Genomic DNA, 576,716 nt, shown 5'->3' on the forward strand with positions numbered 1-576,716 from the left:
TTTCAGAATTGGTTGTGGATCAGGTCCTTACAGGGAGGTCAGAACAAGCACAGCATGGTATCAGTATGTGAGCAGCAAATATTATTGCAAGCATCCACTTAAAAGCAATCCCGAATGCGCAACTTTTACGGAGTTTTCCAGGTATTGAATTAGTAAGTGGGTGAAGACAAGTCTCGCGTTGCTGTCAAAGACTTATTAACTGCTAACCTCTCATCCTAGAAACGTAACTGAGCCTTTCAAACTCTGATTAAACACATATACACTGGATGGCTACCAAATAACATCTCAAAACATGTTAAGAATGATTACAATACGCTAGAATATTTCAAACACTGGAACGACAGTCACCTTAATCACTCCCTAGAACTTCTCTGCAAATTAAGACAGCTAAAGCTTTACGGTTTACTTTTTCCTTTGCAGCTAAGTTTTGGGTTTTGAAACAAGTTGGAAAAGTAGATTTAAAAGAAAAGCTCCTGTTTATCTCTAGGCTGGAAACTTGAGCAAGAACCCCACCTGATACACCAGACAAAATGGGTCACCAACTCAATAAGCTAAGATGTCAGTAAGCTCAGAACTAGGGCTCTTGGAAAAGTAACTTGAAAAGAGAGTTATTATCAAAATAGAATATTTGTAAAGTATATGGAATATTTATCTAGAAATGGAGCCTCTACTTCTGCCAAAATGACAGGCATTTCCTTCATACCTGGATATTCCTAAAACAATTCCAGATCAAACATGGATCAGAACTGGCAGCTCATAACAGGCAATGAGTAAGAAATTTTGTTTAAAAGCTTTGTGATTAACACATGAATCGTGCTGGAAAGGACATCTCCAAAAGCCACCACAAAACCTCACAGGTAGTAAGGTATGGCAGACAGATCTAGAAAGCTGTCCAGAGTCCCAGGAGCACAACTACCCATTTTTCATTTTTATGTTTTCCTCTTCCATCCTCATCAGTTCAGAACCTGCAATTTCTAGAACTAGGAAAGTCCCATTGGTCTGTGTAGGCCAGAAAGGAAAGTTAGGTGCTCCAGAGCATAAATTGACTGCAAATATTTCTAGTCAAGCTTAAAGTAGTCGTGCGTAAACAGCATTCTAGCACAAAGCTGCTGAAACATCCTCAAGTCACAACAGCCTCGGCATGTGGTTAGCCTGCCAGCTACAACACAAATCTTTTACCTTTCTCAAGTCAGGGTATCACCTGCAGTTCACTGGGACACAAATATGAGGTCACTCTGTGAAACCAATACACAAGGAGACAAACACATCCACCACTATCTCAAGGTTGAGCAGATCCTCAGGAATCTGCAAAGCTCAAAGCCTCTCCGTGCCCCACTGTGGGGAATGGGAAGCTCCTCTTTGCTCCTGAAATGGTCAAGAAACACTCAAGGTTCTGGTTGGTGGATTCCACTCCGGCTGTAAAAATACACAGATCTCCCCAGTACCGAAAAGGACCAGCTATTCTATACCAGCATCACGAATCCACAGCACTTCAGCAGGAATGCAAAGAGCAAAAGATGAAACCGGACTGTCAGGGAGGGGACTGCGAGGGGAGGGAGTTTACTGCAGTCAGGGGTTAGTCAGAATACCCAGGCAAAGCCGCGCTCTTACTAAGGGAGCCAAGCAATCTTTAATGACCAGGAAAAACTCACTGCTTCGGATTTAATGACTCATGGAGCAGTGCAGCACCTCCTACCAACGTGCTATGGCATTCATACCCAGAAGGAAGTGTGTCAGCTACTGAGTCATGCAGCTCCAAAGGACCGGCTGTCGCCAATCTAAATACAAACCGTGCCCAGCCCTGTTCAGTCCTGACATTACCGTAGCCCAAGGTTAAGCTCATCTCCCAGGAGCTTACTAAAATAAAAACCTTTCTGGTTATAAACAAAACACGATTTCTAAACCCAGCTACTGGGACCATACTTGAGAGCCCAGCGATTCCCCTGCACGCACGTTTAGCTTTCTAACATCAAAGCACCTGCAACACAACCTGCCGATGGGAGCGGAAGCAAAAGTGGCCACTCAGGAGCCAACCTTAATATAGGAGTGAGATTTGTGTTTTTACGCTACTGACCTACATTTGCAAATCCCTGGAGGTAATTTTGTCCAGCCTATAAAAAGGAAGAGCTATAAAGCCAGCTATATTAAGTTGTTATGCAATAGAAAGCACAGCTGCAGCGAACAAAAACAGCCTACGACAAGAAGAGCAAACAAAAGCCATGAAGTTCCACATAAGAAAATCTAATACGTTTCAGCTAACAAAAGAAGAGACTTTCAATTAACTTGTTCTCATTGAGTGCAGAGATAATTAAATTACAGAAACAACATAAGAGTAATCAGTTTAGAAGAACCCACATTCAGAGACAAAGGATTTCTCAAGATCCGTTTATTTAAAGAAAGCAGCTCCATTTAAACTGCTTTCACTCTTCCTTTGTTAAATGCATTTGTGCGCTTCTTTTAGAGGAAAAGAGATCCTAACTCCAACTCAGTTTAATCAACTCCTTGAAAGACTACCACAAATTCTGACCCAATTCTTCAGATATTTTGTATTTTTAAGATTATTTCTTTCTTCTATTCATGCAATTACTCAGGAATCTCATCTTTCATTTCATCAAAGTTTATCTCCCTTCCTTTCAGCTGAACAGGAAAGACTGACATGACTTGCATGCATCACAAGGGCTTAAAATGACAAGTGAAATGATGAAACTGGGCAGAGCTAATTTGATAAATTCAAAATATTGGGGTGGGATTTAAGTTGAGAAGATGCAGCTCACAACTTGAGACCTTCGAGGCTTGATAATGGTGGCTTCCTTAATTGCTTAAAAATGGACTATGTTTGTTAGGATGAGCGTATCTGTATCAAATCACTGCTTGAACTGCAGTATTCTTTAGCCAAAACAACAGCCCACCTTCCCAGTGCCAGCCAAAGTCACTCATGGTTTGATCCATGAAGGTCCAGCAAAGAGTTCACACCAGGCCAAAGCACAGAGGAACACCTTTAACAGGACCAACCACGTCCTTAAGTCAAGTATCTTTGAAGTGCTTTGCAGAACTGATCCAAAATACATGGGGAAAAGGGCTCATGTTAAGAGGAACTCAGGCTAGAAAAAGAGAACCCACTGGCGGTGTGCTCCTTGAGGTTTACCCAAACACGTTACAGGTGCTCAGAGCAGAGCTCCTCCAAAAGCAGCCACAACACCCCTGCCCACTTGAGATACGATGTGCCAGGAAGAGACATTTTCCATCCGAAGCAAATTGGCTGGAATAGCATCTGCAAGCTTGTAATACGCCAAATAGAGATCAGTACACTAGCCAACTCCTTTTCCCCTTAACAAATTCCACACCAAAGCATGAATGACATAGACCCGACACCACCACATCCTCTGGTTCTCCTGCCATCTGTACAGTGCAGCTGCGCTGGTTCTAATCCCAGCTACCCTCACCGCAGAGTCTTCTCCCAGCAATTCAAGGGCTCTCACAGGGATACGCTTTGTATAAGCAGCAAGTCGTACGCTTTGGCTTAAGAGGTGCTTCTTAAATAGATAATGCTCCAGACGTACTTTATAGTCAGGTGGGTTAAAATTACATATTTATATACACATAAAATTAGAACTAGAGTAGAAGCTGCATGGCTTCCGCTATGTGTTTTTCTTTAAAAAAAAAAATAAAAGACAACATAGATATATAAAAATATTATCATAACTTTTTTTTTAATTAAGTAACATTTGAATGGAATATCTTTTCTCTAAAATATCATCTTTATACTTAAAAAAAGCCAGATACAAGTGGCTCACACTATTTCACGAACATTGAATTGCCAGTGTTTGTTAAATGCCAAATGCAATGCCAAGCACACTTACGGCAGTAACCTTCGGTGCTTGCTGGCCTCAAAGCAACAGTAACCTAGAAAGAAATATAAATTGCCCTCCTTGATGCAGGGACAGAAATACCATCATGGATCTCCCTTCTACCATAAGGCAAGGGCAAGCAGGAAACCCAGACAGGAAGAGCAAGCTTTCCACAGTCCTCCATAGGAAGCGTGTTCTGCCCTAAGAATTAATCACACAGACGTGTACGTGAGGTGGCTTTACGCCATGCGTATCCTGTACACCCCCAGCATCAGGTGGCGTGGCAGATGCTGTCAGCAGCCAACATAACTGAGAAGGCCATCAGATGTCACCTTCCTATGCTCCAGTTCCGTTCAGTTACACCCACGTTGCGATGGCCCCCGTTAATAAGGCTGCAGTGTCATCTACTGGTCACAGCCCAGTGAGGCAAGCAGTATTTCTGTCAGCTTCAGAAGTTTCTCACGTGACAGAAGAACTTTTTCAGGCCTCTTGCACAATTTTCTCCACTGCTACTCCTTATTGTTGCTGTTAAGTTGCTTTGGAGATGTTACAACGGCTACTGCAGCTGCCTGTCATCCATGAAGAGATAAGTGAAAACCTCAGGATATGGATGTACCACCCCAGCCAACCCACAGTTAGTCTGTATCACCAGTAGCACAACAAAAGCCAGTGCCTGGATTAGCTGGGCTTCTGAGCAGGCCAATTATTTCCAGAGACTGAGCTGGGATATTCGGACCTCCCTTGGTATTTCTGTTTACCACATGGTGCAATATTTATACTTCTTCAGGTACTCAGAAGGATCTGCACAGGTGAGAGACAGGATGTGATTCAGCTACAGGTAAAGAGGAAAAAAGCTGAACTCAGGCTGGCATGAACGATTAAACGAGACGTGTGTCAGTGCAAGAGAGTAGTTTGCCATAACGGAGTTTCTCTTTTATCAGTGCTCAGCTTTAACTGCAAAGCAAAACTAAATGAGAAGGTCGAAGAATGCACTTAAACACTGTAGCATAGCTCTTCATTTGTGAAAACGCAACTATCCAACACTCACTGGATCTTCCCAAGAAATCAGAGGTTTCTTCCGTCACAGGGAAGAAAATAATAAGTGGTCCAACCCCAAGTGCAAGCACAGGCAAGAAGCCCAACCTTGGGTCAGAGCCAGAAAACAAAAAGACATGGAAGTAACTCCGCTATTACAGAAAACTGCTGGTTTAGACATTTTCAAAGAGGACACCTTTTTAAAGGAATCATTAAAGCAGTACTTCAAGGCTTGAAAACTGTCAGTTTCTAAGGAGCCGTGTCCTGATGGGATTTTTTTTTTCTTAAATAAGCAATATAATATTTGCTATTCAGTTTGGAACACTCTCAAGTTGTCTTCACTGTTCTCAAAGTCTAGCCTTGTTGTCAGAGGCAAAGCTCTGAGAAACATGAATTAACATGAGGGTTAACAAGAAAATAGTAAGAGTTAGTAATCCAGCCAGAGACTGGGGAAGAAAAAACCTACATAAAACCACCACATATAAATCTGCAGCATAATTTTTCAGAGGGTTAACTATGCTACAGGTTTCACTGCTCAGTCACAAACCTTATGGGGAACTCCAAGCCCTGCTCCGCCCTTTGGAAAATGTTGACACAGATTTAGGTGCCGGAATAGAGAGACAAGTGTCTTATTTAATGCTTCTATTTTTAAAAGGCTGTGTTCTGCATTAAAAAAAGAAGAGAGTTGCTTGTTTGAATGGGAGAACCACATTTAGCAACACAGCATTCGCATTGCTTTAATCAGAAGTTATTCATTCAGGAGAGTTGCATAACCTACTTTTGCAGAAGCAACATTTACAAAAAGTCTGCTAATGCGTTACTTCATAGACAGATGCAGCCTTCTATTCCACATCAAGACCAGGATCTCTTCACTCGAGATCTTCTAACGTAGGCCCATGAACCTAATCCTGCCAACAGAGCACAGTTATGCGGCCCCATCAGAGGCAGAGTTATTTTAACTCTGCTCTCCCTAGGGCTGTGACCTGCCCATTTCTTGACCTTTGGAAGCAGCTCACAGGGCAGGAGCTCCTTGGAAGCCAATGCAGATCCCACCACCACCACAAGTCCTCGGAGAGTCCCAAGGCTGTATGCCCAGACCTGCCGAGGCAGCAGCACTTGGCTCCTACCAGCCTGATCAGGCTCTGCAAGACCTCCCAAACTGGAGTGAGGGAACACCTGTAGGACTCTGCCTTTACCACCTGTGGCTCAGAAACACCCGATTTATGGCTGAACCACTTTGCAACCTCCAGTCATTCCTCTTTGTGCAAATGGAATAAGGACACTTTTAACCTGAGAGGTTCCCCTATTGCAGCTCCAGTCTCCTTGAGGCAAACGACTGTCTCTAGTCAATCCACACAGACATAGAACACCGTTTCATTTACATCTTGTAAGTATAGCTGTAATGTAATACTTAGAGCATCTAAAAATGATGAAGAATGACTTAGAGTAGTATTAATATCAACAACTTCAAACTGAAAAGGTCAAACAAAGGTGAGTCTATTTATCTTTAAAGCTTCCATCCAAATAGCCCCAATCCAGCTTCAGATAATATCTCAGAACGTCACTCCAACTGAGAAATAGTATCCTAAGGAAAACAGTTATCATAACAGCATGTAATCAAACAATTATTTTTAACCCAGTCTTTCACATTCCAATTTTGGAAGGAATATTATCAAATCCTATGTTTGCCTTTGGAACTTTTTCTTCACCTGTTCCTACAGCTAAGACATTCCCATCAGACATGACCCAGTAGCTTAACAACAGACACAGTCCAGCACACCACAGGACAACACTGTCTAGTTTCGCTCACCCTGAGCTCTCAGAGTAATTTTTTAAACACAAAGGAACACTATTACCAAGATTTACAGGACAGAACGCAGAGGTTCAGTTATTTGCTTGGCAAGCAACAGATTCCAGATCAGCACATGTAAGCCAAACCCACATACAGCTCTGTAGGATGCAGCCACTTTTTATTGCTGATAATTCATCCTATTACTGAAAGGCTGTTACAAACAAAAGACATTCAAGTATTAATTTTATGTACAATGTGCATGTCCTTCCAGCTAAAGCTCCAGACTTGACATCAGAATTTTAGCCTTAGTTCCATCCTTGGAAAGGCATGCAACTTTGCACGGACCAGTAGGCACTTTAGTCCTCAATTTTCCTACTTGCAGGATGAGAACTGATACTTCTTTTCTCACATCTGCAACAAAGCTGTGGTGAACACATGAAAATTTGACTTGGGATCTACAGGAAACACAACACAAGTGCAGACTAAATCCACTGGTCAGCATTTTATATAATGCTATATTGTAGCCTGTAGCTTTTATGTACACAGTCAGGCATAATAACTTTTACCTCATACCTTTTACAACTCCACAGCAGGTGTTCAGACTAAGAGTGGAGAAGGAAAAGGTATTTCTTTTAATTATCCACACAGATATGTATTTAAGGGCAGAATTTTCAAAACCGGCCATCATTCCCTTGGTACCACCTCCTTATAGCCCTGACTTGACAGGCGCACAGAAAAGATAACACCAAGAATTCCTTGAAGTCTTACGCTACCTAGTACATTTGACAACCAAGACACTAATTAAAAAAAAAATAATAATAAAATAAAATAAAAAGTTTTTTAAAAGGTTGAAAGACAGTCCAAATCACCATATTTTGCTCTGTGTTGCAATCACTGGACTGAAGGAACCTAAAAGGCTGAGTGGTAGGATGAGTTCATACTCTGTCATAAAAAAAGCAGCTCTGCTTGCAGCCAAAGCTTTGCAGAGCTTCATTGCTTCAGCTGAAAGCAGTGTGACAGACTCTGAGTCACTACATCAGCTGTCTGGGGAAAATACGCATTGTTATGGTCCATTTCAGGCACTACTGCCCTTGGTCTGTTCTGGGCAACAAGACCCCTCCCACTCACTCCTCTCTGTTCCTCATATCAAAGGGGTTTCTGATAAGACTGTTAAATGACTCAGACTTTGCACTAGACATGTCAGCGTTTCATCACTAGTTGCTTTTCAAGCATGAGACTGTCAGAGACAGAGGAACGACTTTCAAAATCCTTCAGAAGCACCTGCGCCCTGAGAACAGACACACTCTTTGCAAGCCTGACTCATTCTGGATCACTGCTGTCTGCTCTGCACCGAGGGAAACCCGGTCACATCAACCTCAGGGGCCAGCTCAGATCTGCAGTAGAAGCCTGAAATCTCCTGAACCAAAAGAAAGACAAGGGGATTTATTTATTTTTATGTAGGATAACAAAAGTCATCTGCCTGCCTAGCGTGTCTCAAAGGCAGATTTCTGAAGTCACATTACCAAATAACACGAATTCTCAAGGAGAAGAGAGGGCACCACTTTTACATGTCTGCTTTTTGGTTTTGATGCCATTACATGAAGTACAGGTCACGACCAGCACGGGTCACCGAGACACGACACTGATATTCACTTCTCGTGAATAGTTACTTGGAAAAACTGAAGCGAGGAAGCATCTAAAGAGAGTTGGGGGAAAACACAGCACTTGCAACAAGTTGATACTGTCCCCCACCCACCTGCGGTTCTGTTCTGGATCCGCTTTTGACACAGCCTGATAGACCTCAAGTGGGAAAGCCTGCTTATGGACATGGAGGAAGCATTACATCTACTACATAGAGGATGCGAGGAGAATGGAAGTCAGGCAGGTTGGACAGGAATGGGAATTTGGAGAACGGATGCAGCCATGAATTGAAGTGACCCCAACAGTACTTGAGGTTTAATACTGAATATATCTTTCTCCCATAGTTCAGGAAAGAGCATAGTTAATACATTACATGCCTGCTTGGTGGTAATTTAAACCAGTGGCCTAAAAAAATGTACAGAGGAACTATAAAAAGTGTACTGGAAGAAGAAATACATCTTCTACAAAAATTGGAATATTTATTATTCTTTGTCACGTTACATTCCCATGCTGTCAAAATACACGTTTGTCTCTTAATAGACTCTTAACTGCAGGCATTTAGTAGACCCTTCAGGAAAAAAAGAATCGAATTCTAATCGCACGGAGCCTCAGCTGACTAATTCCAAGCAGGAAGCCATGTGTTACCCACATCCAGTAAGCCTCATCTTGACTAGAAGAGGGTTTTTAGCATATAAACTGATTACAAAGGTGCAAATGGAGGTTTCCTGTCCTTTTCCTTGGGAACTCTGGCAAAGAAAAGTTGTTACTCAATTACATTTTTCCCCACTTACCATCTCAAAGGATGAGAGAATGACAGGCCTCCAAGTCAGATTTCCTCAACCTCCTGCGAGACGGCTGAAGATGAGCATGCTGCCTCCAAAACACACTTTTCACTTCACAGCTCTTCAGAAGTAAACAATCACTGCCTTTAATGCTCTGGGTATGGTTCAACGCTGACTGAAAATCCACCCATTTCCCAACATCTACACTTTGTAATAGTTCAAGCTAGATTCAAAGAGAACTTACCCGAACTTCTTGGTCTTCTGGCTTTTTTCCAGTTCTTTTCTTCCTCATCCAGCTCCTCCAGTGTACAGCGAGTACATTTCCCTCTCAAAGGGATCTGGCAGATGGGTAACAGAGAGTTTTCTCCAGCAATCCCAAAGCAGCTCAGAAGGAACATGCACCTGCCAGCACAGCAGAACAAGGCTGACATCAAACTCTACAGTCTCTTCCCTCAAGTTAGTCATTCACAGGCAACTAGGAGAGGAAAAAAAAATAATAAATAAAAATATATAGTGCTTGCACTTAGAAGAGGTCAAGACTCAGACCAACCTGGAAATGAAAGTCAATATTAATACTTCTGGCCTGTTAGCTACCTTTGCTTATTTCTGTTATCTCCTGAGCATCTTTTTTCTTTTGCCCATTTTAATCAAGGGCCTGCAGCTTTGCTTTATTTGCTTGAACAACACAACATAAGGATTTGTTTCTGAGCTGAGCAGCAGCAGACTTAGCTGTTTTCAAGCTTCCCTAGACCTCTGCATCATATCTCTGCTTAGGCTGAATGGAACACTACAAAAAGCTTCTTGGTTTTATGTTCTAGCCGTGTACGTAAGGCAAAACAAACTCACGTAGCCAGGAAGAACACACACCAAAATATTCTGGACCAAAAACAACCTTTTAAGCCTTTCTCATTGGTTTTTCCAACAATTTAAAGTAAGTCAGACCTCAATTTTGTATTACCCCAGAGCCTTTTGCATGAAAAGCTATTTGTACATCTACATGCATACCTGTATTAAATAATAATAAAGAAAAAAAAATAGGTAGCTTACCAGACTGCTCCATGAAGATCCAAAAGCCATTGACTTAAGGAATTGCCAACAAACAGCAAACACAGAGCTGCTCCATACAGAAAGATGAACCAGGACTGAAAGGTCACCCCTCCACTGTTCCCACCAACAAGAGCACCCACAACATCATTCAGGCAAAGACTGGAGACCTAGCCTGAGCTTAACTAGAGCACCTGGAATTGGTCCCAGGTGAGGCTGCTTGGGGGAATTAAAAGCCTATCCGTGCCCTCAGGTGACTGAGAGCTCTGAAAGGTACGAGCTCTCAAGTTCCTGCCTCAAAGGATGCTCACATAACCTTGGTGCATGGACAGACAGTCTGAAGAGATGAGTGTGGCCAGAGCAGCTTGGTGACTGAGTCTAAAGTAGCAGTAAGGAGAGCAAATATCCTGTGATTTTATCTGTGATTCAGCAACTTCACATCTCCTCTGTTCTAATGCAAGTAACTTTGTTGCTCATGGAGTGTCAGAGATGCATCCTTTCTAGCTCTACAGCCTCCGGAGGCTTTTTCCGAGATATAAGTTTAATCTGAAATAACTTTTTTTTCCTTTATTTTCTCTATTTCTCTTTCCTGTTGTTGTTGTTTGTTTGTTTGTTTTTTTCCCACTATGTTTTACCTAGTCACTATACCACCAAGCAAGTCAAAAGTTTGAGGCAAGAAAGGCTTTTTGTGGGAATCCGCCTCTTGGAGAAGCACTTCCCCAGTTCCAGTCAATGCAACTCAGTTTTACTCCGTGCATTGTAACACACTCTGACATCACAAATACACCTTTCTATTCTTTGGCATCGCACCCTCAGAACTAACCTCATTTTTCTCCCACTAGTCTCAAATCTCTCAACAATTGCAGCCTAAAAGCAATGCTGGAAATAGAGGTGGTGGATGCTCCATCGCTGGAAACATTCAAGGTCAGGTTGGACGGGGCTCTGAGCAACCTGATCTGGTTGGAGATGTCCCTGCTCCTTGCAGGGGGGTTGGACTGGGTGGCCTTCAATGGTCCCTTCCCACCCAAACCATTCTATGATCCTAACCCCTTGCACACCCGCTGTGGCTCGATGGCCTCAGAGTTACGGTGTTGTGGTTAAACATAAATGAGGTGGAGTTGCCCAACAAGCCCTCCTTGGTACAGCATGCTCCAGTGAGCGTTTCGCCGTTTCTTGCACCATTTTCACACCCAACGCCAGACAGGAAGGCTTTCAGCCATGGTCACTACAGAGTGGCTTATCTCTACCCGGCTACATTTTCAAACACTAATAGGTCTTAAAGCAGACTCCTAGATGTTTCAAGCTTACCTGAAGGTAAATATTTAACTTTTACATCGTATTTCTGGTAGCTTCGCAGCCGCGGGCGGAGCGCCCTCCCTTCCCCGGGGAAGGGCCGCCTACCCGGGGGTGCGGGCGGTGGGGCCGGGCAGGCCGCGCTCCTCCCCTCCGCTCCTCTCCCCGTCCCTCAGAGCCCCAGGTGGAGGCGAAGGCAGCGGCAGCCGGTCGGGGAAGGGGAGGCGCGGGACGGCGCTGCCATCTGAGCCCGCAAGTGAGTGAGCGAGGGGAAGGGGAGGGAAGGGCCGGGGCCTTTGGCCTCCGGCGGGGCGGGAGCCTCTGTTCCCCCGGCCTGGCCCATCCACACCCGGGACCCAGCCGGTGCGGGGACCGGCGGAGGGGCCGGGGGCGGAATGCGGGGCAACCATTCCGTATGTATGAATATTATTATTTTCCAGCGTTCGCGGTCGCTGGGGTTTGAGCCGATCCCGGCGCCCCGCTGGGAGCCTCCTCAAACGCTTCCTCAAAGGCGCCCCGGCCCGGGGAGCTGGGCAGCAGGGAGCACGGACGGCAGCCGGGTTTGCCCCCTGGCCTCCCAGCCCGGTCACCGTCTGAAAGGTGGCAGGGCTGGCTTAGAAATAGTCAGGGAACGGCATCCTTTGGGTTTTTTTCCCCCCGTTTACCTTAAAGTGGATCTTTTCCTGCTCCGGCACGACTAACGTCCTCCTCTGTTTCCACACAGAGTCTGAAGTGCGGGGCTGTAAGGGCTAAAACGTGCGGAGAGCTCGATCTGCAGAGTAATTCCTGTTTGGTTTTGTTTTGTTTTTTTTTTATATGGCAGCGTGAGTTCTGTAGAAACACTGACTAGAGTCAGCAGTAGCCCGAGGACACGTTCCTGGCCTTTTTCATCTCCCTGTGCCAGGCCGTGTTGCTGCAACCCACCTGGAGCCCAGGAATTGGGGCGCGTTCCCGGAGCAGATCCAGTCTTGACCTGAAGGTTTAAAAACATGGAGGGTGCACAGCCTGCCCTAGCAGTTTGGGTTGATTTGGGTTTTAATGCACAACAGTTAGTTGCCCTCGTTGCTTCGTTTGCTTCTTTCGAGACCAGGCTTTGTGCTGCGTACTCCGATAGATTTAGTCGTGTTTGTGTTTTCTTATCACCAAACTAAAACCTCCCGGTTTGAAGAGGATGTGGGGAAGAGAGCAGCTTTAGGGAATGATGGAGTGCCAGGATTTAGGTGCACTGAGGCCATGGTTTTCCAAGCCAGCGTGAATGAAAGAGTTTCACCCACCCCTTGGGCTGCTCATTTTCACCCATGTCAGCACAAGCATTTGTATGCAGAATTAGATGGGGAAGCTAAACCAGATTTTAAAAGGAAAAAAAAAAAAAAATCCAGATCAGCTCCCAAATATTTTTGCTGGCGCAAGAGGGCAAATGAGACTGCTTTTCTGTAACAATCCTGGCTTATAGTGGACTGAAGTGTAGGCAAAAGTATAGTTCCTCTGCCAGACTTCATACCCGTGCTCCTGAAATGAAATCATGTAGTTCTCCCGCTTAGGCCAGCTGTAGATTTATTTATTTTTAAAGCTGTTATTGATTGATTGTTATTGATTCTTAGGAGCCTTTTGACTTTTCCAAAGTCAGAATTTTTGTTTTGGTGTGAATACAGTGCAACGATAGCTGTTCTCTACACCTTGTGCTGCAAGCCTGATCTGCCTGGGAGACCACCTCAGGAGCTGTCTCTTGGACACTGTGCCTTCAGGAGAGGCACAGCCCTTCCCCTCCGCCGGGGACCCCCTGGTATAAGGATACCTAAGTAGTCCATCCATGTGGCACAAATTCAAAACCCCAGCTCTATCCCAGAGGCAGGAGAGCCAGAGTGTTTTCCATTGTCCAACACAATGTCTTTATTTACCAAGGCAAACCAAACAAACTTCTTGGGTACGTATCAGCCTTTGTTGGTTCAGTAACTGTTTGGTGAAAAGGTGCAGGCTGGCACATCCAAGAACCTAATTAACAATAGCATTTGCTCCTCCGTCCAAATTAGCCTCTTGAAGTCATATGATTATGAAGTTGCAGTTTGCTGAGTTAAGGCTGTCTATAAGTCATCACGATTTCAGAAGTTCAGGGCAGACTCCCAGCAGTGTTCTAGAGAAACTCCTTGGTAAGGCGATTTTCCCCTAAAAGGGTAGTTTTGAGCTGGAGAGATTATTTTGTTTATATTGTGATTCTTTTTTTTTGGGGGGGTGTCAATCTAATCTTTAACAGATACGCTTTCATTGCCTTTAATTTTGGAATCACTTTTCCTTATTCATAGTATTTGTCATTACCGCCACATTTCTCTTACCCCTTTGATATCCAGTTTTATCTCAGTAGGGTTGACACCAGGCGTGGCCTAGGCCCCGAGGAGTTCAAGGAACCAAGTCTACAACATCAGTATTCTGAGAACGGATTTTAAAAGAGCTTCACCAAAACAGTTAGACGGCTTTATGTTGTACTCTGTAATACAAATACTGCGTGATACATATTTTAACAAAATACCAGAAGTCTTCCTGTTGAAATTCTTAAACCATAAGACGTTAAGTAACGTGAATAACGTCTGAAAGTGTGGGGAAGGTTAAGCTGTAAAAGGCTGGCTGTTAAGTGCAAGTGCCTCCTTGCACCTCTGGAAAGAAACCTCAGAATGAACATTGAACTGGGCTCTGCTCTGGAGCAGTATCTTCCAGCACTAAAAACCTCTTCTTACCTAATGGGTAACATAAAGCTTCATTGTTATAAATTGGGTAGATAGGTGAACTTAAATTTTCACCCTATTTCCAGGCATGCTATATTTAATCTTTAGCTTAACTTTACATTAGTGTCACCTAAGCTAGTCAGATCTGGTCCTGCAGTCGGTCCTAGAAAAGGTCATTCCTTCTCCCACACCTCACCTTGGTATAGTTCCTCACCTGTGACAACTGTCCTTGATTTTTCTGGGTCTGACCTAAGTTTTAGCCTAAAGGTTTTTAATTACTAAATACTTCTTTTTAAAAAGATCTACGGAAGTCTTTTAACGTTGTTACATGCCCTCTATCCTTTTTCATAAACAACTCCATGTTATTTTTTATGTCAGAAGCAGTTTGTGTATGGCACCTTTGACAGAGTCTCTGTTTGTGACTTGGCTTCTCAGGAAAGTCTGCGCTAAACTGGTGTCATCTGCTTTACTGCCTAAGCTTCAACTGCAAAGCCTTGTTTCTTAGGGTTCGGTTTAACAAGACACTGAGTGCTAATCTGGTATCTTCTCTCACTGTTTAAATGTCCCAAATCCTTCCTGCAGCTTGAGTCACCTTATACGTACAAGCTCTTTCTGCAGTAACTAGCAGAACTCTACTGATGATAACCGATGCTTCAGCTTTGAGCATCTTCTCTGGTTTGGCTTGGCATGATTACTGTTTACCTGTCCTGGCAGGAGCCTGGTGGGATCGCAGAAAATTCACCCTGCCGAGACAGGACACATGCCTGCATCTCTGTGCAAGCAGGGAAATCAGCAGAAACTGCAGTTACGTGCCTGGATATCACTGGCAGAGAGCCATAAAAGTTATTTGTCTCCCCTTGCATCTACCCAAATAGGTAAAACTACTTTGGTCCCATGGGACCAAGCTGGCAGAACCGCAAGTGTAAACTTTAATTTGCAGTGAAAATTACAGCTGTAAGCGTGTAAGTCGACAAAAATCCTTTGTTCGCTGGACAGATTGCCAAAACAGATCCCACCCTCAACTGCAGGCTTTATGGTGTCCAGAGCAGCAGATTAGCAGTGTATGGGGGGGGAACCCGGGTAAAACTGGGCTGTCTCTACCCAGCTGGAGACACTTGAGTTGGGGGGAGGGAGGTGGAGATGAGAATAAAACAAAAAAATCCCACATGCCTATCTTGCAAGAGTAATCACAAGAACAGAGTCTAGTTCAGAGGTAACAAAGTATTTGAAGTTCCAGCCAAGGCCACTGCGAAGTCTTGGCAGCATGGAGGTATTTTGACACTGTGGAGAGATGCATTTGTTTCAGAGAGTGGAGGAAAAATGCCCTTTCTGCTTGTTTGTTTTGCTTTTGCAGAGCTTACATAGACCTTTCCAAAATGATTTCCTCAAGTGAATATGGGTCTCACTCCTGGGAGCTCTTGGTGACAGTTGATCATCAGCATGAAGAGGTACAAAAGGAATTTTTACTACGGGTCACAGGGGACCTTCATATTGGAGGAGTGATGCTGAAATTAGTGGAACAAATCAGTGAGTAAAGACCTGTTTAATTTACACAGTGTTGTTAAAGTAATACATGCAGCTTTTCCTCTACAAATAAAAGAGGTTCCCGTGCGTTTTGAAATGGCACTGCCTCATGTAGGTTTCTTTAATTCGAAGCCACCAAATGGAGCTGCCTCCCAAAGCAATCATCTGCACTTGGAGACAAGATAGTACAGTATTTGATTATTGTATCAATGCCACAGGGTTTCGTACGCAACTCATTCTTCAAGTATTGTTCTTTTTCCTGGAATTCTGAAATCTAGAAGTCTTCGGTCACCAACTTCACACAGAAAGGAACTTTTCTGCTAGATTAGACTCGCCAAGTGGGAACACCGTGAGCTTTGCATTTCTATGCTCTGCTCTAGAAATACAAGATTTGTGGCAACAAAAAAAAAAAAGTCAAAAAAACCTCAGAACTTTGGTCTTTTAACGTAGCTTGACTTCAGACAAACAAGAAGAGAAGAACTGAACTATAACAAAACCCTTCAGCAAAATAGTGTCAAGAAATTTAAAATCAACAACTTAATTTCAGAATTCTTACTGCCAAATGAGGGATTTTGTTTTCAGACATGGGTTTGAAGGAAACAAAGATCTTTTTTCCAGCATTGAAGCAGGTAGCGTATCTGTGATACATTTCTGCCAACTTCTGTGCGTACTTAGACACACAGTTCAGCCAGCAAACCAATGGCAGCTGGAGTTCTCGTTGGGTCAGAAGCCTAATCTTTCACAGTATTTTTATAACTAGTACTCAACTAGTGCAAAAAGCTTTCTATATTAAATAATATTTAAAGCGAATCTGTAACTAAGTTATTTGTGTCAGCAGCTCTCTTGAGACACAATTTTTCACCAAGAAACTCGAAAATAGGAGCGGGCTCTACTGTGCTATAGACGCGCTGAGGAATAGCCTCTGCCTGGCGGAGCTGATGACAAGGAACGAGAAATGAGGCAGAAGACTGAAACAACTTGACCAAGATCACACAGAAACTCTACCTGCTGTCACCGGCACCTGGGAATCCATATAATCTTGGAATTCCCCGTGGAACTGGGGAATGACTTGTGCCCAGTGACTGCCACAAGTATTCAGCAGAGGGGGTCTAGGTCTCAGGAACTGTAGTTGCTGCTTTAATGTAAATAAATTATCCTGTTTGCAGAGCATTGATTCCAAGCCAAGGGATTTTTTCATATTTACTCCATAGTTTATTAATAACCATTTTGTATTTTCCTAGAAATACCACAAGATTGGTCAGACTATGCTCTTTGGTGGGAGCAAAAAAAATGTTGGCTTCTGAAAACCCACTGGACACTTGATAAATGCGGGGTGCAGGCAGATGCTAAGCTGTTCTTTACTACTCAGCACAAAATGCTGCGGCTTCGCTTGCCAAACATGAAGACTGTGAGACTGAAAGTCAGCTTCTCTTCTATGGTATTCAAAGCTGTCAGTGACATCTGCAAAATTCTCAGTAAGTAAAGCTAACTCCCCTCTGGCAACTAAGTTGGAGCATTTTATCAGGTGACTTTGTTTTGATGTGAAGCTCTTACTCATAAAACTGCTTAACTCAAGGAGAGATTTTATTGAGTTGACCTAAGATCAAAAGACAGATTTTGGGGGGGGGTGGGGGTTTAGTATCCAGTGCATGTGAATGGTTCTCAGTCTTTGTGATTCCTGAGGCAAACGGTGTCAGAAATGTGTCCCATGAGTTGCAGGAGCACTGGATAGTCAAAGTCCTGTTGCTGGTTTTGTAGGGATTGTCGACCTCCTTGAGCAGGACTCAGTCCTGCTTATTCTATGCCACTGATTGATAGCTTGAGCTTATCAGTCTCCTGCAGCAGCTTTCACCAGAGGCAATTTTACTGGTGCAAACTAATTTATCACCTACTTTCACTAGCATTAATGATATTCAACTTGGCCTGTTGGTTATATGTATTCACTTCAAAAAGAGCATGTTTTAAATGTTCAAAACTTTTCTATGCCCAAACGTCTTCAGGTCAGGGCGTACCCAACTACCCCACGCAAGCCCGTGAGTTGCAGCACTGAATCGCCACGTCCCTACTCTTTCTGATAATAGAGCACCTCCAAGTAGAGGTGAGATTTTGGAGTATGCCAGACCTGTGTGCCTGTGATCAACAGGAATAAGTCAAGTCTTCAGAATCCCTTAGTTTTAGGGTAAACTGGGGATTAAAATCCTCATTTTAATTTAGCTCTTCAAAGCTTAGCCCATTAACACATTCATCTTCAGAAGGAGTTTACCACTTCATATTGACTACAGTGCAGCTTTCAATTTCATCTTCTAGCAGTGGATTGGGAAAGGTATAGTATGTCTTTATCACACTTAACAGCTCTGATAAAATGATGCCATAATTGTTCAACTGACATCTGGCCAAATTAAATATTTCTACCCACGTTTTTCTTCCAGCTTGAGTCAGTACAGGAGCCCTGTAACTTTTCTCATGAGTGAATATTAAAAATGTCTTTGCTTACCCCAGGATAAAAATGTTTTTCAGAAACAGAGTGTGAGGTTTGCAACTGACAATACCTGTGTGAATCAGTAGTCTATTAGGGAATGGTGTACAGCCAAGACAGAATCTTGTATGTAAAATTTAAAATTCTTAAGTGAATAATAGAAGGTACAAACTTCAAATACAGTGTTTCCATTTCTGTTCTGGCTCATTCGTAAGTCAGACATTTCATTGAGGTTATTATGCTCAAAGGTGACGGCAGAGCCATTAGAGAGGAAAAGTTTTTCCCTAATGTTCTAAAACACAGTTATGCTTGCTGCAAAAACAGGCTTAAATCATTTCAAAACTCACTCTCACAGCCCAAAGTCTTTGGCCTTGTTATTGAATGACTGGATTTTCCACAGCTACTGCTTTCAACCCGCTAAAAATAAAATTCAGATTGCAACATGGAGCTTCCCCAAATGCTATTACCAACCATGGACTTTTTTTGGATGTAAGCTGCTAAGTTTCAAATGTTTCATCTCGCTTCACTTCCCAAATTGCCATTGTAGATATCAGACGGTCAGAAGAACTCTCTTTATTGAAGCAATCAGAAGATGTACTCAAAAAGAAAAAGAAAAAAGACAAGAACAGCAAAGAACCGCTTACAGAAGATATTATAAACCTGTGCAACTCTCCAGTGACTTCTGGATTATCAGGTAATGAAAATATGATTTTATTCTTCTGATTGGAAGTGAAAAAGAGGAAGAAATCCTTGGCTATGCAGCTAAAACCGGAGAGACCAGTTTAATGTAGGATGGTGGTCAGAAAGACACAGTTGGCCTGAAATTAGTGGCTTGAAGAAGTTAGTGAGATCTCTGGTATATCAACGCTTTTCTGTTGTTTTTTAAATGTTTTCCTTTCCGTTGATATGAGAAAGGGTATACTAGAAAACAGGTGATCAGCTGTGGCCCGGCACACAGGATGTGCTGCTCCTCTTTGAAAATGTGTGACCGCTCATAAAATATTCAACATTTTTGGCAACCTGCAAGAAGGAGAAATAAGGGCTTGAAAATATCCTATCTGCAACACGACTGAGATATTTCACAGAACAAGGAAGAGCACTTCTGTCCGTCAGGCCACTTCAGTTGAAAGGACAAGGCTTGCTGTAGGAGAGTGTCTTGAAAGAAACCTATCCCCTGCAGAGACAGGAGAGTATCTTGAAAGAAAAGGGTTAGTCTTCTGCGGTGGAAAGTGGTAGACTACCGAAGCTGGAAGACAGTTTTCCCTGGACTAATACATTACTCTTCACTTGCAGGAAGTCCAGGTTTATATAGTAAAACCATGACACCCATTTATGATCCCGTCAATGGGACACTGGCTTCTTCTACGATTACTTGGTTCAGCGACAGTCCCTTGACTGAGCAGAACTGCAGCATCCTCGCCTTCAGTCATCCCAACTGCTCTCCAGAAACACTAGCAGAGATGTACCAGCCTCGGACTTTAGCTGACAAAGCCAAACTCAATGCAGGGTAAGATGGCGCTGTTTGAGATCTTTGTTAGCTGGCTTTACAAGGGTAGCATTAATCCAGGTTTTTAAGAGTAAAGCGGAATTTGAAAACAAAACCCTGCTATTAGGCTATATTGATACATAAAAACATGCTTTGATCTAGGTTTTGTTTCAGAAATATTTGCTCTTTTTGATCTTTTTTTTTCCTTATTCGACATTCTTGGTTAGACAATTTTGTTTAAAGTGATGAATGATGCCATCGTGCAGGTGTTGGACTAAATGCCATTGTTAGATGAAGACAAATCCAGTGAAGAAAGCACTGCGGGCACAGGTCAAGGCCAGTTTGGATAGCGAACTCTAAAGGATTTAAATGGACAGTGAGAATACACATGTGGATCAATTCAGGAAAGCTCCTGAATTGCGGTGCGAGTGTTTGAGATGATGGTCTCTCTACAATTAAAATACAGATTGTCATTTTTAGATCTGTGGGGCATTTAACAGTGACTTTGATATTTTCATTGGATTTCACTAGAGAACAGGAGCAGCTAGAATTCTAAAACAGCAAATCCTGAAATGAAAAGCAGGATTTCTGAATAGACACCTACACTTTTGTCCTGGGTTAAATGAATCTCCTGTTTCTGGAGATGAAGAAGAAAGAATCTTATTGGCACAGGTCACCCCATAACTAGTTACTGCTCAGTTTCTGGCCTCTACTCCTGATGTTTTCAACAGTGCTGGAGGAAAAAAAATAGGAAGATTGGAGGTATCATGTTTGTACAATCAAAGTTAGAAATCCCTATGAATGTTCCACCTTCTCCCGTTATGTGAATTTTCCCCAGATTGCAGGAATTAGAGCTGTTTGGTCCCACTTTTGTTTCACAATTACATTGGAGCTTTGCAGGTGTGATAGTTTTTCCTTTACAGATGAATCTGTGGGTTGTTTTCTTCCGCAGCTGGCTAGATTCATCTCGATCACTTATGGAACAAGGCATTCTGGAGGACGATCAACTTCTTTTACGCTTTAAATATTACACTTTCTTTGATCTGAATCCAAAAGTAAGAGCTTTGTTTTTATTGCTATTCATTGTTTGCATGCTTTCATGTCAAGGAGCTATAGCACAAGGATACTGACTTTTAGCTAGGATTTGTTACAGGCCCTTCAGAGATCAGATTCTACTTCTACCCCTCAGCTAAGGCTGCACTTTTCCCCTCTGGACACTGAATCACCGTTCCTCACCTGAAATAAGATCTTAAGTATAAAGATGAGATCTGAAGAGCACCAGAAACACTACCCAGATTTCCAGAGGGGCTGGTTTGCTTTCTGCCTCTCTCTTAACAAGAAAAATTAAGGGGAAAACTAAACCAACAGAATCCTAAATGACCTAAAGGTATAAGCCCTATTTTTGAAAATGGACTTAAAAATGACATTTATGTTCTACTGCCCTTAGAAGCACTCAGGCACTTAAATCAAATTTGTTTAATGTAACTGGGTGATTAAGTACCTTTGGAAGGTTCAGTAAAGCATTTAAGTCCCATTTGAAAACAAGACTGAGTCTTAAAAAATCACTTAAATGTTTTTCTCAAGTTGCCTCTTGTTTGCTTTTATTTCCACTAAAAGTCAGTCACAGTGTTTGTGTTAAGCCAGGGTTTTTAAGGCTTGGGTGATACATTTAGTGAAAGGAAAGCACAATCTTTGACCAGTGTAAATCCACAAGAGTTCAAGTGTGAATTTTAGAGGATTTGGCCTTCACAGTGTTACTTTCTGTACATTCTGTAAAACACTTTCGTTTCAGGCACCTCAGATAAACAGAAGGGCACTTTTTAGTTCGGGTAGCATGTTTGTGGGTGAAATGCCATCCCCACTAAAATTCAAGTATGTGTCTCGACTCCAGCAGCCCAAACATTTCCCTTCTTTGCCTCAGCCAGCCGTGGAGCCATAGAATGAAATAACCCTGAACAGCTTCAGGCAACTTAGTATCTCACCACTGCTGGGAGAGGTCACACTCCAAGGTTTACCCTCCCATCACCTACCTTTCACCAGCTCTGGGGCTTGAATATTTCTGTGAGTCACTTCAGCTTATTACCCAAGTAGATAATAAGAAACAATCACTATCCAAAAAATGGAGAGCGAGTTAAAGCAGCTTGCAGCAGGATCTGACAAATGTCAAGCTGGTGCAAAGACAGAGCCAGAACCGAAAGAGCCAAGAGCAGAAGAGGGGAAGTGAGGAATAAGGGTTTTTGTCTTTTGGCAGTGGCAAGCAGTTGAATGTCACATTCATATCAGCTGTATCACGTTATTTTCACTCTCATAGTGTGGTTTCATATTTCCGTTAAGCCCGTCCGAGGTCTACTGCCACAAAAGGGGATGTCTTAATCTCCCCTTCTGCCTCAGCCAAGGACTCCAGATTAATTTTCTGTTGGATCAGCAAGCCACTGTGACCCTACACACAGTCACACGAGCTAGTACAAGAGAAGGGAAAATACAGCAGGGCAGAGGTGGGGGAGGAAGGAAACAACCTTTATGGCTTCAGTCCGATGTTAGATGAGCTGCGGCTGATCGTGAGTTTGTATCTTGGTGGTCATTCATGACTAATGTTGTTCTGTTTTTGCTGCAGTATGACGCAGTGCGAATAAACCAAATATATGAACAAGCCCGCTGGGCCATTCTGTTAGAAGAAATTGACTGCACTGAGGAAGAAATGCTGATCTTCGCCGCCCTACAGGCACGTACTTGATCCAAGCTGCAAAACCTGTTTCCTCAAGAGGCGAGCGCAAGCTAGGACAAGACTAGAATAGAGCTCAGGCTGATAGCTCTGCTTGAATTGGGGGTCTGCTGTTTGAGTGAGAAACAACAAGCAGCATCCATCAATTAAACCAACTAAATTCAGTAGCAGCACACCATTATTCAAACTGACACATACAATTATGGAACTATTTACTAATATTATCTAAAGCAAACTGTACCCAGGATGTAACTTTAATACCAACCTGTTCTGAATGGGATTACTTTGACATGTTGCTTCCCATACCAGCTACCACCCTTTCATGTATTCTTCCTGAGAATTTCTCTAAGACATAAATGCATACGTTCACAGCAGACTGAAAAAAGTGCAATGTGAAGGTAGGGATGCTATGGAGTATTTAAACATTCAAAGTGACCTAGCGTGGCTTAATCCCTGACCGTAGGTAATAAGGCACAAACATTTATTAATAATAAATCTCTTCCTCGTAAATGTAAACGGAGCTGTCAAAAAATTCACAGCCTGCCGCTGCGGAACACCACAGAGCCTTGCTGCCAAGTTTCCACCTGGTGTGGATGGTACTTGCAGCTGACAGTGCTTGGGGTGCAAATGTTAGCACTGAGGCAGCCTCACAGAACAGTGGCGACTATACAGCGAAGGAATAGAAACACTGGCAATTAAAACAGGAAATTGTTATCACTGCAGATCGTACCGGACATACCTGTTTGCTTGTAAAAAACCCCATGGTTCAGCGCTGATGAACTTTGCACAGTTATCCAAGACCCAGAAGACCCTGTTTTCATATGCTGTGATTGTGTGTTGCTAATTGATATACTGACAATTTGATATTTGATGTTTTATTTTAGTATCACGTAAGCAAGTTGTCATTATCTTCAGAGGCTCAAGATTTCACCTCTGAATCAGAAGTAGATGAAGTAGAAGCTGCACTTTCTAATCTGGAAGTGACACTGGAAGGTGGAAACACAAGTAACATTTTGGTACGTCCTTTCGGATCCCAGAACTGCTTTCACTGGGTCAAGTGCATTGACTCTGATGAGCCTGCCTGGTTCCTGATTTTCTTAACAGAGGCAACAGACGATTACAAAGTGCACTGTACTAAAATTATTCCTAATTATTCCTGATAGGAGGACATCACAGACATCCCGAAACTTGCTGATAATCTCAGGCTAGTTAGGTGAGTTATTAAAACTAATAATAAAACCTAAAACCCAAAAAGCTTAACCGTACAAGAGATCTCTTGAGTTTTTCATTCTAATCTAACAGTAGATCGTAAGGTTTTAAATCAACAAATACACCAGATAGGTCTAAATAGCCTCATATCATCCTCTTCAAATCTTTCTCTTACTGCTTCTGAGCAAGATTCTCAGCAAATCTTTCTAGCTCTTGGGCTGCTGGGGTCGCTAGACTTATGCTTGTATAAAGGCTCTTTGTATTTCCTAGTGCTCATCGATCATCATCTCTAAACCAGAGAGTCTACAATTTTGTTTTCAATCACATTTTTACTGGGTTTTGCCAATGAAAAGCTAGAAAAAATCTTTCAGCTCTCCCTCAGAACTTATGAAAGGAAGCCTGGGGATTTGTTTATTTTTTTAAACAAAAGAAACAAACAAATTATCCCTTTCTAACCAAACACGGAGGCTGTTTTTCTTCTAATATCAAAACGAGTTTCAAGTTGGAGTAGCAGTATGGTAAACCGGATCAGTAATACCTCACCTAAATAAGTAAACTGAGGAAAGTACAATTCTGTGATCCCACCGTAGTATCTTGATTTATGGGTTATTTAAATGACCGCGGTGACCTCGAGTCCGTAATGCCTTTTAGCACAAAACAGTCTTTGTGTTTTAGAAAGATAAAGATTTCTGTTGCACTGATATTTATCATTCATTCTTTTGCCAAATCATATTTCTTGTCAGCAAACTGAAAATTGCACTTGAAACTGTTAACTGTTCTTAACTCTTAGGAATTGTTAATTATTAATTCCCAATTAAGAAATTTTATTTGACATTCCAATTACAAAGGTGGCTTAGGATGAAAGAGAATTTAAGCCTGTTAAGCTGTGTCAGTTACTCACCTCTAACAATGGTCTGTTTATCTTTCCCCAGCAGTAGGGCAGTTTGCTATTAAAAGCGTTTAGCGGTTCTTTTTCATCAGGCCTAATTTCCTATATACGTGATAAATTGCTTACTAAACCTAAGACATTGTAGAAACCAAGTAAGGTGTACGTTTCTTTAAAGGAACAGCATCTTGTTACTGTAATTAATTGCTTAATTGTAAATGCAAAGCTCTGCATGTCGTACTGCTGGGTGGATTCATACAGCGAGCTGTTATTCACATTTATTCACAGTATGCACCACATGAGCACACTAGTAAATACTGCTTTCAAGGGGGTGACAATGTTGAGGAAAATTACAATATTTTTTTCAAAAATAATAACAGAAAGCTTTCAAAAAAAGTTTTCAGCGACTTTTTTTTTACAGAAAAATTATTTTGTTAGTCTAAAAAAATTATAGTCCCTTATTTTTGAAGAATGTCACTGCATTGAAAAACGAGAAGACAAAATATTTGGCAGTTTTGAAAATCCATTTTTTTAATTTAAACATTAAAATTACCATTTTCTAGAAAGGATTCTAAATTAAGATTCTAAACTAAAACCTTTGTAGGTAGTTGTGAAGTATTTCCATACTGAAATAGTACTAATTCCTCTGGTTTTCTCTCCTGAAATATATTGAACTTGGGGTTTTATTCCACACAGCACGCCCCCCACATCCCATGGCTTTGTTAGTTTATTCTTAGCAGAAATAAGATTTTTAGCTCTTGCTGAAGAGACGTAGAGCAGTCACAGTGATTATATTTGACCATTAGTATCTATCAGTTAATTCTCAATTCCAAAGTAGGTATTTTAAATTTTACTCTACAAAAGGAATCAGTTTGCATTAGCAAAGTATTGAAATTAAGTAAAATAATTAAAAGTAGGAGTATATCCATCTATACACATATTCCAGTTCATGAGGAGCTGGAATAACACTGCCATACTGGAAGAAGATTGTTTAAATTATTACCTTTTCTTGGAGTGAACTTAGTGAAGGAATAGAATTTTTGTTGAAGTAACTAGCAGGTTACTTCAGCGTTGTTGAGTTCATGTAAAAGCCAGAATGAGTCTTTGTTGGAAGGGAATGGCTTTGATTAGGAATGGAAAATGTAAGAAAAAACACATAAGAGTGGAAAGAAAAAAAAAAACGAGACATCACAGATGGGATTCATCTAGTATAAGCAATTTGAGATCCACAGTAATATTTGTGAGTGACTTAGCAATTTGTGCATTTTAATATAAACAAATGTGATTTCTTCCTTTTTTTTAGGCCCAGGAAGCTGTCACTCAAAGCTATCAAGCCATATTGGTTTGTCTTTAAAGACACTTCAGTATCTTATTTTAAAAACAAGGAATCCGCACAGGGAGAACCTATTGAGAAACTAAACCTAAAAGGTAGGAATTTTCATTTCTTTCCTTTTTCTATCGCATTTGTGAAGTGAATAAATCAAGGAATCTCTGCACGACTCAGGAAGGCCCAGTAGCATTCAGTCTTGGAACTTTTTCAGTTCCTGACACTCCTAAGCAGGCAGACCGCATCTGCAGAAGAGGCCTAAGCAAAAAGGATTCAATAGCTCAGCACAAACCAAGATTATCTGGAGCTGACTTCTAAAATGCCACGTACTGCTGAGTTCACTTAAAGATGAGTCAGATAGAGAATGCGACACTTTCATTTCCAAATATTTTTACTCTGTGTTAAATGGTAGTACTCACCTCTGTCCTTGGCAAATGTGCGCTGGTGGTAGAGGATTATGGATGATGTAGTGGAGAAGAATGCCATAGGTTGCACCTATGTACTGCTGTGCAGGGACAAGGCCTTCTCTGGACCATGTGGGCATGAGGATTGCCATAGCTACAACCAGCTTTAGGTATTTCTGGAGGAGAAACCCCAGGTGTACACACGGCAAACACCAGCACTATATATGTAGCCTCCATCTGCTCCTGCAGGGACATCATTTGTTCAGCGTCAGGGAACCAGTGATGCCCAGGATTGACCCCTGCGAACAAAGGGCTCTGCATACCAATCTGCAGATCCTCAGCAGGTCATATAAACGCATGGTAAAACCAGCCGGGGTGGCTGGAACCTCACGAAGTGGCCCACAGCCTTGGTGTCCCCTGACGCAAAGGGGAACTGTAGGCATCCTCGACTCCAGCTGAACCCAGAAGGCCTGTAATAGCAACTTCAACGTGAAATACTCTCCAGAGTTCTCCAGGATCCCTAAACTGGCCAGTCCCGTTGAAGATGTCACCTACATCCCAAGTTGCATCTGAAAATACAGTCCAGGCTTTCAAGACAATTAGGCTAAAATTTCCAAAAGTGTCCCTCTCATCAGCTCCTTTCTTTTTTAAGTGTGCATTTCTTAAGATCAGGCTGAGGTTTGGAGAGCACTTGCATCTTTTTTCTTCCACGCTGACTAACATGATGTAGTAATTAAACTCCTTTCTTTCTGATTCTTTGTGATCTAGGATGTGAAGTTGTGCCAGATGTAAATGTTGCAGCAAAGAAGTTTGGAATCAAGTTACTAATTCCCGTTGCTGATGGCATGAATGAAGTATATTTAAGATGCGAAGATGTGAGTAATAAGACAAGGGAAAGTTTGTATTCCAGATTTATTGGTAGATTGTCTAGAAAACCTATTGTCCTAGGATTTGTATAGAAAAATAAGGATGCTGCAGAGAGTTTATTATCTACATGTTTAGTAAATTTGAGAATGATGTGGTGATCTCACAAATATTTCATGATTGAGGGGACAAAAGGACAGTAATTCTATGTTTATCATCAGTTTCCAAGTAAAGCTGCTGGAAAGAAAACAGCAACATCCTATCAAAAAAGTAAAAAGAAATTAAAATATTTTGCTCCAGTGTTTTCAGAGGACTGGGGCGGGGGTATCTTCTTTTTTCTTAGAACTCTCCCCGTTCAGACAAGGGTAGTGTGAAAAGGATCTTATATTTTTTCCATTTCAGTTTATTTCATTTGTATAGAAATGTATTGCTCCTAATTGCGTAAAAATGTTCAGTGGGCGGAAAATAGTCATGCAATAAGATTTCCAAGAGAATCTATTCCAAAGTACTGAATTTCTTTGACAATTTAAAACCTAACTATTCTGCAAAGGCAGTCCTGTGGGTGAACTAGCCCAATCAGGGAAGAAAACCGGTGCTATGGTAACTATACATCCACACAAATTAAGCAGAGTAACTCCAGAGGGCCTTATCACGCAATGAAAGATGTGCAGTAACCATCTTCATAAATGATTTGTTCCAAAAATATCAAACAGTTGTCTTTCCGGCAGGAGAATCAATACGCTCGGTGGATGGCTGCTTGTGTTTTAGCCTCAAAAGGCAAAACAATGGCCGACAGCTCTTATCATCCTGAGGTCCACAAGATCCTTTCATTTCTAAAGATGAAGAACTGGACCATGTCTCCCCAGGCTGTCTCTGATACAGAAAGCATAGATATGAAACCAGAATGCTTCGTCTCACTACGTTATACCAAAAAATACAAGTCCAAGCAGGTATCCTGAGCATGGCTTGATGGTTGGGGATGGGTGGTTCTAATGATTTCTTGGGGTGAGGCTGAATCAAAGCAGCATTTGGAAACCATACAGTAGATTCATCTTGCAACGCTCATTTGTCCCTTTGATATTTAGCAAGAGGCCTTGTGTTTAAAATGAACATACAGACGGGTCTCTCGGCACTTCTTCCAAGTATTCCTCCTAGGTCCACACCACCTTCTGAGTCACTCTTCATGTTCTCCTCCTGATAACACTGTTCCTGAAAGTCTCTTCAGAGTAAGAAAGGAAGGTTTTTAAGGACAGGAAGTTACTGTCTGCATCTTAAATAACAGCGTCTTCCTGCCCTCTTGGCCTGGGTGCCTCTCCAGAGCAGTTTGTTGGAGCTAGGCTCAGCGCCGCACAAACCCAGACACTCAGATCTTCCTGCACCGGTTCTGCCCTTGTAGCTCAGGACCTGTCCCCAAGTGCTCTCCGCAGTACATCTGCACACACGGTGACCGCTAAGTGTCTGAACACGGTGTGAGAGCTAATGATGTTTGATGTTAGTGAAAGGAGGGGTATTTTTGTTCTCCAGTCAACTGAAATCTTTCTCTCTTCCTGTGTTTCCCAGTTGGCTGCTCGGATTCTGGAAGCCCACCAAAACGTATCCCATATGAGCCTAGTGGAGGCCAAGCTGCGTTTTATTCAAGCATGGCAGTCCCTCCCTGAGTTTGGCTTATCCTACTACATTGTAAGGTAATCACGCTGCTACTGCGATGTCAAGCTGCCATAACACGTTCGTACTCAGTGATTTTCAAGAAGTTCTTTGACTCCTTGTTCTGGAAACACTCTATTTTTTCCCTTCACAGACCTCTTTTAGTTCTAGTGTCTTCCATAGTGCTTTTTTTTCTTTAGCAGTAGCGCTCAGTAGCTCCATTCCTGGAGTGAGACTCCGTTATGTCTGCCTTCATAGACTTGTGGGGTTTTGCCTGAAGTAACACATCACGAGGATTAAACCCTTATTGACATAAACTCACTACAATGTAAAAAAAATGCATGTCTCGTTGATGTTCTCAGGTTTGCAATATATTTGTTGGCTCCAACTCTCGCTCATTGGAATATGATAAAATGCCAATTTCTTTGACATTTCATTAAGAAAACCACAAGTGATCCCTTTTTCGGGTGAATCTGGAAGAGCAGTCAGCACAAGAAAGGTCCTGTTGTGTTCACAGCAGTTTCCCTGGACACTTACCTTAAATGTGGCAGGGTTCTGACCTGCAGTCTTTTCTCAGCAAACCACCAAAAAAAAAGAAAAGTACTGACACAACCATACGTGCGGGCACCTTCCTTAATCTGTGCTTAACACCTCTTCCAGGGCTACTCAGGAATCATCTGCAGTATAAATTCAACCAGCTGGGAACCATTCTCTGGCACAGAGGCCAGCTGGCATAGAACAGCCCAGGTCTGTACTGTTAAACTTTCTGACTTCCCAAAAAGCCAGTAGCCTCATGTGAACTACCAGATCACGTTGGTCCCTGGATGTTCCAGCTCCTGAGCTGTACCTGGGAGTCATTTGAGAGAGCGCTGCCAGAATTCTGCCTGGGACTGTTGTAGCAATTGAACAGAACACGAGTTCAGTGCCTGGGAATGTTCCCTGTCGCTATTTAATTTACTAACATAGATGTGGATGTTTTGCCCCATCTGTCAGTGCTAATTCTGTTAAAAAAAAAAAAAAACAAAACAAACAAACCCAACAGCTAAACTGCATTTAGTAGCATGAGCAAAACACCTTGTGGGGAATTTCTACAAACTGATGGGCAGGATCTCGGTGGGGGACAGTAAGTAAGGCACAAATTGTGGTCCAGGTCACGTTCTTTCCCTAAGAGCCAGCTTCACCTAAGGAGAAAAAGTTGAGAAACAGGCTCAAAAATATTAAAAATACTAACAGTAGACAGGTGAGATTTCTTCCAGCTTTCAGCAGGAAGGTGGAGGAAGGTAATTTCTCTACCAGAGTAACCTTTTCCTAGCTATTCCTATTATATGCTTACATAATTTAGGTGAATATAACTAGAAGAACATATTTCAACATCAGTGAAATGAAGTAAGGAAAATAATTGTTGGCACTTTGCCAGTAAAAGTATAGTAAAATTCGTGTATTTTGGCAAAACAGTATTTTTTAGCAGAAAACAATGAATTGGAAAGATTTCAGCTAGATCTACCTGCCTGATTATTTTTCATCTTGTACCGTGGTTCACCAGCCTACATTTTTGCTTTATAACAAATACTGTTCTGGAGAAGGGTCCAAGCTCTCCTGAATCCCAGGCTGTTGTGACTTTTCCCACATTTTTGCACTTCCAGAGAATGGCAGGTGAAATGTTTCCCTAGACAGAAATCGCTGCAAACCAGAGATTCTCAAAGGCTTTGTCGTGTTTTGTTTTTTTTCAGGTTTAAAGGAAGCAAAAAGGATGATGTGCTTGGGGTGTCCTATAACAGGCTGATACGAATAGACATAGCCACAGGGGATCCTATCACAACATGGAGGTTCTCCAACATGAAGCAGTGGAATGTGAACTGGGAAATACGCCAGGTAAAACTGAAACAGCTCTCGGCGTTCAGTCCTTGCATTTCAGACGCTGGAGGATGCTTTCAGAAAATCTTTGTAAACCTCAGAGTGAAAAGATTTTGAATGTGTTGTGACATGTTATTAAATCATCTGTCTAAATTTTTTCTTAATGGAGTCTGTAGTGAAAATTCAGAAACTAAAATATCTCTGGTTTCAAAGGTTCCTGCCAAGCTTATTCGTTATAAGTTGCCCCTGATTTTAATGGAGTTAAATACAGAAACTGAAAGGTACATTCCAGCCCACGTGACTGCTCTGTCACAGTAAAAATCTCATTTTATCTCTCTGTATAATCTACCTGATGCATCATCCTCTAAATTGTGGTGATTCAGTCTCTAGTATGGACTGAGGATACAGGAACCCAGTTTGTCTTTCAGATCCCAAACTGGGATTGCAAGGGCACCGTGCGCATTCCTCTGTGTCAATATGTGGTCCTGAGAAAGAAGCTCTGTTGTCATTTCTACCAGGGTGCTCCAGACCCTGCTGAAGGCTGCTGGAGAGTTTGGGTTTGAAAGCTTGAAGGCAGCTCTGTAAGTTGTAGATTTCTGCAGTACTCCCTTGTGCCAGAGCCTGTAATGCTGGGTAAAGCTTTAAACCCCTCGCAAAACAGGCAGAATCCACAGTTAGCAACTAACCTCAGTTTGCTGGATTTTAGAACTGACAGGAGCTGGAAATCAAAACGTGGCCCCCAAAAGCTGATTTAAGGTCAGCACATAACAGACAATACTAAACATTTTTGGTTAAGTGTACGAAGAGTCGGGAGTACCATTCCTGCTCTTCTCAGTGCTCACTTAATACGGCATTAGAAAAAAATCTCATTAAAAACAGTTTTGTTGCCTGTCTGAAGCAACAAGATTTTGACCACAAGAGGGCCCTGCCATAGCAGAAAATTAAGAAACAAGCAGGAAAACACTCTCGACATCCAGCAGACACCGAAAACACAGTTAGCAGAGGCAGGTACTGTTTTATCACAGGATTTGTGATCCAGCTGTGCTCTCACACTTGTTCTTTATTCCCAGGTGCAGCTTATGTCTCTCCTTGATTTTGCCGTATGTATTTTCTTTAGGTTGCAATCGAGTTTGACCAGAATGTATCTATCGCCTTCACGTGTCTGAGCGCAGACTGCAAAATCATCCATGAGTACATTGGGGGCTACATCTTCTTGTCAACGCGCTCCAAAGACCAGAATGAAACACTGGACGAAGATCTGTTCCATAAATTAACCGGAGGTCAGGAATGAGTTGAAGTAAAATCTTCCCTCTGCCTGCTTCTCCTCACAGCTAAGAAGACCAGAGATGAAGCAAAAATCTCTCTGATTGTTAATTGCTGGCTAATAAATATATCGTACATGTCAATCCATCCTGTAATGTGACAGGACTATTTACAGGTTTTGTTAAATACCGAAGCCAAGGTCACTGGATGCAGTACAGCAACTCCATCATCAATACTAGGAAAATGAAATCGTCTTTGTTTTCCTTTTGTACAGCTAGAAGTTTTTAAATAAACAGTGTCTAGCCACTGGGCTTTTTTTAATCTAGTATTTTTAATTGCAACAATCTGTTTAAGCATCCTGAACAACTCTCCTGAGGGTAGTGTACGGCAAATTTTCTTCTCTGTCACAGCCAAGCAGCTCCCACTGTTGAAGTGGCCATTGTTAAAAAGGCCATCATGTAACAGAACTAAAGCTGAATAAATACATATTTTACAGCTGCATTACTTGCCTAACACCTGCACTGGGAACAGAAAACATTCCATCACTGTTCCAAAGTCTTGCAAACTGAGCTATCACAACCTGAGTAGCGATGACACAATTGTTCAAAAATGCAGCACCCATGTCTACCTTCATCCACTTAAGGAGTTCCCCTAAGCCAGAGGAGCTACCAGACACCTAAAACAAAGCATTAATCTTGCTAAAACTGGCTTCCAAACGTTGATCTTTTGAGGAACTTTGTTAATTTCCAGGTTGAAGAAAATGCTTTAGGTGCTACTTAAAATAATCTGCTTGTTAAAAAGGCCTCTGTGTGTAGGCCTTTCTGTTTTCTGTCCCTGTTCCTCTGTTTCACTGTGACATCTAGCTCTAAACTCGTTCATAAGTTAAGGACCTGACACGCCTGTAGAAATGATCTTGCTCATGTACGTAATGTAGAATATAAGGAGATTACTCGGTGATAATTCCTAATTGTCACGGGTACTGGATAGCCCTGGTTTTTCTGTCATGTCCTCTGCTTTTCTCCTGTGCCTGTCAGTGGAATCATTCCCAGTTTCTGCCAGGCTAAACGAACCATAGCTTTACATTTTGCAAAAGAAAGAGCTGATACAACCTCTGTACTTCCAAGTCCTCAGCGCTTTTTAAACAAAGGGTGAGGAACCATCCAGTTTTCCTTCAGTAAAGGACTTACCCAGTTCTCACTTGCCACAGGACAATTATTTTCCTCAGTATGAGAACCACCTAAAATGGATAGTCCAAGTCCAAACACTGGCAATATTTAAAATTGGCCCAAGGGTGCCGTGGGAGAGCTGAATGCGCATCTTGGTGCCAGCACTTGTTCCACAGCCAGCCTTCTTCCAGACTCGGCCTCCACTCGGCTTTGCAGTCAGGATCGCGACCGTGCCTGCGGCAGAGCCCCTCATTTGGCAATAACAGACTCCCGTAAATTGTTCATCGGGTAGCACAGCCCTGTGCATGCCACTCTCGGAGCAGAGCTTCTCACACGACAGGGAAGCCCTGTAGTTGCCACCTGTTCTCATCTGGACACATGAATGCAGAGATACAGGAACTCTGAATACAGTTCTCACCAGCAGAGCGTGCGGCACATTTTGCTGCTAAGCGAACACATCCACTTGCAGTCCAAGCTGTCTGGGCTGGGATTTGAGAGAAACTATCCAATATTTCTGTTTTCTTTCCTGCCCCTCGCTCCATGTGTCACTCCCTTTCCAGTAAAGACTTCCTCCTGCTCTGCAAGGAGGAGCTCTTCCAGCTCATCCCGGCTGGCTGCAAGCCCCACCCTTTATCATTTTAGCTTTAAGGGAATGATCCCTTGCTGCTGTCCTGTCTCAGAGTTTCTTTAGATCATCATCTTTCTCCTTGCTCCACTCACCTTGCGAAGCTTTTCCATGACAGGTAAGGAACACTTAGGAAAGCAATCTGGTTTTATCCAGCTTTTTTCACTGCTGCATGTGACTGTAGCTGTCCTTCCTACAAGCAGCACCTGGAGAGGTGGGAGCACAAAAGCACGACCCAGAGCACTCCCGCATCTCCGTAATTCCAGGCTGGATACGGCCGACAGCTCCTGAGCCTGCTCTGCCTGGCACCTGCAGCAGCCCAGCTCTGGACCAGCTGCAGCATCGAGTCATCAAGAGTCATCTCTCATCCCGTCCCACTCACCAAGCCGGTCCCAGCCAGACTCAGACATTCCCCTTAATGCGCCGGAGGTACCACACCCTCCCTTACTCATTAATAACCTGATTAGACTGGCTTTCGCTTGCTCGTACCACCTGATTTCTACGTAGGGTTAAAGACCGTAGGCTCAGTGGTCTGCAGTATCCAAGTTATTAATTGCAGGGTGCCAGATGTGTGAGAGATGTTTTACAAAGAGTGAAAGCAGGATAAGGGCGTCTGCCCTGAAATTTCGCAATGCAGAGACAAGATCCTGGACAGGAATGTTGTTTGGATGAAAACAAAAACCTTTAGGAAACCAATACCTGGGCTCAGCTGCACCCCTACTCTGTACATCGTGCTTAATTAAACCAAAGCCAGGTCAGGGTAAAACACTACCCATGTCAGACAGCTGCTATCTGTTCTTACTCACAGCAAATTCCATAGGGGATTTCACCGCCGCTTCCAGCATGCATTACTGCAGCGGACAACACGCACACCTCATAGGTTTTTTTTTTTCTGAAACCTTAGGCTAAATAATCCTGTTCTCGCACTCTCTCCCTGTTCTCTGTAGGAAAATGTCTTGCTTGTGCTTGCTCGGTGGACTGACCTGCAACATACTTCTTCTGTTGGCTTTAAAAGCCATTCTCCAGATTTTTTCAGGATATCTTCATTCTTAACCATCACTTGGGCCACGGCCAGCGAGAAACATTCATCTCTTAAACTTTACAGCCTGGTACCATCCTCGCCTTCTCCTGCTTTCCCGGTAAGTCTGCTTATCTTGGTGTCACTAAGGAATGCAGGGTTCATCCCTAGGATTCCTGCAGGCAGAGGGGTTTTGTGCAGCACTGAATCAGCCCCGGGAAGGGGGCGTCTGGTTCAGCTGTTTGTGCATCATCCATATGAAAAGGCTGACAAAAATGCCTGCCTTTACTAAACATTCCCACAGGTTGCCACTGAAACTCTTAGAAAAGTAGAAAAAAAAAAAAAAGAATAACCTGAAGAAACACAGCGACGTAAGAATGGGCGAAAGTGACTCACAAAGGGGAAATCTTTGCTTGCTGCTACCAGCTGATTTCAAAGAAAGCGGTGAGACAGGGCTGCTGCCTGCCCTGGGAAACCCTCACCAAAACCTGGGCAGCTGTTTAAGACACAGTACCACAGCAGTGATATTCCAGATGATCAGAGTCTGCAGCTAGGCAAAGAGCTGGGAAAATACACCACCTGCCGCAAAAAACGGGCATCCACAAAGCGGAGACAAAGGTGGAACAAAAAAAAAAATAACAAAACCTTGTTTTCCAAGGGTGCTGTGCTCCTTGCAGGTTCTCTGTATCGCTCAGAAATGAAGTGCCTCTGGGAAAAGAGCACACCTCCCTTCCACCTTCACCGAAACGGGCGGCCCGCTTGCTAACTAACGGTTGGGATGCTTTCGCAGTCTTCCAAGGCTGCTTGTCCTGGCCTCCGAAATAAAGTCAGTAAGGTTGAATACATTAAAAGTCAGGCAGCATTTGGCTCTCCAGGTCTCATGGAGTAGTTTTTTTAAGAGATTAAAAACAATGCAATAACTAATGAAAGCTTATTGTCTGTAAATACTGAGCTAATGGCAGCAAACACTTAATAGGCCAAGGCAAAGCAAGGCCACCTCCTTGCTCCCTGGCTTCTCTCAGAGAGGAGCTTTGCAGGGTCTGCAAAGCCGAAGGGAAGGCAGCCTTTCCACCACCAAATTCTTCAGATGTTTTTAACCTGCTCCAATTTGCCCTTTGAACCTAACAGAGCGCAGATCTCTGAAGGTACCCGTCGGCGCGCACGTGCCTGGCCTCCACGCTGCTGCCCTAAGCGCAGGCCTGCAAGCTCCTCTACCAGGGTTAATCTGCGGGATTAGCCCCTCATTTTTGAAACTATCTGCCTTGCCTCAGAGCCATTCCACACGGGAACAATACGTACATCTCGTCCAGCCTCCAAGGGAACCGCAACGGCTCCAGAGAGTCCTACTAAAAGACGGTATCTTGTTCTGTGGATGTTCTGGTGTTTTTCAAGGCTCTCTCCCCACGCAGATAATGAATGACACGGTCAACAGATAAGGTCTGCGTACATGCAAACTCAAGGTTTTGGGGGAAAGCAAGACCTTTATGTGCACTTTAGCACCAAAGCAGACAGGTCTGCGTTGCCTTCATGTCACGGATCTGTTTTGTTGTCCTGACAAATGAAAAGCACTGACTGCTGTTCTCCCTGGAAATTTTAATCATTAATTGTCTTATAGTAGCAACTGAATTGCTTTTACTTTGGAACAATCTCTATTAATTCATCCCCTTCCAGTTCCTGGCTTTATTCTCAGCCTAATTATTACTTGAATTGTGGGAAGGCTGAGAAACCCTGCTCAGGGCAGGTCCCTTGGTGGGAGATGTTTTACATTGTCAGTCTTACTTATTCAGTAAAGGATGAGAGAAGGAGCCGAATGGGAACTCTCCCAAGCCACGCGGTACGGCAGATGCAGAACAGAGAACACAACCCACGCACGGCGGGACCAGGAGAGGCCTGCCAAATCTGTCACGCGCGGTGGGAGATGCCGCAGGACCTCTCCATCGGCCGAGAGAATTCCTCTCTGCAGGAGCGGCAGCTGAGAGCTTCGTTTTTGACATTTACCAAGGGCCTCTTGAGAAAAGTCATTTGTCCTGCGTGAACATTTCCAGCACTTACTCCCAAGTGCAAGAGTCTTAGGGAGAAATAAAAACACTTGAAGCCTTTTATTGGCACCTAGACAGCGACCAAAGCCCATGTCAGCAGACAAAGCCTTAGCTTTACATCACCATGACCTGTTAGCAAATAAATGCAGCAATTCCTCTCCCTTCCCCCCTGCCAGTGGGAGACGTGAGAGCTGGAACTACAGACACTGATCTTTTCCCTTTACCCCCCTCTGCTTAGACAAAGCCAGATGGAGCAGCCCTCCCTGGGCGTTGGGAAATAAGAGCCCTCCCACCCACCTCCTGCTAGGGCCAAGGGAGCGGGGAAAGCTGCCCGGAGCCACCCCCTCTCCAGGCAGGGGAAAAGCTGGATGCGGGGGAGCAAGCCTGGAACAAACCTCGCCTGCGCTTGTGGGCAGAGCCGCGAGCAGGGAAAGCTGGGAACAGACATTTCACGCTCTCGGCTGAGTCACCCGAGTGTATAAAATCAAGGCCGGGCAATCGGAGTCACGCAGAGCAGAGGCACGAGGCATCAGGACTTTGGGACAGGTACGTGCAAGCGGATGCGGTTTAGAGCCTAGGACTAAGATGAAATCTAAGATCAGGATCCAGCAGTTCAATTTCTCCCATCCTCTCTCCCCGCCATGTGCTGGGAATCCAGCAGCTCTGGTGACCAGGAAGCCCTGAGGCTGCTCAGCTCTTGCCAGATTCCAGATGACAAAAAAAGGACACAGGCAACCAAATTACACTATTTTGCTGGTCCCTACTTAAAACCAGGGATGGCAGCAACAGATGACGGTCTGGGCAAGACCTGGCACCATTCAGGGAAGAGCAAGCAGCAGGTCTGGAATAAGTCTGAGCTGTTTCACACTACACAGGGCTTCAGTCACCCCCCTACACCGTAATATATTTTTGGATGAGGAATGATTATTATGATACCCAAAAGACAGCGCAGTAAGAAAAGCACTAGTTTGGGGGTGTGGTTAATTCCCTCCTCTGATACAGATTACCTGCGCAGCTGCGGACAAGTCATTTAGGACTTTTTTATTTCTTTGTTTTTTCTTTTTTTTTTTTTTTTTCAATTACAAAGACAGAGCTGGGGTGGGACGAGGAAGGAGCACAGAGGGAAGTGTAACACTGAACAACATGCTGCTTGATTCCCAGGCCTTTGAGGCCCCGATCCAGGAGCATACTCTTAGTTTCTGACCACTTTCACTGAAATGTGGCTCAGGAGCTGCATTTTCAGCACATCCTTTCCCCAGGAGCTGGAGTGTGTAGGAAGTCCGCAGCACTCACCTGCAGCAGTGCCCCATCCCTGCCCCCCTGGCTCCGGGGCACTGCCAGCAAGTCAGGAGGGCGAATCTCAAAGTGCAGCTCTCCCGCAGCTTGTCCAGTACGGTACCAACTGGTATTTTTATACTGGAGTAGCACTGGCACTCCCTCGTACCCCTGGACTGCACAGAGGCAGCCGAGCAGGGGGGACCAGGGAGCCCACACGCTGCCGCCGTGCTGGGTGCCAGGCTGGTACCGAAGGTGCTGGCGTGGAAACCAGGCACGTGATACAACTACATTGCTTTCTGCACAGAAAACTGTAGATACACTTCAACTGAGATTACATGAGACTTCTGTCCCCAAGGATTTATGTTTACTTAGGCTTAGTTACAAAAGAGACATTAATTATAATTTCCGCTGTCTGGGTCCAATAGGAAAGGCCTAAAAATGTTTCATTTTTAAATAGCTTGTAGCTCCCTGGAGAGATTTTAATTTAGCTCCTAATGCTGATGTTTTCTTTTCCCCTCCTTGAAGCAAAAACCAAACAGATCTTGCAAGTTAATTGCAAGCGACATAGGAGAAGGATGTTTTCACACTTGGTCATCCTCTCTTTGCTGGTGGGGAACACAGCATCAGGCCCAGTGAGCAGAGCCGAGCCTGCAGCGTCCCGGGACGTCACCACCTTTTTCCAGCTGGCTCCGGAAGACTCTTGGGAGAACGTTAATCTCACCAGCATGTCCTGCGAGGATCGGAAGAACAGAACCTGGATCACCCTACAGCTGACCAGCAGCAGCCTGACAGCTTTCCCCGTCTGCCTTCCGGAGGCCCTGCAGACCTTGGATCTCAGCAACAACCTCTTAGAAGAGGTGAACAGCACGGAGTTAGCAAACCTCCCGCAGCTCCGCGTCCTCTCGCTGAGGCAGAACCATCTCCAGGCAGTTAGATGGGGATCTGAAGCCCTCAGCAGTCTCCTCTCCCTAGACTTAAGCTTTAATAAGTTGTCATCCGTGCCATCATGCCACAGCTCTTCCCTGCCTAACTTGAGGTGGTTGTCCCTGGCTGGAAATCCACTGATTGAAATCCAGCCGCTGGCTTTTTCCTGTTACCCTCAGCTACAGTTCCTGAACCTCTCTGCAACGCTGCTTGGGCAGGATGACAGCAGAGGAATTAGAGAGTCTGCTTTTGCCATCAGCACATCTCCCAGCGAGGCCGCGAACAGGCCTGGAAACACCATCAACGTGCTTGATCTGAGCGGGACTTTTCTTGAGAAAAGTAAGTTTCTGGATCTCCCAACTGTAAACACAGGGCTTGGTCAGGCCGGGGAGAGCAGAGCGCTTGCTGGAATGATAGCTCCCATCCTGGCCAAGCCCAGGGTGGAGGGGGAACACCCCACGGTGAAAGCTGCAAACAGCTGGTCCAAGCGTGCGAGGCTCTCCAGCTGGTCACGGAACTGCCGGGGACAAAGTCTCACGCAGCCCGGCCTCCCAAAAGCAGGGCATGGACCAGACACCACCAAACAGAACTATTTGTCCCAGCGTAGTCACCCATCTCCAACCTGATTCCACTGTTGGCTACTGACAGTCATCCCGCTGTCAGCCCTGGGTTTAGCTTTGGGATACACAGGAGGAAATTAATTTCTCGTTCCAGACAGGCTGCTGAAATCTTTCTTTGTCTATCCCCACAGTTGCACTCTGCTTTATACCGCTGTATTGAAGTAGCACAGAGAAAGGCTTTTTGTGTCAACCACAACCAGCCAAATACTTCCGCGCAGTGAGGCAATCCCTGCCCCGAGCAATTTACAGCATGGTTTTGGTTTTTTTTTTTTTCTTTCGCCTGCCTCCCCTGCCAGCCTCAGTTTATAATTGAGGTGCTGAGGCAGAGAGATGGCAGATGCCTTGTCCAGCTGCTTTCAGCCTGGGGCACAGCCAGGACCCGCTCCCCTTTCCCTTGCATGCCAGAGGGTCTCAGCCACGGCAGAACCCTCCGTGGCCCATCTATAAGGCCACTTTATGTGTTCTCCTGCCTCATTTCATACCAGTTCTATTAAGGTAAAATGATTCTCATCTCCCAAGGGTTCTATGAGATTTGTGGGTTGTTTGTTCTTACTGACACAAGAACCACAGCACAGTTGCAGAGATCCCCCTGGAACAGTATCCTCTTTGCATGAGCACCCAACAGTGGCACTTCTCATGGAAAGGGTGGAAGAAAGAGGCAGCACAGAGCGATTTTTCCCATGTTTATGGACCCTGTTTACAGTAACCAGCAGCTTAGGCACTCCCCAAGCTAGAGGTTTCACCTCAGCTCACATTTAACAGCAAATTTTCCCCGTGAATTTCCCTAATCTCTCTTGGGGTTGTGAGTTACACAATTTAGTCATGGGTTGGAAAGGCACTTCTGTATAAGACCTACTCTTTCAGTTTCATGTCTCAGCTGTTTTTCCTGTGCTAGGAGAAATAAGATATTTGCCTTTCTCACACCATTCAGGACTTTGAAAACTTCTCTAATCTCCCCCCACCATCACTCCTCTGAGCAGAGAAATCTTTGTTCATTTCATTTCAATAGGAAAGCTGTTCCATACCTCTGATCAGCTTTACTGCCCTTCTATCTTCCTTTCTTTTCCTCTGTCCTATGACAGCATGACCTGCAGGTAATATTACAAAAACGTGATTGCATGGGTGTTTATACACCGGTGTATTGATTTTTGTTCTATTCTTTTCCCAACGAGAATAGCTGCAGAAGACCATAGAGATATACGATATCTTTTTGAATTCAAAACTCTTTTTTAGGCAGAAATCCACAAGAATGCAACAGGTATAAATGTTTTTTTTTTTTTCTGCTGCAGTTCAACCAGAGTGGACCAGAGACTTGCCGAACCTCAGATCGCTTCACCTGACAAAGATGCCGCGATTAAGAAGCCTCGATACCAACTTCCTCAAGTCCACGCCTGATCTCCGAGAGCTGAACTGTCAAGACTCCCGCTCACTGGGTTTGGTGAGGACAGAGATGTTTGACAGTGCTCCTCATCTGAGGCACCTCTCCTTTGAGAAGTGAGTTCTTTTCTTTTATGTTCTTCCACACGTCATGTTGCCTTTACCTCACAGCACCATGGTACCTGATACAGCAGGAGAGCCGATACCAGTTTCCTAAAATCTGCACCTTGGAAGCAGTCAAAAATCCTGTCTCTGCCACTTTCAGTGTGACAGATTAATTGTTAAGCGTTAGTAAAAGCAATGTTTTGTCCTTATTCTAGAGGTAACACATCAGTGTGACTTACTTGGTGTGTTACGCATCTGTTGAAATATTAAGGGAAACAAAAGTCTGAAGGTGATTTATCAAAATAGAGGTACTAAACTGCACACGGAAAATCAGCATAAAGAAAAAGGTTTGGAGAATGCCTTAAAAGATTTCTATAATATAGGCCCAGATTGTAAGCATATCAGAAAACAAATACTAAAGCACTGGCTGTGCTCTAGGAACCAGTCTCGGGAAAATAAACAGATTTAAGCAAAAAAAAAAAAAACCAAACAAACAACCCAATGGATTCCATCCCCCACTAGATTGCCACACTGAATTTACACAGCACTTTACAATACCTGCAGGAACACCAGTTCAAAGAGCTGAAAATCATGACCCAAACTTAAAAACAAAGGAGCAGCAGTTAAAGCCGTAGACAAAAGAGAGCATCTTCTGAGCACTCAGACTGCAGGGAGGTCACATTGTCCCACTCTTCCTGCAGCTAGGACAGCTTAACAGCAAAGGCAAGCAAGGCCTTCCTGTATTAGTCATTTGGCTTTAGTAGGTGATAATCTGTGTTACCAAAGAGACAATTAACATGAAGAGGATCATTGGCATAGAGAAAGCTAAGCCATTGCAAACAGACTGAGAAAGAAGCTAGAGAAATTGTATAGTATGCAAAAAAAGTGTAGCTGAATGCACGATGGCAGACAGGAGATCATCTTTCACAGAAGACCCTTGCCTAATGCTAGGTCTTTTCCCTTCCAGCTGCCATCTCTAAAGGTCTTATCCCCTTACGATGCTTTTGTTGTGCTTTAACACACACCAGTTACGCTGTGCAAACTAGATAGACAGGCAGGTATCAGCCTGGACTTTGAAGTGCAGGATGATGGTGGTGATAACTGGCTGCTTCCGAGGGATCTGGGAACGTTGCTTTGTGTCTTACACACACGCTGGGATACTAAGCACGCTCCAGCCCTTGGAAGGTAGCTCAGCGCTTGCTAATTATTGTATTTGTCATCTTGCAGCTGTAACCTGAGTTCCTTTAATCCTTGGAACATCAATTCATCGGATAGCATAGTCATCAACTTGTACGGAAATCCTCTGTTATGCGACTGCCAGCTCTCCTGGCTCTTCTCCACGCCTGAGAAAGTTGTGCTGCAAAAGTGAGTTCAAGGCGATAAAGTAAGGCTTTTCAGACACAACTGAAATGTCTGAGTTATTTGGGGGCCAAACATTCACTGTCAGCTAAGTTATTCAAATTCCTTGTGTGCTCTTGCCTTCCACAAGGGGTAGAAATGCAAAATGAAGTCCCCTTCAGGGACAAAGCATGGCTGAATTATACTTGGACGTGGAACAAATGCGATGGGCACATGCAGAACAGCATAAAGTGTTATTAGCTGTGGATTCTACTTTTAATTCAGAATAGCTTGGTTTCTGTTTCGGTTCATATTTCTCTATTTAGCTGGAGATAAAAAAGGAGCTGGCTCGGTGGCCTTTGATGGGCCACCACTGGGAGCAGGAACTGGAAGACTTTGCAAGATATTTAGCAAATTGTTTCCTCTTTGCCCTTGCATTCCCAAGCACGAGCAGTCAGCAAAACCCCTTGCAAATAGCCCCGTTTGTCACCTATTGTTTCCGTGCTCTCCTACAGATTTACGGACTCATTACAATAAGCTCTAGCTAAAAGAAGTAATTTGCATATGTATGACTTCTCTTCTTTTTGAAAGGCCACCAAGTAGATTTGTCATCTGTAGTGGAGGGAGCAGGGAAGTAGATTGTTAAAATTAGATTGTTTCTCATCAGGATGGGCTTAGCAGTTGCATTCTTTACAAAAACATGCAATGTCTGAGTAAAGAAAGAACTCGGCTTAGTCATTTAGAAGCACATCCCGTGTTAGCACAGCTCCAGCTGCCTAAACCAGCTGGCTTAAGGATCTTGCGGACCCTGTTACATGTCTCTGCGTGAATTCCTCTCCTAGTGTGACATTAAAGTCTGAACCTTTACAAGTTGCCTTGAACCCCGACGCTCATGCTAAGGTTCGCAGTCCTTGTACCAAAGGATGCTTCTCAGGCAAAAGATTCCTGCACCTTACAAAACCAAAAAAGCCAGCTAGCTAAATACCCAGTGCTGTATAAAGCCATCTGCCAAGCACAAGACTATCTTTAAGATAAGCTAGCTTTGATTTAGGTTTCATGTCTTCTTGAATACAAAGACTGCTTTGGGACAGCAGGTGGCCAGTTGCAATCCAAGCAGCCTTACGGGAGCCTGCAGTATTCTTTTGGATCTTGTCTATTCTAACTTGTCCCTTCTGCAGGGCTTGGGAGACTTTTTGCAACACATCCCAAGAAGACTGGGACAGACCTTCAACATCTTTTTCACTGCCAGAGCTCTACGATAAATGCCAGTCCGAGAGAAACGTCACACTGCCCGATTCAAGCACACCCTCTCCCGAAGACGATGCCTTCAGCCTTACCAGTTATGATGCCACTACTGTAGGAACAGCAACAGACTCTTCTCCGCTAACCACAGTCACTTATACCAGCTCGCTAATTCAGAGGAATGTAACGAGCACAACGGCAGACAACTCAACTGAACCGATGCTCGCAAAGGCCAACAGTTCCTCCCACGAGGAGGAGGCAGTTTCCGAATCCATGAGCCATCCTCCTTCCTTCGTGTCTGTAACCACCTCTGAGGGTTTTCTCGGAGAGCTCTACAGTCACTCCTTGGACTACGGCTCCACGAGTCAAACTGAAACAGATCAGCTAAAGAGAGAGCTCAGAACGATTGGTGCGACGTTTTCCCAGGAAAGCCCGTTCAACCAGCCCACCACTGATTATTCTACTAGAGCAACAGGAAACCCCGATGTCACCAACCATTATATCCACTCCTTTGCCACTCACGCTGGGGAAGCTACACCACAAACGAGCCTACTGCAGCTGAACCACACAAGGACGAATGCTCAGTCAGTGCCTGCGTCCACCAGATCACTGATACACTATGTAGATGACTACGATTACAATGAGCAGTCGACGGAACCCCCAGTGCAAGTGGCGTACACCTCCTGTGACTACCACCCTTGCAGGCACCTTCAGAAGCCGTGCAGTGAACTTCAGAGCGCATCCCAATGTTTATGTCCCGGCATGTCGACGGAAGATGAGGTTCCAGATCCACCGAGGCTCAGAGAGGTGTCTGAAGTTACAGACAGGTCTGCACAGATACGCTGGTGCGCCCCAAATTCAGTTGTTCGCACCTATGAGCTGATGGTTCATGTCCAAGGCAACGAGGACAGACAGTTGGTCCTGGACAATATTTACTCCACAGCAAGGCAGTACACTCTGTATAATCTATCACCGTACACCACTTACCACATTTGTGTCACTGCTTTGAACAAAGCAGGGTCAAGCCAGACAGCAAATCAGGGAATTTCAGGTAATTCATGCACCAGATTTAAAACAAAACCCAGCTACAAGTCTGTCTTTGCCGCTCTGGCTGCAGCAAGTGGACTCTTCCTCATTTCCACAATTATTTTGTCTGTATGTCTGTGTAAGGCATGTAAAAAGCCTCAGAGTGAGCAGTATGGTACACACTTAGTCTCTTATAAGAACCCAGCGTTTGATTATCCATTAAAACTACAAACCACTAATTAGCCCTAGGTGATTGTTCTACACATTCAAAACTCACTGTCTCTATCACCTTGGAATGTTTTCCTGAGACCCTCAAAATGTCCTTCAGCAAAACTATGAAGCATCAGACTTCATAGCTCTCATGTTTCTAAGGGAGAGATAAACACCCAAAAAAAAAAAAAGGAGCAAAAAATAATAGCGAAGGTAACCAAACAGAAAAAAAAAAGCCTTTGGACTTTTGTTCACGTGCTAAGCAGCAGCAAACCAGGACGCTAATTGTGAAACAACTTGAAAAGTTGTTTTTATAATCGCCTACAAATATACTGGCGTGTATTTCACACAGTGAGAAGCTGCCTGCCTCCCGTCTCTCATGGATACAGTCCCCTGAGAGCCATGATCCAACATGCACCTAGCTAAGCAAGATAGGCACTGCTTTTATTCACGTAAGTGAAGTTGGGCTTTCAGTTTCTTCTAATGTATATATAAAGGTAATATTAAAAAAAAAAAAAAAAAGAGTATTACTGGAAGGAGTGAGAGAAAGGTCTCCTGGGGCTCAGTGGCGAGGTGCTGTGCAAAGATAACTCCATTAAATAACTCCGGCAACTGCAACTGCTCAGCCCAACTTCAGAAAAAGAAACGCGAAGATGAATTGTAAAAAAAAAGGGAGAGAAGACACTGCAGGATCCTTAGGGCAGGGATAATTGTTTTGTTCTGATTTCCTGTGATGTTTTCCACAATGGACTGCTACCACAATACCAATTTACAGGCAGTGAGGAGTTTGCAATAACCACAGAAGAGAGGGAACACATTGGCATTTGGGTCAGAACTGATTTTAAGCGGAGACGATTGCTCAGTCCCATCTACAGATTTAGCAGGCTGCTGATTTACCTCGCGCAGAGGCAAAGAGCCAAGCAATGAAACAATTTCATGCGTATGTTGCTGAGACTTGAAAAACTGAAATCCCGTCCGCTAGCAGCAGACAGTCACACAGACATTTTTCAAATGCACTTTGGGGTGCTAATTTCCGCTATAAAATAATAACAGATGCTGAGAATCCCAGTTCCTCGGCAGCTTTGAACTTGCCATTAAAATTCAAAGAGATGTTTTTGTAAGAGGAGGGGTTTGTCCCAAATCCTTCCTATTTGGAGACCCATAGTTTATGTTCCCGTAGCTGCGTGTTTCTGCTGTTTCTGCTGCTGTACACTGCTGTATAGATACAAGATGTAAAATCCCCCCGGATCTTAGAGAATGGACGATGCTGTATAGTGTGAAAGAGTCTCTGTTCTGTCTATTTTTTTAATGCTTCCAGTATTGATGGAAATAAAAGTTACAGAGTTGAATTCTGGTCCTTTGTTAAAGACCTAGATCTTTGTGTTGCCTTTACCATCTACAACCATCTACATCACCTATCGCTTTGAAAATCTCTTATTTTCACGACCTGGTTGTTCAGAACTTTCTTAGTTTATCATATTTATTTCCAGTCTGTTTTTTCCTGCAGTTTCTGGAAGGTCTAGTGAACAGGCACAGATGATACTTTACATTCATTTGGAGTGAGCAGGAACCTTCAGTGTTTCACTCATTCCAAACTGGGGCAGGGATCATACGCTCCCCTTGTGTTTGTAGAATATAACTCTAAGAGACCTTAACTGGGGTCTTTGGTCTTCCACCAGAAACAAAGGGGAACAAAAGAAGAGATTTGTGAATAGCAATTTCTATAGTCTTAAAAATTAGCTCTAGAGGAGGAGAACAGAATAATTGCAACTGAAAATATTGTTCCAGCTTAACTACGAGTTAGTCCAAAGCAACAGGACACCATTTAAAATGAGATTTTTGAGAAGATACATCTAATGACCCTTTACAACATTGCAACTCATCATTGCTGCAGATGTTTCTCACGACTGATTTCTCCACCCAGTTCTCACCTCAGCCTTTCCTGACTTTTCACAGGCCTTCTTCACTCCCTTTAGGCCAAGGCAACATGTCAGAGCCTCCCATTCTTTAAAGGTGCCCTTCCTGGGAGCCAGACAAATACGTAAGTCCCAATCCCATGTCCCCCACTTGCTCCAACGTAAAATAACCTTCAACAGCCCAGTTTCATCGGGGCTGACGAACCATTCGGAAGGACAGAGCCCCCAGCCAGGGGCAGTGCCTCTCTTGCCTGATCATGCTCTACCGTTTCACAAGTGGGATGTAAGATATTTAGCAGGAGGATTCCAAACACAGGATTTTTGTTTATCAACACCCATGGTAAGTATCAGTGCTTTGGAAGCAGAAGTTATTTTTTTTTTGTTTTCGCCCGCTACCACTTTATAGTTTCACCAAAGTTTATTTTAGTAATGACCAACTCTACTCTCTACTTTGTTGAATTTTTTTTCCCTCTATTTGAATCAGTGCTGCTCTTACTTTTTTTTTTTTCCTGTTATTTGTGCTAAGCTACAACCACTCTTCCTTGGATATATTATATACATACAATCTGAAATAATTTTCAAGTTAAGAAAGCTAATGGCTTTATTCTGCCATACTTCAAAAATTCCAGCTTGGATAAAAAAAGTCCCCCCCCGTGTTCCCACCCAGAACTTGTGTGTCTCTTAAACAGCTGCTGCAGCCCAAGAACAGGTAAAATGGCAATTATTCAAAAGCGCAACTTTAATTTGAGTAAATCACAATATTTTCAAAGCATTAAAATACCAAACTTTTATTTGCAAGCACTATCTATTGCTAGTTCTTCAAACCAAGGTATACTTTCAGAAAAACTGAATCACCACATTATCCATTCCAGACTTTTTACTGTAGCAGCACTTACCAATTTCAAAAGCAAACTCTAAAAAGCAAGCAGTATTTTAATCAACATGGGAAAGCTATCTTGAACTCCGTTTTCTGGCTTCTACATAATCCCTGTATAACTGCAGGAAAAAAATTAACATCATTCCCACTCCCCAGCCTCAAAACACAGAGCTTTCCTTCTTGTAAACACAACTAATAACCAGTTTGGACATTTCCTGTATTTTCATTACTGTGGATCAACACAAGCAGCAGAGCCAGCTCTCACAGTCCTGCTCAGGACTGGGGCAGCGAGGAGAGCAACCGGGGAGCTAAACAGAAACTTTCCGGCCCACGACTAAAGCCATGTTAGAAAGTTGCCTAGCTCTACTCCACCCAATTGTTCCTCCCCCTCTTCCTGTTTGTCCCCAACAGCAAATCCTTTTTGCAGCTCCAACTCCAAAGACACAAGCCTTTGGCAGCATGACTGGGATAGCCACACATATCTGAAACAATTTTAAAAGCTAAAAAAATATAACTAGTCATCCACTTACTGTTTCACCGTTCAACTCGCCCTGTTTCTCTGTGAGAGGAAGATCACTCGGGAGAAGCGCAGAGACCATTTAAATATGGTTTTTGAAGAGCTTGTGTAATTTTTTTTCTGGCTTTTCTTGTTATCTGCATTCCTAAGAACCTTCTCCATTCATTTTTCACTGTTTTTCTTCTTTCTACAGGACCAACTTCAGGCAAAAGAAGTTCAAAACAGCCAACGGTGTATGTGGGTGCATCCCCTGGGCGTCATGGCAGATGTGCGTGCTGCTCCATCTTTAACTCAGCATTTGAAAATCAGTCACTGAGCCTCATCAAGTCTCCCAGAAAGCAGAAACACTCTGGGAAAGTGGTCTCCATACAGAAAAAAAAAAAAATCAGCTCTCTGTAAGGGCCAGAACCCATGCTGGCAAAGGCCTTGCTGGCTGCGAGGGAATAGAGAGCGACCACCTTGTCTTCGGTGCTCTTCGGTGCAACAAACGCCATTTAGAGCAGCAGTCACCAACAGCCCCGTCCTGGGTGGCGGAAGCAGGTGGGTGGGGAAGCCCAGAGCAGTAGGACGAGGGGCTTCATCCTGATCCTCCTCGGTGCCAGAAGGGAGCCTGCTTTTAGGAGTTGTCCCTGGCCAGAGGCGCAAGAGGCGTTTAACGGGCCTGCTGGGAGACAACGCAGCCCAAGGCAGGGAGCTCACATCATACCCCTGGCTTTATCAGCCTTTCTGTGGAAGGATGAGAAAAATCAACCCCCCATACTCATTCGGCATGCGCTGCACTGGCACAGACACACTCCTCCGCAGCGGTCTTCAGAAAAACGCATCCATGTGGTGTTAGAAATGAGGATGCCTCTGAGGGTTCAGGATCTTGCTTGTCAAGAAGCATCAGATTTGCACTTTACCTGTGAAATACAGAGATATTTATCACAACTGGGAACATGTTTCGTGTTTGCGGAAACAGACATTCATAAAATAACGTGTTTAAACTCCTGGTGCTTTTTCTTTTTATCAGCTGTCCAAAGTATGCACCGTTTGTTCTAAAGCAGGGCAATATATTACAACAGCAACTCCAGCCTCTTTAAAAAGTCATCAAGCAGGACAACAAATAACTATTCTTTTGAAATACTCTCAGGAAACAATCCCTTACAGCAAGGCCGGTGTTCTGCTGTCATCTAGAGGGAGAGGGTGGAATCATCTCCCCAGGTACCAACCCACGTGGAAATACTCAATTGTTTCACCAAAGAACTTCAGCCTGCACCCTGCAGATCATGCTCGCTAATTTACACCACTGCACAATTAACATTTGAAGGGAAAGTAAGCAGAAGTGCTAACAATTAACAGTAGCCACAACCCCAGTCCCACAGACTCAGCAGCTTATCTCCCCCTTTCTCTACTGCTTTTTGTAGCCGCCTGACCAGGAGGGCCTCTGCCAACTTGACACTGGGAAGGAAAAAAATGTAAATGAAACTCTCAATTTCTTAAGAGCAAGGAGGGGATTACTCTCAGAGAAAAGAAAAACTGGTGTACCAGTCTACAACTGCGATAGGATTTTTTACATATTGAAGATTTTGGAAACCGAGATCAGATCACATTCATTACACTTACAGAAAAAAAAAAAAAAGGCAAGAATTGGTTGGTTTTTTGATTCAGCTCAGATAAAGAACAGTAACAGTTAAGTGTGTTTACTTCTTATCTTGGGTTTCATTTTGCATATAATAATACTGTGGAATATTACAATCATTATATGCTGCCAAGAAAGCATGAAATAAAAAAGCATGTAATAAATAATCTCCATTTTCACTGCTGGAGTTGATCAAGCTATAACTTCAAGCTGACATTTCTCATGCCACAACACATGTTTAAGAGTGTTTTGAGTGTTTAAGAGTTTTTCGCTTTGACAATGTAGCTACCTTTAAAGTACATTCTTCAAAATAAAGCTCTGAATCCACAGGAATCCCTTACAGCAAGTTCTTCACAGGATTAGCAACGTTACACTAGTGTCTTAGCAGAATAAAATCACTATAAATAAAGTATTTTTCTCCTCTTCTAAACCATAGTACAGCATTGTATTTTGTGCTGGGAAGGCATGAGTGTCGCATTTATTAAATGTTTAGAAGCTACTTGCTCTTATCAGAGCATGATTAAGTAATGGCACTTAATAACTTAGCTAAGGCCATTAGGTGGAAATGATGTCACCCTCTCTTTGGCAATCATTCGTCATGCTGTCATCACCGCTGCCTCTCGAGGCTACTCGGCAAGTTCTCTCCAGGAAAAAAAGAAAAAAAAGACCCTTCATGAGACCAATGTTCATAGCCAGCCTGACACAGGTGCAGGAAGCAGTAAAGATACACATCCCAGGAATTTTTTTCCTCATAAAAAGGCCAGAGATGCAAATATTCCCCGAAGCCCCATTTTGTCCTAATCCCATGATGTCCACCGACAGTTTTTATGCTGCAAAGGTTGTTCCTATTGCAGTAGGACTAGCAAGCTCCACTCGATATCAGGACTGCATTTGACGAGATGCTGCACAAACAGCTACCAGAAAAGTTTATCCTCTAACTGCACCAGACCAGAAATAGTTGGGGAAGAAAAATCGAGGGTGACGCGATCCGCCCAGAAGCACGAGCACCTTGTACAACGGTGACTATCAAAACAATTTCATGTTGGTAGCGGTTCACGGCCTCTGCCTGAGTACCAGAAAAGTTTGAAAGCCACAGAAAGTTTGTGCCACCGACGGACATCCCGGAAGCACTGAGCTCTGTCCTCAGTGTGCCCTTAACTAAAAATCTCTCTTCTCTGTGCAGCTGCCTGTTTACACAAAGCCAGAGAACGCAGAGTTTCTACCACATTCAGTCAAAGTCGGCTATAGGTCCAAGTCCTACTTGAAGGTCAGAGTACTAAGCACACAAATCTCATTTTTTTTTTCAAGAAACTAAGCTAAAAAGAAAATATTATGACCCCAGGACTATGCGTGGGGGTGTTTTCTGTATGATTTGTTATCGTTTCACTGCTCCTTCGAAATGCTGGAAAAGGTCAGAACAGGCAGAAATTATGATAAGAAAAACAATATAATGTGCAGGCAACTCTGAGTCTAAACTCAGCTCTAAAACAAGTGTGGAAACCTTCTGTGAGTGATGGCTCTAAACATGACCTAGCAACAAATTTGGTCCTTCAGGTCTGCTGCCTGAAACCCTAGCCTTCACCCTAACGTGAAGCCGAACTTCAGCAGCAAGCCTGACTGATGTGACACCGTCTCAGATAACTCTCCCCCAAGCAACACCAAATTATGAATACCTGAGAAACGTCTCTGCACAACCCTCTGCCTGGATCGGTGTTAACAAGCAACACACAGGTCAACAGGGCATTGCAGGAGGCAGCCTAACCATAAGGCTGCCCCTAAAGACATACGAGTGAAAAGAAAAAAAATAATCTCTATTTCACATGGAATTAAGTAAAAAAAAAAAAGAGTAGTAGCCAAAGCCCTAAACAAAACTCCACAGCTCAATAGCCCTATATGTCTGCTCTTCTAAATTACAGATAAGAGACATGAAAAAAAAAGTAATAAAACACAATGCGTGCTCCGGGTCCGTTGTCAGCCAGTGACACCTTCAAACCTGCAATGACCGAAGATCAAACCGAACCTTAGCCGAAGAGTTTCTACTGAACACAGAACGAGGCAGATGAAGGCAACAGTGGATGACAACAACCTTTAAATTAGCCAGACAACTCCTTTTACATCCAGTGCAAACCCGATTGCACAAACTAACGCTTACAAAACTCTTAACCCTAACTCTGCCCTGAAGCTCAGCTCTAGAGAAGCAACTCTGCCAGGCCAAAATTATTAGTAAGAAGGTAGCCGCTAGCCACAGCGGCCTTAAACTTAGCTCAGCAGCTTGTTACGTAGCAAGTAAAAATCCAGGCTCTCCACTCACTCTATCTGTATTTTCCTGCCAGAAAACGAGGTCTTTTGTGCCACTTTATGGCGTAAGCGAACGCAAAGCCTAGTTCAGCACCAGAGAAGCAACATCTGCCACTGCCCAAATTTATGCAATACCCTTAAAGGTAGCTGTGCCACTCACTGTATATACATCCAGGAGAAACCAAGAAGCTCCTGTGACACAACAGACCCTAAAGGTTTACACTTAAAACAGGTTTCTTCTCTGCCTGTTGCAAATGGAACACAAAAAGGCAAAGATCATTCACTTCTCTCTGCACATGGTCTCTGACAGACAAACAAATCATCTATGTTTCAATGATGCACAAATCTAACAAAAAAATTTCACAAGCAACTGTGAAAAACGGTTGAGGGATGATGAAATCATGTGACTACAGAGTCTTTGCCTATTTTTTTTTTTTTCTGACAACAGAACTGTCCAAATGCTTCATCTTCCTATATCACCACACAAAGCGGTGCCCTCACCGTGAGGACAGGTTTCACACTCAATGAGCTCTCGATAGAAGATGGAAACAGAAAACAAGCTCAAGAGCTCACATCCTTTGCCCGTTTCTTATAATATAGTGTCTTACATCAGCAGCACCTCACTAGCACAGTGACACGTTTCTTGCTGTATAACTGTCTCTATGTGGGAGCACTTCAATGGCACCCTGATTTTTCACATCCAGTCAGAAAGGGATAGGCCATAAAAACTATGTGGTTTAGATATTACTTGGACATTCTTCACTCAGTCAGAGCTCTTTTGAGCTGCTGTGGCTTATTTTGAACACAGTACAAAATTAATTCACTTTGTGGATTCAAGTCTGTGCTTTGCATCTAAACCATATTACGTTTGTATTCTGTTCAAAGCAAAGAAAGTAATCTAAATAGCTATTTAGAAATCCCCAAAAAGACAAGTGTACAGAGGCTTTTATATCAATACAGTAATTGAGGCAAAATCAACCTAACAAGTCTAAGCTATTTTTCAACTCTAGTGTTATTTTTATTGATAATAAAGCCTACCTTTTAAAAATGATGATACAAGCTGAAATAGAGTCCCTTCAGCATACAGGAAGACCAGGGTGTTACACAAAAATATACATTGTTTCTGTCCTTTTACTGTAATTCAAATCTGTCTTACTTCGCTTGCTGTAAAGCTTCTGCTTAAAACCCCTTTTTGGCAACAGGTTCTGCAAAACATTTAAAAAAAAAAAAAACAAACCAGGTGCTCAAAACCTACTTAAAACAGCTGCAACAGCAGAGCAGGTTATGGTCTTAGCAGGGGAAAAGCTGCGAGACGCCAGGGCAAATAAAGGCAAAAGACTGGGCCCTGGGTGAGACCAGAAAGGGCAGTGAGTTACAGCTGTACTCACATCCACTGCTGGTGCTTTATAGAACGGTTTGGGTTGGAAGGCACCGTAATGATCATCTGGTTCCAACCCCCCTGCAAGAAGCAGGGACACCTTCACCAGACCAGGTCACTCAGACCCCATCCAGCCTGGCCTGGAACACTTCCAGGGACGGGGCACCCACAGCTCCTCCGGGCAACCTGTGCCGGCGCCTCGCCACCCTCACAGTGAAAAATTTCTTCCATATGTCTGATATAAACCTGCCCTCTTTCAGTTAACGCCGTTATGTGGCACTGAGCTTAGCGGCTGTGCAACAGCCGCCTGTGAGAGCTCACGTCTCTAAGGCGGCCGAGTTCCACAGAGGCCGTGCAGCTGCAGGTCTGACCGACTCACTGATTTTTTGCGCTCGTAGTGAGAGGGAAGCGATCCCCCCCCCCCAAGAAACTCTTTCCCCAAAGAGCCCCCTGGGCCCCCCCTCACCGGCCACCGGGCCCCCCCGTGCCCCCACCCCTCTTCCCGCCATCAGCCTCCCCGCCCCGCTGGGCGGGAAACCTCCCCGAGGCCCCCGCGCCGCTCGCTCCGGACGCCCCCGCGGGTGCCATTAGCTGTCCGCGCCGTTCGCCTGCCAGCGGGGCGATTCTCTTCTCGGTTATCAGGGCGCAGGCGCGCAGTAGGCAGCTCTCGCTGTGCGTTGCGTGACGTCACGCGCGGCGGCCGGGCGGAAGGACCCCGGAGCGGAGCGGTGGTGGTGGCGGCGGTGCCTTCTGGAAGGTTCCCGGCGGGGGAGGCCGCGATCGCGGGGTTCATCCGTGTCCATCGGCGGCGGCTCGGCCATGCCGGAGAACACAGGGGCCAAAGCCCACGGCGGGGCGGGCAACCGGGCCAAGGGTACCTACCAGGACCGGGATAAGCCCTCCCAGATCCGCTTCAGCAACATCTCCGCCGGCAAAGGTGGGGGATGAGGGGAGGCGGGGGGGGGGGCGGCAGCGCTCCGCACCCGCTTTGTGCTGAGGGGAGGCGGCCACCGGCCTCCCCCCGCCGCGGGCGGCCCGGGGCCGGGCCCACGGAGGCCCTGAGGGAGCAGCGCCGCTTCTTGCCCCGAGCCAGCCGGTGGAAGGCGGGGGGGGGGGGCGGGAGGGTTGTCACACCCTCCCCTTTGTAAGGGAAACCTGGGGATTTGAAGGTTTAAATCCCGTTAAATAGTCTTTTTTTTTTTTTTTTTTTTTTTAATGGTAGGGAAGTCCCAGAGATGGGGTCAGGGCGCGTGGGGAGATGCAATATTTGGGGTTTGACACAAGCCTTGGTCGGATTATTTGGCATCATATAATCCTTCCACGTTATTATTCAGTTTTAAAATGGCGGTAATCAAGTGACTGGATGTTAATTGCTTAACAAAAGAGCTGTGGAAATCAGTCCTGATACTGCCGTGTTTTATATCCTTCTACTATTCAGGATGATTTAATGCTGGCAAAACAGCTGGGAACTGCTTCATGCAGGGAGATGCTTTATTTTCAGAAGAAATATCTAGAATGATGAAGTGAGTGCTTGTAGCTCTTTTGATCAACTTGCAAACATTTTGTTTGTTTGTTTGTTTGTTTTCTTGCTAGCTGTTGCCGATGCCATTAGAACAAGCCTTGGACCAAAGGGGATGGATAAAATGGTAAACCTTATATTTAGATTTTCAAAACACTAGGCTTACTGGAGATACTGTAAAATTAACATGTTTTATATAGGATTGTAGAGTCATAGAACAGTTTGGGTTGGAAGGGACCTTAGAGATCGTCAGGTTCGAAACCCCTACTCCTGGCAGGGACACCTCCCACCAGACCAGGTCACTCAAAGCCCCGTCCAACCGAGCCTGGAACGCTTCCAGGGATGGGGCATCCCCAGCTTCTCTGGGCAACCTGTGCCAGTGCCTCGCCACCCTCACAGTGAAGAATTTCTTCCTTATATCTAATCTAAACCTGCCCTCTTGCAGTTTAAAGGCATTACCCTTTGTCCTGTTACTACGTGCCATCTTTTGCCTTGAAATTCTTTTCCAAGATTCATTTATTTAAGGGAAAGTGTGAACTACATGCACATCTGTCCTGGTTTGAGAAATAACATCAGGAAAAATATTTTACATTGAGTATCAAAACTGATCAGAACTGTGTTCTCCTTTTCTTCTCAGATCCAGGATGCTAAAGGAGATGTGACAATCACTAACGACGGTGCTACTATTTTGAAACAAATGCAGGTTCTGCACCCTGCAGCCAAAATGGTAAGTGGTTTTTTTCCATTACTTGGACAGTTGTTGTGTTAGAACTTATTTTCTGGGACAAAATAACGCAGTAATGTTCTGTGTGGATTTAGGGAGTGTTACCCGCTAGTGATAGAGCAAGACATTTTGCGCAGCATGCTCCAAGATCTAAGATAATCCAGCCCAAACCACCTTCTCTCGTCTTAAGAAAGAAAAGTCAGTGGTGTCCTAAACTGCTGGGACAGAAGAGAATAAAAGAAGAGAATGAGTTATGTTATGGTCAGGTGGTCCAAGAGTACAGCAGCCTGGTCGTTTGAGAAGTTCAGTGTAGACCTCTTAGACGTGATTGTGGTTGGAGATGGAAATGGGCTTCCTGCGAGCCTTGACAGGAAAGGAAGAGGTAGGCCTGTTAGATAGGCGTGATCGGCCCTGAGCGTGGGAGAAAAGCTGCTTCGCTTCTGTAAGGGATCTGTTTCACAGCACTGGTAGGTGGGCAAGTAGGTGTACGACTATGGGAAGCAAGGTGCAGAAGGTGCTGGCTTCAAATTAGAAAAGGCATGATTTGTCCTGATACGATGGTTGATTTCAGTAGCGCTGCATTCTTGAATCTCTCTCTTTTTGGTAATTGTCAGTGTCTTGCAATTAAGTAGCAGTATATATAAATTTTTCTTATAATTTGCTGTTTAGTTGGTAGAGCTGTCAAAAGCACAAGATATCGAAGCTGGTGATGGCACTACATCTGTTGTTGTCATTGCTGGAGCTCTTCTGGATGCCTGTTCCAGACTTCTTCAGAAAGGTACAATAAATGTACAAAAACAGGACTGAAGGTAGAAGTCCTCTTTCCTCTTGTACGTGTGTGATGAGCTGTTCCCAGTTTAAACGGGAAAGGTGACTCGAGTCTTCACATTCAGGTTTCACTCATGTCCCGTTTTAGACTAAGAATCTGGTTAGCTTTTTGTTTTTAATTGAATGCATCGCTGTTGATACAGGAAATAGTGCCTAGATGATGTGATAAATGTTTGCTTGTAAAAACTCACCTCGATTGTACTTGTACTTCTCTCATAGACAGAGAGAGAGAGCGTAAGGAGGTGTAAATGAAATTTGGGACCAGTGATTCTATGGTTTCTTATACTCTGCAAATTTATCACCTCCCATCACTTAGAATATACAGCACATCACACACTCCAGAGAAATTTGGGCATCTTCATACACAGCTCTGGGAAAACAGTCTTTGCAAATCTGAAATAAAATCACAGTCAAGCTCCTCACAGGTATTACCTGAACAGGAGCAGCTTTGAGAATGCTAGGTGTAAACAAAATTTGGAGCAAGTATGTTTCTAGGATGCCAGATTTGGCAGGGAAATGTGCTGTACTTGTCTGTGAGGGCGAATTATTTGGGACATTTTTCTTCAGCTTTAGCAATGGAAAGTAATAAGGGAGGTCATCTGCTCATGAAGAACAGATTTTGCTAAAATGTCTTCAATTTATTCTGACATGAGTGCCTCTAAATTACTCTTAAAATGGAAAGAGAGCAACAAAACCCCATTAGTTTGAAAGCATGACTGTCTAACAACTGTTTTATCCTACGCACAGGAATACACCCCACTATCATTTCGGAATCATTCCAGAAAGCTCTGGACAAAGGTATTGAAGTACTGACCAACATGGCGCAGCCGGTTGAACTGAGCGACAGAGAAACCTTGCTGAACAGTGCGACCACTTCGCTGAATTCAAAGGTATAATGGATACTGGAACTTTGTACCTCCAGACTGGCTGAGCCTTTAGCTTTTCCCAGTTCTGCTGCTGTTTGCTTGTTAAGAATACCCTGCATGTCACAAATCTAGCTGGTTTGCAGACCAGCTGCCTTCTGGGCTGCCTTCTCTGAGACTGACTTTTCAGAAAGCCGTGGTTGATTCTCATTAAATTGAAGCACTCAGACTGAATTTTAGTCTGAAATACTTGCTGATCTTAGATGTTAGTTGTAAGTGTAAAATAAACAAGCTTCAACCAAAAACAGCAACAGAAAAGTCAGGTGGGATACTGGGAGCTTTTGCCAATTTCTTGTGTAGGCAGTTCTTGTTCGTGTGGCAGGAACTCCTAAAACAGCATCAAAATCTGGAGATGCGTGCTAGTTTCCCTTCCAGAAGAATAATCTGGGAAGCTCTCAAAAATCTTATTTTAAGAGTCAAAGAAAGAGAAATTCAAGTTTCTTCCTTAAGTCGCTAAGCATAGGTTTTCCCACCACCGTAACTGCTGTTTTGTTTAAATGGAGTAGCCCTTGAGAAGATACTGTATAAGCCATCTGGCTGATGGACAGAGAGGGAAAAATATCTTTATTTAAAAATTCAGAAGTCAAACAGTGAAATACATTATTATTTTGAAATTACTGCTGCTCAGTGTTAAATCTCTCACCTTTTTTTTCCTTTGTTTTTAAATCCCTTAGGTTGTATGCCAGTATTCTAGTTTACTTTCTCCGATGAGCGTGGATGCAGTGATGAAGGTGATTGACCCAACTACAGCTAATAGCGTAGACCTCAGAGATATTAAAATTGTCAAGAAGTTGGGGTAAGAAACCATTTCTAAGGAGATGAGTTTTGTCTCTGTGAAATCAGCTTCCCAAAGTGCTGGAGTCATGGATTGTTTTTGTTTCCAGAGGCACAATTGACGATTGCGAACTGGTTGAAGGACTAGTCCTGACTCAGAAGGTGGCAAATACCGGTGTAACCAGAGTGGAAAAAGCCAAAATTGGCCTCATTCAGTTCTGCTTGTCTGCTCCAAAGACAGATGTAAGTTAAACTATGACTAGAGCGAAACGTTTTGCAGTAGTACTTGGGAGATGCAAATGTAATGATAACACACTTTTTTTTTTTTTTTTTTAAGATGTTGTGCTGTCAGCTCTGTTCCACAGCTATAACAAAAGCGTGCTGGGTAGTGCATAGATACTCGTAACTCTTCAAGAAATTATAGTTGGTATAGGAAAGAAAATGGTTCTCAGGTCCAGTATTTCTCGTCATCTAAACAATCTGTAGTGAGACGTATTTTACTGTCACGCTTGTTTGCTTTGAATCACAGGCTGCTAAGTTAAAGAACGTGGAACAGCTTGACATTTACTTTTAAAGTCAGCAGTTGCTCGCTAAACTTGCTTTTTTTCTCTTTTTAAATAGATGGACAACCAAATAGTTGTTTCTGATTATGCTCAAATGGACAGAGTACTGCGTGAAGAGAGAGCCTACATTCTAAATTTAGTTAAGCAAATTAAGAAGGCTGGATGCAACGTGCTGCTGATTCAGAAGTCTATTCTGCGGTATGCTAATCCTGACGTACTCACTCGCTGTGTGTTTGGGGGAACAATGGGAGTTGTTTGACATACCTGGAACATGGAAGCCAAATAGTAAGTCACACTTGGCAGAGTGTGTCAGACTGGCTGGGACTGTACTTTTAGAAAGCACAAGTGTTGTTTATATTTTGAGTTTAATGACATCCTTACTTTGTAGTCTGAGGAATTTCAGCACTGCTGGTAAGAAGCTTGCAGCTTCTGACCTGGTTACTACAACAGCACTGTGGACTGACTGCTTCCCTCTTGTTTTTAGGGATGCGCTTAGTGACCTAGCCCTCCATTTCCTGAACAAGATGAAGATCATGGTGGTTAAAGACATTGAGAGAGATGACATTGAGTTTATATGTAAGGTAAAGTGAGTTATATATAAATGGTTGTTCAAATAGCAGCAGTGTTTAGAGCCTACCCCAAAACTAAGGACCCAGCCAGCGCCAGTTTATTGTGACGCTTTCCCAGGTTTCATGTTCTGACTATAACAGAAGAGCAGACGTTTCCCTAAAAGCAGTTTCTGCTCCGTTGAGCGGTCGTACTTCTAGAAAGAAGAGGGACAGATGTTAAAGCCATAGTTCTAACTGCATTTTACTGCAATATTTAGAGATATGTTAAGCAGTACGCTTCCTGACTCTGCAGCTCAGATCATGGATTTTTTTTTTTTTTCAGACAATTGGGACTAAGCCTGTGGCACATATTGACCAGTTTACTCCTGACATGCTGGGCTCTGCTGAGCTGGCAGAGGAGGTCAACTTGAATGGTTCTGGGAAACTAATAAAGGTGAGTGAGTGACAAAATGTTAACGCCTGCTTAACATCTAGTAATTCTTTTAATAACGACTGCTAACTGCAATCTAATAATTTCAGTAGTAACAGACATTAAAGTCCTTCTCATCCCTCAGTAGGCACCGACTTGGGAAGCGTAGTGGTTTTGCTTAGGCAGACCTCAGTACTGTGACAGAACTTACAAGTCCAAACTGAAGTCTATTTTTGTCTGTTACTTTTTTTTTCCCCGCCCTGTCCTATTATTTGGCTTTATGTTTTAGATTACAGGCTGCACAAACCCTGGAAAAACGGTAACCATCGTGGTACGTGGATCCAACAAACTTGTTCTAGAAGAAGCTGAGCGTTCAATTCATGATGCCCTGTGTGTCATAAGATGCTTAGTTAAGAAAAGGTAATGTCTCTCTTAATATTGTTATTAATACAATAAATTAGTATTGCATTAATGATACAGAAAACTTACCATTTACGCATTTAATGTAAAATGAGTTTTTATTTTTAATTTCTGTCCTCAGAGCTTTAATTGCAGGAGGCGGAGCACCGGAGATCGAGCTGGCGCTGCGCTTGAATGAGTACGCGCGCACTTTGAGGGGTATGGACTCGTACTGCGTCCGTGCCTATGGGGACGCGCTGGAAGTCATCCCGTCCACGCTAGCCGAAAACGCAGGTCTCAATCCCATTTCAACTGTGACAGAGCTGAGAAACAGACATGCTCAAGGAGAGAAAACAGCTGGCATTAACGTCAGAAAGGTAACAAGGAGTTGTATATGTGTAGCGTAGCTTAAAAAATATTTGGGCATTGAAAGGAAAATGTTCAGCATTAGGGCTAAACTATGTACCAGAACACTGCTGTCGAGAACAGAAGAGTACAATTCGATAGTCCAGCTTAGAGATGCCTGTCCTTTCCAGGATTCTGCAAGAAGAAAACTTGCTAAATCTGACTGGACTCTGACTTGCCCAAAGTAAAAGCTCCTTGTTCTCGTAGGGTGGCATTTCCAACATCTTGGAGGAGCTGGTTGTCCAGCCGCTGCTAGTGTCTTTGAGCGCATTGACTCTTGCGACAGAAACCGTGCGCAGTATTCTGAAGATTGATGATGTGGTGAGTGGTGTTTGCATCGTGTTTCATTTAATTGTTTTCTTCACAAGCCTCAGGATCGTTACTGTCATCTAACATTTTTTTATTTTTATAAAATTATCATGTAGTATTCTGAGCTTACGTGCTGTCCATTTGGCTAATAACTGCCATTAGAAGAAAATGAAATGCATTATAAATTCTGTGCCCTGAAGTAAGGAGTTAAGAAAGTGACTATAAAAATAGGATCCTTAAGCAGAGAAGTAATTGTTTCATCATCTCGTGTGGCTTTCTTGTTCCTGACGGTGTGAACTCTTCTTTGCAGGTGAACACACGGTAAGCTGAACAAAGCGCGGTGGGACTGTGCCCTAGAGCTCCTTCCCCGTAGTCTGGAATGTAGTTTCCTCACCGAAAGCGCCTGTGTGAATTGTCTTAAAGTCCACAACGGCTTACATACTTCTGTCACGTTAATTTAATAAAATTCCTGGTTTCAAAAAAGGAAATGCTGTTTGTCAATAAACATGCAGTCATCTGCCTGAGTCTTAGCTTTATAATTTTGCTAGAAATAAGGTAAACTTGTTACGGTTGCTTTTCTGTGTTACATGCTTCTACTTGGCCCTGGAGCGTTTAACAGCAGATAACTAGCTCTTGTAATATATTCTAAAAATAACAGGATAAGGAGTGCATCTTGCTGAAACTGTTGTAACTGTTCTTCTGTCACTCATATCATGGTGATGGTGAAGTCCCAGTTCTGTTCAGGAAAACCCTAGGAATTAAACTTCTGGAGAGCTTAAGTAATCCCACACCCCCAAATTAGTTGTTTTTCCTAAAACTAGATGAGAAGTAAAAAATATACTATTTTATAATAATGCAGATTACACTTTTCTAAAACAACTCACAGAATATACGTTAAAATCTGTTAATAGCTGAAGGCAGGGAGTACTCGTCGTGTCACCGCATCTTGGGGTGTGGGCTGCAGTCACAGTGTTGGGTGGGCTGTAAGGTGGGGTACCAGCGGCCCCAGGGTTCGCTTGGGTTAGAGTTAATTTAATTTGTGCACAGCTTAGAACAAACATTGTCCAACTTCTGATTCTCAGCCTGAAGTTTTGAATTAACCCTTTTATCTTCATTACTGCCACACAGAGATGAGCACTTTCTGTTTAAAGCAGAGTATTTGTCACAACTAACTCGTGTTTTTATTTATGATGGGTCAGATCTGTAGCTTTTCAGTAAAACCTCCACCAGTTTGTTGGCCAGCTACTGTGGAAATACTTTTCCATCACTTACATTCAGAAGAATTTAAATACTGATAAATAAATCAGTTAGACAATAGATTTAGGCATTAATGCTCTGTATGAATTACTTATTGGCCGTTTAAAGTCAGAAATGGTGCCTTCCAGCACAGGATTACACCTGACAATGCTGTCCCTCTTTTAGGTTAGGTATTAACTTAGATTAAAGCTCTCCTTCCCCATCATCACAAACTTCCAGTTCTTGACAAGATTTAAAACTATTGTTTCGTCCTTTAATCTTTTCACCCATTTCTTTGCATAAAAAACTTTTGTAATTCACTACAACGAATAGGTCCGGCCTATTTTCCCCTCCGAAGGGCTCCCCTGCCCCCCCCCGAGGGCAGGAACCCGTTCTCTGCCCGGAGCCGTGCTACTGAGCAGAAATCGGCCGGGCAAATTTAAATTAAAAAAAAAAAAAAAAATAAATGGCGAGAATAAACCAAAACCACAGGATAACAGCGGCTGGGCGGGAGCCTCCCCCGGCCCCGCCTCGCCTTCCCCCGCTGTCCCCGCCCGCCGGCCGCCATGGAGGGCCCGCACCGGGCGGCGGGGCCGGCCGCTTCCCGCCTCCGCACCCCGCTCCAGCCCCGCGTCCGGTCGCCCGCCGCCGCCGCGCAGGTACCGCGGGTTGGGGGGCGGGGGGGGGGTCGCCTCCCGGGCCCCGGGGTGGAGGCGGGAAGGGGCCGGTGGAGGCGGGAAGGGGGACGGTCTGTAACGGCTTTTAAAATTTGCTGCTTTGATCGCCTCAGTCCCCGTGTGGAGCTGGAGATTTGTGCAGCAGAAACCTGACAAAACACAAAGGTTTTTTTTTTGGTGTTAGAATGCTGAAGCTTCTTAAAATACCTCTGTGTGGAAAAGCATTATGCTAAATTTGGGATAAAGAAACTAGGCCCGTATTTTTTTTAAAAAGACAGTGCTTAAAGATAACATAAAGGAAGCCGAGGTAATCCTGACTAAATCCTGACTGGTTTAATAACTTCTGTAACCCCTAAAAACGTTTAAAGAATGTGGATACCTGCACTCGGCTGCAAGCTGCCAAACAGTATGGGAACTATAAGCCGTGCAGAATCCCTGTTAGTTCACAGTAAGTTAGGGAAATGGGAACAAACATTTATACGCAAGATCTCTGGTGACTTATTTTTAGAATGCTTATAGAAATGGGAGGCGGAGATGGTTCTGTGGTGTTTTTGTTTGTTTTTAAATAAAGGCTTTTGTAGAGTTGCATAGTGATTACAGAAAAACTATATTTTACAAAATAGTTTGGTTTGTTTTTTTTTTTTTAATAAGGCCTTTTGATTATATTTCCTGGTATAAATATATTGATTACAGGGACAGACTTAGGAATTTTATATGCTTTAAATAAGACCCTTAAGATATAAATTCTTACACAGTAAGATTATTCCATGTAACTCTGCATAACATTTCTGTACAGGTATCTTCATTTGCTGTTACTGTATCATAAATTAGACTTAATTAGGATAAAGCAGTATTAAGAACCTCCTTCCCCTTTCCTCTAACAGTCAGAAAATTTTACAAACGTCTCTTGTAGAATGGTTTTGATTTGGATTCAAATACCGACAGAGAGCAAGGAGACTGTGACAAGTGGATAGACTTTTCCAAAATGTACGATTCAAATCAAGAGTATTACTTGAAGCTGGAAGAGTTGAAGAACGCCCACATGGAGACCATGGCAAAATTAGAAAGTATGTATCGGAATAAATTGTATTTAAAAGGAGTAGAACCCTTGGACAAGAAGAATGCTGCTTCTGACGTGTGTTGCAGGTAAGTTGGGTGGTACCTCTGAAATGCTCTGCAGATATCTATAAAACAGCATTTTTTTTCTGGGGCTGGGTGGTGTTACTCTCCCCATTTCCTGTAAGCAGATAACACAGAAAAGTAAGTTTTAATAATAAAAATGCTTATTCACCTTGCTAACAGACAGTGCGATTTACAAGTGTGTGCAGCAGAGACTGGGCAACACGTTCAGTAAAGCACGGTGCCTTTCCTTAAGAAACGCTGACTTGTTCACCATCAGCACTTAAACTGTGATATGGTGCGAGTGCCCAGCGTGCTTCTCTTTTCCCTTCTCTCCCCCCTCTCCTCTTTCCCAGCAGCGCTGTCCATTTTTGTTTCTAATGGTGATACCTTGAAGTGGAAGCTACTGGCTTTGCATCAATGTTGGACTGGACTCAAACCAACTTTTTTTCCCTTTTTAAAGGCCGACTTGGGAAAAGAACTCGTATCAGCCTCTCAATTTGCACAAATCCTTTTCAGACTCCGACTTAAGTGATCCCTTAGGCTCAAGTATATCTGATGGGTCTGACAGAGAATTAGCGTTTGAAGAAAGTGGTAGTGATACTGGATCATCTGCATTTGCTAAGCAACGGATTGAAAAAATGTGGGACGGGTTCTCTCTGGAAGACTACATCTCCTGCACCAACCGCAGCTTACCAAGCTCACCTGCTTTCAGAGTGATACGGAAGAAACAGAAACAGAAAAGGTGGTCACCAAAAGTTACTGTGCCCAAGCCTTTCCAGATGACTATCAGAGAAGCTAGAAAAAAAGAACAGAATGTCAAATCAAAGTCACAGATTGAAATGGAAAATAACTTATTGAAGAAGCAACTAGAAGAAGAAGCGGAGTGTCAGAAAAAATTCCGAGCCAATCCAGTGCCCGCTGCCATCTTCCTTCCGCTCTACCATGACATTGTGCAACGAAACGAAGAACGCAGGAGGTCTGTGAAAGAGAGAAGCAAACTCAAGCTTTTGGCTTCTCAGAAGCCATTTCAATTCATTGAACGAGAGAAGCAAAGGAATGAAATTAAGAAAATGCAGTTAAGAGACCTTTCCGCACCTGAAAAGAAAACAAAACTGTTCAAAGCAAAACCAGTTCCTAAATTTGTTTATAGTCCAGCCGTTAACGATAAGCTAAAGGAGGAAGAGCTCTACAGAGAAATCAGGATCAGGATGAGAGCTGAGGAGTTGCTACGTAATTCATCTCTACCCAACAGCAGACTGGCTTTAAAAGATACCAATAAAAAGAAGAAACACAAGTGCACTGAAGCAAAGCAAACAGAGCATAAACCCAAGATCAAATCAAGCGTTCCAGATTTTGAACTGCTGCACCAGAAATTTCAGAAACGGCTCCTGCAGCAAAAGCAAGTGAAACACCTTACAGTCTGTGAACCTTTCGATCTTCGTACTCCGTATATTCCCTCAAACAAGGGGAAGATTTTGAAGGACATTGAAGAGGATGAAGAGAAGTTGAAAGAAACACGCTGGCCATACGCCTCTCCAAGACGTAAACCTCAAGCGAGACATTCAAGTGCAAATCCACATCTCTCTGGATTTGGAGGATCGAAATCGCCAAAAATCACAGAATCCACAAGACGACGGCTACAAGCCATAAGGTGACTGCTTTAGTGATGCTCTACATTTTGTATATAACTTAAGAGTAGATTTCTATTGTATTTCTACATATGTCATTAATTCTTCCAGGCAGTGAATATAGAACCTAATACATTGATAAAAAGACTTAATTATAATGGAAAAATTATAGGACTTAATTAGTATTTATGTTTGTTAAAGAAACATTGTGCATTTTTTCAGAACGTCCACAGGAAAGGGACAAAGGACTCCTGAATCCCTTGAAGCAGCACATACCTTGTGTCCTCCAATGCCAACCCTGTTTTCACCCTGTTTTTCTCTTCTCAATCTCTCTCTTTTCCCAAAGCTTCCTTTGAAGTCTTGCTCTTGACTTAAAATGAATTCAGCCTTAGTTTATTTTTCCACTCAGGAATTCACTTGAGGAAAAGAGAAAGCTGGAAGAACAACAAAAAAGGAACAGAACAAAGCAGAAACAAAGAACGAAAAAACTCCAGAAAATTGTAACAACTCGGGCTGAGGCCAATGACCCACATCAGAGCCTAGCTCAGATGTCTAAATCCAAATTAAAAACATTCAGGTATTTTGTAGAATGAATTCCCGTAGAATCTCTCATTCTACGTTGTATGTTAAGCATACAACGTAAAAAATAGCGTAGTCTAAGTCTACATAACTACACATTTGATAACTTATACACTGTACAAGCAGCAGGATTCTTGGGCAGCGACGATAAATCCTAATTTCCAGTAACCAGGCAAATTACCAGTAACTGACAGCAGTAGGGCAAAAGAATACAGGGGTGAATGATCACGAGATACACCTGATTACAAGATTCATAGCTTGGACTAGCAACTTTTAAGTTACTGTACTAAAGTTTGAGGAAGGTGTTTAGAGCGTGGTCCGGGATAGAGATCTTTCTGAGATGAGGCTGGAGGCTAGGGCTAGGAGTTAAAAGGTAACAAAGGAGGTTTCATCATTCTTCTTTGCTTTACATAGGTCTCTTTCTTTACAGCTAAAGTAGAAGATTGTAGATTTATTCTTAATAGACTGGTCTGTTATAAGCGAATTTGCCGAAATAGTGCAGCGCTACCTGCGAGACAATACCGCACACTGTCCCACCAGCAAGCTTCGTAACGGTTTTTCACCACCAAGGTTGCTGCACTGTGACCAGGAAGAGAAAATGCAGCAGAAACTGAAGCATGTGCATTCTCACGTCTGAAATCCTGAAGTGCGGTGGCTGGATATGTCAGAATCAGCACTGCAAGAAGCGTTTTGCTTGGCCACGTGGGCAGTCAGTGCCTACCCAGCAGACATCGATGCCCACCTCCCCTAAAAACAGCTGAAGCCAAAGCACACACAGGAAGAAACGGTGGTCTAGGATAAGCAGGGCTTACACAGGATCCTGGAGAGCAGAGCTGCAGCAGCAGAGATGCAGGTCAAAGAGGACAGTCCTCTAACTATTTGGTTAAGAGTCGGAGCTCAAGCGTAATCGCTTTTGCAAGACAACCGGCAGATACTGTTAATAACAGGAGTTTTATAATGTAAGTGTCCTTGGGCAGATGATCTGCTGACTCTAGAAGAGAAGCAGAAAACAGTTTGAGCAAGGTGGAGAACTAAGAGAGACAGTGAGCGTGTTTACAGATTTGATTTGAGTTCATTCAACATTAAACTTCACATTACAGCATTTAGCTTAATCAGATTTCAGGAGTATTGTGAAACCCTCATGCCTAATTCTTGTCTGCACGTAAAATGATGCTAGTATAAAGCAAGATTACTTCCCTAGTGCTGATGCATTAAGGCTGGTACAAGTGCTTAATTTGATAATGCTTATTTCAGCACAGGCTGGGTAATAAGGTATATTAACCTAAGCGCTCTCCTAACAGATAATCAGGTTTGTAGAAAGCCACCCGAGAGAGCAAGCAAGTAGCAAAAGTGAAGTTCAGTCCCTCAGAATGGTTAATAACTTGCCTCAATGCACAGCCACGTTGCAGAAATTCAGAGAAAGAGGCTGGAGGAGACATCACAAAGAGGTGTCTTTGGCACAGCCCGTGCTAGGTGGATTATCTAGTGCTTGCTATGGTTTGAGGTATCATTTCAGTCAATGAATCAACGCTTCCGTGATCCTGCTGGCCCCTGACAAACCAACTAGGGAAAGATGCACTGTGGTCCAGAATGTGGCCACCGTTCCTGTGAGATGGACCGGTAAAGTAGCTCGATTCTTATAATCAGCCTTTACCTTAAACTTCTGATTTTTATTTAATGATATTTTTTCCTATGGTGTATACTGATTTTATCAGTCATTTCAAACTGTTTAATTTTGCTTAGAACAACTAGAATATCTCTACGAAATCAGCATTTAAAAAACCCTAGGTATCCAAATTAAAAAAAAAAAAACTCTCTAAGTATCTAAAAACACTAAGAATGCAAACTCAGCCCCTGTTTAACCTCCCTAACCAGGACCTCTCTGCTTATCCACAGTGACTACTTCACAGACAGCTTTGTTCAGCGCTTACAGGCAAGCAATTGCTGAGAAAATGAGACAATATACCGCAGACCCTATAACCACCGTAAAATAATTTACTTTATTTAAGTAGGACAATATTGACTTTGTTATGAGCAATTTAACTTTCAGCTGCTGTAGAAAATTACTTTTGTATTATAAATTAATTTCTCTTGTACTCTGTTTCCCTTAGGAATTATGAGAAGCAGAGAATGCAAGAATATTTGCAAGAGTTGCAAGAAATGGAAGAAAGAGTAAATGAAAGGCCGTTGCTTTTTGAAAGAGTCACTCAGGTTGTCTTGCTTCTGCATTACCTTTTAATCTTCTCTTCAAATACTGCATAAGGCATTTGTAGTCAAACATAGATATTTGAAAAATACTTTTGAGACCAGTATTTGCCTATTTTAATATCTATTGTCCCATCTCCGTATAAATATTACTAATTTTTGTGGCTAAGCATTCATGGCTTGCTTGCTCGGGGAACAGAGATAGCTGTTCTAAATGTGTTGTCCAATTCAGATATAACATGAGTAACTCTAAACACAACAAAAATTTACAGCAAAAATGTGAGAGGTTATTATACAGAATATATAGCGCATCATTAGTCAGTGGGCACAGGGAGCAAACTATATTTAAACTAGAACAGAAGAGGAAAATCTGGTATAAAAATTTTGTTTTGCCATTCTTACCTGCAGTAAATAATCATTCAACTTGTCAGATGCAATTAAAGGAACAGAGTATTAATACAAATAAACAAAAGTATCAAAAGGCAGGCATTTAACGCATTCAGATAACACGTAACTATTGTGGTTCTCCTACAGAAAAATGCCAAAATAGCTGCAGAAAAACATTATTCTAACAGACTGAGAGCGCTGGGGATATGCCCAGAGTTTGTTTCAAAGAAAGGACAAACATCTAAATTGCTCCAACGCTCCAATGCTGAAGATTTTAATAACTCCACTGATGCCAGAGAAAGGTAGAGATTACTGAAGGCGCCTTTTTTTTTTTTCTTTTTTTTTGCCAGTACATACCTAGCAGTTACAAAGTAATTTTTGATGTGTGGGGTATTTTTCTTTACTTATTTGTAGTATTTAGCAGGTAAATATTTGACTATGTGGTTAGCTTTACTAATGTTAGCATTAGTATGTATTTTTAAATTGTTTTCTCTGAATTAAATATTATTTCATAAACCAGAGGAGAACGCTGGATACGTTATGTAATGCACTTTAAAGAAAAATGAAGAAAAACTATTTTTTTTGTTCCTTTCCCCCCCAAAAAAATGGTAGGTTGCTAGTAAGTCACATCACTCAGTATTGCCTTTACTGAATTTTTAAAATAAGCCTTATAAAAAAAAACTTCTCAATATCCATTAGGTGTTATGATATAAAAGGAGGTAGAAACAAACAAAAAAAAAAGAAATATGTAAGCAATACTGTTGAGTGGCTTTCTAGCATAAAAGGAGAACCCCTAGCATAAAAGGTGTCCCCTTTTTCTTCACCAATTCCACCCCAGCCAAGCCTAGGGGGACTTGTCCTAGATTACCTGAAGGTAGCATTCCTTTAAAACCTACTGGAAGGCATCTTACCTAAAAATAAAATCACACATGCAAATTGCCTTTTCAGAGTCAGCGAGGATAAAGCGAAAGAAAGGGAATCCTTTGAGGAAGCAGCTGACAGTAGTCCTCCATCTGAGCAGTCCTGGGAGGAGGAGGAGGAAGTGAAGAGAAGAGCCTCCAGCCAGGGTGGCCAGTCCAGTGAGCTGGAGGATGAGGAAGAGGCAAGAGGCAGCCCTCATGCTCATCAGCCTTGCCGTGCAGGGGAGGCCACATCCAGCCCCAACTCTGACCAGCACTGTGAAGAGGAGGAAGAGGAGGAAGAGAAAGCAAAGGCAGGCTTGCTGGCTGGCTGTTCCCAGGAGGAGGAAGAGGATGATGATCAATCAAGACCCAGCTCTCAATCTGACCAGTCCCATGAGCATGAAGAGGAGGGTCAGTCTGACCCTGAAGCTGAGGGTGCCTTCAGATATGAGGATGAGGAGTATGAAAATGATGATTCAGAAGAGAAACCCAGCAATGATGAAGCTGACTGAAAGGAAGGCAGATGGGATGGCCTGAGGCTCAGGAACCTATTTGATTGTTGGCAGTGAAATGGACACCAAAGAAACACTTGGCTTTTTGCTCCTGATAGAAAATCCTATGAATTTAAAGCTCTTAGCTCAACAGGTTTTTTTCCAGCACAGAAATGTTGTCTATTTTCTAGTAAGAACGATCAAGTTACTAATTTCCACCAATAAAATAATTTCATTTTATATTAATCTTCTTGATTCTAGTCATCTCTGACATTAGTGCACTTCTGTTCACAAAATGAACTGCAACCACTGTTGAATAATAATGGCTTCCTTGCTGTGTTGGCACGTACTGAGGCCTTATGTCCAGCTCCTTCTGCATGCTGGCAAAGCCAGATGGGGTTTTGGGGCCGTGATTTGCCATTATCAGTGCCTCCCAGTCTCAAACATTTCAGTACTTCTGAGGTCTGTTCCTGCAACATCTTCTAGGAAGACAATTTGTTGTGCAGTCAGACAATATGAACAAATTAATCTGTTCAGTTCCTTCCTCCTCTTCCCATGCGGTTCGTCTTCTGCCCACTTAAGGGAGCTGAACTGGCTCAGTGATGGGTTAGATGCGCGCCAGAGCCAGGAAAGATTATTGCTTTTGGAGGAAACAGGCTGTTACATCAACTCAACTACTTTGCCCAGCTAAAAAATTAACAGCATTGCAGTTGCTCCTCCCTATAGAGGAGAAAATGCCTAGAATACACTGAGAGGAGCCACTTAAACTTTCACAGGGATTTTTAACACTTACAGACAAGTAAGGTGGAAGTGTAACTCAGTATGTGATGCTGCAGATCTTGTATTACCAAGCCCCAAAACTGTTATTTCAACTCTATTTTGTTTTGAAGAGCTCTTCCCATGGTTATGTAAAATCATTCTTCATAACGTCACAAAAAATGCTGACATTAATCCTCAAATTTCTTTATTGAGACAGCAAACATACGCTGTAAAGAAAGAATCTTACTATATTGGATAAAAATGTAGCCCAGCTACTCTAGCTGCATGAAAGTAGGGGAAGAAGTACTTTAGTACCATGTCTTCCACACTTGCTGCTCAGGACTTCCGCTACTATACAAGAAGAATGCAAATGGAAGGTTTGGGCTTGGTTGTTTTTTTTTTATTATTATTTCCTCTCCTTTATATCAGTAGTACCTTCTCCTGCTATTACTAGCTTTCTTGCTTACCTGTCATGTGCAATGTTAGGAGAGATACTATAAGAATGCATCCACATAGTAACAGACCACAAACAAGGATTGCAAACCACCTTTGTTGGGCGGTGTATAATGCAACATTGCACAGGTGCTAAAAACGTGTTCACTGAAAAGTAAATACAATTTTTTAAAACTACTGGGTTTGCAGAAGCATCTGCAGTGACTAACAATATGGATTATTATTTTTTCTTTGTGCAAGTGCACTAACCAAATCTGTTATTATTTCTTCCTTTTGACTTTGAGAAACTGTGTAACAAGATTTGGAAGTTTATCATTATGACTTACTTATTTTTTTCAAGTGTGAGTGTAACTAATATGAATTTGAAACATTTTTTTAAAGTATCCATTGTATATATGTCATACACAAAAATATGAATCATTATTTCACAAGGAAAATCAGAGTTTACAATCTCTAGTTATATCTGACAACTCCACAATACAAACTCAAGGTTGGTTTGCCCTTGCTTGTCAGTATTTTGTCATTCTGAAGAGTTGAACAATATGGTATTGAATTCCTAGTCACATATTACTGATATTTGTCTCTTCAGTAAGTCAGGTTTTTTTTGAAGAAGACAGGGGAGCTCTACATTATGCTTTTCTCATAAAGGTTATTTGAAGAGGTTTCAAATCAGAAAAAAAATAAAATCTGTTTTTAAGATCTGACAGCACTCAACTAAGTGTTCTAAAAGAAATAAATGTATAATTGTTGCACTATTGAGACAGAGACTAAAACTATTACTAAATCTCCTTTAAACTGGAAAAAGTTAGCAAAAATAATGCTTATTTTAAGATTTTAGAAGGAGTAGTTGTGGACCTGTGTATAACTTAGATTGAGGTTTTCACTGAATTTTTCCTATGTTAACCTTAATAATAACAGAATTAATGAACATGGATTCTTCATGAATTAGCAGAAGTTCAGGAAAGAAAAGATCAATTTTCACAGCGTAAATGCAGTTACCAGCAGACATTCTGGGAGATTCAAACTGTTTGGCATACTCGGAAGGGATCTGTAGTATTCATTTCAAAGAGTTTGCTGAGGGCACAGAGTTCTTCAGTGCTGTGAAAAAATGAAACTGCCAAGAACATGCTGAAGGATCTTACGATAATGACAGAACAGAAACAGTTCAGTTTTAATAAGTGCAAATAAATGCCTGTGAGGGTAAAATAATATTCCTAAACTGTACAATACTACACTAAAAAAAGCAATTCCATCTCTAATACTGCATGCGGCCCTGGTCCGCGCATCTGAAAAGGGATTTATTATGTAACAGGAAGAAGGCAACAAGGACAATCAAAGATAAAGAATGGTTTTCATATGACAAGAAGGTAGTTTGTTTTTCATATTACAATATATACTAAGATTGTTTAGTTTGGAAAAGATATGAGAGATCAAACTGAGATATTAAAGGAACCAGTTATGGAAATCACTGTGAGCAGCACAGACTTTCAAACTGGAAGAATAATGAAATTTAAGTAAAAAAACTGCTCAGAAATTGCATTACAAACAAGGAAGGGATAAGCGTTCCAATAAGGAATGAAAAGGGAAAGAAACAGCAAAGAAAAATCACAGATGAGAGAAGAAAAATGGGGAGAGAATGGTCAGGATGAATTAAATCTCACGAAGCAAAGTACAGCAGTGAAAAATTATTCAAACAAAGAATGAGGCATGGACACCACCACGCTGTCATGAGATGAACAATAGGCTGGCCTAAAATCCAAGTCATTATTTGACCTTTTTCATTTTTTTTTTTTTTTGGCAAGGAGAATGATTTAAACTGTAACAAAACAGGAAGAAACTAATAGGGTGATGACACTGAAATGAAAATTACTATATTTAAATAAAAAAAACCTCAATAATTTCAACATGAAAATCCAAATCCAGGTGAAAGATTTTGGTTAATTAGGAAGATTCAGAGTAGTACCGTAGAAAGGAGAATAGAATATATAGTATTTTCTGTCAGAACTCAAAATACTTTGATGCAATTAACATGGAGGGAAAAAAAAAAAAAAGTAATTTGATTCACAAAAAATGATATGATAGAAGCATTTTAACATAAGAAGCTCATTAAAGGAGAAATGATGATGAGTTATGCTTTCAGGGAAGCTACCCAGCAGGAGGGAGATGAACAGAAAAGTTTCTCACAGATTATTGAATATTCTGTCTTTAATATTTTAATTAACAGCCACAGCACAAAAGTGAAAATGTTCAAAAATTTGCAAAGAAAATGAGAAAGGTGTATCCCAATAAAGGATTAAAAATACCACATGAGAACAACAGGATAACTTTGCATGTAGACCATAGTATTAAATAAGAAGAAGTACAAGAAGAACATTTTTTTAATGGGAATTCATCACCTGAAGCTGTAAGGGGAAAGACCCAAATGATTTGTTGAGCAACAGATACTGTACCACAGAATGTGATCATAAAAAAAAAAAGGTGATGGAATCAAAGGATGTGCCAGACATAATATTTCCAGCAGGATTAGAAGAACAGTACTTTAAAACCCACAAACACAACAAATCCTATTCGGAGTTTATAAGTGATTCTCATGGTACTAAATGTGAGCGACAGTCTTCAGTTGGAAATTTATAGAACCATACAATGGTTTGGGTTGGAAGGAACCTTCAAAGGTCATCCAGTCCAACCCCCTGCAAGGAGCAGGGACATCTCCAACCAGATCAGGTTGCTCAGAGCCTCATCCAACCTGGCCTTGAATGTTTCCAAGGATGGAGCATCCACCACCTCTCTGGGCAACCTGTGCCAGTGTTCCACCACCCTCAGTGCAAAATTCTGTACTAATCTCCTCACATCTGCCACAGGTTCCCACCGAGATGAGCTGCAGCCACATCCACCACGCTGGAGAAGGCTGATGTTACAGGCAGTCTGAAGGGTCAGCATTGTAAGCATAGATAATCTGTGAGGGATACACATCCCAGGAAAGGGATACAGATTCTGGCAGTTCAGCGCTCGCAGGCAGTGCAGATGTTATGGAAAGGCTCTAATAGCTGGTGACCAAGGTTGAAACCGGTCAGTGAGGTCGTAGGACCTGCATTTACTGAAGTTTAGAGACAGCAGAAATTGTATGGTTTTAGCAGTAGCAAATTCCACAGGAAAAGGAATATCACTGCCAAGTAAACCAAACAGAAGTACAAGGCCCACAGACAGAGAAATAAAAATTCCTTTGTTACAGCCAGCTGCAGTGCCTGGTGTGACTGTTCAGCACTCAGGCCCATCTAACTTGCACTGAATACAGTCCTAAAATGTTAATATTGACATAAGAGAATTCTAACTCTATATATTTATATAATTACATCTATTTCTATTAAGTAAAAAGCCAGAAATTTGGATATTGTGCTTTTTCTGGGTGCAATGCAGTGTTGTGGTATTGTTCTGAGGGAAGTCACTAACGACTTTGAAAGCGAACATCAACTGCCACCTGAACACTCACCTCTAAAAACAAAGCATACAGCTCAAAAACAAGCTCCAAAAGCACGATACCCAGCTAGACACCAGTGAGGCTACAAAAGCAAGAAGAGTTGCTACTGTGGACTGTCAGACAACATCTTGAGCTTTGGCCAGACAACCACCTCTCTCCAGGGGGTGTTTCTATCTTTTGGTTTGCTTTCCGAAATTACCTGCCTTTCTGAAGTGTTCCTTGTGTAGACGATATCGCTCATCTTCTCGTGTACATAATTACCTTAACATCTAACAGGAGGTTACCTTCTCTTTTCCTTTCACCAAAAAAAAAAAAAAAAAAAAAAAAAATTACGTTGTTACCTTTTACAGCTGAGAATAACAAAATAATTAAACTTCTTGAAAAAAATGTTTAAAGTCATCACTATTTTGAAATTATTTAACTCATTTAGAATCCTCAGGCTTCTGGAATGGCAGAAAGCACAATACTTGCCTGACACTCTAAAGATCAAAAAATATATAAAAAATGATTCCTAAAAGTCTATATAAATGTCTATAGAGTTGCCCACCAATTTAAGTCAAACATCAGTTTTGTATGCAGATACATTTGTCCAGGAATACTAAGTAGTCCATTATTACAAGATATGGCAGCTGCTTACTTAAAATTAACATGCAGATAAAATTAGAAATGGTTTGATGGCCCATCCTCCTCACCCTTCAGTTGAATTTGTTTTACATCTTTGGTTGTATAATATTTTTATAATTACTTGGCTTTAGGGGGGAAAAAAAAAAAAGCCCTTGTATACTCCAGCAAAACTTGAAATTGCTTTTTTTCTTCAATAGGAATTTCAGGTGTTTGAGGAATGCCAGATCAGAACTAAGACTTCTGCTTGTATCAAAAATTCCTGTCCCTACTGCATACTAAAAGCCCTAGCAGTCAGATGAAGCAGCAAAGAAATCGGGGATCACACGAGTCAGGCAAACTGCACAGACACAAAGAAAGTTGTAGGACCTGATGTGCTGCGTTAGATACTGGTTTTGTATTAAGGAATAACAGCATTAAGAGGCTTCCACTGTGCTAAGTGTGCACAAACACACAGAAATAAATCCCCAACCCAGTCCCACTGGGCATCTCCGCATACTGCAGAGGAAGGACCTCCTGTTTACTCAGAGTAAATCCTTTCACAGGCAGCTGAGCATATAAAAGAGCTTGCTTGTGCCCAAAGAGCACAAGCTCTGTCCTCCTCCATCCTTTTTCCTCCTTGTTTTTCAGACTTTTTCACCGAGTCAAATGAACTCACTAAAACAGCCCAGCCAGAAGGAGGGGGCGAGGATAGGAGACGACAGGGACAAGCAGGACTTCACCCTTTTAGTGCTGGCCGGTTACGAGCAGTGTCTCACAGAAGCGCATCCCAGGATTAGCCACATGAGAAAATCCCCCACATGCTTAAGTGGCTGTGGCACAGAGAAGACAGATGTTTGCAGGCAAGAAACACTGTTATTTTCTGATCATTAAGACTGTAAATGAGACCATGTTTAGTTCCATGAACACAAATGGTACCAGGGAAGCTAGTTATCAACAGGACTAAACCGAAGCATATTTGCACTTGCACAGCTCAAAATTTGCTACTAATAGTTAGGGCTTACTAACAATAATCTGATTACTAACAATAGTTAGGCAGGTTAACAATAAGAAGGTTAGCAAGATTAAGCAGGTTACCAATTAACAATAAGTAAGCACACTACTAACACAGCTAGGAAATTCTAGTTGCCAGCATAATGAATTGTTACAAACCATCCCATTACCACGTTCTTCAGATCTTCATTCTGTTTTCCAACGTAGCCTTCCACGCTTACAGATGCACATGGTCCTCATGAAGGGCTTGTTAACTTTTTAAATGTCTATTTCATGCCACCCTACTTTTTCTAAAGTGGATAAAAGATACACAAATTACACTTGGAATAAACAAAAAACAAAACAAAACAAAACATGAGTTCTTACAAGTGTTAACGCGTGTCTGCTCTGGAGCTTGGTCCAGTGAAGGTACTGGAATTGCCAAGGGCACCAGCACAGCTACTCAAGCAATGCACTCTCAGCTCTGACACTGGAGGGATCACACAAACAGCTAGGTGTGAGTTAAGAAATTCCTTGAGGATGACCAGTTTGGGATTTTGAACTCAAAGAGTTTTCTAAGGAAAAAAAAAAAAAATAAAGGAACTCCAAATATTACACAGCAGAATCTCAGCACAAAGCGCTAAGGCTAGACTGACAACACGAAGGGCCTGCTTATCGCGCCACTGCAAAATATCCATTAACAAACACCTACCGCTGGGTTTATAAAACTGCAAAACCTTGATACATCCCAAGACAGGCAGACCAGAAGCATGTGAGTGTCAGAGCTGAGATATTAAGCGTTTAAGACTTAAAATTAAAAACACAAAATAAATTTGCAGAGTTGCCCACTTTAAAGGCTAGAAAAAAAATCCCTTTTCCTTGCTTTAAATCCCTGTCCCTTTCATTTCCTCAGTGAGAATTTCCCATATCCCTTGCTTGTTAACCAGATTCACAGTTGATTCCTGGGTGAAACCTTCCTTCTCCTCATATTCAGTTAATGCTGATTTAATTCAGGCCTAGGAAGGTGAGGCCGAGTTTAACTCTCCTCACGTAGCTGGCTGGGTACCTGTTTGCCTGCTCCAGCTTGTTCCTGACCTTGAGAACTAGCAGAGTACGCGTGGAGCACGCAGGCCCTCCTGTTCCCACAGCTCCCTCTCCTCCCTTTTCCCCACTGAAAGGCAACGTTGCACAGAAACAGCCTTCAGCTTCAAACCAGCCACGCAACCTCAGCCACGGGGTGAGCGGCTTCTGAAAGGAGCATGTAGACTTTTCTAATTGTCTAGATTAGAACACCCATTCCTCACTGCATAATGTAAATACATGCACAAAATAATGAAACTGTTTAAAACAAGGGCAGCCAAGTTGCACTGCTGCTTTCAGAAGTCAATAATCAACACCATGCCAACAGTTTTGAGCCTGGGGAAGAACGAAGCTATCTATCTCAGTGACCGTACATATTTCTGAACACGATGATGCCTCTGCAATTTGCATACCTGAGCCAACATCCACTGGTCTCTGCTGGGACATCGGTAACCTCACCGCATTCTCATGAACAGCTGAGGCTAAGCTACACAAGGGAAGACTTTCTCGAGGGCTTTCTGTGGCTCTTTCATCTGCTCCAGAAGTGAACTGTTCTCTGTTCTTACAGGTCAAATCATAGGTGCTAATACATTAACACATTACAAAAAAACCAATATCCACTGAGCTTGTTACACTTCTGAAGTTACTTACAAAGCACAGGGATATTGCACAATTACGCCACTTTGCATTGGCTGGAAACATCGTTATTTCCAAATGGGACTAGCTGGAGATTACCCACAGTCATCGACATATTTGGCATTGGTAAGGCAGAAAACTTCTGCAATACCTGCAAAAAGATTCAAATTCCTCAGGCAGAAGAAATTCTGGAATGGCCAAGTGTCAGGATAAAAGAACAAAGTCTGTCTTCATGGCAATTAAGCTGTAAGATGAGATTCCTAAAGGTTCCTCAAAATGGAGCACTAAATCCAAAGAAACTGCACAACAGGATTTGTCTACTTTCGTAAATGACCTGGAAGGAACCAAGTAGTTCCCATGATATGGTAATCGTTAAGACGCTGAAAATACACTCCCCTTTTCTGCTGTGAGTTGTATTCCAACCTAACTCACCAGCACGAGAGCCCCTTTCACACCTCACCCATTCAACACAAGCCTTCAGCTCCGCTATTTCCCTCAGGCAAGCGTCCTGTAAAATCATGGAAATGACCATAACTTGAGAAATTATTTGTAATTCGTGCATATATGTCTGTGGATACAATTCACTTGCCATAAGTGAGAACAAAGGGCTGAGGCAGCGTGACATCCTTTATCAAGTACTTGTGAAATTTTTTTTTCTTAACCAATCTGTGGTTTCACGGAACATTTTAAACTGAATTAAAAGTTTGCTTCAGGTGAAAGGGAGCAGTCCCTTTCCTCTCTCCTGGCCACTTACTATTGACCAGGATCCAAGGCAGATCAAAAAGTCCTTCTGAGCACCCAATAAGCCTATTCAACTTGCTAAAATAGTAGAAATAATCTCAGCAAAACACTCCACGCCACAACAAAAGCCCTTTCCAGCCATTTGAGTGAGCATCAGTGCAAGCACAAGGGGAGGGAAGATCAGATGACTGCTAGTAAAGGCAGAGGAAGTAAACAACAAGAGGAGCTGTTAGTTTCTCAGCCGTAACGCACAAGGACATCCAAAGTATGTGTTTCTTTTGTTTACAGCACAAAAATCACTTCTCAAATATACTGAGGGATCAAACTATTATTTTTCCTAGACTTCCGATACAAGCCTAGCACAGATATTTTTTAGAGTCATTTTGAAAATCCCACTTTTGGTATTCATTGCAGACTTCTCCCTTACATCGAGATCAGCTGGGACGCATGTGCCAAAACAGGATCTGTTGCTCACAGGACTGTGGACACAGAAACAACTTTTTCAACAGCATGCCCCTGATCTGGATGCAGCCTTAGTACCCACAAAAGAGGCTGAACAGATAACATTTGTGTTTCTGCAATATCTATGGTACATCATCTCATCCACAGTAGGACTGCAACCTCCTCAACATTGTCCTGCCACAAAGCTTTGGCTGGAGGGGTTTTTGAAGTGCAAGCAAGCAGTCCAGCCTCCCCTCTAGCACTGGTTAAAACCCTTTGAGATTTAGAGAGAAGGAGGCAACCGTCCTCCCCCAAAACACACCCTTTCTCCCCAGAAAGGTGGGTGAGAGGAGATGAATAGAGAATGAGAGATGTTATGTTTTCCCCTACTCCTCAATTCAGTTTAATTCTTTCAAATTTCTACAAGTTTTCACTCAGTTTAGTTTCCTGCCATGCTGCTTGTATCATTGCAAGGGAGAAATCAGAATAATAGTAAAGAGGAATAAACCCAATCTCTTTCAGCAGTAACACCAGCCTCATGTGTGCATGGAAACCTCCCTGAAGACCAGGATGCTCTGCAGTCACAGGGATCTGTTTGGGTCCACTGGCTGTGCAGGAGAGCAGGAGAACTGACTGAAACAGAAACCCTGCCAACCATTCAACACCAAAAAAAAAAAAAAAAAAAAAAAAAAAAGCAAAAACATTGCAAATGGCAGGCTTTCTTGTAGCAACCAAAATCAATGCTCTCAATTCTGATTTTCCAAAAAGAAAGTATCCGTTAAATAAAAGAATCCTAACAGAAAAGACAAAAATAGCTACATTCCAAAGGATATAATTTTCCACATGGGAACTATGACAGCCTTTTAGGTTGGTTTGTTTTGTTTGGGTTTGAGGGGTTTTTTTGGGAGGTGAGTGGGAGGGGATCGTGTGGGATTTTTTTAGAACTTCCTGCTGCACAAGCTTTTTAGGCTCTATGGCAGACATTTTGCAGTGAAATGTCTAATTGCACCCCAGTCACACAAAGAACAATCATAACAACAAGTATTGTACTCTGTACTATAAACACTGGTAGAATGTAATAGAAAGATTAAGGAAAAAAAAATAATTAAAAATAGAACTCTTCTTTCCAAAGGAAGCTGGATTTTTACCCCAGCATCTTTTGCCATTGTTATAACAAAGGTTCATTTTAGGCCATATCTCACTGCACTTAGATTCAGGAAACCCCAATAAAAAATACTACAGCAGTTTGTGCTTTGTTTACACTCTGTCTGGGACAGCAGCACAGATTTCAAGGGTTTGCTAGAGGATAACATAGCTGTTTCAGGTGGTATGTTTTCCTAGAGCACAGCTCTGACAATACCTGGGACACTGGAGAGCTCTGCAGGTTGTGAAAGTGAAGTGATTTGTTGGAACATCTCAACTCATCTCAAGTCATCCATTTTGCAATGGGGCAGGTTCAGCAACCAACTGCTGATCAGGCCCAAATCCCAGCTTAATAAGAAAGGGATACATGGCAGAAAAGCACTTGGCAGCACATTTCCAAGCACTCTTACTCCCAGTGAGACCCCTTTGACTTTACAGGAACTGCCAGAATTCAGTTCTCAGAATCTGACTTGCTAGAGGAAAGATTTATCACACTCCCCCTAGCCACAGAGCAGTGTGGCGACCTGCAAGCTCATAGCCCTGGAAAACATGGAAGTGTTCGGATGTCTCAACTGCTTCCTCCAGCATTTTGCCAGGAAGAACACATCTTCACTAGCAAATACAAAGGTCACATTGAGGGTTTATGCTCCTTTTCTAGCAGGAACAGCAGAAGATCACATTAGGTTTTGTTTACTGTACAAAGCTAAAAAGCTGTTTCTCTCTCTATTCAATACCAATAGACATTAAGGGAAACTCTCTACCCTCTGCAACTGCAATGGTGCAAAACCTGTCCCCTCTCCTTTTTTTTCATTTCTCCCAATACAGGAAACAAGCAACAAGCCACCTTTCTTTTATATATTAAAGTCAAAACACTTCACAGTAAGCATAGGAACTGGAAAGAAAACAGCTGTAGGCTGGCATACATACATCAACACATCCACATTTCCTCTGATAATCAGCTTCTCCAGAACAAAGATTTTCTTCCTTTTCCCCTTTCATTGTCCTTTTGGGCTTGGACTTAACTCTTCTATTTTAAAAAAATAGCTTGCTGTGCTTCATGTTGGTCCTCCGGGTTTGCTCTGCCTCTCCATCCTGAATTCCTTCCAGGCAGGCTCTTGAGTCCTCCACTTTCATTAACATTTTATTAACAAGCTGCCCTGGGTAGGGGGGAAAAGACACCACATGCTCCATGTTCATTTTGAGCAACAGCTTAAATGTTCTCTGCTCAGCCTCAACGGTGAGAGCTTAGTTTAAAAAGTGAGGTGGAAGGCTGGGTTCTAGTAAGAGAAGTGAGTGCTTTGAATGAAACACAGACCAGGATTTCACCCACATCTCCCGCAGGAGTCATTTTAAACACTGAAAATAAACGTTATAGTTGGGCATTTTCCACAAGGAAGACACCAGAATCCCTGCCAGCTCTAGAAATTGGCTATATTAAAGTTGTGCATTATCCTGTCAACATGTAGAACTCTTCTTCAGCAAGTCATTGGAAGTCATGGATATGTTTCCCCATTCCTGGATCCGTCCAAGTCCAATGCTAATTGCATTCTGAAGGAGGAAGCTGTTGGCAGACACAGCATGCATCAGGCCATAAGGCTGAGTGCTTCCCCTCTTTTCCAGCTGTGCAGAATACAAGAGAGATCTATCTTTCTCCAGATATGCAGGAAAAGTTTCATGCCCAGGGTCCTCTACATCTCTCAACTGGAGACTCTTGTGCTTCACCAGTGCTCTTGCTGTCTCTCTGTTCAGATTCCTTGCTGATTTCCCTGTTCCTCAGCACTGTAGGGGAATACTCTGGCCAAGAGGTATACTCATTCCCAGTATCATCTTAAGGCTACAATGCTGGACCTTCCTCCTGTAATGATTTAGAAGTATCTTCAAATCTCTGAATTCCTTTAAAATAAAAAGTTGTAATCCTATGTTTAACAATCCAGGACACACTGGCTCCAGGACTCAGTGGCTCAAACCACTCCCTTAAGGAGCAACAGCAACGTAAAGACCAGAGTACCAGAGTTTACCAGCACTTAAATTCCTCCCAGCTGCTTCATGGCATTATCAGTTCTGGCAAATGCTCCCCAGAAATGGAGAGCCTGGAGTTCATTCTAGTGTGTGGGTCACCACAAAGACATAAAGCTCATCAGCTTCTGAACAAATTAAATTTGTTGTCAGAGACAAAAATAACATCGGTGAATATCCAAGACAGACTGCCTCCATTCTCATAATATATTTGGCCCATGGGGAGAAAAAAAAAAAAATATGGAGCGGTGTGCTATTTAAATGAGCAGATATCAGGGAGCTTTTAGGATGATGAAAACAACTAGCTGATTCAAAGCACCGACGTGCAGTGGCTGCACACTGACAGCACTGCTAACAAAACAGTTTTCCTCATCCCCTCTATCAAAGATGTAAAGTTACACGTCAGAGTCACCTTATCAGGAGGTGCAAGATAGGAGATGCATTAGCAGAGGAAGGAATCAATTCAGTCAATAAAGGAATTGATACCTGTCTATAGTTAGAAAACACCTTTTACAGAACAAGCTGTTCTTCTGGATCATAGAGAAATAAAAGAGTTTTATTGAGTCTCTAAATACACAGATACATGTATAATTAATATTGTCAAACTGCCAGACATTAAGAGTGTTTGAGGATTTTAAAATGTTCTTTTCTTTTGTTCTTTCTTTCTCTAGAGTGAATCTAACCACTATGGGGAAAAGAATCAACATGTAAAAGAATTATGAATTCCCTGTAAAATGAGTAGAGGGCTGGTGTACAAAGCTTAAAGTGTTGAATAACAGACTATTCACACACAGAATCACAGAATCTATTGATCAGGAAAAACAGAATTCGGTTTTCTCTTTCTGACCTACTGGTGGGTGGCAGGACAGTGGCTTTCTGGCTTCTCCATCCCTAAAGTGCAAATAATATTCATTCACATTCCCAGTACTCAATGAGATTACGAGGCAGAAAGACCTCGCGCATGCAGAAGTACTAACTAGGACTTTAGGACTTAGGACTAGTCCTAAGAAGGACTAAGTAGGACTAACTACATTGTAGGGGAGAGAGAGGGAGATTTTCATTGTCTCCCAAAAACCTAGCTTCTGCCCAGGACAGGCAGTGAGGCAAGAATGCACGTATTCACAGGCAGGATTGTCAGCATCAGACCTCCCCGGCAGCGTAGCAGAGTCTCACTGGGCTGGAAGACTGGCTGCCCTCAGAGCTTGGAGCACTCTCACAGGACAGGCCTGGAACAAAGATTTTTTTTTTTTCCTTCCATTGTCCTTTTGGGCTTGGACTTAACTCTTCTATTTCAAAAAATAGCTTGCTGTGCTTCATGATGGTCCTCTGGGTTTGCTCTCTCTATCCTGAGGAGTTCCCTGCCAGAGGCTGTCCCATACTTGCAGGACATCCACTGAACGATGGTCAGCAGAGTTTAACTGACCTTCAAGAAAAAAAAAGAAAAAAAAAAAAAAAAGAAAGGTGAAACAAGTCAAAGAGTGCTTCTACATTACCATCTCAGTTTGGACGCAGAACGCACTTGATGGAAATCTTCCAGCTGTCCATGCATCTTGCACTGTGGTTTACATCACCGAGCAGCCTTGAAAAAACGCAAACTGGATTCCTTTCGGATCAACTCAAAAGATGCATCCCAAACACCACTGGACAGCTGATCCGAAGTTCTAAAGAGCTAGTCAAAAGTAAAACCCTTGAAACCCAGGCAGATCAAAGATCGGGTTGTCACACTGAGAGGTCCCCTCTCCAGATTGCCACAGCTGCTAATAGAGATGCAGGTAAAGCCTCCAAGTGCAGACCAAGGACACTGTGGAGGACACCCAGCAGGTGGCAATCTGCTGATAGCAGCGACCGCAAAGAGTGAGCAGGAGGTCCCACTTCTGGCAGAGGGCTCAAGGACAAGAACGTGGAAAGAGGAAGACAGCACAGGAAAAATCTACTTAAGCTTTATGTTATCTACTTATTTCTCTCTTTCTGAGAAGTTAAAACAAAGCAGGCACCAACTGCACAGAAATACTTACTTGGTGTTATGGATAAAATATTTTCTTAACAGTGTAAAAGCATACAATCGTTCCACAAAGGAACCTCTAACTTTCACTTCACCTATTCCTTGAAAAATGTTTTATTAAAGACAGATTTACAGCATGAGAAAAAACCTAGTGGTATTACTCCAAGTAGTCAGTTTTGTCAGCAGACCAAACAAATAATGAACTGTGAGCCTTTTGTTACCACTAACATCATCAAGAAGTGAAAACACTGACAAACAGCTGTGTTTAATTCTTAGAGAGTATCCATTAAAAAGCAAACTAAAATACCCAGCAGATATAATCCACATTATCAATACCATCGGTTCTTATCCCTTCACCTTGTCTCAAAAATAAAAAAAAAATGTGGTTGTCATAGACAGGAGCTCGACGTGACTCCATACAGAGGGAATGGGTCCATATGGAACTGAATATAGCCCTTTCTGTGTAGAATTCCCTCTGTCATGAAACACACTTTAATGTACTCTGACAACACGCGCAGGAAATGAAAAAGAAAAGGCACAATCCTCTACAGCCAAAAGGCACAAGACTTGCCTTCGGAAAGCAGACCTCTTCATTCACTTGGTCTGGAGGTGTCTCATGTTTGCATCCTTTTAGTTCAGCTTCCAGTTCCACAATCCTTTTCTGCAAGTCCTCTTTGTCTCTTTTGGACTGCAAAATTAATTTCTCATACTTGTTCTGGATCCTTCTCGCCTCTCTACAGTTTGTACAGTCTGAACCTTGAAGTGCTTCAGCTGTTGGTTATTCTGGGGGAAACTTTGAAGTGAGCAGCTAACTCAGATTAGTTTTCCTGTTTACTCTGTCTGGTAAAATCAGAAGTAAAACTTCTAAACACTGAATTTTACAGATATTTACCTAAGTATTAAACCTGTTTCTCTAAAGAATCATTCACAGAGTAACAGAGAAAAAAAAACAAACAACTTTTCCTTTTATATATAGGGGAACAGACTTGGAAGCTTCATGGCTTCTGAGGTGTGTAGAGTCACAATCTACACACCAAATTCATAGCTCAATGGGGAACAAAAGTCAGGAGCAGAGTTTTTAGAGCATTTGCAAGGTTTGTAGTCTACAATAATCTATATGCTTTTGAAAACACCTCTCCAGCCTTCCTAACCTTCCACTAACATCCGTTCACCCAGAAGCAGGTGTGCGTGTAACTTCACTCATTTCAGCACGCCCTTGGCACGATCCCTGCACTACAAGTATCCCTTCTGAATTCCTGAAAAGAAGAAAAAGTGCTGCAGTCTAATGGGGGAAAAAAAGTCCACAAGGCAGGGAGTTAATTCCCCCCTCTAGGCAACTCAGATGTTCAAAATTCCTCCCTTATGACTGGACATACTTACAGCCATGCAAGTGCAAATGCCTATATATCACAAAAAAAAAAAAAACCCAAACATTAGAGAATATGGCCAAAGGTCTCCTGAAATGAGTCCACGTAGAAAATAAAGCTCAAAGTATAGGCCTCCCTTCTCTGCCTATTAGTCTTTCTATCAACTATTCTCATTTCCAGGAAAATCAGCATCTTCCAGATCAACAGGTAACAGGTATACAAGCACAAAAGGAAAAATAACTCTTATTTTTGAAGAGGAGATGAAGGAAGCACTAGGTTTATTGTAACAAATTAAGATGGCCCGTAGAAGCAAAACAAAATAAAATTAAAAAGCATCAACATAATTAATTTGATTTTTTTTTTTTTTTTTACGTAGGCTTGTTCCTCATGACTAACAAGCAGCTTCAAATTTACCTTGGTGTTATGGAGCTTTTATATATTTCAGTTTGTGCCAGCAGAAGTCAGAAAATGCAGTTTGAAGTGAACAGAATTACACTCTTCAAACGTAGCACAAGCAGCACGTCAGTGCGTGTCCCTGCTTGCTGTTTCTCAGAAGAACACAGAGTGTAGTTACCAGCCACAATTCAATTACAATTAGTCTAATGGCACAAACTTTGGCTTTATCTTTGTTTTATTTGGATTTTCAAGCAATCTCTTTTTCCTTGGATTCTTCTAAGTAGAAAGCGCACATTTTGTCTTCGATTAAAACAGAAATAGCAGAAGATCAATAAAGATTTTCATGAGAATAATAATAATAATAAAATCCAATGTGCCTCATGGAACCATAATTTATACTTTCCACAGAGGTGATTTTCTACTGGTCAAATCAGTAGAAGACTTTAATAATAACTTTCAGTTATAAATTAAAATACAGCCTCATGAAAGCATCTCTCTGTAGAACTGGCCACATTATACACATTGAGAGACACTACAAAAGTATTACTCATTACACAGCAAGTTTTTTTTAGAAAGCGTCACATCTGCTACGAAACCACAATTAATTTAATTCTAAATAAAAAGTGGCCTACTATTATTTCCACACATGCTGTCATAGGATTATCAGAATCAAAGAGTCACTGGAGTAACACCACAGCATTGCGGCAGTGTTTTGCAACACTACAAATCATCATTTAAGAGCTTTAACTGATATTTTACACTCAGTCTCCAAGCCAGGGCGAGGACTACCCAAGGTTACTTCCAGTTTGTCTTCCATCTACTCACGCTTCTTGCGACACACAGGGGCAGGACAGCATGTTATACCCAGTTCAACATTATGCAATTACAATAAACTTTCTCTCATCTTCAAACCCTTAAATGGCAAACTATTACTTACTAGCTATGGGCCAATTAAGAGATGAGATTGGGAAAAAGCATTGTCTTAAATAGCAGTTAGGTAGAGACCAAACTCCACACGGCTCTAGAGAAAAGGAAGGGTGCTAGGAGTCCTTCTGGCACACCATTTTTTTTCCTTCCTGGTGGCTCTATCCATTTTTTAAATCAGAGAGTTAGTAGTTGTGTCATAACTAGAACGGATAATTTCTCATGAAACAGGGTAAGAAGGCTCTGATTTTTGCCACCTTTGCAGCTGCCTACACTTAATACAAGGGAAAAAAATAGTAGCTTTAGCTGTATGGCATCATGGAAAGCTCTAACCAACAGCAGAGGCTCTAAGGCTGCCCTTTTGCAGACTCAGGAAGAAATTACATCATATCCTTCCATACTGCCTATATTTATATGCATGAGAAATGCATACTTAGCTCATTTTTCACTTGTGATATTTTACTATTAAAAATAAAAGCAGTAGAGGTTACAGAAAGTTGGGAGGAGTATTCATTTAAACCTATTCATTTATTAAAAAAATAAAATATTTTCAAAAACATAGAAGTTGGGCAAACTCACCTGGAAAAGCCACGTTATCTATCACGTGTATATGGGTTTTCACAATCTCCTCCAAAAACATTGCCAGGAAAAGGAAAAACACATCTACATTATATGTCATAAGTGCTGTCTTGCATGTTGATTTTTTGATCCATCTCACCTTACAGACACAGCTTTGTACTCAAAAGAAGTGATAAAAAGCAGTTTCTAGGGGAGTTAAAAAATAAGAAAGGTAAGGTTTGATACTGACAAAGACTGTTCAACATCGTTTCAGGGAATGCAGAACAAGATGGTAAGGCACTTGCACTCTTTTCACATCCCTTCCAAGAGTTTGTCTTACAGGCTCACCCATATTAAAAAAAAAACAACAAAAACAAACCAAAAAACCACAACAGCAGTAGTAATGTTCACAACAGAAATGTTAGGATTTGCATACTAGGGAAAATATTTTGGAGTTGAGAAAAATGAAGTGGAGAAATACAAGTTATCTTATTGTTCCTACAGCACTCACTAGAAAAGTGTTAGCTAGCGCAAAGAAAGGAGCACTTCTGCAGAGATGATGATTGCTTTGCAACGGTCTTCAGTGGATCATCATCCAAAAACCAAGTTCTGCTTAAATAAAATAGCTCAAAAGGTCTGCTATTTCCCTGGGACTGCTCTGACAGCACCCTGAGAGCACTGGGCTCCCTTCTGTCCAGAAAAGCTGTCAAATGAAATTTTGTTTCTGCAATCTTAACCCAAATTTTCATTGCTGTTTGGGAAAAGTTTGCATATGACAAAATTATCGTGATTGATTGCATCTACGTAGCAGAAGCATTTCATGACCACTGAGCCCAAAGCTGTGCTAGGAACTACGTAGTGTAAAAAAAAGTTCCTAAGCACTTATAATCCAAGCACTTAAGACAGAAAAAGCTACATCCTTATTACAAATAAGCCTTATGGGCATAGTGTAATATATTTTAATAAGGACTTACCTATGATTCCAAACTAATTTTATCAGTGTTCTTCCTTCTAATTCAGAAAAATACTCCAGAGGGACTAATTCCTCGAAGTGAAAAAGAAAAGGAATTAAGAACAGTACCTTTTAATAGAAACAGTACCTCTTAAACAATGCTTTAGTGTTTTATTACAATTCCTGCTTTTTGAGAAAAGCCCAAGTCCAGATTCAAGACATACTTGCAGGTCCCCTTATTGCAACATGGTTTTCAGTAAACAAAAACATTTTTTAAGGCTTCTTTTAATATATTCAAAAAATACAGGCTTTAGGCCAGCAGTATCCTATATAAAACACAGAAGGGTACACTTCTATGCTTGTAAAACTGCATTAGTAATTTTCTGTCCAGCTGTCCAGCTTCAAAGAACTACCTGCAGTTTAGGCCTTAAATTAAGGAATCTGAATGGATAAAATGAAGAATACATTGCATACAGTTCTGCAATCAAGGAAGAAATAAATGCACCTAGTGTTTATAAGGTAAAGAGTTTCTACAGGCAGAAGTGGAAAGCTTGGAATTTCCTTGAATAGAAATTCCTATCTCAAGCCTGGATTCTCAAGAAGAGAATAAAAATGTAGGAAAGTGTCCAGATCAAATGAAATAAATTACCATGTTGAAAATAATAAATATTAGTTACTCAGAAGGCACAAAGACAAACTGATCATTTTATTGTCAGTATAAGTTACTTTTTCAAGTGATATGGAGTGTGATAATAAAAGACTTTGCAGTAGTAAAGATGGATTAGATCTCGCAAAGCACACACAAAAAAAGGATTAAAGTTCTTCACACTTTTAACAGGCCAACTCAAAGAGCAAAATTGAAATCAGGGTGGGAAGAATAAAGCTAGGTAGAGATCAAAGATAGACAATGAAAATAAAGATAAACAGGTTTCACAATTAAGATAAAACCTTGAAATTCCACATGATATCCACATTGATAATGGCGGGAAACAGGAGAAAGGCCAGAGTGGAAACATATACAGACATTACATCTGCCTAGGCAGAAGCAAAACAAAGATCTTCATACTTCTAAAAGGAAGTGCTAGGCAATCTCCATCCCAGACTTCTAGAAGAACTGACACATGAAGTTACAGATCTAGGAGTAAACAGGAAAAATAAAATTTGGGGGTAGTATCACACAATGAGAGTTGGAAATATTGCATCTGTATTTAAGAAGTGAAGGCAAACACAACAGTCAACTGTGGATCTGTTAACCTAGCCGTGAGCACATACGAAGTTTAAAGAAACAAACTGTTTTAAAAACAGAGATACAAAGTTTAGTATGAAAAATGAGCTAGAAAGCAACACAGATTTGTAAGAGACCAGTTCTCTGCTAACCAGGCATTTGTCTTAGATCAGATCTACTTTATCACCTATATTTAGAAGATTCACTTTTCTTATCAGTCTGGACTTCAGGAAAGCACTTCATATGAGGAGTTAATTAAAATGGAGAGAAGAATGCTATGGTAGGATGGGACACAGCAAGCCAGGGAAGAGTCAAAATGGAAAGCATTAGGCAAAGGGAAGGTTGAAACTGATTTCATTTAATAACCTTTCAAATAAATAGTGGAGAGAGGGAGGAAACAAAAAGGAAAGAAAGAGGGTGCTAATGGCACAGATCTGGAAAGACTTAAGAGCTAGAAGATGGCAGTTTGTCTTCAAACTTGTAGTTGATAGAGTTGCACCCATTATCACACAACCATTTAAGAACAAAGTCGGAATAAAACAAAAGAAGAAACACATTTCCCTGACCCTTCTAAGTGAGATTAACTGACAGATTTTTAACAGCACGTAGACGCCTAACTTCCACACCCTCAAAACACAAAATCTAACCTTTTACAAAGCAGTTATGAGGCCAACACTCCCATTTACTTCGTGGAAGAAGACATTTAAAAGGCTGCAAATATGCCCAATCGGGGCTGAACTACGACAGTCACTAGTTACTAGGATGGAGAAGTATTTCCTCTATTTTTCATGTATTGAATCTAACCACATGGAAGCCTGAAGGCCAGTGCTCCTAGACGCTGCAATGAAATAAGTTCAGTAAAAATCCTGCCCCTAGAAATGAAATGCAAGTCAGTGTTTCTGAAGTCCTACTCAGATTCAATTTTATAGGCAGTGTTAGATTATGTAATTAAAGAGTTCTGTTCCACAGTTGATATTCCTGATTTAAATAGCATCGCAGATAAAATAAGATTTCAGTATTAATAGCAATTACCGCTTTTCTGCAACGATAAAGTGTTAAGACACACACAAACCAAACCAGCATTTTGAAGTGCCATAGAAGAGATTACATCATTACAAACCATCTGCTAGAAAGAACACCGAGCAACAGATTAGCCAAAATCACTTCTGGCATAAAAGGACAGAGTTCCACTGACTTCAGGAAATTTATCCCAATGTTCCTGTATGTTACAGATTAATGACACACATTACAGACTTGTAAAGGTGAAACAAGGTTAAAACCACAAAGATTGATATAGCATACTCATTTAGCACAATTTATTCTTTTCACTGCAAATATATTTGTAGATGCTAAAATAAAGACTGGAACAGCTACTCACGTAAGTCAATATGCTAAAAAAAAAAGTAGGGTATTTCTGCAGAGATAAGAAAGAACATATGGTCCTCATTGCCAGCTAAGGGTCCCTTTTAAAACAATTTTCCTCAATCTGATTTGCTTTACAATTATACTAAATCCTACCATGACTGCTCTCACAGAGCACTTACAGAATTTGGCTTCCCTTGAAGACGTGTTTTTCCTTCCCCTAGTTACCGCCTTTATTATTGATTTCTAGATAATCCCTGCGGTTACTAGAAAAAGGTTTTGGCAAGTTTCCCCAGAAGCCTGCAGATGCCTATTACCCTTATCAATAGAGCATCCTTTCACCCCCTCAGCTCCCACCCTCCGTTATTAACTCTTTGCCTATGCATATATTCTGTTCAGGGACCAGCAGGGAGAACATTTAATATCCTCTCCCCAACAAACAAGAAAGGCAACAGCTGCTGGCCTCAGCAGAGGGTCTGCTCAGGGAACCTGTCCCAGAGAAAAGTCTGGCTGGACTCAGCTGCAAAGAACTAAGCAATTCCCCCTCTCCATGGTAAAATGTGCTATGGCAAATCTGGCCCATTTTGTCCTTTCTTTAGTGGAAGGAGATTATACTATTTGAAAAATCCTTTTAACCAATGCAGAAGAACTGTAATCAGAAGAGTACTTTCATTAACATCTTTGACATATCAGAAAATCGGGAGGGTCTTTTGTCAGAAATAATAGACTAAATATTCTGCCAACAAATAGAAATCACACCCCTGAAGACAGGGCTGCTAGCATGTAAGCTGCTTTCTGAGAACTAACTGATGGGCTAAACTGAAAAGAAAAGCTTAAAGAAACTTTTTTGAGCTATTAGTGTAAAATCCCAAACTAATACCTGACCAGGTCTGGCTGTGTCTTATGGGACTGGGACATGCCTGCTGCTCCAGCAACGGGGGTAACCCAGGGGCTACTTACTATGGGGGGCTGCTCTCACTGCCAGCTTTGTTAGCTGAACCACTAAGGCTAAGTTATTTTGGTTTGGTTTTAAATTGAGAAAAACATCAACTGAGGAATTTTTTTTTCCTTTCTTCCCCTACCTCCTCCTTTTTTTTTTTTTTTTTTTAAGACAGAGAAGGAAGTATTGGATTACAGTCCCAAAATTTTCTCCGAGTGAATGCCAAATCTCAGAAACCACAAAGCAAATACGAGGATACCAAGGCCTCTTAAACATAATTCCAGCATTTTTTCTTTTATTTTTGGGATTGGCAGTCCTGTTTAGAAAATGGGGCATTTACACACTTCAGAGTGAAGACAGGGAGAGGAAGACTTGAACCAACACAGAAAGGAGTTGTGCCTTATCTCCAAAACTGGGTAACAGTCTCCTTTAAAAGGAGTTACACTCTCTTTATTCTCCAGTTGCTCCACCTGACACTCAGGAAATGGTATAGAAATAGTCAGGGTTAAAAGCTTCTCCCCTCCCTCCAAGCCAGGCAATCAGGAGATGTGATGACATAAGCTCAAACTATGGCCCCAAGCCAGCCCCTTAAAAGGAAACCAGAAGTGTTGAAGGAAGAAGATCCCTGGTGCTAGGATCTGGCTGCTGCCCATCTCTCTCCGACAGCAGCCACTGCAATCCCAGGGCTGTAGAAACTGCTCTGCTCCACGGGGAAAAGGGAGCGTCAGGCTGCCCTCATATTGGGCGTATCTAACTATCAGTCGTTTTCCTGGCTCTCTTCTTGTCCCAGCTTGCTCAGGTTCAGCGAGGCTGGTACAGAGCTGGATTGCAGTCGAGCAACCCTTGCAGTTCAGAGCTTCTGGTTTTGTTCTGGAATGAGGAAAACTGCTAGTTTTTCAGTAGCATGAGTACAGCCAAGTGTGGGCTGCTATCTGATAATGAGTGTAGTGGAAAGCGGAAGCCTTTTGGTTTGGGGCTAATTAAATGCTTGATTTATATCCATTAAAAATGTGCTAGAACTTCTGGGTGCTAATCACATTCCCAACGGGTTTTGCCCCTTTACTGCCACAGTAGCCCACCGTACAACAAATATTCACATTACTTAATTGTTACCACAACTGCACATAGTTACCTGGCAGTAGTACGTGCAAGCAGCCAAGGGTTGAGCAGGACCACGTGAAGGAGCTGGTCACTGAGAAACTGTCACCAGGGACTGAGCCAGCTGACAAGATCACTGGAATTCCTACTGCTCCTCCTCTGTGGATTCGCATGAAAAAGGAAAAAAAACAAACCCAAACAAACAAACAACTCAAAAAAAGAAAACCAAACAGCCTAGGAGATCAAACAGGCATTTTTCCCCACAGTAAAAGTCTTTGATAAAGTCTAAAAAAAAAAAAATTTAAGCATTTGACAAGAGATTGAAACAATAAAATAATCACTGGTGCATGGAGATTTTTTGACTAAATCCAGTGGAGGTTTGTTTTCTACCCAACACATAAACCTCTGGCACTCTGGGGATTAGAAACAGAAAGGCTGACAGATTTAACTCTTGCAGCACAAGTGGTTTCGCTACAACAGGACAGCAATAGGATAAGACTGAAACCTGATCACAGCGTGACTTTCACACATTAGAATGTGAATGCTGTTACTACCACACGCTCTAACTTTAAACACCAGTAGTTAAAGTGACAATTCATTTCTAGAGCATATCTGTTAGAAAAGCCTCATACAAGAAGAGGCTCTTGGTTTATTTATAGGCAAACCAGCTGTTTTCTGCATTCCATGACCTAGGCTGGGGTCTGCTCCAAGTCCTGCGTGTACCAGGAGACCCTGAGTACAGAGTTACCTTGTGTGGAAGCAAAATGTGGAGCCCTTTTCCAAAGCAGTGAACGGTGCCTTATTCACTGACACCTCCAATGGAACATAGCTTTACTGATTATTTTCTTTTAACCACCAGAAAAGGGCTACTTTTTTTTTTTTTTTTTTTTTTTGTGACAGAGGCAGACTAACCCAGGTTAACTTGAGATACTTCATTCTGGAAAACAAGGTAAACAGAGCCTTTTCACAGCTGCTTTCCTCTCAATTTTATTCAATTCTACTGAATTGCTACGTGCAGCACATCCTACTGTGCATCCACCACCTTGTAATTGAAATATAAATTATTATGGACCTTTGTTAGTTAACACTGGGTACGTGAATGTGCATTACTACCAACAGGTAAAACATATTGTAGCATATACAAGTATCTCCTTTGTAAAGATCCACAAGTGATGAGGGCTGGCTTAAATACTTTTTCCATGTTATCTTTATTTGTTCTTTATTAGTTGCAGTGATGTTCATTGCAACTGGAAGTTCCCTGCTCTGTCTAAACATTTATTCTTAGAAGGATTCACATTCTTAAGTCTTCACATTGAGACAGTCTACACCACTGCCATTTTCTGTTTTTTTTAGTTAATACCCTTTTAGAGGAGTTTTGCATTGTTTATTTAGATTCATTATTGCTTTTCTCTCTTAAAAGCAACTTCACTCAATATAGCTACCTCTTTTTTTTTTTTTTAATATATAAATGGGGGTGTGTGTCCTGTTCTGACGTTTTGCCACGCAGCAGACAATAGCTGCAATCTTGCCATCAGACTATCACGCTGCAGAAGAAATCAATGACACATTCTAGATTGCTTTGCTTTATATGCACACAGACTACAGAAAGTCAAATAAACATAAGCAAGAAATTCCTTCTCCCAGGAATTCCAGTCTAGTATCTTTGCCTGGTTCCCAGAGGCCAAATGTGAATCAAGAAATACTCAAAGATCAAGACAGAGAAAAAGGCTTCCTACTATTTACACAGTTTCAGAAGAACCTCTACACAGCCATGAATAATCCCAAATGAACTGTCAGCACAATAAGTCTTCCCAAAACAGAAGATTTACACACATACTAAGTAAAAGAATGTGGAAGACTGGTTGCTGGCTGTCATAATTTGGACTTTCCAAACACATTTGGCAATATTCATCAATCCAGTTAAATTTGCTCTGTAGTTTACAGGGAAACACAAAACTCATTCAAAGCAGCACAAAATGATGCACACACTCAGGTATTAACACCAATTTAAGTGATCAGTTTAATTAAACCAGGCAAGTTTAAGCACAGACAAGTCCTGCAGTGTATTTCTACTGAACATGTATTAAAAAAAAATATTGGGTGCGGGGCAAATCTACTAAGTTTTAACTCTTTTTTTTCCCTTTCATTGCCTGAACCTACTCATCGCGCTGCTCAGATGGCGTGCGTGTTTTGTGCTGAGCCATTCAGATATTGCAAAGTAGCTGTTGGATGAGTTTGCAGAAGGCATCTTCCTATGAGATGTAGTATCTTCCTAGCACAGCCTTCGCTACTACTCACAGCCTTCTTGCTCTCACAGCCAGCAGGTGCTTTAACTGGGCTAAGCCTATACCAAACTGAACAGTAGACCAAAGCAGTCCCCAGCTGGCTCCAAAACTGATACAGCAGGCAAACGACCGACCGCCAGCTAGCTTTTCACAGCCCTCCCTTTATGTCCTGAGCATAACTCTGCTGAGTACAAAGCCACCACAACGCATAGAACATAGCCCCAAGGTTTGTAAACCTCAGTCTAATCATATATAGTCTATCCAAACAGTAGTGCTCTATGTCTCTTTCTTCTCTTTGTTTTCTCTACTTTCTCAAAAGCTGTAACCAACTACTTGGCTCTTTTTTCATGCAAGGCTGCCAGCTTCTATAAACGGACCCAAAACCTGGCAATCAGTATGCAGAATTCCGGTTGCAGTATCCCTGCTTCGCTGTCTATTTTTGTAGGCGCTTACTTCAAACACTTGCAAGCCAAGGGTATTTTCCTTTAGTTAACTATTCCATCTTAAAGGGAAGATAAGATAAATTCTGTAAGAAAAGATTCCAAGTATTCCTTAGGTGATTTGTCCTACATGAAAGAGGCTTAGAGGTTTTTCCCTCTGTCATTGCCAGATTTGCAAGTCAGTATTCTGCGAACAAAAGCCATGCTAATTTATTCAATTCCCTTATCTTCCTCCTTTCACTTTCTCAGCTGATACAAGGCATGCCAAATTCACCGGGCTTCCCTAATGCTCCACTGCTGTTCACTTACTCTTCCATAAGGGAACATTCTCCACATCTATTTAGCAAGATGGCTTTTAAAAATAGGAACACAAAATCCAGTGCCGAGCTCCGGATTATTATGGGAGATACAGCAGGTGCGAGTATTCTCTTACACAGCATTTTCTGATGATACAACAAAGAAAAACTTTACTTGCAAAGGGCTTAGAGGGCCTTGTCAGGGTACTTCTGCTGCACAGCTTTTGAGAGCTATAGTAAACATCCTACTGTAAACAGGTTTGGCCAAGCTGCTAAGTGGAAGTGGAATTTCCGAGTGATGTTCAGCCTGCTTGATAAGCCAGCCAGCATTTTTCACACCAAAACTCACCAGCTTCCTGTGAGATGAACCACCTAGATTTGCATCACAGAGCACTTGGCCCAGACTCAGAGCATTTCAGCTCCTAATTTATCCCAGGTCTAGGAGTCAGGACCTTAATTACTTTGCTGAGGCAAGCGCTAGACCTTTGCTGCATACTGTTTAGTCACTGCCTGAAGGGAGACACAGCCAGCCAGGAGCATTGCTATAATTTTTTTTTTAGTACAACGTAGCATAGGAGGGACTAAGAAGAATTCCTATGATGGATCTACCATTAAAGGGAAGCTATCACCATTTTGAACTGGCACCTGAAGTCTGTAAATTCATCCTAGCGTTTTCCAGATACGGCAATCAAAATCCCTTTCACCCTATGAGTACTAGAAAATGGTTTTGATTCAGTTTTAAGAGGCCAATTTATAGCAGACAAGATGGAACTTTCTGAAGAGGGCCAGGAAGGTGTTCATGCCTGCTTAGTCGCATGTTGTCCCTAGACTTCCCACTTTCACCCATATCTTTCTCTCACAGAACTCCCAGTTGAAGACAGGGGATTAATCATTGGAAATTTGATAAACTGGAAATAGAGTCAGAGAAAGCACACCTGGATTTAATCTGTGATTTACTGAAAGTTGGAGTTGGGACCAGACACATAGCTTCACATGCATACATAGGCCTGTATTTTGATTTTGTGAGGATTCCAGAAATCAGCTCATGGTCTTTATACTCTAAAATACAATGGAATAACTTTTCTGGTGGATGCCCCATCCCTGGAAACGTTCAAGACCAGGTTGGATGAGGCTCTGAGCAACCTGATCTGGTTGGAAATGTCCCTGCTCCTTGCAGGGGGCTTGGACTGGGTGGCCTTTAAAGGTCCCTTCCAACCCAAACCATTCTATGATTCTATGTTTCTTCTATGCAGAAACAGACACAAGCTTTTGATATAAGATAGGGATGCAACCTCCTGTTTTCATTAAAACACAGTATCCAATTTTATATTTAAGTGCTGTCCATTTGACAGATATGCAAGTTCCGTCAGTAGCAGATGCACAAACTGGGAACTCCGTTTCAATCCTAACAGGATTTTTTGCACATCTTCTATCTTTGATCAGATACCCCTGCAACGCATTGTTTGTGGTGCTGCAAAGCCATAGCTCCACAAGCCATTCTTAAACCACTCCACTTCTAACTGGTGCTCTCTTGACTGGTAACTCCCCACGCCATTCATCTTTCTCAGACAGGAAGCACTCCGTCTTTGCTACAGCAAGATGTAACCCACTCCTTTTATGTCAGCCTCTGTGCTGGCTGTCCTGCTCACCTGATATTCCTCCAGGGAGCCAGTTCAGGAAACTAAATGGTCAGAATCAAGTCCCACAAGAACTTTCCTGCCAGTCAGCTTGCTAAACTGTCCCACTCTTCTTCCAGAGACAGTGCAAAGTAGGAGATGAGCCCTCTCGGGGCAGTTAGCCATCCACATATCCATCTATAGCTGTAACGCAGAATTTAATCCCATGATGTGGAAGCACTCACACCTCTGACCATCCTTCAGTCTTCTACCACCTCCAAAGGCAATACACTAGCAAAAGCCACCTTATGCATTCTCTCACATGCATCTTTCTTTGGTCCTGTCTGGGTGTGCACTACAAAGAACCCTAGTGCTGAAAATATTTTGAGTGTCCTTCATAGATGCTATTGAATTTGTTACGCTGTTCAAAAGGCTCACAGATAGCGATAAGCAGCAGAAGACTCCTGGTTGAAAAAAGAAACTTGGGAAAGGGAAAATGATTGCCTACTGAAGTGTGGAAGATTTTATCATAAAATAAAGCTGTTGTTTTCAAATAACAGAATAGTACTTCAGAATATAAATGCCATAAAAAGACTTCTAGAAAGAAAAAAAAGTTTTTAAGTGCTCACAGTAAATATAAGTAATTCACAGTTTTTTCCTTATAACTCCTCCCTTACAGTTTTATTTTCAAAGACCTCAAAAATCTTCTTGCTTCAACATTTTAAGAACAGGCGTCTCATCTATTATAGCACAATAAAATACCAAATCTAAATCAAGCTCAGCTTTATTTATTTTACTATCAGGTACAACAATGCTACAAGCTACCAATTTAGAAGCAAGCTTTAGAACAGAGACAATGCCTATTTGTAAACAGTTATTAACTACAGCCCAATTATATAATTGTTTCCAGTTTTCTGGAATGCAATCTGTCTTCCTAGACTTTTTTTTCCCCCAAAACTGTATTCAAGTACTAGGAAGTTCTTAGCATTATTTTTCAAGCTAAACAAAAATGCACCAAAATGGTCTCAATACAGAGGTATTATTCTTAATGACAGGGCGATATAGGCACATCAGTGACTTTCTAATTCCTTGTGCTTAAAATATTCTCTTGAACTGCCCAGAATTCAAGAAGTTTTAGAGATGCTGTATTTACTAATTCTGACACCAAGGCAAAAAGCCAAAGCTGCCTTCTCTAGACTGCAGAAGGTCAAACAAGAATAAGTGCAGCCAAGAATTGGCCCAGAAATTTGGAACTAGACGATGTGCAGTCAAATCGTAGCCTCATTGTAGTCACTATAACAAAACTCCCATCGAATGTCTCCAGCAGGTATGGGGGATTCATCTTTCCTCCAAAAACATCCTGCTTAAGGCACTAAACACTCAAATTTCCAGCGCTGCAAAGTACTGGATCTCAAATCCAGCAAAGCAAATTATGAAATACTTCCACAGGACTGCTCTGCTTTATGTTGGCAGCCAGCATGCCTGGAGTATCTGACATTTCTCACTCTCTTTCGTTTCCTTATTTGACTTTGCTGACCTCAATTGTGATACGGTGAATCACAGCTTGTCCCCAGGCACTCCAGTTCTACCCAGTCCGTACTCTCACAGACATCCCCGCTGAGGCTGGCGGATTTATTTAGAGGCACAAGAACTCAAATTGGTTTTGCACCTTTCTAATAAAGAGAGATTCACTGTAACCTGCAGGTAATCTCTGATCAACAAGACAATTCTAAAGCTCCTGGCCTGCCTCTCAGACTACTTGTGCTGTGAACTTGATCGATCATTTCGTTGTCAGCCTGAAAAGTTTGTGTAACTAGCAGTTTCAAGAGAACTTAATTGCTACTGCTCGCTCAGCAACAACAAATACAGAATATAAATTTAACATGCATGTTATTGAAATAACCTGTGGCTTAAGTGATATTTTCTCCTTCTAACACAGTCAGTGGAAGCTTGAAGTTATTGCTAACTAAACAGAGAGGCTTCCTTTGTGTTTAAAAATATCAGTAAAAGAAAAATACGTTGATTCCTCAGCACCAAGTGCTTAAGGTTGTTTACAAAAAATTGATAAAGCCTAACAACCCAGCACAATACCTATTATTTCTGAGCAGTTAATGCCAGCACTTTCAGAAATATCTTTTTTTGGTGCATTTTTTTCCGTCTAGCTTTTACAATCCATTGTTGTTACTTGTTCTAGACACTTAAATACAAGTGACATGTATGCAAAAAATATTAGCCATGTAAATTGAGGTGTTCAGAGTGAGAGGATCCCTCTGAAATTTTGGATGAAAGTGACTAGCACATGCTCACAGAGCTATTTAGTATCCTTCCTGCTGGATTTTCCAATAAATTCTGCTCCTCCAGTCTATAGTGCCTCCCCACATCACAAAAACTCAAAATAACAACTGTCAGTATAAAGTATTTCCCAAAACAGGTGTTATTTCAACTGCTCAGAATTCCTTTGAAGACCATCCAAATGCAACACTCCACTTTAAAACAACAACAAAAAATGTTTTTAGAAGTGCTTCAGCTGACAACGGGAGAATGATGTCCCTCCAAAGAGGATTCAGCCTTTCAGCAGATGGTGTTTAGTTAGGACAACATATGTAAGATCTTTACTTTGTTGTCTTTCTTCTTACAAAATATCGGTCCTATCTAAAAGAGAACAATCAGGTTTGCACAAAAGGCTTAATACCTCACATTAAACTAGGATAAATTATACTGCCTGCCAAGCAGCCCGCCGACAAAGGAAGTTTGCGCAATGGCTATCGCCAAACAAAACCAAAAGGGTGTGCTGGCAAATTGTTGCCCTTGTTCAGGAAGGGAAAGCATCGTGGATGGCAGAGAGGTCTGGTGCAAAACACACCGAGGCCACGGGAAAGGATCCTGATGAAGTTCCATAGGCTTTGGATCAACCCTATGAGACTCTGGATTATGAAGAAGGTCCTTTCTAGGGCGGTCCAGAGGAGAGAGGGGGTAACACAAAAGCAGAGAGATGAAATAACTTGTTTGACTTGTCCATTCAGTAGAACAGCCAGACCAACATCACACCCGTTACCCTATTCTGCTGCAACATCTGCTTGTGACAAGATGATCTATATTGCAAGCTACGATGAGAATTGTTTGCATTATCCTTGCCAAATTAAAAAAAAAAAAAAAAAAAAAAAAGAAAAAAGAGAGAGAGCAAAGTGTGTTGTCCCTGATGAGAAAAATAAATCCCCCAAAGATGGACATTTCAAGTCCTGCATTCCCACATCAAGACCCAGGTTTCTGGAATAAATGTCATGGTGTATCAAAAAGGATTTCCTTGGGACGCTGTACCAGCAGTCACCAGCATGCTTAGTAGGTGAATCATGGACGCTGAGAAAGAGCAGGTATAGCAGGGAAAAGACAGTGCACAGTTTTGTATGGGAGGCTAACAAGTAAGAGCTGGTCACACTCTTGTTACAAAGCAGATAGTTCCAAAGAAAGCAACTGATGTGCTTGTCAGCAGTTTTAATGCAAAAAGACTTGAGAATGTTATGAACAACTAAACCAGATGATACAGAATTATTGCCAGTATATGAAAATGTGGACATTCTACCATTGGTGTAAGTCTCCAAATTCAGATCTTTCTTCACCCTAGTAAAGCCAGCCGAACAGTTAGTAACGAAGCAAAAACATGTCAAGGTTTCCCCCTCCCAACTGTTCCTTTAGCAGTGGTAGACGAACATCTATTTAAGCTATACTGCTAGCAAATATACTTTTCCTAGATCCTCTGCTTATTTTCTGAAAAACCTCTTAAAAACAAACAGAAAGGACAACTACATTTAAAGGATGAATAAATAAGCCATTATTATTACTATTATACAGTGTTCTTATATCTCACTGATGAGGTTAAAAGCCAAATAATTTCTGTCCTAAATTGATGATTAAATTAAAATAAGGATTTTTGGAACACTCTTCGTAAAACCACATGAAAGGGACATTCCTATTTGCTTTCAGATTTAATCAAGGATCTACCTCAAGCAAAGGGAATTTTTCAACACTGACCCCGTTGCCACTGAGGAAGAAAATGGACTGGCTATCACTGCAGTTCTGATGCTATGAAGCCAAGCAATAAGAACAAGAATTGTTTACCTGCAGGAGGAGTTGGAGGCCAGGTGCAACTAAAACTAGTTCTAACCCACCTAATCCCTCCCACAATTGCATCTTTCATGGAACGTCCTGTGGTACCTCACCCCCACTGCAGCTCTTCCTACTAAACACAATCACAAATCTTTTACCTTCACAGAGATGAATTGTGCAGCACAGCTAGAGTCTGAACTCACAGCATCCTCACATCCAGGGGTTTCTATACTTACCACTGAGCTATGCAACAGGCTGATTGTCCTGTCCTTCCTCCTGAGAGGTCTGAAGGTAGCAAAGATCTGTGTAAACTCCTACAGTAAACACAATTGTCTCATTACAGGCTTGGTACATTATAGAGGTGGAAAAATGTCAGGAAAAATAAATCTCAATAACTACAGAAAAAGTTGTTTGGGTTTTTTTTAAACTTGATCTGTGAACATCACAATTCAAAAATTAAGCAACTCTGAACTAATTTCAAGTTTTCTCACCCAGCAGTTTCTGTTACTGCTGTATTGGTGATAGCTGCAAATGTTTGGAGAACAAAAAAAAAAAAAATCAAACAAGTTTTATTAAACTTCTACACATGGGTACTCACCAAGGAACAATCAGAAGTGCGTTGAAAATACAGAGTCTGTTTTGACAGATCTCTTTGAATAAGGGCAGCAGTTACTTTAAAAATATACATCCCTTGATGGAACAGGCATTGCTCCCCGCAAACAGAAACAGGGCCCGTTGTAGACAACAAGAAAAATTGCTGCTTGCTGAAGGGAGGGCAAGGATGGCTCCCTTGCAGGCAAGAAACAGAGCTGGGACACAGCTGCTGACCCACTCCACAGGCCCCAAGAAAAGGCAAAGACCAGAGGCGGCTGACCTTGCATGGGTATAAGGAGGTATAAGGAGGAACTCGGCAACACACAAGCCTCTCTCTCCAGTTACCACCCCCTCCTTCCCCACAGGGGGTCCCCTGCCTCACCAGGCCAAGGATGTTGTTCTTGTCCTTACAGCTCCTCCTTGCACCCACCATATGCAGTGATAGGGAACAGCACAGGGGCAGGGTCAGAACCCCTTTGCAAAGCCCCCCCCGCCCCAGGCATCCCCAGCTACTGGTACTTGGGAACCAGACCACCCTGCGCTTATGGCTGCAGCCAAGGGGGCAGCGAAGACAAAGAAGGCAAAAGGGAACAGAGGTGGAATGAGACAGAGCTAGGAAAGATTGACCAAAAAAAAAAAAAAAAAAAAAAAAGAAAAGGAGGGAAAAAGAAAACTTTGAAGTGAAAAAACAGGTAAAAGAGCAAAATCAAAGGAGTGACCACCATAAAGTAAAAACAAGGAACCAAGGGGAGAGGGGAAGAAAAGTAAGAGTGAGTGAAAACGCAGACTCTGGAAAAGACTGGAGCAGCACAAAAAGAAATAGTAGGTCAGAGAACAGAAAAAGAGCAGACAAAAGTAATGTTTTTGTTTAAGTTTTACTGAAAGTTTGGTTTCCTACAATGACCTTGATTCTTGGTTGGTTTAGTTTCTCTAGCAAAACAAAAACAAAACAGGAAATTCCACAGTTGCCTGAATCAAAAAACGTACAGAAGAAGAGGAAAGTGACAAACATTTGAATGATTTGGGCAGAAATTCAACTGGAAAAATTAAGTCCAGTTGATGTTTTCATTTTTAGGAAAAATGTTTTTCTTTTAAAATTCTTAGAGATTTTTCTTACTGGTACTTTATTTCAATTGTTTGTTGGGAGAACATCTTGCATGATATACTTGATCGTAATACTAAGGCTTTTTATCACTTAAACCAGATGTTAATATTGTAACAGTACCTGTGTTTCAGTATTTGGTAACTTAAAGCTTCAAAATCTCAATGAACTCCTTCCATATTGAACGCATGACAGCATTGTCAACCTGAAATGATTTAGAAGCAGGCAACACTGACTTTAAAAAGTTTATGCACAGGGCATGGTACATATTCGGGCAAACGGTACGGAGTATGCTTCCAAATGTATTTTACTGTACAAGCACATAAACCACCAATAACATTACAGTATATCTATTTTTTCCTTCATCTGAATCAAAAATGAAAGTCAACAATGCTGTGCCTAAACACTGCATTTACTGATTTATCAAATCTGAACTATCATGTTATCTCTCACAACTGCTAGCATCATTTTTTACATATGTAACTATTTTAGTCATTTCACTGTGTGATCATGCTGATCATATCATGCTAGCAAATGCACTGAAAATCAAAGGAAAAGTAATTACCTCTTAATAATGAGGCCTCTTCCCATCATCAACTGTTGATGTTTCCTTGACGACTGGGCGGGTGAGAGCTTAATTTGGTTACATAGCATTCAAGGCTGCATTTTTTTTGTGCTTTAAGAGCACCTATTGACTTCAAACAGGAAAAAACAGGACCTAAAACAGGGCATAAAACATGGAGAGCAGGGAAGAATCAATACCTGTGCAAATCAGTGGTTGTCGATTTAAATGTAACCATCAAGCATAACACCTGATGACTGGCAAGAGAGAAAATACAACTGTAGGAGTGTCCTGTATTTCTCCTTGGTGTGTAAACTCCTGAGTACTTTAAGCACAATCCTGAGGAAAACTATGAACTATGATCTCTGCTCAGGGGTATACGTGTTTTAACACTGTCATTGTAAAGCTGGCTTCACATACAGTAAGTTGGAAATGTTGTTACCTGTGAGTTTCACAAGGGATACATTTCATCAGCATTATTTTTGAAACTTGAATGATGATCAGTCTTGCACACTGTGACCCGAACACTAGGGAATTGTGCTTTTTTATTCTTGCCAATGAGATACGCAAGAGAAAAACGTGTTTCTCTGTACATAAAATAAACAAGAACAGCTACACAACTCTAAAAAGAATAAAATCATATCTGCAGCTAAAAGATGAGATTAAGTTAAACAGGAAACAAGTAGAAGAAATCTAAATCTTCCTATTTGATCGAGTAATCATGTCTCTGCTTTTCACCTGCCAGCTCCAGCTGTGCACAGCAATTAAACATACTGCACTCAGGCTGGCACTATTGTCTTGTGGGATTTTTGTTTAGTCTGTGGTAGATGGTTGCATTTTAAAATAATAATAAGAGAGAACTTTGTATGATCTGAACTCATGCCAAGTAACTTCAAAGAATTTTGATGGCCCTTTCATTTCACATGGGGATTTAATCTGCAGTAATTACCTTCTTCCAGCATGTGTGTGTTCCTTTTTGTGACTGACAGTGAACATAAAAGCCAGGATAACTGATACTGGCTACAAGCCACTTTGATATGTCCTTTCCACTTAACTATTTAAGGCACTAGCCACTCCTGAGGTTTAATCCTCAGTTCCTCACATGGACAGAATGCTTATAGATCTGAGATTTTTTTTCTACAATGGATTAATTGACCCATTTATTTCTGCTCCTTTGATTTCCTACACAGTATCACCACAGTTGTAGTTGACTGGAGCACTCATCTTCACAAAAATCAACAAAAAAGTGAGAGTTACAGATTTTGTTTGTATATTTCTTTCACTTCATAACCTATGAATACCAGGTACAATGTAGCACGTCTGGAAAAAGAATTAACATGCAGAAATATTATTCCTATGAAGAAGTCCCTATTTGTGCCCACTAATGAACTCATTGCTAAAAATAATTATTTGTCCTTGTGTGTCCCTGTATTTATTGTGGTGTTAGTAACTTCTCAGGGTTTTATATTCTTACTATTTTAAAATTACATAAATAAGTCAGCACAAAATGAAAAATATTTTACTGAGACAATTCAGAACCCACTAAAGCAAAGTAAATATTCAAGAGTCACTTTTAAATTACTACTAGGTGCCATTTTCAGTTTATAACTGATTTATGATTTTTATACCTTTTATCCAAATGATCCTAGGTATTCTTAGCTTCTGAGGAAGCTGGAAACCACAGAATTACTTCAAAGATGGCAGCGATTCTTTCAAATCCAAGACTGAAAACAAAGCTCTCTGATCCAACCCCAGAAGTTCACATAGCAATAGTCAGCACCAATTTCTGAAAAAGCAAATTCCAGGTAGTTGTAGATGCAAGCAACGTCATAGCAAAACTGAAGTTGATGGGCTTGTACATTAATAAATCCCCCCAAAGGGAAAAAAAACAACAACAACAAAAAAAAAAACAAACCCAAAAAAAACCCAAAAAAACCTCCCACCAACCAACCAATCAGTGGTAGCACTGAAAAATCATCGCGGGGGGGGGAAGTAAAAATGAAATTATAGAAAATAGTTCAATCTTTACATGTCTGACTGAACCAAAACCTTTCCTCAGAGATGAAACAGATCATCCTAGAGCAGTGCTTTCTTCCAGCTACAACTACATGACCAGTTCTGTTTTGCAGGGGAAAATGGCTCTTTTCCAAATGGCTGCACTGAATGTAATTTTTCATGCAGGTTTTGCAGACTGCAGTTACCAACATTTCTGCTGCAAGCAAAGAAGGTGAAAGTTAGGTGTTAGTTTGTAAGATGTGCTAAGCAATTAACACAACTGCCTTTCTGCAAAGTCACAGATCTTCAATGAACAGTAACATAGTTTGTTTTAACTGTTGCTGACCAACTAAAGTTACAACAACTAGGTAGATTACTCTTTTTAAAGATTAAAATATAAAGCAGAATATTTGAGATTGTCTTTCTACATAAAAATTCTCTAAAATCCATGCTTATCTCCACTAGAAGAGCTATTCCCCAGCAGTGACCAGGCAGTAGTGTGGTATAAAAAAAGCCAGCAGGAACAGCTTCGGAAAAGATTTAGTTCTTCAGATTTAGAAACAACTGGTGATCAGCAGAACAATTGCCCAAATTTAGCTTTGTTAATGTCCATTTAGTAAGTTACATTGCAATGAGGTGAAAAGGGACTGTTCACAGCTACTTCAGAGCTGCTGCTGCTTTGTCCGTATCTTGATCCTTGATGAAATAATTTCTCTGTAATAGAGCTAGTGGTTCTTTAGTAGGGCTCTCATAGCTTTTCTAAAAGGCTTTAAAACTACATACATGCAAGAGAAGATTTTGGAAAGGTCAGAGGTGGCTTTCAATGGAACTTGTACTTCTGAATCACCAAGGGATCTTCAGAAACTTCCCCAGGAACTATAGGGGAATTTTTTGCTGTCATACTGGCTCACTGTGATTTTTTAGCAGGAAAACTGTCCTAACTACAAATAAGGTTTACAGATTCAAAACACTACTCAGTGAGACATCACCCAACTTTACAGCAGCTGTTACAACCTTAAACCTTTGTAGTCATTCAAATCTGTTTGAACTCCTACAGCCCACTTAAGGTGACAGCTTTGCACAAAGGCTTTACCATACCATACTAATGCAATTAAGCCTTAAAGCCCAGATCACTTAAATTATTTCAGATGGACAGGCTGTCAGTCTGTACAAACATCTGTCACAAGGGGCCTCCAACGCTGCAAGATCTTATTGACAAGAAACAACTTGCAGGACTGGAGCCTACCTCTGTATTGTAGCAAATAGGTACTTAGGATGTTTTACGTGTAACAAAATATTAGTGGGCTAATTGCTGAACAATAATTTATCCAAACCTGAACCTTGCAATTTCTCAGAATTCCCACCTTCTGGTGTTTTTCTGTTACCGTGGAAAAAGCAGAGCAACTATCCAAAAGCCCCCTCCCCCAACAAAAATATCATGAAGTCTTCAATACCTTTAATCAACCACTCTTGCCTGCACCTTTCCGTTGATTTATGCAGTTGCCTACCTATTAGACAACTGATTCAGCTGAAAAACAAGCCCTCCTTAAGAGAAGTACTTTCCAGGGAACTCAGTCCAAGGGGTGGTCCAAGTTACTGCACAGCTGCACATGAATCAGTATCACTGCAAGTGAAAGAATAAGAACACAGAACCAGAGAAAGAGAACACATCTGAGATCGGTGTCTGTTGACCATGAAAATCACACCCTCAAATCAAAGATAGCGTTAAGTGGGCCTTAGTAGGCTGAGCCCATGTAAGGCTTTACTTTTCAAACAGGATTCTGTGATCTACTGCCAAATTTATTCTAGTGTTGACTTAGAAGAGTTGGAAGGCTGAAAAGACTTCATGAATTATTGATAGTGCACATTTCTGTACAATTGCATTATTGTTTACAAATATTGCCAATATAAAAAGGAGAAGATTTATTTCTTAATGCACCAGTTCCTATCTCCTAGTCAGTCTACAAGCCACATGAAAGGAGCAAGATTGAGTCAATTAATGCATAACTCAGGATGTTTTATAAAACAGAACACTTAGAATAATCTATTTAATCTACTGTGTTTTTAGAAGATGGAATAATTTTTTAAAATTTGAACATACCTACTTTTTCTTTGTTCATTTGTGTTGTTATAGTTACAGGCCTAGAAAACTGGAGATTTGATGACAGTAGGGTAATAATTAAATATTTGATCAGATACCTTGAATGCATCAATTCACCTTCTTTCTAGCTCCCTCCAGAATTCAATATATCAGTTCTGCCCAATTCATTAATTTTCAATCATTCCTCTAAAGTTGCCCTGCATTATGTGATTTCCTTGGTAAAAAGCTCACATTCACATTACTGTTGCATTCTCAGATATACCTCATCCTTCTTACTCTCATTTCCACAGTTTTTTTTTCGATAAAAAGTGCCAGATACATGCTTTGGGGAAAAAAAAAATAAAACAAAGCTCTTATCTAACAACCAAATTCCAGGAACTGCAGCTTTAATATAAACTCTTAATATTGTTAGTCTAATAATAATAAAAAGCCTCATAAAACTTGGCAATACTTATCAAGACCTACCAGGCTTTGGTCACACTAGAATTCAAAACTCTGTAATTAATCATCTTGATGGATATGAATATGACAAATGTGCATACTGCCAGACACACCCACATACACAGTGAAAGGAAACATCTGCCAGGATTTTCTTCACTTCTATAAGCAATCTTTCATTTCAAGTGTTTAACTTTTTTTGCCTTGTAAATGCAAGATACTGTAGTAATGTAACAGCAAGCAAATTTATACTGTAAATCAGAGCCATCATTTTTTCTCATCAGCAATAAGCTATATCGCTTACGTAATGGGAAACCTAAAACGTCATGTTCTAAAAGATCTGTCAAAAATTTAAATTAACGAAACATGATCTGTACAGCGAATCAATTTATCTGTCAATTCTATACATAACACAGTGGAAGACCTCAGGTTTGCATTTATCACAGACAAATTTCATTTTTTTTCCTCAAATAATTTATTTTCATGCTCAGAAATTCAAAGAGCAACTAGTCAGGGATGTCCCTGCTCCTTGCAGGGGGGTTGGACTAGATGACCTTTGAAGGTCCCTTCCAACCCAAACCATTCTATGATTCTATAACTAAGTAAATACAGGGAATATCCCTGCATGGCAGCTTTAATGAATTGGAGAGCTTCTCCATAGTCTAATCAGCAGTTTTTTTGTCAGTCTTGCTAAAAGAGTAGGACTAAAGAGTGGTACTCAAATTACAAACATATGATGTACTTCCTCCTCATGATCCTAGACACCAGAGGAAGAAAAGTATGAATTACTGAGCTGAAACTGAGAACAAGTTCAGTCTCACACACTTGAGCTAAACATCTGCTAAAGAGTGAGAAAGTCACTGGTATAAAGCACTTGAATCCATCTGCTCTCTTCTCTCAACAGGGGTTGTTTTATGTGGCACAGAGAAGACGCTTGGATGTGGGAAAACATCATATTCTAAATATTAAGTGCTTCTGAAAACTGTCTGAGGTGTCTTTCTGTGCCTAAATACATCTGAAAACGTGACCGCTGAATGCCACTTTTAATTGGGTCTCAAACAAAATAAAACAGGAGGAAAAAGATCGTTTTTTAAAAGGTGATACAAAATCCAGAGTTACACACAATAGATATTTAAAGGTTTAGGCACAGAAAGAGACCACAGGCATGTCCTGCTATGCTCTTCACCCAGAAGAAGCCATTGTAAGATCCCACAGTGACCACACACAACTTTAAAACAGCCCCCCAATTCTATATTACAGCATTTCATTGTAACACATTTTGTTATATATTAAGCAATATACTTTTTTTTGCAAACATATTGCATAACATCTCCAATTCGTATTTTTTGGGGGGGGGAAATAATTGTTTTCCTCCAAATATGTCAGTCAGATAGATGGGCAAGTGAAGGAGCCTCCCTGCAAGCCTGGCACAGGTGAGCATGTCCCAGGAGAGCAGGGCTCTGACATCCAACACGCAGACAGGCTGCAGCCCAGGGCAGTGCCTCTCACCCCCACTCTGGGCCAGGGACACTGGTGGGTGGCTCACACGAGGGTCAGCCTGGCCACTATCACGTAACGCCCCAACCTTTGGGTCATCATTCAAATACCCTTACTTAATGCGTGCAGTCTCCGCAATATCAGTGAAACTTCCTGTGTGGAGATGTTCCTTTAACTGGCGTTTACCTAAAAGACATTAAGAATGGGAAATACAATTAAATCCAGTTCTGACCACAGTAAAAAGTGAAGTTGGAAAAAATACACCATCTCAAGAGCAATGCCCAGTATATAATGATCACAAATATATGACACTGGGTGTGACTGCTTGTACTTTTGTTTTGATTTGTCCTTTGCTGTCTGGGAAAAAAAACACTCTAGTCTTCTGTGCCATTAGTCATCTCACAAGTGACAGATCTGTTACCACAACAAAACTCACGCCATACAAAAACTACTACCAGTACAAAGACCTGGAGTGAACCTACAGTTCATCTTATGAAATATGTTTATAAGCTACATGTGCTTCAGTTCTCAGTGTGTCAGTAAATTTCTCATTAGGTTTGCAGTCCAACTTCCAAAAATCACAGAAAAGGCAAACCATTAAGCAGTTAATACTATCATATATATGTATAATGGACGTCTCATACCATCATTATTTTTTCCCTCCGTTTAACTTTATTGTCTTTTATCCTTTTGCCTGCCCTTTGAAAAGGCCTAAAATAGAAGAAATTAGAGTTGATGTGCACAGAAACTCATTCATTCTTTCCCCATAGGCTTGTGTATAAATGAAGAGCTAGCAGTAGACCACATTTATTTTCATAAAAAAAAAGGCATTTTTTTCCCCTATGTTTATAATAATCAAATTGCCAGAGAAGTCTCAAAAACTGTAACTCAAACCTACGAAAAGTAGACATTTCCAAGTGCTCGATGTGGCCTCTAACGCGGGTGGAAATTCTGCAGTTATGTCCTCACTAGGAGGGCACCTCTTTCCTTGAGCCATCACCACTCCTGCGGATATCAGCAATCTTCATCACAACACCCACTTTTCAAGTCCAAAAAAGTCTACGCTTGTTCCCCTCACCACATGCAAAACATGGTGACAGCTACAGAACTGCCCTTAACACCAGCAGAGGGATTTGTGAGGCGACTACTAGTTAAGATTTGTATGAGCTAATGTGTTAGTTGATGACATCTGAAAATACTTTTTTTCTTACCCTGGCTGAGATGCAAGCAATTGTGTCAGAACTATGCTGCAGTCCGAGTCCAGCAAAGGAGCAGAAAAAATGAATTGCAGGATAATAGGAACAAGCAGAAATGTTTAAAGCTGGGTGGCATAGGCACCATAGCACTATCACACTGAGTCACAACATTACTTCGATGTTTAAGCGTTAGTCAACCCCCTAACCTACTTTGAAACTCTCTCACGGAGCGTGTGTTCCAGTTCTATCTACAGGGAGCATAAAAAGGAAATCAAAGGTCTGCTTCACTCAAGCAAATAGATGTGGTCAAAGGTAGCACGTGGCAAAAGGTAAAAATAAGGCCACGCATCTTCCGTGCTCCAAGAGCATTCATGTAACCACAGCTCCAGCCACGTGTACATCTACAGCTCATACTGAGCAGCATAATACTGCTCATCTTCCTTAATGCTGCAGAAGGTGCTTCTCTAAATATTTTCTGAGCCCAGGGAAAGGCCCAGGAGAACCTTAGGGCTCTGGATTCCCCTCCACTTCCCAGTCCTAGCCCAATGCTAGCACTAACAGCTCCTTTCTGAGCAGTGAATGCAACATCATCACGCTCACACAGCAAAAAGAACCCAAAACCTTCTCACAGGATTTGGAGCGCTGAGGCCTAAGGGGAAGATGTTGAAAATTTTATTGTGCTCTGCTTCTTTTTGCATTAAATAACGGGCTCCAACCTCCCAGGCATTTTCCCTGAAGGCTGAATTCCGCAGCATGTAATCATTTTACAGGTTTAATGCCAATGGCGGCTCTCAGATCCTAGGTCAGATGTAAGCATATTTCAACTTGGTCAGCACCTTCTACAGCAAATTTGATAGAAGTTTGCCTCATACCAAATACCAAGAAATCCTTTTTTTCTGTTCTTACCAGTAATATCCACAACATGCCAGGCAGTTTCCAGACGCTCTGTTTTTGCCTTGAAAAATTCAGAATGCATGCAATAAAAGGACATGGGCTAGGCACACCCATACCACTGGCCTAGACAATAACCACGCACACAAAAGTTGGTCTGGATCTTGCGGAATTATTTCCTACTGCACGGAGTGGTACCGCTATTGTAGCCCACTCCCCTGAGCAGAGGGATTCTCACCTCTCATAGATGCCAAAATAAGGCAGGACAATTCTGTTGTGTCTAACTTACACAAAGATGATAATTACTGACAAGTGTCAGCCATCGTGAGTCAGGACCCTCACCTTCAATAACTCCACTAAAATATTCTTCATTGCGGGCTATTGTATGAATAAATTAAGAGATGAAACAGGTTAATCAAACAATGCAACATAATGTGAAGAAGCAAGTACTTACAAAGTCATCAACTAGAAATTGTATTATCCTTCACTCATCTTTTCAAGATTAAATTAATGTAGTTTTGATTCCTCTTCTACTCCAAATATTATTTATGCTTGTGATGCAGAGAGACATGAATTGAAATGTCTGTCACTTGCCTAAGGTACAAACCAAATCCTTTATTTAAACCAGCTTAAATATATTATTTGAACTTTGTAGAGTAAACCAATCTTTCCTAGAAAAAAAAAAAAATTCAGACACCAACCCCTCCTCTTCAATAGCAGAGGTAAGTTTATGCAGTGAATCGAGACTGATCTGCAGAGTCTTGTCGTAATTCCTTCATCATTTTTGACAGTTCATAAAGAAGATGAGAAATTTCCCAAGGAAAAAAAAACATTCTTACTGTACTTCGGAGATGATGTGAAATGTTACATGTTTATCCAAATGAAATAGAACCCCTGAGCCTTTAGAAAAAAAGTTTCTTGCTAGTGAAGCATTCATAACTCTGAAATAGAGGATCAAGTAGCTGTCCAAATAACCATATCAAGATGCATTCACATTTACTAACACCACACAGAAATCTGAATCAAAACTCCACGAGGGAAGAACCTGTCATAAATCTCTCCTATGTAGGTAATAAAATATAAAACTATGTCCCAGTTCTAATCAGATTATCGTATGAAAATGGAAAGTTTTAAAGGCAAATTATACCATTTAATTTAATCTGTATTCCTCTTTCAGAATTACATTGGGATTTGATTCCAGGAGCGAAGGTGAGATTCATGACAGTCCCAGAAGCTCAAGTTCTCTAAAATGCTGAGCACCAACAGTTTTAAGGTAAAATGCTGACGGTTTCTTCATGGATGACAGAGGTGGATCACAACGTGACTTCAGCAGAAACTGTCATGCAATTTTAAGCCAAGAATGACAACTTGTTTCAAGGAAATTATTTGCCTTATTTAAGAGGAAAAATTGCATCAGATGACAATAGCAGGGTACAGCTAGGACTTCGCTGCCTGCTGGCAGGTAGATCACAGCTGTAACTAGAGCGAAAGTCACCTTGAAGTGTAATGCAATTCCCAGACCATCCAAGGTCCAGAAGAAATCCATTTACAGCTAAGAACTATATAAATATCACATGCAAGAGTATGCCAGGACAGCAATGTGAGAAGTTGAGAAAGGAAAATGGACTATTCGGAGAAGGGAAATGAGGAAATACAGCTCTGGGATTCCTTGGTTAGAAGAAAAAGAAGTCATGAATGAAGGAGCACTGTGTTTTGAGATGCTCCTCAGAGGGCCAGGGAAGAGACCGCAGCATTGCCCAAAACCACATTTTCTTGCTTTTGGCTCTTCATGGTTTCACATGGAAGCTGGATCTAATAGAAAGCATTGTAAATAATGTTAAATAAAGGACTTGGCAGGAAAGATTATAAATGGTGGTATAAAAGGGAACAGAAGCTTTTCTTCAATAACTAGACATTTAGCTGGATAATCCTTGAGGATTCCTCAAATTCCAGAGAAATTCTTGCCTGCCCCAAATCAGAGTACCCTTCAAGCCTTATTTGTGCCCTTTTGAGAAGCACTAAAGGGCCACTGCCACAGATTTAAGGGACCTGAGTTTCAAATGAACTTCACCTGGCATGCATGAAATAGGGGAAAACAAGAACTAGGAAAAAAGGCAAAACCCGAATATTCTGAGAACATACTGCATTAGCTCCTACAATACCTCCCAGACTTACTCTGTCCTAATTACTGAAGACTTTTGCCTACTTACACAAGTGGATGCAAACCTAGATGTCAGTTGAGGACTGGACACACACAGCAATTCCCAAAACCAGAGTATGCAACAAACATCCTCCGAAGTCAAGGTATAGCTGTGTTAACAAGAACTGTCATGTGGAGGGGCATCTCTTAACGAAGGTCATCTCATGAGCCACTTCTAAACCTGCGTGTAGGCTTTTATGATTCTACAGTACTCCTGCACCAACATCTTTGGTTGCTCCAGAGGAAAAGCGATGTGTGGTAGTCAAGCACCTTCACTTGACATGCTAGAGGAAGCCAAAGCAAGGTGACTGGCTGATTTTGTCCAGACTGCTAGCAAGTGCGCAGAAGTTGTAGTGAACTAAAATTAAGTTTTAAAACTGCCACAAGGAATTATCAAGTTGGAGGAAAATTCCTACATCCCTTTCCATAACATAACAATTTTCAGTCAATTCTGTGCCCCTCTAGGCATTTGTACATTAAGATTTTAACTCGGTTGTAGGAAATCTGTGTAACAAAATTCTGTATGAGATCTAATGAAAGGGAAGATGGTATATATTAAAAGAATCTGACTACACTGGCTTTACTCAGTCTCACACTTCTATACCTAAAACCACAAAGATTTCTTTATCACAACATTTTATGGCTCCAGTTCCCCATCTTCTTGGCACCTTATCCTTAGGTTACTTCTTCCTCTTTGTTTGAATCAAATCCCACATCTGGCATCCTGTAGCCACTAACGTACCTTTCCTTTTAACTCTTTTTTTTTTTTTTTTTTTGCCTTTTAACATACTAGTCTTAATATAGCTCTACATATTTTTAGTAGAAAAACCTCTACATGTTAAGTTACAGAAACAATTGTAGTATTAGAGCTACAAATGTAGTTACAAACAATTAGAAACTGGGATATACAAAAATCAACAAATAACTCTTAAATTCTTAAAGTAGTATTTGTGATGTGATCACAAAAAGCACAGAACTGTTCCTTATTGGAAAAAAAAAAAAAATATCCTATCACTAAACACATTTGTCCCTTGGAACAATTCCAGACATGTAACACTGCAAAGAAAAAAAAAAAAAAAAAAAAAAAAAAGCATGGATAGTATCTACCAAGGCTGACCTCAGTTTTTCAGAGTGTTCAGAAACTGGGCAAAACAAGAGAGGCTAAATTTCTTATTGGGAAGGTCAGGAGAGGGGAAATAAACTATTTTGTTCAAAGAATGTACTTCTGCACATCAATTACTTTAGCAAAACTACAGATACAGTGTGCAACATCTGCATAATAGAGTGTTTCATTCATTTGCTCAGTCCAGTTCTTTGTTTTAGTGGAAAGAACTAGAAACTAATTCTATGTGAGGAATAAATTCATAGCAATGCTTAAATCACCTGCAGAGCCAGGAGACAGCAAAGCATACAACAGCACCAACCCTGTCCCACACCTGACATGCAGATCAGTCACAACAAGCATGTTTTATTGATTATAACCTGTCATACGACAGCCCCTCTGCTATTTATGTACAATTAGCATCAAGTTTCATCCTGGCCTATTGCCACTTTGGATTTAATTTTAGTTGGATCTGACTACACACGAATGCACCTTCTCCAGTTGCATTCCTTGGTGTGAGAGCTGTTTTCTCTTGAAATTTATGGAATAGGTTTTCAATAAGGGCATAAAAGTGCCGCAATTCATAATTTGTGCCTTGGGTCCACTACTTTCAAAATGCACACATCACTACTCTCAGGCTCAAAATACTTTTCAGGCAAGGACAGAGACATGAACTCATATTAGGGCTTTCTTTAGCCTTTCACCCACAAAATGAGCTGAAGTTAATTCTTCACAGTGTTAATTTGCACCTGCATTATGGCAGGCTAGCTCTGCCAGAAGCATAAATAATCTCAATATAAAATTACATGGGTGGGTCTGGCAGCTCTTATAAAATGAAGGGACCAAGGTCCCCGACTATTAAAGCATTTTTTCAAAGGATGTCACGTTACTCAACACCTGAAAGTGCTTGAGAGTGACAGAACGACAGACCTGTGTTGAATAGAAAGGGGCAGTGACGGCCCACAGGTAGCTCTTTGGCTTTCTTCAGAATTTGAAAAACAACACTTGATGGTGTCCTTTAATTAAAAAAAAAAAAATTCACATTAGTACTGTTTGATTATATTTTGATTTAGCCATTTTAGAGTTTGCTAAAAAATGACATACAATACAGTTAAACATCAAGCTCAACAGATGTGTGGGTATCAAATACTACAATTAACAGAAAAGCTTCAACTGGCACTGACAGTTAAAAAGGAGACAGGAGCCTCAAGGAAATCCAGGCTTTGCTACTTCACAGACCCATCATAGTGTCACGCAGAGTTAACCAAGCTGCTTTTAGATACTATCTCCTCCATATGGGCTTTGCGTTGGGTTTATCAACACGGAACACATCCGATCTTGCTCTTTTTCCTTCACTGCCCTGTAGTCACCACAATGCTAAGTTTCAGAACGTCATGGGAGACACTGTGACGCAATAGTATTATATGGCAACATAATAATACACTAGTATGCCAGCAGTATAGTGTACTAATAGTCCATATTTCTACAGGAAGCACAAAAATTATGAATCAACCTTGAATTTCAGGGTTTTTCACACCATTTTGCTGAAATCCCGAAAAAACTAAGGAGGTATAGGTGGGGAAGGAGATAAACCTGAAGTGTGAACACACAGGAAGAAATCTGCATCGTGGTCTGCAAGCCTTCTGGCTCCAAGTACCCATATACTAATTGTCTGTTTAAAAACTACTGGAGTTAAGATACTCATTTTGGACTCAAAAATCACAAAGTTATCAGCTCCTGATACAGTAAAAAGTAAGAAAACAGAAAAATTTGGATTTTTCTTGGGGTGGGGGTCCAGTTTAAACGATTGGAAGTTTTCCATCCAAATGCATATAGTTGGTTTTTTTTTTTTCACTTTGAGACGATCTGATCCTCTAAGCAAGATTTCTTCCCAGACAACTGGCTGATTAGGGAGATAAATTCAAAACAATTTTTCCAGTTTCCAGCTGAGACTGATGGCAGATCCCTTCTACCTCTCCCAAGTAGGTCACAGAGCACTCCTAATCAGTACCAGTGTATTATTTTTTTTAATCTGTGGCCATTTACTGGCCAGGAATGGATTTTAAGTAAAATCCATAGCCAAAACATAGTAGTGTGAGGTGAACCGCAATAAGCTATGTAACTGCTAGAGATGACCTTCTGCAATCTCAAGGAAAGCTAAACAAACAAACCCCTGCGAGTCACTACCACTCTGCCAGGCTCCCATGGAACACCCTCATGTACACAGACAGTATCCAAGTTACTCTGAGAGCAGCCTGTGCTAATATTGGCAACTGGAGCTCCATTGAAACAGTAGTGACAAAGGTCACAAATCATCTCTGGCAGCAAGCAGAGAGTCTGTCCAGAACTGGAAAAACTACACTCATTTGCGTGCTGCTTATTTCTTGCTTTGTCTTGAAGGTATCTAGCACTGTTTAAGCTTTAAGAAAGAAAGAGTTTGCCTTCAAACATTCTCAGGGCTTGCCCAAGGTATTCTAAAGAGCAACAAAAAAAAAAAAAAAGAGAAGGATAGAGGGGAAGGAAAGTCTTCCCTGGATTTTAGCTATCTGGTTGCTAGACAAAAGTTGTACTTCCACATGATGTAACTGGCTGGTCTGTTAGAGAATGGGATTCCCCACATCGCAAGGAAGCTTCTTGATGGGCTAAACAGCAACATTCGTGCCTGGAATTTTTTTGCCCTGTGGGTTTCTCAGAAGGCATGTACTGAGACTTCACAGTGAAGAGTCAAATGTCTTTTCCATGAAGACTGAGGCAAGTAAGACACTGATTAGATGTTTACTTAAGTAAATGGGAACAGAGATTCAGTTCAGAAAATTATTTTTATCCCTGTTTCACTGATACGGCAACAGAGCTCATGAAAAGCAGTCAGCGTCCATTCAAATGGTCAGAAACAGGACTAGAAAGTGGGTGTCAGCCCTTTTTCCATGTGGTCACCGGGTGGTCCCCCATGGTCCTTACCACCGTGGTATTTTACAGAGCACTTCATGAGGAAGAGCTAAGGCTAAGTGTCTCATGGGCAGCACAGATCATGAATAATCCAGAGGTTTGGAGCTGGACGGATGTCTAGAAATTCTCCTGCTCCCGTTACCACAAAGCTGGGTAGCCATTTAAATTAGCCTGCGTAAAGTTATCTTTCTGTGTAAACAGCAGATTAGAAGCACTGAATAAAAGCACCAAAGTAATGTTTGAAATGTTGCAGTTATTGCATAAGGCTGTCATTAGTGAGTCAAGTAAGTGTTTCCTAGACTCAGTGCTAACACTTTGCCTCTCACAAAACAGTGGCGTGCAAAATAGCAGCAAGCAATAAATACTACTTTTCTGTAGTTTGCCAAACATTTACGGAGTATATTCCCAAAGTTTGTCTATATGGTTTAATTTTAATGTCTGCTATCAGCTTGTTCCGACCAGTACTGTAAATCACACCTATAGTGATAATCTAGACTGCTGGCACTTTGAGTTGTCTCTACTGCATCAGAATATCAGTTAGTCATCAGTTAGTGATATGCTGTCCACATATTTGTAACTATACTTGTCCTGTATTTTAAAATCACCCTGAACTGACAACACACCCTGTTTAACTGGAACTTTGAATCGCTTCAACTCTTACCTTTTCTGATAAGAGTTTCTACAAAGACGCCAGTATTCAGAACCACCATAAAAGACATCTGTATTATTGGGTGTATCTAAGCAGAACAGCCAAACAACTTTCAGCTTTGTGATAGAATAGATCACTGCTGGTTTAGGCCTCACAGGGTTCCCAAAATCAGCAAGTTCCTGACCACCTTCCTGTCTTAGCACTGCCTTTGTACATCGCCAGAGGTTCCTGGCTGGGAGAACAGATTGAGCAGGAAGGGAAGGTGGGCTGGAAATGTGTTAAGCTTGTACATTTGATACAGAACTGTATGGATCATAAGATGTGCAAAGAGAAAAAGGCATATTTATCAGGAATTAGTTTAAGATATTTACCAGGAAGGTCTCTGGTATTTGGTAAAGGCTGCACTTCACAAACACTTTAAAAGTGTTTCTGAAGAAGCCAAATGATAGAATAAGAAAAAGGATAGATACATGTAACCCTTCTTTACTACTGAGTTATCTAAACAAAAAGCCAATGCTCAGCCTATGCTATCAGGTCTTTCTCCATTGGAAATTATCTTCCAGGTTTATTTTCCGTAGGCCTTCAGCTAGAGGTGATGCAGTGGGAGATGCCTGGGGTCTGTGCACGCCACACAGCAGTTATGCCCCTAAGCCATGCAATATGGCTATGGATGACTATTTTCAACTAGAGGAAGAGAAGCAAGGACATAGAAGGTCTTGCAGCTGAGAAACCAGAACATAGCCCACAGCTTGCTTCTACCAGACTCCTTCATGATGCTGATTGAAAGTGACTTGGTATGCCTGACCCTCAGTTCCTCATCTCCTCCAAATGAGAATAAGGACATAGTACCTCATTAATTTAAACTACTGCTTTTTGTGGCAAGAAAAATAACATCGTAGTACACCTGTCACAGGGTAACACCTGATAGAATGAGAGTTCAGACTAAGGCACTATAGAAATACACACAACATCAGTTTACGATAAGGAGAAACCCACCCTTTCCAAATAGCCAGACCCAAACCGTGCTGCGTGACCCTCAGCTACAATTGTAACATGCATTTCACAAGGTTTCCTTTCTATACTTGCTTTTCATTTTGGAGGTTCACACTAGTTAATGAAACTTGTTTGGATCTGCAGCACATTGATTCAGAATGCATTGGGGAATTATTACCTCACGCTGGTCAAACAATTCACTGACTTGTTTACAGAAAAGAACTGTGCTAAATAGCTGGACTGTTGTCACGACCTTTCACCCAGATCTTTTGATAGTGGTTACCAGAATGTCATGTAAAAATAAATTAAACAGCATCGAACAAGTTCCTACTAAAAGCAGTTAGTGTAAGTAGAAAGATAAATTCCATATTATGTCCAGCAAACAAAGTTATTTGACAAATAGCTCTTTCTTGTGGATGAATGACAGTTTTACACCACCATTTACCACTGATTACCACTCTGTATCCCTATGAAATGCAAAAAACTACAAGCAAATATTATTGTATAACTGCATGTGTATGCTTGATACAATACACAGCGAAGGACTAAAGACTCTGAAGTTAATTCTTAATGAAGCCCATTCCTTCTGTAGATCATTCCTGTACTGAGTCATGCTTGCTAGCATTTTTTCTGCAAAATTATCACACCTGAGATCATGACACTTTTCAGTGAACAAATACTAGGAAAACACAAACGTTTGCAGAATTTGATACTATAAATAACAGGTTTAGATTAGGGTGATTAAGGCAAATTCCATTTATTAAAATCGTGTGATAGATAACCCCAAAGTTTCCTGCTTTCCTCAAATAAACACAGTCCTTTGCAACACTTTCAAGAGCACTCAGCCTTTTTCTACACAGAATCTCTTCAGTGAATATCACATTTCCGAAGGAGCAGGGCAGTTCTTGCAAGAGAAGTGATCCGCAGCCCAGCTACGGGCTGTAAATTTCCACTGCCCAGCCTGCCCCTCATTGTGTGCCGCCAGGCTGGCCTGACCTTTCAGCAGCGCAGCTCCTGTCTTTGTGCCGTGTTTATGTGCATTCCGGCAGCCCTTCCGCACTCCCTGCGCAAGGTTAAAACCAGGGGACGAGGAGGAGGAATGCTGATGAGACAAAAAGCAAGTGAAAGAATTTAAACAGGAGATGAAATCTGGAAGTGAAGTGATTTGCCACAGAGCTCCTGTTGCAAATAAGAGACTGATCCAGTTTCCAGCGAAGTTTGTGTTGCGGTTACTATAAAGCAAGGAGAATCAGGCTCGTGGCCAGCTATTTTGTCATGACCACAGAGCACGCTAAGAACATGCATCTTTTCAGTCTAATCTCCCAATTGGCACAGGCAGACCTGTAACTGATTTCACAAATTAGGGCCCTCTACTGAGGGGAGTAGAAATGTTTTAAATCCACACAGCTTTTTAAATTTTAAATAACCTCCATGCACTTTTTTTTTTAAAAATACAACTTTATAAGGAAGGATACACATACTTCTCCCTCTTTCCCGTCCTTCCTACCACCAAACCTTCTCTTTTGATATGTGAAAAATCCAGCTCCCAGTTACAGGAGGAGAGAGAAGCCTGACTCGGAGAGTTTGCTGGTCTTTAAAAGCCAGCTGCCTGCTCCCTGTTGTCCTGAAACACAAAAAGGGGTGGTGCTGCCATACCAGGCACGCAAAAGACCTGGCTGTATAAGCAGTAACAGAAGCCATATGAGGTCAAAGGAGGACCTTGGGATTGCTTTTTTGGACTGATGCTAAAAGCAGGGCTGTAGAGTCAGTACAGAAAGCAGCAAAAAGTACAAAATCAAAGTTTCACTTTGGTCGGATGGGGAAGTTTGCTTCCTAATGACCACAATACCAGGGAAGACATCAAGACAAAGGAGAGGGTTTGATGCAAGATTTGGAGAGGCTGTCCCTCACTCATTAAGCGCCAGAGACACAGCCTTTGCAAAGCTTAGTTTTAACGACAAAAGAAGTATAAGACATTATACTTTATTGCCTCACCATCTCCAGTGTTCTGCCTCCACTGTATTTTCAGGTACAAAATATAATCCAGTCATTAACTCCATTTGATTAGTTACAGTAGTGAATATATTACTGGGGAACAGCATGAGATGTTTTTGCAATCTATGGCTCTACCAGCCTTTCTCCAGTCAACAGTTTCTTTAGGATGAACAACATCTGATGAATTCCAGACAGAATTACGTCCATGGTGGAAATATTGTAGCTAGAAGAACTTTCCTAGTTATTAGTAACACGCAATAATGAATGGACTTTTTTCTCCTCAAAATGAAATATTCCCATAGAATTCCCCAAAATCCTAACAGAAATAGAAACATAGAACAAAATTCCCCAGAACTACTCTGGGCCTTTGATTGCTCTCACCAATGCAAAACATCAGCATCTCCATCTCTTTGATTCCTCCTTCTGAAAAGGGGTCCAGTACTTGACAGTTGAGCACCACACTGCATCACCATGGGAATTTAAAGCATATAGGTCATAGCTCCTTTTTCTCTATTTTACTGATCCTCAGAGACCCTATAGTCTCAGGAGGTCTAGCACTGACAAGTGATTCTCTTCTAAGGGCATATTTTTTCCACTGACAGTAATTTCTATGATCAATTTGCAGATTAATTCTTAGATTCTACAATTCATTCTTACATCAGTATTATCCCATCAACTCTCCTCCCAAAGGGCATTTAACTTGTCTTTTAACCTCATGACTAAATGATAAAAGATATAAAGATTCATTGCAATTGGCTCTTCATAGCCTTCTGCAGTATCTTGGCTGGTCTTCATCCTGCTGGTCTCCTCCAAGATGCCCCCCCAGTACAAAATAAAACTGTGCTGACAAATCTAGGTCAGGAATTGGCTGTTATTACTTCTATTCTTCTCTCAGCAAGGAGAAAGCCTGCTATGCGCCATGAATCCTTCTGCAGTTTTTTGGGTTTTTTTTGGTTTTTTTTTTTTTTTTTTTTTTTTTTACAGCAGTAGTGGACCTTGGGACCCTGCTGTTGGAATTATGAGAACCTGCCAGCTCCTGTCACAAAGGCAGCCTGTCTAGAGACAGGTACCGGTTTTATCCCTTTGCTAAAAAAAAAAAAGGAAGACCTGTCATTGAAACAACAAAATAAAAGACGCCATCAGAAAACAACGACTTGAGGGTTGGGTTAAATGTGACCATAAAAACAATACAAAAGAAATATTTACTACCATCTTGTCGTGAAATGGATGGACTTGCCAGAAACACCCTACCTATGTAGTAATTTAGTGTTCAGACAGTGTAACTCAGTAGCACCCCTGGACTGGAAGGACTCCAGGCCCTACTGCAAAGATATTAGCAGCTGGCACTGTCAGCAGGCTACTTTGTGGTTTTATTTCTTTTTTTTTTTTGTGAGCCACTTTGTATCTCTGAAATTATACTTGGTGTGGCTGTGTTTGGTTTTTTGTGGTTTTTTTTTTTTTGGGAGGGGGAGAGGAGGGAGGATGAGCAGGGGGGATTGCAGAACTCAAGGTAAAGAGTTAGTCAAAGCTTCAAAGATATGCCCACCCAGAAGAATCAGAAGAAGATATCCAGCAGAAGGTGAACTGTCTCTCTTCATTCCTGTAACTCCTAAAGGATGGTCTAAGAATATATTGTGCTTTAATTCCTGGCTTCTCTAACACTACAGAAACCACCACCAACCCACCCACCTATGATGGGAGCACATGCAAGAAGACTGCGCTTTTCATGAACACAGCTCTAAGCAAGAAACTAAGGCATTTCACTCAAAAGGACGCTCGGTCCATGTTGTATTAAAGAACTTACAAATGTACGTACACATAGCATATGTAAGCTGAGTGGGAGTTTTGCCTATTATATCCATTACAGCAGAAATGAAATGCAGAACAGAAAATATATTTGTAATTTAGGAAGAAGAAATACAATTAGTGAGAAAGTACTCCTCATCTGAAATTAATTCACTGGAAACTGGGTAAATAATGGTTCGTATTAAATTAAGGGTCTCTTCTTGCAGTGAATAGGTACAAGTGTACCATGTAGGTATTTGTAAATCCACAGAATGAGACTGAGGTGCAAACCCTTTGGAACTCAAGCCAGCAACACCCTTGTGTAAGTTTGTTTTTTTTTTTTAAAAAAAAAGCAATTGTGATGCAGTAGTATCTAGAAGAAAAGGTTTGTACAAACTTGCAAGTTTTGGATCATCTACAGCTGTTTTCTCCCAATTTTCAGGAGGTTGCAGACAAAGCACATTCAGTATATTAAAGAAGTTAAAAGTTAGCTTCAGAGCTAACAAGCAGTTTTCAACTTGCCCAGAGTAAAAGAGCGTTCTTTTCTTCCTGCAATACAGAGTAGGTTAGATTGAGACTCCTGCCCAAAACAGCTGCCTAGAGTACTTTCCACTGTAGTGAATCTAATCCTAATTCATAGCCAAAATTTACATATTACAAAAAGCATAAAAGTAAAAAGTCATTAAAGAGGTGCTAAGAAGGAAGGTAGGAGTTGGGAGCTGCTTCTAGTTTACATAATGAAAGAGTGAGACGTGCTAGAGTCCTACTGGAAATACATTTTCAGCCGTGCTACTGGTTGGAGCTGGGGACAGAGCTGCAGCAGTCTTGCCTTTCTCAAGCTGTCAGATACAACTTGGCATCTTTTTCGCTAACAGTAATATAAAAAAAAAAACCTCCTAGCAAATTCCAGCAGACTTTGAAGGGAAAAATATATTAAGAAAAAATTAAGAAGAGTTATACACAGGAAGAATAATGTTGGAACCTGACTGACTTCAAACAGGTTACCTGGACAATTATATAGTGCACTTGTATGAATCACTGCTCTGATCACAGTAGCGATAATGTCACAATTATAAACTCTCCTTCCCTCAATGAAAATTCATGTTAAGCATGCACTTACTGCAGTTCATTTTCCCAGGCATAACGATCTGTCACAAAGAAGCAAAGATGACTGGGCATCTACCTGCAAAAAGAAAAAAAATTGAAAAGCTGAATATTTTAGTACTTTTCTATATCATTGCATTTAATCCACCTTTTCATACTCAGATAAAATCCTGCCCTTCTGAAAGCAATACTGTTTTTGCTTAAATTGATATTTAGACTTTAAAGTTCAATCTAACATAAACAAATTTACTGTACTGATTCTTGCACCCATGCTTGTAGAAGGTAACATATGCATATATATTAATTCATACATATGAATTGAAGTAATTCCATATTAACTAGAACTTAAAGGATTTGAATACTCTGCCCCTTCAACTTTTCAAATTACATACAATTAGATCAACTACAACATATCAAAACCAGCCCAAAAATATATTATTAGCTGTTTATACAGTATTTTTAATCAACAAATCTAGAAGCCCTTTGCAAATGAGATAAATACCTATCTTACGCACAGCGTAAACCAAAGCAACATGAAAGGAAGTGTTTTACTAGAAGCAGACCCAGAGCCTGCACATTTCTAGGCCAGGTTTCTATCCTGTAGGCTACACTGCATCTGAAAATGAGCCCTTGATTATGTAAGCAAGTGAAGTATTTGGACCCCTGAACGTGATACCGAAGCAAACAATCTTCCAATGTGTAATTTTTTTTTTCCCCCCCACTAATACTTCCTTGGATTTACTCCCTTTGTATAGAACAACCATAACTAGAACGGCATTGAGCATTTGTGGATCCACTGTTTAAGTCCTTGAGAGATAAATAAGGAAAAAGCAACAATGAAAGACAAAGCTCATTGCAGAATATTTATAATCAGAATGTACACAAAATGTATTAAATACACAAGCCATAACACTGATGATACTGAAACAGTTAAGAGTTGAATGTGAAATCTGAGCTTTGTAAAAATCACAGAAAACACAATAGCCTATTATTATGCTGCAAGATACAAAGACATCTCAGCTAGCAGGCCTTACGTAACACCACGCTCTGCTATAGTGAAGCTCCCTCCATACCAGCAGCTTTATTACTCCAGGCTTAACACTGAAATAAACATCAGAGAAAACCCATAAAGGAGAATGTGGTGGGGTTTTTTTTTATACTCTATTACAAGTCAAAGTGATAATGGAATATATTGTAATTATGAATTATTATAGAGAAGTATGACTCCCTTTAACGTGTCTAGACAAACCCTGCTCACATTCACAGCTCAGTCTACCCATCAACTTTGGCTGTTAAATTCTGTTAAAACATGATTGACCTACCTATAAGAAATGTTTCCAGGCTCTGTCAAAATTAGGATTAAGAAGTTGTAGGGCACGGCTGGGAAGGCAGGGGTGGGAAAAGGTTTAATGTATTACTCTGCACTCTGAACTAACACGTGTAACATTAGTCAGCACTTAATACAGAGGAGATAAAAAAAATGTGCTAGCTATTTATGGCAAGTTTCCTTCTTTTACTACACTGTGCAGTTAAAGTTACAACTCAGCCTCTGAACTGAAATGCAGATCCTATCCGGACCAGTAGATGGCACAAACCATTTATTTCACTATACTCATCACAATATTTATTGTAATGTCACAGAATCAGAGAATCACCCATTATCTTCAAAATAGTGTTCTTCTACATCCCTCTAACCTAAGAGCAGTCAATCCCAAAACATTATAAGCTTTAAATGAATTAATAGCTATTCTAAAAACACTGAAAAATAACACGTATAGCACTGAACAAAAATTGTATTATATATATGTCAAGAGCAAATAATCCTGCAATAAAGTATAGGTTTTAAGCTTGTTATATATTTGTTACAATTGGTAATAATCTCAAAGACCATGTAAGAGTTTGTTCAACACTGCAAAAAATGACTAAAATGAAAAGACCCTCCAGTTATAGGTGTGCAAGAGAATTATGTTGGTGAAACTTTTAATTTCACCAGGTAAATCTATAATGAAAAAGCGACTACAGATTTCCCACAATGACAAATGCCAGGAAAAAAATTACAGCAGTTGCCAAAATATCTTGTGCCTTAGAAAATAAAACTTTAGAGGGGTAGAAGTAATACAAATCAGATTGAACTCACAACGAGAGCAGAAAGTAACCATTTATTTTAGAATGAGATAAAGATTTAAAAGAAACAACAAGTAATCAAGCCTTTTAAAAAACCAAAGAAAATTTGACATGGAAAAAAAAAATCAAAACCTCTAAATATTTGCCTAAAGCAAAAAAAAACCTAATTGCTCATAACCAATCACACAATAGCATCTCTTAAATCCACATTATTTCAGTGCCAAGTCAAATAGAGTTACCCAGTGTAAAAAAGAATCAGTAAGTTTTAAATGCCAAAAATGCAGCTGAATTAGTTCATCTACAGGCACACTTCTGAGCATACTTCTGTAGAAATCATTCGGCACAGAGACACTCATGGGTTATCAGGTTTTACAGAGGATCTGTCTAAACAAGAAGACAGACACTAGAATACAGACAGATTGTTTTTATTATTTCAAAAAGAAGATACACTCTTGAAACACACCAGTTGTTTGCTTTGCTGTTGCAAACATATTGGAAAACCTTAGTTCTTGGAAAGAGAACAAAGGAAGTGAATTATACTGAAATACAGGGCTGGGGAAATATCTCATGTTCTGTAAAGCATGATGCTTGCTCTTGTACAATTTTGACTTAACTCCTGGAATACTACAGAAAAAAAAATCAGGCTACCTGACTCCACTTCCTAAGTTGCAAAGATAACCTATAGCTACATAATTATAGGATTTAAGGATACTTAATTTTCTATTTTCAAAGAAATATTATTACATCACGTCACTTCACAGGGCAAACCACTTAGCTTTAGAGCTGTTACTCACCGCAGAAGCACATATTAAACACTATGCAATCATAGGATAAATCATGCTCATATCTGTTGGTCAAATTACAGGTTAATAACCTGAGAAAAAACTGTGAATAATGTGAAGATTCATAGTTTAATTATTTTAATAGCAAGTAATTTATCAAATAATTCTGAAAAAGAAAGAAGTAGCCAAGTCTAATGGGCTGGAATATACAAGCAAGAATGTTTTTCTGCACTGAGCCAAGAACAGTTGAACTGAAGTGCTAATAGTAACAGCATCTTACTTTTCCCTCTAATCCAGTACAACTGCAGGCAGACCAAGTCCCAGGTAGTGCTTTCTCCCTCTCACCTCTCACTAGATCTAGTGATCATGCAGATCAGTTCAACAGGTTGATCTGAAAGGGAAACTTTGGTTTTGACAGATTAGTTTTCTGCTGAACCAATTCACTTTATGTCACGTTTGCTAGATCCAACGGAAGGGGGAAAGTGGGAACACACAGTCAGCAGTGGAAGAAGTGCTTTTCCACACCAAACCTCAGTTATGTCAGATCAGGTGTAAAGTCCAACTGATTAAGAAGTGGGACAATCCAGCCTGGAACATTTGACAAGAGAATATTTTGACAGAAACATTTAGAATTTTTACAGATGAACCAAGAAATAGCAGACGTTTGCTCACTGCTGCAAATAAACCATATTAGCATAACTAAATGACCTAATGAAACTCAGCGCCATGTTTCCAAAGCAATATTATGACGACACCATTTTGCAGGTTAAATACCCTAGTTTTATTGCAGGGATAGGCAGCCAGGCTGTTTTCCTCAATCCATGAAGAGCTCAGACACCCACACAGCACTTCCAGGTTGAAGTGGAGAGCAGTAACCTGGTCAACAATCACAAGAGACATTTCCCCACACGTCACTCCCAACCATCAGGCCAGGGTTCTAAATTCACAGATCTCGGCTTACCTGGCAGCACATATTTGACCCTCATGAGCACAACTACTCCTGTTCCATCAGCTTGAACACGTGACACGGTGTTTACGCCTGGTTCAGCATAGTAAAATTTTAATAATACATTTGATCTGGCAGAGCGAACTTGAATAAAGCACTGCTTAGCATCATAAGACTGCTCTGTTTTGACTCAGTCCTAGGTGCACTAAAAACAGATTTATTGTCCTGGGAAGCCATGGTTCATTCAAATCCCTCTCTCAAAGCAGGCAGCAGGCAAGCACATGTTGCTCAACGGCGCCTTTTAAAAGTCATACACCTTGGAACTGACTGATCATAATATCTCACATCAAGTAATGGTCCTCAGTGAAGATATTCCAGAGGATTTAGTTTACCTGTTGGCATAGCTTTGAGAGCCTGCTACCCTTGCTCTTGCTCAGCTGATTTCTGAAAATACACTACGCCCTCCCTTTCTTCTGCATCCCTCTGGAAGCAAAGCTTGACGCTTTGCTGCTGTCAAAGCCTAGAGAATCTGTGCTGGTGGCAAATACTACAGATATATCCTTTGTACACAAAGTTTTGTACTTCCCTGTCACCTTCCCACTGCATGTCATCTTAAAACTCCAACCAGAGCAGGCACAGACCCATCGACATGTAACTGCCCCTCCTCTGAAGAGCTGGCTTGCTGAGGAAGGCAACAAAGCCTTCACAATTTTGATCATCCCACAAAGGGCTGAGGAGGGAATAAGAAACACCAGAAAGTTAAGAGGAAGCCAAGGCAAATGTCTGTCCATCTTCAGGACATGTGAATTCACTCCTGAGTGCAGCTGTTCCAGCTGAAGAGGCTATGCTGAGGAGGTAATACCTGTCCAGCTAACTCTCAATTTCTCTGTAACACATTTCTGCTAAAATGAGCTGCACCGGTGTATACATGCTACTAGAGTTGTTTATAGTAACTCGCCCCATTTTGATTTAAATGGATTAGAGAATGATCACAGAAAAAGCTTAGTCGGCAGTTCTGAAAAAAGTAGTAACAGGGATTAGTAATGTCTTTAACTGATATGTAACAGTACTGATAGTCCTTCAGAGGGGTAACAGACAACAGTCACTGTACTTGCCCTCAAGATAAGAGAAATTTATTTCCAGACTGAGAAAACTGTCAGTGTTCCACTCTAAAGAAGCAGAATAGTTACCTAGTCTCGAGGTTTTGCTTCTAATAAGGCATCCTGTCAGTGGTGATTTCCTGATGCTGACAGAAAGCAAAGCACAAACTAAAGAGAGACAAACTTTTGGAGTCAAGTAAAAGAAAAGTGGTAGCACTGGACATTTTTCTGATGATACTTAAAGGGGAATTATAGGAAATATGGGGACAAACTTTTTAGCAGGGCCTGTTGTGATAGGACAAGGGGTAATGGTTTCAAACAAAGAGAAGGTAGATTCAGATTAGACATTAAGAATTTTTTTTTTTATGATGAGGGTGGTGGAACACTGGAACAGGTTGCCCAGAGAGGGGGCAGATGCCCCATCCTTGGAAACATTCAAGGCCAGGTTGGACAGGGCTCTGAGCAACCTGATCTGGTTGGAGATGTCCCTGCTCTTTGCAGGGTGTTGGACTGGATGGCCTTTAAAGGTCCCTTCCAACCCAAACCATTCCATGATTCTATAATTGCACCAAGAGAATATCTTTGGATCTCATGAAGGATACCCAAATAAACACAGAAGTAGACTGAAACATGAATAACCTTGTTAAAGCTACAGAGACAAATCCTGGCCCAAAAGCAGCTGGCAGAAAGCTGTCTTTCAGCTCTGGTAGTATCAATGTCAGTTCAGGTGTGACAGTAGATCTCATTCTATTAGGACCAGATTACTTCTCAGCTAATCTGATCTCCCTCCAACATCTGGGACAAGAAGATTCAGCAGATTTCTCCTTAAGTTAAACACTTAGGATATAGTAATACCTCTGCTAACCCTAAACTGTGGTTACAAGCCCAAATTTACAGGATAAGCTTGGAATTTCATGGAGCAGGACCCTAACACCGGTGACAAGAAGTCTTGACCTGTAAAAGATCAACATACTTAACATTAGTGTTAACTACTGTTGCATCAGTAGTAATCTAAGGGTAGACTTGTAGTAGGTGAATCTCCATAAGCGGGAAATCTTTGCGGGTTTTTTTTAACCACACAAGGAGCGAAACAGGAAGAAATTTATTCAAAGTTCAACTCCCATTGTCTCTAGAGAAGAAGGAAAGTGTTGGATCAGAAACAGGCCAAAAAGACTACCTCAGCAGGAGACAGAAGGAGGATCAAGTTAAATTGCTCTTTGACAGTGAGTATTGCTGAGATGGGAAGCACAAAGTACTGGCTGACAAAAAGGATAATGATGATTAGAGTCACATGTGTTTTAGACAGAAGATGGGGCAGACTGATTTATCCCAGCTGAACACTAAAATACCCTTGCTATTAGCTATTTCCTTACAAACCTGGCTGAACAGCCCCCTTCAGGCTACAGAAATGCTACCCATTAACATTTGGTGAAAAGTTTTCTTCCAGTATATGTAACTGCTATCCTCCCAAAACTTCAGTAAAAATCTCTGTGTTAACAAAGGAAATGCAAACTGCATTACAAAGATAAGTCAGTAAAAAAAAAAAAAAAGCTATTCAATGTGACTACATAGGTATGGATCTCTGAGAAGACTTCAGAAGTTCCTTCTCTCAACACTGTCACAGAAACAGGAGGCATACTGAATTTGCAGATTGGTCAGCAGCAAGTTCCAAGACCTTTCCAAGGTCCTCAATTTTATTTTCTCAAGGGACAAAAGACATAGCATTTATTATTGCTGAAATTAGCTTCCCTGGGTCAGGTCACTCAAAGACTGATTACAAACTAGAGGGTTTTTCTTTAGTAAAGGAAGGGAAACAAATGCCACACTGAAGTATTTTAGGAACTCTTGTCCCAGAGACAATTTATTGTCTCTGAACAATGAAAGTAAATACAGATAATTGATAAATGCTGGCTACAATCTCCAGAGGGAACAAAACCCCAAAAACCAAAATAAAACCCGCTCCTTTGGAGCCTTGTCAGCTTCTCTCTGAAATACACTGATTTTTGAACGCCTTCCAAGGCTACCATCTCACCTGTTGTGACAGTAGTCTTTTAACTAACACATTTGACTTCACAGTTTCAGGTCAAAAATATTTCCTCTACTAACATGGGCAAGTCAAAGTCCACAGTCTTCCCAACTCTCACTTTGTGTGAATGTTGCAAGACTTCTTTCCTACACTATTTTATGACTTGGTAATTTTTTGGGGTGATAGCATCTGTCTTCAGCTGTGTGTGGGTGCACTGTATCTTGAACTACCAGGTCCTAAAACTGGTAGTACCTTCAATCATAGTAAAAAATCATAAATAAAAATTATAGCTCAGAGGTAGAAATACTCTTCTTTTTCCCCTCTTGTGGGTAGCTATTGCAAAGCTACAATTAACCTCAATTAAGAGGAAGAGTAAACTTCATACAAAGAATATGCTGTCCAGGTGCTCTTAATGAGAGCAGCACTTGGCACTGTTTAATCTGTCTATAACAGAGCACTCTGCTGGGGTGAAAATTGAAGTGGCTCAAGCTTAATTCAAGAGGAAAGTAGGGGTTTTTTTCCCCCCATACAGAAAGTAATTCCTCTAATAAAAACTACCTAGAAAAGTTAAGAGTCTGTTTGGACCTTGAGCGTATCAATAGGCCTTACCTACCCTAAACAGCCACATCCAAGACGCCGATCCACACACTCTGTCCACCAGCTCATTTAAGGTCAGGGCTGAAGCCCCTAGGCCTTTTCTGAGCCATCTGTGCTCAGCCCCGTCCCTTGCTGTGCCTGACTTGAGTGGACTTCCTGGATTCCTGACCTCCAGCCTGCCTTATCACCACACATTTGTGTCATTTCTGACACAGTCATCACATTTCTGATGATCACTGGGCTGCACCCAGAATCTGTTAGTGTCACCAGCCTCAGCCAGCTACTGGAAAGTTAATTTTCTGCAAACCTTACCTTAGGCAGTGGTGTAACAATTAAGATCTTTTCCATTACTGTCGCTGTTCCTTCCTCCTGTTAAAATAAGAAATATTCCAAGTGCCAATTTACACTGTACCTAAAAGACTGGTGGAACTGACAGAAAAAGATCAATTTCACTAAAGATAAAAATAGGGGAAAATGACTAAATCCTGTACAGAACTGTCCCCTTTATAGTTTCTACTGTATTAAGGCTTGCATTTTCAGGTAATACAGTTTTCCTCACTTCCCTTGAGACACATTTTATATTCCATACACAAGACCTATCCCCTATTGGCCTTCTCAGTGCTGTCACAGTTCTAGTAACCTCTTGTGGACTATGCAAAATTGACACTCCATATATGCAACTTATATCAATTATATTACTATCACACAGACCAGTAACATTTACCTATACAGTTTAATCTTTATGCCATCAAATCAGGCTGCTAATCATTTTCATTTACCAAAGAATTTTTAAATAGCATTGCCCAAAGTAGAATACATCAGACAAAGTATTGCAGAAAAAATTACTTTCCCTGAAGTCAAAGGATTTGAATTTTGACTTCTGAATTTTCCTTTTTTAATTGAAAACTTCCCTGTACATCTGAAATTACTTTTTGTGTTTGTATGTAACTTTGCTTTTTAGTTGTGCACTCCTGAGGGAGTTATATTGCATTATATTTCAGACTCAGTATGAAGAAGGGAGGGCAAACCTGATCAGATGGCTGTTGACCTGAAAATGTCCTCATCTAACCCAAGCAGGCTGGTACAGCAGAAGATCTGAACAAAAGTCTGCATAAAGTAAAATTTTTAGTAAGACAAAAAGCTTCCCAACCCAGAGGATACATTTTGTTATCATACTTCCCTCTTAATTTTTTGTATTCCCAAGTTATGGCTTTATATCCAGTTTAAGTCATTATAAACCTGCACTGCTGCTGAAAGATAGAGTTCTGTCACTCTCCCATTTAATTCTAACTACATACCCTTCCCTACTGGGAAAAAAAAAAAATTAAAAAATCATCTTTTCTACAGCCACAGTGATCCATATCCAGGTTAAAACTAATCACTTTGTCAGGTTAGATTTCAGTGCTGGCTTAAAGCGTATGTGAAACCATGGCCTCATTAATCAGCAAATTTTATCTAATTACCACAAGTCACAAGGGATGACACTGCTACTGTAACATTTACAGCTCCCATTCCCAAACTTTATGGGTTGTGTTCTCCCCTTTCATCAGGCTTGTGACCCAAATACTAGCACATATGAACAAATTCCTATCACTCTTGAGACCCAGTCTGTATCTGCAACGATCCCTGGGTAATAAATTTCACTGTGCAGCACAGCAGCAAAGTTCTTAATAGAAACTTCTCACCTGATTCCACCAACTTTGCCTTACATGCACCTCATTCCACCTGGTGTCAGGAGGTACAGGGAGATGTAGTGTCAGGCTGGGAAGATTCAAACAAATCCTTCCTCCAGGCCCCTCTGGTAAAGCTGTTCCCTGACCCCCACTACAGGCAATACAGCGTCAGCCTAGGAGATGTCTGTTTCCCACTTTGAAAATCTGTTCCATTCAGGACTTCAGAAAACAGAATCATTTTGTTCTAGCTAAACCAGATAGCTTGGTTTGTCTTTCTGTGACAGACTATTCATCTATCTCATATATGACAAGCATACATATTGGAGAGAAGAAAAGCTTTGCTTCTGGACTACTTATGAAATAAAACAGGGCTTTTGCAAGCTCTTATCACTAATGCAGCAGAGTGGGGCTAACAATAGTACATTTTCCTCTAGAACAATTTACTGTATCCATTTTCATTCCAAGAAAGCAAATAAACTACTCTGAAAGGTTATAGATTATAATACTTATTTAAACTAGATGAAACATTTTAGTCTATCCATTATCTATTTCCATGAGAAAATCTCCATGATTTCCCTTGAGTTTTCCTTTTGTGTGTAGTCTAGACTATCATAATAGATTTTACAATTATTTTTATTACATAACTTTGAAAACCAGACTCTCATAGAATTTGGTTGTTAGAAAAAATTCTGCTCTGAATAAGATAGGACAATGTGTGGCTTTAAAAAAAAAAATAGCATGAATTCTTCTATTGTTGGGTTGCTTTCAAAGTTGATTTTTCAGCCTAGAAAAGCTAAAGCCATTAAAAGCATTTTAGATTGTGCCAAACACAGCAATATCTATAGGGAGATTTCCTTCTCCTATGCTTCCTCCTGTGCATAAGTAGTGGAACTCCTCCTGCATGTAAAAATAGAATTTGGCCTTAAATCACTATTCCAAATGATAGTAAAGCGATCATCCCAAACCAACACTAAAAGTTTGTAGTCATCAATTCACCAAGCTGATTAAAAAAAGCCACAAAGCTCAATGTTCTGCTAGTCACTCACAGTTAAAAGTTCTGACGTATAAATGCTTTTTTCATTCTTTCTTATTATTTACTTCTACCGGCAGGATACATTTTATACTGCTCTGAAAAATCAGGTGTAATAAATTTTGTTGCATTCACAGCCATAATGCTACACTCTATTTACTGAAGGAGCGTTCCTCACTGTACCTCAGAACCAGACAGGAGAGACAGGCAGGCTAACATGACATACTGTGTTTTTCTATTACAAACAAAGTTGCTTTAAATGTGGTTGCTGATAAGTACCTTTATTTTAAACTATTTTTGGTGCCATGTTGACCTCCTCCACAATTCAACCTTCTGCACTACTTCTCTGCGCTGTTTTACAGTTGGAAAGGATAAAAAAGAATTTGTTAGCGGTAAGTGTTAAATAGAACAGAGATTCCTGCTAATGGATTATTGACAGTACTTCAGTGATCTATAGAATATCAAATGCAGAATGCTCTTGTTCCCTTTAGGTTTAAGATTCTAATATACTAAAAATATTAACATTACATGCTAAGTATTTTCATGAGGGTAAGTATTAAGATGTGAGGTACATCTCTGCTGCAAGATGAGGCAGCAACTCTATTTTTAATCACAGATTTTATGAGTATTTTATCAAACTCACAGAATCCCTTCACCAAAAAAGTCAGTACAAAAGTTCTTCATTATTCTGCCATAACCACAAACTTGTTTGGCTGAATCACTTCACATAAAACAATTTCCTACCTCCCTGCAATTTTAAAGATATCAATTTTAAACAAAGCAAGAGTGAAAGACATAGCAGATGAAAAGTGTAATTTTATTTCATGTACGTTGTCCTAGAAATCTTTTTGGTTTTGTAGGTTGTATGCTGACATGTGACTTAAAAGGATTCAGAACCCAAAATCCTTTTCCATCTACAATCTAGGTTGTATTAGACAGATTTGGGTTTAAGGCTAATTGCTGTTAGGCGACACTTAGCTAAATCACACTGTATTCCTTTCTTACAGCTGGAGTCATAAATGCTAGCATTTTAGTTTTACTTTATAAAAAGTCCCTTCTCAGAAATAACTTGTGAAACATATTGGTCAGAAAAAAAGTAATCTTCACATAAAATCCTGGTTGGGGGCGGGGGGGTGGGGGGGAAATCAAACTAAAGACCCTATGAATACACAAAATTTCAACTAATTTTGTAATGAGATTAAAATGGTTAAAGGCACACCAGGTTTGCATCTGTACAACACTGTCACACTGTGTTAATCTAGGCTTTCACTCTGATCCAGACGGTTCACTGGAACACTTACAGGGGAACACATGCTTCTAATTACCAATTTTCTCTGTGCAGGCAGCTCTTAAGACCTGCATTTCCCAGATTATTGAAATCTAATTCCCTGGTAAGAAAACACATCCAGCCGTCCTTCGTGCAGTCCCACAAGGAAAGATAAAATTATAAAAGGCCTGTCCACCAACATGTATGAGCTGACCATCCATACCTGCCAGCACCTTCTTTGCATGTTTCACATTTTGGGAAGCAACTGAAGTCATTTCGACATAATGCTTTCTTACAGGGAGAAGAGAAGTGAAGTTAACTTTTGATATTGAAGGTGTCACTGACATCTCCCTTGGAAGCACGGTGACCTCTGTCACAAAAGGAATGTGTGGCAGCTTCTGTTACAGTGCTGTTAACCACACACAGCACAAGGTTCACGCACTGTCTCCTTCTCTTTAATTCATTCTTTAAAGGACTTGAACTCTCCTTGCCCACAGACCACCCTAAACCAATGGCAAGCTTTTGCTTTCCAAAGTTTCTATCTTTTAGAGTTGTACCTAGTCATGAGACACCACCACAGATAACGGTGCAATCTAGTCTAGCACAATACTTCCATCTGCTTTGAGGCAGGACGTTTTTGCCCTGTGTCTTTTTCAGTCTGGGATGAAAAGTTTCTCTTTCTATCCTGCCTACAAAATAAATTGCTTATTGGTACCTGGAAACAGAGAAACAGAGCTTGCAGGGATGCTCCCTTAAACTAAAGCTACCCAGAGGACTCTCACAAGGGAAAAGGGATTCTATGGATAGAAACACCTCTTTAGTCTTCCTTTCCCCTTCGCAGTGGAAAAGGCCAGCCACAAAGGAGGATGATCAAAGACTAAGTTTAGTCACAGCTATGACAGAAAAAAAAAGTAGCATTTTAAAAATGTAGCTTGCCAAAGGCTGAACATTAATTTATGGTGGACTGAAAAAGAGATGAGTGAAAAGCAGTAAGGCTTACAACAGAAAAAACATCTCTAAATCAAGGAGTTCACTGTGAAAACCTGAAAAAGAGTCAAGAGCGTTAATGAATTGGATCAAGATTGCTTACACATTAATAGTTTACAGCAGATATACTTGGGAAGCTACAAGCTCGTCTTCAAAAAAAACTTGGGAGGAATGTCAGGAGTTTTTATTTCAGCACAGTGTTATTTGCCTACAACTGAAAGCTGGAGTTTCCTATAAATGGTTTCCTAATACCACCTCTCCAAGAAAAGCCTAAATACTGATCAGCTTTCTACTCCTTTCCTCTTTCTGCCCCTTTCTTCTTCCAACACAAAAATAATTAGTTGACTGATTTCCAAAATGAGCAGCTTAAGATAAGTCAAAGTTACATACTAGTCTTACTTGGAGGCAAAACCTGTATTTTATCCTGATGCAGATTTATGAATTTGACAGCTACAAAACCTACCAATTGTCATGAAAGTGACATCTACCGTAGTCACATTAATAACCTTGCATTCATACTCTGTGTTCCACAATCCCAGTTACAAAAGGATGCAAGAGACTGTTGCTCCAGAAGAGGTGTTACTGTTACCTGTGGATATCAAGCGTGTTTTCAGATATCCCTTCCTCTCTGTGGGCAGTTTAAATCAGATTCATGACTGAAAGACAAGTATGGTGAAACTGAAGAAGCAGAGATAGCTGAAAAAAAATGATTAGCCTAAATAGATGAAAATCAGTATTATGCAGCCATTAAGCATTAAAAAAAAAAGTGTAAAGCACTGTAAAGATTCCAAGCAAAGTTCAAAGTTATCATATACCCACTAAAATCACAGAGAGGACATAAAGCTTCAATCTTGTAAATATCAAGAATTTACTGAAGACAAATTGTCTTTGGTATATCCATTCCTAAATTGTAATCTGAAGTTATTTTACTTGTTAGAGAGAAAAGATTATTGTCTCAAAAGTTAAAAATACTGCACAGGAGCAGGTAATACCTCAAATCAATACATGATCACAATTAAGTACCAGCAGTTCTGTTTTAACTAGAGAGTAGACTTAAGTAACAGACAATTGCCCAGGGGTAATTGTTAAATTTAGTATTGTGAAAAGTTTATTGGGTAGAATCAATAGTCTATGCCAATAACATTTAGAGCACTGAACACCATGGACTACTTCATCCCAGATTCCCAGACCTTCTTGACAGATTCATTCCTATGTTAGAGCACAAACCCTACTAACTATCTTTTATAATCCTTAAGATGCTTTACAAGTTGCAAAAGGTTAGACCAAAACACAAGGCTAAGAAATAATATCAAAAGCAGATAAGCAAAAAATCTCCCACTTTCAGAACTAGTGAATGTTTCAAAGCTTACCAGATCTGGTTTAACAGAAGGGTGACAACTTTGGGTTCACCTCCTTGCAAGATTTTAATAATGGCTTATATTAGTCACTGTGTTAGCAGAACAGCTCTGTTCTGGGACATATACCTCAGACTTAACACAAGTTTTCTAATAGGGTTCACAGCTGCAGAAACTAAAACCATTCACAGAGTTTAACCTGTTAAAATTTGGGTAACGTTTATTACAGTTTAGTAGCTCTTGGAGAACTTAGATATTTATTTTTCTTAAGTTAGTGAGTATTACTATATATAAACATCCCTTTTGCATTATATATATCTCACTGTGTTCACTTATGTATTTACACACTGAGTTGTATTTAAAATGTTTTCAGTAAAAATTTTACGAAGTCACTCATTTGAAGGACTTGAATGAAGGAAACTATCTTATCTTTCCCTTTGCCTTCTGACCACATTTGGGCATCAGCACTATTCACATAAATATGGCAAGCAAGATTTGGCTAGTGAAAGAATTCCAATATCAGTGAAACACCACAAAGATTACGTCTTACGAAGACTGCAGATGAAGAATTTCTCCTTTGTAATATGCAGTGGGTTTTCCCCATGTTTTCTTTGGTTCCTTCTTAGAATCTATTTTTCATGGATTCGTACATACTGTGAGAAGTTATTTTACAGTTTTAAGTTTAATGACTAATCTTTCTTTACAGTTACTTTAATTATCTTAAAGTCTTCACCAATAGCACTTACAAGTTCATAGCTTTAGGAAGTTTATTGATGAGCAAGTCCCCACCTGGTTTTTCCTCAGCCATGTTTTACAGACTTCATACCTCTACTCTCCAACTGTTAATTAATGATCATCTCCAAATTGTGCCCGTCTGTTTCCAACACACTGATAATGATATACCCTGGCTTAGCTACAATACTCTATGAGTAGTCTCAAAATTACTTTAAGGCAGCTACTACACTGCTGCTGTCTAAAAAGTGATGCCCACAGATACTCCCTAATTACATTGTCCTTTCCTTTGCCCTGTCACTGAGCACAAGCATATCTGATTTACTCTCCACCTTCTCCCTCAGCTATTACTGTTTTCCAAGTTTTCCCCTTGTACTGAACTTCTCTTTTTTTTTTTTTTCCCCAGGGATATACGAGTTTATATTTTTCCTCTCCACTCAGTTACACTCAATTTCCTGTTTCCAAGATTTTTAGATTATGTCATATTATTTCTTCCTACTCTGTGTTTGTAACACCTAACTTAAGATCATCTGCAAATGCCATTAATATTCTTATTACAGCCTCCCTGAAATCATTGATCTGCGACACACATCAAAACAGACGAGTTGCTTTCTTCCATAAAATAAATTAATTTGGCCAAACTTCAAAAAAAAAAAAAAAAAAAAGACTTCTGTTTGACTTTACGTTTTCTGTCTAACAAAAGACCAAAATATGTACATTACAAGCTCTCCCAAAAGAAAAAAAAAAAAACCCAAAACATAAAACAATTAAGAACAACAGCAGATGCTCAGTGAGAAGAAGGGTGCTTAAGCAGGATTAGTTCTGCCATTTCTAGAATGACATGAAGAGTGTAAGGACAGAACAAGTTCTCTACATCCATTTCATTAGCCAAACGTACTTCCTGGTCCTATCACGTCAATAATCCTAGAACTAAGCTGGACAGCTGATTGAGAAAGTGGGAACTACAAGGCATCTTTCCCTCCTTTCAGGAGAAAGCTTTTGCAATGGGCACTACACAGTAAAGCAAAAACTCTGCAGTTACTACACATCCCCCAGAAATGAATGGTTTGGGGAAAGAACCTTTACTGAAGAATGAGGTAGAGGTTGAAGCTGTTTACAATGACAGCCATGACATCCACAGATTGTTTTAGTTGTCTGTTCCCAGACATCCCTGGAAATTTACAGCCCGCAATTTCCTCCAAATGCCTCCTTCCTTTCACTTCAGCCTCACTCAACACCTACCCTTCTCCTTTCCTTTGCCTTATTTCCTTGAGCTGTATTTTTCTCCCTTCCCTGGTCTTTCTGTTTACTAATCCTATTTCACCCAGTAAATAAATTATGACATTAACTTGATGGTTTTCTCTTATTTATATGACTCCTCCTGCTTTCAGAGGTGCACACCATCTAGTGCTAATACATCCCAGAAAATACTTCTGCTTCTGAAAAGCCTCAGGAGACCGAATTAACCGTAGCTAAAGATCTTCTGCTAAACTGCTAAGGAAAATTTACAGGAAAGGTGTTCAAAAACCCAACAAAATTTAAATAGCAAAAAATTTATTTGCATAAAAGATAAAAGGAAGAGCTCTACATAGCTCTCTAGCTTCAGAGTGAAAGCTAATAAGCACTACTTGCCCATCCACATAATCTTTATTTTGTGACAATCTCAGACTACAGTGGCCCATCCCATCACCGTTGAACAGTACGTGCAGGGATTAGACAAGCATCAGGATATTAGCTACCACAAATTCCATGCCCCTTGTGAAGAACAGACTACAAAATTCTGTCCATTTACTTTCCACTCTCTCCTTGGGTTCATGGTTTTCATGGAAAGCTAAGACTTCCTCAGAAAAGGTAGAAAATAACTCCTTGAAGTCTCTTAAGATGTGGTTTTGGGATATTACATGGCATTATTTCCACACACTTAAGCTGTGATGTATCTCAACTGAAGAAAATAATTTAATCACATTGGGAGCTAAACTGTGTTCAAAGAGACCAGAAGTAAGCAACACTTACACATACAAAATGATCGCTGAAGGATTATATACAGTAATATATAACTTCCAAGTTTTTTTCAGGTTCAAAAGGACCTTAGAACACCTCTTGTCCAATCTCCTACTCAAGGTAGGATCAACACTGAATTCAGACCAAGTTGCTCGTGGCTTTTTTTTTGTGCTTAATTATCTTCACAGTGAAAAACTGTCTCCTAATGTCCAGTAGGAGATGGTACTTAAATTTAGGCCTGTTGTCTCTTGCTGTCCTACCATGCTCTCTTTTTCTTGTAAGCTCAACTTAGGTACTGGGGGCTGCTAGTAGGTCTCTCCTCACCAATGTCTTTTCCAGGCTGAAGAAGCCCAGCTCCCTCAGTCCCTTCTCCATCTTGGTAGCTGGCCTCTGCTGAACTCACACCGAGTTTTCAATCTCCTTCTTACACTGATGGACTAAAAACCAGGCATAGTGTTCCAGATGCAGCTAGTGAGCGCCAAGTAGAGAGGAATTATCATTTCACTTGATCCACTGGTTATGCCTCTGTTGATACAGCCTAGTATGCAGTTAGCTTTTAGCACAACCAGGGCACACTGCTGACCTGAAACCCAAGCAAATTTTCCTATTGATTTCAGCAAGGCCTAAATACCAGGCTGAACATCTAATAAAGGAGCTAACAGACAGGGAACAGTGGTAACAAAACAGCAAGCATAAGCTTACAACTACTGATAGTATGTGTGGCAGAAACGTTGAGATCCAGATATACTCACTCTGCTAAACCAGCTGCTTTTTACATTATTGCCCTCAGTTTCTGAAACAGCCTTTACCTAGTTCCTTACAAAAGAAAGATGAGAAATATTCTATTTTCTCACACCACAGCATGTTCAGCCACAGCTTGCATAAAGATAGGAGGGCCACTTCTAAAAAAAAATTAGAATGTTATCTGAGATAAGCAGAGCCAGTGATGTTGCTTCCTACTACAGAAGAGCTAGGAACTACTATCTCCCTACTCAAGCACGGGATTTCGCTAACAAACTTGCAAAGCTAAGCCCTGTTGTGTTTGTTGCTATTGCAATTTATTAAAAACACATTTCACTCTGGGGCATTAACAACACTGACAAGAGTGTGTAAAGCTGCATCTACTCTTCTGTCCTAAACAGAAATAGTTAACATTGTTTAATAAATCAATTTCAAGGATTTAAACTCTTTTCCTCCTGCTCAAAAAAAACCCAACCAAAAAACCCAATAAAATAGACAGAAGTGAACCTTCAGCACAAGTCAAAGGAGTTAAAGAATCTGCCTTTTTGGTCTCTTACATCAGTTTGTTTTGAACACCAGGACTAGCTAGAACATCAAAACACATATAAAGACACTGTTTACTCTAAGTGCTAGAGTTACAGCCCTGCTTTTAACCCGTCAGCTGCTAGCTACGTCTATCCATTCTATTTGAATCACTTTCAAATTCAACCCCATCAACTACACTGCTATCTTTGATTTTAAGTCACACTGCAAAAACTACACATTTGTTAATTCTTACGCAAGCCAACCCACCAGAGCAAGATAAACAAAGCTCTTTGTTACCATCATGACAGAGATATTACAGGATGCAGTTACTTTTATGCATGATAAAAAAAGTGAGTGTTCACATTCCAGCTCTTCAAATGTTTAAATGCCGGAAAAATTTTCCCAAGGGATGTGACTTATGAATTAAGTACAGAAAAAAACCAACAACAAACAAGCGTCCCTCTGCTGGGATTGCTCTAAGACAACTGTTGCTTGCAAGAAAAGTCTCAAAGTTGCAGTTTCCATTTATAAAAAGCAGAATAATTCACCATTTGTGAACCTACTGACAACAGAGACATCATACAAATGCGGGTCACAAAGCTTCTACAAACACCCTCTTGAACTAGGGTGACCTCAAATGATACACAACTTTCAACCACACCTCCTCCTGCCAGCTGACCTGTGACTATCCTGGTGGCACAGCTCTTTCTCTAGAAATACATCACACAGGACACACTTTGGCATCCCATGGTCTTGCACCTCCTCAGCTTCTGCCCAAAACATAAATGCATATTTGGATACAAGTGTTATTTCCCTAGCCATCCCAGAATTGTATGTGAAGAAACCACATAACGCAAACCCACAAAATGAAGACTGAGGAACTGGAATCCCCACAACACCTTTAGAACTTGTAAGGCAGTTGAGAACCACAGTTATCAGAATAGCACAAGTATGTGTAATTACAGTTTATCTATTGAAGTATGTTGTGATCTATATACTGCTAGAGACTTTTTGGGGATTACTACTACCTTAAATTCTTACACTTAACAGAAGGAATGGATTAAAAAAATCAGATAGAAAAAACACAGTTTTTGAGCACCATCCAGTAATTTCATGGCCAAACGCACACTATCTGCAAAGGCAGAAAGCTAACAGAAAGACTTCCAAAATATACAACTAAAGTTTCCTTTTTGGGACTTCATAGCAACAGCACGGTCCCTGACTGTAGAGTTCCTTTCTGCTAGGATACAAACTTCACATCAAGGGTAATTTAGGAATGATCTTTATTTATACCAGTTGAGATTTTCTGCATGATCATGCTCCATGTCCTACAGTGTTAGTATTAGGGAAAGCGACTATACTGAAGCTAGTTTTCCTATATAAAAGGAGCCCGGTGTTGCTAGGCTAAACTTTGATTTATTGATTTAGTTTTGACAGACTTTCCTTTTGGCGATTCCCCACCAGTGAGGAAATGCCTGTTCAAGCAGGAAACACATCACATCATTACTCAATATCTAGTATTAATTATGTAAAGTGTCCTCCTTTTTTTTTTTTTTTTTTTGACTGTGATCTTAAAAGCAGCCTCAGCTAAAAAAAAAACCAAATGCACTGGGGAACAACCAACCTCCTGGGAGGGTATCATTCCTCAGCTCAATTCTGAACTACTGCATACACTTTGCAATGTCATAATTCCACACAGTACTATAGAGCTAGCAGTTTAGCTCCTGTAACATAACGGAGTAAGCTCCCAGCATGAATATATATAAACCTGCTGGTGGACTCTTGGTTGGATAGGTTAGCTCCCACTTAAATCTACCAACACCTTAAACACTTTTGTAGAAGCTAATTGATTTTTAAAGAAGCATGAAGCTTTATTCAAAGGTAGGCTTTTAAGCTATTGCCAGCTAGAACTCAAAACATTATATACCATAAGTTGTTCCCATAAGGTTACCAATGCTCTCCAATGAAAACTAGAGAAAAAGCTTTATTAAATTTGCACTGTAATTATCCCTCAGCTTAAGAAAACAAGCACTAAAATGCTTATGCCAACAAAGAAAAACTCTTATAGGATAACAAAAAAAGTAGAAAAAAAGAAAATAAGAAAGAGTTAGGCAGCTGGAACAACTAATTATTCTACTGTTATGGAACACTACATTGGCATTCAGAGCTCATAGCATGATCCCAAAGCATTAGCCAGATTATTTTTCCCCCTTTCCAAGCGCAGTCTCACAGGTATCTCACCCTATCCATTATTACCTGCCACATCTCGGCAAAGTATTTCTTTCTACACTCACTCCATTCAGTTCTGCTACAGATTTTTAATAAAGCCATGGAGAACTTATCCCCTGGCAGGTTCAACGAAAAGCTTCTCCGAGCCTCTAGACAAAAAAAAAACCAAACAATAGTTGAGAAGCTTATATTTCATATGCCAGGAGCTCAGACAACTACCAGGGCAGACCACTTAAAACCATAATTGATAAAGAAATTATACATGTTGATATAGGAGCACATATCTTACTAAGTCTCTCCATTTTCCAATTCATTTCTGTAACTTCTGTTTTAAATAACTCAACAGTCATGAATCAAAGGGCTTGTTTTTTTAATTTTTGTTAATCTAGTCTATTAACTTCTACAAGGGCTATTTTATTTTACAGGTTGCTATAGTTCACAATGTAAGAAAGTAGTTTGGCAAACAATACTGATATAAAAAAAAACCAACCTGTATATATTCCACTGAATACTCTAGAGTAGTCCATGGGACTGCTAAGGACAAAACTTTTTTTTCCAGAAGACCAGTACTAGAACTTCCAGATGTTTACTGTTCTTTCATTTTGAAGAAAACAAAAAACCGCCACACCTCCTCAAATCCTGCAAAAGTGAACATTTTGCTCAGTTTCTCAAAGGCAACTGCAGGCTTAGCTGTAAAAAGACTTTGGTTTCTAAGAGCAAAACTCAGCATTTCTGAAAGGACAGACTTCTTTCAAAGCCTCAAGCTAAACACACACAAGCAAGCACTGTTTTTTTTCTTTTATCCTGTGCAAAAGGGTTTAAGCATAAGCTTCCCTCACATACACCTGGCCATAGCACAGGTGACCACCATCTCAGAGTACTACAGACCAAGTTTTCTTGGGCTACCATCAAGAGGACATGGCATTCTACAAATGAAAACTTCGATAACAAGTTTCACTGACAGTATCTTGCTGTCCTCAAAGGGAAGTTTCGCTACAGACTAGGTGATGAAAACTGCAAAACTTGTTCCTAGAAGGACATTTAAACACTTCATAGTATTACCCTCCTCATAGAGATTAATAATTTTAATGAGTTTTCTATAGATATTGTTTTCTCAAATAAGGAGATAGGGTTTTGAAGAAATGCATACATAGGTACTGGGTACCTTCGCTGCATGAGTTCTTCCCTGTGAAAGTTGGTAACGTATTCTGCTCCTTCAGGTAGCAAAGAGACACGCAACCATAGCCTGTTGAGTTTGCGCCACACCACTGAGCAGCCAGTCTCTGCCCTGAGATCACCTCCGCTCACATCTGGCAGACAAGCATTCCTCATACGGCTCGACACTTCTCTTATCTGTGGGCGAACCAACCTTGCACGGCAGCTGTGAGTGAGGAACAGAGCTGCTGCAACAAGCTGGATATCCCATGAATATAGGCACTGTAGAGAAGAGAACACACACACACCGTTCCAACCGGCACAGGCCTTGGTGGAGGGAAGGGAACCCCTGGGTAAGGGGTAAGCCTGCACCCACCCCTCACTGTTGCCCATCCTGCCCACACAGCCCACTTTTTTTATAGCATTTAGCCTCCCACCAGCTGCGGGACACTGAGAAAAGGGGTTAAAAGAAAACTCCTAAGTAGGTACAGCATTAATCAATTGCAGCTGTGCATACTAAGACAGATGGTGCTTTATGCTTTACTAACTAGCCATTGTGTAGACTATCTAAAGCAAGAAGTCTTGTCTCCCTCCCAAGGACAGTTCTTGATAAGAGCAGAGGGGCCTTCTGTATGAACCAGCCAGAACCGACCCTGCGGGTTGGACAAGAACCAAAGCATAACCCAGTCTGCGCGAAAACAAGGGTTACTAGCGGTGACGAAGAGGAGCAGCTCATCTTCATCCCCACGACCCCCGACGACCACCACCAGGAGGCACTGCGCAAGCGCAGGTGGGGCGAGTTTATGAAAATGACCCCTTGGGACTAATCTTAATACGAAGCGAGGATAGATCATGCATATGTATAGGTGAATTACGAAACTTCATGTATATGTAACACCTGGATGTATAAACTCAAAGTGAGTTGCCGCATCAGGGGGGCACGGTTTTGGCGGGGCTACCCCCCCGTGCTGCCCAGCGCTGAATAAACATACCTACTTTACAATCTTACAGATCGTGGAGTCCGTTTTCCGCACGTCAACACCAAGGCCTCAATCCCTGCGCTGAGCACCCACCCTCACTCCGGAGACGGAGAACGGGGAGGTAAGGCCCACCATCACCACCCAACCCCACGGCACCCCATCAGACAGGGCTTTTTCCCCGAAAAAAAAAAATCTTATCTCTGCGCTCCCACGGGAACAGCCCCCATGGGGATAAGAAAACGGCACCCGAAGGGACGAAAATCCCTTCTCCGAAGGGCCAGCCGCCCCCTCCCGCCATTCCCCCTCGGGCAAGAGCCCACGGCCCTCAACGGTCGCGGCCGCCTGCCCGCGAGCCGCCCTGCCCCTCCCCCGCGCTCAGCAGCGCTAAAAGCCGCGCTCAGGCGCGCGCCGCCACGCCGAAGCCCCGCCGGCCAATGGGAGGGCGGCAGCACCTACACCCGCGGTTTGCGAACTCAAGGCGGGCTCCGTCTTTTGAGTGACAGCTGGGCTCGGCCTGTCAGGCAGCAGAGGCCCGTCCCCCGCGCTGCGCGCAAAACGCTGGTGGCGAGGGGGGCGGATCCCCCCATCACCCCCCCCCCTCCACTAGCTCCCTCCCTCCGCCCCTTCGAGGCGCTCAGCAGATCGACAGGCTCTCCGCCCAATAAGCGCGGAGGCCGCTTGCGCGGCGGCACGGCTCGGGACCAATAGGAGCGGCGGCTGGGCGGAGGCCCGAGGTTTCCAAACGCTCCGCGGCGCCATGGGCTGAAAACTAAACCGAGATGGAATCTCCCAGTCTGAACCGGTTTGAGCCGGTTCCGAGTCTGTGGCATTAGGAGGGGGGGAGAGGCGCCGCGCTCAGTCCCTGCTACCGCCGCCGCCTCCGCCGCCGTGCGTGTGACCTCCTCGTAGGGGGAGCCCGCAGGGGGAACCGCCGGCGCGGCTGAGAGGAGGAGGAGGAGAAGGAGGAGGAAGGGGGGGGGGGGGTGGGAGAAGTTTAGTGCGAGGCCCGGGGGGGGGGTGGGAATGGGGCTGAACTGAGCGTCAGGCCAGGCCGAGGGGAGGGCGGCAGCGACCAGGAGTAGCGAAAAACCCAGCCGTACGGGCCGGGGCCTGGGCAGCCAGCGACGCGGGAGAAGGGAGAGCCAGGGCCCCGCCGAGCCGGAGCCGGGGCAGCCAGGGCCACGAGGAAGGTAGAAGTCCCCTCCGTGTGTCCCCCTCACCCCGCTACCGGAGGCCTCGGCAGGCCGGAGCCCTCCTTTTCCCCAGCGAGAGGAGGGAAGCGCGCCCGGCGGCCTTCGCTGCGGGAAGGCGCGGAGCCGTGCGGCGGGAACCGGGGTGGGGTGGGGGGGGGAGAGCCCGATCGCCCCGGGAGGCCGCGGGCTTCTGCTGGGCGCCTGGTGCGGTTCAGGCCGGGGGGCAGCGTGGGGAGGAGAGGAGCGGTGCTGGTAACAGAGCCGGCGCGAAGGGGCTGCGCTCGCCCCCCCACCCCCCGTTTTTTTTTTCCTCTGAGTTATTTTTGGTGGTGTTTATTTTCCTTTTTTTTTTTTTTTTTTTTTTTCCTTTTTGGCGTGTGGTTAGAAACTTGGCTCGCCCACCCCTACTTTTTGAAGGAAGAGGCTGCAAGAAACACCTAGGTAAGTCAGCGCTCAGGCTGCAGGGAAGGGAAGGGAAGGGGGGGGTGGTTGTTGCGATGGGGGGGGAGAAAGGGTGGGGGAGTGGGAGGGGTACGGCCACGCGTGTGCCTGGCCGTGGGGCGGGGGGGGGCAAGTCTTCGCTGTGAAAGGCTCTGAGGAGAAAGCCTGAGGGCCGGGGGTGTGTTTAAAATGGGGTTTGGGGAGTAGAAACACCCTAGGCCAGGCCGAGCGGAAAGCGGGAGGCTTCCACGGATGCTGGGGCTGCGGGGAGGGCGGCAGCGGGGCCGGGCCGCCCGGCGGGGGCCTTGTCCCCTCGTTAGGAAGGAGCCGAACGGGCTGGGGGAGGGGGGGGGGGTTGGGCTCGGGTAGGGGCAAAACTCGGGACATAATCTGTAAATTATTAGGAGTGGAAGTTTCCAGAAATATTTTGTGTGTGTCTGTGCAGCAGTATCGAAACGTCCGCCTGCATCACGTGGGGGGCCCCTGTATAGAGCGCAGGGCTGGAGCCGAGGGAGGGAGCGGAGGGAGGGAGGGGCTGCGCCGCCGCGGGCCCGCCGAGCTCCGCAGGGCCCCGGCCCGCCCGGCCGCCGCCCTGGCCTCCGCTTCTCCCGGTGTCCCGTCCCGTCACCCGACCCCGGCTCCACCTCACCCTCCACCCGGCCCCAGCTTGGCGGCGGGGAACCGAGAGGGAAGGCCTCGGCGCTGGGTGGGTGGGTGTGTGTGAGCGATGGCGGGGGTGCTCCCTGCCGAAAAGGAACGCGCCGAGGTGTCGAGGGGGAGGGAGGAGGTTGTTGGCGGAGCGGTTTTCTTTCGTCTCGTACGCGGCCACGCGTGTGTGAAGCGGGGAGGGGAAGGAGTCGTTTTCGTTGCCTGTGTGTGAAGTGTAAGGTGAATGCGTGCGTGGTGTGCGCTCCCTTTTCGTACCGTGCAGCGGGAGGAATTTACAAGTGATGCAACTCGTCGTTGGAAGAGGGTACTGGGGCGGGAATTCGCTTGCGTTCAGTAGCGGAATTGCATGCTTAGGAACGGGCCAGTGACTCCTAGGTGTGGGATTTGTCGGTTTTTTTTTTTCCCCCTTTTAATCGCTGCCCCCAAGGAGCTTTGAGTAGCTGTGTTGAAGGCGCTCTTTGCGAATGTTCAGCGTTTCTTACCATTGAAATGTATGCCGTTATTCCTGAGCGCTACACGCTCAAATGAATCAGGCATATCATAGTAAGCTAACTTGTGTTAAAGGTCCGGGGTCATCGAGAGTTGGGATAACTGTGTAAACAGTGCTGTAAATGCAGTTCTTTTGACCTTCGGTAGATGTCAGGTTCTTGCTGTGTTGTAGTTCAGATATTTTGGTTTTTTTAAAACTTTTCTTTTGTTTCTGTTTCCCGATTTATTGGTGGTGGTGAAGAATTGGTTAGTAGTGGTGATTCTTAGAGATGAGATTTAAAGCTGCTCTGGGATTCAGGCATGATGGGGGGGGAATATCAGAGTATAGTAAATGAAAGATCATAAGCTTCATGTGGGTACAGTGTTAGGAGTAGGAAATGGAGTTGATTGCAGTTGGTGTTGACCACAAAGCCGCCATTTCTGTATTTCAGTTTGTGAGTAGGTAGGTCATTTTGAAGATAATGCTGGGAGTGGCAAAGGGCCTTACTCAAAACATTTCCTTTCTGCTTCCATGTGGTTAATAACTTCTCTTGGTCACGTGGCTCCTCGTTGGTGCTCATAGGGCTGCGTAAAAACCACCAAAAGAGGCTTAAATCTGAAATGAATGGCCCTACCTAAGCAACAACTGATATACAACACTTACTGTCGCTTGAAAACCGCTTTCCCAGCTCAGGGTTCAACCACGGAAGCCAGATGTGAACAGAAAGGGGTGTGCCTGAAAGCACGCGTGTCTGGTGGGAGTATGAACTGCTCCGAGCTGAAAAGCATATTATTTGGTGAAGTTTCCTTCTAGTAGGGCTGCTTCCTCCTCCCATGAAGTTTTCAAGTGTCCTTCTGAGATAAAAGAATGAAATAGGCCTTCCCTGCTGTTCTGTTTCTCACTTCCATACTTAATGTTGCCATTTTGAAGACTTCAAGAGTTGAGGAGGGGAAAGGACAGATGTGGAGTGTTAGTTTTAATATATTTTGTTTTCTACTTGATTTTTATTTCCTTCTGTTTTTACAGGTAGGTGTTGTAAAAAGGCTGCCTGGATGCTGAGATGGAGCCCTCAAAATAATTGTGTTAGTGTAGTAATACTAATGAAATTTGTTGTTTTACTGCAAAATACAATTAAAATGTTTGGGTTTTGAAGTTAATATCTCTCTGTATAGAAGTAAATGAAATTGCAAATACACATGTCTAAGCCAAAGATTTTTCTTGTCTGTATGCTACTGTAGGACTTTCACTTAATTAGTAATTACTGGAGTTGAGGCACAGGTTTGTCTTGCTCTTTCCTTTTGAGCATGACTTAAATATGTAAGACATACAATGCATTCTCATTTACACATGGAGTTATGTAATAAGAGCAGATCTGACTTCTAGCTTACTCAGAAGAAGGGGTTGGCTGGGCCTATGTGGGGGGCTGTTTCTGGAAGAGTTTGAGGTTGTAGCTTTCTGAGTACGCAGACAGCTCTAGTGTAACTTTTTGAGTGATCCTGCAGTTGTCCAGACTTCTGGCTGTTTCTCAAGTGAGCAGTTTTAGCTGCAATTTCTAGGAAAGGTTGTTTACAGAAGATGCTGAAAAGGAGGGTGAATGGCAGGAGGGTTGCTGTGGAGGAGGGGGTAGGAATACGTGTTACAGTTGCCAGTGACTCTGAGAAGGGGGCAATAAACTTGATCAAATGCTTCCAGCATGGGGGTTGATGCAAAAAGCTTCGAGTACAATTTATGATCCACAATTCTATGACTTCTGGCTTATTTTCTTGCTTTTTTTTTTTTTTTTTTTTTTGCGATTGCCTTTATCTTGTACCGGTAAGCATCTGGTAAGCATCTCACATGCACACCCACGATCACACACACTCCACCTGATTTCCTTTGCATAATATTGAGGCTGCTATATCTAGGACAAAGAGTTAATGCATGTGTTGCTGGTTTTGTGGGACCTGAAACCTCTAGTAGAATTCCATTTCAGTTTGAAGTGATCTAGTGCGGTACACGGAGTAACTTGCTGACTTAACTGTCCCCTTACTTCATCCTCTCAAAATGCCTTCAGTCAGCTTCCTTAGTTTCAGTGGTAATTTTTTACTTGTATGTAGTTAACTTGTAAGTTTTTTTTTTTTTTTCCTACAAGTATTTGAAAAATGCCCTCTGGCTAACTTCTTACTGTGTATGTAGATCGTATTTCACATCTGCAGCCAATGCCTCTGCAGCTCTAAAAGCAGCTTTTGCTTTTAGAGCTGATCTTCTAGATGTGCATGTTGGCCTCAGAAACTCAAAATCCAACTGAGATTGCGAGTATGGGTTTTGGTTGTAACGATACTGGATATTTCTGCCAGCAAACTTCCTGGTTTACATGTGTTTAGGGAGCGGTAGGGGTTGATACTTGCTTTGAAATAAGTTTTAGCTTGCTGATAATACAGCCTGTTGACTAGTCAGACTGTTGTGTGTTACACCTGCTGAAGACCCTGAGAATTTAGCTGGGTAGCAATGTGTGAATTTGTCAGGAAGAGTTTGTCCTGCTACTTGCTAAGCAACTGAAGGAGTGTTGTATTAGTGCTATCTAGTACTGGTAACATAGCTCATCTCATTCAAATGAGATACTTAAGCTGAAGCACTTGCTTTACAGCTACATCTAATAATAACTTCTTACTAATAATTTGTTTTTAATTTTTTTTTTTTTTTTTTGCAGTAATCTATGCCAGCAATTATGACAATGTTAGCAGACCATGCAGCTCGTCAGCTGCTGGATTTTAACCAGAAACTGGATATCAATCTCTTGGACAATGTGGTGAACTGCTTGTACCATGGAGAAGGCGCGCAGGTAATGTGGACCTAGAACCTACATTTGTTGACCGTGTTTAACCTTATAACAGATCACTGGAGCAAAATTAATTAACATCCATAAAAATCAGTAATATTAGTGAATTTATTCTGCTAGTGACTGGAATATGACTAGTAATTCACATGTCCTGGTTTAAAGGCAGGCCTCATGTCATGGGCATTGAAATGACACTTCGAAAAATGTTAGTTTAGTGTGTGTTCATTTCTAGTATGCCTTCTGCTGTTGAAAGGTGTGAGCAAGTACAGTTTGGTAAGGGCACTTCTGCTTGCACTTTGTCTTCTCTGACTTAGTTCTTCAAAAAGATCTGAGTTACCCGTTACTTATTAGCATGAACGGGATTGTGAAGCCATAAATTCAGTGTTGGCTTCACTGAAGGATTGCATAAAAAAGAAGAATCGGAGTGATGTTATTACTGTGTTTGTACTTACAAAGAAGCAGGTCGCACACATTGAAGAGGAGAGTTTGTCCTTTTTTGTGTCTGGGTTTTCTTCCCCATTGCTGTTTGTCTGCACAGATTCTTCTTGCAGTCTTTTCTTTGGACTTAGTGCGAATTGTGAAGTCTAAGTTTAAACTGGGGGAATGTCTGCATTTGTGTGTTGGCATAGATTGTCTTGAAAGTGGATCTTGTTATTCCTTTTATCTATTTCTTTAACTACTTTGGAAATAAAAGACTTAAATGTTGAAACCAAGTATTGCTACAAGGATGTTGGCATAGTTCCTCTTCTGGCAAATTTTAATTGTTCATGCTTAACAAATTGGGAGTTTCAGTGTCGGGCATCTCTTACTAACATATTCTTGCACAACAATAAGAAGTGAATTGAAATAAGACGCAGTAGCTGATGCTCTTCTATTTCTTCCAGCTGTTAGAATAGACCATAATATACTTGCTGATACTTTTTTTTTCTGTATCTCTCTTTAAGCAAAACCCCAAAAAACCCAAAAGCCTTTATAGGGCTTACTAATGTGAATTCCTACAGGTTCTGAAATACTATGCTGATTTTTTTTGAAATATTTCTATTTTGAGTTTCCTAAATTCAAATAGTTACTAGCTGTGGTTTGTTTTTTTTTTAAATGATCATATGATGGAAAACTGCTTGTAGCTTTTGCCTTAAAAGTATGGACTCTCCTGAGTGCTTGTTTTTGCAAGTGATCTGTTAGTTTACTGTACTGCCTTTCAAAATAGGTGATTCCTATAGTATTGTTTGGTTTGAATGGGGTTTTAAAAGTTGGGAAGGTTTATAAGGAGAATAGAGGATTAACACTAACTGCTATGATCAAATTGCTATTGTTCTGGTATTGTGAGAAGTTGCTTCACTTCAAACAGCTGAGTATAGTCTCTGGTATTGAGAAAATTAATGCAATAAGAAGCAAAAATTCAAGAGGTGGCACTTAACTGGCAAAAGCGAATTATGATATAACTTAGTTTAAATACATGTACTAATATGTGTCACTTAAATGAAAATTTGGTTTGCCTTTTCAGTACATTTCCAAAGGTGGAGACACATTTCAGTGAGTCTGCGAGCTCTTACCTCTTCCAAGGAGTTCAGAAGTTCCTGTGGGAAAAAACGCTTCTCCGTGGAGCTTGGCAGCTCAAATCATGACTTAAAGGGTGACAGGAATAATAGAAGTTGAGGAAACTAAATATTAAAATGGGGAGATTAGAGGTGGTTTGCCTGGAATAGATTAGGGTAAGGTTAGGATAAAAAAAGTTGTAGAATGCAGCCTGAGTGACCCATGCTGAACTTGATTTCAGATTCACCTGTCTCCTCCTTCTGCTTAATTCTTATCTCTGCTTGCAAAACTCTTTATCTTCTGATCTATATTAGGCAAGAAAGAAGCTCTTTTCTGTCCTAGACTTATACATTTTTTTTTTCCTGTTCTTAGCTTTTTTTTGGTATGCAACACATGACCAAAGAGACTTCAGACAACTTGTAGATGTTTACCTGGATTCATCCCAGACTTTTAATTCCATTGGTCTCTTAGACCTTCACATGTCCGGAAGGTTTATTTGCTACCTGATTTTCTTTTTGGTAGCAACAACACAGTGAGGTTTCGATTGTGAATAAGCATTGCTGTTAAATTTATAGTGTTTTTATGAAACCACAGGAATTGATACCCAGAAAAGGAGTTAGCGGGTAGGAGAGCAAACTTTTCGGTGCTTGGGAGAGGAATATTGAGTCTCTGTTTTGTTAGTGTTAAAATTTGATCCTATGATATGTCAACAGTATTAGAAGCACTAAGGAGGCCAGTATAAAAACACACCCAGGTTGAACCTGGAAGTAGTACAGCTATTCTTTCCCTCTTGTATTAAACTGCATCAGAAGTGCTGATTTTTTAATTTTTTTTTTAATTTTTTTTTTTTTTAAAGCTCTGATGTCATGTTGTGAGAATATGGTTGTACTGCTTTTGGACTTAAAAGGAATATTTGTGTGGTACTTCTTCGTATCAAATCTACAGGGACTTACTTGCTAGTCAGAGTCAGTATCAGACTGGGAATTGCTCAGTTGTATTAAGCAGGGATGCAAGTATTGTACAGATATTTTAGGCATCCTTGCTCTTTGCTGTTGTACCTTTCAGTTCTAATTTGTGTATCCAATTTGTATTTCTTGCATTATCCTTACATAGATTTTGGGTCTTGATGGGGTTTTTGTCTGACTGAAAATATACATTTTCTTACACCAGTTGATGATTAGCTGAAGTATGTCATTGTAGCACACTGGAAATCTGCATAGCTGTAGTAAGTTCGAAGTGTTGAAGTTAATCCTGAAGTAAAGCTTTAACTGCTTTCTGTTGAATTCGCTGTAAGGTGGAGTGAAATAATGAACTAAGTTCTGTTAGTTGTGGTGGAAAACGTTCATCCTGTTGATAAGACAATGTCTAATGCTTGTAGGTAAAAAAATTTCAGAAAGAGTTGTCAGTACACTGCATTTTTGGAAATGCATAACATCATTTGGCTCCCTAAAGGGGGGGGGGGGGGGGGGAAACAACCCCAAAACAATTTATAGACGTCCAGGCTTTTGAAAAGGATGGCTAAAATGAATTCAGCTATTTCGGTGTGTAATTGCTTCAGACAAAGTTTTGCAAGTTACTAAAACCATATTGTCTAGTATAGTAATTGGTAATGTTCATCCCAAGAAAAACCATTAGCGTGACCAACTCCCTTCCTCCTCCCCAGTCAGTTTTTATTATTGATTTTAAGCTGTTAGATACGTCAAAGGATTCCTTGGAAGCAGGGCTTGGAGACCTCTAGTGCTCTGCTCTGTGGTTCTTCAAAATAAAATCAACAGTTCCTACATCAACAACTTTACAGCGTGGTACAGTACTCTTTAAACTTGGTATTTTATATGAATTCTTCCAGAAAATTTGGATGCCCTTGAATGAAATTATATCTAGATGACTTTCTTGAAGGGGAGAAAACTTAATTCCCTGGTATGTTTTCCTTGTGTGCTGTTCTCACATGTTCACTGCTGGTCTGATGAATCATTCAGTATGAAAGAATGGAAGTAGGTAAATGACTGTCTTGCATCAAAGTGGTTTTGGAGTTCGGTTGTTAATAAACTTCAACTGTCACACAGAAGGAGACTTAAGGGACTTGTTGCTCCAAATTGAGTTCTGCCTAACTCTTGAATACGTGATTTAAAGACGTGTTCTGTATTAATGTCTTCACTGACTGTATAACTTTTTAAATAGTCTAATACTAATACTTTTTTTTAATGAAACTTGCTTTTAGCAAAGAATGGCACAGGAGGTCCTGACTCACTTAAAAGAACATCCTGATGCGTGGACAAGAGTTGATACTATTTTGGAGTTCTCTCAGAACATGAATACCAAAGTAAGCAAATGAACTTTTATTTATTTGGTTTTCCTCTTTCTTCCATTCATAAACTTTGAGGAAGGTATCTCATTTTTAGCCATAGACTGAATGTCTATGTTTGAATCAAGAAAAACTACTTTTTTAATTGTCTTGTTCCCAAAGTTGGCTTTAAACAAGAACTTTAAATGAACAAAATATTTAAGCCTGTTTTTACTTTGAGAAGAGTTTTTCTCCTTTTTTAAAAAAAAAAAAAAAAAAACAACAAAACCAAATGAGATAAATTGGAAATACAGGGTTTTTTTCAAGGCACATACAAGCATAATGCCAGTTCCAAGGATTGGTGTGTGTCTGTGTACATTGAAGTAGTGAAAAGTCTCCTAGAGTCACATTTTGTCCTTGGGTAAGTGCCTGGCTGGTTTTGATCATAATGAGAGCCATGTGCACGTAACTGAGGAGAGAATTTGTCCCTAGGTGCGTTAAAGACAAAATAGAAACCTTATTAGGCCAAGATTTTGAGCAATCAATGAATGTTAAGCACCCCAAACTCTTTGTAGTAGGAGATTAGTCTTTACTAATACGCAGAACACATTTGCTTTGTACTGCTGTTTTAAATCCATCCATCATGGTCAAGACTAAAATGGGCGGCATTCAGGGTTTTTTTACAATTTAAAATGCTTTACCTAAGACTTCTGAAGTTTGAACCGAAAAGTTGATTGAAATGTGTTTTCACTGTCTTAAGTTTGATGATGATTATCTCAAATAAATGACATGCATGTTTTTCTGCTTGATACACGCTGTGTTCGAACAGAAAATAGTCGTGTTTGGATATTTCTGAAATCAGGCGCTATTCATGAAACGATTCCATTTTTCTCATTGTTCTCTGAAGTTTAGGGGAAAACAGTTTAAAGAACTTCCTCAAAGTGCTAACCTTTAAGTAACAGTGTTTGCCTGTTTGCTTGCCTGGTAAACTTTGCTTTTTATACTGACAGACGTTACTAATGTTTAAGTTGATTTATCAACAGTATTTTTAAAAACTCAAATTTGTCTTGTGAAAAATGAGATGATTAGAGGAACAGAAAGAAAGCAACAGGTAAAGAATTCTTCAATTTACATAAATTGCAAATGATTTGGTGCTAAATTTATGCACTATGACATTTGGCTTTTATGCAATCATATTTTTTTCTTTAATTAAAGCTGTTAACACTACCTGATATTAATCATAATGTTCCATTATGTTGATTGCTTGTAATAGGAAGAAAAGGGGTGTCTTCCTGTGCAACTGACACAGCTAGGCTTTGACGGCAGGCCTCCACAAGGTCTACCCTTTTGATTCCCTTTAACTGAATTCTGTTCATCAATTGTTTTTGTTTCTTGGGAGGTGGGAGGGAAAGGGATTCGGTGCATAGAATAAGTAATAAGGGTACCATAGAAATTTCTACCATAGGGATCATTTCATGCTTTTTTTCAGTCTTTGCTGTTATCTGTCCCTCATCTTCATAACTGGGCAGTGAATTGCTATTAGACAAATAAAAACAAGCAAACCAAGAGCAAATGAGTTTTTAAAGACTTCTATTTTATGCACAGCGTAAATGTGTTCACATGTACTTTTGCAGTAGTTGATTAAAAAGTACACTTCCGATAGTTCAAATGGCAAAACTTGTAGTTGGCTTCAGTGACTTTTTTTTGGACTTGGTGTATCTCATTACTGATAGCAAAAACTAGAACCGTGAAATCAAATGCAGCTTGAAAACAGAATAAAAAACCCAGGAAGCCTGTTGCAGAGTGTTCAGGCGGGCTGATGAAGCCTTCAAACATGGTATGACAAGAAGGATGTGTAGGTGAAGATTGTATACAGTGATTGTTGTTACTGCTGCCGTTTCATTTCATGCACGAGTGTTAGGAGAAATGAGTGTTACTAATACTGAGGAAGGGATGAACAAGACACTAGCAGAGGGCAGAATTGAAGTCACATGTACAAAAGAATGAGTAGAAACTTAGTGTGAACCTCTTCACAGTTTAAGGTACGTGAATCTGAATTAGATATTTGAGCAGATAAATTGAGGGATAGGTGTGGCATATGGCTAGAGCAGTCTGTCCTTTTCTTCAGCTTGGAGGAAATCGTAAGCAGGGGAGATAAAAAGACTAAAGATGAGGTCTGTCCTTAGTTTATGTCAGGATTTTAATTTAAGTTTTCTTTGGTCATTTAGTACTTTTGTAAAATGAAGCTAGACTTGCCATTCTCGTCTTAAAACCTAAATTAGTTGACTTGTGGAAAAAAATTTGGAAGCAAAACTGACTAGTTGTGGATGCTATTAATTCCTGTGCCTGTAGGATCTAGAAACTTAAGTAGAGTTTAGATCTGCTTCTGGAAAGTTAGCTCTGTCTGATACCAATGTTCATACTTTCAATGTTAGAGGCTTTTATAAGCATGTTTTGCTGGCTCTGGCTGGATCAGGTGCAGGTAGTGTCTATAAATCTATAGCAGTGGCTGAAATAGTTTCCTGTGAAGTGAAGCATTTTGCTTAAGAATGTTTTCATAGATTTTCCTATATGAACATTTCCTTGATTTCATTTAGCTTTTATGTTAAGTAAATTTACAGATTAAAATTTAGTTGATAAACTTCTGCTGCTGGCCATAATGAAAAAAAATACCTTGCCAACTTCCTGTTAATGCACAATTTTTCTTAGCGCCCAAGAATCTGGAAGGTGACAGAATATTTTGCAAATGCAGATTGAACGCGTGAAGCTTGTGGGAACTTGGGTCGGATAGAGAAGCAAAGGGATGTAGGTTATGCTAAGATGAGAACAGCAAAAATGGTATTTTAATCCAATGTAGTTTGGGACAGTCTACATTGTGTTTTTTTTTAATTATATTGAAGTTTATATGATCCCTTTGGTTGAAATACTAATGATCCTACTTTGTATAACAACTAACCATTTTAAAGAGGAACTCTTGTTCTCAGCCAAAACTTTTAACTGTGAAAACCTGAGTTTACCTTTCAGGCATTGATGCACTATTTTTTTTTTTCCTTAATCCACTGCAGATAAAGCAAATGTAAAACTCTTTGTCCCCTTTTCTCTCCTGTCTATTCATGCTAATGGGGTTTTACATCTTAAAGTTCTTGGATGATATAATTACAAACTTCTTTCCCTGTTACTGTGAGTTGGCAGTAGGGACAAAAGGGCAGAGGGACTGGCCTTACCGATTACTTTGCAAACATAATGGTTTTGGGTAAGAACATAGGAAGGAATTCCTGAAAGGTAAAAGGATTTCCAAGAGCTTATTCCCACTTGTATTATTCTTTGACTGAGCACAAAAGTTCATCTTAAATTGTAGAAATAGCTGCCATATTGGGGCGGGTATTAAAATGAAATAAACCTGTGGGTTGTCTTGCTGTTCCTAAAGTAACACACCAGTGAAGTTTGGGAAATACTTCCTTTAGAAAGTGCCAGTGTCAGGACATGTGATGCTAAGACAATTTTTTTTTTTTTTTCCAGCTCTTAGAGGAACGATAGGAAGCTTGAGACCATCCAAGCTGCTAAATATTTTAGGAGCCTGGTTGTGTTAATACTTGAACATATGAGCAGTCATTTATGATGCAAATTCCTATCTGGCTGCTACTTTCTCTTCTCCAGATAGCCAAAATTGTCTGCCAGAGGGCTTTTCATTATTATTTTTTTTTTCCTCCCCTCCTGGTGTGAGCATGATCAAACAGCAGGACTTAGTGTAGTGAAGAATAAAACAAGAAAAAAAAATGCATGAAACCTCAGTAAATGGGTGAATAGACATATATTTAATAAAATTGTTAGTTTAATAATCTTGAAGTCTTAGATGTTAAGTGTGAGTGTCTGATTGAATGAGAGTCCTGAAAGTTAGTTAGTCCTACAGTAATGTACTCACATTTTGTTCTTCTCCAATTTCAGTATTATGGACTGCAAATCTTGGAAAATGTGATAAAAACAAGATGGAAGATTCTTCCGAGGAACCAGTGTGAAGGTAGGGAGAAATTTTTTGTCTTCTCCTCTTAACTTTGTGTATTAACTGAGATTTAGACTATCAGTCCCCATGTGAGTAATTTTCAGCCTCAAATACTATTAGGCTAGTAACTTTTTGTCATGTAGTAAGACCGCCTGTGCTTTTCTGGATGAAGAAACTGTCTTTGCCTTTTGTGATAGTGGTCTCAGTGGAATGGTGAGCACCTGAAATCGGTGAAAGCCGTGGGAAGGTAAAAGATGTGGCTCATAGTTTTGTCAGTTAAGTGTTATACTGACTTACAGACCAAACTTACCTGAAGAGATCTAACCCGTGGCAGCTTCTTAAGTTAGCTCCTGGCTTTGAGGTAGAGATTTTCATTCTCTGTACTTGGCACACAGGAGGCTCTCTTCAGCCTGTCTGGGCTGTGTATGCAGCCCCACCAGTATGCTCTCATTTTTCTGATAGACTCTCTCGTGTGTCTGGTAGCACATGTAGATTTATGTGACTTTAAAGATTATAAGCCGTCATAATTATTTAAAAATAGAAGCAGTAAGTTAATGCATAGTCTTGCCTATTTTACGGGTCATTCACTGTGAGGGTGGCGAGGCACTGGCACAGGTTGCCCAGAGAAGCTGTGGATGCTTCATCCCTGGAAGTGTTCCAGGCCAGGTTGGATGGGGCTTTGAGTGACCTGGTGTAACAGAAGGTGTCCCTGTTCAGGGCAGGGGACTTGGAACCAGATGATCTTTAAAGTCCCTTCCAACACAGACTGTTCTGTGATTCATTCTTTTATGCAGTGAGATACTAAAAAGTCTGCTTTTAATAGTATTTTAAATGTTTATGAAGCTAGATTGTTGTAACTGGAAGTGCACTGTAGGGCAAACCCCAGTCTTCTGTCATTGCAAGGAATCTTAAAATAAATGCTATGTTTTGGGGTTTTTTGGGTTTTTTTGTTTGTTTTTTTTTTTTTTTTTTTTCTTTTATAGCTTGCAATGTGTGTTGAAATTTAGACAGTAGCTTTAGTAAATTGAGGTACCTCTATGGTACAGGATTAGTGCTTTTTCACTTAGCTTTCCGTCAGGTCATGATAACGTGGACTTCAAAACATTAAGTACAGCTACTTTAAATTCTTGCCATGGAATGTTGTCACCATTCTGTACTTGGCTTTTTAATAAAAGCTGGTTTTGGAACTCATTAAAGTTAGTCCAAATTTCTGTGTTCTGCTGTGAACTTTTATTAACAATGCTAAGGTGTGCTTTAAATTTTTACTGCCAGTGCTTAGGTTCTGAAACTGTATTGATTGAAATGTAATTGTAAATGTCGATGACAACAAATGCATAGAGGGCGACTTCCACATTTTTGTGATCATTATTCTTCTTGCCTTTCCCCCCACTCCTTCTAACTATGGGTTGACAGATAAAGCATAGCTCTTTTTGAAGGTGGAAGTAAGGTTTCACGTTTGTTCTACTGTTGGAAACAGACTTGCAGGCTTCTGGGAAGCAACTTCAGCTAAGGCTCAGAAACAACTATGTCCTTTTGAGAAACTAAGGGAGCACCCTGAAGTTAAGTCTTCTGCGTGCTTTTAATAACTAAGAGTATCTCAAGTCATGTCTTGTTCCATTCCGGACTATAAGCACTTAGTTTCAGCATTTGGAAGGTGTTCTGCTCAAGTCTTTCGCTGTGGGAGCAGGGCAGGAAGAAATGAAGGAGTTGGTAGTTTGAAGCAGTTAGCTTACTACTGTCTGCTGATGAACTGAGGTGTAGTAGTCTCACAGAAGTGGACTTTGATAATTTGGAACTAAGCAAGTGCCAAACGCAGAATATAATTCAGTATTTGTAAGTCTTAAAAGGACATGCTCTTAATGCATAGAATAGATGAGAAATAGTGGTTGTAGGATGAGGATGCTGCATGTGCCTTGGGTCCTGTTCTCATCTGTTTTTGAGATGCCAAGTGAATACTGGATACATGGATTAAATGAATTGTGGAATGATACATTTGAGTTGATGTCACAGATTTTTGTTACTTGACTGTTTGCAGCCATGGTAGTACTGTTTGATTCCTGCCATCTGAGAAGGGGCAATAACTATAGCTTGATACCTTACAGTGGAAAATAAAGTTAATGTCTGTAGTTGTGCAATCAACTCGAAGTATTCTATTCTTCTTTTTCCTGGGCTTTGTACTTCTGAAGACTCCAGAGTAAAAAAGTCCTTCATCCTAACAAATGTATGTCTTTAGTTCAACCTTTTGAGATATTTTCCCTTTCACAGAGCCAAACTAAAATTGTGAAATTTACTTTTATCTTCACATTTTAGGGGAATTGAGTTAGTTGGCTTTTACTTGTCTGATTTCTCTTGTACATCAGTAGAAGAGGAACCCAATATATTTAGGGTACCCTGGCATTTGATCCATTTTGGCCTCAGTGGTGTAGGAGGGAGAAACAATGTTGCATCTCTAATCCAGTTTAATCTAGTCTGTGGTGATGGTTGGTTTTTTTTGTGTGTGGGTGGGTTTTTTGTTTTGTTTTGTTTTCCCCCTTTTGGCTGATGATATTGGCTGGTACAAAAGAACTGCTCCAGAGTTTATTCAGACAGTTTGATTACCTGGGAGATCAGAAGACTGGTTAAATTGAGGTTTCCTTGATTCTGACTCCAGTCATTCCTTTAGTTGACAGGATTTTCCCGTTTGAAGTGTAACTAGTAAAATATGGGTGCAGGAAACTGAAACTTGGTATAACAAAGTAATGCTAAGTAACAAAGCAATTCATGCAGGTGGTAAATCACTTAATTTTAACTTAAATCTTACTTCATAAAACTTACCATGTCTGATTTGATTTGTGTAGTACATACAGCTGACAGATCTTACTTTTGGTTAAGATGATACTAAGTCCATTTTGAGAAAATACTCTTTTCCTCTTGTAGCAATAGCAGTGCTTAACAGTTGAAGTTACAAGTAGACTCGAGCTGTCAGTGGACAAAAAAGATATTGAAACAACCTACCTGAAAATTCTTGGAGAAATAAAATGATGTCATTAATTACAGAGCCTGAAGTGTAACCTTTTTCTGACTTTTTGTTTTTTTCTTTCCCCTAGCTGTTCCTCAGGTTGCACATCAGAATCACTTGTTGGGCCCTGAGGTTAGCCAGGGTTTTATCGCTTCTGTCTGAATGCTGGGAGGTTTTAGCTTCCAGCCTGGAATTCCAGACGCCAGCAGGAAAATGTTTTCTTCAGATGTGTTCTTTGCACTTGAAAGTCCGTTTTTAAGTTTGCTTTTATTTTAAAATAGCTTTTAGTCTTGAGCTCTTCTGTCCCCAGTACCTTTTAATTTGTAAAAAGTTTTTCTGTTCCTCATGTGTCATTGATTTTTAAGGTTGAGGATTGTAAGCACTTTGGGAAAGTTCATCTGTGTCTTCCCATAATTCTAAACCAGGAATTGGGCAAAACGATTTACAGTTCTAAAATACTTACATGACTACTCTGCTTTTTCTTGTTCTTGAACTTTTTTGTTTGCTTTTCGGAGTTAGCAGTTTGAACCAATTGCTGACCTGGTTATCTAGACAAAAGCGGAATTTATGGAGCATAGAACTAGTAAAATTCAGTTAAATGAGGTGCCTGGCCTGCATGTTCAGCTGTCAGGCATGTTCAGCAGTAGACCGTAGCAATGGGGTTAGACTTGCTCTTTATGATGCGTTTAGGCTCTAAGAGAATGCTTTGGCTTGCTCCTGTATGTGTACAGATGATGTAATGTGGTTTGCATTCAAACCTTACTGAGGCCGCCGTAGTGAAAGGCGGGTGGCATATTCCAGAACATCCCGTACAGTGGTGAACTTGGCTTATTTCCAGGGTATTGTACTATCATTCTCAAGTAAAAATTCTCAGTTTACTGAGGTGACAATAAATTGCTTTAAACTCTCATACTCTGTGGAGTTGATTGTTTAATAATGCTTAGAAGGGATGTCATTTGATTAAAGTGCTGTGGTCTTAATAGGATTTTCTCTTCCTGTGTGAAAACCTGCCTAGAAATAAAGGCTTCTTGGTCTTCCAGTGTAGTGATATGTTTCATTAATCCTACAATGTAAAATGAAATTACGTTCCTGTGAACAGAGCAAGCCTGTCTGGAGTGTTTTGAGTTGGAGTGGATAAGCACTTCTTCATTATGAAACCTAAATTGCTTGTACAACTTTTCTCATTTTGAAATGAGGAAAAAAAGTTAACTGTTCAGAGAGATGCAGTTTAGTGGCTCACAGGAAGTTCCTAGAGTTGGCTGTAAAGCTTCTGATGTAGTGGAAGCTGCTCTAGAATAAATTTTTCTGTGGCATGATTAGATATTTTAATGGAAATTTCTGGCCTGCTTCATGAAGAGGTTGTTTTTATTCTCTGTAATGAAGGGGGAGTGAGCTACGTGGCACTTCTGTATGTCGAGGAGAAGAAAAGCTGTATGCCTTTTTCAAAATTTTTTGTGAATTAGAATTTGTTTTCTGAAAAGCAAATAGATAATAGATTCCTTGGGTTTACCACTAACAGGGAAAGATGATTTGTGGGAGAATCTTGGGATTACTTAAACGGTTTAGTATAAGTGTGTATGCATACAAACATCCCTGGAGGGGACAAATCCGGTTTAGGATTTGAAATTCTAATGTTGGTTTCAGAATAATGTAAATTTGCTGAGTTGCATTGTCCGCTTGCTTCATTTATGCCTCTTATTCTTTAATATAAGCAAAGAATTAGTTAATTCTAGTAAAGTAGTGTAAACTTGCATCTGCAGTGTTAGTTACGATAATTTTCAATGCTTGTTAAATGTTTGTGCTCTGTAACTGCAGGAGAGGATATGCTTGTATGTCTTCAGTACAAGAAGTGGTTTTGTCTGCAGGTGTGTGCTTGCTGACTGTGCATTCATAGTGATGTGCTGTGTTTTGGTTATGATAGGAACCTCTGAGCGTAGCTCACACAGCCTAGATGAAATGTAATTGCTTCTAAAAGCACGCTCAAAGATTAAACTGTAGGATATGTCATACTCAAGTTTAGACTGCAGAACTTAATAATATTGGATAATGTGGTGTTCCTCACTGTCCCGATCCAGCTCTAACCATTAGATACCTTGGGTTACCTGTGAAAATACTTTCCCTCCAGAAAGTATTTCAATTCTACTGTATATTTGCCTCTCTGTAGAGGAGTAACTTTCAGATAAAGGACTACGATATCTAATGTTCATCCAAAAACTTTCTAAAAGGCCTTGAATTAATGTCCTTGCTCTGTCCTCCTCTTTTTTTTGCACTTTGTACAAAAGTACTTTTTGTACCCTGCTTACCAGAAAATACTAACAGTGGTGTTAGGCCAGGCCTTCTGACAGTGGTGATGTCCAGCCTTTCTGATAATCAGAACATAGCTGGAGGTCGGAGCTAGGCTGACCTACTGCTGAACTGCTGTGGATAAAGGTATTTCTCACCTGTGCACTTCTTGATGTCTTTGAGCCAGTCCCGGTGCTTCTCTAGCCCTTTAGTGAACTGGTTCACAGAGCTAAGCTGGCAGAAGATAGTTTCAAAACAATTTAAAAATTATTGAACTACTTTGGTAACTATTTTTCTAGCAGTTCAACCTCTGAACAAGTTTTTGAGCACGTGCTAGGAGTGCCAGTGCCGTGTCAATTAAAAGTTTTGGAATGGAAAACAGAATCTGCTCCCTTTGGTTGCAGGTTGTCATGAGATCAGTGTCGTCGTAGTCAGATGGTCCTTGAAGAATGTTACGTGTGTCCTGAGTATTGTGATAGGGGTTTTTTTTTTTTCTTTCTGTTTTATTGGAAGGTCTGTTTTCCAGGAATGTGTGTCTCTTCCTGCTTGGCTCAGTGAAAAGTCTGATCTTGGCAGTTGTGTTGTTGCTGTCTTCAAGACTTGTTCAGCTGCTTCTGTGATTGAAGGAGACCTTCTAGACACTGGTTGTGTGGCTTGTGCGTGTCCCGTGCCTGCCTCCTTAAAATAATTACTTCCTTTTAAGTTCTCAAAACCTACTGATTTTAGCAAATCCAGTGAACTGCTACCCTCGAACAGTTTATTGGACATTTTCTGCTGAAGAATGGTAACCAGCCTATGTGGTGATTTTTGTCAGAGAGTAAAATTGAAATATCTTTTTTTCTACTGAGAATTATCTTTCCTGTAGAATGATAAAGAAATGAGCTATTATGTATGAAGCAGAAACCACAATGCTTTGGTTAAAAAAAAAAAAGTAGAAAATGCAATTTAAGCCAAAAAAAGCATTAGAGGATTGGATAGTTGCTGCTTTTAAGGGATGAAGAATATTATTTTGTTCACTGGATGGGAGACCTTAGAACCCTGTAGCATGACCAGTGAAAACTAGCAAACTTTGCAGGTTGTCTTTTGAGCTTTAGACCTTTCACACCCCCTACCCCCCCCAAATGGTGAAGCTTTGGACCTGAGAAATTGTTTTCATTTGCTCGTCTCAAGGCGAGATCGATGGTGGCGTAGCATTCAAGTTGTAGCTGAACAGCACACTGCTATTGACACAGCGAAGATGGAAAACATGCAGCTTTGGAGTTCTTAAGAACAATACTCAATTTCTAATTCCTTTCTGAAATGCAGCAGTAGGCTTCCCATAGTGGTTTGGCACACAGTTACAATAGTTTAGTTTCTGGCACTGCAAACCTATGTCTATACTATCTTGGGGGCTTTCATGTCTTGTTTGTGAATTGCTGTGATGCCTCAGCAAAGTGTGTGGGTTTTAGCTTTACAGTACTAGGCCGTGCCTATGATGGCAGACTAATGGTGGCACGCAGTAATAGCTCTTATCCAGTAACTGGCTGTGATACTTCTCTGAACGACCATTCTCTGGGAGTAGTATGTTGGTAATGATGAACAGTTCAATTTGTTAATTGGAACTACCTGTAGAACAGCTCCTGTCTAGTACGTATCTAATGGCTCAAAGCCTAGACCTAGTTTTTCCAGATTTCATGAGAACGCTATTACCAAGCTTTTTCTTAAAATCCTGTTGCTCAGTCCTGAAATGCAAAAAAAAAGACTAATTCTGTTAAAGTCTTAGAAATGTTTTAAAATTTCGACTAGTGGCTGGGGGAAAACAAAATGTCTCCAATACAAGGCATTCTTGGTAGTGACAACTTTTTCTAAGATCTTCAACATGTGTGTTTTGTCTGCATGGGTCAGTTGACTGTGTTGTTGAAGAAATAGTTGAAACTAGGTTTTGAGTTCCTCAAGTTTAATAGCAAAACACACCCCTATTCTATTCTAAAACTTCACTATGACAAGAAAACGTGTGCCTGGTTTGAAAGTGTTTAATCCCTGATGTGCTCCGATGGATCGTTGTGTCAAAGTTGTGTTGAACTGGAACTATTAGTGATGGTCAGTTCATTACTCCAGATCCTGTGTGCATGCTTTTTCTTGAAGTCATGTTTTTGTACAGAATTAGATATCTGTATTGTGATGAAAGGTCACTTGGAAAGCCATTGTTTCCATGTCTTCAGTAATTGACAGGTTAGTGGTGAGGAGGGAGCTGAGGAGGTTAGGTGGCAAAATGAAACTTTAGGCAGTATAGCTTGCTACGGTGTTTGTGGTAGAGCTGAGAACTCTGAAGTAATTTAAAAACATTTGTGGAAGAAACACAACAAAACAAGTGATGTAAATACAATCTGTGCCCCTAGTTGACAAATTGTTAATTCAAGCAAAAATAAAAAAGCAAAAGAAATGTACCAGAATTTAAGAATTTTGTGATCCGTAGCATACGTGTGTGCCATAAAAGCACGGTAGTCCAAATCCAAGCACATGATACTGTATTGGTGAATAAAGTTTTAAGCTTTGTTCTTTCAAAATTGTGCAGGGAAAACTTTGCTAAGCTCTGGCATGACGTTTTGCTTTTAAATGCTGTGCATAAGAACTCCTGTGTTTAAAATGAATCATCTAAGTAAGCTGGAACATCTCTGAACTTCTACATACAGTGAAGATGATGTATGGAAGACTTCCATGCAGTTCTAGCTAACTTGGCATTAAAACTGGAGTCGTGTTTGGGAAGCTCTATTTATTCTTGGAGTTCACTTTTTATTAATAAGGCATTAGTCAAAGAAGATGGAGGACTCACTTGTTTGTATTTTGTCTTGCCGTTGTAAATGTTTGGCTGAGGCAGTAAGAATATATCTGCCAACTTTGGAGTTGTTAGGTACCATCTGAAAATGCATAGTGGGTAGAAATATATTTCACTGAGTGGGCTTTACAGCAGCGTTTTTAAGGACCTAGCGCAATATGTGTCAGGGTCTGGACAGCGCTGGATGCCATCTTTCCATCTTCAGCCTAATACGGTGTTGTGCAGTGCTACCCCTGCAGGGTTTCTCACAGTTTCTTGCAGCCTTAAGAAGCTGATAGATTGATTTGGTGGAAATTACTGCAAGTATACCCTAATCTTTAGTCTGTTTTCTTTTTGTTTTATTGAACTAGCTTAAGTGCGAAGCCATTTTGTACATCTGAAATACCTCTTGCAGAATTGATACAGAGGTGGATTTTTTTTCCATAGAGCACACAAGTCAAGAGGGATGCTCACTGACACATGCATATATGTTCCTTAGAGGTGTTTCTTTTTAAAAACATGTAAAGAATCAGAATTTAAAACTATTACTACATTTGTGTTATCTGGCATAGTTGAAAATAAATTTCTAACTCTTCTGCAGGTATTAAAAAATACGTTGTCGGCCTAATTATCAAGACATCATCTGATCCAACATGTGTAGAAGTAAGTGAATTCTTTTCAGGGGGAGGAAGAGGGAGGGGAATATTATGCATAACCTGACTCTTCTTTCTCTTCTCCAGAAAGAGAAAGTATATATTGGGAAACTGAATATGATTCTTGTTCAGGTAAGCTAGAGTTCATAAAGTTTTAAATCTTGTTATAATGTCTTGGACTTTTGATATGTATCTAACATATGGATGCTTCACTTCTCAGATACTGAAACAGGAATGGCCGAAGCACTGGCCAACTTTCATCAGCGATATTGTGGGAGCAAGCAGGACTAGTGAAAGCCTGTGTCAGAATAATATGGTGATCCTTAAGCTATTGAGTGAAGAAGTGTTTGATTTTTCCAGTGGCCAGATTACTCAAGTAAAAGCTAAGCATTTGAAAGACAGGCAAGTATATATATTTAAATCTTAATAAATAGGGTAGACTTTGTGCTCGCAGCTAAGTAGTTGTTCTCACTTTGAGCTTTTGAGTGAACACCTACAGCTTGTCTAATTTGATTTCTGAGACTGAGTGGGTGACTGATTTTTCTTTAAAGCAGTACTGTTAGGTGATAGTAAACTTGTACGCACAGATATTTCTACCTTATTGGAGGAGCATCTGTTGAGTGATGGTTCCTGCCCCTTTAACAGAGCATTCGGCATTGATTATATTTCCAAGCCAGGATTTGCAGGCACAGACTTCAAGCTACTTCAAACTATGCATTATTACCATGAAAACTGGTAAAAGCCAGGTAGCTTGTGAATGCACCTATGGACATAGCACTGCAGGACCTTTTCTGTCAGCAGGTCGACTGTCCTGACATTTCAATTAAAATAGATAGCATTTCCACATTCCATAAGCAATCCTTAATTTTTAATTTATTTTTTTACAGCATGTGCAATGAATTCTCTCAGATATTTCAGCTGTGTCAGTTTGTGATGGTAAGTCTCATTTCTTTAATGATATTTTAAAAAAATCCTCCAATTATGCATAACAATATCATAAATGCTAATGGTTGTTTACAGGAAAACTCCCAAAATGCACCCTTAGTTCATGCAACTTTGGAAACTTTGCTACGATTTCTGAACTGGATTCCTTTGGGATATATCTTTGAGACCAAGTTAATCAGCACACTAATATACAAGGTACTCATGCAGAGACTGACAGCTCTTAAATTTAAATAAAAGTTGCAAAAAAGCTTTGCGTGCAACGCTTTTGTAATGATCTTTTTTTTCTTTCTCTCAATAGTTCTTAAATGTTCCCATGTTTCGAAATGTCTCTTTGAAGTGCCTCACAGAGATTGCAGGTGTCAGCGTAAGCCAGTATGAAGAACAGTTTGTAACCCTTTTTACATTGACCATGATGCAGTTAAAACAGGTAACGTTTTAAATAAATCTCTCTTGACTGTTTCATTTCACAGAATGAATTTCTGTAGAACCTAGTTCAGTTCACAAATTTATATTCGTTGTAGAGCTCTTGACAAGACAAATATTATTCTTCAGTGGTATTTGTGACTTATCAAGAAGATGCTAAGTGTATTTTTCTGACTCTAGATCACAGCTGTAGTTCTGCTGCATTGATTTGTTTTGATTAATTTAAGAGGCTTTTTGAGCACTCGGGCTGTCTGATGGGGAAAGTTGAGAGAGATGCAACAAAATGTGTACTGCATTGAGGCCTAAACTGGCCTAACTTCTGCAAGTTGCTGTTTAATTTTTGAAACCAATAGAAATGTTTGTCATATAAAGCTGTGCTTTAAATATAAATAATTTGATGATTCCCCTTGAGCAGATTCAAGTACATGAGTGTGTAGCTTTCCTCATTGTATTTGCGTCTTAAGTGAACAGTTGCACGGTTTTTTTGACAATTTTTTCCTCTGTTTGCAATGTTGGTCCATCTTAGAGGCTCTTTAGAACAGGCATGCTGCTTTTAATACCTTCGTTCCCTCCAGCTTCAAGTGGAGCTATGAGATTTTTATTTAGTTACAGTTAAATTTAAAGGCAGATTTTTGCACACAACAAAGTTATTTTGTGTGTTAGGCAGTGGAACATTACTTGCTCGGTTTTTTTGCAGATGATGCTCTTGATTCTAAATGCCAATGTATCTGGCATGTTCTGCAACCTGCAGGTTTGTAGCATGACTGTTGAGTATGAATTTGATGCAAACTGTTGCATTTATTGCAAATAATTGACTCTAACTTTGTAAAATGAAGTTGGAGAACAATCAAAACCACACAAAAACTGGCAGCAGCAAAACTGTTAAACTTGGATCTCTCTGTTCTATAGCTTGATAGTCTTGACTTGAAAGAATGTAGTTCAGTACTTGTAAGACTTTTTTGTAAGAAAGCTCTGTAAAGAGGGGATGCCATGAAAAGCAGAGGGCTTTTTTTTCCAAAAGAGCAAAATATTTGTTAATGTACAGTCATTCTATGTCGTATAAAATGGGAAATTCTTTATTACGTCTGTATTCTTTGTATTAGATGCTTCCTTTAAATACCAATATCCGACTTGCGTACTCAAACGGAAAAGATGATGAACAGAACTTCATTCAGAATCTCAGTTTGTTTCTCTGCACGTTCCTCAAGGAACATGGTCAGCTCATAGAGAAGAGATTAAATCTGAGGGAAACGTTAATGGAGGTAAGTTGCTTGGTTTATCCAGTTTAAAAATGTTGCAAGTGTGTTCTCATACTCAAAGGATGTAATACTAATGTAATATCTAGATCACTGTACTTCAGGTAGGTAAGGGGGGAAAAAAGCTTCCCATTTCCTTCATATAACTAGTAAATCACATGAATTAAAAGAAAAAACTTTCATCATTTTCGTTTCCTTTCTTCAATGACACTCTTATTTTCAGTGATTCTGTACTAATACAATGTCTCAAGACGTAAGTCTCTGTCTCTCCCTCTTACTTGTTCCTCCTTGAAAGTGTTAAATAGTGTTTTAAAATAAAGTAATAATTCTTTTTCCATGGGTCTTTACATACTGTATTTTCTGTTTAAGGTGTTGCTATGACTTTCACCAGTCTGTATGAAGCAGCTCAGTGATACTTCTATTCAGCATCCAAAGCTGGTTTCTAGGGTACAGCACATGATGTAGTTCAGTGTTTCCATCCTATCCTGGTATAGCTTCTTGCCTAATTTGCCATTTCCCAAAGTTTAACTAAAAGGCTTTAAATAAAGTTCTGAAGGGTGATACTCATTATTCTATGTAATAAAGACTATGTATGCCAGTAACGCTTAATGGCAGAGCGTGTTTTATTGTAGTATGAGGACCTGCAGACCTCAGTTACCAGCTATCTCCCAGCAGTTGCTGAAAATAAGATTTACAGTTGTCCTTCCTCTCTACTTATTCCCTTCTTTTCTTGGAGACTGTTGTGTTCTTTTGAATTTTGACAGTAAAGTGCAACTTCACTGTCAAAACCACTTGGGATCTGTGGAAATTACTGGAAATTGAGTTAAGGATGAAGGGTTGGAAAGGCTTAAAATCTAGGTGATTACTAAACACTCAAGGCACTACCTCATACTGTAGTGGGCCTAGATCACAAAATTAGGGTTTTTCAGTTGTGCTTCTTAACTGAATAAAAATATTGCTGAGAGTGAGCTGGTGTGGTGACTTTTTTTGCTAGCTCCCTTCTACTGCTGAGCTCCAAGGGGATGGAACTGGCTCCATAGCCCCTTGAAGCACCACTTTCTGTGCTCAGAGTCAAACCCTGTGCAGGTACGGAGGTGATAGGGTGAGGAACTACCCTGAGACACAGGCAGAAAAACAATACCGCAGTTCAGACTTGGAGACGAGGTTCCATTGGGAGGGGGAAGTACCTCTTGCAGGTGAATGACCTGTAATCTAACATGTCCATCTCAATTCTAGTCCATTTTCCAGCTAGTATTCCCAGTACGCTTCTTCTGGAAGTAGCCCGCTACAAAAAAAAAAGTATATTAATAAGTTCATTGCAGATGCCAAATTGTAGCTGATTTAGAAGATTGACTAAGAGGACTTCTAAGACTCAGTTCTTTAAAACTGACATCTACAAAACTTGATTCTGAATAACTTTGAGTGTTTTATATGATGTTGAAATGTTTCACAAAATTCTTATGCTGGCCTAAAGTGGTCGCAAATTTTGCTTTTGTAAGTTGCAGTGTAGTAGAATGTAGTTAGACAGTTACTTTATAAAGCCCTGTGTCATTCTAACATGTTTATTCCTGCACTTTGGATGCATCAGATCTTCTGAAATTGTTCTGCGAATTCATTAGAGCTGTGTAGACTAGTGAAGGAAGCTGCATAAGTTGTTGCAAGTGAAGCTACCAAGAAAAATTGATGTAAGACTAATGTATGGTTGTTTTGAGTCCCTCTTTTGACATCATAGATACAGATGCTGAATCAGGTCTTTACCATCTAAAATGCGCTGAGTTGCTCTAGTACCTAAGCTGGGAAAGTGCCTTCAGATTTCCTTGTGTCATTCTATTTGTTCACTGGTGGGCTGCTGCTTTGATATCTTTCACCGGGGGACTGAAAAATAAGATAGACAAAAAATATTTGGCTAGGTACTTCTAATTTCTGTGGTTGGTGTGTCAGAATTGCATCAGGGCCCTCCCTTCTCAGGCTGCTGTGGCTGTTCTTTCGATAAAGAAATGGAAAATGTTCTGGTAGCTGGATTCTGTGGAAAGCAAGTGAGTGGTACGGCTTTGATGGTTGTCTTCAGTTCTTCAGGGTATAAGGATCCAGAACAAATTAGCAGGAATCGTCTTGAGAGTAGCAGTCATTGAAACTAGCTGTTGAGGGGTTTTTGAGGCTCTAAACCAAAATGCCTTGCAGAAGCTCTAGAGGCTGTGAATTTGGTAATTCACAAACAGGCTTGTTTGGCTATGGCATTTCTTCAGATGTCTTTAGGCTACTTTAGATTTAAGAATTGATACACACTTTGAAAATAACAGTAATTGACGGGGTGCTTTGTTTCTGAGTTGCTCTACAGTCAGAAGTCTTACTTGTAAGTAATGTCATTGCAAAGTTAATGTTTCTTGTTCCTAACTTATATGTTTGTTTGGCATTTTATCTGTATTTGGATAACTGAACCTGAAGTGATGTTTTTATATGCAGAAATAGTTAGTAATCAGATGTTTAAACCACACTTTTCCAGGCCCTCCATTATATGTTATTGGTATCAGAGGTTGAAGAAACTGAAATTTTCAAGATTTGTCTTGAATATTGGAATCATTTAGCTGCTGAGCTCTACAGGGAAAGTCCGTTTTCAACATCTGCTTCTCCATTGCTTTCGGGAACTCAACACTTCGATGTTCCTCCAAGGAGACAGCTTTACTTGCCTGTGTTGTCCAAGGTAATTCATGCTTAAGTAAAGGTACTGTAAAGATTCAGATACTGTTCCTGAATTCAGAGAATTTGCTTCATGTATGGGGTGACATAAGAAAACTTTTCTTACTTTAGGTAGTTGGTAATTGATTCAGCTTAGTTAAAGTGCTGCAGCTGCAAAATACTTCAAGATAACACCAGTAGATGACAGGAGTATAAATACGATGTTTCATATTTTTTGAGATACTTCTTACGAAAGTAAGACTTAATTTAAAAAATAAAAATCTGTATTAAACTGTTTTCTTTATACAGGTAAAGGCTGGAGTGTTAGAGAGGAGGAGGGAAAAAAGTGTGTGTATGGAAAAAAGTGGTCTTTAGAAGACCGCTAATATTACATATGAATTTTGAAGCTCTAGAAGGTATACTTCATAGGTTGGGTTTGGTTTTTTTTAACTAATCAGCTTGCTGATGGAGAGAGAGAAATCAGCAGGCTCTATTCTTAAGGGCTTTTTAGTTTAACATGTCTCTGTAGAACCTTAATGTGAGCTAATCTCACGAAGTGTTGGCCATACCTTTTACATGGGTCAGAGCGCTCTGGAAACACCTGTGGAGCTATGTCTGTATTGTCACGTTACGGTTAGGTTAATTTGAACTTTCCTTTGCAACATACAGGTTCGATTGTTAATGGTTAGCCGTATGGCTAAACCTGAAGAAGTCTTAGTTGTGGAAAATGATCAAGGGGAAGTAGTACGAGAATTCATGAAGGATACAGATTCCATAAACTTGTACAAAAATATGAGAGAAACTTTGGGTAAGTGTACTAGCTGGTATTTTTGTGCTGTAGCTCTGTGCAGCTGCATCAGCAGCATGTATGTTACAGAATGTTAGCTTGTGATCTGAATTACGTGAGGGTGAAATGATCATCAGTGAGGAGTAGTACACTGCCTTGCAAGGGAGGAGGCAGTGTTGGTCTGAAGTTTTCTGTTTTCAGCATGTAGCGTTGTATAACTTGGTTAAGTAATAATATGCCACTTATATTTTTATCCCTTGCCTTTTCCCGTTGAACAACACCTTTTTATATTCATTTACCAAAATGTTTCAGATCCAATGAAAGCTTTGTTTTGTCAGAAGCCTGTTAAATTGGAAGGATTTTTCTGAAGTGGACTTGCTGGCAATTACTAGTCATTGTCTTGTGTAGACCAAGCACTTCTCAGCAAAAATGATTTCTTCCTTCAATAAGTCTTCTGAATACTTTTAAAAATTTTTGTAGCGTTCTTAAACAAAACAGAAGTGTTCTCAAGGAAAACACAAAATTCCAGCCTGAACTTAAGCTTCAAAAATCTTGTCCAAAGTTAGTGCTGAGGTCTTATAAAGACCTTGCTTGAAAGTACAAAAGCTACAATGAATTAAATATGCAGGGGGGGAAAAAAAAGGAAAATTGTGGGCATACTGAAGAACGCCAGAATCAGTATTTCTATAGCATTTCATGTAGCAAATATATTTTACTTTTAGTTTATGTATACTAGCATACTATTATCTTTAGAAATGTCACGTTCCAACTGTGATCGAATCATCAGTGAACTGATGGTCCCTGTGAATTGTAGTGATAACTTAGGAGTTTTTGAGGCAAGAAAAATGCAGAGCCCTAACTGTAACTTGAGGGAGCACAGAGAATTATAATTGTCACATATGTTGGGACATCAAACTTTCAATACTAAATATTTTTCTATCAAATGCAAATACTTTAAAGGAACACTGAGAGTTTAGTAACAGGTTTATGAACGGGGCAGGAGATGGAGGGGAGAAGCTATGTGATGAAAAGTGTTTGTAGAAATATTTTTTTTTTTTTAATTCTCAGTTAAAATCTGTTTCTGAATCTGGCCTTAAGTTGCTTTTGACTTTCTGAGGTTTAGAATTTTGTATGGGAGACACTAAGCCTATTAGAGGCTGATGTAAGCGTCTGAGATATGATACCTGAATCTTCCCACTTTAATGGTAGGTTATTGCAACCAGCAGACTTAATGACACTGAAATAAAGAGCAGAAGAAAATTTCTTGACTACTTACACACTGTATAATGTCCCCCCCCGGCAGACAATCCCATATTCCCTAGAGACCATCAGTATGTATGCCTTCTGTTAATGATTTTACTTAACTTTACTGATTTGACTGGTACATGAGACATAAATTGATTTGGACTTTTCACATTGCTTGCATGCGGTGTTTTCTTTAAATCCCTTGGAACAAATGTAGATTCTCAATAAAATTTATTGTCCGTCTTTAAAATACGTTTTTAGCGAATTTGTGTTTAAATTTTTAGCTCGTTCTGTCATGAGTTCAGGAAAGAAACTCTGCATTTTCCTAACAATTTAGTTGTCCTGTACTTAAAACAAATTTAACTTTGCCTGTGGAGTTGTGGTCCAGGTTGTTGCTTTAAAATGTGCCTGTTCAATGGTGATGTCTTTCAGTTTATCTTACACATCTGGATTATGCAGACACGGAACGAATTATGACTGAAAAACTTCACAATCAAGTGAACGGAACAGAATGGTCATGGAAAAATTTGAATACCCTGTGTTGGGCTATAGGCTCAATCAGTGGCGCAATGCATGAAGAAGATGAAAAAAGATTCCTTGTTACAGTAATTAAGGTATTGTGATGCAAAACTAATAGCTTTGTCACACTTTGTAGTTTCTGGTCAAGAAACCTAAGTTTACAAAAATACTGCTGTATGTTCTTAATAAGCTACCTTGTATGGCAAGCAAGTTGATAAGAATAATTTAGTGGGAAATCTTGTATATCCTGAATTTAAGGCTGATAAATTCTTTAGCCATGAACAATGCATTACTCCAAACAGTCTTTTCACAGTGAGAATTTCAGGGATAAAATGTTGTTTATGATGAATTAGTTTTCTTCAGGGATGCAGAAGAGATGGAAGGGGATTGCTAATGAAATAGAGGAGAGTGGCAAAATAACCCATGCTTTTAACTAGCTAGCGTTCTGCTATTTTGCTGTTTTCCAAATATTCATTATTAAAGTGAATTTTTTGTGAACACGTGGATGGAAGAGTGCAGGAACAAAACATTTTTTACAAGAGTAATGGACCTTACTTTAACAAGTCATACGAATTCAAACAGAAGATTTAGTTCTCATTTCTTCTGTTTCATGTGGAGTCCATTTTTATTAACTACTTGGTCGGGGCTCAATACTGTTGAGGCTTGTTGAAATCCCTCCTGCAGAAATCTTCAGTTACATTTAAAATGAAGATTCCATAGTTAAAAACACAGTGTTCCTGGCTTGGCTGAAACTTAAATAATTGCATCACCCCACTTATAACCGACTTGATGTGTTTTTGGTTTTTATTTGGACTTTGAACTTGATTATGGCAACCACTTTCCTTTATCTTTAATATAGTTTCTTGTCAGATTTTATTTGTGTAGTGCTTTTTAATTGAACTGGACAAACTTGGAGAGGAAACTAAAAATATGTTATGTTGTAGGATCTCCTGGGACTCTGTGAACAAAAGCGAGGAAAAGACAATAAAGCCATTATTGCATCAAATATCATGTATATAGTAGGTCAATACCCACGGTTTTTGAGAGCTCACTGGAAATTTTTGAAGACAGTAGTCAACAAGCTGTTTGAATTTATGCATGGTAATTACATGTTTTTCACTTACTGTTTTAATTATTTTAAAAAAATGATGCTCAGACGTGGACATGTATGGGAGAAAAAAATACAAAGTAGTAACTGGCTTGATTTAATTTAGAAACCCACGATGGCGTCCAGGATATGGCTTGTGACACCTTCATAAAAATAGCACAAAAATGCCGCCGACATTTTGTTCAGGTCCAAGTGGGAGAGGTCATGCCATTTATTGATGAAATCTTGAACAACATTAATACAATCATCTGTGACCTTCAGCCACAACAGGTACGTTTAACTCTGCATTGTGGATAATTAGTAAAGACTAATACCAAAAGTTACTTCATGCTGAAATGTAGTAGTGACTTTAAACCCTTGAATTACATTCCGTAGTTTTCTGTTAGTGACAGTGTTAACGGTATAAATAGCACGATGAGGTTGCATTACTGAGCTCTCAGTTAAAATGCTTGGAAGGAGAATTGAAGTGCCTTTAGTTGGAATTTTGGTTTTTGGAATGTTTTAACAAGTAAATAACATTCAGAACCACAAAATTGGATACAGTTTTGGCGAAGAGCAATATACTATTATAAACAGTATGTCTACAGCTCTTGTATGTTTTGAAGGAGGGGTGAGGAACAATCCAAAAGCAGCTATGTCTAGGAATGGAGTAGCTCATGAAGTGAGGGAGTAATGCCCACATGTGACATGTGCTGAGGTATTGCAAAAACGTACTGAAACTTAGGGTCAGAATGCATCTGGCATTTGAAAAAAAAAAAAGTACTTAGAGGAGTCATGTAATCCAGTCCACAGCTTGAACATGGCTGGTGATACTTGGTTAAGAGTTAAATGGCATATGTCCGAGCTTGCATGCTTCAGGATATGATGGCAAAGCGAAGAAATGCTCTGGGACATATATAGTGGCATTTGAAGGGAAGGGGATGGCGGTTTGTTTTCTACATAATGAAAGTAAGGAAAGAACAGAGAAGGATCTTGTCAGGTGCGGAAAAAGGTGTTTAGACAGTGAAGCCCATTTTTCAGCCCTCGCTATGTGTTAGTTCAGAACAGCGTAAAAAGTTCTTTACTCCTTTTTAACTTTCCTGTTTGACTTGTTCCAATCAGGTGCATACATTTTATGAAGCAGTAGGATACATGATTGGGGCACAGACAGACCAGACTGTGCAGGAGCATCTGATAGAAAAATACATGTTGCTCCCTAATCAAGTGTGGGACAGCATAATTCAACAGGCGACAAAAGTAAGCTCATAAATTTTAAGTGTATTCTGTATACAGGTAAAGAAAATCTGCTAAATGTTTTTCTTACCCGGGGTTTATTTTTTCACATGGCATGACATTAAGTGTACGTAGTTGTGGTAGACTTTATTAAATGATGGCTACAGCAGTGATTGACATGATAGTTAAAGTGTTGTTTTGAGAGGAGACTTAAATGACACAATAGATACCGACTTTAACCTGATTTAAAGGACAATTTTCTCTTACTGTACAGAATATGTTGCACTAGCTTGTTTCCAAGGCTCCCTTTGACCTGGCTCAGAAGTGGGTTTTCTTTCTGAATAACAGAAAAGTTAAAATGCTAAAAATGCTGTTCACTTCTCCTCCTTTCTCTTCCATCATTCTCTTACAGTGCATCTTTATTCTTACTTTTGACTTCAGTTTTTTTCAGTCTTTAACATACTTCATCACCACACATGAAAGAGAAATTGTCTTGCACTGCACAAAAGATCAATACATTCGGAGTTAATCTAATAAAGATTTTGAATCTTAAGCAAACTAGAGTTACTTTTCTCACTCTGACTTGCCTCTTAACACAAGAATATACTGCCATTCCTTTGGACCGCTTCTGTCTGTTTTCACCTTCTTCTTCATCTTAGTTGGTTTTTTTTTTTTTCTTTCTTCAACTCAAGTAATGCCTGTACCACTTAAGCAAAAATATTTCTGCAGAACAGAATTAAATAAATTGAAGTTTTATCCTGACTCTCTGAGTTAGTGGCAAGTGCCATGAAGTAAACAGCAGTATATATAAAGTCTGTGAATGTCAGTGATGCGTTCTTTAACACTGTGTAAGATAAATTATTTCAAGTAATACTTCTATATTGAAAACTAAAGGGCAGTTTTATTCACTGAACAAAATTGACTGTATTTTTTTTTAACAGAATGTTGATATTCTAAAGGATCCTGAAACAGTTAAGCAGCTTGGCAGCATTCTCAAAACCAATGTAAGAGCGTGTAAAGCAGTTGGCCACCCCTTTGTGATTCAGCTCGGAAGAATTTATTTAGATATGCTGAATGTGTACAAGTGCCTAAGTGAAAATATTTCTGCAGCTATTCAGGCTAATGGTAAGAAATTCCATGTTCTTCCTGAAAATGGGGCTTAGCAGTGTATGTTGTCAGGTTTCAAAGTACACTCCAAGTAGGCTGTTTTTACTGTGTTCATTTTATTGTGTTTGGGAAAGCGGAGAGTGACTGAAAGTGCTTGCTCTGTTTTTTTTTGTTGTTGTTGTTGTTGTTAACCAGATGTTTTATACAAATAAAGAACTCCTGATTTTAGAGGGAGGAAAAAAAACACCTATAAACAAGAAAGTTTAGGAAGGATGCAAAACATTGTAGATGCTTACTTAAAATTAATAGGCATTTTGCCGAGACAAAGTTGTAGCATGTGTTCTTTTAGCGTACTCTAATTTTGAATATGAAAAGACTGTCCTTAAATAGGATCTCATTCACTTTTTCAAAAGATGTTGGCAGGGTTTTGGTATGATACTGTGCTACTAAATAGCTTTATGACAGAAATGGAACTGTAGTGGAGGTGCCTGAAAGTCACGATAACCATCTTGCAGTCATTGAGAAGGAATTATCAATTGTCTAACCTGTTTCCACTAGGGCCTGTGCTATCTGGGTAGAATGTGCTTCTGTAGTAGTTCATGACAAGATTAAGTGAGTCAGTTATTGGATTCTGTGTTATGACCCTTTTTCTTGCTGTGCAGATGATGATATTTGGAAATGAGAACGTTAAATAAAACTTGGTAACTGAGCCAGCTGGTTGACCTTCAAGTAGCTTCTCAGAATTCAGAATAAAACCGGGTGGGAAATCAATACCTTTTGATTCTGCAGCTCTAATGGCCAGAATTTGACCTTGTCAGAAACAGCAAAGTTTAGGAAGCAGTTGCTAGGACTAGAGTCCTGATGTGCTACTGTGATTGCAGTTGCCTCAGAATGTTTTGACATCAGGCTCTACGTTGTCAGAGATGGCTCTGATGCAAGCACAAGCAATCCTACCTTTCTTTTCCTGGCTGCACACTTAAGGTTTTCCTGTATATGTACTCTTAATGGTTGTATGGCTGTGTAGTTAGTTAGATCTGGTTTTGCTGATAAGACTGCATTGATTTGGGAGTACAAAACTGAACTAAGGATAAGGCTTCTTAAGGACATGTGGACTTTACGCATAAATACAAGTGGAAGGATTATTTCTCTTGGATGAAATCAAGAGTTCTCTTATTCTCCCCCCATCACTTAATGAGAAGCTTGCTCCAGGTACTTACGTGAATATACATGATTTCCCTTACTTGAAAAGTAAGATAGAGCTTTGTTTTTGAAGTCGATATGTAGGGTGCTGTCAGTAGTAGTTTTGTAATGATAAATGGCAACTTGGACCTATGGAGCTAGAATGGGGAGGTAGCTTTTTTTTATTTGCAGTTGCGTAAGAAGTCTTTAATAGTCTTTGTAGTTCAGATATAAAAATCAAACATTCTCTGTTTCGTAACATCAATTTAAGTTAATGTTTTTGTTACGCCTTCCGCGATTAACTGAAGATTTAAAACTTTTCAGGTGAAATGGTAACAAAGCAGCCCTTGATTAGAAGTATGAGGACTGTAAAAAGGGAAACTTTAAAGCTAATTTCTGGCTGGGTGAGCAGGTCCAATGATCCTCAGATGGTAAGTAGATTAATTTTATACAAATAACTTGTAAGACAGAATTAGGAAGAACTCTGGGGTTTTTGGTTCTCCTGTTGGCTGAATCAGTTGGTCACAGGAACTTCCCTCAGGAGCTCTGTGAAATACGAAGGAGAAAGTATGATCATACAGAGGTAAGCCTGAGCTGCATTTGAGATCCTTCAGTTAATTTTAGCTGAGAGTAATCTCAAAGGGAATGAAGGTTTAAGAAAACCCTAAGGGAAGCTGTGCTGGAGGGCTGCAGAGGGTAGGGAGTTTATAGAAGGGTAACATATTTCAACTTCCTTAGGAAAAATATCGCCTGTAACTAAACAATGACTTTTGCTATAAACTGCACGTTAGAGACTTTGTTCTGTAACTGCATTGTTATAACCATGGCTTACTCTTTTAATTAGGTAGCTGAAAACTTTGTTCCTCCCTTGTTGGATGCAGTTCTCATTGACTACCAGAGAAATGTTCCAGCCGCTAGAGAACCTGAAGTGCTCAGTACTATGGCTATCATTGTAAACAAGCTGGGTGGACACATTACTGCTGAAATACCTCAGATATTTGATGCTGTTTTTGAGTGCACGTTAAATATGATCAACAAGGTATTTATGTGTAAACTTTGGATAAGGCATCTCCCTAGTGACTGCAGGAAAAAAAAAAAGAGGGGTTTTATAAGAGTACTAGTCTTGGCTGTTGGTACCTCTCCAAGTGAAAGATACCTTTTTCTTGCAATGAATGGAGGCAGTATGTAGTGAATGCAGAGTTATTACACAGCTTTCATGCCTTCTTTCTGTGGATATCATTTCCGTATGTGGTGTCTTGTGGATAATCTCCCTGGGTTTTTGCAGTCACAAACTGCATTTGTGGCACCCTGCTCAAACGAACGTGCTTGTTTTGAAGTCTGGCTGTCTAGCTGGATATCTTAATCTCATTGCCTTAAAAATGCTTCTGCTTAGCGCTTGGTTTAAGTCATTAGTAATTTTTCTGTTCTAGGGACTTCAAATGTTATGTTTCTGGAAGCAGAAGTGTATGTCAGTCAAATATCAGCGTAGGACTAACTGCTAAAATTCATAAATATTTTAAATTTATGAATCTAAGTACTCAGCAGTTGGTTTTAATATTTCCTTACTCATGCAGTTCTTAAGCTATAGTGTGCAATAAATATTTGTGTAATACTTGAGCAGTACCAGCTGAATTAGTGCTACTTTGTGATAAGGTGTAACCAGAAACTGTACCCCTGTAGCAACACAGGTGCTTAAGAAGCATTGAGACCATCTATTTATGTGTGGTCTGAGTAGTGATTAAGGTTGTGCCCTCACAAAACGTGGCTCAGCCTGTCAGTGTTCTGTAACTGATCACAAGCTTTATATCAAGCTTTGGTAGGAAAAACTGGAGGGGAAAATTCACTGAGAAACTTTTACTTTGCATGTAAAGTTATTTTAAACCTGAGGTCTAAACGCTGACCCATGTCAGCTGTTGACCCACTCTATTTAACAGAAGATCTTATGATGGATCCTTAGGAAACTTGACTTTTTTTTCCCCCGCCCTCTCTCCTTCTAGGACTTTGAAGAATATCCTGAACATAGAACAAACTTCTTCTTGCTGCTCCAGGCTGTAAATTCTCATTGCTTCCCAGCGTTCCTGGCTATTCCACCTGCACAGTTTAAACTTGTTCTGGATTCTATTATTTGGGCTTTCAAACATACAATGAGAAATGTTGCAGATACAGGTAAATGGAAGCGTTTAATATGCAGACTTAGTTTTGCAGTATCAGGTATTTTTTTTGGTAGATTGTTGTTTTCTTGCATCTTTTCCTTTAGTCAAACTCAGTATTCCAGTAACACGATTCTGTACTGCATTTGCACAAGAATAATCTTCTTCTGTCTCAGCTTCAGGTTGTCAGCCAGGTATATGTACGTTAACAGGCTGAAACACTTGGGTGCTGTTTAGCTTCTGCAGCTGTTTGAGAGCGCTGTTACAGTTTCTGCTTGCTTGCTTTTCCATGGGAGGGTTGGCACTTCTCTGAAATGGCTGAACTGATGCAACAGCTCCCTGCTGTTAAAACTGGTGTTGCAGCTCTGCTTTTGTTGTGCTGCCTGTGGTGTTTGACTTCATACCTCAGTAAGATGGTTGCTCAGTAACTACTGAAAAGTTCAGCAGAAGAGTAAATGATTTGGGGCCAAACTCCTCACAGTCTGGGAGCAAGCCTGTGACATAAGGAAAGGGAAACACCTTAGATTGTTAAGGCGGCGAGTTATGCTTCCTTTAGACAACAGCAAGATGTTTAAACTTAGGATGAAGTTTCATTGAGCAGCTGACTGTATCACCTCGTTTAACAAACTGAGTAATTAAAAAGCCCTCCAGAATGAGGGTTATCAAGGATACAAGGAGAGGCTATATAAAAGTCTTAAATTCCAAAACCATTTTTTTTAATCAATCTTGAGCTTAGTGCACTATCTCAACTACAAGATAAAAAGATTGTTGTGAAGTCTCTTAGTTTTTAGCCAAAAAACTTTGTCTTGTGTCAGTGTTAGGAAGGGATGGGGATAAAAGATACCTTTCAGTTGCATTTTGCCTAGGAACGTAATAATTTTCACGTAATTCTAAAAATGAAAACGTTTTCCCTTCTTAAATTAGCAAACTTATTTTTGTAGAGGGTTTCTCACACTTTCACTGGTATCAGTAAAGTGATGTGATTGGGTCTTTATGCTTTTGCCATCTAATAATGCAAATGAAATTGGCATGCTGTGTAAATGTGGCTGTAGCCCTCTAGTGGGTGCTGGGGAAAATGCCTGAGAAAATCAAGGCACGTGTAGTACTTGTCTTCTCGGTGCCTATCAGAATTCCTTGGCATGTTTGTTTCGTTTTGGAAAAGGCAAAAATATGCACAGAGGTTTTACTATTGCAGGGGAGTTGGGCTAGATGACCTTTAATGGTCCCTTCCAAGCCAAACCATTCTATGATTCTGTTCTGTGGTTTTCCAGGACTTCAGATACTTTATACTCTACTACAGAATGTTGCACAAGAAGAGACTGCTGCCCAGAGTTTCTATCAGACGTATTTCTGCGATATCCTTCAGCACATTTTCTCAGTTGTAACAGACACCTCGCACACTGCTGGTAAGAATGCGTATATGTGAGCCAGTTGATGAAAACAATCCTTTAAAATATCAAAGTACTGTTACAAGTCCTGCTCTGAATAATAACTACATATGTGTAACGTTGCTCTGTTCAGGTTTGACAATGCACGCATCAATCCTTGCATACATGTTCAACTTGGTAGAAGAGGGAAAAATAAGTACTCCGTTAAACCCTGGGAATCCGGTGAACAACCAAATGTTTATTCAGGAGTATGTTGCTAATCTTCTCAAATCTGCCTTTCCTCACCTGCAAGAGTAAGTCTGCTGTGATTCTTTAATACTTTTAAGTGGATTTTTATTTCTTGAAATACTAACTTGTGTTTACTGTTAGTGCCCAGGTTAAGCTGTTTGTAACGGGACTCTTCAGTTTAAACCAGGATATTCCTGCCTTCAAGGAACACCTAAGGGATTTCCTGGTCCAAATCAAGGTATGCTTGGCATGCTTTTTCCAATAAATGAAAAATGATTATTCAGCAGCAAATGATTATTGCTGGGGAGTACTTGGATAGTGTTTATTCCGTGTTTGTTTAGGAGATAAGTTAATCTGCAGCTGTTCAAAATGTAGTGAGAACTCTTGGCTTGTCAAATGGCTTGTATAACTCTGGTGTATCGTAATCTGTTTGTGTGATTTTAATTTTACAAATTGGGTTTAAATGTCGTCACTTGTGCTTTGTGCTGTGCATACAATTCATATGTCTAAGATGGCTGCAGAACTTATTCATGGGAAGTGAAGCAAGTTGATTTTTAATCAGATTTTATTTCAATTCTGGTTAAGATTGGGACACGTTTTGAAACTTGCCAGAGTAATACTATGCTTTTATTTTTCTAAAGATGCTAGAGTTCAGGAAGATTGTAGAAAAGAGTTTGTTAATTAGTTTTGAGACCGCAATTGTCGGGTATTTAAAAATTGTAATGATGTTGCTTTAGTGTTGCTTTACGCTCCAAATGTTAAGTTAACTATAGCATCCTATTCTGTAACACACAGTGAAAATCTTAAAATATTTTGCATTCCTTTTTATCAATTCTGACCTTAAAACAGATAGCAAAAGAAGCAAATGGTCTGGCGGGGAGTATGAAGGGAAGATGCTTTCTGTATCGTTCTGGATTTTGGAAGCTCTTTACTCTGCTTAAAGCATTTGACAATTAACTAATGATTTTATGTGAATTACACAGGAATTCGCAGGTGAAGACACATCAGACTTATTCTTGGAGGAAAGAGAAACAGCCCTTCGGCAGGCTCAAGAGGAGAAGCATAAACTTCAGATGTCTGTACCTGGCATCCTTAATCCACATGAAATTCCCGAGGAGATGTGTGATTAAAGAAAAAAAAAAATAAAACAAGTTTTGCAGTTTTCTTTCTGTACAGCTACTTTGTTGTGATAGAAGAAAACAGCACTTGGATATTTGTTGACCAAAATGATGCCAATTTGTAAATTAAAATGTCACCTAGTGGCCCTTTTTCTTATGTGTTTTTTGTATAAGAAATTTTCTGTGAAATATCCTTCCATTGTTTAAGCTTTTGTTTGGTCATCTTTATTTAGATTTGCATGAAGTTGAAAATTAAGGCATTTTCAAAGTAATTACTTCATGCCCATTTTGTGGCTAAGGGGAAATAGGCAAAACATAACTTGTAAAAGACTATATTGCAAAAATAATACAATTTCCTGTAAGAGTATCGATTTTTAATTCGGGATCATTTTCTTTCTAGTCTGTCCTGCAGTCTAGGAGAAAAGGTAATGAGTAAAACAGATTGAATTAATTGTTAAGCAGAGGATTATAGTGCTGCATTTGTTTTGATCAGTTAGCAGCTTTTTGGACTGAGTGGTAAGGCTAGGCTACGTGTATTTGCAAGTTGTATGGCAAGTTTGCAGCAAGATCATGTGCATATCATCCCATTGTAAAGCAACTTCTAAAGAGTATGGGAACACAGTACAGTTAGTTATTTTTACACAGTTCTTTTGTTTTTGTGTGTGTGCTGTCGCTTTGTCGACAACAGCTTTTTGTTTTCCTCAATGAGGAGTGTTGCTCATTTGTGAGCCTTCATTAACTCGAAGTGAAATGGTTAAAATATTTATCCTGTTAGAATAGGCTGCATCTTTTTAACAACTCATAAAATAAAAAAAAAAAAACTCTGGCTTTTGAGATGACTTATACTAATTTACATTGTTTACCATGCTGTAGTGCTTAAAGAACACTACTTAAAAGCAAAATAAACTTGGTTTACATTTATTTTTCTTTCTTCGGCTTATTCTTTTATTGGATGAAAATGCTGTGATCATATTTTAAGACTTGTATCCTGAAGGCGTAGAAAGAGTTCCTTGAGGTCTAGATAACTGTTGCTTCTGGCTTGCCTCATCTCAAGGACGTTGGCTGTGTTTGGGTTCCATTTGGAAGTACAGTAGCTGTTCTGACTTGCCTCCATGATTAAATATTCCATACTACGTTACTATAAAATGCCAGGAATATAAGGTACTCTTGCTCATTCTCTCTCCCTGGACTCTTTGCAATTTATTTCAAAGAGGAATTGCACTGTATCTTGACTAAACAATTGATGCTAGTCATGTTAATAACACATGTAGACAAGATCTACAGTTATTTTTCTACCTGAAGTTTTGTAGTTAAATGATTTTCACAGATTTATGAAGTAGAGATGCAAAAAGCAGTATGAACACTAAGATTCTGTACAGTCTTGGCTTCCCCATTTTTGTAATGTCTTGTCTCTGTTTTCTAACAGTTGATGTTAAGCTTTCCCAAAGTTTTTTCCATTTATTTGGTCTCTAATCTTAAGGCTGTTACTATAAAGCAAAGTGTAGCCATTCATGCAGAGCTGTAAAACAAGGTTAGACAGTTGTGGAGGTGTTTTCTGTAAGTTTGGGTACTGTAGTTAACTTTGTGCTGTATATTCCTTTTGAAGTAGAAGTGCATGAGTTAGCAGTGTTCATGTAGAATTTAGCTGTGGCCAGAATGTTTCCAGTCTTCAGTATTGGCCCCTTTTCTGTTTGGGAACATCTCTCTCTCTCTGTTTTGCTTAGCTGGCCCTAAAAAAGCATAGCTGCTTGTGCCTGAAGGTCATTTGGCAATATAAAGGTCACGAGCTGGCAGTTGCTCATCTTTGGAGAGAAGGTTCCTCAAACCCTTTATGGCTAGGACTTAGAATACAGCCTGCCAAAATTGTTAATTATCTTGATAGTTACAAAACTCATTTCGTTCTCTCCTTAAAGCTCATGATTTAAGCTTTTTCATGTCTTCTTGTCCTGTTGATGTATAGCTTTCTGTTCCGCTCTGTGAGAGCGGTATCGTCTTTAATAGGCAGCTTAAAGTAAAATATTTGAAGTACTGTTGAAGGACGCATCGGAAATGGACGTTAATTGGCTTGTGACCAGGCTGAGTTGCAGCATTATAGAGCTACAGATTATCAAAAGCTGTGCAAAGAAGTAAGAAAATCTTATTAAAATGGAAATAAATACCACCGATAGCGTGACGTCAGAATGGTCGTATCCCATGAGTCACAGAGCTAAATACTGAATCGGTACTGACATGCAGTGGTATTAACAGTGCAGTGAAAATAGTTTTGGGAAAAAAAAAATGCAGGTATGCTTTTATGCATGTTATTTCTTTCCATATTTAAGATTCAAGTTAGTCTGAGGCTCGTGGTCTGGTTGTTTTCCTGAAGAACTAAATCTGACCTGAACTCTCAAACAACAAATCTGAAATGTATTTTTAAAGTTTATTCAGAGAAGAGTTGTTTTCGTTATTTTGATACCTTTTGGATTATCTATTAAGAAAATTTTAATCTTAGTTTTTGCTTCCCTCTTAGATCTAAAAACTTAACTGTGGTCTTGACTTGTTATCTTAAGAATCGGTGCCTTTCACTGATCTCTGCAGGATGCTATAAAAATGCAGCTTATGCAGAGTTCTGGATACCATTAAAGATCTGAGTTGTATGTGTGCATATTTCTAGTGCAGTTATCTTGAATGTGGAAAAAAGCAATGTACATCTAAGGAAGTTCTAGTTCTCATGCACACTCTGTAAATTAAAATATGTGGATAAAAAGCATGAACCATCATAAACATCTACGTAACTTGTAACTATATGTAAACCAATGTTTTGTGCATATTTCTATACAGATTTTTCAAAAACTCAATTCTATGTACTCCAGGTACATTCATAAATACAAATATTACAGGGTGTTTTCTGTGTTTACATGAATTGATCGCCTGTTAGCTGATGAAGACACCCCTGAGTACTTGTTTCAGGCTACCATGATGTGTTTGCTACTGTAACTGAAGTGGATTATTTTCCAAAGCATTTTAGGTTAGTTTGTTTCATTTTGGGTTTTTTTTTTTTTTTACTAGAATAATTTGGTGTGTGTTAATCTGATTGGTTAAGTGAATTATTTTCCAATAAAGCTAATATTTATGCAAAAAAAAAACTTTAGAAATGCTCATCTCTCAAGGCAGCTTTAAATTTACTTCTAATAGTTTTTAGCACTGGAAAGGCAATAAGACTTCAGCTGGGGGCTTCTTTATGGAGGAAAAAAAAAAAGGAAAAGTTCCTGAAATAATGTATTAAAATGTAGAGAGGCTGACTAAAGTGAAAAACTTGTGTTAGTGCTGAATTGTGACTAGGGGCCAGTCTGTCCTGTAGCCCTTTTATCATTGGATAAATGATTATTACAGATCCAAGACTTCTAGGGTACTGCTCATATTTGCTGGAAGATGTCTAGATTAGTTTTTTCCCCCACTTAACCAGGTTTGTCTCCAAATGTTACGGCGCAAAATGGAAATGTTAGGAGATACCATTTTGGTGTCAAGAATGAGTAAAAGAACCTACCTCTCCTTTCATCTGCCCTTCATGAATGCACCTCTGCACTTGACTTCTTGAGACTGAATTTATTTTTGGACTTTCAGATTTAGGTGATCCTTGCTTCATTGTCCAAGGCTGATTATGGCCAGCAGTGTTCCCTTGGGAAAAAGCTTAGTCATTTCAATTGAGGGTTCATTTTTAACGGAAAATCTCACATACAATGCACCTCAATTACTTAAAGCACATGAAATCACTGATTTTGTACATACATACCTCCCCTGTGTGCTGCTATTGGTTTTTGTACTCGTGTTTCTCACTACCTCGGAACGCTTGTGCTGTAAGTGGGCACAAGAAAATGGAGCACTAAGAAAAGATCAGGTTAGGTCTGGCTTTGAACACTTTTGAATCAACCTTCACAGTTGGTTTTATGAACTCCTCAAAGCTTTGCAAGTGGCTTGTGAACTCTTCCCCCCCTGAGCTTTACCTCCAAGCAGTTTGCCCTCAGGGTTAACTTGAAACTTGCAGCTGTGCAATGGTCCAAGTTCTCCAAAGGAACACTGTAAACATGCTTTACCAGTAAAAATGTAGCTTGGTGGTGTAGTAAGCACTGTCTATTCTTACACAACACCTTTTTGGCCTAATGGACAAGGCTATGAATTATGTTGAGTGTATTCTCTAATATGCAGGGTAAGTCAAAACAACTGAGTTTGTCTTCACAGGGTGCTGTGATATCAAAGTCTAGTTAGACAGGAACCTTGGTAAAAAGTTTAAAATGCTAAGAGAGCAAAATTTAACGAGTGTGTACATTTAAACGGATTCTGTTGCACTTCAGCCAAGTGTCACTGGTAACTTTAGATTTTACAGGCAGAGGCATACTTCCTTTAATGAAATTAAGGATTTCCTAGGCAATGGATTCTGAAGATTTCCAGCATCATTCCAGACTAGAGGTCACAGATCTAACTAGACGGGCTGGAATTCACCTTTTTGACACTGTCCTCTGTATAGCAGAAATTTCTTTCTTTCTTTCCAGCTTTCACAGCTCCCCTCTCCCCATAGCATCTGCTGAAGTGCCTGGTAGTTGACCTTTCATTTGAAATCGTGGCAGCAGAGGAGTAAACGTGCAATCCATTTGGCTATCTATTTGGGAACCTTCAGCAGGGCAACAGGAAGTTCAAACAAGATGACTCAGTCATCCTGCATCAGACAGCTCTCGTTAAAGCATTTGACATGACTAATGTGAGGGGAAGAAAAAAAAAAGTTCAGTTAAGTTTTAACATTGCACAATCATATTCTGAGGTCAAATGGCCAACTATATATGTTCATATAGAAAATGAAGGCTTACAAATACAAAGTCTGAGGCAGAAGTTTTCCAAAGAAGGAATAGGGGCAGTGACCAGTGACTACCTCAACCCCTAATCCACCTCAGGCTTGTTGATTTTTGCTTTTGTTCTTTTTTTTTTTCTTTTTTTTTTCTTTTGGTGAATGGTTAACTCCATCTTTACCTTAAAGAAAAACAGGACTACAGTATTAGTTCAGTGTTGGAACAGAGCAGGGCATTAATTTTGGAAAGCATTATGTTCTCAAACTCTGTAATCAGTCCTAACTTTGGATTTAGAATGTTTTGCTCAGGTCTTCCATTTATCTGAGTTACTGCTCTAGAAGAACTGTGCTGGCAGCTTACCAGAGCAAATATTTCCAGATTAGGAGCACCGCAGTCAAGGGAAGGAAAGAGGGCTGCCTGGGGATCAAACAACCTTGCAAGGATGGCACATGAGGAGAGAATAAAGGTCAAGAGAAAAAAAAAAAAAAAAAAAGCGCAATACGTAAAAGAGCAGGAGGCTGATGATCACTGTGACGAGGCCAGTTACAGCTCCTGTTGTCTTCTGCTTGGAAGCTAACATTTAATAAAAATAAAAAAAAAAAAAGGCAATTTCACCTCTATTAAAACAGATTTCTTGTGTGCAGTAAAAAGAATTTGGCTGGCAATATTCCAGTCTGCACAAACGCAGGAGTGACTCAAGGTCACCCATACTCTTCTGTTGTACTCGCTGAACTTGGCATGTGATACCACGCTTCCAAAGGCCTCCCCTTCCTTGTGCTGACTCTGGTGTTTACGTGGTGCTGCAACCAGATCAAAGCGCTGATTTGTCAGAAACGCAATCTTTCAAGATGTTTTGGCGATTAATTTTGGTTCTGTTACAAAATTTACTCTAAGGCCTGTATAAGGAATGAAGAGAGGAAAGAAAAGTGCAAATGTGAGTCAGATTATGCAGATTGTGGAACTACACTTCCTATCAAAAAATATTTTCCTATCAAAAAATGGGTTATTTTGCCAGATGCAGACAACCCACTCGTGTCATATAGCCACTGATTAATCCCATGCTAGCAGGAATACCAGTGCCATAGTTAAAGGTTTGTCTTATTTTGCTGTGACAGAGTTAAGATGCTTTCTAAGGTCCTCTTTGTACAGCTCTGGCTTCCAACTTCAGTTAGTTCAATTTTGGTAATGTTAAGAAGTAAAGGGTATTCCAGCAAATGAAGACTGATACGCGTCAGGAAAATGTGGCGTATTGGAAAGACAACTGATGAAAGCAGGGGAAAGAAAAAAAAAAAAAAAAGACCTAGAAAGATAATGGAAATAATCTCAGACACATAAGGTAAGACAGCGTAACATCAAGTGAAAAATGACACGATGTATATACACAACATAAAAGCCTCTGATACATCTTCGATGGATCTCAAGCTTTGAAAGCAGTGCCGTAGGAAAACAAAGGCGGTCAGTACCTTAATTCAGGTATGAGCAAAATGTGATAATTGGAACATTCTGGGCTACTCTTTCATTCTTCCATTATACAAGTTTTCAGGCCATCTGGAAGAGACGACAATCAAAAAAGGCCTTGTAGGGTCCGGTACATCTGTGTCATTTTAGTAACTGAATCACCACACCTCTGTCTACCAACAGAAAACATATTGTTTAGAAAATACTATGACTGTCAGGAATGAAAATATTTTTAAGTTACACATAACACAAAAGATCAGTAGAAAGCTTCAAGGAAGTTTAGTTTGTTATTTACTTACAGTCCTCCTCCTGTCTCTTGCACTGGTATATTTTGTTAGTCTCAGAAATCTTGTTTAAAAAATACTTGCATTAATGTATGATGTGAATTAAAGTGACAGAGAACAAGGAATCTGTGTCTCATGTAGACTCTCAAATAAGTGAACTTTCTTTATTGGTTTAATGTAGTAAATGGAAATTTCAGCAGGGAATATTTCAGAATAGCTATTCTTGTTGATACATCTTTAACTTGGAAAGTACTTCAAAAGCAAGTAGCGACAAGACGCCTTGGTGAAAGATCATTCTAGTATATTCCTGACTTCCACAGTAGTTGTAGCTGAAGCTAGGTGTAGTGGTGACAACTTGTCTTTTTAAACAGCAGTGGAGGTCTTTGTTTTAGACTAACAAACTGATGCCTTGAGGATTGTTAGGAGAGCACTCTGTGTGCTTGAGTGTGAGGTTACATATGCAACCACCAGTGCTGTTATTAGCCTGCATAAATATGCTTATGGAAATAAAATTTAAAAAAAAAAGACAGAACTGCATTTCCACAATGACATCAGACTTACATATATTTCTTCCATTTAAGTCAGTCACTGAGCAACTCAAAACATCTTTCCATTTCTTTTCCCTAATTTGGCAGTTTTGATTTATTTTGCTTTCTACTATACTGTCTTGCATCTGCATTGCGGCTATTAATAGATTTGTTTCCTTAATCCCATGTACATGTCAGTGAAGTGGAAGCATTGGGAGCAATACAGGAACTCGCCACGGGGTGGTACTACGGCAATAAAAACCACTACATGCTACCAGCGAAGCGCCTGCTTTGGGGAGAAAAAGCAGCCGGGATCTATCATGTGATCCATATTGGAATTACACGTACCTGGCAGAGGGAGCATGTGAGCGTGTAAGATTATTAGATGGCCAAAAAAAAAAAAAAAGGGGGATTTTCTTATACGGAAAACTGCAGTTTGCCTGAAAACTTGTCCTCTAGGGCTGCGAAATCGTGTTCAAGCCCGAGTTAACTGAAGTGCTAGTGATAATCAGCATAAATTATGTAACTTTAAGTGAAGTTTTTACTTTTTTTTTTTAAGATACCTTAATTATTTCAAGAGATGAGATTCTTCTAACGAAAACGCAGATTTCCAACCGCTCACAGATGTTGTACTTGCTATTAGACATTTATTACAGAGAACAGATCACTCTCCAAGAGAGGAGGGAAAGCAGGGTCGATAACGCAGCCGCATACGAGGCAAAAATTAATACAATTACTTGCATAAAACGCTACCGTCGTACTTCGAACGTTTATTTTCGGGTGCCCATACGTGCCTGACCCTCAGCCGGGGCTAGGCGAGAAGGAGATGGCCGACGTCTCTTCGCCCCGCCAGCGGAAAACGCCAATAACTACCAAAAAGACGAAAGATCTGAAAACCCGCCTAGAAATAAGAAGCTTCCTCTGCTTCCTTCCCGTGAGGAGCTCGGCGCCGTGCGCTAAGCGCTCCCTTCAGGCCGGAGGTCCCAAAGGGCCGCCGCTGCTCCCCGCCGGCTCTCAAACCGCTCTGGCCGGTTCTGCTTCGGGACTCGTCCTCCGGCAGCCCGGGAAAGAGAGCGGCGGGCAGCCGGCTTCCCGGGAGCGGGGCAGGCGAGATCCTCCGCCGCTTTAAGCGGGAGAAGCCGCTCCCCCGTCCCTGTCACGGCAGCCCGGGCGTTAGTGCAGGAGACCCACCCCCACCCCCCCGCGGGAGGCGGGAAGAGGGCAGGGAAACGCGCTTCCCGCCCTACCCCGGCCGCGCGCCGAGCCGCAACCGCCGCCGCCGCCATTTTACCCTGCCTGCCCCGGCTGCCGGCCGGCCCGCCCCCTTCCTCCTCCTCCCCGCTCGCCAGCCCGCCGCTCGGCCCAGGGTGGGAAGGCGGAGCGAAAGGAAAGGGAGGAGGGACTCGGCCACCTTCGCCTCCTGCCTGGTCGGAAACTGCCGAGCTGAGCCCGAGCGCCCTGTCCCCCCTCGCTCCCGTCCCCTCCTCCTCCTCCTCCTCCTTCCCCCTCAGCAAAATGGCGGCGCGTGGAGTCACTGGGAGCCAGTGAGTGACTCGGCTTCTCCTCCCCGCCGCTACCGCCGCCGCCACAGGCTCATTTGCATTGATCGGCCGCCCCATCCCCCCCTCCCCCGGATCCCAGACCGGCCCCTGCCTCTCTCCCCCCCCTCCCCTCCTTCTCTTCCCATCCCATCCCTTCCCGCCCCCTCCTTCCCCTCCCCCCCGACTGACCCCCGCCCCGGCCCCCATCAATCATCAATCAGCAGCACCGAGCGGATCAATCAATGGTCGGGAGGAGGCGGCGGCGGCGGCTGCTGCTGTTAATGAACAATGTGTGAGAGCTGCGCCGAGCTGCTGGAGGTGTTAAATGAGAGTAAGTGCGGCCGCCCTCCCCCGCTACCCTCCCCCCCGACACTCCTCGCCCCGGGCCGGGACCCCACGTACCCTGCTCTACACGGGCTGGGTTATAACCCCGCTTCATCTCCTTCCTCATCCCCCCCCCCTTCGCCTTTCCTCGCCTGCCTCGGGCCTCCTGGGCGCGGGGTTACCTCTCTCTCTGCGGGGTGGCCATAGAGGGAGAGCCTGCTCTGCGGCTTCCTCCCCCCCCCCCTTCTCTCCTCGCCGTACCGGGGCCGGGCGACTTGCGGCCTGGGGAGGTTGCGCCGAGGGGCTGTCCCTGCCAGGCCTTCCGCAGAGTTCCCCCCCTTCCACCGCCTCTCCCCTTTTCCCGCCTGCCCCACGGGTGTCTGCGTGTGGGGCCGGGCGGGGACGCGACCCCGCCGTCGGCGTGAGGAGCCCGTTCCTCGCCCTGCATCCCCCGGGAAGCTGCAGCCGGGCCTAGCTGGCTCCTCGCTCGGCTGAGGAGGTGCCTGCGAGCTGCTCCGGTGGCTGCTGAGCAGCTGGAGGCCGGGCCTGGGCTGGGTCCCTTTTAAGCAGCAGACAAGGCGGCTCTGAGTGATCCTGCCTCCCCCCTCCCCCTTGCTTGTCCGCGGTGTGGTGTGGCCGTGGAGGGAGCGGGGGGGGGGGAAGGGAGGCGGCGGAGGTGCTTTTCGGGTACCTATTTTCCCGAAGCGGCTGCTTGGCTGTGAGGGAACCGGCGCCTAAAGGAGCGAGGAGCTTTGCGAGGCCCGGGCTGGCGTAGGGGGGTAAGGAGCTCCCGAATGTTTTGCCTGGGGGGTGGTCTCAGGCTTCCTTCCGAAGTTTCCTCTTTACAGGTGTTATCTAAACAGCCGGGGAGGGTCGGAGGGTTTATACAGCAGTCCCCCAGCACCGCTGAAATCCGGTTGCATTTTGGGCATGAAATCTCCCTTACCCCTATGCAGCAGGCCTCGTGTATCCCTTGGAACCTGCTCTCAGTTCTCCGTGGCAGGCAAGGTACCTTCCCGGCTTCTTGGAGGTTGGTCTCTGTGCACTGCTTCATGAACAAAGACTAAAAACCATGTTTTGTGGAGATGCTGAGGAATTTAACGAACTTATCATTATCAGTTGGAGTTTGTGATTAGCGGGAAGTTGAGCTATCACAAACATTTTTCCTGGTTGCACACTGCAGTCTCTTAGAGGCAAATCGTGTTCCAATGGAGTGAAGCACAGAATGCTTCCTAGAGCAGGATTTAGGTAGAGGTGTGTTTTTTTTTTTTTTTTTTTTTTTTCTTCTCCTTGACTCTTGTGAGGCCCAACTGTATGTGGTGTTTCTTCTTTCCTAAGATATATGAGTAGATACTGTGGCAGTTGAATGTTGGTCTGTTTCTTCCTAGGGAAATATGATAGCCAGTGTTTTATTTGAAAAGTAAAAATGTATGTGTAAAACTAACTTTCGGGAGAGCCCAGAGGCTGGATTAAATCACATTAAAAAGTTAACGTCAGAAAACTGTTGTGTTGTTAAAATTGTTTGGCAAGTTTGACTAAGCTGGTGATTCCTGTATCTTGTTTTGAACAATCGTTGTGATGTTTACTTAATTTAGCATGTGTATCTTACCTTTCTCAACTGGAGAGGTGGGGAATACACTGGTGGTATAAACTGAATGCTCATTCAAACAGTAGGTTCAAAATAAGACCAAACTATCAATGATGACAGCTTTTTGTTGGAAGGTATAACTTTGCTGGGTTTTGATGGATTGATAAATAATCATTGTTTGAACTTGGTCAAGACTGCTGTGATGAAGCAGAAAAAAAGTTGTAATGTTAAACTTGATATTTCAAGAGGTCTCTGAAATTCCAGTATGAATTTATTTTTAGAACCATTTTAAGGTAACGGGCATTTAGGCAGCTAGATATTTCCTTAAAGCAATATCTTAAATCACTCTCACAATTTTTTTTTTTAAATATGTACAACTAGAGTATGGCTAATTTAATGGTTCTGTATAATTTAAGATATAAACTTGCTATTTATGAAAAGAAAACTTGACTTTTTAAGTCCAATTTATTAGGGAAATTATGCACCACTATTGCTATATAGTTAACATCCCCCAAAAATATTGCTCAGATAACATTAGGTGTGGCCTTCCATTCAGAGAAGGAGCACACTTGAAATAAACATAACTGATTTGTGTGTGTGTGTTTGGGTAGGAGGGCATATATGATGGTGCGCTGCATGCGCTACCTACCTTCTCACTGTATGAGACCGAGTTGTGAGGGAGATACGCTTTTGTAACTTCAAGTTGTGTTCTTTGCGTTTCTGAAGTAATCGTTAAAGCTAATGTGCAAAAATAGTGTCAAGCCTTGGTTTTTAAAACAGTGCAGCAAAAATGAAAAGTGATAGTAAAGAATGAGGTCATGCCCAAAATGTGTGAGCCAGAGACTGCCAGCAGTTTCCTTTTCTGCCCGCTGAGCATTTGGGATCGCCTCTTCACTGAAACTACTGAAACAGTCTTTTGAAAGAGGTCCAGGAAGCATAATCTAGTTTGTTTTAGGAATTTCTTGCTAAACTAAACATTTTTACACAGAGCACATTCTGCCCTTTGTCTTCATTTACCCAAATGTTTACAAAACAATTATTTGATATCAGTTGTGTGACAGGTCACTTAGAAAGTGAATTGACTAACAACTCTTAATATATTGTTTTGAAAAGAACAGGTGGGAAGCTCTGTTTTTCTTCAGAAGAAGTTACCAGTTTATGGATGACGGAAGGATGGAACTTGACAATTCTGCGAACAGCCAGGCATATTTTTATTATAAGCATGTTAGCCCCACTATAAACTGCTACAGTGTTAATCCACACTCCGTAACAATGTGCAGAGCTGGAGCTGTTGTCTAGCAGTGACCTCTGTGTAGGCCCAGGGTTATGTCTTGCTAGAGCTCCTTACAAGACCCCAGGTCCTTAGGCCTGATTTTGTAACAGGTGGTCAATGGGCCTGCTTCTGCGGAACTCATAAGGGCTGTCTGAGATCTTGTGGAACTGGAAACCTGTAGTTTGAAAAACTTTTTTTTTTTTTTTTTTGACCAAAGGTCTATGTATATATATTTAACACAAAGCTTCATTGCTATGCTTAAGTATGAGGAGCAGGCAATGTTTTATGAACGGGCAATGTGGCAATGTTGGGTTGTTTTTTGTTTTTTTTTTTTTCCCTTTTGCAGCATCTTTATTTTGTGTTTGATCTAAGTATGAAACCCAGTAAATTCCCTGATCTTGAAGTTATTTCCTGAGAAGTAGTGTAGTTTCAAGTTGAGATTTGATCCAGGAACTTAGTAAAACACAAATTCCTCTATGAAATGCCCAGGCAGTTGTTACATTGCAAGACGCTCCGTTGTTCACTCAGAGTAAGCAGTCCAGTTTCTCACTGAGTGCTTTCTAGGTATGTTAGCATCACTTATGTTTTCCCAGGCAGGGGTTTAATAGGAATAAAGTCTATAAAAAGTCTGGTCTGATTTCTGAATTAATCTTCCAAAACATAAACATTTTTAATAGCCTTGAATGGAGGGAGGGGGAGGAAGACACAATTGTTTACTTTTTAAGATAAGGGCACTTATTTACAAAAGACTTAAGAACAGATTCTCATGGCATTAATTATAGGGGCCACACACTTTTTCCAGGAAAAATGCATGGAGGACATGATATGCTTTTATGTTAATTTATGGCGTTCTGTATCCCAAAATGAACCCTGATATCAATACGCTGTACATTCCTTGGTTTCTTTGGATGCCAGTTCTTGTCAGTCTAGGCGGGATTATATTGAGTTTCATTTGTTCTTTGGTAATATTTACATTACTGTGATGTCCAGAGGCCCTGATCAGGATAGTTCTGTTTTGCTAGGCACTGTGCAGATACCCAGATACTCTTAACCATAAAGTAAGCCAGAAAATACAGGAGTGTAGCATTAAACACAGATTTTTCTGTCTTGAGTCTTTTACACCACAGTTTTGCAGGTCACTGTGTCACGCTTGAAGCCACAGTAATAGTTTGAGCTACCTATAGAGTCATGCTGTCATTGGACAGTTACGCAGGCCTCGCTTGAAAATACAGAGTACGTGATGCTCCATGATAAGTGTTTGTTGAGTGTAAGATTGTATTTGGGTGCCTGGGAGTGCTTCTTCGTAGCTTAAAGTTGAAGTCTAGTTCTCAGGCTGGTCCTGAGTCAGTCGTGCTTGTAGTCCTGGCTGTGGCATGTTCCAAGGAGCCTGACTGGGCTTGGTTGCCCAAGAGGCTTCCCTTTGGGACTGCAGCTGGTGTTGATGTATGTTGACTTAATACTCCGTACGTGGTTTTGGTTTAGGTTTGGTTTGTTCTTGTTGTTTGGTTTGGTTTTTATAAAAGTAAGGAAAAAAAAAAATGACAGCATGGAAAAATAGGGTTTATTATACAGCGGCGGTCCTGGGTTTAGGTAACCTTGGTAGGCCTAGGTTAGTCCCAGTTCTTGGTTTCTGGGAACTAAGTTTGTTTTCTTCCCAGTATTCTACTTTACTTTCCTCAATGATTGCCTCTTTAGTCCATTTTTTTTTTTTTTTTTTTTCTTCGTAGCAACTCTGGAACCTTATAAAACTAGTTCACATTGATGAATTGAGACTTCTAGGTATTATTTTATTACACAAGCTTGCAGGCCGTTTTTCTTGTTTTCTCTTAAACCTTTAGTAAAACATTAAAAACAAAACAAAAAACCCCACAAAGTTTACTCAAGCATCCATCAAGAGATGGATGTAGATTAATATTGCGGTTTACTGTCTGTTATCACTGTCAGCTGGCCTGCAGAACTGCTCCCCATATGATCAGATCCATAAAACACTTGAGATACTGGAATGCTTTACTATTTATATGGCTTCAGGATAGCCCTGAATTTGGATGCTGAAGATGCTTGACTTGACTTCTTGTCACGTAGTTCTGGCATTCAGGAAGTACCAAGAGTAGACTTAGAGGTTGAGTGAGGCTATGTTTACTTTGAGTTTGGTAAGAAATCGACGTATTCCAAAACAGTGCAGCATTCAGTTTACTTTTTGGGATCTGGAGAGGATGAATATTTTATGCTGTGAATATTCATATATTTGAGATATTGAGTATACATCCTCATAAGATTATTACAAATATTGCATAATTAACATCACTTGGTCTACAAGAACTGCTGTCACTTGTTCAGTGCTTGCCTGTAAGTTTGAGTATTGATTATTTGCCTGCCTCATGTGTTTTGTGCAGATCTAGTGTTTTGTTTGACTGTTCCTTTTGTGCAAAACTGTAAAAGTTTTCTCTGTTGCCTGGCTCTTTTTTTTTTTTTTTTCCCTCTTTTAAAAGATTCATGTTTTTTTTTCCACTTAGATGATATTTCCATGTTCAGAACCTCTGCAGAGATTCTGTGGAGGAGTTATTGGGGTAACTGCCCAACTTTATTAAACTAACCTACATCTTTAATGTCTCATGTTGAGGAAATGAAGTTAATTTGTTTACAAAATTGAAATTCAGTGATTGTTTAATATTTACTTTTGTCTTTGACCCTTCTTAAGGGGATGAGCAGCCAGACTTAAAGAAAAATGAAAATAACTTTTCCTTTCTTGCCAAATTGCAGTTATGGACTGTGGTGAAGTGCTACTCCAAATGAAGTGGCCTCAGAGGGAAAAAAAATGAGAGGCAGAACTTGCATCCTTTGTAATTGTGAACTTTGGAAAGCAAAAGGGATGGTGATGCTAAGATGAAGTAGTTTAAAAATGTTGTTTGTAACTGTAAAGCAGTTGAAGGAAGAACTCTGTGACTTTAATAGCTAAAAGGCCTCTATTTTTAGAAAGATATTTCAGCTTTGTTCTGTACGATGATTGTGGTTCATGTTATTTGATGTGATCAAAAATGATTTTGTCCTGAAACTTTTCCTGTTCAGGCTGCTGAAGACTGGTTCTGTCTCATAGCTCAAGCCGCTTGAGCACTGATGCTGAAGATTAGTTACGTAAATCCCATTCTGCTGAATTTTGTTGTGAGTTACAGACCGATGATGTGTACTTACTGAGCTCTTTCTCTTTGTATATAAGGAAATCTTATGTTGGATAAGTACTTGTTACAATATCCTTAAAGCTTAAGGAGGCCATGGAAGCTAACATCCTTACATTTCCTACCACATGCAATATTAGGGAAATTGATTCATTCGTTTATAGTAGAGATTCTCAAATTTTACGCTGCAGATGTTCTCAACTTTCCTAGTAAGGGGCCTACACAGACTCTACAGTTATAGTCCTGCTTAGTTACGTGAATAACTTCAAGGATATTCAAGAAAGAAAGAAAAACATCCCTTGCTGTATTTGATTTTTTTTTTCTTTTTAAGATATTTGACTGCTCTAGAACTTGAAGGCATTAACTTCCTGTTAATTTTTTTTCATACGTTTTGGTGCTGTATGACTTCTCCTCTGTAAGGCTGGTTTTCAAGTTACGGAAGTCCAAGCAATTCCTGAGATGTGTCCAAGATCATGTGTTTTAGCTTGTCCTGGATGTTGTCAGTGTCAGTTCTTGGGGGAACGCTAGCTGTCTAACTGTCCTTAGATGCTCAGGTGTTGGGGAGTGTAGTGGGACACGGTCAGTAAGAGGATGCTGGGGCTGGAAATCTTGAGTTGCGGCTGAAGGGGCAGTACCTTGGAGAGCAGACGCTGGCCCTGTTCCCCTCTGCCTGCCTTGTAGGTCATGCCTTGGCTTTTGGAGGACCAGCAGTTTTGTCTTGCATGGAAGGACGTGCATGGCTTCAGGGCGTGTATGAGCCTCACACTTCTTTTGATTTGTAGAATTCCTTTTTGCTTATTTTTCTTCCGTGTTAAACTGTAAAATACATTTGTTCACCATTAACACCAACTTTTCACTTAGTGGCTTTTAATTCCTTGCTGCTTTGATTTCTCTGTGTCACTGCAGTTTGCTTCTGTCTTCCTGTATTCAAGTAACATTGAGTCAGAAAAGCAGATTTGGCTTCCTGGAATCATGTTCTGTGGATGAGTGATGAGTAGTTTGCAATTTGGTGTTTAAAGATCAGAAGGGGAAAGCAGTGTTTACTACTTGGTTCCTATTATTTCTTGTTTTTTCTTCTTTTGAGTATTTGATTTCATCTAAATACTTGATCATGTGTGTACTCTGTCCTGTACCTCATCTTTGTTGCAACTCTTCTGTTAGCATTCAAAGTTTTTATTTTTCTGTACTTGTGATTTTTTTTTTCCATTTCTCGGTTTCTGTTCTGCTTACTTGTATGCTCTCTCTGCTCTCCCCTCTATCCTCCACCCTGCTTAATTCTTCAGTGTTACTTTCTGTATAGTTCTGTGTCTTCATACTACTCTGTTTCCTTTAACAGACTTCCATAATTGATTTTTTCTTTTCCCCTCTCAGTATTCTCTTGATGTCTGATTCAGAAAAGATGAGAAACAGCACAGTCAGAAGTTGCCTGTGGATGATGGCAGTGCTACATGGGTATCTTGGTGCTTCCAACAAATCCAGTTAAGTCTCCGACTGTATGGAAGAGTTTTAGTGAGGGAGGGAAAGATTCTCTGTGTAGAGTGGCTTTTATGGTGTACTTAGTTTTTTAATTTCTTTTTTATTAGCTTATCTATTGGTTTTAAGCTCAAGTAGCTAATAAGTAAGGATTTTTGCAGGCTAAGCTGTGCGTTTATAGTTGTCAGGATGCTGGGACAACCTGAAAAATGATCTTAGCATCTTCAGGAGCAAGGGGTTGTGATGGCTACTGAATCCTGCTTACATTAATAGCATGCTGCAGTTAAACATAGCTGCGGCCATTTAATTTCTGTTGTTTAAGTGTATGTTGTGGTAATTTCTTTTTTTTTTTTTTTAATTTCGTGTAGCAAATGGGCAGTTTCTAGAATCTAATCTGTGAAGAGGTGAGAAGCCATTCTTTTCACTTCCTTCCTTCCTTTGCATGGGAATGGATTTGCAATCTGAATGCTAAATATGGGCATATAAAACCGTGAGGATCTCTGTGATTTTCTTAACGCTTGGTTAAAATACCCAGCTTATGTGTAGTTTTGCAGAGTTTTATGCTTGAGATTTTCCAGATCTGTTTTGTATGGTGAAAGGTGAACCTCTTGAGGAAATTTGGTGCAAATACCTTTCAGGTATTTTCAGATAACATTAGAAGAGGAAAGAATTGCCTTATTTATCTATATGTACTTGTATGTGTAGAACTCCTCTGAGAGACTTGGTGCTGGCACAACTCGTTGAAGAAGTTGCAACTTGTCAGAAAAAGTCCTTGTGGGAAAAGCACCTTTGAGTGTTGACCATTTGTAAATAAGACTTCAAAACCACATGATAACTGAGGCATGATTTCTAGATCAGCATCTATGCAGATCATCTATTCCTGGCTAGGAAGCAAGTGGCAAAGCTTTTTTTTTTTTTTTTGCCTTTTCACACTAGATTGAAGAAGCCCACAATTTTTTTCACCATTTTATTGGCTTCCCCTTGAGAGTTTTTAATCTGTGTAATTGTATTCAGAAACAGGGAAAAGTTTAGGATGAAAACTAAAGCAAAACAGGGCACTGTATTTTTAAATATGTTAGCCAAAAGGCTTTTTATATATACACTGCTTTTAAGTACTGTATAGATTCCTTAGCAGCTGAGAATGTGCTGCTTCCATACTTGCTGTGCTAGTGAACAGGCAAGGCTGGTTTCTTGTAGTAGCTTTCTGACGAGTTCATGAAGAAGACTGAAGCACTGGAGCTTTCTGCAAGCCTTGAAAAAGTTGTGTGTTGGTTTTTTTTCTTATTCCAGGTATAGAAGTGTGTCACTTTTAATTTTTCTTTTTTTTTTTTTTTTTGTAAAGCTAGCACCCTCAAAACGTAAAATATTTTTCTACACTTACAAGTCCTGCTTTTTAAGCTGCAAGTAAATTTTTGTTGAGAAAGTAGTCTGCTGTTTGTGTGTGTGCTTTATGCTGTGTTGTGCAATGTTTATTGTCTTTATCTCTTTACTGCACTTCTCAGCTGAATATGTGACACGTAACTATTAAATTCTTCCTAATTTAAGTTACAATACAAACTCCTTTGTTTTCAGCACTAGTGAAATTATTTTTGAAGTGTATGTGGGAGGGTGTGAACTGAAAAACTAGTATTTTTCAGAGCCGTCTTCTGCTGATAGTCTATGCAAGTCTAGTGATCGGTTTTCGTTCTGGGCATCCACGAAAGTGACAGTACTTTCACGTGTACACTCTGCTTGTAGAAGTTATTAACAATGCTGGAAATAGGCAATGATGTGTTTGCAAGGGAGGACAACTCCAGAAAAGGTGTAGAAGGGCCAGAATATAAAAAAGTACTGGAGAATTTGGGAAATAATCTGTCTGGAGCTGTACTATGTAAGCTTAATGTCACCCTTTTCAGTCACCTGGTGTTTCAGGCAGGAGGTGTATGCTGGAATGGCATTCCAGGCTAGCAGTCATAAACTGATGAAAGAGTCTGAACAATTTTATTTGTCCTTTTGCTTGGAACTAGTATGGGATAGCACTGGGGAGTGTGAGCTCAAAGACTTGGTAAAAGTAAGGTTTTTTAATTCGGTTTAAGGATGGTCAATGCAGTGTATTCTCTGCTGCGTCAGTCAGTCTCTGACTTCTTTCGCAGGTGAGAATGTGCTATTGGTAGTTTACTTCTGGTTGAACTAGTAGGGTTTTTTTTCTCCTTTCTCAGATCTACTTTTTTTTCTTAATCTTTGAAATTAAACTTTTGCCATAAAGTGTTTCAAGTCATAAGTCTAGATGCTTTATCTGCTGGTGTTATATTTAAAGTAGATACCGTCTGGTCAAGTTGATCAGATTTGAGATGAATTTTCATCGCTCTCTTGGAAACTGATGAAGTGTTATCAACGGTCCCAGTTTGAATCTCTCCAAAGTGAGTTAGCTTTGAACATTGTGTTTAGCCATGATACTGACCCGTGTGCAGTTGCTGATACACAATTTACAAAATATTCTTGACATCTGTAAATCTGTTTTCTGATTGGGTGGGATGCCTGTTGCGAAACTTAACTGCAGTCTTGGAGACACTTGCGTAGACCATAGACATTGCCTTCGGCCATCTCTTATTTGTATCAGTCTACTAGCTTTCAGAAAAAAAATAATTATGCATTAGACAATAATTTTTTGGATATACCATGTGTTTCACTGAATTACTAAATACAGATTACCTAGCAAAACTGAGTGTAAAATTTGAGTGCATGTTTGAAAGTTGAGAGAGAATGCAACTTTACTGCTCACCTATCCTTTCTCAATGTTTTATTCTCCTTTTTTGAATGAGAGTTGCTTGCGTCTGTGTAGTGAGAATGATGCCTTGGCGTTTACATACTCAGAAAGCTGCTCTTGGGCTTTCAGTGAAGTGCATGAAGCTCCATTTAGTATAACGACCCATTGCCCATGTGTCTGTCTTACCTCCTTGTTTAAGCAGGCTCAAATATACTTTGTAAGAAAAGAAAAAAAAATCTTATTTTTCTCTCACAGATTTGGTCCCTAAAACTTGGAGCACAGCCATCAGGTGCTTTTGTTATAAATCTACTGATAATCTATTGCTTCTTACTGGCTGTGGTGGCTGAGTCGTGGGCTCTGGCCTTTTCTTTCTGGTTGCGGGGGAAAAGCTGTTGTTGTTTTCTGTAACTGATTCATAGTGTGCCAAGTAGTACAGCTGAACTAATTTGCAAGGTTCTCTCTGAAAGTAGAATGCTTCCTGGAGTACGTATTTTAATTTTTGCATTCCTTGCTACTTTTAATTAAGACTGATAGAAAACCTCTTTAGCTTTTGGAACCTTGTTCATACAATTAAGTCTTTGTTTTATTTATAAAATAGTTTGACAAGCTTTGAATTTTATGTTTTTACCTTAAAGTACTATTTTCAAAAAGTTCAGAGCTGGAGTAGTTAAAGAATAATCATTCAACACCAGAGTCATTCAAGTAGTGACATTATTTTCTAAGTTAATATGTTATTAAAAGGAAAGAATGCAAGTACTCTATTTGAAACTGAAAGTAAGCAATCCTTTACCAGAGCAGTAATTTTGGCATTAACAGTGTCAACACTAGCTTTGAAATTTACCTTGGGGTAATTAGTGATATGCTAGGGAGTTCTGGTTTTGTGCAGTGCTTGTCCAATCCTGAGCTGGTTCCTAAGAAACTTGTAGTGGCTGTTGTCAAAATATTATGATGGACAGCCTAGGTCTCTGCATCTAGCATATGCTTTGGTGATGTTAAGCAGACTTGATTGTGTGGAAATACTACATCAATTGAGCTGTGTGGTTTGGTTTGGTTTTTTTTTTTTTTTTTGATTAAAAGAGGAGCTAGAACAACTTTATATTATGTAAAGATTAAAATGCGGTCTTCCCAGAATTATAGCATCATCTTAGAGTCAGACAATTTACAATACTGAGTTAAAATAGAACTCTGAAATAGGACTAATGCTTTAGAGCACAAATGGTTTGAAATTGCTTTATAGGTTTTTTTCCTTAGTAATATATAACCCGCCTTTCCCAGGAGAGGGAGGGCTGCAATATCTTTGCTGCTGAAAATCCCAATGTAATAGAAGCATTAGGTGAAGTGCAAAAATGCTGTCGATGGTTTTCATAGATGCCTTCCATCTGACATGACTGACATTGAACCTGAGCTGAGAAACCCTGCTGGACCCAGGCCTCACCCATGCTGTGCTGTCAGCCTGCTGCTCCCCTCCCTCAGACTTCCTTGGAAATGCGACAGCCTGGACATCACAGTGGACTGGAGCAGGCTTCGTGCGTTCCTGCTGTGTGATGCTGGGGTTAGTGAGCCCTCCAGGAGCTGGAGGGTTGAAAAGGACAGTGCTGAGATTCCTGGTGGGTCTTCTTGCCCCTGCAAAGCCAGAGCAATGTGCATACTGGACAGTTTTTGCTTCCAGTCATAGATATCATCCACAAGCTCATCTTAGATAATTTTGTGCCAGTGTTTGATCAAAAAAGCCATACCTGTATTACATGGTATTTAATTGATAGAAGCTCATTCTGCTCTGTAAGTGTTTGATGGTAGTCTGATATCCAGATATCCATATCTGTATCCATGCCACTCCGTGCTGGATGTGATACTGCCTATTCTCCCACCACTGGCATAACCCAACCTGGATTGTGTATTTCACACTCCTATCTAGTCCAGATCAAGTTTGTACCACATGGATCCCAGTATTTGTGAATTTTGAACTGTGGCTGTGTGGGAACAGTGTCGATTTACGTGGCATAATAACTTAGGCTTTGCTTTGTCTGAAAGTTGCGGTGCTGCTTTTGGACTTGAACTGGCTAATGAAGCAGCACAGTTGTGTTCTGTGTTTGAGATGGTATATCTAAGTGTTTATTTAGGTGATAATTCATCTGGGAAGTTCTGCGTAGACCAGCTCTGGTGTTCTGGGTAGATTATCAGCTGATAATTGAGATTTGACCACGTTTAACGTGGATTTTATGTGGAACTGTTATTGGAATAAATTCCTGTGGCGTGCTCTCCTTGGGAAGGTGAGAGTCATAAGGTGCTCTTAATAAGGATGATGGTTGCCTTAGGTAGATATCTGTGGCCATTCTAAAGGGGGCATTTAAATCCAAAGCAGTTGTGAACTAGCATGCTGAAAACTTCAGGATGACATCACTTTTGAAAAATGACAATTTTAAATTTCATGCAGCTTTTCAGAGTCAGCTTCTGCTGTTTTCCTCCAGACTGCCTTAGCATATGGCAGTAGAAGGAAAATAGATGTTTGCTGGAGAAGATGAGGGAGATGGGATAGAAAGGGAAATGTACATTAAGTGAAGAGAATGAGATTTAAATAGAGAGAACCTGGTGATGTTTGCAGGAAAATAGAGGTATCTAAAGATAGCAATTATCTAAGATAAACTGATTTGCCCTGTTCTGGTGAGGTTATATCTTACAAGTGCTGTCTATCTGATAACCATACCAAGGCTTGTGCTGCTTCAGTGTAACTATGCTGTGCGTTGGAATACTGAAGTAAAACTAATCAGGCCTTTCTGATCTCATGGTGACTACGAGGAACTATGCAGGTACTGAATAACCAGCAGATGACTGATTTTGGGGGTATTCGGGGGACCAGTTGTAACTGCTTTTTCCTTAATCTATTGGGTAGCTTCTGTATTGCCATTCCTAAGATGACAGCATTCTTCAGACTTGCAGACCTTTGTCAGATTTGTTGAAATTGCTTTTATGTCCAGAAGTTACTGACAGAGGCCAGTAACTTGATCAGTTTGTTTTCCGAAGGAAATGAGACTTTAAAAGGCTTGCTAATTCCTATCTTCAAGCTATTATGTTGTCTCTGTAATAGTTGCTTTGTAAACTTTGTATGCTTTATTTGTAATCAAAAGTTTGCAGGAAAGAAATAAATTTGGCAAGTTGGAGCATTTATAAATATAAGGAATTGAGAGTCCAATTTAGACTTTAAAGGAATCAATTGTGTTATGGGATGGAAGTGGGTGTAGTTATCTGTAATGCTGTGTTGTAGTGATATGATGGGGGTGGACATTGACAACCTAGTATCACAAAGATACCAAAAAGGCACTTGGAAGCACCTTAACCATGCTACTGTAGAATTTTATTACTACAGTATTTTGGGTTACAGATCTGGGGTTTTTTTTTTTCCTACATTAACCAGGCATTTGAACAATGTTTCTAATAGCATAGAATTAACTTGCTTTTTAAAATTTCATAGTACATCCTACAGTAGTGTTTTCAGCACTCTTTGGTTATGTGTATCTAGTCAATGTTCTGGGGCACTCTTGTTTTATGCAGGTTGAGGAGCAGAAAGAAGACTTTTTTTTTTTTTTTTTTTTTTTTTTTTTTTTCCCCCCTCACTGAAAAGTTGTAGGAAAGCTTGGACAGTTAACCTGTCGCCACTGAACTTCAAGTTGACACTGTCCTTCCAGAGCCTTGTCAAAGATGGCTTTGTAAAGGTCTGGAGGAGCTCTGGTGAATAAATCTAAGGCAGTAGTGAATTCTTCATATTAAAAAATGAGTAATTCTCACAGATGATACTAGAATGGAATGGGAGATGCTAAGCTCTGTGGCTGTCATCTTATTTACTATTGAGCATAAACAAAAAGAAACTCCCTACAAAACCAGAAAACATCTCAATGTGTATATGTATTAAAAAAAAAAGTGCTGTCTCTCTGTGTGAGCAGTGATATTTATACAGAAGATTACATATATATTTCTTTCAAGATTAGTATTACTGTCTCTAATACTGTTTCGTTTAGTGTACGGCTTTTGTTTCCTCTATTTAGTCTGTGTCAGGGAACAATTTCTGAGAATAATGTCCATTTTGAAAGTGATCTGCTCTTTCCCATGAGAAGCTGATACCAGATGAGGCTTGGGGGAGGAGGGGGAGGGAGCATAATCTGTATGCAACTGTGCCTCATTATAGTTTTGAATATGTAGAAATTGGTTGTATTTATTAAAGAATTTTCTATTGTTTGCTTTTTACTATTTTATGTTTCTGAAAGTAGAGAAAATAAACTTTAAAAAATTATCTTTACTTGCCATTTGATTTTGTACTTAGTGTGATAAGTGACCTTTGGATATAAGATATTCCTCACAAGTCTAGCATGATAGTTGTCCTTGAGGTCTAATTACAGTCTGTTCCTCTAGCTCTGAAGTTCTTGCTAAAAATGCACTCATGATTTGAGCTTTGTTTGTTCACAGCTGAAATTATATTGGCCTATTCTTTGCAGTTAATTTATATTTTTCTCATCTTCTGTAATTTTCTTGGTTTAGCAGCAATATTTATTAATAGGCTTTTTTCTTAGCTTGGGAGATCATATAGTTTCTAGTACTATAATACATTTTTAGCAAATCACCCTTTTGTGGAAGATCAGGTGAATCACCCAAGTTTTCATTTAAAGCTAGCCAAGTAAAATGGGAGGCAGGGGGAACAGCAAGGGAATTTTCTGCTCAAATGTTTTAAATTTTTACTTAGACAGTTGTGTGTTTTGGCTTCTCGTCAGCTACTTGAATAAACAATTAGATTTTAAGTATGTCTGATTTCTTTTTTTTAAGACCATCTGAAAACATACACTAGAACATGTTAAAAAAAAGTCAACCCATTAATAATTATTACTTTGGGTCAGTTAAGCAGCTCAGCTCTTTCTTAGATGGTGTTACTGTGACAAAAAGATCTCTGAATGATCTTGTAAAGGTTCAGTAAAATGAGAGACTTGCAAAAAGACTCAATTTCCTACAACATACTTGTAGAACATTTTTAGCTGGAATTTACCTACATACCAGTCTTTCTGCGCATTAGTTCTGGCTTGGATGGATCTGTTTAAGGCCTTCAATATTCTATTTTTTCCATACTCTAATAGTAACCATAGCTTCAGTTTCTTTGCCTATAGATGAGCAGTATTATGGTGAAGTTATTCCAGATGGGGTGGGGCAATTTTATGTCTGCAGTCACTACGCAGATGTTTACTTCTCTCAGCCTCTCGCTCCTCATGCTTTCCTTCTCGGCCCCGCCTGCTTATATAGCTGCCACCCTGAGTATTCAGTGGCTTACAAAGCCAACAAAAATGTGGATAGTTTTCAGTTAGATTGGGAGGCTGAATTTCCTTAGTTGCCAGTCTGGCTCTCTGGGTTCCTGCAGGAGCACTAGTAGTTGTTGAAATGCATGGCTACAGATGCTGTTAGTAGTGTGGACTCAGACTGGGTTATGTTGTTCTTGGAGTTGGATCTAGCACAGGGAAAAGATCTTTGTGTGTGTGGAAAGTAGGAGGGAAAAGGAAGGACGGGAGAGTGGGAAGGTCTATGAGGCTTTAACTGAGAAGAAAAAATTGCTAGAGCAAATTTAAGGAAGGAGAAGAAAGTTGAGCCCAGAGAGCTCAGAGGTAAATTAGGGAAGTCATCTCTAACATTGCTAGCTTGTGAGTGCCAGGAGAAAGAAGCAGCTACTGGAGACAGAGTGAAGGAGCTGAGCCTAGGATTGAAGTGCCACTGCTGAGAGAGATACTAATAGATCATGGAATGACTGGCTGTTAAGCTCTGGAGCACGTATTATCAATTCCTATTGATGAGAGCACACAAGCTGCCACTTTGACATGCTTCAGATGCTCTCCAAGCACACAAGTGTGCCTTAGCACATCCAGTGGGAAGCACTGCCTCAGGTATGAAACTAGGGGAAAGTCTTATCCACCAAATCAATTTGCAAGAAGGAGGCTTGTCGCAGTAAAAGTTTGGGTTTTTTTTTTTTGTTTTGTTTTTTTTTTTTTTGTCTTTTAAGTTTGACATGTTTCTTACTGCTGGATTTGAAACCCTGTAAGCCTGAGAGACTGTGCAGACAGCAGATTAAGGAGTATCGGAGGCATGCAGGATGCTTGAATATGGCAGAAAATAAAAGGATGTGCTTTATTTAGAAGTAGATGAGTCTGTTTTAACTATTGGCCCATTCAAGGTAGAAGAAAATGAGTTTGAAAGGAGAGAAACATCATCAATTGGAAGTGAAATCATATGCAACAAGGGAGCCCTTACAGAACTGATGAAAATCAACAAATGCGCAGGAATGGTAATGAGCGTGGTTGTTGCTATTGCTTTTCTGTCTGCGCTTCTTTGAATTCCAAAAATATTAGAAAGGCCTCAACGTAATTGTTACTATGCTTCAAGCTGCATGTGCCCCTAAAGAGAGGTGCTGTAAATCAGTAGTATCCACAAAGTTGATATTCAGAATAAGACAGGAACTCAAAAGCCTAGGATTTAAATTTTGATTTTGAGGATGTAAATCAGGTGAGCTGGAAAATACCGTTTCTGCTAAGGAGCAAAAGAGAGATCTTCAGCAAAAGTCCAGTGGGAGAACCCCTGCCGAATGTGTCACTACCCCTTCTAGTAGCGGCACAGACTTAGATCAACTCAGTGGAAAACTGCAGCCTCAGTGCAGTTGCTCCTGTTTTGAGCTTGCCGAGTATTTTCAGGAACAAGAACAGTATCATTTCCAGGTACAGAAGACAAAAGGGAAGTTGTGTATGTAGCCAGTATATTAATTAGCAATGATCAGTAAATAAGACCAGTTGAAATTGGTCAGTGTGTGAGATGTAGAACACATAAACAGGAAAATAACAGGTTTCCCTGACTCGTGCATATACCTCCCTATTTTTTTTTATTTTTTTTTTTTACCTAGGGCATAAGCTTCAGGATTTCTCTAACTTCTACATTCTATACTTTTTACATAACAGTTGGTAGCTTTTAAGGGACGAGTTTACTTAACTTTTCTTAATCTCATAGAGGGAAATTTGGGAGTGTTACCAACTATTGCAATGAAAAGGGTGCTCTGGAAGTTAGGAGTTATTCTCCTACTTCTTAGAGTGTGTGTGTTTTAAGTAGGGTGATGTGGGGATGAAGGAAGCTTTTTATAAATGTGTATGTAAGATCCTAGAAGTTAGAATTAGGTTTGTTGCTACTAAATTATTGTCAAGAGTTTTTGTGTCAATGCTGAAGGAATTCATCTTAATGAAATTTGTAAAATGAAGATTTGATGAACCTATTATGCTGGGCAAGTATTTTTTTAGATACTGTCTATAGTTAAGGATTTGTATTTTGTGGTCAGCCTGACCTAAATTGTTTGACAGTTGTTGATTTCTTCAGTGCTGTGCTGTGGCCTCAAGAGAGTCAAGTGTCATGGTAATTTGTAGTGTTTAAAATAAAAAGTAGTATCAAGTGATACTCATCTTTTCGTCTGCTTGTCAATTTTGTACTTTGTGTAGGGATCTTTAAAGCCTTCTGGGAGTGAGACAGAAAAGTGGTTTTTAAGGTTCAATGATATCCTATTGAGAGACTGCTTTTTGTGTATTTTTATGTTTGTATGTGTGGATATATATGAAAAGATATGTATGTGCATATATAATGTCCTTATTTCAAATAAATCGTTAGTTTTGTGTGATTATTCTCTGAAGTTATATTCTTCTGGACTTTACTTTCTGATCTAAGCCTGCAGATTTTCATTAGCTTTAGTTTTTAAAAACTTGTATTGATAGATGGGACTTCACAAGACTGAGGCTGGAAAAGAGGCTGGGATAGGGATTCTGAAAAGCTTCCTTCTGTTACAGAACCTTTCCCACAAAGCCTGTTTGTGAAGTCGTTTTATAAGCATGTAATACTTGAAATTTCATGTGAAATGTGGAAATGAATACTTATTTTTGTTAGAAATTAAATGGTCACCTTAGAAGTGATGCTGCCATTCTCAAGTTATGTAGCAATTAGAGAATTGTACAGGTGTAGGGAAATTTAGGACAAGGAGGAAATGAGCCTTGCGCGTGAATAGCTGGAGGAAGGTATGTGGCCAGTAAACAGAATCCAGCGCTCTAATACATGATTGGTTGATGCGTCAGTGGAGATGTGAACTGCTGCTGATGTTTGGCTTATTAGAGTGTATAAGTGTTGTGGGTTTTTTTTAGGTAGAAGTGGGACATTTGGTATAACTCATCAAAATATTTGGGTTTTGAATTCAGTATGTACCTATTCTGGTTTCTGGCTATAGTAAATGTGGTAAACGTTTATCACTTTGCTGTTTAGTGATTCTTTTTGGCTGTCAGTATAGATGCGTCTATATTTGAAGGTAATAATCATCAACTTAACTATTTTGAAATAACTTTGTACATAAGCTGCACATTGTACGTATCTTGATAGTTTTGTTGTGGCTTATTTTTGGTTTTTTTTCCCCAATCTTTATCTGATCAGGAAACAGAAGTTACAGTCTTATGGTAATCTCAAATTGCAGACTTCTAAAATCTGAAAAGAAAAACAAAAAGGCACCTGGTTAATGAGTAAAATTGTTGAAGAAGGTTTGTATTTGAAACTGCACATCAATGATTAGTTCCCAGTGAAGCTTAAGAGGAGTGTTTCATAAGAAGGGGCTGTTCTCAATCACTAACTTACGCAGCAGTATTCAAGACTACTGTGCAGTTTCTGTTTCAGAGTTAGTGGCATCTAAACCTTACTTCTGTTCACTGAAGAAAAAAATATGTAGATATGGTTGAGGACTTTAGTTTCCACTATGAAAATATATTTACAAAATATATATTTTTTTTTTTCGTGCTATCAGAGATAATTAGAACAATCGTGGGGTTTTTTTGTGATTAATACGTTCATGTTTTTGTTTTCTTTAGTATCAGACATTGAAGGTGCTGATGGGTTGCAGCTCAGAAAGGAACATGCCCTCAAGATATTTGCTTACATCAATTCCTGGACACAAAGGTAATCTTGGATTCAGTTTGAGTGTTGATGATACTGGATTGCTGCAATAGGTTTCCCTTCCTAAAAAATGCAGTACAGTGGATTACACTGGGCAAGTTATCAATGTGTAGCGAATTGATACTTAGAGAGTAAAGGACATTTTACTACTTATATAAATAAAAATAAACATGTTAGTGCATTTTGGGCAAAGCATATTTTTGATTCTGGTGAGCATTCCGGATGCTGTGATAATTGTGTAGCAATAATAGCTATATTGCAATGACAAATAATTTATGTCACTGCTTTAACATGAATTTTTCTGCTCTCCTTCTGGGGAGGCAGGGTAGGATAAGAAGAATTTAAGAAAAGATCTCTCTGGGACCGTCATGTTAAAATTTTCTTAATGTCCTAATACTCTGAGTCAAGATGACGAATGATTGCAGCCTGTAGCTGCTAAACCGATAAAGAAAATCCTTTGCACATGGTTGTCTTAAATCAACTACATTATTCTTTTTAATCTATTATTTAAATTACTGTTTGTTTTGGTTTTTGTTTTTTTTTTGTTTTTTTTTTTTTACTTAACAGCTATTCTGCTTACCTCACAGCTACTTTTTTTTTTTTTCTTCTTCTACCACAATGAACTGTGTGGATATTAGGTTTTGGAAGGAATCTGCAGTAAGGATGTTTGGAATTCAGTGTTCAGCAGTGGTCACAAGAACAAACTGAATAATAAGAAATATTGGGAAAAGTGTAGAGAATAGATTGGAAAACATTATTCTGGTATTTAGAAAACTCCAAAAGAAAAAAATAAATGTCACATTTTGGATACCTGCGAAAGTGAAATTCTCTTCTTCCTCATTCTGCCCAAAGAAGACACTCAAAGCAAATTCCTTATCTACTGCAATATGCTATTAGACACAGAGAAGGAATTGTAAATCAAAATAAACAACAGAAACCAAAATCCTGTTGACATTTCTTGACAGGATCCTAGATCCTAAGTTTGTCTGCAAACAATTGCAACCTAGTCCTTTTCTAGGTCATCATCTGTTTAGAGTTTTGTTCTGCTTAACAGCTATAGCATGACAAATCCAACCTGAAGAAAAAAGAAAGACTGGATAACATTTAACTCTATTTTCCTCTGGTTTCTTTTCACCCTCCATATGTAGGCTTTCATACTGTAAGAGTGTGGAAAACAGTCCTTAACCTATTCGAAGTGGAGTCTAGCAAAGAGGCCATAGGAGGGAGCTTTATTTTACATTTTGATTTCATGTCCTGTTTTCTACCCTGCCAGAAGGGCTTTTGAGAATTCTGCGTGTTGTTTTGTGCTTGAGGCCTTCCTGAAGAACTACATTTTCTTTCGTTACCTGTGATTTAAATCTCTGCTTTCCTTCAGAAGATCAGTTGGCAACTCAGCCTGAAGAATACCTTTTTTTTTTTTCTTCCATCTGCATGTAGTGTTTCTATTTCAGTTTTTTTCTGGAAATTGTGTTTGAAGAAGTTATACTTGTAGTGTACTCATTTTTAATACATCTTTAATTTTTGATGGAACACTTCTTCCTGGGGACACATTCGAATGCATGAAGATTTTGAGGTTTTGCGTCTACCTCTGTCTTGGGGGGAGGCAGGGGGAAGTGCCTTTGCCCAATAGAGGATTTTCCAGTACCAGCTGGCGTTCAAATACAGATTTGTGAGAAGTATTCACCAGACTTTGTTTTCCTTATTATGGAGAAAAATTTGTTACAGCCAAGTCGGGTAGTAATTTGTAGGCATAAGTGATGGACCTATTGTATATAGTTTTCCCCAAGGATAAATCCTTGAGGATACACTTGGTTTTGCCTGCAATTCATTGTTGTCGTTTGTTAATATGAAAATACATTTACAAGTAAATCACAATAATCTATATTTCAAATGAGTAAAGGCACACTCCATTTGCATGATAGTAAAAGGATTTTTCTTCTTGTGTATGTGGAACAAAAGGTTTTAGATGCTTCCATCGCTGTTTCTGTGCTGGAATTAGAGAATACTGAATGTTATCTTTCTTTCTAACTCACTGTATTCAGAACATATATGGTTTAAGAGCTGTAGCTCAAGGGGGTGTTTGTATTCCATCAAGAGAGGCAGCACCCTCTACCTGTCACAGTTCTGAATTCTCTCTTTTTTTCTTACAGATTACAATTTCTTAAACTCTGTTTCTAGACTAAATGCTACGCTTTGCAGAAGAATTTTTAAATCACTTCTTATTGATGACTTCTTGCCCTATCTTTTGTCTGCTAATTTCTTTCAGAAATTGTATATGTGATTTTTATATTATTTTAGTATCCGAGAGCTCTAGTTATGGAGTGGAGTTCGTTGTTCTCCATATCACAGGAGAAAGGTCTCTACTGCAAGACAGCTACCAGTTTATACAGCAGTTGCATCACTTAGTAGAGCTGTGTCCATCTCAAAACTGTAATTTCTACTGCAAGCATGAAGGCTTTCATTTTAGTCTTAGTTGAAGAGCTGTTGCTTGTTGATTGATTGCTTCTCTGTGTTTTCTAGGATTTAGATCCTTTTAGGGGAATATCCTCCACCTTTTTGTTCAGAATAAGGAGGTTGCTTGTTCATATGGAAGAAGCAAATGTTCCCACACAATAGATTCTAGGGTATCTATTTTGGGGGGTTTATGCACCTGGAATCTCTTTGACTTATATAGTTATCCTGGCCCACAACTAGAGCTGTATTTCGGAGTTTTCTAGCTTGATGATTTGATTTTTCTCATTATGTTGATAAGAAGATGGTGTATAGTTTTCCCCCTTGTTCTTTTCAGTTTACAGTGTGTCAGTAGATGTTCAGAGGAATAATCTCTGAGCCTACAAAGTGAAGAAAGTAATAAAAATACTGCTTTTTCCCATCTAGGTAAAGGGTACAAGTGTGAATTGGGTTTCTATCCAAATGCAGATAAAGGAAGTGAGCTTACAACTCAGTTAAAAATAAAATTATCTTGCAGCCCGGTTGATTTAAAAATAAAAACTATTAATTCTTACACGGCTGACAAGCATGTCAGGTGGTTTATTGCAGGAAATATCAGTACGGTAAACGAGATGAGGAAGTGGATTCAGGAGCATACTGAAGAACATTGCTTCTTTAGTTGTGCGGTGACCTTGCCCCTAAGATTTCTGTATATTTTACTCGCAGCGGCAGGTGCTAAATGATAACAGGGACTTCACAGCTTTGGTAAGCATTTCTAAGTAATGGGATGTTCACAGGGTTTAAGGAAAGCTTTCTGATTCCCACATGCTGCTGTTTCACTTGGATTTTCTTACTTTTATAGATCTGTCAAATATATTGTTGTTTAAAATGTTTTAATGGGAAAAGTTCTTTTGATCAGTTACCTATTCTGATGTTAGCTACTTAAGGAATTTTTATTTTTCTCTGTTTTCTTGCAGACAATGTCTGTGCTGTTTCAAGGAGTATAAACATTTGGAGATCTTTAACCAAGTAGTATGTGCGCTCATTAACTTAGTGATTGCCCAAGTTCAAGCTCTGCGGGACCAGCTCTGTAAACATTGCACTATTAATATAGATTCAACATGGCAAGATCAGAGTAATCATGCTGATGAGCCCCTGAATGTAGAAAGAGAGTCTAATGAAGAAGAAAATGGAGAACGGCAAAAATCTATAGAGAAAAAATTAGATTCCACAAGAACTTGTATCCTGACAGAGGAGGAGTCTGCAAAGAACACTGATGCTTTTAGCTTATGGAGCACTGATGAGAAGGAAAAGTTGTTGCTGTGTGTGGCAAAAATCTTTCAGATTCAGTTTCCTCTGTACACTGCTTATAAGCATAATACTCATCCAACAATAGAGGTATATCTTATCTTTATGTCTATATTTAATTATTTTGTGAAAGGTTATTTGTTTTCATTATTAAGTAGACTGTGTGTGTTTAGTGATAGTTGCTTTCGCATAGGATGGGCAAATTCAACTCTCCTGTTGACTTCAGTAGAACTTTTCAGATAAAGTTTTAAAATGATGCATACTCTTACACTTTCTTTAAAATATGCTTAATTGTTATAGGTAATATATTGATAAGTGTTGGATGGAACTGTACACTGAATTATTGTACTGTTTAAATAACAGGAAGGCAAAAAGGGGACTATAGCGAAGCCTTTCTTCCAGAAGGTAACCCATTAATAGTTTACTAATTTTTTTTTTCATTACAATCTATGGTTCTAGAAGCAGAGCTTCATAAACTTGTGCAAGACCAAACGTACTCGTTAGAACAGCTATTTAATTGACTGGAATAACTGAACTCTACACAAGTAGCTTTGTTCTGCCATGCTGATTTTTCTCTGTGGTGTTTGTTGTGGCCATTTGCATTTCATAGAATCATAGAACGGTTTGGGTTGGAAGGGACCTTCAAAGGTCATCTCGTCCAGCCCCCCTGCAAGGAGCAGGGACATCTGAAAAAAACACCAAACAAAAAAATTTTCAGAAATCCTGCAATGTTCAGTTCACAGTCTCTGAAATAAATATGCTGGTATTGGCATTTCCTAGTTGAAAGGTTAGATTTTGATCCAGCTTGTGGTAGTCTAATAACAAAAAACCAGTTCTTTTATAATACTTGTATGCAAAGAAGATGCATACAAGCTATATTTGGCTATATAAAAAAAAAGCTTCTATCCAACAAACTTTTGAGAAAGTTAAAGTGGAGAAGAAACTACAGTTAACCCAGTTTTTTATTTTGTATTTTGAGAGTTCTGTTGGAGCTCTGAGTGGTTTTAGTCCAAAGTGAGAAGATACCAAGTCATATATAATTTCTGGTTATGTATCCTAGGGTGACCACCAGATATAATCCGTTCTTGTTGAATGAATCCTCGCATATCTGACAATAAATCCAGTTAAAACCTGCAACACAGCAGGGGTATTGGGTAGGCTGGATTTTTGCTTCTTGTCTTATTCCAAAACGTATGGGTATATGTTAACAGAGGTTGTTTCACAAATATATGTCTATAGAAAAATGACACAATGTTAGGATTTGTGGATTTCAAGATTTTCCATCGTTGGTTTTGACCTGCCTTTTAAACTTTCACCATACATAAATAAATCTGTAGTTCAGCCTCTGCAAGTAGGAACTGTAGAGGGTAGATCTGTCTTGTCAGTTAAAAAAAATAAATCAATGACCACTTAAGCGATTTATCTTTTGTACTCCTGTGGGACGCCTACTGAAACTAGCTTCGTAGGAATACACAGTGAACAATTCTGGATCAGCTTTTCTATGTATAAGTGCACTTGGTTCTTTCAAATGACAATTTCGTGTGGTTTTTTTTTCCCTTCTCTTTCAATTTCATTTCCAAATGATAAAAAGAAAATCTTGAAGTGCCTAGCGGGATTTCTTTTTCACTTGGTGTGCAGCCGTAAAGTAATTTGGACACATATCCTGTACTGTGACTGGCTGTCATCTAGACACACTATTATATATAATCTATATGTATCTCATTTGAATTATTGAATGCGTTCATTAGCTATCCTCAAAATGTAACTTAAAGGGAAGCTGAGCATGAAAAACACTTTCCTGAGGTACAGACAAGTGAGGGAAAAGTTTTTTACTTTTCTGCTAGACTTTGTTTCCAGGTAAGGATTATGGAGGTGTGCTAGCCTGCCTATTTGTTGTATACTTGTTTCCTTTTCTGTGGGAGAGGTTTTTCTTTTTTTTTTTGTTTGAAAGGTCCTAGCGTCAGTAATTAACAGAACTAGGGTTCTGTTATTCTAAAGTAGTAATGTTAGCTATTTTAATGTCAAAACTTTCTGCTACCATGAGTAACTCATCTACTGAGGTTCAGAATTCAATTTTGGATTTCGGTCTAGAGCACATCTTAGTTGAAATGGGACAAGTTAATTAGTCCCAGTAACGGCAGCCCTTTTTGCTTTGAATCAGGCCTGGACTCAGTCCTCAAAGGATCTCAAAACAAAAATCTGTGGTTTAAGTGTGTTATCTATACTTGTAAGCTAAACAGATTACTGCACAGACCAAGGCTACCAAGAATTTATTGGAGAAACTGGTGTAGCTCTCCCTCTCCTCTGTGAGGGCGTTTCTTTTGCCTTGGAAAAAGGGAAATTTTCTGATGCAAAACAGACTCCAATCTCCACTCTCACTGACTTCAGAAATTCCTTGTTCCAAATTCTTGAGATGAGTTTGCACAATTTCATTGAGTCATCATGTCCAGTAAGAGTTCACTTTGCCTAGAAATGACCAATTAGGCTGTCCCTTAAAAATTTCCAATGTGAGGCTTTCACATGGTATTATGTACCTTCCGGTAACAATTAGCAAGTCGGTATTACTGTTAGCCTTTGCTGTATATACACCTCCAAGATCTTTGTTCTTAATGACAGCAGACAAGTCTTGAAGTTTAATCCTCTTATCAGGGGCTTCCCAAAGCCATTTTACACAGAAATATGCTGTGTTTGAGGATAGTGAAAGTACATAATGTGGAAGTAAATCAAACATATTGACAGGTATATAGTCTTGACCTGTGTAGAATGGATACGAGTCTGTATAGACAAGAATGTTTGTCTCAACTTTTCTTAAACTGATGAGAAGCCTAGTGAAAAATGTCGTTCTACGAAGTTCGAGTGTCTAAAACAGCACGATTAATTGCAGTCAGTCAGAGGTTAACACACTTCAGGATATAAATATTGAAAAAAAATTTGTAAAGATAACATCTGGATGCACTGGATTTGCTTCTGTTGAAATCTGCTACTATTTTTGGTGCCCGCAGAGGGAGACCTTTGTGTCTTCAAGTAAATATTTTCTTGGAAAGCAGCCCTAATTAATTGCCCTCCACCAAAACTCTGTCCATTCCAGACCTCAGCTAGTACATTTTGTCTGAAGTGATGGTGGTTTTTAATGCCATATTATATTTCCATGAGGAATTCTCTTATTTCTTTATAAACTTGATCTTGAGGAATTCTCAGTCTCTGTTCTGTTTCACATCAACATGAACAGAAGTCACATTTCCAGACTCAGTCTCTGAGTAACACTTTTAGTAAACTTTGCAGGACTCGCGCAGCAGACCTCCATGAGATTTTGATTTCTGTATTCTGAGAACTGTAGTTCACTTGACAACAAGTCTCTCTTCAAGAAAACTAATGACATTTCTCACACTATTTCTGCAGTTTTCATGAGCGGAGCGCTGAACACCTTTTCTTGCTGCTTAAAAACATACCACCTACTGGCTTCAAAGCTGTTTTAAAAATAACTGTTAAGAGTATCACGAGTTCAGGCATGACTTTGAGTTCAGCAGAAGAAAAAATAAAATAAATGCTTAGATATAATATGAGCATATTGAATAATTCAAAATGTTTGTATCACACTGAATCCATCCAAAATTGCTTGCCTCCAGCATCCTCTGGTACAGTTTTAAGAAGGTTACTCCTACGCAGATATTTGAAATATATTCATGAAACTTCATTTAAAAACTGAACTTTATGTTAAACTTTATATATGATTTGTAAATATGAGAACTGGGTGTTTGGCATGGAGGGATGGCAAGGAGAAGAATCTGTGCTGTAACTACCTGCAAGTATCCATGGCGATGTTGCGGTTTAATTTTACGGTCAGGTTTTATGATGTCTTCAGTGCCCTTTTGCCCTCAGCCGTATGCAAGATACACGTAATATGTGTAACAACTGTAGTAAAGAAAATTCCAGCTCTATACTGCCCAACAAGTGTGGGTGTTGTGAACATTTAAAAGAAAAAGCTATTTTTCCAAACTCTTTTTGGTTTAGTACTTCTAGAAAATAGATTTCTTGTTGCAGCAAATAGTTAACGGATTGATAGGGTGATACAATTCCTTCCCCGTCTTTAGGGAGCTTAATCCTGTGAAGAGTATTAGACACTTATTTTATATTACATGTTTTGTTATATGTGAAAGAATATAGTAGTTGAATTTAAAGAATTTTAATATTCTGATGGGAATGAATAATTCAGCAGTTTAGCCCCTTAAGTTGTTGAATGTAGGGTTGTACAACATGCTACATTTCATCTAAGTTCAGATGTTTGGATATATGTCTCATCTTTATGTGAAAATTGCATTCAAAAGCACCTAGATTGATTTGTTCTGTGATTCTCAGGCTGGTGTGCAGCCAGTGTGCCAGACTATCCCCTTTGCAGTATTCCTGTTGGAAAAAAAAATTGGTGGTCTGAAGAGGGATGGAATTGAATAACGACCTATTAATCCAGCCGTTGAGAGTCACTGCTGAGATGTTATCCTAAGTGTATATTTGTGTATTTATGAATACATCTTAATAAAGGTAAAATGGTGAACTGGAAAAGTATGTTTTGCACTGTAAAGGTGGAGCAGAGCTTGAGCTTCTGTCTTCTTCTAAATGAGATTTTTGTTTTTTTTTTTTTTTTCTTAGTTGACTGTAATGTCTATTAATGGTCAGTTTTTTTGTTCTGTAAATGTATTTTTACTGCTTCAGTTAATTTTATTTTTTTTCTTTCTAAACAGGATATTTCTGCTCAAGAAAGCAATATATTAGGGGCATTCTGTGATATGAATGTAAGTTGTCCTTTTTTAAATAGGTGCACGTTTTCTAGAAACTTCAAATAGCCATGTTCGCTCTTCTGTATAGCTTCAATATAGCTTTTGAATTTCCTTTATGTCTGAGTGGATCTAGTATTGATTTTTCTTTTTTTTTTTTTTTTTTTTTTAATATTTGTAGGATGTAGAAGTACCATTGCACTTGCTTCGTTACGTTTGTCTGTTTTGTGGAAAAAACGGCCTTTCCCTCATGAAGGATTGTTTTGAATACGGAACCCCTGAAACACTGCCGTTTCTTATAGCACATGCATTTATCACAGTGGTATCTAATGTAAGTATTGTCTTTAAATTGTTTAATGTTAAACACAAAAAGTAAAAGGGCTGAAGTCTGGAATAATTCTGTAGGACCAGGCAGGGAGAAAAACACTATAGGATTCTCCTTGTTAGGAGTGTGAGGTTTGCTGGTCCCCTGAACATTTCATCGTTCAAACCCTATACGTCTCCCGTAAGCACAGAAGCGGTTTGCAAGTTTGTGCCTAGGTATCAAGATTGTAACAGGCACAGAAGTTACTTAAAAGAACGTTGTCAGAAGTCATTTCTGTCCCTGAAATTGTGTCATGGAAATGTTTTAGGCTTCTTCAGGTTATATTGACTTTTTTTACTTATTTCCTCTAAGGCATGAGGCAAAAAGAAAAAGCCTTTTTTCTTCTCAGTTTCCTGTGGATTTTGTATCATTATACACATTTGCAGCATGGACGTAACTATCTTTTATTTTCACTTAGTTTTAGAGTATATATCTGTCGTCATTTCTCCATTTTGAAATAATAGTGATTTTTGACTAGCAGAATTACGAATTGATTTTAGTGGAGATTCGAAGGAGATTGGTGATAAAAGTAAAAACCAGTCTTTGAAGAAGGGCATATGAAGACTTAGTGTCATGTGAGAATGTGAAGTCGTGACTTGTCTTATGGGTGTTATGTATGTATGGAATGTTATGCCTTGTATGAGAAGAGTTTAACGTAATTTTGACATTGATAGCGGTTTTAAATGCTTAAAATCAGATCCTTCTTCGGCCCATCTTCCCTCCTTCCTTGTTACTGACCGGCCAGGGTGATATTCTAAGTAAGTACTGGAGTATGTTTGCATAGAGGGAACCAGTGACTGAAACAAAGCTAGCGTTGGTGATCTGTATCCTTTTTGTGTAATAGTTTTTAACTTGTAGGTCAGAGAACAAATGAGTAAGGCCATGATATGCTCTGTTCTTGGAAGCTTGCACAGGAAGGCTGCTGCAGGACCTCCATGTGTTAAACTTTAGAGATAGGTTCTCTTCTGGCCCTTTCTGTATGATCTGATGAGCTTTCAAGTGATAATCTCAGGAGTTGTTAGGCTCCAGCTGTTGTCAGTGCAGCCTGCAGTCTTCATCAAACCATCTGCTGAAAATGCATAGTCTTGTAGGTTCTTCCGGTTTAGAAGTAAATGCCAATCATGGAACCAAGTATTCTTGCATGTCTGATTTTTGTTTTATTTTTTGTGAGAATGGGCAAAACTGTCCTGAACAGTAAGTGGCAGCTCGTTATCACACCAGCAATTTTTTCAACAAGCATTCTGACTACAAATCCCATTTCCTACATATCCTGTATCAGTGCACGTTTATAAACTGCATCTGCCTGCCTTTGTCCTTTATTGAAGTCTTCCTTTTTCTGCACATAAATTGTTTTCTTTATTCTTAGTGATGTGCCGTAACCCAAAATACTTATCAGCAAAGTTTCTCCTTCACGTAATTACTTAGCAACTTTGCTAGGTGATTTATCTTTTGTTCTAGTAGGTGAGTGAGCTGTCTCTTGCAGCTGTTTTAGATGAATGCTGTGGTTAAACCTGCCAGATAAAGGTAAATTCAACCCAAGTCATAACCAGCAGAAGTTCTGTTTCTTCAACCTCTTCCAGCATTGTATGTTTTACCATTCAGCTAGAATCTTTCTTTTGAACCCTCTGTGGCTTTGCTGGCAAATCTGTGTGAGTTGGAGGAAAACTGTTTTAGAAAATTTTTTTATCTTTAGATTTTATCTGTCAGTTCACTACAGAAAGTATAAGAAAATGTTTTATGGGTAATATGCTTTATTCATCCACTTCCCGCATTTTGTGTCACTCAGTGTACTTGTCAGCAGTGCTTCTGACTTTCCAATGCAGTATGTTTACTAGTTCTGAATGAGGCAGCTAATTTTTTTGACAAAATACATTTTACCTTACTGATATTAAAAAAAAATAAAGTAATTCTTTAGTGTTGCAAAATCTTCTAATTTTAATCAATGTTTCTTTCTCTGTTTCTTTTCATATTATTTCATTATATAATCTATATAACTTAGGTAAATGTAAATAATTGAATAAATATTTCTGTCTGCAAAAGGATATACTAAACTCCAGTAAAACAAAAAGAAGCATTCACAAAATTATATTTTTGTGAACAAAATATTGATGATCTCAGTAAGAACTCTGCTAATTTGACTTGGTTTTACCACAGTGGGATTTACAGGTAGTATGAGTGACCCTGTTGATAATAGCTCAGTGAAGAGCTCTGCAACGTCAACTGTTAACTGGGTCACAACATGAAAAGCCAGAACCACGGTAATTCTTAATACATTTTCACAGTTGTACCAGCTCTTGAGAATGGCAGTTAAGTAGCAATTATTGTAAAGACTCCTAGAAATAGCTATGTGAGAAGAAGTTGTTTGGCTACTACCTTAAATGTTTCAAAAATATTTTCAGAAAGATTGTATTGTGGATGAAGCATTAAACAGTTAGCCTTAGTAGTAAGCTTGGGGAAGTCGAATAGGTGAAAGTACACAAAGGAAATTGAATATCTCATTAAGGGCACTCTACAGGTGCATGTAAGAGAAGACCATTACCACAAATTAGTGAAGCCTGTGGGGAACTGAGCTACTTGTTTGTGACTACTGGTGTCTCCTTTATATAGAGGACATTAAAATTACTGAAAAGATGGTTCCTTGCATTTTTTTATCCAGCAAATCTTGTTTGAGTAAATGTCTTTGTCGGTCAAGCTTATGTTTGTAATAATAAAGCCAGCAAATGTAATATAATGCAGTTTACTTCACACAAGGAGCTGGCTGGTTGACTCTTTTTTTTTTTTTTCTCCAACTCAGCTCTGCAAGATGCTTTCTTAGAAACCAGTACAGTGGTAGGATTGACTATTCCTTCTTAGGATATTTACTTACTGTCTTTTTAGTTAGATACGTGGTTCCTGCTTTCTTCCTATATTTCATATTCTGTGGTATTTGCTCAGTTTAACTACTTGATGTTGTATTGGTCTCCTTAAAAGCTAACAGACACAGAGAAATCGATGATCTACAGCTTGTTCTGTGGAGAGTTTAAACCTCATGGAAAAAGCCTGTCATTACTTCATTCTGTACCATTTCAGTTTTGTGGATGTTGTGGAGGAATAACTACCCTCTCAGTGAAGATGAATCCATTAAAATAATGCTGATGGGTTTCCAAAATGTCGGTTTAGTTTTACTGTACAAAACTTAAGTCAGAAGTAGAAACTGTTGAGAGACTCGCTGCCTTTTAGAAGTGAATTACGTATGATAAAGAGCAAATCAAAAAAAAAAAAAAAACCCAAACCTCTGAAATTTGAGAACAGAACAGATGGAGTAAATAGTTTATCTTAAAAGCAGATAGTTGTGGGGTTTTAATGTAATTTTATATATGTTATTTTGAGGTCATTTTCTCTATTATTTTATGTAATTTTATTTAAATAATTTAGTGTATTTATATTTGAGCTCATGATGAAAGGTATCTTTGTCATCCCTGCGATTCCTTGTCAAAATGTTATTTAATTCCTGTTTCTAGAAGCAGCATCTTCTAGTTACGCTTTCTATCTTCGGGATGTTAGCATTTTTTACTTCTTGAGACTGCCAATAGGATCAGAGGCTTGTTCCAAATGTGGTCTTTTTTGCAATGTGAAGATTTGGCTGGTTTGTCTTACAATGTAGGTTAGTATTGTTACTGTGTAGTGTTATTTGCATTGTGAAAAGTCTGAAAATATTTCTTTTCAGAACTGACTCAAAAAGGTACTTGGCTAATTTGAGAACTGTTTAAAATAAGTGCTGATGATACAGTTTTACTACAGCCTAATATTTTTCTTTCCTGGCAAGAAGCAGAGTTTACATTTTGTGCATACAGAATTTTTCAAAATCCTGGTGAGAATATTGCATCAGTTGCGAAGATTAAACATTCTTTAAAGAATAAACATGGAGATGTAAATTCACATGGCAGCTTTGAGTGACTGATGGTGTTAGCTGTTCACAGGATTTGTGTGCGCACATGATGAAAATGATGTGGGTAGTAGTAACAGCTGCTAATGTTTCATCTGTGCCAGATCCCTTACCTGGCACGTAGTTGTCTTTCTGTAACAGGTTTAACAGGCTCAGCATTCCTTTTTGAAATGCAGATGAAACTTCTAACCTTGCCTGTGGAAGTAGTTTGGTTGGTCCTCTTTTCCTCACAGCAGTGCTAAATAGCTGTTTCAGGGTTTGTTGTTTTTTTTTTTTTTTTTTTTTTCTCCGCATATATTTTCTTCCTGCATACAGTTTTGCAAGGGTGGTAAAAGCAGAATGGTAAATATGGGAATGCAAATATGGCAGTAAAAAAAACCTGTGCTTAATCACTGGTTGTAAAACATAATTTTATTTTCTAGAATATATAAGCCCTAAGAAGCAAAACAACATAAGTCAAATAATTTTACTTGGTTTAGGAGAGATGTGCAAGAAGCAGAAAGAATGGAATAATTTTCTTGTAGACTTTAAAAGAAAAAGGAAAAAAAAAACTCCACCAAGGCTCGGTAGTAGTTTTTCCTACTGAAGAAATTACAGAAAATTCAGAGATTAGATATCTGGGGAGTATGATAATATTTATACAAAGTTTATATTTTCCAATTGACTAGAAGAAAAGATGCAACTCCTGTTTATAAGTCACAGAAACATTCCTCAGATAACAGCTTTGAAAATTAGAAAATTAAGAAGTCGAATGAAAAACAACAGCAAAGCCTTTTTTTAAAGTGGGGTTGCATGTGCAAATGTACCAGTAATATTTCATTTTTTTGCCATTCTCATTAAATGTCATTAATGAATTTTTTATCTATTTATCTTTTTGCATTATAGATCAGAATATGGCTACACATCCCTGCTGTCATGCAGCACATTATACCCTTTAGGACTTATGTTATCAGGTAAATTTTTAATTTAAGAATTTTTCTTGTGGGACTTTTTGACAGCGCCTATTTATAATTTCAGCTGATACACTTCTAATTGTTCAAGTTGTTGCTCTGATTGTATCATTTCAACAAGGAGAGTAAAGGTAATGTTTAGAGTTAGATGGGCAGCTCCTTACATCTATCTGATTTCAGTATCAGTCAAATCAATCTTGTTAGTAGCATTTTTGGTGTGACACCCAGCCCCATTCTGACATGTTGTGTCAGGTTCACTTGTAGTGCAGTTTCACTAGCTGCAGTATCTTCATAAAACTTTACATAAAATTTGCAGTGAGACGATGTAAGTAGAAGAGCAATCTGTAGTCATTGAGATTTCATATACTGAGTTTCACTGCTTCACATTTTGGTGTTCTGTGTTTCCAGCTGGCAGGAGCTGAAGTGTGATCAGAAGTCTACTCGCACTTTTATGTGTCTAAATATATCCAGTCCCAAAGATTATCTTTATATAAAGCTGCCTATCTTAAAAAACAATTGAAAATTAAAGTACTTGTAAAGATATTTAATTATACAAGCAATTTATTTTTATTGGCTTTCTCAGGACAATAGAAAAAAATCCAGTGAGCTGCTGATGAAGTTGTCTTGTGTATGTGTATCTGCCTGCAGGTGGAGGGGTATGGTCACTGCTAATTCTGCTTCCAGTGGCCCAACGTTAAACTTGTCTGGTGCAGACGAAGGCCACTGCTCTTGCATGGGCCAACAGCTCTTTCAAGGCTCTGGATTTCCTATAGCTGTTGGGTTAGAAATGTGCTTATACTGTTCATAGCTTATTTGCCTGATAGCAATAAATGTGCCTTTGCAGATTATATTGTCTTAACTGTAAAATTGGGGTTTTTTAAACAAAAATAATTACATTGGCAATAGAAAAATGCACAGAATAGTGAGGCTCAGAACTATGTTTCATCTTTTAAAATGTTTTTGGTTTAGTTGTTAAGAATTTTGACTGTACAAAATTAAGTACCGGCTTGACTGTCGGTCTAACTTGCTGTAACATGGTCTCTACCAAAATGATATCAGCAGAGAAAGGAGTATTCTGATCTTTTATTAAAACATATCACACTGGAGTTCCAGTCCAGGCGAGTGCCCTCCTTTAATGCTGATGTGTTATCTTTGAAATCTTATAAAGGTAATTGTTAATTATGAAGCAGTCTGGGAAGGACAGGCAGAGGATCTTCAAGTTCTTGTCTCTGTACATATTCCATTAATGGTTGTTCGTGTACCTGGGAATTTGGTTTGTGCGGCTTACCTATCTTCTTGCAATGTATGGAAATTAAAAACTATGTTGAAAGATCAGCAACTAGAGACAGGCTGATAAGAAGGAATTTGACTGAGAGAGGGTAACACAGCCTGCAGTCTTTGCTGTTAATCCTCACTTGCTTGTCATCCTATAATTCTTAAAGCATTTTCTGTTATATAACTGTAGGTGTAATTAGGGTTCCTGGAATGCATAGATGATTTCTTTCCTATGTTCTCTTCATCTCTTTCCCTTTACTTTACTCATAGACTATTTGCATCTGACTTAACATACGATTTGTCAGCAGCCTCTCGCCATAAATGCTCTTGATGTCTGTTCTTAGCATTTACAATACATTCATATCAGTCAGAATGGCAATACTGATACCGGATAGTCCTACGGAAAACACTCGCACTATAGAGAACGAAGGGGATGTTCTCCCACTTTTCCTTTTTCACAGCTAAATCCTGATGGGAGATCTGGGATTTTTCAACATTATGAAATCCAAAGCTTTGTTTGTGAAGGTGCACTTACGGAGTGGGACATGAAGGCTGGAGGCCGTATTAAAAAAGTAATGTCTAGTTCTATAGCTTTTCATGGGACAGAAGTTAACACAGATGCCTTCAGTAAAAGATTATTTTCTTGATGTACGCAGCTCACCCCATGTGGCTGTCAAGCTTACAGATCTTGTTGTAGCAACTTGAGTCTTTAGGTCTCCATCCGCTTTTCACTTTAGTTTAAAAAAAAAAAAAAAGGCAAACATAATTCTGGCCACAGCAGCACAGCACCTTTGAAACAAATCCTGCAATAGCGTCTGCTGCTATGCAAAGTAAGAAGGAGGGCTTGGAGAGGGTTTCTGTCTAGAATGAGCTCTCTTGGGGCTCTGATGGACTGTTAGTCCAAATTGTTGCTCATGTAGATTCCTTGCAAGAACTGCATTTTGGAGTGCTGATCAGCATAAGCAGAAAGAGAGATCACCTGACACTGACATCTTAGCAGCATCTTTCATCAGATGAGGTTAACCTTTCTGTTCCTGTTCTGTGTTTTTTTTCTACTAGGAGTGGATGAAATGAATAGCCAAGTGTGTATTTTTGTAGAGGAGAGCGCTGCTGGAATTTGCAAAGATCAGGGGCACAATCCTGTCATTATTGCTGCTACCAAAAATAATGTTATTTTCTGCTTGGGGAATGAAGCACTAGCATTCATATCTTGCCTCTGAAAGGCCTATGTTTTTAAGCAGCTTAGGAAAGAAATAAAGGAAATAAATTAAAAATTACACCTTTCAATAAGGAAGCAAAGTGGTTTTTAACCTACTCAGAGGAAGCTTTTATTAATCCTAATACCTTAGAATTTTGCATTTCAAATTGGAAAATCCTCATGCAAAAAAGAGACTTATTGATAAAGTGACTCAAGAAAATAAGTAATAGCTTACTGCAATTATAAATGAGGGCAAGTTGTTGATGATGTCTGTAAAAGACAGCTGACTTCCACCTCAAGATCGGAGATGAGATGTTCTACATGGTTCCAGACACTGAATGCTGAGAGAAAGCAGTAGCTATAAACAGCGGTGTTTTGAGGACGATGTTTTTTCAGTATCAAGATTGTTGGTTGAAAGTGTCATGGATAGGTCTGTCCTACAGAAGGAAGAATGCAATGAAGTCCAGTTTTATGAGAAGTAAGAGATAAGGTTGTATGTCTGATGTTGTAAGTGCCTCTATAAACCACCAAAAAATGCCGGATAGTATGAAGGCTATCTTTTTTCTTTGGCATCACGGTTCGTATTACCTCCTAAACATTCCTCTGGTAAATTTGAAAGTTCTGTGTAGCGTTAGTGCTGACCAATATCATATTTAGTTCTAACTCTTTCTCCTCCACTCCCTTTTTCCTCCCTCTCTCCTTCCAAGATGGATCTTGAGAGATTTTTTACGAAGGATTTGTGTCTCTGCCCCAGTTAGGGAGAAGCAGAACATTCTGTACTGAAGCACATTGAGAGGAAATTGCAAGTGGCAGTTGCTTCTGTCTTACCCGTGTAGTCTCAGCACAGGGCACAGGCATAGCACTGGTGCATGCAGAGGAAGTGGAAGCTCCAGACAGAATTGTTGATCCACAATGTTTCCTGTGGAATAGAGTGACAGAGAATGCAGCTGCAAGAATTTGAATTCCTGTTCTGCTTAAAAATACTTTCCTTAAGAATCTGGGTTTGATGGGAGTGCCTGAGACCACTCCATGCTACTAAATGTAATGAAAAACTCTTGTAATAAGCCTTGAAGTTTTCAATTGCAAAAAATGTTTAATTCCTCCAAATATCTGAAAATTTGTGCTGTGGGTACAAAGAATAGACAAGTTGAGAGACAACAGCCAGGCACTGAAGTGAATTCTTCATATCACTGAGGAGCGCTGGCTCATTCGGTCTGGATATCCCTTTGCAGCTGTGGTCCAAAGAGTCATATTAAGGGAAAAAAAGACTATTTCACAGCTGAGCAGCTGAAGTCCTGAGGCATAGGATGTGATTGTAAGCGTTACATTAGCATGGAACTGCAAGTTTAAAACTGAACTCTCTCTATCCCCAAATCCGGTGAATTTCAATAGTTTCAGTAGACTAAAACTTATTTTTTTTGAAAATTAATGTACTTGTGTTGCTTAAATGTAGATAATATAAATTCACTGCTTATTTTAAGTATGCCAGGCTGGCAGGACATGTTGTGTACGTATATAGATTATCCTTTATGTATATGTATAAAAAGAGGTATATTTCATTCTAAAAGTCTCATTTAGGCAATAATGTCGATTTACTAGATTGCACAGATCCGGAAGTCTCATTCATGTGTTCCTTCAAGACTTAAGGCTCATCAGCATAAAAAAGATAAACATTTAAGAATTTAAAAAATTAAAGAAGGAAGCTATTATTAAGCCATTATATGAACCAGTCACATATTCACATTTATATATTATATACAGTTCTGATCATTCCATCTCACAGAAATAATAGCAGAACTACCTAGTGATAGGAAGGGTGACAAAGGTAGGAAATAAAAAAATTATGTTGATAGGAGGAGAGACATAGTCTAGGTTTTTTTGTTTTTTTTTTTTTGACAGGGAGACGACTGTTACATGAGTGATATGAAGACAATAAACAGGGAATGATAATTGAAAGTTTTTCAGAAATAAGAAATGGAGAACATGCAATAGAGTTGTCAAGTTGCAAACTTAACAGAAATTCAAGGAGATGGTTTTTTATGCGAACATAATTGTGAAACTAACTGGCGTAGGTTAAGAAAGCCAAAAGTATAAATAGAAAGAGATAAATTGATTCACAGCAGTAGAAAGGTTCATCCATTTTTAAAAAAATATGTGGGTTAAACCTTTCTTCTACTTTTAGAGTGGCTATTTTAGGCTAAATAGACCTTTTATTTTATGTAAGGTAATGGAGCAAATTTACAGTTAGTCAGTGTAAGGAAAGATGTGTGTTAATTCCAGTGCCAGCTAAATATTTTCTTTTTTTTTTTTTGTTAAATAATAATGATCTACTGGTAAAAGCATAGAATGGATCCGGTTTACTGAAACACAGGCAGGCTTAGGCCTCTATATCTTTCCACAATAGAAGTAAACCTCGGCCTAATTGGCAAGTTTTTATAGTTTTAATCCTGGTAGTAAAGAAACGATCGTATTAGATTTATGACCTCTATAGTAGTGCCTAGAAATTTTCCAGTGTAGATGCAGTGATACTCCTAAAGACAAGTATGCTGTCTTCTGCATTTATACTGTGCTTGGTTAGAGTAACCCAGTTACATTAAGAAAGCTTAGTTAGGATGCAGATTAACAAGCAAAAAATGCTCTTTTCTCCATAGCTTTCTCAGGGGCCCTGGCACAACAGATTATACTGTTGAAGTACGTCTGTAGCTGTGAAAATGCACCTACGCTGTAGTCTGAGTTACTATAAAAGAGGAATTTTTAAAACACTATTCTTAATGATATTATAATACAGAAAACATTATGCAGCTCTCATTCAGGCTTGGACTAAATACAGTAAATGCGCTGAAAGACCCTTAAAACATTGTTGTAGTGTAAATTTTATGAATGAGAGTAGTTTTGTACTGATACTTTTCCGTTAAAATAAAAAAAAAGTGTTTTGTTATATTAACTAGATTAGCATGGTTGCTTCACCAACCTTTGTAGTGTGAGGAAGATTTCAGTTGAAATTCCTGTTATGGAAAACTAGCAAAGCCAGAAAAGCACACTTCTTTCTGTATAGATGGATCTGTGTCCTTTCCCACCTGTCTGTTGTGTACAAACACACTTTATCTGTCATATGAACAATGAGAAGATTCATATGATTTCTTGTTAGATCTTTGAGATCTTCAGAAATCCTTCACAAAATAGTTGAGTATGACTTGATGAGTGTTACGAACATTGAAAAGCTTTGGGAACCAGGGCTGATTATAGTTTGCATATAGAAATAGGGAGATGAAAGCTGGTCTGAGGTTGCCAATAGTTATACTGAGATTATTATATCTTGTAAACTGGACTAACTCATTTTTTCATCAGAGTGTAACTGCTCTAATCTGTCTGTAGGTTAAAGATAGATCACTGTGTCTGCTTTGCTGCTGAACTTTTTCAAATGAGTATTCCCTTCTCGTTGCTACTTTTTCATTGTTTAGAAATCGTAGCACAGAAGCTTCGCTTTCTTGCCATGATCTTATTTCCAGTGCTCCATATGAGAAGACAGATTTCCCAATTAATTACAGAGAAGTATCTGGTTGCCTTGGCCCTGAATGGTCCTCCTTTTGTCCTACCGTTACTCATCTGCGGTTTCTATCCCAGATCTACAGTCTCTATGATTATTTGCACTGAGGTCTCCTCTCTTTGTTTGACAATGTTAAGTATCATTTAAGTGTGTTTATTTTAAGGCCTCTACACAAGAGCTGTGAAAAAAGGCCTTAATCTAAATAAGAATCAGGGCCTGTATTTTTGCTTTTTATTTTTAAATTTACTGATGTTTATATGATGTAAATGCAAAGGAATGGTGCATAAATCTAGTTAAGTGTAGTTTAGTATCTCTTGTGTTCTTTAAAAGATTCATGCATCTGTTTGGCCAGTCTCCAAGGATAGGTCCAGGCTTATGCTGTCAAAACAGTAGATTTTTAACGCATTTCTGTGTAGTTAAATCTAGTTTGGATGTAGTTGAAACTTCAAAATGCTGAAGTACAGGAGAAAAAATTAATTATGCTAATCTTCTATGTCTGTACTTTTCACTATGCAGTCTTTAGCTGCTTCAAAATAAGCTGAGGAAACCTTGTTTCTGACCATTTTTCTCTTACACGTACAGTTTAGAAGATATTCTCAACCCTGTCAGTGTTTTATATGTGAGCTTTACAGGCGTTTCAGTGTAGATTTTCTTGATGTGTCCCAATCTTGTAGTTGGTTAGTTGGGACTGAGGTTGTGCTAGCTTCTGTAAGTTAGTTTTTTTTATAAAGGACTATTACTTCTGCTTCCTATTTGCAGAGGATATCTATATTGCAACTCATTGTGCATGATTAGATGACCTTTATCTAAGATGTCAGCAGTAGGAAGAACTTAGCAGTTTAAAATTCTTCAGCATTTTTGGTTTCTCTGTGAGATTCCTAGGATCCTTAGTGATGCTTCACAGGCATCCTTAGAGATCATAATAATTTTCAATAGAAGAAACAACTGGGGCATGTGTTCCTGTACTAACCTGTTGCGAAGCAGGACTGTGGCACAGAGTGTACTGATCGACAAGCACAGATGGCGCATGGCTATGGCAGAAAAAACGTGCGTGTACGTCTACTCTAAATGTATCGGAACATGGTTACACAGTTGTGATTTTCTTCTGTTTTGTGACCGAGGCCGCAAACAGGGATATATTCATCTTCAGAGGGTTCTCGCTGTCAGAGCGTGCTGTTCGTGATCCACTGATACTATTTCCAAAAATTCAGTTTGAAAAATGTCTTAACACGTTAAGCAGATCATGACACTTCAGTTTTAAATAAAGTAAATAGACACAATGCAGCTATCTAGAGAGGGCACCTTCCTTTGAAACAGGTAGGACGTTTAGGCTTCCAACCTACATTTCTGAAAAACTCCACGGGTTTCCTGTAATTTTGTTGAATGAAAGAAATCTGAAGAGGTTTAATATAAGAAATGTATTTACTTTTAAAAATATTCTACATAATGCTATTTTTCCTCAGTGTTGTTTTTATTGTTGCCAACTTTTGATAGTGACATTTTAAGACTTAGTACTCTTCCAGCTGTTGGAAATATTTATTTGCTATAATCAAGATGGTGTTTCAGGAATGTTCTAGTTTGAATCATACCTTTTTTTTTAATCTTTTTTCCTTTTTTTTTTTTTTTTTTTTTTTCTTCTGTTTGTAATTTATTCTAGGTATTTATGTAAACTGTCAGACCAGGAGTTGCGACAGAGTGCAGCCCGGAACATGGCAGATTTAATGTGGAGTACAGTTAAAGAACCATTGGATACAGCCTTGTGTTTTGACAAAGAGAGTCTTGATCTTGCATTTAAATACTTTATGTCTCCAACTCTAACAATGAGATTGGCTGGGCTGAGTCAAATAACAGTAAGAACTTTTTAAAAATATAAATAATATTTAGAAGAAAATGTTTCTTTTTGTGTTTTATGAGTTATGGACTTGTTTTGGGGGGTTTTTAAATGTGTGAAAACAGGAGAATTCTCTTATATGCAATCTTAGAAAATTATAGTCGTGATTGTGAATATAGGGTTCACTGGGAGATGAGTCCAAGTGATAGCTGTGTTCTACAGCATATAGAACTGTAGTATGTTTCCTGAACAATTTACCATGCTAAACAAAACTGCCTTATAACCATGTTTTGTGACAACTGTGTTCATATTAAGTCCTTTGACGTGGCTGTATTTGTTGTTTACAAAGGCTTTCAACCTGTTTTCATGTTTACCTTTACAGTGTCTCAACTTTACTGTAATTAGCTGCTTCTTTATATCGTACATACCTCTTTTTCCTGTTTGTTTGGTATAGTCTCTTTCTCAAGAGAAAGCATTTCTGCATTAATTAGCAGAAGACTGAATTAAAGAGGTAAATATATATATATATAGCATCAAGTAGAAATAGATTAAAACAAAAAAAAACCCCACCTTTCTCTTTCCCATGGAAACACCCCACATTGCACCAGAAAGATACGTTGTACATCCTTTGTCTGCCAGTGCTTCCTACGTTTTTATTGCAGCCATAGAGAGGCAGTTGTACAGAAGGTCAAAAGTGAACTTTTAAATTCATCTGAGCCTTTTCAATTTTGTGTTTCTTATGAGACTCCTGTATTTAAGACTTATAACCTGTATCATCCTGTTTGCCTTCATGCACAAAACTGTGAATAGAATAGAACTATGCTAGAATTAATAAACATGTTGTCCTTAAGCTTTGCAATATTTTCTGAACACATTTGGCCTTCTCTGTTCTAATTGTTTACATATTATCACCCAGTGACTCTCTTCATCACTGTCAGTAAATACAAGATGAGTTTACTTTAAGTTTTATTTTGCTTCTCACTATATTTATATATAGATCTCCTCAGAATTGTTTTAATAAATTGCAGTGTAAAGTAACTGTAACTATTTCCAGACAGATTATTGGTGTTTTTTAACCAAAGTAAATATTTAATTTACATAGATATGTGGCCTACTGAGTTAAAAAAAATAAGTCTGTGAATTGCATCCACTCAGTATTAATCAAATGCTATTCTAAGGGTAACTGCATTTATTGGACTTGAATGCATTGTCCATTTAGTTTTGCATTTATATGAGTGAAAACAAAATGCAGTTCATCCAGTAGAGATGTTAAAGCAAGATACAGATAAACTGTTAGAAGAAATAGTGACATTAGTGTGAATATGATTTATATGCTTAAGTAATATATGTGACTTCATGTAAATGCCATGTATAATATAGTCAGTGCCTGAATTCTAATCTTCTGTCATAATTAATTAGTATAAAGTTAAGGTTCAAGGTTCTTTTTGTGTAATAAGAAAACTTCAGGGAGCTGATGAAGTCTTAGGTGAAAATACAACTTTTTTTTTTTTTTTCACAGCCATGTGTTTTGTTATTTATACAGCTACAGATCTCTCATAATATCTGGCAGATACATTTTAAAATATGCCCATTAACTGGGCTTAAAGTAACTTTCTTTTTTTATTCTGCACAGTTTTGGAAAGTGTCATCTTCAGTATTATTTATTTTAAAGTAAATTTCCAGTGTTTGCATAGTTCAAATTACATTAGATTTTTATTTCCGTAAGTGCTTTCCTTCAGTTTTGTACAGTTGTTCTTGTTCAACTACTAATGTATATCTTCTTCTGTACCCTTACCAAAAGAAAGTCTGAAGATAAGAATGTAACAGTTTGTTTATTTTTTCAGGCATGTAGTTCATTTAAGAGAGTGTGAAATTGTGTAAGTTTAGATAGTTACATGTTTAGACCTGTTGTGACTGTAAAAATGAGATTTTGAGTTACAGACATGTATTACTAGAAGGGAAATTTTACAGCATTTTTAGACAACAGCAAAATGGTTTCAGCTTTAAAAAAAAAAATTGTCAATAACTTATTGACTTTTTTTTTTATATGCCTGGTCTCTAAAACTGCTCTGGGACACTGAGACCATTTAGTCTTCTTTCTCATTCAAATCATAGGAAATTTTCTCTGGTTCTCTCTTTAAAGATCTTATGAAGGTGTCTTTGGAAGAACCATCTTTTGAATTTTTTCTTGTTTGACTTCTGAGTTTGAGAAGCTTTTTTTTTTCATTTAGTTTTGTATGACTTGCCTGGAATAATTTTAATTGCCAAGTCTGTGCAACTTTGAGTGTGAAATCTGAACCAAAATTTACAGAAATTTTGACTGCCTCTTTACTAAGTTTTCTGTCCTTTTTTCAAAGAAAAATGTTTGAAAAATGTAATACAGTTCAGCTTTGTTAGATAGTATTTTCACACAACCTTCTCTATTACAGATAGAGAACTGCATGAGTCCTTTTTTGAAGTTTTTTTTCTATTCCTGTCTTTGATAGCTAGAATTTGTCAAAGTAATTTCATTGAAATGTTCTTCCCACCCAACACAATTCAGCTTCCTGTTTTTTTATTCAAGACTTTAGAACTATGATACCTGCAACTGCAAAATGTGTTCCTTTCCTGGACTTCATTTGCCAAAAGTTGAGCATTTAGCCTTGAAGCAATTCTTCAATTCATTTTGCAAACAGATGCAACGATTCAAAGAAAACTTCAGGGAAAATTATATGCAAAATATTTTGAAGTGTGAATTTTTCAATAAATATTTTATTTCAAAGAGAAGTTTTTTTCTGAAAATTCATATGGAAAGTTGACGTAAATGCAGATTCTAATTTCAACTCACGAGATCAAGACTGAAATAGATTTGATCACATAATTTGCATAGCTTGCCTGATTGTTCCTTTTGCAAGATAAGTGTACTTTTGCTCTCATCGTGGAGATGGAATCTTTCACCAAAAATATCAGTGGATCTAAACAGATGAATGTCTTCTAACACGGAGGTGTTGATTTGTGTCTGCCAAGAGATTTTTTTTTTTTTTTTTTTTTTTTCTCCTGTCTGACAGCTAACATGACCAGTCCTAAAATTAAACCTTTTAGTTCCATGGAACCTCTTGAGACTCACAGCATACGTGCAGTATGGCATACAGGGATTATATTTGCTTACCACCAAATACAGACTTGCCTCCCTTGAAGAGTAGCATATACATAATGTGTCATATCGTCTGACTGAAGTTCTTACTTAGAAAACAAGGTTGAAGACAGACACATGAAAGTTAATTTTAGCAAAGTGGAAGCTCAAGTGGTTGAATACGAAGTTGGAAATAGCTGCAGAAAAGAATAGCAAAATATAAGCCAACGTATACCTGAAGCTTTACTTTTCTTGTTACTTTTTCTCTCTGATTTCATCTCCCAGTCATCTGTTGAGGTTGTTCAGCTCCATAATACCCTCTTCTCCCTCTACTATTCCCTCACAAATAGAACTGTGTTTTCCTGTCCTCACAGTTACAGTTGAACTCAAGTATGTGAGAATGATTTCTTGCAACTGATCTGGCCATCATTGCTTTTTTTCATTTTCTAAACCCCTTTTTATTTGGTTCTGTGCATTAGTTAAAGTGCAAATGCAACATTGTTAGCTTTTTGCTGAACAAATTCAGTGCAAAACTTGAACAGTGGATACTTATACTTTTTGCATTGGTTTTCTGTGTAGAAAATGTAATTACATTTGATGCCTAGGTCTTGGGACAAGGCTAGCTAGGGAGATGCTTTTTTTGTTCTCAGCTTTCTTTACTGAAGACTTTATACCTCTCTTGTACTTTGTAATTAACACGTTTGTATTAACATCAGTTTTGTGTCTGGGCACAGACCTCTTTGGTTTCTTACAGTGTTTCATGTATGGTAAAATAATTATACAAGTATTTTATTCGCTCTGTCATTTCATTGTAACAAAACTGAAAGTGAGAAAAGCGTTAGGAGGTGAGTGAGAACAAGGTGGTGCAACACTATCCCATGTGTTTTAGTATTGTACTGTTGTGTCAGAGTTCAAAGGCTTTAGTTGAAATTACTGGAATTTTCAAACAATATTTAGAATATTAAAACACCTTTTGTCAGAATTCCTTTGCATAAGGATTTTGCATGGGAAATTTGGATCAACGTGTGACTGTGGATTTAAAATTGATGATGGTAACAATTCAGTACTCTTTCATCTCTTTCAAAACATTTTTGGTTGAGGCACGAGTCTTCAGAAACTCCAGTGAACTTTCACTTCTTTATTTGACTCACTTCAAATTGGTCATAACAATTTATTTACTAAGTTCTGTTCGCATGTTTTTCAACTCCTACATACGTTTCGTTTGAAAGTATCTGTTTATAACTTATCTGTTAATAATTGTGTAATCAGCCTCTCATGTCTCACTAATTTTAATGTGTATTTTAAATTTTATTTCTTCAAAAGTATTTTTCCCATGAAAATTGTTGAGATTAGACATGAATAAATCTTTGTGTAAAGACTGCAGGAGATTAACTGTCACCTGAATTATAAAAGTACCTGTGCCAGACTTGTTTCAAGAAAGAAATATTATGATGAAGTTGTGCAACAAGTTTAATTAGAATTCCAAAAATTCACATTACTGTGGCTTTAACTTTTTTAAAAACAAGATTACAAATAAATTTTATTGTCTAATTTGAAATATTTAAAAAATTGTATGTACATGTAAAGAATTGTATAGTGATCCATCTCTGTATCTGGAAATTTGGTGCTGATGGAAAAGTTGTAAAAGAGATGTAAATCTTTGACATGCTTTTTTCCCTCTGGAATGTCTTGAATTTATCAGTTCATATATCCTTCAAAGCTTCATTTCATATAAAACTAAGTGATTTCCATTCTCCATTTTTGTAGCCTTTCAGCACTGATAATATGACCAAAGAAATCTTTGCTGTTGTAGTAAGCGTTACAGTAACTGGGAAACTCATCCTACAACATCGGTTTTCAGAGTATATGTTTCATGTCTTACGGAAAGCTATGTGACTGCTACACACCTTGTTTTGATTTCTGGAGTGGGGGCAGTTTTGTAACATTATTTAATTGCTTTAGTGAAAGAAAGATTCATTTTGAAAAAGAAATTCAATCACTCTTACCTACTAGAATGCGTGTTCAAATATTTGTGAAAACAATTTAGTTAAAAACATTTAAAGTACTAGAAAAAATTGTTTACTGTCACTAATATTATTTTTAAATATAAGAAAACTACCTCAAAGTATTTAGAGAAATTTTAATTTTTTTCTTCCTTTTTCTAACTATAGAACCAACTTCATACCTTCAATGATGTCTGTAATAATGAGTCATTAGTTTCAGACACAGAAACGTAAGTAGGAACGTTATTATGAATACTTTCAGTGTACTGTATGGTTGCAGTTCTTCTGTATTGTTGTTATGGTTTTTACACAGTGGGGAGTAGTGATAATCTGAGGCATCTATTTGAAATATTCTAATCAGAAGTTTAATCAATTGTTTTAAATGGCAACTAAAATATTTCTGGATTTTTACTGTCTTAAAAGATAGAGTCAAGGTAACCTTTAGAAAAATGTAGATACTGAAATAATAAGTACCTGTAGCAGGCCATTATCTCTATTGTGGTGTATAAATAAGAATCAGCTAATTAATATCCAACTCATATTTTTGTGGTCTTCTCATTTCTCCTGATTATTTAGTTAATTAAGTCTTGTCTTGCCATCACTGGCTCCCAGCCTTATTATTAGTTTTCCATGGAGTCTGTGAGGCTATGCTTTTAGAACTATTAGTTGTTTTTCTTTAACGTCCTTATTTGTATAATTGAGGTGTGTTTATCAATTCCAAAGAAGACTCCCATAAATCTTTGAGAAGATTCATGTGTGGGATTGTATTCCAGGGAGGAAATGTATTGATTTTTGTAGTAACTAAACTTAACCGTTGGAACTGTCTAGAATTTAGACACAAGTATGTCTTTAGGTAGTTGAAATAACTGTTCTTTTGAAATAATAAGCCAAGTATGCAAAACCTAGGATCTGACTTGTGATGTATCCTTTACACATTTATCCTGTAGTGTGATACACTCTTTTTGTTTATCTTGGGGGTTTTATCCACGGGCGTATCTGGCTCCCTACGGACACATCCTCTCCAGTATCTTTTGCTCGTTAATGAGAAATCTGTTACAGCAGCAGTTGGCTTGCTTTTTGAGCTGGTTAGTTTTATTATAAATGATTTTATTTTAACACTGTCTTGTTGACATCTGGCAGCAGTTCAACACCAAAATACTATAGGTTTCAAGTAAATAACTTGTATATTTGAAGTGAAATTTGTAGGTTGGTATTTTTAAAATGAAGAATTGGAATCTAGGGCAGTTTTGCTTTCATAAAGATGTGAAAATACCTTGAGAATACAAAAAAAAGAACCACTTGTGATCAGCTTTTTTTTTGTCCTTTGTCACTAAATCATGAGGTGAACGTGAACCCATACTACCCATTTATTTCAAAGTAAATTATGATCCATACGGTCAGAGAAAAATGAAAGAATTCTCATCAAGTATGACACGAATATCCTGCTACAATTTGATGAAACCGGAATGTAATGTCATTAAGCTCATGTACGTTTCAAAAAATTTGCATTATTGTAATAAATGTAAGCACACATTTATTACTTATGTTAATATAATATAATTTAATATATACTTCTGTATACTTATTTTTATACTTTGTGCTCTGGGAGGTGTTTGATTTTTTTTTCTTTTTTTTTTTTTTTTTCCTTTTTTCCTCCAAAGCCTCCGGTTCTGTAGCAGTAGAAGTAAATGCTACAGGAGCATGTCAAGTTCAGCATGTGAGGTGGCTTGGTTGGCTGGGGTATTTTCAGTACTACACTGCCAGTTTACGGTGTATTGTTAAACTCCATTAACCTCCAGACCTCCATTTTATCCATTTCTTCTCCACCTTCCTTCATGTTGAAATTCTGAAACTGAGATGTTTCTTACTTAGTTTATCTTCAGAAACGCATTGTGAATTAACTAGTTTTTAACTAGTAGTAACTAATTAAGGAATGTTAAGAGGAAGTATTCCACCAGTTAAATCTAATAAAAAGCTGTTTAATTTTCTGTGTCAAATGTGAAAAAGGAAAGGTATTGACAGGGGAAAAAGAGAACAGTGCTTACATTTCCTTGCAGAAGAGCAGATGTACTATGCAACAACATCAGAGTTATTTTAAAGCTGGGGGAAATTGTCAAATTCTCATTTGGGATATTACTTTCTTGGCAAAGGGATCTATAAAGAGCCTGTCATTTGAAAGGAATGCAGCATGAATAGAAGACCTTCTTTTCCACTTTTGTAGTATGTGGTTTTTGAAATCTGAATTCCAGTAATTCTGGGGTTTTACCTGAAAAGTTGAGTGCAAATCAGTACGCAGTATTGCTGCTTATCTTCAAGTATCTTTTGAAATCGTTGATTCCTTCCAGCCAAATAATCACAAAAGGCTGGTGCAGAAGGATGGGGAAAATGTCTCACTTCTACAGTTTGTTCAGTACAAAGCTTCCCTCTCATGAGAGACTCTGTTCCTGAGGAATTTTTGGATGAGAAGGCACTTAGGGAGTTGGCAGAGATTGAATGAGCAGCAGAAGGAAAGCTTTTCAGTCCTATTTTCTTTCCTTGGTGAAGAAAGGAAAGCTAAGATTTATTTCGTACCTTTGTAGCCTCTGCAGATTGTCAAAGGAAGATGTTTTGCATTATCTCTGGTCATCCCCATTATGTGTTTTGACTTTTCCAGATGCATTTGGAACTGTCAACCTTTGGGATTTCTCCTTCTGTATCTTGATAAGGTGGGTTTGCGGGAGGTATCTTTTTTTCAAAAGAGCTGTCAGTTAGTCCTAGCGCTTCCTTTTTGCTTGGAAGTATTGTCAGGATTTTTTAAGCAAATATTTTGCAACAGTAGCTTCCCGCCTTTATCCACATGGTTGCAAATTTTTCCATGGTAAGACAAGATAAAGTATCTTCTGTCTAGGAAAACTTGGATTTCACAACTTGCGCTTGAAAGCAGCAGAAAGCTAAGAGAAAAATCTGTTTTCTAGCTGTAGATATTTGTATGTCTAAATTTAGATTTAGTTTACCTGACTGTCTACTCTAGGGCTGAGGGTTTGTGGTGACTGACTAGGCATATTGTTCAGATATGTGCAGTGGCTCAGTGACTCAACTTCATATCGCTGAGATATACTTTTAATTAGCTATTCCTGGCTCTTAAGATAGACTCAAATCTAAGGTACTGAAGAGTATAAAATCTGTTGAAGCTAAAAATAACGAGACTGAACAGAAGAGTCTTCAAGCCTTTGAATAGTGATACCTGAAACTATTTCGCTCATGTTGATTAGTGAAAAATCATCACGCCTTTCAGAGAGGGAAATGGGGTTTTTTCTTTGCTATTTGGACCACAAGAGGAAGAAGTGGTATTTTTTCCTTAATGAGGATATTGTTAACCATTGGAAGTAACATGTGTAAAGAGAGATATTGTTTTGCTCTTCTCTTGGCAGACAGCCAAGAATTCGAGTTTCAGGATTTGGGATGATGCTGAGATGGTGCCCTGCCTTGCTTAAAGGCTTGATTACCCTCCCTTAAAAAGCTTCCTGCAGAGTAATTTCAGGTGTCCAAAATTCCTTTAACCTCTAGACAGAAAGATCTGGGCTGTTTCTTCTCCTTTCTTTTCCCTCTCTTTCCTTCTTTATTGAGATATTAAACAGCAAGTTTTGTATTGCTTTTTCCCTTCACCACCGTTCTCTTAGCTCGTGTTAACTCTTGCTTTTTCAGTTTTTGTCGAAGCTCACCAACTGAATTTATGGCAGCATCACTGGAATGCCTCTTCCCCTCTCTCTATTCCACGGTCCAGGGATCTTTTCAGATTTTCTCTGAAACGAGTAGTAAAGTTTTTTTTCACTAAGCTCACTAATATTTCTTCCTAGTGGCATACACCTTTCCAGTGGCATACACAATAGTCTAATAAATATTTGAGATGATGTCAGAGTGGTGGTTTTGGAGGGTCAAATAAGAAATTGTGCACTCAAAACCAAAAAAAAAGCATGCTTGAATGTGTGTTGGGAAGGTGCCTGCTGTATCCTTTTTGCATTTCTGATCCTAAACAGTCAAGATCAGTGTTTTCCATCCATTGTTATATTGTAGATGCTATTTCAGTGATTTTTGTCAAGAATTATTAGTCTTCATCCTTTGCAAGCTGCTCGTTATATTGCTACATTTTGTCTTTTAAGGTTTCACATTATATTTTTGAGTGACGTTGCTAACTTGCTGTGGTGTTTCATCCAGTACTGAGCTGCTGTGTTTTTGTAGCTGCATGGTGAATTGTGTTGGGAATTGACTGTTTGGATAAATAAGGTTTTCTTTGGGAGCGTTACTTCGCTGTGGGATTTGTTCCTGGATCTCGGTCATCGTGTGGCTACCAAGTATTGCACCACAGCCTTAGATTAAAATGTTTCTAGGACTTTAACCCAGTCCTCTTATAGAGAGACATTCTTTGACCTGTCAGGAAAATCCATAAACTGTAGTTTCCTTCCAGGTAGTTATACTTACAGTAATGAAGGAAATTCAAGTTCTAGTGCTCACCTTTTGTAACTACAGTTCACAAACATCAGGTTATATCAGAAACTGCATAGCTTCTGCTCTTCCTCGCAGTCTCAATGGAGTGCCTGGGGAAACGAATGTCAAAAGTGCTTGAATTTCATTTCTTGGAAATAAAGCAGTTACTTTTGAAAGACGTGAGTTGTCAGGGAGCTGAAATTAAAAGTCTAGGGGGAAATTGGTTAAGTCTAGAGATAGTGTAGCCCAGTATGTTGTGTAGATTTACAGTATGAGAAAGATTTAGAGACAATTAAACTAGAGTAGTTGCTACCTTTACTTTTTTGTTCTTACTCCCTCACCCACGACACACATTCATAGAGAATATGAGTTCTTTAAATGACTCTTCCTCTTGCTATTCTGGGTACTAAATCCATGAAAAATAGCTAGTACGTGTTATTACCAAGGTGAATGTTCTTACTGCTAAGGTCTGTATGACTTAGGTATCTAATATGTAAAACGTTTCTTTGTACTGCTACTTTTATGTTACAGGGAAAAGCATATCTACACTTTCATCATAATGCATGTTTTTCACTCTCACTGTTACCTTCAATCTGAGGGAGGAAAATTTTTCTATAACCTATTGAAGAACTTCTTTTAAAACAGAATTTGAGCATTTTTTTTTACTGAAAATTGAATTCTTGCAAAGTTGCCTGAATTGTAATGATATTATATAGTAATAGTCATACAATAATTGGCAAGTTGCTCTGTGAAAAAATACTTATGAATTATGAACAATACAGACTATGTGAAAGAAATTCTAACGTAGCTAGAAATTGAAATTGAAACTACATTGAAAAATGTTGAAAATTACACATTAAATCTTTTAATAAGAAGTTATTCTAGGTTACTCAGAACTCAGTGAATTTTTATGAACTTGCGGGTATCTGAAATTTCTCAAGGCTATAGGGCTTTTGATGGTTATTAAAGTAAAAACAAGTTAAGTGACAATATACAAACTCAAATAATAGGTCAATTTATCCGTAGGCTGGCAGTTTATTTATATGAAGTTCTGGAATTGCTTGTGAGTTAAGGTGTTCACTCTGTTTGAAAGTGAGTAAACTTATCAAGGAGCTGGAAAACCACTGGGCCAAAAAAAAACCTTTCCTGAAGTCAAAGTGTTTGGGAAATGAGTCAGACATCCTTCATTTACACTGAACTTAGCTTTCTTTGGTGAATCCTTCAGTCAGCTAGCATAAATATATTTCTTGGTATATCGTGCTGGTTGTAACTTCATAATTTTAAAAGGCAGCATATTTACTGATTGATGTGCTCTCAGCAAAACTTTGTGGGAGGAACAATTCTCTCTGGGAAACACAAAGGCTGCGTTCTGCTTTTCACAAAGATCCTCTTGTTTTTGGTCATCCTCAACAAATCCATATCAAATGAATGTTTACCTTCAGAAATCTGAGATGTCGTCGTATTACAGTTGAGCTCACCAGCAGGATAAAGAGTTTTTTACCGCTGAGAACACATCTATTAAGGCATTCCTTCAAAAGAATAATCCATTATTTCTCAGAAGAAAAATGTTGCAAACTAGAGATAGAAAACTGCCATACTCATTTAATAAAATGTGAAGGATCTCACTCTGTAAGAGAGTTTTTGTTCTCTGGAGTAACTAAAATGCAACATCTGACTCTGGTTACAATGTCTAATGGACATCGTGCCACTAGCAGAAGTATTCGGTTCAAAGGGACTGAGGAGTATGTCCTTTCGTATTAACATCACCTGGTGACTCCAGCAGTGTTTATCTGAGATTCATTTTGAAAGCTGCAGGACTAAAAATTCAGATGCAAGGAGAAAATAAGGGGTCCTGGGACAAAATCACCTCCGTTGACTTGTGGCTCAGATGTCAAGGCTTTTGCCTCTTAAGGAGGACCATCTGCAATGATTTTTTTTCACCTGTCAACCAGAAGGCATCTGTTCAGGTCTCCTGCATTTAGTGGGTGTATGTTCACTGATGTGACCAGGTCTGTCTACCTTTTATATGTGCAAAATGCAAACGATGAGGCTTTCTGCTGATATTTTGGTCGTGTTGCAGGAGCACTTCGGCCCACAGCAAAGGGAAGGAACATGAAGCCATAAGAAGGAGTTGGGGCTGAATAGGTTGTAAGTTCAAGGAACTCTTTTGCAGGCTGCATTCAGTTTTTAGACTGTGGGTTGGGCACTTGTGATTTAAGATGAATCTGTAATGCCAAGTCTGCCAGCTGTCTGACAAAATGAAGAGTAACAGAGCTCTAGTCTCTTGAGTTATATGGCCAATGCCACTGTGGTTACTTGGGCTTGTCAGCAGGGAGGCAGGTGGGTAAGAGCATTTTTTAGAGCCAAATGTGTTGCTAAAGGAGACTGGTAGCCCGTATTCAAATGATTAATAAGGCCCTTAAGCTGTAAAATCTCCAAAATTACAAGAAACATGTGAAAAGGTGATACTTAAGATTTTGTTAGACAGAAATCCAAGTCCTGAAAAAAGTCTGTAGTGTGCATGCCCTAACACTTTGGTTTGGGGTAGGTGTCTTTGGGATGTTGGAGGTGGTGGTTGGGTTTCAGTTTTGTTTTGAAATGAGGCCGTAGGAACTTAAGTAGATTTCATGGAACAAACCTGGCTTATCTTTGTATCCCTCTTTGGGCAGATACCTTGTCAAACTGACTTTGAGAACTAATTTATTTATAAGCCATAAATAATACTGTTGGTAAATTGTTGTATCTTGCAAGCCAGTTACTACTTAAATGTTAGGGTACATTGTCTTTTTTGAACAATATAGATATATTTGATTCCCCTTGTCCTGGAATTGCAAGATAAGAGGACAGTATAGGAATGGTGCTGAGAAATAAGGAACTTTGCTCCTTGAGTTTATCCATAGGGATCAGGCAAATTAAAACAATTCAAGAACTGGCAGTGTGCCCTGGAAAAGTGAATTCTGTTTGCAAAACATACAAAGGCAATCTCTTTTTACCTAATGAATCTTGTTTTCTTATTGCGGATGATAAAGATAGGCAATCCTGGAAGCAGTGACCATAAATGTGACATAGATAGCAGCAGTAAAAATAATTCTTCCTGTAGTCTTCTAAGACACTTGCTCCCTCCCGTCCTCTCCTCCTTGTGAAACAGAGCGCTTTTATTCCAGGGCCATTTCAACTACAGGCTGTGCTTTAAATACTGGGATATCTTCTAATTGCTTCTGGTGCCAAAATCTGGGTAAACAAACAATTGCTTGAAAGGAAGGAATAAAAAGGAGCTTATGCACTGGTTTCCAGGCAGGGCAGTCCTTCCTGGAAGTTGAACTTTTGTTTGGGAAAATTCAGTTTCCTTGTCCTGTTCTGTTCGAATGTTTGGTTATGGATTGGCAGTGGGTAAAGTTCCCTGTTATTATGGATGAAACAAAGTGAGGATTTTTAAGTATCTGTATGCTAAATGTGTGTAAGTATGAAATAGGTTTTTAAAGCTATATGAGTTGCTATTTATGCAAAAGAATCAAAAAATATTTTTGTGATTTCCTTAAAAAAACCCCTCTGTCACTCTCATCTTTAGCTACATTTGTGAACTCAGTAGTTCTGGAATTTAATGATAAATCTGGGTTAAATAGCAGTGTTTATCAAAATCTTACCTGTGAGGTCCTTGAAAGTGGTCTGCAGGTGGTCTGTTGAGCTCTGTGGAGTAACAAAATTGGTACAGTTGTTGGTTACGTGTTTGGTAATGACCCAGAGGGGTGCATGGGAAATGTTGGTACTTGGCATTAGTCTTCCAGCTAAAGAAAAAAAAAAAAAAAACCAAACAGAAATTATTTGCTTCCTACCTGAATGAATGAATGTTGAGTATGCCTTGTGTTGAAAAAAGTTTTCGTATGCTTACTACAGATGCAACTATGCAACTACAAATATTAATTTATAAGACGTGCTGTGCTAGGGAAGAGCACAGAGTATATCTTATAGACAGATAATTTTCTATATGTTTCCACTCTTTTTTGTCTCTAGGTCAATTGCAAAAGAGCTTGCAGACTGGCTTATCAGCAACAATGTAGTTGAGCACATTTTTGGACCAAATTTACATATTGAGGTTTGTATAAAATTATTATTATTTTTAGTATAAACGTGGAGGAGTAACTTGTTCTAATAAGTCTTTCCTCAATATGTTCTCATTTTGCAGATCATCAAGCAGTGCCAAGTGATTCTGAATTTTCTTGCAGCTGAAGGGAGACTTAGTACTCAACATATAGACTGTATTTGGGCTGCAGCACAGGTATATAGCAAATCTTTATATTTGCAGGAGTGGTAAAAAAAAGTATAGAAAATGGCAAGTTGGTTTTGTTTTACATTGTTAAGGTTGAGTTTCTTACTTTTTCTTCTCTGTCTGTCAGTGTTCTGCTGACCAAAATTTTAAGTTAGGTGACTGCCACAATTAATGTTTTCTTTTTTTTTTTTTTTTTTTTTAATAGGTGCAAAAGTTCACCTAAGTTACTTTTATACAAGAAAAAAATGAAGTTGTATAGCAAGGACATAGTGTTTTCCCTAAGAATGGGGATGAAGACTGTAGGGTAGATGTAAAATTTTTACTGTTGTGCTGAATTGCCTTGCTCCTATGTATTGTAGTTTCCATTTCTCCTACTCCTGGTGGGAACGATCAGGTGAAAATTGTGGCAGTGAAGTTTATGGCTGTGCTACAGTGCCGGTGTTAAAAATCTATAGAAGGCACTGAGATTTTATTTTTTGCTTGGTAAACCTGGAAACTGTGATAGGCTTTTTTTTTTATTTATTTTTATTTTTTTTTCTTCTTTCAGAAAGATATATTTCTTTGCTACTTTCAATTGATTGCTATGCTTTTTATTTTAGGTTGTGAAATTTTTTATTTAGGGGATTTGAGTATAGTAGACATTTTGATTTCCTGGTGTGGAAAGTGTTTTTTCATGGTCTTATTCTTCCTTTATTCTTAAAAAAAAAAAAAAAAAAAATCAAAACAAAATTAAACAAAAACGAACAAAAAACCCCAGAAAAAAACCCTCAAGACTTCAGTGTCAATTTTTCTGAAAAATACACTCAAAATGAAAGTCAGAGAAATAAAATGGATCTTTTTGAACAGATATAGGGAACATACTTTTATACAAATTAGAATTAGAAGCAGGGGTTTTCTATGTGTTCAGTGTTTCTCTGCAGTTTGTTTCACTCAAATACTATTGCATACACATTCTGAAACCTCTGTAGCCTGTTGTCATCATAACAGGCAGCTGGTATGTTGATAAATGTTCATTATAAGAGCTTTCACTCTAATGGGCTCGAACAACTTTCTGTGTCAGAGTCATTAATAATAATAACAACTTATTTCAGTTACATTTTTAAAGCAATATGTTTCCTTCCCTGATGTTCTCACGCATACAGTAACTCACACTAGTGTTAGGTCTCTGGATGTTTTTCTATCTTTTATACTATTTTAAGAACTTAATATAATTACCTAAATGCAATAATTATTTTACAATTCACAAACTCATTTTGATGTACTGGTATTTTCAAAATGTGTATGATTGATACCAGAATTAAGCCTGTCGTTATTACTTCCTGTAAAAGATTTAAACCTTTAATGTTTAAAAGGCTGACACCTTTAGACTAAAAGAATAGAAGGCCTTAAAGAACATATTTTCCACTTTTTAAACTAGGTTTTTGACAAAAATTTCTCTTCTCTGAGTTGAAGCAGATATCTCAAGGTGTTTAAATGCATCCTTATAAAGAAACCACATGAGTTAATTCCAGTTTGAATCCTGTCAAAGATGGCCTGTACCCCATAAACTGCTGACACAGATATTTTATATGCCAGGAAGGCAAAATAAAATAAGTTAGGAATGAAAAAAAAAACCCTTTTGAGTTGCGTATGTAGTAACCAACATTAAGAACTTTTTTTTTCCTAGAAGCTTCCTGTAACCATTATTTTATTTTTTGAATATCAGCATCCATACAAATGTGATTAAACCCTTTGAGTGACTGTGAAAAGCCGTATTTAACCTAAGAGGAAACATCGAGGAGCGCTGTCACTTCAGTGTGTAAATAGAATAGTTAGCTAAACACATTGTCATATTTTTTGACATCCATTACTGGAAAGACAAAAGAATTATAAATAATCCTCACACAGCTCACACAGTCTGTTCTCTCAGTCTCATATTAGTCTGTAATGTCTGTGTTTGTATTTACCACTGCTGCTAAGTTTATCATTGCAAGTATTGTTTCCCTCAGGATTTAGCATATGTATTAATATTTTCAAAATTATATTTAAGTTAAAATGCAAAATAAACTTCCACCACTTCTTTCCACCAAATCTCTTAGAACTGGAACTGAGGAAGATAGTTACATTTGATTTCACTGAACTTTAAATGATTTACAGTATGAAAATTCAACTGAATCAAAATTGCAAGTCTGATGTAGTTTGGAATTATTGGACAAGCGCTTCCTGGGAATTTGTGCAAAGATGTTGTTTAATTCTGCAATTTTAGCAATCTTTGAGGGTTTTTTAAATTTTACTTTGCTCTTGCTGTTATCTTCTCTGTTTGTATTTTGTAGCTAAAGCACTGCAGTCGTTACATACATGATTTGTTTCCCTCTTTGATCAAAAACTTGGACCCTGTCCCACTTAGACATCTTCTTAATCTGGTCTCAACTCTTCATCCAAGTGCTCACACTGAACAGGTAAAGACAAGGCGAACAAAAGCACTGTAACAAGAAAATAAGTATGTTAGTATATTAAACAAGCGTTATAGATTTGTCTTTGTCGTTTTAAAGGAATGCATGTAAAAGTAATATTCACTAATGCGCAAGAGAGCAAACTGGCTGAGTAAAGTTGTCATGTTTCTTCAAGTAGGCCTCTCCTGGCTTCAGAATCTTTTTCAGAGATTAAGACTGCATAACCACTAATAGAAAATTTTAACTTCATGTCTGAAGTTTAAAAGTGTTTCACACAACGTTATTTTGAACGTTTGCTTATTTTGGTTAGTTTATTTTGGTGAACTGTAGTATTGGCATATAGAAAGATTAACAGCAGATCTTTGCATACACCACCTACTGCTTCTTAACGGCGCTGTTACCTGGTTTTGTTTATAGACCTTGTATTTGGCTTCAATGCTTATAAAAGCACTGTGGAATAATGCACTAGCAGCTAAGGCTCAGCTGTCAAAACAAAGCTCTTTCGCATCTTTACTGAGTACCAATCTGCCCATGGGAAACAAAAAAGGTATGTGGTTTTCCAGTAGATCTCGTAGTTAAGTGTTACCTTTTCATTGTCTACTTGTTGACTTTGGAGAAAAAGGAAGTATAGAATTTCTTACTTGAAGAATTTTTTAAAAGTGTCATGCTGGCATATTTTTCAAGCAGAAGCTGAGGATAGAGATGAATGAATTAAAACTTTGTGAGCACATTTGGGAAGCTTTCTATTTCAGAACAATTCTGTTTGTGTATCTAAAGCAGTATGTATTTTTCTTTTTTTTTTTTTTTTTTTTTTTAAGTCCAGAGGATGGTCCCATAGCTCATCAATTATCTCTCCTTGTTCTGCTAAACATCTGTAACTTACATAGCTACATAAAATTTTACAAAATCTTATCTAATTTTTACCTAGTTTTTGATATTACATGCTGTTTCTGTTTTTTTGGGTTTTTTTTTGCTTGGCTGTGTATTTCGCCACAGTCATTACTAAAGGTGCTGCCAAGCCATTTTACTGTAGTTTCCCTTTCTTTTCTTACTGCCGATTTTTATGAATCGTGGACAACTATATGCTGACAAAAAGATTTTTAGTCACTTATTTTTCCATCCTGCTTTTTTCCTTCAGAAGAAGAGGAGCTCAGAAGAGCAGCCCCTTCACCTTGTAAGTATAGTTTTAGAAGTACACCGCAATCTGTTATGTTTGATACTACAGTATTCTTCTACAAGTATTAAATTTGAATAGAGGAAAAACTACTAGAAAGTTTGAAATTATGAGAAGTCAAGTGAAAATCGTATTTAGTGCAAAATCTAGGAAATTCCTATAGCTGTGCTATATGCTGGTAAGGAGAGACATCAGAATACAAATTTTGTAGTAAAATGCTCAGTGTTCTGAAAGTAATTTTTAGTGTTTAGGTACTTGGGTCGTTTGAGTTATGTCCTGTGTTCAAACGTTTGCAGGAAGAATGCTGTTAAGTTCAACATATGGGGCAGATTATGTATTACTGTTATAGTATACGTTTGTATATCACAAAGTAACTGGGGAAACTGTGGTTTTGAACTAGGGTCACCAGCAGCAAGCCCTCAAAGTAGTGACAACAGTGACACTCACCAGAGTGGAGGCAGTGACATTGAAATGGAGGAGCAGCTCATCAACAGAACAAAACATGTACAGCAGCGACTTTCAGATACAGAGGTAAGAATGTAAATCTTAGTCTGTGAATTTTGTTACTGAGTTCCCTATTATTAGCTACGAAAATAATTTTCTTCTGCAATCATTTCAAAACCTGAACAGGTACATAGCATGTATGCTTACCTGCAGCAGGACAGTGGATAGCTAGATTTTTTACTTATGCTCTATGCAGTTTACTTAGAATATATTGTACCTTGCTTATGAACAAGTGCACTGCAAAAACCACCTCAAACGGATTCCTACATTTAAGTGTATTTCAGTAAGATTAATCTCTTAGTAAGGAATTGCATGACGTACTGTTTGTGTCACACTGTCCCTCTGTGCATGTGCAAAGTCTGCACGTACACCCTGTTATGAATAAGGTACTGCAAAAATTAACTTACTAAATGTAAATGTTGCTCAGAGCATTTTGTCATTGGCAACCAAATCAAGAAAGAATGAATGGAAACTTGGAGATTTGACACGTCTTCATAAATGAAGAATGGTGTTTGAATGATGATGATGTATTTTCAGCAGTGTGTTGGTTTTTTACCAATCTTAAAAAAAAAATAAATAATAATTTCAGGAATCCATGCAAGGAAGCTCTGATGAGACAGCCAACAGTGGTGAGGATGGCAGCAGTGGTCCTGGTAGTAGCAGTGGCCACAGTGATGGATCCAGTAATGAGGCCAACTCCAGTCACGCAAGCCAGTCTGCTGGAAGCCCTGGCAGCGAGGTGCAGTCTGAAGACATTGCAGATATTGAAGCTCTCAAAGAGGAGGAGGATGAAGAGGAAGAAGATAGGAGTCATAATCCCCAGAAAAGCAGTAGGAGCACAGATCTACGAAGCAGGAAACTGGAATCACAAACAGGCATTTGTCTGGGAGACTCACAAGGGGCATCGGAGAGGAGCGGTGCAAATAATGGGGCAGGAAAGGACCATGTTTTTAACACTGACTCTGTGACACCAGTGGATAGTCGAATTAGAATGCTAGATGCTTGTTCTCGTGCTGAGGATGCAGAGCATGATATGACAGGGGAAATGAGCACTGCTCACATTTCACAGGGGTCTCAAGATTCTTGTATAACTCATACAGGGGACTTCCTTGGGGAAACTATTGGAAACGAATTATTTAATTGTCGACAATTCATTGGGCCACAACATCACCACCACCACCACCACCACCACCATCACCATGATGGGTAGGTAGCTTGGCATTTCTTCCGATTCCTTCAATAACAGAAATAAAAGTGGTAGTAAAATACTAATTTTGGGCAGAAGTTTGTATGGACGTTTTGCTATACTTCAGGATAATTTTGTCTAAATGACATTTATCACTGTGTAACTATCTGTGATGTTACACAGATGTTTTGTTAACATCTGATTAATGTTTTTGTAGTTTTTTTTATTGAATAAATATGACAACATTTAACAGAACATTAAAAATGTTTTGGAAAATGCTGTATTGATTTAACATTAAATAAGTCCACACAATCGTCATGACAGTGAGACCTTCAGTTCATCTGTAATTGTTTTTCAAAGGCACAGGAAGGTCTGCTCTTCAGACAGATGATTCATCCTGACTCTAGCTTTAGGGAGATGTCTACTGACTTGTAGTCTGCTATAAACAACTTCCTCTTTGATACTGTCCATTCTAATATTCTTCTTTTACAGGCACATGGTTGATGATATGCTAAGCGCAGATGATGTCAGTTGCAGTAGTTCCCAAGTCAGTGCAAAATCCGAGAAAAATATGGCTGATTTTGATGGAGAGGAGTCTGGCTGTGAAGAAGAGCTTGTACAGATTAATTCACATGCTGAACTAACATCTCATCTTCAGCAGCACCTTCCTAACCTTGCCTCTATCTATCATGAACACCTTAGTCAAGGTAAGAGTGATAAAAAGAAAACAAAAGCATTGTACTTCTAACTCGGTTTTATATAAGTTTGAATTAGTCTCTGATAATTAATCAAATTGTTTTAGCCATACATGTGTATTTGCCCAAAGAAACCACAGTGACTACTGAGATTTTACTGTTTCTCCAAGAGATTTGTTGTTGCATCACGTTAGATGTAGTTGGGTTTACCTTTTAATCCCCGTTCCACTTCTACTGGAACTTTTAATGCAAGTGAAAACAAATGAAGGCACTAAAGAGCCTAACAAATGTTTTTTCTCATCAGTTGTTAAATTGAAAAGGAAGGTGGCGCTGAAATGCGAGACTTTATTTTTTTTTTTTCTGTCTCTGAAAACTTATGCAATTTTTCTTCTGGTAGGTGGATCTTATTGTGATTCTGTACATGAAATCTTAAATGAACTAACCATAATGGGCTGTACGGAGGGAGGGTAATTTTTGAAAAATGAGTTTAAAATATAACTTGATATCTTAGGGAGCTTGCCTTAAAGGGCATTTTATGCTATTTCATCTTACACTGCCAAATCTTCTAGTTTACTTCAGGGTGCAATTTAAGATGCTACTAAAACACTTCTCAAGAGTTATATCATCTTCCCATATGCTATTGTGGCAGCTTCATTTTCTGTTTTATCCTCCTTTTAAATATGATGGAGGGTATGGTTAGTGAAGGTTTGACGTTTTTCTTCACTGGTCTGGCAGAACCAAGTTTGCTATCTTCCAGCAGACGGTGAAATCAGTACTATTTATACCTTTTCCTGAAACACAATTGGATAAGAAGTCTCTTTTTTTCTTTAGGCTTAACATTTCTTGTTATGTGGAACTAAATTATAGTTTCAGCCTGACATAGAAGATTTGGAAGGATTTTTTTTCTACACTACAGAGTTGAATCAAGTACTAAACCTTTGTACTTAAAACACGCTGTTAATCAGCATATTTTTTCAATATTTTCCATAGCTATTACACAACTTACGAAGATCTAAGTTGTTGTTTCAGCATGAGGCCTTCAGTGCAGATTATTTTTGACACCCCCAGTTTTACACATGCAAATAATTAGTGTTCTGCACGCAATCTAAATTTTCTACTTGGCTTTGCTGATACATGAAAATACCAAATAGTAGATAGATGAATGGTGCCAGCTGTGGCCATGTATAAGAACAAAAATGTCTGTCAGTGTTTATGAAAACGTGATGGGTTTCTAAAATAATGCACTTTGATACTCTATCATATGTAAAAAATGGTGTTTGTTTTTTCCTGTTTTTTAGTTAGATATAGAAGATCACACAGTATGAGGGGAATTTATTGAAATGTGCTTATTTCTTTTCTCCAACCGTGGTGGTTATAAAGATAACCTCCCTTCGGACTACAGCACTGCAGAAAGATTTAAGAAATCTTTTAATTGCTCTTTGAATTAAATCTAATAAAATTAAAAAGCAATTGCATCTGCAGTTCTTAAGTACTGTTTTTATTGCACCTTGCCTTTAGCCAAAACCAGTGTAAATATTGGCTTAACTATCCTGTTGGCTTCTTGTATGGTCATAATGTTTTGTCATTTTTTAAGAACCCATATGTGGAAAAAGGCTGCAATTACAATGTTGTTGTGTACACTTTAAAATAGCCAAGTTTACATATGAAGCATGTTGTTGTTCACGCACGTAGGGAATAATGTTCAGATTAGCTAGTTCCTTCTATTTATTCAATAACGGTCTTTATATTTTGTTCAGGACCAGCAGTTCATAAACATCAATATAATAGCAATGCGGTGACGGACATTAATTTGGATAATGTTTGTAAGAAAGGAAATACCCTTTTGTGGGACCTGGTCCAGGATGAAGATGCAGTAAGTTGAATACCAGAAAATACTATTTTTTAAAAAGAAAATAAATATATACTATTCAGTGACCTTTCTTTCTACTTGCTGTAGATTCATCTCTCTGAAGGGTTAATAAATGAAGCAGAGAAGCTGCTCTGTTCTTTAGTGTGCTGGTTCACTGACAGACAGATTCGAATGAGATTTATTGAAGGCTGCTTAGAAAATTTAGCAAACAACAGGTAACTTAAATAATAAATTATGTGTTTTTACATTTATCTGTTTTTGCAACATACGGGAAATTCAAGTTGACTGTAGCAGTTACTTAACTTTACAGGAATACAAGTTAAACTAGACAAAAGTAGAAGTATAAAAATAGTTTTTAAATTGTTACAGATGTATTTGATGTTCTATTTTTCTATTCTATCAGTGTCCTGAATTTCTCATCTTGTTAAACTTGTCCCTTCTGCCAGAGGTTACTGCCTTCCTACCAGTTGGAAAATCAGGTCCACATTTTAGCCAGCTGAGTGCAAGGTCGAGTGCCTTAGCATAAGATTTTAAATTGAATATTTAGATTTTTACATGCAAGTGGCTGAGGAACAGACAAGTTTTTTTCCACCAAGTCTATTGAGGGGCTTAATTTCTATGAAGAAGCAGCTGGAGGCTGAAGAAATACCTTGACCTCAGATAATTTATTTTAATACCAGCCAAAGCTGTACAGTTTGAAGACTGGCAAAAGTGGAATTTATTTTGTTAATAGAATCAATCAGCTGCTGGACATCACGTGCAGTGTTATATTGTTACCTTTTTGCTAAGAACTGTATTTCTGAGATGAGTTACAGGTATGCTGAGATATTAATGAAAAACAGAAATGTGAAGATAGTTATTGCTGATACGAAAGTTCTGTTACGTGCAGTTTGCGCACCTGTTGAGTTTTCCTAGATAGTTGTCTTACAATACACAGCTACTTGCATCTATGATGAGTTTGAGGCAGATTTATGTCTGCTATGTCATCTGTTTGTAAAAAAGACATACTAATTTTGCTGAAATTTCAAAAGGTTCAGATTCAGAAAGCTTGATTGGCTGACATGATGGTAAAGCTCACATGGATATTTCTAGTGCTTTCAGTTAGCCTGTTTGCTCACTGAACCTGAGTTTTTCAAAGTAATTTTCCAACAAACTATTTAAATTTTCTTACAATGATATATTGTCATCATTTCTCTCTTTCTCCTTTAGATCAGTAGTAGTTTCTCTTCGTCTTCTTCCAAAGCTGTTTGGTACGTTTCAACAATTTGGGAGCAGTTACGATACACATTGGATAACAATGTAAGTAACCCCTGGTCCCCAACAGATGAAACCAGCGGAAGTGATGACATTTAGGGGACTGCTGCAAGGCTTGCTCCTTTAGTGTGGTCCAAATTAATAATGACCTAAGGTTGTCATCTGTCTGTTATCTTGCTGAAGTGTTTGAGCTTGTCTAATCCCTCAGGCCTAAGTTTCTTCAAAATACGTGTTACTGTAGTAACTGAAGTGAAGACTCATTTGTAATTTTTTTCTTAATCTCCGCCCTTTAAATCCCAAAGGACTTGCCGACAGTACTAGAGATACAGTAATAGTAGATTGTGAAAGGTTGTAGTGACTTGATACGTCATTCTCTTCTGATTGTGTATCAAATGCTTCTCAGTAATAAAAGGTTTAGTGTACAAGAAAACCTTTAAAATGTGAAGATATATTACATAACATTCCTTACTAGAGCAAACCATATAGCTAGCTAGTCTGACTATAGAGAATGGACTGCTGGAACTTCTGGGAAAGATTACAGTGATTATCAGCAATTTTTCTTGGCCTTTTTGACATGACATTTCAATATGTGCCCGGTTCTGAGTTTTGGCTTAGACTTTTTCAGAATTAGGGCCTTTAGGAACGGTTTTCATGGTCTCCAAAGGAGAGGGTTCTCTGTCAGTCCTATGCCTGAAAATAACAATGATGAAAAGGAAGAGGCTACTGTACTGGAAAATACTCCTGAATTCATGGTAGATGGAATATGGAATATTTACTTTGGGTTTATGTGCGTGCAATTTTCCTGTAATGGCGTTCTGATTCCTGCCCTTTGAATTGACGCAGGTGGGCAGAAAAGGAACTTAATATGATGAAACTTTTCTTTGACAATTTGGTACACTACATTCAGGCAGTCAGGGAAGGACGACATAAACATGCATTGTAAGTACACAACTCACTTTGAGTGTTTGCTATTTTATGTTTGTAAACATTTCTTTTCTTTTCTGTTTTTCTTCTAATATGTTCTTATGAGTAAATACTTTCTGTAGGGACATGACATGCTTAGGGAGATGAAGGTTTTTGAAAATAATAACATTTTAAATAGCTTCCTTTTCCTTAAAAGAAAGTCATAACAACTCGTATGTCATTTTTCTTAGACATTATGTTGAATATTTATTTACAAATAAAGCATTAAGATTTTATATATTCAAATCAATTGAAAGTGATTTCATATCATAAAACTATTCAAAAGTTTCCATTAAAAAAAAAATCTGTTATCATTAATCTTTGTAGTAGGTTTTTCTTTGTTTAACACGTTCATCCACACTTTCCAACCTGTATGATTAGGTGTACGTACACAAGGAATACAATTTCTAGCTTCCCAGTCCTGGAGGAATAGATGATTCATGTTTTGATAGATGTCAAAGTCATTATGTAAATATGGGAATGACAATTAAAAGACGTTGTTATTTATGGATCAATAAGAAAAAGTTATTAATGGTTTTAAGAGGCACATGAGTGGGGAAAAAAGTTACGACAATAAACAATTAAAGAATCTTCTATTTTTAGATACAGCCACAGTGCAGAAGTTCAGGTTCGTCTTCAGTTCCTGACATGCGTGTTTTCAACTCTAGGATCACCAGATCATTTCAGTAAGTATTTGAGCTTACTTTGGCAGAGAAGCACCTCATAGTAAGGCTCACGTAGTTCTTAATAACCAATGTTAGCTTAAATAAATACAATATTTTAAACAGATACAATTTTAAATAATATCTGATACGCTTTCAAAAGAGGGAAGATTTTTTTATTAAAGCACAGAACCAACACTGCAGTTTAGATCTTATTGCAGTTGTGTGAGAATAAGTTTTTGTCATCTGTGCTTCAGTTTTTCTAAATATTAGAATTGTAGTAATTATTGAAATTAAGGTAATATATTCTGTATTTGTGGGGTTTGGTTCATGCCCACGATGTTCCCAGAGGTCTTTGACTGGAGTGCAGTGTAAGTTGTGATACCAAAAAGGAATAACTCTTTATATTTTAATACTGTCAGAAATTGGTTTACACTCCCTTTAGGGTCTTTTGTGAAAGTGGTATTCTGTATGATAGTTGATCTGTAAAGATGCTGAAATCTTTTCACTCTAAAAGGATAAAAACAGAAATCTCTTGATGTGGCTGATGGAATTAGAAGTTGAACATAGTTTTCTGTGGTTTTAGTAACCATTGGTGGCTGTCCCTTCCATATGTCAAAGCTGGCATACAATCCATGGCTTGTCCCTCTGGTCATTAGAGTACAGGAAGGAATGAGAATATCTGTGACCAAGAGAAAAAAAAAAATACAACCTTTTAACACTGTGTTTGCTAATGTTGATAGGATCCCCACGATTCTTTTTAAAAAAAAAATTGTTGAGATGACAGATACTTGTGCAATCTAAGAAAAATAAACCTACAGTTTTCTTGAAAGGAATAACAATGAAATAGTTAGAGAGATACTGTTTTCAGCCACAGTCTCAATACTCAGCTCAAAGCTGGACTCCAGGTTGTGCCCAGTAATTATTTATGATCTGGGAAACAACCTGCTGTTTAGAACGAGATCTCAGGTCAGCCTACTCTACTCATTGTTTTAGTAATGACCGATGGCACTAATGACCAAAACCCCTAGCTGATTGTCAGCTCTGAAAGGGGAAAAGTATGATTCCTAGTTGGTTGGTGGTGCATTTTCCTTCTGGTCTCTTCAGAAACTTCTCCTGACAGAAACTATTCTGATTTTTCTGTATGTGTTCCTGGTTTTGTAGAATATTGCTATATATTTGATATTATAAAGGAGTACTTAAAAATACTTCCCTAATTTTAGGGTTGAGTTTAGAACAAGTGGACATACTGTGGCACTGCTTAGTAGAAGATTCTGAATGTTACGATGATGCACTACACTGGTTTTTAAATCAAGTACGAAGTAAAGATCAGCATGCTATGGGTATGGAGACTTACAAGCATCTTTTTTTGGAAAAGGTACGTAGAGAGTTAATTGCAACCTTATTAATTCTAATTAAAGTGTTTCTTTCCATATCAGCACTGTTCAATGTATTGAAAATTCTTTTAATGAAAAACTTGTCTTCAATAGTCTGAGAGGGCCCCACTTGTCGCACAGTGATTTTTCTATGCTTGGAGGGAAGAGAGGAACAGATTGGCCTGAGTTCTTTTTAACACTAGTACTCACTTGAGTGTTCCTTTGCAAATAGCCTGTGTGTTGTATCAGAAGCTGTATAGCACTTCATTTCAATTTGAAAAAAAAAGCCATCCAAAACTATACTTTCTTTCATGATCTAGAGCTACCTGACGGAAGAAATTACTTTTCTTCTTTTTTGGGAGGGGCATATAAATCTCATCCGTTAATCCACTGAAAATATGAACATGCAGCAGTAGAACTTTTTGCAAGGAGTCCCATCCATTTCAACAGATGACACTAAAAAATGGATAGATTGTGCAATAATTAATGTAGTCTAGTTCTTTTTCAAGGTTGCACAGTCTTTGTCTGGTTTTGTAAGCATGTGAATTTTTTGAATGGACGTGTCATATGCTACCAAATTGTCTTGCTGCTGATAAGTTAAGCACCTAATGTTACAATAATAATTTTAGTTACGTCTGCAGTGCCACAGTCCAAATCGGTGGTAGAGAAAAGAGGTTTGTTTAAGCCAATTACAGTTGATTTTTTGTATCGTATATGAAATTCAGAGAGTACGATCTTTTGCAAGAATAAATGTTAATTTATCTACTACATTTGAGTATGATAGGTAGTAACAAGGACATTTTTCTATGCTAATGAAATAAATACCCTGCGATTGCTATCCTTTCCATAACAGAATTTTCTTCCGTACTTAAGTGCATTCATTTTATTTAGATGCCACAACTAAAACCTGAAACTATTAGTATGACTGGCCTCAACCTCTTCCAGCATTTGTGTAATTTGGCTCGACTGGCTACCAGTGCGTATGATGGTGGCTCGAACTCAGAGGTAAGCCTAGATTCTGTGCTTGGATTTTTCTTTCGGGGGGGAAGGGGAAAGTTAAATTACTTACCTGTAACAGCATCTCTCTTGAGTGCTTACTGACTTGAATATTGTTTACTGCTTTAACATAGTAATGTCACAGCTGGTAGTGGTGGGGTCAGTACAGATTACTGCCTTGAGGAGAGCCCTGCCAGCTCAGGAGTCAGAAGTTGCAAGTGTGGGACACTGAAATGGAAATAAGAGGCCAGTGATCCTGACCTTCCCTCATAACTCTGAGCATGTGTAGCTTTTGTCTCTGGAGGCAGAGATAGGAAACCACAAAGAAAACGATACCCATTGCCTGCATATCTTTATCATATTCTTAACATAACTGAACTGTATTCACTATTGTGTTTAAAGAATGTGTTTGTAACATTTACTTTTCTAAACAAGAAGATTCAGATGACATTCTGTTAATCATATTTAATTCTGACTAGAAATCTGTTGTAAAATTTGTCTCAGTTACGTGTGGTGTGCTTTAAAAGTTTTTCTTCCATAGTTTTTTTTATACGGAGAAGCTATTTCAGAATTAAAACGATATACAGAATGTTTTTCTGTGAATGGATTTGAGTCAATTTTTGCTTAAAATTTCTCTTCTTGCAATGAATACCAATAATAGTTTTGGTTTTAAGGCTTAATTTAAAAGTATTCCTGTTTGTCAAAAATGAAAGTTCACTCTTTTGAATTGTAATCAGTTCTCCTCATGCCTCAAAGTATGAAAATGGTTCTGTGAAACTTAGAATTTGGTCGTAATTGAAGTGTGCAGTGATGAGAGCCTGAGCAGAAGAAAAACTGAGATATCTTTATTAAGTGCATCAAGAGGCCAGTAAAGTGTCTCAGGTCAGAGAAGCATCACTCCCAGTAAAATAATGATGCAGTGTTTTGTGTTTGTTTTCCTTTTGTCGAAACAGTTGTGTGGCATGGACCAATTCTGGGGTATTGCTTTGAGAGCACAGTCTGGTGACGTCAGCCGAGCAGCTATCCAGTATATCAACTCTTATTATATCAATGGTATGAATTTTCATTTTTATTTTTACTTTCTGTTTAGAGTGTTGTAAAGAGTCTCTAGTGTTACCCTCTTCTTCATGTTAAAATGCGTAGTCCCAAAGTTGCACATATATATGATTTACTTGAACTGATATTGCAGGTAAAACTGGTCTGGAAAAAGAACAGGAATTTATTAGCAAGTGTATGGAGAGTCTGATGATAGCTTCCAGTAACCTTGAGCAAGACTCTCATTCAAGTCTGACCATTATTGAGAGAGGACTCTTAATGCTGAAGACACACCTGGAGGCTTTTAGGAGAAGGTAAATAGATCCATTTGTGTATTTGGATGCGGAATTTATTTACATTCCTCTTACCGTAATGACAAGTGAGTTGTTATTAATTTAAGTATTAGTTTCTTTGTGTAAAGTAAAGGCAGTAGTGGATAATTTTAAAAGCTAATATGTAAGGTTTAAACAGTTACAAGGCTTGACTCTTGTCCTTGTATAAAGACACATGGATGTGGTTCGTATTTTGCTATGCCTTACCAAATAAACTTTTTCAAAGTTATTTCAGTTTTGTTTGAAAAATAGTGAGAATATCAGTAACAAATTCTTATTTGAAAAAAAAAAAACAGTGAATAAAGGTGCAAGTTTTGGCTTTCCTCTCATTCAGAATAAAGTTTATGTTAAATGGGCTTTGACAAAAATACTTTTTCAATGTTTTTACCTGTTCTTAAGATTTGCGTATCATCTGAGACAGTGGCAGATTGAAGGCACTGGTATCAGCAGTCACTTGAAAGCCCTGAGTGATAAACAGTCACTGCCACTGAGAATTGTGTGTCAGCCAGCTGGACTTCCTGACAAAGTAAGCTAAAGTCCCTTTTAAAAGTACATCCTAAGCTGTTAAATTTCAGTTAGTCCATGATACACTTGGAAAAACAAAATGTGTTTTATTTCAGATGACTATAGAAATGTATCCCAGTGATCAAGTGGCCGATCTACGGGCAGAAGTCACCCATTGGTACGAAAATTTGCAGAAGGAGCAGATAAGTCAACAAGCACAGCTTCAGGAGTTTGGCCAAAGCAGCCGCAAAGGGGATTTCCCTGGTAAGCTGTAGTACTCATAACTGTAGTTTTTACCTTTATGAGTGTTCATCCGTTTACAGCTTAGAAGATTAAGTTTTTTTTCTTTCCCCAGATACCCTAAATAAGCAACTATTACAATTTAATTTCTTCTAGTTGTAGTTATAGTTAGTATCACCCTCACTTTTAATTAATAGCATTGTTTCTTGAACACTACCATTTGTTTGAAATAGCAAAGAAAATGCAGATCTCCAAAAGGTCCTTAGATCCAGCCAGGCTCCAAGTCCCCATAGACTTTTCCCCACATTATTTTTCTTCTAGTTGTTTTAATTAATTATGTTGTTTTCTGTAATTTGGAGATTCTGTTTCATAGAACCTTATTCTATGTTTTGTTGAATTTATACATTTCTGGCTCTGCCATTGAGTCAGAATTTGAAGTCATAATTCAAATTCATAATTTATATGCTGCGTATAACTATTCCAGTCAGGTGTAAGATTTTGCTCACTCCTGCAACTGCTTTTTAATTTATGATCATCCTGGAGCAAAAATGATCACTTGTCCTATTTTGACGCTCGTAATTTGGAGTGTCACCTTGCTCCTGTTATAGTCATTGCATGATTGCGGTGTGATGAGTATGCATCCTGTTGTTGTTCCCTGTCTTAATGTGTTTTTGAGTGAATGAAAATGTCTGCTTTATCTTTTAGAAGGAGGAGGTTTTCTGAATCCTACTGATGTTATATATTATAGCATTCTTGTGGGTTATTGCTCTTCAAAATGTTATTGTTTTCTAAATTATCTTCTCGGTGTTTTGTATTCTTTCTTTCTCATCATGAGCAAGAGTTAGTATGTAATGCATATTATCTGAACAAAACCTGTCCATGAACAGCTTATTCCAACACCACTGACTGTTAATAAATGTGTAAACGTGAATCCGACTTCTTTTCATAGCTTAACAACTTTTAAAAAGAATGTTTTAATGAGACAGACTGTCAGTAAACCAGACTGAATTTTAGACATCTTAATTCCTTCTTTGCAAAGTCTTTCTCCAGCCATTCGTCAGAAACTGTTTTAGTAAAGACACTATCTTGTTTTCCCCCAAGTACAGCCGCATAGCAGAAATTTTAATTTTTGTTTTAGCTGAGATTTTAGAAACACATGATTCAGAAAATTCAGAATTGTAGTCCTACAGCAATTGCAGTTCACTCATGTTCCATACGAACAATGCCATTTGCTTTGTAGAATGCCTGTGCTGATAGCCATAATTTTGCACAATTTTTCTGGATGTTGTTTTATTTTTTCTATGTTTATTGCACTAATTAGTAACATACCATAACTATGGGAAACTGGAGAACGATAAAATTTGTATCTGTCAGTTCATAAACCCCATGTCCTTTGCTAGATTTGAAACCTGTAGTAATGACTCTAAGTGCTTTCTTTTTTAATTGATATCTGTGTTGGCTGATAGGTGCATAAAATCCATAAGGGGCTAAATCTCCTATTGAACAAACTCCTGGAGAGGTCTCTCTGCATTGTTCTTTGCATGCCACTGTCTGTTTGGAATAATCTAATCACATGATTTTTACTTTCGAACTGCTAATTTTGTGACGATAGGACTGAAACTGAGACTTGCAGATAAAACCTGCAGTTTTACTCGTCCCCACCCTATTTTGAGGACTGTTTTGTATAGATTTAAAAAAAGAAAAAAAGGACTTTCTAAAAAATTTTGTTGCTCACAAAGATCTCTGAGTTGTGGTTCAGTGTATTGACTGTTTACACTTAAAAACTTGGGTCATTCTGCATGAGTACGGAGTGCACACTTGTGTCTCAGTGACTTTTACTATGTCCATTTGAATATACCTCTATTAGTTAATCTACAACAAAACCAGTTCCAGGTTAGGAACCTGACATGGCGGTTATTTCATCAGCTTAGGTAGAAATCTGAGCAGAGTTTATCAAATCCCAGTAGAAATTAAAGGCTTGTGATGTCAGAGTGCATTTGTTTTCTCTTGTCTTGTCCTCATAGAGCTAAACCTCATTGCCCTTTAATTGGTTTTCAGTTGTTTTCTCAGGTGGGCTTTCGATTCCACTACATAGACAGAGATAACAGAAATTTTTGTCAAATTTTGGCTCTTGGAATTCTAGACTTGCACCTTTTTTTTTTTTCTGCTTCTTTTTATTTTTTTTTATCTGTTGTTAACTGTGACTGGCACTTATGCTGTTGGCCTCCTTTAGCACTCCTGTTAGCCTGCCTTTTCACCACTGTGTAGACGGACATGTAATTGCCAGCATCCTTGCACAAAGTGTTGTTTTCATTTTCCTGCTCTTGGGATTCATGAACAAATGGCGTGTTTGAAGTGACGTCTAACACCTGGTGTCTTAAAAGGAAATTTAGTTTGAGAAGATGAAGACACTGAAAATTAATGTTAAACAGATTGTTACAGAAGTGAGAGAATTTATTTTGGAAAATGAAGCTGCAGATACTGAGACAGGCTAAAAGAATCTTAAAGCTTTTATTAGTTACAGATACATTTCTGTTTGGTTTTTTTTTTTTGTTTTTTTTTTGTTTTTTTTTTGGTTTTTTTTTTTTGTCATCATGCTTCTGTCAAGGGAATATCCAAGAATGCTCACTAGCCAAAACTTTGGGAATGTATCTCTAAGCAGTAGATGCATTCACATTTATTTAATGTTCCTTTTAATTCTCTTTCACTACAATAACCTTTTTTTTTTTTCTGTTCACCAGACATTTACCATGTAATTCTTTTGAGGTCCCAATACCTTTTGTAACATCTGTTGCTCATTTCAAATCTGCATTGCTCAGAGAAATGTGAAATTGCGTTTACTTCTTATTGAGATTTTGTTGTGTTCTTTCTTCTGAAATCTGTTACTAGTTTGCTGAAGTGCAGAGGATGGTAGATTTCTGTATTATTTTGTGGATGATGTGTTTGCCTGCCTTTATCTATTTGACAATATTTTATCTGACTGCATTCATAAGTTTCAAAGCAGCCAGCTGGGGAGGATGGGAACAGTGATACATATGTGAGATTATTCCGAACTCCACATAAAACCATCATGGTTTTACTGTTAACTGACAGGCGTCTTCAGTGAGCTGCTGTCTATCCATTTTTTTCCAAGAACATCCCAGAAATTTTGTTTGGGTAGGATTTGAGGATCGTATTTATTTGGCTGATACCTCCATTTGGCTGGCAGTCCCATCAATGTTACTGTGCGTACGTCTCACTGGACTGCTCTAGTTTGGAAATGTCAGCACTGGGGTGTGTACCTCAGCTGGTTTAGGGGTAGCATCACCTGGATTTATTGTGTGCACAGGTCAGCAGAGACTGTGGCTGCAGACTGCCAGTGAAAGGCTTTCAGTATTTACCAGAAGAAACAGGCTGGCTGCACGTGCGCTGCACTGTGCCTGTCTTCATGACAGCGAAGGAATGAAGTTTAAGTTCACTGCATATACATAGACTCTTTTTGTTGTTGTTTTAACCCTTGTCTGTGTTCCTGTAGCCAGGTAATAGACCATTCTGAAGCATTTTCAGGTTACAGAACTCTGAGTGCTTCCCAAGGTTTCTGCAAGAGGTTCAAAAAAATAGGCTTTTCTGAAGAAGCCTCATTGAAATCCCAGTGTCTAAGTGTAATGGTACTGCTCTTCACCGGTGTGGAGGACGGGGGTGTAATGTTGGGAAAAATGTATTTGTAAGAACAGTGGATGAAAATTTCAATCCATGACAAATATCTGTGTACCACAACCGATGGTTTTCATCTGTGTTATGAACACTTTTTGCTACAAGACTGCATGCACTGTTATTGAGAGGTTATTTCTGAATATGCACAAGTAAATGTAGTTTAACGTGAGAATGAGTTTTTGTAAGGAAATTGCATGAAATTTTTTATTCATTTTAATTGTTGCTGGAGGATGTACTATTAAAAATAAGGCTTAGCACTTTCATAGAAAATGAAACTATGATTCTAGAAATTTACTGAAATATGTTTTTATCCTAGGTGGCCTCATGGGACCTGTGAGAATGATTTCATCTGGGCATGAACTGACAACGGATTATGATGAAAAAACGCTTCACGAATTGGGTTTTAAGGATATGCAGGTATTACCAGCATATAGACAGCAGTCACTGGAAAAGATTGGTTGATATGTTGCTTTTGACTTGTGCAGCTGATGTATGTAGTGGTGGTGGAAGATATACTTTTATTTAGGAGCATCCTATAGTTTTCTGAAACTAGTTGTTTCATGCTATCCAATATGTGCCTCCTGTAAGCTCAAACTAACACTGTCAGTCCTTACTGCTTCCAGTCTTCAAAATAATTAATAATTTTATAAGCCTAATTCTGGTTATGTTAGCAGATATGAAGACTTGAGGAATAAAAGAAAAACTTCAGGTTTTTTCAGTCATCAAGGAAAGCACAGGACCAGTGAAAACAGAATCAAATATCCATGTTTTATCTGAATTGTTGAACACGTACTAATTCCGTAGTAGCAGTGACTAGCTCTCTCTTTTCACAGGTTAAATCTGAAGCATTTTTTTAATGCTTATCTGTAATTTTTTAATCTCAATTCAGAGCTCCTGTTAGTGGTCTGCTCATAAGTTTGCTGAAGTTAACAGTATCGAAAGCATGATTTGATTTGTTTAAGTGTGAATGACATCCTGACTGTTTTAAGGAGATGGGAGGGTAACAAAACTTACAGGCAGATCATCACATACATTCTTTCTATCTAAAGGAAAACTAAACTCATACTGTACACCTTCAGGGATCTGCTGACATCCTTTTAAAAAGACGAGTACTGGCTGATAGGCTTACCTGTGCTGTTGCTGGCTGTTAGCAATGTAGCAGTTAAGTCTGTATTGACTTTCGTGGTTCCAAACTGGATGATCTGTTGGACTACGTCTTTGTTTTTTGATTGTTCTTTTTGCTAAATGAATTGGGTTAATTCAAAAGCAAACCCAATTTTTAAAATTATTTTTTCCTATTAACATAGATCATTTTACAGAGTTGAACTATGGTGCAATCGAATGAGTTCTTACGTTTGCAGAACCTGGAGGAGCAGTAGCGTTCAGTTTGAATGGCTGGGCGCGATCAATATATGGTCCTGATAACTAATCAGCAGGAGCAGTTCATCTGAGAACGACTGTCCACACTGCGGTTATGCCAGTGTAACAGATGTTTGCTTTTCAAACCACACTGCTGTTTGTGTTGTGGTGCCCTCGCTAGCATTCTTCTGGTCTTTGAGCCATTGTATCTCATTTTTCCTCTGGATCAGTTGTTGTGCCATTTCCTTAATGTACTGAGAAGTCAGACCAGTACTAGGGTCTCCCCAGCCTGAATGGCTAAATAAGGGATGAGGGACAAGGAAACAGGATCATCAACTGCAACGACAGCAAACAGTGTATGCAACTACACCACAAATGCCTTAAGTGAAAGGAAAACCAAGCTTTAATTACACAGTTGCTCAAAATGCTGCTTGGTAAAGATTTGAAAACAAAAATACTGATGTATTTTTAAGTTCTTAATTCTGATCCTGTTGAAAACATTCCGTAGTTTTAGCATATGAATTTTTGAAATTGTCTCTCTCCTTGATTCTGTCTGTTTCTAGATGGTGTTTGTATCCCTGGGTGCACCAAGGAGAGAACGTAAAGGTGAAGGGGTTCAGCTTCCAGCATCTTGCCTACCTCCTCCTCAGAAGGACAACATTCCAATGCTTTTACTCCTGCAAGAACCTCATCTTACCACCCTTTTTGATTTGCTAGAGATGCTTGCCTCTTTTAAACCTCCTTCTGGAGAAGTGGCTATGGAAGATAGTGAGGTGATTTAGAATAATTCTATTAGACTGATTACCTTAAAGTTTTATTTAATTGGATCGATTTTTCCTACCTAGCCGATTTCTTGGGTACTCTGTCCAATTGCTAGATATATTTATTGCCTGCATATTCGCATTTCACGTATGGTATAATCATGATTTTTCTGATTTTCTTAACAACATTGGTCTGATACATTTTAAGTGTGCTAAATATTGTAGAAGCTATGCAAAAGTAATTCTTAAGAAAGAATATTGATTATTTCAATAGACGTGGTGACTAATAATGGGAATTGACTTGAAGAAAGGTTTGTAAAGGTCTTACTGCAAAAACTCACATTTTATGTCTTATATGCCATTATTAGCTTGTGTAAAATGAAATAATCACTAGTATAGTCTAACTAGTAGTTTATTTTAAAGTTTTAGTTATACTCTAATATTTCAAGATATTTTATGCTGTAAGGATAATGCGTCGTAGTTCAACCCCGCTTGGGACCAGACTACGCAGTCTCTCTCTCGCTCCCCCCACCCTCCGAGAGAATAGGGGGAGATGATATAAGGAAAAAACGGCTCGAGGTTTGAGATAAGGACGGGGAGAGATCCTTAAAGTTACCATTACAGGCAAAACAGACTCAACTTGGGGAAAACTATTCATTTATTTCTAAAACTAGCAGGAAAATGAGACAGGGAACAAGATAACCTCCCCCTACCCCTCCCTCTTCCCAGGCTTAACATTATGTCTACCTCCTTCCCTCCGCCGAGCGGCACAGGGGGGAAGAGGGAATGGGGGTCGCGGTCAGTTCATCATGCATTGTTTCACACCGCTACTTCGTTGTCGGGGGAAGAACTCCTCACATTCCTCCCCTGCTCCAGCGTGGGGTCCCTGCCATGGGCCACAGTCCTTCGTGAAACTGCTCCGGTGTGGGTCATCTCTTCCACGGGGTGCAGTCCCTCCAGAATGGCTGCCCCAGTGGGCCCTCCATGGGCCACAGCCGCCTTCAGGCATCCACCTGCCCCGGCGTGGGGTCCTCCACGGGCTGCAGGTGAATCTCTGCCCCTCCATGGGCTGCAGGGGGACAACCTGCTCCACCATGGTCATCACCACAGGCTGCAGGGGAATCTTGGCCAGGAGCCGCGTTACTCCTCCCCCTCCTTCTTCACTGACGTTGGCGTCTGCAGCCGTTCCTCACAACAGGCTGGCAGACGCCTCTCAGGATCCTTTTTACATCTTATTCACTTCTCATCTCCTCTCCACTTCTCGCAGCCAGGCCGGGCCGAGTTGGGCCTGGTTGGCTGCCCGGCGATAGGCCAGAGGGTGAGGCCTGCAAGGCCCACAAGGCTCGCGCCTCCCCCTCTCTGCCCCTGCTCAGCTCCTTCACATCTTCTTCCCTTTTTTTTTTTCTTCTGTTTTCCCCTTCTTAAATATGTTATGGCAAAGGTGTTATCAGGGAACATTCTGCTACCAATTGGCTCGGCCTTGGCCAGCAGCGGGTCCGCCCTAGGTCCGGCCGAATCCAGTGGACAAAGGGCAGCGACTTCTAGCAGTTTCCCACAGAGGCTACCACCTTAGGCCCCCCTCGCTAAACAAAACCAGAACATAATGGAACTTAGTTTCTTGCAGGTTCAGTGAGACTTCAGCTGTCATGTTCTGTTTAAGTATTTCCATCAGATGGGAAACAGATAGCATGTTACTTAAGAATAAATACATTTTTGGATGTTGAATCTTAGCAAGGTTATTTTCTCAAAGTAGTTCACAATATGAATGATTGTTCTATGATTTGTCAGAGTGCAAGATGTGAAGAACTACATCTCCATGCAGAAAACTTATCCAGACGTGTCTGGGAACTGTTAATGCTTCTGCCAACGTGCCCTAATATGTTGCAGGCATTCCAGAATATTTCAGATGAGCAGGTAAAAAAAAATGCTTGTTTTACATGTTTATTATACGTGGATGTTTTAATGCCTAGTGGTTTAGTTGAATTTTACCCAAAGAGGAATGTTAAATAGTATGTTAAGTACGCTGAGACACAAGTAAACCTAACAAACCTAATAATTCTTATGAAATTAGACTAAACAGAGATGTCAGTTTAGATGCCAAAGTTTGTTTTTACAATTTCTTTTAAAAATGATTTAATAAATGAAAGGAGTAGTAAATACTGATTGTTGCAATCTTTTGATTTGAATTGAAGCAGCAGTTCCTTGATTTGCAGCCGTGCTTTAACATTATGACTGTTTAATAGTAATCCTTTTGTACTCTCTTCTGTAAGTTCAAAACATGAGTACTATCTTTAGAGCAAGAAATCAACTAGGTAAAAATTTTGCCTCTTTTGAAGTTGTTGAAAACACATTAACAATTTTTAGATGTTATGGTTTTTTATGGACACATCAAAATTCTGGTGGAAGTTAAAATTTTGAGTATAACATTTGGCTTCCTCTACTTTAAAATGGTGTGCACCTTAGCTTATAATAATGCTGGAGGTTTTACTCACATTTCATTGAGTGCATGTTTTTCAAATTGTTAATCATGTTATAGGAATTTACTTGAAATTGTCTAATTTGAGGTAATAGATGAAATTAAAAACAAAATAATTTGTTCATGTCACTTTAATGCTCTCCCTGCATTTTTTTTATGTAGCTCAGCATTATGTATAATTGTGTAAATTGTTTTCTGTCTTTTTCTGTCTTTTAAGGGTAATGATGGCTTTTGCTGGAAGGATCTTCTGCGAATAAAAAGTGCCCATAAACTTCTGTACGCCCTGGAAATTATTGAAGCTTTGGGAAAGCCCAACAGGAGAATAAGACGGGAATCTACGGTAATATTTTTTTGCGTGGAATATATGTTTTTGTCTTTGAACCGAAGTATATATTGATAAGTTACTTTATAGTATTTTGATTCTTTAACAATTAAATTCAACAATTCTTTTTACAATTAATTGTTCTTCTTTCTCTTCAGGGAAGTTACAGCGATCTTTACCCAGACTCAGATGATTCAAGTGAAGATCAAATAGAAAATAGTAAAAACACGTGGAGCTGCAAGGTTTGATTTTCCTGCAGTATTCTGTGACACCTAATACATTTTTTTGAAAAAGGCAGAAAATTATTACTTATTTAAAACGTGATGTGCCTTAGAGATTTTGATCTCAAATTTACGTATAATATTGTAACATTTTTCTGTGTTATCAGACGTGTAAATTTGTCATAGTTGTGTACAACTATTTCTTTTGTTTTTCATGAAATATCCAGCTGAGTAGTTTATCATATTTTTCTTTATTTTTAAAGCTTAGATTTGTATCTAACTGACCTTAGTGATATTTCTGTATTTGCTTTTTCTCACATGGGTTCCATGATATCCTTCCAGTTTGTTGCTGCTGGAGGGCTCCAACAGTTACTAGAAATTTTCAATTCTGGAATCTTAGAGCCTAAAGAACAGGAATCATGGACTGTGGTAGGTGTTCATTCAGCCTTTTTCTCCAGAATAACATAGCTGTCATTTGTCAAGACTTTGATTATTTTCAGGCTTTGTAACAGTTACTTTTGTGTATTAAGTGATATAAATGAATTCTATAATTGAAACCACTATGCAATAGCATATTTTTCTTTTCTATTCCTGGAGGAATTTATTTTCTTTTAAAAAAATCTTCATACTTCTGCTTTTTTATATTTTAAAACAACTTTTTCTATTTTTCTGTGTGTTTTGGGGTTAATTTTTTGTCCAATCTTAAAAAAATCCTGGTTTGCAGAATGTAAAATTGTAGATCATAGGAACATCTTAGAGGAACAAAAAAACTTGGTTCCATCTTTAGGAATGACTGCAACTGTATTGATAATGCTATTGCATATCACACTTTTTTAAAAAAGTCAAAATTTGCCAAACAAAAAGGGAGTACTTTATTTTTACATATTTTCTGCTTGTTTTAGGCAAGGTTGTTATCTGGAAACTTTTATTATGATCTGTTTTAAAAGCAGTAATCTGTTAATTATCTTTTTCTCTGAAGAGGCCAAGAAATACCATATCTCTTGTCAGCATTGAGACAGAAGTGGTAGCATTGTGGCTATGGTGTTAATAAAGGCACCGCTCAATAATGAACGTTATTATTAGTCATTCTGATATAATGTCTTTTTCATCATTATTCTTTTATTAGTTTGAGATAAATTCATATATAGTAATGAGAAATTTTTTATTAGAGTTAATTTCTCTCTTTCATTTTCAACTCTATGGCATGTGATGTCAAAAAAAGAAATATCACGCTCTGAGTCATTTGTACATAAAAAATGGTAAATGAACAAACGTACACGTGTGTATAAAACTGACAGTTACTCAAACACTGAAAAGAAGGCAGGCATACTTTTTGTTAAATACTTGATTGTTTTAAACTTATTTTTGTTTGTTCTAAAATTATTTCAGTATTAGAAACAAATTGTCATTCTCTCTACTCAGTGTATAAACAGAAGTTTGTATGATTGCTTTTATTGGTCTGCCCAGAAAGTATGCACAACACTGAAAACAGTAACGGATTCTGCAACGAAGTGCCTTAGTACAGAGTCCTGACCTATACGTGTACAGATAGCTGATCTACTTCATGTGTTGCTGTGACATGGGGCTCTTTTTTTGTTAATTTTACTCTAATAATGTACCTCCTGCTGGTGGAGCTGAGCAGGTGCTGCGTTTGGTCATAGCCACACAGCTGAGAGCTATGAAAGCTGATCTCGAGAGTTACTAAATGAATCGGTGGTTTTCATCTAACAAGGGGTGTAACAGTACAAAATGGTATTTTTGAAGTAGTGTCTGTTATCTCTGCATGGTTAAATATATTCAACGTGAAAGCACATCTATATGTTGTACTTCGTACCCTGTGCTGTAGTTGAATACAATGCAGGAAAGGCTCTTAACTATTGAGCTTAACTCCTGTATTATTTCTTCTGTGTTGTTTCATGTGCTGGAAAATAGTATGTCTTGAATGGGCCTGTTAATACGACTAGATCATGAAAATGTTTTCCCTATAAGTAAGTTTTTTAAAATAACCTTCCTGTTTAGTGTCTGGTGAGGTTTTACCAGTTAATTCTAGCTGTTTATCCTTTACACCCTGCTTAAGTTTTAAATTTCAAATTCCGTAGGAGGCATAGAATTATATGTAAAATAAAACCCTGAAAAAAGAAAATTTCATTTTCTTCTTATTCACAGTGGCAGCTAGACTGTCTTGCTTGCTTGCTGAAGCTGATATGCCAGTTTGCAGTTGATCCTTCAGATCTGGATTTGGCTTACCATGATGTCTTCGCCTGGTCTGGTGTAGCGGAGAGTCACAGAAAAAGAACATGGCCAGGCAAATCAAGGAAGACTGCAAGTGACCATGCAAAGGGTCTTCATATACCTCGTTTAACCGAGGTAAGAGAGAAACAGTGTGTCCGTTTGGTGAACTTCAGAAAAATGACTCCTTTGTTGTGTGAAACGTTTATTTTGATAATAAAGTAATGTTGTGAATAAGCTACTAATATTAATCTATATCCTCCATATTATTCTCCTCTAAAAACTATTTTAATTGCTTTAAACGTGGCAGTTTTAAAAGCTGGAAGCAAAAGGTTTTTTGGTGATTGGTGAGCACATGAATTGGGAATTCAGAATTCCAGTGCTTTATCCCTAATTCTTAGATTTTGTTTTCCAAATTAATTCCTCCTTTTTTTTTTTTTTTTTTTTTTAATGGTAACCTGTTAGGCTATCCCCATCCTCACTAAGTCGATTTTAGATGCCTTTAGTAAACACTGAAATAACTTACTCTACTAAGGATATCTGAGTGGATGTATGGTAAACTTACCTAAACCTCTAAACCTTCCTACCAGATTCCTGCATGCTGATTTCCTCATGTAGACCAAGCCTGATATTTAATCGGTAGTGTTTTGGCATCAGATACACAATCTCTGTAAATTGAGTGCTCCTGAGTACAGGACCAGCTGTGATTGCCAGGAAGTGTAGATCTGAGCTGTGAGCTGGAGCCAAACTTCCCATTTGATATTGTTATACGTGGAAAGTCTTAACTATTCTATAAGTATTAGGTATTTTTGACAAAACAGATCCCTAAATTGCCAAAGCTGTACAGGGAAATTATCAAATGTATTGAATTTTTTAACATTGGCTGTGTATAAATGCTGCTACCAGTTTCTATAACTGGTTTTTAACTTCTTAATTGCAGTGGATTTACTATCTAAATATTTTGTAAGACTTTCTTTAGACTTTGTGAAAATTCTATGTAGCCTATCAGATTCCCTAAAGATGAATAATTTAAGTGAATGTATAGTCAATAAAACATGTTGATCACAGAGTTAGGCAAAGTTTACATATCCAACCTTCTCCTCAAGCCTAGGATTTTTTTAAAGGAAGTGACTAGGCTATGCTTTTGAAATAACCAGTGTGTTTTTACTAAAAGAATTCAATAAATTATTTTTATATTCAGTTAAATCATATTTCTTAGAGAAATAGAATGAAATTTTTGCATCTAGATTTAGTAAATGAAACACAGGATTTTACATCTGCTTTAATAAAAAACATTATAAGTTTTAAGTATGGAGATGCTGTGATTTGTCTTTTGCTCTTCCTCCCTCTATACAGGTGGGTTTTTTTAGATTCACACAGTGTGTATAATTTAAAAACAGAACAAAAAGCTTGTTGTTATATTAACTGTGTTTTTTTTTTTCTTTTGACTTCAATTTTTAAAGGTGTTTCTTGTACTTGTCCAGGGAACCAGTTTGATTCAGCGACTTATGTCAGTTGCTTATACATATGACAACTTGGCACCTAGGTACAACATCTTTTTATTTTTGTAATAAAGCTAATCAAGTGTGCACATTTTCATCACTGCCTTAAATAAAGTAAATAACTCTTTCCGTTGTAGTCCCCAATAACACCCATATGAGAAATTTAAGTCTGTAGGCAATAGACTTGCTTTTCTTGGTCACCTCTTCTGGTGGTTGCCCTGCCCTTGTAGGAAGGGTGAGAGAGAGGAGAGTGGTGAGAACTCGCAATGGTCAGGGTTTAAGACATGGAGCAACAAAATATATAGGGTATAGATTTTCGGGCCAAAACTATTTTTGTTCTGTCCGTAGCAATTAGCTTTCTCGATTTCAAGGCAATGTAACGGATAAATTAAAATAAATTATCTTTTAAGCTGCTTAGTCATCTGCGGATCTTAACTTATTTTTTCCCATCCTAATAACATTAGCTCATTACTGCTGAAATTACCGTTATTGTTTTAGTGAGTGTGCGTGTACTGGAGGCAAAATTTTACCTTCAGAAACAGACTAGTAGAGATTTTTGTCCTTTTTGCCTCTTCCCCTGCGAAAAGCAGTTCTGTGTAAGACTGCATCCTGACAGAGTCAGACTGGTGAGGAGGTCAGATTTTTTGCTGCATTTGGTGTTGTAAAATTTCTTGATTCTAAATAATGGATAGTGTGTTTTACCATATTTTTAAGACTTTTAAGGACATTTAGAGCATTTCCAGCCAAATCTGCAAGCCTGCCTAACTTTAACCTCTAGTTGAGTTGCAGGAACAATATATACAGTACGGTTTTGGTTTCATAGCATTTTATTGCAATTTATAAAGATATAAGTAAATAAATACAAACATTTAAAATTTGTCTGAAGTTTGCAAATGTTTGTTGAAAGTGCAGTTCTTTATCAAGAATACTAGCTTTCTTCTGTATGGGTCAGTTCTTAGTTCCATTTTATGTCTTCTCTTTTTTGGATAAAATAAAGGGGTTGTGGGTATTTTATCTTGATTTTTTTTTTTTTTTTTAATCTTGTAGTCAGTAAAGCTTTAATGGGGTGACTCGCCGATTCTAATAGTTTTGTTATTATTTCTAATTTTGAATACTGCAAGAAATTAATCTTTTTAAGGTTAGAATTCTGGTTTTCTTAGTGAGTCCTTAAGAGTAACTGTGTTGTTACTTGTATGTACTTGTGTTTGTAAGTGATAATCTGTTACGTTCTGTGATAAAGTTCAAATGGCTCTATCTTCTTCCTGTCAGGGTGTTGAAAGCTCAGTCTGATCACCGATCCAGACATGAAGGTTAGTGCTGCAAAGTGAACTAATAGTAATGAAAACGTATTCAAGATAAAAAATTGTGTTTGATTTATTCCACCATTAGAATGCTATAAAATTGTGTTCATTGGTAGTTTTCGGGCTGTTATAATCTAGATGGGAATACACAGAGACACTTTCCTTCTCTGGAGATGGTTTTATATGAGTGGAAGTTCTGTACCTTAGCTATGCCTTCATCTTTTTGGTACGAAAACCAGCTGTATTCTTGTCTTCTCAAGAGCAGCGTATGTAACGCCTTAATAGAGTCACCAATAATCACTTTCATTCTGGTTTACGTAAGTCATTCTGGGCCCAGAATTCCTTGGAGTTCCCCCATCTTTGCCTCTTGTGGAGGTTTCTTACAAAAAGTCTACATGATCTATTCTATGATTCTATGATTCTATGGTCTGTGTCAGATGATGTCTATATCAAAGTAATTGTCAGAAGTACAGCACAGACATGCATAAACATGGGTGCGTCCTCCTAGGCTTATACGTTGCCTTCAGTTTTTCTACTTTGTTCTGCCCTGCAGATGTCTGTGAACTCAAATTCTCAATAAATGCTGTGGATCACCTGTGCGTTTACATCAGTAGTACAATGGTCAGTGTTCAGTAAGGTTATTGATAAAATTCTGAGTTCAGGTAGTATCTTAGATGCCATTAAGGGTTTAGTCTTGTACGTTAGTATGACAGAAATAAATGTCATGTGCTAGAGCTGTGCAACTTTTCGGCCTAAAAAACCTATTCTGTTAGTTACAGTGTGGTTTACTCTTCTCTCATTTTCTTTCAGTCACCCATTATTCAATGTGGCTCTTGGTGAGCTGGGCTCACTGCTGTTCCTTGGTGAAATCCAGTCTGGCAGACAGTGATCATTTGCAAGACTGGCTAAAGAAACTGACCCTTCTTATTCCAGAGGTATGTTGATGGAGAGGTTATTGCATTCCTAATTAGTGTATAATATGGAACAAGATTAACTTTGGTTTCAAGCTAACATTAAATTCCAAACATGTTGTTTCCTGCTAAAAGTAGGCAGGACCTGACTCGGTTACTTGCAGTGCTGTTTAAGAAGTAATAATTTGTACTTCAAATACTGTGTAAGATGGCACATTTGTGGTTGGTTGCAAACCAGTTTATGAACTCTCATTTTTTGTTCTTGGCTTCTGGTTGAAGGTATTTTTTTTCATTGTAATTTGTTGGAATTTCTGGGTGATGCCCTCTAACGTGGATTAATCTAAACATACTTCCCCCATTATATTTTTTTCAGATTTTTTTATCACAAAATTAGGTGAATGAGAGTTGGCGTAAAAATATTTGTCATTACCGAATCTCTGCTTAGCTTTAAGTAACTTTTTTCTAGTGGAAGAAAAACTTGAAAATTGCATAAAGATAAGCATAGTGTAATTTTTTTTTAAATTTACTGGTGATTGCTTAAAGGTGCAATATGTGTTCTGGTTTCGGCTGGGATGGAGCTGTTTTTCTTCCTAGTAGCTGCTGTGTTTTTAATTTAGTATGTGGTTTGGTATGTGAAGAATGTTGATAATACACTGATGTTGTTGGTTGTTGCTAGGAGACCAAGGACTTTTTCAGCTTCTCAGATTTGCTGTTGTGCAGGTGCAAGAAGCTGGGAGGGGGGTTGCAGCCAGTACAGTTGACCCAAACTGGCCAAAGGAAGTACTCCATACCCCCGATGTCATGCTGGGTATATAAGTGGGAGTTGGCCAGTGGGCAGCTCTCTCACCACAACAACATGATGTGATAATTATTTTCTCTTGCTTTATTACTCAAGCACAGAAAAAGCTTACATGCTGACTCCATTTTAAAACCCTGGAAAAGAAAGTGTGCAAACTTCCAAAGCTGGATTAGAGATAGTCTGTAGATATTTTTCTTAAGAACGAAAGAAAGAAGAAAATAATTCTTCTTGTGAAGTTAAACAAATTGACTGTATATTTAGGAATGAGTTAAGTGTAAGTTCCAGTATCGCACAGGTTTCCCTGGTTTTTACGGATGTAATATTTTCTATTTTAATAACTGGCTGTAACCTTATTCTGTAGAGAACATGTGAGACAAGAGACAACGCACACAGACAAATCAAGGTTTTTTTGTTAGAACAGTATCTTTTGCATTTTTCCCTAAGTAATTTCATGTACATTATTTGTAATATAAGTTTATAGAAGGACTGATAACCTGATAGGTGTTGTGAGAGGAATTTATTATGTACATATGAAAGAAAAAGTCAACAAAAGAAAAGAATCTTCTAAATATTATGTGTAATGATTTAATTATTTTATTTTTCATAAAGACTGCAGTTCGCCATGAGTCTTGCAATGGTTTATACAAGTTATCTCTCTCTGGTCTGGATGGGGGAGACTCAATTAATCGATCCTTTCTGCTGCTGGCTGCATCAACATTATTAAAATTTCTCCCTGATGCTCAAGCTCTGAAACCAGTCCGGGTAAGAATTTAAGAAATTACAAGACTTTATCAGAGATCTATTTAAACTTACTTTTGTTAATATTAAAAGGAAAAAAATTATAGCACATATTATCATTAAGTCTGACATACTGTTTCTGATTCACTGAGATATTAAGACTTTGGGGCTAGATGCTTCCAGAAACTTCACAAAAGTTGTTAAAGCTGTGACACTACAGTAACGTAGAGCTTGCCTGTACTTGGAAAAATGCAGATGAGCATTGCGAAAGTGCTCTTGTTCTGGAACTGTAGTATCCACATAACACACTGCTACGGAATAACAATTGTGTTTTCGATACATGCCTCTATTTCCCTTTTAAATGTAGGTAAGCCCATGAATAAATCAGTACATTGTTTGACGCGTATATAGGTACCCTCTGTGGTTGTGGCTGAATGTTACCGTTCCCCGGTCAATTGCTCCTGTTTTTCTGCTGGAGTATTACTGCCCTCACAGCTCTAGATAGAAGAGATCCTATGGATGCTGTCAGAGCTACTTCAGGAGGAGTTCTCTCTGTTAATATATGGAGGTTAATGGGGGTGGTTTGAACTATCCTGGATGATTTTTGCCTAAAGTCAGTTAGGAATTGTAGACCTAGCGATGTGTATCATTCACCGAGGCTTGCTGACTTCAGCTGGTGGAGCTAGATCTGGGGGAGAGCACTTGTGTGGACTTGTGTGGCAGTGAATTGTGAGCCTGGATTTTGGGTCTGTCAGGCAGTTTGTCTTGTGACCCTGTCTGGCATTTGATTTCTGGTGAGAGTGGTTCATGCAGTTTTTCTGCTTTTGTTTTAAACTCTGTTGATATTAAAAGAAAAAAAAAGTTAAATTAAAACAATCTGTAGAAGATTATGCGTTATTTCACTTATTTTCAGAAGAGTTTAAAACAGAATTTAACTATGTAATGATGAATTTAGCCAAAATTTCTCATATTTTGTCTAGTCTAATACTGAAAATTTTGCAATTTGCAGTGGTTAGGATGGAGTAAATACTATTTTAATTTTTTTTTTTTTCAAAGTGTCTGGCAGATCGTCCTCTCAATCTTTCAGGAAAATTAGTAAATATTTCGGCAGACAAATAGAACAGGCACTGTTACTATTGTAAAAGACATTGTACTTGGCTTATCTTAAATAGGGGCTTGCAGAAAGTAATATTCTTGTAACAGTTACTTGGTTTACTAAATTTTTTCAATACACAGCTATTTTGTGTGATGTACTTCAGAACAAAAGCAATTTCTTTCCACAGATAGAGGATTATGAAGAAGAAACAGTGCTGCGACCAGGCTGTAAGGAATATTTTTGGCTGCTCTGCAAACTGATTGATAACATACACGTCAAAGATGCAAGTCAGGTAGGTTTTGCATTGCATTCATTTGAATGTTTGCTTTTTTAAATTTGGGTATTCAGACCACTTTTACTTCAGTATGAGACATTTTTACTTAAGATACTTAAGTGAACTGCTGTGAACAGCTCTTGGATCTTTCTCATCTCCCAGCTTTCCCTACTCTGATGTGTATTTAGTAGCTCCTGGCCAAAGGAAGCTTCAGATACTGAACCTGTGGAGTCAAGAAGGGAGAATGGGTTAAATACACAAAGAGGGTGTACTTAAGTGAAGGTAACAGACACTGGGAATACTGTGATTGTCTGTGAGGTTCACTATTGATAATTTCAGTCCGGTCTAAGGAGGAAGAAATCAAGTATTTGACGAAAGCTGAAAGAGGAAAAAATTTCTCCAGAAATGGGAGTCTTGTACTCTCCTAACTCTGGATGTTCCCAGTAGAGGCAAAAATTTTGCTGCCTCCAGTCATTCTTTTGCTCAGTTTCCTTCCATTTCTGTTTTATTAATTGAATCTCATAGCTAGGTTGCTCTTCTGCCTACTTCTGCTTGTTTCTCAAGCAAGAAATGCTAATGGGACTTTTAAACCTTCTGATGACAAGTTGTGAGAAATAGTTCAATGCTTCTCTTTAAAATAGTACTATTTCATTTTTTTTCAGTATGGCGGAGATTTATGCTTGTGGGATCTGAAATTGAAAGAATAAACGTTACTTTATTTGAACCTGTACAGCATCAATTTTTAAAAAAACAATTTTGTCCCATTTATAAAAATGCATTAAAATATTGTTGCAAGGATTTTTGAATGATGAGTTTTAATTGTTCCCTGTTTTTCTGTGTGCAACAAAAAAATTTCATCCAAAAGCATAACTGTGGTTTCAGACTAGGATTATAAGTTGTAACTCATGAAGTACATCATTAATTTCCATTCATATTCCATTTTCTTTGTTTTTAATCAGACCACGCTGCTTGATTTAGATGCACTAGCCAGACATCTTGCTGACTGTATTCGGAGGTAAGGTTTGCTAACAGTAATTTCACTTGTAAGTTGCATTATATTTATTGTTAGTGGGGCAGAGTTTTAACATTTCTTTTGTATGTATGTGTGTGTATAGTAGAGAAATCCTAGACCATCAAGATGGTAATATAGAAGACGATGGACTTACAGGACTGCTTCGTCTTGCAACAAGTGTTATTAAGCACAAACCACCCTTCAAATTTTCTCGTGAAGGCCAGGTAAGAAAAGGACACTGAAAGACCACAAAGAGATAAAAGTAGTATCATCTCTTCTGACTGTACTTTCTTCATTTCACTTTTTTCCTGCTATTTTGATTGCAAGCCTCAATACATGAGAATATATCACATTTCTAGCCTTAGGATGATGGATAAAAACACACATATCATTCCTTTATTAAAAAGTAGCACATACAGTCCCTTTACTTTCTAACTATATTTAATTTCACGATAGAGTTCTTACATTGTAGAAATTTTAGTTATTTTCATTTATTATCTTTAAATGTTTTTCATATTGCTGAGCTAGTGTAAAAGCTGACTTAAACTGATGTTTTCTCTGTAGACTCTACTGAGCTTATGATTGGACTTCTAGTGCGGTTTCACTATGAAAATAGTCCCCTGTATGCAGTTATGTTTTATGTGTCTGTTTACTGTCTGTTACCGTAAACTAGCCCTGAAGGTAACTTTACTGTACAAAAGTTTCAATAGTGTCCACATTGTGCGCTACCTAATGTTAAGTTACGTGCTGACAGCATTTTGAAAGACTTATTCTCCTGGAATAAGTGTATTTTAAGTATGGAGAGCTTGCAGATTAAATCAGAGCAAGAATTCAATACAGAGTGCAGTGTGGAAGGTGGTGCAGAAATTAAAATAGAAGAGGTATGCAAAGCTCAGATTTATGTAGCTTGGATATATGAAAAGTATTAAGAAGGGAAGGAAAAAGGAAAGCTTAAATGCAGAGGAATATATGCAGAATCCTAAAGTATGTTGCATGTATGTAGTGTATCACAGGGAGGCCAGAAATTTGGTTTGAAAACATGTAAATGCGAACAGAGCAGTATCCCCAACAAACTTCTCAAAAAAATATTTGGCTATTCTGAGAGATGGTGACTTAGCACATTTTCTGAGACTAAATCATCTTCTAGTATTGGGGTTTTTTTTTAATTCTGTGTACAATTAAGAACACTTAATTAACTGCACATTATAGAGTGTGTTAGTGAAGAATTTTGTATTGTGTTCAATGTAATGCAATAGGATTGTGAAACCACATGCTTCCCTCTGAGCAAAGGCTGGTGAAAAATTATCCAGGGAAATACACTGGTAAATACTGAAGATAGTTTAGACTTGCCCAGGGGATTCTGATAATTTGCTGTCCCTATTCTTCCCTAGAGATTCCTTCTCTTACTAAGTAAATGAAATCATTGTTTGGCAAATATTGTTGCCTTAAAAGGTCCCATTTTGTCACAACGATGGATTCTTGGTCTACGTTTTTCGATGTCTTTTATACATCATCACTATCTACCTTATTCTACACTAAGTGCACAAAAATACATTTTTGACGTATACTGGCTAGCACATCTTCACTAGAAAGATTTCTCTTAAGGCCACTTTGATAGTAAAGAGATATTTTAACATGGCTGGTGTGTTAAAAGGCCCCTTGAAAAGGCTGCAGCTGAAAGCACAGTCTAAAACTCCACTTAGTAGATGCAGCTGGTCTGCTGATGAGCTGTAATATCTGCACCTGAAACGTGTGGTTAGGGATGAAAGGGAATCAGGGTGCTGCCCCACATGCACTCCTGATACAGACTAACTACCAAGAAACCAAGTATCTATTTTAAATCTTATGCATTTTCTTTCTCCAAAGTGTGGAGAAATCTGGAAGAACTTTGTTTAACTCTATTAGCCAGGAGAAGACCTCTCCGTATTATTCTGCTATGAACATATAAGACCCTGGTTAGAAGATTTTCTTTTAAGACTATAGGAATGTCCCTGCACACTGGAACAAGGCTTTCTATGGTGATTTTGCTGTGAACTCTGTAGAAGGCCACTTTTTTTAATATTTAGAATGAGTTAGATTTTACAGCAGAACCTGTAACTGAATATACCGGAGTGGGGAAATTCAGGAAGAGCATTTTTTTAATGGAGAAATAGTAGAATGAAGTAGAATAGCTGTATTGGTAGTCAGTGCTCTTCAAATGGGAGAAGGATTCTGTCCCTAGAAAAATTTCAAGAAATCTTTGGGGGAAAAGACACAATCAAAACACAAATACATAAATACACTTACAGTACATATGGTACATAATCTGGTGCGTGTTTTAAGATTAATTAGTAATTCATAAATCTCAAATGAATGGAGTGGTTAAGGCTATGTGTTGTCTTTCACTAGGAGAAACTCATCTTAAAGTTACTAAAAATACACGTGTGGTTTGTCAGATTAAACTATCAATATGACTGAAGCATCATTTGTCATTATTTTTCAGTGGACATGTTTCTCTTTAGGCTGTACTATGGCTATAATGCACTTGATGTAGTATAAAGTAAGTTGTTGAGTTTTGTAATTCAGAAGTTGTACGCAAGTCAGGAAGTTTTGTAAATGATAAAGGTTTAGAAAGTCTATAGAAGTCTCTAGAAGACAGTTAATGCACAACCGTTGTCTTTTAAGAATGTGTTCAAACTGATAAACGTGCCGATTGAACTGTTTTACAGGAGTTTCTGAGAGACATCTTCAATCTTCTGTTCTTGCTGCCAAGTTTGAAAGATAGACAACAGCCAAAATGCAAGTCACATTCCTCAAGGGCTGCTGCGTATGACTTGTTGGTAGAAATGGTAAAGGGGTCCGTGGAAAACTACAGGCTGCTGCACAACTGGGTTATGGCACAACACATGCAGTGTAAGAACCTTTATTCATATATAGCTCTTGAGTATTTTGTGGAATACTGGTCCATTTGCGTTTTCTGTTCAGTTTGGTTTTGTGTTGAATTTTTGTATTAAGTTCAGTAAAGAAAATAAGGGTGCACTTGTAATATGGACTCTGAAGACTGCGTGTTTATGATGAGGATGCTAGCCAGCATTGTGAATAATGCTGCAATCATGGAGTTTCCATTTCCTCCTGAAATACATCAGAAATGTCTGCATTTAGTGACTTTCTAAAAATAATGATCTGTTCAGAATGCATAGGTAGGAACAGGGAGATGTGAAGGTGACGCAGAATATTTTTAGACATAAACTGAATATTCCCACATTCCAAAGTAGTAATGAAGACATTGTTACCACTAACATGGCTCTTAAAATTTCACTTTGTAGCTCTGCTACTTATCCAGCATCACTTCAGTAGTGTTACAGAGCAGATGTAGGCATCTTTTACTCACCTAGCAAATGAGTGAGTTTAATCCCATGTATAACTTTCAGATCATCTGTTCTTTAAATATGAGTGTGGTCCCGGTAAATGGCACTGACACATAGATATATTGTTAAAGTGGATTTTGCATGTTTCATGAGCTTGTGCTGGATTTTTATTTCTGTTTTCTCTTTCTAACGTGAAGAAACATGGTATGTTTATAGGGAAACCAAAGTGTGTAAACCCCACTGAGGGTAATGTAGATGTGCTGGCTGTTGACAGCACTGTCATGCTTTCGGTGTCTCTAATATCTTTGTAGTTGACTTTCAGCCTGTCCTCTGATGTCTGCAGACAGTGCTAATACAATTGTGTTATGCCTCTTGGCTTTCATGCTTCCTGTGTTTTGGAAACTCAGTTCCTATGTATAATATGTAAATTATCAGAATTTGAGATTTGTCTTTGATCTGCAAGCTCTCATTTTGCATTTTTACCTTGATAGATTTCCTTTCACATGCCCAGTTTAAACTCCTGTAACCCGAGGATCTGTAATTTATTATAATCTATGGAATTGTGCCTTACAATTCAGGAAGCAAAAGAGAAATCTGATTGTAATAATGTTTTGTGTTCTGTACTGATATGCCTAAGGTCTTTTAAAAAGGCTCCAGTCTCTCATATGGTCAGGGAAAATATTATGAAGAATATGTTTTATGAAAATATCAGGTACTTTTGTTTGCTGTGAGTCTGTCTTCTGCTGCTGAGGTTGCATCTCTCCAGCTGCAGTCATTCATTTTTTACAGTTAGTATTTTTCTCACTCTAAATCCCAGTAATTCCCAGGTGCTGAAGTTTTCCATAACATTTACCACAGTTGTTACTTTCTTCCAAATACTCTTCTCTGGATTGTTGGTTCCTTCATGATTTCTCCAGAGCCATCTGCTCTGTGCTCCTGCTTCCATATTCAGTATGTCTCCATTTCATGAATGTTAATTTTGTTACAACTGGCAGAGTGCTGTTGTCTCTTTCTGATGTGCAGCTGACACAGGACTTCAATACCTTGTTTGTTTAAAGTCTTATTATTCCATTGATGCAATCTAAAGATTGTCGGAACTGGATTTTCCCACTTTGTTTATCTCTGCAATCTTATTTGGTTTTAAAAATCGTCGTCTTAGGCTTGTCTCTCCATTCTTCTTAGCAAAAACATTAAGGAAAATATAAATGTCTATCCTGTCTTTGATTTTAATGCTTTCGTTTTGTTGTTCAATGGATAAATTTTCATTCCTTTCACTTGTACAGTTGTTGTCGTCTTGTCTCGCCAGTAGCTCTCTCTGCTATTCTACCATTTTTTTTCCTCACACGCCTGACTGGTTGAAGCCAGGATGCCCTTAAGAGATGGCTTTCATTTAGTGCAGCAAAATCAAGTAAAATTTTCAAAAAGAAAACATCTTATTAAAGGATATGTAGTATATTTCCCTTGGGGGGGGTAACATTTTAATTAAAAATGGTGTTACTAAGACACTATTGTGGCAGACATATTAAAATGTACAAGTGTATACTGTTCTTCAGACTTACACTAGTGTGAATAACGTAGAGTAGTTGTAGTAAAGTTGTACCTGCAGCGGCAGTGTTTTTAACTGACGGCATAGGGATGCCTTCACACATTTTCAGCAAGTGATACCGTAGGAATTGAACTGCTAAGGAGCTGATGTCAGCTGACTTTTCTCCTCTGGAGGGCTAACAATTAGTGCAGACTGATCTTACTGGAGAGGGGATTTAGATACCCTCTGTTTTCATAAAATTCCTTGCAGTGTTTTGGAGTTTTGTTTTCTTTAAAGACCAAGACTGAGAAATCATTCAGTTCAAAGGAGGGAAACAAGACCAGCTGCTTTGCTTTCCGCGAAGTTTAAGATAGTGTCTGATGCTATGTTTGGAGCAGAAGCATGATCAGAAGGTGAAATACAGAGAAATGCATGGTCATCTGAACAGGAAGAAAGTCAGTTCTATTTTGCTTAAATTAGAATGTGAATATTGCAAGTTTGGTTATAAGTTTCCCTATCTTTTGCTGAGAAAAGGCAAAAAGACAAATACATTGTTTCTGTAACAATAGCGAGGAATAAAACAGAGACATAAATGAGGCTCAAATTTACCTTTCTAGTTAGGATCCACATGGAAGAAGGAAAGCCTTTATTATCAAAATGAAGATGGTTGCTTAAAAATCCCAGGGTGGAGAAAACAAGGTCTTCCTGAGAAATTTTTTGTCAAATTTCTGAAAGCACTTTGTCCAATTGAAGTAAGAGGAAGACACCCTCGACTTTTCTAATGAAGTGTCAAGAAGTTGTTTGAGTTCTTTGTAGTTACAACTTGATGAGCAGAGTGATAGATGCTTTAAATTTAGAAATTTAAATTTAGTGCAAATGCTGATGAAGTTCAGTTGAATTCATAAGCAGAGTGGTAGATGCTGAGTCCTTGCATCAAAAAGGGTGAATTAAGATGTTGCAATTTAAAGATTTCAGTTAGGGGAGGGAATTTTGTGGTGTTCTGCCATGCTAATTGCTTTCTTTAGGAGGTTAAACGTGGAGGAGAGCTTTGTTTCAACTGGCCGATCAGCCCACTGTAACCAGGTAACATGAGGTCACGCTGCTGAGATTTGTTGAAACAGGAGAATTAAAACTCTTTCCTTCCCTACTGGAAGCTGCAGGCCTAATAGTTGTTTGATGCCAGTGCCAAAATGAAGATTACAGCAATTATTTGTTTTGCAACAGAGCATTCTGTGGGTCTGGTCTCTGAAGATGTGAGGATCTGTTTAGAGGATGCCAGATAGTTTCCTGAATTTATAGCTGGTAGTGTGAATTGAGAAAAACCCTTAATGAGCCTTTAATCTTTGACAAAATAATTAAGGATTTAGAATTTAAATCTTCAACTTATGAAGCGTTTGTGGATTTTAAGATAAACCCAGACCACTCTCTTGCTTTTTTTCTGTGTATCTGAACATATCCTTCAATAGAGGTGCTGAATTATTTGTAGAATGCTCTGCCTTTTTGGAGAATGATATCCTTGGGGATGAATAGCAAAGCTAGACGCATTGCAAGTTTTTGTGTCAGACTTCTTGCATACCAAGGAAGATAGGCTGCAGTGAATTTCTTTGGACACTGGATTAGTTCCTCTGTAATTTAGTGCTTGTGTCATCTAGTTGCCTCTGCAGCTTAAATGATTAAATTCCCCATTGCATTCTCCTGCGTGGGATGCTAGAAAGAGGAGCCTGTCAGTGTCTAGAAGCAGTACTAATCACTTACAAATGGTTTGTCTAGTCTGGTTACCGTCTCCTTGACTGGCAGATGAGAACTTTCCCATTCTTCCCATTTCTTGGCAGCCGTATCAGAACAAGGCTTATTAAATAGAGTCTGTCAGACTTGCCTAACTTGTCTAGTGCCGTGCTGCATAAGAAATAGATTGCTACATTTGCTATGAAATATAGAGGAATAGAAAACTGGCAGAAAAATAAGATGTCTCTCCAATCTGATTCTCTAGGCAATTCGCTTCTTGCTTACCCCTATTTTTCTTCTAGATTGCAGATTTCTTTGGTATATACGGCTTTGAAATGCAGTAAAAAACATTCCTTCTCTTCCTATAAAAGCTATTTGCAAGTCTGTTCAAGTTTGTGTATAGCCAACCACTTTATTTCACTGCACTTTTGTGTCTTATCTCTGATAAGCACCTATCCATCTTCTGTACTGGTCAAAAAGATCTTTTGCTAGCCTAGCATCCATTATAGTCGATGGCATTCTGAAACCAACGTCTTTTCTGAAAAGATCTTGCTTCGTGTGTAGTTATCTGGTACCAAATACATGGTTTGCTTTGTGAAAGGAAGGCTCCCTAGCTTGATTCTCTGGGTGCGGAGACTCTGCTTTGCTTTCGTTCAGCGTGACACAGAGGTGCGTGGGAATGGGTAGTAGAAATCATGAGTAATTTTTGTGTTCGAGGAATGACTGGTGGACTCTTGGGAGCTTGTAAATGTTGTGTGTTACCAATTATAAGTATGTTCTCAGTGGTTTAGGCAGTGCAAGTGTTGAGAAGAGCTATGATTGGCTTGTGTTATAAAAACCTCTTATTTATAAAAAATGCGTAGCAGCCAGTGTGTAGAACTTATGGATGGTCTTGATGATGAAAACATCATGTAGTTTTACCAAACTTTAAAGGTAAAAGCTGGAAGGTTATTACAGTGTGTAATACTACCACTAGAACAAGTTTGAGAGGTGACGCTTGCCATGAATAGTGCTTTGGAGAGCACAGCAAATTGCAGCCCAAAGTAGTGTGGCATCTAGAAAGGCTCGCTGCTGCGTCAAGTGATTTTTCTGATGTTCCTATAGTGCATTTTGTTAAAGAGCAGGTAAGCTCTGGCTCATGTCTGTAAATGTAGAATGTATAAACAGGGTGCATTTTATTAATGTAAACATAAAGCTTTTAATACTCTTTGTGTCTTATTAAATTGTATTTTGAATTTATTTTTTTCTACATATATGATTTGTATTTTTTCCAGCTTCCCATGCACCTTACAAGTGGGACTACTGGCCACACGATGATGTTCGCGCTGAATGTAGATTTGTGGGTCTGACTAATCTTGGAGCAACGTGTTACTTGGCATCCACTATCCAGCAACTGTACATGATTCCAGAAGCCAGACAAGCAATCTTTACTGCAAAGGTATGCTTTGGCATCTTACGTTCCTTGTGTGGATTTTGGCAGAAGTTTAAATTTAGAATTGGTGCAAATGCTGATAAAGTATAGGCTTACTTCTAAGACTTTTCTCTCGATAAAGAGTACTTCTTCAGGACTTTGGTTTGCTTTTTGTTCAGTTAAATTCATTTGCTGATGTCTAAAGTTAAGAGATTTTATTTAAAATAAATATTTGAAATGCAGTATGTTCTTAAAGTGAGATGGTAATAAAACTCATTCTCAATGGGAGCTCTCTTACTCATATTCCTGTTGCTGTCAACTAGATTTATTCAAGTTTGGGTTTATGTGAATTGTCTGTTGTTTCTTTACTCCTAATTTGTCATTTTGTTTGAATAAATGTCGTTCTTGAATGTGTATAAAGTCCTAGAGCACGTATCTCATGCTACTAGAAGTACAGCAAGTCTTGTAAATTATTATAGGTCGGTTAACTTGCAGAAATATAATAGTATTCCTTCTCGCTATTTATTGTAAAAGAGAGTGCTTCGTTTTGGTCCCTGACATCAACAGGGCACATGTGTGGAACACCCTAAGTGACAGTAACCTCATCATTTTTTGTTATCATTAAGTTATTGATAGTTGTCACTTAACTTCATCTAGAATTAGTCATTTATAAATTATAAAAAAAAAGAAGGAAGCTGCTGGTCTGCCCATGAAATGCGTTATATAGAGGGTTTATGAAAACTCCCTCAACATCTATGAATTGAATAAGATTATTCCAAAATTACTATGATTTTTTTTTGTAATACCTTCTCAAAAGCTCCCAGCTGCAGTAAATTTTTAGAAGAGTTACTATTTGACTTAGGTTTAATGCTGACATGCCAAAAAATGAGTAGGTGGTGCTTTATATGTAAGTGTAAAATAGTATTTTTTTTTGTTCGCGTACACAATCATTTTTATTAATTGTCCATAATAAACTGGTTGGTTTTCTTCATTTGAAAAGATGATTGTTTCATCTTTTTAAGAGCTGATTTTGTAAAGTTCTAAGGAAAAAGATAAAGTCTTCTTTTATGAATTTCTTTTAGTATTCAGAAGATATGAAACACAAGACCACTCTACTAGAACTCCAGAAAATGTTTACGTACTTAATGGTAGGTACGAAAGAGGATATTTTATAAAGTGCCCTATTTTTTGGGGGGGGGGGGGGGGGTGGGGAGACAAGAAAAATGTAGTTACCATTCTATATGTAAATTCTTGGTAGCTTAAGTCCATCGTGTGTAAGTTTTTTAAATTAGTGTCTCATCTGAAATGGTTTTTACCCACTTTAAAGCTGTTATTCAGCAAATCAGTTCAGCAAACATTGGCATAATAGTTTTTATAAAGAGGTGGTGTAAATCCTAATCTAAGACAGAGTTTAATACTGGGCACCAACTATAATGAGCAAACACCAGCTCTCAAACGTGAGTGATTGTCTATTGTGTTCTTAAAAAATGTTTGTGAAGTGAAGAGATGGGAACGTCAGGCTCAGGTGCCGCAGTCTGAGTGTCCTTTATTTATTTCAGCATTTTACCCCAAGCACATTAATGCTCAGGTGAACACGGAGTGTTTACCATCAGTATGGGACTTCAGTTATGAGGGAATTACAAGTAGAAAAATCAAGTTACGGTCATCGTGTAGCTGGGTATCAGGGTTGTGCTCTGTGTGGACACTGTGCGCTTACATTGCTAAATCTGAGAGTGGTCCAGGAGCTCCCTGGCCAGGCATCTCCTTGGATGCGATAATGGGGCGGCTTAAGACAATGGACCAGTTTGAAACTGGGTACTTGGCAGTACCTTCCCAGTGAAGTATTTGACTGATTGTTACAGGAGCACTCCAGGTGGGAATTTGTGGCAGTTCTAGTATTGCCTCTGCTGTGTCTAGTCCAATTTCCAGCTTGACTTTTTTTGGCCTTCTATGACGGGGTGACGGCATCGGTGGACACGGGACGAGCAACTGACATTATCTACCTGGACTTGTGCAAAGCTTTTGACACTGTCCCGCATGACATCCTTCTCTCTAAACTAGAGAGACATGGGTTTGATGGATGGACCACTCGGTGGATAAGGAGTTGGCTGGATGGCCGCACTCGGAGAGTGGTGGTTAACGGCTCAATGTCCATGTGGAGTCCGGTCACGAGTGGCGTCCCTCAGGGGTGTGTGCTGGGCCCGGCCCTGTTCAACATCTTTGTCGGCAACATGGACAGTGGGATAGAGTGCACCCTCAGCAAGTTCACCGATGACACCAAGCTGTGTGGTGCCGTCGACTCGCTGGAAGGGAGGGATGCCATCCAGAGGGACCTTGACAGGCTGGAGAGGTGGGCCTGTGCCAGCCTCATGAAGTTCAACCAGGCCAAGTGCAAGGTCCTGCACCTGGGTCGTGGCAATCCCAGGCACAAATACAGGCTGGGCGGGGAATGGGTTGAGAGCAGCCCTGAGGAGAAGGACTTGGGAGTGATGGTGGATGAGAAGCTCAGCATGAGCCGGCAATGCGCCCTTGCGGCCCAGAAGGCCAACCGCATCCTGGGCTGCATCAAGAGGAGCGTGGCCAGCAGGTCGAGGGAGGTGATTCTCCCCCTCTACTCTGCCCTGGTGAGACCCCACCTGGAGTTCTGTGTCCAGTTCTGGAGCCCCCAGCACAAGAAGGACATGGACCAGTTGGAGAAGGTCCAGAGGAGGGCCACGAAGACAATAAAAGGGCTGGAGCACCTCTCTTATGAGGACAGGCTGAGAGAGTTGGGGCTGTTCAGCCTGCAGAAGAGGAGGCTCCGGGGAGACCTGATAGCAGTCTTCCAGTACCTCAAGGGGGCCTACAAGAAAGATGGGGAGAGGCTGTTTAGTAGGGCCTGTTGCGATAGGACGAGAGGTAATGGTTTTAAAATAGAGGGGGGTAGATTTAGATTAGAAATTAGGAAAAAATTTTTTACGATGCGGGTTATAGAACACTGGAACAGGTTGCCCAGAAAGGTGGTGGAGGCCTGGAAGCGTTCAAGGCCAGGCTGGATGAGGCTCTGAGCAACCTGTTCTAGCTGGGGATGTCCCTGCTCCTTGCAGGGGGGTTGGACTAGATGACCTTTGAAGGTCCCTTCCAACCCTAACCATTCTATGATTCTAGGATTCTATAAATGGTTGGCAGAAACTGTTCCTATGGAAATGACAGCATAGGACAGTCTTTATATAGATTTAAGATATTTAAGAGATACTTTGTATGCAGTTAAGGTGAATCAGTAGTAATGAATTACACAGGTGCTAGGGAGGTCACATAGGACTGTTACCAGCTGGGTTATAAGAATTTAGCAAAATGGTAATTTGAGGAGTCTCTTCAGGTCCCACTGAAGATACCACCATCGGGGCCTTAGGAACGGACTCCTGTCAGCACCAAACACTGGCTGCCCTGTTAGGATGTTCTGATTCTATATCTAAGCACCATGCCAAGATCCTAATGAATAATTTTTTCTTTTTGACAAACACTCTGCCATGAGTATCTAGCACCATTGTCATTCATCCTGTCTCACATGGGCCTTGATGTAAAGCGCTCTGAGCTTGATTCTTCGATTAACCGTCAAACAACTTGTTTGCCAATTTCCCCAGTGATAAAATAAAATAAATTGTTCTTGTTCAATGCATTTTCCTCACTTCAGTGTTTTAAAGGTTAATCTGTTGAAACAAAGCATTAAGAAGCAACTAACAGTTTCAGAATTCCAGAACCAAATAAAAATGGGCAGTTCACAGGTGTTCACTGTTATTGAAAGAGTGAAACATTTCTGAAAGAATGAAAAAAGAAAACTGAGGAGAGCTGAGAGTTCCGGTTCTTGGCACTGCCTTTTGTGAAAGAAATTCCGAACCGCTCTGAAGACAAATAGAGGAAAGGAATTTAGGCATGTAGTGCCTGCCATGAATTGTAGGAAAAAAAAAAAAATCTAGGTATTTACATAAGTATAAAATAATATAGGAACATAAAATCATATGAAGACTTACCATTATTAAAACCTTGAAGAAAGACTTTTCTAAAAAAGGTAATATTTAAGGGAAAAACTGTCTTGCCACACATCCTTAAAAGAAAACAGTCTATACATGGTTGTTTACAAGAACAAAGTTCCTTCTGCTGTAAATAAGTTCTGCATTCCCAGTGTGCAAAGCAGTGGAATGGGGAGATGGATTCTAAAGAATTCCTTTATGCTGCAAATTCTTGTCTCTGACTGAACACGTGCAGTTGAGAACTAGGATACACAGTTTTATACAATGGAGAAGTCTGAATGAGATTTAAGTACTTGTCAAATTTGTCAGTCATGTCCAGAAACACGTAAATACAGGCTGATGTTCCTCGTGTTGTATCTTGTATCTGAACAGATACGCTGCAGCTGGATCTATCACAGCTTCAGCCAAGTTATTTTGATTTAATGAGTTGTTTTATTTAGTATTTATTAAATATTATTTAATAATATTTTAAATGGCTATTTAAATAATTATCATAATAATGATAATCTGTTAAAAACTGCTTTACATTTCATCAGAAGCATTTCAGAACTTATACAACTTTATTGCCTAATAGGCATATGGAGATACTGTGTGTAAAAGCATCTCCTTTTTTAAACAGACATTTGTTATATATAGTGTAACTTAAAAATATGAGGTTATCTGTTGAGTTCTGTTGCTTGATTTTGTTTTTTTAATTTTTTTTTTTTTTTACCTAAAGGAAAGTGAATGTAAGGCGTACAATCCAAGGCCTTTCTGTAAAACCTATACCATGGATAAGCAGCCGCTAAACACTGGAGAGCAGAAGGATATGACTGAATTCTTCACTGACCTAATAACAAAAATAGAAGAAATGTCTCCAGAACTGGTGAGTTATTAAGAGGGAGCAGAAGGGAGCTTGAAAACCTATGGATTTGCTCAAATTTTCTTGACAGAATTTATCAATTCATTCACAGAAAAATACAGTGAAAAGTTTATTTGGAGGTGTTATCACAAACAATGTTGTTTCTTTGGTAAGTATTCTTTCCCTATCCCTTGTCTTTTTAAATATTTTTTTTTTTAAATTTCTCAAAACCAGTTATTTCATTGCTTTTCTCTTTCATTGCCGTGACTCAGGACTGTGAGCACGTAAGTCAGACTGCCGAAGAGTTCTACACAGTAAGATGCCAGGTGGCAGATATGAAGAATATTTATGTAAGTAATGCCGGGCTGAGATGTGTAGCATAGATCACAATTATAAATGAGTGCAGTCAAGTGTAAGAGACTGCACCATACGCTGTTGAATGCGTTGATACTTTCTGTGTCTGTACTCCAGTTTGGCTGTATTTCTAGGCTGATATTGCTAGGTAGTTTGGTCGAATTGTTTCATTTTTTCAGTGCAACATGGTTCCACCTAGTGCCATTTGGAGCTGACAAAAGACTGTTTTACAGTCAGTAATCCGTTTCCCCCTTCTGTGTTTTAAAAATGCTATGGCTGTGTTTATCTGAGAGAATTGTAAGTGTCAAAAGATTTTATATATACATGTTCTATTGTTTATTAAGGTAATTTAAAACTTACACCCAAGTAATTTCAGGTTTATGAGGTTTTTTTAAACAACTCTTAATCTTGACACTTGGAATTTGTACTTAAAGCACTTGAATTCTTAGGGACAGCTTGGAATATTGAGCACAGTATTTATGAATTGATTCCTTAATTTTGTATTTGGATTAGGAACTGGTTTCCCTGTCAAGCTCTTGCCTTGGTTCAGGTGCATGCTCTTTTTGCAAACTTTTTGATACCTTTGACCACCTTTGCTTCTGTAACTTCTGGAAATGTTTATTAAACCTACTGTAAGATTGAAAGAGAGGGGTTTGTAAAGAAGGCCGTGCAAGCACAAGATAGAAATATCTAGAGTAAACATAAGCTCCTTCCTTTTTTTGTTGTTCGTTATATGTAGGAATCTCTTGATGAAGTAACTATTAAAGATACCTTGGAAGGTGACAACATGTATACATGTTCTCATTGTGGGAAGAAAGTGCGGGCTGAAAAAAGGTATGATTAAGAAGAAATTAACATTCCTAATGTTTCTTTTTAGTAAATTCCTGAAGTTACTATGGGAATAAGAGTAATCCTTTAGGTGAAGCAGGACTGTGCTTTCATTGGATTTGCTACTGTGTGCGCCAGTGCAGATGCAAATGAGTACATAACTAAGAAATTAAATTTACAAAACAAAGAATATCAGGTATCTTAGCAAAAGATCACCTAGACAGTAAAATATTCATTATCTTTTTTTAAATAGAAATAAAAAGAAATTTGTACAAAGTAGTACCTTTTGAAATCTGTTGCTTCTCCTGTTTTTAAAAAGGTCAAATTCTTTCAAAGGTTGTTTGGTACTTGTGTTATTCATTATGCAGGATAATTGCTTAGGTTTCATACATAACCCTAAATGTCTTAATTAAAATTGGTAGTTCTAAAAATGTTTCCATATTTCAAAACATCTGCTAATGAAGAGAAAGCTAAATAAAAATTCTATATTGTCTTTATATTGCCACTAACAAATTTATTTTTTAGAGATGAAAAACCTCATAGTTGGTTTTGTAGCTGTTAAAATCACATGGGTGAAAGATTTTACTTTAAAGTAGTTGTGAGGTTTATGAGATTTAATAGGTAGTATATTCTGCATTGAAACTTGTCTGTTCCAAGATAATAACTCCGTCTAATGAGGGGATTTGCAATGTTAAATTCGTTCATGACTCGTTTTACATTATCATTTTAGAAAACTGTCGTTGGTGCCATTTGAGTAAATCTGATACTTCTTCCAAGGCACGATGATAGACTAAATAGAATTTAGTAGGCTAAATTTGGCCTTTCTGCTGCCAGTTAGACTGCTCTGCTCTAGGGCATTACGATAGCTGAATTTTATGTTCATGTGACTTAGCAACAGATTTCCAGTTTTATGTTTGCAATAAATGTGTTGAAAATCTTTGTGACAATACAATTCAACCCACCAAGCTTTCGTAAATCATGATTATTTTTAATCCTTCAGGGCGTGTTTTAAGAAACTACCTCGTATCTTAAGCTTCAACACAATGAGATATACATTTAATATGGTAACCATGATGAAGGAGAAAGTCAATACGCATTTTTCATTCCCTTTACGTTTGGATATGACACCTTACACTGAAGATTTCCTCATGGGAAAAAATGACAGAAAAGAAGGTATGCCTCAAAATGAATTCAACTGACTTTGTCTCTGTCATCTGTGTACCACTTTCTGTATACATAACATATGCTAACAATTTGTGCTTTTATTTTTAAGAACATAAAATCGACTGTAAGTTTTAATCAACCTGGATTCCCAAAGTCCCATATTTTTTTGTGTGTGAGAAAACGACCTGATTATTTTTCTTTTTATATACTGTTCAATTTGAATTACCTTTAAATTTGGTTTTAATGTATTAGAGAAATTACAAACAGTTACATACAGCTTGTCACTGGCCTGTTTTGATTTTGCAGGGTAATACTTGAATTTGAGCAAATGGCTGACTAACTGCCATTATAAATAAGATGTGCTAACTTGGAATAACTCAGTTATTAGTCCTGATCTCTTCGGTTGTGATGCTTTGCAAAAAAAAAAAAAAAAAAAACAACAAACCCCTTATAAGTGGTTTCACAAGAGTTGGGATCTGTGCTGCTTGTCCTGCATATGGAGTTTCTGGCTGTCACCGTTGTGGACTGCTGAAAAGAAAAGAATTTCAGTGCAGCTGCAGGAAATGTGTAATATAGAAGTTAAGTGTTTAGGAAATAACTGATTAAATATTGTATTAAATTACTTCAGGTTTTAAGGAAGATGGTGAATATTTGAAAGAAACAGAAAGTTACGAATATGATCTGATAGGTGTAACGGTTCATACAGGAACAGCAGATGGTGGACATTACTACAGTTTTATCAGAGATATAGTCAATCCTCATGCTTACAAAAACAACAAATGGTGAGTTAAGCAAAACAAAATGTTCTAGTTCCTTACGCTTAAATAACTAATACTTGTTGACTTTGTCAGTTATATAGGAGATGTGCGCTCTAGGTTCCCCTCAAAAGCCCAAAATGTTAGAATTTGGTAGGTGTGAGTGTAATTATTTATTAGCATACAAGTTTGTTGTAGCTGTGATAATTGTGGAGTTCCTTGGATACAGGGGCAGCAGGAGAATGCCATGCTGGCTTCACATTGCAGCCAACGCTTATTTCTTGGCATGAATAACAATGACTATTTTATCTATACAAATGAATGGTAGGATTTAATAGATTGTCCTTCTTTAAGTCTGGTTGTTACCTTTAACTGAGTACACAGCGAAGTTTATGATCGTGGAATTCGATCCTTTTCTTTTTGTCTATTTTCAGTGAAACAACAATATGAATTTTTTTATTTGCTTTAAACTCATTGCATCCTGTGTGGCAGAAATGGTGTTACAATACCTAGGTTATATAAATGTGTTCTTGCTGTGCTTTTTATATGTGGAATTTGTTTCACATTTCGTATTTTAGTTTATCTAGCTGGTGATCTTTTCCTACTGGCCAGCTCCTCCTAGATGCAATTTGCAGTGACATAGTGGAATATTTGACAGTATTTATTTTTGTGTCCTTTCGTCTCAAAGATTAAAGAAAGAGACAGGATCTTCTTAGACATAAGTGATAGAAAGATGAATAAATGCTATATAGTATTTTCTTTTTAAAAGTTTCTTTTAACCTATAACATCCCAGTTCTAATTTGGAAACTTCTCTGTACGTTGGACATATGGAGGCTGTGAAGAGGTAGAAAAAGTTCAGGGAGGTACCCTGGGAAAAGGGATGAGACACAGACATGGAAATAAGGGAGAGTCCTTTCTAGGTGACACAAGAAAACAGGGAACTCTCGGTCCCAGTCATTCTGGATGTCATATGTCGGATTTTCAGCTGAGACCCTGGAATAGGAGACAAGATTTCCTCTATTTCTGTTCTCTAGAATGGCTAGCTGGAGCCTTCTTAAAATGGTTCTGACCAGTGGCCCAATCCCCGCTCCAAAGGGAATCTGTTGAAGTGTGTCACTTTTTTCTGTCCCCTTCCAGTTTGACTTCTACGATTATGTGGAATGGCTGTCCTTTTTAAAATTTTAATTTCCATTTCATTCAAATTGAAATGGAAAAGGCAAGTCTTCTAAGCTGCATTAAAACCCTATCTGTACCAAAGTCAGGCTGGAAAATGGGGAAAGTAACGTGTCTGTTGATTAAAAGTAAAAACGAGCTGTTGAGATGTCGACTTCCTGATCTTATTGAAAGGTCATCACTTTTGGGATGAGTTCTTAGCTTGCTGTGATTCAAGATATTAGAAATTAATAGGAATACTTAAATCTGAAGAATTGTTTTAAGAGACAAACAGCAGCTGTTTCAAAAGCTTACTGTTTTACAGGTATCTTTTCAATGATGCTGAAGTGAAACCGTTTGATTCTGCCCAGCTTGCTTCAGAATGTTTTGGTGGAGAAATGACCGTAAGTTATTACTTTTTTTGTCATGTTCAACTATTACAGTATCTGTTCTAAAGACTTTAGTGAAGGATTCCACCTTTGGTCTGCCATCTGTTGTGAATATATATGAAACAGTGAGAAGTGGTAGCTGGGTTTCATTAAACTTTTGACATCTTGGTTGTACAGGCGATACTTTTCTTATGTTCATGTAGATAGCTGTTCTTTCACTATCGAACTCTTCAAAGGATGTGCCCCTCCTTTGGGGGATGAAAGACCTGGCAGTGAACACTTCCAAACTGGTCATGCAGACTCACTAGTTTTTCTACGCTTTCTGTAAATAGAAGGGAAGCCAATAAAGGAGAAAGGTCTTAATTTCTCTTGTGCCAACTGTCATATTATTTAATTTGTGAATATGAATCCAGATATTTTTATGGAGCTTTAAAACACAAATGTCAGAAGTACAGCGTAGGTATTGCTAATGAAGCAAAATGAATTGGTGAAGTCTCTCTCAAAAGAAGAGGTATTTTTTTTACTATATCTGTTTTTTATCATTGTATTATTTATTTACTTGTTAAAAAGTGAGTATGCAACTAATTTAGGAATCCTTCACTTGGATGGCTTTGTTGCTAAGACTCTTGACTGAGGAATAATTGCTTCAAGCTTATGCCAGTTCTGGAAAAACAGGGATTTTTATCTTTGTCTATGCCTTGTGTCAGTAATTTCCAGATTCTGGTCTGTGAACCTCTCATGGTCAGATTGTTTTTCATTGGTGACAGAACTGAACTAAAAACTTGTCAGACCTGTGTATAGCTATGGTGTTGTACAGCAGGCAAGTTTGAGCTCTGATATTAGTAAGTGACTTTCAAGCTAATGGATCTATGGGCTTGAATAGTTTTGCTTGTTCCTTTTATTGTAAGAAGATAAAATTTCTTAAGTTGATGTTTATTTGCTTTCAGTAGCGCAGGGGTTTAAAATACAGTATCAACCTTTTCTTTTGAATCCGCCTACCACCCTTTGACCTAAGTCTGAATATTTTTACACAATATTAATACAAATAACTGTTGAATGACACTCACATTCTCAGGTTATGCTTGAATTGATCATTTTTTATGATTATGTATCATTATATAAAGCACACTATTAATAAAGCAGTATCTTACTAAAACAGTCCTGTGAATAAGAAAAATCCTCTCGTATGGTAACGGGAAGATGCAGGAATAAAACAAACAAACAAACAAAAACATTTTGTTCGGCAGATGGATAAAATACCTTTAGGTGCCTGAAAAGAAGAGGTGTCAGTGAGATGGGTGAGACAGGAAATTGCATGAGATCCAGGTCACAATATTGCATAGAAGCTCAGAAGAACCAGAATAGGCCACTGTAGAAGAAAAAAAGGACAACTACTTTGAGCAGTAAATAAATTGTCAGCAGCCTCTCTGTAAATGTCCTAAAATAGTTTGTTTGCACATTTCTCTCAAACTGTCGATAACCAGGCCGTTAAAAAAGCTTGTAATTAATGGTTTTACTTTCTTTTTGACAGACAAAAACTTATGATTCTGTAACTGATAAATTTATGGACTTCTCCTTTGAAAAGGTATTTCTCTTCCAAACACTTGATATATTACTATATTTCTACTGTCATGATTTATCTCTCAAAGCAAAAATTATACAGATTTTTTTTTCTTCAAGACGCACAGTGCTTACATGCTGTTTTATAAACGGATGGAACCAGAGGAGGAAAATGGCAAAGACTACAAATTTGATGTTTCGTCAGAATTGCTGGAGGTACAAGTTGATTTGTTTTAACACCAATTTTAAAATACTGCAGGAAATCCTAAACAAATCAGGAATCTGAATAAACATAGGAAAGCAAATATAATTTAAATTGATAAGATGACAATCCTTTCATTTAACTGTCTTCCTTAGGAGAATGTTGTATAATAGGAAGTAAAATAAGATTTCCACTCTGTACATTTTACATATTTTCTCATTCTGTCCTGTATTTTTTAATTCAGCTATCTGAATCATTCTGCTTCATATTTGTAAAAAATGGTAGAGCACTGTTTGTTTGGTTTTTGCGAGTGCTTATCAGCGTTTTCTGAATGGTTGCAATATTACTGGAAGTGTTTTTGTGAACCACCATCCTTTTCATCCTTCAGTTCCTCAACAATTTACTGCTCTGAGGGGGGACAGAATAAGAGAATAGTTCCAGCTGTTTGTGTGCGCTTTTTTTAGAGGGCAGTGAAATACTAAGTGAAAGCAATGTAAGATTGTGACTAGTTGTGCTTACGATGGGGCGCATCAGTCCGAAAAGGATTCCTCCCTCCCTGTAGTCACAGAGTAGCCCAAGTGTGAGTAAAAGGGGTAGGAAAAAGAAAAACCAGCAACAGCTACATCGACCTGTTCCCCTCAGTGATGGCTGCTCTTAAGAGACCTGGCTGGTTATAGAAGACAGTGCACAGGAGCAGAGTATTTCACTAGGGATGTCAGTGTGCTAGAAACAGCCCCAATATGGGATTTGTAAGACATTTTTCTTCCAAATCACCCGAAAAGCCAGTTTCCCTGCTCCCTCTAGCCAGAAGTATTGCTTTCTTATCTGTCATGTGTTAGGTTCCGGATTTAAAAAGACTCTTCATCCTTAGCCAGCAAATCAGATTGTGCTTTTTATCCCTCTCAGTCTTGAAAATAATAACAGATTTTATCAGAGTTAAACTTCAAAACTATTTTTCTGTGAAAAATGCTACAAACACATTTGGTCAAAACCATTGTTTTGGAGAGAGGAGCAGGGGGACCTTGCATGAAATCCTTTTCTGGTTAACAATGAAGAGTCAAATCTTACTCTTTAAGAATTTATCAAAAGTTCACAGGGTTCATCAGGCTTTGGGTCAGAACTTCAGCCTTTAGACATACCTAACTGGGCTGCTGAAAAGTCTGATACTACTTGTTTAGAGAGTATTACTCTATTGCAAACATCAAAATATGGTCTTAAAGTGTGGTTCTTCAACCTGTTGGACCAGTTCTCAAAATTTCAGCCTTAAAATGTGAGTAATAAAGTTGTAAAAATGAGATCACAGAAAGAGGAGAAGGTTCTGAGCTCTGTTCTGCAGTCATACCGCCCGTGAAACTAATATTCACTACAGTATGAATAAAACAGCTTTAAGCCAGGCCTTTAAAATAAAGAAAATGTTTCTAGAAATAATTTTTCGTAAGAAAAAATTTTGTTCTCTTAGCCATGGCAAGCATTTAAGTATTCTTAAAATCATGCTTATGTAGTGAAATAAACGGCTTTCTTGTATCTGATGTTAGCATTTTTTCTTCAGTGGATATGGCATGATAACATGCAGTTTCTTCAAGACAAGAACATTTTTGAGCATACATATTTTGGGTAAGTTTTTCTTAAAAAATGTAATATTAATGCTTCTTTTCTTCTTGCAGATTTTCATTATTTATTTTAATTAACAAATAAAATTACTGACTCTAGGTTTATGTGGCAGTTGTGTAGTAGCATCCCAAGCACGCTACCAGATCCAAAAGCAGTTTCCCTGATGACGGCAAAGGTAAGTACTTCAAAAGTATATCATGCTTATTTTAAATTTTACCTTGTTGACATTTTAATTCAAGCATTTTATGATTAATGGTGCGATATTTTTTTTTTCCAGTTAAGCACTTCCTTTGTACTAGAGACATTTATTCATTCAAAGGAAAAGGTATTCTATTTACTTGTAAATCCTCATTGAGTAGCTGCATGAATATAGTGAAAAGTATGTATGTCTGTACTTTTTGATTTTAGAAGTGTGATTTTGAGATGCAGTGAGTACCATAGATGATACCAAGTTAATGTTTAAAGAGTGTCATTGAGTACATTTATAGTAAGCACTGTACAGTGGAAAAAATTAGTTCTGGTTTTAGCTTCCTTTGCGTTAGCAAAGCGTTGGGAAGAAGAGATCTTGTGTTCTTTTCATTTGAAAGTTCCTGGGTGATTCAGATCTTAACAAGCACTTGTGAAAGTCTGATGCAGAGGGAATTGTTTACCATTGAGCAACAGTTGTGCTCGTGAATTTTTGAGTTATAAATACTAGCACAACAAGAAAGTTCTATTTGATCTGAAGCATCCTTACTCGTAGTCAGATTTTGCTTCTTTCTCATCTCTGGTGACATAATGCTACTAATTCTAGATTGTCTGGGATGAGTAAGAATACGATTGCGATTACAGTTGGCCAGAGTCACATGGATAGCTACTACACATTATATCTGGCTTGGGTTAGTTTCAATGTTTGTACTGTTATTTTTACGTAGATGCAACATTTTATTAGTTTATAAGGTGTTTAGTCTTTGTAACTATATTCTTAAGATTTGGTGTTCTAACTGACCATGTAGAAATGTTTAAAGATTAAATTGCAATTCATTATTTTAAGTTATAGTTTTTTCTGTATTTCTTTTTACAGCCTACAATGCTTCAGTGGATTGAACTGTTAACAAAACAATTTAATAACAGTCAGGCAGCTTGTGAAGTAAGTGACTTAGGAACTCAGCAAAGTACAAACCAACTTTCTATATATTGTTTAACTTTCCTGGAGGTTCGTATCCCTGGAATATTTTGGACTATGAACTACTGTATTTGGCATATTTTTGTGCACTGTGAGATAAAATTCTTCCTCTGTGAATACTGCAGATTCTGGTGAATGACTTGACTTTTGTTTTCAGAAACCTATGGTGAGACCACAGGCCAAAATCATTTTGTCACTAGACTAGAAGACACACAGTGTCACAACCTCTTTATTTGATTATTACATATGAATTTGTGCAATTAAGAGGTGCTTAAATGAAATTGCCCAAGAGAAATGGAAAGATAGATTAATGTTTAAGGAGGTGAATCCAAAGGAAGAGGTCAGAGCTAAAAGGCTGCAGTGCAATGGAGCAGCTTAGAAAGGGGATAAGGGCAGCTAATGTCAGACTTAGCTGAAAACAAATTCAGACAGTGCCTTCCTTGTGAAGCTGTGAATCTTGAACCCTATGTGTAGAAAGACTGAAAACTCCTAGAAGGAGAAGAAAAAAAAATGGAGGAATGGGGTTTTTTTATATAAAATTTTTCAGGATGCTGCCTGAAGGGAGTCTGGGACAAAGTGGAGAGGGTCTGAGAAACCATAGACAAAGAATTCACTGTGGTGTCAGGGAAAACAATTTTGAGATACTAAAGAAAAGTTTGTGATAGACTTTCTGTGATAGTTTGAATGTACAAGGACCCCAGTACCTACTGTATCCCGCATTAGACCGTATTCAGTAGAAATGAATGACATTCATTTGTAATATTATTATTATGTTATAATAGTAAGTTGTTATGATTATTACGTAATATCGCATAACTGTGATACAGTTTTGTGGTAAGATGCTTACAATGAGTGAAAACATTTAATACAGTAAAGAATACTTGGGTACAAGAAAAGGAAGAACAACTTTGATTCTTTACAGTCTTTCCTTGTGACTAAACCAAAGTTCACGGAGTTAGAATACTCGGCTGAATTATTTGCTGAGTCTAACTTGGAGTGAATCATTCTGTTATTTTTGTACCTTTTCTGTCTCTGAAGTTGGTAAGACTTTTCCAGGTGTTGAAATGCAAAAGGGATCTAATTCAGGAATTACGTTCTTGTTTAAGCCTATCCCTATTCTACAAGATGCTTCAACTTATGCTTCATTGTAAGCGTTTTTTATTTTGGTGACAAAACTTTTCAGGATAAGTGTGTCCTCCTAGATAACTGAATAATGGCCTGCAGAGCCCAGGGATAAGAAGATACTGGATAGAAATTTATATTGATGTTTACCGCTATTGATCTTTGTTCATTTCTTCTCATGCACAGAAGACATTTAGATTTCCCTTGGATTAAAACTTGCTTATTCCTTAATAATAGTAACATCAATTTCTCTTCAGACTTTAGTATCATGCAAAAAGAAGATTGGACTAGAACAAGTTTGGAACAAAACTAACAAAGTATGTATCTTCTGCAGTGGTTTTTGGATCGTATGGCTGATGATGATTGGTGGCCAATGCAGATTCTAATAAAGTGTCCCAATCAGATTGTGAGACAGGTAAGAAAAAAAAGTTCCTTTATGGGTCAGGCGACTGTTTGACCCATGAACAGAAATGGACAACTATTGTGACACATAAAATGATTCTGGAAGTTGTTATTAGTACTTGTAATTGTCTTATTCTTTTCCATCCCGTCAATGTTAATATAGTGCCGTAGTTGTGCAGTTAGGATCACAAAACGTCACAATAGATGCAAATTAAGGTTTCTACCACTCCCTCATGATCTTTAAAATTTTGAACACTTTACACAGGAAAAGCTTTTTCTTAATTGACTCAGCAGTAATGAGTCAATATACACATTCAGAAAACAACCAAAAAAAAAAAAACCAAAACCTTAGTACATTCTAAACCTCTGCATTTGTTTTTTGTTGGTAGATTTAATTTTATAATATTATGCCAGTTTGGTTAATATCCTTTAATGAAAATATTTAAAATTGAAAAAACTCACTGTATTAGTAGCATTTGGATATTCACAAATACAATTATTATTAATAGTTTCACTCTTTGCAAGTTGTTTAGGTAAAAACCTTTAGCAGTTACTTTATCTCACCTGAGTCCTTCAATTTTCTGATTATTAAAGTAATATTTTAATATAAAACCCTACATAGTTCTATATGCAGTGCCTCATTAAAGGAATATATTTCATGGGAAAACTCTATGAAGATCTTAGGCAAAGCTCTAATCCTTGATGAATGTTGTACAAGGTAAAAACTACTGGAAGGAATGTCCTTAAAATTTTCACATAAATTTTTCAGCCAGAGGCAAAATTAAAAAAAAAATATGCCAAAAATATTTAAACATTTCCAGAAACAGAGATAGAAGCAAAAATAGTGTTTGTGAGCAGCAGTCTTAAGTCGTGTTCCTGTAGCGTACAGTGCACACCGATATTAAAACATGTTTTTAGGGTTCCTTCATCAGATCTGTTTATAAAAAGCAGGTTTGGCTCTTCTGTTAAAATACGGTGTGGGCATCTCAATCTCAGCTTTAACTTTGAATCACGTAGAGCTGGAAGTGGTGCTTGGAGATAGAATTTTCTTTGCTTAGAAAATACGTATTGACATTTATGTAAAAGAATGAACATGTGGAGTTCATTTGTCTATTTGCAGATGTTCCAGCGTTTGTGTATTCACGTGATACAGAGACTGAGGCCGGTGCATGCGCATCTTTATCTCCAGCCAGGAATGGAAGACTGGTAAAATAATAACACCTGAAAACTTCTATTTATTACATGCATTAGAGCAACTGCTTTTGTTTAATGAATTATTCAAAATTGGAAACCTAAAATAGTACTGGTTTAATAGTTCTTTATTATTCTACCCAAAGTACTCTGATTTATTTAAAAATATTGTTGTGGTTGGAAAAGCCAATGTCTAAAGATACGTTGTTTGAAACATTTATTCCCTTAGACTAGTTTTTCAGTTTGGTCTTTCTTTTCACTGCCAGTAATACACTGCAAGTGTGAATCTCACTCGTTATACATGAGAATCCAATTGTAAATTGCATCCAGGGGCATATAGGTGCAAATTTTAATCTGTACGTCCAATAAAAGAGGTTGGAGAGGAGATTCTAATCCTGTGTAATACAGATAGATCACAGGTTTTGTCAAAAGGAGGGGAAAAAAGATGGATTCCGTCTTGTTCTGCTAATTATCCAGAAAACTGTCACTTTGTCTCCAATTATGAAATATTCATCCTTTTTGATACATAATGAGAAGAAGAAAGTATTTCTTCTTTCATCTCTTGAGTTAAGCTTGTGATCCTGTTAACTTTTTTCCAGAGCAAAAATGGCAGTTTGTAATAACTATACTGCCATAACAAAATTCAGGACATGAAGGTACAGTTTCCATGGCAAAAGATAGAATTTCATTTTCTCTGGAAGCCTCAGTTTAAAAGACTCTGTCACTTGTTTGGTTCAGTGATAAGATCCAACTTGCAGCAGATGAATAAGGTTGAACGTGCATGTTTTCTGCCTTGTCAGGATCCTGTATGTATGTTTAGGAGACTGCCTTCCCTTAGTTCCCCAGTAAAATTAGCTGTAACAGCATTCCTTCTTGAAAGTCAGGAAATTTGACTTGCAAATCGAGAAGATGATTTTAAGTAGGAGATTCCCTAATATTATTTCTTAAGAATTCTTTTCCTGTCTAAGAATACTGATTTTATTAACCTTTCAACATTTTGAGTGACGCGTGCTGCCTTACTTTAAGCCATATTGTAATCTAGGCTGTACTTGGCATAAGAGAAAGAGTTAAAGATCTGAGTATGGTAGTAGGACAGAGTAGAAAACTGGGCGGTGTTTTATTTTTTGAACTAGTTCAAGATGATTTTATGTTCCCTGTATTGTGTGAAATATCTAAATTGGATTTTGTTTTCAGTTCGGATGACATGGATAGTCCCGTGGAAGACATCGGCAGTCGCTCTTGCGTAACGCGCTTTGTGAAGACGCTCCTGTCAATTATGGAGCATGGTGTTAAGCCTCACAGTAAACATCTCACAGAATACTTCGCCTTTCTTTACGAATTTGCCAAAATGGGAGAGGAGGAGGTGAGTATAGCCTTGTGATTTTTGGAATTGGGTATGTGTATGAATGGATGGATTTTCAAGTAATTCAATACCTGTGTATTTCAGAGCCAGTTCTTGCTTTCGCTGCAAGCCATATCCACAATGGTCCACTTCTACATGGGAACTAAAGGACCTGAAAATGTAAGTTTGAAAATCTTGTATAACGAGAGCTAGTCTTTCATATTTTACATATGTGATCATTAGTGCTGTGTCTCTTGAGGTATGTTTCAGCTGTTAAATTAAAATTGCTTCACTCACGCAGTTTTTCTCAATGTTTAAGTGACTATAATCTTTTAAAATAATGCTGACTTGGCTATTTCTATTTCCTGTAGAAGTAGATATTGAGTAGAAGCAATTAAAATTGCCCTTATCATGCTAGTAATGGTAACGATTGATTGCTCCTGTTGTACCACTTAAGCTTTTAAATTTACTTGCTTTTTTTTTTAATTAAATAGAACACTATAGCAAGCTATGTAGTATCTTTAACCAACCTAGCTTTTGCATTTGTAAATACAATTTAGCTTACTCAAAAGGACAATGCTTCGACGTGAAAGTCAAGTGATGAGATATTTACCTGGTTTGATTCATGCACGTGTTTATATTCTGTCCTCTCTTTTTAAAGAAAAGAGAGGACAGAATATAAACAAAACCATTCACAGGCTCTTCGAAATTAAGGCTCAGAATGTCCGCATTGAAGTTATCTTTTTTTTTTTCTTCAGCCCCAGGTAGAAGTACTTTCTGAGGAAGAAGGAGAAGAAGAGGAGGAAGAGGAAGATATACTTTCTTTAGCAGAAGAAAAATACAGGCCTGCTGCACTTGAAAAGATGATTGCCCTGATTGCTCTTCTGGTTGAACAGTCTCGCTCAGAAAGGCAAGAGCTTCTGAAAACCAAAGTGAAATCAAATCTAAGCTACTTCAGGAAGGAATTAGAGATTTTATGGGTTTGCGTTTTTGTTGGTAGGGGTTTGGAGGGGGAAGGGGTGCTTTTTTAACAGCATCAGTGAGCTTATATATGGGCCCATTTCATTTTTAACCATTTAAAAGGTAAATATTTTGTCGTTGACCAAATAAAAGACTCGGGCTACATTCTTGAACACATTTAGTTGCCCACATTTGGATTTCTGTTTTTATTTGGTCTAAGTACAAGATATTTATTTTTGTTCAGTTTTATGTCAATACCTTTATTTTCTCTTGTATATTGCGATATTGAAGAATATGAACTAACACTCAGTCTTGCATTTCTTCTTAACCTTACTTAATAATCTCTGAAGTAAAATGATAAAGATGTTTTTGTATTTTAGGCATTTGACTTTGTCACAAAACGACATGGCAGCCTTAACAGGAGGAAAGGTAATTCATTTAAATATGACTGTATAAGCCTCAAAAAAATGCACAATGTAAGCGTGCATATGTAATTGTAGACAGTGTACTAGTATCTTGTTATTTGTTGCAGGGTTTTCCTTTTTTGTTTCAACATATCCGTGATGGCATCAACATCAGGCAGACTTGCAATCTCATTTTCAGTTTGTGTCGTTACAATAATCGACTCGCAGAACATGTAAGTATCAGAAACTATAGCTATTTGTTGAAAATCTTGTCCAACGAGTGTATTTGGGTGATTTTTGTTATTTTAACTGAATAAGCACAAATCTAAGTGAGTTTTGTTTGTTTTGTTTTTAAGATTGTGTCCATGCTTTTCACATCTATAGCAAAGTTGACTCCTGAGGTATGTAAACATACTACCTGCATATTAAATTATTTGTATTCATATTTTTCTGTTTTAAATTATTTAAATAATCCTTTGCTAAACAGAAATCTTGCATGGAAGGTGATCCATGGAAGTTTTTGTGACGTGAAATGAAGTCTAACTGTACTGTATATTAAGTTTTCTAAAGCAGATACCTGATATCCACTTTAAGATGAAAGTTTTATTCAAAGCCAAATAACATAGCTTCTTCTAGCTTCTCCACCTATATGATTTAAAAAAAAAAAATTGGTAACAATGAAATGTGTATGCTCGAATAAGTGAGATATGTAATTATTGTCTGGTTGTTGAAGTTTTGGGGCACTATTTTGCAGTTCTGTGCATGCAAATACATTTCTCAGTCAGAATAAACTCCTGCCCTGGTAATAACAAAAGTAATGAGAGTTCTAAATGGTTTCCATATGAAAAATGTATACATAGTGGAGAAGTTTATGCTCACACAAGGACGTTCTTGCATACTGCTGTCAGCAAAGAAAAAATAATCAGGAAAAATTGAGGGCGTGTCTAGCAGAGGAGGCATGGTCATGGTTGGAAAAGCATGTACTAAGTCATTTTCATGCCAGCTTTGCTTTGTGTGATAGAATGGGCACTATCAGATGAGTCTGCTTCCCTCCTGTCATGCTGACATTTGCTACATTTTAATGCTTTTTTTTGCTTTGCACGTATACACGTGCACCAGAGATGTTTTTGGTGAGGTGCAAAACCTATAATAATAGTAGTAACCACTTTATTGAAGCACTGCTAAAAGTTGGGTGAGTCTCAGCAAACTTCAAACAGAAACTCAGCAAACTTCAAACAGAAAAACCCTCCAATATGTTAGAGTAGAAATGGTGGTTTCAAAGGAAAACAGTTTTACGTGTTATGCAAATACATAAATAAAATAGCTTCCCTGAGATAGGGAAACCAGGATAAATTGGTGAATTCAAGACCGTACAGCTTGATTCTCCTCCCCACCTTTGTTCAGAATAATGTCTGACTGTGCCAGGCAATGTTACTGTTATTTCCTTGTAACTATATACTTCTACTAAACTGATCCTATCTAGTATGATCATGTTGCCTTGCACTAACTATAAAAGGTATAGCTGTGGATACAGTAGAATTAAGCTATGTATATGGGGGTTATTCACAGATTAAATAATAATAAATAAATAATAAATAAATAGTAATATAAATGTTCGTGTCAGCAGTTCACAAAATGTATTTTTATGTAGATATATGGGGGTTTTTAAAAAAATCTCTTTTTTTAAAAGTTAGTGAATGAAGTGAAGTAGATCAAAATGGATGTTTTTATTTTTCTGCATTACAGGCAGCCAATCCTTTTTTCAAATTGCTGACCATGTTAATGGAGTTTGCTGGTGGACCTCCAGGAATGCCACCCTTTGCATCTTACATTCTGCAGAGGATATGGGAGGTACAACATGTAAAAGAAAACAGAAGCTAAATTGTCTTTCTCTTGTTCATTCTTCTATGTCTATGAAAGGGGTTTACATTTCATTGTAAACATTTCTGGTAAAACATAAACCTGTCTTACCCACTGAAGCGCTGTGGGATAGATTATGGATTCCTTATCAAAACTGTTTTACTCCTGGTTAGAAGCAGTTACAGGACAGGAACCACTAGGTCATCTGGGAAAGCGTATGCCGAATTTTTGCTAGCTGAATATGAATTAGCTGTAACTGCTTGTGCCTCAGGCAAAGAGAGTTCTTGAGATCTTTCATCCGCAAACAGCGGATCTCAAAGTCAGGAATTACATCTGGTTGCTTTATGTGTGTGGGGAAGTGGTAGGTTACGGATTTCTCTCAGCAATGAGGAAACCTTTTCGAGAGAGTTTTTGATAATACACAATTTCTGTCATGAAGTTCCGGTGCTTCATGCTTCAGTCAGTAGCCACAAAGTTTAGGTATGTAATTTGCTAAGCAATCCTCTTTTTTATTTCCCTCCTTATTCTCAGTACACAAACTGAGCCTTGAGACGAAGCAAGTCGTCGATGTGTTTCTGTTGGAAAACCAAACTTTTAGTAGCAGAAGTCATCAGTTCAGCCTCTGGTGTTGCCAGCATTATAATCCTTACCTTATTGACGCAGGTCTAGAGATAGAAACTGTGTAGGCAGGGATGAGAGGCCCAGTGGTTAATGCACAGACAGAGAGATTTAGGGGGTAGAATCTACTTTTGCAGCCACTGCAGATTCTGGAAGTCGTTAAAAAGCGATTGAGCAATGAAGACAGTGAACAATGATACTCTCTTTCTTGGAGATACCCTCCAGCTATTACGAAGGAAACTTGACAGATCAATTTGTCATTTCTTAAAAAAAAAAAAAAAGGCAGAGATTGTTCTTAATGTGTTTATTTTTAAATGGAGATTAAAATTTTATAAGCAGAGTTTTGGTCATGTCAGCTGCTCGTGTTCTTCAGGTGGATTAGAGTAGTAGGGAGCAGATTCAGGAATTCAGTTACTGCCTGTGGTTCCTTAGATGGGTAGAGTTCCTTTTTCCTTGTCTGGCACCTGGACCTCAAGGTAAAAAGACAACAGTTTTTAAAAACCAGCAAAAGAACCAACTACATTTATTGGCTTAATAATGTGTCAACAAATTTATAACTACCCAGAACCAGAAAGGCGCAGGAAGCCGCATTATCTCCTATCTGTAAGGCTTTGATAACTGTACAGCAGCACTCCACAGCCTTTTCATTACCTTTGAAAAGCACGAGATGAATTTATTCCTTAAAATTGCATATTCGTAAAAACATAATAGCTACCCTCAACATGAAGCTATATGAAGATGTTTGCATGCCGTTTATGGTCCTTTGATACAAATTGTGTAAAAATACTGACTCAGTATAAAGATTTTGTGTTAGCTACTTAAAAAAAAAGATTTACTTGTTTATAAAGACAAGATGGTTCAGTTTTGTAAGTCCTTAACATTTCAACTCTTAAATATCTCAAAATATGCAAAAAGGACATGCAGAGTAACTTCCTGGACTTAGATTGAACTTTCAAAAGCTCCAGACAGGATTCAGAAGCACAAATCACAGTGAAATTTAATAGGCCTTTTCTTTGTCTGTCGGAGCACCTCAGTCTTGTAGGTGCTTTGATAGCCCTAAGTGATTTTGAAAAAACATTTTGAAAGTCTTTGTTTTTATTTTTTAGAGTTTTTTAATACAATCAGTACATAGTATCAAGGTTAACGTATTCTGTTTGATTTTTTTTTTTTTTTCCACTCTTCTTTCAGGTCATTGAATACAACCCATCTCAGTGCCTGGATTGGCTGGCTGTGCAAACACCTCGAAATAAACTAGCTCACAGCTGGGTGCTGCAAAATATGGAAAACTGGGTTGAACGCTTTCTCCTGGCACACAACTATCCTAGAGTGAGAACTTGTAAGTTAATTTAAATCGAAGAAAACTACTCTTCTATTGTAGCAAGTTGTTAAGCATGGGATATTCCTGTCACAAATGAAATACCTGCTCTTGTGCTTGTCGTTTCTTCCTTTTACAATTGTTCTAGGCTTGATGTATTTTAAAACATTAATACAACTGCGGTGCCTAATCAAGATGTGCTACCTAGTTTAGATGAAAACTACATTCTTATTTCGTAGCTTGAATGTTACGTTAGCAGGTTCTTTATCCTATGTGGTTGATCTACAAGATCCAGGAAAACCCAAAGAAGAAAAAGAACTGATCCAAGAGGTTCTCCATAGTGTCCTTCACATAGTTGTACTGTAGGTAGGAGTAGTACATGTTCTTCTTTCACCCCCTCACAGAGCCCTTCAGTTGAGTCCTTTGAACTTGTGGATCAAGGGGAAGAAGCCAGTGCTTCTCCGCAACTCCAGCAAGTCCTGGCTCACTAGTTTGTTCTGCCAGGAATCACATTTTCAGCCTTTCATGTGGCTAAATTTTTTTATAAAGGAGATTCCACAGTTAGAAGCCACACTGAGCTTTAATACATTTTCTGTGGTTGAGGGAGATGTGGAAACTGGAGGTACAGCTTTGCAACAGACTCCAGTTGTAGACATCTCTGAAGAGGTAATGACGTCTTCATCAAGTAGCAGACAATTTAGTGAAAGGAAACAGCTGGGTTTGTATTTCTGTGATGGGATGCATTGTGTTACAGTAGTTAGAAGCAAGTGGCAGACAGGATGCAGAGTGAAGGGGCCTGAATGTGAGTATCAACTTGTAACATGCTTTCTGCTAGTCTTAGCCATTCTGGTATTTTCAGCTCCGGTGTGAATATAGTACTACTCGATTCTGTAAAATTAATTGAAATCTGTAAATGGAACACACAATGTAATTTTACTTTTGTTTAAACAACTGTTAAGCATGTATGTCGTTTTCAAAGGCGTAACAAATTTATTTTTATTTGAAGCCGCAGCCTATCTCTTGGTGTCGCTTATTCCAAGCAATTCCTTCCGTCAGATGTTCCGATCAACTCGCTCCTTGCACATCCCTACACGTGATCTGCCTCTCAGCCCAGACACCACAGTAGTTCTTCATCAGGTCTACAACGTGCTGCTTGGCCTTCTTTCGCGAGCTAAGCTATATGTTGATGCTGCTGTTCATGGCACTACAAAACTTGTGCCCTACTTCAGTTTCATGACGTACTGTTTGATCTCAAAAACTGAGAAACTCATGTTTTCTACGTACTTCATGGACTTGTGGAACCTTTTCCAGCCTAAGCTTTCTGAGCCGGCTATAGCCACCAACCACAACAAACAGGCTTTGCTGTCGTTTTGGTATAACGTGTGTGTCGACTGTCCGGAGAACGTACGCCTTATTGTACAGAATCCCGTGGTGACGAAGAACATTGCCTTCAATTACATCCTCGCAGACCATGACGATCAGGATGTGGTGCTCTTTAACCGCGGGATGCTGCCTGCCTACTACGGCATCCTGCGCCTCTGCTGCGAGCAGTCCCCTGCGTTCACCAGGCAGTTGGCTTCTCACCAGAATATCCAGTGGGCCTTTAAGAATCTCACGCCGCATGCCAGTCAGTACCCAGGAGTAAGTAGATTGATACCAAAAAAATACCAGTTTGTTGTTAATATTTCCTCTCTTGCTGAATGTCTCTTCATGAAAGAGATGAAGAGACTTTTACATAATGTATGTGTACAGTGGTGAAAAGTATTATCTTTTTATTTCCTGGCATAAATAATTAATAACATGTTTAGATCTGATTACTGTACTTTGTGAGGGGATTGTTTTGGTGTTTTGGATTTTCTTCCTTGCTGTGTAGCAGTTGGAGAGATGTTTTTTCTGGAAGCAGACACCGGTGTTTCCGCTGTTCTTCAATATTCTGTATGTCAACCGTGTGAGAAACAAGGAATAACATTTAGCGGTGGTCTCAGGAAAGTGTGTTGTGTTCTAACAGACTAAGTTGGAGGAATTCCCAGTGAGTTTCTTATTTGCTCTCAGTTTCTGGAGCAGGACCAAGACTTACCCTGTTGCATTCAAACGAAAGCTGGCCTGCAGTTCACATTGGGAACGCTTGTGTACCTTTTGCGAAATGTTGGTATGCTGCGAGTTGCACTGTCACTACAACATTAGGACACTTGCAGTAGAGAGTAGCTACTAGTTAAAATAGTCCGTGTGTAATGGAGACAACACAGGCTTACAAAGCTTTTAAGAGGCAAAAAAAAAAAGCACTTTTTTTACGATTACTCAGTGAATACTGCTTTGGAGTCCTTTTTAGGTGTATGAGGACAGAGAGAATACTAAGATTTTCCTCAATATGTAGAGAAGGAGGATGCATGCGATCTTCTATGTTGAGCTTCTGTCTGGTTCGGCTCACAGAGTAAATGTGGACTCGGACAGTCCTGGGAGTATTCCTGCTCCTTCCCCTGTTTGGATCTCCCCTTGGAAGTCTCCATTTCTCTTGCTGGGAACTTCATAGTCACTGCATTGTGTTTAGTGTTTCCTATGCTCATGAGACTTCATTGAGTTTCAGCACAAGCAGCTTTCTGAATTCTATTACGTAGAATATAATGTTTTCAGCAGAGAACGCACATGCCCATGCACCGTGTAGATGACCCCCTAATTCCTTAGGGAAAGCTGGGAAGTTTGGTCACCTGGATCAGGATTTCAATTTTTTTTTTTTTAATATGTGTATATATGTGACAATTAACTGTGCTGTTAGGAAGCATTAAAACATCCATTTAAGGTTCAGAAGGATTATCCCAAATATCTGTGTCCTGATCCACACAGTAAATAATAAAGGCTAAAAGGAAACTGTATTCAAGATAGATAAGAAATATCCACAAGTTCTGTGTCAGAATTTTAGTGTTTAAGAACCATATAGTTTTAATTATGTAAGGTTAAAATGTTGTCTACTGGCTTTATAACTTTGTTACAATGCTTAAAAATGTATTCCCATCTAAATTTGCTTACATATATTTGTCCTATGTTTAACATAGTAGAAGTGATACAAATAAGGTATAAAACCATAACATATTGAGAGAGATTGCTCTAACCTAATATTTTCGTGTGTTTTAGGCAGTGGAAGAGCTGTTTAACCTCATGCAACTGTTTGTAGCTCAGAGGCCGGACATGAGAGAGGAAGAGATAGAAGACATCAAGCAATTTAAGAAAACAACCATAAGCTGTTACCTGCGCTGCTTGGACGGACGGTCTTGCTGGACGACTTTAATAAGGTACGTTAGCAGTGGAGTCGTAGTGTGATAATCGAATCTGGTTCGAATGAGAACTGTGCTTTGCCAAATGCAAAGTACAATAAAAATTAGTTTTGTTATTTTGGTATTCTTTTTGAAAAAGTCTTGGGGATGGTTTTATTCAGAAGGAAGCAAACAGAAAGTTTCAATTATAATTTTTTTTCCAAAGTGCATTGTTTGTGAATGTAATTGACTTTAGAATGTTTCATCAGCTGAAAATTCAGAAACTAACCAAATATTTCACAAGAAACAGATGTAAACCAAGATGTATATTTTCAAAGTTGAAAGCCTACCATGATTACTCTAGATTGGCAACGCAGTAATCTCAGCTGCTGTTGTTGCCATTTGTCATTTTTAGGCAGGAATGTTTTTTAGAAATTGTGCCTGTGGGCAGAGTTTTATCGTGCCGTATCTTCAAATAGTTCTTCATTTCTAGTCTTACCTCAGTAGTACATCTGAAACTGTTGCTTGGGTATTTTCCATATAGCTAGGAATTGCTTGTGTACGTAGGTCAGGTGTTGGGGTTTTAAATGCAACTGTTGATGCATTGCAATGCGGTTGTGAAAAAGGAAAATGGCCTGTGTTCGTCAGAGGGGTTTCTGTCATAGAGCACAACCAGATTTTCCCCTGTGCTCTGGAAGAATTGCTGTGTTGAGAGGAAGGGGTCATTAGTTATGCATCATTGTTTATTTTCTGTTCTGCTGTAAGCGTGAAATGTTCTGATAGAAATGTTTTTATACGTTTAAAAGTCCAGACATGTGCTTAACAGAACCTATTTAAATGTATCATTTGACAAGCATAAACGTCTGTCTTTTGAAGTACATTATTCTCCTTGGCATTTGGGAAATGTTTCCATAAAGATTGTTTATAAATTACTTTTGATAGCATAAAGTTGACATAAAGGAAGTTGACATCAGAGGCATTTTTAAATTAAAAAGTGGGGGGAAAATGAAGAGAATAATTACAATGGTTTGGAGTTTCTTTGTTCTTCTGTGATTATTTTTCAAAATAAAGCACAAGCATAACAATTTTAAGCATTTGTATGAATTATGAAAAGAGTATATGTATTTTTCAGTGTTCTGAATACTTGATTTTTTTTTTTCCTAGTGCCTTCAGAATATTATTAGAATCTGATGAAGACAGACTTCTTGTTGTGTTCAACAGAGGATTGATTCTGATGACTGAGGTAATACTTTGTTATTTAATTGTGATAAACACCTGGCTTTCCTATCAAGTCATCACTTCCTTCCTGACAATGTGTTTGCTTTAAATTGTTTTAATATGGTATCATTTAAAATAAAGATAAGAAATTTGTTGGTTAAGTACTGACATACATGTAAAAACTTAAAATATTAAGGATCAGAGGAAAGACCAAAAAAAATTTACCAGGCATGTTGCATTCCGAAATGCTAATGTAGGAGGTTAAGTGAGTAAATTTGAGGCGATACATATCCTAGTACAGGATAAAGATTACAGGTGAGTTGGTAACAGTGATTTGTAAAAGGATGTCGCTTATATAGGAAAGATGAGCAAGAAGTCAAAGGGTGAATTGTCGTCTCGTATATCAAGGATAGATACACTTGCTCTGACAGAGAGTGAATCAAGTCTACTGAGGAAGTTGTAAATAGTAAGAGATGTCATGAGGAGTAAGAGATCAGTCTTGGCTTTCTTCACATATGTACTTCCCCTGTCGGCTTCAATAAGATTTCTTTAGTAGTGAAAAGATCGGGAAGATGTTTGCTTCCTTCTCAAGACAGAGGGAAAGCCACCAACAGGCTGTGTTGGGAGGAGTGAGTTTATGCTTTTTTGGTGTCATTATCTTTGGTGTCGTCATCATCCATACTAACAATGGATGATGAAGTTTATAAAGAATGTGTAATACAAGATGTGGTTTATCCTATGTAAACTATTGCTAGAAATTAGCTTTTAGCCGAGTTGCTTTACAGCTTGAAATGACCACCTTGTTCACCGGACGTGTTTTGCGTTGTCAAAAATACTGCAGCAAGGAGCTGTCGCATCCAGAAAAGTTTTCCATTTAGCACGGTTGGCCATCTATCTTCTAACATCACTAGAATACAAAAATGGCATATCAAGAATTTGCATTATGGAAATGAGATTACTGTTTCTTTATCTTTAAAACATCCCAGAAGATTAAATGTATTTTCTTCTGTCTTGTGCTAGAATTTTTGCAGTTCGGAAATGAGGTGCTTTTCCCTCCCAATATTTCTTTAAATCACAAATGCCCAGAAGGCATTTTAGTTACAAAAGAAGTAATTCATCTCATGTACAGTCACACAGCATATGTCCTTAAGCAGCGTTTTGAAAAATGACTAACATCTATGTTCATCTGACCTTTTTTTTCCCCCAAATTCATATACCCGTATCTGTCTGTATGCGTTGCTAATATCACTTTGTGTGTTGGCAGAGAGGTTGGGATTACAGGTATATAAAAATACCGTGTCTCCAATTACGCTTTGTGTATTGGATTTTAGATAAATGTGTGAAAACCTTATAATTATTTTGAGCCACTAATAGAAAGCTTTTACCTTGAAACAAATTCAAGCTGTTCTTAAATGTCTCTCTATAAGCTGTATTGGATGTGCTCGCAAAAATGCTCATTTCTTGAGCTGAGATGGGCGGTAGCTGCTTGTAGAGGGATTAATGTTGTAATAAACTTTACAAATTCAGTTTCTCTCTGGCATGCATGCTAAAAATGTAATATGACTCTAGTTTTTTGGGGTATGTGAGAAGAACAAAAATCTGCCTTTTGGCCATCTTCTTAAAGACGATATCTGGTCTTCATTTATTCTTTCTTTCTCTCTTTCTGTCCCTTTCCTCTGCTCTCCCTCTTTCCTTTCTTCTTTTTTTCAATAATTTTTTAGTAAATATACTGATTTTGTATACATGTTTATTCTCTTTTAAAACATGCTTATCTTTGAGTAATTTTTGATTCCTTCTAGCACCATATATTTTGATAGATCTTTTTGAGCAGAAAATAACCAGGAAAGTGCTATCTCTAGGATGTAAATAGAAATGATAACAAGTGTGTTAATTTGGCAACATAAAAAGTTTTGGTGTTTTTCCTTTACAGTCCTTTAACACATTGCACATGATGTACCACGAGGCCACGGCTTGCCATGTGACTGGAGACCTGGTAGAACTTCTCTCTATTTTCCTCTCGGTTCTGAAGTCAACGCGTCCATATCTTCAGAGAAAAGGTGCGATTGTAACTCTCCAAACGTAGTATGTTATCTTGCGTATTAGTAGTAGGAGATTATGATTATTAACACTTATTAAATTGTTACTTGTTAAATTATTTATTAACATAATATGAAACTAGATGAGTAAATTTAATAACAACAAACTGGTGAGATTTAATAGATTTCTGGATTGATTAAAATCATGTTAAAGGCAAAAGAGAGAGATTGTTCAGCAGTAAAATTCTATACTTCATTTAAAGAGCTTTTGAGGAATTATCTAAACAGATTGCTGTGTATTTTTTTGCATTTGCAGATGTGAAGCAAGCTCTGATTCAGTGGCAGGAGCGGATTGAATTTGCCCATAAGCTCTTAACTCTGCTGAATTCCTACAGCCCTCCAGAACTTAGAAACGCTTGTATTGGTAAGTGGTAGCAGCGTAACTGCAGTCAGGAAGGACCTGTTCCTACGCAGTGACCTGCTTTGAAATTTAAATTCCATTTCCGCACGTGCAAATGCTTACTGGATACTCTGGAGATTGGGATTGGTGTTATTACTTTTGTCAATTCATGGTTGTTCCTATTTTAAATAATTCTGGTTTTGTCAGGTTAAAATGAATATTCCTACTTCCCCAGGCACGCAGACTGTGCGCACAAAAAACTGGCCTTCATTTTGAGACACCAGTTTGTTACCTCATTAGGGACATGATGAAGGAATAAATCCTTGAATTCACATGTCAGTGAGTTTAGAATCAAATCCCAAATCTTACATTAAAATTCAGATATTACCTGACGCTCCGCTCAGAAGGATGCATGGTGACCGAGTTAGTCTGAGTACCAGCTTTTAGTGTGCGTTTTTATGATCCATTACTAGAAGGTATAATAAGAAAAGCAAAGCTTAAATAGCTTGTAGAATTGAATGGATTTGCTTTTTAAAATTATAAGCATAGACATTACATATGTGTGTCTCTTGCATTAGAAGACCTATTTCAAAAAGTTTTTCTAAGTTGTTTAAAAACTACTATTTAATGGATATAATCTGCATTTTTATGCATGCTGATGAAGAGCTAAAACTGTGTCCAAATTACGGGATTTTGTGTGATTTGTATGCATTTTCCCCATATTTTGAGTGCCTTTCTCATTGTCCTCCTGACTGCTGCTGGTTGACATTTTCCAGGCATCAAACCTGATATGGTTAAGACGAAGGAAAGAGGGTAATTTTATTGAGCTTCTCCTTTCCACAAGCTGGCACCCCTCTCACTGGTGGTTGATCTGCCGCTGAGCGGGTTTTCTCCCCGTGGCAGAGGTGAAGGGAACCCGGACTGACTGAGGGGTGTTCACTTGACGTGCTGTTCACAGTAGAGCCCACCTCCACAGCGCGCGTTAAGTGCGGCGAAAAGGATGCGAAAGCGAGTTTGCAAATGCATGAGCCTTAAGTTAAACTGTTTGCTGTTAAGAAATAACAATGTGTAATAGCAAAAACAACTTTTTGTTTGTAGATGTCCTCAAGGAGCTTGTACTTTTAAGTCCTCATGATTTCCTACATACTCTGGTTCCATTTCTACAGCACAATCATTGTACATACCACCACAGTAATATCCCAAGTAGGTATTTCAGTGATTGTATTTTGAAGTTCTCTTACGCTATTATTACTCTATCGTGTTCCTTGCTGATGTCAAATATTGACCTTTTTAATATATCCCTATTTTATCCTAACTTATACTACAGTGTCTCTTGGACCTTATTTTCCATGTCGCGAAAATTTGAAATTAATAGGGGGAAAAAGCAATATTCGTCCTCCACGTCCTGAGCTTAATATGTGCCTCTTGCCTACAATGGTGGAAGCCAGCAAGGTACGTAAACGTATGGTCGTAGAAATAGCTGCTTCTCTACTGTTTTCCCTTTGTATAGAAGTGTTACAGGAATCCAGTAGCATAACTACGTTTTCTTTGTAAACAAAGCATAATTCTTCTTCAAGATGTGTTGTCCTCATATACTCCATTCTAGATGTGCACTCCAGAAGCACCATTTCCCTGCCCTTGCTGATACACAGCTTCATATTCCAGGCATGCGAAGGGTTTGAACCTTATATTCAGGAAGAAACCCCAAATACAGATTTTGATAATCATCCGATCTGTTTGTAGCATTTACAAAGAAAATTCAGGAACTGCCCAGGGATTGTCCAGATGGGTTCAAAGTACGTTAAGATTTGTTGCCAGGCAGCTGAGTAAACCCTCCAGGTTTCCACTGGGACTGACCCGTAATCTGCTTTTGTTTGGGTAAAATACCAGTACAAAAATACTGTGTAGGGCTTTAAGTCTTTACTTTCCATTTTCCCTTCTGTGGGCTTCCTGATGGGATGCCAGCCTCGGTGGGGCTACGTCGTAGTCGCTTGCCACGTCCCATTCTTTCAGTCGCAGCAGTGGTGGGATTCAGCTCACACAACTTTGCCTATCTAAAAGGTCAGCGTCCGGCTCTTTCTGTGGTTACCGGTGGTAAATAGTTACCCTCGGACGGAGATTGATCCTTCCTGTCCTAGACGCGTGAGTCCGGATGAGGTGACTCTTCCTCCGGAGGAGTCTGTCTCTCCATTGATGGCAGGGAATACCGAAATGACGAGATTTTAGATAGCTAAAGTCAGGTAAGGTGAATCCCACCCTCAGAGGAATATGTATGGACAATCATTTGAAGAAGGAAAACCGGTTACTTGCTGCGCAGTAACCGCGGTTCTTCAAGATGCTTTGTCCACACAGATTCTGTGGTGGTCCTCCTGCGCTAACTCCGAGCCCTGTCGTAGGGGATTCTTATCGGTGAAGGAATTGAGTGGTGGTTGAAGCCGCCATACCCCTTATGCCCTCAGGTACAGTGGTCGCAAGGACACACTGGGTGCAGGCACAGCCCCAGTGGACACTGCTATTCAGAAAGAATCCAATCTCCTGCACATGGGGCCTATGTGCACGTAGATGGGAATCTGTGTGGGCAACACATTTCGAAGAAGCACGGTTACTGTAGGGTAAGTAACCCTTCTTTTTTAAAGCTTTCAAAATGATGCTTTGTATATTTGTGCACCATCAAATTTACTGTATAACCAACGCTTTTTTAAAAAAAGTGTATCGAGCCAGAAAGTACCTGTAGTGGTTTTTTCCATCATGTATCCAGAGGTAATGGATGTGACACTAAATAATGTAAATATTTAAAAGTCGTCATATCATATGACATGGTATTTTACCCTTTATAATGAATTTGTATACATTAGGACCCAGAAGATTTTAAAGATTTTTAAGCCTCTAAAAGCACATCCACAGTTACGTTTCCTGGGGTTTTGCATGCTTATTTTTCGTTCATTGGTTCTGTATAAGATTGCGTTTGAGTTTTTGAGATTTCCTTTTGGCTATCTGGGCTACAGAAGCCGATGCCATTTTAAGCGTATGCATCCAGAATACGCTAAGGTATTGGCACGCAAAACCCTTGCCGTGTGTTTATCAGTTGGTTTGAGACATTCTTTAACATACTGAAAGCCTGTGAAGCTCAGTCTTGAAAAAAATCAGACTTCTGCAGATAGGAAATGACAAACTGTGGTTTAAAAAGCAGTAGCGTGTGTATATTTAGGTATCTGTGTATGATTTGATACTACTGGTTCTGTTCTTGTCTTCAAGATGTGATATTCACGCAGCTTTGCATCTTCTCGGTCTGTTGATTCAGAATCTTAGAATGAAAGTTTTTACTGGGGGCGAAATTGCGTTTGTTGTGCTTTCCAAGGGCTCGCTGGCCTGGGTTAGACCTGGCAATGCCCATCGTCTGTTCCTGTATTAGACTGACCGCTTCAGGGCAAGAAGTGCAGTAACGTTGAGCTAGATGCCTAGGAAACCTCGTTGCTGTCCAGTCCGTAGTTTAAACGAAGCTCTCTTAAATCTTCAGGGCAAAGATGATGTTTACGATCGTATGCTGCTAGACTACTTCTTTTCTTATCATCAGTTCATCCATCTGCTATGTCGAGTTGCAATCAACTGTGAAAAGTTTACTGAAACTTTAGTTAAAATGAGTAAGTATGAAGGTTAAACAGCCTAAGGATTATTTTTTTTTTTTCTGTGACGACTCTGAGTGCTTGTCCGTTCAGTTTTAGATTCGGAATTTTTAAGAAAAAGCAGAGCTTGTGAAACTTGCTGCATTAATTGTTCTGGACGATATTTTTATGCACAAAACTGTACGACGTGCATAACGTAGAGCCATCTTACCTACGTGAGTGTCACACTTCAGGCCTGGCCAGAAAGGAGCTGAGGCAACCAGTGAGAATTCATTCTCCTGGCACATCTAGAGTTTAAATACAGGACTCGCTGAAGTGTTTCTTCTTTTGGTTTGGCAGTTTAAATGGCTTTGGACCAGACTGTGAATCCTCAGCCTCTCTGCCAACGGCCTGAATTGTCAATCACCCAGGAGCGTGTGTGACCATCCAGACAGCCAGAGAGGGCACTGGTTCTGCCGTTCCCAGCCCGGGTTTATTTTACTCCGTAGTCCTGGGAACCATCACAACCTTTCAGCGGAACGAACCATCTTGTTTTCCGGTTTTCTCTGCCCATAGAATCTGGCTAGCTATGGTTGGATGCCACTTCTAGACAAATAAACCTGTACAAAGTTAGTCTTAGCCAAAGAGCGATGATAGTAGAATGTTCTTCTGATCTCCTCAATCACCCGTTTGCTCGTCGTTTGTCACGCTCTTCTGATTGTATCTCGCGTTACTCGTGATTACTGTAGGGTGTGATCGCTGTGAAGCGTCCTGGGCGTGGGTTAATAACGAAGGTTAACCTTCAAAAATTATATACTGTTTTAAAAAAAAAAAAAATACTTAAAACCTTTAAGTGCTGTAGCCGACCAGTTGAAAAGGTAATAAAGTAACCTACTTAAAAACCCAGAACTGAAGCCAGCTCTTTAGGTTTTTTTTTTTAATATTTCACAGAAATACTGAAGGGATACATGTGTCTATTAAATGTACTGTAAACACTTCACAGAAGCTAAGTCTTTCTGGTTATTAAAAATGCTTAGAATGTGGTCTTATAAAATTATACGGCACCTTGGTACTACATTTATCAGGAAGTGAGTATCGCCAACAAAAGTCTCACGTAACTTGTGTTCTTATAACATTTCAGGTGTCCTAGTTGCATATGAAGGTTTACCGCTTCATCTTGCGTTATTCCCCAAGCTTTGGACCGAGCTTTGTCAGACTCAGGTGAGAGCCAGTGGGTTTGCGAACTAACGGCACGGAAATACAGGCAAAATGCCATGGATGTGAAACGGCGATGAACCCATAAACTTGAAATAGCGTTTATTGTTTAATCATGCAAACCACTAGTATTCTGAATAGAAAATACCTCTGCTATGTTGCCTGTCATCTAATAAAACCTGCTAACTGAATCAAGTATAAAAATCTAGAATATTGCGTTTACTCCCAGTATGCCCCAGATCCTGCAAAAACTTAAGGAGCAGTGTCACAAAGTACATAATACTGGCAGGATGGTGATCTACGCAGTGTCAAAAATGGCTTCACCCTGCCTCTGTGAATGTTCAGCTTTTTATGTAGCGTAAACGCCGATACGTTGAATAAAAATTGGGAGATGTCTAAGGGTATTGTCATGTGCCCACTGCAGGGAGAGGGGGCCTTTGCACCTCTGCAGGAGGACCCTGTAGTTGGCTCGCAGGGTAGGAGACACCGGCCCTTCGCATGCTGATCATGATAAACTGGCATTCCTCTGGAGTAAACTTCATAAAGGGAAAATGGGAAATGATAACGGGTGATAATTAATTAGTACGATGTACTGAAACTTGATAGACCTCAGACCTGTACTGAGACCTTGATAGACCCGTTTTATCAGTAAGAATGGTCCAGCATGAATTGAGAACATCAGTGGGCCTGGTTCGCATCTCCAGCTGAGATAACCGTCGCAGACAGCGCTGCCGCAGTGCCGTGCTTCAGTGGTGACGTTGTCATCTTCTTTCTCTCTTCACCAGTCCACGATGTCCAAGAACTGTGTAAAGCTCCTCTGTGAAGATCCAGTTTTTGCAGAATATATAAAATGTATTCTGATGGATGAAAGGACCTTTCTTAACAACAACATTGTGTACACCTTTCTGACCCATTTTCTCCTAAAGGTAGGTGCTCTTTTAGCAAGAATTTCTATTTCAGGAATTCACTATTTTCAGACATTGGGGGTTTTTTTTGTGGTTTAAAAAAATATGTTCTTTTTACAGGTCCAAGGGCAGGTGTTTTCTGAAGCAAATTGTGCCAACTTAATCAATACTCTAATTACAAATCTAATAAATCAGTATCAAAGCCTAGAGTCTGACTTCAGCAACCAGAGAGTTGAAATTTCCAAAGCAAGCTCTACTTTAAACGGGGTGAGTCTTTCCTAAGCTGTTACAGTGTCAGCATCGTTTAGGAGGCAGCTGGTTTCCTGTGGAAACTCCTCAGTGTCAGGTGCTAATTAAAGAGGTGGGCGTTGTCAGCTCTGCTTGGTGCGTCAGCTGGACTTACGGGAGACTCCTCAGAGTAAGGAGTATGGGAGGCTCCCTTAACTGGCTGCCTGGAAGTGATAACCCTGCCAACAAGGTGGTCCTAAATTTACAGAGCAGCAGTCTGAGCTCTCCGGAATTCCCCGTTCCACGCGCGTACGTTCTCTCGGCGTGCACAGAATGGGTACTTGGGTCTTGCTGCACGGATCTCTGTGCGTAGGGTGAATCAAACAGGAGTGTGAAAGCAGGCTAGTTACATTTGCCTACTTCTGGTTTTTTTAGGACCTCCGAGCGCTTGCCTTGCTGCTTTCGGTGCACACTCCCAAACAGCTCAATCCAGCCCTCATCCCGACTTTACAAGAGCTGTTGAGCAAATGTAGAGCTTGTCAACAACAGAGGAACTCATTACAAGAGCAAGAAGCCAAAGAAAGAAAAACTAAAGGTTTGCCTTCTATAATGGTGTCACTCTAACAACCCTGAGGTTTTACAAACTTGTAGAATAACGTAACGCAGTGTTTTCTGGCCACTGCAGCACGGGCCACTTCTTGGCTCTGATCCCCAGCGCTGCATGAGAAATATTATTTTATTATGGAGCTAAAATTACATGAATTTTCTGTAAGGAAATAAGTATTTATTTAAGTACTGGCATGAAACCAGTGCGTTTTCCCTAAAGCGCCTTTTCCTTTTTCATACAGACGATGAAGGAGCTACTCCTGTGAAGAGAAGACGGGTCAGCAGTGATGAGGAGCACACTGTAGACAGCTGTATCAGCGATACAAAAACTGAACCCCGGGAAGCGTTGACCCCGACGAGCACTTCCGATAACGAGACGCGGGACTCTTCGATCATTGATCCAGGCACTGAGCAAGATCCTCCTTCCCCCGAGAACAGTTCTGTCAAAGAGTACAGAATGGAAGTTCCATCTTCATTTTCAGAAGACATAATGTTAGCGACGCGGTCGCAGCACGCGGAAGAGCAGTCAGGAAACGGTAAATTTGAAGAATGCAAAGAATTTAAAGACCTGCAGACTTCCAAGGATTCCATTGGAGCCGAGGAGGACTCGGAGTTCCCTTCCACGTCGATTTCTGCGGTTTTATCTGACCTCGCGGATTTGCGGAGCTGTGACGGTCAAGCCTTACCACCCCAGGACGCTGACACTAGTTTATCAATCAGTTGTGGCCATTCCAGAGGACTTTTTAGTCACCTGCAGCAGCATGACATTTTAGACATCCTGTGCAGGACCATTGAGTCTACGATTCACGTGGTCACAAGGATATCTGGAAAAGGAAACCAAGCTGCTTCTTGACATTAAATGGAGCATGTCTGCTTTTAAGTCGTCTTTTTTTTTGTTTCTGTTTTGTTTTGTTTTTCTTTTCCCTCCCCTTCTCCCCAGAAATGCTGTTTGTATAAGTTTTGCTTATTTCTGTTCTGTGCTTCAGTTTGTCCAGTGCTCTCTGCTTGAATGGCAAGATAGATTTATATGCTTAATTCTCGGTCAGGCAGAACTCCAGATCTTTTTTTTTTCTTTTTTTTTTTTCTTTTTTCTTTTTTTTTTTTTTTTTTTTTTTGCATCTACCGTACACTTTCTTAAAGGGCAATCAGATAATGGATATGTTTTATGTAATTAAGAGTTCACTGTAGTGGCTTTCATTTAATATGGCTGTCTGGGAGAACAGGGCCTCCTTGCCCTGGACGATGTAATTTAAACTTACGGCATTTTTACTGTGTATAATATGGTGTCCTCTGTGCCAGTTTTGTACCTTATAATAGAGGCAGATTGCCTCAGATCGCTGTGGTTCTTATTATCAAAAAAATTAAGTTTACTTGTATACTAAACAACCACAAGAAATTTGATTCTGTAAAGAATCCTCTTTAGCTGTGGCCTGGCAGTATATATATGGTGCTTTATTTAACAGAATACCTGTGGAGGAAATAAAGCACACTTGATGTAAAATTAATTGTTTTATTTTTATTGACATGATCAATTGCTATTCTGTGCACTTCATTAAACTGATTGTGATGACTTTTCATTTGGTATAATACATTGCTTCAGTGTTGGATTTCTCAGCAAAGGCAACTTCAGAAGTGAAACAGGTGCAGAGAGAGACGCTGACCGGATGCGTGTAACTGATGTAAACCTTGGTCCTTCGCAGGGTTGTTGTGCATGAATGTTCCGTCACGCAGCTGCGAGGGGTTGGCGCTTGCTGACTGGTTTCCCTTTGTTGGAACATGAAGCGGTGTCGAGAAGCCGGTGGAACTTTTGATTTCCCCAATTCTAACTTGTGTTAGTCGTGTTTTCCTCCTGCACCGTTTGCAGCCCGCCTTCCTTTTTCCCTCTGCCCGTGCTGTCCCCGGGCCGCGCTCCCTCCCTTTGACAGTGTCTGCACCCCCTGACATGCCTTTATCATCTCCCCTCTCCCAGTTCCTCCTGTTACTTCCGAGCAATATCCATTTCCGATGTGATCTTTTGGACTGTTAATGGTACTGGTTTTAATAGCTGATTAAACTCCATTTTCAGCCTCATTTTCCAGTTGCTTAGCTCATTTTTGTATTTTCATAACACATCTATCTTGAGCTTTCTTCCCCGTTTCTTCATTCTGTCTGCCATTTAATGTAGTTTAGCAGCATTTGCTTCTCCGCGACTCCATGATGCTTTTGTGACTCCTCTTACTCTCTTTGACTCTACTCTTGGTTTTTTAACCTTCTGCAATTAATTAATTACTTCTGTCCTTAAAGCTTACACCTTGTATTCCCCTTTATTTGCACTTTTATTCCTGGGTTTAGACACTGTAACACTATATTGGTGCTGGTGAGTGCTTAAGTGAGTCTCCCCGTTATTCAGACACGAGATGATTATGTTTTCACTCTCTGTAGGAGTAATTTTATTACCCTTTCTGATCAACTTGTCCATAGATTGTAACTGCAGGTAAATCATCAACAGCTTCTACTCAGAAGTATCAGAATTCATCTATCAAGTCAAGTCTTCTGCCAAGCCTCCTGCTTTGCGGTTGGGTTAAGATGCCTTTAGGCCAAAAGATGCTCACCTGTTGATCTAAAAACCTTCAAGAGCTGAAGCAGCTGTTAGAACTCTTTGGTGAGTAGTCTCAGGTAATTACTGATTAAAAATGTGCACCAGATTTCTGGTGCATTGTCTGACTTTACCTTTCAGCTGCTGCACTTCAGCTTCTCATTCAGGATGTGTCTTCTGTCATGTTTTTTCTCATTATTCTGAACCTTTTTAGAGGTGTACGCCAAGTCTGAACAGTAATTATTTCGTAAGTGACACACAAGTAAGCAATGCACCCTTCCGCGTTCTGCTGGTCACTGCTGACTTGATCCTTCAAATTATTTTTGGAATCTTTTCCCCTATAGAGTCGTGTATGTGACTTGTAAATAGTGGTAATTTTGTATTTTATTGTCGGTTATTTTCTCACAAACATGTATCTGTTCTTCCCTTACGTTACTTTCCAGTTTCTCCCTTGAGTATGCCTGCAATTTTTACTGGGAATTCTTCCCCAGTATTCAGGGTTTTAAACAAAATTAAGCTGTACCTGCACAAACTTGTCTCCTCCTCCATGTCCTTGTTTGCGCGCGTTTCCTTTCCTGTGTTTACATGTTCTGTAAGTCACAATTTCTCCCATAGTGTTCCCCTTCTTCTACATTACATGAATTATTTCTTGTTTGTATTTCTTTGCCTTCAAGAATGCTTTTGTATCCAGTCTTTGAAAACCCCATCTTTAATTGGCTTCCTCCCTCTTGGAAAGCTTTTCTTCTCTTCCATGGCTCACCCCACCTCTCATTTAATTGTTATGTGACGTATTTCCTCCTGGAAGTCCCACCTCCCCTTTAACCCCTCCAAAATCAAGCTTTTAAAATACTTCCTCCTTCCTGCCCTCACTGAGTGCAGTCCCCAGCCACCCTCCTGCATTCTCAGCTGTCAGGACCATCCTCTGGCAGATTTTTCGCTCTAGTCTTGCAGATCTTGTCTTGCACATTAAATTGTTTTTCCTTTTGGCTTTCTCAGAGACCAGGCTCTTGTCCAGAATCTTACTCTGTTACAAAAGTGCTACATCACAAACAAAACTACCTTTTTTTTTTTTTTCTCCTGCTTTGTCACTTCATGCTGCTCACTCTCCCTGGCATGTCTTCTGTGCTCAGTAGTCTCCTTAAAACACATGAATTCCAAGAAAATCTGAGCGTCATTCCCCAAACTCTCTACCTGCATCTCCATTCCTGCTCTTTTCTCTTGTTATATTGGGAAAATTTTAGGATAGGAAACTCTTCGCAGAGACTTATTTAGAAACCAAACTACATTTGTCATACACGTTATCTGTGTATCTATACTTGATGATGTTTGTATGATGCTGTATGGTCCCTCATCCTGTTACTGAATGATAGGCTGTTCCTAACTCTGCTCCACCCAGCTCAAGGCCTGAGGACATTCTCTGGCGTAATTAAACTCTTGCAGCATCTGTGAGGAATTCTAGCGCTCAAGAATAAATTGTTTTGCCTCTCCGAGAAAATGATCGCCCCCTTTATGCTCTGGGTGGCTGACAGTGCTAGAAATCTTCCTGCAGGGCTATCTGCTACAAATAAAATGAACTACTTACTTCTCTTCAATTTGTCTCAGTTCCATAGTAACAGCGCAGAAATTGAACTTTCAGATTGGCAATACAGTGCTATGTCAGCCACGTTCCAGCACACAGGGTGAAGAGGAGAAGAGTGCGGGAATGCTGGTGCGGAAAAAAACAATGCTGTCCTTTATTTTCCTGCAAGGCCAGCCATCGGGCTGTTCGTAGGCGTGAAAGCTGACTGCCCCTGTCTCACGGCAGGCTGGCCAACAGGCAGGATGAAAAGGTGGGTACTTCACGGGTTTAACTTCAGGAAGCTTGTACTAATGCCAGACTTGCAGCTCTGCAGGCCTGGGGCAACAGGCAGCACACTGAACAGGACTGTCTGAAGAAACCTGTGATGTAACTGCCCACTCTCAGATAGATACTCAGTGTCACAATCTCCTGGATTGTCTACACACAGAACTGCTCAGCCTGATCTTGGCTTTAAACCTCAATATTCTGTTTTTAAAGGCTGCCCCTTTGCCAGCCAACAGTCTAGCTGAAAAGAATTTTGGTATTCAAAATGTTAGGCTCTTTCTCCTTGAATATGTATCAAAAAAAAAAAAAGGTAACTAAATGTTGAGCATTCAGAAAGAGAGAGATGCTAAACCACGGCATTTCTCAAGGGGCTGTTCCTTCTGTCATGACACCTAAACCACAACCAATGTGACACGTGCTGACCAGGCTGTACCTCTGTCCTAGCACTGCAAGGCTTTGTTCTCATCACTACAGCAAACCTTGCCTAAGTTCCAAGGGGGAAACTGACTGACTGCAGGCTTTTCAGGGAAAACCTCGCCTGTAGAAAAGGGCAGCACATCTTTCTCTTCTGCGTGAGGTGAGTTTACGTGTGGCAAGGCTGCTGTACGCTGGAGTCCTGTAAAAATAAAATATATGACCTCACTTCTGTACAAATGCATTGAGTTGGCAGTATCAGTTAATGGAGAAAATAAACTGCATGTAAAACCACCTATTTTATTGAGACAACCATGTTTTCCAAAGGCACCTTGCCCTTTTTTGGTCAATTTGTTTCAAATTGCATATTTAATGTACTTTTTTATAAAGCAGTTAGTTATCCTTGCTGACCTCAGTGTGGTTTAATTATGAGTAACAGTTCTTCACTTTCAATATCCCAACTGCTCTGCTGCCACATTTCTCTAACAAACAGTTGCTCACTTTAATGTGAGCTACAGAACTGCAGAGCACCATAAATCATTCAAGTGGAAGGTTTACAAAGTCCCAAAACAGAAGTGTCATTACTCTTTGTTTCTTCCAAAATAAATTTTGCACTGAGGTCAAGTAAGGGAGGACAGTGCATGCAGACATAACAGTGGTAACCTTGTACCAACCCTAATTACATGACATTGTTAATTTTCTTTCCCTAAAACTGTCCGCAGTGTTAGAAACAAACTCAGGCTGCAGTTAAAGCAATCTTAACAAGTATCTAAAGAGGCTGTAAACTACAGCCCCCCCCCATTTCTTGAAAGATGTAACATGGCAGCAGTTTTATAATCCCTTTCAGCTCGCCCCTCGTGGGCACCCCCTCTCCCAGAGGGATTTAATTCTGCCACTTGATGCACTGCATATTTAAGAACTGCCAAGGCTTCCCCTTGATTGGTGCAGCTTACCTACCCGTGATGGTGGTACTTCACTGCAGCCAAATCATTACTGCTCTCTGAAGCTGCAGGCAAGCAGAAGGGATCAGTTTCCCCAAGTAAAGCCGTTTGTTGGGATCCACAGTCTGAATTGCCACCTCATTCACTAAAATTCCATAAATAAGGCTTAAATTATATACAGTATCATACAAGTGGGCCTTTCTTCTTCCCACAAATAAATTACCTTTATTAAAAAAACAACTGTTAACCAAGTATAAAAAGTAATGCCCTAGCAAAAGTACAGTGCTGTTATCATTCCATGTTGTTTTGGGATTGCTGCAGCAAAATACGTATTTCTTCAAAATACTGCTGCTTCCAACATTGTCTTGTGCTGTCTTCGTTAGAGAGAGGAACGCCTTTGCACTCTAACTGCAGTTCCGTTTGAGCAGCCATCTCCTTGAAATTCAAGGCAACCGTTGCGTAATGTTCTGAAGGAAGAAAATAAGACAATTGAATAAAGAGCTTTTCAAAGGATTATGGTTGTTGTTCCTCATTTTGTATCTATCTGCTTTTGCCTGCATCTGAGCGAAGCCTCTTTTCACAGATGACCACTGCTATGGACATGGGGCTGTTCTCCAGAGAACACAGACTGAGCGGGCGTCCAGTTAGCAAGGCTGTCACGTTTGCCCCTTCTCCCTGCCACGTGTAGCCTCTCTTAGAGGTCCGCAGAAAGACTCACCGTCAGGCCAGCTTCTACACCTCCACTTCAGGACAATTCTTTGGCTTGGGACCTGCGAGGAGATAAGGAGGTTCTCCCTGTTAGCATCTGAGATCATTCACATTACGACTACTCAGTGCTAATGCTCCCCTGAAAAATAAGCAGAGGAGCGCTAGCTTATGTAACAGTAGGCACAGGCATGTAAACAACACAAAGACTTGGTTGTGTTGTTTTTTTTTAAAAAAAAAAATAAACTGTTTTCATCAAGCTCTCAGCTTGCTCCATTTGCACTGGTTTGTTTCCCTATGGGAAAAGGTCAGGCTGATTAGTTACTAAATGTAAAACAATGGGTTTATTGCAGACCTTGAAGTGGGCACAAGAGTCATGTTTTCACCTCCGAAATCTCTGAGTGTGACACAGAGCATGCCCATGATTTTCCGTTAAGCAATCCAGCCTGCTTGAACATGCAAGGTAGGCAGTTCTGCATAAACATGATTTACAGCCTGCCACCAGCACATGTGAGAGGAGGAGGTACTGCTTCAGCCTGATCACGTACATTAAGTCAGCTGAAATTTCGTCCAACTCACAGTTAATGCTGTCACTAAACCATTATGTGTATATTATTTTGGCTGTTTCATCTAAATAGTTCCTTATCGAATTGCACTAACTTGCCTCAGCTTCCATAATAGGACATCACCACGGGAGCCAATGTCTGGCGTACCAGTGCTGCAGCGTTGCTGTTTCCAGACTGAGCCCTTTTTGGAGTCATCAAACATTTTGTTACCTTGAACTGAGAATCCTGTTGTTTTCCAAGGCTTTTTTTTTTTTTTTTTTAAAAGTTGTCCAACTGTCAGTGGTACTTCTTGTCCATCATCTGGATGGACACTAAGGTACCGATTCTAAGCTTAGCAACTATGAAAATGACATAGCTGACTGCAAAGGTTTCAAAAATGGAGCTGAGCTCTAATTATCCATTTTTCCCTTCCATTTGCAAAAGCATTCAGCTGAAGAGAGTGTAACATTTGCACGGAATAGAACAAGAGATTGTTTCTCCAGCTACAAGAAAAATTGATCTGGATTTGGGAGATAAACCTTAGACCTGCTTTCTCACTCCTCCTAGTACAGAAGGAGGGTGCTGAGTGTTCTCCCCCAGCACAGGTCACTAGGTGTAGGCAGTGCCTGCTCTCTTGCTGGGGAAGTAAAAAAATCACAGAATGCAATAGCAAATTTCTGGCTGTGTAGTGAAGGAACTGAATATGCTTTAGAGAAGCTGAAATAGCAGAAACTCATGCTACCTTTTAGCTCAGAGAAGAAGCTGACACCCTCCACCTGCCCCAATTTTTAATGTGCAACGTAGGAGCATTTTACCAGTTCTGCGTATTCACCGCTGACACAACCATCAAACATCCGAAGTTTGCCTCCTTTCTCAGCTTCAACCACAGCAGGACACTTAGAAAACTTCTGTACCAACTAGCAAAAGAAGAATACAGCACGAGTCAGTTCAGCTCACTACAATTCTATACCGATAGGTAATGCGCCACATTATGAGAGAAGGGAGGTTTGCTGAAGAAATTAACTAACAAACAACTCAACTGTGACATACATAAGAGTCTAAGCTCTAATCAGGCTTTTCATTTTATACAGCGCGCCACTGAGAGCTGCAGTAGTAGCAGGGGCCAATGAGGTGACAGAATGAGAACAGAAACGCTCAGAAGCCTGCAGTGGTAAATACAAGTACCTACATGGGGAAAAAAAAAAAAAAAAAAAAAACCACCACCAAAATAACAACAACAAAGTTTTGCCTAACTAGCAAAGGAGAAGGTGATTGAGCTGCATACAAACTACGTAAAGCTGCAGCTTCATTTTATTTGGCTTTTATTCCTATTAAGCTAACAACTGGCAAAGAAAAAAAAAAATATCTAAGCCACCCTACTACACTCTCATTTAAAAGGTAGAAAGGTAAAAGTGGAATTGAATTAACCTACTGCCACCTTCTAGTGCTTTCCAAGTGCCATCACAAGACTCTGACCCGCTGTCACTGAAGTCAGCTACCCAGCCTTTGCTCTGCAGCAGGAGACCAAACTGACACACGGCCTCACCAACTGTCAGCTCCTGCGTTTCACCACTGAAATTCCTCAGTGGCTTAAAAGGTGAAGCTGTGCAGCAAAGCTTGAAGAGCAAATGATGACAATCAGAATTACGAATACTCAGTGAATTTACAAGAAAAGGGTAGCTCGTGAAGCCTTCCGTTTTGGACAATCCCATCTCTCCATTTTATGTACTGAAGGTGTAGGAATGCTACGAACGTGACACATTTCTTATGTACACAACCATTCAGCTGTAACAGCATCTGCATTAAATAAATTATATTGCCTAAAGATTCACTTACTTCCTTAGTTGTGAAGATGCTATACAGTTCATCTGCTGGGGAGTTGAAGGTTTCTCTCATAAGGATCTTCACTGTTGGAATTTTCACACCAACTGTATCCAAAGACTGTGGTGAAACAGAATCCTGCAAATAAATAAATAAATAAATAAATAGATAGATAGATAGATAAATAAATAAATAAAATTACTCATGTGAATGAGTGCAAGATCAAACACTGAAAAAGTTAAAAAGTTCTGGAATGGCAGGACTGTTGTTACCTGTGCATTCTTAAACATACTGTGTTGTGAAGTGGAAAAACTGTGTGTTTGCCCCAAAGACACCTGAAGCTACCTTTAGACTGGGAGGAGTGACCTGCGCAGGCCAATTCCACCTTTGCCTTGCTGAGGCTCCAGCCCTTCCAGAACAAAGCCCGAAGGGGAACGTACAGGCTGCTGTCCTCTGCCCGCGCCCAGGATCTGTGACAGGCCAGGTCCTGATCGCAGGAACGAGCAGGCAGCTCCACCCCAAGGCTTCTGCTTTTGCAGGTAATCACAGGAACGTGCCATTGTTACCACAGCAAAATCCACAGGGACTCCATTTATGGCAATACACAACTCCCACAACACCTAAAGCCAACATACTTGCATGGCAGTCCCACTTAGTTTTTGCTCAGCAACCAGCTCCCGACCAGCAGTAGCTTTTGTTGGCAGAATCATTCCCAAGGTAAACTCTGTGATAAAGAAAGAAAAGCACTTTTCAGTACAGAATTGAGCTGTACAACCAGCCTGACATTTACATACCTACTGAAGCTTGCTGGCCAAAACTGTGGAGAAGGGCTTAGAACTGTGGTGAACGGGCGCACAAAACGGGACCTAGAACTCCAATCCAGTTGCCCCACCTTATTCATATGTTTTTATTAACAACACAGCCTAAAACCAATTTCCTTTAAAAACAGGCTTTTCAAAGCTACCTGACCCAAAATTTATAACATCTGCCCGTTAAGGGATGCACCGTCTCCACGAACTTCTGAACAGCACAGCAGAGAACTGGCAAGCTGAGGGTAGGGCGTCGCGTTGCCAGCCAAGGAGTCAGCCTGCAAGCGGTCTGTGCAGCACGCGCTGCCCGGGCCACCACAGAAACTGCGGGGCACTGCCACGTTCAGTTGCAATAAAGACTGACTGGTAGGACTAACTTATCTCAGCTGGTGACAATGAAAAATAAAAACAGTACAAACCCAAGGACTTGTCACTGTATTGCCAATCTATGCAGGAAAGACAACTGTAAGAACACACCTGACATACTGGTTTAACTTACCTGTTTTAAGTGCTTTCAGGTAATCTCTCAGGGCCTCTCTGACTTTTGTGGTTCCTTCAGTTCTCATAAGGTCCTTCAGAACATCGCCTTCCCCTTTCTTTTTGCTAATGTTTATCTAGAAACAGAAAAATTACAAGATGTAAGAGGCATCTAAACATAAGCCTTCTGGGTTCTGGCAACAAAGGAAAGTATTTCAGTTTTGTTTACTATATTCAGAGGACAGCTGCAATTTCAAGTTCATTACCTTTTCAGTTTATCCTACCTTTGCTAAAAATAAGTCCTTTTGGGTTTTGACTTAAGTAACTGCAGCATCTCACCTCCACAGCAGCTTAGTCAGGTTCATCAAGTACGAACAGAGTTGTCTGCTACACAGCAGAGGCTGAGGAATCTGTGGAGGCCACAGCATCCACTGCTGTACAACCAACAAGGAGATTCCTTAAGGTCTTAGGTTCTCGGGGGGGGGCTGTTTTCTTTAAAAGACTACAACAAGTAGGGTTCTTCTCAAATTTGTAGTTAGCATATCATCACAAACAATAATTAGCAAAGATAACGTGCACATTCCGAGTTGGTAAACTTGAGAACAGAGGTAAGTCATTATTCCAAGTATAAAAACAAAAACGTGAAATAAACTATCCCAAATGTAATTATCCCACTTAATGGCAGAATAAATCAAAACAGGATGCCTATACATGGAATATTAAGAATTCTGAACCTATATAGCCATATCAGTATTTCACACCTACCTCTGTATCATCTACCTCATTTTCTTCTGACAGGTTAGGAATTTCAACAGATCCCTTATGTTTCTCACCAGACTCTTTCACTGTACCTGTATTAACATAACGAATTCTTAAATGCATTATTAAAAACTATTTCCCCCATAGCAAGAGTTTTATGCTTGGAAATCAGTTGTACAAAAACGTTACTTGAAGCAAGTTGCCTAGAGTCTAATTACAGGAACTAAATAGCAAGCGAAAGTCTCAAACGTGTCGCAGTACTTTCACAGTAACCTGTTCTCAGAGGCGTATTGTCCTGTATAGATGCGTTACGAGCTGTACGCGTACACAGGGACATCTCACTCGGCAGAGTCTGCATCACCGTTCTGCCACTGCTCTCACCTAACTATCCCTTCCTGAGTATCTGAAAAGCTTCCCAACATACAGCCATGTTCCTGTAACACACGTGTGCGTATAACGGACAGGTATACAACGCAATTTTTTTTAGAACAAGAAACTTCACAGGTAAATGTTTTAGAACATTCGTTCTTACTCTGAACGGCTGTAGCACAAACTGCCAGTAATCACTGTGCAGGTCAGGAAGACTTTGCCGGAACAGAAATTACACTGCATCCTTCTGGGCAAAGGCCCACCATCACTTCCCCACACAGCTCTATAAACATGTTCTGGGACAGGAGCCCTGTACTGCCCTTCTTTGCCTCAGACTCTACTGTGAAATGACTTAATTTAAGGTGTGACTCTGTCTTTTTTTTTTCCTTTCCACTGAAGACTTCTCTCCCTTGCCTTGCAAAAGCATTTAGCTATTTAAATTAATTCGCTATTTAGATCACGTTAAAACCTCTTTAGGAAGCAGCAGCAGCAACATGCAGCTCTACCTTGAATCAAGTTACCTTCATATCGTTTTATCAGCTTAGTTGTCAAAACATACAAGACACAAGAAGCAGCTTTATCAGTCTATCAGCCAAACTCTAAAACACGAACAACCCAGTGTTAAACGTGACTGCAGAAAAGGAATTATCATGAAGGCAGACACAGTATTTCTTTGGGTTCTCTCACCCTCCAAGGAGCAAGCTCGATCCAGCTACTACTTAACATCACTCTCCTTTCATTATTTTTAATTACTACCCTGAAACAACCACCTAGGGGGACCTCTGCAGGGATATAACCTAACCTTCTACTGGTCAAGATCCCAGTAAAGTACGCAAAAAAATGCTCAGGCTTTTCTTAGCAAGAGAGCGAGCGAATGACGGTTGGTAACACAAAGTGTACACTAACCCAGCTCCCAGATTAGTACAAACAACATCACGTAACATTGTCTTTGCAGATAGTGAAACAAGTCTAATCTTCAGCTACATTCCCCCAAAAAAAGGAAATGCAGGAAGAAGTTTTCAGGAGCAAAACACAAACCTGACTATCCATTCAGCTAATTTTATTACCAATTTTCAAAACTCTTAAAATAAAGATTCTCAAATAACACAGGCCAGAACGACCAATTTAAATTCATAAAACCAGTGAAGAGGAATTTTTTTTTTCCCTGTCAAAAAATTGCTTGTCCAAGGGATTAATGCAGATGGTATCTGTGCCGGACAGCACGACCCATCCGTTAACAGAGCAGGCTGTTCAACATCACACAGGCAGAACGCTGGCACAACTTGGCATTTTCAGTATCACTATTACCTTTTTATCAAACAATCAAATTATTTGTTTGAATCCCAGAGGAGCGCAATAACGCACCTTAGAATAAACCGATTTTTTTGTTTCACGCCAATCCACTCCTTCAGAAAATTTACAGTGAAAGCACATGTCTCAGAAAGACCTACATATAATACTGCCCTGGTTTCAGCCACTATGAAATAATGAAGTTTTAAAAGGAGATACACATTTTCATAAAGCTTCCATCACAAGGTAGAATAAGCCATTAAAATCCTCACTACAATCCTCAAACAATACAGAGAATAACCACTTTGCTCAATTTTAGTGCCATTAAGCGCCCTCGTTCCTCACTTTCTTGTTGCTCTGTAATCTAAATTGCTAAGGGCAATGTTCTTCCAACATTTTCAAACTGACTGCAAATTTCAGAATTTACATCACCTTGTTCTTATGTATCCAGATTTTAATAATAGCTCAAATTTCTAGTTAACCTAGAAGACTTGCAGAAGGAAATAATCACAGCAATTACAGTTGTTAGCAGTTCAGTCTGAACTCTCATTTCTAACTCGGAGCTCTCAGAAAACACATGATGTGACAGCTAACAAATTAAGAAAAAAAAAAAAATCATCAGCCCCAGCTCTTTTAGAATTTCACTGTCTAGTAGCAAACTCCTCTAAAACTAAGCTCTCAAAGACATTATCCACTCCGTCCAACACCGAACTGAGCAAAGGACCTAATGCAACATTAGAGTTGTCCATAGTTAAGCACTGAAAAGCATGAGGACTTAGCAGTGGAAAAAGAATTTAGAAAGAATTTGCACAGAAATACAAACAAAATACTGTGCCTGCCTACTTCTAAGCTTTACACACTGAAATCAAAACAAACAAAAATCCCAACAAAAACAAACTAATCAGTGTTCAAAGCTTACTTGATTTTAGCTTATCTTAAAAAAAACCCTGAAACATCAAAAAGCTGATTATGATTATTTAAAATGTACTGATATAAACTGCATGACACAGTATGTTTGCTTTCCTCTCTGTTAACATTTAGGTCACAATTTTAAGAATGTTATTAGTTTAGAACACACTTGTGACATTTAAAACTTCAATTCCAAATCTGTTCTAGTAGGAGCACTGGTGTCAGCATCAAAATAAACGTTAGAAGTTCCAGCCAGGCAAACCAGGAAAAAGCCAATCACAAAGAACTGCGCTGAAAAGGGCACCAGGAAAAGGAGAAGGGTAAAATGCAGCCAGCCCACAGCATGACCTGAAACACTGATCCAGAGACTACAGTCCTGTTCCGGGACACGGGAATTAAGAGTGGAAAATTAAGTATAGCCCTCGCTATTCCCACCTCTGCCAGTAACAACTGAGGCCTGAAAAATAAGCCCAGTATTTTGGGGAGGAACTGCCTGTCATTTGGCATTACAAGATCCAGGCACAGTTTCCCCATGCAGGTGCTTTTTATCAGCTCTTCCTGCTTCTTACTCCAGTACAAGAGGTTGCCCACAATCTGCCATCAAGTTTTAGGCGTCTAATAAATGGAAAGAATTCCTCGTTACCAAAAGATCCGTTATCAGGTCAGTCTGCAAACAAAGAGCTTGCCGCAGGACAAGCACAGTGGTGGAAGAGCCTCTAGCAACCGGGGTTCCAAGAAGATGCAGCACAACAAAAATGCATGGGCACAGCCCCCGTTATCCCAAGTAACCCTGAATTATTTCTACTTTCCTTATTCGCACTAAACAGTTGTTTTTCTTTTCCCCTATGTAATTCATCATCCTCAATGTAAACTACATAGAATTTTTTGAAACATCTGCACGTTTACACTTCTTAGATTCTCCTGCTCCTTCTGTCCACCTGCATTAAACACATAGTTATGATTTGCGCACAGCAGGAAACTCAAACAATTCAGGGACCTTGTTGTAAGCAATATATCACTCACCGCAACAGATTATTTACTTCTTGCAAGGAAAAAATGAGTAATCTTGTGCTGATATGCTGTTAAACTAATGCTAAGAAATCCACATGGTATGAAAAAATTGGGTGAAAGGGGAAAAAAAAGAGAAGCTAGGGTTTTAAGAAGATTCAAAAATAAACATCTCCGACAGTTCAGGCCCACGTGTCACCTGCAGTCTGACTGCGATTCTGATTCACCGCAGTTCACTAAAATATTCCTGGTTTTCCAACCCAAAGGAGAGAGTTTACTGCCCAAAGGGATCGCTCCCGATCCGGCTGAGCAAACCAGCAGAGCCAGCTTCGCAAAAACCACCACAACCTCGAATGCAGGCCCTAGCAACGCCACCCCCACCCCCACGAAAGCCGGCTCCACGCGTGGGCCCAGGCCGGGCGAGGCCTCCCCGTACCTTTCCAGCCGAGGCGCAGGTTCCACTCGTAGAAGAAGATGAGCTTCCCTTTGCGGCTGCTGCAGGAGGCTTCGCCTTCCAGCTGCTTCACCTCGCTGATCTCGCAGCGCCCGGCCTCGCCCTCCACCGCCAGCCCCACCAGCACCTCCTTCAGCTTGTTCTTCGACCAGCCGGTCGCGTCCCGCTCCGTCCTGCGCCGGCACAGCGGGGCCCGTTAACCGGTTAACCGCCGTCCGTCCGCCCGCCGCCCCCCGTCTCCCCCCAACCTCCAACCCCGCCGCCCAACGGCCGCGGCGCGCGCGCCGCCCCCTCACCAGTGCCAGTTGTTGACGTTGGTGGCGTCCGCGCGCTCCTCCACGATCCAGCGCGGGTCCCCCTCTCCCCACTTGGCCATGGCGCCGCGCCCCCACCCTCCCCCCGAGCCCTTGCAACCCAACCGCTTCCGCCCGCCGCCACCCCCGGACCCTGCCAGAAGCTGCCAGAACCTTCCCCTCCCCCGTTCCGGAGGAGGGCGAGGCGGCGCCGCCCTTCCTCCTCCCCACATCCCCCCTCCCTCCCCTTCCCGCCTCCGCCGGGCGGGAAGGCGGGAACCACCCCCCGAGCCCCCTCTCACCTATGGCGGGTCGCCGGCCGGTTCCTCCTCCGGTGGCCGCGGTGGCGTTTTAGCTTTCATCCCGGTGGGGCTGTGCAGGGCCCCCGGGGAAGGGATCCCTCCTCAGGGCGGGGCTGGGCGGCGTCCTGCGGGGAGAAAAGGCACCGGGTAACTCGGAAAATCTTAACCACGACCGTGAGTTCTGTGCAAAAGAACAAAGAACTGATGTCCGAGAAATAACTGCATCTAAAATAAAGACGAGGCGTCGCATTTGGAATCTGTTTTATTCTCTGGCCATTTTACACGTGCCATAATAAATTAAATACACTGTAAGATAGCCCATGCTACAACCGTTCTGCAGCCCTGCTAGCCTATTTCTTGTTTTCTTGTCCATCTCCTACAGCAGGAACAACAGGAGTAACAAGAAATAAAATCTGGATAGAATTCTTATTCTTATTGCTCATTTAACTGTAGTTTTCCAATAAGTAGCAGTGTGGTTTTCCTAAAAGTTTTCTTCATCGAGCATCCTTATAGATGAAAAAATACATCGTTATCGTCAGGCTCGTCCTCTTGAGGCTCTGCGTCCAAAATAATCGCCACTTCTGAAAATTTTACTCCTTTCAGTTCTTTTCCAGGGGTGTTTGTTCTGGAATCAGGTGCTAAGGCAGGAGCTGACCACTGATTTGTATCTGTCAGAAGGAAATCCTGCAAGAAAACATAATGCAGATGAGGCAGAAAGCTACAAACTGTAGAGTGTGGACAAATTCTAAGCAGCAGAAGTTGTATAACTTTTTATATATATATATATATTTTGTCTCTGAAGCTTGCAAAGAAAGCATTGATTTTTAGGAGCAGCACATAAGAACCCTTTACTGTACACATTCTGTTAAGACAGAAAAGAGTCATCATTCTTCTCTGGACCACCAAGTCCTCCTAAGCAGGGGCAAACAGCTCCTCCTCAAAGATTGTCTTTACTTCACGTAAGATTTCTTTGGTTTTGGTTTTCAGTTCCATCACAAGTTTACTTTTTTTGATGATCCTTTCAGTTATTGGATGAATAATTAGATCTTTCATGCCATTCTTTGCAATCGAAAAGCTAATTACCTCTTTTGTTGTGAATTCTGCAGCAGGCTGGGCACCTATATTTCTCGGTTCAGTGGCTTTTTCAGATGCTACATTTTCATCATATTTGCTGTTGTGATTGAGTGTCTCAAGGTAATTCCAATTTTCATTGGCCTGAAGTACATCTTGGTCAGCACCACCTCCTCTGGTGTCTTCCATGTAGCTGAACTCCATGTTTTCAGTTTTCCTGAAAGAGAATTCATAACACCTTGAGCCTGCAAACAGTTAAGTGACAAAAATCTTAGCCTCTCTAAAACTGAGTGCAGCATGTGCATTGATCTCAAAATTACTGGGATGTTACCCAGAGGAACGTTAAGCAGCTTCTTATATCCTGAAGGGTTTTTTTTTTTCTGCATAAGGCTTAATAATTTGCTAAAGAGTAAGCAGGAATTTGCCCTTGTAATTTACAAGACAAGATTAAAAGATATTAGCCTTTCTTCAGGTGTAAAGTTTTTAACTTGTAACTGTAAAGGTTCTTAAAAGTCAACTTATCCACTAGTGAAACATACAAGGAAAATCCTGTGTTACCAGAATAAACTGGAACCTCATCTTTTGAGATGCTATTTTTTTTTTTCTAAATTTGTTATATCAGCATTCTACTTACACATTTTTTGGGTGCTCTAGTTTCTCTAAGCTTCTCGGCCTTTCATTTCTGCCAGCTGCACAGGAATTATCAATACCTTCTATAATTTCAGCTCGTTTCTTAGGCAAGTATTGTTGCTTGTGCTTTCTGGAAATGATAAATACATCAAATTAAAATTATTTTTGAAGATTAGCTTTACAGCTGTTTTGAAAACAGAACATGGAGGTATTTGTGTCATGAGTTTAACACACAACATTTATTTTCAGTACTATTCTGGGGATTAGTTTGGAGAATTTCCTATTTTTCCGCGCAATTGTTAGATTACACGTTTAATGGTAACAGGCTAAATACCCGCTGCCCTCTTAGAAATTTATTTGTTTTCCTCAACTATACTGAAGTTAGCGGCAAAACCTCCTTTGACTGCAGCATTCATGGGGTTAGAGGAGACTTATTACAGGTATGTGTGCCCCCCCCCCCCCCCAGTTAAAACTTCTGCTATCCACCTTTCTGTTTCTAAAAGCATTTTTTTCTGCTGTTGCCATGTGACAAACATAAGAAGGGAGTTATGTGTAGTGCCAGGCATTTTGATTTATAGCAAATCTTAGGCAAAACTCCATGCAAATATCAGTAATTTATCAGATAAGTATTTTTCAAGTTGACATTTAAAGTAAACTTGTTATTTGTAAGTCTAAATTACATTGTTAAATTAAAACTATTTGTACCTTTTCCTTTTTGTAGTAAAAACTACATATACCAGGAAGGCTATGAGGGTGCAGGCTAGCAGAACACCGAGCACGATGGTTGCAATGAGTTCTGGAGTGGCTGAGTCTGCCGGAGCCTCTTCTACAGCAGCAGTAACAGGCATTGAAAATATTTTCTCCAGTTCTGTCTCAATGGTGCTCCTCTTCTCCCTAAGTTTTCTGAAGATAAAAGAGTAAAATGCTGATGATTTATCAGACCTTCATTTTGGCTTGAAGAGTGGCAAAGAAAATAACAGAATACCACTCCCTGATCCACACCAAGACCTTTTCCGAAGACTCAGAATTCCCAGGTTGTCATTCAGGAACAATCATGTTTTCTAGTAACCAGCCTGGGGTTTTATGAACTAAAACATTGCAAAGCTTGGAAAATTTAACTTGAGAGGTTGATATCCTCCAAATCCACATCAAGGCAGCTGCATGCAAGTCTTACAGATACCAACAGTGCTTTCCTCAGACATGCTTCCATGCTTCCTCCAACCACAGACTTCATTAGTAACAGCACCCACAAACAATTACTAGCTTAAGAGAGGTGTTAAGTCTAGAAATCCTGTGTTTAAATAGCAGCTGCCCTTCACAGAATGTTTGTAAGCGTTCATACCACTATCATGTCATGAAACAAATGGAAAATACACCTAAAACGTAAGTTTTTAATCAACATTCTGCAATTCTGAAGTTGGTATCTATTTTAGTTATATTCTTTCTGCTTCAGTTTTCTTTAAAACTGACTTTCAAATGTATTTTGTACAATTAAACAGCCTTATTCATTTTTTTTACTAACTCTGAAAATTACCTTTCGATAAATAATGAAAGCTTTCTGAATGCTAAAAATTCCATTTAAGCCTTGAGATAAGTCTCAGATAAACACTTATTTGCTCTAAACCTGTCCAGCTGAAGACATTAATAATTCTAAGGGAAATAAAACCTAGCTGAGTAGCTCTGACGCCCAGAAGACAGACTGTTCCATACAGACCTTTTCACATCTTCTGCAGATATTTCCTGGTTTGCCTCATCAAAAGCAATAATTTTTAGATAGGTTTCATCCCTGCTGCTTCTTGCTTTTCTTTCCAACTCATTGGAATAAACATCAACGATGTAAACATCGCATGCAAGTTGTTCTTCCAGGACCCTGCCACCACATTAAGAAAATGTTTTACATGAACTGAGCAATGACAAATTATTTTACTCTGTAAATTAAATATTTAGCATTTTAATGTAAGCATGTAGAAATGCAGGATTATCATCAGCTAGGAATTAAGCTATTTGCCCAAATATCAGTCAGTGATTGAGTTGCAGAGAAAAAAAAAAAAAAAAAAAATCCATTCCTCATCTCTGACTGGTAAGCGAAGATACTTTTCATTAGTAGATGCTATATAACTTTTGTACATAGCCTGAAAATTCTTAGATAGGTGCCTCTGGCATAACTGAACAATTAATTAGAGAAAGGAAGGGTTAACAAACCCTTATACCTGGATTTCATAACCAATATTGCATCCATATCATCTATTTAGTCATGCTTTTCAAAACAATATATGGCTCATTTCATATTTGACATTATTTTTTATAAGTACAGGCAGTGATACCTATAGAGTATTAGTAAAGGTGGGGAGGAGGGAAATTCAGTCTCATAATCCTCCTTATTGTCTCCTCCTTTTTCACAGAGAGATTTTCACGCTGGATCAGAGCATTGGCCCAGTTAATCCATCGTTCTGATAGCAGTCAGTACCAGCTGCTTCGAAGAAAGTGCCAGAGCAGCTCTAGGGTTTCCATTTAATTTTTACCAACAAGAAACTGGTGCCATAACAGCGTCAACACCACAAACTCATTTTTCCATCCTTCAAAGTGATTTCCCCGCAAAAGCACAGGACTCAATATTTCCAGTGTAAATATATGTTTATGTATAATAATAAAAAAAAAAAAAAAATCTTGTTTCTTTATCAACATGCCAAAAAGGCCAAAATGCGTTTTTAATTGTAGTGTGGCCATCCACAGATCACTCGTTAATCCCCTAGCACCTCAGGGCTGAGACAACCTTGAGAAGCTCCATGAAAACCTTTGTCCCAGGCTGTTAAAAAAATCAGAAACATTGAGGTGGGAAGAGACCTCTCGAAATCATCTAGTCCAATGACCTCTCTGACATTTGTCAGAGCCACACGAGGTAAAAACTGGTGAATTCCAGTGAATTCCCCCAAATTATTCTGAATGACATCAAGTTGAAGGCCTAGCTTTTCGCGGGCAGTGGCTGTATCACCTCCCCTGTAGGCTGTCAGACTCCTATTTCAAAGGGACTCTAAATTTGTCATTAGATATTGTAGCAGAATAAGCTTCACCATTTCAAAAAATACCTTTTTACTTCAAGAACATTTCTTTCAACAACATTGATCTTCTGATTAAGTACCATCACCACATTGTTGTTACTGGAACTGGAATCAAGGGTTACCTAATAAATAAAGAAATCACGTAAGGTTTTTGGATGTCAGTGGAAATGGCAACCTCGCAATTCTAGCCTGAAAGTATGTAGTGAATACTGGTACATCTGACAGTCTCACCGTATGTATTAAGTAATTTTTTTTTTATTGTCATTACCAAATCTAGCCCTCCTTGTATACAGAGGGTTGACATGGAAGCAAATCAGGACTAGAAACAGCAATCTGCCTTACGTTGACTGTTGTCCGGGCTGTCAGTTGTCTTGTGCCTTGGTCTGCAGCTTGGACTTCCAGATAAAATGTTCCAGTCTTTCCTGCTACAGAAACTGTAAAAATCTGGCCTGTATTTTTATCGATGTCAAACTCGTTCATTTGGTTATTCACCAAGCTGTACACCAGAAGTCCGTTGGCTCCTGAATCTGGATCTGTGGCCTGGGTTTTAAAAAAAAAAAAAAAAAAAAGGTGATTTGTGAAACTCAGCTTGCGGCTTTTGGGCTGCACATTTCTCTTCAATCATAAAACTCTGCGGTTCCTATTTGTGAGAATGGAGTATCTAGGGTAGTGCTGTCATCTTTTTCTCTTTGAAAAGATTTCTGTCCTCATGAAGAGCACAGAAGGATACTCTACCTGAACTGTAACCACCGGGTACTTGTACGGCACAGAGTTCGGTATCCGAGCAGAGTAGGCATCACTCAAAAATACTGGCTCTTCATTCACGTCCTGCACCGAGACTGTCAGCATCACCGCATTTTGAGCAAACAGGCCTGTTAAACAAACACAAGTTAACTGCAACAACAAACATCGGCAAAACTCAGCTTTCAAAGGCTGTGTCTCTGCTGCGTGGGAGGAAGAGGGAGAAGAAAGGGAGCGCAGCAGGGATGTGCCCAGAGGAACTCTTGTCCTGCTTCTCCTGGGGCTTCAGTGAGAGCAGGCAGTTCAAGGGAAAAGATGACAGCACTGCTCCTCAGTCAGCCCTCTCCAGCTGGCTGTGCTGGACCAGGCAAGGGACAGGCAGGTTCCTCCAGCTCCCGCTAAGGAGTCCAGTGCCCAGCTGTTATATTCTTTTCTGAGACCACAGTAGGGCCCTGCAAGGGTTTGCATCCTTGGAGGAAGGTTGCTGGCTTTTCTCCGCACAACCTTGACCTTCAGCTTTTCATCTTTCACATCAGGCTTTTCAGATAAAGACACTCATGATTTCTAAACTGGGTTGCAAACACAGAAGATGTGTTCGTTGCTCCCCATTTAAGTTGGAATGTCCTTCAAAGCAAAAAGTTACCTGAACACCGGACTTCTGCAGCAGATGAGAGATTTTCATTTGCTTCAATTAAAATCACATACTGAGAAACTTCCTCATAGTCCAAATTAATTGCTGTTGTCAGCTGACCACTTTTTGGATCTAAACTAAAATGACCTGAAAGGAAAAAAAGATGCACCTTCATCGTTATAGCTACCATTTCACTCGTATCCCTCCTACCTCTTGTGTCTTAGCTGCTCTTAGGATGTTTCTGTGGCTCTTCAGAACGTGAAATGCAACCCTTCTACTGGCTGAGCAGCAAAGGCATCACAGCTGGGGTCCTATCCCAGACCAGACAGGCCTTAAACACGTAAACGAGCAACATACTCGCAAAACAGACTTACAGCTTCTTGTTGCACAACTTCTTTTTCATCAATTTCCAAGTTTTCTCTCCGTTTCTAATTTTTCGTGTGTCAAACGGAGTTGCAGCACAGCTTCAAAAGCTGAAGGAGGGCCCGACTTAGACACAAGTGCAAGGAAATGATAGGCTAAAAGTGATGGGCAAGGAGGAAGCTGCTTGCTGACAACAACTTCTATTTGGGCTCCTTCAGCCTGCACATTATCCTCATTTAAGACTACAGGAGCTCGTTTTCTAGCAAGTTGTCACCCCCTCTTTAGCCAAAGATGATTAACAATGTCCATGCTGAAGAGCTCTGCAAGACATTGTGTGTATTTTCTTTTTTTTTTAAAAAAAGAACCAAACTTTTATCCTTGTTCTTCATCTCCTCATTTACATACAGTAACATCTGTCACATCAAAAATACGTTGTCTTACCTATTGTAACTCATCAGGGAAACAGCACTCACCTTTTTCATTGCCGGATACAACCGTATAAGCAATCGGTTTTCCCAAAGTTTCAACCACAGTAAAAGCGTGAATCAAATAATCCACTCCTGTGTTCTCCGAAACGGAAACGCTAATATAGAAAATAAATGATAAATCGTAACGTTACATTTCCCAGCAGTTGTTGCACTGGCAGACTTTGAAATTTAACTCTTTAAGAGCACCACATTCACAGAACCACCGGCATAGCAGAATTTGCTGGACATTTTATTTAGAAAAAGCTGATGTCCTTTCTTCTGCACGGAAGAATACGAAAATATGCTTCAACTTTCAACTCTACTGTGTTTTCCACTACCTGGAGAATATGTATCTGTTATAAAACTTAATATGAAAGCCTCACCTGATTTCGCTCTCATTAAACTGGGGAACAAAAGGACGGTTGTCAAACACATTAAGAGTAATCATAGCAGTGTCGTTTAAAGACGGAAAGCCTTTGTCCTTCGCCATCACTGTTATAAGGATCTCTCCGGATCTAGGCAGGTTTCCAGTTGTAATTATTTTCCCCTCACTCATATCTTCGATCAGGAAGAACGGGCTGACATTTTGATCAGGGAGGATGTAGTACTCAATAAGGCCATTTTGCCCCTGCCATGAAAGGAACACAACTTCATTAAACGATTGCTTGCAGGACCACGTTATTTCAGCGCCCCAAGTCACTGGAATGTCAATATTTCCATTCTTAAATGGATGGAAAGGGCCCATGGGCAGAGCGCCCCCCTCCAAATTAATTTTGATGTTCTGAGATAAAAAAAATTCCTATAGCAATACAAAAGAAAACTACATGCATTGGGAGTACATTTTGAAGGGTAGGATAAGCACTGAAACAAGATTTGTCAATGGCTAAATGTCTCTAGAGAACTTATTTCAAGAATGGTGAACTTGGGCTTAGTTACGGTAGGATGGGTGCCAATAAAAACACAAAGCAGCAGAAAATTCACAAGCAGCTGGCCAGTTACTCAATAAAAATGTAGGGGAGCGGGGGGGAAATCTCTTCACAAAAATAAGTTAAGGACATGTGTAGAGGGGGACAGAGTAGTGAGAGTCATTTAAAGGTGTCACGTCAACAAGAGTAAGTCAAAGTCCCCTGGATCCTTTCCACGCCTTGAGGAGAAGCGCAGCCTCCTCACTGCTAAGCCTGCCATGGGAGAGTCGGACACGTTTTACTGTATGCACATCACTTCACTTTCCTGAGACAAACCATTTTGACAAACCCTTAGGGTTTGCTCTGCATTCCTGAAAAGCATTGTATTCTGCTCTTCCGTGGCTCTGCAGCAGCAGGATCAAACCCTGCCATCAACATGTGTTGTCGGTACGTAATCTGTGGATTTATAATTATTTCAGGAACAGGATGGAAAAGAGAGAGTCTCTAATAATATCAATGCTCTCTGCCCCAGAATCCTGAAAGGGTGGCACAGGGAGGATGAGTGCCACCAGACGTGATCTGAAGGATGGGTTTCATTAGGGCCTCAACGCAGATCTCGCAGACTCCCACAACTTCCATAAGCAATTTCACTTTTTATATAAAATCACTGAGAAGGATGATTAAAAAAAGGGGCCATTAGTTTGTTTGCAGCAATATACCATAGCTGCAGCTGTTTTAACCAAAATTGTGTGTGAAGAAAGAGGAGGGCACCTGCTATACCTATTTGGTTGTCACTTCTGGATGTTTCATCTTTTAAATGATATAATTAGTGGTGATGTCACGCTGATCTGGTTGACTACTGGATATCTCTGCTGATGCTTGGATACTACTTGATAGGTGTGGTACAGATATATCAAACAAAATTAGTTTTAAAAAAATGGGGACAGAGAGAATTAGCTGGGTTACCGCACTTCAGAGGCGTTTGGTAAGCAAACATTTCCATGTTCAAGCCAGCTATATGATGTTTAAGCTTTTGTAGATTCTTGTACTTCAGAAGTTCAAGTAACTTCACAGACACTAAAGCGCTTCGGTCCTTGTATACTTTTGAAAGACCAGTACCACTCCATATATTAAGGGGAAACATTAAGGCAAATACAGCTGAAGAAAGGTGCCCAAAGGCAGAGAGTACATCAATGTCAAGGCAGAAATGTCAAAAGTCCTAATTTCCAATTTCCAGTGCTGTTAGTCAATCAGAATTAGATTTCGCTACATTTGGTTATTTCATGCCTAGAGAACAGAGAAACCCCCATCTATGGGTCACGGTTTAAAGCAGTGTCAAAATCAAACAGGAGTAGTTACCTGATCTTTGTCGGTGGCGCTCACGGTTACGACATGAGCACCTACAGGATTAATCATGTCTATAGAAGCGGAATAGGAATTTTGAGCAAACACTGGAGCATTATCATTCACATCAATCACCAGAACAGTGACGTGAGTAGTTGCCTAGAAAACAAAATGGTTTCATGCATTTTAGAATATTTAGAATGTCTTATTTAGGTTTTTTTTTTTTTGTTATTTGCATATGCAACACAAAGTATAAATTGGACTTTGGAAATGCTGCAGTAAAATATTATGCTAGGTTTAATTTTGTGAACTCAACATCAGAGATCACTACTGGATTTTAATATAAAAGAAGCAGGAATTCAACATTACAGCAGGATTCTACTTCTTGAAAGGTGATGAAATGAGCAAGAACAGGGTGTGTTTAGGAGGCCAACATGTCCTACTGCTGCTGCTAGGCACAGTTAAGGGAACCACACGTCTTCTAGTTCTGTTAAATAAGTGTGTAATATCTTTTCAAATATAAAAAAATACATCAGAACTAGAAAATATTGCTGAAAATTACTTTTTCTCCCATGAAAAATTATCACGACACAGAGTACCAACAGCAGCAGGCAAGAACTCCAGTTCCCCAGCACACGTTACTCTGCAAACAGTTCAGGGTCGAATTCTACCCTGCATGATTATGAAGTATTTTTAACCACTTACGGAGTATAACACTACTCAGCATGAACAAAGGTCGCAAAAGTCTCACCCTAGACATGATTAGGTGACTAATTTGTTCCACACAATAAACGTCTTTGCTAGATCTCCCTCCAACTAGTTCGAAATCCACTCTGAATAGAAGAGTCACACATCGATTCATCACAACGATGGTCTTTTACCTGATGGAAAGGGGGAGATTTGTTGTTGACTGCATTCACTGTAAGGTTGTAGCTATTCATGGTTTCATAGTCTGGAGAGTTCTTTATCTTAATGTTGCCATGTATTTCATCTATTTCAAATATATTTCCTCCACCACCTGAGATACATTTGAAGAAGCATCAGCAAGGAATACATCTTAGAAGCACATAATTACCTACACTCTTAAATTATATGTTTACTTGTGTCTTGAACGCCATTAAAACAGTTTTTAAATATCACTTAGATAATATAGAAGAGAATCAGAAAATATTTTGAGTGTAGGAGCGTTTGAAATGTGAGCCAACAAAATGGGTTAATGCATTTTGCAGATACATCTGTCACACTCAGGCATGCAAATGATGATGGAGAGCACATTGGAGTTCTGGGGTGGATCTCTGGAAGCAAGTTCCTCCAAGCCTCTGCAACTCGTAGAGGAGATTAGAGGTGTTCCAAGGCACTTTTATAATCCTCTGACTTTCTATTTGTTCAGTCTCACATTTGCTGGCTGCAGCAGTCATGAAGCACTGTAACAGGACAGCGCTCGTGGCAAGATCCCTAAGAGGAGATGTCACTGAATTTATTCTGTCTCTAATGAAGGTGGACTGAGTGGAACACAAATCTAAAGATAAATCAGTTTGACTGCCAAAAGACCTGGCAGTGACTTCTACTGGTTTTGGTCACCCTTGTCCAAAGCCACCTCAAAGTCTGTATGCATATTGGAAATAAAAGACTCTAAAAACATATAAACTGTACACACATCGCTCTTGATTGATGGTCCACACAACAAAACCAACTACTTCAACTCCTGCAGGCTTTGGTCCAGAGGTCTAAATCTCCATCTCTGTCAGATTTAGGGGTAGTGGCAAAAGGGACGCTCTTCTCAGATGCAGTGCCATCAGCTGCCATAGTTAAACGTGACAGGACGCACGAATCGGATCTCTCAGTCCTTGCAGTTCGTAAGCTGGCAGATTAATGTAAAATGAAATTGAAGGCACTTTATGTTATTAGCCTGGGCAGAGATCTGAGGTAGCAGGATCGGTGGGTGACCTGCTGTCTGTTGTGACACTTCTGCTGCAGAAGTAAAGGGTGCACAGAGGTGAAGACCACAGCTCTCCGGCAGCCCTTGATAGTGAATCAGGTCCCTAACACCCTTGTGATACCACTTACATCTGCTCCTGGTAGCTGCGAAACACTCACAGTCCACAGGCTGAGGAGAGGCTTAATTTAGCAGCATTTAATACCCGGTGCGGGCACAATGGGTTCTACAAGGCAGGATTAATTACGCCCTAGATCCCTATTCCTCATTCAAGACAGCTACGGACATTTTTTTTTTTTCCCATCAAAATTACTCCTGTTGATAGTAGCTACAGCAGTTGAGTAGCTAAAGATTTTTTTTTAAAAGCTGATTTTAACAGGATTAAGAGTATGATTAAAAGCATGAGTTTCTGCAAAAGAAGTTCCTAGGCAATCATTCTGAAAGCTGTATGAGCATGAAATAATAAAATACCAAACCAGGTGGAAGTGAACCTTCTTGGTTTCTGTGGAGAACGGTTAGGAGCTATTTATGCTTATAACAGTACAGACAACAAAGTGACAGCTGTTCCAGTGCAGTGAGAGAATTCCTTGTTACCTGTAAGGCTGTATAGAATAAAGGCATTGTCTCCTGTGTCTCTGTCCGTTGCCGTGATTTTTCCAACTATGAATCCCACAGGCGCATTTTCATTTACACTGAATTCAGCCACTGGATCAAAGACAGGTGGCCAGTCGTTAACATCAACAATCTTTATGACAACTGTGCAGTAACCTCTTTTCTTCTCAGGGATTCCATCATCTTCAGCATATATCACAACCTGTAAGTTACCAAATTATTGGCCATGAGAAATCGTACAAATAGGTACTTCCATAAGGATTAAAAAATCCGGGTGAATTTTAAACTTTGGAGTATTCTTAGAAATGTAAACTCAAATTCTGAGTTCACCTCAAAATGATTATGGAAACTTGAGCAGTATTTGGTCAATAAAACAAATTCACCAATATTTTTGCTTGAAGCAAAATAAGGTCATAAAAAACATCCGGCAGTGGCAGCAACTGAGAATCGTATCCGCAAGATCTCAGTCCAGTACAGATTCAAGCAAAGAGACAGCACTGAACACAGAAGGTTAGTTATTCATGTGCTAAAGCGTTTGAGAGTTTGTAGGATAGGTGAACAACGAGCCTTGCTTGAATTTCATGATAGTTTAAAGGATGCTTTAATAATGCATAGCATCTTGAGATGCTCCTATTCTAAATCAATGCCTAAAATGTGAAGCTAAACAAAAACAAAAGTGTCACCTGTTATCCAAGGGAAAGATAGAGAGTTCTGAATAATGAAGAGACCTAAGAAATTTAAAGCAAACCTGATACTCTCTAGGTTCCTCTTCATAATCAAAGGAGGCAGTGGAATAAAGAATTCCAGTGGCTTCATCTATCCTGAATTTTAGTTTGTCTCCGCCGAGAACGCCGTATGTTAGGAAACCGTTTCTACCTGTATCGTTATCCTGAGCTTTCAGCTGGACAATCTGAGTAGGGGGTAAATTCTGTGGAGGAAGAGCAGATTGAGGCTGTCAGACTTTGCTTATGTGACAGGAGGGATTTAACAGACGCTGCATACACTTAGAACACTATCGACGCTTTAAAAATCAAAATTATACAACTCATGCAGCACAGTAAGAGAATCTCTTGTTTTCTCTAACTTACAGAAAATAACTATTTCCTCCCCCGTGTCTCTACCTACAGCAGCAATCTTCAGGAAGAAAAATCACCATGATTTCAAACAGGCCTTCTATCTCTTCTCCATTAAGCTAACTGGGAACATTAAAAATAGGTGTGATAATTAAACCTATATTTAGCTCAATGTTAGAAATGGACAAGATTTTTCCATCAAACCCATGCCTCTCTAGAGAGAAGGATGTCATGTGGGACAGTGTCAAAAGCCTTGCACAAGTCCAGGTAGATTATATTATTTTTTATATTTTCAGTATTTATGTTTGCGATTCCCTTTGCATGACATTTTCTTACCTCTTCCAATCTTTCTTCTAGTAGAGAGGATGGGAAAACTGGAGGGAAATCATTTTCATCAATAACTTCCACTCTCACAGAAACTTGATTAAATATGCTAGGATTAGATGAATCTGTTGCTTGCACATTGAAAAGGACTGGAAAATCTTCCAGATTCAAATTCTTTTTTGTTCTTACGATACCACTGTATGAATCAATAATGAAATACCCTGTTAAAAAAAAAAAAAAGGAATTATTCTGTTTATTATTTTATTAGTAAAAACTGAAGATATGAACCTTTCAATGCAAACTATACATTATATATATGAATATCATATGTTACAGTATTCTTCAAAGAACAAAATAAAATTCAACATGGATTTATGAGAATGTCAGATTTATCCAGGGCTGCAATTAACAAAACCAGATAATTCAGAAAGTCAGATGGGCATCAAAAGGGAGAAAGTTCACTTCACCACTCTCCGGTCAGAAGCTCTTCACCTTCCTCTGAAACAGTCAGAGATTATTTGTGCCTGTTTCAGTCAAATTATTTTACTTCCTATGAAGTCCTGTTCTTACTGAAGATGAGGAATTCTGCAAATAACTTCAAGGAGACCGCAGCTTCATACAAAATATTTTACAAAAAAAAAAAAGAAATAAAAAGTGGCAATGTTCAATGGTACAATAAAATCCATTTAAAAAGACACGTGACAAAGCACTGATCCAGTTGATCCCACATAAGTTTGCTCTAGACATTCACGTTTGTTGAGAAAGCATTGCTAAAATAGCAGAGGCTGGTGGTAGAAAAACTGAATTAGGTATTCTCTCTCCCATCACTGTAACTTTATGCCTGATCAGGCACCACCTGATCTTCTCATAGCAGACACAAAAGAGCATACAGCTGGTGCAGTCAGCTCTGTATCCTGTGACTCCAGCTAACCTGACAGAAATTCAACCTGATCCACATCAAATTTGTACATCTGGTTGATACACATCCAGTATTAATGGCTGTAGAACTGAGATAAAAGCAAAAGCCGAGAGAGAAGAAAAAAAATCCAAAAAGCTACGTGATCCGCGGCGCTTGTTGTTTAACACGCCTCTTGTTATTTCACAAAAAGTGCTTACCCTTTTCATTTCCAGATACAATACTGTAGATCACAGGGACTTTGTACAGCGCGCTGATCTGTACAACAAATGCATCCGGCAGCGTCTTCTCGCTCAGAGGGGGAGGCTGATAGGCTGCTTCCGAGAACACGGGGAATGAAGTGTTGATGGGAGCTATCGTTACTGACACCTGCGGAGAAAAGGAGATGGACATGGGGGTGATGTTTGCAGGTTTAGCAGAATTTTCTATTTTCTAACGTGCTGAGTTTGGCACGTTAGTGTCTTTAAGGCAGCGAAGGTTAGTGAAAAATGCCAGCAACCTCATCAGTTTAGGTTCACCTGTATGCTTTCCTAAATATAGAGAGGGATTCCAGTTCATCGAATACAGAACCTTTCATATGACTTGTCTAGCTAAACAGCTCTCAGAAAGAGGTACTCATCTGTATTTGCGACAAATTCTTCCGCTGGAGAATGTATGACCACAGCAGGAGCTTGTACGTACAGTATTTTAAAATTATTATAACTGACTTTAGGTATGAAAAATGGTGACAGGTGGTAAATAAATAATGCCTACTGCTTCACAAAAATAAAGGTAATTTATTTCTAAATGATACCAGACAGCTGCTGTCCAATGATCTGAAGAACAATGGCTCATAAGTCTACATTTTAAGATTCTGCTGAATATAATTTCCTGCATGTCTTCAGTACCTTTACAGAAGTTGAAAGAGGCGGCAGACCCGAATCCGTAGCAGTGACCATCAAGGAATAATAGAGGGGAACAGTCTGTTTGGATAAGTCTCTTGTTAACCTGAGTTCTCCTGTGGTACTGGAAAGACTAAAGAGCCCTTCTGAGTTTCCATCTGAAGAGGTAAAAACAAGTGTTGGAGATGTTCAGTGGAGCCAGCAGAGACAAGTGACTGAATTATATGCCCAGGATTTAAGAGACACATGTTGAAATCCTAATCTGTATGTGTGATTTGGAGCAAGACACCTGGCCTCTCTTGATTCTGTGTCTATGTCACAGCGTCATTTGGGCTGGAAGGGCCCTTGTGAGGCTCCTAGTCCAACCTCTCGCTCCAAGCAGGGTCATGAATGAAGCAGGTAGCTCAAGGCTTCAATCCATCAGGTGCTGAAAACTACCACAGACAGCCTCTCTGGGCAACCCGTTCCAGTACTTTGTTATCCTTACAGAGGACTTTTTTCCCCCCAATACCCAGTCAGAACCTGCCATTTCAATTTATGATGGTTACCGGTCATCCTCGCGTCATGCAGCTTAGTTTAGCAGTAAGCAAGTACTCCGTAAGATTTTTTTTTTCTAACATACCTGAAATATTGTAGAAAATGCCTTCATCATAAACCTTGCTTTCATCTCTTGCATTGATATCTACTACCAGTGTGCCAGCTGTAGAATTGTCTAGAAGGACCTGGTAGTATGAGGGCTTGTCAAATATGGGTCCTTCTTCATTGACATCTTCCACGGTAACTAAGAAAAGAAGGTCCACGTCTGAGTGTAAACAGGAGTTTCATCTAAACGTTTACAAGCTATTTCTTGAGATAATATAAACCAGCACAGCTCCTCTGAATTGAGTTAGGGCTCTTTCAGTTTAAACCAGGTGGCAACCTTGTTTTCTGTACTTCACAGTGCTTGCCTTTGTGGATTAAATTATTTACTGCTCAAGCGATAGTTTCCCACAGTGGCTGCACTTCCGGCTAGCATGCTGTCACTGCTATCTGTCATGAATAATATCATCTTTCTGTTTTGCTGGGCTCCCTTCTGTGTCCATATTCATCTGGTGTCTCTGGTCTTTGGCTTAGGTTGCAAGCACTGGGAGACAGGATTGCTTAGTTTTATGTTTGTGTGTGACCCGGCACACACGGTCCACAAGTAGCGAAGCTGGTTGTACAGCAACATAAACAACACAGAACAAGAAGTAATAAATAAACCAATACTTCCAGTCACACTGATCAAAAGTAGGGCTGGCCAAAAACTAGGATCCCAACTTCACAGAAATCTTTTCTGTTGTGTTGGGAAAAAAAAAAAAAAGAGGTTTGTTTTTTTTTTTTTTAAGGAAAAAAACAACAGCAATCAAGTACTGTTATTTTAACAACACTAAAAAAAAGGCCATTGTTAACATTTTTTACCATCCTAGAAGCAGGTTTTCTGTAAAGAAGCAGAAAAAGAACTAAGTTTTTTGAAAACTTCTCAATCAAAATGTCAATAGGTACTCAAGAAATGCCAGAGAAAAAAATTGTGAATACACTGAAGTAAGTAATGTCAGTTTGTGTGAAAAATCTTCATTTTTGACATGGCAAACATTTTTGAGAAAAATTTCATCTGGCTATAGTCAAAAGGTCACGTGATAATTTCTGGTAATTTACTTTAGCAGACTATTTTATTACTGAAGGATATCTTTATGCCTCATAATTACACATGCTAAATATTCCCTAAGGGAAACAAAAGTAAATTTTCTGTGGTAAACTAGAGCTACCTGTAACGTTTGCTGTGTCCTGGAGATACGGCTCGCTAGGATTGAAAGCTTTCAGAATAAGCGTATACCGGGAACAACTTTCATAGTCCAGAGGTTGAAGAGTTGTGATATTTCCAGAAAGTTCTCCAACATAAAATGAATAAGTCTCTCCAATTATGGTGTAATGAATAATGGCATTGTAACCTATATCTTCATCTGTGGCTGTTGCGCTCAATATCTAAATGAGAAAAACAAAACCAACAGGTTTAGAGCAGAACCAAGAGAGTAACAAAACATAGAGACAAGAGCGGTATTTAACTGTGTAGTGTTTACTGGCTGAGCTACTCATACGGCACAATTCCTGTAAACTTAGTTCACATCTGCAAGGCAGATGTGAAGCCAGACACAGATACACCGGGAGAAGACAGAAAACCTTAAGAACAGGGGGATGCTGGATATATGCACATCTACAGCATTTTTAAAACATGTTGCGCATAGGTCCTCTGAAAACTAGATCCATGCAGCGTGGCTTGGGACAGGAAGGGGAGCGGCATACAGAGAAAAAAAAAGTCGGTGGGATAGGATGGGCATTCCACTGTCACGTAAAATGAACATGCTGTGTGATTTTACAGACTCCACAAAGTAAAAAAAAAAAAAAAAAAAAGTTCTCCAATGCAGTCATCACAAATTACTACCACTTCCAAGTTTCCATAAAGAAAACCAACTGCAGGACAGTCTATTTATTCTTCATGCCACGTACCACATGTGGAAGCTCATTCTCTTTTACGGTCACGGAGTATGATTTCTGGGGGAACACTGGTGGGTTGTCATTCACATCTTCTACAGTGATGCTGAGAACTAAGCTTGCAGATCGTGACGGTTTGCCAGAATCAGTGGCCTGTGAAGAAATAACTTGTTATTAAATGCAGCACTACAGTGACAATACAAACTTATTTTACCAGTTCAATTTTGTTCCAAAAATTGTGAAACTGTCTCAGAAGACTTTCTGCCGGGCCAGTTGTCACCCAAATGGCACTGCTCTAGCCCTGTGCTTGATTAGGCATTGCAAGCCTTCCTGCAGCTGGTATCATCACCATATCACATGCTCTGCCTCGTTTCATGAACAATTAATCAAAAGCTCAAGCCTGGATCTAGATCAGATGTGTCATGTGATCAGATGTGGGACTCTTCAACATAAAACCATGGTATAAAGATGCATATCTGTGATGTGGCATTTAAAAGAATAAGGAAATCCCTTGCTTTTGCGGGCTTGAAGCGTCTACAAAGCAAGTTGTGAGAGTAGCTAGCGTGCAGCAAATTCACAGTGCAGTTTTACATTGCACTAACATCCACAGCAGAAAAATTCTAATCTGTAGGTACATACACAATTCTCAGCTGGTCTTAAACTGTGTCCACTTTCATTAATTCCAACATTTTCAGAAGACACTGATTTTTAGTGTGTTTCCTTGCTATCCTGAATATGTTCCACAAGTTCCTTGACCTCTTAAATTATTGGTTAGCAGTAAAGATCTCCTTAAAATATATTTGTACATGTCCAGTTCTGGAACATTTCTTTGTATGCACAACGATTTATCTGATTAATAGTAGTAAAAAAAAAAAAAAAAAAAAGTAAAATAAAAAAAAAATCAGTGAAATCAGGTAGAATAAATAGGTACCTACATGAATGTTGGATGACAGTTTATACTTTTTTTTAAAAAAAAAACAAACTTGCATATATTTTGAAAAATGAAAAAAGGGAAAGGGTCAAATAACATGGATTGGCAAAGCATGGTCTAAAACGGACACAGGAATGCTTTGCATTTGGAATTAACTAAGATTCAGTGTTTTTTCTTGTGATGACTCCTATTTTCTCTCTTTTATGTTGAGAACTTTGTGAACTTGCATCAAACTTGTCAACTTACTATTATTTTCAATTCATAACTGTCCACTATCTCTCTGTCTAAGGGTTTTCTTGTCATCAGCTTGCCAGTAGAACTGTTAATATGGAACTTTCCAGAAAAATCATCTTGCAGAGAGTAGCTTATAAGTGCATTAACTCCTATATCCCGATCAGTAGCAGAAAATATGCCCAAGTCTAGACCAGCTGCATTCTCAGGAACTGACAGGTTAGTTTGAATCAGTGCTGAGAAAACTGGAGGATTGTCATTGATGTCATTTACTCTCACAGTTACCTGTGTTTAAAAAAAAAGAAAAAAAAAAAAAAAGGTGAGTGTGTGAAAAGAGATGTATATTTGAGCTGTAGAAACAGTATCTAAATAAGAATTTTGATTCATGTTAATCTATGGAAGCATGTAGGAAAAAAAAACTAGAACAAACATCAAAGGAATACATCACAACTTCAGCATTTGAGCATTTTCACAACTTCAGCATCTCAGCATTTTTATTTTTTTAATTCTCAGCTATTGCAAGAGAGATAACATTACTTTAACTGGAAGAGATGAGCAGGATTAATAATCTGGGGCATTTTGCCTCATCTGCTTCATGCATTTGACAGAACTATGCACAGAATCAGTTTCAGTGTTAATCAGTTTCTCTGGTTATGAGTCCTTCACAGAGGAACTCTCAGGAAGTGATGCAATTTGTGAAGCTGACAGTATTTCAAGACAGTAATATCTCCTCAGGAAAAAAAAAATTAAATAAAAATAAAAGGCTTTCAAAATCCTCATGCTTGCAAAACAGATGACACTTCTCTGGATACTGCTTGATTTTTTAAATGTATTTTTCTAAATATTTTATATTTTAAAATGCAGTATACTGTACCAAAGCAACAGCTGTATTTGGTGGCACCACAGAATCAACAGCTTCTACAACGATGCTGTATAGGTCCTGTTCTTCCCGATCTAGTCTGGCAAGAGCCACAATGTCTCCTTGGTCACTAACAGAGAACTTATCCTTATGAGATTTCAGAAAGTAGACTACTTGTACAGCTATGCTTCCAGTCAGAGCCTTCACGGAACCCACAGCAGTCCCAGCTGGTTCATCTTCTTGAACGCTGAACTCGTAGCTGGAGCTATCAAAAATCAGTCCGAAGCTAGTGTCGTTTACCAGCAAGTAGAGAGTAACAGAGGCTAATGAGAAAAAATAAATTAAAATAGGGAAGTTGCTGCTAAAATAATCACAACCTGTCCTCTAGTTCCCTAAATTTTTGAAGAACTAACAGAAAGGGATAGAAACTGGCATGTAGGAAAGAGGAATGAGAAGGAAAAAAAAATAAAAATCTATAGTTAAAAGGATTTAAATGTAACACATAAAACATATACCTAACCAATGCTCCAGAATAATCCCACCTCACGGTTGCTTCTATAGGATAGGAGAGCAAGGACCACCAATTTGAAATTAATTAGGTATGCAGGTATTTTCCACTCCCTAAAAATCTTACACTAAATTGCTTTGTCAGAAAAGAGAAGGGACATACATAAAACCACGAGAGGAAATTCTGCCATGGCCACTCATCCTGTATTAAGAAAATCAGTTGTTTCTCCTGTTCACGATAAATCAAAGCTAACCCCTAAAAATAAGTGAAAAAGTTACAGATAATATCATGTGACTGAAGATTTTTTTGAAAGAGCAGAGACTTGTTTGAGGGTTATTTGCCAATTTCTAATTTGTTTGAATGTTTCTAAAAAGATAATAAAGGAAAACTGAAAGACAGATACATATTATCAATATTATTTTAATACGTCTTTTTAGAGTGGCTACTGCTATGAAGTCCTGCTTTTTTGTATCATAAGCATCACTGGAAGAAATACAAAATTGTATTTCTCACCAGATTTATTAAACCAAGCTTTTTTTCCACTGTGATCTGCTGGGAGGAAACCAAAGTCTAATAAGCAAATATTCAGCATTGCTGAAACGTAACATGGATTCTAGCCCTAAATCAATTTGGCTTGACAGCGACGGGATTCATTTCAACTTTCAGTGTGTGCACAGGTTACATTTAACTGGGAAGTCAGGAGGGGAAAGAAGGTGAAAAGACATCATTTACCATTTGATGTAAGCTGTGGAACTCCATGATCAGCAGCAATAACTATCAGCGTAACAACTGTGTCAGCTGTGATGTGGCCCAAGTTACTGCTGGGGGCGATTTCTCCAGTGCGGTTATTTATACGGAAATCATCAGAATTATTCAGGAGGCTGATTAAAGATAAATCAGTATAACATTCATATTAATGACTTTGGAAGTACCATCTACTTACTGCTACTTCTGTAGCAAATACTCAACAGACAGTATTTGCCTATTTATAAAGAATGGCTAAGCAACAGGTTTTAATTGCTGTGACATTAGCCTGAATATATTGGCCTTTTTATTTCCAAGTATGTCCTCCGTCATGAAAAAAGACAGCATCCATGCCTTTGGTTTCCATTATACCTCAAACCTTCCATCTCCCCACAAACAGAAGGCAGATCTGTATACTCAGCTGCATATTCAGCAATATAAGAAATCCAAGTGACATTCAACTGAAGACTGCAGACCTGCTAATTCCTAGTGTTTTGCAAACTCTCACAAATAACTGGTTTGCTCACAAGAAAAAGTGATGTTTTAGGTAGAATGCCATATTGAAGTTAAAAATTTTCTCTTTCACTAAGTTTTAAACACCCACAGATTACTGACTCAATCTGTCCTTCTCAGTCTATACTTTTCATGTCAAGGTATCCTGGCATTTTGCATGAGATGGGGCTCATACAAAAATCTTTCTTGATTAATTGTTTTATGCATAGTGCATTATGAAAGGCAGTATTTCTTGTTCTCCTCCTCCCAGCAAACAGAAGATGTGTGAAAAGGCAGTAATTCTCAGAGATTCATTTACTTCCTACTCAGAAACTCCAATATACTATTCAAAATTTCAGAAATTCAAACAAATCTTGGCTGTTGGTTCTTGTTGCTGAGTTTATAATTTGATTGCATTCTTTCTTATGGCGTAATCATGATTTGATAAGCTCTAAAACACAGAGTAATACTATCCTTTTGCCACAAATTTAAAAATCGTTACTGATTATAGCACTTGTAAGGTATCTACGAACACGTCTTTTCTTCTTATGACCAATAAAAATAATTTGTGAGAAATAAACACACCCTTCTGTTTCTTTAACAAAAGATACGTTATTTTCCTCACAGAAACTTACCTGTATGAAATAACAGAATTGTTCCCAATGTCAAGGTCAGTAGCAGACACGGACAGTACAGCCACTCCTTCTTTCGCTGTAGCTACAAGTACATTGGCTGAGTATTGTGCTTCCGTAAACTGAGGAGCGTTATCATTCACATCTAACACTTGAATGTTGACATATGTGAAATTCTGGCATGTGACAGGAGAAAACCATGATTCAGAAAATGCACAGACACCGAAATTTATGAATAAAAAGAACTGGTAAACAAAGAATAATGTGTTCCTCTCCATTACCTGCCTTTGAGGTACTCCGTTATCAGATGCCACCAACAGCAGCTCATATTTCTCTTTAGTTTCTCGGTCTATGTAGCCATTAACCAAAATGGTTCCATCCTAGAAAAGGGAATATGGTTCAATGCACGGATTGGTTTGATAACTCTTGTACACCAAGTTCTCAAAAGAGATAAGGGGATTGAAATCTTCTGTTCTGCTTTGGACAAATACAGTTCAGATTCTAAGCAGGATCTGACCAGTAAGCCTTAGTTTTTGGGTATCGACTTATACTTCCAAACTACAGAGCACGTGCTGGTTTTGATGTGTACTAGAATGGTTACCGCCTACTCTTTGACGTATCTTACTATGTCAAGTAACTTCACAAAAAGCAGTACCTAAATATTGATTTCAGCGTATCCAAACCCTTACCTGTTGGATGCTATACGGATTATCCCCATCTTCAGCTGATAAGTAATAAGTAATTCGCGCATTCTCTCCCTCATCCAAATCAGTAGCAATCACATGCCCAACTCTAGCAGGAGCACTCAATATGTAATCTCCTTCCAAAATTGCGAAACTGTACGGCTGCATCTGAAACTCAGGGTTATTATCATTGACATCCAGAAGAGTGACGTTGAACAAGGCACTTGAATTCAGCCCATTAGTTTCAGCATCAACTGCCCATACCTGCCAAAGAAAGAACCAAAAATGGAATTTTCATTGACCGTATTGCCATTTTGACCAACTGGTGAAGATTCAACAAGGGGTTTCAGGGAATTAAGTAAAAATGAGCCAAAGCTGCAGAGTCTGTCCCCAAATTTACTTGTAAGGTGAATCCAGATGTAGTCTCCCTGTCCAGCTCTGTGTCATTCCTTAATGAAAGTATTCCGGGGATATCCACAGTAAACAAAGCACTGTTATAAATAAACTGTCCCTGAGAAAAGCCAGCCTAAAAAGAAAACATAGTTCATTTAAGATTAAAATGATGTAAGTAAAAAAAAAAAAAAAAAAAAAAAAGATTAATATTGATACCTGCCATTTCTACAGGATTTCTCATTACAGAAGTACAAATGCTTTGCAAGGTTTAATAAATGAAACCTTATTCCCATAGCTCAGGGTGTAATGGGATACTCTGCCAAACAGAAACTGAGGTAGGTGGAAGCCCCTGTGGGCTTCCCTGTTTGGGTCCCACACGTTCCCTCCCTAAAGCTCTCTAAGACCAATCCCCACGATGCAAGGAGCAGCAACGCACAGTTCAGTGGAGTCTAAACTAGGAGAAACATTTATGCTTCTCTAAAACTGACATGAGCAAGAATATTACAGCAAATCAGAAATCTCTTCCTCCAAACCTAGTGCCCAACTATATATGAAATATCTTTGTAAAACAAGGGGAGAAAGAAACAACTTTTTATACAGCTGAGTGAAATTGTGTCATTTCCTGTTAAAGAGGAAGAAACTGTATCAGCTTTAGAAATTGCCTTTCTAACCTGACTAAGGTGATACTGAAGGCAAGTTGACTGCATTACAGAAAAGCACTAACAAATATTCTCAGAGAGAAGCAAGTTACCAAGGGATATTAAACCTGAATTGATTATTTTGACATAATAAGCAATAACCAATCATTTGGTGCCTACCTCGTCCCTGTCAGTAACACTGAATGTGTAGATAGGACTACCCTTTTGTAGGTTTTCAAAAACAAATACATCATAAGCTGCCTGATTAAATTCTGGTGGGTTATCGTTGACGTCTAGCACACGCACGACAACAAGTGTTTTAGCGCTGAGACTCGGCTGCCCTCCATCTGATGCCTCCACTTCTACTTCAAATCGCTTTATGCTTTCATAATCCAGCTGCTGGCTCAGGCTGAGCTGGCCTGTGGTCAGATTGAGAAGAAACACCGGCGAGGAGGTTGGAGGCTGCTGGCTAACAATTCTGTACTTCACGAGAGCGTTGGCCCCAGCATCCAAATCAGTAGCAGACATTGTTAGTAGAACCCTTCCAAGCACTTCGTCTTCAAGGACGCTCACTTCATAGCTACTTGCTGAGAAGACCGGATGGTTGTCATTCACATCGTCAACGATGACTGTCAAATTGAGAGCTGTAGACAGCACGGGTTGGCCTTGGTCACTGGCAATCACTGTTAAGTTATAGGAGCCTTGCTTTTCTCTGTCCAATTCCTTTTCCAGCAATATTAATCCTGAGGTGTCAATATCCAGTTTTCCTTCTCCACCTTTCAGCGTATACACCACTAATCCATTAAAGCCCTCATCCACATCCGTAGCTGACACACTGGTAATGCTAGTTCCAACTGGCACGTTCTCCAGAATGGTAATGGTAGTGCTGGTTATAGCAAACACAGGACTGTTATCGTTGACATCTGTAACTTTGACAAACACTGTGGCATAGTCGGTAGCATTCCCATCTGACAAGGAAACATTGAGTATGTAACTATTCTGGGATTCATAGTCCAGTTTGGTTTTTGTGGAGATGATTCCATTGCCATCGATGTCAAACGTAGCAGATTCCGTCAGTACTTGAAATGTAACTGGTATATGAGGATTTAAAGACTCATACTCTACCTGCGTAAGATACAGCATATTATCCATAAATTAATTCAAACCGATTAAACCACTGTCTAAAAAAGAATAATGTTTTTAACTACGTCCAAACTCATTTTACTAATTTTGTTCATTAAAAGTAAAAATCACACCACAATATACATAAAACTACAGCTGGAGAGGTTTGCTGTTCAAAGGTTTGCAACGCAAGGAACAGGGTTTGTGGGTGACAGGCTTCATCTGAGGGACACAGTCAGTATGTGATGTGTGTGAAGCTTGATATGCAGAAAAGAAAACACAACAGCCAGTTATCCATAACTCAGGGAGACACAGACATTTAGAGCACAGGTATTACAGGATTTCTTAGAGCTGTCATGTCCTATACAAGTGATAGAACAAAGTTGTTCTTACTCTTGCTACTTCAACAGGACTGACTAGCTCTTCTTCCACAGACACGTTATATGTTTTCTGAATAAACTGAGGTCTGGAATCTCCAACTGCTAAGATTTGCACTGGCACTGATGAACTTCTTGGAACCGTCCCACCTGCAAGCAAAAGAAAACAATCTCCCAGCAGATGCACAAAATAACTTCTGCCTGAAAAAAAACCCTCTACTGGTACTGATTTTTTTTATTATTATTATTTTTAAACCTTACTGCTACTATTATGGTACTGCTGAGAGGTCCTAGCCAAGATTAGAGTTTCAAATATTGGGTGTTACACTTACAATATATGAACCTGAATACATAGAACAATATTAGCATAGACAGATAGACAAAGGATGGACTGAGGAATCTTTTTTTGTAAACGAATTCCCCCCAGTACCCATTTTATCCACACAGCCATAAATTTGAAGATCCAGAGCTCACATTGACTAAATTAGGAGGTTGAAAAACACTTTGTATGCTTGTGCAAGTGAGATACCATTCCCAGGTAACATTTATCCCTGGCCTTAATCACATCATGAATGTTTGCCGAATTCTCTGTTATTCTTTTAAAACAAATAAACCTCAATAAATATGGATAAGGAAACTACATTTGTGCTGGTCATCCTAAAAATGGCTTTGGCATCTCCATTTTAGTTTTTCAATACCCACATGGATGTGAGAACACAGGCAAAGTCACTCATCACATTTTGCTCCCTGTTGACTGATGACTGAATTATAAATTCCTTGCTTGTGCCTGAATCTCTGTATTCTATGCTGTGCAACACCAGCCAAAAATTAAAGTGAGTTGTATATTACTTTTCACGTTCTTCCCATAGCCATAAAGAAGACTTAGTCAAAAGGAAGCAGAGTTTTACCAGAGACGCAGCAATTACTTTGGATTAATAAAACAGATTTCTTCTTATCCTCAACAAAAAAGAGCAGATACAAACAGAGTATTCTTAAAATAAAAACTGAAAACCTATTTTGACAGCATTCTTTCAATTAAAAATAAAACAAAACTAAAACCCATCACAGGGAACAGCTGTGTTGACCTGTCCTAAAATCTTGTCTTACCATCAATAGCTGTTATCCACAAGACAAAGTTCTTAAGCTGGTTGACTCCTAATGGGATTACTGTTTTTAAACTGATTTGTCCTGTGGATGTATTCAATTCAAAGTATCCATCTTCATTGCCACCAGCTAAGATAAAGCTTATCTCTCCATTTATACCTTCATCTGGATCATCAGCGGCAACCTGGAGAAAAAAAAAAAAAAAAAATTTACTCTAGCTTCTTGTGCTGCTATAAAGTAACACAGAGTTGCTTATTCTTGTGTAGTTTTGCAGAGAAAATAATTCAGGTATCAGATAATCGGGAATTATTTTCCTGGGTTTTTTTTCCTTTTATTTATAGCAAATAATATCTCTGGATAGTTGTGTATATATATAAAAATCAGCTATATACAGCCACAGTAAAATTTGGTCATACCTTTAACTGACTGTCTACTTCCTATACGATTCCTGGGTTAAAGCTCTGTAAGAATGTTGGCTCTCTGATGCACACACAATGCTCTCTGATTCCACCCCTGTGGAACTCATGTGAGTGACACCAACTTGGTATCTCAGAAAGCTTGTTTCATAGTCATTCCAAAGTCACTAGAGGGAGATTCTTCAAGAGATTACGTCAGGAGCCATTAAATCAGTACACCTGGGTATGAGTTTTGATAGTGACTCCCTAAATATCTCAGCTCCCAAAGCTATTTTTATCCTGATTTCTTGTTTTATTCGGTTAACTGGTTTACTATCTTACAAGAAGTATATTTTGTCTAAAAATTATTCAGAATTCTTCACCATTCAGCAGCTTTTCAAAAATGTTTACTATTATTTCAATTTCTGGACTCTAACAACATTCATTTCTCATAAAACAGCTTACAACTACTAAATCAAATAATCTTATTTTCCATCTTATGTTTGTGAAATTCAGGATGGTGCACGACATCTAAGATCAAGGATAAAAATCCTTTATCATTTATTCCCTGACCTGAGATACAATTAGAGCATCCATGTGATTATGGAATATCAACAGCTGTAAGCTTTTAAATAAAAGGTGGCTTGTTTCTGAACTCTGAGGAATCAAAAAAAGATCCCCTATTCAATAGGACCACTACAGAAGCTCAAGCAAGGACTCACGCATACATTCAACTCATAAAAAAAAAAAAAAAGTCATTTTTACTTAGTACTTCTAGTACCTGAAGAATGGACATTCCTGCAGTCATGTTGATGAAAATCTCTCCTTTATACAGTGTGCCTCTAAAGGTTGGGCTGTTGTCATTTTCATCTAGCAACAATATGTTGATTGCAGAGTGTACCTCATTGTAAGGTGACAAATGATCTCTAGCAGTGACCTTTAAAAACAATGCAGTAAAATTATTGCTTTGTTCAAATGCATGTTCTATAAGTAGTAAGAAGGATGAATGACAGTTACAAGCTGAGTAAACTCTATCATGAGTGGTATTTCCCTCCAGAGAGCTCTAATGTGAAAATCTGGATTTGATTCTTCAAATAAGCCGCTGATCCATATCAGAGAGTCAGCCTCTTGCCAGGACAGATCAGATATCGGGTTGCTTTGGAAATGAATAGGCTTGTTTTTAATACCTGTAGGTGAAGAGATTGTATTCTTTCCCTATCCAGCAGCGTGGAGTTCCTCACAGTCAGGAGCCCAGCTTGACTTAGCTGGAAGGGACTGTCAGCTGGAGTGAGAATGAACGTTCCCTGGAAGCCACCCTGCAAACAGTGATGATATTTGTTATTAAAAAGGACAATCACTGAGCTAGTCCCTTTGGATGTTTCCTTCTTATTTTCCAGGTGAAGAGCATTTAATTTTCTGGTTTAATTGAGGTTGTAGTTCCAAAAGAAAAAAAAAAAGTGTCCATTTTGCACTTCCATATTTGGGACCTTATGCAAACCAGAGGAGTTTCAGAGACAGCCAGAATTTATTCTTTGTTTGCAGTACTCTAGCCCTTAAAGAAGTGAAATTAAGTTTGCCTAAGCATATTTAGATGGTCAGAGAAAAAAAAAAATAAATCTCTCTATTCACTATACCTGTATAACGCAAATGCATTTTATATTATATTTCAGAAGTGCAGTATTTGTAGCAACCATAACGACATTGTCATTTTACCTCATCTTTGTCAATAGCTGTTACTTGAAGAACTTCCATCCCATTTGGAAAGTTTTCTGGAATCGAGACATTGTAACTTGACTGTGACAATACTGGATCATTGTCATTCACATCTTCAACAGTAACCAGAACTACTGCATCAGCTGTTTTGGAAATTTTGTCTTGCTGAGCGGCCTAGAAAACAGAGTTTGTAGCTGTAAATGCCATACCCCGATAACAGTGAGCCGTTCCAGCTCGACACAAGGACATGACATGAGTGCATATATTAAATTAATTAATTTTTCCCTTATTTCACATTTTAAATGGCAGGATGGAGCCTTGACACCAGCTGCCTTTTAACATTATTATAAGAAATACTATGAACAGCAACATGGATTTACATATTATTTTATGAAATTGAGACTGAATATTAAACACACTGAACTCTAAAACAATCACTACCTGAATGCCCACAACAAGATACGGACATTCTTCTCTGTCAATTGCAGTTTTTACTTCCAACACTCCAGTGTCTGCATTGATTAAAAAGTTGTTGCTATAGGCCGGCGGGTTCACTGAAAAGCAACAAATTGCATTGGGTTAATGAGAATGAAACAGAGCAGTAAAGTCAGATCTGCCATCCTTATGACTGTCATCTCCTAAGCCATAAAAAAAAAAAAAAAACAACAGATGTTCCAGATCTTTTATTCAAACACTCTCTCTTCAAAATAATTCTTAGGAAATTGACTCATACATCAAAGGTCTCAAATTAAGCATCTCATGAGCTTTTAGCAGTTCTCACAGGAGCAGAAAAAGCTCCTGGTGGAATTGATCTCTCTAGTCCTGCATGGAAATCCTTTGACCAAATGGAAGCCTCTAAACTGACTTACACTTTGATTCAGAAGGTGTTTATTGGAGGAGGTTAAGAACATCTAAACATTTTAAAATCTTTGGACTCTGCTACAATTACCGAAATTAAGCTGATTTAGGTCACAGAGCAGCACTGCAGTGAAGATGTGTGCAGTTAAGACGTCTGACTGCACACTGGACTTCCTTATCACTCTCTTCAGTAATACAGACATCAGGAATGTGAATGTCTAGAAGAAAATAAAGGCTCTTACCTAGTTTGATGCTGTAAAGTACTTTTTCATTTATGCCTGTGTCCCCGTCTTTAGCCAATATCTTCTCTGGGAGAATAGCCAGAGGACCCAACTAGAAAACATATATTAACTCGATTAACTTGAAAAAAATACACATAAATTTAAAAGTGTTCACGTAATTCAATTGTTCAAGTAAGTCACACTGTTGATTAAAGAAACAAGAAACGTTTTTAATCACCAAGATCCAGAAAAAGTTCTCTGCCTGCCATACACACTTTACAGAGGAAAATGATGACCAAAATACTTGATGGATACACTGAGTTTGAGAAACGCTACAGTATGAAGCAGTAGCCACTTATGGAATTCACATTAAGAACACAGAATATTTTGGTTTCACTCCTCTTCTGGAAAACAATACGCAAGTCTACACTGCATCCCTAATAAAACCAGTAATTTATTTAAAAGATAAAAATATTTTAGAAGAACTAAAATGATTCCTTTCGGACAATTAAAGATGAACTTCTAACAAAAGGGACACCAAAAGGTATTACATCAAAAGATTATGTGGTTTAAAATATATTAACATGAAGATAATGATAAAGAAATAGCGATAATAAAGAAGATAATTAACTATTTTAATTTTAGTGGATTACTCTGGTAATAGTATACTGTGATTGTTTTTCTTGTCAATACATCAGAAGCCTCAGTTAAAAAAAATACGTTCCACAGAAATTTCCACCCTATATAGAAAAAAAAAATACAATACAATATAAACAGTTTACCCTTCAGATTGTTACAATCAGGTAAGCAAAATAAGAAAGTATGAAGGAATTACAATATTTAAAACTGAAAGCAGGCAGCTAACTCTAGGACTGATGGGCAGTCAACTGCTCTTTCAGGTTTACAGTAAAAGCCCTGTTAGAACACCTGTTTAGGTTTCTTTTTTTTTTTCTTGGGAGGATTCTGGGGTTTTTTTCCTTCCTTCAAACAGAGAAGAATCTGTTTCTGTAGCAGAAATTTATGCTTCACATAATACACGGCTTGTTTACCTGGTACTTGGAGGTCTACAGTTGATAACCTTACAATTCACCAGTTAGCACAAAACAAAGCAGCCCTCCATCTTCAGCTGCTCAGTGATAACGAATCCTTGAGAGAAAAGCACAGTGGACAGAAATAACCCATCTACATTTGCAGCATTCAGTGCAAGGCTTTTACCTGGTTTTCACTGATTTTTCCATCGTACACCGATTGGTTGAAATAGGGGTTCAGCGTATCATAATCTTGTATCTTAATTATTAACGGCGCAGTATCACTGTTGTTCCCAAATTTTTCCTACATCCCAAGAGAAGGAAGAAAATAAGAAACATTTTCTCAGTGGAAAACACAGCAGAATATTATTATATGTGCTTTGTAGTGTTTAAGCATTTTTAACCTGAGAACTCTCACTCCGTCAGATTTTTCCATTTCTAGAAATCCAGTTCTAGGAATAACACTATCAAAAGGTAATTGGTCTTAGTTACTAATTTTGTATCAGGCAGGTGTTACAGAGTAGCACATAGAATGCAGTAACAGTACATTTGCTGCAGCTGTACTATTTGCTAACCACCACAATAAATGTGGCAAAATTACTTCTTTTTGGTTCTAAAAAGGAATTGAAGGCAAATAGATATTCACATCTCAAAAAAAAAGACACACAAGAAGACTGCAGTTGGTAAGCTGCAGCAAAAATAGGACAGATCTACTGGAATGAATAGGTAAATATATGTCAGAACAGTGGAGAATAAATATGTACAGTACACATACGTAAAGAAATACACAGAGAAGAAAACTCGGGCTGGTATTTGAAGGGAGACCTAAACAATGGCTCAAATATTGAGAATGTGCTGCTTTATCTGCAGTATGTGCAAAGATGCAGAGACAGATTTTGGCTTGTGAACTCCCTAAGCTGTAAATTTGTAGAAACTGGGAAGTTGTTATAACAAAGGAAGTAACATTGTAGAACTACTGTGGTTCTTCTTACAGTTTGTACCGTACCTTTGCTTGGACCGTTAAGTTGAAAAGGTTGATCTCGTTGTAATCCAATGTTTTATTCACCATGATGTTTCCATCTCCTTCCCTTATATAAAAGTAATCAGAGTCTGGACCCTATTAAATGAATAAATGACATGTTTTACATGATTAACAGTCAAATACATTTTCTTTTATCTTGACACCTTTATTATTGGACTATTCTTCATAAAGGACCAGGAATCTCTCGAACACCACCACCAGAAAGGAGAACGCTGATCCTCTTCATCCCATTCTATTGCCTCTCCCATCAGTGCCATTAGACTTTCCATCTGATTTATATCATCCTGTGGTCAATAACTAAAGCGTGACAGATGAATGACATCAGCTTCCCTTTCACCAGCTATGAAAGGAGGAGGGACGTCAAGGTCAGATGTGAAGATCACCACTGCAGGTATTTAAAGTTAGCTGAAATAACCTTACTTCACTTTCACACATACACCTCAGCAGGACTGGTAATCAACAGTAAATCAAATACAAACTTTAAAAAGTGGATAAACTGTTCCGCTCCTGCTTCTAAAAAGGACCACTGAGTTCCCTAGCTGTAGTTGAAGAGTGCCACTAAATGTTTCACAAATGTTAAGAAACAAGATTTGGGGTTCACTCTGTGCTAGGCTGATTCTGTGGTATAAGTTCTAATTTTAAGGGGTCTTCCTGATGCTAGCTTTTTGCAGATTTGTAATAGAAACCACACAGTACAAGACAGCATACGCTGATCAGGTCCCAGGCTATATCTCGTCTGAAATGTAGAGCGAGGTTCACAGTCTCTGACAAACAAAGGGCACTCACCCAAAGACTGTAAGTAATAAGGCTCAACAAAGGTGAAAAATCTTCATCCAGAGCTTCCACTTTTATAACCGTGAAATTTATTGCAGATGCCTAGAGGAAAGAGAGATCATCACACACTCAGTCATAAGCTGCTTTTGGTACCCCTCCTAACTTTTGGCAGGAAAGCTGTGCCACCTCCTAGCGTACACAAATTACTTCCAATTTCTATTTTAGGTACAATAGACCAAAGTTCCTTCTCCACCCCATGTCTCCAGCCATACATGCAGCCCAGCCGTTCTTTTCCACACCCTTAGGAAGGTGTAACAAAAGTCCTGTAAGAGCGCATGTAATGATCTAAAATGAGCGTGGTCACATGTGAACCTCATATGTTTTGGCCCCAGAAAGCAATTTTAAAATATCATAAGAAAAAAAAAAATATTAACCCACCTCTGATACTGTAGCATTATAGTGACTTTGTAGGAATTGTGGAGAATTGTCATTTACATCTTGTAAGGCTAAGATCCTTGGGTTCTCTATCTCATTAATCTTTGTAATGGAAGCAAAAGTTACATTAGAAATGACAGCTGTGAGGCAGAAACACACTGCTAACATTTAATTTCATCATATAAAATGAGATCTTCAAAGAGACATCCCTTCAGTTCTAAAAACTGTAATGATAGTTCTACTACCATTTCTAATAATGGAGTAGAAAGTTTATGAAAATATTTTAAAATCAACTTTTTAAAATTTACTTTAGGTTTTCTGTGAACAAAAACACTGATTCCAATTGGCACGTTTAAACAAATATACCTTCCACAAGGTACTCCTAACCCCCCCGCATCATAGCTTTAAATGAAAGAGTATTTCAGAAAATAATAATTTGCATTAAACTTAGACAAAAAATACAGTTGATAAAATGTGCCTTTTACTTACTGTTCCAATCCTTTGGCAAACAACAGCATAAAAGAGCTGTTCACTCTAAAAATTAACAAACAAGCAAATAAATAATATAATCTATGAACTTGTAATATGATTGTCAAAGAATGTTTATGTCAGAATTATACAAAACAACTTCTGGTACTTGAATCCTCAGGTGTGTTGTACCAAAACACACAGCTTATAATATATAGCAAAGTCATTTCAGGCTATTAATTGTAAAGTTTATTTGGCTGCCATCCATCTGCTGCTGCTATCCACCCACCCAGATCCCACCATCCCGTACCTGACTGTTCTCCCTGAAAGAAAATTGACAGAGAATAGGAGAATGTGTGTAAGAAGCATAAAATTATCCAAGATTATCCAAATGTGAAATGTGAATGTGAACATTTTAAGTACATTTTCATCAATTAGAAGTCCTGATTGTAACAGAGGCCAATGGATCTATTCATGTGTGAAGTTAAGCACTTGTATAAATATTCATATGACTTCTTTCTACCAAATTAAGCCTGATCAATCTCACTTTGATGAAATAATTCATGCTACTGAGAGGTGAGTTTTAAGAAAAGCAACACCTATCATAACTGTGTATTTACAGCTTTCATTACAAGTGACAGTACATGATTAGGAAAGCACTGTCTGACTGTCAGATGCCAGCTCAGTTCGCAGTTACAGGCACCTGAAGACTTTTAACAGATATTACTGAGAGGTAAATACTGAAGTCTATGCTGGTCTTTCTGTTGAGTCACTGTTTTGGAATACCAACCTGTATGGTGAGAGAACGAACAACTAAAATTTGTGTCTTAGTGCTACTTTTTTTTTCACCTGTCAATGAAACCTTTTTTACTTAGGCTTTACACGCAGCGGAAAGAGTACCTGAATAGAATCAACATCCAGCGGCTTACGAGTCCTCACTGTTGCATTATTAGATCCAGGATTGTATATTAGCTCCACGTATGGTAGGTGTTCAGGGAACAGATATTCTTTTAATTTCAAGTTCACATTGGGTGGGATATTTGTAATCCATTCTATATCACCTGGAGGAGAAAGTGTAACAAGTTAGATTACCTTATGGAAAATAAATCCGTAGGTTCATTTCACATGTACTGGTTAACTTTTGGTTAACATTTTATTTTAACCAAATGAATTTTGTACTTTTCAGCTAAACGATGAGATCTGTTGAAGTCCCCTTAAGTACTGTGCACAACCCTATTGATATGTTTTTAAAACCACACAAATCCACTTTTTCCAATATATTCACACTCTGCAACAACGTGTCCAGAATTAAAAGGCTTGGTATAACTTTACACCTAAATTTCCACCATTTTCTGGAAATGGCTTCATGCTGCAAAATTTTCTCTCATATTCAGCGTGAAAGTGTAATCAAAGCCAGGGAATGTGATCAAAATCAGGGAGAGGCTAGCCAGAGCTGCACGGAGCGAGTTTCAGTATTTTCCAAACAAGGGCATTGCATATCTCTTAGTTGAATCGAAGAGGTGGTGCCACTGGCAATTTTATTAAATAGATTAAAGTTACGTTACTCAAATTATCAAGATATTTGTGTTCAGGAAATCCTACTTATCTTCTCACGGAACGCATCATCTAGATTGCAAACCCGTGATTCCCTCTCCCCTCCAACATCTTTCCTGAACGTCCCAAATACTTTCCATGATCTTCAGGAAATTAGTTAGCTGTGTTTCTTTCTTACTGCATTGTTTTTGTACCCCATCACTACTAATTTAGACCAGAAAACTCTTTCTGTAACAGTCCTATCTCTAACCTCCACATACAGACTTGTGGTGGTCTCCTCTAAACGCCTAAAAGAAGGGAACCATGTCTTCTTCCAGCAGCAGGGAGTGTCTGGAATGCTGTCAGCTACCAGCCCAAAGTTATCGGACTGAAATTGCATGGAAGGAGAAAGTCCAGTCAGGTGGCAATAAGCAGAGAACAACTGGGCTGTGTCCCAGGGACACAGCATTGTGTGGCGTCACACTATTGTGTCCAGTGTTAAAACTGTTGGAAGAAAGCATTCTAGGAAACTAGAAAAATAAAATCTATCTTTGCCTGTTGATACACTGTCTAATCCTGCACCCAGAGCCGGGTATATTCCAGACATGAAATATCAAGCAGCTGCCTAGAAAACAGTATTCTGTTCAGCAGACAGCGCCTAACAAAAAGGAAGTGCAAGAAAAAAATTGAAGCTGATTGTCTCTCTTGCTTATTCATTGCAGCTACATCACCAGGTACACTCGTACGTGACACACACGAAGGGCCAGATGTCACGCTAGTCACTTAAAAATTAAAGGAAGAGGAATTAGAGTGAAAGGTGATTCTTTTTCCTTTTTATCACCACACAGCAGCTACGCCCTTACAGCTTTAAAAGAAATGTTTCAACAGGGGCTGTAAAGAAAAGACTGCTCTGTATCATACTTGTTTTCTGCATCTTGCTGAAAGCCAGAAGCAATGAAGATCGCCTGTAGATGGTCAGCACGGGCCTGGAGCATGCTTCCATGAGATCCTAAAGGTTGCCACATATCCTGAAGGGAAGGCTTTGGCCACAAGCTAAGCTTTGCCTTGTGACATCGGTGTGTGTCTGTTAGGCAAGTCAAATCCCGATGGTGTGGCTGCTTCTAACGGACAGTGTAGTCACAGATGACGGCCCTACCATTTAGCTACACCAGTGGTGGGAGGAAACTGTACACCAGTGGTGGGAGGAAAGCAGGCTGGAGTTATCCTCTGTATTGCATTTGCAATGTAAATAAATAAATAAAAAAAAAACAACCCAAAAACCCAGTACTATCTCCTCCTCTTCTGCATTGTGCTCCCTTGCAGCCACTGTTCTTCCCTCAGTGTGGGATTTCATCTCCAAGGCACTGTCACACTTTGCCAGCTAGGCTAAGGAAGCACAGAAAATGTGGGGATAAATTAACCTTAACCCTGTCAGGCTGCACAAATTAAATAATTATCAGAATAATACAGGGTGTGCTACACTAAGAAAACTAGAATGGAAAATACAAATACATCAACTGGTCAGCATTGGTCTTGTAATTCCCCATATTGCAAACACGCTTGTTCTTCTGCAACCCATCTGCTCTTCCTATTGCCCCAATAAAACGAAGAATTGGTTTTCAGAGAGGCTCCAGTCTGCAGAGCTCTGGAAGCAGAGCAGGGATGCGGTGGCAGTGGTTCCTTCCGACGCAGAAGGGAAGGAGGAGATGGGCTCTCATGGGCTGACTGGACAAGATGAACTGTACACATCAATTTTTCTGTACTTGTTTCCTTTCCCTTTGCCTGCTGCTTCTATTCAGACAGTGAGATCCTTGGATCAGGGAATAATGGGTTTTATATTTATTTACTCTACTAAGCAGTATGTCATGTAGGCAGCTGCTGCATCCAGCCATAAAGACTACTGTAAATCAATTAATAACAGAGATTCGTTACAAAATACACTGACTATGTGAAGCATTGAAGCACTATGTGCATTAGGGAGCGGATCAGGCAATTCTAGGATGGGATCATGATTTTACCTGTATATTCATCCAAAAAGCCCGACAGCAAGAGTGGGTAGGGCGTTGTGTCACAATCTATACTTGTGGTTGCTGAAAAGAAAAGGAAGAGTCATGTACAAATGACACAGAGGGACTATTTCTGAAAACAGTACCAGGTAAAAAAGCTTATGCTATGCAAAATCAGATGCACGCGCTAGTTCGAATTAAGCGGAAAGACATTTACCATGGTAGCACCTTGATGCAATTTTCAGGGTTTAAAACAATACAACATTACACGGAGTAGGTAAACATTGGTTTCTTGGACCCAATCTATCATTGCCCCAGAAAATTCTACAGTGAGGGATTTCACAACTTTAGAACCAGCTGTCAAAAATAAGGAAAATGTCTAGCTACTGAGTTGCCCTTCCTTTGTACCCTGACCAGATTGAACCTTGGGCTTTATTGCCTGACAATAATGAGTCACTGGTCCTTAAATGCCTAGATGAAACATTTGTGGAAACCATAACCGAAACTACTTTTGTATCCTGGCCTTATGAATGTTTTCTACTCTCAAGAACACCGTAAACACAAAACTATTCACCACTGAAATGTCAGCAAGAATACAAAAGATCTGGGGAAAGGCACATTGACATAATTACCTGAAATTTATTCTCCTTAAACTTTTATAGCAATTGGCACTTTTGCAGTATACTTTCTTTTTCTGAGAAGAGGCTTTCGTAAGTGGTTTATTATACCTCAGCGACCTCTGCATTTTCTCTGTGTGATAAAAAGCAATACACTATTTTTTTTTCCTAGATCTGCAAACTATACACGGAGAAATCCAGAAATCCACTAGATTTTTTTCCTCCTTCCCTGACCAGAATTACTATCTATGCTGTTATGGGTAACTGTGCAGCTTTTGTATTCTTATGTGGGTTTGCACCAATGCTAAGACTGTCCCCACTCTTCTCCTTGCCATGCTTACCATATCTTCAGATGGATAGTTGGGTAAAAGAAGCAGTGGGCTATTTTTGCCTGGATAGGCCAAAATATTTGCACCATTCTGCAGGATCTCCTTTATAAATGAGCAGATTTCTACACAAGTACCTGAACAAACCCTACAGATGATTTCTACAGTCACAGCTGCTGGTTATGGGTCTAATTCGCTGCCTCCATCTCGAGTATTCAAAACCTGTATTTTGGAAAGCAGGGCTCTGAATTACTGAAAAAGATTAAAAAAAAACCTGGAAGCTTGGAAGCTGTTGGAATGTTACTTCACAGTTGAAACAGTAATTAAATAAAACCTCTTCTTGCTTTTTTCAAAGAAAATATTTCCCTCAGCCATTCCTGATGATTCTCTGGAGTTATCAAAAACAAAGGAAAGACACTTGAGCATTTCACTGTTATGAAGGCTCTCTAGGAAGACTTGAAGGATCAAAATTATATTAAGACCTCAAGTTTAGGCACACAGGCACTGTTCTACTCCCACATTCAGCTAATGGATGGCACAGTTTTCACCTTCCAGAAGCTTTCTCCTCAATACAATGAAGAGGACTTTTAACAGAGTCCTTACCACTACAATAAATACCAGATGTAAAAATCATAACTACTCCAATCTAATTTAGCAGAACAGCAGCAGCAAGGAATTAACTGATCCCAACTTCAAAATTACACATCCTCAGACTGAGCTTCAGCCTAGGTATTTCATTTAACGGCTGCTACAGATACAAAAATAACCAAACACAAAAAAAGTTCAGAGAACTTGTAAAAATCCACTGTACATACAAGGGCAAGGGTTTTCAACCTGTGATCACTGAGCTTCTGAAGTCCACAGACCGCCTCCAAGGACCCCAAGAAGACTGCTTGTTTAGATGTCGTTATTTTATCAGTCAACACATCAATGTATTTCAAGCTTCTAGGGCTGCGATTTGTATGAATTTAATAAGTGCAATTTGTTTGCAGGATCAGACTCACAAGCATTTATAAAAGTAACACTACTTACTTTGTGCATCGAGACAGATGAACGAAACCCAACCGATCAAAGCAAAAAACAGAGATCTAAAAAGCGCCATGAGCACTGCAGAAAAAAATATCCTACTGAAGGCAAAACCAGCTGATAGTTTCTCATACACAATATTTATAAAGCATCACTTCATTTTCCGTATCATGAGTTAGTTGTTATCTTGACAAATGCTTCAGTGAGAACAAGGCAAAGGACTAAGAGCCTTTGAGAGCAATCCACAAACTATATAACGTGCTTATCATCATCAGCTTGGGAGATCAAAGTCCCTTTTGGGCAATAAAAATAAACCAACAAGGAAATATCACTTTTTGTGTTACAGCACAAATAACAAAGTGCATTTTTACTTGAATATTCAACATAGAGATGAAAAAAAAATTAATAAGCAAGATGTCTTGACCGATACGATAGGAACCTACATATTACCTGGGAAAGAAGACTTAACTGGGTATCAAAAGGCAAAGGGACCAGCATTGCCCCTTTTGATCTCCTAATGATGAGAGAGTATCTTCTCATAACTCTGTTCCATAAGGAATAAGTACAAAATTCCTGTTGCAAAACCAGTAGTTACCATGTGAGGCGATGAAAGCAGACACCTCTGAAGCGTGCCTAATATTTTACAGAGAGTATACATTGAAAATAGGTTTAGTAGGTAGTTAAAACATTTTACTTCATTGAAGTTTCCTCAAAAAAAAACCCAAAAAAACCAAAACCACCCAAAAAACCCCAAGACAGTAAAAGCTTGCAGAGAACTTTCAAAGACTACAAATGATACAGCTAATCACGCAGGTTTTTTTTTCAATCATTTGGAGGCAAATATACCTTTAATGCAAAAGAGCAGCTGATTACGCAGTAAGGAAACTGCTGCCAGACCAAGGTCTTTTCATATTTGTGCTAGCATGTTTTGTCACCATGGATACTGAAGTAATTGCTATAGTTTGAACAAAAACGCAAAATATAATAAATTTATATACAATAACTAAAAATCAAGTTAACATTGTGCTTTCCCAACCTTAAATAATTGAAATGGAAGTGTGGGAGCAATTCAAGTAGAAGTTATTAAAAAAATATTAGGAGAAGCTCAATCATGGGCACCACCTCTTTTAAAACAAAGGCCATACCCAGCCATGATTATGCATTCAGCGGCATTATTACTACAGCCAATCTCAGGCTGTTATTTTTCCTCCCCTGCCCAACTGTTGCCTGTGTCCACGATGACCAGGCTTTCGCAAGGTTACGTGGCAAAATACAGAAGACAGATCTGTGCACAAAATACCTCCTGGGAAGAAGAAAAAGGAAGAGAAGTTTCCTGATCTTGTTCACTGAACAGTATCACATATTTTTGTGCTACCATTGTCAGGCCAGAAGCTACGTAAGTTGGTGTTTGTACCAAAAAGTTCTTCTACCAACTAATGCCCTTGACCACTGGAAATTTTTTTTTCAACTGACATTGAACACCATCAACCAGAATACGTCAGCCCAGCATCCAGCTTATGTCATGGAGGACAGCGTTGCTTGCTGAGCACACAGGGCACGACAAACAGCAGGACACACACTTCTCCCACACCAGACAAACCACAGGCATCTGCCAAGGGCTGTGTGGGACCACACCGTCCTCCCCAAACTGAGGATGCTGCCCACTTTCAACAACAGCAGCACCTATCAAATTAGTACCTAAAGCCCTTGTGATTCCCAAAGTAGAGGAGCTCATGCACTCCTGTGCAACTTTGTGTCAGCTCCTGTAGCCTTCAGAGTGGCTGATAGTTCCATCAGCCTCCACCACCACGATGCTCTAAGACAGGATGAGACAGTAACCTTGGGGACACAGTCGTTCCTTGCTGTCGCTTGGCTCGAGCCTGGAAAAGCCTTTGGCTGGTTTTACTTATAGATGTAGCCAAGAGGGGACTCAACAGTAAATCTACTCCTGCAGTAAAATAAAAGTGGAGTGCAGTCGTCTTCACTTCCTAATTATTAGGAAATGGAGAACAAACTCAGAACACAGTGGTACAGCTCAAACAGATGATATTTCGCCAAGAACAGCCACAGGAGGAATATCTTCAGTATTTGTTTATATAATCTGCTCTCCCAGACATCAGTAACAACTTCAGGTTTTACATTTGCCTAGAGTAGAGAGGGAGGTGCCTAAAGGGAAGCATGGACCTTCATGTCATGGTTCAAGCAAGCATCTACTGCACAGGAGCAGCTTCCTGACACAATACAGTATGTCCATACACTCAACAAGAACAGGAAATAATGTTTTAAAATAAACTGATTTCCTTCTGGCAGAGAAGTGTCCTCTCAGTCACATCAAATATGCCCATGCTATTCATAGTTCTATGTTTACAGACTGAGGCAACCACATGTCCACATTTCTCCTAACACGTCGTCTTTTTCTCTTGGAGCTGTTACTGCGGCTGAATTTAAAATTCTAGCCCTTTCTCCAAGATGATCAAAACAGGCACAGCTCCACAGTGCAGCAAGTTAGCTTAGCACACACGTGATGGCAAGATGTACACTGTAGTCTTCCCAGTATACCAACTGCACATCTGCAGGACATCCATATAGCAACTTCTAGAAACAGAATCATGGAAACTTCTCCCATTCATAGATTTAACAGACTGTTGAAATGGTATGATCAGCACTGCGGCAGTGGAAGGCAAAGTTAAACATATTTTTTAACATAGCTTAGTTTGACATTTTGCATACTTGGGTCACTTGTAGGGCAGCTCCCTCATGAACTTTTAATCCAGCTTCAAAAGTCAATGCCGACAAAAATTCTTTTAACTTCTCACAGATTGGGAGGAGCTCTGCATTCAACCGTATCCTGTTCTCAACAGATAAAAAGCCTGTACCATGATGCTGCAATTTAATCACAAATACACAAGCACGATTGAGACCATCAAACAACGTTTATGCACTTACTTAGTTCTTACAAGTATCTATAAAAAAAACTTCACACACCTCTTAAATCAGTAACATTTATTTCCATTAAACCAAGACAAATTTTCAAAATTAATACAGGATAAAAATTCAAGGTGGTTGGCAAGGAGAAAAAGAGACAGACTGCACATCATGTATGTTATTTTTATATGCTCAAAAATATTTTTGAATAAAATAATACTGGCACGTAGAACTGGCACTTTCCCACAGAACAAAACCAGCGGAGTTTTCCCTTCTCTTCTAGTCAGTAGTTCTGTGAAAACTAAAACACACATACATGCAGCCTGCAGCTTTCATAGCAGTTTGCCATGGGAATTTGGAACAATCCTCTATCAGAAGTCACAAAAGCAAAACATTTATTCTACTGCATTTTCGTACCTGATGGATTTTATAATACTTCCTCTTTCAAGAAACAACCACCAGTTTTCCATTGTTTACTATAAGTGCTTAAAACTGCATTACTACTTGCAAACAGGCCTGAGGCATTAATAAAGCCTTATTTTTTTTTTTATATACAGATCAAAGCACTCTGGCAAAGTTACCATTCCTGCCCGAAATCAAAGCCATTGAAATCCAGAATTCTGCATGTTGGTTTCACTGGGCTCTAGATTCACGATAGCATTGGACAAAACACACAATAAGCAACATTCATTTTTAACTGTTTCAATAAGAACCTCCCACCTTGAAAGCAGTATTTTCAAGTATTGCTATCCTAGTCTTCTAACACCTACTGAAAATCCTCAAGAAACAAGACAAACAAACAAAAAAAAAAAAAGCCTGAATGGAGAGAAGAGTGCATTCAAACAACATTCTCCCTCTCCTTACCCCAACCCCACCCTCCCACCCAGACTTTTTCTGACTTAATTCCAAACTCACAATTTATTGTACAGCCGTGGCCTGGAATAAGCTTTCCCTGAGCGCTCTTTCTACCTGTTTCAAAAAGTCAGAATGTGTTTACTTGAATTCAGCCATTATTATTGCCATTTTCTTTGCAAATATGCAACTCATTATCTAGACAAGTTACTTCATTTTGGTAGCCCTGGATTTTACACGTAGATAAAACTTGTATTCTATTGCTCCAAAGACAGAACTTGAAAGTGCATCTGACTTCTAAACAGTATTATGCAGGCAGGTTTCAGAAAGTAACTAGACCCAAAAGATCTACATGCACAAAATCTTCATCATGATTCGTCTCAGTCGAAAGATGCAGAATTAATAGCGTATCTGCTCAGAAATTTAGTGACACAGCATCAGAAAGAGATAAAACTGCTTTGCATCCTAAAGGTGTGGGTATTGAAAGGGAACTAAACACTATTGTGCAAGAGGAGTCAGATATGGAATGGGAATGAGTATTCCTTTCACATACAAGTAAAGCAAGCGTTTCGCATGAAAGATGCAATTCCGCATCATCATGGCATTTATTACGATCTTTGGAGGTCTAGTCTCTACCCGCTACCCACCCTTCACACCAATGGGAGTCGTGTGAGACAGAAGGAAGCCTCAGAACTGCATTAAAACGTTTGCTTAAACTAGTCTAAGTCACAGGTATCATCACAGACTTAAAATGCAAATCCCCAGAGGACTGACCTAAAATGTATCACCACATACTACACAATATAAATACTTGAGGCGACTTGTGTTAATGCTGCTGACTGTATTCAGAATTCAGTAGTCTTGCTTTTTTCTTCTTCAGTATTTCTAGCATACTAAAAGGCATGTTGATGTCTTCACCAATAAATAAAGTTAGTCTGATAATTTAACTTTGTAAATTTATAAAATATCTTCTGTGCAACTTAACACAATAGCCTAAAAAAGCAATCAAATTTAAATTTAAGAAATAGTATATTTACAATTAAAATAAGTACAGACCTTATTGGATTTGCATTCATTTATCGCAAAAAAAAAAAAAATAATTTACAAGGCTTAAAGTAATAAATAAGTCACTGGAAAGCTTTCAGAGATGTGCATTCTCTGTAGGTCAGAGCGCAGTACAGTTTCAGGAAGCAGTAACGTATTCTGGCTAAAGGTTTTTTTCAGGAGTCCTTATGTTGGACGGCCTTGACCAAAACGGGATTTTGACCTGGATTAAGAACACATAAGAAACACACGTACATTATTACTGCTAGAATTTGAAATTATTGTCCAGTTACCTCTCTAGTACAGTATCTCTCTGTATTTTTTTTTAAACAGAAATAAGACTTGTGAGAAATTCCTCTGACAACATATTTGAAGCTTCCAGACCATCCCCAAAGAGCTGGTCAGCAGCTCCACTGCAAACTTCAGCTCACGAGGCTCACCTGCTGGCCAGATTACAACCAGCTCTAGGCTCTACAACTTCACACCGAGTGCCAGCTTCTCAGTTCTTTTTTGTTCTATCCATTTAAGGCACAGATGACCAATATGCAGTAACACAGGTTGTTTTTTTTTTTCTGGTGGCTCATTTTTTTTTTGTTTTCTTTTTGGATGGAAGTCAAAGAACAGGCTAAAGAATCTTGGCTAACGCTTTTCCAAGTTATCCATAATTTCACAGAAAATTATATTGGAGCAGCAGCCAGTCTTCCAACACAGAAGCTATAAAGCAGTTCCTCCAGCATGGGAACAAGAGTTTCATTCTCTTGACTCTACTTTAATTTGACAAAAGAAGCTTTCACATCATATATGATTAACCTGCTGGAAGGGATGTTGATGCAAGAAGAGTGTACAAAACGAGGCATGTTTTTCTCTAAGCAAAACCCACTCATTCCCAAAATCCACGTTCTACTTTTTCCCTTTATTTTCATATCTTACCTGGCATTCTTCTCAGCGTTGTTCTGTCGTGCGCTGACCTGCGCTGAGGCCTTTATCTGAGCTTCAAGTCTAGAATAAATGCCTCCTGCATACTGGAATCCAGAAAAAAAGCCCAAGTTTTGACATTATGCCAATTTAATCAGCAACTTTGCACAAAAATCACTAATATTCAACAAAATCTATGGCGTACTTTGTTTCATTATCACAACCCAGTACTGAAACTTTTTAAACCCATTCTATTTTCCACGCCCAGTTTTTAAAGGTAGTGAACTTTAAATATTATTTTTAACTCTTTTTCTCAAAGATTTATGCTTAGAACAAAATGATGATTGATAAAATTCAGTTCTTAAGCTTAAGTACTGAACAGATAGTATTTTAATTTGTGTCACACGTTTTTGTTACCAAGGCTCACTTAAATTCTGTAAATGCTGCATTGTGACAGAACAAATCTTACTTCTTTGCTGTCTTTTGACTTGACTCGATCAAGGTCTCCCAGCCTCATTTTTATTAAGTGCCCTGTAATCTCAGACATCCTTCTCTGATCTGTCAGAAATAAGAAAGAATATTTAGAACAGACATTTTCCTTGCTACTGAATACAAAAAGAGAATAATTAGATACATACTTTAGTGATATTCTATTTGTAATATTAGCTTTCTTTTCTGCTCATATAAAAACCTTCAGCAACCAAGATCTTAACGCATAAGGTAGCTTCAGCAGCCTTCTTGGCAGATACCAAAATCAGCCTCAGGCATTACACCGAGATCAAAAAAATGTACGGGAATGGTTTTGAGGTAGAGCTCTTCAAAACAGCAAAAATGCACAAGAATCTCAGGAGAGGACAAGAGGTGGAACGAACAAATATAATTCTGAACATTTTTAGCCAGAAAGACTGGGAAAGAGATAGAAGTGAATGTTTATCTCTGTTTATCTGCACAGACAACAAACGGCATAGAGATACAGGAAAAATTATTCACACACTTAGTCATCAGATGACACAACTGTAATCTCTGCAGGTTATGTGCTGACATCCCAAATAAAGAACATAAACCACGCTAACATACACTCACAATGCATTTTTTTCTTTTTCTCCTGCAACCTTTGAACTCCTTTCCAACATTTTACAAGACCCAGTGCTGCCCATTTATTTTTCAACCTGCGTGCAAGACTACAATGTCTAGTTTTATATGGTGGATTTTCTTTCCATTTTCCTACCACAAACATTTTTTTTCCTTCTGTAGAATGGATGAGATTGCTAATAAATGCCAATCAAAGCCCAAAGTAACATTTTCAGAAGGAGTTCCTAGCTGTAGGAATATTTTTGTACAGTTTGGAAGAGTCTGAGATTGTTGCGTGGTTTGGATACAGCTGATTACTAATGATTAGCCTAGTTGAAATCTGTTCTCTCCCCAAATGAGGAGCAACCATAAAAAAAAACTCTGCAAAAAACTGTATCCGAGATTAAATTCAAACTAAAGGTTTCTAAGTAGCTATATTTTAGGAAATTAGCCATTTCTTATATGAAAGAATAATTCTCTTTGCATAATATTAACTTTACGAAAGCTAAACTCATGCAAGAACGGACCATCTTCTCTTTGAGCATCTTGGTTGTATCTTAGTGACCTGGAGGCATCCCATTTGTTCTGCTGCATACTCACACTGGTCAGAAAAGAAAGATGCACACAAGGTTATCAGTAACAGATTACAAAATGGGATATACTACAATACGTTCTCAAGGACTTCGAAAATTACTTACATGAACGGAGATGCATCTCGGGAACTTGACTATCAAAGAAAGAAAACCACATTAAGTATGTTTTAAGAACAAGTCCAAAACTTGAGAACTCCACACTTTTCAATCCAGAGAGGCTGGCTTCACAGCTCTGATTTTACCTTGTCAGATGGCTTCTCCTTTTTCTGAATGCTTGGTGAAGAAACTACTTTCTTTGGATTCTTGTAGGATTTCTTTAACTTCTCCTTTCTCCCTGCTAATTGAAGAAACATCCACTAACATCATCACAGATATTTGGAATTTCTACACTGCTACAACAGAACTTTTTCCCTTTATTCCTTTACAGAGTAAATGAACAGGCTATTTTCCCTTTGTTAGTGTTGAAGGCAGGCTAATACACACAGATTACACAAATGCTTTTCTATTACACACATATAGGAACTCAAGAACATATTTAAAAATGCAGAGTTGTCACATGTAACTGCACAAGTTTTCTGTTGTAAAGTTAAAAGCAAGTACACATACAAGCTACATCTTTCACCATATTAATTCCATCAACAAGCTCTGAGTGATATCAGACCAAACAAGTTTAAAGGCAAACTACAAAAAATTTATCTTTTTTTTTTTCCCCCTCTCTTTTTAAATATACTGGTGCACTCCAATCCCTTTGAGTTGGGACAAAAAGAACAACGAACTGCCCCTGTTCAAGTTGCTAATTATTAGGGTGGAAAGCAGAAGCTGCTTTTTGGCTATGTTCCTAAATCTATTACGTATAAAAAAATCCACCCAAATAAAACACCAAACCCAAAAATCCTTTCAGATCATGTAGAGTTTATTTTCAGTGCAGACACAATTCTAGCTACATTTACTACTCATTCCACTGTGTAACCAGAATAATATTCTGGAGAAAAAAAAAAAAAAAAAAAAAAAAAGGCAAAAATATTGTTGTGTAGCTACTGCCTTTTCTTTCAACATTTATCTACAAGACACTTCACAAAAGTAATTTGATAGTCTTTCCTGCAAAATACGCCCTTGATCAACTTTGAGGACATCTCAGACACGAATAGTTGCAGCTTTCCTTGTTTGCCAGTGATTTCTGATGGCACTGAGAAGTGGAGTAATTCGTATATAAAACCAGAAAAACTAGAAATAAAATTCAACTAATATTATTTTTTATTTTTAAAATACCTAATCTTTAAAATTTGCTTGCAGAAGAATTGTGCTGCCTTGAATCCCTATCTCTAAATTCCAGGGAGGATGACTGTAGAGATTTGTCATACCTGGCTTCCTGCACACTTCCTCTTCATCCCCCACTTCATCCTCAGTGACCTCTGAGCCAGTGGTATACTCTTCCTCTTCAGATAACAATGACTGCTGTTTCTAATCAAGAGGAGGAGAGTGTCACAGACCATAAGTGAGGCTCGATTCCTTTTAAATTATACATTACATCTGTCCTGAAGGAGTTGTCTTCAAATCTAGCTTTGTATCTTAGCGACACAACCATGTGCAGTTAGGTCCAAGAACATCATTCTCAAATGTAGATAAACTGATTTGAAATACTTGCTTAGAATGTATTGATAAACATTTCTGTTTCAAGTGGTCAAACACTGTAAGAGGTTTCCCAGCGAGGCTACAGAATCTCCATGTTCAGAGATACTCAAGATTTGACTGGATATGACCCTAAGCAAAGCGGTATAGCTTTGAATTTAAATCTAATTTTTAAGTTGGCCCTGCTCTGAGAGTAGGAGGAAATGCATAAGATGACACCAGAGATCCCTTCCAACCTGTATTATTGTGTGATTCACTGGTTAATATCCAATGCATTGCTGGCTATATTTTTTTTCTAATTAATAAGAAAACTCATATTATGGTAGCAAACGTCTGAGTTAGCTACATAATCATAGAATACAGGAAACTACCAGTTTGTGGATGGCTCTGTTCAGGCTTGCTGCATCTTGCAAACCGCCCGAAATTGCTGAGACACTCAGTAATTAAATACTGCAAAGCACGCATATTGCAGTGCGCTACAAATACACACAGCTTATGTACACCAGAGCCATCTGCATCAATAATTTATTGCAAGTGGGTTTAGAATATCTAGTTGGCTTTTTTTTTTTGTGAACTCACTCTAATACCTATTTTTTTTCTCCTTCTATTTACGTCATAATAAACTATGGGCTCCATCCAATACTCCAACAGATGGAGTCACAGTTCCTAACTGATCAGCACAGAAAAATGAAAATATTAAGGAACGTGATGTTTGAGTATACACATGTACCTAGTAATCCATGAGAATCGACGGCGCTTAACATGGACTGTAAGTTCAAAAAATTTATGAATCACATTTTTGCAAGAAGAACAGTCTTGCTATAGGATGCTAGGAACAGACTACAACACAAATCCTTAAGAGTGACAGAGGTGAACTACCACTCTCTAGCATTTACATACAAAAATAGGAAATTATGCGACATTGTATGCTACTGGAAGAACAACTCCCCGTTCTCTGCATTTGCCTAGGACCTCAGCTCTGATAAAAGCTTTTGGCAACAAAGCAGCAGCATAAAGACAACGTGAAACATCTCAGACAAGCCATCAGAGACAGACACCCAAAACCTCAGATTTTTATGATTTAGATTTCTGTCAGCCTAATGAACTATTAAGAACTGATGCACACAATGCTGGTCTATTGTTTGTTGTAACTTATAAAAAAATTTCAAAAGAATTTTTAATTTTTACTCAGGCCAAAGTAGTACTTCACACATACTTTACACTTTCTTGCTAAAGGTGTTGCTGTACTGCAACCTCTAAACTAAAGAACAAATGTAAGAAAATACATTTTCCACCAAATTAATTAGAAAATAAGACAAAAATCAGATAGTTCTCTGCCAGCACAAAAGAGCAAATATTTAAAATTATGAACAAAAATTTTACTAACCAGCTGTAAAGCCCAGTTCTTCAGAGAAAGAAACTGTAGTCACAGAGAGAGAAAGACATATAAGTTAAGAATTAACAATAATTAGAATTTTAAAAGTGTGAGTGGAATTCTAAAAATAGGGATGATATGTTATAGTACAGCTATCTACACTGGTAACTCCTAGAAGGCTTACTCTCAGCTTTAACTAGAAATTTTGGTGGAATGACTAAGTGTGCAAACAGGCTGTGAACTACTCATCGATTAAATGTGGTGAATTCATAATCATGTTTTCATTTGACTAACCTTAGCACTACAAATATTTACAGCTTGTTTTAATAAGAAAAGCAGTCCAGAACAAGCTGGGGGCAGTTATGTACCACAGTTTAAATTTAAATAGCCTCCCACATTTGTCACAGGAGAGCCTCTGGCACTCCATTTGAAATTCTCATGGAATCAGCAGTATCATGCTACCACCAGCATCGCTGAGTTACCAAAAATTCCATGATGGGTGCAGAACTTAAACTTATCTTTGCATGGAAGCGCTCTTTAAATCAGACTATAAACAGTTTCCTTAAACTTGGCTTAGAAAGTATCTCTCTTCATCTAACACATAACACACATGCACCACAATTTGGGAAAGTAAAGTCTTCCATGTCTTGGGGGAGGCGCAGGGACGGGGACACAACAAAACCAGCCAACCAAACCACACCAAAAAACTCCCAAAACACAACCCCAGTTACTGCTCTTCACTTAAGGGCTTGCAAAAGTCATGTGGACATACCCAGATACATCAGCTGGCAAAACAAAGGCTGCAATTATTTAAATATTTGCCACATGATGTACTTCAAAGTACGACTGGATCCTTAAATATCATCACTTCAAGAATGAGGTGGAAAGTACAGACATATGGAGAATTGCCTCTGATATATAGAAATATTTCCAGCAGACGTGGTAAAACTTTTGCCTTTTCACCACCAACTAGCTATTTTCTACTAGATAAATATCTAGCTGCTATCCTGCAACTTGAAGCAGTGTGCTTTTTCCTCCAACAACATTTGGTTTTTGTTTTTATTAAAAGTTGTCTAATGAATTCTTGAAAGGACCCTTGTAAGAATCTTCATTATCAGAAAGAAGGGGGGAAAAACACATTAGCAATCACTCACAGCATTGATTTCTCCAGTTTTGGGACCCCACGGTGTATTTGGTTCTACGAGCACATCACATTCAATGCCTTTTTCATCACAGAGCCCAATACCAGAATCACTTAAAGAGAAAGATGTGAAATGAAAATAAGTTCTTCTATTTCATAACTTCAGAATCAGTCTCTCTTTACTCATCATGTACCAAGAGAAGACAGACCTCCGAGTCAGTCACATAATATTTTTATAACAATTCATTAAAATATGAAGATAAGAGTGAATGTTTATGGGGGTTGAATGACTAAATGTCTGCTTGAAATTTAAAAGGAAAAAGTACTTGTTCTTCTCTTAGTAATTTGCAACAAAACAATAAAAAATAAGGTACCTTTAAAAAAGGCCTATGTGACCCGTTTTAAAATGAGAGAGAAATCAAATGTAATGTGCACACGCGTGAAGCGTTGAAGGTTAAGTTATTTCAGTAACACAATACAATGTTCTTACCTATTCTCATCCTTAGTGAAAGGAACAACAATAACATCTCTATGATGGAGCAGATCATTCAATATTTTAGTAGTCTGAGACGGCAAAGCATCCCCATCTTCACTTCCTGAAGGTACATCGACCACGTGATCCTTCACTTGGCAGCCCTGTGATACATACACACAAAAGATCAAACGCTTGAGTTAATTGGAAGAACTGATCTCAGTAAGCAAAATAACAAAAGTTCAACTTCAGAACTTTTGCGTCACAAGGTCCTAGCCTGCTTTGGGACACTGCAACACTTTACAATCCTTATTTTGGAAAAGATCTATTTTAGTAACACACTGCCACCCCCTCGCCATGTGTTATGCTCTTTTAAAAAAGAGGTGAGTTAGTATTTAATTACCTTTGGGAGGGTTGTAGGATCAAATCGAAGTACTTTTTGGTTACAACAGGGATATATTCCTGTCCCAGTTGAGCCCAGAGCGCTTGCTACACCTGGATAAAGAACTGGCTGCGAATGGTACTGGCAATGGGATAATTCAGTACACAGGAAAGACTACATCGGAAAAAAAAGAGAGAGAACGAGAGGCGAGATTACCTATGGACGTCAAAATTTTGCACAATAAAGAATCTATACCAAGCTTTATTGCCACACATTTTCCAAAAGGCTTTAATCCCTGCCTCACCCCGCAAAAGTCGCCCACAACAAGCCATCTACGGACAAACAAGTGAAAGTGAAAATATACTGACTTGGTTACATCTTGAGCAGGTCAACCAATTGACAGTCCCCCAAAGACGCCAGTAAACATCCCGCCAAGATTTTAGTTCCTCATGAAGGCCAATTAAGTACTCGTGGACTTCCCAGGTTTTATCTCTGAAAAAGCCAAAGGTCAGGTTGCACAGAGAGTCATAACTCTGTTTTGATCCTGCCACCAGAAAGCTGAGGTGGAGAAGGAGCAGAACAACACGTTCCTGTGGTGAAAAGACTACAGAAGAGTTTAGAACAGGAAGGATACAACATGGGGCAATCATTATTAAATTCAGACCATAACACAAGAGCCTATATTCTTCCACAACATCCTAAGCTTACTGATAACAAAGAATTACAGCTTGATTCATCTCAAGTTCCATATAACTGCAAATTCTTAAGCTAAGATAAATATCAAGTCTTCTGGAAGTCAGGAGAACCATAAACCAGAGGAAAACCCAGAGTAGAAGAAATAAAAATATGCACATGCAAAGAAGTTCAGTCATATCACAGTCTCCTGTCTTCAAAGGAATATGTTGCGCAACAGAAGCAAAGTTCTGCCTTTTTATTTTATTTATTTTAAAAGCCAACATAACATGTTTCTATGTATCTGCAATGCATCAGCAACTACTCAGTTAAGAATTACCACAGTTTGAAAATATAAGATTATATCTTTTTGATAAATCTGAGACTTCTGGTCTTAAAAATAAGGACTTTGCTCCTTCCTAGAGATAAGATGACACACACCTCTTCAGAATTCAAAAGAGAACACATAACCTGCACTGGTGCATGCTATCTTCAGAAAGGGCAAATTACTGTTTCCCCCCAGTTTTAAGCCCTGGCCTGAACCATTTTTTATTATGTATACACTAAGCGAGGAGTACTTCCAACAGGAAGTTATTCCTAGGTGCCACGAGAGGAGCAATAAATATAAACTTATTTTTAAATCATTAAATATAGGCTCGTATTAGCTCATAAGCCTGAATTAATTAGCGGCCAACATCATTTTGCCTGAGGACCGGTAAATGGATTCTGTGTAGAAAAGCAGTCACAGGTACCACAAGGCAAATGATTACAACCTAAATAATCCTCTGAGTAACTTTAAAACCCTGTGCATTTACGTGCTAGGAACTGCACAGCAGCCACATATAGTCAGCTTAAGTGAAGTAATACAATTAATGAATTTCACACGGCTAATCACCAATGATCCTGATAGGCCAGGACAGGGTCGCAAGCTTGTGTTCTATTTAGACTGTTAGGCAGAACTTGATCCACACCTTGGAATTACTCATGGGAGGTAACACTGAAGACGTGTTGCCTTGGAAGCTGACAGTGAACTGCTTTTTTGGTTGTTCTGAACTGAAGAGATCTGATCAGAAAGGTCTCCTGTTACCAATTTCCTTCTGTCTTCCTTACTGGGGGCACAAGGGGAGGGAGGGAATTGCAGCTGATCACGCACTTGATCTTCATTAACAAGAGAACGCAGCTGTTCACAAACATGGATCAAACAGACAGAACTGAATTAAACATTTGTTCCAAATTAAAAAGGGCTACATACAGAACAGGTCCTGGAAGCTCCTCTGACAAGTGCTTTAGAACAGAAAAGCAACTGGCAAAGTTTATATATAGTAGCCTTTAAGCAGGCCGGGTATTTGAGTTGACAGTATAAAGTCAGCCTAGAAAATAATCTTCAGCATTTCCTTGCTGGCAGAGGTGGATCTATCACTCCATAACAAACATTGCAAAAATGCAGCCTTTAATTTAATTTATCATCAACTACACGTATCTTAAAACGCTTTGATGAAAGAATTAGTTGAGTATTTTCTATTTAAGGCAGTACAATCCAAAATAGCCCTGCCAGTAATCGTGGCTGTAGTTCTTCCATTTCCATTCAGCAGCAGCACTGGTCAATGAATTTCAGAAGTACACTATACTTGCCCCTTTTAAAATTTTTTTTTTAGGTAATAACTTGAGATGTTTCATACTGCTCATCAAGTATCTATGACTTCATTTTGTAATGTGAGTATCTGATAATTCCTGAATATGTAATATTTTTTAAAAATCACCCAAAACCACATAGTTGAAGAAATATTTTTATATAGAGATTTTTTTTTTTCATTACCTTATATGAACATAGACAATATTCCCATGTTGATCTATGTTGATTTTTCCTGGTACACAAGGAATTTTTCTTTCAGTTTCTTTAGTTAGCAGCTTTTTACATAAACAACACCTAGATTTAAAAAAAAAAACAACAAAAACACCCAAAGAAACAAAAAAAAAAAAAAAGGAAAAAAAAAGGAAAGAAAGTACTGGATTAAGAGCAGGACTTTGAAACACAGGAACTACCCATGCAGCTGAAGTAGTTTTGTAAAAAGACCATACCTGTATAATGTTGCTGCACTTCCTCGAGAATCTGGATTTAGGTACTCTGGATCAAACAGTCTCTCAATCTTCTTGCAGAAAAGTTTACTATTAATGACAGCAACACAGCTTACCCATTAGAAAAAAACTGATTTTTTTTAATGTACAGTGAGACTAACTATATACAACATATATAACTTATTCTGATGATATACAAAGTTATGATATTTCTTTGAGAGTCCAGTTTTTAATGTGATGTTGTTTTAAAATAATCTGTTTGCATGACTGGTTCCTGACTGCTCTTCTCTTATTTTTATAAAGATATGAGGAAAGAGATCCCTTAATTTTTTTTCTTCTATTATGTTCTTTGTTTGCCAACATAAACTGTTAGCTTCTACCTTGACTAAAAGACCTTTTGTTAATGAGTATTTCTGTGAAATTACACTTAACTTTAATTCTAGAAGTTCTCTCTTCATCCCTACTGATTAAAATACTTTAACTTTCGCCTGGCTTGTCTGTCAGTGATCAGAGTTCACAGGATGCTGAAGCCAAACCATTCTCTATGAATTAGGAGCATGTCATCGCACAAAAGGTTCCTTACCCTAATCCTGGCTCCCATGTGAGAATTCCTGAATAGTATGTCCATGCCACACCCCTAGCATGGCCTATCCTTTTGCTCGTTTCCTACAAAAAGCTATTTCCCCTTGCTCATAATTTTATTATAAATTTCGGAAGTCACTTCATTGTATTTTGTGTTAAAGATAAATTACAGGAGAATATAAATTGTATATATATATCACTTCAAACCCCGTAGCGTCTTAGCCGTTTTGAAAGATGACCCAAAAGCCTGACAGCACTTTAGTAGTGTATTACAGGGCAAAAAGTTACCTCTTAAATTTGTCCCTTTTGTCCTTCAACTCTTCCACTTCGTTGTGCGTGAAGAGATCAGCAATGTGCGTGACAAGATTAGCATTGATACAATTCATGTTACATGGTGTGGCTACAATAGCATTCATATTTTTGTGACAATAATGAATACATTTTTCTACCTAGGAAAAATAGAAACATTAAAAATAACGTTAAGGAATTCTAATTCAAAGCCGTCTCAAAAGATGTACGGATTGCTTTGAGATTTTTTTTTTTAAGTGCCTGGTGTTTTGGAAAACTGTTTCAGTTCAACTTAAGAATAAAAAACAAGTCTCAGATTTATCTAAAGGACACTGAATTAATATGATTCTGAGTTAGTTTATGTTCTCCTCCAAAAGGTTTCTACAGACCAGAAAACAACTCCACAAATGTTTCATCTTCAACAACTATGAACTACGTACCGTGGTTCTCTCTTTACATAGTACTGCCTGGATCTCAACTTAAACAGCTATGTTTACTGTGTAACTAACTTTTAGCAAACATTTAACAAACAAGTCAGTAGATACTACTTCTGTAGAAATAGAGAACCAGATCCTAAATTGCAGAAGCATCATTTGTGTAAAAAAGGATATAAAACAAAGGTATTCATTTAAATTAATATTTTTTTTATAAAACCTATCAGAAGTCAGATCCTGATGTTAGTCTAGATCAGCCATCAGAAGGCAAATCCAAAATTTCACTATCACATTCAGAAATAACTTACTCTAAGTTTTCTTGCATTGAGATTCTGCAAATATTAGGTTATTGCGTTGAGTAAGAAAGCTGGTAAAAATCTAAAAATGTTCTCATTGCTTCATCTGTTTATATAACAGCCAAAGCATAGCAAACAAGCTGTTAGACACCTGGTAATTAACTGTGCCATCATGGCAGAGAATCTATCTTTCTTAATACTTACTAACGAATCCATCTTCAAAAACTCAGAAGAAATAAGAATTGATATGACATTTGATGGTTCTAAAAGGCAACAGAAAAAAAAAAAGGGAGTTTTTTTACATGAATTCTTTTGATAATTTCATATCACACCCCTCCCTCTGCATATTTAGTATCTGGTTTAAGTATTATTTTACCCAATCAACCTGCCATTCCATCTTCCAATATGTAGAGCATTTTTCATCTTAAGAAACAAAGTTTTGGTTTATCGTTTATGTGGCCAGAGTACAACTATAACAAACTGGAATTTATAAAAACTGAAAAAGGTGGGTTCATAGGGATACAAGGACTAAACAATTACACAAGAATAACTTCCATCTGTAGCCATCCTATCCAGTTGAGATTTTGTTTAACATACCCTTTGCATTACAAGTTATAATTCTATAGTCTTGGTTTGTTTATATTTTTTAAAAATGGTAGCAAAGGCTCACAAAAACATTTAAAACTTGCCTCAAATTCATAAAGGCAAAAGTTCTTCAACCATTATATCAGACTATATTGAAATTTTAGAAAATATTGCAACTGTATTGATGGGGAGCAGAGGGGAAACAAAACAAAACCCAACAATCATCGGTATTTTAAAATTACCACTCTGTTCTTGTTCAGACAAGGTCTGAAGAATCTTAATTAAAAACACCTTTTTCACTGCTTCAACTATCAGGATTTTTCCCCAAAATTGTCAGTGTTGACAAATCAGAGACATCCGTAACAATGAGCAGAGGATCTCTGTTGCAACACTTTCCTAACAACTGAGCTTCGTGCAACAGTCAGAAACAAAGAGATTGGGGCTGAACTGTATCAAAAACATTAATCTTTCATTACTACAGAACATAATGAACCTACAAGAAATTATCTGCACGCTTTCTTTTACCTAAAGTGGGCATTTCATTAGCTTCAGAATCTTTAGCATTCCTTTTAACGTATCTTATCAACCAGTCAAAGATGTGAACGTCACAGTGCACCGAGATGTCCACCTCTTCCCAGCGCTGGGCATCCACTGACAGGTATTCAGCAAAGTATTTCATTTCTGAAACCAACAGGTCTCGAGGGCAAACAAAATCTTCTTTGAGGTTTTTAGCTTCATCGCACACATGGATCACCATATTTGGCCTAAAAAGAAAAACAAGCCACAAACCAAGTTAGGACCGTAAGCCACTTAGAACACCAAAACCGATCAACAAAGATCTCATCTCCAAATCTGGACCACACATTGCAAGGCTGATGTCACTAAGAGGTTTTTATTAAAGAAGGAAAACAAACTGCAGTTATTAATTACTAACACAAACTATTAATAGAAACTATTGTCAGATAGCATCGTCAGGTGAAGAACACAAATGCAGATCCTCTGCCACATAAGCAGTGTGATTTATTTGTTAAGGGATTGGAGAAAGCAAGTCTCTAGCTCCAGCCCCCAGTTCTGTCTCCAGTTTCTTACTGCATACTACCTGAATTACACAGAAAATTTATTTGTTCTCTCTTTTAAATTTTCTTGAAAAAACAGGCAGATATATATGCCTAACTTACTGAGGCACCAGGGACAGTAACAGTGCACAATAGCAATTTTAATCTGTGAAAATCAAAATTGTTTTATTGTATATTAAAATGTCCATTTCTTAAGAAAAGGTCAAAGCTAGGATCAGTAAATGCTGCTTCTAAAGAAAGATGGTTACCATTAGGTTTCAAACAAACACATTATTCTACACGTATTTGTAGAGTGTGGAAAACAAAGACGTGATAGTAAAAAAAAAAAAAAGTGATGTGCATAGCTATTTGAATTTGTAGTAAAAGTTTTTCATCTGCACTTTTCATTTACAGCTTTTTTCCCCTGGTTTTACATAGGGCAAATCTTTGTTCACAGAACACTTTTTTTTTTTTTTAATTAAAATGTTATTGAGCATCCATCTTGTTTCGTTCCTTTTTAAAATCAGGTTGTTTCCCATTCTTCCCACAGTGATCGATCACTCAGAGGAACGCTATGGCCAGATTTATAAGCTATCCCTACTGCACATAAGGAATTCTCAAAATAACCCTTAGTATTTCTGTAGCAATGTAAGGTTTCAAAATTTCTTACAGCATTTATTAGGATGTTCCCAGTTGTCTTCTTTCTGATAGTAGAAAAGCATGAGCCATTTAGACATCTCTCTGTCAGTTCTATAATCCCCTAGATAACAAACACACAAAGATCTTCTTACCCCTGGCTTTCGTCAGTGCTTTCTCCACCTTTATGCACAGGACCTTTCTCAGATTCTGGAGAACAATTCCTTGAGGACATTGTGCTGGGCCTTCCTTAAATGTAAGGACAAAAGGCTGCATTAGAACAAAAGTGCCTGACCTTTTGCTCTTCAGCATGTTGGAAACGCAACTGAAGTACAGTTCTCATTGTGGAGCAATGCTACACAACGAGCAACGAATCTGCTACCGTAAGGGCTACCAGACAATCCAGATTCCTGCTCTGACTGCCATGCACTGGAAATTCAGACCAGCAGCATTGCTGGGTTGTCCAGACACTTGGCTGCAAACCCAGACTGGTCCTGTCTCAATACAAAGCAGTAAGATTAATGCGGAGTATTCAGCATTTCCTTCTGGGAATGCAATTTGTTTCTTTACCTCTCCTTGTCTGCTTTGTGGAACGTGAGGATAAAGACTCTGTCAGGTCGAGACTTCTGTTTTCAGGAAGCTTTGCTGCCAGGGTGTAACAACCTGAGAATAACTCCGTTTCTTATCCATGAAGTGTTAGCTCTGGAATTAAGTTGCTTCCAAACAGAAATGCAGAAGCCTCTTTCTTAACACATGTTTTCGCTGAGTTTCTCAAAAACATGGCTTAAAGCAGCAGATTATACAAAACAACTCTCCAAGAGAGCAGACCATGAAATTTGTCTAGCCCTAGGCCTCCATCATCCAGCTTATGCCAGGAATAAAGGACAGTTGCGCTTTAGTTCAAACAGGTTATCTTCATAAACGCACCACAAGCAGTGGAACCTGGACACAAAACCCAGGGAACTCCAGGAGACGCAGTCACCAAATCCAGCGAGTTCTGCGTCAAGGGTGAAGACAACCCCAGCATTCAGACATTGAATAACTTCTCCGACTGTGATGAATGGATCTCTGCAACCTGAAACGTCAATTCTCAGATTTCTAAGAGAAGAGTTCCAGAAGCATCTTCTCCCTCTTGTGTAATATAAGAGGCTGTACTCTTCTGAAGATGACTAACATAGCCCCCTTCATCTTATGGCTAAACAACAACAGCAGACTGACACGAAAAATTATGTGGAAGCTCCGTACAGTCCAGAACACAGGAGTTACGCCCTTCAGGACAGCAAAGTTACCACACCAGAGGCAGAAGAAACAAAACTTTCTCCAAAGACATAGCCTGAGGCCTTGCACAGTTAAGCCTTAGCAAGGCCATACTAGAGGGAACACAGTTAATGAAAGATTTACTGGACTGATCCTAGCAAAACCTTGGAAGGGGCTGGGTCAGGCACAGCCTTCAGGGCAGCCGTTCCACTTGATTTGTGCTAGCGTTAAAACAGCCAAGGTGGGAGTTCTAGATTTTGAATGCAAAGTAAGGTGAGTATTTTAAAGGAAGGGCTCGTGGAAAAAAATGACATGGAAGAGTTCTGTCTGTAAATATCAATAAATTTGTTTTGAACACAGTGAAGTTACTTATCAAAGGAAACAATGCTGACAAGAATATGCAACAAATTAACAGGGATGTCTAAACTTTATCATACGTTTCTTCCAATCTTTTTTTTCATACTTCCCCTCAAAGCTTATATTGTTTGACTTGTGAAAGTTAGTAATAAATAGTAATAAATATCCTACATGCCTGTTTACCGCCATAGTATGCATTCAGAGGAACTTAACAGCAGCTTGCCTTATAATTAGCAAGTAATAAATGAGCTTTTATACGTCTGCCAAAGCCAGAATCCAGCTCAAAACGAATTTGGCCTGATGCTTTTTCTTGCTGTTACTCATGTTTACAAACCAATCCAAACAGGTCCAGAATTCTTGATCCTAACAATAAGCAGATGTGAATAAATCCACTAGGAAGTAATTAATTAAACAAAAAACATTTACAAATAGGCCTTTCTCACATGTCCAATTCTGAAATATACAAGTACCTCACAAATATTAAGGGGAGTTCACTACAAGCCTGTGAGAAAAAGATTAATTATCCTAATTTCAAATCAACAAATTACATATAAACAAGAAAAAATATTTATCCAAAGTCACAAAGAAAATAGAGAAAAATCTCAGGCTAGGATCTTGTCGGAAACATTAGGGTATTTAATTGCACTACTACTTATTATATGTACTACATTGTTAAAAAGAAAACATGCACTAATTGTCTCAAGAGATCCATAAGCAGAGTTAACTTGTTAACTGCCTACTGGGAAGCTAATAATCTTCTAAGTAGCCACCCGTGGGTGCAAGATGCATGTAACAAGCACATAATTGAAAGTATTTTTAGTCTAGATATTCCCTACACAAACATCATCTCCTGATTAGTTATTAAAAACATTTCATTTGTTCTCCAGCAAAGGTCAAATAGCTGTTTTTCGTCTGCAAAGAGACCAGCGACCAGAAAGCTGCAGCGCTGTGAAGGACATCATAAAAGAGAACACTTTGTTTAAACATTTCACTGCTGCCTTAATTTTTAAACACAGATATTGTTTGCTCATGACTGAAACAAATTTCTCACGCAACACGTTTAGCAAGTACTACAAGGCGCTGAAAATATCTGGGTCTACAATGAAAACCAGAGAGTAACTATCACACAGTTAGTGACAACTTCTTGCAGGAGAAGTATGTGAGGAGATGTTAACAATATTTAACCGTGCTGCGATTGAAATACCGCTGTTGAGACTGATCCTCTTCTGCCAAATTATTACTGGGGCACACAATTGACTCAGACACACCGTGTGTCATTGCAAGACTGTCTTGCGTCAAAAAAAATAGCTAGAATATGCTCCAACTCTTAGGCAGCCGTCTTGCCACCGAGCAGGATGGCAAACACAGGGCTTTTTGCTGGGAGAGAAGGCTCTGACCTCAAGGGTTCACCTTCTCAACTTTCTCCATTTTCTACACAAAACTTCCTAGTTATTTTAATAACACACTTTAACGTGATTGCAAAGGGCCAGAGGTTTAACAGTACAACACTGGGGATCCAAACCAGGAGAGCAACTCCTCTCCTCACTACAGATCCTAAACAGAGGATTTGGCACAAGGACGCGTGCCTTTTGGAAAGGCAATCTGTTAAAAAACACCCAAACAAACATAGTTTCTTAATCTAAACTAACTGAAAGTGACTTCATGTATGCATTACATTTACACTTAACTTTCTTTTTCAGAGCTTAACAACTACTATTCCTGGGTGCGCTTGCCACTCAGGAAAGAAAAGCATGCACATACTGATTATAACCAAAGCCAATATATTTCAGAATGACTAAAAACCTACCAGTTATAGTAATGGAATCCTGCCCAATAGCAGGCTCCTGAAACTCTGTCTGTGTATCGAGCAAGGAGGATTTGATGTACGTAGCTAAAGTTTCCACAGGACTCCCACCAGCAGCCATCAGGGGATTATACTGGTTGTCAACAGGTGAACTTCCACTGCTTTTTAGTTCATCAAATCTTTTTGCACACTGTCACAAGATTAAATGATAGGACAATGAAGCAGTAGCTTTCGGTACATTTTTAATAACTGTAATTTGAGACCGATACTGTATTTCTTATATTTGCCTGTGAACAGTTACTGGTATTAAACTTGTAACGCTTCCTATGTAGTTTGTGCTATCAGAAAGTACATAAATATACAGTAAAATAACTAAGATTTTACCATAATTAAACACTCTAACAGAAAGACAAAAAAATAAGGTAGAACCTTCTTCAACCTTTATTTCCTTAAACCTTGTGATTTTAAGCCTGATCTTCAAATGGGAAAGTTATGTGGAGAGTTTAAATTCTCATTTTGTAACTAGTTCTTTTACTAGTCAAAAGTTCTTTTACTTGTCAAATATTACTAAAAGTAGCTACAGTAATTATTATTCTTTTACTTAATGACTTCTATTCTGATTTGGACAAAAGGGACTGGTGATTTCCACTACAGTTCCATTAACTTCCCATTCCTTGTTTTGATGAACTAGAAAGTCTTTCCATTTTGTAGATTTGTACTGATACAGTGACAATTATGGGTTTGGTTACCTACGCACAGGTAATTTACACATACAGGTAAAACTACTTAATTCTACAGGTGATCCTCCTGTGACACAGCTCCATTCAAGCAGCTGGTTTTATTTATTTATTTTGGATGGAGCTAACTGACATTGCTGCGTGCCACCCGCCCCGCTGGGAGAGGTGCACACAGTGGCATCCTTCTGACATTGATGTAGTGTCTCAAATTCGTAAGAACGCCACTCTGCTATATACAACTGATACATAAAAGCACAGGTATACATTTACTTAATTGCCTTAAGCAGGGACTCCACATATTTGAAACACTTTGTTCTTTTAAAACAATCAGCCATGTACTAATCAATCATATTTTCTTAATTAATATGAGGAGAGAGCTCACCAATACTTTCATAATTATTTAATCTGCTTGATGTGCACAGTACTGGCTGCAAACCGAAGCGTAAACAGTGGAGACCAACCCCCCAAGCACTTTGCCAAGCACTTGAAAGGCAGTAAAATTCCACAGAAGCTTCTACTCCCAATCATTCACTTTTATGTTCTAAATCCAAGGTTACAGTGATGCCCAATAGCAATGCTATAAATGTGAGCTGACACATTTGATTAAGTTTGCAAGAAAATAAAAGACCACTGGCTTGTTTTCTTCCAGCTTTGCTGAATCATGAGGGCAAAGGACGTCTTCCTCTCTTAGCTTACTTCTCAGAAAGAAAAAATTCAAAGTTACTATTAAAAAAGTCAGCATTTCAGCAGAAATTCAGCAATCCAGAAAGATTAAGATTATGGAGGTACTAGGTTCTTCCAACTAAAGATGGAAAAAACCTACATCTTGCAGGACCAAGGAGGAGGCAACTGCACTCTTAACTACCTAATGGAGATCTGTAACTCATATTTCCTTAGAATTGTAACAACAAGCAGAGAAAGTTAGCAGGTTTGCTAGTAAGTATACTGCAATCTACATGAGGTTAGTGGGTACTGCCATCCCTTCCACTAAAATCCTAGCAATGTAATTTGAAATATATTAACACAATTGCCTTTCTTTTAATTCCACTTTTTAATTTTTACTTTCCAGTACTTTTTGTTCCTATTCTACATCAGTACTACTGAAATAAAAAATACAATATATTTCTTAATTTCATTTTCAATTTTTTCATTTGCAAATTAATTTCATTTGCAGATAACATTTTCGATTTTTTATGCATAAATTACTTCAGAAAAAAAAAAATAAATCCCTTAACTTCAATTTCCCTCCCCCAAAGAAGTTTTCTTCTTCATAAAGTACTGCTTAAAGTACACACATCCTTTTATCAGTAAATTCACCTCTTTGGATGTATATCCTGGAACTAGCCTTGCCACGCTGTCCCAGTTGATAGGCTGAGGCACACCAATTAGGGAACACAGGATCATATCCAAAACCATTTGATTGTTGTCATACGGAAAGTTATTGTTTTCTGAAAATCCACGACTCATCTTTGGCTACTTAAGCCTAGAAGAGAAAATGTTATTAGTAAGTCTCACTGCATGGTTTGATAAGGCTTGATCTACGTTAACTGCAACACTCCGTAAAATATTATGGGAAATGTTTACCACAGCATTACAATTAAGTACTAAGGCTTTATTTGACAAAATTTACGTATTCATTTCTGCATCCTCAAAACCCTGTTTTGAGAAGCAGATGTGCAAAACACCAAAACTAACTCAACAGGAGCAAGCACTACCCACCATTCCTTTAAGCTGTCCGTTTCCCGGGGGGATTCACACCCCTGATCCCTCCAGTACAAAAAAAAAATAGGCCTCCCACAACCTCAGAATAAACAGCCTAAGCAACAGAGGGATATTTTAATTTAGATTTACTTACATTCAAATACACTTGTCTGTGCCTCCAAACTTTCTACTCAACCTCTGTCTCCTCTTGCTCTCCCTATTTGTTTTGCACACCTGACTTCCACTATATTACAGCCAACCCAGGACACCCAGCTAAGGGCAATCAATAATGCTCAGGAGTCAGGAAACACAACACCTGGATGGCTTTCAGCTCTCATCCTGAAAATCTGACTTTCGAGCTGTCCTAAGGCACTCGTAACTCCTGATTAGCTGGGATTATCAGGGCCAAGAAACCTTGTCCCTTCAGCTTCAAGCTGAACACCAGAACAAAGCATATAAGGACAGCAGCGAACAATTTAACAACACAGTTCTCCTAATTCGAAAAAGTGTTATATTTAGGGTTGTTTTCTCTTTTTTTTTTTCCGCCCAAATGAATTTTATGTACTGCAGCAGAAAACACAGTAAATGTTCAAAGTACTGTTTTGGCATATACTGGGAGAAAACTGCAGGCGTTAATCAAGCTTTCCTATTCAAGTAACGCACAGCCAAAGAGCTGAGTAAGTACTCGTATTTGGAAAGCACTTTGGACCTTTTCCAAACTACCTTAAAAGGATCACATAAATAACAGAACTTGAAAGTCACATGTAGAATTTTAACTTACAAAGCAAAGATTATAGAGAATTACAGGGAAAATACACTTAGATGACAGCAGTTTTAACCGATCACTTGTTACTAAAAGTATCGTACACGAAGATGTTTCTTTTGCATCACCCTCTTTCCATGCAGCTAAAAGAAAAGATGCTTAAAACATACAAAATAGCACTGATTTTGTTTCTGACTCTGGAAGCTATTCCAGCACTTTTTTGTTTGCTTTGTTGTTAGAAACAGAAATCACAATAGCAGGTAACTGTAATTTTTCATCCTGTCAAAAGAGCAGCTGAATGAAACCATCAGAAAGAAAAAAAAAAACCTAGAACTCAGCAAAACAATTCTTAAGTTTCATATATTCAAGAAAATAAAAATAAAGCCACAAACAAAACACAGAAGACAAGTCCAGTAGGAAAAGTCATAGCATTTTAGCAGTTCTATCTAAATTAAAGCATGCCAAAATAACCAGTTTTAAAGGACAAAGGTCCTTCGGACACAATATGAGCCTAAACTTTTCAACTAAGACAGATGCCACTACGAGGTAAAGGTAGATCAGTCCCTACAGTCGCCGAGTCCTCAGCCCTCATCCCGACGACACTACCAAGCGGTGTCACTGTGGTAATTCTGCGGTGGAGACTTCCCACCCTCAGTGCACAGACAGATGTCAGCATCGATTATATTTAAGCCACTGAGTATCTACCGTATCTGCTGTTATGAAAAGCAAACCGGGCCAGAACAGGTCAGCACCAGCGGCAAACCTGAGCGGTTAGAAAATATGAAGCTGCCCTCTTATGCTACCTTGAACGCAGCTGGTTTAAAAATAAGTTTGAATGAGATAAGCAAATGATGGAGTATTAGAATCCTCTGGTCTTGAGCCATAAAATACGCTGAATGAAAGTAAAGACAGTAGCAACGTCAGTATTCCATAAATCATCATTTTAAGGACTGGCTCTACGATACCATTACAGTGGCTAATCAAAGAAAGAAAAGCAGTTATTTTGCAACAGTTAGAGTCTCTAATTTAAAGGAGAAAATACAGTATTTGGGGTACTTTGCTGGGAACAAGTTTATGTACACATCAGCACTGTGGAACACGAAGCAACTCGAGCATGAAGGGATGACAGGTACTCTAAAACATAATGACACGTTCTAAAGGGATGAAGCCTTTGTCTCGATTATTTTTTTTATCCTCTTATTCCGCACATTGCAATACAGTTTCATATATATTTATTGCCGCAAAGATAAATGAAGGAGCATGCTTAATTACAAGCATAGAGAAGCTGAGGTTTTTTAATTTCTATTCTAGAAAGAGCACGGGACTCCTCTTCGTGGCTTTATACATGCTATTGAACATTTGCCTTTTTCCTTCAGGAGTCAGAAGTAGAAAGGCACACGCACGATTCTGTCTCATGCAAGAGCAGAGCACTCCGTAAGAAGAACAAGAGAAAGCCTGGAATAAATCACATGGTTAAGAGAAGGCAACTTCTACAGACTCCCTCCGGTTTGTTACTGCAGGTAAAGCTCAAGTTAACCCTTCTGTCAACGATGGAAATGGGAGGAAAAAAGTTTTAGAGTTGTTTAATTCCCACCAACTCATTTGATATGCACAATATAGAAAGATACGTGACAACAGGAATTTTTATTAATACTTAGAATCCTTAATTAAGTGGTGCAAAAGATTCCCAACACTTTAATATTTCATAAAACTGATAGGATTTAACCAGTTAATTAATTATACAGGAAGTCGGTTTATATTATGGAAATGCACTGCCTCATTTAAGAGATTTTTTTTTTTCTATTTAAAGCAAACAATCAATTAAACCCAAAGAATTCCTATTCCTTTGCAGATGCATAACCTGCAGGAAGGTAAAGATGGTGGGACAGGCGTGAGGTTTCCTGCAAAACCCTTAAAGGCAACAAAGTGATGGCGCAGAACGAGGAGGGAAGGGAGAAATAACAGCAACTTTGGTGCGGTTTGCCCACGTACCAGTCAAAATAAAAATTAAATAAGGTGTGTCAGTGGAAAAAAAAAAAAAAATTAAAATTGGTGCCAGTGTTTGGGGCAAGACCGTGCGAGCGTAAGCGGCCTCCCGAAGCAGGACCCGCCCTGGGGAGCGGGACCCCCCCTCCCGCTGCTCCAACCCAACCCTTCCCGCCCGGAGGAAACCCGGCGTTACCTGGCGGGGTCCCAGGCGAGGGAAAGCGGCGGGACGGGACGGGGAACGGCGGCCGGGGCGGGCAGCGGGACGGCAGCGGCAGCGCTGCCTCTCTCCTCGGGGGCCTTCCCCCACCCCCGTCCCCGCCCGCCGCGCCCTGAAGCGCGGGAGAGGGGCGGCCTCACACGGCGGCACCGCCCGACCCCACCCTCTTGGGGAAAAGGCGGGGGGGGGGGGGGGAGAAGCGCCCTGAGGGGAGGAGAAGGAGGCAGCCGCCAATCAGCGCCGCGCGGGTGATGAGACCCCGCCCCCTCCCGCCGGAGACAGCCAATAGGATGGGCCGAGAGGTGATGGTGGGGCGGGAAGGCGGCCGCGCGGGGCTGGTGCGGGAGCGCCGGCACGCGCCGGCCCCGCCTTGTCGCAGTGCAGCGGCGGCGCCGCACCCCCCCCCCACCCCGTCCCTTGTCAGCCTCGCGCCCAGCGTCCGGTAGCCTGGCAACGCGCCGCCCCCCACCCACCCACCCCAGGCGGGGCCCGGCTCTTCCCGCCTCCGGGTGACGTCACGGTGACGCAGCCCGGCCTCCGCCCGCGATTCAGTCCCGATCGACTGGGCCGGGGGGCAAAAACGGGTAAGAAAAAACGGCAAGAATTGACGCAAGGGCAGAAATGACGTCATGCTATGCTCTCCCTCTTCTCTCAGAGGGTGGGGGGAGAGAGACGCCGCGCAGCTTGGCCCCGACTGAGGCTGAACTACGACAGGTATGCCAACAGAATCCAGGAGACAGATTTGTCATCCCAAACCTGCTTCAAAGGCGTCTGCAGAAGAACTGGTCGCAGGATGCAAGGGTGAAGAAAATTAAAAAAAAAAAAATAAAAAAAAAAAAAAAAAAAAAAAGATCACCACCTGTGGACACACGCAATTACTACCTGCCCTTACAGGCCAAAAAAGTTGGCCCATCCCAACACCTGGCCACACCTGCATGGATTAAAAAAAAAAAAAAAACTGGAAGCAGCTACTTAAAAAACATATGCTTTTGTGTTATCTATGTTTTGTAAAATAAGTAAAGTAAAATAAATTTTTGTAAGCTTTAAAATTTGTAAAATACTGTCACAGTATTTCTAAAATGGTTCTAGCGCATCAAGAAAATCACCATGTTGGTTTCAGAGTTTGTACCTCTTCTAAAAAATTTTCATTGCAAACAAATCAGATTTACAAGAAACTGTATTTTCTTTGCATTTACCTGACTAGAAAATTTCACCAAGATACCAAAACAGTCTTCCTAGCTCAGTTGCAGTCTAGCTCCACAGAAGGAAGAGGTTTTGAACCTGTGCAAAAGAAGTGGACGATTTTACTAAGTTCTACTAGACAAAAAGAATCTTTTAAGTTTATTATTCAGAAACCTGAATGTGCTCGTGTTCACACGCTGTTAGCACCCAAAGAACCAGTTGAAACTGGCACCTGTCATTAGCTCAGATACTATTTAAGCACAAAATGGTTGGCATACTAAACAGTATCAGTAAGATTACACCAAGATTAAACTAAAGCCTTATAAACAGGTGTCATAGGTCTGTTACGGACTTCTAGGTCTGCTGTAGGTAGCCAAGAAGTTCCAAATAACAACATAAAGGTAACTTACTACACACCGATCTTAAAATAAGAGTAAATTGCCTAATGCAGAAGTTCGGCAATATTTCAACAGCATCTCTCTTCAGATCTCGTCTTTTGCCTACTCCTGTTGGAGCCACAGCTGCTCCCTTTAGCTTCTCACCTTTCTAAAGTGGTGCAAGCCTCCAGCAGCCTGTCAACCAGCCTCCTTTTCTCAATCAGCATCCATTTAGATGTATTTTCTATCTGACATACGAGCAGAAACACGGACAATGAAATTGTAGGACTCACATTTGTTTTCCTGCTGCTAGTCTATGCCTTAAAAAAAAAAAAATCAAAATCTTAAAGCACAGTATACATTTTACTTTGACAAATTTTAATACCCTTCTACAATCAGTACAATTAATTGTGAGTTAAATAACTTACTTCATTTCCTCGAAGTCTTCTTTTCCCATTAAAGTAATCACAAGATTGAAAGGATCAAAATTCTTGTTGAGATTTAGCAGATACGGTTGTGACAGCGACTGGTAGAATAAGTCAAACTACTATAAAGACGAGTCAGTTAAGTCATTAATAACCTACTATTAATAACCTGTCTTCCCACTAAAATAATTGTTTTCCAAATAGCATGACCTGAAAGTGAAATTAAACTCATCTTTCTAAAAATTTGTAAGATTTAAAGATTCTAACAAACATCATAGCACCGTCTTCCCAACTTGTTCTGAGCAGGAAAACAGAAGTCAACTTGAATGGATACTCTACAAGAAGTTTGGAGTTTATTTATTAATTTATTTAAAAGATCATTCCTCCGATTGAAATCTTTCACCGACACAAGAGAGGCTGACAGTCCATTAATTAAACCTCACAACAGTAAATTAATTCGCTCCGTGAATACACACTGTAAGCAGAACTGTACGCTTGATTCCCCCCCACACCTTTCCCCCGCCACTATTTTTTATATTTCAGGATTGTTTGCTAGTTTTATTTCAACAACAAAAGTCATTTCCAAATATAGGTAATTTTCTTCAATGCCCTGGTATACAGGGAAATGCCTCAGGAACATGTTCCTAGTTTCAAGTTTCTCATTTGCCCTTTATTTCCTTTTCCTCTGTGCTTCAAGATCTAACAATCTAGTAAAAAGGATTCTTTGCGCCATCTCCCAATACCTGAGCACAACCACGTAAATTCTTGCTCTAATTACCAAGAACAGGCATTCAGAGATTACTTTAAAATCCAAGGTTCCAGCATAATATCCAGCTCTTCAGCCACTCTACCTCAGCAAAACTGCTCCCTTCAATTTTTCTTGCCAGAGTTTCGTTGTGGTGAACAGAATTCTAAGAACTCAAGGCGAGCAAATGCTATTAAAGTACAAATACTGAAAGCTTTGCTAACACGTAATGGGTGTCCAAGATCTCCGTAGAAAGAGTCAAATTGAAACTACCGGATTAATTAAGCAAAGGCTTTTACTAATACTTTTGAGTACCTTTAAAATATAAAAAAAAGCTATTTTAATGATTAAGACAAGCTTTAGTTATTTTATCCATTACTTCATGTATACATGAAGCAATTAATGTATACTACAAGGAAAAAAGTTTTCATTATCTTTGATTCATTAAAAAAAACCCCAAACCAGTATTTCAATACAGATTTCTCAAACATCAATATGAAATATTAAATGCTTTGAACAGTCTTTATGTGTTTTATGGCTTTTGATAAACCAGAGCCCTCAAATTTTACAGGCAGTTGCAAAAATTTATCTCCTGAAAGGCAGCATAAAAAACTAACTCCAAGACCTTAGCTACCAGACAATTAAGCAAGAACTGTTACTTTTTCTTTGCCGCTTGAATTACACTAAGCTTCCCTCAACCCAACGCTTTCCTTCCGCACTAAAAAGCGGGACAAATATTTTGACATTCATATAAAAACAACAAAGAACAGAAATAAGTTGAGATGCAAACGGTAGCCGATAGACTATCGATAAGCAGTTAACAGGCTACAACACAAAATGGCTGGGGTGATGCCAAGTCAGTTTACCACAGAAGGGAATAACAATTAATACGTGACTGCAGGATACCCTTTATTCTAAAGTTATTTTAATAAACAGAAGAGAACTGGTTAAAACTACTGCTAAAGCCTCACTGCTTTTCCCTGTAACTGTGTAGCTCTCCCTTTTCTCACAAGCCCCTTTTTTATAAGGGCCTTTACGACAGAAGCCCTACTTCTTACGAAAAGCAAGCAACATAAAACTTCTAACGATTCGATTGTGTCACCTAAATCTCTTGTGGTCCTCCCTCCTTTCAGGAGGAAACGATGCACTATTACTATTTTATGGTCCTCAGCATCCACTTTTGGAGGACATCTCACAGAAATCTGTCTTCCCTTTGCACATCTGTTGAAGAGGCCTCTAGTCAAGCCGACATTCCAATGAAGGCTGGATGTTAGTCTCTGGATTTCACCAACAGTTTGTCTCCTTAACAAAAATAGGCTGGCAGTCCCTGGGTTTGTTTGGTTTTTTTTTTGTTTGTTTGCTTTCTTATAAATGCTTCATTTCTCCTCATCTCAAGATCTCAGAGCTGCTGCCAGGTGGTTGGGTAGAGTCACTCATGTACAGCCTTAGGTGAGTCAAAAATAAATACTACAAGTTTGAGCAATCATTTCTCCACCCCTTCACCAGTCAGTAGCAGCAATAACTGGTACAGACCCATCAGTGTTTCCACTACAATACAGATTTTTCAGCAAACCCTAAGTTTTACCAATAAAGCACAGTTCAGTCGCTTTGTTGATGAAAGTGCACTAGAGTTCCTGTTTCTCCCCACTAACCGCAGCGGAGTCAGACGCAACAGGAACCTTATTACTTCCAGCAAAAACAGAATCAAAAGCAGCTTCCTGCTCCTCTAAAGTCACAGCAGCAGTGGATCCTCCAACAGATGTGCTGGTAAAGGCTGGCCGTTGCTCTGTAATCCTTTCCAGGTCCACTGTTTTCCTACCTCTTCTTTTGCCCAGGATTTTGATGTAATTAGCGGGCACGAGTCCTGTTGTCTGGCCATCATAACTAGCCAAAAGCCAACCACGGATTTTGGGTTGTTGTTCTGAAGAAGAAAACGCAAATGCGTTAAGTCACAAAACAATTCAAAATGTATTGCAGTGGAGGCGCAAACACACCATCAGGTAGATGGCACAACAGCTCATCACACAGAGAAAATAACTTTGTGATAAAAGGCAAACACAAGTTACTTCACAAGAGAAATTACGAGGATGTGCACTGCTGAGGAAAGCTGAAGTGCAAGTTGTTCTGAAATCGATGACACCATCATACTGCAAATGCCATGGGATCCTCACGTCAGGGGAAAAAAACCCACAAGGGTAACCACAAAACATTCCCCAAGTTTAGGCTGTATCATATCTTAAGGAAATGGAACAAAAGTAATCAATAAGTTTATTACAATGCAAGTAATAACTTACAGGGGAAAAAAAAAAATCAGCGTCGATGAGGAGTCTGGTCAAATAAGGTGGGAGTGAGGTTTTTTTTTTCTCATTTTCAGACCCTAACAATACGACTTAGTTCATATGTGATTAGAAAATAAATTTAAAAATTAAAAGTTTACCTTTGGGTGCTAATTTTAGCATGTCACCAGCACGGAAAGAAATTTCTTCTTCTGAGAGAGCACTGAAGTCATATTCTGCTCTTCCAACTACATGATCATCTTCTCCGCTGGCCCAGTTACTCGATACTGTTTCCAAAAAGAGATAAAAAGGTTACTTGCTTCGAAGTATAGTATAGTGGGTTTTTTTTTAATAAAGGGAAATGAAGAAAACACTTTAACTTCCTGGCTAAAACTTCTCCAATACAGAACTGACAGGAGTAACAAACAAAGCATGAACGATGAGTTAATCCAACCAATGCTTCTTCCCCCCCAACAACTGCCACATCTAATAGAAAGGAAATAGAAATAGAAATAGAAAAGAACTATGTTTTTGGAATTTATTACAAAGCTTACCATGAAACTGCATCCTAACTCAACAGGTTACTTAAACAGGCTGTTACTTGCATCACGTGCCTAAAATTCAGTATTGTACCCTTCTTCTACTACTGCAGGACGAGATTAATCGCTATACATGTGACAACAAAGACGAAAATATCCGCTGCACATCATCTTTACCTGTTTCTTCATCACTGTAAGTAGAAAGCAGTTTCCAGATCAGATAGGGACCTCCCATTATAACAGCAAAGAACAAGAAAATAGGCCAGGATTTTGCAGAGTTAGCCGCCTTATCTTCAAGGCCAACGCGAGCTACCGTTCCCTCACTTTCAGCCCACAAATCTTCATTCTCAGAGCTCTTCCGCAGACCTAGTAACCGTTGTAGACGTTGGTAGAGATATCTTATAGTTCTCACTAAAGCAAACGCTGAAAACACCTTTGTGAAGTGTACTTTGAGGCGGGAGAAGTGATTGGCTACGTCCAACACGGCTCTGAAACTGTTGTAGACAGCTGAGAAGGTCGCATCCATCATCATGCTGACGGAGGCAAAGGCATGCACAATACTTTCAATGGACTGAAAGGCGCCTCTGCTGCTCTCTTCAGCCTGCTGAACAAACCTGCTGGGAGGAATGTCATCTGTGCGAAAGCGGTTATAACCCAAAGCACCGTATCCGTAACTGTAAGGACTATAGCTTCCATAAAAAGAGGTTCCATATGAACCATAGCCTGGAGAAAAAGAACTACTATACGCCGGCCTGAAAGCGCTCAGACTACTGCTTCCCGTTTGCTGCGACGGTCTTGGCAAAATAGGTGGAGGTATTCGTGCAACTGGGGGTTGTCCAGGCCTGGTCAGCACGTTGTCACCCAAGTCAGCAGACCTAAACAAATTCAGACAAGCAAGATCAGTACTCAAAATAAGTTTGTATTTTTATTTCCCCAGAGTTCTTGGATAACTGCATACATAGGACAGTGCGTTTCAGTAGTGCCAGGATGGGGAGCCTGGTAGCCAAACACTCAATACGTTGCACAATGTTTGTGGGAAGTAAAAATTCTAGTCAGGAAATACAGGTCTCTCGGGGAAAAAAAAAAAAAAAAAAAAGATGAGATATTTACAGTAAACATGGAACTGCAGCATATCTGAAATGTACACACGGGAAAACTTTCAGTCTGTTTCTTGTATTGACTAAGGAAGGATGAAACACTACACTTAGGTCCATCAAACCTGATGCTATAACACCTAGGTCATTTTTCCGCACACAAGAGCCTCTCTGACGCACTACCAAGAATATTTATGAACTTTGCAATCTGAAAGATTTATTTCCAATACTTGTTCTCAGCTCTTGTATACAATAAGCCAATGGCACAGTGGGAAGGAAATCTCAGAGCTCCTTTGAATCCACCCTTAGAGAAAAGGGTGGTGTGACCTAATTGAGAATTGTATGGAATTATAAGGAATTATACGACATTCTATTATAAGGAATAATTATTATATATTCATTATAAGGAATTATACAACAATATATACCACAACATATACATCGCTTTGGGCCCCCCAATTTCCCCCCTCCCCAAACTACCTAATTACCTTTCTGTAGCACGCCCAGGGATAGAATCTATTACTGTTAACGGCTGGCAGCAAGAGGTATTATGAGTCAATTACTTGGTTTTAATTTAGTGAATGTTTATTCCTTCATAAGCCCAGAAGTTCAAGTCATTTTATCTATGCTCTTCATAATAAGACTCTGCAAGTACTGGACTAGTATTTAAATTCTGTCAAGCAGCTGTCCAAATTTTGCTGTTTCATTAAAAAGCTAATCACATATTATTGTCCTAAAAGTCAAACATTTTGGTCATTTCCCATATTTACCGCCTTATCCCACGACTTCCCACTTAGTCCATTAAACTAACTTAAAGTCCATTAAAAAAATAATAGAAAAGTCAAGTTTAAGTTGCTAAAGAGCTGCTTTTTTTTCTGCACTATTTTCAATGCGAAGCACATGTGCTATACTATTTCTACATAAGGTAGGCAACAACTTCCTCTCAGGAAAACTTAATAATATTTATACCTTTACACTGTTTTGTTTTTTTTTTTCCATTACAGACTTTTACTCTCTTAGCAGTTAAAAACAGAAGCAAAAAAAAAGTTATTATCACTGAAAACAGAGGTGCTGTAAGTTATTAAGTCACACTACACCCCGCTCCCCCATAATCAGCTCAGGACTTCTCACGTTAAAGCTGCTTGAAGTAATTTAAAACGAGCTAGATAACCCCTCCGAGGAGAATTAACAACAAATTTCTTGCCCAGCAAGCTCCAGCTTGCAGCCAAAGCAGCAAAGCTTCTGTCGAACGCCGAGTCTTGGGCTAACCTTTTGCCCAGTTTCAGCTCACTCGAATTGCCATCTCCAGCCCCAAAGAGAAAACGAGACTGATCTTCAGCCGCCAAGCTTTCCTTGATTACCGATTAAAAGGAAGGAGTTTAACAAACATTTTCTGTACAGCTTCTCCGTTGAGACCGGTACCTTTTGGGAGCCCCTCACTCCCTCACCCTACGGAGAAAGGGGGGGGGGGGGGATTCAGCAGAGACCCCTCGCCGCCCTGCACACAACCCCTCCACCGGGCGGGGCAAGCGACCCCGAAGCCCCAAGCCCCCTCCAGGCCGGCGGAGGCACAGCCCGGCCGGGCCCGACCTTTGAGCCGGCCCGAGGGGAGAAGGCCAAGGCGGGAGGCCTGGGGACGGGGGCGGCCGCCTCACGCACACCCGCAGGGCAAGGCAAACCCAGGAGCCGGGGCTTGCACTCACTGGAAGGCCGGTGCCACCGTGCCCGCCAGCCGCCGGTTCTCCCAGGGTTTGGGAGGCGGCAGCTGCGACGCCATCTCCGCCTCGCTGCCGCTCTGCCCCCGGCCCGGCCCGCCGAGCTCCTCCGCCCGCCCTCCAACCGGCAGACACGACCGCGGGAGCGCCGAGCTATTCACCAACGGCCGTTCGAGGCAGGCTTGCCCCAGCGACCCGGCCTATCGATGCGCTCTGCCTCGCCGCTGCTTAAGCCTTGTGCCGGCACCGTCGGCCGCCCGGGAGCGGGGGGCGCTGCGAGGTGATCGCTTCTCCAGCGGGGAGCGGGGCGGAACGGAACGGAACGGAGCGGAGCGGGGGCGGCGGGGGGGGGCGCAGCGGCGGCAGTTGGGAGCCCATCTGCAGCGCGTCCGGTTTCCTCGGAGGGGGCGGCCCTGTGTTTGAGCGACCCCTCATTCCCCGTAACGGTTCTAACGGTCGGGGCGCGCGCTGGTGGCGGGCGGTTACGGGGTTCCCTTTCCCCTCACCGAGAACCTGAGGCGTCCCGGTGCGAGGGTGCAGCCCGGGGAGGGTTGGACCGGGCCTCGCCGCGATCGTGACCCACCGGTTGTCGGTGGGGGGGGGGGGGGCGGGGGGAGCGGGAAACGCGTTCCCTCCTCCGTGGAGACCGGATGGGACGTTAGAGGGGGGAAAGGCTGTGGCTTGGCATGGAGAACGCCAACAAATCCTGCCTCTGCGCCGCCTCTTGCCACGCAGAAAACGAGGGGAGGGTAACCAAATGTTCCTTCCAGGAGCTCAGCCCCAGCCAAAATCAGGTGCTTCGCCTGTCAGCAGTGTGGAATTCCACGTGGGTTTCCTCGCCGGAGGATGTAGAGGCAAAAGCATTTCGAAGCGGCGCTGGAGAAGGATTGGAGGGGAGATCTGTTAAGGTTTACCAAAAGGCAAAGCACACCGGGTCAAAGGAATCCCCCAAACCAGAGGCAGAGAGCGCCTGGCAGAGGTATGCGTGATAGAGTTGGCATCATACGCCCTGCACGCACGTGTTCTCCTGTGGCATCTGTTTGACCCCCTTTGGGTGACAGTAGGCTGACTGAAACTTTGGACAACTCTGGTTATTCTTCTGTGCCTCCTAAACTTCCCTAGATATCCAGTAAGGGTGAGCGCTTCACTGGGAATCTCTCTTTTCCCATATTTTTTTTCTAAAAACGCAGCAGCTTAAGTTTGCTGACAGTTCTATCCCATTATTACATTTCGGCCAAAGAAATTAGTCTGCTCTAAAGTTCTGGGCAGAGAGAGTGACAGGAAACCAAATTAGCCGTAATCTTTTAGGAAAAAAAAGCAAAATGGTAGCCCTGTATTTGAAATGGGAAATAAAAAAAAACCCTCAAAAACTTGAAGGGGCTAATGGATAGAAAAGACTTCCTTTGCCTTTAGGGCTTTGTATGACCAAAGAGGATGGCATCTGGTTTTTGGTTTTTTGGTTTTTTTTTTCCACTGTGATTTTAACAATTTGATTCTTCTTACAATTTTGGATGGAATTTCCATTTTACGTTTGGCTTAATATGTCTTAGCTCCCTCCATGTTCTCCGTTCATTAAAGAATAACACATCATGTAATGCTCTTTATCAAAGATAAAACTCTGGGCAAAAGCGCAGCATACCTTTGTCAGAACTCTTGACGTCAGATTTTTCTAGGAAGAACAGAAACTTTTCCCTGAGTCAGTGATCTTTTTGGGTTGGTCTTCCAATTCTGTTGTGCCTTTTGATGTAAGACAAACATATATCCTAAACTTTCTCTAGAGGACAAAAAAAAAATCTAGTGATTTTAAATATGGTGTAGTTAAGTGAGTCCTTTCATTGTTGAATTGCTGAATTGTGTTTATTCTAAGCTTTTTTTTTTAAATTTATTTTAGAATTATCCAGCATGTCTTCACTAACAGAAAAGGACAGACCAATTGTTCAGCTGTTACTGAACTCTGGCACTTGCCCACGATGTATTTTGAGGTTCTGTTGCGTGGGATCACAGACGCTCTATAGACATCCACACAAGGTTTGTTCTTCGTATTCCCAATTAGAACGTGTGAACATGTGAATGCGGTGTTCTTTGCACTGCCTTGGAGGAGAAGGATGTTGTATGCTCGGGCTCTTTGCCTGAGAGGAAAACGCTTTGCAAAATGAGTGATGAAAAATTACTGCTGCTACAGTGTGCAACTTTGAGAAATTACAAGAATGGTAGAATATAACAATTGTGGGTTAAATGTTAAGTTTGACTGTGAAAGTTGCTGTGGGCAGTGCAGCTGACACAGAGAAGGAGCCATCTATGCTCCAGACTTTTTGCCTCATGCTTTTTTCTTCTTTCAGTACAACTGGTAGCAGGATATAAGTCCAGAATTGCAGAGCACAGGCTAAGGATCAATCTTCCTTTCTCAATCAGTTGAGCGCAGTGTTATTGGGCATCCTTTTTAGCTGACCTTAGTGCTGAAATTCAGTGTTCTTCAAATTTTTCCTAGCTATGCACAATCATTCTTGCCTCTGTTCTTGTATTTGATACTCCTCAGCATGGTTTTGGCTATTTGCTTTTACTCCGTATTGGTTCTTTGAGGCATCTCGCATTGTGAAGGCAAAATAAACATCTCCATCTATGTGATCTAATCCCTTGTCTTTATGCTTGCATCTTCTGGCATCTGTCTTGATTGTTTCACCTTTGTTCAAGTTTTGACTCTCCAGAATTCGTTTTTAACATCTTTCTTCCTTATCCTTTTCCATTTTCTGTCAATCATTGAGAAGTGTTTATTCCGTATGCCATTTTTTATTCTTTTGTATCTCTACCTAATTTTCCTCTGCATTGTAACAACACAGTAACTGCTCTCTTTGTTACTGGAGACCTTTTAATAAATCTTTCTTTCTGAACTATGTCTTGCCTCTACCTCTCATACTTCCTAAAATTCTGAAACCTGCAGGTAGTTCTCTCATCAGCACATCCTTTAATTTTTGTGGGCTTCTGTCTTTATATGAAGTACTTCCTCTATGTATTTAATTTCACCCTCACCTACATCATATCTTGCTCTCATTTTCATCTCATACTATACTCACCAACTCCCTTCCTAGTCATCTGGGCTAATGGAGTTGGAGGAATTAAATTCTAACATAACCTAAGTGACAAAAAGGCAATAAACATCTGTTTTCATTGAATAGCGATGGAGCCAAAGATAGATGCATTTCTGCAAGTCACTTCTGTAAAATATTTTCACTCTTCTTGGATGATAAAGAAGTCTGCTCAGTGAAATTCAATTTCTCTGGGTAAAATTTTGAGAGAACTATTACAGCTCGGAGGTTTCTAATAGTGTTGATGTCTTTTGATGTAAATTCCAAGTTATTAATTGCATAAGCTAATGCTAAACTGGAATGGTTATTACAGCCTTTTAGAATTCTAAGTGATGCTACAGCAACAACAGTATGATTCCTCGGTTTGTTTTAGGATTTGATGAAGAATTTTAAAGAATTTCTGGAAAATAATAAAAAAAAAGAAGATACGGTTTGTTTTGATGTAGCTGATCCACCTTGTAAGAGAATCAGGCTCGAACACGCGGAGGAAGGGCCTGATGATCTGAACCACAACGGAGCACTCCAGCAGATTCCTTCGGTTAATGATGAAAATACTGCAATGGAGAACTCGGCTGTGAAGGTTTGCAATGTGTGTTTGGGAATTCTTCAGGACTTCTGCGAGGCTGACTTTGTTAAAAAGGTAAATACCTGTCCTTAGTCTTTCTGTGCACTTTTTCTGGAGCTTGTGTATGTTGAGGCCTGCGGTATAGAGCTGGCGGTTAATGACACCATGCAGTTAAACAATTGAGAGAAAGATAGCGGAAAACAAACCGAAAACATTTACCTGTTTTGAATACTTGAAGTGTAGATGGCGCCATTCGACTACATATTGTTCATTGACAGTGTTTGCGTTATCTCCTGTGCAGCTGGGAAATAAAATTGGTCAGGTTGACCATATTTTACCCAGGCCTTGCCATAATGTAACTTTTTAAAAAAGTAGCAGTGCAGGTGCAATGGAATGACTGTTAGGAGCCCATTTTCCTAAGAAAGGGACTCAGATACGTAGTTACATGGATTTAGGAGATAACCTGAGGTTCAGCTGCTAAGATTGCAAGGAAAACCTCACGGTAAATGGTGACCTCTCTTCATGTTTGCTCTACGAAGGGAAAATAAAGAGACATCAAATTCTGTGCTCTTCAGCTTAACTACGTAGCTTAACTAATATAGCCTGAGTCTGTCTTTACAATGTACTGCTATTTAAAAAGCCACAGAAGAAGAAAATGTTTTGGTGATACAACAGATTGTAGATAACGGAGAAAATAAGAGTTAGAAGATAATATGGGCATAATGAGTTTTGCAGGCATCATCTATGAGCAGTACAACTGCTTATGTGACAAACTGAAATATCAGCGAGAAAAATCACACTTGCATTGGAGATATTTAATAGTTTTAATGGAAAATAATTTGAATAGCATGACTATATCTAAAAATGAGACTGTGCAGAAAGCGTAGCATATAATTTCTGTTGTTGCAGTGCATGATGTTTCTTTTTGGTTTCCATTGGCAGAGTATATATATCTTTACAGAATCCACTTCTAAGACTTGTTTCAGAGTTACTCTCTTGAGAGGAATGGAAAATCTGGCAGCATTTGTTAAGGCAGCACAAAACCAGATTATTTTATAAAGGAATTTCCGTATCTGAGATGTTGATTTCATCCTGAAAGCTCAGAATTCGTCTTTAACATTCCCTAAAATCACTGACATTTTGGATGACTTCTCTGTGTGTATTTAAGTTTATTTCCAGTAGGGACATCTAGCCATCAGCTCTCACTAGCCTACTTTAAAATGTTTGATGTTTGTTTGGGTTCTTACTTTATTTCCAGTGACAAACATGATTTTTTACCGTGAAGAGTGATTATGAATTAATACTGTGGATACCTGTTTGTTCCTGTCTTATCCCAGGACATTAAACATTTTTATTGTTGTAGATTTCTATCAGTGCCTTGAAGAAAAACATTCTGAGTCAGCTGTTCTAGCCTTTGTGTCCTAAAAGATTATCGACTCCAGTTCCATTGCTGTGGTTTAATATTAAAATCCTTCTCTTGCAGATGTGTGAAAAGGTTAATTCCGCTGACTACCAGTTCACTAGCTTTGTATTTTCTGTGTCGCTGCCCCCACAGCTGTCTGTTAGGGAGGTAAGTGTTTACAAATATTTCTTCATAGCTTAAATGCTTATTAAAGAATGTAACTGTGGAAGGGACAAGCTGGAGGCGGTTTGATTTTTAATTGCTATTGTTTAAAAAATACAAAAACACACACTAGAAGTGAAGTCTGCTCTCCCCTTCCTTGCTGGTGAGGAGTATTTTAATTAATAAAGTGTCTGAGTCACTTCAGTTTTCAGTTAGCCCAGGAGTTACTTTACATCTGAAAATCTAAAAGGAGTTTCTTTAAACCCTCAGTGTATTGTTCCCTTTGGTACAGATGCCAGCTCTGCTTTGTGGATCTTCTCAGAGAAGGAACTGCACAGCTGGTGCCTTGCCTGAAATAAATGATAATTGGTAGTGCCGAATACAAATGAAGGAATCTGAAGATGAACTCTGTAACTGTTCAGCATTTTAAGTGATGTGAAAACACACATTTTAATAGTCACCTGTCTTGGGCATTGTTGGAAGTCTAGATTTGTAAAACTACAGTTTATAGCAGTTGTAGAACTACTGATTTTCATGACAGTTTTAATCAAACCGGAATTGTTTACATTTCAGTAATTTAATTACAGAAGATAATGGTAACATGGAGAGGTGTAGAACCTTGGTAATTTTTTTTTTCAATTGAGGGAGAATGCTAAGCAGACTATAGCTTGACCAAAATGCCAATTTTTGCTTAGTTGTGAGGTGTTTTACAATGTTTCCCTGCTTGAACATAAGATTCTTGTCTTCTTGAACATAAGATTCTCTACTTCCCGTCTGAAATTAAGCATAGTTGGTGTGTTTGCTTCAGCTGCCACTGTGTCTGGTAAAATAATACCAGAAAAACTTGCTTTGTGCTTTCTGAACGGATGAACTCTGCTTACTCCCATTTGATTTTATGGTCATCCAAAAAATGAGATATGTCAAAAAAACACTTTCTATTGAGGCAAGGAGAGAAAAATTTCATGCTACTGTTTTTCCTCACTCTCCTTGTGGGTCTTTGCCAGAATGCCTCGGTAGAGGGTGTTATTGCATTGCAGTTCTAGCTCAGCGGTGTTCTCCCACTGATCTGAACATGCAGGGCAAGTGTTTCTGTCAGCTTTTGAGACAGCCTTGGCTGTAAGCGGAAGCAAAAAATAATACTTTGCTTCAGAGAGTTTCTCTTGCTGATGGAAATATTGATGATGCAGTGACACTGTGTGGACTGAGAAAACTGACTTGGCAAATGCAGTTGGTAGAAACGCAGATTTATTACCTTATAGTAACTTTGTCTTCTAACTACAATAAATTCTTAGTTTGATAAAAGGGATGAGGTGTAATTTTTAGCCTGTTCATCTGCTTCATTCAAAGTATGTGCAAGCAAACAAACAATACTGCAGTGCTTGGTACAACCGAGGGAATAAAAGTTGTGGTGTGGGTCCAGAAATTAATGGGTGGAGTGAGATGAGTGAGTAGGAAGCTCCAAAATCCTATCTGTTCTCTCTGGAAAACAGTTTGGGTTCATCTGGGAGCAGGTCTGCGTTAGGAAGTTCCTGCTGTCGCTTCTCTTCCGTCCCTTCAGTCTTGCCAAGTGGTAGCTGTGCTGTAACTGAAGAGGTGAAAACGGGTGATGGTGGAGAAAGAAGCTCTTTAAAATCATGGGGGTTTATTTACCACCTACCCATTTATCGCTTCAAAAATAATTGGTAAAAACAGTTCTTGTTCTGCTTTTACAGATCAGTATTTTACAGAAAAGCAGAAGGTAATATAATATGTCAAATATGTCAAATATCTCAAAATGCTTTGTGTTGAAAAGAGGTCTCTTGTTAAGTTCTGCTTTTAATCCTTTGAACTGCGCTGTGCAAGAACATATGTAATTTTATCATAAAAGGACACCCCAAAGACCCTTCCCATCTTCTTTTTAGCAAAAAATCAGAAACTGCCTTTTAATATTATCTTCAACTAATTTAATTATGACAGTTGTCATCCTGCCAAGTCCAAAATGTACGATAGGAGCTGAAGAAGAGCGGGACATAAAACTGACATTTGCATAGTATTTGTATCTGTAACGCGAAGAAGCTATCACCTCTTTCCACAAGCAGGATATTTGATTAAAATAAATCATAAATGCAGGAGTCCCAAGTTTATGTCAGACTGAGTCATGCCCTTCAAAAGGGTGACTGTTCGCTGTGTCTGTAGTCTCAGTTGTGATCCATCATTCTGGTACTCGCCACAAGGACATCGGTGCAAATAGCATCCGTAGTCATTACTCCCTGTAGGACTGTGTATACCTCATCGTGGAATTCCCCATCTCGAAGCGCTTTTCTAATGCAGTGAAAAAAAAAGCCGTGGCTGGGATTGCACATGGTATTTCAACTGTTGCCGCTGTGATCCCTCAGATAGCATTAGAATAATATCCTGCAGCTTGTAATCAATATAGTGCCTGAGCTAGTGTATTTCAGAAATGTATTTGCTGTTAAGCATTGCCCTGCAGGCTTGAGCTCTGTAATGAGCATTTTTCATTTTGAAACCACTTCACAAACATAAAGTAATTACGAAGTGGAGGGATCTGATCCCCCGCTTCGCATACAGCTGGGAGAGAGTAAAGCAGGGGAATGCAGGCATAGAAGTAGCGGGGTTTGGCTGGCGTGCTGGTTGAATGTGATTTGGAATTTGGGATCTTTCGGCTTCTGCGCTCACAGTACCCTGATCTATTGTTTCCTCATAATTGAAGGGGAAAAGTAATTTCTTTAATTCTCTTTCAGTTTTGAAGCCAAGAGAGAGGAGGTGAAATTTGACCTGTGGTCTCTCATTTTAGCATAGTTACTTACATGCAGAAGTTTTCTCCATTTTGTACTTGTACCCGCATAAAACTGGGGAAAGGAATGAGGTTAGCCACCAGACTGAGCACTAAACCTACATGTGCTTGAAATCAAGGCATACGAGATTTTTTAAAGTGGCATTTGTCAAATGCAGATTTCTAGACCTGGTTCTATGGTTGTCATATTCTCTAGTTCAGAATTATGTTCAAGGAATTTCAGTTGGAAATTATTTTTGGTTATGATTTTATCTGGGTTATTATGCAAACAAGATTACAATATGCTTCATGGTGTTTTGTGAAGCAGTCTTACTCATACCGTCTACACGTGCAGGATAAGGAATCACAGTGAATTTGAGTAAACAGTATTCCATCAGTAGAACTGTATTTATTTTGTTCAGTAGTGTGCTCTTCTGTGTATCATATATCTAACAAAGTTTGTGTTCTCACTCTACCATCCCTCTTTCCCCTTAATATTTCTAGCACTGGTTTTAGGATTTTCTCATTCTTTTAGACTTACCAATATTAGAATAAGATAATTTTTTTTTTAATTGAGTTCCTCTATCAGCATATAAAAGAGATCTATGATGTGGTTCCTTCTGATATCAATGAAAAGATGATGTGATCCTGGCTCTGCTCCTTTAAGTTTGACACATGTTTTCAAACCTCTAAATTAGAACAATTTTCCTGACAGTAGACAGTAATCGTTTCAACAAGGTTTTGGGGGGAGGTTATTCTTAAAGTAACATATATGAAGAATGAAAGACAGGGAAGGGATTTAAAATTCTGAAGTTTAGGTCCGTGGTGTTCACTGCCTTTGAGATTCGATTCACACGCAATGTCCAAAAGAATTGGTATGTGACAAGCCTATGGAGTCAGCTTTCTCTGACACTTTACTAGTAGTCTGCAGTCTACAGATTGAAAACTACTAACTTTAATTGTTTTCATTGTACTTGTTTTAAGCCAAACAACTTGATTTTTGGAATTCATCTTCAGTGAGGATGGTGACGCTAGGTTTCCAGACTGTATATTGACAGTACAGGTTCTGTAAGTTGTGTGACATCCTGCCAGTCTGAATGTATTTTGTTGTTGTTAGTAGAGGAAGAACTGAGAACGTTATTTTTGTAGGAAATTTTGAGGGGAGTTTTTATCTTCTTATTAATTGCTTTTGCACTGATAGGCATTCCGTTGAAATGGAAACATTGTACGGGTCTTCTGAATACCTGTGTCCAACATCACTTTTCTTTCCACTTAATTAAAGACCTAATAGAAGGGCCATTTGAGGACAAAGTTAAAATTCTGATTAACTGTAATGCCCTTCAGTTTAGTAAGGTATGTTTTCATTGTGGCGCAGAGAATGGCAATTGCTCTTGGCCCACGCAGAGGCAAAATTTAAAGCCTAAAGCGCTGAACAATTACTACACTGAAGTAATAGATCATTTTGTAGAATCAATATGTGAGTACAAAGAGAAGTGAGTGAGACTGCAAAGAGGTGCCCCACTAAAACATTTGGCTCCCAAGAGCAGAATTTAGGAAAGAGCTTTGGAAGCTTTTGGCATAAACAGTGTTTTCTGGAAATCTTCAGTTTCTTGACCATTGTAAATTTTGGTCAAGTCTGTTAGTGTTGCACTGATTTGATGGCTGTTGCTTCTTTGTGCTTACTTTTGTATTTTTGTATTGTCCTTTGATACCACTGGTAATTTTAATTCTGCTTTTGACCTTTGTTACAACCATTGTTAATTCTTACACTGCTGAGTTCCTTTTGTTGGCTGGGACATCGAAGTGACGGTTCGTGGTCTTCTTTCCTGGGCAGCGTCGCATCCAAGGGGCCTGCTAAATTATGTTTCTTTACGTATGTAAGGCTGCTGGAGGAGACGAGTAGAGTTTGAGGAAGTATGTACAATGCATGGATTGAGGACAATCAAGCATTAGAGCAGTTTGTCCAGAGAGATGGGGCAGTTTCCACTATTGGACATTTTCAAGAACTCATTGGATAGAGCCCTGAGCAACCTTGTCTGATTTCATAACTGATGTTGCTATAAGCACAAGGTTGGATAGAGACCTCCTTAGGTCCCTGAATTATCCTATGATCACATAAGTAAAGCAGATATTACTTCTTGGAACTCCTCAAAGTGTATCAGGGGTTACAGAAGGTGGTATTCGCAGAGGATCTGCACAAAGTAACTGAGGGGCAATTGGGAAATGGAGAATTCAAGGTTGAATCTGCCCGTGATTCTCAGATCACATCTTCCAGCCATTCCTACGTATGCTGTGTGGTAAATAATTGTTAGTGAACTCCAGCGTTTGTACTAAAAGCTCCCTCTAATTTCTAGAATTATTCCTTCCGGTCCTCAGCTTTCTCATACTCAGCCTACGTCTCCTAAACTAAGCGGTGTGCTTTCAATAAGGGGGCAATCCTCAGGGAAAGGGTTCATGATTACCATAAGACCAAGTATGTCTTTTATTTTATGTTTTTTATAAGAGCTGATAACTGATTTTTTTTTTTAATTTATATGTCAAATCAATTTTCATATACCATCCATTTAGACACTTTTTTTTTTTCCCATTTATCTGCATGGTAGGTAAGTGCTAGTTGCACTTGGCTTAGGCCATCAGAGTCTTTTTCCAGTTACAGCATTAATAGCAAGTTTCAAAGTGTGTTTAATGCAGCTTGGTCTTTTTTTTAAAGCCGGATAGGATTTGAGGTGAATTTCAAAGCGATGTCTTACAAATAAAAACAAACACCAATTCTGTCTTTCCACTTCTAAAGCAAAAGCTAAAATAAAATCCTAATACTTCCTTTTTGTTCTGAGTTTTTAAAACATTTTTTCCTTCTGCTAACAGTCTCTCAAATTGTTGGGAGTTTTGAGCCTTAATTTCACTTGCTTTTTTTTTTTTTTTTTCCTCTCTCTCTCCTCCCTGGGCATTGTTGGTGACCTATAGCATGCTGCTTGGCTGCTGGTAAAACAGGAAATGAGGTGAGTAATTTCTTTTGGCAACCATTATACCACTTCTATTAGAGAGTCCTCCAGATTTAGAGAAAGGAGAGATACTCTTACTATAACTTTCTTCCAGCATAGTAGAAACGAGAAACCACTTAATGCAGTGGACCTGCTGAGACAGATATGTTAAGAGAAAATTGTAACCAAGCAATTAATGTTGTATTTTTGAGGTCAAGACAGTTGCTTTCATGTAGAGGTGCTTCTGCTAACCGTTGTGGAATATGTAGACTCACTCCTTCTGTCCTTGGCCAAGATTTTAACTTACTTTGTGCCTTCAAAACGAAGCATAAGGAGATTCAGAATTGGGATGTGCTGTCATTTTATTTGGTTTTGTTTTATCTTGTTACTCTCCGTAGCTTTCGCTGTCTGTCTGACAAGAACTCATTTATATAGACACCTTTTGTCTATATAAATTTTGAGCAGGCAAGAAGATGATTTTATAGTCTTGTCCAGTTGCCCAGTTTACTTGACACTTAGAAATTATAAGATAGGAGCTGGTTTTTTTGTTGTTTTTTTTTCAACCTGGTTTGACCTTAATTGGGGTAGAAACCCCAAACCTCTTTGCCTCTTAGTGTGATTATAGCTAGGAGATGGCATTTCAACTTGAAAACTAGTTCAGTATTCTCAACTAACTTTGAGACAATTGGATTTCTTTCCTCTTGCCCACAAAGTCTTTGGTGGGAGCCATCTTGGCTGGAAGTACCATTTCAAGATATTTGTAGAAAGCTAGGCAAAAAGATGATGAATCACTTCCTACTTGGAGATTAATTTAAAAACAATTGTTTCATTACGTTGCTTGAGAGAGGATGAGGGCCTGTAGGGCAAACGTTGCCCGCATAGCCTACCGTTGGTGCTGTTTGTATAGGAGGACGTGCACCTTTCTCTGTAAGTTCCCAAACAAGAGGTTTGAAATCGTAGGCTTGGCGTCCTTACAGGCTTCTGCTCCTTTTAACTTCTCTCTCCACAGGCAAAGACACAGGAGTCGAGGTCTGGTATCGTACCTGCCGAGGTAGTTGAGCGTGTCCCAGCAAGGTCAACTGAGATCATCATCTAGGCTTTTCCTTTTAATTTGTGCCCACTGGAGTTTGTGTCTGCCTTTAATGAAGGGTTAAATTGCCCTTTTAACAATAAAAATAAATCTAACAAGATTTTCAATTTTTTTAAAAGAAAGGATTTTTGTACATTTCGCTTTCTTAGCTCTTCTCCAGGTAGACTCTGGAAAGACTTTTGCAACTTTTGATCTACCATGAAGCTATGGCATGAGTTTTTCTCAATGCATGTTCTTCTACATAGAAAAATAATAATCTGTTTTTAAATGTTAGTAAAAAGAACACCGGCAAATAGAAATAAGGTAAAACAAGGTGTTATTTAGGCTGGATGCTGGACAGGAGGCTCCTTAGCAAGAAGCAGAGGTGCTGCCCTGCAGGATTAAGATACTCTCAGTTTACTTAAGCTGAACTAGGTGTTGATCTATTGTCAGAAAGATCTTGCCTGCATCTGCATGCACCTTCTGTCTTGCTTGTGTTAAGTGCTTACCATCTCACTGATCTGACTGAAAAGCAAAACTTTTTTGGTGGATTAGGGTTTGCTTTAAATGGGAGCGATGGACTTCTATTACTGACTGTGCAGTGCAGTGTCAGCGTGTAAGTGCTGGCAGGAATGCACGGCCAGAGGCAGGGAGGAGGCAACTTACTCCTAAATTGGCTTGAGCTGACTGCAGCTACACCTTTAGCTGCTCCCTGCCAAACTCTTAGGTGTTTACTGGGAAGCATCTTGCTTGGAATGCTGCTCTGGCTTTAATGTTTCCTGAACACTTGGTTAATTCATTGCAAAGATTCAGTGCCGTTATAGGAGATCTTGGAACAACCTTTCATTCTTTCATGCTATGGTCTGTATGTCTGTAATGTTAGAACTTTTATCTTTTTTTTTTATTTCTGCATTGCTTGTTTACCTGGGACTAGTTATTTAAGTTTGTCTTGAAATACTATATGTCATGTATCTATCTTTGACAGACTCCTGTGCAAGTTACTATTTCTTTGTGTATATGATTCAGAAAACTGGGCCTTTCCTTGGCAAAGGAGGACATTGTTCAGCTGAAAGAAGCTTATAAGTGGATTATTCATCCCCAGTTGTCAGAAGAGTTGGGTGTTCCTGCTGATGGAAAGGTGTTGTATAAATAAGAAAACGTTTTTTTCTTTTTTTCATATGTGCTTGTGTGAGTATGTGTATTTTTACACTTCTATATATGAGGGGAAAAAAACATATATATACTTTTTTCCCCTCACCACCAGATAAACAGTATTCACTGTAGGGAGAAGCAGGGGAAAGTTCTTTTAACCAGACACCTCAAAATCTCGATACTGAGGGGTCCAGTCTCCATTTGTGTACACATAGATCATTGCATTTTCTGAAACCATTGTAGTTTTTTGTTAAATCTCTTGCTCTTGGGCTGCCATCCTCCTTTTATCAATGAGACTTTTTCAGTTTTCTCGTTTTCCAGGATCTCTGTTTTCCAGAGGCTGAGGAGTGCTCACACTTTGCTTCCTTGCTCTCCTATTACTGCCAACACTTACTGCTCTGTGAGATTGGTCATTAGCATGTTAAATTCTACGGATGAAATGTATTTCTGAAATGTACTGAAAGAGGAAAGACTGGTCCTTGTTCACTTTAATGAATGCTAGAGATAGGCATATTGGAACCTGCAATACCCATAAGTAGGCAATAGAAATGGTTTTTCAAACCCTGTTTTCAACTTTCAGATTCTGACTAACATTCTTAAAATGTTTCTGAAATGCATTGGCTGAACGTGGCATTCGGATGTTGCCGGACAAATTCAGAAACGCCATCATCTTGAATGTAAAATCTCTGCAAACGTGGCTGCCGTTCCTGCTGAGGACAAAGCAATCTGCAGTTTTTACTTGCCATCAGCACTAGGACTGACCCCAGGACTAGACTCACTTAGTCCGTACGTTAGTTTGTCAGCTTCCGTAATAATTACAGATTGTCTTTTCCCAGGGGTGCTAACTGAAAACATCCCTTTTGTCTTAATGAAGAAAGAAATGCTCGGTTACCCTGAAGATGATCCAAGAAGAAATAAACTTCTTACATACCAAGTTAGCAAAAGGCTCTACAACGCTGAGGCACCGAGCCACTCCAGACATTATTGTACCATAAAAGTTACTTGTCTAGTGCTCTTTATCTACAAGGCACTTGAATATTAGCCAATCTTTTCAATAGCCCTCTTGAGGTATTCTGGTATCTGAATAACAGAAGTAATGAGTGTTGTTTGCCCAAGGCCAAAGAGGGAATTGGGGGTAGAATTGAGATTACACTAGAGTTTCTGGTCTAGCTGTCAATCCGCTAGGACATGTTGCCTTTCTTTGCCCCAAGGCCATCCAGTCATTGCAAACGAAGCCCCTGACAAAACTTTACAGTGGTGACTACTACAGGGTTTTTATCTTTCTTCCACGCTATGCACTGCTCTCCCAGAAGGTTTGTGAAGTTTAGTGACCGTAATAGGCTTTGAGCATACGCCGTCTCTGACTCAGTTCCCCCTGCGCAAAATGGGGCCGCTATCTGTGATGTGTAGGTCACTCATGTTTTTGAAGTGCTCTCAGATCATCTTTGGTTACTTCAGAAATGCAAATGCTATTACGGCACGCGTTTGAATGTCTTTGGATAATTTGTATAATAAATGGGTTACCTTCTCTTTTGTCTACCTCTTTACTGTTTTCCTAATATTACAATAAGGATTCTTGAGACTGTCCTCCCTGTTTGTTTAACAAACTATTACTTTCCTTTTTTCTTTTTTTTTTTTTTTTTTTAATTTAGAGTTTATTTGAAGTTAGTGTGGTCTTTGCTCACCCAGAAACAGACGAGGAGTGCCATTTCCTGTAAGTTTTTATATAAATAACAAAAGATCTTTATCTAAATATTGTGCAACATTGTTGGTTTTGATTTGCTACAGATGAGAATATGCAGTGTTTATAAACTAGAGCGGAGCCTGCATCTAAACTTCCTCATATTCAGATAGAGTCGCAGAGCCTGAAGTTACGCCATCTCTGTCTGGTTAATTCTGTGCTTTAAAGCCAACAAAAAAAATCAGCTAAAATTTTGATTTGATCTGGAAGGAGAACATTCAGATGAGTTGTTCAATTTCAGCCCTTTTCAAAGTCATTACCTTCTTCGATATAGCTGTATCATTCTAAAAAATAAATTAAAACCACGTAGTTGCAGGTGGGGAAAATCTTTTGAGGTCATGCCTAGGTTCTCCTGGACACTACACCTAGTTTTTGGCCTGGCCCAGTAGAGCATGTGCTATACACAAAGAAGCAAAATATTTCCATGAATTCAGCTACCTTTAATCGGATTTCTCAAAATCTAGCAGTATTTTGGATAAAAAGGTTCACTCTTCCTATTTGCTGATGCTTCCTGGAAAACAGAAGTTTCAACTCAGTTTCATCACTTGTCCTCCTACTGCAAGTTAAATCTTAGCATAGAAAGAGGCTCGGCATAGAATTTCTGACTTCCCTGTTGAATAGTGACTTCCTCTTGAGACTAGAGATTTCCTTTGCAGCCTTTATATATCATTTCCCTGATTTTACCCTTTCTGGCAGTGTGTGATCTTTTATTTGAATGTCCAATCTGCTAGCTTCTTGGTTTTCAACAACTGCATCCTTCATACGCCTTGGGGTGGGGGGTGAGGGAATGCGTGCTTGGTGACGTATCTGGTCTCAGGAAAAATTGATTATTAGCATTCGCTAAACTTTCCTGTCTATATTCTTCAAGACTGGGCAAAAAAGGGAGAAAGTAGTAGAGCCAAACGACAATTCTAAATAATGGTACCTGCAATCAGTTTCTGGATCCTGTTTTGTTCTTATTTATTTAATTTTACTTGATCAGTTCTTCCTTCCGTCCTTTTTGCAACCTTTCAAAAATGTTGATGCCAAGCATGTTAGCATTCCAAGCAGAATAGCTGTAGAGGTGAAAGCTGTAAAGAAGTTCCATTCCACATTCCAATTTCTCGGGTTTATCAATATAGTAAATTTGACAATTTTCACAGCTTTGGTAATGACAGTCATGCTTTTTGTGGAAGCAAAGTAGGACCTTGTCTCAACCTGGAGAAGCCCTCCAGGTTTGCTTTTGGGTGGGATTTCCAAGCAGGGCACCTGCATTCTCATCTCTCAAGCTGTTCTTACGCAATTATGTGTAGGTAGGTGTGCTAAAATGACCCTTGGTTTAGACAAGGAAGATTGAACTGGCTCTTGTTAGTTTCTATTTGGACATTTATGTTTAAAAGTAAGGTGATATTTAAATTCAGGAAGAAGGAATGTGCTTTGTATGCTTTGTATCACAAACTGGCCAGGCAAGTTGCTTGTATAGAAACAGCAAGAGGTCAGACCTGCTTCCTTGTAGGCTGAAGTAGTTACAGAGGTGTTGAAAAGCACCAGCAAAAAAATGATAAATTGTGTTGTAGGCTAGAAATCATCTCTAACTGCATACACAGAAATCCACTAATAGGAACAGCAGCTTCCTCTACAGTACTCAGAAAAAGTCTTTCACTGACTTGGCTTTCACTTTTGTGAAACAACCAATAGTTTCCTTTCGAAGAGGCAAAGCAAAGTGGTATCGACCACCTGGCGTTACTTTTTCTGTAGTAAATTGAATTTTCCTGTCCAGAAGTAACAACTTGAACCTCTAATTTGCAGTGTGCATTGTCTAAGAACAGCAAGTGTAGATTCCAACATGTCAGCAAATCTTGCCCAGAACTTAAAGATTAATCATGACCTTTATTGAGAAGGATTGGAAAGGACAGAAAGCTAAACTCCTTGTGTGCTTTTCCATCCCATCTCAAAGCTGAGGCACATTTGTGTTGGTCAGAGCAAAAGAGGCTTACGCAGCTTTGTCCATGATTCCTCTCTAGATCAAGCAATGCACACCTTCCGCCATTTGTGGTTTAGGATAAAGTGAACTTGAAAATCTGCTCTGTGCTAAGCTGTGGAAGTGAGACGCTAGCCATATTGGTACAGAGACTATGTACATGCTATGTTTATAAGTCTGTCTGTTTGTTTCTTTTTCTGTAAGAGGAGCAGCTAATTTTCATTTCTGTCTCTAGAGCCACAGCCTGCCCAGACTGTTTCAAACCATCGAAGAACAAACAGGTAGGATCTCACAATTGTTCTATTTCTTTTCTGACATTCAGAATTTCACAGCAATGGCTACAGTTAAGGACTTATCTGGGTATTCAGTCAGTGTTTAACGTCTGGTTTTCCTTCATCAGAAATCTCTCTGGTTATTTCCTTTATTCACTTAACATTTCTCCGCTTAGGAAAACTAAGCGCTTACTGCTTTTCTTTAGCTCATTCATTTTCCAGACTGTCTAAAGGCCATAATTTCAGGAATATTCTCTGTAAATACCTCCCTTAAGATCTAGGAATTAGATTGTCATGCATTAAAAGTAGCATAAAAGATGATCCTCAAGCTCTTTGTGGGTGAAACAGTTCAGATAAAGTCACATTGTCAAGATGAGACTCTGCAGCCGAAAGAGAATGATCACACTGCAGTTTTCATGTCCTCTGATCTGAATGAAAGCCACAACGCGTGCAGGATGGTTTGTTTTATCCTGTCTACCTCTGGAGGGAAGCGGGAAAGAAAAGGGTCCTTGCCACTTGTTGCAGGCCTTGAGCACACAGGCAATCATTGATGGAAAAGAGGAGATGTAAAAAGGAAAAAAAAACAGTTGGAGAGAAACTGATTTAAGTAGGACAGTGGGTGTGATCAGAAGGAGAACAAGTAACTTCTATCAGAAGCCTGTGCAAAGCCTTTAATTCTTTCTGGTGAAGAGCCTACAGACATTTGGCTGAGGCAGCCTGACCCAGGAATTCTGCCTACTCTTCTCCACCTGACCAATAAATGCATGTCTTTTTCAGAAGGATTGTGTTGTTGTAACTCACTGCTTGCTGCATTGCTTTCCTTTAAAACGGGGGAAATGCCCCATAAGAAGTTAAACCGGTAGGGCCTGGCTGTTAAAACCACCCAGGCAACAAGATGCAGGGGAATCTAAAGGAAAAAATACGCACTCTGAAGAGCTGTCAGAGGTTCATCCTTGCAAAGAAGCTGTGCTTGAAGCTAGCTTCAAGGGCTGTGTTGATCAGAAAAGTGGTATAAAAACTGGATTCTCAGGGAAAATTTCTGTGTCATCTGCTGTAGATACTTATTTAAACCCGCTGCTAGTTTAAGGGTTTTCCATCTCATCTGTTCTGTGAGGAAGGGAAGCGCTATTATCTCTAGTTTATGCTTAGAAAGAGAAAGAGCAGCTTTCCTGAAAGCATCCAGGAATTCTGTGCTAGAGCAAATTGTCCCAAACAGTGACTCACTATTTTTCACTGTTTTTTTCCAAATCCCCAAACCCCTTTGCAAAAAAAAAGACATAATTAAATTTGAAGTTCAGTAGATGGCCACCAAAACAGTCAGGGGGCTGGAGCAGATGCCCTAGGAGAAGGGGTTGAGGAACCTGGGCTTGTTCAGCCCGGAGAAGAGAAGGCTTTGTGCAGGACACAGCTGAATCTTCCCATAGTACCAACAGAGAGGTTATCGAGAACAGGGAGCCAGGCTGTTCATCGCAGCGCACGGTGGAAGGATGAGAGACCTTCTCAACAGTCTTATTTCCAGAAGAACTAGCTGCCTGCTGTCACTGAGATAAAAGCTGGGGCTTAGCTATACTTAACTTTTGAAAATGGGGAAGCTGGCTTAGGTTTCTGTTCATGGATTTAGGATTCTGTTTTTAATCTATTTTGCAAATTCGGAGCTGAGCTCCCGAGCACTACTTTCTTTGTTCTTGCTTTTGCACACTTTTGTATATCATCTGAAATAAGATAGTTTCTGAAGATATGCTTAGCATTTCTTTCAGCTAGTCAAAGGGAAGAATTAGCAATTGAATATTCTAAGGAGCTGGAGTAGGTTTATTTTTATAACAGTAACTTTAGACCTGCTGAAAGTCAGTGGCACTTGTTATTTTTTTTCTGTGTAAAAACAGAGCGAAGACACATACGCTATTGTTTGTACATGTCTTCTAGAAACAAAGGGGCAAATCTTAGTTCTGTGACTAAATAACTGTTATATTCCAGTCTGTCAGCTGTATTAATTGTATTGCTTTCACCTTGTGGGTAAAGTTACTTGCTCAGACTTTGGCAAAATTACCTCTTGCTCCCCATTAAAGTTAGGGTTGAGATCACAGCAAGTTCTTGCTGATACAGGGATGCTTTTTGGTATAAGAAAACACAAAACACAAGGGAAAAAAAAATATTATGAGAAGCGTACGGTGCGTATGTTTTAGGGGTTTTTTTCTTCCTTAGGCATATCCTTTCTTAGCTTCTCTTTGTTCTTGACTCATTTTTTTTGTTTCACTGTGCAGTCTGTTTTCACTAGAATGGCAGTTATAAAAGCTCTAGAGAAGATAAAAGAAGAGGATTTTCTCAAGTAAGTATATATTGAAACTAGTTCTTAGTATTGTACTTTTGTATAGAATTAGGATGGAGAGGAAAATATTAGGTGGGTAAGTAGCGGCTGTTTAGCTTCTGCTAGTTTACTGATTAAAATGTGTCGCATTTTCTATTCTTCTGGTAATAAAATGTCATTCCAGATTTCAGAAGTGATCTTAAAATGCTTGAATTAAGCCACGGAGGATGGAAAACTGGACATGACACAAATGATGGTCTTCTTCCCATTAGTACAAGTGCTTCGTTGGTTGATTATCTCAGGAGCTGCTCTCTGTGGCTCAGAGAGCTGCAGTTTGCTCTGTGCTTTCGGCAGTACGTCACGGCAGATCTCTGGGCTGGCATGGGACTGAGAAGAGTTAGAAGTGAAAGCAGTTTGTTGTAGTATTGCCAATCCTTTACATTCAAAAATCTTTATGTGCATCCCCAAAACCACAGAAGAGATTTAGAAATCGTGGAACTTCCTTCTGTGTTTTGCAGCTTAGAGTTTGTAAGGCAAACTTCTCGTTACAAGAAAGACTTTTTCCCATATTTCCAAAGTGTTAGGAGTTGAGTTTGAAGAAAACACGAAGTGCTGTAATGTGGTAAAAATCACAGACAGTGGGAAGACAGCGATAGACACCTTCTCCGTAGTTCACTGTGCCTAATTGCACTAAGTCTTCTCAGCTTTTTTCTTTGATTCCCAGCGAAGATTTACTGGTAGATCCTGAAGCTAGTTTTCATGCAGCATTTAATTTCATTTTTGCTATTGCTAGAGTAAGGTACATCTTATTAGCACACTTTGAGTGTTATACTTCGATAATGTTTGATGAGGGCTTGACAAAAGTGTTTGCAATGCAATTCTCTTGATTTGTTTAGTGTTTATCTATTTCTTGGTGTTCCAGCTTTTAATGTGAATATTGAGTTTATACTGTAGCTGTGTTTTGTGTAACTGAAGTCATCATCTTTCCTGCCTTTATTGCTATGGTGATGCTCCATCATGTTTTGGTTTACTAGTATTTTTTAATCTTTTTTTTTTTTTTATACAGGCATTTTCCATGTCCCCCAAGTTCAGCAAAGAACCTCTGTGTTGCTGTGGAAATTCAGTGCAATAACGGTGCAGTTTTTGTGGCTGGTAAGGGAATTAATTTATTTGCTCCTATGTTGTCTTAAACATAACTTTATAATACTGCCGCAAGACCCAGAAGATTCTTGGTCTATGATTCCTGTAATTAAGTAGAAGAAGCAAAGAAACAAATGTAGCTCTATCAAACCATGGACTTTGTTTGAAAGGAGAAGGAATTGGACTTGGCTTTGCTGAAGACATGATTTTGTCAAAAATTAGAAATGAGAGATCAACATGCTAAAATCAAAACTATTTGCCTGCTCTTACATTGTGAATTTAAATTTGGAGATAGTGCGTGGTGGGATATGGTTGAGGAGGAGTGAGAGCTGCAGACAGCTGTATCAGGGCTAAGGTTTAAAACAACTTTGTGCTCCTGCTTGTTAAGAGGGCTTATCCAGAAGCAGTTTATGAAGCGAAGAATTTTGTCCTGTTGTCAAAGCTTGCTCTCTCCTTCGGAAAACCTTTATCCCTACAAATCTTGTAGTTGTAATATGTCCCCTCGTAATACACCCGTGGTTTGCGAAAGGCACTTCCTCACTAAATAAGCTCCCAGCAGTGCTGTTCACTGGCTTGGATTTTGATTTGGATTCAGAGGTTTTCGCTGTCTGGATTTCCCTGCATATTATTCCATCCAAAACTGCCAATCTTAATGCGATCCATAAAGGTTAAATTTTGGAAAGCTTACCTCTTTCCAGGTGCCCCTTCCAAACCAAGAGAGCATCTGAAATAAACGGGTGAGACAGGCAATGCAACAATGTTTGGTGTCCCTGAGTTGAGATTATTCAACTTTATCACCTGCCTGCAAGAGTATCTACCCTTCCCCCAGTCCTGTGTATAAACAGCCACTTATTTAAATATATGCAAACAGATTATTTAAAAAAAAACTCCCTACAATTTTAATCCAGCATACTAAATTTAAAAGGATGGTACAAATCCTGAATAAAGGAAAACATAAAGTGAAAAGAAAAAATGCAAAAGTGAATGTTCTCATGGCGGGCTAGCTGGTGTTCCATACATGCCTGTTTCTTCTTTATAATTAGCGATTAGACAATTAGATGGACATTTTCATGAATCCAAGATACCCGGTGTTTTTTAGCCTTTTCCAAACACCCTGTTTTATTTCAGGTTGTTTTGTTGGATGGCTTTACCAGAATTCACCTATATGGAGAAAGAGATAGAACGTTAGCTTTCTGCATGTGATTTAATACTGGGTTTGCAATTTATAGCTTATAGCTTGTTCCAGACAAAACGAAAAAAACCCAGGCAGGATGTTGTCTTTCATTTTTGAGTAACTAAATCCAGAATAGAAAAATGTATTGAGTAGAGTGCAGTTATTTTGCTATTACAGCAGTTTAAATGAGACGGGATCTTAACTTGTAAGCACAGTTTCAGGGTTGGTGTTGCCCTCCTGACCTTATCTTTGGTGTTTACTGAGCACTTCCCCCTCACCTTTTTTTTTTTTTTTTTTTTTTTTTTTTTAAAGGTTCAGGAGGTGCTTTCAAATCGAGAAACACCTGGGTTTTTTAACCCACTCTTGTTCAGGTCGAAAGCTAAAATTATTAGAATGGGGAGTTGAGAGAGAAAAAAAAATCATTTTCCTTTTTCCGTTTTATGGAAAGACAGTTTAGCAGTGCGAAGCTGACTTCTGATTGATTAGTCACAGCACTTTCATTCTTTGCCCCAGTGAAACAATATTAGTCAGTGTCCCCATTTGTTTGTGTGGGTTTTTCTACAGATCAAAATGCAAGAAGGAAACATTGTTAGAAATAGGAAAATATGATACCGAAAACCCAAAAAATTGAGATAACAGAGGCACAGTATAATATGCATAGCTACTTTGAACTCCTTTTTTATTTTCTCTATGCAAGGTTTCCGATTGAAACTTGTTTGTGTAGAGGGGTTACTCGTTCCTTATGAATGAGTTCCTTGTTCTGTGCATATTTTCACTTCTTATAAAACCTGTCAGTAAGAAAGCTCATCTTGGTCATCCGTGTCAGACTTGTTCTTCGGTTGTAGCAGCCCTCGTGTCACGGGAGATGGCACGCTAGTGTGACATAACACGAGACCGTGACTGGAATCAGTCAGAGGATGGCAACTTTTCGAGTTCCTGGAGATTTGTACCAGTTTATTAGTGAGATGTTTTGCTTGCAATAATGAGCCAAAGCATTTTAGTTTGGGTTTCTTCTGTTAAACGTTCAGACAGTGGCAGAACGCGGATTGAAACCTGAACTACTGGATACAGAGGAGTGTGGGAACTTCTTCTTCATATACACACGGTGGGCAGGTGTATGGATAGCACCAGTTTGGGATATGGGACATTGATTCAAGACCACGCTCTGTCACCAAAAAAAAATTTTTTTCCATTCCGAATTAACTTGACTCAGACTAAGCACTTGAACGTCTGGGTTTTCATTCCCAGTTGTGTCAGGCTACATATGATTTTTTTTTCCATGGTTATACCTGAAGGTATGACTGCAGCAACTGGCCGTCAAATCTACCTTTAAGCTGGCCATCTCAGATACGTTTCGTACTCTTGCTGTAATGCTCTTGACATAAAACAAGTTAAATCTTGTAAATGTATTTTCACAAGGCTCCGATGAAAGTTAAATATGTTGTGCTGTGAAATACTGGAGCTTTTGTCCACTGCTTTAGAATGATTACGGGTAACTGATTAGCTGTTTTTTTACAGGAAGATACAACAAATATTCAAGGAATTTACCTCAGACTCCCTGGATTATTGATGGGGAGCGGAAGCTGGAATCCTCAGTGGAAGAACTGATTTCAGAGCATCTAATGGCAGAATTCAAAGCAGATAGTAAGTGTCTAGGAGATCTTTTACCATACTTATTTTTCATCATTGCTAGAGTATTTTTTCTTAGTAGCTACTAACATAATACAAGAGTGGAATGAAAAAAACCTTATTTCTTTATCCCTCTCTTATCCTTTCAAGCCCAAGCTTGTAAACTTTTTTTAGCTATTTTCCCCTCCTCTCCTCCCTGCTCCCAGTGGATATGTTAGTGTGAACACTAGGAAAATCCTCAAACCGTGTCTTTGGGCCAGGTACTACGTAATACCTGATTTCAGCTTACAGAATTACCACAGGAGACTACCAGTAATGTTGAGGAGAGATAGAAACAGATAGAAAAAACATTGCCAGTAGGTCAAGGGAGGTGATCCTTCCCCTTTATTCAGCACTGGGGAGACACATCTGGAGTACTGGGTCCCTTTGTGGGCTCCCCAGTACAGGAAAGACGTGGACATACCAGAGCGAGTCCAGCAAAGGGCTGTGAAGATGATTAAGGGTCCTGGAGCATTCCCAACTGAGAAGATTCTGGTAGTATGGCCAAAACATTCCTTCATGACCGTGGAAGGGGGTTATACAGTTGCCATAATATCATCAGAGAAATGAGAGAGATTCAAAACCAAGGAAATTTTTATGCTCTCTGTATGTTCCCTAAGCAGAAAGAAAATTTGAAACCATCAGTTTTTCAGAGACGCTTTCAGAGCTGCAAAGTTACCTCTAGAGCAGGGTTTGGTCCCCCATTCCTATTTCAGGGAAGGTGTAAAGGTGGAAGGGGCGTGATGAAGGAAACTTTGTATTTTTGTAGCTTGAAAGATATAAAAACCAAATACGCAGGGGTTACTTTTCAGTTTGGACTTGAATTTTCTTCCTCTTTTGTCCAAGTCTGTGTGACTAGCAGAAATTTCTCTGAAATCTTTGGAAACCATAGGGTGTATTTAGGATAAAAAGTTGTATTTTGGATGAAGACAGCTCAGCTTCATTTTATTCATAGAGTTAAATTAGCTGGGTAAGAAATGAACAAAATTAAGTAGTGAGTAGAATTCCTTTAGGATGGTACAGCTTTTTTTTTGGACATTTTCAGGGTTATAGCGATCTCATTCAGGCCAGGGAATCAGGAATGCTCTTCAAGAAACTTGAGAACCTGGTGCCATAAACAATAACTATCCCAGATTTATTTAAATACAGCACAGGCTTCATTTTATAAAGAGAGCTCTTTGAAGTATATTTGCAAAGAAGTTTAGAAAGGAAATATTTCACCTTTTAAAAGCTGTAGAGAGTATTAAAAGTGTAAAATAAAATCTTCCCGCCCCTGTTCAAATCTGTTTACAGGCTTTAATTTTTCTTCTTCGGGAAGAGAAGACGTGGATGTGAGAACACTAGGCAACGGTAAGGCTTGGAACATCCCTTGTGCAACACAGAAACAGACGAAACCGTTAACTGAAGCTACCCAAACAGATCTTGCTGAATGCTGAGTGCACACGTGTGACTTGGCATGCTTTGAAATTTTATCTGGGAAGCATTTTAGTGATATTTACTCCCAAAGACCCAATGCTTTCATAAGACCAACTGAAAGAGGAGCCCTTTTTCAGTGTCCTTGGCTGCACAGATGCATGGAAATGCATAGCTTGTTAGGAATATTTTATTTTATTCCTATTTTTAAGCCATTTATGTCAGATTGATTCCTGTCTTGTTTTCTGTGGGGTGCTTCTCCTTTGCCTCACTGTCGCTGGGGAGCAGGGAAGCCTTATTTTTCTTTTTGAGCTTTTATAAAGGTCAGTTGCTTTCCAATCTGCTGAAGCTACTAGAGCCAAAGGAGAAGGGAAAGAAAAAGTAAAAATTAACAACGATGTCTTCCAGTTGCTGTCTGATTTGTTGCGTAGCTCTTGGCATGGCTTATACTGGGGATCATCCCTGGCCCTGAGCACCGAAAGTGCAGCTATTCCAACAGATGTTTAGCTGAGGGAGCGGGATTTAACATCATCTTGCACCTGGGCATTGCTGTAGGTGACAGAAAATAAGCTAATTAACTTTTTTTTCTTATTTTATTTTTTAATTAGCACAGACTTGTACAAGATGTCTTCTGGGAAGTCATAATTTGCACTTATTGCTGATACTGGGGTTTAGTAGCCAAAAAAAGTCCCTTGTTTCTATCCTTCCATCTGATGCCGCGTCCCTAAACCCGCGAGTCCTGTCCCTGTTTGCATAACAGCAGACAATCTTCACACCTTCCAACCTTCCTGCATAAATTCCAACGTTAATTTAGAACAACATGTTTTTATGTTTTATGACTCCGCGCGTTGCCAGGAAGGCCCTTTGCAATCGAGCTTGTGAATCCTCGTAGAATACATTTTACTGCCGAGGAAATGAAAGGGTTTCAGCAGGTAAATCATTTGCGCCTCGTGGAACTCATCAAGCATGTGTTTCTTCTCTAACTGAGCAGTTTTGCTAACTGATTCTTTTTTTAAATATCACAGACAATTAATAACTCTTCAGACAAAATACAGGTTCGAGATTTACAGCTTGTCACCAGGTCAGTATTTCTCATCGCCGGCAAGGGATTTCCAAGCGACGCGTTGGGAGTTTTGCAAGCATTCTTGCTCACAGCGTCATATAATTATGCGTATGTTATGTGAGTAATTAATTTCTTTTGTTTAGAGAGGCAATTGGTCGGATGAAGGAAGGTGAAGAGGAAAAGACAAAGACCTATAGTGCCTTAATATGGACAGATAAAGCGATACAGAAAGAAGATATTGCATTTCTGGATGATATCAAGGTATCTGTCGCTCTTTTTGCTAATTTCTATACTGCTTGTCAGGGAGACACTGCTGATGGAGAAGCATGTGCAGCTTTTCTCGTGTCGCACCATTTCCTATGGGTCTTGGCCATGAAATCATTCTCAAATCAAGGGCTCGAGCCATTACAGGTCATGGAGACAACTGTTGTGAAGGTTTTTTTTAGCATGCCCACTCACTTCCTGAAAAGTTGCCTTTCAAACTGCTGCGTCTCGTTTAGGAAAGGGGGTGGGGAATGAACTTTTAAAAAAACTCTTACGAGATGTAATCTCATTTGGGGTTTTTTTTTCCTCCCTTTTATTTCTAGGGGGTTGGCTGTAGTTTAGACAAAGCATTGTGTGGGTGGGATTTTTATTTTTTTTTGATTGCCCTGAGGCTCTCAGTGAGCTTTTAAATCCTGGAGTCATTCCAACGAAGGACTGTGGAGATTTCAAGGTTATTCCTCTGTATTTGTGATTCCATTAGTTTGTGTTCATAGGAGGCCTTTTCATTTAGCCTTTGAGATGGCTCTCCTTTTTTTTTCCTTTGATAAACATGGAAAAAATTAGTCTTGCCTCAAGAAGATTACTCAACCACCATAACACAACATAAAAAAGATGTGATTGGTTAACACCACAGATGACTCTTACAATCTGTGCAGTATGTTGCGCGTTTTCTTCCTCGTTTATTTTGTTAACAGGAATTAAAACTTGACCAGAAGACGCCTCTCCGGGTTCTTCACAGGCGGCCTTTAGCCGTAAGATGTCGGATCATTCACACCATGAAATCTGAGTACGTAGACGAGCATCATTTTCGCCTGCAGCTGAAGACTCAAGCGGGAACGTATCCTTAGGTGCCGTTACACAAGACGCTGACGAAACAGCTTTGCTGATTAGAGTACGTCGGGTAATGGGAAGTTTCCTGCCTTTCTCGCTGCTGCGTTTCTAAATCCCTGCTCTTCAGCAGTCGGACGTTGCTGCATAATTGTTTTTATGTCAGAATGTCCCATTCAGGCTTTCGTGCAAAAATGCTACCTCTGTGTGTGTGTATTTTTGTGGTAGTTTTAAAGAATGTGATAGCTATAAAAATGTACGGTTTAAAGATACACTTAAGCTTTTTCTAATTTAACTGACAACTTTTCACCTTAGAAAATAAGCTTGTCCGCAATATTTAATGCAGACTGTAGATTGCTGCTACTTACAAGTTAACAGGTTTGTCATAAAGTCACCTCTCGTTTTGGAATAAGCCAGAAAATGCGGAGTTTTTGGCATTAAAGTCGGAAGCCAAGAATTAGGAAGTCTTTTAAAAGTGGGTATGGGCTTAACAGGACGTTCGCTGCAAATTGGCTTAGGAGTACGAAAAGACACTGCTTTTTTCTTTGAGTGTTTTTCACCATACTCTTTCTTTTGGTTTCTTTGCGGTCAAATACACCTTTCCTTAGCCAGCATTTCTAGCTACATTAAAGAATTTGTGCACGGAGACTTTGGAAGAACAAAGCCCAATATCGGCTCCCTCCTGAACAGAACGGCCGACATTCTGGAGCTGGATGTAGAAGTGAGTTGTTTGCTCTTTATCTTTCCTGGAAATGAGTAACACAGTGCATATGTGAGATGGTTTCAGTGGAATTGCTCTAATTGAAGCAACATTCCTTACCACAGTTAATAGAAAAATTGATGTGAATGCAAAAATAGTGGTTTGCGCCGTGCTGCCGCACGTGACAGGCTTCCTCTGCGGAATTCACATCAGGGAGGGATGGGAGGACGTACCACAAATTGATGACAATTATGATTAGCACCCACTGGAACGGAGGTTATGTGTACCACATAATTTCTTTTCAGAAAGGCGTTGGATGAAAAGTAGCAGAGGCTTGACTTCCCTTTTCAGCGCTGGGTCAAACACAGCAAGAAATTTTATCTGTTCGCTCGCTGGAGTCGGATGAAAAAACCAAAATTTGTTTGGGTTAAAAGAATGGATGCAGAGATATGGATTTAATATTTAACCCAGTGGCTTGGCAAGGTTTATTTAAAACACGGGCTTTCATTTCAAGTAGCCAACGATCAGCACGCTTGTTCTGACGTATTTCTAGCAAGCTGCTCACACGTTACATCTTGCAGAACAGAGTGGCGGGTTTTCTGCGTAGCGTTTATAGGGTAATAAAGAAAGAGAGCTTGCAGAGGGCACTTCTGAAAACAGAAACACCTGACTTGCGGCTCGGGCCGATAAGCATCGCTCTCCTATGGCTAGCTGTGGCTGCAGTTACTGGACATAACTGGGACAGATGTCTGGGGACTTGAAAATAATTCGTTATCTTGCTAATAATGCCTTTTAGCTCAGCCTAAGGGCCTAAGCCTTTGATGAAGTTGTAGATTAGGCAAGGAGTTGGTGTGATTAATGCAGACAGTCTCGACACCTAGATAATTCTTGCGTGTAATGCTTGACAGCTTATTCTTTTACTGTAGTTTTTCTAGGGGTTTTTTCTGGGGGGACAGGTGATGGTTTTCTACTCGATCCTTGCCTGCACTACTCAATACCTGAGTATTTCTGTGGCATCAATCAACAAACGGTTTGTTTTTACATCCTAACGGCCCAGCTGCAGGATGGGGAGAAGATGGAGATGGTTCATGGTTTTAATTAACAGCTTTGGATGCACTGTAAATGCAGCCCAGCATCGAAGGGTGCTGGGGAAGAGCAGTACAAGGAGTTGTGATTCTGCTTCATGAAGAAAGCCCAGCTCCCACGTGGAGCCACCACAGCGAGGTGGCTGTTTCATGCCACTGTCTCCTGCTTGTCTTGTCCCACGTCTTTTCTCTCAGTGTCCTTTTTTTACTCAGTTTCTTTCCACTATTAGCCTATAGCTGACCAGCATGGAGTTCTGATGCCAAATCTATGTATGTAAAACATGAAATCTGATGATTTTGCCTTTTTTTTTTTCCCCACCCCCCTTGCTCTTCTAGTCTGTTGACGTTGACTGGCCTCCAACCCTGGATAATTAACTTTTCAAGTTGGGACGAGGAAGAAGCAACTCCTCTGGCAGCAGCTGGTTACTGAACACGGTGCAGCATTTCAGCTCGGTTGCAAAGTTATTTCAACATTTGGATCACGTTGATCTGCCAAAGGACAGTGTTACTTTGAACTAACTCTAAACACTCTGGAACAGGTAGCATTCACTCAACCTCTAGCCTTATGTTAATTTCTTCTGTGCATAAAAAGCCTTTTTTAAAAAAAAAAAAAAATTAAGAGAAAGATCAGTGGTGTAATGTGCAAATGGTGTACTGAGCAAGTACAGCAAACATGCTTTCTGCAGTAGTTTAAAAGGTCTTAATTAAAAATAACCATCCCTCAAGCCAGATTTTTAAAAACTTTTTTTTTTTTTTATAGCAAATGCTGCAGCTTTCTTGTCTGAATGCAGGTAGCACTGAGATACCTGAAACGCAGTCCTAACTTTTCCCGAGCACTGTTCATGCAGGAGTATTTCCCAAAAATCAGGGAGACTCTGAAACCAGTAGGATAGCGCCTGGAACGAGGCGCCTCTCTGCTGACTGCTTTGTGGTCAGTAGAGCTGGACACATTTGTCTCCCAGATAAAGTACTTGTTTTTTCAAAGAGAAAAAGAGTTTTCAGAGGAAAATTTTGCAGTTAAAACCAAGTTCTTCTCATTTAAAAACATCAGCTATGCTTCCTAGAAACAACAGTTGAGGCTTCAGCAGCTCTCTGGCCTGGTTTCGGTCCTCTTCAGGCACAGGACTTCCCCAGCTGAGTCACCAGGTATAAAAAGATTGGGAACTCCAGGCTGCAGCGCATGATGGAGATGCAAAGAAAAACAGGAATACCAAGAACCACCAAGTATAGGATATACTGAGTGATGTTGGTATTGCGAGCACAAGATGGAGAGAAAAAGCTTTGGTTTGTAGCACAATACATTTTTTTTTTTCTAGTATCCAACCTTGGATGGTTGCCTGGAAGAGCTGAACATTGTCTAGGAGCTTGCCTGGAATAGGGAAGACCTGAGGTTTTGGGTTTTTTTCTTTTTCCTTTGCTTGTGTTATTTTAAATGTTTCCCACAAAGCAGGGACTGGGCTGCAGGATTATTTTCTAGCCAGATCCCACCACCTACATCTTTAGGAAAAGCCCTTTTACGCCTGTATCATGTTAAGTCATTAGTTTAGAAGCTCCTGTTTTTTTCTAACACAAAAATAATAGGAACATGATTCAGACAGCAATACTTTTTTGTTGTTTTTAATCATAAAGCTGTTATGAGCAACAGATTCCAGGAGTAGCCGTCTCAGATTATCATCTGTACCCAGAAAGGAAGTGTCGTGAATGATGGAAAAATTAAGAAACTGAATTCAGAAAACAAACATAAGAGAACTTCAGTCTCCTCTCTACGTGATTTCTTGAAACTCAAAGTGAGCTAATGTATGATTTATAAATTCCATAAACTGCAATGGAAAAAAAAAATGTAAACAAGACTGCACTCTGCGCACGACGAACGTGAGAAGAGCTGTTCCAAGGGGGAACAGAGCTAAGGTGGCAGCAGAAAGGGCTCCTGCCACAGCGCAAGGACACTCGGCGCGCTCCCATCCGCAGCTCTCTCTGCTGCACGTTATCATGGTGACAGTGGAGATCACGTTAAGAACCAAAGTGCAGCTGAACAAGGCGATAAAAATTCCACTCAATGTGCTGAGTCTAATCTCTTCTCCATACATCGGAGAGAAGTCCACCAAAAATTCCCAAATTGCTTATTTTTGTTATAAATGTGAAGTGTCCAAACGGGTCAAGTATCTCTACAGCTCTTTAGACAGTTACTGTTCTGCGATCATGTGGAAGTGTGAAAATGAGCAACGTAATCTGGTTTTTTTTCTTTTAAAGCCTGTTGTTTCTAACACAAAACAGACACTTTGAACTGTCATAATCTGTAATGACCATTGCAGCTGTAATATTCATGTTGTACTTTGGCCTCCATCTTATTTTTGAAAGTAAAACACCTACTTGTGAGTACTGAAATAGGACGTTTGGTTGAGAAGATTTACTCCTGGTCCTGAGGCTTGTGTGAAAAGAGGTAGGTATTTTCTAGCACGTTATGCGCAAAATACTAAAAACTGAAGTCAGTGTTCCTTAGCAGCATCCTCCTTTGCATTGGAAGGACTCAAAATAAAGCTATTTTTTCAAACAATTGGTCACCTATAATGTCCCCCTATCCCCCTATTTTTTTTTTTTTCACATCAGCTTAGCTGAACCTGGAGAAAGCTGCACCAGTAGCAGAGCTCCAGCTGAGCAGGAAAGCGTCCGTCCTCTCTGCCCGTCTGAAGAAAAAAAAAGTCAATTGCTCTGCGAAAAAAAAACGGCCGAGTGCAGCCGAACTCTTGCTGCACACGCTGCTTCAGGTTTTGTGGTGGCCACCAGTAACTGTGAGCAGAAGATACTCTAGAAAGCGCCAGGATAAGCAACCCATAACCTACCTTCTCCCATTTCTCTGGCTTTCCCTCAGTGAGGGATGTCAGGAATCGCAGAAGGTTGCAGAAGCTGAGTGCTTAGTATAACCAGGTTTTTTTAATTACCAAACCGACTCGTTTACAAAGGAAAACAGAACTTTGAAAATATTTAATTATACAATAAAAACAAATTGTACTATAAAGAGCTTTCTATGAAGTGAGTAAAATGTTTACATTTAATATACTTAAAATTGAGAACTTCAAAAAAAAAAGAACTGAATAAACAACACATTTCAAGGTTTCTTTGTATTTCTTTGGTCTTTCTATTACTTAAGACTGCAGAGGAGCTATGCAGAAATGAGGAAAAAACACTTTAAAACGCGGAGAGTCAATTGATTGCCTTGTGTACCTGCAGTCAAGGGGAGCAGGTTCCCAAATTCCATCTGTTCTGCAGGTCGAAGGAGCGTGTTCCGTCAAACCTGGGTAACTGGTGTAATGCATTCCAGCAGCAGCACCTTATTGCTTTCAACGCAATGAGTTACTGCCGGTAAGGAGGCGTCACTTTCCTCTAAACCACAGAGGTTTTCTGGAATTCCTTTCTGCCTTGGGTATGACTAGAAGTCTCAAGTGGCTTTTTTTTTTTTTTATTTGGGGTTGTGTTTTGGGGGTTTTTTAATGTATCTGAGTGTGCTTTGGTCTTTTTTATTGCTTCTTCCCACAGTGCAGTTTTATGTTGCCAAACAATCAGGTTCTTAAGCCTTATCCGCCAAACAAAACAGCTCTGTAACTTAAGAAATACTGAGAAATCTCTCGCTGTGTCGCTTCTTAAAAAAAATAATAATAATAATAAACCAGCAAAAGCCCTATAATGCAGAGTAGAGTGTCTCACCTGGCCAGTTACATCCACGCGAGCTGCCGCTGAACCTCGCGACTCAGGCTAAGGTGGAAGACTGGGATGGAAGGTAGGGAGTTCTGGTTTCTGAGACAGAGTACAGAGGAGTGTTTTTAATGAATACGTTGGCGCCTTAAGTTGTTAACAGAGTGCATCTAGGTGAGGCTGCACTAGGACTGCCCCCGGGAGGCAGGATGCCAGCCTTCTCTTAAGCAGTCACTTGCATAGCAGGAAACTGCCGGGATACCTGAGGAAAAGAGTAAGCAGGTGCTTCGGCTCAACGTTATTTCTGCAGTTCGAAGTAACGTACACATCACAGCTACACACACACACAAAATAATTCCAGAGAAATAACAGCGTGCTCCGTTCCTAAAGCAAGAGGGGTTTGTCGTTTAAAACACCGCACTTTGGATGAAGTGCAGAGAAGTCCTTGCTTGCTGTTCATTTTGTGCAGCAATTCATTTACAACAGAGCTGGACTATTTAAAAACTCAAACCTTCCGGTCTTTTAAAAATACATCTAACAATGACATAGTCATTAAAAAAATTTGAGAGTAAATTTGCCTTCAAAGCAAATGGAGTGTGGTGAAAAATGTGAAAAATCAATGCATGGTCTTGTTTTAGGAGAAGAGTATTTTCTATGAAAAGGTTAAGAAACCTAAACCTTTCAAGTGTCCACTGAGCTAGAGTGCCCACGTGCAGGTTTTTTTCCCTAATTTCTGTCCTACCAAAATTTAATTTCCATAGCGAAAATGGATACGTTTCAAAGAATTTGAACCCTGTGAAGTATTTGAAATTGTAACCCTTCTGAAGCTGTCAGCTTTTACAGTCCCCAAAGGTAAGGAAGATTAAAGTGTTAACAGCTCCCTTGTCCGACAGCGTAAAAATAGGTATAGAAGGGACTTTTAAAGGGAGAGAGCCCCCAAGCCTACTGCCACCTCTCTTCTTTATGGGCACCAGTCTTTGGGCTGTCATCTAAAACCTGAAGTTAAATCCGGAAAACTTGCTTAGTAACATTCTGAGAGAGAAAGCAGGGACTCCAGAAGGGTGAGCTACTCCCATTCGCACAGCTAGCCGTCTGAAAAGCGCTACCAACCCGCTGCCAGCCCAACGCGGGCGGCTCAGTGGTTATAGCTCTGTAATATGTTATCGAGTTGGAAGGACTGATAGAGCTCATCAGTGTGGACACCGTCGGCGTCGTAGTACTGGTTATCTGCCATGCTATTCGGATGGTTGGCCATGGGGTTGGCCGATAGTCTTGATTCGCTTAAAACTTCTTGGTGTAGAAAACTGTAAACCGCCGGATCGGCTAAGTTAGACTGCGAATTAAAAGGCGCGCTGCCCAGGGCTGCTACAGAGGGGCACGCTGGAGGCACCTGATGGAGCTGCTGCCTGTGATTGCTCGCGTTTAACACCGGATTATACTTTTCAAAGTTTATACTGGTGCAGTTCATGTCATCGGTCTCCATGTTCATGATGCCGGCAGTGGAGACGCTGGCGGGATGAGCCTGGTGCCCCATGCTATTACTAGAAACGCTCTGCACGTCTGCAGTGGACACCACTGCTGCTCCCATCCCGTTCGTGCTGCCGAAATTCCGGTAGAAGCTTGAATCCTTCTCGTCAGGCCAGTTCAGAGGGTTGTTGTGGAAAGCTTGGAGAGCGCCGCTGCCCTGAGAGGCGGGCTGAGACACATCCGCCGCAAAGCTGTTCTGCGGGTGCGCGTTGAGCAGGCCGCCGGCCGGAGAAGGGGTGCTGTACAGCTGCTGCCAGCACGAGGAGAGCGTGTCCTGCTTCCCCGGCCCCAGCTGCGCGGGCGGGTGGGCGATCTGGTTGCAGGCAGGGTAGAGCTGACTCGTGCTGGCCAGCCCGGGCATCATCAGCGTCGATGAGAGCATGTTTGGTTCTGTGCAGACGAAAGACGTGACTGCGTTTTAATGCCGTTATTTGTGTTTTTTAAAGGACAAATGCTAAAAAGCAAAGCAAACCCGGTGCTGTCTTAATTAACATTATCCGTGCATCTCCACTTCTGTGCTTATTTAACTGGTCTCCAGGGTGGATCCTAAATTTCCAGACAGCAGCAAGGCAGCTATCTACCTCACCCCTCTACGGCAAAAGCTGAAGGTGACAGCTCATTTAAGTAAAAAAGTGCTTGTTTTGGTTTCTAAAATCAAAAGTACCAGTATCTTGCAGGAAAAAAAGCTCTCAAGAGAATATGAGAATTGCAAGCAAGGAGGAGGGAAGGCCAGCAACTGAGCGTACGTTTGAAGGGCTGAGTATCTGAACACAGGGGGGGAAAACAAAATAGGTAGTTATCTAAATTAAGGCTGAAAGCTAGCAATGCTTGAAGATGAAGAAGGTGTAGCCCTCTCCTGCGCAAAGGGGAAGCTGCAGCATGGCAGAGGCTTTGAGAAGAATCTGGAGGAGGCGGCGGAGGAGAGAAAGTAAGAGACTGATACCACTGCTGCCTTGGGAACTTCAGTGCCTCCCTGACAAACGCCCTTCGCCGCAGCAACCAGGCCCTGCTTGTTTCAAACCACTGCCGGACTGGGACACGCATGCAAAAACCTACCTTTCTTAATCAGCTTCCCTTCAGGAGTGACAGTGGAGAACGCAGCGACTTTGGGCCTCTCTGTCGCATTTGATCCTGCGATGGAAAAAAGCATGAGTCGACACGGTACGTTTGTTTTTATAGAAAAGTAACTCCATCTAAACAAGTTTGCTCAAACAAGAAAAAGAAATATTTTCCTTACCGCAGTCCTGGATGAGCTTTTGCCAAGCCAACGTCGATCTCTGCCTTTTTGCTTTGTTGCCATACGGATCTACAGAGGAAGGAGTGGAAGGGAACACGGGTTAATAAAGTTTTTCTTTGATTGAAGTGGTAAAGGAACTTTCTAAAACTTACACTAGTGGCACCGAGTTGTAGCAAGATACATTTAGAGAAAAATATTTCAGACACGATGGCACTAACAAACCAAGACAGTGTTACTATCCATGATTCTTGATATTTTCATTGAAACAGGGAGAAAACTGACTCTCGTTAGTTTTAAAAAAAACAAAAATCTGCTTTGTAGAAGCAGTGTGGTGGAATTTTTACTAATTAAGCTACTGTTCATTATCAACACGAGTTCTGCACTGCGAATGGCTTTTCAGAAACTCAGCTCGTTGGCACCATACCCTTTTCATCCGGTAGGTATCTGAAATCCATGGGTTCGCTGACTTCCTGGTCCGAAGGTCTTCGCAGCTGCATCTTCACCGTGACGGGCTCGGTGATGTCTTTGAGAAACGGCGGCGTTCTGAACACAATGGCAACTTGACGGTGAACGTCGGCTTGTGAGAAGGAACCTTTGGCTTCCCAGTTGTCCAAGACAAATCTGACTTCTATATCATCTAGTCAATTAGAAACAGAAGATGCTTGTTAAGCTGAAGCAGAAAACTGCAAACTTGCAGCAGAAAAAAGGGGGAAGAGGAACAAAGAAAGGAGTCTGACTCAGAATTCAGATGCAAAGTAAAGGGCTCGACTTTAAAAGGCACAGAGTACCTTTCAGAGGTGCTGAGAGCCCTTGAACCCAAAAGCTTTTCTGCCCAGCTATAAAACAAGGCCACTTACACAGGAGTGTGGTTCAGTCCCCCACCTAGACAGTGGCGGTGTCAGCCATTTGGGACAAAGGGAAAGGAAAAAAAAAAAAAATGAGTCAAGATTACCTTTCTGAACTTTGTCACACAGCAGAAATATTTCATCTCCTCCTTTTACGCTTCCACAGTTCTTGTTCACACGACAGATTCTCAACTCTGCTGTGTTGGGAGCTCCTGGAAAGGAACAGGCAAATGTGACAACAAAGCGTTACTGGAACTTAGCTGCTATTGGAGATGAGGTGCTGGGAGTTAAGGCACATGAAGGAAAAGCAACAGCTGGAGGAGCGCGACACCCCGAAATCCACACTAAAGAAGTCACTCCAGGCAATTGAGAAGCAGGGCTTGATTGTTCTGTGATCCTACAGCTCTCGGCACCAGATAGCAGTGCAGCTGTGCCACTCGCTCCCTAACTATTGCAAAGTGATCTCCAAAGACTTCCCCAAATTACGTGATTGTGCTTGGCGCTGCTGCCCGTCCAGCTGTAGAATTCAAAGCAGTTCTCTGAGTGACTCATTACCTGTGACAACCGGGCTTCTCTGGAAAAAGCCGGGCTAGCAAGTCAAGAAAATTCCCCTCTCTGAGCATCATGCTTGGCCATCAAACCTCTCCTCTGTCACCCTCTCGAGGTGGTTGAGGACAGGTCTAGGAGCCTAACGTTCACGCCTTTAACTCCAGGTAGCAGATTTCACACCAAAATGCTCAAAATTCAACTCCAAGCTGTGGCTGCAGGCGGACAGCACTCAACGATAGTTGCGGATGGAGAGCTGCCCCGTTCGGTAGCAGCAGCTTTCCTGCAGGGCAAAGATGGACAGGAAACTACTGCGAGAAAGAAGAGCCCCCTTGGAGCTCTGTGGGCGATGTTACGATTTATTTAAAGAGGCACTAATGTCACCAGATAGTGATTCAGAAGTACAAACAAAGAACAAACAAAGGCCAGAATGGAAGAACTCTCTCTAGCATTTCAAGTTCAGCCCCTGTGCCTATACGCTGTGTTGACACTTTCAAGTACATGAGCACACACCAATTGTCTTCATTTAACATATGAAGTAACTGATGCTCATTTTTCTGCTACTGTCTCTGACCATATTCATAATTTACTGCACCCTCTTCCACCCCTCCAATCAACGGAATCAAACTACGCTGCGCCACGATGTTCTCTCATCTTCTTACATCAAGACCTAAGACATCAAGACATCAACTCCAAGCGTATTTAAAATGCCTGGGAGGATCCAGCTGGTGCCGCTTTGCGACCCAGAAATGCATCCTCCTACCACCGCGGCAACATGAGGCTCCACCACCACAGGCTCCCTGTTTCAGGCACAGAGATGAAATACAAACCCAAAGCTCATGGTGTCACACTCAAATTAAAGAAGAAAAAAAAAAAAACAACCCAAAAACACCAAAGCCAACCTACTGTAGACTCTCAGTTTGAGTCAATTCCTGCCTGATCTTTCATGGTACTGTACAGGTACGCCACGGCACATCACCACGCTGGTAACAGAGCTCCTGGTAACCTCAGGCCAGACCCCAGTTACGTAGTTACTATCTGCAGCCATTACTCTCGTTATTAGGAGAAGTGGGTGCTACGGCCTCACGCACTACATGACACATGCCACCTCACTTGCTGAATGAATCAGAAACTTTCAAGGGAGGGGAAACAAAACAAAACCAGAAACAGTATAGGATCATATGATTAACAGCGTCATTGTGCGTTTTTCGCAGAAAGGGTGAATTACCAACTGCAAGGAGAAGCCTAATTTTACCTTTGTTTCACTTCCATCGTGCTCAAACGGCACTCGGTCTCCTTTTAACAGGTTTTAGGGAAGCTCTCCTAGGCAGGAGTTTGGTGTTTTGTCTTTTAAGGGGAATTTAGAAGAGAGGATAAGGGGATGAACACGAACGCCAGCAGACATGGATGCACGCTCTGCTGTCAGCCCCGGTGCCGGGCAGGGACGCCGAGCTCAGCATCAGCCTCAGAGGGAGACGTTCCCATGGCCTCTGCCACGCTCTGCCGCGTCCCATCTCTCTTGCCCCGCACACACCATTCACCTCCTGCTCCTCGCTCCCCAAAAGCATGTCTCTGCTAACAAATCCCTAGAAAAACAAACTTCTCAGCAAAAATCACATCACTTCCAACTGTGTTCTCCCTAACCACGTTTCTCAGAAACGGTAAACTGCTTTATTTGACTTTTCCCAAGAGTTTTCGGCACGGTAAGATACACAACCTGGGAAATTGCTGTTCAAAACCAGTTAAGCAACCGAGAACAGAAGCTGCCTGTCATCCTGAATTTTATAAACCTGCACTCTCTGCTGATGCGAATGCTTCTGTGTGATGTTCATATTGTTCTTACGTATCTCCACTGTCCAAAGCAGGTGGAGACAACAAAGTGTCAGAAAGTGAAGAAAAGACTAGATTTAAAACATGCAAGCTGATTTTCAGAAAATACCTTTTTTATTTTTATTTTCAGAAAATATCTCAAGAATACCTTTTCGCTCCTGATCTGAACAGAGCTGCAAAAGCTTGAAATCTAATGACTTAAGATTTCCAAGCCCACTGTACTGGATAGTTTTATCTTTTCTCTACAGTGATAACCTGACCGTACCCAGTATGACAGAGCAGGTTTAAGAAGGTTAACTTTTAAAAAAAGCAATTCAGACCTGAAACCACTGCTCCAGCGAAGAGCAGCAGAATTTTTACAATCTGTGGTTGTAGTTATGCACGGTTTTATTTACACCGCTGCTAAGTTACATGGAGGATTTTAGATATCTACAGTGTATCAGGCTCTGCCCACGTACACCCACGCTAAAAAAACCAAGCTTCCCCCACCAGGCACCACTTTAATCTGTCATTTCAGCAGCTTAGCACAGACTGACGTCAGTCAACGCAGACGAGTAATCATGATTTGGCATATTTTTAAATGGCAGCTGAGACATCGCTGCAGATCTTGTACATCAATTTTACCTCAGCCCTAATTACTTGACTGCTACAAAGGTTCTCAATAACACAGCGCACGCAGTTCCAACTTCTAGATGATTCTGGAAGAGACTCTAAAAAAGATCAAAACCACCTGACTTCACACTCGACATTTTCATAGTGGTTACGCTCACATCAACACCGTTCTAACGTCAGCTTTACAAAATGCAGACTTTGTTTTATTCAGTAGGTTCCTCTAAAGTAATGTCTAATTTAAATAATTTGCATGGAAGTACTTTCACTGCAGAAATAAAAGAACACTGCCAAAAAGTTTCCAATTATAAAAAGTTCTTCTGCTCCTCTTCTCCAGGAGAGTCGTCCAGCCCATGCTGAGGGCTGAAATCCTCAACCAAAGCAACCCGACAAAGCCGTACGTAAGTCCAGTTTTGTAGAACATGGAAAACGGTACCAAGAAAGGGCGTTTCACGTACTTCTGCGTGCTCACAGAGCGTGACCAAACATTTCCCCTTTACTTAACTATACACTGAAAATGGCAACCGACCGGGATACCAGAGGGGTATAGAAAAGCGTCAGGACACTTTCCCACTGGTCAGCCAACACCTCACCCTGGGATCATCTTTTGAGACTTGCCACGCGTTAGGCTTGCATCTAGCAGCTCCAAGCCACAGAAGTGACCCAGAGAACTGGCACAGACCTCAGAAACCGGCCTGGCATTTTTCATCCCAAGCAAAAAGAGAAAAAAAAAAAAAAACACACGTTTGACTGAGTTGGTACTTACTGTTGTCATAGATGGGGTTGGAAATCAAAGGAGGAAGAGGTAACGTGTAGTTGCCGTGTTCGTCGGGGAGGAAAGCTTGGAAGCAGAGTCGGACGACGTTGAGATCGTACTCATCGATGTTGTGCAGCTGTTCTTCAGGCACTGAACAGCAGAAGGAAAGACGAGACTGAGGATTAGTCACCAAAACCAGCAGTAATTCTTTAAAAAATATGGGGATGAATCTCTCATCGGTAAAAGAGATTAAAAATCTGCCCATAGTCTCCGCTAGCTTCACGGGTCTGTATGAATAAATTCCTCGTACACAATAAATTATACAGAAGCTGTTAACGCTCTCCCTTCATCAAACAAGGCTAAACTGTCCTAGTTCTCTGCTGTATATTGAATCTGGTTTCCTCACCTTGCCTTCCAGACAAGTTTCATGTATCTATAGCTTAAAACTCATTCCCAGGACATGTTTCTCTCTCATTTGCGCATGATAAAATTTACAAAAGGAATGCCGCTGCCAAAGAGAAATCTTTAACACAAGTCAGTCCTAGGACATAGCTGGAGACTTCCAGCAACAGTGAGAGACTTCTGCTGCACGATATCATTATTTTTGTCTAGAAACCAAGACAGAAAAATAATCAGAAAGCAGTTCTCGGGGCAAGAATGAAGCCGAAATGACACAAACCATTTCCTCTCTCCCAGCAACATCTGTGTCACTTCAGCACCTTTGAGAATAGCAATTAGCGGTGTCGTGCTGGTATCATTGCGTAACACGAGCAGCAAACCCTTGCTGGAAAGGATTCGTTTCCTTACATATTCCTCCCGGCGAAAAACACAGTAAGGCATAACCCATGCTCAGCATTTCAGTTTTGTTCATTCTGGGAGATTCTGGGAAAAGCAGCCCTCTCTGAATTCGATGCTTTCCTGTAAGCTCTGACATTAACTATTCTGTTGACATTCAACGCGAGCAAAATGAGAAACTGATTTAAGTACTGATAATTAAAATAATTTAAAGTGGCACTCTCTTCCAAAATTGTTTGAAGCAGCAGTTCAGCATAGCTAGATACTCCTCGCAATTACCTACAGTGAACGTGTGCCAAGTCAACAGACCACAACCTCTCAAGTTCACTCCTTCCCCTGCCCTTTCGAAGGCCTCTTGCGCGAACAAAAGATGAAACGCGCTTGCGATAAGGCGGCTGGGGATCACGCTGTACTGATTAGATCGCAACGCCCTGACCTTTAACGTTCATCACCAGGTTGGTCTCCACCCTGCCGTGAGTGGGATTCCACAATGCCCACTTGAATGATTTCTTCCTTTCACCTTTCGATAGTGAGAAATAATATATGTATTGAGCTCACAATACTTTCCACTGGCATTTTTAGTCCTTCTTGTGCTCTGAATACCTCAGTTTCTCCTGGTTTCTGCTGCAAAAAGAAACCAAACCAGCTGTCCCTTCTCAAAGAAGTCCATGATCTGCAATGCTTCAAGACAAATACATCAATGAGTACAAAACTAAGCAGCAGCCACACAGGTAACTTCAGAAACGCTGGTGGCCGGGAGAGTTCCGCCAGCGCGCACGTCGCAGGTTGGCAGCTGACTGTATTACCCAAGAGAGCTGGTGGGTGCCCCATCCCTGGAAACATTCCAGGCCGGGCTGGATGAGGCTCTGAGCAACCTGATCTGGTTGGAGATGTCCCTGCTCCTTGCAGGACTTGGGTGGCCTTGGACTGGGTGGCCTTTGAAGGTCCCATCCAACCCAAACCATTCTGTGATTCTATGCAGAGCGAAGTTTTACAATTTAAGGTACTTTGCTAGCTGACCGTCTAACTTAATAAAATACGATCTTTGGAAAACAGGGTTGGATCACACAGTTGTTCAGCCTAACTTCGCTTTGGCGGACTCCGCAGCCTAACTTTCTCTTGATACAGCCTGATTTAGAGAATAATTTTAAAAAAAATTAGCAATTAGCTCCCATTAGCTGCCCACTCTGGCATCAGGGCTTACAGTCGCGTGTTGTACTAGCTGTTGGTGACCATGTGGATCTGGCCAGGGAGCCCGAGCAGTAATCAATTTCAAACCTCTTGGAAATGAAATTGAGCCTAGAGAATCAATACCTTTGTCTACGTCAGCTCACTGTAGACAGAAGCCAAGCACAAAATACGGATCTGGCTTTTGATTCCGAATCAAAAGCGAGGACTTGGGCGTGCAACCAAAGTCTGTCTCTCACAGGTCCAAGCAGCACCAGTCCTGCGCCGCGTTTCCCACAGGCGCAGCAGCCTCTTCCTCAGAAACAACTAAGAGCAGACTTAAAGCTTAAGAGAACTCTATAAAAGCAAAAATACACTAGACACGGAGAAAATTAGTAATGCTCATGTTCAAATTACATCATTTCCTACGCTACGAACTTTCGCAAATTCCCAATAAATCTATTTAACCACCTGAGAGAGGAAAGGTGGGGTGTGCCCATAATGGTGAGAAACAGAATTGGTGTATACAGCTCATCGTACTACAGCAAAAAAAACACTGCTCCTCATTTGCATGTTCTTGTAAATGATTTAATACAATTTTTAAAAATCTGTCATTTGAAAGAGGAAGTGCTCAGTCAAGACTGATTCCTCTGGAGCTATTTTTAACCAGATGAGAAGAACACAACAGAGCAAAAAAGGAGAACAAGACAGCTGCAACTCCATGACACGCTTGAAAAATACATAGAAGCTAGATTCCATTTTCGTATTAAAAAAAAAAAGCGCACGGCTTTCATCAATTTCAAAACATATTTCATTCCTGCCTGAAAGACAATCACCCAAACAAAATTAAATATTGTTATTTTTCACAAACATCTAATTCTGCTCCCTCTGAAGTCAATTTGAGAGTAGCCACTAACTCCAACAGATGTTGACTTACACTTAAGAATATTAAAAGCAAACAAAACCAAGGCAGACAAACCCACTGACTAATGCCTGGAGGATGGTCGTGTCACTCGCTGTTATTTCGCCAACTTCTGTACAGCAGAACAACAGAGAGGGTTAAACCTGACAAACCTGAAGTTGTTAAAAGTTGAGAAACGCTGTTGAAGATTTTGGGAACAGGGAGAGAAGAGGAGTAGCCACCCCGTGAACCTGTGCAAGCTCCACACGAGCAGCTCTGCTGAAACCAGTGGCATTACACACGTGAAGTAAAAAACGTCGCACGACGCAGATACCGTAAAAAAAAAAAAAAAAAAAAAGGCTCAAACATGACACATGAATAAAAGGAAGTAGTGCTCTGTTTTTGGCAAGCGTTCAACTTCCTCTTCTGACTGCTTCTCGCTGTGTGGTACCACACCTCACGGCCTCCATATGAATCCAACCAAAAGAGCTGGAATCCAACCAGCAATCCAGGTATGTGCCTGTGATGGCCCAAGCTTACAAAAAACTAGCGTTAACCTGGCAGAAATTAATTTTCCGTAGTTCTCTACGCAAACAGGAGTACATGAAGGGTGTTTGTAAGTACAGCTCTTTTACAAGGGGACGAAGAGCTTTCCAAGTAACACTCAGCAACACAAACACATAGAAATGAAAAGAATATTTTAAAAGAATTAAAATTCTAAGTTAATTATGGAACAAGCTGCCAAAAAATCCACAAAAACACCACTAGCACAATGGAAAAAGAAAACTTAGCAAGATTCTGGCAATAGGATTTAAAAAATGGTATCTAGCGTTGCAACCAAACCTGGGAAGTATTAGCTGTTCAACCTGAAAGGGGCTAAAATAACCAGTAAATTCTTTATAAATCTGTTTACAACTCTTCTGAAAGAAACGTTGATTCCCCAGCTTAAAAAAGAATTATCGTTAAAGTAATTCTCTAATCCATAATCCACTATCAAGGGAAGAGACTGATCGAGTCCCAGCGCAGGCACAAAAACACCCCACGCCAGCTAATCCAGGAACTCCTTCCCACCCCAGCCGGCTAATCCGAGCAGCTCACGCAACACAGGCAACAAGGTTTGGGCTGTCCCTGCCTCAGGGATTTAGGTCACTGCAATCCAGAGATGCTCCGCTGGGTTTCTGCTGAATGAGAGAACTCTTGGATTTGCTTCTGTAACACAGAATCAGAGACTTTCCGGGTCCAAGCCACCAACACGCAACTCCAAGCTCAGACACAAAATTAAAGCTGCTAATAAGATCTGGCCTCCTATTTGTCCCAGTTTATTAATTTCTACTGGGTTTTTTTTACTATTTTAACAGTCTTCAACATCCAGAAAGGCCCAGAAAATACCAGTGATCTGATGAAATTACTGGGGGATTAAGGGCTCTGATGTTTACTCATAAGGTGATGCTACAGGGAAAGTGAAAGTTTATTCTGAACACTAACACCGAAGAGAAATGATGAAGTGTTTGGTTTTTTTTTGACCGATAACGCGACACCTGATTAAATAGCAGATTCTTCATGTACAGCCCTCCACCCATCTTCTAGACTAATGATGTCAGAAGCTTCTGGAGTGGGTGGAGTTGGAAGTACTGTAGCATCTAAACTTAACCTGCATGGAAACTTCCAGGGCAAATGATGCGGCGTGACACATTCAGAGGGGGCTACGCTGAGAAAACCAGTTTACCCAGCAAAGGGACATCTTGTGACCTTCCCTCCTCAACGAGGGGCCGCGGGGGCATATGAGCCACGCTAGATCTCAAACAAAGAGAATGACCTCCCACAAACAACACCACTTCACCAAGGAGACCGCTGAGGAACACACATCATTAATAATGACCATGAGCTGTATTCTGCCTTTTCTCTTACGCAGATGATGGGTTTTAATTTAGGGATATGCTGGGCGCTGGCTTTCATTTAAGCGATGACACAGAGGTGGTTTGCCTCAAGTGTTTTGCTCCTGGGGCACTAAGATACCCCCCTTAACCCCAAGACCAGCTGATCATTTTAACTCAGTCTAAGCTTGCTGCACAAGCCTGGCTCTGCTCAACCTTCACTTCCAGCGCTACTCTTAAACTGGGACTAGCTCTCCTGGGGTGAATCAGACAAAGGAACTGGTCCAGCTCAAAACTAACTTGCCAGAAGAAAAGCTTTGTTCTCAGTCAGTCGGTGGGAAAGGAAAGGCTGCCCCTTCCAGGTCTGGTGCTGATTTATGCCAGCTTCAACCAGTCCGGGAAATCAGGCGCAAGTCACAGGTCCCTCTCAGCACCTGGGAGGTGCAGTTCAGATTCAATTTACTCCCCCGAGCCCGTGCCCGTGCTGCAGCCACAGTTGTGACCGTGTAGCTATGTGGCAGCTGGCCTTAGGAAGGGCTACAGCAGACAAGTCACACAGCACACACTAAATCGCCCAAGTATTTGACTGGTGTCTCCTGTAGCTGAACCCTACGCAGCCAAAAAGCACCTCACCAGGAAGTTCAATGCTATATTTGCTGTTTCTAAGCGAGCTACAATCATACAAAGGAAAGAGCAGGTAAGTCCTGGTGTACTATTTGTCTCTCGCTGCCAAAAGCGGAATATCGTGCTCTCTTTGTACCTGGGCTTCAGCAACCGGACGCACAGTACCGGACGACAGGCCAGGATGTTCAGCTACACATCCAGAGGCATAAATACCACCTACTAGCACTTGCTGAGAGGCAGAAGCTGGGAACAAGGGGAAGGAAGGACCATTGCAGCACTACGTTTCTTCTGACAAGGCATTGCCTGGTTTATACCTCTGTGATCCACGAAGAGGTAACCTTCAATCCGTTCTGCGCAAAAGAAGAAACCTTTGCACGTACCTCGAAATGGAATACCCACCAGCAACACTCTAACCTTAAAAAAGCAAAAACTCAAGGGGTTGATTAGTGCCAGTGACCGTAAAATTCAGATGCTAACCTACAGCCAATAAATGCCCACACTACCATGGCTACATTTCCCTCAAACATCTTTCAGGCTGCTTCAGCACATGGAAGTGGCATCATTCCTGTTTTACAGAACGAGGACGCGCAGGGAAGGTGAACGGCCTGACCTCACAGAAAAGCCAAGGGATAAACCGGGAATACAAACTACAACTTTCAAAACTCAGTCTTTGCTTTCTCTTTGCTCTTTGCTTTCTCTGAATCTGGGTTTCTTTCCTGTTTTAAGTTTGATCTTCCTTTTAGCTTAATATAAAAATTTCAGTGTGAACAGCAAGAAGCATTTGCACGAGGAACGAAAGAACTAAGAGCTTTCCAAAGGTAAAAGCTAAGCTTATGTTATGATCAGGACATTCCGCTTTCCTCAAGTAGATTTGCTCTGTGCCTCTTAAAAAGCTGGCAACTCTCACTCACCAACATTTTCAGCTTGAGAATTTAGTCAAGGGAGGGGGTTACACATCTGCTTTAATTTAAGGACAGAAAGTTTAAAGTTTATTTTAACACCTGGGGCATTCATTACAGAGGACTCTGATGTTTTCCACTTTCAAACCATTCCCAACCTGTGAATTTTTGCTAAGAGTCATCTTTTGGTTCATAACATTTTGGTTTTTTGCTCACATAACCAGTGGCCCGCAGCAAGTGGGCTGAAGAGGGGGGATCCTGGTTAATTCAGCCGATGTGGGTGAGCAGCGTCGGAGGAGCGGGGAGGGGTCTTGCAAGCGCAGGGACCAGCAAGGGAAGCTGCGGAGAGGGTGACTGGGTGCGTAGGCAGGAAGCGAGCGCCAGTGGTGTGGGGACGAGCCCGGGCGCAGCGCGGAGGCGGCGTGCATGGGGGGGTGTCGTGGAGATTGTGACGAGCGTGAAGGCAAAGCGGGGTCAGCTGCTCGCGGGCGGAAAGGGGAAACGGCAAGGGAAAGACTGCGGAGGCAAACTGAGCTGAATGAGTTGTGGGGTACAGGGGAGAGCCTAAAAATTAATTAAAGGGTTATTAGCAAAAGCAATTACAAAAGAACAGGAACCTTAAGCATACGTCAAGCTCCAGGGAAAGTCAATTTATAACCTCTTGATCAACAGCCTGAAATTTGGCAATTCTCTGGGCTCCTCACCCTGAGACAAGCCTAGGGTTTTCATGCTGTCGCTCATTTGGCTAGAAAAAGGTTAGTCTTCTGCAGTAGTTCGCTAAGTACAATATTCCCCTAAATTTTAAGAACCCATTTAGGGCTTTTCCTCATTGATAATTAACTTGAGTTGTTATTAACTCAATTGTTGTCTCTATGTCAAGTCACACCCACCCACAATAGCTCTTAACTGAAGACCAGCTCTTCTTTTAATTTGAGTTGGCTGTACATCAGACAATCCTTGGGAAGACAAGGATGTGGCACAACTCAACAGCTACTAAAAGAAAACAAACACCCTAGAAAGCAGACATGGACCAGCTCCACTGGAGGAGTAACTCTGCTCCTTCAACGCTCTGCTATTTATATCATCGTCACGCCAAGGAGTCCTAGTTACACGTTAGGCTGCCACTGCAAACCATTTCCTTGGAATATTTTTGTCTCTTCTTCTCAGGAATAAGAGACAAAAGAGATTTCTAGAAGAGCTTATGAAAGGACAAAAATAGATGGGATGTACCTTGTGAACACAGCAGACCATGAACGTGTCCAGAGATGGCGTGGCACCAGCGACTCTCAAAGAAGGCTAACGCAAGAGGAGCGGCCCGAGTGCAAGTTATCTGACTTGCATCCTAGTGAATGCAGGCAATTTGTACAGCCTGTACGAAACTTAACGAGGGATAAATGCTGCCAGTTAACAGATGGGAATTCATAGCGAAACAGCCTTACAGGTACGCTTGCAGAACGACTCAGGTGCAGAGAGAGAGCTCCAGGTAGGCACACGGCATGATCTGCAAACACCAACTTGTTAACATCCAGGAGTTCAGAGGGAGACACCAGTTGCTTCACCAGTACAGGCAAGAGCGCTGGAGAAAGCGATCTTAAAACCCACACACCTTGACCAAGCAACTTCCCACTCTTGCTGATTACAACCCTTGTTCAGTGTGCGTGGAAGGCGTGGAGGAGGGATGACACCGGAGAATTTGTGTTAGGGCTCACTCTCCCTTCGCCATCCCAGTTGTCTGTGGCATCTGAGCTTCCCCAGAAGACGACGGCCCCTTTACACAAAGAAGTTCGAAACACAACTTCACAGACCCACGCCTTGCTATTACTTCATCCCTTACTGACATGACAAGTAATAGAAAACAAGATACGCTGGCAGGCTGGAGGCATCTTCTGTCTTTTAACAGGGTCAATACTGAACCTCTGCCCCGAAAGGAGACTCGGGACAGAAACAGTTTGACCGTTCTAGCAGAAGGTGGGAAAGAAAAAGAAAAGAACAAACAACTCGCAAACACCCTGAAGGCTTGTTTTTAGTTCCATGAAATTTCTTTTATGATGTTCATGTAAGAAGCGAGTAACACTAACTTGTGACCTGCTTACGGGATGCACCTACCTCCGAAAGGTCTCTACATAGAAAAGTCAGATGCCTTTCTGAAGAGGCAAATAAAGCACAAGCCTAGATAGATACAATACAGCGTGTGCAGTCTTGGAGAATGCAGTGATACTCTCCTGACCTTAAAAAACAAACTAAATTCATACATAAAACTTTCAATCTTATCAAGCAGCGAACATTACGGTGACTGCTGCTAATGAAACTGTTTTCATCAACTAAGCACACATATAAAAATATTTCTGTCACTAATCCTGTTTTATGAGGCCTCATGCCTACGACTTTCTGGGCTCCGCTTAGCGTGGGACTGCCCTGGGGCAGGGCTGGAGGCCATTCTCAAGCAGCTCCTGCTTTGCGCTGACACGTTAACAAGTGCCAAAAGACAATAACGCCGACTGGGGATTGCCAACAGCCCCTTCTCAGCACAAACCCTGCTGAGAGCAGGGTGCTGCCCTGCGTGCCACCCAAGCAAGGCTCTCCTCTGCTGCTGGACTGACGGAAAGCAGCCCAGGATCTCCACTGATGCCACCAAGCACAACCTGCTGTAATCACCCAAAAATGATTAGCGAATTTGCAGTGTTCTTTTACTGTATGGCATCAGGAGAAAACGTCAGCTCCTTTTTTATTTATGGAGTAAAGGAAAGCCAAGAGGGCTGAACAGAAGAGTTCTTTTTTTTTTGTTTGAAATCAAGGTAGAGCTGGCTGAGTCAATGTAACAAAACACTTAAACTATTTAAACTCTGCTGATAGACTAAAATCTTGCAAAAACAGATGCTGTTGTGTGCATATATTATCAGAACAAGGATAAGTTAGATGGACCATCAACTTGACTCCAAACTGCTGTTCTAAAAACCTAAGTGACCTAAAACACTTCTCACTCTGTAAGAAGTTCAACATGCTTATTTTTGTCCCAATTCAGGGACACACATTTTGAAGCCAGCCAGAAATCCAGCTCTCTAAGAAGGGTCTTACCTGAATTTAGCAAGACTTCTGTGGGTATTTAAAAAAAAAAAAAAAAAAAAAAGTATTTGGAGAATCTCCAAGCTCTTGCCACACTTAAGCAAATACATGACTGCATTAATAATAACGTTTAGCTAATAGTTCAGGGGGTTTTATGCTTTTCATCCAATTCCCTCCAATTGTGCCTGCATGCCAAAAGCACTGGTCCCGCTCCAGTCAGCTGCGTGTTCCCCACTCCCTCTGGGTACTGAACTCGGCGATGACGCGGCTGTGAGATGAATTGGTTTAGCAAGTTGATCTGAGGGGAAACCACTTTTTTGGTTTTTTTTTTTTCACAAGTTGGTTTTCCATTGGAGCAACTTGCTGAGTCCGTTCACAGTACAGCCACACAGGCTCTGTATCTGGTGTGAGGAAAGTAGTAGGAGTGTGTGACCAGGCATGGAGGGAAGAGCATGGTGACTCTTTTTGAGAGCAGCCTACAGATCAGCTGTCACATAAAACTACAGCCCCTGTGTCGGCCTGACAGGTACAGTTCTGCAGCAGCACAACCTGTCTCAGACTTGATCAAGACTAACACTGCTGGTGAGTTCTTGAGTGCCTGTCCCAGCTCCCATGCTGTAAAATCAAGCGAGGGGCAGCTTCAAGGAGTCTGTCAGCTCCCTGAACTGGCTGGGGGAGGGGCCACAAACACAAGCGTCGCAAGAGAAGTGATGGCATGTTGGCAAGCTAGATTTGTATTGGTTTAAGTTGTTGCAGAGTTACTGAGATATCTGTACAAGTTTCCAGGGAAGGCGGCTGCTGCTGTTCCATTGCCTCTGTCCAAGCAGCAACTCACATTGCTGCTAGGGATTTAAAAAAACAAAAGAAAACCAACCACAAAACATAAAAGGGGCAACTATCCAAATAGATTCATCATGTGATGACAGTAAAAAAAAGCCTAGGAGGGACACAGAAGGGGAAGAGTGCTTCCCAAAAAAAAAAAAAAATTTTTTTTTTTTTTTTTTAAAATGAAGCTCCACCACAAACGTCAAGGCAGGACAAACAAAACACCACCGCCTTGCAAAGTGAACCAGCTAAGTTCCTACTCACCATTGAAAGGGTTTATCTTCTTCGAGATTCGTAAAGAAATTGATTCCTTCAGGTCTTTCTTCTTCACACACTGAATGCCCAAATTCTGAAAACTGAAGCACATGTGGCAGGATTTCAGCAACTAATAAAATCTTCAGTGTAGAATATTACATAAATTATTTGATGTTGACTAGTGTGATAACATACAGTGTAAGAAATGAGAGGAAAAAAGCTTATTTTGAGAAGGATGTAAAAGATCTGAAGAGCAGGGATGCCATTTTTTTCTAAAATAAGAGCAGAAACAGAAGTGAAAAATACTAAAGTAAAATCCTAAAGAACTTATATTCTTTATTAAGAATATATATTTCTATATTAAAAATTGTTACTCCATAGTAAACCTACAGTGATTAGAACTTAGATACTCCATTTCAGGTACTTTAAAGTGACAATTATTTTTGTTATCAATAAACCTGCTGATTTGCATTAGGTAAGGATTTGCCCTCCTGCTTTTATCAGGGAATGTAAATTTCAAACAGTATTTTAAAAGTTGTTTTTTTTTTTAAACAAGTCTAAACAGCTTTTAAAAATCTCACGTAGTTATGGAACAGTTCTGAAGAGCTGCAGCTCTTCCTTATTTGCATAAGAGCGCAGGTCACCCCGATGCAGGAGGTGGGGGGAGTCCCAAGCGAGCTGACTCTTTCCCACATGGAAAAACCATGACATCATCAAAGCTGAGTGGATGTAAAGCAGGAAGTAAAAAAAATAAAAATAAAAAAATAATCTGCGTTTCATGATGTTACAATAAACTCAGAAGCTAGGTCGTGCCAGCAGGCACCTTCCTCCAGAAGTACCGGCAATTTCCCTTCCTTTGAAACTCCACAAAAGTTCTTTTGCTTTAGCTGTGCCTAAAAAACCACCTTAGTGCACCTAAAGACACTCCTTGCTCCTGCCAGCACTCTCAAGACTAGTTCTACATTCTAAAGTGCTCTGAACAAAACAATCCTAGCACAATGTTAAGTTTAATTTCCCTAAACTCCCCTGCCTGCGTCCACTACGCTCTGTCCAGAGGTTCCCAAATCCTCTGTGACCAGGCTCCACTTCCAGAACCTTTATTTCCTAGAGGAATGCATTACCTTCCTTTTGAACCTGAACATGATACAGTGACCTAGAGGAAAATAAAACGCAGTAGCATCTTATAATTCACTCAAGTCCTTTGGCTTCGTATTGTGGCTGCTGACATTCAAGATCTGCACTGTACCTCGATGAGCAATCCTATTTCTGTCTTCCCTTGTAGGTAGTAGTTTTTTTAGGGCTTGATCACAGCACATTTTTTTTTTTTCCTCCTATAAAAACCAGTCACTGTATTTCACAGACTCACTCTGAAGCACATTTCAAGTCCATGAACAAGCCTGGTTCTGTATTACACCCCCGAATTGCTGTCTGGCAGTCCCAGGTTCTCCAGCCATCCACCATCAGCTACAGATACGAAGCACGCACGCATGAAGAACCAGCAGTGAACAAAAGCCCTACCCAGCTGTGCAAGGGCTGACAGCCATCACTCCGCACCTTTCAACCACTGCGAATGAAGCCGCTCATGGAGAGAAACTAGGCTTTCAAGCACCCTGTAATTCTCAGATTATAAAAAAATTTGTTAAACGTGCGCTGTCACAGTGAAAGTGGCTATTTAACTCTCGTAGAGGGCAGGAGCAGAGGAGAAACTGTTGAGAACCTCAGCAAGGCTGTGGGGTTTCACATCAACACTAGCTGACAGGAAGCAAGCAAGGTAACGAGGAGAGAGAGAGAGAAGTAGGAAGAGAAAAAATATGAAAGGCATTTAAAAAAAAATGAAAAACTGTAAAAAAAACTATAATTCACATAGAAAGCAAGCTAGGAAGTAAAAATCTGAGTACACAGGCAGTCACACACACTCCAACACTCATATTTTTTCCCTTGATGTTTTGGCCAGGGAGGGCTCTGATCAAGTTTAGGCAGCAGCACAAAAATAATTGTACAGGCAGAACAAAACACTTTGTTCAACCGGAACTACGTGGGGAAACTTTAAACAAGCAGAGAGCAGCGTAATTAGTCAGACCAGCCCAAAATCTGGGATTAATAATTCCACCTCTGATGAAAAAAAAAAAAAAATTTTAGATTTTTGCTCCAGAGTAAACAGCTGGAACCACTACCAAGAGAGGACATCTCCTGCTCACTAGTATTGTATTAGGCTTTTCTTCAACATGGACTCAAAGAGAAGAATGTGAAGACTGAGTCACCGGCCACAAAAAGGAAAACGACTTTAAACATCCAGATCCAATTATGGATCATACTGTTCTTTCATCTTAAAGCAACCAATGATTTGTTAAAAAAAAGTGAGTGTACCGATGCTGGAAACATTTCAAAGAGAATGTTTTGAGCCTCCTCCCATCAAAATCTCCAATGTCAAGTTCAACTGAAGCTCCCATGAAGTTTCACATTATCAGTAAAACAAAAGTAGCCCACTTACTATTTCGTAAGAAACTGAGAAGCTCAGAACCTAATGATACCAAGAAGAACTGATGGATATAGCAAACAATCACAAGTGCCTCAAATGAAATGGAGACACAGCATTGTGTCAAACAACAGGATTCGACGCACACGTATAATAGAGATGAAATAAAAATTTGCAAATAAATATTTGCAGACCATCCTAGTCCTTTTTGGCATTCCATCCTGTAAGGGCCTCTCTACAGACTCGCCTTGTGCAATAAAACGCCAAGAGGAAAAACAATCATCAGTGCCTTCCTGCACCCGGTGAACGTAATACATAACCAGAAAAGGTGTTAAGCAACTCGGCTTTTTTTTTTTTTTGCTTCGGATCAGAAGGCACAGAGCTGAGAGTAGGAAGTGGGCTGGGTGAGAACGGCAGACATCCTCTGACCCTGGGGGAGGAAGCTGGATTTGAGCAAAGGGGAAGCTGGTGAATGGATGGCCAGAGAAGGTGCAAACGTCCCTTAACAGTCTAAGATATTTGCAACTGCCTTTTGGACAACATGAAGGGCAACTCTATTCGCAGGGAAGATGATGAGATGGAGGTTACAACAATCAAGATGGAAGGAAAGTGCCTGAAGGGACAGCACTACCTTTCAAGAGAGGTATTACAATGGGGAAAAAATTAGAGGAATTACATTTACTAATCCTTTTCTACCATGTGCCAATTAGGACAGCATTGTGAACAGATCTAAAAACAATAAAATAATAAAATTGTTGGCATGTGTAACAGCAAAAGTACAGTTAACATGCTACGTGCCACCTGAATACGTCTGCAGCACATTCATGATCACTTGAGCCTGGGCTGTATGAAGAAGCATCTCCACTATTACAACTGTTTATTTCACCACCAGGCAATCATCGTCTTCAAACAGACCGTGTCCGAGTTCTCGCCTTTAATAGTGCTCTACTGACTAAACCCACAGAAACGCGGAGTAATTTCACTAACATCAACAGAATCACATCAGCCTGAGAGCAGTGCGTAAGAGCTACTTACAGACTGAAATATTTACCTTCTTTTCTTTCCAGCTCAGTTATGTTTACCCCAAAGCAACAGCCTACTTCCAGATTTACTACATCGCAAACTGTGAGCCACAAACAGCTTGTCAATTCTAAATTCCCCGCTCCGGCAGTAACTACTCAACATTTGTTGCAGTTCATTCTGCTTTTACTGTATTACATCAGACTTGGTAAACTTACAACTTAGGCCATCAAATACAACTGTATTTTAGATATTCTTAACATCCTTCTGAATAGCACCGAGAAACTGAGCAGAATCTATATATTTTTTTTTTAAAAAAAGTCCCCAACCCTAACAAGCAGCAACAACAGTGACAGCCACTAACATGCTTCTAGACGCGTCACAACCATTCTCTTCTAAATGACATGATACTCAGCCAGTACAAACTTTCTCCACCGGTTTCCAGAAGGTCCAAATATAACCCCCATGGAAGATGTGAACTTCCCTAATCACTGTGAAGTATTAATTCTAATGTTGTTGTTACCCATTCTATTACCCATCATCTTCACGTGTCACGCTCAAGAGTAAGAGGTGTTATTGAACAAGAGTGAAAAAAGCAAACCAGTGGGAGAAAGGAAAAGACGAGACACTGGGAGAATGAACAAAGGAAAGAAAAGGGTGAAAGGAAACGAACAGGATCAAAGATGTCCAAGGTGTGTGTGAAGTATGGAAAAAGAAGAAAATACTTCAAAGAGAAGTTATTCTCTGAGATGGATTAATAAACCTCAGCAAAGACAGCACACTAACTGCCCTTTTAATCACTACTCAAGAGTTTTAAAACACAAGATTAGCAAATCACTCGCATAAGTAATTGAAATCCCAAGCAACACCATTACTCACGACAGGACTCGTCGTTCTGGCCCAAACTCTGCTTCGTAGTAGCCGTCTCTGCAGTCTTTTCCAACCAGATCATGAGGGTGTGGCTTGTAGGGCTCATTCTTCGTTACCAACGTAGTTCTTATTTTGACTTTTCCAAAATAGTTCAGAATCTACAAAAAATGTGAGATGTTTTCTACATTTTAGATACCAGGGCTAGTAAAGTCCCCACACATAACAGAAAATACATCTTATCCCAAAATACTCTACGGAAGAAACACCATAGCTAAGAAAATGGCATTATTGCCTCACAAAAGCTAGGAGACTACTCAGTTGTGTTCATTCCATTTCATTTCTGTTCCCTACTGCAAGAATGGGAAGGAAGTCTGAAAGGCTCTATAGAATTTTTTTTTTTTTTTTTAATTTATCCCTGTGCAAAAAGGTAACACAGACCTGAGACTAAAACAGCTTGTAATGCTGTAAGGACAAATGTAACAGGACATATTTAATTATCCTATCTAGCCTTAAAATTAAAGATGCAAAATTCTATGTAGGTGACCACAAACAAATGCTTATTGAAAGATAGGTCTAGCTCCAAAGATCTTAGGAAAAAGATCCTAAAGCCTCAGGGATAAGAACATCAAGTAGGGAAAAAGGATCTTAACAGACATAGCATAACATAATCCTAATGAAGTCCCTTTTTGGTTTTTTTTTTTTATTAGTTCTCAGATGAATATTCAATCTTATATTCAAGAAGGGGACACTGAATTCTCAAGTTCACAGCAGTCACCAGCCTAATTCAACACACATCTCTCAAGTACATAAAAGTTCTCCTTCATGCTGATGGCTACAAGTCACCAATGGTTGCGTGGGTGAGTGTTAAAAAAAAAAAAAAAAACAAACCCACCACCAAACCCAAAACCAGGTTGGCCTAAATTGTTTGAAGCATAACAACTTGAAAGTAAATACAAGACTTGCTCAGAGGTGAGCTCTTCTCCTCCACTTCCCCTGCCCTGTAACTAACTGTTCATCTCCTCCTTCAGACCTTTCCTTCTTCCTCCTGACACTCCAAGGATACATCATCTATCCTTTTCGGCTCACACCTCAACCTTTTGACTTGACCTGTGCTCTTCTAGCTTCCATCATCTGTTAGCTTCTTCAGCCTCCCATCTGGCTCCTTTCTCAGCCTTCATACAAGCCACTTTCTGCCCTTAATATGAAGCCTCCACCACTCCTTCACCTTCTTCAACTATTACATCATTTCTCCCTCATTTCAGACCCAGTCCCTTGAACCTGAAGCCTGATCTAGCCACTTTTGATTCTCCAGTTCCTCCTTGATGTTCTTCATCATAACCCGCATCACGAAATCTAATCTCTTCCTGGCCGATCTGTTCTCATCCTCACTGATGTTTCCATCTCTAGAGGGGACTCCCCTAGCAGCTAATCAGCACTAAAGCCTCCTACGGGCTTTAGGGAGGCAGGAATTCACCTAGAAATCACCTGCTATCGGTAGCAATCAGCTCTGTCATCAAGAGTCACCTTTAAAAAAGAACAAACTTCGCCAGGATCGCACGGTCACCTACCATGTCCCATCTCCCCTTTGGGTCCTGGCTGCCCTTCACGTGCAGCACAGTCCAGGCTAAGAGTCCAGATCCTTTTTCCCTACTTGATGCTCTTATCCCTGAGGCTTTAGGATCTTTTTCCTAAGATCTTTGGAGCTAGACCTATCTTTCAATAAGCATTTGTTTGTGGTCACCTACATAGAATTTTGCATCTTTAATTTTAAGGCTAGATAGGATAATTAAATATGTCCTGTTACATTTGTCCTTACAGCATTACAAGCTGTTTTAGTCTCAGGTCTGTGTTACCTTTTTGCACAGGGATAAATTAAAAAAAAAAAAAAGTCCTGCCACAGCCATAGGCTGAGAGCCTGTGAAAGCATTTACTCTCACCAGCAGCCTACGGAGTTCCTTGTTCAGCTGGCAGAGTGCTGAAAAAAGGAGAGTCTGGCAAGATCTCGATTTCCTGCGTGCCTTAATTAAATCTGGCACTGTGACAGTCAAGGGAAGGACCTTCTTGTTTGTTTCTTCCCTTAGGATTTCTGGCTTTAGGGCCAGACCAGTTTATACAGTTGCTTCATGTAGCAGAGGCTCAATCTGCTGCTCAACCCATGACTATCAAGACTGTCTTTCACAAACTCTCCCTCTTCTTAAAGAGCCTTTATGCCTCAGCCTAAAACATCTCATTTTTCAGATTTCACATCCCCTGTATCTGCTCTTTTTCTACTGTGATTCCAGAGACTATCTTTGGCTCCACTTTTTTTTTTTTTTTTAAATACTCGCACACACTGCAAACACAGATACACAGCTTCTGTTCCTGGTCACTGTCATGTACTTCAAGATAGCACGTACTCCTAATTTCCCCTTTATATTTGAGCTTTCTTCTCTAGTCTCATCTCTGAGAGATTTTCTCCCATTTGAAAGAGATCAAGGAAACACTAGCAATTTAAATTTAAAATAGGAAACCAGAAATTCTTCTCCCTTATCCTACCTGTCCAGGGTCTTTGATACATCCTTTGTCCCACACGTAAAAACTACCACCAAAGTGCTTCCGTTCCACCTCTGCTCTCTGTATTTTTGTCCCTGCTCTGATCATAGCTGCTAGTGCTACTCTGAATCCCTTCATTCTGGATTTCCCAACCCATCCATAATGCAACCCCCCAACTCGTCTTCATTGCAGGTGCTCTGACCACATAATTCCCCTTTCTCAGCTCGTTTTTAAATTCTGTATCCCCTTCTGACTTCACATGCTTCATGGTAGTTTCTTTTGCAGAGCCTAATCACTGAATCACTGGCTCTAAGTCACTTTCTTACTTTCCTCACTTGTACCGAGCACCTTCTTTCATGTTGCGCCCAGTAGTTTTTCAAAGCCTTCTCAAATTTTGTAGGTAAACTCCTTCAAAGCTCTCCCAAAATTCATGCTGCAGTCCAAGAGTAAAAACAAACCCAAGTCACTTAACTAAGAAACCAGAACAAATGTGCATAAAGAAAAAAAGCTAATAATGAATGGTTCCCAGACAATGAGTAACTTCACCGAGTTCCCTCTCTACTGGCAGTTTGTCAACTACCTGTGCACCTTCTCCTCTTATAAATTTGAAACAAAAATCTTTAATGACTAGAAGCAAGGAACTCTTTTTTTTTTCCACTCTGTCGCAACTATATTTGCATGCCAAGGAAAGAATAACAGAACGCGAAATGAGAAGCATTTTATTTACTGCACCGAGTCCAACGCACAGCTACAGCACAATGTTAATGGTAATTCACGGATAAAAGTGGTATTTACCTGTATGGAAGGGAACGTCTTATTGTTTTCAGTACTGTGCTCTCCTGGAATGCTTCCTGCTGATCTTCCCTCACATTTGTATCTGAAACGCATGCCCCTTTGCCTGGGTTGTTCGAATATTTCAATGTAGGGCTCAGGGCCACCTTAAAACCAAAGCAAAACATTTTCAACGTTAGTACACAGTAGAGCTTAACAAGCAGCAGAAGGTGTAAGAATTAGAAGATCTAGACTCTTTTATTGATATTCTCATCCTTCCACTTGGTCTTCCTTCTCAGACAGTCTATTCTTCTTCTGTACGCACACACGCTCCGAAGATGGGGGACAAGAGCAGAGATTTTAAATGAAGCCTCAGGGATCAATGCCCTCTAAGTAATTAGCACAGGACGCCAGCCCCTCCATCTCACCTAGAACTTAGCCTCTTTTACCCATTACAGAGTATGCGTCTGATGAAAGAGGATCGTATTCAACAGAAAACAAATCAATATTTTGAGAGAATGCTTGGTATTTTTAATTATAATACACTTTTAGGAATGGTTGTCCTCTCAAAGTATAAGTACTGTCAGTCCTATGTTCTCTTAAATGTCCTCTGAAAGTGAACATGTTTCCTCAGAATTGATTTGACTTAGTTCCTATTATAGTGAGGCAGAAACTATGCAAATTATGCAAAAAAAAACCCTACGGGGTTGAACAGCATCACTGTGGGCTCAGAAAATACCTGACTGCTGGTATCAAGTTCTACATCTTGAACTGCCCCCCACCCACAGGGTCAGCTTCTAGTTGCATTATCTGCCCAGAAAACAAAACCTCAGTAAAAGCTATCGGGCAGTTGTCAAAAAGAGGTTTTCAGGAAACACGAGTGACAGAGGAGAGTAAGAGACAGCACAGCTCTTAGATGGGGGGTTTAGAAAGACATTAGCTTAGCAAGAGCGTAAGTAGTTTTCAAGTGATGTTTTATTGCCAGACAGTAACAAGCCAGTTAATGTATCTCACGGAGAACATCAAACAGGACAGTCAATCAAACAGTGACAACAGTGGGATGGCATGTGAAAAACAAATCGCAGAGGCTAAGTAAATATTGTAGGAGTTGAATCATCACGGTGCTACACGACCAGAAGAACATAGCTTATGGAAATGTCTACTGAGCTCTCTGTCATCTTCATATAATAGCATCCTACTCAAGCAAGGTTCAGCATCACAAACAAACATGACAGCCAACATCCTGTGGCACAGCACTGAAAAAAAAGTGCTTGGACTTCAACATAATAAGCAAAACAGTTATTAAATATATTGAAAGTGCTAAAAGGGTAAAAGATCCCCTACTTCCTTTTGCCCAAGGTCCACAGCATATGAGTTTTGGCAAAGAGGTGGATTCCAATCTTAACTCCGTAATAAAAGCTTCTCTTTTGTTGCACCTACAATGACTGAGGTATACCTGCCAACAAGGCTTGAACCTTACGCCTCGGATTTGTCAATCACAAACATTTGCAGTGCCGCAGCAGTTCATACCAAAGCAGGAAAACATTATAACCTAAAAGATCAAGTAATTAAGAGAAGTAGAGAAGGGATGGAAAGAACTACACCTCCGAGATGTCACCTTGGTCTTACCTGAATGCACATTTCAGCTGTAACACACCTACAGACAGCTGTCAAACGGCAGTATGAGAAAGCAACTCTGCCGCTGGAGTTGTCTTCAACACCACGTGCCTACTCCAATCCTGAATGCCTTTTAAAAAGGCACAATGTGTTTCAACTCCAGGCTGTCTTTGGCAGCAAACATTTGAGAACTAAGGTTTAGGACTCTCTATGTTCCTTTCTAACAATTTATCAAAATGAAATATCTAAACTGATCACCTCTCATCAAGTAGATTTTAAATAATTTTCTGAAAACAGACTATAAGCTGTCACATTAAATACACATTAGCCGCTGCTCTAGGCGCAGTTACTTACAAAGATGGCATCTCTTCCAGATACTCCCCACATCTCACCTAACCCTCCTTTAGATAAGCTTTGCACATTTTCTCTTTCCGGATAATAAGTAAGTCCAGCAAAGGGGAGGGGGCGACAGGCATCGATAACAAAAAAGCCTAGAAGTGACGTAAAGCTGGTTTAAAAGAGAGTGCAGAAGTCTGAGCTCCTTACAAAACCAAGCTCACACTCCAGTGTATGGCTATTTAACTTTCAGACGTGAATTTACTCATGCCATTGTATTCATCGGGACAGTCCAGCGGACCAGACAACAGAGCATTTCTGCCAGCAGCGAGGAGAGACTGCTGCAGATCAGTCAGCCTCCCATTTCCATCATGTAATCGAGGAGAGGAAAGAACCTCACCTTTCCATGCCTACGTAACACAGTACGCCACAACTACAGGCACATATCCATCTACTAAATTAAAAAATCTATTTTAAATGTTATAATGACAAAATTGCAGTAAAGTGCCTACTAATCATCTTACTTTGGAGATGCACACGCTTACACGGCTGCTAACCAGACGCACGGTACACCCACATCCATTACGCCTTTGTCAAAACTAGCTAGAGCCTCACCGTTCGAAACTACTACAGAACACAACCACCTCAAGCCTTCAACACTCTGCTTGAACCAACGATTTCCCTTCATGCTCTATTAATACTCGCTTAAGAGGGCTTTTTTTCTCACCCATTAAGAGGACTTTATTTCAAAACTCTGGGCTCAGTGATCTTTACAGGGCTGTGGTTGAAAGAAATGTCATTGAAGGCAAAGCCACTGCTCAACGGCAGGTGTGTTTGTGGGAAAGTAAAGCTTAATGACACAGCAGCCCCCAGAGATTAAACGTGAAACGTCATTTTATCTTGGTTCTCTCTCGCCCTATTTACGAATCACGTTGTCATCTCTACCGTGATTATCGGTGTCATCACGTCTTGTGTAGAGAGGAAACGCACAAAAGCGTTTCGTGCAAACTAAAGGTATTATCAGCACTCTGCAGTGAAGTGGGGGGCTCTTCAGCATTCCCTGGTTTTGTAAATCAGCAACGTGCTCACGAAGTGGCAGGGTTTAACTGCTTCACAATCTGCTCTCACACACAGAGGTCTGTTGGCTCCCACACAGTTTGCTAAAGACCTGTCCTCTTCAGGTCTTGCCGGGCTTGTCAAACAACTATCAGCTCTGTCAAAAACAAACTCTCTTTCGCTAATTTTGGAAGATAAATGCATGGCTACTCACGCTACCTACCTGCCCAGAACACCTCAGAAAAGCATTTGAAATGGAAGAAAAGCAAAAATCTAGCTAATCCTTCATGTAAGTGCTTAAGAGTTTAATTTGCATTTGTAAATAATTTTGTCTACATAAAATTCTAGCAATAAAAACATTATGCTACATATCACAACCTGCCTCTTGTTCTCTTTGTTAGAAAATTTTTATTCCCCCCACGCCCTGAATACAACACTAAATAATCTAAAATAGAGGAGATGAAGCGTTTCAATTTCTTACACAAGGAAAACAGGTAAAAGCAGTGACAGCTCCAAGGGTTCAGCCAGCTTATACTCATTCAAGAAGCGAAGCTTGTTTTACTCGCATCTGTTTGTGAGCCACACAAAAAAAGGACAAGAGGACAATCCCAAAAACTCACACCACCACTTCCATCTCCGTGATGAGAAACCTGGGCCGGTTTAAAGTTTAACACTGCCTGTGCCATTAGGGAGGAAGCGTGACACAGCAAAGCGACAGCAGGATCAAGGGTTCGTACGTTTTGTCTTCTTCCTTTCCTCAAGGGAAGTAGGCTCTGGAGGGACTACACCACTTGCAATTTTCTTGCACAACTACGAGCGCCCCGTGAACAGGCTCTCCAGCAAGCTCTGCGTGTGAAGGCAAAGCCGCTGTGGGTCTTTGTGGAAGATGTGAAAGTATCACACGAAACCCTATGATCTGAGGTGACTGCAGCGAGACGCAGACGGGAGAAGCACTGCCTTCCAACTTTGATGGCGCTGCTCTGTACAGATCACTGGTGACCCGACATCCTTCACAGCAACAGCCATTTCTAAAAAGCAAGAGCAACAATCTATATGCTTACAACCTCCTGCAACACTTCAGGCAAAAAAAAAAAAGATGATGGTAGATTTGTAATATAGCACATTTTAGCTCAATCTAAAATAACCAAAAGCATACATTTTTATTTTAGAGAGCAGTAATCTGCCTAGGAATCCATAAACTGTACAGATTCTAACAGAGAGACAAAACTGCTCACGAACTTCCTCTTTACTATCGTGTTACATTACAGAACAGCAACCAAAAGAGAAAAAAAAAAAATGCCAACTACAAAAGCTAGTTAGTACCAGGAAGTTATGAACTTCCCCTACTGAAAAATTCCTTATCTAGTTCCTAATGAGACTGAAAATATAACCATAGATTAAGGAAAAAAAAGTGCTGCCCTGCTTCAGTTTTGCCATTCTAAAACACAACCTAACGTTTAAAAGATGCCTCCACACAAATCCAGTTGTTTTCTCTCTCTGTTGACTGTTAGCACACACATATATTTAACAGGAGTGAAAGTTCATACCTTGCTAAGTGGTAACAGAAAACACACACCCCTAAGTTTTGAGGGTGGAGACCATCTTTCCCTAGAAATGCTGTTCTAATTAATCCTGCCAAGTCTTAAATTTTCAGGGGTTTTTTTAAACCCTAAGAAAGATACCAGAGAGACACCTTCCGAAAGGATGACAAATCCGGTTTAATCCAGCCTAAAGAGACTTAATTGTGCTTTTTGCTGTAATTACTCAACGCATGATCCCTTATCTGCATTACTTTGCATTTATGCCACCTCTGTTTCATCTTCATTTGCATCCTCACAGGCCAAGTTCCTACGCGACCAGGATCCTGCTGAGCACCAAGAGTCCGCGGCCCGTCCGTGTCTCCAGCCCAGATACCAGACCCGTGCGTCTCAACGTTTCGATGACCGGATTTTAAGACTTGAAAGATCCATTTTTGAAAAGTTAACAGCCTTGGAAAGTCTTGTCGCCACTCATCTGAATAACCCCGTGATGTTTCTTCGTTAATTTTTCCTACGAGCAAGCTAGGCGGGCACGGATTTAATGGCACAAGCAGATGTCTGGATGGTGGAGCACAGGCATGTCACCCTTTTTTTCACAGTGTCACTCCCCTACTCCTGCCTGATGAAGTTTACAGACGGCAGAGGAGAAGCCAGCCATCCCTCGCAGCAGAAAAATAAGAACGAGACGACGCTTTTGGCGTTTCCCCCACCCCAGCCGAAGAAACGAAAGCGGCCGGGACAGGGAGGAAGGGCGGGTGGAGAGGAGGGGGGGGAGAGGCCCTGCTTCCCGCCGCCCTCCCCGCGCCTGCGACAGCGGCCCCGCGGGACCCGGGGACACTCGGGGGCCCCCCACCCCGTACCCCACAAACACAGGGGGCGACCCCCTTCCCCGCGTACCCCCCCCACACACACCCCCAACCCCGCTCACCGGCCATGCTGACAGCTCGGGCCCACTGCCGCCGCGGGGCTCCTCGCCCGCACGCCTCGGGACGGACGGACGGACGGACAGACAGACAGAAGGGGTGGCTCGCAGGGACGGCCGAGGCCCGACTCCCGCCCTGGCTGGCTGGGCCGCCGCGCCCCGCACGCCGCCCTTTTCAGGGGGAATTTCCCGCTGGGTGGGGCGGGCCCGCTCCTGGCCGCCGCCTCCCGCCCCCGCCCCGCCCGCAACCGGGGGCCGAAATCCGCACCCTTTCACCCCTCCCTCGCTCCAAACGCGGAGAGCCGCCGCTGGCGGGAGGAGGGCTGAGAGTTCGGGGAGGGGGACAGGGACGCCATGCTGGGAAAGGCTCTATCCTCCCCACCGTGAAGGAGTTTTCCTTCAGGGTCGCCAGACTTAAATCAATACACTAAAAAGTTAGATTCTGTTTGCAATAATACTCTAATTTCAAAGGGCTGTGAGGGGATGGGGAGCGCGTTTTGGCGCAGGGGTGAGGGGCTGGCACAGACCCCTCACCCTCCGGGTCAGGACAGGCTTCAAGCAGCCAACATGGCTGCAGGCCAGCATGGCTCCCACACCTCGCTTTCCCTCCCCAAAAACCTCCAGAGACCAAGCGCGCTCGTCACCCATGTTTTTCTCAAGTTGTGCAGGGTCTGGTAGTCACATAAAAATAACAGAAAACTACACTTTCTAGTATAAAGTTGAGGAAAACTAATCGGCAAAGAAAGGTGATTCAATGGCAATGGTCAACTTAAAAATCTGCCTTGCCTTCCGAGCGCTACAGATCCAAGTCTGAAATGCACCTCGTAGCTCGTACCCTGACGCGGGCAGATGGAGCAAAAGATGAGACAAATGCTGCAGGAAGAACTCCGTGGACCCAAATGTGGATGGGGTGGAGGGGTCAGCAAGGAACGGGCAAGTTCAGGGGAATTAAAAACACTCGTAAAAGAGAAGGACACAAAGGGACACCAGGCCCAGGCCTAGCTGTGGTACAAGACTGCATTCAGTTAGCAACAAGATTTCGCATTTTTCTTTCCTTAAATCTTTACTCTGGGAGTGCAATACATAGACACATGTGAAAATGCAATTAAATTAATTAGTAATCTCAAAAAGGAAACATTAATAAAATAACAAGAAAAGCCTCAAGGAGCACTCAAGCAAGGTAGATAACTGGTAGTTTTTTACTTTTCTTTTTCTCACAATCATTTTTTTAAAGGCATAGATTACTGGGATGTATAGAAACAAACCACACTGCTGTTCTATAATCTGCAAATCCATACGCTAACCCAGGTAAATTAAGCAGAAGAGACTGCCTAATGCTCACTACTCTTCCTGCTCTGCAGTCCATCTCAATTTAACAGGACTTTTCTTTATAACCTTAATTTTGCCCAACTCTCATCATTCATGGTTCCATAATATTTCCTATAATTATCTTTTTCCACCCCGCAAGCAAAGCTTTCCTTATTTAAATTAAGGTTTACGGTTTGACGCCTAAATAGATATATTATCAAGATGGATTTTAGAAAGTGAAGCCATGAAGCTCTACTGATGTACAGAGCTAGATGCTTAAGAGGACCCTGAGAAGAACATTACACAACATATATCCACGGCACCGTTAACACAGTAGGATCGTTACACCCCTGTCAAATGCGTAACTGAAATCAGACAGAAGAATCCTATGGGGCACACAGGATAATCAAAACGTCAGTGACATTAGCTCTAGAGGATTAAAGGGCAGAACAGCTACATGATTATATTTAGATATTACGCCAAAATAATTGTACGGTTGTGGGTTAGTTTCTTGCCAGAAGAACATGATTTCTCATTTTCTTTCCCACAAAAAAAAACCCAAGACAAGTACAAACCAGCAGTGCCCTAGAACTATGAGAAATTAGGACTAGATCTTCATGTCTTCAGGGATTTCTTGGATTCCCTGTGATTGATGGTGTAAAATAAAGCAGGCAAGCGGTTCTAATAATTCTAAATCAAACTTAGCCTTTACCTACACAGACACACACAACTCCAAAGCGTGCACCGACAAAGAGACCTCAAACAAAATATTCCTCAAGGTGGTAGCTGGGGTTTGAGGTGGGGGTAGATGCTTTTTTATTGCATTTTCAGCCATGAGGTTAGAAGATGCTGACGGGATGGCATGTTAACATGGAGAGTGCTCAGAGCTCAGCGTTTCATTTCTTGTGCTGTTCTGTGGTAAAAGCAGCAAAGAAGCAAATGAGAAAACACAGAAGCTATATTTCTCTCCGCTAAGTGCCTGCCTCCAAACACATTTACCTCATGACCATCTAATATTAGAAGCTACTTCTGTTTTTTTTTAATTGATTACCTGGCTGTGGCACAACAGCTGAAGCTGGAAAAGCCCTGGAGGTTATTACGCAGGAGTCTAGATAAAAGTTTTGGGTTTGGATGTCAAGCAGGCTGTCAGTACAGGCATATGAAGTGACTAAACACTTTTCCTTTCTTATCTTCAGGCTGGTGTGCAAAATCTCAGATAGTAAACTCTGGCTTTCAGGAAGAATGAATTTAGGTGCTTCCCTAAATACAGTTTATATCTGTGCTTCCCACCTACTTCTCTAGCCGATGACGCTACTGAATAGACACAGACCGAGGCACCTGGGAAGCTGTGGCACAAAACAGAAGTGTCTACTCATTTCTGCAGAAGAAAAATGTTTTTGTAGGGCATACAGTCTAAACCGATGTGAAATTAAGGGCAGTATTCCAGGCAATACAAATACCATGTTATGACTAAAACATCAATAAACATTCCGTATTTTTCCCCAGCTCTTTTGAACTCTAACGCTTAGGGCTTGCAGGAACAGGCTGCTCCAAGATAATCCTTAAGACTGCTTGTTAGAAATCGAGGCAGTATCTCACATACGCACCAGTGTCTATGGTACAAACTGCTTCCTGATATTATATTTAAGAAAAATATGAGTTCCACTTCTTCTAGCATCCCAAAAACTTTAACTCTATCTGTACCCCCTTCCCTAAAATGAAAACAACCTGTAATGAAAGTAGAGGAAACCCAACCATCTGTAGCGTTTCACTGTGTAAGATCTATACGCTCCCATCACCTGAATACACAGAGAGTAGACCTGGCTTAGGAAGTCCTTGAGCCAAGTTATTGGAGGAAGGAGAGCGTGAGTGGAGACATTTCCTTGGCTGTTTTCCCTCTCCCCAGCAGTAGCCATGAGCTGATGCCCAGGGAAGAGCACAATAGCGGGCCAAAATGATCTTTTAATCTAAGCCCAGTGTGCTGTTTTATAATAATGTTCAGATTCCTAAACTGGGGAAAGTTCCACAGAAACCAAGAAGCCTTGCCAAGTAAAAGGCAAAAACCTAAACAAATTAAAGAGGTCTTACCCAAAAATCACGCAAGCATATAGATAGATCCCTCTATTCTTCTGACTACCCTGTAATGCAATTTTGTTCTGTCAGGATCTGAATCTACGGCACAGCGATTATCCCGTGAGAGTGATGTGAACTAGGGAACTGCCGTATAGCAGCGGTGATTGCGGAAACCCGGTCAGCAACTGCCATGCAGCGTAAGAACATGTCATAACTTTGGGCATGTGCAGATCTTTGCAAAAAGCAGGACGGAATTCCCCTCCTGTAGCATTGCATAACAAAAGCCAGGTGCATCACTATTATTTTTGTCAGCTGACTTCGGCTATAGCCAGAGGCAAGATACCAGAATTCTTAGACCAGTTTGATCCAGTGCTTCGCTTCCTGTCTTCCAGTTAAAGCCAGTGTTTTAAGATGCCATTTTTCTCCACTTATCAAGTCCAAAGACAAGTCCGCCCTCCTGCCTTTCACCGGCTGCTACGCTAGCCCAGTTAACGCCTACGATGCCGTAAGGAATTAAGCTTTCCGCTCTGGCAGGGAATGTCACAGGGCAAGCAAGAGGAGAAAAGGGTAGAGTGGTGAAAAAAAAAAAAAAACACCAAAAAAAAAACCCAACCCAAAACATCAGCAAAGCTTCCCACAGCAAAGGATTGAGTGTTTGACATGATATTTGTCAAGTAAATATGGATGATGGCTCTTCAGTGGTGCTTAGCACAGGCATTGCCCAAGAAGTCTCCTAAAGCCTGCAGTGATACAAAAGCAGCAGAGGCCAAGTGTTAAGTCTGTCGTTCCTGTTCCCAGCTATCTGGCTTCGATCAAAGATAAGCCGCGTGTCACTGGCCTGGTTAAGCAGCCAAGCAGGCACTAAGGTACTTTGAGGTCCTAATAAGGTACATCATACTAGGATGATAATAATAAAAAATTAAAAATCATTCACTTCTCTCCTTATGGAATAAAGTGAGAAGTCTTGTTGTCTTGCCCACTGTATCTCAAGCCTCACAGACTCCTCTGATTAATAATTTCCAATCCTCTGTACCTTAAGAAACCTTTTGTTGTTTGAAGTATGTTTTTTAATCTCAAAGGCCTCTTATTTAAATACTGTCAGGCCTTTTGATGGTTAAAGCTTTTGCGGTTATTGGTCTTGAGGAAGGTTTTAAGGCAGAAGCCATTCCAAGAAAAATCATGGCTTCCAGATTAATGATAAACTCAAAGGTTGTTCAAGCGATTCTGCTGGAAGCGTTCCTGTATCATGCTTTGAGTTTGTTTGACATAGAACAATGCTACTGTACCTCCTCTCAAAATAGGGTGGAGAGAAAGGAAACGCTAATAGAGAAAGGTTGGTCTTGTGGATAAGGCACAAGGCTGTGATTCAGGAGACTGGAATTTGGCTCTTGGCACGTCAGCCTTTCTGCTCTTAGGCAAGTCGTTTACTTCGCTGAGCCTCAATTTCCCCAACAGAAATCAGAGAAGATACTTCCTTGCTCCCACACTTCTACCTTATTCACTCATGATGCAGCTTCTTCAGGGGATGAACCGCTCATTATACAAAAGTGCCGAGTACAATAAAATGACAGTTCCATGAACACTTCAGACAGTGACAGGAAAGGGCAGTCTCCCCTCTTTCTCTCCTTACCTCCAGGCAACTCACTCATGTTCGTTCTTTTGCTGTTGCAAGCACTCCTTCGGTGATACCAGAGCTTGCTTAAAAGTAACCTGGGGGAAACAAAAAGACTGTTTATCAGCTGGTTCCGTTTTCACTAAGCCAGTTCCATGTACATCACAGAAATGACTGTGCCAGCAGCAAGGAATGTGGTTGTACCAAGGTCAGAACCAGTTTCTGGAAGGCAGATTTGGGCAGAGGTACCTGCTTCCTGACAGAGTGCTAGCTTCATGGAACTGTAGCATAACACTGTATTTTTAGCTTGAGAAATCGATAAATCTCTCTGAAATTTCTAATTCACAATCCTTCCTTCCCAGAGTTAGTTTTCAGAGCAGAAGTTCTCAGGCATCTTCTCCTCCAGCCTTCTCAAGCGTCTCCTATTCCTTTCTTATCCCAGTGCTACGAACACATACCACAGTTTGGGGGTTGCTGCATTATTTTAATAGAGAAAAATCTTTCATGTTTGTTGGCAGGCCAAGAAAAAAAAAAATAATTTTCTTTTCCCACTGTGCTACATAAAAGCCTCCTGTGACGGTGAAGTTGATCCAGTGACCTCTGAACCAGACAAGCCGCAAAATTCTTCCTTAGGCCACAATCAAGATTTACCTGATGCAGCAGTGAGAGGAGTTAGGGAAGAGATGAGCTAAGGCTGCACATAAGGAGCTAAATCAGCAGAAAACGACTTTCTTCTGCCCAGAATGATTTTTCAAGTAGATTAGCTCTCCAAGCCAGATCACTCGTGCTGGTAGAAAAGGAAGCAATAGAAGTACTCTAACTGCAACCACCAAAAAAAAAGAAAAAAATAAAAAAAAGGAGAAAAGGAGGCAGAAGGATCGGAATTGTGCCGTTGGCAATAGCAAGCTATTAGAGTACCTTAGTTGTAACACGAGAACTATATACTGAAAAAAATAGGCAACGTACGCTCATACTAATTTTCTTGCTCCCCAAAACCCCACCACGTACCAGCCAGCTATTATACACTGGATCCACCTACAGAGGATAACAATCACTCATCCAGGTTGTTATTACAAGACTTCCCTTTTTCCTCAGGCTTCACAAGGAGTTTCGGCTACTTAAGATCACCCTGAGCTTCAAGAGCCTCAGAAGACCATATCTGCAGCCAATAATAAAAAGATAAAAAGGCGTATTGTTTCAGTACAGCCCCATCAGATAGATCTCCTTTTAATTAGAAGACTTACACCTTATTTTTAAATCTCCAGCCCAATAATTCGTGTAGTTCTGACTTGTACAGTGAAGGGACTACACCCAGGAATCACAGAAAGTGACACCACTCTTCAGGCTGAATATAAATACGTAACACCTTCTGGGACCAGTTTATGCATAAAGTCCTCCTACTTATGCAAAGCATATCTACAGTTTGTAAATTGGCCAGCCACTCATCTTATCTGGAACTGCATCAGCCCTTTTTACGAATTGCCAGGGGCTGTGTGTCATAGTGCCACCTCACCATGCAAAGCCTTACCCTCGATTGCTGTGAGTAAACCACAATCGACGCCGCTGCTTCACCCCACCTGAACAGTTAAAGTCTCCACGGAGTCTGTTTGGACTTTGCGCATGCATATACCTCCAATTTACTAGTACGCTGAAAAAAAAAAAAAATTTAGATTTACTAAAAAGGCCAACATTCTAGGAAGGCTACAATTATTAGTCTAAGGTTTCTTAATTACAAGGTTGAAAGCCCTTGCTTTCTCACACAGATGAGTGATGGGTTTTGCTATTTCCATAGTCTTGTTCATTTGGCAGTCACTGCATGACTTGTTAATTTTGCTTTTAGGACATTTGGGGAAAGTTCGACATCCTTTTTGGAACCAGTGTGGTGATTAACCTCTCATGTAACGATATATTTGATAAATACAAATTTGTCTGCACAACAATTCCAGTTACGAACCTTCATGTTGCTGAAAATAGACAAAATCCAAACAACATCCTCTGGGTTTTCAGTCTGAAATGTTGTGCCTCAGGTGTAGCAAATGTGTCATCCACCAGAACATTTTCAGATGCCTGGAAAAAGTACTTTCCTCTAAACAAGTAAAGAGCATACATATAAATCTTCTGACTTTTATTTTTGATTAAAAGGAACAATAAGCCAGGAAAACTAATAATTCTTCAAGACATCTGTTGCACAATATGCACACAGAGAGAAAGGAACTGAATGGATTCTTTTCTCTGTGCGGTGGAAGGAAGAGATCTAGACACAGAGCCTGTTGAATGGAAACACGAGAGACGTGGAGGAACAATTGCCACCACAAGTTGCTTCTGGCAAGTAAATGAAGGAACTCGAGAAAGGAGAAGGCCTAACACAAGAAAGAGATGACAGAAACGAGCCGGTGGCAAGAAAGATTAATTAGAACAAGGCCTAGAGTTGGCTAGAAGGGCAAAGTCATATTGAATATTTTAAAGAAAATATAACTGCTGGATGGAAAGGTTCCTTTAACATGCAGGGGTAGAAAAGATTAATTATATACAGTAAAGGCACGGATGTCCAACTCCGTCTGATTAGTCTCCAATGAGACCCTGTGGCGCAAGCCAAGTCAGCAGCGCTGAAAATCAACCCGTTGAATTTTCTGTTGCGCAAAGGCCGAGACGGGCAACTGCTAGCTAAAATTTTCCATTGCCCTAGCCTCAGCAATTAGAAGATAAGCATTACAGGCTCCAATATCAAAAGAGTAGGAACTAAGAGTGGGGGGATTTGGAATAAAATGCCTGATAACTGTTCTAAGGGCCTTACTCCTAGCTGTCACAACAGCTTATCCTTTAAGGGCCTTGGTGCCACTCCACCAGCGATCATGAGTAATGCAGCTGGGTTTGCGGTGTCTTGATAAAATGCCCTCTCGTGGTCACGACAATAATTTCCTGAAAGGGCATGCAAACTACTGCCTTCCCAGTAAATCTCACTACATCTGCTTCTGACTGCTTGTCATACTTGTGCGGTTTCATGCTTCTCCCAGCGCAAGAGGATGACGCTCTCTATGCATAAAGCAGAGAGCTTTAAGTCTCTGTGGTATCTCCTGCTCTCATCTCCAAGAAAAGTAGCCAAAGATAGCTGGACTGCGCCTTTCCCAGGAGTTTCCATTAAAAGGAAATCTGCATAAATAATGATCTGCATAACAGAAAATAAACTGAGACCAAAGTTCCCACATGAATTTGCAAAGTATTTCTGTAAGCCTACATAATAATTTGCTTAAAAAAAAAAACAGACAAAAAAGCCAAACCTATAGGCCTACTTGAAAAAGTTTGTTACTTTACACAAAGTTTACATAGCTATTTCAGTTGTTTTGGTTTTTTTATAACCTTCTCTTATCCTGTAAGAGCAAAAACCAATGAGCAACCTAATTCAGATTTAATACCACTGTATCATTTTTGAGAGACTAGGAACTCATGGTTCAATGAGGGACCTACCAAATCTGTTCCCAGTGGCACGGATGCTGCGTAGTCCAGTAAGAACCGAATTCTCCAGCTCGCTGATTCCAGGAGACTCAAACACAATAACGGTAGAGAGACTGGCCTAAAGTACAACTTACTACGCTTACTTCATACTCATTATGGCCCACACCCACCTATAAACGATCTGAAGAGAGACTGATGCAATTCAGAAGTTGGTACTGAGACTCGATTCATTTCCGGATACTTTTACTGCTGCAAGTCTTAAATTTAGCTGGCCAACCAGGTGAGACTACAAGTCCCAGGAGGAAAGTCTTGCTGCAAGAGAAGCTTTAATTCCAGCTTCCTTTACAGCTAGTGATCAGCTTGCTGAAAGATGCTGTCTTGTAAATTGGCGGTGCTACCTTGCTTCACCTTCTTCACCTGTTCTCTTACTCTCTTTTTCAACTGCTAGGGCTTTGGAGCAATTTTGGGGGATTTATCGTCCTGCCTCCACACCACATACAGGGTGCTCTAAGACTACAGCTCCTTGGCTGCATGGCAACCCCATTAAACAACGACCATGGTCAACCTAATCTCTCACACGTTTACATGTGCTACTATCTACTTATTGTTACGCAGTCTCTCTGCTTCACATGTATATATTCTGTTTACTCTGTCATTACTTAGCAATCAGCTCTACAGGCCAGGAACTGGTCTTTTTTTTTTTTTCGCAGCGATTCATCCAGTGGGTACACTGATTTATTTTTGCAGTCCCTGAGCTCTGTTACACTACTGCTACTAATTCTCTTTCCCCAACAGCGGGCAATGTCAATGCTCTCAGGACGCAAAAAGTCCATTAAGAAGTAAACCTGAAATAATTACTATGTTCTTCAAAAATTCATGTCATTTAGTGGATGGATTTTTTAAAACTAGAATTTATATTCCTTTTACATATCTTAGCTACACATGGTATTGATTCTCCTTCCTGAATATGCATCTTGAAGCTTCAATGTCAACATGGTACAGCTATGCAATGATAGCACTTTTCCTTCTGCAAATATTCCCATGACCCACGTCACAAAAAACTCTGCGGCAGGTGACCCAGTTACTACAGACTTGGTCAGTTCAGGACTTCACACTTGCAATACAGTTAAAACCTTATTTGCAAAACAGCGCTGCTGTCACAGGTCAAGTGGAAACCATGTGACCTGACATGCTTTGAGTTGTAATGTAGACAGAACTTTTCATTTACATCGTCTAGGACTAACACATACTTCTGTTCTGATGCCAGAGGACACCAGAAATGTAGGAAGTGAAAAAAAGGAAGAAGGCCGCTTGGATAATTTACTCAGACAATTACTGCCTCATATTACTATTCCTGCTTGGAAGAATGTTTACTTGTGCCTCTAGAAAAAGAATGGAAAAATAAAATTAAATATATAGCTGAATGGAACCACAGAATAAATTATATTTAGCATCGCAATTACAGTTTCTCCCAGACTATATGTTTTATGAACAACGTATATTTGTGTGGTCAACAACCCTGCCTCACAAACATCTGTGTAATTAATTTGAAATAACAAAAACCAGGGGTAAATAAATGTAATGTTATTTTTGCTCCTTTTAACAGAGCGTTTGGCTCCTTTGCTATATACAGACAGTTGACTCACCACAACTGATGAAGCAGAAGTCTCTAGCCAGGAAAGGAGGACTCAAGTGTGCTGGGGAAGAAGGTGGTGGCACAAACCTCCTGAAATGATAAAAGACAAACTGATTATGGTTTATAAAAACAATAAACAGCAAAGTAGCTACTGCTTAACAGACTAAACTGTTGGTTTTTCCCCTCCCCTTAATAGCAACCATAGCCGCTTCAGTCTCAAGCAATCCCGTCCAGTTCTCTTTCTTTTGCAATATCCTCCTCTTCATGAGCCTCTAACCCACAATTCTTTCCAGTTTTACAAAAGACGCTGGCTGTCTTCCAACCCAGAGCTTTCTAACGCAGCGTGCATAGCAGAGCTTTATGAACAGAAGTCTGGTATCTTCATAAATTCCTGCTCCAGCTCAGTAAAGATGGAGGGGAGCCAGAATTCTCCGCGGTTGCCTTTACAGGAGGCGTCTCCATCCTTGCTCATAACATGCTCAAGCAGCGGAGACTGATCAACAGCTTTTTTTCAGGAAATCTAGGAGGATTCACACTCCTAAAGCTGGAGGGAAGGGTATGTCAGCTTCCCTCAACTGAGTGTTTCTTCCACCTTTATTTGAGGGGCTTTAAGCAACTCATTAAGCAATAGAACATTGTTTGGCCCTGGAAACACGCTCATCATGCTTGTTCCCTGCACTGAGCAAGCTTTGATTACTGGAATAAGTTTATTAAATCTGGGGGCCATGCAAGAATACATTCATAGCGATATAGTATGGTTAAGAGTCAAGAACCCAGTCACGCACCTCTCTTACAGGCAAAGCTTCCACTTGGGTTGACTGGAATTTTGTCTGACTGATAAAAATACGCAGCCCTGCGAACAGAACATTAATTTAAGTATTGGAAGGGAGATAGCTACCAACAACTTGCTGTAAACTCTATCATTCATTCAGAAAGATAAAACAACATATCAGTTCACATACATAACAATCATAATTCAACCAACTCAACTCAGTAGTTACAACCCTTTCCTAAATAAAAGGATTTGGCGTCTGTTGAAGCCAAGAGTAATTTTTAAGAGTGAAATCTGAAGGGGGATAACTTTCGGCCTAAATTGCATGCTAGTAAAAAAAAAAAAAAGTCTTGATATCATGGCTCTCAGATGGCAAACTCATGGCAACACCAAGTCCTATGCTGCTCAAGCTTGCAGTACTTGAGACACATCTTCGGTATTCACGTTTCACCAAGCAACAGAGCCTCTCCAGTTCATACCGTTCAACATTATTTCGTGATACCTAAGGGTTTTGGGGCTTTAATGCAAATCCTTGAGTATGGAGCCTCCTATCTTGAAACAATATCACGGGATATCGAATTTTTCATAACAGTTGACATGATACTTCTGCAAAGATTTACTCAATCGCTGAAGAGCTACATCTCTTCTTCTACATACATATTTTCCATCCTTCACGTAGAAACTCTAGTTAGATGCTGCAGCTACTGCTCAGCAGCAGAAAAAGGCATCTCTAGCAGAGTGTCTAACCAAGAGTCTTGAAGAAGACTACACAAAATGCCACCTACAATTTGGACAGTTAGAGCTCTAGTATTTTTGCCTTTTTCCTTTTTTTTTTTTTTTTTAAGGACATACACTTAACATCCATTCATTTTCTGTAGAGATTAGGAGTAACTCCTTTGGAAATAGGTCACTATTTTTATTTTTAAGAAGTGTACTACCAGGAATTATTGGGATTCCCCCTTACCAACCTCACCCACCCCCACAACGTTAAGATATAAGAACTTACCCCTCAGCCCTTAGTAAGGTGTTCACTTGGATCTGACAGTCCAATGCATGTTGTGCTAAAATTCTTAGCTAAACGTTTTGTTTTGTTTTTTTTTTGTGGAGAACCAAAAACAAGCAAGAAACAAATTTGTGATTATTTTATTTTTCTTCTTAAGATGGTAATCAAGGTCTGAAAAGTTGTTTAATTTGCAAGCTTATTAGAAAAGCAATAAGAAAGAATAGCAGGCTATCACATACATGGTGGCTTAAAAATCAGCAGTTGGGTTTCAGTGAGTCTCCAGAGATAGTTACAACAGTCCTTAGCTGGGTGCGGTAGCTAATATGTACTGGGAATCCCCATTGCAAGCATAGACAACATGACTCTAAAGAAAAAGGGCCAAACAACACAACATCACACATTCAGGGAACTTGAACTTCGGTTTCTGGTACGGCCACAAAATTTCTGTCTGACTTTTCATAAATCGTTAATCTCTATGCCTTAGATTCCTCATCTGTTAAAGCAGAGATTTTAAAAACTTCTTAGAAATGTTGGAAAGCATTATTGAGCGTTGAAAAAGAATTTGACATGGTGTCAGGGAAAGCCTTGAAAAAAGTACAAGATAGTACCAAAACTTAATACGAAGAAGAAACTTGTGGTGGGCGCCCTGGTTCATCCTCTGTCCAATTATTTCCGATAAGAGGTCATCTTAAACATTGGTGTTAGTGGCATCCATTACTTAATGAAGACAAGATCATCCCATGTTTCTCAACAAAAGCTCTCCTTAATACATAGCTGAAAACCAAAACAATTTAAGCAAAAGGAACAGTGACTGAGGAGAGACCCGAGTTCACAAACAAGCAGGAGCTGCTGAATTAACACGGTCTTGCTTAGAAGTCACCAAGACCCTGTGGTTAGTTTCTATACTGAAGCCTTAAACTTTTCTAAGTAGGTGCTTTGCTTTTATTTGACGTTTTCAGACCTTCACACAAGGACAATCAGAAGTGCAGCAGGGTTTCCCCACTGACATCATAGCCACCGAAATCAGGGATGACCTTTAAGGCTGAACACATACACATAAGATTTGAGTGTGAATGTACGAATCTCTCTGTGAGCTCCATAGCTGAGCTTCTGGCCAATCCATCTCAGCTTACTTGTTACTGAAAGGTGAACTGAAACTAACTTTAAATAAGCAGAGTCTGGAGAGAATTGAGATATTACCTTTACTGATTTCTCCCCACTTGAAGTCACAATATCTAAGAACGGGAGAGAAAATGAACACACTGTTGATTAGTTATTTCTGTAAGAGGAATATGGTTTAGTAAACAGATTTATAATTTTACAGGCATGTGCCAAATATTTACCCTGAATTACAGAAAAGTAAACACCTCTATACTTACGCAACTTATCATCTGGTGTAACCCAGTGATTTATCTAGTGGGTGAACAGGGGAACAGAAACAGGGGATTCCCTTGCTAGTACTTCGCTGTTTGCAACACAGTCGTTTTCCTCAAAATGCAACTCCCAGAGATCTATTTTTGTCCTGTTTGCTTTTCTTAACTAAATGACTGCAAACAATCACTATACAGAAAATACTGTACCTGTGACCTGCCTATTGCTCATGATTTGACAGACTGGATATTTTTTTTTTTTTTGGTAAATGCACTGAACAAAACCTACACTGGGTTGCTTTACAGAGTCTACCAACAGCTGTTACCCTACATCGCAGACAAGTAACAGTAGTGATAACGACCTGTAAAAACACTCAAAAATGAGTGGGGAAGATTCACATATGCTATACCATCTAGACAAAACCAGAAGTGATTGTAATGACCAGCTGCAAGTCTTGCAAGAAATACTTAAAGACTTCTGGTTTCGTATGTACAGTTCAGAAGCAGAACCAGCTTTCAGTGTCCCGACGGTCTAATGCTTGCCTCGTCTGAGAGAGGAGAAAAATGTATGGCTTAAAATAACTATTACTTCTTTAGCCAAGCACTTGCACATCAAGTGATTCACAAAACCTCAGCTTTTCTTCTTTCTGTGCATGCATTTGGATATAGTGTTCATGATCACTTTCTGTTCTTGCCAAGTGACCACAGAGAAAAAAAATGAAGCAGAATTAAAACTGCAGGGACAAAATAAATCGTAGCATTTTCTAGTTTGAGTTAATGCTGTAGCAAGAAGGTACAATGGTTTGGGTTTTTTTTTGTCACATTACCATCAACGCACTTTGTTGGTTATGGCTAGTCAACACTTCCTATTTTCAGGCCACATTTTCAGTTACTCCAAGTTTGCCAAAAACTTTTCTTTGGAGTATGATTACATACACTGCGCCTCCAGCTGATTTTTAGAAAAAACCAGATCACAACTGACTCAGTCGTTTCTAAGAATGAGTCACAGAGAACATATGCTGCCTTAATTCTATTCAAAGAATTCTTAAAACTTTTATTAAGAAACTCTTAACTTCTTCACATTTCAGAAACGAGGACATGAAATTTAGCACAGAGGCTGTGCTGGTGTCACTACTGGACATTTTACTCTTCCTTTGAAAAACCACACATATCTGGGTGTGCGTTATACCTTGGAAAAAATTGAACTTACACGTGTTTGCCAGACTTGCTTAGTAGCCAAAATTTTCAGCTTTCCCTCCATCGCAACTACCGCAGAGAGTGAGCCGGATGGTCCCCGCAATAAGCGGCTGTTTGCCATGCTGCCACGCACTAAAACTGAAACAGGGTAGGTTATTTCTCCTCCGGTTTTAGGCCTCCCAGGATTTTTCACTCCATCAGCAGAGAATAAAAGTACCAGCCAGTTCAAAAGCAGCGGAAGCAAAGATGGATTTGGGTGGGAAGGGAAGATGCGAGTTATCAGAGAGAAAGAAAACCAGGCAAGAGTCTGAGATCAGATGAAAAGAAATGAGGTGTGAATAAGCAGCAAGGCTGGGTGAAGAGAGCAGGATGATTCAGACAGGGTCTTCCCAGCAAAGAGGAACTGCCCAAGGACACACAGTCCCAGTTTGATTTCTTGATTTCTATCTATTTCTTGAAGGTCAGACAGCTGAGAGGTCAACAAGCTGTATCTTCTGGAACAAGAGAATTATCAGCCCCTAGGCTGCTGTTTTGCTAAGATATCCCCCAGAAAAAAAAAATACACAAAGTCCAGCAGTTTGGAGCCCTGAGCCCCTGTGCCACACTCAGAGCTTGGCAGCCAGCTGCAGGGGCGGATGATGGCTGAAGAAAGCCTCAGCCATGGGGAAGAGGAGTCCATGCTGACCCAACAAGGAGCGCTCAACAGTCCACCGCTCCCCTCCTTCTCAGCTCTGGGCTGGAAAACACTCCACTGTACTCTGCTTCATCCAACCTGACCCAGTGGGATTTGAGGAAAAGCAGAGCTGGCCAGGAAGCGGAGGGCTGCGGCTGGTTCCCCCAGCCCTTGCAGGCCCGTGGTCAGGGGTGGCAGGGAGCAGAAGGCTGGGTGTTTCCCAGCCGCTCGCTCTGGGAGCTGCGCAGTGGTGCAGTCACATGCCAACACCGTCACAGCACACGCAGCTCTCGGCCCCCAACCCGCCCCCGCCACGGGCCTTACGGAAGGAAACCCGCCCAGGCGTGGGAAGCCTGGGCCACAGCTCCCTGTCACCCCACCGGCTCTCCCCACTGGGGAAAGGGCACGCGGCCCCCACAGCCACTCCGCAGTGGGCGGATGGAGGGACAGGGTTGCAGCCCAGCAGGGTGGTCCTGGGGGAGAGGAAGATGCTCGTTTTCATAGCAGCAGGTTATTGCTCAGACTGAGGTGTCCCCTACAGCCACCTCATTTCCTGTGGGGACAGGGCACGGGGTGCCTCCAGCCCAGGGTGGTTACCAGCCCCTCGGCTGCACAGAGGGAGGTAGCACGCTATAACCATGGCTTTTCATTTACTGGAATAATGCACAGGACCAGACCCTTTAGAAGAAGTGTGATGAGGTAATTGCAAAAACACAGCTAGGAGTTTTCGCTGGTGTTTTTAGGCTAACCAGCTTATGTCACCAAGTATTACATAAAGGCACTATTAGTAAGTCTCCTCCCTCCCAAAGTCAAGATTAACAATTTCTAAACACCTGGTTTTTTGGTTTTGTTTTTACTTCCCTTTGCTTTTTACTCATTAAAGCAAAAAGCAAGTGGTCTATTACTTTCTCTCTTAGTTTCTACAGGGACATCCATTGCAACAACTGAAGTACAGGTGACTTCACGTTAACTGTTTCTTTGCTTATACCTAACACATAAAACCACAGGAGACGTTAATTCCTGCAGTGGAATTTCTTGCTCAAAGTTACTAACCATAAACAATTTCAATACAGAGCTGCTGCTCTTTAAGGAGATTGATCATGCATCCCTCACCCCCTTACATCTGGACCTCCAAGCTAGCAACCAGCTAAGAAAGCAGATAGAAAACGGCAAAGTTTGCAGGAAGTTTGAGATCAGAGCCTCCCTCACTCAGTCTTTACGCATGACTAACTTTCCTTTCCATCACTTTAACAGAGGGCTTGCTCCATTAACAGAGGGAAACATTTAAGCTGAATTATTAAGTTGAACTTTATTTAAAACCGTGGAAATCTAATCTGTATAGTCCTGGGCCAGTATGGAACTTCTGCGGCATCCAGTGACACTCCAGAACAGTGAACTCTCTCTGTACTGGGCTAAGCGTTGATTCAGGATATTAAAATAAAATATGTTGTTTCACCTATGCTGGATTGCGTTCGAGATGTTAGTAACCTAAATTCTTCCTACATTTTCTTCTCAAAACCCTAAGAGCAAGGGAGGAAAACAAAAAAAAAAAAAAAGGAGGAGCAATTAGAGGATAACTGCAAAGCAAGAGTATATAAAAAAAATATCTGTGCAAAGGCATATACTTAGATATCCATTAGCTACATTAGTTTGAAATTGCATAAATGCACGTGCTGACATAGAGGTTAAGGGCAAAACAGCCCTTAACAGTCTTGGAATACTCAAGAATTTGTTTTAAAGCATGGTAATATTGCAGGGGTGTAGACTATTACAAACCACTTATTTTTCATATTTGCTTTGCTGTTTATATCTTATCACCTACCTCAGCTTTAATTCCTTCAAATTCATGATGGATTTTTATTTACACAGGTGTTGAAGTTGTATACACTCTAACTAGTGCACAGACTTGACAATATTTAAATACCCTGGTTTTAACACAGGTCACAAACCTGAGATAACCATTTTATAAACTCAAGGTGCAGTTCTGCTAAAAGCCATTTAAGTAACATGGGTTCAGGTTCTTAATTTTAACCTGTGACTAAACCTAAGCCTCGCAGTTTAAGTTTTGCATTTTTTTTTTAGAGGGGACATGGAAGAATAAGACTTCTCAAACGCACTAAGGACAAATTTCTAAGAGATACATTGCACTTGAAGCAAGCTGGAAACCAGAGGCAATAAGGAAAAAACTAAATATATTTTTATCAGTATAGTCATACTTTCTCCAGAAGTCTGGAATACTAGCAGTATGGGGGATGATAGAGAATGAAGACCTTATGAGATACATAGAACCATAGAATGGTTTGGGTTGGGACCCTCAAGGGTCATCTAGTCCAACCCCCCTGCAAGGAGCAGGGACATCTCCAACCAGATCAGGTTGCTCAGAGCCTCGTCCAACCTGGCCTTGAATGTTTCCAGGGATGGGGCACCACCACATGCCTCCTCTTATTCCTTTACAGTCTTTTGGTCTTGTCAGTAGGGTTTTAGGTGGATGCTTAAGGTGATCCAAGCTCAGAATTGCTGTTTAAGCCAAGCAACTCATTTTAAAAGAATTCAGGGGTATCTGTTTGCCCACATAGCAAACTGGGACTTCAGCTGTCAACGCAGTTTGCGGACTACACTATGCAGAGGGCATTAATGCAAAAGCCTTGAAATACTAGATGCAGGAAAGCAGTGTTCCTAGTCTCCTCAAATTTACTGTAGCGTGACATTATCATTTTGTGGAACACATTTTTGTGGCGCTGCTCCCCCGCCTTACATTTGGTTTAGTAGTTTGGGTTTTTTAAGCAGATCCCATCTGCATTGAAAAAAAAAGAGACTGAAGATTTTCAATTTCTCTTTCAAATACAGTATTTTACAGTACATACAAAAATACTCTGGGGAAAAAACATACAACTTCATTTACAAAAACACCAAATTATAAAAAAGTTACAATAGAGAGATAGCATAACATTCGTTTCATATGACCAGAATTTCTCCCCACCTCTCGAAAACCCTAATGCTCTTAACTGGGTAAGCAGTGTTAGCAGTTTACAGAACCGGAATTAAGACTACGAGAAGTTTTCATGTAGCCATTTCAAACAGCTTTCAGGGTTTATCTGAAACCACTTTCTGCATGCCAGTTGCTTTCAAGATTGCAGCTCGCAGGCAGGTAGTACTGTCACAACAGCCTCGGCTGTTGCAACGGTCAGGTACGTCTTCAGTTGTATGTTCAGAGTCTAGCTTTACTACCCAGTGACAACAACCTCAAGTCTCACGCTGGAGCAATCTTAAGCCAAAAAAAATCAGATAACATGGCATAGGACGCATCTATCATCTCCACACCTTGGTAGCATCCTCTGCTGTATTTTCTTCAATATTTAAATTATTTACGGGCCTCCATGGGAGGCAATACTTGTGTAGTGCATGTCTGTGCTAGACAGTGGAAAGCTACTAGCTGGGGAAGCTGAGCACCATTGTGACAGATGCACAGGAGTGTATGTGCCAAAGGGGAAAAATAATTTAAGATAAGAACAATATATGCACATCAACTAGGAAAGCACAAATGAATACAAGCACGTTCATAGACGCTTGAAATCAGAATGTGGTTGCCGTGACTGGTTAACCCTGTTTACGTACATTCTGAATCCAAGTCACAGGACAGGTTTGGTTTTTTTTCTGTGGCTTTTTCAAAAGCCCTTTCAGCTAGTGACAGCATTAAGACTTCTAAAAAGACTAATACGGATAACTGCTACGAGAACATGCAAAGAGTAGTTCAAAAGCAAGCAAGCATCTAACAATACTATAAAATACGACCATGATTTTAACTGGCCAACTGCAGTACGGCAGCAGTAACCTTTCATGCATTGTTAGTAACTACAATACAGGGTGATAATATGGACTACTGAACAAGTGATTATCCTCTTCACCCCAAGAGACACCAATTACCCGTTAAGGGTAAGCTTGATGGATCTTTTAATAATACAAATACTATTTGTTGGAACAGGAGATGATGAATCTGGTAGTTCTTTACTGGAAAGCCTCTACAACACACAAGAAATGCCACATAAGGGAAAAAAAAAAGGATGTTTTAAATTCAGTAATTCAGAAGTAGCAGCAGATAAACCCTTTCCTAGCTGAACAGAACATAATTTTTTGTGTACCAAAACAGTATGGCCCAAACCCAGATATTTACAGAGAAGGATTTTTTTTTTTCACCACACCACTTCTTTAGTTACCACCAGTTTTCCCCTCTGCACACTTCTTTCCTGGCATCAAGTAAGATAATTATATTCGGGGGGGGGGGTGCAGAAATAAGTTGCAAGGTGCTCAACAGCATAAAAGGGGAAGCTACCATTTTTCTCTGATCCACAGATCAGGAAAACAGAGTGTCTCTACTGACCAGGTTACTTCCAGTCTTATAACCCTCAATTTCACAACATTTTACATGACACAGAAGAGTTAAGGCCACTTATACACTTCAAAGATTCCAAGTCTTGTCACAAAAATCAGTATACAGGTATTTTAAGATAGTAAGAGGTCAGATCACCTTACAGGAGATCTGCAAGGAGTACAGATCTTCTTGTTTAGGAAAAAAGCCAATCAGGAAACATACCGTGTCAGTGTTTGAGTACACGGAAAGATGATTTTTCAAGTTCAATAACTTGGAAACTTTGGCTTCACTTTTGTGAGTAAACCTGGAAGGTCATTGTTCAGCTATTCAATTTGGTGAAAGCGTGATAGGGAAAAGCTTGCTGACTACTTCGACCCACCAAGTTTACAGGGATTAATAATACATAAATCTTCGTACAGAAAATGAAAGTCCTAGTTTGGCTTTACCTATGAACACAGAGACACAATAAATAATACCTGTAATCCTGTAGTTTTGACAAATGGAATCAGCATAGCTTTTCCTCCAAAGACACCCTAGAAAAGCCAAAAGGGATTTATTAGACCATATTGTCAAATTCATTACTTGAGAGACAGCAAGGTCTGGCAGCTAGGATACTTAAAAGCTAAATACATACATGCATTGACAACCTCCATCTCTCTCTCTCTCTCTTTTTTCATGTCTTATAAGCACACATACAGCATTTCAGGTATTTCAACCTTCACTCTACCAGCAAGACCACTCTTGATTTGAGGGTGTGCCCTCAAGAGTTTATGCTTCAGTAGCAAGCTACACTAAATATAGAGCTCTTTATTCCGTCTTTGAGAGGCCAAATGCTTTAGCCTTTATAGTCATTTTCATTTACATGAGTGAATAAAGTGGTTTAAAAAAATAAAATCTGATTTCAGGCATGGCAAGAAGCTAGATAACACCAAATCATTAGTAGTAGCATTTAAAAGATAGGTCATACAGGTGTAATATTTGGGAAATGAAGACTGAAAGATACTAAAAAGCATATTTTTGTTTGCATCAATAAACCTGTACAGTATTTATGTGAGGTAGTCTAGGCACTAGAACAGTCCATTCAGCTTTTCAGTTAGTCTACTGAGTAAAAAACACTTCAAAATTACATTGCCTGCAGATCTTCCCCTGATATCTTCAGGATGGCCACCATCTTTGAATGCCAAACTCTGTCCAGTTAACTAGAAGAATAGAATACACAGGCTCAAAATAATTGCTATTCTAAAAGTACCTTCATATTTGAGTACAGCTTCCAGTCAACATATTAAATGTATTAGTGGCCATTCTTCAAACAACATTTAGACAAGAGTACAATTACCACACAGGAATCTCAAGCCTCTCAAGAAGTCTTACTTCCCAAACTTTGAAATCTGTACTTGAAATACGCAATATTAGGTGATAGTTCTGCAAGTTGATTCTTTACAAGTGTCAAAATTGAGATTTTCTAGTTGTTCTTTGCCTCTGCCTCAAATCAGAGGTCAAGCCACAAGACCAGCTATCGAAGGAGACTGATATATAGCAATAAAACAAATCAAGCGTTAATCTAAAGCTTCCACAAAAACAAGATTTATCAAGCAACTCCACACTGTCATTTCAGCAGTGGACGACCCATTGATTCCTAAAGCAGCAAAACTATCAGTAGGCATTCAAAAGTCATCTGCCAGAAAAAAAAGATTAGCTCATACTTTTCAACTTTTAAGATTCATATCCTCTTCATTTTGAGGGTGTTTGTTTTTTTTTTTTCAGAATTGAGCCAGTTCATTCAGCAACTGGTCAGTGCAGTAGTAAATACATTAGTATTTAGAAACCCTGCCAGCAGCCCAGAAAGTCACTCGTGCCAGATCTTGGAAAAAGATTTAATAGCTATACATTACATCCAAGACAATTTCTCATATCTACATCCTAGTAAGACTATCATTGTGCTGAAATTTAGATTCCTGAATCCATTTGAGGTGTATATGTGTGCTTCTTAGTTATTTTGTATATTCTACATCAATAATTAATACTACTTCAACCCTCCCTGGCTTAGTCCCCCTTCCTTACCTTTTTCCCATCTGTTATTTTTTGGGGGCATTCTTCTGAGGTAGGGGAATTGGATCCTTTAGATGTTATATTCTTAAGATCTTTCATTGGATCCTCACTTAATTCATGGTGTCCTTGGACAGAATGTGCTCCCCATTGAGAAATTCTGTCATGTTCTGGAATAGCCCAGCCAGCTGAAGGTCCCGATGTTCTTACTGCAACTGTAGCCTCCATTTCTGTAGGAGACACTGAGCTTTTAGAGTTCAGCCATAAAACGGAAGACCGCATTCCACCCACTACCTCAATACCTACTTGAATTAATAACAGGCGTGGAGAGTCCCTTAGACAGTGATGGCACAGCTATACGAACTGTCTTGTCTCTGTTGTTAGCGCTATTACATCTCTGATACACAGCATTTCTGTAAGAGCCAGACGCTAGAGTTACCAAAGGCTAGTTTGTACAATACTATACATCTCATTTCCAGAAGGTTCATTCAAGACAGATGTCTCTACCTTCATACCTCATTGTTGCAGCTCTACTAAACAAATGAACTACAGGCAATCTAGCACAAGATCTTTGTTTTGCTCAACTTTGGACTGCAAATTTAAACTTAAGCAATTTCTTTAGTGAGTCTATGTACTGGTGCTGTCTTCCAGCTTACTATACCCAGCACTCTACGCTGCTTTTAATAAACGTATCTGCTCTACCCATACTTGCACACTTGTTTTTTGCCTGCTACTCCTACGCTACTAAACAGTCTGAACAAAGCAGGCATTACACATTTGGTACTGTTGGGCTATTATTCTCAAGATTCCATACTCATCCTGTGCTCAAGTAGTTTATGGACAAACCAACTTCCCAGGAAGCACCAGATTCTTTTAGTGCCCTGACTTGTCATACTGCTCTACTAAGTCAGTGGCAGCTGTAGTCTTTCTGCTATCAAGCTCAGCACTTCATTAGAACTTAATACTGCTTGGCATTAACCACTCTTTTTGTTAGAAATAAGTTAGCTACACATAAAATACTCCAGTTTCAAGTTACTCACTAACCTAAAGGGATTTATATTCAAGACTAAATTATTTCTCTGGTATCAAGTTCTTCTTCAATCCTATGCATTTATGTACATTAAATTAGTTTTTTCACGGATTTCTTCAACCCATCTCCCATCACGTGTCCAAAGGAGATGCCAGCTTTCTTCCTGAAGCCATTAAAACCCTCCACATGCTTATGATCCACATGGATTCAAACAAGAAATCCTAGACCTCATTCACATTGTGAGCCAGTTAAAAGCAGCTTCTTCATGGTTCTAAGGTTATGGTGCTAACCTTTCTGTTTCTGGGGTGTCCGATTTAGTAGTCTTATTTAATAGAGAGGAATTATGTGGTGTTCTCGAGTCTTTGTTTCTGGAACTTTCAAAACATCTTCCGCTTAAAGAAATCCTTTTGTATTGAAGCCCATCAGCATTTTGCCTACTCTCTGGCGTGTTTTGCTGAAAAAACAGTTTAAAAAAAATGTAGTCTTCAAGTAATTATTAAAGCTAAAAAAAATATTGCCAGAAAAGTCAAGTTATTATTGTACCTTCTTTCTTTTTTGTAAAGTTTCTGTGGGCAATAAATAGTGGAGATGCTTTCTCTTCACATGGGCTGCATCAATCCTCATGTCTTCCGTCAGGATGTTGAAGTTGTTAGCCTGCCTGTAAACTAACATGACATTTAGCGTTGTAGCTCAGTGGGGATGTCTGCAGTAGGTATTTGTCAAAGTTACATACGGTTTCTTTAGAATCAGCAAGTCTTTCAGTCTGTCCAGCTGCAACGAAGAGCAAGAGGTTTCCAGCCTAACTGAACACAAAATGCTACCCAAGCACTCCACACAGAGTCTCAAAAAGATGAAGGTGACCTAAGAGTCCCATTTCACATCCAGTACAAACGAGATACATAACAGCTATTTAAGTGCAAATATGCATTTATGTGCTCAGTTACAGCTGTGGTTTGCTAATCATGCAGCTCACATCTGAGCTGATTTTAACCTCAAGGAGGTAATACTCATCAACCATTAGTTTTCTGGTTGAGAACAGATCTAAAGGACTTTCTGAATCAATCCAACTGTGCACAGCTGAAGAGAGACCAGACACCTTACTCAAGATCAGACTAATTTTATTTTATATTTATGTGGTGATTGTAGTTTTTTTCTTAGCAGTTCTGTAACATCACATAACTTCTCAGTTTAGATGTTAAAATTTATCTGTCTAAGACGACTGGATTTTAGGGACATCTAACTTACCAGAATCATTACAATTTCAACAGGTTTTTCTTAACTGCCTGCAAATAGCCTTTTACACAACTTTAAAATGCTATACTAGTACAGCAGTCAGTACAGAATTAAGTCACATTTAAGTAAACTTATGCTCATGATAGGCCTCTTAAGTAACTGGAAAGTCAGTTTACTAACATACAGAGTGGGAATCAAAGTAAGGACATACAAAAAAAAAAAGGCTTATAAGTCTTTCTACAGGAGGCCTAGAGGCAAGATAAAAGCACAAATGTGAACATTCACACCAATATGAACAGTTGCTTCAAAGTAAACTCACTATTTTTATGTAAAAGTGAGATAAAGTTCACTTAACAAAAGCCTTCCAAACACTGAGCCTTATATATTTGAGCCCATCAACTTGAAGTTAGTCTGTACCCTCTAAAAATATTCTCTCAAAGTCGAGGCACATACATGATAAAAGCTTTCTTGCACATAACTACTGGTCACTCCCCCATTTGCCACAGGATTTTCACTCCTGTCCTAGTTTAGTCCCACTCAGCATCAAGCTGCACAGCCTCTTCACTCACTCTCCCCACCCTCTGAGGGAACAGGGGGAGGGAGATAATGTAGCAAAAAGCTCAAGGTCTGAGAGAAGGACAGGGAGAGATCATTCTGGTTACCGTTGTGGGCAAAACAGACTCAGCTTGTGGAAAACTATTTAAATTTCTTATTAATAAAACCAAAGCAGGATAACGAGAGAGAACAAACACAACTTCTCCCTACCCCTCTCCTCTTCGTGGGCTTAACTTCATTTCCAATTATCTCCACCTCCTTCCTACCCACCCTCACCTCCCCAGCCCCCCTCAAGCAGCACAAGGAGGGAACAGGGAATGGGGGTTGCAGTCAGTTTGTCACATGTGTTTTTCTGCCATTCCTTCCTCGTCGGGGGAAAAACTCCTCACATTCCTCCCCTGCTCCGGTATGGGGTCCGTCCCATGGGCTGGACTCTTTCAGAAGCTGCTCCAGCGTGGGGTCCTTTTCCACAGGGTGCAGTCCCTCAGGAACCCGCTGCCCCAGCGGGCTCTCCACAGGCCACAGCCTCCTTCAGGCCTCCACCTGCCCGGGTGTGGGGTCCTGCACGGGCTGCAGGTGGATCTCTGCCCCTCCGTGGGCCTACATGGGCTGCAAGGGGACAGCCGGCCTCACCACAGGCTGCAGGGGAATCTCCAGGAACCAACATTACTGCTCCCCCTCCTTCTTCACTGACCCTGATGTCCACAGCCGTTCTCTCTCACAAAAAAAAAATACTTAACAATCAGCTCAGGCAGATGCCTCTCAGGTTCTCTTCACAAATTCTTTCTTCACTTCTCTGAAATGGGCCAAGTTGGGCCCAGACGGCCGCCCAGCAGGAGGCCAGAGGGTGAGGGCCGCAAGGCCCACATCTCCCCCTCTCTGCTCCCCACTTCTTCACTTCCCCCCCCCCCCCCCATTAAATACGGTATCACAGAGGTGTTATTGTTGTCTCCAGTCCTGGCCAGCAGTGGTTCTGTCTGAGTCCACCAGACAAAGGGGAAACTTCTAGCAGCTTCTTGCAAAAGCTGCCATTGTAGCCCCCCCTGCTACACAAAACCAACACACATCTCAAGAAATATCTTTTCTGTTCCATCTCTCTGGACTCAAACTCTAATTTTGAAACGTACTATAGGCTGTGCGTCACTAAATTAAGTGCACACAGCTATACTAACAAAGTCTGTGCATAGAAATAAAGGATTTGACAGTAGTTCTAGCCTCTTAGCAGTACATAAACCTTGTTGATATAATTTACATTTGCCACAACACACAGTGCCAGTGGATGTAACGTACAAGTCAAACACCAGTACAGATAACAGCTCGAGTCTGAGGAAGTTGCCTTGCCTGGCTTGAAACTCGGATGAGAGTTTTGATGCATTTTGCTGTGCTTCTTCTCATATCCCAAAGCATGAGAGAAAAAGGAGGACAGGTTTTACTGCATTTACTCATGTTATCTGAGCAAGACAACACACTGTTACGATAGAAAAACTCTTTGTCAGTGCTAACAAACACTTGAAGGAGTCTACTGTTTAGAACTTTGTCCAAACACACTTGTCACTTCAGAAGAGTAACCTGATTTCCTTAGTTCTTCATTATAGCTAGGCTTGAGCCCGACAGCACGCGAGCACTTCTGAAAGGCACAAGAGCAGTCAGCTTGGGAAGAAGTAAACAGATTACGGAAGAGATTTACACTTTCAAATGACACCTTACCCCCAAATCCCTTTATTCTACCATTATCTAATTACATTTGCAATATTACTTCATTTCTACATCTGTCAAAAATAGTAACTCAAGATGAACATGAAGGTTCGCATGCAAGACTGCATGTCATGACAAGGTGACAACTCTGACTTTCCAAGTTCTGGGATCATACCAGACACAAACTGGAAAAATACTGTCAACGGGCATTAGCAACTTACTTTAGAGCCCGATCGAGTTAATTCCCACTTTCAAAGTTCAGCAACTGACAACTGTTTCTGACAAGGGTAGCTACACCCAGTAAATGGACATTTGACTGTCCACTTCATGAAATCAGTTCCTTTGTGAGTGTGTTTACTACAATCTGCTGAACTGTTATTTCACATATGGTATACAGTGTATGACTGTAGTACACACTTTTGTTTCAGGATGGACTTTACTAAGTGTCAAAATAGAACATTCTTAAAGCTAATCTTCTATATGTTGCTCTCTATAGAAAGATCTAATAGCTCATACCAGAAGAAAGCACAATTCACTTTGTGAAGCAACTTCCACTGGAATAAAAAAATGAAACCCTGTAAGGCTGGAGCAAAATATAGGCTTACCGGTGTCTGTGAACGACTGTATAACATGTGTTAAATCAACATGAACCCTTTCTGCGTTTTCCACTTTCCTAAATACAATTCCAAGAAACCACATTGTCACATGCCCGCTCCTAAAAAGACAGATGGATAAGTTATCATTCATGCACAAATGCCAGTTATTTAGATGCTAGCATCTACTCTCAAGAAGGGATTAAGCAAAACAGTTTCGTTGTACGCAGCAGTTGAAGATTGGAGTCAGCCCATGCTTAAGTTCTCAGAGTACTTCACTCTTAAGTTCTCCCTTCTTTAAAAAGATCTTACATGCTCAGAACCTTGCCTGTCAACGTCATACCTACAAAATAGTAGGCACGTAACTGAACGTCTCTCACAGATGAGCTGAGGTGAATGAATATAAAAAGTTCCAGTACATTGGCCAAACTGTATTTCAGAAAAATAACGAAAAACTCACTGTTTACAAAGTTCTTGGTTGCCAGGGAAAGACTCTGTCTTTACGTGTACAGTCGTTATAAACTCATTCCTCTCCAAATTCCCAACGAGTACACGAATTTTAGATTCAACGAGGCCAGTCCTAATAAGGACAAGAGATATTTAGTCATTTTAAACTGTATACAGCACAGTAGCTATATGCCTTTTTATAATACAATGCTAATACAAAAATGTTAACCCATCAATAAATAAGAAGTTTCATTCAGCTGAGCAGGTACCAATGTTTTTTACATCACACACACTGTAGTTTGAGATGTTTCCAGTGACATTTGAGCTTTGAAGTTTCCAGAGACAGATGTACATAATTTTAACTTGTACTCTCAACAACTCAGATGCTTCAGCCTATAACCTATGATGATAATATCAACAAGATGAAGATCCCAGCACCTCTGGCTGCATTTTCAAGTGCAGCAAAACTCCTTTTTACCCCAAAGATCAAGAAGAAGAGCAGTTTAGAAAAGGCTGAAGCACAATTGTTCATTTACACTTGACTAAAGATCCAGTTTTTCCTGGAGATTGATCAGTGAAAAGAGTTTACCCTCTTCTGGTCAAATTGGAAAATATAGTTCCTTTAATAAACAAATGATCTAGTCAGTCTCATCAGAAACCTACCCAAGAAATGAACCATGACCACAAAGGCTTTTCATTTAAATAAAGTATGGCATTTTATTGTTTTACCTAAAACACTGCTTACTTTGAAAGCAGTCAGAAATCTGTATGTTCTTCAAAAGTATCTTAAGCTGATGAACAACAGATGTGCTGTTTGTTCCCAAATTCATTCAAGAGTTGGTGAACTAAACTTCTTGTTACAGCAAACTGAAATAAGTTTATCTTCTGCTTTTTAGTTTTCCCAGGTGCAAAACTGAGCCCCATTTGCCTCCATTTTTGTCACTGCAAAACCATCAGCTTTCACTGGAGCCAGAACTTTCCTCATCCTAATAAGCTTAGTTCACTTGAAAACATTTCACATTAAAAATTACCAGAGCAATTTAGGAATGAGTTCAATTTAGTCCTCAATTAAATATTACATCCAGTTAAAAAAAAAAAAAAAAAAAAGAGTTATGAAACTAAGTATTCTAAGGCTCTAGAACAGTGGTCTTCAAAGTAGGGCGGGGGTGGAGGGATGTATCCCGGGGAGCGCATGAGGCAGTCCATGGGAATGTGGGAAGAAAATATTAGAATTTCAGTGATGTGTATGTAACTTGTAAATAAGTAGATACATATTGCAAGTAGATGTTGAAGCTTTTTTTGCCAAATGGAGTGCGTGATCAAAAAAGCCTGGAGGGCCACTGCTCTGTAGGTCAGTAAAAGATCTAGCTCTCCAGTGTCCATTACACATCTGATTACACTGAATAATCTGTTTGCTTCAACATCTTCCTAACTGAAGTAGTGTTGGGTAAGCTGTCTCCTGAGATGCCTTGCATCTGCTTCTCCAGATGATGGAGAGCATCTGACCGTCAGGCACACTAACCCGCTTCGTTCCATCTCATCATGACTCAGGTCTTTAGGTTATCTTCTTGAACAGCAACATGTATGTTAACTTCCCTTCACAAGCAAGCTTTTAATTGTGCTTGCAAACTGTACTTAACTTGGTGCTGTATCCCGTGCCTAATTGGACAGTTTAATACTGTGCAACATCAAATTGAGTTGAATGTTTTGAACTCACTTTTAAAGCAAGACTTACCACTTTAAGTGACGCTCTTCAGTAGAGGCACTGGCAGTTAGTACGATGTAATGTCTAGAGAGAAGGAAAATAAATAAAGCTTAGGACTCTATATTCCTTCAAGTGAAACCAAAACTGCCCTCAGTGTATAGAATACGACTTCCAGACAAGCCAGATTGTATCCAGTATTCAGCACAGTATATACTGAAGAAAAACTTACTACATCCTTTAGAATTGCATTCTGCTATATTCTAAAGATCATAGTTGATTTTTTTTTCTGATAAAAAGCAGTGTCAGTGGCATAACACATGCCGGTTTTTCTATCTTCCCTATACTTATCCTTACCAAAATTCATATAAAATTACCTCCAGTTCGTGAAAAACTAACACTAATGCCATCTTCTTTTTAGACTACAAGTTACAACTTGTTATGCTAACCAGTAAGTAAATAAAGTTCAGACAACAGATTTCATACATACTTGTACTTCTGGAAGAAGTTCAGTGGTTCGAAGAGCTTTGACCACTCTGATTTTCCATGAAGAATATCATTTGTAACTGCAAGACCTACAGTTAAGGTTGAAAATCATATTACCGTTGTGTTTAAGACTAGCAGAGCATGATAGAAACTTCACAAGATAAAGGTTTTGAACTGTAATTGACAGATCAAAATGCAGGAATTCCCTTGACACAATGCAGGTCGTCTACAACAGTTCAAAGTAAAACTGGTCCCTTATTGTCTGCAACAGGTGTACTCCCCAGAGATTTGTTCTACCTAAAAAGGCAGAACACCTCGTGGAAAATAACCAGTTCAGATAGCGGGGTTTCATATAGCAAGAATTATACTTTTTAATCGGTTCATAAGCATAAAAAAACCCACTTTACCGCGTTTGAACTCCTCTACTATTACTGCTCGCGTTGATGCGGAGACATTGTAGGTGGAGTTTTGCTGTGGGTAGACTGGGGTGATGATCGGCATTACGTGATACCGGTCTGATGGGTTCACCTATGATGTCAAAACAATTTTGCTTAGCATCAGTTTAGGTCAGAAGAAAGTTTAAAGGCTTCTGAATTCAATGCCTACATACCCTGGGGTCCCATACTGGTAGATTAAGACTGCTTTCTTCGGGTTCTTTCAGCAGTACAGGTTTTGGCCATTCCCTGTATAGAAAAAGCCAGTAACTAAATGCCCATTTAAAACTTTGCAGTGTAATTCAGGGTAGGATTGAGTGTTGTCAACGTAAATCTTATGTAAAGAACTACATCTAGACAGGTTACTTCTTCATGCAAATTAAAATAAACAATAGCTCTTACCACTTTGAAAAAACCAGGAAGAACTTGTTCACGAGAGTGGAAGCCAAAGCATTCGGGTAGAGCTGACACGTTCTTGCTACCAGCATTGCCCAGGAGACCCCACCAAGAAACCCCAGCATGTTGGAGTAAATGCCACGTCCTAGAACAGACATGTTGTAGTTAGACCATAGTCTTTCAACAACCAAGTATATTCCTTCAAATTTACAGCACCGATTTCACTGGCTATAGAATACTTAGTACACTTCAGCCTCAAAGTCAGTTATTTTTGCAGTGCAATGAGGCCAAAATTGTTGGTCCTTACAGTGATGAGAAGAAGAATCATTACCACACAACTTCTCCAAATACTGCTACTCTGAAATTTGCTTACACTGCCACAGCTACTGCTTCACTCCAGCTTCCCTTCAGAAAAAAAGTTCTTACATTCTTCTAGCACTTGCTCCAGCCATACGTGCAAATGGGATTTTCTTATTCCTTATGTATCAAGCTCTTATACTTAACTTGGCATTTTTATAATTTGTAGTCAGGTTCCTGATAAGCAACGTCTTGTAGGCACTCCCCTCCCCACTCAACCCAATTGAAAAAACACACAGCATCTACGACAGGGACAGACCTTGACTCTAAAAACAGTTTTTAGTTTAAAAACTGTCATTTAAACAGCTATCCAGAGCTGAAGTACTTGTAGTGCTCTTATTTTTTCAGCATGAGGAGGCACCTCTGAAAAGTTTAAAGATCATGAACAATTCCATTACTCACGTTTTGCCCACAGTTTAATCGCATGGAGCGCGAGCTGGAAGTTCTCTTTATTTGGCACTAGGCGCAGTATTTCGTCAGTAACTCTGCACCCTGTAAGGAAAGCGTTTGAGTACAGAAGTTCCTAGTAACAGCTACAAGTCAGTTTTGTGCTATACTGGATGAATAGTTTACACTTTAACATTCAAGTCTAGGAAAACAAGTTTGGATTACTTGCTTTGCATTACCTTAAAAATGCTAGATGACATAAAACATTCAGTATCACTTCAGGTAACGGGTGCCCTTAGCAGCATTTTCCATAATTTAAACCACAGCCAACAATTTTTAATAAGGCTTTTCTACAGAATTCCAAAAGCTGACTTTCCTTCGACAGCCAGGAACAATTAAACCAGTCAGTGTTAAACAGAGAGCAAGTTAGGCTTCAGGTATTTTAATTTTTTTTTAATTAACTGCAACTCATTTTTCTCTATCAAGTGCTCTGCCTATTAATCTGAAGCAGTTTCTGTGGCAAACTGGAACAATGCACACACCCTGGTCAAACAAACACTAAATACAGGCCTATCCAAACACACAACTCCTTGAAACTTCTAAATTTAAGCCCATTCACCACCTCCTCAGATCTCAAGTACACAGGAGATCAGTTTCTGCATCTCGTACAGAAATCTTGGGTTGTGTAATGCGCATTCTGTACCAGTTTTAGTAATAGTTTCTTTTTAAAGGTGTGTAAATACGCTTACCATTTAAGCTCCGTATACATCTTATATCCAGGCTCCTCAGACACGACTCATCCCTGAGGTCAAGATAATCAGGAACAGTTTGCGCAGATAGTCTTGCGAACAAGAGATCGATCTTAAGAGGAAAGAAAGTGCCAACTGTGAGTTCGAATGCCGCACTGTTTGCAAATAGCACACTAATCCGGGACAGTAAGGCAAGTCTAAAAAGAGTGGTTAACATTTGTATTCAGAATTATGTGACTATCGATACACCTCCCAAGAGATTTATTTGCCAGAAAACTCAAGAAAATTGCTAGAAGTTTCATATTTTATTTACAAAACCACCCTTTCTTTGTAAGCTAGGAAAAAAGAGGTTTTGTTTTTCTTAAGTTGAAAAGACACTCTAAACTTAGAATTTCCATTCAGAAGGAACTTAAAATCAATCACAGAACTAAGACATAAGTTCAATCACCTCAACTATACTTCAGCAAAGGAGAGAGCGTTTTGTTTATGCAGTAAGCCCTTTTGATCCTGAAGTATCTGGTTTTTAGCATAGTCTGAGGCAAGAAAATTATTCTGAGAATGTCTGTACCAGATAAAGGCCACAAAAAGGCCAGTGAATAAGTGTCTTCATGACAGTTCTACCAAGCAGTAACTTGCTCAGGTACTACAGCACGCAGGTCTTTCTTCACTGCAAGGATTCCTGCAGCTGACAAGTCTGGGCAGGACTCAAATGAGTACTTTTACATTTTCCAGATCGTTTGTCTCATGATCGCTTCATTTTTGACTTGCAACAAAACATTTCGTCTGCTCGCACGATTCGCACTGTGAACTACACACATCCCTCCGCAGAAAGCTAGCTTGTCGGAGCGAAGCAGAGTTAGCAAGGACACTGCCTCTACTCCCACTCTGCACAATCCTTGTGAGATAAATGCTGTTCAGGTAGGCTACCCTGGCCTACAGTACAGGTTTGGAAGAAGATGTCCCTGATGTTCCCATGCCTGCCAGGCTTCCTAAGGGCTTATTTTCCTATAAGCTCTCATTTTATTGCAGTGTCTTCTCCTGGGATAGATTGTGGCCAGGCTGTTCAATTACAGTTTTCTAAATGTACTTTAAGATACCAATAACCTTCCAAAATAGCACAGTTACAGGTCCTTGGAAAAGTTGACTTATTCCAAAGCAAAAAAAAAAAAAAAAAACAAAAAAAAAACCCACAAAAAAACCCCAATTTACTCACTTAAAGAGAAAAATGAAATGTTTACCTCAATGCCATCAAACTCAAACTTGACAACTGGTACATATGCATCTTCAACTGCCTATAAAGGAGAGGATAACTGTGTAAGGAAACATCTTTCACTACTTTAATCTCTTTCTTAAACTAGAAGGTGCTCAGAAACAAGTTATTTTTTAATTTTGGCTTGTAAGACATTCATTACTAATACAAGTCTTTAACATCAATATTCTTAGTGCAGAAGTTGCACAGCCTGTCAAGGAGAGATCTTACTCACTCTTAGATTTCTTATTTTCTCCTGATGTTTTAGTTTTTCAAAGAATGACTGAAAAAAATCTGATCTTTCCACATGTCTGGGGGCAACACAAACAGCATCGATGTCAGCACCTGCAAAGAGATTCCATTTCTTCTGTTAGTGCTGGAAGTCACTTTCAAGCATTAAAACCATGACCAGCAATCAAAGTCGTACCTTTAGTGTGTACTCCAAGTCTGTAAGAACCAAATGTAATTAATCTGCCACCAACATTTGCTACTACTGAAGGGGGAAGATTCTGTGGATAGAAGAGAGAGAGTTTACTTTAGAAGATAAGATACACGTTGACCTATGTGCAAGTTCAACTAGCATATAAATTACTTAGAAAGACTACAACGGCCTCCGTAAACAAGGTCTTCTCACTCCTGTACTGAGTTGTTAGTCTAATAGGTTGATACTGGTTTTCTGAACTGAGTGCTTGCAACTCAAAAAGATGAATAATATAGCAATCCGTTCATTAATTTACACAAATTAAGACCTATTATTGGTCTTCCCTGCAGCAGACTGCACATAAATATTAGCGCAATCTAAGAGCTATAAAAAAAGGCAAGTCTAGTGTAACGATTTCAAACTAGATTGAGTGCTGTAGGCTGTCTGGGGCAAGATTAGTGCCCATTTACCATCTATCTCACCCCACAATATGTTGTTTCAGCTTTGTTAACTGCTACCAGTCAATGGGTAGATCCACTTCACAAATGTATTCAGTGCCCCAAAGACTTCAGGATCTTGATCTGAAGTATCTTTCATACCTCATTTCAATGGCAGTTACTACAGCTCTACTTGATACTTAAAAAGAATGTTAAAAGTTGAATTTTAGCATAAAACATAGCAGTAAGGCATTTAAAAAAAATAAGGCTTCAGCTGTTTCGATAAGAACATATTAAAAAAATCTTTACCTTGCTCTGACCAAGTTCTGAAATCCATTCTTTGACCAAGGTGTTCAGTTTACCAAGAACAACCAGCCTGTAAAGACAACTCATGTTAAGTTTGCCTTTAAAAAAAGGCTAAGAGGGTAACAAATTCTGCCGTCTTGTTATACCTGTGATTCAGTTGTTCCTCATCTTCAAATAGCCCAAATGGCTTCATCGCTTCAACCAGCCTCTCAGTATGAATGTAATCTATATTCTTCGGAGAGGCCAAGCTAATCGGGGAAGAAATTCCATACTGCCTTTGAGGCTCGTGCTGCAGCCCAGAAGTGCTATGGGAGAAAATGAAATATTAAAGACTTCATAAAAGAAAAAAAAATACCCTTCAGCTTGTAGGTTTCCAGATCACCTTCTGCTCTTTTACCCGGCATGGACAAAAATGAGACAAAAAAAAATCCTGCTTATAATTTTTAGATAACTCGACGTAGCTTAGCAGTCATAACTACTTTTGGAAAAACCATTTGTGGATATAAGAAAAGATCCAAGTTGCTACCATCTTAATAGCCCATATTTGCATTGCTCTAGACAGTTAGAGCTGATCCCCAGGAAATTAAGAAATCCATTTGAAATCCAGTTTGAAATCCACCGAGGGTGACACTACATACAGGAGAAGTTTTGGACACATTTCAGTATTGTATCAGTTTTGATTCTGATTGAAACTGATTCATATCAGTTTTTGATATTGCCATCAGCTTCCTGCTAACAATAAAGACGATAATTTAACACTGGCTTCTTCTAGTTAAATGTATTTGCTGTGCTTCTACTGATTCTGGAAGGGGGTTGTAGTTGTAGAGGACAGGCGTGACATGGCGGGACAACATTACATTAAAAGCAGCATTGTAATTGTTTTTTTGTTTGGTTGTTTTTTTCACACCATAGAACCCTTGCTTAGAAAGGGAAAAATGAAGGGAAAACCCCTGTTTTGCATTACCAGCTGAAACCAGAAGAGAAAAAGGAGCGGGACAGGAGGCAAGAACTGTACTTAATGGATCAAGGGTCTCTACAGAAACACTAGCGGCAAAAAGGGGAGACACATTCAAAAGGTCTATACAACTCATCATACTTGTCAAAGAGTCGGTATCCAGACCCTAAGGCTAAAGGGATTAACGGTGCCGTTATTCAAACTGGATATTTTTCTACTTCACATACAGACAACTTCAAATATTAGCTGGGTCGGTCAAGAGACGCTTATAACTATTGAAGGTATCTGACCCATTTGAGCTGGAATGGGATTGGGAAATGCTCAACGGACAGCTTCAACACTCGATTTTAAAAAAAGCCAGCTTATTACAGCTCCTTATTTCTAATTATTGCCTTTCCTTTTCCATTGAAGGAAGATGGATCTCTGTCTCAGAGAAAAGTTACTTATGTTGTACAGCTTGCACTTGAGATAGTTCGCAGAAAACAAGAATGGGTTTTAGACTTAGCTAACATTCAAGAACTTTCTAGTGTACAGAAGGCCACCATCTGCTTTTCATTGCCTCATTCTTCCTACAGAGACTATAATTAGAGGTTGACCTAAAGGACAATATCAGTTAGATATGTCAGACATTATCAATATAAAGTTGTTTTAGTCAGTAAGAGATATTTTTAGTTGCATGCATGTATTACTGAAAGTTTGATCTCGCAACTTAAAAGCTGAGGAAAGGGGCACTTGGAATTTTTTATTGAAAGAGTGATTTATGCCCAATAAAATTTGTTCCCCTTTTGGAATATAAATTTTTTTGGGGGGGGGAGTCGGGGAATCAAAACCCGAAAATCTTACTTTTCTCTCAAGTGTACCAGACTGCCCAGCACATGCAAACAAGAGATCTTGAGAGATAAAGTACGACACATGGCATGCTACTGATTCATTCATCACCCTTCTGTTCAAATGAGAAGTTTAATATTTAGCCAGCTCTCTTTTTGTCCACCAGTGGACAGCTCCGACATATTTCTGATCTTTCCTATTAGGTTATATCCTAACTTTACACAAGAAGTTGCCCAGAGAGGCAGTAGATGCTCCATCCCTGGAAACGTTCAAGGCCAGGTTGGATGAGGCTCTGAACAACCCGATCTGGTTGGAGATGTCCCTGCTCCTTGCAGGGGGGTTGGACTGGGTGGCCTTTGAAGGTCCCATCCAACCCAAACCATTCTACGATTCAAAGTTAACGGAAACGGATTTTTGGGGGGGTTTTGCCACTCATTTAGCTTCGAAAAGCGAGGAGCCGCTTCTGCTGCACGCTCGGGGGGACATGGGGGAAGTTTACGGGGCGATATGTTGGGGAGGTTGCCTTCAGGCCTCAGCGCAGCGTGCGAGCGTTCGCTGTGGGGCGCGATTCTCTGATTTATGACGTCAGCAAGCTCGAGCCAGGGAGAATTCCATCGCTCCAACCCTCTCCCCTCCCTTCACCGCTTGGGAGGGGGAATGACTGGAAACCAGCTCCTTCAACCACCAAAAATTCACAGCACAAACCGAAAGAACAACGGGCAAGCCAAAACTGAAGAAAAAAACCCGCAGCTCTGTGACGTTCGCCGCAACGCCGCCAGCTCCCCCTTTCACTCCTAATCGCATAAATCCACGCTCAAAAATAACCTACGGCCTCCCGCCGGCCGGTTAAACCACCTTGTTTTCGCCGCCAGCATTCAGAAAAAAAAGCCGCTTTTTTTTTTTTTCTGCCAAAACCGGACCCGCAACCCCCGGCCCAGCCGTTGCCAGGCGACGGCGACAACAGCGCAGGGGGCAAAGGGGGAACAACCAGGGGCTCCGACACGCGGGGCTGACCCCACGGAGCCCCTCCAGCCCCGCCCTGGCCGGGAAAAAGGTTTATTATTTATTTTCAGCGTGAATTTTCCCCGCCTTGTCAAACCGCTCCCGGGACCCTCCCGCCCCCACCGGACCCCTCACGGGGTGTCGGCAGAGAAAATCGCCCCTCGGGGAGGGGGAGGCGAGGGAAAGGAGCGGAGGAGGAAGAGGAACGAGGAGGACGGGGGCCGCCTCACCCGCAGCCGCACGTCTCCTTCACGGCGCACGGCGGCATTTCCCCCGCACCGCACCGCACCGCACCGCACCGCACCGCGCAGCCCGCCCGACCCAACCGACTGACTGACTGACTGACTGACAACTGCCGCCCGGCGCCTCGCGCCCCTTCTACCCCGCCTCCCTCCCGACACGCACTGCGGCGCTCGGCCAATGGGGCGGGCCGGGGCGGGCCGAGAACACCTCCCGAGGGGAGGGGCTATGCGGGAGGCCACGCCCCCTTCGCCGGCCCGAGGCGGCGGCGCCCCCTGGCGGCGCGCGGGTGACGCCGTAACCATCCTCCTCCTCCTCCTCCTCCTCCTCCTCCTTTCCCGCCTGAAGCTCGGGGACGTTCCCCTTCCTGACAGCCTCGTTCAGCCAGAGCAGCGATAAAAAAAAGACCAAAATTCCTCGTGAAATCCCAAATTAATTTGTCCTCGCCCAGCGAGCGTTGAAGAGCGAGGGAAGCATCACTTGGCCTAAGATGGCGTCGGGAGGATTCAGCGCGTGTGGTCGGTGACAGCAGGTAGTGCTTGCTGTGACTTACCGCCACACACCATTGTGGGCCAACATTGTCTCACAAGCTGGGCATCAAAGCAACCAAAAAACCCCAAGAATATTCTCCTTGCTCCACGGCGATTCCCCACTTGCATCCAAGCGTGCAAGAAGCTGAAAGTAAAGTTGATTAAATCTGTGGGGGAAGAAAAAAAGTTGCTTCCCAACTGTCTTGATATCTTGTCGTGTCAGAGGTTTTCTGTGAGATTAGCACATGCATCATTTCTGTGCTTTTTCTGGGTCGTCTGCAGTGCCTTTTTTAGAGTAAAATACATTTTGTCTTGCAAGATACTTTGAAGAAACACAGACTTCACTTTTGTCCTGAAGTTTCAACAAACCAAACGTTTGGTGCTCAGACACGGAGGTACTTTTAGCAGGACAGCCTTACCTGCCTTTCTCAAATAAATTCATGCTATGGAGAGTAAAAAATGACTTTATTTATTTATTGAATATTTGCATGGCAGTTTTTGTGCTGACATTTCAAAGTCATTTTTGACTTTGAAAATCAGATGCTTCTGCAAGAAGTTACATTAGTAAAGCAAAATTAAAAAAAGGTTTTCAAGCAAATTTCTGGACTTTTTTTTTAAGTTCTAGTCATGCGCTTTTTATTCTCAGAAGCTTATAATAGTTTTCTTCAACTTTTTTTATGATCCTCACAACACTACTGTGGTCCTAGACTCGGGGAAACTGTTGTTTGTATACTGCCTCCTGTTCTTTTCTCTGATTGCTACCTTCTATTTTGTGCCAGGAAAACACTTGCCTTTATTTTTGCCCAAGTTTAGGTGGCTAATTAGCCAAAGATTGTTTTAAAATCTGTTTCTGCTGCATGCTTGAGTATGGCAATGGTGGCTGCGTTTGCCTACAGGTGTAAGTGGTGGAGTGTTTTTAATGGAGAGGTGATACCGGTCTTTAAATCCCCTGCAACACTTAGAAAAAAATTAACAGGTCTTCAAGCACCCAAGTTTCTCCTCAGGTGCAATTCTAATGTTAAATGTAAATGAAGACTAATCAAGCTTAACTTCCTTGCTTCAATCACGTAAGCTATTAAATGAGGAAAGGCAGTAGGTGCCTGAGAAACAAAGGGCATTAACGTTAGGGGAAGTGAGATGGCTGGGTTATAAGTTCTTATAGTGACTAGAGCTCAAATAAAGAAATAATTTCCTTTTTTTTTTTTTTTTTGGATAACGGGACAGTTATGAAGTGCTATGAGAGCAGTAGCTTTCCTGTTACTTTGCTTGAGTTTATGAGTTCTTGTTTCTGGTGTTATATTTTTGAAGTAACTTAAGTCTTTCTTGAAAAACAGACCTTGAGGAGGCCGATTGGGTTGGCTACTCTGTAAGTAATTTTTTTGTTGTTGTTGTTGAAAACAAGGTTCTCTTGTTGTTTGCCAGTTATTTATGTAATTTTTTTCTAACACCTAACTGCTGTATTCTACCTATATAACTTCTGCAGTATTATGTTTAGCAGTTACTGAAACATATTATGGTTTAGAGTGTGTAGAAGTTGGGGAGAGTTTGTTTCAAGGCAGTGCTTTCCCCTATGATGTGAATTATAACAACTTCAAAATGCTTTTGTTAGTGCCTGGGTTATAGAAAAGCCTGATGACCAATTAAATATTATTAGTTAGGGTCCTCTTCTTGGTGTGTGCGTGTATTATCTAGATAGCATATTGAAAAAGTGAAATCTATTTTCTTACAGTCATATGGGGGTGGGGCGATTGTTTTGGTTTTTAAACTGCTGGTATGTTTTAAATTAGTAAATATTTTCAAGAGCATAAATGAATTGATATCTGAGTACTCTTAGTTTGTTAGAGGATATTACTGTTTTAGGTTGTGTGCTTTCATATGTTATGAAATGCATTTGTATATCTTATATTTTCATCTTGTCTGTAAAGTTAATGGTAGTGTGATGTGTTTTAGAAACCACATGTGGGAGACCATGTGTTTGATGGACTTCTGAAATTTCACAGTCTAAGTGCTTATTCCTGGCTAAAAGAGGCTGTTTATGTACTTACTGTAGGTTCTGCTGTTACTGTTTCTTACTCCTTTTCCACTCTGTTACATTCAGCTGCTGCTCCTCTATTCCACAGGAGATATTTCTTTGTAAATGCTTGTCCCTCTTCAGTAGAAAGTGCCAATCTCCTTGGTTTGGTGGGATTTTTTTAATTTTCCTTGCAAGCAGTTCTTGTCTAGTAAAAGTATGCTAACTAGCTTTAGGCTTGGTGCACAATTCCTGTACGTTAAGCTCTTCTGTTAAATTTAAGTCTTTGCTGTGCCAATTTTTGTCTAGATATGTCAGTTCAAGTGTCCAATTGTGTTGCGATGTGGTCAGAAATGTTGACCTGAGGGAAGGAGAAAGAACATGTTGTGAGGAGAGAGGAGGATGAGAGGGTTTCTTTTAGTATCCAAAAGTTAAATCCTGTACGTTATACAGATAAGATACTTATCATTTAGTTAAATTATACTCCCATAGAGTAGTTCCATGGCAATCTAAGTGGTCTAACCTAGGCTGATGTTCTCTTTCTCCTTTCCTTCAAAGAGTCTGTGCTGAACTGATGTTGAGCTAGATCTGTTTCCGAATTGTCCGAGTATGTGCAGGCTCCTGAACGCTACTGTTGGTGGAAGGGAGAAGCAGAACCACACACACGGTTGTGGAAGCGGAGTGGGATGATAGCAGTCTGGATTTAGGTTGGTGTTCTGTTTGTTTTAGTTGGCGGGGGGGGCTATGGCGGCAGCTTCTGTAAGAAGCTTCTAGAAGTTGTTTCCCCTTTGTTCAGTGGACTCGCCTGGGCCTAGGGCGGACCCGCTGCTAGCCAGGGCCGAGCTAATTGGTAGCAGAATGTTCTGTGATAATGTATTTAAGAAGGGGAAAACAGAAGAAAATAAAAAAAAAGAGAAGATGTGAAGCAGCTGAGAGGGGGCAGGCGCGAGCCTTGTGGGCCTTGCAGGCCTCACCCTCTGGCCTCCCGCCGGGCAGCAGACTGGGCCCAACTTGGCCCGGCCGGTTGCAAGAAGTGGAGAGGAGATGAGATGTGAATGAGGTGCGAAGAGAACCTGAGAGGTGTCTGCCAGCCTGTTGTGAATAACTTTTCTTGTGAGAGGAACAGTTGCAGATGCCAAGGTCAGTTCAGAAGGAGGGGGAGGAGTAATGCGGCTCCTGGCCAAGATTCCCCTGCAGCCTGTGGTGACGACCATGGTGGAGCGGGTTGTCCCCCTGCAGCCCATGGAGGTCCACGGAGGAGCAGAGATCCACCTGCAGCCTGTGGAGGACCCCACGCCGGAGCAGGTGGAGGCCTGAAGGAGGCTGTGGCCCATGGAGGGCCCGCTGGGACAGCTGTTCTAGAGGGACTGCACCCCATGGAAGAGATGACCCACGCCGGAGCAGTTTCACAAAGGACTGTGGCCTGTGGGAGGGACCCCGTGCTGGAGCAGGAGAGGAATGTGAGGAGTTCTTCTGAGGAGGAAGCAGGGGTATAAAACAACACGTGATGAACTGACCATAACCCCCATTCCCTTTTCCCCTTTGTGCTGCTCGGGGAGGGGGGGGAGGAGGTAGAGATAATGTTAAGCCTGGGAAGAGGGAAGGGTGGGAGGAGGTTAAATTATTCTCTGTCTCATTATCCTGCTTTGATTTTAGTAATAAATTAATAATTTTCCCCAAGTTGAGTCTGTTTTGCCCGTAACGGTAACTTTAAGGATTTCTCCCCGTCCTTATCTCAAACCTCGAGCTGTTTTTCCTTATATTATTTCCCCCTATTCTCTCAGAGGGTGGGGGGAGTGAGAGAGAGACTGCGTATTCTGGTCCCAATCGGGGCCAGACAGAATTAAGACTGTTGGTTTACAGTGTGCCCCAAGACTTGCATCCTTTTTCCAGTCTATCAGTTGATTTAAGAGAAGGTATAATCTCTCCCTATAATTCCTCTGGTTTTATTCTCCTTCTGCAGTTCTGTGTGTTGTGAAACGTATACAGCGAGGTGTGCACGTCTGCCTGTCGTATTTGTACTTGCAGACAAGCACACCTGTAAATGCGTAGATGAATGCAACTTCATGTGAAGTCCTCAGCGTTCCTATATTAGCAAGATAGCTTGGAGGTTTTCTTTTGGGGGAGAATACAATTATTAGCTTACAGGATTGACTCTAATCCATAGAGGGATGCACATTAATATTACCACAGTCAAACATTTTTGTGGTGCATGTGTCACAGACTGAACTCTCTGTATCTTATGGGTACGTGAACGATTGTATGCTCAGATCTGCTCTTTAACACATCTGCCATCTGTCAGCTGACCTTCTGGTTGTCTCTGGAGATAATTCTCCTACAAAGTGGGATGTCTCTGAGGGGCTGATATTTATGAGGCAGTGTGTAGCTGGAGTCATATGACAATGGGAACAGCAAGCAGTGTGCCCGTATGGATGGAAGAGGTGTGATCTTTTACTCTGTTTTCTTAGTTTTGTAGCCTTTTCTCAGGCAAATTCTGTGTTGCAACCCATTAAAAAAAAACTTCATCCGGAAAGATTATCATATTTTATTTGGCTAAGTGCTTCATGACTCTTACTAGATGTTAATGTCCTAATGTGTTAAAGTTTAAGGGAGAATGAAACTTTAAACAGATTTTTAAAGGCAGTTTTGGAGGAGTTTTAGGTATATGCATGAAAAGTTGTGTACCAACTACCATACCTGAACCTTTCAGCTTCAACATATAAATTCTGACTGAAAGGCAAAACTTCTGCAGAGGAAATATTTGTGTGATATTAAAATATTATCCACAGAACAGAGAAAAACTTATCAGAAAGATTTTCTTCAGACTTTGGATTTTCCTTACAAATGAGGAGGATCTTATCTGTGTAATGTACGGTATTTCACTGGAGAAAGATTTTTGTCAGCAATAATTTGTATATATACATTTAGACTCTGATGAATATCAGCTGCAAATAACATGAAATTCGATTCTGGAAAGCAGCGTTTTGTAACAAATGTTCTTAAGATTTAATAATCTATCATGTTACGTGGGAAGATACATGGTAAGAGATAACAGTGAATGGTAGCAGGAAGGCTTGCTGAAGACAGGCTTCAGATGGGTGGATTTAAACAAGTGGTGGTTGAAGGTTTTTCAGTTGGGTTTGGTTTTTCCTCTTTATCTTCAAATTTAATCAGTTTACTTATGGGACCTAATCCTATGAAATGCTGGTATTGGTAACCTAACAAGCTACTTGGAAATGGAAATGCGTAAGACTTCTATATTTTAAGTCAGTCCTAACTTGCTGCTGAAATGCTACGCTTGCCTCAGAGGGTGTTACTTTAGGACTTCGGTATTACACTGCTGTGTGTTTTTTCCAGGCTGGCTTGCTGCTAATGGCTATTAGCTCCTCATGTGGGCAGTTGTGGTGGGTTTTCCTGGCTTAATTGCTGTTGCTTGGTAGGATTTCAACTTCCTTAATGTGGAATTATTTACAGCTCTTCACCTGGTCAATGACAACACAAGGCTGTGCAGAAACTTATACTGGCTTGTAGGGCAGGAGCAATGTCCTCAGGAGAGGGACTGGTCACTCCCTTGTTTCACTTTAAATTGAAGCTGAGATTAATTAAGGAGTTGCCAGCTTCTGAAACAGGTTAGTTAATGGGAGTTAACTGTGAGCTCACTGAAGCAGCACTAATCTTGCTGCTCTCGATGAAGTGTCTGCCTTTGATCAGCTCATTCTCTCTCAGCAGGCCGAAAACTAGCCACAGGATACGAGTGCTTAGTTTACAATCATGTTAATTTTGCTTTAGGTTTGTCTTTAGCTGTTGGAGATTAATGAATCAAAATGGTGTTTAAATTTACAACCGGTTCTCTGCTAATCACTTGGCAGTATTATTTCTAGCTGTTTTCTACTTTAATTACCTGAGCCAGTCATCTAAAGGACTCTGCTCTTCTGCCATGTGATAGTGGGGTGCAGCATAAAACATCTAGGAACTTGCGAGGTCGCAGTGGAAGGTCTTGAGGATTCTTTGCTTTTCCAACTGTTTCCTATGCTGTGTGTTTGTTTCCACTATGTCCACATCCCCTGTTTGCCTTTCCGCTTCACTAATTTTTGCCCGACTTTAGAAGAAGGACATCCTTTGATGCCACCAGCATGTATCAGATGTAACAGTATGTTGGATATATTTATGTGGAAGTGCAGACAGGACCTTTGGTGTTTGACAGCTAAATTCAAGCAAAGGATCTGCTTAACGAGGTCTCTGTAAGCTAGCATTTGGGTAAGCAGCTGGCATATGGAATTGTGGAGGTTTCTTCAGTTTCTGGGGTTTCCCTGTGAGGGGGAGACTGAGGTGGTAAGTTTGTCCTTCTCAAGTACTTGCATCTCCCACAGACAACCTAGATGTTTTGATTCTGTGAAGATTTGATTTGAACTCTGGTACCCTTCAAAGGAATTAGGCACATAAAATTATTTGCCAGTTTACCTTTCAGGTGTTTCCTTTCGGGGAGGAAAGTTGAGTAGGAAATGCACTTGTTCCAGGGAAACAATCTTAAATTACAAGAACAGTGATGTCTGCTGGCTGACACCTGAAGAAGGAAAAAATATCTTTTGTGGCAGGCTTTGGTTAAGAAAGTCTGGTGGGTCAGAAATAGCTGCCATGAGGGTATTGCCCAAATTTAGTATGGATATGCCGATCTTGTATTTTTTCTTTTTTTTTTTTTTTTTCTTCTTTGCCATACTACCTTCATTTTACAGGTAATATTTATTTTATAGGAGTGCTGAGAGGTGTAACTTGTTAATGGTTAAAAAAGTGTTTTCTCTGACCTGAGTGGAAGTTTCTGCAGATGAATGTGCTGTATCTTTGTTTATGAATAGCTTTATCTAGAGAACAGAAACGCTTATCTTTCTCTTGATAGAGGAAGAGAACAAACCTGTTTAATCTCTGCGTTGTTCTTTACTTTTATTTTGAGGGGGATAGGGACCAAAGTCCTTAGACAGCTGATGGTGTGTAGCACTGGTATTTGTTCTAGTTCCATTATTGTTCGAACGTGGCTGTGAGACTGTTTTTGGGCATTAAAGCCTGATGCTAATACCCCTGATGCACTCTCTCTTATCGTGTCGAGGAGTCTTCTTTGTCATGAATTCATTAGTTTCATGCAGAGATCATATATAATTCTGATTGCTGCTTGCAGGGAAACTTTAAAGAGAGGAATGGATACCGATAATTACTGAAACACCTCAATTCTGTGTGAGAATTGGGAGAAATTTTCATATCCATTAACCTTGTAGTAAGACCTTGCTGAAGTTTTTTTTTCCTCACCTTTTTATGTGATGTTCAACTTCATGTGGAAACTTGGCTTATGCCTAGTTTTCAAAAAGTAATAAATTTGGTTGTAAACTTGAGCCTATAGCAGGGAATTCTCAGCTGGCCAGCTTCATCTAGCTGGTTTCCCGTGGTTAAGGAGGCAGAGGTTCATGTCTTTTGCTGAAGGAAACCAGCAAAGCTTTAAGGAGGTTGTGTAGGTGTGGTTGCTTTCAACGAGGTGTTGATATGGCACGTTGTTAAAGAGAAACAAATATAAGAAAAAATAATTCTGCTCCAATGTAAAGCAGAAGTAAATCATATTGATCCTGTCAATAATGGATCCCTTGACAGCAATGTGGATGGGCAGTGCATCCAAATGTGCGTGATCTTTGGGTGGAGTAGTGCTCTTGTGGAGTCACGCTGTCTCATGGGGTTTGCTAAGGAAAATGCTGTTTGTTCTGCGGCTGTTTATTCACACTATCTGTTTTCCCACTGCATGTGTGCTCCCGTATTCCTTATACTGAAATGGGGAGGGACACAATGAAAGGGAGAGACAAAATCCTGGTGTTCTCTCTATGCTTGCTTCCATTCTGGACTTCCCATTTGATATTTGTATATTTGTGAGGTTTTTCTTGGGTAATTATGAAGGGACAACTCGCAGGGGTTGCATGAACCATATTACAGGATGATAAAGGTGATGAGAGCTTTGGAAAACATAACGTGACACAAACACCGTTTTGACTTCTCTACTGTTTATGCCTCCAAATTTAGAGGAAAAAATTACTTATAATTAACTAGAGCCTACTGCCGTGTTCTTCTGAAGTAAAAATATAATTCAGAGTAGTTGGAGAGGAGCTGGAAAAGAGGAGTATAGACATAACTAGAGCTCATTTTCTTTTAGAGGGTTTTGTGGTTTTGACACCTGTACCCAGCTTGGTGCATTGTTGCTGAGCCTTGTTCGTTGAGTTTGAGAAAGTAATCATAAATAATTGTGTGAACAGTTGTCTAATCAGGGAGTTCTTATGTGCAAGGTAAGCATGGAAGTAATACTGGCTTTCTCATTAATAAGGATTTAAAACAAAAAATTAACTGAAAAAGAAGCAGCAGCAGAGTGACAAGTAATGGGCTGAAAAATCTGGAAAAGAGGAGCGTTACAGAACAAAGTTATTACAATTCTGTAATTTATGTGAGCAGCCATTAGAACTTCTCGCATATCTGTGTTTTTACATGTGGATATGCATTTCCAATCACTCTCTGCCTCGAGAAACAGACATACGGGACAGAATCAACATCACATACAGACACGAATGGGCTACCAATTTTGTTCAAGTTTTTCTAATGCGTCTCTTACGTGTTCTCTCAGCTATAGGTAAAAACTGAGTGAGAGAATAGAAAGCGAGAGCAAGAGATGGACAAGAATGAACAGTGGGAAACACGGATGCAATGTTCCTGACAATTGCTTGTAAATAAGGCAGTGCAGGGGCTGCCTTTGGGAATATAATGCCTGGAGTGGGTGTTCCAGCGCCTGGGGGAAACACTGAAACATTTAGAGCTCCTGAAGGCAGAGTTCGTTCTCAGGTGCATCAAGTCTACTAAAATACAAAAGGTTTCCCGGTGGTATAAATATAACTTGCTCCCGTTTTAAGTTTTCTTTATGCTGTCTGAAGAGAGGAAAATGGCAATTGTGCAAATCAGCCCACGGTCTATGGGAGCTCACAAATTCTTACTGTATATCCAGCAGTCACATTTATGTCTTTATTGTACTTTCATCCACCTGGTTCCTCTTAAATAATGTATATTTGGTCTTTTTCTATTAACTAATTTCATTTTGGTCTGAAAGATTTTCCTCCTCTTGCTTGCTGTTTGCAGCAATGTAATAAAAGGGAGGTGTTCACAGGGAGGATTCCTGGGAAGATTTTCAATGTACTGTGTTACTGTTTTCTGAGAGTATTGAAAATTGATTCAGTAGGAATTTGTTGCCAGATAAGTTTTCCATCTTCAAAGCACTCTGTTTTCCCTGAGGAGCTCTTGTTTAATTGATAACTAGATATGGTAACCCTTTTCTGGGATGGCTTAGTTCGCTCTTCAAAGTCTCTATAGGTGTTCTTCGCTATTTTGTACAGGAATACTTAATTCTTTTAGATACTTAGGAAATAATTTGTGCAAGGCTGCTTTTAATTGTCCTCTCCTCTGCCAAGCTTTGGGAGTGTTTTACTGTGGTGTGAAACCAGGGACAAGTGTGAGCTCAGAAAATCATACTTTAATGCTTAGCTTTACATTATTTGCTGTATATCCTGTGAAAACAAACAGTGCTTACAAGGCTTAAAGAGTTACACAGCTAAAATCATACACATCTTGATAAAACAATTCTAGTCACATCAACATGGCCCTGGAAATAGTGTGCCATTTTAAGATAGCTCGAAACTAGGGAAGAAATGTTCAGTTAAAATTGTTGGGGGGGAAGTGGGAGGGAATGAGTGTGGTCTTCGTGTGCTGGTAAATCTGCCATGTGGTCCGCATATGTGCAAGTGTCCTTTTTTGTTAAACTAATGGTTCCTTCCCTTGATGGATGACCAGCGTGTTCTTAATGTTTCTGGGGACTGTTGTGTAATATGAATAGTAACGCTGAGTACGCTCTACAGTCTGGACAAATACAATTTGTTGCAATGATCCTGGAAAGCGTGGATGCTGTTAAGCTGGAACTTGTTAACGAGTTGGTTTTTTTTTTTTTTTTAACACTGGAGTTAGGTTTTGGTGATCTGGGTACCGTATCCATGTCACTTCGGTGTGATGCTGCTGAAACAAATTATTCTTGTATAAACTTTAGGCTCTAGAAGCTTATGCAGGGTTTCCTAGTGGGCGTAAGAGCTTCCTACGTGTGCCATACTGTATGAAGTGGACTCTGTGACTCTCTGCATTCTCTAATTTGACTGCTTTTGCACTGTGGTCCTTCTGGCTTTGCCATGTAGTTTCTAGTTCACCTCTCTGAGTAGCGTAGCAACAGGAGAGCTGAGCTCTGAAGCTCAGCAAAGCTACAGCAATCTTGCTGCTGTCAGAATTGTCCTCAATGTGGCATCCACATGAGTGCAATGGTATCTGTAAGTTATCTGGTCTTGCTTTAGGATTTCTTTCAATGCCACCGATTTATTGAGGAAAAAAACAGGAAGTAAAATTAATTTTTTTGGGGACATAAATAATGTGATTAGGCATTTAGGTGTTTATATGGTATGCGTTCTCCACCCCTAGTTAATCATGGCTGTGGGAAGAACCTACTTACCAAACACTTGATTCATAACTAAGCTGTGCAAATGCTGTTATCGGGTAACAGTATGAGGTAGAATGTGAATTCTGAGGGAAGGTCTCTCCTAAAGGCTGGGTCTGAAGTGGTACCACGGACTCAGATCTGAAACTGCTACCCGGCAGCTCAGCAACTTGGTATTTATTCTTACTCATGTTGAAGTCTATTTCTCACTAAGCAAGAGACTAATGCGTAGACTGACATACTTCTTTTCTTGGGCTGTAACTTTGTAGATTGATTTTTTCTTTTTTTTTTAAACTACACGTGGATTCATCCCATTTCTCCCTTCATGTGCCCCATCAATGAAGCGTGTAGGAAGATAAAAGTATTAATTACCTTCAACTACACAGATGGAGAATCAATAGGTTTTCATATTGCTAGTTTCATACTGTACTGTAATTAACAGTATTCAAGAGCACCTGCTGATGTGAAGTGCAGAACTTGAAAAAAGATTAGAAAAGAGACCTCTGTGCTATTAAGCCTTTACCTCCAGCCTTGCAGCTTTCCCAAGAAGTAGACGGTAGATTTTCAGTCTGGTGAGTATTGGCTGGCAACAGATAAGCCTTTGGTTTCCTGGGAGCGGACGGAGCATAGAGAATGCTGGTTGCATAGTCACTGGTGGAATTTCTTTAATGCTGGCTAGATGCTATTAAGAATTTTTAAAATAATGATAAGGAGAATCTAATTGCGGTGAAACAGAGTTCATTCTTGATAAAGGGATTTCTAGAAACCAGTTCATTGTAACTATAGAAACACCTAAACTTTTCTAATCTTGGATGGAGAATAAGAACAGACTTTTCTGAGTTCTTGGTAAATCCCAGAGCTGATAGTGAATGCTAAACGCATTGAATGTAGTAGGAAAGAGGCTCTTTGGAACTCACTTGTACTAAAACAGTCTCTAACTCGGAGTAATATCCTAGCGAAGCTGCTTAATAATGAAACCAGTGGTCATAGGAGTATAGCGGTGAGTGTCCTTGGAGGTGGGAGGGAAAAAGCTGAAGCAATATAAACTGATTTTCTGAATCTTCTGTGAAGCGATTATTATCTCTGATCACAGCCCTCTTGTAGGAAACTGGAAACCAAGTGTACTCCTCTTGCACTTGCAAAAGGAGAAAACAGAACTTTTGGTAACACTAAACAGGAGCAAAACCAATAACTGACTGCTATGTAGGCAACTAAAAATCTGGATAATACAAGGAAGATAAAAGGCTACTTTAAGACTATGTCTTGACAGTAAAGATAAGTGCTGGGTGGAAATCACTAAGAAACTGAGGACCTTACTTAAATTTGAAAGGGATTTGATATGGAGCCAAGTTCAGTCTGAAGCATTACACTTTGAACCTGAGCTAGTTCTTCAAATTCTGCGAGGAAACTTGTTGCTTCGCCTTTAGCTGATGTTAAATGGGAAGGAAAAGCAAAAGGTAGAGTGAAGGAGAAGACTTCCTTGAAGGTGCGTTTGGTTTTTGACGTAAGGAGATCTTTTGGTTATTTTGGAACGCTCCCTCCTGTAGGTAACGGGTCATATGCTTCAGCATTTGTGAAGGAATTCAGGGAGGAGAACACAGTTTAAAAATATTCACGTGAGCTAAGTCGTATCGCACTAAAGCAAATAATGGAGTGATAAAGCACAACAAGGTGTACAGTGTGACAGTTCACAAATAGTATATTTGGTGCCGTGCTTTACAAAACACCTAGTTTCCTGTTGCTAATTTTATAGATCTTGTCACAGAAAAATGGTGATCTCTGTTCTTAGCTGGTGAAAATCTGCATGTTGCAGTTGAAGTGGAGCCACCTCAGGTACCCCTATAGCACTGTGAAGACCTCTGCCAGTAGTGAATGCCACTAATGCAACGCATGAAAACTGAGTCTGCAAGCAATATTGCTTCAGAAGGATGATTCCTCCCTGCACTGATTTGTGGAAGAGAGAAGAATATAATGTTAGTATCGTATCTTTAAATTTCTCAAGATGCTGCGTGGGTAGTTAGACATACACGGACTCTTTTAAGGCTTTAATAGGAGATATGTGTCCAAATACCTATGCAGCTCTTTGAAAATATGGTAGCTGGATTGCAACAAGCCATAGTGACCCTGATGAGTGCTTTAAACCCACTAACTTGCTGCTGTTAGAGGAAACTTAGCAAGTTTTATGATGTTCTTTCTTTGACAGCTGTAGGTTAACTTTGTGTGTGTGGCTTTAGGTTTTTAAGCTTCCTTACTTGGTCAGGTAAAAATTTTCTCCTAGGTTTGACCTGAGTTTTCTCCCCAAACTGTATTTTCAATTGCCATTCCGTGCTGCTTGCTTAACATTTGTGCTTTTTTTTTTTTTAGCTGAATAAGCTATTTTGCAATTGTCATAATAAGGTTATGTGTTAATTAAACATCAATGCAATTAAATACTGTAAGCACCTTTGCCTCTCAGAGGAGGAGGCTCCAATTTCAGCTAATACTTAGCTATTATGTACAGTGACTTATTTATGGGTATCGAGAAGAGCGTGTTCATCTCTATTTTCCAGGATCATGCGGGCGCAGGGACTTGCCTCTTGGTTGAACTAGAGAAACAAAATCCAGGAGCGTGGACTGGGATTTGAAACTCTGTGTTCTTTAAGGAGAGCTAATTCCCAGTCTGAGTGTTGTAGAGGTTGGGACTGGCATTGCTCTCTGCAGGTGACTGGCTGTACAGATATCTCTGTAAGCTTGTCAGTCACTTGGGCAGTCCCTGAGGTCAGGAGAAGACAGGTCCTCTGGTGTAAGCCTGTGCAGCTGTACTGCTTTTAGTTCTGCTCTCTGAGATGTGGGTGGGAATAACCATCAACTGATATCTGACTGGTGCCTTCTACAATGTTATTTATCTCTCTTTTGGAAATACCTTACTTGACGTAATCTATGATTTAAATTTGTGGGCTTTTTCCCTTTTGTTTTTCAGGCAGAGCTAGTTGCCCTCTGGAAGAGCTGGAAAATACACAAGTAAGTTTTTTAGTCTACTGTGTTTTTTTTTTTTTTCCTTCCTCCTCATCTGAGTCACCTTTTAGAAGACCATGTCATTCAGCACTGTCTGTCCAGAGACCTCACAAAGACTAGCTTCCTAACACAAGAGTTTAAATTGTTGAAGATCAGGTGGTGATTTTTTTTCAGAATTCTTGGAAAAATTTCAAGGCATGTTTCAGCAGCAGCCTCAAAATTTGGGTAGGAATCTAGAAAAATACCTATTTTTGCTTTCTTTTTTAGAATTTGTGTAACTAGAGGCACAAAAGTAGCAGAGTCTATTTTTATTTTCCCTTAAGATTGTGTTTTGGCCAGCATCTGCACGGTTACCTGACTGCAGGTGATCTGGATTTATGTTGTACGTTCAGCAGTGCAAGTGAGCATAGAGCTTGTACGGATTGACCTGAGTAGACATGTGCTCATCTCTCCATCCATCAATGTGTAAGATTTATTTATTTTTTACAAAGTGTGTAGTTCTTGTATCTGCCACCGGAAAGTTTGACTCTTCTTTCAAAGTGCAATTTTTCCTGGCCAAAATAAATCATCTCTCCGTGGTCTTTTAAAAAGAATAATGAACAGAGGATGCAATCTTTGTCTGCTGGGGAACAGAACGTAATACTTGTCATCCAAAGTGTTGATTTTTTCCGGGGAAAAATACAACCTACTACTCCCTCTCCTGGCCTCGTAGGGGAAATATATGGAATTGTCAAAAGGGGGCATTCTTGCTTTTTCAGACAAATGAAAAATAAGTCCTAAAATAAGTATTATAGTTAGAACTGTCATTTAGGTAGGGCAGAAATTACTCAAGTTGACAAAGTCTTTAGCCAAAGCAAATATAACAGATGGAATATTAAATATCAGAAGTGATTTGCAGACTAATTTAATTCCTTATTTTGTGGACAGAGGTTTTATCTATATCACCTAAGGTTTACCCAAGCTTTTATTAATTGATGAAAATGCCCACTGCAGTTACACACGCTCTTTCTGAGTATAAAAATATATACCACTCAGCTGTCTGTTAAATCTCATCTAGAATGATTCTCAAGATATCAATGAAAACACGTACATGACAAGGTCCTGCCAGTGTGGTATAAGGGTTTATTACAACTGATTTTGCACTTTGATCTGGCATAGGTAAGAGTTGCCAAGTAACAATTGGGCAAACTGTGCGTTTTCATAAAAATCTCTTGAAAGGACAAATCCTTATGTATAGCCCATCTAGATGTACCGCTGGAAACTGGGGAGTTACTGATGCTCCGGGAAGTTTGTTCTCAGTGAAACACGAGCAGATCCAGGACTGACTGTGCAAATAGAAAAGGATGTTGGTTTTAAGGGTTTTTATGTTAAGAGATGTCAACAAAGATGTTCAGTTCTGAGTTTGTCTAAGCACTTACAGATGAAACCTGTTAACAAACAGATTTAAACTGGTGCTGATAATTTCTATTTATAACCAAATTTTACTCTGCCTCTCACAGGTACATGTAATATTTTTGTTTGCTTTAGTGAGGAAAATAACTTATTATAGCTCTTATGATTAGGTGAAGTCTTCCTATACACATGGTAATTAATATACTTTACCATTAATATTCTGGATTGACTAGGGGAAAACAAACATATGAACAGCTGTAAAAAAAAAAAGCTGAAGTTACATAGCTTTTCTCCTGCATAAAGAATAATTTCTTGATCTTTGGAATTGGGTTTATCTAGCTAATGCAAATAAAAAATTACTTCTATCTGTTCTAAGACTACCTAATAGTTTAGTTACCGTGTCCTAAAAAGATGCTGTTTTTTCAACCAAGATTCTGGTTTTTTACACCTCAACATCTAATTTAAGTGTAGCGTGATGTTAGGGTTCGGATAAAGATGTTTCTCATGCTAGAAGGTGTCATCAGAAGACACCAGCACAACAAACAAGTTGAAGGGTCAGATCTTTTGGAGTGCATAGCTTTAGAGCAGCTGTAGAGACGGCTGTAAAATAGTTTGGTTTTAACATGAAGAAAAAACTTCAGTGATCTTTCTCTGTTACCAGTGACCACCTACACTCATTTATACTTGAGAAAAGTGGGTGCAAGGCACTACCAGATATACTTACTCAACAAATTTATGAGTAATCACTAAGCTGCAGAGAAACAGGCGGTGTTTACACTGACAATTTTCTCATGGTAATGGAAGAAAAGCATTGGCCTGAAGCACTTTTTTCTGAGCAACTCATATCTCTGCTTAGCCAGGGTGGGGGGTTAATTTGGAGTTAAATATTTGTGTCAAATACTGAAGCTCGTTATGCTTTAAATTGCTAGTGTAGACATCCTCTTATAGAGACTTGGGCCTAGGTATTTGAAAAAGATTAAGTTGAAATGAAAAGGAGGAACAGAACAAAGGACTGCAGAAAAGCAGCTGTAAGTGTGAGGAAGAAATCTACTAAGAATAATCTGTATTCATTGTCAACTCAAAATAAAACTAAAACGTGGGCAGGTAAAAGGGCTGCGATTAACCCACTAAGCAAAAAAAAAATGGCGAAAGGATAAAAAAAAAGTTAAAAGGTGGACAGAAGGCAGAGCCAAGATGGTCAGTTTGCTCCTTTGCTTCAGTGAGTGAGTATACTTCTGTTGGGATTCTGCCTGCAAACATATTCTTCCCCTACATGTAGTGTGACCATTTTTAGGATTGCTGACCCGGGCAGGAGGAAAATCTTCCATTTCATGGCTGTTTTGTACTACTTGACACCAAGTGGTGCTCCCTGGGGTTGACTGCAGCAGGATTTAAACATAAATATTGCCATTTTGGCTTGGGCCAGATGATGCCCAAGTGTGCGTGTTGAGCATGGTTTTACTCCACTGCAAGTCAGTAGGTCTCCTGAGATAAATGACAATTTATTACTGTGACTTTTTATTAAGAATCTGTTATTAGTGGCCTTTTGGAAAACAAAATGCTGTAGTAGAAATGTGGTTGTATTTAGAATATGTTTACTGGTATCTTTGTGCAAGTGGAAGGGAGTGTAAGGTGTCTAGCTATTAAAAAAAAAAAAACAAACCAAAACGAACAAAACAACCAACTATAAATAATCTTTACACACCATAAAATAGAAATAAAGTAATGGATTACTTTAGACCATCCCAAAACTATGTTTGTATAAGAACAAATAAAAGTATCCTCCAACAAGAGACTTGCTATTACACAGCAATTGTTTGTTCCCGGACTGCTTCCTTAGTCTTGTAACTTGCCCTTCGCGTGTTACGGAGAGACATGGCTGGTTCAGGGTTTGATTTTTGCAAGGTGCTTTGGTTTCAAGTGTTTTCTGTCTCACCAGAAGCCCGTGGAGCTTTTGGCTGCTGTTTGAACCTTTCCCTTTTTACTGATGATTCTGCTCCGAAAATGATTGTGAGTTTGAAGCAGCACAGCTGCTTCTGTAATTGTTTTACTGAGCTGTACCTTGGCATCTCTGAGATGGTTTTGACTGCTGAATTTGCTGTTGGCTATAAAGTTCCTGGGAATATGTAGCTTACACACAGACATGCTGCAGTCCAGAAAACTGAGCAGTTATTTCAGCTTCAGGTATGAAAAGAATAGGAGCCTTTCATGCAGTGTTTCATAGATTCTTCTGCTGCTTGCCAAGACCTAATTCCAAAATGCAAAGGAGGAGGGAAGGAGCTTGCTGTGACTGTAGGGAGATATTGATCAGGCCATAAGCTAAGAGGGTACAGGGCCATACAAACAGCTAGGAATAATCGTTTACGGGATAGCATGGGGCAAGTTCTACATCCTGGAGCTCTGCTATCGATGATTCAAGCCAAGTTGTTTTGGTAAGACTTCAGTTACACAGTGAAAGATGTCTGTTGTTCCAAACATTGCTCAAAGAGCTGGGGAAGAAAACCCAACTGAACAACCTGGTGATCAGGAAGCTGAAGAGTATCCAAGACCTCTGCTAGTTCACAGCATTAGGAAGAAGATAACTGCAACCAGATGTTGTGTAGACACAGGGATCTAACTCCTGAGAGGAACCAACTTAAATTGACAAGAAATAAGTAACCGAAGGACATGCTACTGCACCAGCTTGGCTCAGTAAAAGTGCTTCAGTTAGGGGCCAAGCTTGCCCTGCTCACATTTTAATCAAATGGATTAGTGTGAACTCAGTGTTTCACATTACTGGTCCCTTAGCTGACTTCATTGTGAGGTTGTCAGGATGACAATTGTTTCTTTTAGGTCAAACCATGGTCTGGCTAATCCAGATGAGGGACAAAATTATGATTCCTTTGATAACATCAGTTAATTCTGTCTGTCCAGTTTTAGAGGAAACTGGGCACACAGTGTTCTGTGAACATTTTCCTCTTTTAACTTGAGCCAGCAATGATCTGGTTTGGGTTCTCTAGCTCATGATAGTTTTGAGGTCCCAAAAGAAGCCTCAGATGCCTGATTCTTATTTATGGCAATCAATACCTCTTTTGACAATACAAAGGATAATTTTTCTCAGCAGTGTAATGGACTACAGTTGAAGTAAGAGTCACCATGAGAGGTTTTGATACAAAATTTGAACATGGTTCTATACAGAGTTAAAATTTGATATCAAATTTTATCAAGATTTGTATGTCAGTTTGACTGTAAATTTCCACACGGGCTGCTGGACGTGCTTAACTTGAAACCAAACTCCTGTAGACCTTGGCTTCATTTCAAAGGGAGAAAAAAAAAAAACCCAAAAATCCTTGAGATGGAAAGCCAGGGAACTCTGAAACTATCTTTGAGCTTGTACCTGCAATGAATGTAGTGCAATACTTTGTTAGGAGAATCAAAAGAAATTAAGCTGATCTGTTCTTCAAACTCTCCCACAGAAACTACTCATCTGATACCACACAGAAGATGAATGTAAGCTGAATTTTCCTGGTCAAGTGTCTACTTATCTCACAGGTAAGAGCAAAACTCCAAAGGATTCTTGACACCTAGGGAATTGCAGACTCAGTTCTGAAACTCTTGGCTTGGCTTTGGCTTAAAGTATTAGTGCAAATATTTGTATTAAGTAAGAAATGAAGCAGGGAAGTGCTTTTGGAGTTAGTGGTGGGTGGCAAGAGAAAGTAAGTCAGAGCAGAATGATAAATAATGTGTTAGTTGCTGAAAGGAGAGGTGTGGTCTTATTCCTGACACTTACACTGTCAAGAAGATGTTTCACTGATTTGACTTTTTGTGCTGAAGAGCACGCAGCAGTTACTTAGCAAGTGGTTTTATGGGGGATCTCACCCATGTTACAATAAATGGAGCTCAAAGATAACATATCTTCTGTGCTTTTACACTTTTTGGATGATAACTGTGAAAAATTATCTAGTGGAGGTTAGCAAGCTGTACCTGTGGCCATTTTCTCATGACCTCTGAGTGATAAAGTTTACTATCTTGGATCGTGATGCGTTGTCAAATGACAGGTTTGCCTGTCTGGCCAAGAAAAAGTAATTGAGGAGTGTTATAGTTTTACAATCCATGTTTCACTGAATTTGTAGCTTTTTGAGCTGTTAGACCTGAACAAAATAGGTCAGCATTGACAGAATAAGGTTGGCTCTCACTTTTCTTTGTGTTTTTTTTTTTTTTGACTACTACTGTGTGTGTACCTGGTACCTAAAAGCATCATATAGGAAGCACGTAACTTTCTGGAGGTATTGCTGTTATAATTTCACTTATAGCCTGAGTTTGGATTTTTGGTCTTACGATACGGTACTATGTGTGTGTGGTTGCTGTTCTAAAAATCTGTTTCTCAAATCCCAGATCTGCATGAATTTAAACAAGTAATTTGATAGACTCCTGTAAAGTGGGGAATTAGGAAATCCCTACCAGCTGGAACTGCTTAATAGTGGAAGTTTTGCTGACCTTAGGTTAGCTGTCCGCAAGCCGTTTATTTTTGTAGGTATGGGGCCGAGATATGGAGCAGCAGAATTGCTTCTCTCTTGCTCTATTTGTCACTCTTTTCTACAGTAGTGGTTTCATCTGCTGCACACACATTGTGTCCTGAAATACAAGAGCAATTAAAAAAAAAAAATCAAACCCACAAACCCTAAACCTGGATTGTCTGTTTTAAAATACTCTTTTAGGCTTTGGGGCAGCAGTATCTGTGTAAAAAGATCCTTATGGCTGGGTTTCCCCAGAGTTGTTCAATACCTGCTGACTCTGTGCCTAGCTTGGTCGTTTTTAGATAGCTTCATCCTCAGATGCCTTCATCTGCATGAAATATTTTTATTTTGCCACTTTGAATTTGTAGTAGTCTAATAATAAATGTGTGGCAAAATATGAAATCTAAGACAGGCTGGTTTATATCCATTACACTTTTCCAGGCGAGCTATGTCTATGAAGAGGAAATATTAAGGGAAAAAGGCTGCTTTGGCTACGGAAGATGACTTGTTTAAACTCCTGTAGGGAAGGAGACTTAACAGTGGTACCAAACACAAAAGACAAGCGTGTTACTTGGAAAAGGCTTTGTAGGTGGTACTGTACTACCTAGTGTAGTGTGCAAGATGCTCCTTTTTAAATTACGCTCTGACCTTAGGTTTCAGGACTTGGCGGAGAATTGCACTGAGATTTTTAATTAGTGAACTGCCAGTTCTCTGTGCTTTAGGATATTCTCATGGATCTCAGCAGTTTGTGCTTCAAGATGTCCTTCCCTCCATTGCTCCGTTGGAGCTGGATTGGCATATTGGCTCTTTCAAGCCGTGTTTGCCTTTAACGGAGTACAGAAGCCGCAGTCAGGAGACAATCTGTGATACCATGCTGGTGGCCAAAGGAAAGCTAATTATTCAGAACTTTCTGTAAGAAGATGAGACTTTTCAGCTTTTCCAGAAGTTTGGCTTCTACAGATAGACTTCTCATGGAACTCTTGTATGGTGTTCTGTGCTAGAAGATATTTAGGGAACCTTTTAGATGCATTCATTTCTTGCTGACTAGAAAAAAAAGCCTTACATCAGTCAAATGCTTTGATCCTGATGATGTGGCTGGCTGTTTCAGGCAAACAATTTGGTAAATAGACTTCACTGTGACCCCAGAACAACACAAGCGCTGAAAATCCTACGCTTCCATGTGCTGGAGATAACAGAGCTCTATGTGTGCTGTAGCAGTAAGATATTTCATGATCAAATGCAAAGGAGGAAAAAGCTTTCATTTGAGGTGTTGGATGAAATGAAAGGTCCTAAGATGAAAATGTGTTTTTTCAAGTTAGATGTAGTGTAACTCTAGTAGCACAGCTGAGATGAGACTAGTGTTCAAGATGCAGAAAACAGTAGAAAAGGTGTTAAATGAGCTGTAAAAATTAGGAATGATGGAACTAGTGTGGGGACCAAATGCTTCTCCTTCGCATGAAGTGCCTGAACTCCTTGGTACAGACTCTGTGTAAATATGTTAAGGGCAAATGAAGCAATTATAATGCCATAGGAATGATGAACCTAGATTCCAAAGTAAATGAAGTGCTTAAATATATGCAAGAAATGAAAATATTGTTCTGTTAGCACTGGTCTGCAGCAGAGCACGTGCTAGACTGAAGCAGCTTTGTAAAAGGAAACATTGGTGGGTGGAAAAATACGTAATGGACAAGTTTAAACTCATATGTGCTTGAATATTTTGGTATGGAATAAATAAAGGCTAGATTTTTTTTGAAAAAATGTTTTACTGTGTTAGGAAAGGAGTTATTTCTGCTTATGTTTGATATTAGGAGAAGGTTTTTACAGGATTCTAAGGTATACTTTTTTCAACCTTTATTTATAATGAATTTTCTTGAAATAAAAATACAACCAAACAACAAAAAACAGCTTGAAGCAACTCAGAGGGATTTGCTAGCACATTATTTTGCCCTGAGGCACCATCAGTTTTACCTGTTATTCAAGGCAGAAGTTTGCCTGGCTTCCCTTTAAAAACCGCTACGATAAAGACAAAGTCTTTCTGCTTTGTCTGTTCACATGTTTGACTGTCTTTACCTGTTATGCAGGAATCTAAGTCCATTATTTCTTGTCTCTTCTGTGTTGAATAATTAGTGAATCAGCAGCCTTTCACACAATTGAAAATAGTTACCATGTCTCCTCAAATGGGCTTTATTTCGTGAAATAACTTTGCTACAGGCAGTCAGATATAGCACAAATAGGAGAATATAATGTAGGAAAGACAAAGATGCTACTCGGAGTAAAAACCCAAATGTCAATGCAGAAGCACTCTCTCTGTTTACTTCTCAAATCTTTCCTTCTTGATGCAAAAGTCTTTCCTTCTAAATATCCCCTTAAAGGGCAGGAATAATTCTGTGGTTTTGCAGCACTGCTGCTATTGTTACAGGGTACAGCTTCCTCCACAATGTGGGGGTGTGGTTTTTTTTGTAGCAAGTGGCTTTTTGCTGTGGTCTGCATCGGACAGGATAAAATCTGATGTGTGTTTAGTTTCCACATCATGGAAGGGAGGGACTAGAGAAGTTGTTTCACAAACTGCTCTGTCAAAACAGCCTGAGAGACACCTAGCCTCCCATAAGACTCTGCACGCTTGAATCTCATCTATCAAAGGAAAGTCTGATATTTTCTAGGATGCCACAATTTGTGGAAATGAATGAGCTTAATTAAGCTCATGGGAGGATCTTGCAAATGGCTAGAGATAAATATCAAATGGGGTCAATACACTGTCATGAGACTTTTGGCTTGTTACTGGATGTTCCCATCCCTTTGGGATGGCCTAGAGGGCAAGGACTTCTGAGAAGATTGGGGTTGGCCATGATTAAAGCTATATTTAGAAACTTTTTTAATTGCATAGACTTCAGGCACATTAGAGCTGGTTGATTTTTTTTTTTATCTAACAGTTTTCTGTTACAAAATGCAGTTTAGTGGAAATCAATGTTTCATGGGACTATGTCAATCTTACAGCAGGTTTTGACAGGGGGAGAAAATTAACTCGATTTTTCAGTATTTTTGGTAATAAGAGAATGATGTGTCACTTGGATAACGTGCCTTATTGAACTATTTAACATGTTTCATGTTGAAACTCAAAGTAGAAAGTCAGTAATATATACTTGAACTTATATCTTGGTAGAATAGTATGATTAAGTATTTTCTCTACTACACATAATTTCTTGACAATAATTAATATTAAAATGGAATATGTAGGTAGCCATGACATTTTTCACCAAATGTCACTTCCATAGAATGTTGGTTATTTTTTCTATTTTATGTTGAAACAAAAGAAAAATTGAAAATGCTGGAATTTCTTGGAAAATAGACGTTCTGCTCGGCTTGAGGGACACTCGGCAGAATGAAAAACCAAATCCTGGTGTAAATCGAATCTGTCAGTGGAAAAGGTATCGGCAAGTCCTGTGAGTCAGAGGGCTGGGAAAAGACACTGTATGAACAAGGAGAATGGAGGAAATAACTTTGGAAACCCAACCTCAGAACCTTGCTGCCTATCCATTCTGAGTTCACTTTAAGTGGTAAGTGAACTGCTTAAGCCCAAAGCAGTTACTAATTTTGTTTAATATTTTTGAAGCTGCCTATCGGAAGAGATTTTTAGCGCTATGGCTTATCTTTGTGTTTCCCTTTCTTGGCAGCGTGATTGTGTTGCATCCATGCCTTGAGTGGTTTCAAATGACTTGCCAACACTGAGTAATGCCATCAAGCATGGTTTGGGGCTCCAGAAGCCCAGCGCTGTTCTCCAGTCTCCAGATCACACTGTAGAGTAGTGGTCATAGAAGTAATAGCACAGAAATTAAATATACTTGTATAATAAACTTAGCTTGCTTATTCACTGCTTTCAGTTTTTTTTGCTTTTGTGCAAATGGTAATGTCTTCTGGTGTTTTTTTTCTTTTCTGAAATGTGATGGAAATGCATACAAAACTTACTCTTGGAGCACATTCCGTGATAACCAGTTTACACCAGTCATACACTTAGCTGTGTCAGCAGTGGCAGATTGCAAACGCCGATATTTCTATTTGCGAATCTACCTCTCAAGCCGTGCTCCCCCTTCCCAGAGCAGTTCCAAGGTTCATAACGTTGCTTCTCCTGCTACATCCGAGAGAGCGACAGAGCCGCAGCCAACGCTTCGTGTTTCTGCCTTGGTAATTACCAGCTTTTGACATATCTCACTGAGAAGCAGAACCGTACACTGGACCCACAAGTTGAAGTTCTTAAGTGGTATTGTGGATGGAGGACTAATTGTTTTTGCACTACATGGGCATGCAGGAGGCTTTTTCTCGGTACGCTTTTTCACATTCATTAAAAGTGCGTAGGAAAATGTTGTAATACAGCTTAATATATACTACTGTGTCCCATCTTGGGGGATGAATATGTCATTCCATGTGCTGTAGCTAAACGTAAACGAACTGTTATTAATGATTGCCGTAGTGTTTTCTAGCAGTTAACTGGCTGTGATTCTAGGAATTTTTTTCCACTGTGTTTTGAAGGGTTAGGTTATTTAAACTTACTATCAAATAGAATCGGATCAAAGCGAGCTAATTTTTCTTAAACACTAATCATTTGAAGGCTATTGAACTAAATATAGAAGGCAGTTCATTAAATCATTAAAACAGCCTGCAATAATGCTCACAAAGTCATTATAGTGCTATTCCCCAGCCAGAGAGGTGGTGTTGCCTTAAGCACAGTTTAATCAAATTAGATGGTGGGCTATGTCCTGGGGTTTCTCCTATTGATATTCATTAAAAATACATGATTTATCACTAATCTCTGTAAGGTATATCCTACTCCTCCAAATGAATTTTGTAAATGTCAGGGGGAAGAAAACAGAATAGTTTATTGTTAGAAGAACTTAAGTGTGGTGTGATCACATTTACATTTATATACTATGTAATTTAGCGATAGATAATAATTTTAATGCGCCTTTAAGATTTTTTGCCCTTAGTTAAAAAGTTAACAAAAATGGAAAACCCTCAGGAATAGCCACTTTATATTTTAGTACTGTATAGGCATATGAATTAGCTGTAGAATTAATTATTTTATAGATCATAGTACAGTCTGCTCTTATAGTTTGTCTATAAAAGTTCACAGTTTAATTTCATGTGCTCCTTTCGGTACAATTTTCCCTTTTTTTCCTTTTATTTGGAACACTTTAGTGCTGTAACTCCTCTCTCCTTCCCCCTTCACTGTTTTGATTTTCTTGTATTTTCTTATTTTAAATTGGGAGGAAACATTAATGAGAAGACCACACACAAACATTCCCCTCTGTGCTGTCACTACTACTCCATTTTTTTTTGTGATAATTTCTTCATTTATATGATGCTTTTTAGTCCTGTAGCACTCTACAAATGGGGCAGATTAATTATGTCACTTAACACCTAAACGTGCAGCTGATTAATGGTGCAGAGTGAGGCTCTACCACACTTCAGACTGGGAAGAAACACACTTCTGATTACAATGGTAATTTGGAAACAGTACAATCTAATTACTCAAACTAGAATTTGCCTGAATTATCCTGACTCTTGTTAAGTGCACTGTAAATTTACATCATTTTTGTGTTGTTGTTGCTTAAGAATCTTCGATGGTGCTTGGAACCTCAGCTGAACATCCCCAGTGACATTACTTCTGAGAATTTCTTGGAATTCTATTGGGTCATTTCTGTTGCAGGAAAGAGCTACCAACTGAACTTGCAGTTTTGGCTGCCTGCAGTGCGTATCCAGGATCAGAGTTCACTGGGGTCAGGTTTGTTTGTGGGGTTTTTTTTGGTGTGTGGTTTTTTTTTTAAATAAAAAAAGCTATAAAATTTCTGGAGGGTGTAGGTCAAGTTCTCAATGTCCTGAAAATCTTCTGTCAAGGCTCAGAGCTCACCCAGTGCTGCTGAGCTCATGCAGATTAGTAAGAAACCATTTACTTGATTGTTGGTATTAATCATGTTACCACAGAATTGCCACTTAATTGAGACTGACTTGAATATAAAACGTAACAGTTTTGTTGTAATTACTGAGGTTGTGTTGTAATTACTGAGATGTTCATACAACAATCCTTGCGCTAGGACCTTCAGATGTGGTTTTCAAACATCGTCCCACTTGCGTTTGTCAGATGTGCCAAAAGCTCTTCTCAGTTACACTGAGGTAAACTCAAACAGATTGCTGTCACTGGCTCTGCTGTTGATTTACACTGGCACGTCAAAAAGAAGAGCTTCTTTCTGTACACTTCAGGAATTGAGAACATTTTTCAAGGCAAATAATTACTCTGCTGGACACTTGGATACAGGTGGCTTCAGTTTCATCGGGCTGTTGCTAAGCATGACTGTGATTCCAGACTGGTTGGAGCTTCTCGGAGTTTGTGTTGCTGGAATTCCACCTGCCTGCCTTACGCTGGTGTGGAACTTGTGTCATGACAATATAAGCAGGTTCAAGAATGTAAACCTGCAGAAAAGCTTTCATGTTGGCAGCTGAGCTCTTCAGATGTCTTGCTGAGGGATTCGATAAATACTGGTTCTAGGTGCAAGGAAAAGGACAGGAATGTACAATATGGTGAGGAGAAGGGTAGGGCTGGAGCGGTGGTAGCTGAGAGAGGCTGGGCAAGTCGCAGGCTCGTGGTCTGAGTTAAAGAACAGTAATGCTTTTGCTCATTATCTTATTTTTAACCATGTGTGGGGTTTTTTTTTGTTTTGGGCTTTTTTTTCATGCTGAAGCACCAGTTCTTGGAACAATGAGGTTTCTGAAAATCAGAAACTTTCTTTCCAAACTTTCTAACCCTGCTGACATTGTGAAGAAAAGCCTGAAAACGTGTCCTAAACACAATGTGGCTCCATTGACTAAGACCTCAAGAGTTCAAGAAGTACAGCTCAAGTAGAAAAGATGCTCTGCTGATGTTATGCTTTTTCAACCAATCCCCTGATATTTTTGGAATGTGAGTTGAGATTATTATTTTTTTTTTAATATGCTGGGCTGGCTAAAGTGGTGTAGAGGAAGCAACTGCAGAGCTAGGTGAATGGCACAAGATGGGTGTCAGTGCGAGCACTGCTTCTGCAGGGTGCAGCGTGTGTGTGAGCGGCTGTGGCTGCACGCGACCCCGGTGGAGCCGCAGGGTAGGTCTGGCAATCAGCCCACGAGCCTTGATCCTGCAAATATACATCACACGCTTCATTTTATACTCGTGAGAAGCCCAACCTAAATGAAATCCTATTAAATTGTGAGTCTAGAGCTAATTAAACATCTGCCTTTCAGTGATTTTTATTATTTTAGTGAGATTACGTATAGTATATAGGTAAGTACATATCTGTAGGATTGGTTCTATCAATTCTTTTGAAAGACAATAGATGAAACATTTGGGTTGTGTTTTTCCTGTGGTAGATCAGCGTAATAAAGTGCTGATGAAAGACACCATCGTATTTACCTAGTTTTACTTCTGTTTCAAAACTTTTTCAAAGGGCAGCTGGCTATTATCCATAGGCTCTCCAGCTACAAAGACTTTAAGGTGGGAATGTGAACAAGATAGTGCCTTAATTATTGGCAACAACTAGCTTGGCTTTTCAAAGTACTAAATGGAGGTCCTTACGAAGTCTCTTCTTAAGTAGCTAAATGCATAATCCACCTGGGATATTGTGTTAAAATTCATTTCATCTTCAGTAATTTGATCAGAGAAAGAGTTGTATTGGTCATTTCTCTTGTGTAAGAACTGTGTCGCACCTAGGGGCAAGGAACATTTATTTTCATGATTAATACCTGTGAGTTTCATGGCCTAATGAGAAAGCCCTAGATGTCTTTGAAATGAAATTGGCATTTCCCCCCCCCGCCCCCATCATTCAATTCATGTAAACACTTTGACTACTATCCTTCTCCTTATTCTGAATGGGTTTTAAGTGTCCTGGTGTTCCCCCTGCTCAGTGTAAAGGCAGCATGAGTGCGCTTTATGATCTCCCACTGCAGTGTCCCCTTGCCTTTCTCTTATGTTGACAGATAGTGGCATCCTGCTGGGCAGTGTACATCTTTTGTCTGGACTGAAGTTAGTCGGCTCCTGTTTGTGGCAAATGCCATTAACTTTAAGATGCTGAGCCTGGTTAAACAAAGCAAGTGTTATATTAAGACATAATTGAGCTAAATCACTCCAGTGCAAGCTACGATTTACAAGATTTAGAATATCTATCGTGGATGTTTAACAGCAGAGCCACCTTGGCATAGCTATGCCACTACCAAAACAATACTGGCAGAGACGGTGCCTCTTGTTCTAATTTGAGATGCTGCTGTTACAATTAATTTAAAGGCTTAATTTTTCCCTGTGCAGAAGAGGAAGCACTTTGAAGACCGTGGTTGTTTATACTTAACTGCGTCCCAAAAGAAAGATGGAGCAGCAAGAGAAGCAGAAGCTTTATCTTACCAGAGAAGCAGAAGTAGTAATCTTGGGGAAGGTGTCTGAGGACTTTTATCGTGAGGTCAACACCTGAAACTGGAAGCTTCGGGTAGTGGGGAGTTCCCATCTTGTCTCAGTATCTAGAGCCTGTTTCTTGTGACCTGTTGCGTAAGCATGGTCTGCTACTGCTTTTTCCCTAAAAAAAGCTTCTGCAAATAGGATAAAACACTTTCATGATGGTGCAAAAGTGTAAGTATTTCACAAGCTTATACTTCAGTGAATGACTTGTGTGGCAGATTTACCATCCACCCCCCAAAATAAGGACTGGTGGTTCCACTAATTACATGACGATTACTTTCCAGCAGGATAACTCAGCCCCTGCCACAGCTGGTCTGTTACCTGTGTCTGAATTCAATACTTATGAGCTTACCTGAATATTTCTTTCACAGACAGTACCTGTCTGAAGGCTCCTAGACATGACCATAGACATAATTTCAGTGGAGTGCTAGCCTCCTGGGCAGTGAATCGCTTCCTTTCTGTTGTATTATCTGAGAGAAAAAGTAAACACACTTACGGAACTTTCTCACTGTATTTGTGTAGGGGTTGTAGTATCGTGTGTGTGCACATCTGAAAGCACAAACATAAAGCCTGTTCAATTTTTAAAGCATCTCTTTATTTGATTGGTAAATCGGGTATTTCCCTGTGAGTTTGATACTGTCCTGGCATTATTCTCTGGGAGATTTTGAAAGAGTGTCCACATATTCATGAGCTTATTGCCTCATGGATTTTTTTTTTTTTGTTCTACTAATTCAGCTGAAGCGAATATTTTATCGCTTTCCACATTCATGTGTGCATCTGATATGTATGGTGTGTGTGAACATACTTGCTGTTTCGGTGAGAAAGCTGCAACCGTAGCCATGCTATGTGAATGAGAATTTATCTGCTCAAAGCGCTATTTGGGAGAGCATGATTTGTCAAAGAAAAAAGTTTTATTATGACAGTGGTGCTTGATTTTTAGTTCTGGTTGCTGTCATTTCAAACTAAGTAGGTTTTGGCTGTTGCATGTTTTTGTTTCCCTCTTTTATCTTTCTACCACAAATAGTTGGGTGAGCAGCACTGGGACTGATGTGCATCTAGAGGAGAAATTTGTACTGGGCTGCTTTCAGTGCTGTCCCAGATGTTCCCCAGTCTGGAATGACTTGTCCATCATTGCTGTTCATAATTTAATAACTTGGTTTGACCTGTTGATGTGTGTGGGCCATGGTGACGCTGTGGTGGAACTGAATTCTCTGTTCTTGGTAATGGAAAATTTATTTTGAGTCTACATTGTTTGGGACACTGTGTACAGAAACATTTCTTCTGGTGGCTCTTGTCGTAGAGAGAGACTACCTGTCTAGTTCTCAGAAGTCAGAGTAGCCACTTAAAATGATGATATTTAAATGAGATGAGGTCAGTAGTTCCATTTCTGTTTTGCTTCACGGTCTCTTAGGAGTCCTGTCTACGTTTACGGCTACTTTTTTTTTTGTTACTTTGCTTGCACTTCCTCTTGTGTCTCATCTTTACTCATCACAATGTTGATATCATCTGATGTGCTTGGCCAGCATATAGTGTCTGTTAGTTTCCACACTCAGGCCTCTACTCCAAAACAGCAGAAAGAGAGGGATTCCTTCTTTTTGATGACGTGCCTCATGATTTGACTGTCTTGTATACAACTTAATGCCTGCTCATTTCACGTGGTAGTTACACTGTTCCTGGGAAGCACATTCGGAGTTAGTCTTTTTGAGTAGCCATCCTGAGAGAGACTCATACACATGCTTGTAAAACACTTAATCCTGTAGGTTTTTTCTCTATTCTTCCTATCCTAGCCTTGAGTGTAGTGTACAAAAGCTGTGCCTGTCACATCTGCTTTCTGTATTCCTGTTAGCTTGAAGAGCTTGTTTAGGTTCTGTATCTTCATGCTGCCATGCTGCTGTCAGAAGCCAAGTATGATCCTCTTATTCTGTTTTTTATCCCCTATATTTTAAAGCTATAGCATAGTAATTTTTGTATCACATAGTGGAAGTATTTTGGGTACCTATTGCCATTTAATTGTTTGAAATGGAGATGGCAAAATAAACGCTTGTATATCCAACTGGAGTTGAGTTGTGCTGACCTGACATGATTGTATACGGAAGCCTTGGCTGAGCCCAGGTTGTAAGCTTCAAAAGCTGTGGTTTTATGACTTCTGGCTCCTTCTTCCACTCCTGGACCTAGAAGCAGCCAAACTTAAACATTCCAGAAGTGCTGCAGCAGTTGCCCATTCAATTTGGGTGGATGCTTTTTCTGACATCCACTGTTCAGCTCTGAGAATGAGCGCCTACTTTCTGCTTCACTGAACACCCCCTTTTCACGGGGCAGCATCTCAAGGTGGATCTCCTTGTTCACCAGCTCCTTAGGAAGGCTGTGCTGCACTGAATTAACGATGTCTGTGTTGCAGTTTTGTCTGTATCTGAGAGGCTCAAAAGAAATGGTGTTAACAAACCTTAACCTCTGACCCCAGGTGCATTTTTAGCTGTGGTATGTGTATCTCAGTATCTTCTGAGTTGCTTTTCAGGTTTAGCTTGTACTTCCTGCAATAAAAGTAAGGATGGGCTTTGTGTAGTTCTGCAGCTGTTTCCAGTTTCAGCTTGTTTAACTTTACCATGTTGGTGCTTTCTAGCAAACACCTGAAGATACAGCTGTGCTCTGCCACCTCTTCTGCTGTGAAATCTCCTGTGCCCGCGTGCCAGAATCTTGTCAGTTTTGATTCGGAATCCGAGAAGCCCTGTTGACTGCTTTGGCTGATGATGTTGTTAATATTCCTTTGTGGCAGGCTGTATCCTGTGTGTCGTTCTTTGCCATCTGCATCCACCTGCTGGTGTCCACCATGCAGTGAGGTGACTGTTCTTTTTCCACAATAACTTGCTCCCCTGTCTGTCTTTGGCAATGAGTACTGTGACTGTGTCTGCTCCTGCCAAGTCAGGTAGTATTTCTTGATGAATGCTGTTCAACAGCTTTGCAAAATTTCCACGTCTATGCAAAAGTGCCGTTTACCTAGCTTTTCAGTAGCCTCCATGCTGCTTATCCAGCTCGTGGGTTCTGTGACTTTAGCCATGATGCCTTCTTCAGCATTTGTTTTATTGCTCCCATTTTTTTTTTTCTGTAATGTGATGGATACTTGGTGAGGCAGGTGCGGTATTGGCTTGATCATCCTAGTTATTTTCAGGCGTAATGTGCCCAGAAGACATCCAAGTATTTCAGAAACTTCTTGGTAATGGTAGAGGGATGTCAATCCTTTCTGAGCTTGGGGATTTTTTGAATGTCTGTGTATAAATATATGGCTGGTGTTGTCTTAGGCTTGCAGATACATGGCTGATCTGCTCCCTAAAGTTTTTAAGTGCCCAAACTTTGACCTCTACAGGCCTTTACTGTTGGCCTAGAGAGTAATGTGCTTCCTCTCTAACTCTGTGTAGTTTGGTACTTAAACGATGTGGAAATGAGACTTAAGGTGGGAGGCTGAGAGAACTCTCCAGACCACCAAGTACTCTGGTGGTGAAGGTGTTCACATGAGGTACAAGGGACTGGAGTTTGTGTATCTGCTCGATTTAAGCAGATCAGGAATCTGAATTTCCTGTGGGAGTGTCAAACTGGTAGGTAGCTGATTACTCTGGAGGCTTTCCCTTACCACTTATTTCCTTGCCTGAGGAAATAGCTCTGAATGCTCAACTGGTCTGACTCGGGAAGTAAACTCTTGCTTGATGCTGTTGATTGCAGGGGACCATCTTTGTGTGGAGGTAGACAAGATGCTGAGATGCCACCAATGCCTATACATTTCATGCCTGGCCAGTTTAGAGACTGGTTCTGGAGCCTTCCCTGTTTTGCAGTGCCTTTGCGCTTGTATCCAGGCAGTTGCGTGTCGTCGGGTGTCGCCACGCTGAACCTCACAAAATCAGGAGGTTTTGGAGAATCTTTAAGAGGATAGACTTTTCCTGAGATGAGTGCTGCTACATTCCCAGTTTCACTTGTGTAGCTGGAACAGTGGCTTCTGTGCTACGGGTTTTGTAATGGGATGTTCTTTCTCCTTAGTCTACCTACAGATTAAATGGTACAGTGGTCATACTGCTGTCATATCAATTTTGCTTTTGTTGATGCAGTGTTTTATTTTGCGTAATGCTGTATGAGCAATCTGGTGTCGCTTTCTTTTTGGGCGCTGTTGCTTTGTCCTTGACTGGTAGTACTACAGACTTGACAAATCACTTAACCTCGCTGTTTTGCATCACGCTAATATGGCATATGCTGCAAATTAGAAGCAATTGTTATAAGAGTATTGGGAAAGCTGCAAGGCCTCCAAAAGTAAAAAAGCCGGAGTCCAAACGTCTTGGAGAACTTTAATTCAGGCCTCTTGTTATTAACATGCATGATGTAAGTTTTAATTAAATGGTTACATCTTTTGAGTCTTCTTTTGCCATTGTACCCACCTGATTCCTTCCTAAAGGTAGGTAAAATATGTACAATGATAATTTTGTAAAAATATAAACCCTTTAATTTTGCTCTACTGTTCCTACAGGTTGCCTAACGTAACAGAATAATTCTGTGGTAAATTAGGCATATTAGCCTGTTCTCAGGGCAGCATTAATTGGCCTTAGTCATATGAAAGGACAAAAGAACCTAAAGTTTTGAAACCATGCTTTGCTTTCACAGCTCATGAATAAGAGAGGGCTCTGGTAGGGGTAGAATACTATGTGGTCATGTAATTAAAGACTGCTTCAGAATGCCCCAAAGGGCCAAACTCAGAGAATTACTGGTAATCTTCATCTTAAGGCTTCTTAACTTTTAAAAGCTTAAAGTTGGCAAGCTGAAAAAATTAAATTCGTGTAGGTTTTGGTGAATAATTTCCCATGTTTTGAAGACATACTGTTCAGGTCTGCCCTATGGATATTCACTAATTGCATTAATGGAGTAATTGAGAGCTGTAGCAAGCTGTCTGACAGCCTGGAAGCAGGATGGGATGTTCTGTTTGCAAGAGTTTTACAGATATTTTCTGATAGTACAGGTAAGGCATAAAGGTATTGAAGTCTGTTCCAATGTCCAGATGGAAAGTGTTCAGGTACTCTGGTCCCCACTTGAAGAAAGGATGCTGACAAGAGATGCAGGATACAGTGATTGTTCCCTTTGTATGAAGGGTGAGCATGTGTTGGCTGCCTCTTCTAGAACCGACAAAACTTCTGCTCGAGTGCTTGCCCACCAGATTTCTGGTGAGAGTATCATTCTCCAGTGGGAATACCGAGAAGAGGAGCTCTTTGTGGATTTTAATATGCATTTGGGACCTCTCAAGCCGGTGGTTAAAAAATGAAGACAACAGGCTTGCAACTTGAATTCCATTATGTTTCTTTCATCTAGATACAGCAGATTCAGTCTGCCATATCAGTATGATAAAAAAAAAAGTGAATTATCACAGGCCCTAAAACTATTGTTGGGGAAGGAAAAGATTTGTAGATGCTAGTTAACATACTTTGACAACTGTTTGCCAAAGCCATTCATTACATCTGCCTCTGCATTAGAGAGGGCACAATATTTCATTTTCCATTTCCTTTCACAAATAGAAAATTAATTGCGTAGGCTTGCAGAAAGTGCAGATATAACTCGTTATGTATTGTTAAGGCTGTCTGTGATAAATTTATCAAGCTTAGACAAAAAGTACTCTGAAATCACAATGGATCCATCTTAATTAACGTTCTTTAAGTGACAGGTACACCTGTTTGGAAATGGGAGGTAAAAGCAGACAAGTTTTCCAGAAGTGCAGTGATAGTGGTTTCTGGTTACAGAGGAAGCTGGAAAAAAATATTAACTATATTTTGATTTGAGCCCTGTTGCTACCTTTCAGAAATCAAATTCAAAGTCCTGTTTTGCAGATGAATTATTTCAGTGTATATGTAAAAAAAAAAAAAATACTGGGCTGTTATTTCCATGAGGTAGTTATCTCGCTGACTATGTAATCAAGCAGTTAACGGGTTCAACTTCACTCCATATGAAGTCCATCTCCATGACATATTCTGTTTATAGAACTCTCCAGCCATAAAACAATCTTACAATTGTTATACGTTCTTCATCATATTTGCTGATACAGCTTATCTCTGCGGGTGCACTGGAGTGGTGCTCTGGAAACAGTCCTTGACGACCGCAGAAAGCAGAGGGTGAGGAGAAAAGTGACACAGGGTACAAAGAAGCAGCGGACAGGACAAGGCTGGGGACATGTGGACATTTTACTGCAATGTGCTGAGTTGCCTTGGCAAGAACGTACCATGAGACGGAAGGATAAGGAAGAAAATGGGAAGAACTGCACTTGTGGATGAAGGCAGCTGGGCTTGCTGATGGATACCTGAGCGCTGAGTAGGGTTTTTAGCAATCTTGTATTTTTACTCTGGCTTCCTCTGTGTTGGGGTTACATCCTGGCCATAGACTCCATGGGGGAAGAAGGCAAATCAACTGGCAGCTGGAGACACTGTGACTCGGGCCTGACATGGCTGCTTCCCCAGGACTGAACAGGGTTTGGGTGAAGGGAGAGCTTGGTGAGCATGCTGGATTGCTGAGATGAGCCCAATGTTACAATTTTCCTTGGTTGTTTTCCTTCCTTTCCTCTCTTTCCCTGCAGCAGCTCCAAATCCTGCTCTCTCTGTTATTCACCACTGTCCCATTTTATCTGCTGTAACGCGCTCAGCAGAACAGCTGATGCTGACCTCTTACGTACCATTGTTATGCTTTGGTACTAACATCCCAAGGTGGGTGAGAGAGTTTTCAGTTCTTGGTTATTTGAGATTCTAATTTGAGTAGGTTTCACTGCCTTGGCTAAAACTCTGGGCATGAACTGAAGATTCTCTTTTACAGTCAAACAACAAAAATTCAGACACTGTAGAATTGGGATATGCTGTTCAGGCTCAAAAAATACACCAAATAGGAAGAATGGAGCTCCTGGCTTTGAATTTAGCACATCAGTGGTGTGCGGGCTTAAATTCATGATCATCAGCCTTATTCTCCTACACTTTTCGGTAGTGGTCATGTTACTGCTCGTTTGATCTTCTTGATAGGAGAGCTTGAGGTTTCATCACATGTGACTTTGACCTCTTCTAGTGTTGTTCCCAGATTAGATTAGAGATTGGGTTTCTTATCTTCCTTTTTATTCCATACTTCTCCCCTTGGCTCCACATATTTGAGTCTACTGGCTGCCAACCTCTTTGAGATAAACTTCAAATCTACTGCATTCAGCAAAAGATATCTATGGCTGATTCTGTCATCTGAGCAGTCAACAGTTACCCAGAATTTTCTGGGATATACATCCCTGTCTATTCCAAAATGTCCAACCCTTTTCCTTTCTGAGACTTAGGAGACAGTGGAAGGTGAATGGAAAAAAAGAAATGAGATCTGTGAGAAGTTGAATATTTTTGTCAGATGCTATAGAGCTGCTTTCCTCTACTGCATTTCTAAATCGGTTTCCCAAATCTTTGTCTTGAACCTTTGCTTACAGCCAAGAAAAAAAGTTTTCTATCAGCTACATTATGATAAATATGAATGCCCCTTTCTAATGTCCTGCTTTCAAAACCTTGACTCTTGAATGTCTGGAAACCAGAATAATGACCTGGTTGAGTAGTACGTATGTCTGACATTTCTTGCTTGGATTTGTAGATGAAAAATATAGGTTTGGATCATAGGTACAAGATGCAAGGAGACAAGGTTAAGGTTTATTAATAGGATTTGTATGTATCGTACAACAAGGTGAGCTCATATAAACGACAATTCAGTATGGGTACATGAAACATCTAGATAACATTAAGCAATAGACTGATTTCATTAGGTCTTTGTCAGATACACAGCCAATTTAAGGAGTAGAAGCAACAGCATATAACTTGTGTGACACAGATTTCACAAACTGAAATCTAATATTCATAATTAATATTATGCTGAATTTTAAGAGAGAGCAGTGTGCAGATACTCTCTGGTCCCTTCTCTATCCATGAAATAATCGATACTTACAGTGAACCTTTACCAAGTGGCCTATATAATACAAAATTTTAAGTGAAACTGAAGAAGACTCAAAGAAATAGTGAACGCCAATTAGCTACCTACAGCATAAAATTAGGTGGTTTAAGTAAGGCTTTGTTTTTTGTTGGTTAACTCATCACAAAGACGTCATCTTAGGCTGGTGTGTGTGTATAGATATGAGAGGGCATGAAAGTTTAAACTCAGTATGTGGCTTTTTAATACAAATAAATTAATGGATATAAACCTTTCTTTGCAGGTAGATATGTTCGGGCCAAACTGCCCTGTTTCCACATTGCCCATCCTTTTCCCTTCATAGGAAGAGCTGAAAGGGATTAATGTCCCTTAGTAATGCAAAGCCGTGGCAAGGTGCCCACTCCTGGGTCTCTGCGCAGCCAAAGGCAATATTGCCCCCAGCTGCTGATCGCTGCCGGAGGGGCTGGCAGAGCTGTAGAAGCAGCAGAGACATCGGCACCAATAATCTCTCAATTGCTTCAAGCAAAAATAGCCAGTTCAGCTTAACCAGTTAAAATACCTGGCTTGAACTCACTGGGCTGATTTTTTTTTTTTTTCTGATATGCATTAGAAAGTGAACATCTGATCTCTTCTGCTGGTAGAAGAGTGGATGGGGAGGAACGGTTCACAACAGCGCTGTCCTCAGTTGGGTTGTGAAGAATTTGTCTGTCAGTGGCCTCGCTATCTTCACAGGGTCTTTTGTGATACAACTGAAGCACTACCTGTTGTGTGTGGACCTGGCTGAACACAGAGAAATAGATCTGCATCACTCGTAGCCACGTCTGTAGGGAGAAAGATATTTCTGCGTTGGACAGCTGTACTATTCAAAAATATCAAGTGAGAGCTCATTTCCTCTTGCTCTGAAGTTAACCCTTCCTTCACACCCCCTGCAACTTTCTGGTTCAAGCTGTTTTTCAGTAGATTTTTCTGAAGAGTCATTACGTAAATCCTTTTCTCTCCTGTGGTTAGCTTTCAACTTTACAAATAGCATTGAGAGACGAGCCCTCATAAAAGTAGAGGGGCACAGGAGTTTCTTTCCTATATCCTAGTACGTTCTAAGTCAGCTTGATACAAGACATACAGAGAAGAGAGGTGGCCACCAGGCGATGTGTTTTTATGGTGAAGGAGGAGATGAGATTTCTCAACCTTTTCCTGAAGACAGCAGGAGTGTGCAAGAAGATTCTAGTTTGGGAAATTATTAGCTCACCCTGATAATTTCCCTCTAGAGGTGACCAGAACAAAGGGGGAGATTGAAGATGTACTTATCTCAAAGGACAGAGCAAGCTCTCTCTGTTTCACAACCCGTTGTGAGTCACCCAATCGTGTTTGCTTTCTTCTGTTTCACAGAATGGATGTATTTCTCACTGAACTGTATTCTGAGCTGTGCTTAGAGCAATTATATTCAAGGGGACTGATTGTTTGTAAAAGCTTTCTGTTCTATAGCTAAAACTCCAAATATCAAAGCTGCTTCTTCCATTTTGGAGAGACTACCTCTTTTCCAGCAGGAAACAAAAGCTTATGGTACAGAACGTATTTCTTGGAAGCTTGATTCTATAAATAACTTTTCTGTAGAGCACCTAAAATAAACCAAAATAGCAGGTCTGATATGAGCCACGGAGGAAGCTTATGCAGAGCTACTTATTCATTTGACATTTGTGCCGATGCTCAGTGTGCTTATTCACTCCACGACATGTTAGCGGAGAAGCCGCACGCTTGTAAGTGCAGCGTGACTGCACTTTGCTCTGTTCACAGAGACTGGGGTTGTATGTCTGATCCTGGGTTCAGAGAGAAGTTTTAAAAACCCAGGGGGTAGTTGGTGATCCGCTGGAACTGAGGAAAGATGAAATCATGATTTCAAAATCATGATTTCACAATCTAGTTTTGAGAAACTAATTTTAAGCATTTATTCCTTCCTTCTGCATGTCTCCTGGAATACAATACGCTAGACATAAATGACGTACAAGCAATGGAGAAAAGGTTATACTCTGAAGATATGCTTTTTTTTTGTCTTTAAAAAATAGTTGCTGTAACAGATTTTCAAAATCACTTTATCCCAGTGTGCTGTCACCTTGGATATTTTTAGTGTCCAGATGTATTTCTTTAAAAGCTTAATTTTTCAGAAGATAGATGCTTAGCACAGTTTTGTTAGCTCAGAAAAATGAGACATTCTAAATCACTTACCACTGTTTTCAGTTCTCTTTGCTTTCTGTGCAGTTTAAAAACTTTGCGTAATATGGACTGATTGTACGTCATTGGTCAATAACATCTTCGTTATTAGCTTCATTGTCAGTTTCTTATAGACGTCACAAAAGAAACGACTCCTGCGTTACGTTGTGGAGGAAGAACAGGGCCTTACAGAGTGGCTTATGGAGGGGATGAAGGTGAGAGAGGACCTTCAGGCGTTTGGCTGCTGCTTCTGTGCAGTGCTGATGGTGGTTTAGCAGCAGAATTGAAGGTGCTGGGTCTGTGTGGTAAGAAACAAGGATGAATAAGTGGTGAGGGGTGTTTCTGGAAGCCCAGAAAAAGGCATTTGAAGATGATGTGATGAAACAATGGGAGATGCTAGAGGAATTCAAAGCTTACTAAAGTGACTGGGGCAAAAGGCGAGGAACATCACCTTCGTAATCTGCGTGGGGTGGGAAGGATCGAGAAGAGCCTGAAGGGAAAAGGTGGGCAGAAAAGAGGATTATTATGACACACTGCCTGGAAATGGATGAACATTTTATTCTCTGAAACCAATTATCTTAGAGCCTGAAAGGATGGGAGTCTTGACTAAATGTAGACACCTGCCTTGTAGGTATTGATATTTCAGCTTATCATCTACATTCACTATATAGTACATGGGGGGGGGGGGGGGGGGGGGACACGGACACGCTTCTAGAGCATGCTGTTTGCTCTTCAGTTAGGCTGAGTTACACTTCCAAGAGGCCTTCCAGGAGGACTGAGTTTCTGAGGGCAAGGCATTCACAAAACTATGGTAGTTCCGCAGTTTTAAAAGTTTCTCTTAATTCAGCAGGTCCCGTCACACGCGAAAGGCCCTGTAAATTGCTGGCCAGTTTGTGGTACCAGATTATGTTTGGCAGTGATTAAACGTAAGCTGAGTTCTTCTGAAAATAGGATAACAAAACAAAGGTTTCCTAGCACTTTAAAATAGATGACTGCTCAGACCCAAACTTGACTAGAAGCCTGCAGTGTACTTGAAAATTAGAAAGCAAGTGTCTCCAGTTATAAAACCGAAACTGGAGGAGCACATCACCAGTGACTGTAATAATGTGACTGTATTGTGTAATAACTGTAATAGTGATAGCATCTGAAAGTGTAACCATTAATTACTCTGCTTGTTTCTCCAAGCTCTTTAGGAAGGGAAAATAACACCTGTTTCACACAGTTGTGAAAATTTAAATTTCCCAACAGACAAGGGTGTAGGAACGTTTCCACAATGTCAAACCAAACTCCTTTCTGAGACAAGATTTTCATCTCCAAGGGTGACCAATAGCAGATGCAAAAGGGAGAAAAGATAAAACGTGGCAAGTAGAGAGTGATATAGTCTGGATTATAATTTCCTACTTTCAGCAGCCTGCAAATTAGGAATTTTGGGTCTGAGCTTGCTTTCAAAGTATCTTGTGTAACAGCCCGGAAGGGTGCTTTCCCTCTATTATTGCATTTATTTGCTTTAAAATTGCTTCTGTCCTTGGGGCTCCAGGTCTTCCTCTTCAGCTCTGTGTTCTGTGCAGTGCATTCCAGTTGATGTAGGAGCCAAATGCTTATTTTCAAAAGGGATATAAGGAGCCAGGTCTTTTCAGAGTCCCTGGCTACTGTTGATAATGGGAGTTGAGTTCTGCAGCAATTTTGGAAAAATGTTGCCAGAATCTGATCTGGGCAGGGTTTTGGAAATGAAGGTAGTGAAGCAGTTAGAACACTGTTCTGTGTTTGGAAAAAAAAAAAAAAAGAAAAAAAGACAGTAGAAGTGGGATACATTTAACTTGGAGTTATCCAGGATTTAAGTAGAGAACTTGACATGTGACACTAGAGAGAACTGAAAGAAGGTGGGTGAGTAACTTCACCTTTCTTGGTGCAGGAGGTGTTTGCAAGCACCACCTTGCAGAGCTGTCTATCAATCTGCAACAAAGCTTTGACCTGGTAAAAAGAGTCCTGTTGTCTCCAGGAGAGCAGCAATGGCATGGGGAGAGGGAGGGGTCACAATCTGATGAAAGAAATGGCATAACTGGCTGGTTTGCAGTATCGGAACCTTCTGATTCCAAAGGGGAAAAAGTACAGGCAATAAGGAAACCTGTGTCCTCTGTGGTTGGTGCTCAAGAGCGTGGTACTGTAAAAGACTTAAATATCAGCCAGAACTCTGGCCTGCTGTACCTCTGCCTGTGTTACAGGCAGAAATGTTAACAAAAACTAACTTTTGTAGGTGGTTCTTGTGGAAGTAGAGTGATATCCCTGCTGTTCCCCTTTTTATACTGACTTCTCTCCTAGCACTTGCTAGAAGTAGCCTTGAAATCAGTCCAGGTCCCTCAGCCTCTTCTCAAGGGAGATGTGCAGAGAGGCGAAAGTGCCTACTGCAAACATAATTTCATTCTCACTTCATTGTTCCCTCTCCGTCTGACTTGGCAGGTGTGCTGAGCGGGAATGGTGCGCAAATCGATCCCGAGGCAATCGATGACACGGCAGCTGGCCGGAGCTGAACACCGATGCGTTGATCGCCTCCAAATCAATTCACACACTGCTCTTGCTCAGGTTACCTGCCATTTCAGAAGGGCGGGATGGGGAAAGGAGAAGAAAATTGCACAAAAAGTATTCTGAGACCTTTCTAAAATAGGCCACTTACTTGCAACCCTTCCTCACCTGTAAGTGCATTTATGCTGGAAGTAAGTATGTGATAAGGTTGCAGTGTGATGCTTTGTTTCACTTAAACGCTGCTCAACGGGAGCAAAGCGGGGCCCTGGAGAATGACTGGCAAATTGTGTGGAAGAGACGGAGCTGTCCTGCGTCTTCCCTGTATTCCACCTCGTGTGTTGTGTGTTTAAACCGGTCAAGCATCGCTGTGTGGATGTGTGCAAGCTTTAAATAATCACACAGGGCACTGTGCCCCCGGGGAACTGTGGCTCCTAATTTCTGAACGCTTCTCAAGGTGAATTGTTTTTGTTTTGCTTTAATAAGCCAGGAGTTGTGCATGTCGAAAGTGCCTTTTCTACAAAGATCTCAATTTACTTGGCAAACTTCCACGCGTTAACACTCCCTGCTTTGCTGTCAAGGAGTGAGGTATTGTTATCTCCATTAAGAGCAAGTGAGCCAGGAATAAAGCCCTATACGATATTGCTACTGCTTCCTTTTTTTTTTTCTTTCCTTTCTTCAGGTGGACAGTAGCCCTTAATTTAGAATATAGAGCAGTGGGGCCAGAGATGGTTCTGGCCCCAACAGAACAGGGGAGGCACCTCATCCCCATGCCAAAATGAGGACCTCTCCCTCTTTCTTCTCCTGCCAGTGGCTGGCTGTGACCCAGTTCAGTGCTGTCCTTCAGGATTCTCTTGTCTGTGTCACAGTTGCCATGGTCCCTAGGGAAGCGGTTGGCAAATAATTTAGGGGTAGGACCACCCAGCAGCCCCTTCTCCATGCCTGTCACTGACATGAATCGTCTCTTTTGCCAGGGACTCTTGTGTGGGAGCACGGGTACGTATGTGTAGAGGATAACCCGGCAGGGAATCTTATCCTGCACGAGGGTGGCTGTGAATCGGGGCCTTTGGCTTCATATGTGCTACTTGTTAATTGGAGGAGGAAATAAATGCAGTTGGCTGAGTGAATTGCTCAAAGTTAATGCTGAAAGGCAATGGGAGATCTGAGAAGAGACTTGAGTATCGTACTCTGGCTCATGTGTTGTTGTTTTTACTTAAAATAACACCAGTGCTTTATGGTTAAATGTATTTGGAGACCATTGCTGTGCAGAGTGCTCTGTGTGTCCTCTTCCAGTTGTAGGCTACCACGAGGCCTTACATGGCATGGGAGAAGCGTTCCTCTCGGAGCAGAAGGTAGTAACAGCATGCTGGGAACAGGTACGGCCATGCCAATAAGGAAGAACTAGCGTTCACTTGTTTATTACCAATTAATTTTGAGGAGCGTTGATGTGCTTGTCTATTTCCAATAGCCCGATTGCAGGAAGTAAATATTGGCCGCTGCCTGAGGAACACATTGGATTGCAAGCAATTTGTGGCAGAAGTTGTCTTTTTGTAGCCTAGCACCTGATGGGATGAGGCCTTATTCCAAACTGGGGAACAAGAGTTCAAAGGCTACCTGTTCACATGTCCTCTCCTGCCCCAAGATAAAGCTGGTAGGTGGAGCCAGGCAGGTGACCGTATGGCGGTGGCCCGATAGTGAGCTGTTGCTGATTGCGAACTATTCCCTGAGTGGAACAGGGGAGGTCCAGGAAGAATTCAGTACGTGCAGCATCATAAGCACAATATTCCTTGCTTTTCTCCTAGAGAATGGTGTATTCTGTTTCTACTGCCTGAGGGCGCTTGGCCAATCCTCTTTATGATAAGGGTGGTAGAAACCAGAACAAGTTGCCCAGAGAGGTGGTGGGTGCCCCATCCCTGGAAACATTCAACGCAAGGTTGGATGAGGCACTGAGCAACCTGATCTGGTTGGAGATGTCCCTGCTCCTTGCAGGGGGGGTTGGACTGGGTGGCCTTTGAAGGTCCCTTCCAACCCTAACTATTCTGTGATTCTAAGAGAACACAAGATAATCTGCTGTTTGTAATCTGGAGTTACGGCCTTCTTTTGGTTTTTGTTTGGGTTTGTTTAAGTTACATTTGGTAATTTTCCACATACCCTTTAAAGTTTTAAATCTGTAATCGGGGCCTGTGTTTTTGTCATGCATTGCTTTGAATTGGTCGACTGCACTAGAAGCAGGCCATCTTCACAAACATTGCATGGGCACTTTCAAAGTTAGTGACTATCAGAGAGATTTGCAGGAGTCCAAATACTGTAGTTGCACGATGTGTAGGAGCAGTGCCTGGACTGTGGTGTTGAAGGTAAGGAGTAGGAGCATGCTACTGGAGTGCTTTACTCATCTGGTACTTGTGGTGCTTTTCATCTGTAACAGACCTCTCCAAATCCCAGATGGATGGATCTCACCTACTTGGCATCGATACTAGCTGAATGCGCGACGGACTAGTGATGGGCTGTTGAGCTTTCAGAGCCATCTAGAACTTTTGTGTTGACTTTCATGAGAGAATCCTGTCTATTGTGATTTCATCTCAGTGCAGGGCTGGCTAGCAGCATCTGCCAAGGGCTGCCATGGTGATCCTTTGAATTGTAGGCCAAATTTAGTGTTCACTGTAGGTATGGAAAGTATACCATAGCCATGTGGCTTAGAGTCTCCCGGCCCTTGGAGCACTCATGTAATGGCTCCTTTGGAGCTGGAGTTGCAAATAAGTTGGAGAGGGACAATTGTCTTGCTAGGCTGAGAGTCTGGAGATGTTAACCATGGAAAACTAGGATGGGTGGCATGACCAAAGGTTCTCGCAATGACCTGGTTAATGGCACTCATGTTTGACGTGCCGGTGTGCTTCACATGTTGCTTTGTTTATGTGATAGGGAAACAAAGGTGGACATCTTTAACATCTTGAGAAGGGTTCTTGAGGACTTGTGTTATGAGCCTTCCCCACATCTGGCTTTCCTCCAGGTAATTCAGGCTCCAGGGCATGTGTCCATGTCAAAGTGTAACCCAGACCATTATCACTGTGAGCTGCCCAGCTCTGGTCTCAGAACAGCAGGCAGGGAAGAAAGGAGAGGAGGACAGGGGGCAAGAAAAGCCCCCAAGAAAAGGTCAAGTTTTGAAAGCCTCTACTTTCCCCAGTTGGGAGCTGGTCCTTGAACTTTCGTAGGGGACCTCTGTAGCTCCTGGAGTCTCAGTATTTCCCTTCCAGGGCCTCTCAGACTAAATTGCCACGTTTCACTCTTCTCGCTCAATCCAAGTGCTGACACAGAATGGTGATGCAACACCACCTGACCTGGGTGACTGATAATGGCTGGGAGAATTGTACGTTCGTGCCCGTGATCAGGCTGAGGAGATGCAAGCAAATAAAACTAAATTATTTCTGTTTCTCAGTCAGGTAATCGTACAGCCTGGCACGGGAGGGTATGCTGATAACTTCTGTAATCTTGCACAACGCTGCGGTGTCTCCTGCATCCTGAAAAGTGAGGACTATCTGGATAAATGCGGGTGGCTTGGGAAATGCGTTGTATGGACTCCATCCAGAGCCCCTGGATGAGTATTTCCGGGGATGTCTTCCTCGGAGGCAGATTCTTGGGGAGATGTGCCGAAGCATGCCGTGCTGGGGATGGAGGGCTGGCTTTGGGCGCTCCTTCCTGGTAGTGCTGAGCTTTGAACCAAGCTTACAGCTGCGGGCCTGAGGGACCTGCGTGATCTGTCCTCCGCTTCGAGGGGGCTTGTGAATCTGAATCCGGGGTGGGAATTATCCCAGCGCTCCCAGAGCCCAGCCGTGGGCTGTCGCGCCATGAGATGGACTCTGATTCTGCACAAGTTTCTCTGGGGAAGGACAGTGCCCTGGAAGGGGTTTTTTTGGTGGTTTGTTGTTTGGTGGTTTGTTTGTTTTTTTTTTTTTTTAGAAAAACTTTTTTTGCAAACGTGTTTTTTTTAATTATTATTTTTCTTGGCAAACTTTTTTCTTCTTTTTGGCAAACTCTTCCTTGAGGCAGAATGTACATCTTCTCCCACCTTCAGGCTCTCCCTCTACGCGCCGCTCTCGGGCCAGCCTCATCCCCCGGAGAGGCCAAATTCCTCCCGGGTAAGAGCCGGGCCACCGATGCTGACCGTGCCCTCGACCCCCGGCCATCCCCAGCCGGGACCGGTGCCAGCGGGGCCGGGCAGTGCCGCGCTCCGGCCTCACGGGGGCGCCGCCTGCCCGCGGCTGCCGCGTCTCTACCGGTACCAAGGCGGCCGCGCCGCCGTCGCTGCCCCGCCACCAACCCCGGCTCGGGCTGGGCCCGCGGGGGCTCCGAGGGGCTCTGCCCGGCCTCCCCGGCTCGCTGGTGACCGCTGAGCCATCGCACCGGAGGAAAACCCCGAGAGGGACGGGATTATTATTATTTAATTTTTTTTTTTTAAGAGCAAATGAGGGTGATGCTTTTGGGCAGGAGCCCATCGGTTGCTTTGCCAGGCCGGGGAGGGGAATCACTTATATTTTATTTTCCTTCCTCTCTTTGATCCCGGCCGGTGTGTAAAAGAATCGTAATTACACTTGAGCACCTCCTACCCCACGGCGTCCGAATTCAAATACAAACCTGAAGATCAGCTTCTTTTTTCCCTTTTTTTTTTTTTTTTTTTTAAGGTACTTCAAGTTACCGAGTGGGCTCTCTGGCTCTTCCCCGGTTCCCCCTTTACCGTCTCCCTTTTGTTGGTCGTCTGGGCTGAAGTCCCCTGGGAGGGCAGCCCGAGCTACTCATTCATCATCATAACAACCGTTTAGTGTAAAATTAACAACGACTTAACTACCACGGCAATAAACATGGTCCTGCGTTACCGCAGATGGATGAGGATTACTTCGTTACAATCAGCTGGGGCACGGACAGGAGGGGAGAAAAGCTGCCAAACCAAGTTTTAAAACTTAAACCTCTCCTCCCTTTTAGTGCTGCTGATGCTCGGGGGCTTGCTCTGGCTGGACTGGGAGGGGACAAGGGAGGGAGGGGAATTTCCTTCCCAACCCCCTGGAAAGTTGGCACTTCGTGTTTGCTTTGTGGGCAGAGGGGGTCAAAGTCTATTTCTTAGCGCGTGTATCTGTTCACGCACCCGATTTCCTCTTGAAAAAGGGTCCCGTTGCTTGATTATCTAAATATATTTTTTTTGCCTTTAATTCCTTCACTCTTTAAATTCGCAGCTTGAACTTCTAAAAATGCAGCGGCGACTCCCTAAACGAGCTGACAATCGATCCCAAAATAACAATGCATGAGAAAGAAAAGAGGCTCTGGGCAAATCGGTCCTCACTCTGCCTGATACAATATGTTGGGAATTTGGCTCTTGTTTCCCGTGTAAACTCCGAAACGCTCATCACAAGAAACAAAGGACAAGGGGAAAGCAGTTAAGTACACCTAGAGCTGCATCCAAACAAAAGAAGAAAGAGCCTAAACAAACCCAAGGTTTTCTGTTTCTCCCCGAGCCAAGTAATCCCTTTGATTACATCTAATACCTGCCAAAACCCAGATGGTATGCCCACCCATCTCACAGTGTGATAATGCCACATTGTGAAATCTACCCATTAATATTAATTGTCAGCTAGAGAATCTGTCTGAACTACTAAAGCTCGAGGTTGCCTTGAGAAAGCAGGGCATGATTTAGCAGGGATTTTAAGATAATTCATATTCTTTCGTTCTCTGTCTCGCATACGTAGAATGTTAACAACAGCCCTAGAAGGCGATTCCCATTTCTGCCTCTCGCAAATCTGGTCTTAAACCACTGTGTGCTTGGGGTCTTCCCTCGCTGACCAAAATATTCCCTTAAATTGCTGTGGCTGTGTAGGCTGCACATACATACTGAATCCCGGCTCCCTTCGCAAGACAGATGTGCCCTACCGCACACGTGGCTTCTCTTCTTTCTTTCCGTTGCTTCCCAAATACCCTCTCAATAATGGACTGGGTAATCCTTGAGAATTACTAGAGAAGTCTTTTGGAAACGACTTTTTCAATTTATTATACACATTGCAAACTCAGTGGTTGAAGACGGTGGGGAAGGAAAGAGGAAAAGAGTTGGGGGGGGGCGGGACAAACCCAAAAACCTGTTGGTGTGGCAATGGAGCTGCCTTCCTCAAATTTTGAGGAACTACAGCTGGGGTCCTCTTAAAAAGAGAGAAAGAAGTGTGAGTGAGAGGAGGTGGAATGGATATGTATCACCATACATGGTTTTAGCTCTTGCCGGCTCATTTCAAGCCCTGTTTTCAGAAGAGTAGTAGTCGTTATTTGTTATAACGCCTGGCTCTTGTCATTCATCTGTAGGCCTCAAAACCAGTCTTAGACTGATTGTGGCTCTGCTGATGTGGAAAAAAAAGCGGCCATGGGATCCCGCCGTGGCTCGGACGCAGCCCCGCAGAGGCAGGTTCTGGTCTCAACAGCACTGACGCGCCCAGGAAAGCGGTGATAACGTTTTTATGTACGCTGTTCTCAAAATGGCAGCAGCCCATGGCCTGTCGCTAGATATCGCCGATTTTTGACATCAGATGAGGGACAAGCTCTAAATGTTGGGCCTGAAGACATAAACATTTGCGTTTCAACCCTTAGTCAAGCTGCTTGGTTATCAATCTCAAGCGTAGATGCTGTACATACTAGTGGCTGGATGTAAGCTGGCGCTTTTAGGAGAGAGTGAAAAAACCTATGCAAACAAGATTGTGGCAAACGTACGGAGACCTGGAAATTCAGGTTCCAAAGTCTGCTGTTCCATCCTTCCCTCGTTCCTTTGCATCTGGCTATTCTGCAGCAATTTAGGTAATGAGGCTCTTTGAAATGGGAAGATAGAAATATATGAATATGTAAATGGCATTTGTGTTATCAGAGGTTCATATCGGTAAAGGTGTGCACGAGGATGTGTTTCTTTTTCTTTCTTTGTCATTTTTCTTCCCACCAAAAATGTTTGTGGCTTTTTTTTTTTTCTCTACTTGGAGTGGGACCTGGGTCTCTCAGGATCCTATCAGAAGAGCTTTTTGGTCATTTTGTGACAATCACAGCTCCTTGGAAAGGTACAAATGTACTTACCCATCCCCACCCAGGAAACACATTGGCACGGGTTTCGTAGAATCCTTGAAAATCTGCGTTGCTTCCCCTAGAAGCTGCCACCACCTGTACGGCCAGCTCCGTTGTCACAAACAGCCAGCCTGGGCCCGCTCCGCGTTACTTTCGCGTCCTTTCTCTGGAATCAGCTGAGCTACACCAGGAAGAGAGATGCGAAATAAGAAGTGGAACAAAGGACCCCTTTCCTGCCACCGCCGAAGCCGACGGCAAGCGTCCTGCTGACTTCAGCAACACCGATGTTGTTAAGAATCGGTCTGTACGAAATTCGCTGTCGCGTCCGCAGCTCGTGCGGACTTAGCTTGACTTACGACTTGTGTGCGCATGCATGGTGAGGGGAAAGGTACACTTTTTGGCAATTTAAAGTTTAATCAAAAGGCCGCTTTTCCTATCTTGTTATTTTTGGGCCCAGCCTCCCGAGGGTCAGCTTGATGACATTTCATGCTGCTTCTAATCAATTTTAGAGCGGGAAGCAGTGTGAGAGCTGACTACCGGCGAGCTGGAGCGGCATGGAGCTCAGCACTGGGAACAGAGCTGGAAAAATATGTTGGGGATTTTGGGGCATAAACAAATGTTTCCTAATCTGGACTGCAACTCCGTCAGGCGTGTACTGACAAGCAACTGTCGATTGGAGCTGAAAACCAGCAGGTTCTGCTACGGCGTAACCTGTAAATCCACATCTTGACAGGCATGTTGTGGTACGCAGAGCTATAGTCTCCGGGAAATAAGGTAACGCAGGAATCGGATCACGGAATCAAATAGTGTGATTATCACTGCTTTTTTTCCTTTTAAAGCCAAAATTTGTAGTAATTATTTCCTATATGACTGTTTAGATTGGACTCTTTTTTTTTTTTTTCCTGGTGCTTGCAGCCCTGGAAGATGAAGTGATTTTGAAGACACAGACCCTTTTTCCTGGCCTGTTTCTCCCCCAGATCCGTTCCATCCTGTGATTGTCTCTTCCATGGCTGGGCAAGCACAGATAGGTACGCGCTCGCTCCTGGGGCTCTGTTCCTCGCCTTAGGCACCTCATAGAGAACTATGTGTAAGAAGAGAGAGGAAAGACTTAAAAGTAGTGGGGTCAGAGCTGGAGCAAGACTTCTCAGCAGGGTTGGAAAGGTTGAGTTTTGCTTCCTTGGCTGTGAGATCTTGGGATGGGGCTTGGTGACCTTGGAGCTGGCAGAGGTTAGACAATGGGGAAAGGCTGCTGCTGTCAGAAGGGAGCTGCTCTTCCAACCCAGGCTGCGGCAGCCACCTCAAGTGCTCTGCGGCCGCAACAGTAGCGGTAACCCTGGCTTCGGGGGACTTGATAGACCCCGACTGATTGCTGTTGTAGTCAGCTGCTGGTCCTGTCCCTTGAAGCACAGGAAAAACTACTAGGGATGCTCACTGCCTGTATCAGCAGCGAGGGATCCGCAGAATGCGGAGGGGCTGACTCGATCCCAAAGCTCGTTTCTGGGGTAAGGGAATGAGTTTCTTGAAGAGTTAATAGCAGGCGGTTTGGGATGGAGCTTGCCATCTTGCATCTATTTTGAAAATAAACTCTTCAATCTGACAGGGAAGAGCTAAAATGTTAATTTTTATTCTAGCATAGTGTATAAATGCTTCTTCTGATGCTCCTCAGGTATTACACTGTTATCATTGTAGCTCACCGTGGAGGGCAGCTCTTCAGTGGCACCAGTAGCAGAGTTCTGATGGTCTGGGCTTTTCTTGTTTTAAGGAATTAGTGAGCTGTCTGCTGCTTTTGCGGAGCAAAGCTGGGAGAAAGCACCGTGTTCCTGCATTTCAGCTGCTTCAGTGCCAAGTATTAGACCAAACTTAACCTTCATCAGCATTTTAATCTAATGGTGTGGTTCTGTAGCTGATGTAAATCAGCACTGCACTGGTTTGCTCTCTTCTCCGCCCTGCAGCTGTGTGCTCTCGTGTGCTGCTTCTGGCGCTCACCTCTCCCTTCGCTTGCTCGATACAGCTTGCTAAACCAGCAGGAAACTGCCTCAGCAAAAGGTAGAAATATATTTTTTTTTTCTGTTGGCTTAGAGAGCTGAATGAGGTCAGCAAGGTGGCAGTGCCAAACCTGGGCTTGGAAGCATCTCTTGTGTGGTCAGGTGTGATTCCACGAGATGGGCGAGCCGCCCAAACTGCTCACCACTGCCAGGAAAAGCGTTCCCAGAAGCGGTGCGGTGCCACCCCTGCGGATGGTGGGCCTGACCAGCCTGGTGGGGTCATGGCTTTCCATGTGGAGATTCCCAGAGGGATTCCTTGTCATGCGCCTCGGTGACTTGCCCAAAATTACTAATACTGACGGTGGCAGAGCCAAAATCCCGAACTAACTGCAGAGGAACAAAACCTCATTCCTTTCTGTAGTTTAAATCAAAGCTTTATATTGATTAACAGAAGCCAAAAAGGAACTCAATGCGCTTAGAACAAAGGTACTTGCAAAGCAACATCCTAGACTAAGATCTTTTTTTTTTTTTTTTTTTCCAAGCATCTTTTTCTCCAGCTAAGGCACAAGAGTAAACCACAAAACACAGACTTCTTGCTGGTGGGAAGGGATGCAGTTCCCCTCAACTTCCACTGGGCTCCTCTGCTGTTACAGAAGTGCGGATTAAAAGCTTCCCAGTCTGAACTGAGCCAGTTTCCAGTTGAGATCCCAGCCTGTAGACTCGGTATTGTTTCTGTCCAGAGGTCTGTATTACCAAAACTGACAGGTGTCATGGGGGTTACTCTGTTCTTAGTAGTATTTTGAATTAAAAAGAAAAAAAAAATCCTGAAATATTAAAAATACCCGAGAAGAAAAGGTGTTTCTAAGATACTGGAAATCCTGTTACGTGGCACCGTTCTGTTTTCCAGGCTGTCCAGATGATGGGTTATGGATGATACTGAAGCTCAAAATCATACAATAACTATTGTGTTGGACTTACACAATGACTACAGTGCCCTCTGAAGCAGGTTTCTTTTCCTATTCATGTGTATTTTATGCCTAAACAAAGCAAGAATTTCATTTTATATATTCTCTCTCTATAAATATTTCTCTACTTTTTTTTTTTCTCATGTGTTGATGAGAAATGTGACAAGATGTCCACCAGGGTCACAAATGAAAGCACAAATAGCTGCAATTTAACATCAGTAGTTAGCAAACAAGATACCCTCGAGGTAAGGAGGCTGATAAAAAGAGGGCAGTGATGTATTAAAGATGCATTATTTGAGGGTCTATGGATATAATTTAGGCTTCACAACAAGGTCAGACTGATTTAATTCTCTCTGCAAAGGTCAGTCCGAGGCCTGGCTGTACTAACCTCTGTGCTCTCCATCTGTCTGCGCTCCAAGCCAGACACTTTCAATAGGTGATTGTGTGCTCACGACCGGATAAAAACACATCAGAAATTACCTCCAAAAGGGGTTTACTTGGAGCTGCCACCGCCCTTGGAGTTGCTGGTACTTACAGAACTTTTACATTTGCCTGCTGCTTTGGAGTGTTGCTAAGAATATCCAATATCTGCGACTTCCTAACGTTGCGAGTGCTGATGAGTATTCAGCTTCATAAATGCGTCACTGTAGTGTCATAAACTCTTGACGCAGGTTTAGTCTATGACCCTTGAAACAGGATTTTTGTTTTTTGTTTTTTTTTTTTTAACACTGGCAAAAGGTATAATAAAGTTAAGAAAAAAAAAAATCAAACCACCCTTACAGTATTCGCTTCCTCCAAAATGAGGAAAAATGAAGAAACTTGTGTTTGTGGACATCTTTATTTGATGGTCTAGGGTATTTTAAACATCTCCTTCCATAAGCAGGGAATTCTTTAAAAATAATTGACAGGACAAAATAAATACGCAATGTGCCGGTATCTGTTAGTCATATTCTTACTGCTTTTTTTTTCACTTCACGCTAAACATTCCTGAATTCAGTTTTCATTTTAAGTAGGAAGCGGGTTTATTAATCTGAATGCAACAACTAGACAAAACAAGGCTAGTGAATGCTTTGAGCTTTCAATAAATATTTAGCTCACTGAAATAGCTGCACACAATAAACAGCACTTGCTCTCATGGAAAAAAGACCTGTAAATTTAGTGGAAGATACACTTAATCTTTTTAAAACTAAGAATTGTATTTTTTTTTTACCCTGTGTGATTTGGACTTGAAGGTTATGAATTGATGCTGCTTTCATTTTGGGTAGAGGGTAATATTAATGATGGAGGAATCGTATAAAATGGTGTGAAATAATTGAATGTACTTTGCTACACACAGTGTAGCAGTGTGTAGGCTGCACACAGTGCTCTTCCTTTTGAGGTACTGCAAGTCTTCCTTAGTTAAAATGCTTATATACACCTGGTTTCGGTAATTATTTTACATTCATACAGTAAACAGTTTAAAAAGTGAAAGAGAGGGGTCTGGTTTTGAACTAACAAAGCCCAGCTCAAGGAATTAAGAGCTTAGGATGCAGTTCTCCAGAGCATCTTGTCCTGCGTCGTCTCGAGCCTGCCTACCGTAAACCCACCTGAAAAGAGAATTGCGAGAACAGGAATACAGATCATGGAGTAATTTTAAGTCAGATTTTCCAGTTTCTGTCTGTATCCCTCAGTTTAAAAAACTGCCTGGTAAACAAATTCCGATCTTAAATGATAGACTTTTTTTTTTTCTCTCCAGGTATCTTAGGAAATCAGCTATTGCTCTTGTGCATGGTGTGTGCTGATGAGTCAGAGATAGTATTTGGCTCTTAAGGCTGTTGCAGTGGCCTGGCTTTTTAAAAATTGGATGAAGGCAGGGAGAGAATTTGTGCAGCAATCACAGAAAGACTTAGGAGAGAGGTACAATATAGAACTTTTTTTTTATATATATATTTGCTGCCTGACTTCCACACCCCCATGCACACACACTTCCATTTAGTTTCTAAGAGACTGCACTGGTGACCAGCTCACCTTTTCATTGGGTTCAAGGGTTGCTGGAACACCTTTTATTTTGGGAAGCGAGCTGGTGTGCTTGGATTAGCCATGGGGAATCACTGGGGATGAACACACAGCTTCTGCGGGGTCCTGGCTCCCACTGGCCAAAGGAGCTGGTGGGTGAACTTGGGTTCTTTTTACCCAGTGGTTACATTTAAGAGTAATTACTATTTGTGGTACTGTTGTCTAGCTACAGGAGTATTAAGGTATTCATTACACCAACTGTTTGCTTTAAAATACTTTGCGGGTGAACTTTTATTGCTCAGGAATGGCGCCAGATGGACAGTCCCGAGGAACAAAGTCCTCACGCTATCTACAGAACAGGTATGGCACCAACACTGGCATGTTGTGTTCTGCCTCTGTCTCCCTCTGCCACCAGCCTGATCTCAGGAGGAAGAGGGCAGCCCAGAGCCTGCGCCTCTCCAGAAAAAAACAATGTATTTGACTCACATCCATGGGGCTCTTCCCAGAGGCTGCTTGGGATCTAGCTCTTGGCAACTTCTTGAAGCATCCTTCCTAGAAGCGGAAACAATTTTTGGAGCAGTTGCTGTCTGTGGTTTGAATCCAGACCAAACAGGCTTTACAAATGTTTCTGACTCCAGCGCCTAGAGTCGTCATACACCTTTTCCACCCGGTTCTGTCCCGTCAGTTAGGGGAGGGGTGCAGTTTCCGACAGAAATTGAGCACGGGTGAGGAGCTGGCGATGTCCGTCCTTGTGTCAATACTGTAGCTGCTCAGGCAGAATAAAATACCTGTTGTGCGTGGTTCCGTAATGACAGTCCCTGTGCTTTGTTTGCATCTCGATTAGAGCGGCGTACTTCTTATCACTTGTCTATTGTGGACTACTTTGTAGAACAGAGACACTCTCCCACACATTTTCTACCCCAAAGCCTGGCTGGCTTCTTGCTTTTTTGGAGAACTGAGCCCAGGACAGGCTGAAAAATCCACCAGCCCTGTCAGCTATCAGGAGTTGTGCTCATCTACCGTCCTGAAGTGCTGTTTTCCAGAAAGCCTGAGTAGGCTGGGTCTAGATCTTAGGCTAGAACGGCGTAGGCTTAGAATGGAAACACTGACAAACCTTGAATAGGACAACACTGGCAACCTCCCTGCTGTTCTGCTGTGGCAACTTCTTAATCAGGGAAAGACCGCTCAAAATACAGCCCTGCTTCTCATGCTTTGCTTACCTTCTGCGTGCTCGAAAAGGAAAACAAAAAGAAAAACTGAGAGTCTCAAAAACATGTTTTTCTCAGCCTAGCAGGGAGTTCTGAGTTGGCCTCACGCTGCAGTCCTAGGGGCTGTAGGAGTTGAAGGGTTTAGGTTGACCTCGTCTCAAAGCACACGTTTTCCCTTTAGAAAGAGAAATATTTTATGCCACAAAAATGGGCAGCTTCTTTTTGATCGTGCAATCGTAGCATTTTTTCATGTGTGAGACATGACATGCTCTGTCAAGCCGCTGTGTTCAAACTTCCCCTAATAGATTTCATTTTTATTAGCGACGGCGGACAGGTGATTTGAATCTTAATATTGCGGGGTGATCTGTATGTGAGGGGTGGAACACCTGGGTGTGCGCTAGGAAACAGCTCTTGCGATGAGCTCATGCGCTTTGCATGGAGATCTCAAGGCCGTTTGCTGTGCCCAGCCTGACTGGGGGCATTGGTAGAAACTAAAGGGGTCCAGGCCACTTTTGTGCCATTATATTTCCCTTTCCTACTGTTAAGTTTGTGATTCCCCTCTTCCCTTGCACTCCCGCCAAGTTCCAAGGGAGCAGAAAAGCTGCTCCTTGTATTGTTATTTTTGACCAATGCTTTCGAGAAGTCGGTCTTTTGGGGAGGAGAAAGCATCAGGCAGACAAAGACAATTTCTGCATTGCAGAATTACCAGCTAACAGGTGGTTGTCCTGTGGGATGTAACAATTCACAGCTCTCCTCTCCTTGCGAAACTCACTCCAAGTCAAGATCTTCCAGTTGGCGTCCTCCACGTGCCTGAACCTGGCCGTGTGGTTCGAATGGCTCTCTGCGCTCCGGAAACGCTCTCCCCGTCCGATCTGTCACTGGTAGGAGCAGCGCATCGAGGTGTGGGTTAGCTGAGCTGCTATTAGGCAAGAAACGGAACAAATAGGTTAAAAAAAAAACCAACAAAACTGAGTTCCCAGGTGTATAAAGCTGAAGGACAACAAAGTTCAACTCCAGCTACGTAGGGGGAAAAAAAAAAAGTAATTTTGTTTTTTTCTGGTAATTTTGTGCTTTCTGTCGTAGCGTCTGCATGGTGAGCAGGGTTTCGGGGAGCGGCAGCTGCTGGTACGGATGGTTTCTGTAAATGCTTGCGGGGAGTCCCGCTCGCAGCGTAGACCCAGGGCAGGCACTGTCCTGCTGTGAGACCTTTCTCCTGGAACAGGCAGGAGCCTCCCTGCGCTCCCAGCTGATTCCAGACACCAGGAACGCACAGATCTCGGGCTAGCTCACTAGGAGGGACGGTTTCCAGAATATCATGTGGGAAGCGGGATCAAACTTTTAATCCCTGAAATTAAAAAGGACATCTTGTTTAATAGAGGGGGAGAAAAATACTTCGGGACATTTGTGGATAATTAAAAGCAACAGCGTTTAACAGTGTGGACAAAGTCCTGACCTGAAGCGCGATGAACTGTACCAACGCCTTTCGTACAGCTAGAAGTTTATAGCGTTCTGGAGTGTTGTTTATGTTACTATAAAAAAAGGTGAGAAAATATATTCAGTTACTTTCTGTTTCCCCCCATTGAGCAGATGGCAATTCATAGCTCAAATTGTTTTTTAAGCCATTTCACATTTTACTAATAAGTACAATATGCTTTTCAACAGCAAACCACATATTTAGGTACTTCTGCAGAGGGTGCACGAGTTTAGGAATCCTGTTGCGTTCTAAGGGCGAAATGTTTTCCGGTTACTTCTCACGTGGTGGAAAACACAAGCTAAAAACTCTCCTACTTCTTGTTTCAAATTATTTCTAATTTTGGAGGCCACAAATAATACAGCGTACTTTCTCAGATCTGGGCAGTTGAAGTTTGTTCCTGGCAGCTACGCTCGTGGTAGAACAAACCACGCCGAATTTTCTTTATATTTTAAGTGTACAATAATACGTGGAGATGGCCATTGGGAAAAACAAAGAAATATTCAGCTCTATTTCAGGAAGTTTTAGTGCTTTAGAGTGAAAACTGCTAGTGCTGCACGCGTTGGAAAATTCTCACCGTTGCATCCGTGGCTTTATCAAAACCTGTTAAATTATTTGAGTGCAGAAATAAAGAAAAGTGGGTTTTACTATTAATTGACACTCCTTTTTAGCTGGCGTGTGGTGGCAGATCCTGCAAACAAACCGGCGATACAGATTAGAGCTGAAAGTTTTGGATACGTTCTAAATCTTTGTAGCATTGCAGAAAGGAAGTGCAATATTAAACTGACAAATTGAATATATCTGTTTTTTTCAATGTAATTCACAGTTTCTTCCTATTATTTTTTTACTACCCGTGGAGATAAAGCAAAACAAATTCCTCAAAACACAGAGAAATCTATTTCTAGATTCCTTTTCCCATTAAGTAATATATCTCTCTTATACATATGTACTGTCAAATATCTGTCCCTTCCTTTTCTGGCTGGCGACGCAGCGTAGAAGTGGTGGCTATGCAAATATTGCAGCACCGACTCTTAACAAACGTGCAGGGTGCCTAGCTATGGAGACGCAGGAAATTCTATATAATAATTAAGAGTCTG

At 40.0% G+C, this 576,716-nt stretch overlaps 13 protein-coding genes and 2 long non-coding RNA genes across 26 annotated transcripts in view; 7 read left to right on the forward strand and 8 right to left on the reverse strand.

Moving 5' to 3' along the window:
- Positions 1–11,606: 11,606 nt before the first annotated feature.
- FERMT1 (FERM domain containing kindlin 1) lies at positions 11,607–32,122 on the forward strand. The gene is made up of 15 exons (XM_086744014.1): positions 11,607–11,691; positions 15,507–15,679; positions 16,918–17,151; positions 18,700–18,846; positions 19,446–19,659; positions 20,591–20,693; positions 22,253–22,360; positions 23,245–23,376; positions 23,524–23,573; positions 25,759–25,883; positions 26,955–27,061; positions 27,779–28,000; positions 28,611–28,735; positions 30,425–30,566; positions 31,666–32,122. The coding sequence occupies exons 2-15, from the start codon at positions 15,529–15,531 to the stop codon at positions 31,837–31,839; spliced, it is 2,034 nt and encodes a 677-aa protein (XP_086600140.1). The 5' UTR covers positions 11,607–11,691; positions 15,507–15,528; the 3' UTR covers positions 31,840–32,122.
- A 4,743-nt stretch (positions 32,123–36,865) lies between these two features.
- On the forward strand, positions 36,866–46,133 carry LRRN4 (leucine rich repeat neuronal 4). The gene is made up of 5 exons (XM_010128133.2): positions 36,866–37,205; positions 38,463–39,200; positions 40,771–40,975; positions 42,191–42,328; positions 43,480–46,133. Exons 2-5 carry the CDS (start codon positions 38,513–38,515, stop codon positions 44,810–44,812), a joined length of 2,364 nt encoding a protein of 787 aa, XP_010126435.2. The 5' UTR covers positions 36,866–37,205; positions 38,463–38,512; the 3' UTR covers positions 44,813–46,133.
- A 7,964-nt stretch (positions 46,134–54,097) lies between these two features.
- CCT4 (chaperonin containing TCP1 subunit 4) lies at positions 54,098–61,332 on the forward strand. The gene is made up of 14 exons (XM_086745278.1): positions 54,098–54,323; positions 54,980–55,032; positions 55,543–55,632; positions 56,299–56,407; positions 57,205–57,347; positions 58,055–58,176; positions 58,265–58,397; positions 58,776–58,915; positions 59,202–59,298; positions 59,609–59,719; positions 59,985–60,115; positions 60,237–60,471; positions 60,707–60,820; positions 61,119–61,332. Exons 1-14 carry the CDS (start codon positions 54,206–54,208, stop codon positions 61,131–61,133), a joined length of 1,611 nt encoding a protein of 536 aa, XP_086601404.1. The 5' UTR covers positions 54,098–54,205; the 3' UTR covers positions 61,134–61,332.
- Positions 61,333–62,610: 1,278 nt separating this feature from the next.
- On the forward strand, positions 62,611–70,281 carry FAM161A (FAM161 centrosomal protein A). 2 transcript variants are annotated; one of them, XM_086745505.1, is made up of 7 exons: positions 62,611–62,703; positions 63,635–63,867; positions 64,304–65,494; positions 65,881–66,048; positions 68,162–68,261; positions 68,790–68,944; positions 69,591–70,281. In XM_086745505.1, the coding sequence occupies exons 1-7, from the start codon at positions 62,611–62,613 to the stop codon at positions 70,054–70,056; spliced, it is 2,406 nt and encodes an 801-aa protein (XP_086601631.1). In that variant the 3' UTR covers positions 70,057–70,281. The 2 variants fall into 2 exon arrangements, with proteins under 2 accessions (XP_086601631.1, XP_086601632.1); XM_086745506.1 differs by lacking the exon at positions 65,881–66,048.
- Positions 70,282–148,082: 77,801 nt separating this feature from the next.
- On the forward strand, positions 148,083–187,737 carry XPO1 (exportin 1). Of its 5 annotated transcripts, none has more exons than XM_086743998.1 (27): positions 148,083–148,228; positions 148,919–148,974; positions 151,139–151,194; positions 152,802–152,933; positions 156,685–156,786; positions 160,693–160,765; positions 169,424–169,485; positions 169,563–169,607; positions 169,696–169,877; positions 170,363–170,411; positions 170,496–170,615; positions 170,719–170,847; positions 171,947–172,105; positions 174,603–174,800; positions 175,445–175,583; positions 177,240–177,421; positions 178,271–178,427; positions 178,541–178,704; positions 179,536–179,670; positions 180,588–180,771; positions 182,257–182,363; positions 182,777–182,971; positions 183,930–184,098; positions 185,354–185,488; positions 185,604–185,763; positions 185,840–185,936; positions 186,682–187,737. In XM_086743998.1, exons 4-27 carry the CDS (start codon positions 152,808–152,810, stop codon positions 186,826–186,828), a joined length of 3,216 nt encoding a protein of 1,071 aa, XP_086600124.1. In that variant the 5' UTR covers positions 148,083–148,228; positions 148,919–148,974; positions 151,139–151,194; positions 152,802–152,807; the 3' UTR covers positions 186,829–187,737. The 5 variants fall into 5 exon arrangements, with proteins under 5 accessions (XP_086600124.1, XP_086600121.1, XP_086600123.1 ...); XM_086743997.1 differs by lacking the exon at positions 148,083–148,228 and adding an exon at positions 148,389–148,530; XM_086743995.1 differs by lacking the exon at positions 151,139–151,194.
- LOC147601471 (uncharacterized) lies at positions 184,094–190,450 on the reverse strand. Its single transcript, XR_015258075.1, has 2 exons — positions 190,343–190,450; positions 184,094–184,576 (listed from the first exon to the last, which is right to left on the reverse strand). It is a non-coding gene; the product is annotated as an uncharacterized LOC147601471 (long non-coding RNA).
- A 5,118-nt stretch (positions 190,451–195,568) lies between these two features.
- USP34 (ubiquitin specific peptidase 34) lies at positions 195,569–330,660 on the forward strand. Of its 3 annotated transcripts, XM_086744019.1 has the most exons (81): positions 195,569–195,777; positions 214,927–215,014; positions 218,419–218,839; positions 223,486–223,536; positions 223,700–223,849; positions 228,693–228,760; positions 236,435–236,627; positions 241,892–241,953; positions 250,199–250,280; positions 250,371–250,463; positions 252,767–252,892; positions 253,304–253,433; positions 254,025–254,060; positions 254,461–254,591; positions 255,154–255,770; positions 256,243–256,457; positions 258,203–258,318; positions 258,403–258,530; positions 259,525–259,614; positions 260,413–260,508; positions 261,136–261,218; positions 262,418–262,572; positions 263,462–263,575; positions 264,520–264,619; positions 264,756–264,915; positions 265,333–265,459; positions 265,554–265,701; positions 269,687–269,787; positions 271,293–271,502; positions 273,279–273,404; positions 274,184–274,306; positions 274,447–274,530; positions 274,852–274,938; positions 276,676–276,876; positions 278,202–278,284; positions 279,510–279,550; positions 280,352–280,476; positions 281,861–282,013; positions 283,273–283,377; positions 284,319–284,374; positions 284,475–284,595; positions 287,080–287,263; positions 292,243–292,406; positions 293,462–293,527; positions 297,108–297,254; positions 297,343–297,399; positions 297,503–297,580; positions 298,324–298,418; positions 299,413–299,585; positions 300,205–300,358; positions 301,810–301,888; positions 303,405–303,458; positions 303,554–303,649; positions 305,185–305,249; positions 305,346–305,421; positions 305,524–305,571; positions 306,310–306,375; positions 307,868–307,948; positions 309,056–309,141; positions 310,321–310,489; positions 310,574–310,648; positions 311,227–311,378; positions 311,809–311,857; positions 311,961–312,065; positions 312,189–312,233; positions 313,579–313,683; positions 315,499–315,646; positions 316,632–317,266; positions 318,755–318,912; positions 320,038–320,116; positions 322,022–322,148; positions 322,444–322,551; positions 323,626–323,730; positions 323,855–323,979; positions 324,987–325,139; positions 326,045–326,168; positions 327,271–327,350; positions 328,130–328,270; positions 328,370–328,516; positions 328,913–329,072; positions 329,326–330,660. In XM_086744019.1, exons 1-81 carry the CDS (start codon positions 195,735–195,737, stop codon positions 329,934–329,936), a joined length of 10,809 nt encoding a protein of 3,602 aa, XP_086600145.1. In that variant the 5' UTR covers positions 195,569–195,734; the 3' UTR covers positions 329,937–330,660. The 3 variants fall into 3 exon arrangements, with proteins under 3 accessions (XP_086600145.1, XP_086600144.1, XP_086600146.1); XM_086744018.1 differs by lacking the exons at positions 195,569–195,777; positions 254,025–254,060 and adding an exon at positions 196,586–196,800; XM_086744020.1 differs by lacking the exons at positions 195,569–195,777; positions 214,927–215,014; positions 218,419–218,839; positions 228,693–228,760.
- A 3,484-nt stretch (positions 330,661–334,144) lies between these two features.
- Positions 334,145–344,378, reverse strand: LOC104481999 (activator of 90 kDa heat shock protein ATPase homolog 2). The gene is made up of 9 exons (XM_086744021.1): positions 344,299–344,378; positions 343,985–344,175; positions 339,979–340,064; positions 339,236–339,350; positions 338,563–338,651; positions 337,943–338,065; positions 336,922–337,023; positions 335,575–335,626; positions 334,145–335,323 (listed from the first exon to the last, which is right to left on the reverse strand). Exons 1-9 carry the CDS (start codon positions 344,376–344,378, stop codon positions 335,148–335,150), a joined length of 1,014 nt encoding a protein of 337 aa, XP_086600147.1. The 3' UTR covers positions 334,145–335,147.
- Positions 344,379–344,895: 517 nt separating this feature from the next.
- Positions 344,896–383,293, reverse strand: LOC104480303 (protocadherin Fat 4). The gene is made up of 44 exons (XM_086744729.1): positions 383,224–383,293; positions 381,261–381,332; positions 378,610–378,770; positions 377,731–377,775; positions 377,245–377,343; positions 376,819–376,908; positions 375,997–376,107; positions 375,178–375,294; positions 373,984–374,074; positions 373,325–373,437; positions 372,884–373,057; positions 372,358–372,486; positions 371,952–372,107; positions 370,779–370,959; positions 369,688–369,821; positions 368,353–369,297; positions 367,542–367,667; positions 367,148–367,405; positions 366,740–366,838; positions 366,462–366,634; positions 365,323–365,471; positions 364,098–364,405; positions 363,239–363,508; positions 362,077–362,214; positions 361,338–361,554; positions 360,173–360,331; positions 359,557–359,708; positions 358,870–359,038; positions 357,766–357,974; positions 357,105–357,284; positions 356,339–356,558; positions 354,690–354,826; positions 353,824–353,967; positions 351,943–352,187; positions 351,566–351,675; positions 350,742–350,876; positions 350,093–350,229; positions 349,700–349,897; positions 349,385–349,479; positions 348,013–348,168; positions 347,004–347,201; positions 346,303–346,428; positions 345,681–345,885; positions 344,896–345,281 (listed from the first exon to the last, which is right to left on the reverse strand). Exons 1-44 carry the CDS (start codon positions 383,291–383,293, stop codon positions 345,105–345,107), a joined length of 7,578 nt encoding a protein of 2,525 aa, XP_086600855.1. The 3' UTR covers positions 344,896–345,104.
- A 3,743-nt stretch (positions 383,294–387,036) lies between these two features.
- On the reverse strand, positions 387,037–413,261 carry SANBR (SANT and BTB domain regulator of CSR). 2 transcript variants are annotated; one of them, XM_086744026.1, is made up of 22 exons: positions 412,790–413,261; positions 412,262–412,346; positions 407,713–407,878; positions 405,662–405,848; positions 402,396–402,489; positions 401,075–401,313; positions 400,169–400,227; positions 399,235–399,395; positions 398,368–398,454; positions 398,105–398,215; positions 395,985–396,108; positions 395,638–395,790; positions 395,253–395,398; positions 394,776–394,875; positions 393,634–393,666; positions 391,979–392,078; positions 390,860–390,954; positions 390,723–390,751; positions 390,552–390,625; positions 389,423–389,511; positions 388,969–389,060; positions 387,037–388,261 (listed from the first exon to the last, which is right to left on the reverse strand). In XM_086744026.1, exons 3-22 carry the CDS (start codon positions 407,860–407,862, stop codon positions 388,225–388,227), a joined length of 2,160 nt encoding a protein of 719 aa, XP_086600152.1. In that variant the 5' UTR covers positions 407,863–407,878; positions 412,262–412,346; positions 412,790–413,261; the 3' UTR covers positions 387,037–388,224. The 2 variants fall into 2 exon arrangements, with proteins under 2 accessions (XP_086600152.1, XP_086600153.1); XM_086744027.1 differs by lacking the exons at positions 405,662–405,848; positions 412,262–412,346; positions 412,790–413,261 and having other exon boundaries at positions 398,368–398,475; positions 407,713–407,848.
- Positions 413,262–413,566: 305 nt separating this feature from the next.
- Positions 413,567–419,520, reverse strand: PEX13 (peroxisomal biogenesis factor 13). The gene is made up of 4 exons (XM_086744028.1): positions 419,407–419,520; positions 416,787–417,484; positions 416,232–416,357; positions 413,567–415,715 (listed from the first exon to the last, which is right to left on the reverse strand). The coding sequence occupies exons 1-4, from the start codon at positions 419,478–419,480 to the stop codon at positions 415,420–415,422; spliced, it is 1,194 nt and encodes a 397-aa protein (XP_086600154.1). The 5' UTR covers positions 419,481–419,520; the 3' UTR covers positions 413,567–415,419.
- Positions 419,521–419,937: 417 nt separating this feature from the next.
- On the forward strand, positions 419,938–451,332 carry PUS10 (pseudouridine synthase 10). Of its 2 annotated transcripts, XR_015258078.1 has the most exons (19): positions 419,938–420,397; positions 421,310–421,446; positions 422,875–423,141; positions 424,550–424,636; positions 430,368–430,402; positions 432,480–432,591; positions 434,258–434,319; positions 436,542–436,587; positions 438,840–438,904; positions 439,950–440,035; positions 442,716–442,841; positions 444,159–444,215; positions 445,134–445,210; positions 445,304–445,359; positions 445,485–445,602; positions 446,301–446,443; positions 447,055–447,154; positions 448,555–448,757; positions 449,535–451,332. XR_015258078.1 is itself a non-coding variant. In XM_086744035.1 (18 exons), exons 2-18 carry the CDS (start codon positions 421,321–421,323, stop codon positions 448,591–448,593), a joined length of 1,602 nt encoding a protein of 533 aa, XP_086600161.1. In that variant the 5' UTR covers positions 419,938–420,397; positions 421,310–421,320; the 3' UTR covers positions 448,594–449,081. The 2 variants fall into 2 exon arrangements, 1 of the variants encoding a protein (XP_086600161.1); XM_086744035.1 differs by lacking the exon at positions 449,535–451,332 and having other exon boundaries at positions 448,555–449,081.
- Positions 451,170–482,949, reverse strand: REL (REL proto-oncogene, NF-kB subunit). Of its 2 annotated transcripts, XM_086744033.1 has the most exons (10): positions 482,807–482,949; positions 477,356–477,498; positions 474,038–474,186; positions 469,672–469,763; positions 459,269–459,409; positions 455,625–455,729; positions 455,097–455,309; positions 454,673–454,741; positions 454,492–454,566; positions 451,170–453,825 (listed from the first exon to the last, which is right to left on the reverse strand). In XM_086744033.1, the coding sequence occupies exons 1-10, from the start codon at positions 482,811–482,813 to the stop codon at positions 453,044–453,046; spliced, it is 1,776 nt and encodes a 591-aa protein (XP_086600159.1). In that variant the 5' UTR covers positions 482,814–482,949; the 3' UTR covers positions 451,170–453,043. The 2 variants fall into 2 exon arrangements, with proteins under 2 accessions (XP_086600159.1, XP_086600160.1); XM_086744034.1 differs by lacking the exons at positions 469,672–469,763; positions 482,807–482,949 and having other exon boundaries at positions 477,356–477,493.
- Positions 482,950–501,817: 18,868 nt separating this feature from the next.
- Positions 501,818–520,119, reverse strand: PAPOLG (poly(A) polymerase gamma). The gene is made up of 22 exons (XM_086744679.1): positions 519,710–520,119; positions 516,936–517,094; positions 516,793–516,859; positions 516,053–516,134; positions 515,861–515,970; positions 515,615–515,668; positions 514,377–514,488; positions 513,643–513,732; positions 512,890–513,028; positions 512,664–512,736; positions 512,461–512,581; positions 512,058–512,142; positions 511,601–511,654; positions 509,879–509,998; positions 509,431–509,540; positions 505,886–506,007; positions 505,633–505,796; positions 504,619–504,725; positions 504,328–504,542; positions 503,394–503,465; positions 502,743–502,799; positions 501,818–501,916 (listed from the first exon to the last, which is right to left on the reverse strand). The coding sequence occupies exons 1-22, from the start codon at positions 520,117–520,119 to the stop codon at positions 501,818–501,820; spliced, it is 2,622 nt and encodes an 873-aa protein (XP_086600805.1).
- A 50,288-nt stretch (positions 520,120–570,407) lies between these two features.
- The window catches only part of LOC147601472 (uncharacterized), an 18,717-nt gene continuing 12,408 nt past the window's right edge, over positions 570,408–576,716 (reverse strand). Inside the window, exons 3-4 of one of the 2 annotated variants that reach the window (XR_015258234.1) lie at positions 574,855–575,067; positions 570,408–574,323 (exon numbers count right to left, since the gene is read on the reverse strand). This is a non-coding gene — a long non-coding RNA (uncharacterized LOC147601472). Of the gene's footprint in view, positions 575,068–576,716 lie in introns of both variants that reach the window. The other variant, XR_015258232.1, reaches the window with a different exon arrangement.

Source organism: Chlamydotis macqueenii, chromosome 3, assembly GCF_036417535.1.
Source record: "Chlamydotis macqueenii isolate bChlMac1 chromosome 3, bChlMac1.mat, whole genome shotgun sequence".
In the NCBI taxonomy this organism is placed as follows: Eukaryota; Metazoa; Chordata; class Aves; order Otidiformes; family Otididae; genus Chlamydotis; species Chlamydotis macqueenii.

What these genes read in the sequence shown, in the direction of transcription:
- FERMT1 (XM_086744014.1), top strand. Translation starts at nt 15,529, where the DNA reads ATGATTTCCTCAAGTGAATATGGGTCTCACTCCTGGGAGCTCTTGGTG. An exon ending in TGACATCTGCAAAATTCTCA is followed by an intron (nt 17,152 to 18,699) that starts GTAAGTAAAGCT and finishes TTGCCATTGTAG; the next exon opens with ATATCAGACGGTCAGAAGAA. An exon ending in TATATTTAAGATGCGAAGAT is followed by an intron (nt 27,062 to 27,778) that starts GTGAGTAATAAG and finishes TCTTTCCGGCAG; the next exon opens with GAGAATCAATACGCTCGGTG.
- LRRN4 (XM_010128133.2), top strand. Translation starts at nt 38,513, where the DNA reads ATGTTTTCACACTTGGTCATCCTCTCTTTGCTGGTGGGGAACACAGCA. An exon ending in AGGCACCTCTCCTTTGAGAA is followed by an intron (nt 40,976 to 42,190) that starts GTGAGTTCTTTT and finishes GTCATCTTGCAG; the next exon opens with CTGTAACCTGAGTTCCTTTA. An exon ending in GAGAAAGTTGTGCTGCAAAA is followed by an intron (nt 42,329 to 43,479) that starts GTGAGTTCAAGG and finishes TCCCTTCTGCAG; the next exon opens with GGCTTGGGAGACTTTTTGCA.
- CCT4 (XM_086745278.1), top strand. Translation starts at nt 54,206, where the DNA reads ATGCCGGAGAACACAGGGGCCAAAGCCCACGGCGGGGCGGGCAACCGG. An exon ending in TTCCAGACTTCTTCAGAAAG is followed by an intron (nt 56,408 to 57,204) that starts GTACAATAAATG and finishes TCCTACGCACAG; the next exon opens with GAATACACCCCACTATCATT. An exon ending in ACATTGAGTTTATATGTAAG is followed by an intron (nt 59,299 to 59,608) that starts GTAAAGTGAGTT and finishes TTTTTTTTTCAG; the next exon opens with ACAATTGGGACTAAGCCTGT.
- FAM161A (XM_086745505.1), top strand. Translation starts at nt 62,611, where the DNA reads ATGGAGGGCCCGCACCGGGCGGCGGGGCCGGCCGCTTCCCGCCTCCGC. An exon ending in CGCCCGCCGCCGCCGCGCAG is followed by an intron (nt 62,704 to 63,634) that starts GTACCGCGGGTT and finishes CGTCTCTTGTAG; the next exon opens with AATGGTTTTGATTTGGATTC. An exon ending in TTTTTGAAAGAGTCACTCAG is followed by an intron (nt 68,262 to 68,789) that starts GTTGTCTTGCTT and finishes GTTCTCCTACAG; the next exon opens with AAAAATGCCAAAATAGCTGC.
- XPO1 (XM_086743998.1), top strand. Translation starts at nt 152,808, where the DNA reads ATGCCAGCAATTATGACAATGTTAGCAGACCATGCAGCTCGTCAGCTG. An exon ending in AAATATGAGAGAAACTTTGG is followed by an intron (nt 175,584 to 177,239) that starts GTAAGTGTACTA and finishes GATGTCTTTCAG; the next exon opens with TTTATCTTACACATCTGGAT. An exon ending in GAGAAATGTTGCAGATACAG is followed by an intron (nt 184,099 to 185,353) that starts GTAAATGGAAGC and finishes GTGGTTTTCCAG; the next exon opens with GACTTCAGATACTTTATACT.
- USP34 (XM_086744018.1), top strand. Translation starts at nt 196,701, where the DNA reads ATGAAATCTCCCTTACCCCTATGCAGCAGGCCTCGTGTATCCCTTGGA. An exon ending in GATTGATTCTGATGACTGAG is followed by an intron (nt 320,117 to 322,021) that starts GTAATACTTTGT and finishes TTTCCTTTACAG; the next exon opens with TCCTTTAACACATTGCACAT. An exon ending in TCCATATCTTCAGAGAAAAG is followed by an intron (nt 322,149 to 322,443) that starts GTGCGATTGTAA and finishes TTGCATTTGCAG; the next exon opens with ATGTGAAGCAAGCTCTGATT.
- LOC104481999 (XM_086744021.1), bottom strand. Translation starts at nt 344,378, where the DNA reads ATGGCCAAGTGGGGAGAGGGGGACCCGCGCTGGATCGTGGAGGAGCGC. An exon ending in CCTGCGCCTCGGCTGGAAAG is followed by an intron (nt 340,065 to 343,984) that starts GTACGGGGAGGC and finishes ATGTTAATACAG; the next exon opens with GTACAGTGAAAGAGTCTGGT. An exon ending in GCGGTGAATACGCAGAACTG is followed by an intron (nt 335,627 to 336,921) that starts GTAAAATGCTCC and finishes ATCTCCTCGCAG; the next exon opens with GTCCCAAGCCAAAGAATTGT.
- LOC104480303 (XM_086744729.1), bottom strand. Translation starts at nt 383,293, where the DNA reads ATGGCGCTTTTTAGATCTCTGTTTTTTGCTTTGATCGGTTGGGTTTCG. An exon ending in TGGATGTTGATTCTATTCAG is followed by an intron (nt 377,776 to 378,609) that starts GTACTCTTTCCG and finishes GTTAATTTTTAG; the next exon opens with AGTGAACAGCTCTTTTATGC. An exon ending in CAGCTATTGACAAAGATGAG is followed by an intron (nt 372,487 to 372,883) that starts GTAAAATGACAA and finishes CACTGTTTGCAG; the next exon opens with GGTGGCTTCCAGGGAACGTT.
- SANBR (XM_086744026.1), bottom strand. Translation starts at nt 407,862, where the DNA reads ATGAGTCGTGGATTTTCAGAAAACAATAACTTTCCGTATGACAACAAT. An exon ending in ATTGTCTATGTTCATATAAG is followed by an intron (nt 396,109 to 398,104) that starts GTAATGAAAAAA and finishes TGGCTTTTTCAG; the next exon opens with AGATAAAACCTGGGAAGTCC. An exon ending in AAACTGGAGAAATCAATGCT is followed by an intron (nt 393,667 to 394,775) that starts GTGAGTGATTGC and finishes CTGTGACTACAG; the next exon opens with TTTCTTTCTCTGAAGAACTG.
- PEX13 (XM_086744028.1), bottom strand. Translation starts at nt 419,480, where the DNA reads ATGGCGTCGCAGCTGCCGCCTCCCAAACCCTGGGAGAACCGGCGGCTG. An exon ending in ACGGTGGCACCGGCCTTCCA is followed by an intron (nt 417,485 to 419,406) that starts GTGAGTGCAAGC and finishes GAATTTGTTTAG; the next exon opens with GTCTGCTGACTTGGGTGACA. An exon ending in TTACAGTGATGAAGAAACAG is followed by an intron (nt 416,358 to 416,786) that starts GTAAAGATGATG and finishes TTTTGGAAACAG; the next exon opens with TATCGAGTAACTGGGCCAGC.
- PUS10 (XM_086744035.1), top strand. Translation starts at nt 421,321, where the DNA reads ATGTCTTCACTAACAGAAAAGGACAGACCAATTGTTCAGCTGTTACTG. An exon ending in CACAGCTGTCTGTTAGGGAG is followed by an intron (nt 424,637 to 430,367) that starts GTAAGTGTTTAC and finishes GGTGACCTATAG; the next exon opens with CATGCTGCTTGGCTGCTGGT. An exon ending in GTGTTCCTGCTGATGGAAAG is followed by an intron (nt 432,592 to 434,257) that starts GTGTTGTATAAA and finishes TTTTTAATTTAG; the next exon opens with AGTTTATTTGAAGTTAGTGT.
- REL (XM_086744033.1), bottom strand. An exon ending in GAAGATAAACCCTTTCAATG is followed by an intron (nt 459,410 to 469,671) that starts GTGAGTAGGAAC and finishes TCTGCTGTTCAG; the next exon opens with TGCCTGAAGAACAGCTGCAC. An exon ending in GTGTGACAAAGTTCAGAAAG is followed by an intron (nt 455,310 to 455,624) that starts GTAATCTTGACT and finishes CTAATTGACTAG; the next exon opens with ATGATATAGAAGTCAGATTT.
- PAPOLG (XM_086744679.1), bottom strand. Translation starts at nt 520,119, where the DNA reads ATGGTTACGGCGTCACCCGCGCGCCGCCAGGGGGCGCCGCCGCCTCGG. An exon ending in GATTAAACTGTGGGCAAAAC is followed by an intron (nt 513,029 to 513,642) that starts GTGAGTAATGGA and finishes TGTCTGTTCTAG; the next exon opens with GACGTGGCATTTACTCCAAC. An exon ending in CACGCCTGTTATTAATTCAA is followed by an intron (nt 504,543 to 504,618) that starts GTAGGTATTGAG and finishes TGTCTCCTACAG; the next exon opens with AAATGGAGGCTACAGTTGCA.